The 554,817-nt window shown below is 42.1% G+C and overlaps 7 protein-coding genes and 2 pseudogenes across 21 annotated transcripts; 7 read left to right on the top strand and 2 right to left on the bottom strand.

The window, feature by feature from the left end:
- Positions 1-306: 306 nt before the first annotated feature.
- On the top strand, positions 307-74,787 carry SLAIN2 (SLAIN motif family member 2). Of its 2 annotated transcripts, XM_040966412.1 has the most exons (9): positions 408-1,101; positions 33,385-33,533; positions 41,604-41,768; positions 44,557-44,718; positions 46,379-46,738; positions 47,109-47,246; positions 56,291-56,368; positions 70,622-70,940; positions 71,830-74,787. In XM_040966412.1, the coding sequence occupies exons 1-9, from the start codon at positions 713-715 to the stop codon at positions 71,894-71,896; spliced, it is 1,827 nt and encodes a 608-aa protein (XP_040822346.1). In that variant the 5' UTR covers positions 408-712; the 3' UTR covers positions 71,897-74,787. The 2 variants fall into 2 exon arrangements, with proteins under 2 accessions (XP_040822347.1, XP_040822346.1); XM_040966413.1 differs by lacking the exon at positions 56,291-56,368 and having other exon boundaries at positions 307-1,101.
- A 33,997-nt stretch (positions 74,788-108,784) lies between these two features.
- Positions 108,785-113,163, top strand: SLC10A4 (solute carrier family 10 member 4). The gene is made up of 3 exons (XM_040966414.1): positions 108,785-109,365; positions 109,902-110,112; positions 112,651-113,163. The coding sequence occupies exons 1-3, from the start codon at positions 108,785-108,787 to the stop codon at positions 113,161-113,163; spliced, it is 1,305 nt and encodes a 434-aa protein (XP_040822348.1).
- A 1,156-nt stretch (positions 113,164-114,319) lies between these two features.
- On the top strand, positions 114,320-117,694 carry ZAR1 (zygote arrest 1). The gene is made up of 5 exons (XM_040966382.1): positions 114,320-115,102; positions 115,202-115,228; positions 116,298-116,390; positions 116,478-116,552; positions 117,551-117,694. Exons 1-5 carry the CDS (start codon positions 114,320-114,322, stop codon positions 117,692-117,694), a joined length of 1,122 nt encoding a protein of 373 aa, XP_040822316.1.
- Positions 117,695-121,661: 3,967 nt separating this feature from the next.
- On the bottom strand, positions 121,662-351,396 carry FRYL (FRY like transcription coactivator). Of its 8 annotated transcripts, XM_040966422.1 has the most exons (66): positions 351,212-351,396; positions 313,530-313,694; positions 288,864-288,995; positions 284,952-285,214; positions 236,456-236,655; positions 226,274-226,327; positions 223,244-223,383; positions 221,545-221,641; positions 215,542-215,621; positions 215,121-215,201; positions 213,842-214,010; positions 213,125-213,217; positions 210,657-210,755; positions 209,603-209,704; positions 206,654-206,698; positions 203,929-204,032; positions 203,636-203,744; positions 202,453-202,539; positions 200,092-200,263; positions 199,528-199,660; positions 196,703-196,810; positions 192,835-193,072; positions 191,753-191,935; positions 191,448-191,534; positions 189,883-190,151; positions 188,463-188,658; positions 187,441-187,565; positions 185,434-185,491; positions 182,548-182,639; positions 181,440-181,612; positions 179,809-179,969; positions 179,207-179,317; positions 178,189-178,343; positions 177,799-177,898; positions 176,663-176,831; positions 174,616-174,875; positions 174,148-174,288; positions 170,771-170,939; positions 168,917-169,001; positions 168,374-168,486; positions 167,194-167,344; positions 166,467-166,570; positions 164,808-164,993; positions 163,520-163,724; positions 162,044-162,165; positions 160,772-160,962; positions 158,882-158,976; positions 157,242-157,849; positions 156,862-156,959; positions 152,951-153,121; positions 152,291-152,431; positions 151,843-152,040; positions 149,295-149,456; positions 149,093-149,167; positions 148,285-148,461; positions 144,211-144,414; positions 142,073-142,240; positions 138,479-138,726; positions 135,143-135,350; positions 132,905-133,054; positions 131,920-132,018; positions 129,756-129,824; positions 127,196-127,213; positions 126,328-126,438; positions 123,967-124,157; positions 121,662-123,703 (listed from the first exon to the last, which is right to left on the bottom strand). In XM_040966422.1, exons 4-66 carry the CDS (start codon positions 285,151-285,153, stop codon positions 123,442-123,444), a joined length of 9,372 nt encoding a protein of 3,123 aa, XP_040822356.1. In that variant the 5' UTR covers positions 285,154-285,214; positions 288,864-288,995; positions 313,530-313,694; positions 351,212-351,396; the 3' UTR covers positions 121,662-123,441. The 8 variants fall into 8 exon arrangements, with proteins under 8 accessions (XP_040822356.1, XP_040822363.1, XP_040822358.1 ...); XM_040966429.1 differs by lacking the exon at positions 284,952-285,214; XM_040966424.1 differs by lacking the exons at positions 288,864-288,995; positions 313,530-313,694; positions 351,212-351,396 and having other exon boundaries at positions 188,463-188,655; positions 284,952-285,557.
- Positions 239,472-240,078, top strand: LOC121146729 (annotated as a pseudogene).
- LOC121146940 lies at positions 282,663-282,856 on the top strand (annotated as a pseudogene).
- A 30,365-nt stretch (positions 351,397-381,761) lies between the features above and the next one.
- Positions 381,762-400,218, top strand: OCIAD1 (OCIA domain containing 1). 5 transcript variants are annotated; one of them, XM_040965740.1, is made up of 9 exons: positions 381,762-381,810; positions 383,374-383,436; positions 383,845-383,925; positions 388,234-388,287; positions 388,954-389,001; positions 390,502-390,637; positions 392,342-392,517; positions 396,384-396,536; positions 399,622-400,218. In XM_040965740.1, exons 2-9 carry the CDS (start codon positions 383,379-383,381, stop codon positions 399,657-399,659), a joined length of 744 nt encoding a protein of 247 aa, XP_040821674.1. In that variant the 5' UTR covers positions 381,762-381,810; positions 383,374-383,378; the 3' UTR covers positions 399,660-400,218. The 5 variants fall into 5 exon arrangements, 4 of the variants coding, with proteins under 4 accessions (XP_040821674.1, XP_040821673.1, XP_040821676.1 ...); XM_040965739.1 differs by lacking the exon at positions 381,762-381,810 and adding an exon at positions 381,823-382,006; XR_005882209.1 differs by lacking the exons at positions 381,762-381,810; positions 399,622-400,218 and adding an exon at positions 381,823-382,006 and having other exon boundaries at positions 392,342-393,090; positions 396,384-396,521.
- Positions 400,219-406,343: 6,125 nt separating this feature from the next.
- On the bottom strand, positions 406,344-420,597 carry OCIAD2 (OCIA domain containing 2). Of its 2 annotated transcripts, XM_040965918.1 has the most exons (7): positions 420,489-420,597; positions 417,469-417,598; positions 414,870-414,966; positions 412,276-412,329; positions 410,231-410,278; positions 408,877-408,994; positions 406,344-406,670 (listed from the first exon to the last, which is right to left on the bottom strand). In XM_040965918.1, the coding sequence occupies exons 2-7, from the start codon at positions 417,532-417,534 to the stop codon at positions 406,589-406,591; spliced, it is 465 nt and encodes a 154-aa protein (XP_040821852.1). In that variant the 5' UTR covers positions 417,535-417,598; positions 420,489-420,597; the 3' UTR covers positions 406,344-406,588. The 2 variants fall into 2 exon arrangements, with proteins under 2 accessions (XP_040821852.1, XP_040821853.1); XM_040965919.1 differs by lacking the exon at positions 408,877-408,994.
- Positions 420,598-484,343: 63,746 nt separating this feature from the next.
- CWH43 (cell wall biogenesis 43 C-terminal homolog) lies at positions 484,344-541,019 on the top strand. Of its 2 annotated transcripts, XM_040966039.1 has the most exons (16): positions 484,344-484,386; positions 485,882-486,073; positions 491,998-492,118; positions 492,468-492,622; positions 497,005-497,206; positions 499,314-499,402; positions 506,881-507,138; positions 509,027-509,152; positions 512,611-512,690; positions 517,614-517,719; positions 519,374-519,509; positions 521,663-521,812; positions 526,483-526,627; positions 530,165-530,226; positions 531,041-531,196; positions 540,767-541,015. In XM_040966039.1, the coding sequence occupies exons 1-16, from the start codon at positions 484,344-484,346 to the stop codon at positions 540,843-540,845; spliced, it is 2,100 nt and encodes a 699-aa protein (XP_040821973.1). In that variant the 3' UTR covers positions 540,846-541,015. The 2 variants fall into 2 exon arrangements, with proteins under 2 accessions (XP_040821973.1, XP_040821974.1); XM_040966040.1 differs by lacking the exon at positions 484,344-484,386 and having other exon boundaries at positions 485,881-486,073; positions 540,767-541,019.
- The last annotated feature ends 13,798 nt before the right edge of the window (positions 541,020-554,817 follow it).

The raw sequence follows: 554,817 nt of genomic DNA on the forward strand, positions 1-554,817 counted from the left end.
GGAGGAGGAAGGGCCACAGGCTGTTTCTGACGCTGCTGCCAGTCCCACAATCTGTCTCAGGCAGGCGATGACTACATATTTCCTGAACCAACAGATGAAGAATCCCTGTCTCCGGCCCACGCATGGACTTGTCCCTCGTGGGTCAGGAAAGGCCCGCCAGTTCCAAGTGCGGTGCTTGGGAGCGGAAGGCACACTTCGCGCCCCTCAGGCCGGTCGCACAGTACGTCTCGCCCGCCGCCAGCCTCACCTCCCACCCGTGGCCACCGCCACTCCCCGGGCTAGCCCGGCCGCGCCCCTCCCTCGCAGCGGCCGCGTCCCGCCCCTTCCGGCGGAGGCCCCGCCCCGCCGCGAGCCGGGCGCCCGGTGCTCTCAGAGGCCGGCGGCAGCCTCCCCCACCGCCCGACGCTCTGAGGTCACCGACTGGGCCGGAGTGCGGGGGGCGGAGGGACGGAGGGAAGATGGCGGCAGAGGCCGGATATTGGCGCCGCCTCCCCCACTCCTGGAGCCGGCGCAGATGAGGCGGCTCGGCTGGGGCCAGCGGTGCTTGGGAACCCGAGCTGGGGAGACCCTGGCGGTGGAGCCTGGGCCTGCTCTATGCCGGCGCCTCGGCTAGAGTGAGCGACGGCGGCAGCGGCGCCTCTTTTCGTCGGGCTCCTTCCCTGTGGCTGTGAGGCCGAGCGAGCGGCCGGGCGGCGGAGGCGACGGGGCAGGGATGGAGGACGTTAACTCCAACGTGAACGCGGACCAGGAGGTGCGGAAGCTGCAGGAGCTGGTGAAGAAGCTGGAGAAGCAGAACGAACAGCTGAGGAGCCGCTCGGGGGCCGTGCAGGGCGCAGGCCCTCTCGGGCCCGGCAGCCCGATCCGGGCGGGCGCGTCCACTCCCTCCTCGGGCGCGGCGTCCCCTCGGGGCTTCCCCCTGGGCCTGGGCGCCAAGTCGGCCGGAGGGGCCGGCTCGGGCCCGAGGCGGACGAGCGGCGAGGAGCTGCGAGACGCCGGCTCGCTGCTGGCGGCGGGCGAGGGCGGCTTGCTGGACGAGGTGGAGCCGCTGCGGCCCGAGGAGCTGGAGCGCCTGTCAGGCTGGGAGGAGGAGGAGGAGAGCTGGTGAGCGCGGGGCGCCCGGGCTGGGCGGGGACGGGCCGGGGGCGGAGGTGCGCGTCCCGAGGGTCCCGGTGGGAGGACGTGTGGCATTGTGTTGGCGCCGGGTGGGAGGTGGTGAGGGGAGAACTCGTGGTTTCCTTGCTTTTGGCTGCGGGAAGGTCAGCTGGAGTTGGGGCGTGCGCAGGGAGAGGGGAGCGTGGCTGCTTTTTGCGGGTTTGTTGGACCCTCTGGGTGCTGGACGAGGTGGGGCTCTGTGGGGTCGGCATAGCTCGGGTAGTGCTGGCTGGTCGCCGTGGGAGGAGGAGTCGGAGAGAGGGGGAACTGCTTTGTAGGAAAGAGACCTTGCTTTTGGGCAGTGATAACCTAGGCTTTCGGAGGGTGACCTGGGCATTTTGGATGTCGAGAAGGGGTCCGCCGGTGGAGGCGTCCTCGGGCGCCCGGGGACTGCCAGTGTTGCCTGCGTGTGTGCTGCGGGCAGGGTCTGGGAGCTGTGTGTATGGGGGATGCGGCTCTGGCGGGGCTGGGGACCCGCTGCTGGGTAGGAGGGTGAAGGTGGCTTTGTGTGGAGAGGGCAGAGGATGGGGCTGCTTTGTGTCGAGAGCGAAGCAGGAGCCCTGGCTCGCTCTCTCATTTTTAAACAAGCATTGACTCTGGCATTTTTCGAAGCTGTGGAGTGACAACCGATTCTTCTTGCATTTCTCTGCCATCCTGGGGGCAGAGCAGAAGAGTCCTGGGTTACTGTCTAAAAGTGTCAGTCACGTCGTCGGGAGCCACCTGATGAAATTGTGACCCACACTTTTACGTTCATCAATGAGAAAAACACGAAGTTTCTCTCTCATTTTACTGTTACCGAATAAAGATGTCAGTGGGAAGTTCTTTCTCTTATTTCATCCTCTTTAAAGTTTTAACTTTTAGCTAAAATGTCTCCATTCTGTGAAATTGACACTTCTGACTTAGATGAGAGCCTCCCTGGAGCCCTGGAAGGGGTGGGGCTGGTTGGCAGGGTACTGAGATAGTTAAAGAGTTTTGCCTGGATTCAGCCCCTGACTTTGTCACTTACCAGCTGCTGCATGACCTTGGACGGGTTCTTCTGAGGTTCATTTTTCTTCCCCTACTTGCTACTTGAGGGAAAAGATAATAGTTCTTACCTCTTTAGAGTTGGGAAGGTGAAGCGGGATAGTATGTGTGTGCTTTGAGTACCCTGGGCCAGGCGTTTAAGAGACACCAATGTTAGTTATTATTTTTAAGCCTGGTTATTTAAATAAATATTTAGTTAGCTCTTGTATGATGTCACAGGAGAGTCTGCAAATTCTTGAGTGTTGATCTCTGCACCGGTCAGGGTTTTGTGGAAAGCCAAGTGTAACTAACACACATGAGCTACCGTGTCTACCCTGACTTAGAACAACAGAAGCACTGATCGTGCTCAAACTGGGAAGAAAACACTAGCACGCAGTAGTTGGGGCAAAAGTTTGAGTGGGTAGCTTTGGGGTGGAGTTGGGGAAGGAGCAGAAAGGACGTTTTGTGCTCTGGCAGAGTTGCTCTGCAAAGAGTTGCTCATAAGTCCTAGCAAGGAAGTTTTAAATGATAAGAGGTCCTCTTGAATATAATCATTTTAAATCTCCTTTTCACTGCATGGTTCCTAATATATTAGAACTGACCATGGTAGTCACAGTTTTTGTGTAAGTGTAAAATCATATCCTCTCTAAGGAATGCCAAGCAGGTATGTGCTTTAAAGGAACCCCGAGTCATCTCAGTGATGCTGATAGCAAAGCTCGTAATAGTGAGACTTTGCTGCACTCATCAACATGGACTCCACTTGGAGAAGTCTATTACTGCTTTAGTTTCTGAGCAAGTTTAGTTTCTGAAGCAAGCCTGATATACTGTGGCAGAATTTTCTTTTGACCAGATTCCTGCTTACTAATGTGTTCTTGGCTCCATGTCTTAACATAAATATTGTAGAAATCATAGTTTTTCCGTGAAAAGATTTATATAAATTGCAAGTTTGATGAATCATTTAAAATATGTTGGGTATATATTTGATGGGTAAGTTGAAAGGTGTAGCTGTCAGTGGCAAACAGATTCATAGTCTTAGGAGTTGTTTCTTTTGTAGCAAGCCAAAAACAAGCCCCCCAAAACACCTATCTTGTGTAATTTCTGTCTAGTTGATCTTTTTTGTGTGGAAGACATGTTTTTCCCCAGGTGTTTACACCACGAAATGCTAGTTTTGAAGGTGTCAGTAGTTTTGAAGATGTTCTGGGGTTACATAAATAAATGAAAAATCGGGTTCAGCACAAATTAGTTTAAAAAATTTTTGTGAAATGCAAATGTATACTGAATAGAATGACTCTGGCGTATGGATTGCTAACTGGACTTAGTCGATCTTTTTTTTTTTAGTGGGGCACTTTTTTTTCTAAATAATCTTATATAGTTGATTAAGGTGCAAAGGATCAAGGGCTACAGGAAAGTGGGAAGACCATTTTTTCCACACTAATATCATCATTCACCCCCCCCCCCCAATCTGGGGTCAGAGAAGAAGCAGGGAGAAGCCCCACCCAGCCTCCTACCCAACTTAGTTGATCTTTTTAAGTGTTCATCTCTGAGCATGAGTCAGTTACAGTTTTGTTGCAAGCCAAGTTGAAGGCATGTAAGCTAGGATGTGTACTCTGACTTGCCAGAGGAGTGGTGGAAGAACAATCCTGAGAAACTAGTGTTTGATAGACATGCTTGGAAGAAATGATGGTCTGCAGCAGTGCTTTCCATACTGTTATTTTTTTGTCCTCAACTATCCGGTATGTTCAACATTGTAACCTAATACATACATGTGTAATTGAAGAAAGTTTTACAAATGGAGATTATTTTTACTGACCTAGTACACTCTAATTTTTCACTTTTAATGAAGTAGAAAAAAAATGATGGTTACCATTCATTAAACTGATTCTGTGACCCATTTAATGCAGGGGTAAGGAACATCCAGCCCTTATGTGGTGCAGGAAATCATTTGGTCAGGCTCTGCCCAGGCAGCCACAGGTTTGATACATCTAAGGCAGGCTAATAATTTTAGTGTGATGTACAAAGGATTTTATGAACATCCAAATGGCACTTGAAAGAAAAAAAGGTTTTCTACCATTTCATGATCAGTGGGTTGCAGAAATACTGTTCTGGAATAACTCGAAGAACTCTAGGCAAGGACTCTCACATTGTGCATCTCAGTGTGTCATATGAGGCCAATGCTTGGTTATTTTGTTTTTTATACATTCATGAGATAGTATCTTTTCCTAAATAAGGGGACAATACCTGTATAAACATTAAAGAACATATAGTAGTAACTAATGGAAGTGGAATTTGAATCTAGCTCTTTAAACATCAAAACTTAGGCAGTTATCACTATTTTGCGTTCTCAAGTGTGATCCCTTTTCCAGATAAGTGGTCTTTTGACACATGTACTGTCACATGCCGAATAATCTCTTCTTACCACACAGCATTTTCTTCTCCAGAGTGTGTGGCTCTGGCTTATCATTTTTTAGGTAATGTAACTTTCTGATACTTCAATCACAGCTTTTGTTTTGTTTTTAAACTCTAGATGCTCTTTGTTTGTAGAGGCATGGTACCCCAGAACTATAATCAGCATTTTAAATCATACTCAACCAGATAGGGTATAATAGATACACCTTGCTTGTGCTTTTAAATGCTGCTGTTTTTAAAATATCAGTAACATTCATGGCCTGGCTCTGTAGCCTACTGGTTAGTCCTTACCTTGCACATGCCAGGATCCCATATAGGTGGTGGTTCTAATCCTGGTGGCTTCACTTCCCATCTATCAGTAACATTCAGATATCTTAAAATGCTTTCTTTTGGAGGTAGTATTGTGATTTTGCATCGTAAGCTACCAGCATCCCATATAGGTACCAGTTCAGGTCCTGGCTGCCCCACTTTTGATCCAGCTCCCTGCTAATGTGCCTGGGAAAGAAGCAGAAGATGGCCCAAGTGCTTGGCCTCTTGTACTCATGTGGGAGATCCTAGAGAAGGTCCTGGCTCCTGGCTTCCTATAAGCGCAACATCAACTGCTGTGGCTATTTTTGGAATAAATCAGTGGATAAAGATGTTTCTCTTTTAACTGTATCTTTCAAATCTTTTTAAAAAATATTGTTCGGCAAATTGCCTACAACAGGCTGAAGCTGGGAGTCAGGAACTCAGTCTGGATCTTCTTGTGGGTGACATGGACCCAAGTGCTTGAGCCATGCCCTGCTGCCTCCCAGGATGCACGTTAGCAGGAGGCTGGAATTGGAAACAACTGGACACAGACCCAGTCACCTTGATACAGATTTCTAACTGCTGAGCCAAATGCCCTGCTTCTGAAATCTCTTGGATGTTCATCATTACCAGTTAAGCTTCTCTGCTTAGACCCAATAGGAGCCAGTACTGTCAGTTTCTTCCCCATATTCTTTATACACAAGTTGTTAATCTGAGTCTCAAATCTAAGGTTTTAAAATTCATTTTATTCGTCTTTAGGCATTTAATTTTACCTCTTTCCCCTGATGCTTTGGCCATCTTCATCATCTTCATATTTGGTAGGCATACCTACTAGGGCTTAATGCAGTTGTTGATAAAAGTTTTCTAATGACTACATATTCTGAAGTCTGGAAACATAACCGTGGACTCCTTCCGGATATATAACAATCATGAATCACGCATATTATGGTTGTTCAGTGATAATTAGTTCTACTTACTATTGGGCCATAATGACATTTTAATGGATATTATGAAATATTTTGGTAAACTGTGCATATAGAGTTTTGCCTAAAATAAAATGAAGTTTGAAAATAGAAATTTTAAAATAGAAATTACGGTTTCTTTGGTTTGATTTGTTCATGGTGAACCCTTTAAGGGATCATTGTTCTCCTTTTGCATGTTCTCAGACAATCCATTTAATTGAATTAAGCAAAGAATCAGTTTGGAATTTTTCTACATACTGATTTTTTTCTTTCAAAATTATTATCTTTCCTCTTAGCCACACTTTTGATCCTATACTTGGTAGAAATTATTTGGTGATAAAATTTGTGTTCTTCAAAGAAAGCTTAGAACCACACAGGAAATGGTCGGCTTGGACTCACTTATACCTTAGTAGGTAGGACACAAAGATTAGTTACTCCTCACTAAAGTATTGAAGATTTCTCTGCACACCCCTCCTAAAACTGTTCTGTGCCTCAACTGTTGACATATGCCTTGTTAGAGTTTTAAGCCAGTTTAGACTATCCTAAAATCTGCCAAGTTCAGCAAAATTATGCTTCAACACTATAAACTGCTAAATACTAAAATGAAAATAGACACAAGATACCTGAATAGTACTCTATAGCCATTTTAAGGTGTATAGAAGTCGGCAGTATGTAAACTAAAACTGAAATGTCAATGAAGTAGTCACAGGATGTGGTTAAGAACTTGCATTTTTTAACATATTGGTTACTCAATACCATGTCAATTAATTCCATAATATTGTAAATTGTTGTTGATGTTGTGTTGGGGCTTTTAATAGATTGGGATGATATTCTGCCAGCTCTGGCTTCAGACCAGAGATGGTCTCCCCAAGAAATCATTGAATTTATCTGGATGATAAGATCTTGAACTCAAAAAAATTGTGTTTTCCATCATTTCGAGGTACATTTCGGGCTACATTCTGGCTTACTGTTCATCAGTTTCTCTAATTTGAACTTGAGTATCTTTTGAAGAATGTTTGTTCTACCTTGAGCACTTGAAAAGCTATAGATGCCGAAGAGTTCATTCTTTTCTCTTTGACCTAATATTCATTGCATATTTTGTTTCAGTGTGACTTTCCCTTTTTTGTACTAATGCTCTCAATATTTTCTGCAAGTTTTTTTTTGTTGAGATATAAATTATGTATCATAAAATTCAGTGACTTTTTGTTATATTCACGAAGTTGGGCAGTCGGTCCTAACTTCTTCTTTTTTTTTTTTTTTTTAATATGTTTTAATTTTAGAAATATTTTTTTCAAGATTTATTTTATTTTTCTTGGAAAGTCAGATATACAGAGATGAGGAAAGACAGAGAGGAAGATTTTCTGTTTGCTAATTCACTCCCCAAGTGGCCGCAATGGCCAGAGCAGCACCAATCCAAAGTCAAGAGCCAAGAGCCTCTTCTGGGTCTCCCACCTGGGTGCAGGGTCCCAAGGTGACTGCTTTCCCAGGCCACAAGCCAGGAGCCATGATGGAAGTGGAGCAACCGGGACACGAACCAGTGCCCACATGGGATCCTGAGTGTACAAGGCGAGCACTTTAGCCTCTAGACTCCTGAGTCAGGCCACTGACTGCTTTCGGATTCCAGGACATTGTCGTCATACCCCCAAAGAAACACCATTGCATTTGTGGTCACTCCTTATTTCCCTGTCTCTCCAGCTACTTTCTGTGTCTATCACATTGCCTATTCTGATCTTGTATGTGAACGAAATCTCATAATATGTGACTATCTGTGTCTGTCTTCTTTTATTTAGCATGATTTTGTTAAAGTTTATGCATGTTTTAGCATATGCTAGAACATTCCATTTTATTTTTTCATTCCTTTGTACGTCTGAACAATATGCCATTGTGTGTACTTACTACATTTTATGTATCTCTTCAACAACCGACAAGCATTTGGGTTGATAACACCTTTTGGTTGATAGCAGCAATGCTGCTGTGCAAGTATATGTGCTGAAATTTTTAAATGAACTTATGTTTTCGTTCTTCTTGGGTTTGTGCTGAGGAGAATTATTTCAAATGGTAACTCCATGTTTATCTTTTTGAAAAACTGTCAGGCTGTTTTCCATAATTCCTACAAAATTTTATGTTTCCACAAGCAATGTATGTATGAGGGTTCTAATTTCTCTACAACTTGTTCATCTTTTTTATTATAGCCATCCTATTAATCTCTCCCTGTGGTTTTGATTTGCCTAATGATGATCAACTTTTTTTCTGATATTTATTGGTCATTTGTGCATCTTTGCAGAAATGTCTTCAGTCTCCACCTGTTTTCTGAGTGAGTTATTTACTGAGGGTTTTTTTATGAGAGTATTAAATTTTTAGTATTTTATTTTTGATAATTTCTGCATAGTTGATTAATGTGGGAAGGATGAAGGGCTAGAGGAAAGTGGATGAGGTAATTATTTCCACATTCTCTTTTTACTTTCCTGTATCTGGAGGAAGGGGGGAGAGACAAGAGCAAAAACCACACCCATCCTCCCAGCCACCCCATGCCCTGCTGGGATGGGGCCAGCCACTAATGCCATCCCAGGGTCCCCAATGTCGGGCATGCTACGAGGAGGTTCACACTCAAGTGGTTTCGGTAGTTTAACAGTTCTGAATTCCTGTAGATATTGCTACTTCAAACATGATGAAATCCCTGTAGAAAAGAGTATCGTTAAGTTTTAAAGAGTTTTTGGAATATTCTGAATACTGATCCCAATTGAAATTGATTTGCAAGTGTTTTCCCTCATAATACATGTTGTTTTTTCACTTGATAAAATCATTTGAAGCATAAAGTTATTATAGTTTGAAGCCCATTTACTTGATCAATTTATGTGTGTTTTGTTTTTTGTTACTTGTGCTCTTGGTATTATATTTAAGGAACTAGTGCCTGGGCCCAGCACGGTGGCGCAAGTGGTTAAGGTCCTCGCCTTGCATGCCCGGGATCCCATATGGGCGCCGGTTCTAATCCCGGCAGCCCCGCTTCCCTTCCAGCTCCCTGCCTGTGGCCCGGGAAAGCAGTCAGGACGGCCCAAAGCTTTGGGACCCTGCACCCGCGTGGGAGACCCGGAAGATGCTCCTGGCTTTGGACCGGCATAGCATCGGCCCGTTGCGCTCATTTGGGGAGTGAATCATTGGACGGAAGATCTTCCTCTGTCTCTCCTCTCTGTATATCCGCCTTTCCAATACAAAATAATAAAAAATAAATCTTAAAAAAAAAAAAGAAACTAGTGCCTAATGGAAGATCATAAAGTTTGTTTTTCTTTTTCTTTTTTTTTTTGCTTTTATTTATTTGTTTTAATAATGTATTCTTTTTTTTACATTTTATTATTATTATCATCATTTTATGATACAGTTCCATATTCCCTTATCCCCTCCCCGATTCCCCCCCCCCCGCCCCCCGTCCTCTGTATCATTGCTAACATAGTTCTTCATACACAGTCATATGTCCTGTTAGTTTTTCCTTAGCTCTATATTGAGACCTTAGAGAGGGATAAAGATCTTTGCTGGTTTACTCCTCAAAGCCTAAAGCCCAAAACTCAGTCTGGGTTTTCTACCTGAGTGATAAGGGCTCATGCTCTTGAGCTATCAGCTGCTGCCTCCTAAAATGTGCGTTAGCAGGAAACTGGAATCAAAAGTAGAGCCAAGATTCAGAATCAGTCAGACATGGGGTGTGAGGATTCCAAGTGGCATCCCAATTTCTGTGCCAAATGTCTACTCCTAAATTATGATTATTTATTTAAAATACACAAGAGGCTGGTGTTATGGTTCAGTGGGTTGGAATAGCCTGTGTAACATAGGCACCTCATAAGAACAGCAGTTCAAATCCCAGCTCTTCCATTTCTCATCCAGCTTCTTGTTGATGTGCCTGAGAAAGTAGCTGAGGAGGCCCCCGGAGTCGGGCTTCAGCCACCCATGTGGGAGACCCAAATAGAGTTCCTGGTCTTGGCTTTATTGCAGTCATTTGGCAGAAGTGAATCAAGAGATAGTAAATTCAGTCTCTCCCTCTCTTTTTGTAACTCTTTCAAATAAATAAGACTTTAGAAAATAAAATGTAAGGCCCAGTGCTATGGCTAATTGGCTGTGATCCTTGCATTGCACAAGCTGGGCTCCTACAGGGGCGCCAGTTCATGTCTTGGCCTCTTCACTTTCCTTCCAGCTTCTTGCTTTCAGTCTGAGAAAGCAGTGAAGGACAGCCCAAGGCCTTGGAACCCTGCACCTGTGTAGGAGACCTGGAGGAGGCTCCTGGCTTTGCATTGGTTCAGCTCTGGCTGTTGTGACCACTTGATGAGTGAAACAGTGGATGGAAGATCTCTGTCCATCCTTCTCTCCAATAAATCTGACTTTCCAATAAAAATAAAATCTTTTTTTTTAAAGATTTATTTTTATTATTTTTTTATTGGAAAGGTGGATATACAGAGAGGAGAGACAGAGAGGAAGATCTTCCGTCCGATGATTCACTCCCCAAGTGAGCGCAATGGCCGATACTATGCCAATCCAAAGCCAGGAGCCTCTTCCGGGTCTCCCACATGGGTGCAGGGTCCCAAAGCTTTGGGCCATCCTCTGCTGCTTTCCCGGGCCACAGGCAGGGAGCTGGAAGGGAAGTGGAGCTGCCAGGATTAGAACCAGTGCCCATATGGAATCCTGGCATGTTCAAGGCAAGGACTTTAACTGCTAGGCCACACCACCGGGCCCTCAATTTTATTTTTGTAATGAATCTTTTGAAATTTCCTCTATGTAATTGGGCTAGAATTGGATCCCAATCGATCTGACTCTGCTGAAAACATTTTTTCCTTTTTTTTTATAAGATGTTTTTATTTTTTAGTGGAAAGTCAGATTTGCAGAGAGAAGAGACAGAAGATCTTTCATCTGCTTGTTCCCTCCCCATGTGGCTGCAATGGCTGGAGCTGAACCGATCTGAAGCCAGAAGCTCCTTCCGGGTCTCCCATGTGGGTGCAGAGTCCCAAGGTTTGGACCATCCTTTACTGCTTTCCCAGACCACAAACAGGGAGCTGAATTGGAACTGGAACAGCTGGAACACAAATGGATGTGCTTATGAGATCCTGACTTATGCGTTGTGAGGACTTTAGCCACTACACTGTTGAGCTGGGCCCTGCTGAAAAATTTTCAACCATTACCTAACTATACTTTTTTTGTTGTTGTAAAAATAAAAAGCCATTCTTTTTATTTATGAGAGAAAAACAGAGATCTCCATCCATTGTCCTGTCTTCAAATGTCCTCAACAGCCAGTCAGGCCAGGCCAAAGCAAGGAGCTGGGAACTCGGTTGAGTTGGAGTCTCCCAGGTTGGTGACAGGGTCCCAACAATTGAATTGATAGCTGCTGCCTTTTAGGAGGTATTCCACCTGCTGGTTCATTCCCCAAATGGTCGCAGTGGTTAGGGCTGGCCAGGTAGGAATCAGAAACCTGGAAGTCCTCCTGGGTCTCCCACATGGGTAGCAGGGCCCAAGTACTTGATTCATCTGAAGCTTTCCCAGGCCTGTTAGCAGGAAGCTGGGTCAAAAGTGGAACAACCAGGACTCAAACTGGCACTCACTTGTGTTGCCAGCTTTGTAGACAGCAGCTCAACCCTCTATTACAGTGCCAGTCCCAGATGAGCATGTTTTCTATGCTAAGTATTAGGTAAGGCATTTTCTATGTGTTAAGTCATTTAATGTGTTGATATCCTCTAGGTTTTTCTCCAAATACTCTCAGTAGCCAGGACCTGAGCTAACTGAAACCAGCAGCCAGAAACTCAGTCTGGGACCTGCTGCCTCCCATGGTACACAGCACCAGAAAGCTAGAATCAGGAGTGAAACTGGAACTGCTCTACCTTATATCCACCATACATAATATGTTTAATGCAGCCACCTTATATTTGTGTCTGTCTTATCTAGATTTTTAGCTGTGTAAGCAAAAGGACAATAGCATATTCTTTAAGTTTCTGAGCTCAGTCACATCAAGTTGAATGATTTTTGGTGATGTTAGGTTAAAAGGTAATGAAGGCATAAAATAATGAGTTTGAATTTGTTACATAACCCTCTACCATTTGTACATGAGGAGTTTCACACATAGTTTTGACAGCTGTATTAAATTTGTACTCTTATAATAAACACAGACATATTAGTGCATGTTATTAGAAAATTGCTTTTAAAATAAACCCGTAGTGATATGGCTATTTAAGTTAGGATTGTAAAACTTGTAGTTTGTTTAAAACATCTTTGTACTCCTTGTGATTTCCAACTTTTCTTTTTTGAATATGAATTGCTTTTATGAAGAAAAATCATTGTTAATATACAAATCAGTTTCATTAGTCTGTGGTCATACAAGGTTCATAATATAACATTATATATCATGGGCTCAGTGCAATGGCTCCATTGAATATCTTCCACCTTCCAGCAGCAGGATCCCACATGGGTACCAGTTTATATCCTGGCTGCTCCACCTGGGAAAACAGAGGAGCATGGCTCAAACCTTTTGGACCCTTCACATGGGAAACCCAGAGGAGGCTCAAATTTCCTGGCTTCAGATCAGCTAGGCTTTGGCTATTGCGGCCAATTGGCGAGTGAACCATCGGGGTGGAATATCTTTCTGTCTCACCTTTTCTTTGTAGATCTGCCTTCCCAGTAAAAACAACTAAATCTGGGGGGGGGGAGGGTGGAGGGAAAAAAGCCATTAATACTTCCCTTATTGCTTAATGCAATAAGATTTTATATATAACAGCCAAAAGAAAAGTCGTTCTAAGTGTAGACATGTAATTTTGAAGATACTTATTTTGACATGAAAGAGTTACAAGGAGAGATCCCTGGTTCACTCTCTAGATGGCCGTAATGGCTGGAGTTGGGCTGGTCTGGAGCCAGGAGTCACGAGCTTCTGGATCTCCCTTGTGGGTGCAGGGACCCAAGGCCTTGAGCCATCCTCTGCTGCTTTCCTAGACCATTAACAGGGAGTTGAATTGGTAGTGAAGTGGCTAGGACTTGAACTGTTGCTCATATGGAATGCCAGCACCGTTAAGTGGATGATTAGTGTGCTATGCCACTGCACTGGTCCCCAGGATTTTTTTTGTTTGTTTTTGATAGAATTGGAACAGCTGATATGTATGATCTTACTATTTCTTATTCCTATTTTTAACTTTTCATTTTAAGATGTACGTTCTATACCTGTATCTGTTAAGTGTTTTGGATTTACCTAATTACCTGTGTAGTCTATTCTCACGTAGGTAGAGGAAGAAATTTATTTAGCAGAAATACCAGAAAAGGAAGCATAGAATGATGTAACTCACGTCATGTAACCATTCTGGATCTCTGATATTACCATTGCTCCTCAGTCTCATCTTTGGGACCACCCTGCATGTAAATCTCGGTGCCAGAGTGCCCAGGAAGCTTCATGCTGATGCCCTTGGTACCCAGACTGGCTGCTTGCCTCTTCCCTTATATTTACCCTCCTTTGTGCCCTGCTACCAGGAATACATCTGTAACTATACCTTCTGTTAGTGCAATTTTGACATTTTTATTTATTTATTTAGATTTATTTTTATTGCAAAGTCAAATAGGCCACTAGGCTACCTCGCCGGGCCCATCAGTTTTGACATTTTTAAAAAGATGTATTGATAAACAGCAGAAAGGAGTAATGTGTTAATGTAAGTGAATTTACAGTATACCAGTCCTTACAGTAATGACTTGTGCTAGTCAAAGCACATTGTGATGGTAACTGCATTTGCGTAATAGTTTTTACAACATGAATTTGTAGAAGCATTTAAAGTGAGATTTGCAGTAATGATAGTTCTTGTTTTGCTTGTTGCATTTATTCTTCACCATGTCTTCTGTGATGTTTCATTTGGGAATCTCAGTTATAGAGGAAATATATTCCTTTATAGATAGAACTAGCTTATTTAAAAGGAGGGCTTTAAACTGGGAATGGCTTATAAATGCAAAATATTTTGTTTATTTTGATCTGAGGAAAGAAACCTGGGCTTCTTGCAATAAAGTTGAAATTTTCCTAAGGGTGTTAAAGGACCATAAAGAAAATAAAAGTGATTAAATCTTTTTGAAATGTGAGGAATGGGCCCCCCAGTGCCGTGGCCTAGCGGCTAAAGTCCTCGCCTTGAATGCACCAGGATCCCATATGGGCGCCAGTTCTAATTCTGGCAGCCCCACTTCCCATCCAGCTCCCTGCTTGTGGCCTGGGAAAGCAGTTGAGGACGGCCCAAAGCCTTGGGACCCTGTACCGACGTGGGAGACCTGGAGGAAGTTCCTGGCTCCCGGCTTTGGATCGGTGCAACGCCAGTCATTGTGGTCACTTGGGGAGTGAATCATCAGATGGAAGATCTTCCTCTCTGTCTCTCCTCCTTCTCTCTGTACATCTGACTTTACAATTTAAAAATTTTTTTTTTTTTTTTTTTTTAGAAAAAAGAAATGTGAGGAATGATAGAAACAGGGCAATTCAGTGCCTTTCTTGTGAAAGTATCTGGAAAGGTGAAGCAGGTAGTGCTGTTAGAAATTGAGACATGGATGAAGCAAACCATCTCCCTCTAAAGACTTACTAGAAGGAGCTCTCTCTTCCACTGGTTCTTTCAAGAATTTCTGGTCATCTATATAAGAGTAGAATAGTACTCAGACAAATCTGTTGAGACCTGTTTTGTTGGGAAAGTATAAGAAGCAGGAATGGACCAGGCTGAGTCTGTAAATGACCCCACTCTGATAAGCTTGAGGAATGGAATTTCATGGATGTCATTAAGTTAATGAGGAGGTGTTTAGTGTGCTCTTAGTACCTAGTCAGAACTGCATTTTATAATTATGAAGATGTTGCGTATCTTCATTTCTATTTAGTAGCTATAGACAGATTAATTTAGCAGCCACAGGATGTAAAGATGTACATCTTTTAGTATATGTATTGCTGAGCAAGCTCAAGATGTATATCTTTTGAGTGGACCTGTTGATTTCCCCCTTTCAGAATTGAATTAATAGATCTTTTATTGCCAATTGATATTCTTGTTTGCCGTTAAGTCATCCTTAACTAGGACTAAGCTGAAGAGGGCTGAAAAACAAAACCCAAAGGCAGGCAGCCTCACAGTTCAAACATCTATGTTCCATATTGGAGAGTCGGGTTGATTTCCAGATCTTCACTACAGCTTCCTCTTAATGAGGATGCTGGGATAGTGGTGATGGCTCGAGTAGCTGGGAGACCTGGATTAAGTTTCTGACTTCTTATTTCAGGCTGGTCCAGCCTCAGTTATTGACGGCATTTGGAGAATGAACTAGCAAATGAACTAGCTTGGGTCTGGCACAATGACTCAATTAGCTAATCCTTCCCATGCAAGCACCAGGATTTCATACGGGCACCAGTTTGTGTCCCAGCTGCTGCACTTCCCATCCAGCTCCCTGCTTGTGACCTGGGAAAGCAGTGAAAGATGGCCCAAAGCCTTCGGATCCTGCACTGGTGAGGGAGACCTAAAGGAAGCTCCTGGTTCCTGTCTTCAGATCAACTCAGCTCTGGCTATTTAAGAAGTGAACTGGTAGATGGAAGTTCTTTCTGTCTCTCCTTCTCTGTAAATCTTTCAATAAAAAAAAAAAATGCTCAAGTTCAATCTCTCTTTTGCTTTCTTTCTACTTCATGTATATATGTATATATATGTAAAATATACGTTTTTACAGAAAAAAGGAAAACTCATGAATCTTGGAATCTTGAATCTAGAGGTTTAAGACTAATGCTGTCTTCATGATAGTACAGGCTAAGTTAAAAACTGACAAGCTCTGTTTGAGGCCGCAATTAGGTTTATCTTAATTCATGTTATATTGTCTCTAAGTGTGAAGTGTAATCGCCTGTTGTGTTTCATCTTCAAATTCCAGGTCTTGCCAATGGTAACTGCTATAGAAATGTTCATTCAAGTGACTAACTGGAAAGTGACACTAAGCTTTGAAGGTGCTTAGAATTTGATTAGGAGAAAAAGTGAACATGGAATTCAAGTTACTGTGAAATCAATAATAGGATTCGTAAGAGAAAAGTTTGTATGGACTTGAGCATGAACGCTAATAATTTGAATTGGGATACAGAGGGTTTTTCTTGCTGTCTTTTAGAATAAAAAAAAAAAAGCAGTGGGGGTGTTAGGACACAGTGAGTTAAGCCATTGATTGCTTCAGATACCCACATCCCCTGTCATAGAGCTTGCTCGATTTCTGGCTATTCTGCTTCTGATTCAACTTCCTGCTTATGTGCCTGGTAAAGCACTTGATGACAGCCCAAGTACTTGTGTTTTTGACCCATTTGGAGACCTCGATACAGTTCCATGCTCCTGATTTTAGCATGGCCCAGTCCTGGTTTTTGTAGCCATTTAGAGTGTCAATAAACAGGTGGAAGACCTCTCTGTCCTTAGACTCACAAATAAATAAATGTATAAAATAAAAGAGAAAGAAATTGCACCTGAGTAAAGAGAAAGGGCCGTGAAGATACTCGAAGTGTTTAGAACAGCACCTTGCACAAATTGCATGTATATTGGCTGTCATTATCCTCAATATTATCACCCTTTGTTTATTTTAGTTTTAGATGGTCTAAATTTGCATTGAACTTTTAGAAAGATTTTTAACTTCATAAATGTGAGTGATACAAAATCAACTCAGCAATTTGTACTGTTTAAATTGCTACCACCATTGATTTTGAAATAGTAGATAAGGTAACTAGAATATAATACTTAATACAGGTTGAACCTCCCAACTCTGGAAATTTTGGAGTGCTGATGTATCATTTAAGTAGAAAGCTCCACACTATGAAGCTTAATTTCATGTTCAAAATGACCTTTAGCCTATAGCATTTCTATTACATATATACGTGTGTGTGTGTGTGTATAGATAGATAGATAGATTTTGTAGATATATTTAGATTTTCCAGATATTTTTATCTGGTTTATATTTTCGTTCAGTGGGTAAACTATTTTAACTTTGAAGCTAGTTAGAAACTAATTTTAGAAACTAGAAATACTGCAAATAGAAAATTGTGAAGAACACAGTTTAATATATTTACTGTATTTAAAACTTTAATTATTGTTTTGTGGATTCTAACTTTATGTCGTCACATCTTAGGTAATATTTTCATAGAAATTACTAAGAATAAATTTTTAAAATCTGGCTTTAGCCCTAGTTGATCAACTATTGAAGGTTTTTTTAAAGCAGTATCTGTTATCTGAAATCTCAAGGATTTAACATTTGTTTAAAGTTAGGACTTTTTGTCCAAGAACTACTGTCACTTCTGCAAGTAAGATTAGTTTTAGCCACTCTGAATCATTATGAATCAGTTGTGTAGACTGTAATATGTGTATGTTATATATGTACATAATCACACAGACACTTGCATGTTTTCTGTGAACTGAAAAGCTTCTGGTATTAGGAATTCCTGTGTATAATTGAACTTGAAAAGTTACATATACGAGGGGTTTAAAGTGTTCATGGAAAAACTACACAGATTTAACTTTCTAGCACCAAAATAAACTTATCTTTTAATCTTTTTCTTTTCTTTTTTTTTTTTTTTTCAAATTCTTTTTGTTGGAAAGGCAGATTTACAGAGAGAAGGAGAGACAGAGAAAGCTTCAAACTGCTGGTTCATTTCCTCAATGGCCACAATGTCCGGAGCTGAGCCAGTCCATCATTGTAGACATGGACAAGGCAGAGAGTCCAGCATCATATTGTCAAGATATATTTAACATTTTTCATTGAGAGTCCAGCTTTGATTTGTAAGTAGAGATGCATACTGCATTGTATCCTCACATCTGGATATAATAGTTTTCATTACACAGTTACTGTACATCCACTTAATGAAAAGCCACAAAACAAATTCAACAAAAGGAAGAAAAATACTAATTTACAATACCATGAAATTAAGTAACATGCAACTGAATGACTAATGTGCCACTGAATAAATGAAAAAAGAAAATCAAGAACCTTTTTTGAAGAAAATGATGCTACTGTGTGACCCAGGAGTCAGTGAAGAATTTAGTATGAGGAGAAAAACTGTTTTGAAGAATTGAACAGAAAAACAGAAATGTCAAAATCCATGAGATATGTTTTCCATTGATCTTTGTTGTTGAAATGTGTCTCCTGTATGCAGAAAAAAAAAAAAGATTTTTTAATCCAGTCTACTAAATGATGATGTTTGGTTGATGAGTTTAATCCATTTACATTCAGGGTTAATATGAATAGGTGGTAATTTGGTCCTGTCATTTAGCAGTGAGTTGTTCATTTGATTTAATCTTCTGTTGTTTTTTTACTGGGATGTTCCTCACATTTGCATTTGATTTTGGTGACTGCTATTCCTCTGCTCTGTCAAGGGAACATTTTTATGTATCCTTTGTAGGGCAGGTCTGAAACAGGTGTATTCTTTAAGCTTTTCTTTATTGTGGAAGAATTTTATTTATTATTTAATTAAATTCATTTTTTAAAACCCAGCTTCTCTTTCTGCATTTTCCAGAATTCCTGTAACTTTTTTTTAAATTTTTGAATTAGGTGGTGCAATTTCATATAGACTGGGATTCCCCCCGACACCAGCTACAACCCCCAGATAGATTTTCCCCATTTTACTACAATGGTGTAGTCCTTCATAAGGAATCAGATTTCCATCAGTCTCTTATTTAAGTGTACCCTGACTTTGCTGGTACAAACAATGTCAGATAGTCCAGCATCCCCTGTCTACACATTTCCAACAGTTTCATTGAGAATCCATTTTTCATCTGGAAGCAGGAATGAATGTTGCATTATACCCCCACATCTGGATATGGTGGACTCCAGTACTCCATTACTAAATACATTTCCATAATTGAGAAGCCATGAAACAAGGTCATCAACCGCAACAACAATGACAAAAACAAATTATAGCACCATGAAAAAATGCACCATTGAGTAACCAACACATGGATGACAAAAAGGAAACATAAAAATCTCTTGGAAAAAATGATGCCACCGTGTAATCCATGAGCCAGCAATGAATTCAACAAGAGAAAAGAAAGTCTTTGGAATAAAAAAAACTGAGATAAAAAAAACCATCAAAACACATGGGATGCAGCCAAAAACAAAGCAAAACCAAAGAACAGTATGGATTGGATTGTTGAAGTTACTCTTTCCATGCTGATTTTCTTATATAAGCGAGAACATATAGTATTTGTTCTTTTGTGATTGACTCATTTCACTGAACATATTGGTCTCTAGGGACCACCTGGTTTAAATAGTATAATTTCATTTTTCTTAATAGCTGAATAATATTCCATGGAGTAGATGTACCACAGTTTAACCACTCTTTGGACGCACATCTGGATTGTTTCCATGTATTTGCTATTGTAGATTGTGCTGTTGCAAATACAGGATTACAGATCCCCTTCTCATATGCAGATTTCATTTCAATTAGGTATATTCCTAGGAGTGGGATAGCTGGGTCATATGGCAGATTTATTTGCAATTCTCCAAGCACCTCCATACTGATTTCCACAGTGGTTCCCACCAGCAGTGAAGGCGGACACTCTTATATTTGGTCTTTCAATCGTGTCTTATTTGTTAAATACTTTCCTTAGTTTGACTCAATTCCTCTTCCAACTTTTTGATTGTTTCTCCATTGCCGCAAGAAATATCTTCCAGTTCTGATATTCATTCTATCGAGACTTTTCACTGAATTTTTAATTTGCTCTATTGTGTCCTTCATATCTAATAATTCTGGTTGATTTTGTTTCAGTTTTTCTATTTTCTATGTGACATATTCCTTAAATTCCTACATGTGCTTCTTGTTGTAGATAAGCTTTATAACAAATTTTTAGGTTCTTTGTTCCTCATTTCCTCTGTGTATTCCTCAATTAACTCTGAGGTTGGCAAAGAATTTTGCTCCTTTGCAGGGGAATCTTCTGTAATATCCATTGTGCCTCTGTCTCTTCTTTTGCTCTTGGTCTTTGTACTTCAGTTATCAGATTCTTCTCCTTAGGGCAGGTTTCTAAGTTGTGTCACCCACAGGTGTACAGATCAATTTTACTGATGGTGTTTGGAACTCAGTTCTTTGTTTGCTTTCAGTTGTGCCACTCCCTCCAGCAAGTTTCAGGTCTAGTCTCTTGTGTTAGGCTTCCACCATGGTCTCAGTATCCCCAGCTCCTGGCTTACCACCTTCCACTTCTGTGATCCCATGCTGAGGCTGCACAGTTGTCTATATAACCTTTCTCCCACTTCCGGTTTGAACAGGTCTCTGGATTAGGAAGAAATCAGGTGTTATAAATAATTAAGTTGATGGTGGTGCTGATCTTGCCAGAACCTGTTACCCATTAGGTGTGAGGGCCACCTGGACCTATTTTGACCCGAAGATGCCAAATTAAATATTTTCCTTTTGGGACCAGTGCAATATACTGAGCATAGTAAGTTTGATCCCAGCTCAGTGCATGTGTAGTTCCATCCACAACCTTTGCCTCCCTACACAAAATGGCACGCAGTGTGGGGTCTGATGGTGGTCTGAGCTGTAAAGTCCATCCTGTTCCTGCATTGCCTTTTTGAGATATACTGTTCTCTGTCTCTACTCCTGGTCAAATCAAACAAATCAGCAGATGGGCAGTCCTCTGCCTGGGTTCACCTCCTTGGCTCCCAGTGAACTCCCCTTCCAACCTGGTTGCTGGAGCTCAGTTCGCATCTAGCTGACTGACACTGGTGTATCTGGTCACTGCAAAAGCACACTTGTTTTTGCTGCTTTCTCTTGTCCGTCAGTCTCTAGGTACCTATCTGCTGTCGGCCTAATCTCTCCGGTTTCCTAGAGTGTGCCCTCCTGCTTCGCCTTGGCTAATGATTGTTTAAATGTGTCCTTACCATATTCCACTATCTTGATTCTCCCATAATTTTATTTTCTACAAACTCTTTTGAAGGCCTCTTGCCTTGAGCAGTGTGCATAGACTTTGAGCTGTTGCCACAAAATTCAATATAATATAGTTAATAAATCGAGCTCAGTGTCTTTCCTGAAAAAAAAAGCAACCCAGGTTTTTTTTATTATTATTTTTTGTTTTGACAATCTTTACATAGTTAATTTGGGCAAAAAGGTTCAAGGGCTACAGGAAAGTGAGCAAGACCATCACTTCCACATTGTTTCCTTCATGCGTCTGAAGCAAATGGGGATACCAAGGGAGAAGCCCCACCCAGTTTCCCACCCACCTCAAGTGCTGGATGTGGGGCATGCTCTGAGATACTTGCTCAAGTGGTTTGGATAGTTCACCAGTTATGAATTGCTGCCACTCTCGCCGCTCCAAACACGATTGAGGTCGTTAAAGAATCCACTGCTTGACATAGTCCATCATAGCGTCTCCATTTGCCCAGTATTTCACTGCCAACATATAGCTGAGGTGGTTGGTTGACTTGTTCTGTCTTCTGTCTTTCGATGGTTAGGGTTCTGAGTCCAGCATTTCGATTGCGGAGATCCCCAAAGAAACTTTGTCTGAGGTGTTCTAAGACCAGATTCTTGTATGTACTAGCAAGTGCAGGGCCCAGCACAGTCCATCACCCCGATCAGCTGGTGGTTGTAATTGCTGGGTTGATTCTGTTTTTAGCCGCGACTTCTACTGGAACCAATGGGTGTTGCAGTCCAGCCTGGTTCTGCCCAGTGCATTCTCGACCCTCACCTAAACCAGTGGGAGCTGCAGCCTAGTGAGAGTGACCCACAATAACCCCCCCAAGGCCCGCCCCCTACCCTGGTTAGCCAGTATGTGTAGCAGACTAGTCCAGTCTGTCCCACATCCCATTTGGCTCCCGTACATGTCGTTGAATATTGAAGCTTAGATCCATCTAACCAGCTCAACAATCAAGCCCTCACTGGTCCTCCTGTGGTAGTGGTAACCCAAGAGGGAGGAGCCCACTATTTCCCTCCTAGATCTCTCACTCCTGGATTATGCACTCTTCAGGTGGTTCTGGCATTTGACTTGACAGAATTAGCTCCCAGTGCCAGTTTCTGCCAGCTAATGCTGCGGCTAAGCCCAAACAACCCTCACCCACTCTAATTTTGTTTGCACCAGTAGGAATAATCTGCCCAGCCTGGCTTTTCGTTGATCTAGTCCACATGAGGCACACAGGTGTTATAGCCCTGCTTAGTCTGGTCTGCCCCCATCCCAGCTCATGCTCTCCAGTGGGAGTAGCTGTCCAGCAAGGGAGCCCTCCCTTATTCCCATGCTGGCTCTGCCCCCTCCCTTCCTGGTTCTCACATGCGCTGGATGGGCGCTGCAGTCATATCCGGCACAGGCAATCTCACCCTGGCATTCCATATTGTGTACTGGTTTTTGTTGCAACCAAACCTGGCCTGACCCACACTCTGTTCTGGCGCTCGGATTTGCTAGTGGATGACGTGAACTGATTCAGCCTGGTCTGCCCCCGACCAATGCCAAATATGCCAGTGGGAAACTTCCCGTGCCCTACTCTGGCCTGTTCCCATTCATGCTTCTTGCGCTTTCCTGCAGGGCTTGTATCCTGCCAAGTTGCCCAGGCTCCTCCATCAGAACTTCTTCCAATGCCAGATTTTGCGCATAGCAGGAGGTCCATCCATGAGCCAGCCTTACTCAGTTTACCTCTTGTCCTAGCAGGAACATTGGGTTTTCCTGACTGGCCTTCAACCCAAGCTGGTTCTTGCTGTTGGATGTTTCAACCCAGCCATGGTTCATCCATACCCACATACAGCTCACACATGGTTCAGTAGGCGTTGAGACCTAGCCTAGTCCGTCTCACATCTACCCTGGTCCTCCAGACACCAGACAGTGTTGGGATCTGGGCCAGCCTGGTGCTTCCAGTCCCAGTCTACACTTGTGCCAAGGGAGACTACAACTGTTTCCTGATCAGAATGCAGCCCCCATTCTAGCCCATGCACCCCTTGGTGGAAACCTTAACCCATTTAGGGTGTCCCCTTAGCTCCCCAACCAGGCCTGTTCCCAGCCATAGATCACATGCAATCCAGTGGTTGCTCTGATTCAGCTTGGCTCAGCCCCTCACTTGTACTGGCCTCTCCCTTAGGCACTGTGGCTTAGTGTGCCTGACTCACGCAGACCAGCAGGTGTAAGAGCCTATCTCGGTATGACATGTGCTCCATCCTGGTCTCTAGTTTCGCTTGTGGGTTAAGGTTTGCTCAGTCCTGCCCGGTACACCCTGTTCCATTACCAACCCATACATTAGGCAGTCATTGGAGCTCCTTTGCCCAGCTTATCCGACCCCCAGGTCTGGACCACATGGTCACCAGCGGGAGCTATGACTCGCCAGGGGAATTGCCCTGGTTCCTCCACTTGATCCACTCCCGGACCCAGTTCTCATACATGCCATTGGGTTTTAGGCCAGTGCCCAGCACAGTCTGGCATTCCATTTGGCCTTGTATGAGCTGCAACCCAGTTTTTGATTGATGCTTTCTTGGTTGATGTCACTGTAATCATTACTCCCCAGCAGTACAAACACTGGGATTTCTCCTTTCTTCTCCCCCTTCTTAAAAAAAAATTGCTTAGTTTGTATCTGAAAGACAGTTACCGAGAGGAGAGACAAAGAGAATCTTCTATCTTCTGGTTTATTTCCCCAATGGTTACAATAGCTAGAGCTGAGCTGAGCTGAAGCATGGAGCCAGGAGCTTTTCTAGAGATATTCTAGGAAGATATTTCTGAAGAGTTGATATTTAAGCTTAGGCCCAATAGAAAATATTAATGAGCTTAGTGAAGCTAGGCAGAGGAGGGTAATATAAGTGAACAGTGGAGTTGAATTCATTTCTGGCAAGAGAACAATATCTTGCACAAATAACTTAGAATCAGAAGTGTTGGCTGTTCCAGAAATAGAAATTGGTTCCATTTGGCTGTTTAAAGAGTTGGATGTTAGAGGAAGGTGAGTAATGGAACTAAAGAAGTACTGCCACAGTTAGGTCATCACTTGGATCTCAAGGACTATGGCCATTTTGGGAAGAAGCCACAACCCAAGGGCAAGAGGAGACTGGCTCAGAATCTTTAGCAGAGCAGTGTACATAGAATCAGGTTTGTATGTTAGGAAATACTTTGACTGCATTGTACAGAATGGATTTAAAGTTTGAGGTAAGAGAAGTAAGAGGAAGAGATGTTCACTGATTCACTTCCCAGATGGCTTTAACAACCAGGATTGTGCCAGGCCAAAGCCAGGAGCCAGGAGCTTCAGCCAGATCACCTCTCTGGGTGGCAGAGGCCCAGACACTTGGGCTTCTTTTCCTGGGCTGTTAACTGAGGTAGATCAGAAACAGCAGCTGGAGCTCAAACAGGTGTTCATATGGGATACTAGTATAAGGCAGTGGCTTTATTCATTATTTATTTATTCATTATTTATTCATTACAACACTGGCTTCCAGAGATTTGTTTTAAAGATGTATATATTTGAAAGGAAGGATGACAGGGGTTGGCAGTGAGATGGTGTGTCTGTTTGGCGGGTGGTGGTGGGAGTGGTGCTCTTGTGGGCACATTATCATCTGCTGATTCATGCCTCAAATAGCGTGGAACTCCATCTGGGTCTCCCACATGAGTGGTAGGGGCACAAGTACTTGGAACCATCTTCCATGACTTTCTCAAGCAACTTAGTGGAAGCTGGAGTGAACACTGTGCTATTGACACTAGAACTGTCTCCAGTATGGGATACTAGCATTGCAATTGGCAACTTAACTTGTTGCATCATTGTATCACCCCCTAAAATCAGGCATTTTCATATTTAAGAAAATACTTTTTCTTTTTAGAAATGGCTTTGGTCCTTTGTTCAAAAATTTTAGAATCTTCCTCAGGTCTCCCACATGCATACTGGGTCCCAAAGTCCTGGGCCATTGTGCTCTTCCTTCCCTGGTCACAGGCAGGGAGCTGGATAAGAAGCAAAGCAGCTAAACACGAACCAGAGCCCGCCTGAACTCCTGACACTTGAAGGGGGAAGATAAGCCAGTCGAGCTCCTCATCACATGGACAGTTTTTAAGACTTATTTGTTTAACTTGAAAGTTAATATTCCAGAGAAATAAGGAGAGAGACAGAGATCTTCTGTCACTGATTCACTTCAGGGCCAGTCCAAAGCTGGGATCCAGCAGCTCCTTTTTTGTCGCCCAAGTAGGTGCAGGGGACCAAAGCTTTGGGCCACCCTCCGCTGGTCCTCCTGGCTGTTAGCAGAAAGGCGAGGCAGTGGCCGTTAGCAGGAAGGTGGGAAGTGAGGCAGCCAGGACTAGAACCAGCACCCAAATGGGTTACTGTTGCCTCAGGCTGAGGATTAGCTAGCTGTGCCACCAAGCTAGCCCCTTCAGGAACTTTCAGTATATCTCTTGTATGATTGTGTTTTGTAATCTTTTTGTTAAAAAATCTCTTTAAATTCCATTTCCCTGGGCTACTTGAAGCATCCTTTTATACTTCTGCCTTTAAAAAAAATTTATTTATTTTATTGGGTATGCAGACGTACAAAGAGGAGCAGAGACAGAGTAAGATCTTCTATCTGATGATTCACTCCCCAAGTGGCCGCAACGGTCAGTGCTGCGCCCATCCAAAGCCAGGAGCCAGGTACCTGTTTCTGGATCTCTCACATGGGTGCAGGATCCCAAGACTTTGGGTCGTCCTCGACTGCTTTCCCAGGCCACAAGCAGAGAGCTGGATGGGAAGCTGGGCTGATGGGATTAGAACCGGTGTCCATATGGGTTCTCGGGCGTGCAAGGCGAGGACCTTAACCATTACGCTATTGCACTGGGCCCTATACTTCTGCCTTTATTTAAGAGTTTTACTCTGCATTGTTGCATAGTTTGCAGGATATGAGTCTTATACATCATTTAAGTCTTTTATTCTTTGAAGGTATTATGAATGAAATTTCTGTGTTGGTTTTATTAGCGTGTTCATTGGTAGTGTACAGAAAAAGCAATTGATTGTTGACCTTATATTGCTAAACCATTCTTTACACAAGAGTCTTCTCCTTCATCCCCCTTTGGATTCTTGTAAAGAATTTTCTGAATAAAGGATCATATTTGTAAATAAAGATAGTTTTACTTTTTTCCAACTTGCGTGCCATTAATTCCTTTTTCTGGCTTACTGTAATGCAATATTTAGTTAAAATTATGATAATATACATGCTTAATTTATTTCTAAACTTGGGAGAATGCATTCAGTCCTCAATCATTAGCTAATTGTTTTTAGAGTTTGTATAGGAGTACAGATATTTTTTTCCTTAATATTTGGTATAATTCATAAGTGAAAACATCTGGGCCTTTCTGGGAAGTTTACTTTTGCTGGGAGGCAGAGTTTAAGAGAGATTCTGTCCACTGGTTCATTCCCAAATGGCCACAATGACTGTAGCCGAGCTTGTCCAAAACCAGGAGCTGGGAGTTTCTTAGAGATCTCCATGGGTGGAGGGATCCAAGGACTTGAGCCATCCTCTGCTGCAGTTTCAGACCATTAGCAGGGTAGGTTGGAAGTAAAGCAGCTGGGACTCAGAACAGTGCCCAAATGGGATGCCACTGCCACAGGCAGAGGCTTAGCCTGATACACCTCACAGGTGGCTCCGGGATTTTTCATTTCTAATTTTGTTTTTTGTAAGTTTATTTATATTCCCTGTTTATTCTTCTGTTTGGTAGATTGGATTTTTCTAGGAATATTTCTATTTTAGCTCTATTTTGTTGGCCTAAGATTGTTTTGGGCATTTCCTTAGAAATCTTTCCATTTCTGTGGTATTCTAGCGATCTGACCTCTTATTTCTGGCTTACTGCCTCTTTCTGGGTCATTCTGACTAAAGATATCAACTGAATCACATGTTTTAATTTTTCACCATTTTTTGTTTGTTTTCTGTTAAACTGATTGTTATTCTTTATAATTTGTTTGTAATTTCTTTGCTCTCACTGTTCCGAGTTTACTCTTGTTCTAGTTTTAATAGCCTAGAACATCAGAAACCTCTTTTATTGTCCATTGTAAGCATTTAAGCCCTTCTTTAGCTTCATCAGAAAAAATGGTATGTTAAGTTTTTGTGTTTTATGATTTCTCTGTGGTGTTTTCTTCTTTGCTGTATAAGCATTTATAAGCATGTTCAATTTCCAGATATTTGAGATTTACTGGATTTCTTGATTTTAATGTAATTATGTTGTAAGTAGAGATCATACTTTGAAGAATTTTTAGTTGTCTTACATTCAGTAAGGCTTGTTTCTTGGTCTGTCTTGGAGAATAATCGTTGTGTACATAAAAAGAACATATATCCTCTCGTTATTGAGGTGGAATGTTCCAGAAATGTTAGTTAAGTGAAGCTGATTGATAATATTATTCAGGTCTTCTGTCTTCTTACTAGTTTTCCATGTGGTTCTGATGTTTTGAAGTATTTCTCCTTATCTCTTTTAATATTTTTTAATTGCATGTTTCCCCATTCTTTTTACTTTCAGCCAGTTTGTGATTTTTTGAGTCTTACCATTTTTTTGCGGGAATGGGAGTAGACATCATGGAGCCATGTTTTTTAGTTCAATCAATCTCTTCCTTTTTTTTTTTTAAGGTTGTGTTTATTTTTATTTGAAAGGTAGATTTAGCAAGATGAAAGACAGAGATCTTCCATCTGCAAGTTTACAAAGGGCTATAGTAGCTGGAACTTGGCTGTTCTGAGGCCAGGAACCAGGAATTTCTGTGCCTCCCACATGTTTGCAGCGGCCCAAGTACTGCAGCCATGTTATTCTGCTTTCCCAGGCACATTACCAGGGAGCTGGGTCAGAAATGACACGGCCAGGGCTGAAAATGGAGTGCTGGCAGAGGCAGAGGATTACCCTACTACGTACCAGTGCTGGGCGCCCATCTCTTCTTCCTCTTGAATACAGTGTTTTCTCAGTTCACATTTGATGCATTTTGTATCGTTTATCTCTGATCTGTGTCATTAACTGTGACTTCAGCATGAAAACTTCTAATAATATCATAAATATTGGTTATTGTGTTTTGAAAGACTCACAGTATTATTTAGGGGGGTGGAGTTGGCTCAACTGGCTAATCATCCACCTCCAAGCGCTAGAATCCCATATAGGTGCTGATTAATGTCCTGGCTACTCCACTTTCTATCTAGCTCGCTGCTTGTTGCCTGGGAGGGCAGTGGAGGACAGCCCAAATCCTTAGGACCCTGCACCCCCATGAGAGACCTGGAGGAGGCTCCTGGTTCCTGGCTTTGGATTGCTCAGCTCCATCCATTGCAGCTGTTTGGGGAGTGATCTTTCTGACTCTCCATAAATCCGCCTTTCAAATAAAATTTTTAAAAATGCTATTTAGATTGGTTTTTAGTAGGTTTAGAATACTTTAAAAACTCAGCTAAAGATTCCCTGATCAAGGAATAATTTTGTGCCAGTATTATGTTTCCAAACTTGAAGTAGTGATAGGGAGACTCAAATAATAGAAACTAGGGTGATGGTCATGGTATACTCTGGGATTATTGAGTCATTCTTTTCCTTTCCATCACGCTGGCAGTGGGCAAGTTGCTACATTACCAGTTGTCTGATAAATAGAGGAAGGAACATTTTCTGTTCCAGTTAGGAAGCAAATATTGGAATGCGGAGAAATACTGTTTATAAAGATAGGATTTAAGGACCTGGCACAGTAGCCTGGTGGCTAAAACTTCCCATCCAGCTCCCTGCTTGTGGCCTGGGAAAGTAATGGAGGACGGGGCCCAAAGCCTTGGGACCCAGTACCCACGTGGGAGACCTGGAGGAGCTCCTAGCTTCTGGCTTTGGATTGTTCAACTCTTGCTGTTGCAGCTACTTTGAGAGAGAATCATGGGATGGAAGATCTTCCTTTCTCTTTCCTCCTCTCTGTATATCTCACTTTCCAATATAAATAAATAGATTACTTATTGATAAGGGTAGGACATAAAAAAGAGTCTAAAAATGTTCTTTTTGTTTTTGTTACTGAAAGAATTATGGTACCATTAAAAAAAAAAGGTAACTAGAGAATTTGTGGTAAGTAAACATTGTTTTAATTTCACTGATTTAGAATTATTGATATTTTATATAGTTTATAATAGTTCCTATATATATATTTTTTTAATAATCTTAGTTTATTAGGGTACAAAGGGTCACGGGCTACAGGGTGAAAGTGGGTAATATCATTGTTTCCACACTAATATAATCATTTTGCCCTGTATCTTAGGGATTAGGGAGTAACAAAGGGGAAAGCCAACCCTACCTCCCACAACATCCCCATCCCCAAAAGAGGCTGCTCCTAGGGTCTGCTCATACAATTTGATAGTTCATCAGTTCTGGATTGCTGCCAATCTCTCCGTCCCAACCGTAATGAAACTATCAGAGTCCACTGGTGACAGTCTCTTGATGGTTGGGGTTTCCAGATCTGCAGTTCAGTTCGTGAAAATATCCAAAGAAACTTCATTGAGTTGATCCCAGATCTGATTCTTGAGTGAGTTTGCAAGTACGAAGACTCGAACACGTTCGTCACACCAATCAGCTTATGCATATGTGGTCGTTTGCGATTATGGGTCCGTTCGGGCTTCCAGCCTGGCTTCCTTGTGAACCAATGGGTTGTTGTAGTCCAGCTCGATTCTACCCCACTTCATACTCGGTCTTCATGCAAACAGTTGGAGCTGCAGCCAGTTGAGGCGACTCCCAAAACCCTACCAGTTCTGCCCCCTACCCTGGTTCCCATGCTTGCCAGTATGCACTGCAGGCTTGTCCAGTCTGTCCCACTCCCATTTAGCTCTCGCACACGTTCAATGGAACATTGAAAGCCTGGTTCAAACCCAACCCAACCTTTATTCCAGCCCATACACCACTGGCAGGTGCCTTTCTGTCAAGCCACCCTGCTCCTAGCCTGGGTTTCGTGCTGTCCGGACGGGTGTGGTACCCTGAGGGAGGTGCCCATACTATTTCCACTAACTAGGCCACACCACTCCTAGAGTATGCAGTCTCGGTAGTTTGCATTTGACTTGTCAGAATTGGCTCATAGTACCAGCCTCTGCCAGCTACGCTGTGCTAAGATCCAAACACCCCTCAACCCACTTAATTTTAACTTGCACCAGTCAGAACAGTCAGCTCACCGTGAGGCCCACAGGGGCTTAGTCCTGCCTAAGTCCTGAATGCCCCCATCCGTATTTTTCACACTTTCCAATGGAAGTAGTGATCCAGCAGGGCGTTGCCCGTTCCCTGTTGGCTTTGCCTCCTAACCCTGATGTCACATGTGCTGGTTGTGTGCTGCAAGCCACATCTGGTACGGGCTCAATCTCCCTTGGCTTACTTGTTGTGTACTGGTATGTGTTGCAAACCGAACCTGGCTTGACCAAACTCTGTGATCTGGTGCTCAGATTCACAGAAGTAATGTGAATCAGATTCAGCTGGTATCTGCCCCTACCATGCATGTGTATGCCAGTGGATAATTTTCATTGCTGTTTTGGGTTGTTCCCTATTGTGCTTCTTGCGCTTACCTGCATGGGACTGTGTCCTGCCAGAATGAAGTTGCCGGGCTTTCCTCACAGAACCTGTTCCCAATGCCAGTTTTCGCGCTACCAGTGGGTCCATGAGCCAAACACTACTCAGTTCGCCTGCTATCTAGGAGGAACAGTGGCTTTTCCTGCCTGTGCCTCCGACCAAGCTGGTTCTTGTTGTTGGGTATTTCAAACCCAGCCATGGCTCTTCATACCCCTACCAACTCACACCATGGTTCAGTAAGGGCTGAGACCATAACCTAGTCTGTCACTCACCCTCCCTGGTCCTCAGAGTCACAGATGGTGTTGGAATTTGGCATGGATTGGTGCTTCCCATCCAGTCACACAAATTGTGTCCAAGTAAGATTACGATCGTATCCTGATCAGAATGTAGCCTCAGTCCGCCCATGCGCTCCTTGGTGGGAAACTCAACCCAGCTAGGGTGTAGTGTTATTTCCCCAACCGGGCCTCTGCCCTGCGTTTAGAGAGTGTATAGGCCGGGGTGGTTGTCTGTCTCTGCTTGGAGAGCCCCTCCAACTTGTCGTGGCCCCTGGATGCTGTGGCTTAGTGCCTTGCCTCAACAGATCAGTATGTGCAAGGACCTACCAGGCATGAGCTGTGCTCCAACCTGTTTTCTGTTGTTACTTGTCGAGTAGGTTTGTTCAGCCCTGCCCCTTCCTGTCCCCTTCCAGTTGCTGCCCGGCCACCCCACATCCTGTTTAAAGATGCACATTTGGTGATGCTGCCTTGACCTACCCTGACTGTTGTGGATTCCTTACCATGAGTGGATGTCAGATGCGTGGTCACACCTAGCTTAGACCATTGATCCCCAGCTTGGGAAACTACCCGGGGGACTTGTTATTCCAAAGGGTTGGGCCCACACAACCCCACAGAGCCTCCCCAGCCCAAGTTCTCTTGTGTGTGGAGAGTGTCTTGATCCTGCCAAAATGTGACACTCCACAACTCCAACACTCTCAGTCGGGCAATGGTACCCAACACTGCAAAGAGGCCCCTCATAGCTTCGGTTGTGGGGCTAGTATATGGTGATCAGTTGATGTTCTTATACTAATATCCATCTCTGTATTCATAATTGAGCTGTTGCATCTGTCTTATAAAAATTATCTTCTGGACACTTTCCCCCATACCACTAGGTCTTGGTCCCCTTGTGCCTGCTTATAATCTTCATGGACATGTCACTGAGATATACCCGAAAAATTCACTTTGCACCTACATCTAAACTAGTCTTAGGTCATGAGTGACCCTGGGCCCAGCAAGTACATATCTTGTAAACCCAGAGTTTGCCCTTCCGGGCGGCAGCAGGCAGCCTGGCACCACTTGGTGCACTGGCCGCCCTGGGGGAGGCCGAGGGGACTCGTTCACTGCCTTGTGGCAGTGTCTTTGGCGTGAGTCCCCCGCATTGGGTCCGACCCGGCAGGGGCACCCCCCACAGTTGCCACACTGCAGGGAGTGTCAGTTGCCCCCAAGCCTAGTTCCTATATTTTAAAAGATACTGAAAATGCCTGATAATTTCCTAAATAGTTTTATTAAGGTGCAATTTTCACCGCATAAAATTTACCCATGCTTGTGTAATCTGCATTATCACAAAGTTATGCACTTAATTTAGTTTATTTACACTATCAAAACAAATCATTACTACCATTTAATTGAATAACATATCATCATTAAAAGACACCTAATTTGTATAGCTAACTTCAAATCCTAGGCAATTACTAGTTATTTTATTCTCCGTGGCCTTTTCCACACATTTAATATACATTTTATATACACGGCCGAGTAATCTGTATGTATTCTTTTGTGTCTGGTTTCTTTCACTGAACATTAACATTTTGAAGCTTACCCTTATTCCTTGTACTTTTTTTTTAAGTTCATTGAATAGGTGAGGAAGATACATATTCAGGATCTTGTGTTGGAGTGCAGAGTGCACCCATCCCTGTTTCCTGGTTTATTGTGAGCCGCAGGTCCTGGGACCCTAGCATTGCCCCTCTGTCCAGCCAAAGGCCCATAGTGCCCCACACCCCAGGACCCAAGCTGCAGGCACTAACATGGTGGTATGCACAGGTGTGGCCTGCCTATATTCCCCGGCCTGCACACTCTCCAACTAGTGTGTTGGTGCCTTACACTTACTAATTTTAATTTGACAAAAGAGCTGGAAAAAGTCTATATTTTCACTGCTGGTGTTACAGAGAGATACTTAAATACTTACACTAAAAAATACAGCATTTAATAGTATCCTAGCTTGATTAATGTGAACTGTGAAATTATTATCTCTTTTCCTTGTTGAAGCATCTAACTGTGTGGCTGTATCAAAGCATAGTTGTGGTTTGTTTCATAAATTCTACTTAAAATACTTTAATTTGAAGAAAACCCTGGTTAGAAATCAAATAGCTATTCACATTTTTTACATAAGGTCATACTTCAAATAAATTAACAACCACCAGTGTACTGCAGCCTAATCTGAGAACAAACTGGGGAGAGGAAGTTTAAGTGCACCTCTTGTCTGTTTCTCCTCCGTGTTTTTCCTTTTGGATACATTGCTTAGGAACTGAGGAAATGCTGCCCTGTTCTTTCCTACACTTGATCTTAGCCAAAAGGCCGAGAAGCACTTGCCCTGTTCTTTCCTATAACTGAAGTCATTTCATAGAATGATTCACATTAGGGTATTAAGGATTTAATAAGGACTTTGCTATTGTCAGGTATAATAATTGAATGGAAGACTATTGATTAAATACTGCTAAATTGAAAGCTCTGATTCACTAATGGTAGAATTTTGGTCTGAATTTGTGGTCGCAAGGAAAATGACCAAGATATTTAGCTCGTCTTTCTACCTTCTGGATTACTTTCAGTGATACAGAATCAATCATATCTAGGACAAAGCAAAACTGGAAAAATGAATGCTTTCTTTGGGTTTTGTGTTGGGAATAAAAGAGAAAAATAATTTAAAATATGTCCTTTATATTTATTAAGTACTTGAGGCTTGAGTTTATAGTGTGATTATAATTTTTTTCTTCCTGTGCACTAAATAAATATGGGTGATTTTAAACATGCACTATCACTTTACTGCCTACCCCACAATCATTCCCAAAGAATCTATTGTATACCTTGTGCTTAATAACAAATGTTATCCTTTTGGTTTTTTTGTTTTGTTTTGTTTTCTTCTAGGCTTTATTCATCACCAAAGAAAAAACTTACACCAATGCAGAAATCGGTTAGTCCATTAGTTTGGTGCAGGCAAGTTTTGGATTACCCAAGTCCTGATGTTGAATGTGCTAAAAAGTCTCTTATCCACAAACTTGATCAAACTATGTCAGGTATGTGTGTGATTTTTCTTGGAAATTTATCTTTGCTTTTTTCATCCAAAAAAAAAAAAATGTTGATTGAACCTTTTTTTCCTTTTTAAGCAAGGATTTTCTTGTTTGTTAGCATTTTTTTTTATTTCACTGAGCATACCATCATGAAAGTTCTTGCCATATACTTGTTACCTTCTTATGTTATTGCTGCATGAAATCATAAGATCTTTGACAGTTCCTTTTCTACTACACGTTAAAACTAACTTAAAATAAAAGACTGATATTTTCTCTGATATAGTAAAAAAAAAAAAATACAAATACAAAATAAAAACTCTTCCCAGTATTCAACTTTTGTGAGTTTCGTTTTCTCTGAAGATGATATACCTTGAGGGACTGGTGACACAGTATATAAAACCACTGCCTGCAATTCCTGTGAGGGCACCAGTTCTTTTCCTGTTCCTCCACTTCCAGTCTGTTTCCTTTCTAATATCCTGGAAAGGTTGTGGAAGATGCCCGAATACTTGGACCCTGCACCCACATGGGAGACCTGGAAGAAGTTCCTGGCTTCTGCTCCTGGCATCTGGCTTTGGACTGGCTCTGGCTGTTGAGACTATTTGTAGGGTAAACCAATAAACAGAAGGTCTCTCCTCTGTTTCTCTCCTTCTCTCTCTGTAAACCCTGCTGTTCAAAGAAATCAATCTTTTTCCTTCTATTTTATTTTTAATTTTATGATACAATTCCATGGGCTCTGGATTTCACTTACCTCCCTCCACAAATTCCCCCCCCCGACTGATTTCCCCATATTATTATGATAGTATAGTCCTTCATAAGCAGTCGTAAGACCATCAGTCTGCTATTCAACTGTGTCATGATTTTGCCTTTACAATGACAGTCGAGTGTCCTAAATAAATGTTTTTAGAAAAAGATAAAGCAATAGGTTTTATGTTTTTTTAAAAATGCTTTTTCTTTATATCTATTTGTTTTTAGAATTATACTCTGGTGCTTAAGTTAGATGTAGACAAGTTAGTACATGAAATAACTGGAAATTTTATAGCCAATTTTATTTAGATATTGTGAAATTTATTAAGAATTTTCATAGAAACACTTTTTGTACTTTAAGTATTTTACCTTATAAGAGAAATATGATTTATAACTTATTTAGGAATTTTTATTATTCAACAGTGAATGTTGATGGCCTAGCCATGTTCTTAATCTTGAGGATGTAACACTGAATAAAGCAAATAATGTCTGCCTTCATGGAGCTTTTATTCTCATAGAAGGGATAAGATAAACAAGTAAATAAAACATGAAAGAGGTTGACTGAGGTTTCTGTAAAGAGCCAGGGAGCGAACGGTTTATTTTTTGTGGGCTATAAGGTCTTTGTTGTGGTTGTTTAACATTGATCTTCCAGCAGGATGAGAAGCCATATACACTATGTAAATGAATGGCTGTGGCTTTGCCTGTGTCTCAGTAAAAGTACAAAACAGCTGATAGCCTGGGTTATTTTCTGCTCTATTTTAACAAGGGTATTAAAGATGGTAGGACTGTAAGTGAGGTATAATCAAGAACCAGCTCTGTGTAACAATATTTAAATTTTATGGCAGTATAGACAGAACAATAGTTGCAGTTATGAATATATATATGTGTTTTTTAATTTAATGGGAAAAATTAGCTTTTGCAAATTTGAACTTGATAATCTTAAACATTTCTTTTTCTAGTGACACTTTAAAATAATTTGTGATAAGGTAGAATTCCTCAGGAACTGCAGTATTATTTGAATGTACCAAGAAAACAGCTTCTGCTCTGTCACATCTTGCTTTCCTTCAGTGCTACCACCTAAGTTGTTTTTATGGAAGTACCCGTGCCTTTTTTGCCCTCTGTTGCACTGCTTGCTGTTTTTTATCTTCTTTGAAGGTTATGATCTTTCCGGTTTTTAAAATTTTAATTATAGTAAAAATTTACGTAGCCAAATTTTTCATTTTTGATATTTAAAAATGTAAAGCTCAGGGACATTAGGGACATATACATTGCTGTGTGCTGTCACCATTTTCCTCCAGATGGACAGAACTTATCCCAAACTTTACTTTTCCATCATCTCATACAAAATTTTTGATACTTTTATTAAACATTAATTTCTATCCCTCTTCCCTACTTTTGCTTATCTTTTTAAGAAATATTGGTTTACTTATCTGAAAATCAGAGTTACAGAGAAAAGGGGGTAAAGGAGAGAGATCTTCCACCTGTTGATTTACTTGCCAAGTGGCTGGAGTGGCTGGAGCTGGGCCAATCCAAAGTCAGGAGCTTCTTCTGTTTTTCTCGTGTGGATGTAAGAGCCCAAATACATGGGTCCTTTTCTGCTGCTTTCCCAGGAATATTGGTAGGATACTGGATAGGAAGTAGAACAGCCAGGATTCAAACCAGTGTCCACATGGAATGCTGGCACCAGAGGTACATGCCCACCTCTTGTTTAAATTATGGTTGTCTGACATTTCTCTTATCAAGGGTCTCTCTGTTGTGATGTTTCTATTTATTCATATAGTCTCCACTATCATTTTTTTTGCAAATTAGTCTCATTCATTCTGTTAGTTTTTATTGAGACCTTTTTTAGGGCCCAGTGCTATAGCCTAATGGTTAAAAGTTCTTGCCTTCAACGTGCTGGGATCCCATAGGGGTGGTGGTTCTAATCCCAGCAGCTCCACTTCCCATCCAGCTCCCTGCAGCCTGAGAAAGCAATGGAGGGCGGCCCAAAGCCTTGGGTTCCTGTAACCATGTGGGAGACCTAGAAGAGGTTCCTGGCTCCTGGCTTTGGATGGACGCAGCACTGACCGTTGCGACCACTTAGGGAATGAATCATTGGGCGGAAGATCTTCCTCTCTGTATATCTAACTTCCCAGTAAAAATAAAATAAGTCTTAAAAAAAAAAAAGAGGCCTGTTATATATCAGACTTAGGAAAGGGGTAGTAGAATACATGGTAAGAAATCATGAATACTATACCTACAATCATTGAATTTATAGGAGAAACTTATTAATATGAATGATTTTTTTTAAAGATTTATTTTTATTATTTTTTTTTATTGGAAAGGCAGATATACAGAGAGGAGAGACAGAGAGGAAGATCTTCCGTCCCATGATTCACTCCCCAAGTGAGCGCAACAGCCAATACTATGCTGATCCGAAGCCAGGAGCCTCTTCTGGGTCTCCCACAAGAGTGCAGGGTCCCAAAGCTTTGGGCCGTCCTTGACTGCTTTCCCGGGCCACAGGCAGGGAGCTGGATGGGAAGCGGGGCTGCCGGGGATAGAAACGGCACCCATATGGGATCCCGGGCATTTAAGGCGAGGACCTTAACCACTTGTGCCACCACACCGGGCCCAATATGAATGATTTTTATAACTGATGACAGATAATTAAAAGTGGTGTGTAGTGCTTTCAGAAATAGGAGATTTAGCCCAAACAATGTTGTCGGACATGAAGATTAAGAAAAATATGTCCTAAGGAGAGAAAGGAGGAATAGGGCATTCCAGATAGGGCATTTACAAAGGAGTAGTGGAAGAGAGCATGGTATATACAAGGGTCAGAACAAACCAGGAGAGACAGAAGAGTAAGGATGAGATTGTCATGAACTAAGGCCAGAGAGGTAGGAGGTAGACTGTGTAAGGCCTTTATAGAACATACGAAGTGTTTTTAGACTTGATTCTAAGAGCAGTGGGAAATATTGAAGCTTTATGCCAAAGTGGTATGGTATGTGCCAGCAGGAATTTCTGTTTTGGAAAGATGAGTAGTAGTTGGAGAGCAAATAGTGAAGTAGTATGCTCTGCTTTTGACAGGGTTGATGATGAGGATAATTGGGTGTTGGAAAAAAATTTTTTTCTGTACTCTCACACAGCAGTTACCATAGTAGTCTTCTGTGAGTTCAAAAGGTATGGAGATTTCTTCCACCCACAAGCAAACAGTTCTGTAACAGACACCAGCTGGCAGTACTGTTAGTCCACATCTGATGTCTGCTTGCACTAAAAGTGTAAGATTTTGTCCCACAGTATCACTTCCTCTACCCCCTTTCAGATAGCTATTCTAATTTCAGGTAATCTATGCTTCTGACTAATCAGTTGTAAATGGACCAATTAATCCCTCCACAGAATCAGTATTTTGCCAGAATTATGCATAGACCTCAAGAAAATACATTTACCAATTTATTATATAGGATATTGCAAAGAATGCAGATGAAAGGATGCATTAAGGGAAGAGGTATGACACAGTTCAGCTATTCAAAAATCCCCTGAAATCTATGTCTGGTGTTTTTATGGAGACCTCACTGTGTAGCTTTGAAGTAGGGACAGTGATATCAAATTGTAATTGGAAAGGGGCTGGCATTGTGGCTTGGTGGTTTAAACTGCTGCTTCCAACACTGGCATCTTGTATGTGCCAAGTTCAAGCCCCAGCTACTCCATTTGCAGTCAGCTTTCTAGTGATGCATCTGGGAAGACAAATGATGATTGTACATGTGCTTGGGCCCCGACCACACGTGTGGGAGACCCAGAAGTTTCTGGTTCCTGGCTTCAGCCTGACCCACACTTGTTTGTTTTATTCATTTAGGGAGTAAACATTCTTTTTTCCTGAGTGTGGAACAAGGCCCCTTCTGAAATAAGTGTCTTATCTACTGTCAGACAAGGTAGATCAAGTAACTTCTGGCGATCTACAAGACAAAACTGTAGCAGATTAGTTTCTATATGCTACCTTGGTGGAGGAAGAGGGATTTTAATTCTTATGGCTTATTTTATGGAGGGAGTTATGAGGCAGAAACCATGGATTTAAAAAATACATATTAAAAGATATTAAAAATACATATATGTTTATGATTGTATGTATATGTATATATGTTATATCAGAGGGGGAGGTAATAGGATTGAAAGCATATAATAGTAAAAGTTAAACAAGTTAGATATGAAGAAGGAAGAAGAGAGACTATCAGCAGTGGTTTCTGCAGTTCTAGTTTGTGTTACAGGATGTATATTGTTACCATTTTGAGGGAGAGAACTCCTAGAACAGAATTAAGAGTTGAGTAAGAGATCATAGGTTAGAATTTTTTGCATCTGCTGATTCATTCCCCCAAATGTCGTGGTGCTGGGAACCAGGAGCTCAGTCCACCTTGCTCATGGGAGGTGGGAACCCAGTCAGTTGAGCCATCACTGCTGCCTTCCAGGAAGCTGGAGTCGAGAGCTGAGCCAAGGGACCAGCACCCTGCATACTATTCCTCTACCTGTGCCATTGGCATCCCATAGGGGTGCCAGTTCATGTCTAAACTGCTCCACTTCTGAGCCAGCTCCCTACGTAACCATTTGGGAAAGCAGCAGAGGATGGCTCAAGTCATTGAGCCCTGCACCCACACGGGAGATAACAGAAGTTCCTGGCTCCTAGCTTCAGATCAGCTCAGCTCTGGCTATTGCTGCCATTTGGGGAGTGAACCAGCAGGTGGATGATCTCTGTCTCCTACTCTGTATAATCCTGCCTTTCAAATAAAAATAAGCAAATATGTTTACAAAAAATAGCAGCCATGGATCAAAACCACACAACCATTTGGAACTCAGGTGTCTGAACCATCATACACAATGCATGTCCTCTTGAGGTGAATTTGATGTGTTGATCATTGAATACGCATTCAGAGAGGGATGTTAAATGGGCAGTGTAAATAAATAATAGGGATTCTTGGGTCTGTTTTAATTGCTGTTTTGGGTGTAATTGAGATTTCTTAGGAGAAAGAAAATGGTACAGAATACATTGATAAAAGGATCTGAAATGCTAGGGATTAATAACCGAGTAAAAGAAAGTAAGCTTGATAGGAGGCTGAGGAGCAGTAAAGTGATGGCAAGAAAATAACCATCCCGTTTTTACTTGGATTGATATTTCCAGGAATATTTTACATACTAAATAGGTATAAGGTGTGTCTTACCTCAAACTACACAACTAACCAGAAGACAAATATTCCATCTTTCCAAACCAAAAGTTTTAGCCATCTTTTTTTTTCTCCTCTAGTGATTTTTTTTTTTTCAGTTAATAGCTACATTTTTTTTCTTGTGTTTCTAATTACTGTATACTACCTAATTCATTGTAGTCTAGTGGAAGCGAAAATCTCCTTCAGATTTTTTCCCCCAGCTGATTGGGTGATAGCTGTCTTGCTTCTAGCTGTAGTTTTCCTGTCTGTGACCTGGTCCCAGCCACATGTTCCTGTTTTGTCCCTCCTTGTGCTTTGCCATGCAGGCTTGCTTGCTCTTCTTCCTGTGTGTGCGCTGCATGTTCAAGACACAGCTTTTGCTAATCTTATGAACACAGCTGAAAGAACATAGCAGATTTTGAGTGCTTTCAGTGGCCTGTCATAACTGCTTGTCCTTTCAAGACTGCTGCAGTGTTTATTTTTCTAAAAAGTATTATCCAGGTTCTCTGGGTTGTAATAACAACTGTCTTTTGCTTTCTCAGTTGTAATAACTACTGTCTTTTGCTTTCCATAGCTCTTACCCCTTTATCATACTCATTTCATTTTGTCCTGTGGTTGTTCTTGTTCTGCTGACACTGCTTGGCGGCTGCAGGCATCTGCAGAGAAAGCATTATGACATATTTGTGTTTTCCCGACACTGCTTTTGTCTCTGTCCATATAGAAAGAAAAATGTTATGTTAAGTATTAATTTTCCTTGTGGATAATTTCATTTTATATCTTACCCAAATCATTATTTACTTATGTTGTTATTTGAAAGGTAGAAAAAGAGGTAGGCAGGCAGAGCTCTCATCTGCTGGTTCACTGCCAAAATGCACACAATCTCTGGGATTATGCCAGGCTGAAGCTTGGAGCCAGGAGCTTAGTCCAGATCTCCATGTGGATAGCAGGGCCCAACTTCTTGAGCCAACACTTGCTGCCGCCTGCACCCTTCAGTTTGGGATTTGATCATTTTACCTGATATTTTAATAACCATTAGACCCAATGATTGCCTCTCTGTGGTACTATTTATATAATTATGAACAAAGCACATTTTTGACAGAAACATTCTAGAGTAGGGAGGAGCTTTTTTGTTTTTAAAAAGAGCAGAAGTGTTTTTTTTTTTTTTTTAATCTTAATGTATCTGTCATAGCGTAGTATGCTAATCCTCCGACTGCTAATCCTCCACCCGCAGCACATGCATTCCGTATGGGTGGCATTTGGAGCCCCAGCTGCTCCACTTCTGATCCAGTTCCCTATTTATGGCCTGGAGAAACAGCAGAGAATGGCCCAAGTCCTTCGCCCTGGCTCCTGACCTTTATTCAACTCAGTCCTGACTGTTGGTGCATTAAGAAGTGTACTAGTAGATGAAGGTCTCTGCCACCTCCACCCATTCTCTGTCTGTAAATATCTCTCTCAGACAAAAGTAAATAAATCATTAAAAAATTTAATCCTTTCATTTTAGAGTAATGAAAGGAAACAGATATCCCTAGAGGTCACTGAGCATTGTGTAATGCTTATTAAAGAATGATTTTTATTGGGCCCAGTGCAATAGCATAGTGGTTAAAGTCCTTGCCTTGCACATCCAGGATCCCGTATGGGTGCCGGTTCTAATCCTGGAGGCCCTGCTTCCCATCCACCTTCCTGCCTGTGGCCTGGGAAAGCAGTTGAGGATGGCTCAAAGCTTTGGGACCCTGCACCCACGTGGGAAATCTGGAAGAGCTCCTCCTGGCTCCTGACTTTGGATGGCTCAGCTCCAGCCATTGTGGCCGCTTGGGGAGTGAACCATCAGATGGAAGATCTTCCTCTCTCTCTCTACCCGCCTTTCCAATGATAATAGATACAATTTAATTTTAAGAAGAATGATTTTACCAAAAGGATATAACTGGATTGGTTGAGTGGCTAATAATCTGTTTAGGAGACATTCTTATGTTTTTTTCATTGTTTCATGTATGCACTATTTTATTTATGTAGCCCATTTAAGGTAATGAAGTCTTATAGGGATTATGAAATATGATATACAGGAAGTATTCAAAAGTTAATGAAAATGACTTAATGAATTCTCTAATAAAACTTTTAAATGTCAACTTACTTCAAGCCACTAAATTTGGTTTTCTCTCTTACGCAGCTCTCAAGAGGCAGAATTTGTATAATAATCCTTTCAACTCTGTGAGTTATGCGAGTCCTTATAGTCCAAATGCCAGTAGCCCATACAGCAGTGGCTTCAACTCTCCATCCTCAACCCCAGTGCGACCTCCTATAGTCAAACAGCTCATACTTCCTGGAAATTCAGGTAAGGAGAAAGCAAAATGGAGTTACTAAGAAACAACCACCATAGTACTAAAGAGTTACGCCTGCAGCTCAGAAAATAACTTGATTATTAGTAATTAATTTAGGTTCTGTGTGTGTGTGTGTGTGTGTGTGTGTGTGTGTGTGTGTGTGTGAAATTTAGTTGATTAGAGAAAGTCTCACTGTAGAGCTACTTCCAGGTTAGTACTAGGCATAAAGGGTACAAAGCTAGATTGCATCCATGTAGCCTTCTATAGCTTGGCCTATAAGTTTGTTTGTTTTAAACAAAGCAGTTTTCTTTTTAATTATCTCCTAAAAATTGTGCATTTTATGTGGTACAATGTGATATTTCAATACAGCTATACAATTTGTACTTATCAAATCGAGATAACTGTATTTTCATTTCTTTATTTTTGATTGGAGCCTTTGAACTCCTAGTTCTGCACAAAGTACTTAATAGATGCTTGTGAATTGTAGTCACCTCCCTGTGCTGTGGAACTCCAGAACTATTCCTCTTATCCAAATGTGCTTCGGTGTCCATTATCCACTCTCTTACTTAAGTTTAAAAAAAACAAAACAAACTGGCTCAATTAAATCAGTTTGCAAGGCTGGTTATTCTGATTGAAATATCCTTATAACAGCTTAAAGGTCGTAAAGCTACTGAGTTTAACAGTTGTTTTTTTTTTTAAGGAATTAAAATAAGTTTTGATGATGCAGTTAAATTATAGTGTAAATTTAATGTGAGCCTGTCAAAAGAGTAATGGGACAGTGAGTGCTACGGGATGGAAAAATTACCATGAACTGAGGAAAGTTCTGCTTTACTCCTGTGTTTGACAGTTACTGTGTAGCCCCTACTCTTCTCTGTAATTCATTCAGTTACTTTTTTTCTGCTCTTGCTATGACTGTTACTATTGAAAATGAAAATATTAGCTGCTACAAGTTTTTGACCTATATACTCCCTGGTCTAACCACTTTACTGACCCTGCTCTTACTTAGTGTATATAGATTGTTCTTTGCCACTGATTTTTACTTATGATAAAAACAAATCAAAAAGTTTAATCTACAAGATTGGTTTTAAAATTTAAAAATTGATTTAGACATTATTTAAGCATAACCTTATATTTTTTCCATCATATATGTAGCTCTTATTTCACTGATAAAATAAATATTAATTATTTTGTGTTTGCCTTGGCTCTGCTTACGTGCCTCACATGTTGGAACTGATTCTTATGGTGAAGAATTTGAGGAAGCAATTGTTTCAAATCTAGTATTAGAAGCATTAGTGGTAGCAATAGGATTTTGTTCTTTATTAAAAGTTGGTGGTTGGTGAGATCATTTCCTTAGTAGCACGTTAAACTCTTCTGCACGACCTCTGCCTTGCTTTCTGCCCTGCTTTTGGTTTAGAATGATCATATAAATTTCAGAAAGCTTTTTTTTTTAAAAGATTTATTTTATTTTTATTGGAAAGGCAGATATACAGAGAGGAGAGACAGAGAGGAAGATCTTCCGTCCGATGATTCACTCCCCAAGTGAGCGCAACAGCCGCTAGATACTATGCTGGTCCGAGGCCAGGAGCCTCTTCTGGGTCTCCCACAAGAGTGCAGGGTCCTAAAGCTTTGGGCCATCCTCAACTGCTTTCCCGGGCCACAGGCAGGGAGCTGGAAGGGAAGCGGGGCTGCCGGGACTAGAACCGGCGCCCATATGGGATCCTGGATGTGCAAGGCGAGGACCTTAACCACCGCTCCATCGCGCCGGGCCCAGAAAGCTTTTGTTAAGCTATAAATAACTCATAAAAATTATCCATGCTTATAGGATATCATGTGATATTTTAAAATACTTTTTCTATGCAGTCATTTTCTTCATCACACTTTTTTATGCTTCACTTCTAAAAATTAAAGAATTTCTTGGACCCCATTACTAATTTGGAAAAAAGAAATTTTGTGAAAATGATATAAGAGAAGTTAGTGTGATGTTCTTTTGATCTGTTCCTAAATCTAGAGAATTTATCTCAGATTATAATTTAATTTGCATCAAATTACAGTTTTCTCATTTAGGAAAAATAAATGCTTTTATTCAAAGAAAAGACAATGTTAATGACAGTTTTGAAGAAAGCTTGTGGAGCAGTTTCATTGACTATTTTGTAGAGGTTGAATCTGTTCACATGTAGTTACTAAACACCGACTGCTCGTCAGACACTGTGTTGAAAGCTTAATTATTCTTTTTTTTTTTTAAAGATTTATTTTATTTTTTTATTGGAAAGGCGGATATACAGAGAGGAGAGACAGAGAGGAAGATCTTCCATCCGATGATTCACTCCCCAAGTGAGCGCAACAGCCAATACTATGCCAATCCGAAGCCAGGAGCCTCTTCCGGGTCTCCCACATGGGTGCAGGGTCCCAAAGCTTTGGGCCGTCCTCGACTGCCTTCCCGGGCCACAGGCAGGGAGCTGGAAGGGAAACGGGGCTGCCGGGATAGAACCGGTGCCCATATGGGATCCCGGGTGTGCAAGGCGAGGACCTTAACCACTTGCGCCACCACACCGGGCCCAGCTTAATTATTCTTTAAGAGCTAAGTAATTTATGCTTACATGAAAATGTGTTTTGTGTTTATGCCATAGTGTATGACAGAGTCTTGATAGTCCTCTCCTCCTTAATGAGGTCAGTTTCTATTTTCAGTATTTGAGAAAAGGCAGAATAATTATGAGCTGATTCAAAAGATTTAATTTCACATTAATTGCAAAACATGTTTATATTTTTCTTTACGAAAGCTTGACATTTTTTTTTCTGTTTAAGGTAACTTGAAAAGCTCATCCGACAGAAATCCTCCCCTCAGTCCTCAGTCCTCAATAGATAGTGAGTTAAGTGCTTCGGAATTAGATGAAGACTCCATTGGATCCAATTATAAGCTAAATGATGTAACAGATGTGCAGATTTTAGCCCGAATGCAGGAAGAAAGTAAGTATTTTCATTTATTAAAAATTTGGTTTTTTATAATTTTGTCATGGATTGTGTCTTTAAGTTTGTAGTAGTAGTAATGTTGTGAAAGGAGAAACTTTGAAATGGACATTTCAGAGGCTTATTAACCGTATACACACTTGTTTGTCCCTTTTTACCTGGAGCAGGTTTATTTTGTGAGGAACAAAGAAAGGAATAGTATGCTTAGTGTCTAACTGACACACGCTGTGTGTCACTCTGTGCTGGTCCTCACCGATTCAGCTGTTACTCTAATCCTCAGGAATATTGCCTGAATCCGTACCTTAAAGTAAACTCATTTCTGCTTTGGACCCTGACTTTTTAGACTCAGTCAGAGGCAGATGTTTGGGATGGTGGTTAAGTCACTGCTTGGGACACCAATGTCTTACATCGAGTGTCTGGGTTCGAGTGTAGACTCAGCGATCACTTCTAGCTTGCTCCTGATGTACATCCTGGGAAACGTCATGGAGTGACTCAAAAACTGAAATATATATATATATATATATATATATATATAGGGTAAAGCTATTTAGATAGAGAGAGTGCACGTTCACTCTCCAAATGGCTACAGTGACCAGGGATGGACCAGGCCAATGCCAGGAGTTTAGAACTTCAGCTAGGGCTCCCACATACTTGGCAGGGAGCCCCATGCCATCTGCTGCTACTTTCCCAGGGACTTTGACTGGGAGCTGAATTAGAGGTGGGCATCTGTCCCTCACCAGCAGTCATATGGGAGGTTGGCACAGCATGAGGCACCACAGTGGTCCCTTCAGCTTATTTTATAAATGAAGGCTTAAAGGCAATTAAGCAGTTGAAGGGTCATTTATACCCAACCATTGAGCTCCTGGTATGGGAATAAAATTTCTCTGGTACTTTTCACCTTTATGAGTAAAACTGTACCAAGCTTAAGTATCCAGTGAGTCTGTTTATTCACTCATGTATATTCTGTTCACTAGTTCTCTTCTTTAAATGTTCCTTTAATATTAGTTTCAAATTTGGAATACCACTTTTTTTTTTAAGATTTATGTATTTTTATTACAAAGTCAGATATACAGATAGGAGGAAAGACAGAAAGGAAGATATTCCGTCTAATGATTCACTCCCCAAGTGAGTGCAACGACCGATGATATGCCGATCTGAAGCCAGGATCCAAGAACTTCTTCCATGTCTCCCACGCGGGTGCAGGGTCCCAAGGCTTTGGGCTATCCTCAACTGCTTTCCCAGGCCACAAGCAGGGAGCTGGATGGGAAGTGGAGCTGCCGGGATTAGAACTGGTGCCCATATGGGATCCCGGCGCGTTCAAGGCAAGGACCTTAGCTGCTAGGCCACGCCACCGGGCCCTGGATTACCACTTTTGAGGAGTAGAAATATTTGTAAACTTACAGTTCCACCTTCTAATTTGTATTTTAGATTCAAGAAGAAATCTTGAAATTGAGTAAGTATTTAGGGATATTCATTTAATTTAAAAATAATGTTCAGATGTGGCTTACACCTCCTTATATAGGAGGGTATCTGAAAGTATAAATAAAGTTTCCTTTGCACTTTATACACTGTTTGAATTTCTCAATGGTTATCTTTTCATTTAAAATTTTAAGTTATCGAGTTCTATAGTTAGAAAATTAACACATTTGATTGTCCCCAGGTCTCCGACAGGAATATGCAGCCACCACATCTCGGCGTAGTTCTGGTTCATCTTGCAATTCTACAAGACGGGGTACTTTTAGTGATCAGGAACTTGATGCACAAAGTTTAGATGATGAAGATGACAATATGCATCATGCGGTATACCCTGCTGTTAACAGGTTTTCACCATCACCACGCAATTCACCTCGACCATCACCTAAGCAGTCACCCAGAAATTCACCTCGTTCACGATCTCCTGCTCGGGGAATAGAATATACTAGAGTGTCCCCACAGCCTATGATTAGCCGCTTACAGCAGCCTCGCCTTTCACTTCAAGGTCATCCCACAGATTTACAGACGAGCAATGTTAAAAATGAAGGTAAAATAAAGCAGAATTTATAAAGGAATATTTATGGAACAAAATTATCATATTCAGTGTTAAAGTAATGAAGTTTTTGCCAGAAGTGAATTTAATTTTACTTGATAATATTTCTTTTGCTTTATTACTCATGAAGTGACCTATATTTTGATTATTTAAACATATATTTCAATACATGGCTTGTCATTCTTTTTCTTCCTTTAAATGGTAACTGAGTTAACTTTGGGGATTTTTTTTTCCAGAAGAAGGTACGTAGCAACTGTTTTTCTGAAGTATGCAGGGTGTTTAAATAGATTTTAAAATTCTCATTAGTATTTTAATTCTGTCCATCTGAATGATTTAATTTTAATGAAAATTCTATTTATTGTAGAAAAACTAAGACGCAGTCTTCCAAATCTGTCTCGAACATCTAATACGCAAGTTGATTCAGTAAAAAGCAGCAGAAGTGACTCAAATTTTCAAGTGCCAAATGGAGGAATACCTCGTATTCAACCTCAGGCTTCAGCCAGTGAGTATTTTTCTTGCACTCATATATCAGTTATTTCATAGAAAGTGAGAATTTAAATTCATCCCTGGAAAAGATCTCAGTCTATGAAATTGTATGAAATTGTGGTCTGTACATAATTTTAAAGAAAGCAAAAGAGTCTATTTTTTGAAAATACAAATGTGTTTCTTATGGCTTTAGAAATTAGAAATAGTAGCCAATATGCTATTCAAAACATATATTCTGTGGTAAATACTTACTGTCTTCAATATGCTCCACTTTAAAATATCTAGAAATGTATTGTTATATACTTTAAAACACACATGGTCAAAATAGGTACAGTGTAGTGAATCTGTGGACAGGTAAGGTTTTGTAGCTCTTTTCAAAACAAAAATGTATTACCAGAATGCTTACTTCATTTTACTTCCATATCTGTTGATACGAAATTTGTAAATTTTGACCTGATGAATTTTTTTGTGCCTTCTAAAAACATTTTTGTAAAACAAAATCAAATCAGTATGGATGTCAACACGTATTTAGTTAAAATACTGACTGAAATTGATATTGTAAATTATTAGAAATTATTTTTTTTAAAGGCCTGGTCAGTACTTCTGTATTTAAGATATACTTTGGAAATAAATATTTAGAGTTAAATCTAAACTAGAAAAAAATGAATTAGTAGACATAGCAAAAGAAAAAAATGTGTGTGGTTTTTAACTTTGATGATTACTTAAATGGACACTAGCCCATGAATGAGGCATATCTTTCTAAATTACACAATGTATGTGTAATAAACTTATGAGTTTTTAAAAATATTTGTTTATTCTAAAATCAGAGTTAGAAATAGACAGATTTTTCCATCTGCTACTTCGCCCTCCTGGTAGGCTCAGTGGCCAGTACTGGACCAAGCCAAAGCTAAGAGCTAGTTCTGCCTCTTTATTCAGGTTGTTCCCTCATGTATGCTGGTTTTTTTTCTTTTTAAACTATTCCAGCATCTGAAAGCTTTATGGAAATGAAAATAATTCTTCCCTAAAAAGAGACAGTTTTGAGAAACTAAACTAAGAATGCTAACAGAATTTTCAGCTATAGTAATTACTTGCCTTCTCTAGAGATAGAATTACTGTTAATTAATACTGCTGACTCCCTAGGATTTTTCTATAGGCAAGTTGCTTTTTCTTTTCCCCAGAAGGTAATAATCAGCAAAAATAAAAAGGAAAACATAATAATCACTAATTTACTGTTGGGAGGGAGATGTGTGTGCAGGTTCATGTTGTTGTAATATTTCAGTGTTTGAATAATGAGCAGGTAGAGAATTAAGTAAGTTACCATTCTTCTTAAATAATACTGATTTGGTAACTGTAATAAAAGTTTATAATTAAAATGTCACAAATATGTTTTGATATAGTATTTCATTATTAAAAATGTATTTGAAAAGTATTAAGTCCAGAATATTAGCAAACTTAAAAACTTAGTGTTCATTTTATAAAAATATTTTAAACTTAAGTGTTTAAATTAATACATCATGAAGCAAAATTTTTTCCTAAAGTTGTACGTGAATCTTCAATAGCTAAAAATGTATGTGAGTGTTCTTTAATTATCTATAAATATTTTAATAGCTTTATACATTTTGTAACAATGAGCTGGTATCTTGTGGGATTTTTGTGATACTTTACATTTCCTTTTAAATATTGTTTTCTCAGCTCTTACGTGATTAAGTTTTGGCTCTTACTTGCTATTTGCATGAACTTAACTTTGCAAGGTGTCTGTTACTTCCACCTAAAGGACCACTTCTGTTGCCTGTTACTCTGCCAATCACTGTTTTACATGCTTGTTGGCTGTGGCTGCATTATTGTGGATGCTGGCATTCAGAAATGAGCACTGTAGGAATGCTAATGTCTTCATTTTTAAAGCTCTTACCAATTTTCAGTTTCCATATTTGGGAAACAAGTAACTTAAAAAGTTTAAGAAAACCAGAGCATTGCAGAGGTCGTGGATAAATGTTATTTCTCTTTAGTTCCTTCAATTAAGGGAATAAATTCTTGTTGGGAGAAAATTCCTTTAAAAATCAGCTGGTGTCTTTTACTAAAACTCTAACACAGGTTTAATAGGAAATTTAGTTTTTAGAAAAATAAAGCAATTAGTGATTCAGAAATACCTAACAGGAACAGAGAAAATCTGAAAAGTCGAGGAGTATTTTTAAACAGTTAGTGTTTTCACATGTGTTATTTCATTTGAAACCCAGAAATAATCCATTTTAATTTTTTTCTAAGTTTCCCTTACTTGTTTGGAAAGCAGTGTTGAGAGTAAGGAAGAAACAGAGAAGATCTTGCAGCCACAGGTTCACTCCGCAGATGCCTGCAGTGGCTGAGAGTGGGTCAGGTGGAAGCCAGGAGTCAGGTCTCTCTTCTGCATGTCACAGGCCCTCACTCTTTTAAGACGTCATCTGCCTCTTTCTCAGGCTCATTAGGAAGGAGCTGGATCAGAAGTGGAGCAGCCAGGACTGCATTTGCACCCAAATGCAATGCTGGCATCATAAGAAACAACCTAACCCTCTTAGCCACAAAGCTGTACACCATTTCTTATTTTTATACAAATGGGGCAGAGGTCCATTTATTATAGATTATATGAATTATGAACATGCCAGATTATGTAATTAGAAATTTGCCAGAAACGAGACTGCATCACCCCCTCGTGTACACTCCTCCCCAGATCTCCCAATTTCCTCCTCAATTTGTACAGATTTCATCAAACTGACCTGATCACAAGTAAGTGAGAATCCTGGGAACCATTCCTGGATGACTGCTGGAGCATCGTTTGAGAATGAACTGTAAACAATTTATGAATTGCCACAAGAGTAAAATAATTGTTATAATACTTACCCATTTGCCTACATTTAGCCATATAGAAGAATATTTCTTTGTATAGATTGCAGATTATAACTCGAGAAAAGATACAGAATAAACTACTAGAAAGGGAAGGCTTCTTGCACACTTGCCGACATAAGCATATCCATTCTTCTCTAAGCCTTTGAAGAAGAAATTCTCTTTCACACTGAACTGAATACGAAGCACTAAAAATTACACTTGAACTTTGCATAGTAAAAATTGATCATAGTAAATATGTGTAATCAAATAAGAATGAATAAAATATAGAACACTTATTTCAGAATAAGTAGTACAGTGAGGTTGGGTCAATCACAAGGAAAATTTTTTTTAAAGATTTATTTATTTTTATTACAAAGTCAGATATATAGAGAGGAGGAAAAATAGAGAGGAAGATCTTCTATTTGATAATTCACTCCCCAAGTGAGCACAACTGCCAGTGCTGCACCGATCCAGAGCCAGGAGCCAGGAACTTCCTCCACGTTTCCCACATGGGTGCAGGATCACAAAGCATTGGGCTGTCCTCCACTGCTTTCCCAGGCCACAAGCAGGGAGCTGGAAGTGAAGTGGGGCATTTCTTTATTAGAAGTGTCACAGCATGGCATGTTCAGAATTGCTTGGTTAGACCTTTGCTGTGGAGGGCCTTGAAGGTTCAGTTAAATACCCAGATTTCATATAGTAGTCAGTCACTTACATGTTCCTTACTTATTTAATGAAAATTATTGAGTGTATATTATGTTGCAAGTACCAAGAATGTAAATGTAAGACAGATTCTGTGGGAGCATTAAACCCAGACAGTGTGAAGGGGTTTCAAGAATGATAGTACACATGGGAGGGGAGTGTATTGGGGTTGCAAAATAATGAAAGAAATATAAATTTTCCCAATAGCAAAACCAGTAATGAAACTTTTTTAAAAAGGTGCTTTGATAGTTTGTATGACTGAAGTATAGGATGCAGGATGAATGAGGAAGTGGATAAAGTGATGAGAGATGAGAAGTGCAAGAGACAGGTGCTCAAGAGTTGCTAAGACACCAAAGCAGCATCCTGGAAGGTATAGGGAGGGAGTCGTGGGGGGTTTCTAGGCAGTGTTGCTTTTTAGAAAGTTCACTTATCAATGTGGAGATTAGACCAAAAGAAAGGTGAGAAGCTACTTTGGAAGATAATAAGAGGGCCTGGTTGCGTGGCCTAGTGGCTAAGGGCCTCACCTTGAATGTACTGGGATCCCATATGGTTGCTGGTTCTAATCCCAGCAGCTCCACTTCCTCTCTATCTCCTCCTCTCTGTATATCTGACTTTGTAATAAAAATAAAATAAATCTTTAAAAAAAAAAGATAATAAGAGCTGGATGAACTTTTTTTTTTTTTTTTAAAGATTTATTTTTATTATTTTTTCATTGGAAAGGCGGATATACAGAGAGGAGGAGAGACAGAGAGGAAGATCTTCCATCCGATGATTCACTCCCCAAGTGAGCGCAACGGGCCGATGCTATGCCGATCCGAAGCCAGGAGCCTCTTCCAGGTCTCCCACGCGGGTGCAGGTTCCCAAAGCTTTGGGCTGTCCTCGACTGCTTTCCCAGGCCACAAGCAGGGAGCTGGAAGGGAAGCGGGGCTGCCGGGATTAGAACCGGTGCCCATATGGGATCCCGGGCGTGCAAGGCGAGGACCTTTAACCACTTGCGCCACCGCGCCGGGCCCGATGAACTTTTTTTTTTAAAGATTTATTTTTATTATTATTATTTTTTTTATTGGAAAGGCGGATATACAGAGAGGAGAGACAGAGAGGAAGATCTTTCGTTCGATGATTCACTCCCCAAGTGAGTGCAACGGCCAATGCTATACTGATCTGAAGCCAGGAGCCTCTTCCGGGTCTCCTACGCGGGTGCAGGGTCCCAAAGCCTTGGGCCGTCCTCGGCTGCTTTCCCGGGCCACAGGCAGGGAGCTGGAAGGGAAGCGGGGCTGCCGGGACTAGAACCGGCGCCCATATGGGATCCCGGGCGTGCAAGGCGAGGACCTTAACCACTTGCGCCACCACACCGGGCCCCTGGATGAACTTTTTAAAAATGAAGTACAAAATACTGGTAGCAGAGAAGTTATTAAAAATGGGAGTGAAAGACAAGAAAGGTGAAGGATATCTGGAAATTCGTAAACCATAAAAAGATTAAATCAAATGTCATGAGGTAGGAGTGAAGGGCAAGGGGTATTTTGTCTAGCGGTAGTTAATGCTTGTTCACAGTGCGTTATGCTTGTTTAGTATTTATCACCTGGAGAATACTGTTAATATCCCATTTATGTGATAAAACTATGTTATTTAGTAATCATGTCATGCATGACTTGTAGTAATAATCGGAAAATATGCAGATACCCTTTATTGAACTTGGTAATTTGTGTCAGTAAAAAAAATTATAAATTAAACATTATAACATAAAAAGTAAAAAGATAATTCATTGTTTTAAAAAAAAAGAACATGCTTTTTACATAATATAATGTTCTGTCACAGTGCTTTTACAGTTGAGTTTCTTCAGTATTGATGTCCTTTGAATATTGAGACGTTGCACACTCTAATCAGAGTTATCTATTTGCACTCATTGTTGACTGAAGATCACTGTCCAATTTTAGTTTTGATGTTTTTCATGATATAACTGCTGTGCAAACAGGGAAAATCAATATAAGAATTTAACAGAAATTTGTAAAAATGAAACTGTATAATTGATTTCAGAAATTGCCATGCTGTCCTTGCTGTTTTTGTTTGGGGGGATTCAAGTGTACTGATTTTTAAATATTCACATAGTTGAAAAATTTTATATATAAACTCAGAGTCATTTATAATGACCAAATTGAGATAATTTATATTCTCTTACATTGATTTTTGTCACTGTATTTTTGTTATTTCTCTCTCTCTCTTTTCTCTCTTTTTTTAAAGATTTACTTGTTCTTGGGTCTGGTGCTGTAGCCTAGTGACGAAAGTCCTCAGCTTGCACGCACCAGGATCCCGTATAGGCGCCTATTCTAACCCCAGTGGCCCTGCTTCTCGTCCAGCTCCCTGCTTGTGGCCTTGGAAAGCAGTGGAGGACGGCCCAAAGCCTTGGGACCCCGCACCCACGTGGGTGACCTAGAAGTCCTGAGTTCGGATTGGAGTAATTCCAGCTGTCATGGCCACTAGGGAGTCAATCAGTGGATGGAAGAGCTTTCTGTTTTCCCTCCTCTCTGTGTATCTGACTTTCCAATAAAAACAAAATAAATCTTAGGAAAAAATTAAAAAACAAAAACGATTTACTTGTTCTTACTGGAAAGACAGATTTACATAAGAGAGGAGAGATAGAAAGATCTTCCATTGGTTTGCTCCCTAAATGGCCACAGTGGCCAGAGCTGGGTCATCCAAAGCCAACAACAACTAGGAGCTTCTTCCTGGCCTCCCAGCAGCTACAGAATCTTAAGGCTTTGGGCCATCCTCTGTTGCTTTCCCAGGCCACAAGCAGGGAGCTACATGGGAAGTAGAGCAACTGTGACACAAACTGGTGCCCATATAAAATGCCAGTACTTATAGGTGGAGGATTAGCCAGATGAGCCACCACAATGCCCCCTGTTGTTTATTTCTGACTTGCTTAAATGTAGTGATACATTGTACCATGAGGTTGGAGGCATGCTCTGCAGGTGCAGGTTTTGAGTGATTTCATATTGCAGCAAGTTTACTCTAGAAACAAGCATGGTTGAACCAAAAACTGGGAGTTCTCATTAACTTTATATGAATTGCAATGTTTGTTGGAAAATAACAAGTTGGTCTAGTTTTAAAGCTCATATATGCTTTTTGAACTCACCAAAAACTGCAACTATAATTAATTGTTTGGACTAGTAAACTTGTTTTCTGGGAGGCGTGCTCAGTCGCTGACCTTGCTTGTTGAGGGCGCGGTGATAATAGAAAGCAAAGGAAGGTGTTTTTACTTTCGTTTCTAAACTCTCTGCGGACGGTCCAGCAACCTTTTGCCTACACTTGGGCATGGGCAGTTCCTTCATTGTTTTTAATTGATATATGTAAGTGGAGAAAAAAGGATTAGATGTAGGAAGACCCCAAAGAACACTGGCCTAATCCATGAACCAGAGTGCTCATGACTTGATTTAGGTGTTTAGACCACGATGGAGATGTAAGGAACCACAAACAATAACCAGTTGGAAATTTAAGCTAGAAATGACTTGGGGCATGACAACCACAGGTTTTCAATGAACTGGTTTTGTAGAAGAGGACATTAGCTTGAATAATGGTAACATGAAAAATGGTTGTGTACTTATCTGTCACTATCACTTATGATATCACTCATGATGCTGGAAGGATAATTGGAAATTAATCATTAGCATCAACAGTGGCTATTCATTGAAAAGGATTTTTCAAAAAAAATTTATTGCACTGTATAATATTAAGGCCACATTTTCAATTTTTTGGTGACTAATAGTTTTGGTAACCAACCTCTGTTCAGTTGGTTATTTCTTGCCCTCATCTACTCTACTCTAATAACTGCCTTTTTCTCTTCTTCAGATTTGCTAAGGGCATTACAGTCTCAGTGTCCTTTACGAGTGCTTTTGTTCTCTCTCTGAAATACTGCCCCCAGTTAGCTGCCTGGCTGTTCCCTCTCTTCCCTTAGATCTTTGTGCAAATGTCATCTTATGGAAATCTTTCCTGGGTACCCTGTTTATAAGTGTAATTCCTCCTTCCTGTTCAACTTTTTCTACTTAATTTTCTCTAGAACCACTGTTGCTGTGTGGCAGGCCATATATTGTGCAGCGTTGTTTAGTGTCTGTCTCCCCTCTCCTGGCATATGAATTTCATGAAAGTAGAAACTGTGCATCTCTAGTTGGCTATTCAATTTGTTATAGCAGAAACGGTACCTGACATCACACTGCCTAAATGAAAGAAGACAGGAATGAATGAGTAAGTGATAACTGAAACCTTGTGAATAAACATGTAGCTAAATAATACTCAGTGGTGATGGTATTCTGCTTTCCTGTGGCATGGATATTAGATAATCATTACAAATTTGATTTTTTTTCAGTATGCGGAATGTTTTGCTTATCTTCCTAAAAATATTTGAATTAGATTGGCAGGTTTTTTTTTTCAATTTTTAGCTACAGTATAGATAGAGTTAAAAATTTGAAACCAAATACAGAAAATAGGAAAGAGAAATCCTTAATACTCTCTGATTTGTTAGGTGTCCTTTTATCACCCCAATGACTATGCTCTAACTCAGATTTTCTCAGTGTAAGAGTTTTTGTTTTGTATATAAATCCTAGAATAATGTGAAGTCCAAATTTTATCAAAGCATTCACATTCCAGAGTCATTTTAAATAGTTGAAAAAATGGATAAGTGGGGACTTGTATATCAGAATAATTGGAACCTCTCTAAATATAGAGGGCCCTAGGCTGCTTCTTATTTGGCAGTTCTGTGAGTTTCAGTGTAATTCATAGATAAAACATTTGGAAGAGAGCTTATCATTCTTCATTGATCACTTTATAAAGCAGATACCATGACTCCTCCAAACCCCTCATCACACACACACATCCACACACACACTAACCCTACCTCTATGTCTGTGTGCAGCTCAGATACAGTATAACTCAAAGTGGGTCCCTGTTATTCCATAAAATGATGATGTTGAACTGATTAAAACCATTTGTGACTTTCTGTGGACCTGCCTGGTTCTGAGTTTTCTTTGTCTTTTTGAGTATGGAAATTACTGTTCATATTAGGATAATTCATCTAATGATAACTGCTTTGCCAAAATTTGCTTTCTGCATTGAACAAGTCCTGCATTCGTTTTATTCTAGATTGTGTGCATATGTGCTTGACTTTGATCTTCATATTTGTGTTCTTTGCATTCTGCGGCATGTTTTGCTGGTGCTTTGTTTTCTCTTTGATGTTGTGGCTGATTGATATATTGGAGGCTCCCTCATCTATACGAAACTTTCTAAAAGTATATACTGTGCACTAAGCTTTCCATCTCCTTTACTTCCCAACTTAATGCACTAAACATCACTTTTTAAAAGTCTTCCGCTTGTAGGGTTCTAATGTATTTGCACCTTATAGTTTCTGTTCCATGATAAATTTCTAAGTTTATGTTAAGCTATTCAAGTATAAGGAAGCTGTAGCCTTTATCTTGTACTTCCAGGCAAATATTACAGTTCCTTATTTTTCAACAGCTTCCCAAAGGTTGAAAAACTTGCCTCGTACTTCCCTCAAAGCCAAACAGTTGCTTCAAACTTCATCTACAAAAAGAGGTAACTACAACCTCTTACTATGTTTAAATTTCAGCACATGGTCTAGTTAAGTCTTACGCCTTTTGGCATACCTAATCAATGTTTTCTAGAAGACAAGCCCTAGGTTTTTTTTTTTTTCTAAGCAGTAAAATAATGTGGATTCATTATCTTAATTTGAATAAAATCAGAAGAAACATTTTCTACAAAGGTATGTATTGGGTTGCTATTCTGAAAGGAGTAAGTAATAGTCATTTTTCTCTTCAACCTAAAACCAAAGATATGTTTTATTACCAGCTGAGCCAATAGTACTTTAAAAATGAGCCAAATAAAATTTTTAACATTCTGTATGCTAGTTTTTTTTTCTCATCCTTTGTTTTTGGGTTTACTTATCTTAGTAGGATGGAGTGAGAGAGGACTCTGTTTCAAAATTAAGTACAAGATTAAAAACAATACAAGCTTTTATGGTTAATGGCTGTAGTTGGAATATTTGTGGGTTGATAGTTTTTGTTAAGATTGAATATTGAAAAAGCATGTGAAAGCTGGACAGCAATATTGGCTCCAAGAGAATGAATGTATGGACATTTAGAAGGAAATGAAATTGAAAAAAAAATAGTGAGATTGGATAGACAGGCAGTGCTATCAAAGAAGTCTTAAGAGAAAGTGGGAGAGAATGGACATGAGCATTAAGGAAAATGATTGTCCCTGTGTAGGACATGTGAGTTTCCTGATAGCTTCAGAACTCAGTAGATAGCAGATGTGTAAGAGGGACCAAGCCCTTAACATGGGCGAAGAAAAAGTTTGAGATTTGATTTATTGAAAAAAGTGTGGATATTATGGATGCAAAGATACTGTAATAGATATTTTAACAAATCATTACTGTGCTTAAGCAGTGATTTTGTGGATTGAATCTCAGTCAAGGAAATTATTTTAGATAACGAACTCTGAAGGGAAGTGAGTAAAGTAGAAGTACATGTTTGTGTTTTGAATATCAGGAGTTAGGCCTTTTGGTGGTGGTCCTGAATAAATAATGTTTGTAAGATGGAGGACACAATTTATTGCGATCATTTAGAAGAAAATTCTTGTGTACTAAGTTGAGAAACTTAGTCTTCTTTTTAAAGCGTTTCAATTATTTTCTTGTACTTACAATGACTAGAGGAAGGGAGGCAGGTGTAAACAAATATCTTGGAAAGAATTATGATGTCTAGAATATGGCAAGATTACTGTATCATTAAAAAAATAGAGGAGTTTAATTTTACATAAATTTTGTTTCTTGTCTGACTCTGTAATTTAAACTTAAGATTCTGTGTCACTCCTCTAGCCCAGGGTACAGAAGCAGTCGGGAGACTGGGTGTGGCTTCTCCCCTTGTCTCTCCCCTTCTCCCAGATACAGAAAGGGAAAAAAGAGAATGTGGAAATGATGATCTCACCCACCTTCCTGTAGCCCTTGACCCTTTGCACCCTAATCACGTTTGTAAAAATAGTCAAAAATAGAAAATAATTTAAAAACTACAGAAACAAAACAAAAAATAGTCACATAAAGAAAAGATTCTATGCCACTCTTAAGTGACAAAAGATTTTTGGCCAAATTCTTTAAAATTTACTTACAGTGATTGGATTATTTCTATGACTTTGAGCTGCAAAATTACTTGTTTTTCTATGATGACAAAAGCCCAGTTGCAGCACTGCTATAAACTGAAATTCTTAATATCTGCAGCTATCTTGATAGTAAAGGGAGGAAATTATGTGTGTTTGTGGTGTGTGTGATTGATGTGGCCTCATTCGGTTTAATGTCCTACTTTATTCATCTTGTTCCATACTTTCATATTTTCTGAGTGGTATTTGACCTCAGGACTATCATCACATACCTCTTTTGTTGTAGGCCAATTAAGCAATAGATGTAGATTTAAAGTAGGACTTAAAATGTTGGCTGCATTAATAGTGAAGCCAAATTGAAGAATAGCTCTTGGATCTAAAGCCAAAATAGATTGTCTGATTTTCTTGTAGACTTTGTGGGAATCTTTGCCTTTGTAAATATGTGAGACAGGGTGCATGTTCGTAATGAACTGTCACAAAAATCTCCCATTCTATGGGTGAACCTGCATAATTTTTTAGAAAGCTGTTTAAGACTGCTGGCTCGGGCCTTGCGCTGTAGCCTAGTGGCTAAAGTCCTCCCCGGGATCCCATATGGAAAATCAGTTCTAATCTTGACAGTCCGGCTTCCCATCCAGCCCCCTGCTTATCGCCTGGGAAGGCATTTGAGGATGGCCCAAAGCCTTGTGACCCTGTACCGCATGGGTGACCAGGAAGAGGTTCTGGCTTCCTGGCTTCAGATTGGCTCAGCTCCAGCCATTGTGGCCACTTGGGGAGTGAATCAGTGGATGGATGATCTCCCTCTTTGTCTCTCTTCCTCTTTATGTCTGACTTTCCAATAAAAACAAAATAAAATCTTTTTTAAAAAGAGAGGCTGCAGGCTCTTTGGAACAGGAAAGGATGGTATATTTAACATTTTATATAACAACTTATATAAAACAGTAGTCACTCTGATTTTTCTATTGAGTTAGCAAAGGTGTACAGATGGGAGGGGGCGGTCAGAACTTAATTGCCTGATTCAAAAAGTTTCACCCTAAGCATGTTGAATGGATGCATTCATGCCACTGCTGTGTCTGAGAAAGCCTGTTACATTCCTTGGTATTTTCTTTGGCAAGTTTTCATGTTTGTTCATACCTTCCACCTCCAAGGAAAAGAGAGAGAGAGAGAGAGAGAGTGTGTGTTAAAGATTTTTATTTTATTTTATTTGCAAAGTCAGATATACAGAAAGCAAGAGACAGAGAGGAAGATCATACGTCCACTAATTCACTCCACAAGTGGCTGCACCAGCCAGAACTGAGCCCATCCCAAGCCAGAAGCCAGGAGCATCTTCCAGGTCTCTCATGTGGGTGCAGGGTCCCAAGGCTTTGGGCCATCCTCAACTGCTTTCCGAGGTTACAAGCAGGGAGCTGGATGGGAATCAGGGCCGCTGGGATAGAACCGGCGCCCATATGGGATCCCTGCACGTTCAAGGCAAGGACTTTAGCTGCTAGGCTACAGCGCTGGATCCAAGATTTATTTTAGCTATGTAAAAGGAAGGCTTATCTGCTGGTTCACTCCCCAAGTGGCCACAACAGCCCAAGCTTGGTCAGACTGAAACCAGAAGCCCAAAACTCCATGTCTTTGATTCAAGACAAGGGCCCAAGTAATTGACCCCCTCTTGGCCCCGTTCTGAGGGACATAAAAAGGCACACAGTTCAGAGTGGAGCAACCAGGACTGGAACCGGTGCTCACATGAAATGCCTTGCTGTACCATGACACTGGCCCCTGTTGTGTTTTTGTGTGCTTTTAAGACATTTGGGAGTGACTGTTTAAAGTGCTTTCAGAAAGAGATTTTACACACCGTCACAGAAGGAAACACCGGATTCCTCACCAAATCAGTAGAAGAAAATGAAGATTGATTAGGAAAAAAGTAGATGTCAGGTTAAGTCAAATTATAGAAAATTACTCTAAAGCAAAAAGGCTACTAAGGGGCAGTTAATGATAGTAATTTTCCAGTGTTGTCTTAATTCACTAAGTATATTTTGAAGTATCCAAGGTAAAATCAACCCTGGTGTGAAGACCTTATTTATATGAATTTAAAGTGTTGGTTGAGTTACTGAGTTGTGATGCAACTTGTTAAGTCTGCTGCTTGGAACTCTTGCGCCCATATCAGAATACCTGGTCCAAGTCCCGGCTGCTCTGCTCCTAGTCCCTCTGCCTGCTGATTGGTCCTGAAGGAAGCACATGGTAGCTCAGAGGGTTGAGTCCCTGCCACCAGCATGGGAAACTGCAGCTGTCGGAGGCCTCAAACCAGGCTGGTTGGGAAGCAGAATAGCCAGGACTGGCATGCATGTGAAACACCAGTACTTAAATGGGGGGATTAGCCACTTGAGATACTGTGTCAAGCCCTCTATCTTGTTTGCTAGCTAACAAAATCCTCTTCAGACCAGTTCTCTAAGTAACCATTCTTCTGAATTTTTGTAACATTTGCTTCCTTATTCTCTGTGGTTTAATCATCCAAGCAGTAAAACTTAGTTTTTCCAGTTGTTCCTTTTTGGGCTCAACATGATGGGTTAGTGGCTAAATCCTTGCCTTGCATGTTCTGGGGTCCAATTATGGGCCCTGGTTCACGTCTCAGCTGCTCTACTTGCTGTCCAGCTCCTTGCTTGTGACTTGGGAAAGCAGTCGAGGACGGCCCAAAGCTCTTTAGTACCTGTGTGGGAGACCTAGAAGAAACTCCTGGCTCTGTTGAGAAGTGACCTGGTTCCTATTGAGCAATCATAAACTACCAGATTCTTTTTTTTTTTTAATCTTTTTTTATTATTATATTTTGACAATCTTTACATAGTGAATTAGGGTAAAAGGGTTCAAGAGCTACAGGAAAGTGGGTAAGACTATTATTTTTTCCATATTGTTTCCTTCATGTTTAAAGGGGGTATTAAGAAAGAAGGCCCACCTAATTCCTCACCCTCCCCAGGTCCCGGATGTAGGGTATGCTCTGAGGTTCTTGCTCAAGTGGTCTTGATATTTCAACAGTTATGAATCACTGCCAATCTTGACACTCCAAGCACTATGAGGTCTTTGAAAAATCCACTAGTTGACATAGTCCATCATAGCGTCTCCATTTGCCCAGTATTTCACTGCCAACATATAGCTGAGATGTTTGGTTGACCTGTTCTGTCTTCTCTCTTTTCTTGGTTAGGGTTCTGAGTCCAGCATTTTGATTGGGAGATCTCCAAAGAAACTTTGTCTGAGGTGTTCTCAAAATAGATTCTGGTATGTTCTAGCAAGTACAGGGCCTGGCACAGTGCATTGCCCCAATCAGCTGGTGGTTGTAATTGCTGGTTGGTTCTGTTGTCACTCCGGACTTCCACTGGAACCAATGGGTATTGCAGTTCAGCCTGGTGCTGCCCAGCACATACTCGACCCTCACCTAAACCAATGGGAGCTGCAGCCTAATTGGAGCAACTCAAAATAACCCCTACCAGGCCCGCCCCCTACCCTGGTTAGCCAGTATGTGTAGCAGTAGTCCAGTTTGTTCCACACCCCATTCCACCCCAGCCGCTGTCCTAGTTTTATGCCCTCCCTTGGAAGTGGTAACCCAAGAGGGAGGAGCCCACTATTTCCCTCCCAGGCCTCTCCCACTCCCAGATTATACACTTTCCAGGTAGTTCTGTGGTTTGACTTGACAGAACTAGCCCCCAGTGCCAGCTTCTTCCAGCTGATGCTGTGGCTAAGCCCGAACAACCCTCACCCACTCTAATTTTGTTTGCACCAGGAGGAATAATCAGTCCAGCCTGGCTTTACCCTGATGTAGTCCTCATGAGGCGTACAGGTGTTATAGCCCTGCTTAGTCTGGTCTGCCCCCTCCCAGCCCACGCTCTCCAGCGGGAGTAGCTGTCCAGCAAGGGAACCCTCCCTTATTCCCCTGCCGGCTCTGCCCCGTCCCTTCCTTGTTCTCATGCTTGCTGGTCTGGTGCTGCAGACTCACCAGGGAAGTTTCCCAAATTCCTCCACTTGATCCACTCCCAGACCCAGTTCTCATACATGCCTTTGGGTTTAGGCCAGTGCCCGGGGCAGCCTGGCTTTCCATTTGGCCTTGTATGAGCTGGTGAACGTTGCAGCCCGGCCCACCCCACGCCCTAATCAGGATGCACATTTGGGTGCTGCTGCCCTAACCAGTCCAGACTATTGGGAGTTCCTTTACCTGTGATTGATGGCAGGCTCCTTGGTCACACCTAACTTAGTCCATCACCACCCCAACTCTTGAGCTAACCAGTGGGGCTAGAATTTTCACTGGATGTGGCCCACACATCCCTCACAGAATTTACCCCTGGTTATGGTTCTTGAGTGCTAGTTAATGTAATGGCTTGCTTAATGTGACCCTTCTCCTGATCCATCATCATGTCAGGAAACATGATATAATTCTGCAGGGCAAGCACCAAGCCTTAGCTTTGCATGGACTGGTATTTGGTGGTCAGCATTGTTCAGTGATTACAAGTTTTACAAAGGAAGAGTTACTGCCAATGGGAATCTTTACGAATGCTTCGTGTCCTAGAAGCACAATGGGTTCAACCTGGAGCTAACTAAGCTGTGACTCAAAGAACCAAAACCCCAGAGCTCCCTGGCTGGGCGGCCAGCAGGCGGAGCCTGGCACCAAATGGCGCACTAGCTGCTCGGGGACAGCTCACCACGTGCATATGGTGGGTATCGTCTGGGATCCAGGCATGAGACGCCCCATCCTGAGACCCACCAAAATACCAGATTCTTAAGCTGGCTCCAGTGACAGGGTAAGAGTACCTTCCGTTGTCAGATTGGGAGAACTCCGGAATCTGCAGGATCTCCCCTACTTCCATGTTCATTGCTGGCCAGTATGAAAATCCTGCCTCCATACTTAGCTTTCAGTAATAACCTTCCTGGTCCACCTTCAAGTGTTAGGGAACCTTGTTGTAGCCTCTCAGGTTTAAACCTGATTAGGGTAAGATTAAAGACATGGTTTTTTTCTGCAGTGTTGGCTTGGAGTTAGCTGATGTCATCTGTAAGGTTTGCTTCCTAGTCCTTTGGCTGCAGAGTAAAAGTTGAGGGTTTTTTTGTTTGTTGGGTTGGTCGTTCACTTGGTTTGATCATCTGCCACACTCATTGGCTTTTCTGGGTTGCCAGCTTCTTAGACTCCAAGTCAGGTGGATATAGCAAAGAGAAAACTCTGGCAACTCCTTAATGTATCATCCTTTGGGTCCCAAAGCTCGTAAGTTATATGCCTTCACTCTGCCCCTCAGAGCCCTCCTGTATGTGCTCCATATAATGCTCAAGGTCTTAATAGGCAAAAAATACATGTACTCTGTTTTCCTGGATGCATAAGCTTCAAGTTTACGTTTTTAAAAAAGATTTTAGGAGACAATTATTTCCCAGACTTCATTGTTTTAGCAGTTAAAATTATGGTCAAAAGGTGTTCAGAGGAACACATGATTTTCCCAAAGGACCAATGTCAAGATCAAAAAGAAACATTGTAGTTATATCCCAGTATTTGTAATACCAGTATGTAGAAATGAACACTGTCAACCTCTTCGATATAATCTGGCTATTTTCACACACTGCTTATATTTGTCACCATAAAGGATACCTTGGGCTTGATCATACTTCCTGTACCTAATTCTTATTCATTGTAATGCAATCCATCTCTTAATCTGACCTTTTGGGGCTGGCATTGTGTCAACTGCAGCTTGAGCTGTCACCTGCAATGCTAGCAGGTGTTGGTTGAGTCCTAGCCCCTCTGCTTCTGATCCAGCTCCCTTCTGATGCTCCTAGGAAGGCAGCAAAAGATGATCCAAGTGCTTGGACTGCTGACAGAAATCTTTAGTTTTTTATTTAATTAACATTATTTATTTTTTTATTATTATTATTTTTTATTGGAAAGGCAGATATACAGAGAGGAGAGACAGAGAGGAAGATCTTCCGTCCCATGATTCACTCCCCAAGTGAGCGCAACGGCCCGATGCTCTGCCGATCCGAAGCCAGGAGCCTCTTCTGGGTCTCCCATGCGGGTGCAGGGTCCCAAGGCTTTGGGCCGTCCTCGACTGCTTTCCAGGCCACAGGCAGGGAGCTGGAAGGGAAGCGGGGCTGCCGGGATAGAACCGGCGCCCATATGGGATCCCAGGCGTGCAAGGCGAGGACCTTAAGCACTGCGCCACTGCGCCAGGCCCGACATTATTTATTTTTGAAAATTGAACTTCTTTTCCTTCTGTCCCCAACTCTTCAAAGAATAACCTTTTCAGAGTGTTTTTTGCAATTCACAGTCCTCTGAAATTTTCTGTGCTTAAAAAAAAAAAAAAGAAATTTACTGTGCTTGATCCCATCCAAAACTCCCACCAAATGGAAAATCGTGTTCTAAAGGCTCTGAACTGTGGTGAGAGTTGGGTTTTTTGGAATTGATACTGAAAGAGGCAGATTTGTGCCCTTCCCCTAGGTAGTAGCTAGAAGAATTAAAAAAGATGTGGGGTCCACTGCAGTAGCCTAGTGGCTAAAATCCTCGCCATGCATGCCATGGAATCCCATAGGGGCGTCGGTTCATGTCGTAGTGGCCCCACTTCCCATCCAGCTCCCTGCTTGTGGCCTCAGAAAGCAGTTGGGGATGGCCCAGAGTCTTGGAACCCAACACTTGTGGGAGACCCAAAGGAGGCTCCGGGCTCCTGACTTCGGATTGGCTCAGCTCCACCCATCACGGCCATTTGGGGAGTGAATCAGTGGATGGAACATCTTCCTTTCTGTCTCTCCTCCTCTCTGTATATCTGACTTTCCAATAAAAATAAATAAATCTTTTTAAAAAAAAAAAGATGTGGCAACTTGAAAGACAGTGGAATAACTAGTTAAGAGACTGGTCTGGCAACAGAGAAAAAGGTGAGATTGTGGAGAATATGTATCTGTGACAAAGGGAAGACAGACTGTTTCAAGTGAAACATCTGTGAAAATCATAGGATTTGCATCCTGAAGGTACTTCCTCTCTTGGGCCATCTTTAGTTTCCTTTTTTTAATTTTTAATTTTATTTTTTTGGTATTGCTTATATGGTTGAGAGGGATGTGGACCTTTGATTAAGGTAGTGAGGATTGAAGTACAGGGGAAGGTAAGTAGGACAAATGCTTCAGGTTTTTATTTGGTTTTGTTTTTCCTTTCTTCTCCTGTTTCCACAGAAGGGGAAGGGCCTGCTTCCTGCCGTCAAACCACATCAGTACCCAGGGATGGGGGGCATGGTCATTCAGTGGTGCCCTGGAGACCCCAGTGCTGGGAAGAATGTTCCAGAGGAGTTATTTGTGTGGTCTTGATAGTGCTGAGACATGATTGGCTTCCTTACACCAGTACTGAGAAAACGCAAGGCGTATTGGCTGATCAAGTCCACCTAAGTGCTTCCACAGAGCCATACTTGGCTACAATGCTTGGCAAGCAGAGTTGTCCACCCTGTTCTGCTTTCCACCCTCTGATGAGGCACTTGACATCCTCTGCTGGCCTACGTGATCTGGTTGTCATGTGTACATCTGAGCATGCTGTCCACTGCACAGGCATCAGCAGCTGAAGAGGGCCATTCCAGACACATGTACTCCAAGGTTGGACCATTATATATTGCGATTTTCCCTGTGGCCAGGTTTTGAGTCCAGTGATCTACCTGGGGAGCCCTCCCAAGAAACTTCTCGTAGGGTAACTTCAGACTTGACTCTTGTGTGCACCAGCCAGTGCAGGGTCAGGTTCAGTCCATCACCTGCACCAGCCAATGCACATACCAGTGAATGCAACTACCTGGTCAGTTCTGCCCCAGTCCTATCTCTCATGTGAACCAATGGGTGCTATGGCTTTGTCCAGCCCAGCCTGCCGTAGGCCTGGTCCTCACACAAACCAGCAGGAGCCTCAGCCTAGTCTGGGTGACCCCCAGCAACCCCCACCAAGTCTGATCCCCAACTCTGATCTTTGCAGGTCCTGGCATATGTTGTGGCCTGGCCTTTCCCATCTGGCTCCCATGTACACCTAAAGGTGCTTCAGCTTAGCTCAGTCTGACATGTCCCCAACCCTGGCTCTTGTGCTCACCAGCTAGAGCTGCAACCTAGCAGGGAAGTACCTGTAGTTACCCTAGGCACCAGCTTGGCCCACACCCCCCCCCCGACCTCTGTCCCTCATGTGAATTAGTGGGTGTTTCCTGGCCTGGCCTGCACCCCATCCTGGCTCTTACTCATGCCAGCCTATGAGATGTTCTGGCACAGATTATGTGTTTGCCAGAGGGTGCTACAGTCCAGCCTGATAAGACTTTCATTGAGTCCCAGTAGTTCCCAGCTGGTACTGTGGCTTAACCTGTCCAACTTGCACCATTTTTGGTTCTTGTGTGCACCAGCAGGTGCTGCAGACCTGCCTGGACTCCACTCCTAGTCCCAGCTCTCACGCTCACCAGTGGAAGCAGCAGCCTAACAGGGGAGTTCCTGTAGTTCTGCTAGTAGGCCTGTTCCCAGCCCTGGCTCTTGCACATGATGGTGACTACTGTGGCCCAGTCTGGCACGGTCCACCTCCAGTCTTGGCATTTTCTGGTAGGTGCTTCAGACTGGCTCACCCTGGCCCACCCTAAGTCCCAGATTGTCATTGGCTTTGCAGCACCCAGCCCAGCTTGGCCCCCCCCCCCCCCAGCTCTGTCCCTCATGTGAATTAGTGGGTGTTGCCTGGCCTGGCCTGCACCCCATCCTGGCTCTTACTCATGCCAGCCTATGAGATGTTCTGGCACAGACAAGCCCACCCCCAGACATATGCTGACCGGTACCATAGTCCTACCTGGACTGGTCTGCCCCCAGCCCCTGCCCTTTAGCTCCCCAGCAGGAGCTGCAGCCTAGGAAGGGAGTTCCCCAAGTTCCCGTGCCAGGCCTGCCTCCCATCCCTGGATCTCAAATGTGCTGGCATGTGCCACAGCATAGCTGGCGATGGTCTGCCCTCAATCTCGGACTTTGCATGTGCCTGGTTGGTGCTGCAGCCTGACCCAGCCTGGCCTCCTCCCAGCCAGCCTCAGCTCCCACAAGTGTCATGTGAGTTCATAGTCCATCCCAGCTCAGCCCATTACCACTCTCAGCTGTCATGCAAACCAGTAAGTGCTGCATTTCAGAGGCAAGCCCACAAATCCCCTATAGAATCTGTTCCTAGATCCAGTTCTTTAACACTCCAGTGGGTGCTGTGGCCTAGCCCAGCCAGGCATTCCCCCAGCCCCAGTTTTTGTGTGTACTAGCAGGTAGCGGATAGTGCTACTCAGTTTATCCTAGTCTCCCATATGGGTGGATACCCTGTAATATCCCCCTCCCTATCCTACCTGAGAGTACAGTGACCCATTCTGTGTAAGCTCACCACGTGCCTGTCAGACATGGCTGTCATTGGCCCCCACTCTGGCGCATCCCAGTACCCCCTTCTCTGGGCAACCTACATTCCCCTGCATATCTTTTTAAAAATAAATGGACTATGCTGGCACACTATTACAGTTAACACAGATTTGGCATTAACCAGGCTCAGAATGCCCGCCAACTGTTGGCTGCTTTCCTGCCAGCAGTGTAACATTTCCTAGGTACAGGCAACTTAGGCAGTTGACTACTGCTGGGTTCTTTAGTTTTATTCAAGGAGAAACTAACTGATTTTGGTAATCAAAATACAGTCACTCTACTCTAGTAGCCTGTATTTTCCAGTGTGGTTCTACTTTTTTTTTTTAATCAGTTTTATTCCTGTGGAATTTTAAGAACACAATTTAAATTTAGCAAACGTGAGGGCTGGTGTTGTGTTGCAGTAAGCTGGTTAAGCTGCCACTTGGGATGCTGGTATTCCATATCAGAGTGTCAGTTTGAGTCCTGGCTGCTCTGCTTCTTAACCAGTTTCCTGCTAATGTGTCTAGGAAGACAGTGGAAGATGACGACCCAAATACTTGGGCCCTTGCCACCCATTTGGGAAACCCATATGAAGTTCCTGGCTCCTTGCTCTGGTCTTGCCAAGTCCCATGATTGTGGCCATTTGAGTAAATCATCAGATGGAAGATCTCACTCTCTTCCTCCCTACCTCCATAAACACTCCACACAGTTCAAATAAATAGACCTGAAGAAATTAGTAAAATTCATATTCAGATAACCACTTAATAATCACAGAATAATCACAGATAATCACAGAACACTTCCGTTATCCCCAAACGATCTTTTGTATTCCTTCCCGGTTAATCTTCTCACAGCAAACATCTCTGTGTTATGATAGATGCGTTTGCCTTATCTAAAATTTTGTGTGAATGGAGTTTTGCAACTTTGGCAATATTATGTCTAGCATTTGTTTCACTCACTATAAGGTTTGCGATTCATCTTTGTCATGTGTGTCAGTGGTTTACTTTATGGCTATACCACCATTTGCTCACCTGCTGTTGAACATTTGAGTTCTCAGTTTGGGGCTGTTATTAGTAAATTGTATACAAATCTTGAAATGAACATATGCTCTCATTGAGTGGCTATGTGATTTCATTTTTTTTTCTTGAATGGCCTAATTGAATCTTTGGATGACTATATGCTTATGGAAAAACATAAATTTTTGCTGAAACATCTATACTGTTTATGTTCTTATCAACAGTGCTTGGGAGTTCTTTTGTTCTGCATACTCAACAATAATTGATATATGACTTTTAGTGTTAATTATTCTTGCTGGTATGAAGCCTGGCTCCTTCAGTCTGGTACATCCTTGTCCTTTCTGGCCATCTGAAAAATGAATGAAAAATGCTCTCTCTCTATCTTTCTGTAACCTTGACTTTCAGATAAATAAATGAAAAGACTACGCATGGATTTCAAAAGCAGTATGCACCTAAATAACTTTTTCTTTCCAAGTTTCCATGAAATTTTTAAATACTCTTGTCATTTCTTGCCAACAGAATGTATGGCATTCCTTGTTTTTCTTGTGATGTTAATTTGTATCTTCCTTTGTCTTGTTTTTTCTCTTGATCAATCCTTAAGTTTCATCAGTTTTATCAGTATTTTCAGAAACATTTGAGCCACTGATTTTCTCTTGCTTTTGTGTTTCCTTGCTTTTTGCTCTTAATGTTTTTATGATTTCATTCTCTCTTATAAGTTAGGCTAAATTAAGTTTTATTAACTTCTTATGCTTAATTAGTTTTTACACTGTTCTTTTCTAGTAAAACCATTTTAAAACCTGTAAACTTATAGTTGCCTTTCATGCATCCTCCACATTTTTCAATTGTTTTTTGTTGTTGTTCAGCCAGTTCAAATTATTTTCTGACTTGTCTTTATTAATCAGTATGTTTCCTCAAAGAGCATTTTTTAAATTTTCAAATGTTTGGGGCTTTAGGATGTCTTTCATTTACTGATTTCTGTGAATAATTATATTATGATCAGAAAGCATGCTTTATGTGAAACTTCCTTACAAATTTTGGTCTTGTTTTATCAGCCAAGCATTTATAGGGTGTTTATTGTTGGTAACATGTTCTGTAAATGTTAGGCAGGTCATTTCAGTTAGTGGTTTTTCATGTCTGGATACTTTTATTTTCTTTTTAGGCTTCATTAGTTAGCAAAAAAACCGTTGGGGTTCTGATGCACAGTCAAGTTCCTGGAGTGGCTGGTTTCAAACTGGTACAGCTCTGACTACTGCGAGCATTTTGGGAAGTGAACCAGTAGATGGAAATAACCTCAATCTCTCCCTCTCTGTCTCCTGTCTATCCTCTTTGTCTCTGATTCTTTGCCTTTCAAATAATTTTTTTTTCTTTTTTAAAGATTAATTTATGTTTTTATTGGAAAGGCAGATACACAGAGAGGAGGAGAGAGAGGATCTTTTGTCTGATGGTTCACTCCTCAAGTGACCGCAATGGCCAGAGCTGAGCCAATCTGAAGCCAGGAGCCATGAGTTTCTTCCAGATCTTCCCCGCGGATGCAGGGTCCCAAGGCTTTGGGTCGTCCTCGACTGCTTTACCAGGCCACAAGCAGGATGGAAAGCAGGGTTGCCAAGATTAGAACCAACGCCCATATGGGATCCGGGCATGATCAAGAAGAGGACTTTAGCCGCTACGCTATCATGCCAGCCCCTCAAACAAATTTTTAAAATATTTTAAAGACTTTTAACTTAATAAAATTGACATTTCATTAAAACATGCCATCTTTGTTCTGTAACTTCATTTACCTCTTGATATGGACCTACATTTATAAGTTCTTTGCTTAGTAAAGCACAGCAAAAGAGCAATTGTTTCTTCAAAGCAGAAATAGTTTTAGTTTCTTGCAGAGTTTTAGTCACACAATGATATGGGACTTGAAGGTGCCTCCACCAGATGCGTGATTTGTGTATATATGAATGTTTCCTTGTGGGGAAAATGTGGCTCATGTTTTTAACAATCTGGTGTTCAGCCTTTTCTTCTCCAGAATGTTTGCTAGGTTAGTTGTGACTCTGAGGAGGAATCCTGCAGTGCCTTTTCTCTCTGGTATTCTGGAATCCAGTCTGGCCTAACTAAAACACTGCTGTCAAAGTTAGAACTCTCTGATTAAGGACTTGGTTGCATAGAACTAACCACTTAACCTTTTGTAATTCTTTAGGCTAGAAGTATCTTTCATTTGTTACATTATTAAAAAGTTTTATGAATAAAGATATACTCGTGCCAAGTCATCACATAACTTGAACAGTGGTTTCCTTTACAGTTAAAGCACTGATTTTTCTTTATCACTCCACAGTACCTTCTCCAGGCAAATTTCGCTCCCCTGCAGCACCGTCTCCTTTGGCTCTTCGGCAGCCAGTGAAAGCATTTAGTAACCATGGCATTGGCTCTCCTGGTAGCCAAGAAACAGCACAGCTCACACAAACCACCTCCTCACCTGGGCCTCCCATGCATCAGAACCCAGGTCCAGCAAACCCTCCCAGCAATATCAACAGTGCTACTCTAACCAGACCTGCAGGAACGACTGCAATGAGAAGTGGCTTGCCCAGACCCAGTGCCCCTTCTGCGGGGGGTATACCAGTGCCTCGCAGCAAACTTGCACAACCTGTTCGCAGGTAAGTGGGAAGCTCAGAAGTGTACACAAGTGGGTGGAGTGGAGGTAGTCTCATTTCTGCATTTGATAGTGAACATAGAGTCGTGGTGGTGTTCCACTTGAGTCTCAGTTCAATTTGAAGAAACTTCTTCCTTTATATTCTTATTTGGAATAGTATACCAACTTGATTCAAACTGCATTTGTTTGGATGCCTTAATGATTAAGCTTCTCAGAAGATCCTAGAAAAGATTGTTAGCATCACTTAGGTTGTGATGATTGTTCATTTTAATATAATTTTCAGTAAAGCACATCTGAACTCAAAATGTTTACTTGCCTGAGAACTGCATTTTGTCCCAAAAGGAATTAAACTGAATTACATGAACTCCTCAATTCTAAAATCAGTGATTTAAATCTGCAGACTTATTAGTAGAGTACAACGGTTGCTGAATAACTTATTCTTACCTAATTAGTCTTCACTATAACATTAAATATTCCTATTTTTCAGGGAATATTGAAATTTTATGAGGTTAAATACTTTGACTAAGCCGTACTTAAGACCCTCAGTTCCGAGTCTTTTTAGACACTGTCCCGTGCTGCCTCTAGTGATTGTGGCAGTCAGCTCCATATGATCACATTCATCATTCTGCCACTCAGATAAGTCAGTTATCCACGTTGTCAAAAACTGTGACATTCTTTTCCTTATTTTTAATCTAGTGGTTTTATTAAGAAAGATAAGAGACATCCTATAGTGCCCAGTGAAACCTGAAAGTCGTCAGAAGGTTATGCTGATGGTCTCAGTGGCGCCCTGACCCAGCCTTCGATCAGGATGCCGCTCAGAAATAAATACTGTAAAATTCTGTTGATGGTATTTTGTAAAGACAAGCAAGTAACATAAAATTGCTCTATTTCAGATCCTTGCCAGCTCCTAAAACCTACGGTAGCATGAAAGATGACAGCTGGAAAGATGGTTGCTACTGACCAGCAAAGACAAGAATGCAGAGTTCTCAACTTCATGGATCCCCCTTCTTCCAGGCTGAAAAGCAGCTTTTACATGCAGACTGTTCAGATGAGACTCTTGGGATTTATGAAATCCTAACCCTCTGTCTTAACTAGCACAAACTGACAGAGATGACCAAGCAGCACTTTAATGACGCTTAACATCAGATGTGTTTGGTAATCATACAATCACTCTCCATGAAATCACTTTTAGTTTTATTTAATAGGAACTAAGCTGATTTTTAGGTAATTGACGGAGGCGATATCTGGGCAAATACCTAATGGATGCCAAAGAGAAATGCCCATTTTCAAATGAGAAAGTACTTTTGTGTGCAGGAAAATGGTGGAGTCAGGCTATCCAAAACTTCACATTCAACCTAATTTACTGTATAAATAGCATCAATAAATATTATGTTAATGAGAACTAACATTCTTTCTAATTATCTGAAGTGTTTCACAGTACTTGAGGAAAATTATAGATCAAGATTGGGGGGATGAGAGGAAGAAACCTGTGCTGGAGATTTAAAACATGATATCTAAATTTGAGAGAGTTCATTTGTTTTTTTGCAGAATCATTTAGTCTTGAGTTTTGGACATAGCTCACCTATCATCGCCACCAGATAGTATTATGGTATGCATCCATCATGTTACGGTGATACATCAGACTTATATGTGTTTGTTGATTGCCAAAAGGGCTTAGTATCAGTTGTACAATCTTTCCAACCTGTATGTTCCTGGCTCAGGAAAGATGGCCTTTGCTGTTGAAGCCAGCTTCTTCATATGCTGTTACCTGTTAGAGAACAAAGAGATCTGTGTCTTTCAGCAGGTTTCCTTGAGGGAAAGAGCAAGTAGTAGTGTGTATCTTTATTACTGTTAACAGCAACACCTCAGTGCTTAGAACCTGGAACAGACCTGACGGTGAGAGAGAGGGGGAAAAATCTATGCACTTAACCCACAAAATCTCTGGTGATGACAGTTGTATTATTGCTATGAAATGGCATAACGGTTTATTATGTGTAGGAAAACATAGCCTGCTAAATCCTACTTACTTTGGTCCACTCTAAACTGAGTAACTTTATAAAATATTTTCTGAAAATACTGTCCCTTTTGACTTAGAGTCTGCCTTATATCAATTTTTGCATTTTTACTACATACAACTCTAACCTGTTAAATACTTGCTCAATGTAATGGCTCTTACATTTGTCCTTGAAATTACCTGTTTTGGTTTTATCAGACTATTACCAGATGAAAACTTCTTTTGTAGCAGGCTTCTTATTTTTGATAGCGAGATCTGTTTTTAAATTCTTAATTTAAACAAGGTCTAAAATGCTGACAGTTGATTTCATGCAAAAGATTGTGGAGATTTGAACATAAATTGATTTCTTGTTAATCAAAGACATTGTGTAAGTTGGCAAAAGATATTGAGAAAAAGAATTGGGAAGGCTTGATGTTCAGGTTAATAAAATTTAAACTAATAGCCCCATTGTGCTGTGACTGAAGCCGTGGGAGTTTTCGTGGTAGTAGGGAGTCGTGCAGTCAGGGCAAGCCGCCGGCCACAGCAGCTGGCAGCAGCACTCTATGTTTTGGTGTATAATGCAAGAAGGAAGTTGTAGCCTTGAATCCGAGAGCAATGGGGTAGTAGGGAAAGGATGGTGCCAGAATTCTACATGACGAGGAACTAAAAGCTATTGCTTTTCAGAGGAAGATAAAAACATCTGCTTTGGGTGGGGTATCTCATGTAAATCTAAGTAATAAGAGAAAGAACTAGCTACTGTCTCTTCTTAAAACCACATATACTCAAAAAAACAGGTCTCAGTTTTCAGTGCAACATTTTAAAAATATATATATATGCTGCAATCTAATAATTTAAAGGAATTTTAGCTATTCTGAAACACTCATTGCTTTTTTAAGTTAGATAATCAATTTCAAAAGGAATATTCAGGTTATTTAACTTTGTTTTTAATGGCTGCATCAGAAAAAATGTCTATTTTTTTTTAATTAAAATATTTCATCACTTGTTAAAAACATATTTTGCATCTGGGTTTGGTAAAGTATTATTTTATCTGCTGTGTACTACCACAGACTATTGGCTTTTAGTTTCCTAAAGAGAAAAATGGCCTTTTTACTAGAAAGCCTTTGTGTGTTGCCAGTTTTTCTGTTTGGGAAAATCTAAGGATTTACTGTGGTTAGTGTTACAGAAGAAATGTGGATTTGATAAACTAGTGCCTATGATTTTAACTTATGTTTGATATATAGTAGTAAGGGTTTTATGAATGTTGATTATTTTGTGCCAACAGCCCAGAATTGTCACTTATATGTAAGCAGAAAGCTGTGAACTCTGCTTCCAAAGTTATTTAATTTTCTCAGTGTTTGAATGTTATTTTTTGTAAGTGTGTTAATAAAAGTGTAAAGAATTGGAAAAAAATATAAATATTCTTAACTCAAGCATTTGCTGGATCATTTTTCTACAAAACTTGTTTGTATAATATAAAACACTCTCTGAAGAGTTGACTTTTTTCAGTTTTCATACCCTGGAAATCACATTTTGTAAACTGGGGACCATTCATAATTGTGTCAGATGCTTTTTAAAATTATCTCAATACATCACTTTTTATAAAAAAAAAAAAAAAAAGTTTTTTTGAAAGAGAATTAGATACATACATGGCCCCAGATGTTTGTATAACTCTAGAATGATCTAGACTATGTATGTTTAAATTAACTTTTTATTGAATGTACAGGTGTCCATATTTGACATTACGCATGGTCTTTATAGATCATATGAAGTTGATTCACAAACATTTCGATAGCTGAACTTGTATATGTGGTTGCCTCCTTAATAAACAGCCTGACCATAATGTTTATTATTAAATTTACATTTGTTTTTTGAAGTGTTTTATTAATTTCTTTGTTTTCCCCAGTTGCCTATACTTGCTTTGAATAAACTGCTTGGTTTGTTGTTTGAACACACAAACCCAAATCCTATGGTGCTTTCAGACTTAACTTGGACTGTAGCATTCTGTATTCTCTCTGTCCTTGTTTAATATCTGGATTATTTAAATGTATAGCTTACTCCAAATTAGTTTGTTCTGGGAAACTGTTTACTTTCTGTGAATTGATACTAGTTAGGAAAAAGCTTGCATATGTCAAAGCAGTAAAAGGTCCTTATTATAAGAATTCCCAAAAGGAAATTCTGCAGGTGGGGAAAATGAGTGCATTTTCAAACCAATATCCTTACCTGAAAGTGATAAGTGTGTGGAGTGATGGATATACTAATTACTGTGGTTTAGTCATTACACAATACACAAATAAGGTGAAATATCGCGTGATATCTCATCAACAGATGTAATTATCACATGTCGATTAAAACTTAAAATCTGATTGCACAAAAGCAAGGGGAAAAATCTTTATTTCTCCTGGCTTTGAAAGTAATAGGCTGATTGAAAAGGGCATTAAGTACAAAGGTGACAAGTGTGAAATGGCTCTATTCAGAAACCAGTGCTGATGAGCTGATGTGCCAGTGTAACACGGCTGTAACATCCTCAGTGGAAGGGTAGGAAATGTTTTAGGATGCAAGAATGTTCTCCACTTGCATCACGGATGGAGTTTGCTTTTGCACATGTCTTTCCTGATTGCAGATGCTCCTTGAAAGCGTCATAGAGTTTTTTGCCATTATACCATCCATTGCCTTTTTTTATTAAAAAAAAAAAATGCCTATTGCAGAAATTAGAAATACAACAAATCACAAAGAAGAAAAAGCACTTAATTCCATAGGTAATTGACCTCAATTTTGATAATTCTGTTTTTTTCTTACAAAATTGAAATCACACTCTTGCCTGTAATAACTTTTCCCAATTCTGAAGTCACCAGTGACTGCCATTGATTTAGATGGGTGAGGAAACTAAAGTAGAAAGCATCAGTTCCAAAACTCTACCAGGCCTGTGTTATCATATACATTTTTTTTTCTTTAAGATGTGTTTATTTATTTAATAGAGTTAAACAGGGAGAGACAGGGATCACTTCATATGCTAGTTCACTCCCCAAGGGGCCACAATGGCCAGGACAGCTGGGCCAAAGCCAGGAGCTGCTTCTGACACATGGATGGTAGAGCCCCAAATACTTGAGCCATCTTCTGCTTTTCCCAGACCGTTAGAGGGAGGTGGAGCAGAAGTGCAGCAGCTGCGACACAAACACACCAACGCGGAAAGTGTCAGAGGTCCCATCACAGCACAATGTCAGACCCTAGAATTCCTTATCCACCACACATGCCATCACAGCCTGCCAAGCCCTAAATTGACATTGAATTCACAGCCAGTTTTGAGACAGTACCTTTAAGGAAGCAATAGGTACACAAAGATTCAAGTTTTTCAACCTTGGAATCATCTGTAGGATTGTTAAAACACTAATTTGTGTTCTCTCGAGTGTTGAAAAATCAAGCTCTCATGCCAAGTCCAATATTTGTAGGAGTAGTGCTCCCCAGAACTGGTGAGAATGACTCCTGGATTAATGGTAGCTGGAGACTGGGTCAGTTAGCCCCTGTGAAACCATGTAAGTAGGTGAAGTGTTCCCTGGAGTGGGGCCATGCCCACAAAGTGGACCAAGTTCTAGGCAAACCAGATACACCTGGGCTCTGACCACTTCCCTGTACACTGCACTCTACAGAGCCCTCAGCGGTCCCTTTGAAATGTTCTCTTTCCTCAGTCTTCCTCACAAATTGCCCATGGATTGCCTTTTACTCAACCAGGAGGCGAAAGTGCGCTGTTCCTGGGTTCCTTTTGCCACACCCCCTGCTCCCTCACACTCCATTCCCAAATAGCCGTTGAGTAGGTCCCTCTGCTGCTTCCGTGTTTGCTCAAATGTCACCCCATTTTGTAAACATTATATCCCCACTCTACCCAGTTCCAACTTTTTTCTTAAGCCAAATTCTTTTTCATAGCCCCTACTGCCTTCTAGCATTCCATAAAATCAGCTCACCACTGGGCCTACCTTTACCTTCTTCCTCTGTTCCTATGTTGGCTGGCACTTGTGCACACACAGTCTAAACTTCACAGGAGCAGAGATTATTCATTTATCAACAGATCACAAGTGCCTGAAATAGTACCTGACCCGTGGTAGGCATCCAAATTTTGTGGTTTCTTGTGAATATTTTTTTACTGTGTGGTTTTTAGAATTTTGTTTGAAAGATACAGAAATAGAAACAGATCTTCTCCCCACTGGTTCAGTCCCCAAATACTATGGTCCAGGCTGAAGTCAGGAGCCCGGAACTCCATCTGGGTATCCCACATGGATGGCAGGGGCACAGCCATCAACAGCTGCTGCTCCATGGTACATGTTAACAGGAAGCTGGAATCAGACGCAGGCCTGGGACTTAAACTCAGGCTGTGCAATATGGGATGTGGGTGTGCCAAGTTATGTCTTAACTGCTGTACCAAATGCTCACCCCCGCCCCCCGCCCCCTGCCCCCCGCTGTATTCGTTGAATGAAAGCAGCTGCTGGTAGAAATCTCTTTAAACAGCAACTTACAGGGTCTGGCTTTGAGGCATAGTAGGTTAAGCCTCTGCCTGTGGTGCAAGCATCCTACACAGGCACCAGTTCATCACCCAGCTGATCTGCTTCTGATCTAACTCCCTGCTAACATGCCTGGGAAAGCAGAAGAAAATTGTGCAAGTGCTTGGGTCCCTGCACCCATATAGGAGACCCGAAAGCTCCCGGCTCCTGGCTTTGCGCTGGTCCAGTACTGGCCATTGTGGCCGTCTGGACAGTGAACAGATAGGACAGTCACTCTGTCTCTGTCTGATGAACTGCCTTTCAGATAATAAATAAGTCTTTAAAAAATAAAGCAGAGGTTGGCATAATGAGTTAAACCACTCTAACTCTGCTTTTAGAAATAAATTTAGTTTTTAAAACAACAACTTAATTCTTAATAAAACTCGAAATCACTGGGTCTAGATATCCCCACCAAAAAATTGGTCTTGCAGATACTGTGTAGATAAGAATACAAGAATATATATTATGGTGTTATTTGTGGCCAAGCTTCAACTTCAATTTCCATCACCAGAACGTGGATTAAGTTATAATATTCGTTGGACTTGTAGACATCCACTAGGAAGATCAAGATAAAACAGCTGTGTATAAAGACGCCCAAGGTGTAAAAGGTAAAAGTATTACAGCACAATTGAGACACCACTGTCTTTTCCAAATATCAAATTTTGAAAAATGAATTTAAATTCAAACATTAATTCTCAACAAAAAATATAGGTGTTCATGTATGTATTTATTTCAAAAGAGACCAAGACACATTTGCCATCCAATTACTCATTTTCCAAAAACCCACCACAGATGGGGCGGAGCCAAAGGCAAGGAGCCAGGAACTCCATCCAGGTCACCCACAGCAGGGACCCACGCGCTGCAAGCATGACCTGCTACCTCCCGAGGTGAGAAGCTGGATCAGAACATGCACTGGAACTCAGACCAGGTACTCTGAGATGAGGATATGGGCAGCCCAAGCCATGGCTCACCCGTAAGCCCATGCCCATGCCAGTACATCTGTGGAGATTTTAAGTCTAAATAAGGTGCCCAACAATGTCATTAGTGGAATAAAGGGGCTGTGTGTCTGCTTAGTTTGCAATGACTGCCTCTGGAGAATAGCAAGGAAACTGTTAATACCAGTGGAGAGGAGGGTGAGATTAGAGTGACGACACTGCCTCTTACTGGAGCGGTTTCCACCGATCGCTTGAAATCTTTGCCATATGCATGTAGACAACCACTGCTCCTTCCAAGAGCCAGACAACTGTTGCTCTGCACTTCCCCAGAAACCCCTAGCTGACCAAGGGAGGCAGGCAGCAGGTACCCGGTGGGGCATACTCTGTTTTATCCTCAGCATCACCATCTTATGTGTATGTATTTGGGTCACAGGGAGCATTTGTTGAATTTGACCTTAATGTTATGCTCTGGTTTTTATCAAGGGTGTTGTGAAGAACAAAAGCTGCTCTGCCTTGGGTATAAATGTGTCAAGAGAGGTGGGTATCATGGGGTGGTGGGCCAAGTAGCTGTTTGGGACCTCTGCATTCCACACAAAGTGCCTGAGATCTTTTCCCACCTCCACTTCCAGCCCAGTTTCCTGCTAATGTGCCTGGTAAGCAGCAGAGGATGGCCCAAGCACTTGGGTTTTGAGCCTAAGCATGGGAGGTCCAGATGGAGCTCCTGGAGCCTGGCTGCAGTCTGTTCCTAGAAGACAGAGGATGTTCTCCCTCTCTTTGTCTTTCTTTCAAATTAGTCTTTAAAACCCTTGCAGAGCCGCCTTATGTAGATCAACACCTCCCACAGTCTCATATGAAACCTATGTATTTCATTAATTTTGTATTTTGTACCTCACCCAGGTCATTTAAGTCTATACATTATTTGCAATTGCAGCAACCGAATTTCCTTTTAGAGCCTGTTTAGTGGCAAGAACAATGTGAGGGGGCGGGCTCACAGAAAGAATTTGTAATTAGAAAAACACGATGAGCCCTTCTTAGGTCTTTTGCTGCTACTTCCTTCCAAGAACCCCGATCGTTTCCCATTTTATTATTTAAACAACATCTTAGAAAGAATATGAACATCCATGACGAATCTGCTTTTTTCTAAATATCAAATTCTATCTGCATTCTTCTGCAAGCGGATGCTTCACGTGCTATTACCAACTCTAAACACTAGGGGGAGATGTTGCTCTCTTGAAGAGTTAAATCCCAATTCTTTCAGTGCATCGTTGGAGATTCTCATGGAATAAATGAGAAGACTGAATGTGGTGGTGTCTTCGGCGGGAGCCTAGGAAAGAAAAAGGGAATTAGGTAAAAAGTAAGGAAATTTAAGGAAGTGCGGACTTGTAGTTGATAAAAAATGTAACAACATTGCTTTGATAACTGATAAATATGAAGGAGTTTTTCTTTCTTTTTTTTTTTTTACCGTTCATGGAAAAAGGACTTAAATGCTAAGTCGTATATTCTGGTTTAGAAGGTTTTACATAATATCCATTTCCATGAATTTTTTTGAAGCCCTCTCCTCTACTACACTAATGTAAAATGTTTGCGATGGGGGTAACTAGAAGTAGGATAAATAGAAACTCTCTGTGCTTAGTATGTTTGATTTTTATTCTAAATAAGAGGCTACCTAGGAATTAAACTTTAGGGACAGACATTTGCCTCAGCAGTTAAGACCCCCACGTGGGACCCTTGTGTCCCAAGAGTGACTGGGTACCAGTTCCAGCTTCCTGCTAATGCGCACCCTGGGAGGCATCAGGCAGGGCTGAGGGCTGGCACCTGCGCGAGCTGGCGCGAGATCCCACCTGCAGCTCTGGCTGTGGCAGGAGCGTCCACTCAAGGAGAGATGCTGCAAAGGGAGATTCTCGGAAATAACAAAAATAAATTTCAAACATTTTTTTAAAAACCAGAATGTAATTTTTATTCTATGTCTTCCTGGCGCCGGGACAACTGGTTTGAAAGAATATGTAGGACAATATTGGAGAGCAGGGCTCTGCTCCGTGAGCTATAGAATTGGATGCATGGGACTAATGTTTGAGCCCTGAGCTTCACCGGCTGCTGCCGGGAAGAGCACTCAGTCCGGGGAGCCGTTTGCAGCACCAAGTCCCCGAGAAGTTGCGTGAGTTCTCAGCAGTTTATGCACAAGGGCGCTCTGTTGGGCCATCGGAAAGAAACACAGAGCCGGGTCTAAAAACATGGACAATTGACAGTGCATATCCACGCTCCCTCGGTTCTAGCCAGGCCTCTCTCCTCCGTGCCTCCCTGCCTCGCCTCGCCCTTCCAACATCCAGGCTGTTCCTTATTCCAGCTGCCAGCTCCCACTCCCCCTCTACTACGGAGCCCTGCAGTGGGATGCATTAAGGCTCTGGGGTTCCTTGTGCCGCTCTGTGTCCAACCTCATTCTGGGTGTTTCTGGAAGAGTGTTGTGGGATGAGAGCTATGCTGACACAGGTGGGCTCCGAGTGGCAGATTACCCTCCGCTTTGTGGGCGGGCCCCATCTGATCCGCTCTGTGCCTGCGCCTGGCCCAGGAAAGAAGAAAATTCTACCAGCGTCTGGCTTTGGCCCTCAGACTCGACCCTCCGTGCCCACTCAGCAGATTTGCCAGTCCCGGTCCCGGTAGGAGACGGTTCTTCAAAATGAAGTGCTTTCTGGGGTTTTAGGCGCACCTGTTGGCTGTTGTCTTGTGGAAAGTCTCTTACGCCCAGGCGGAATGGGTAGGCTGGAGATGGTGGTCTTTCCTCCCCCTTTCCTTCTCTGAAAAACAGGAGGGAATACTTTCCTTGTCCCAGGTGTTTTGATATTTCAGGATTTTAGTCTGGAGAGGTTAAGTTTTTGGGGGGAAGTGCGAGCCTTGGGCCTTTGAGAGGCGTTGCTCATTGCAGGCAGGTGTGTCTTACCAGCACAGCTTGCTGGGTGTTTTGTGGATACAAAGCCGAGTTTCCAACTGTCAAGCTCAAGGTGGAAGCACCTGTGGCCTAAGACAATTAGCAGGGCCTGGCAAAGTGACCTAGCAGCTAAGGTCCTCGCCTTGAACGCGCCAGGATCCCGTATGAGCGCCAGTTCTAATTCCGGCAGCCCCACTTCCCATCCAGCTCCCTGCTTGTGGCCTGGGAAAGCAGTGGAGGACGGCCCAAAGCCTTGGGACCCTGCACCTGTTTGGGTGACCTGGAGGAGGCTCCTGGCTCCTGGCTTCAGATTGGAGCAGCACCGGCCATTGCAGTCACTTGGAGAGTGAATCATTGGACAGAGGGTCTTCCTCGTTGTCTCTCCTCTATGTATATCTGACTTTAAAATTGAAATAAAATCAATCTTTAAAAAAAAAAAAAAAAAGACAGCAGAGCTGGGAATGCAGACTAGCAGACCAGCTAGTGAACTTGCTGTCCCTCGTCCTGGAGGCCCCATCGATGATGTGAGCTCCTTTCAAACGTGCACAGAATTGTGGCATAGCAAGTTAACGATCCCATATAAGCGCTGATTCCAGTCCTGACTGTTCCACTTCTGTCCAGCTTCCTGCTTATGGCATGGGAAGGCAACAGAAAATGGTTCAAGTGCTTGGGCTCCTGCACCTGAGCTCATGGGAGACTCAGAAGAAAGTCCTAGCTTTGGCCTGACACTAAAGTCATTTGGAGAGTGAATCAGAGAATGGAAGACCTCCGTCTCTCTGTCTGTCTCTTAACTCTGCCTTTCTTTTTGTTTTTTAAAGATTTATTTTTATTGGCAATGCAGATCTACAGAGAGGAGATACAGAGAAAGAGATGTTCTGTCTGCTGGTTCATTCCCCAAGAGGCCGCAAGAGTAGGAGCTGAGCCAATACGAAGCTAGGAACCAGGAGCTTCTTTTCTTGGGAGCTTTACTCCCAAGCAGGTGCAGGTTCCCAAGGATTTTGGGCCATGCTTTATTGCTCTCCTAGGCCACAGGCAGGAAACTGGATGGGAAGTGGAACATCTGAGAAAGGAACCGATGCCTATATGGGATCATGGTACATGCAGGGTTAGAACTTTGCCCACTAGGCTACTGCACCAAGTCCAACTTTGCCTTTAAAATAAATAAAATAAATCTTTAAGTGCACAGAATAAGAACAGGAAGTGGATTGTAGACCACAGTAAAAAAAAAAAAAAAAAGATGACTGCTTTGAATAAAGAGCTGAGCTGCCCTGTCCTCCGACACAGCAGGCATGCAGGCATGTCCTAGAGCCGCCCTGCGCTCTCTGGGCTTCGTGCCAGGAGTGTGGGTCCAGGAAACGTGATCCTGGAGCACTTTCACTGCAGTTCACCCAGAGCCCTCCTCACCTCCAGCCACGGTATCAGTGACCATGGGGAGGAGACACATGGGAGCAATGACAGACCTGGCAGAGGGGATGAGGCAGGAGCAGGTAAGAGCAGTGGCCACAAGAAAAGTGGAGAGACAGGCCCCAGCGTGTAGTCAGGGTTAATTCTCTGCCTGCATTGCATCCTATAGGGGCCACTTGTTCGGGTCCTGGCCGTTTCACTTCCCATGTGGCTCTCTGCTAATGTACCTAGGAAAGTCAGGGTGGGTTGCCTAGGTCCTTGGGCCCTCCACGCACACGGGGGGGGGGGGGTGGTGCACAGGTGTGTTTGGGGCCCGCAGCAAGGTGCATGGAGCAAAGCTGAGAGCTGCGGGGCGGGTCCTCTAGGAGGACACACTGGGCTCCTCAGGTGGGGTTTCCAGTTCACTCAGGCCCATTCAGGGCAGGAAGAATCTTCTTTACTCCTCGCCCGCTGATCAGGGCCTGGAGTCACACCGGCAAAACAAACCCCTTTGTAGCAGCCCCTGTATTAGTGCTTGACCGATGAAGGAGGGACTGGAGACCAGCCAGGCTGACGTGGCGCACGAGTGTCGCAGCTGGCCATCTGAGCTCCAGCCCCAACGCCGAGCCTGCAGGAGGACAGCCCGAGGAAGATGCTTTCAGAGAAACAAGGCCAGAGTTCCTCAGGAGCATTTCATGGTCAAATTGCAAAGCACAGAGCAGTACAGCAAGCAGTGTGATCCTAGATTGAAAGCCTGGGTTTCCCAAAAGAGGCTGAAGAACAATGTAACAGGACAAAATAATGAAAGAAGAGACTATACACTTTGAACTTTGTTGTAGTGTTGTGGATTGAGGGGACTTGACTGGAAAAGAAGTGAATTCAGAAGGTAAGAAAAGGCAAAATAAGAACCGAAACAAGTCAGGCACCGAAGCAGAAACTGAATGACTGGGTAAACATCAGTGTTCTGGAGCCAGTGCAGCAGCTCAAAAGGCTAATCCTCTGCCTGTCAGCGCTGACATCCCATAAGGGTGCTGAGTCATGCCCTGGCTTCTCCACTTCTGATCCAGCTCCTTGCTTGTCTACTGGAAGGGCAGTGGAGGATGGCTCAGGTCCTTAGTACCCTGCACCCACATAGGGACTGGGAAAAAGCACCTGGCTCTTAGCTTCAAATTGGCATGACTCTGACTGATGTGTTTCATTTGGGAGTGAACCAGCAGGTGGAAGATCTTTCTCTTTGTCTCTCCTTCTCTGTGTAAAGCTGCCTTTCAAATAAAAATTGATTAAAAAAAAACAACAACAATTAAGTAGGGCCCGGTGCAATAGCCTAGTGGCTAAGGTCCTCACCTCACACACGCCAGGATCCCAAATGGGCACCAGTTCTAATCCTGGATGCCCTGTTTCCCATCCAGCTCCCTGCTTGTGGCCTGGAAAAAGCAGTCGAGGATGGCCCAAAGCCTTGGGACCCTGCACCCCCACAGGAGACCCGGAAGAAGCTCCTGGCTTCAAATTAGATTAGCTGCAGCCATTGCAGCCACTTGAGGAGTAAATCATTGGACGGAAGATCTTCCTGTCTCTCCTCCTCTCTGTATATCTGACTGTCCAATAAAAATAAATCTTTTTTTAAAAAGTTAAATAAACTCAAAAAATTAGTATTCTGTTGGTAAGAGACATATAAAAAATCTAGATATATTAAAAGATTGAAGGCAAAAATATGGAAAAATGCCAATCAAAACAGTGCTGTGGTATCTATATTAATATTGGACAAAAGCAATATTAGCTGATCATAACAATAAAATATTTTTGATCTTTCTAATTTTTGTTGACACATCATAATTGTACTTATTTATGAGACACAGTACGTAGTGATAACAGTTTAAGTTGTAGAAGTGATGAACATTTTTATTCACCTAAAAATATAGCCTCGGGCCCGGCGCAGTGGCGCAAGTGGTTAAGGTCCTCGCCTTGCACGCCCAGGATCCCATATGGGCGCCGGTTCTAATCTCAGCAGCCCCGCTTCCCTTCCAGTTCCCTGCCTGTGGCCCGGGAAAGCAGTCGAGGACGGCCCAAAGCTTTGGGAACCTGCACCCGCGTGGGAGACCCGGAAGAGGCTCCTGGCTTCGGATCGGCATAGTATCGGCCCGTTGCGCTCACTTGGGGAGTGAATCATCGGACGGAAGATCTTCCTCTCTGTCTCTCCTCTCTGTATATCCGCCTTTCCAATAATAAAAAAAATATAATAAAAAAAATATAGCCTCAAAATATATCAGACAAAAATGGGTGTGTTATAAAGAGTAACAGACAAATGAATGGTCTACTCTGGTGAGAAATTCTGATCACAAATTAAAAGTTTGTCAGAAATGTCAGAGAAGAGAAAATTCATGTTTAGATGATTTTCAAAAATTAAGACATGTTAGAATTATGGGTCAGAGAACAAGAGTATATGCTGAGAGAAATCAACCACAATAAAAAATAAAGAGCGACTTTGGAATGGCTACTGTAGCTGCTCACACAGAATTTACATTACCTTACATATGGAAGCAGTCACCAAACCATGGCAAAGTACCAGGAACATGGAGACGCTGACGTCACAGGCGTCTCGGATGGGTTTTCAGAATGTGCTTTGGAGAAAGAGCAGAGTGAAGCTAGTAGCACACCGTGGCCAATGGGAGCCAGGGTGAGAGGCCACCCGGGGCCTGTCCACTTCAGACAGTCACAGCAACCTGGGGGATGCACCCAGGCTTTCGTGAGGAGCCCTTGGATGGTTTGGGTCTTTGGTCCCCATTACCCAGTCATTGCCAGTCATTAGCTGGGAGGTCTTGGGAAGGGTTCAGTTTTTCTGTTTATTTTAGCACCTTTCAAAAATATTGCCCATTTTTTTTAACGATTTATGTATTTGGACTGGAAAGGCAGATCTACAGAGAGCAGAGACAGAGAAAGATCTTCCATCACCTGATTCAATCCCCAAGTAGCCACAGGCGGGAGTTGAGCCAAACTGAAGCCAGAAGCCAGGAGCCTCTTCTGCATCTCCCATATGGGTACAGGGTCCCAAGGCTTTGGGCTGTCCTTGACTGCTTGTTCAGGTCACAAGCAGGGAGCTGGATGGGTAGCGGATCAGCTGAGATATGAACTGGCGCCCATGTGGGATCCCAGGCATGCAAGGCAAGGATTTAGTCACTAGGCTATTGTGCTGCCACTCCCCACCCCATGCCATTTTTTAAAAACAACAACAAATTATTTATTTCAAAGGCAGAAAGAGAAAATGAAGGCACCCACACCCGCTGCTTCATTTCCCAGATGCCTGCAGTAACGAGGTCTGGGCTGGACTGAAGCAAGGAGCCAGAATTTGATATAACAGAGCACTCTTGGAGCCAGGATTATTGTGTGTCACAAAATCTGAGAGAACATACCCTGACACAGGTAGCAGGAGGAGGGAAGGAAGGAGAGACCTAGAATGGGGGAGGCAAGGAGTGCAGGTGCATTTGGGCTTCTGAGCAGTAACTGCTTACAGCTTACTGTGTCCTAACCACACCTTACAGTGAACCTTGCCGTGTATGTCCCTCTTTCTGCTTTGCCCACAGTCCCAGTACAGTGTTCAAATGGCACCATGTCAAATGGAGAGTAGCCACAGAGATGCAGCCTTGCAAAGTCCAGGAGCAAACAGTGCTGGACATGACGAGGAGCTGCCCAGCAGAAAACCTGACCTCCTTGGGAAAAAAAAATGACAATTGCAGCAGTGTTGTTGCCTGGCCACGAAGCCAATCCATTTGGAAATTTCAGAAAGTCATAGAAGTTTGAACTATGGGCAGTAGATAACAAATCCCTAAATGCCTTATGGAGATCTTATTAATGCTACCGAATAGGAAAACAGATGAAAATAATTTGTTAATGGACTTTAGGAAAACAAACCAGAGCTGGCACAGTGGAATAACAAGGTAATCAGCCGGCACTGCATATGGGCACCAGTTTGAGTCCCAGCTGCTTCATTTCCAGTTCAGCTCCTTGTTAATAGTCTGGGGAGGCAGCAAAGGATGGCTCAGGAGAGGCCCTGCACCACATGGGAAGCCTGGAAGAAGCTTCTGGCTCCTGGCTTCAGATGAGCTCATATTCAGCCATTGCAGCCATTTGGAGAGTGAACCAGCAGCTGGAAGATCTCTTTATTCGCTTCTCCCTCTTTCTCTTTATCTCTGACTTCCAAGTAAAATGTCTTTAAAAAAAAAAAAAGACTTATTTTTGTTTTTTATTGGAAAGACAGATTTACAGAGAGAAGGAGAGATAGAAAGATCCTCCATCTGCTGGTTCACTCCGCAAGTGGCTGCAGTGGCCAGAGCTGAGCTGATCCAAAGCCAGGAGCCAGGAGCCTGGTAAGGGCCTAGCACCTGCTGGCACATGCAAGCTCTGGGTCTGAGGGTGAGTCTGGTGAGGGAACTTGGGCCACTTCCCTTGTGGGATGTAATTCCCACTTGTGAGCATGTGATTATGCCTGGGTATTGGTCAGACCAGGCAGGATAGCTCTACCTGTCTGCAGGTGTGTGGCGTGGCTTTGGAAGGGCTTGGGCCAGGAGCAGGTCAACCTTAGCTCACTGGCAAATGCAGGAGCCAGGCTGGGATATCACACCTACTAATCTGCATGAGTCCAGGATGGGAGATGGGCAGGGCCAGGCTGTAGCAGTCATCAGTGAGTTAGGACTAGGGGCAGGTTGGGGTAGGCCAGGCTGCAGCATCCGATGGCAAAGACCAAGATGGGAATGGCCTATGCCAAGTTGAGTCAGGGCAACCGCTGGAACGTGCAAGATCTGGGCCTGGAAACAGGTGTGGTTAGGGAGCTAAGGAGATGCCCTGGCTAGGTTGTAGTTCCCACTGGTGACACGAGAGCCATTGGGAGGTAGTGGTCTGGGCTGGACATGGCTGCAGTGTCCCTTGACATGTGTGTGGACTGAGTCTGGGACACGCCACACTGGATTAGACTCCGACCAGACTGGGCCAGTTCATAATACCCATTGGCAGATCTGAGAACCTGGATGGGGTGTAGCATCTTACTCAAATCACATTTAGCTATCCCATTCCAACAGTTACCCTGGGTTTAAAGCATAGATATGACACAGAGATATGATGACCAAAAAAGTACCACAGGAACTGTGCAACATTCAATTTCAAAGAAAAGGAGGGTCCGGTATGATGACTCAATTGGCTAAATCCTCCCCTTGCAAGCACCAGGATCCCGTTTGGGTTTTAGTTAGCATCCTAGCCACTCTATTTCCCATCCAACTCCCACCTTGTGGCCTGGAAAAACAGCTGCAGAGGGCCCAAAGCCTTGGGAGCTTGCACTTGCACAGTAGATCCAAAAGAAGCTCTTGGCTCCTAGCCTCAGCTCAGCTCAGCTCCAGCTCAGTTCCAGCTGCTGCAGCCATTTTGGTAGTGAACTTTCGCTCTGTCTCTCCTCTCTGTAAATCTGACATTCCAATGAAAATAAATCTTTTTTAAAAATTACAGCAAATGTTTTATATTCTTAATAAAAGACTTTAAGAAAAATAACATGTTTTACTCAGTTTCAAGTAAAAATATTTTTAAAAAAGAAGCTGTTATAGTTGCTTGGTATCAATCAGCAAATCATGAAATCAGTTGAGCCATATCATTATTTTAACCCCCTGAAATTTGGCTTGTGAAAGATTCCCCTGGGGTTGACTTGCCTGTGAAACTCCACAGTGGAGTACACCTATGGTTAACACAGCGCCTATGTCAGGGTCACACCAGCTTGCTTAGGACTACAGCAGAAGTTCTTGATAGAATATCTCCTAATGGCATAAGCTCTGAAATAGGATGCATCTGGTAAAAGTTATGCTATAATTGCTCCCAGTTGGCCTTATAACACTGCTAAATACAGCCCTAAGAGTAGAATGAAGATGAGTGGGAATCCAGCCCAATAAATCAATTTAGATATTAAAAAAAAAAAAATAGAGCCCAGCGGCTGAGACAAATGACAATGCAGCCTCAAGTCGGGAATCTGGCTTCCTGGAACCAGCGGCATCATGCAATCCCAGGGGACCTGCCAGGGGGAGGGGAAGCCTCGCTCCAGCGTGTGATTTTCAACAGGTACATATCCTTGACTTCGTCTTCAGCATCCTCTTCTTGCAGACTGCTTTCCTGTGAATGGTGGAAATTCCCAGGGCCTGAATCCCCCGCTGTTGGCCTGCTGCTCAGGATGACATCAGCGAAGGGGAGACTTCCAGGGCACCGAGCACCGGCACTGACAGAGCTCTCCTTGGGTGATGCTCTCCTGCTGAAACACTGCTCGCCCTGTACCACCTCGCTTCAGGCAGGGCAGTCTCTTCATATGTTTTCCAAGTTTGTAATGAGCACATTTTTACTTGTATTGCCAGAATGATACCATGGGTGAAGTCTTCCAGGCTCCCGACACCCCTGGAAGTCACCTGGAGGGAGGGAGTGTGACTTGGAAGTGAGCATCAGATGCACAGGCTTGGAGGTTGCCGGGTGATACTGTTTGAGTGTGTCTCCCATAAAGCAGGTGTTGGGAAGCTTAACTCCCAATACACCGGGGTAGGAAGGTGGAGCCTAGGTGGAGGGGTTTGGATTTTGACCGTGGAGCCATTAGACTGACAATGGATTATCATTTAAAAATCACACAGCATGGGGAGTCTTGTGATTCTAAGATTACATGCCCTACTTTCAGCTCCCAGAAGTAAGCACCCTAGGATGAATGACTTCCTTGGTTGATTCAAGCAATGGGACCTGGAGGGAAAACGGGAACTTTCATAGCAATAGTTAAGAACAGTCAACCTCATATGATATAATCAGGCTGGCTAAAGAAGAGAGGGCAGGGGCTGGTTCAGTGGCTCAGCAGGTTCATCTCCCACATGCAAGTACAGACATCCCACCTAGACACCAGTTCATGTCGCAGCTGCTGGGCCCCTGCCTACGTCCTGGGAGTGCAGCAGAGGATGGCCCAAGTTCTTGGACCCCTGCCCTCATGTGGGAGATCCAGAGGAAGCTCCTAGCTTCTGGCTTTGAATCAGTTCAGCTCTGGCCCTTGCAGCCATTTGAGGAATGAACCAGCAGATGAAAGATCTTTCTGTATCTCCTTCTCACTGTAAATCTGCCTTTTGAATACAAAAACACAAAAGAGGGAGCGGGTAGGGAGAGCAAAATGGTAGCAGGGAAGCTGTGATGTGGTGACCGCCACCCATGTGTCTAGTCCTTGAAGCATGTTGCTTCTCATGGGGATTCTGTGTGCCTCCCTCCTGTGTCGGCCCACCATCATCTGTTTCACAGAACGTCTAGGCTTTACTGCTTGGTTTGGATGGATCGCATCCAGCAGTAGCTTGGCCGTAACTGATGCATGGGAATTGCAATTTCTAAAACTTTGTCTGTTGGAAATTTCCTCCTGATAGCAATCTACCTTGCTTATAGTTTAGCTGGATGATGGAACTTTAGATTGGCAATCACTTTCGTGTAGAATTGTGTGGGCAATGCTCTGGAGGTCTTTTACTTGGATTTCATGTGCTTTTCGTTTTTGAAAATTCTTTGTTTTTTCCCCTCCACTCTTTCATTTTTACACTTCTTTGTTTCCTACAGATAATTTGAACGTGGCCTGTTTAGTTCTTTCCACTTGGCGTGCACTTATTAAACATTCCTACATGCTCAATGCGACGTCCGCTCCCATCAGGTGCTTGTTTTGTCTGTGGAGAGTCATGTCTGCCTATCCACACACACTAAAGAGAAGCAGATGAAAAACTAGAGTGGAAGCTCTGAGCACTTGGGTGGGGCTTGGCTTCCCTGGAGGGTGATCTGTATTAATTGCATTAGGGATCTCCTGTGTCATTCTTTTGAGCCCAACTGCCAAGTTCTGGGAACCACGTGGGTCAGAAAAGCCAGGGTGGATGCACTCTGTCGCGTGCAAACACTCACACCCTCTTTTCCTTACTGTGTCTGTACCTTCCCTTGTGCCTGGTGTCCCCAGGATGGGGAGGGAGCCTCCAGTCTGGGGAAATGTCTTAGCTAGACTGCCAGAACGAAGTACGCCATTGCAAAGCTCCTACGCAATGGAAATGTATTGCTCTGCTTCTGGAGCGGGAAGCCCAGGATCGCAGCAAAGTCAAGTTCTTGCGAAGGCCCTTTTCTATATGGCAGACTGCTGAATTCCCACTATGTCCCACGTAGTGGGAAGAGCCCGAGGGATATGACCTGATCGCCTTCCAGAGTCCCCATCTCCCAATTCTAGCTCACACAGAAGGGGAGAGATTTCTATATATGAATTTTGGGGGACACAAACATTCAGTACAAGGTGGGTAATGAGTCAGTGGTGGGAGTTGTCCCAATAACAGAAGCTGGAGAGTAAATGGGGATATTTAATAACCCTTACTTTATTCCCCCTTCTCCTCTTCCCTAACCTCTTCCCTCTCCCTCTTTCGTTGGAAAAAAAAAAAATGAGTTGCGCTTTACCTACTGAGAAGTCTCAGGGATGGGCCTAACTGGGCTTTAAACACCTTTAGCTTCTTCGTCCTGATCTTCCTTAAGATACAACAGTGTTCACTTTTGAACTTCTGGGTATTACATGGTGACTACTGAGTTATCTGTGTTGATAACTCCTAGACTGAGCTGAGCAAGTCGCATCTGCAGGGGCCTTGTCGCCATCCGAGGACAAGCACCTCTCTGAGCAGGCTGTGACCCCCTGGGCTTCCTGGCTTCTGTGTAAGAAGGGTCACTTCCTACTCCCCTGAGCCCTGACCCTCTCATCCTCAAGCTCCCTGACCTGGGCCCCTGACTCCCCATGTTGGCAGACACTGTTCTCCTTTCCTGCTTTCCAAAGGATGTTTATTTGACTTGATTTTCAGCATTTGGGGTGTTGGAGGATTTTTCAGAACATGAGGTCCGTGGTAATGCCAGGAATAATTCATCTTGTTAAATCCTGTTCATCTTCAAAGGCTCCACGCAAAGGTCACCTCGCAGGGAGCGGCTCGCCCTGCTTCTCCCAGAGGGAGTCAGTCTTTCTGCTTTCAATAAAAGAGCAAGCAAAGCTCCTGCAGCATCTCGCCCCTCCCCGGCCTGGGCGCTGCTCTGCCAGTGCGTTTAGAGTTTTTCTCCACCGTTTGGTCCCAACGGCTCTAGGTGAACACTTTCGGCTGTGTCTCGTGGCTTGTGCACCTAATGCAGTGCACGCCCCTTGGGGACAGGAGAACTTAATGCTGATAGAATCAAAAGAAATTGCTAATGCATTAGTGACATAGCTCACGCTCTGCCCAAGTCACTTCTAACATGTTGATTGTGACACAGTCCACACAAACATGGTCATTACAAATGTGTCAGGGCCGTTCTCCTGTCCTGACGCAGGGCAACCTTGTTCCCACGTTAGGGTCTCTGTACTTGCTGCGTTTCTGCTTGGAAGGATCTTACTTTGGGTGTTCACATGGCTACCACCTGCCCTTGTGTCGGTCTCATCTTTAGAGACAGGGCTCTCCCAACCTGCTCCATGCCTCACCACCTTATCCTGGCTTGTCTTTGTCATGCGTCATTGCAGACTGCCTGAAAGTAAGTTTCATTTATGTACTATTTTAAAAATTACATATGCTACTTGTGATTCACTTTATCATGAATACAGAACCTGCAGTGGTCCCGTGACTGCCTGGTGCACGCACTACGAGAGGTCTTAATATTGGCCTGAAAAGACACAGCTCCTCTCTACTAATTTGGCAAGAGATCTTGTATGAAAGTGGAGGAAGAAGGGAAGGCAGGCTAAAGGTGGCATGTTTCGGTCCTGGGACAGGGCAGGTGGCACAAAGGGCACAGATTTCGCCTTCAATCCCAAAACAGCCCTTATTGTGGATCTTCTTGTGCCCTTAATGTGGATTTCAGCAGCCCACCCCAGCCTCGCCTCCCCGGCTTCCCCAACCACACAGCCTTCTCCGCTACAGGAAGCCTGGTCTGAGGGGGGAGCCACGTTTGGCTTTTCTTGCTAAGGAAGTGTTTTCTGGAAATGGTGCCGATCATGTCCAGCCACGCGTGCATTCACACACACACACACACACACACACACACATACACACACAGGATTTCAGAAAAATGTATGGAAATGAAATTAAAAGATGTTTATTTTGGGGCCAACATTTTTGAAATACACACTCAGTGCTTTCACAGTATACCTACCCATTAATTTTTGGAGAGACTTCACAGGTTTCAAAAATGATTTTAGGCGCCGGTGCCATGATGCAGGAAACTAATCATCTGCCTGCAGTGCTGGCATCCATGTGGGCTGCCTTCTCAGGCACGTTAGCAGGGAATCTGATCGGAAGTGGAGCAGCCAGGACTTGAACTGGCACACTAGCAGGTGATGCCAGTGTCATAAGTGGTGGCTCAACTCACTGTGCAACAAGGGCAACCCCGTCTCTTAAAGGTTTTGATACAGAAGATTTGATGCTGGGTTCAGATTTGCAATTTCATACCTTAACGGTTCTGATAAGGGCATTGATGGGTCACTGTTCTAACCTAAGGATTTGCAGAGAGCTGAGCTTTGTGCTACTGCTTCTGTGGGCATGGCTTTCCTTCATCCACACAATGGTTAGAGAGGAGCAAACCAGGGGAGCGGTCAGCTGGAGCTAATAAGTGGGAATATGGGCGTGAACCGACAAAGGTCTCACAAGCAGAGTCCAGTTCTTCCACAGGGCCAGGGATAATTTGTAAATCTTGAATTTTGTGAAGGCATCTGTAACACCTTGCAATTTAAAGGATGACCCATAGACTTGTAACATCCACAGCTTTCTAGAGTTATAGACCTTCAGGCCTCTAATCCCGGGCTCTGGAGATCAAAATCTACATTTTCATAAGATGCTCAGGGCCTTCTGAGGCACATGAAGGTTTGAGAAGCAGGGGCTGGGCATTGGGCCCGTCTCCCACACTGCGATGCTGGGATCCAGTCCTGCCTCTGCTCTCCTCGCCAGCTTCCTGCTGATGCGTACCCTGGGAGGTAGCAGGGGACGGGTCAAGCAGAGAGTTCCCTGTAACCCATTTGGAGACTCAACCGAGTCCTGGGCTCCTGGCTTTCCCTGGCAAGTCCTTGACTTTTGCAGGCACTAGGGGAATGAGCAAGCACATGGAGGATCTCTCTCTCTCTCTCTCTGTCTTCTACCCTTCAAATAAACTTACTCTTCTGAAGTTTGAGAAGCACTGTTTTAATATATTTGATTTTTTCATTTGTACTCTATCTCCTTTCAAAATCAATTGTGGTTTCCTATTACATATATTATGGAAATATCTTGTATCTTAAATGTGATTTGTAATTAGTTTATAAACCTTAATTCATCTATTCAACTAGATTTAGCTGAACTGATTTTACATTTTTTACTCACATTGTTACAGTGATTACCTATTTATTTGCCTTCAGTCTCTCCTGATATTTATGTTATTGAATATAATTTCAAACAGATTTAGTTATTTGAAAATCACAGAGACAGAGTGATAGAAAAAGAGGTATTCCATCCACTGCTTTACTCCCAGGATACCTGTAGTAGCCAGGACGGGGCCAGGCCAAAACCAGAAGCCAGGAGATTTTTCTGAGTCTCCCATGTGGGTACAGGGGCCCTTTCACATGAACAGAGAGCTGAATCAGAAGTGGAGCAGCCAGGACTGGAACCAGTGCCCATTGGAGGTGCCAGTGTTGCAAGTGGTGGCTTCACCTGCTATGGCACAACATCAACCCCATTGCATATAGGCTATGGAAAATCAATAGACCTCATTATGGGAAGAAAGTTGGATGAAAGACCTATACTAATAGTTGTGTGGCTACTCTGGTTTAAGTGTGTGTGCAGTGGAATGAGCAGGAGTGGAAAGAACTCTGTCTCCTTAGCCCTCCCTGCCTGCCTCCCCCCGTCTCCTAGACACTGCCCTTGAGGCCTCCTCCCAAGCCTGTACTGCGGTGCACCAGGTGACCATCCTTGCTCAATCAGTCAGTAACCATGGCAACTGTGATCATCAGTTATAGGGTGCTCTGTAAATAATTTGTAATAGCTCAAGTGCCATGCTTTGTGGAAAATTTAGTTCCAAATTTCTTTTTTTTTAAGATTTTTTTTATTGCAAAGTCAGATATACAGAGAGGAGGAGAGACAGAGAGGAAGATCTTCCGTCCGATGATTTACTCCCCAAGTGACCACAATGGCCAGAGCTGCACCAATCCAAAGCCAGGAGTCCAGAACCTCTCCCACGTCTCCCAAGGCTTTGGCCCATCCCCAACTGCTTTCCCAGGCCACAAGCAGGGAACTGGATAGGAAGCTGGGCTGCCAGGATCAGAACTGGTGCCCATATAATTTCACGGCACGTTCAAGGCAAGGACTTTAGCCACTAGGCTACTGTGCCAGGCCCTAGTTTCAAATTTCTTGGGGTAGATTTGTACCATGTTTTCAATCACATTTCAGTATGCTTTCTTTTTTAAAGATTGATTGATTTGAGAATCACAGAGAGATAGATAAAGAGAGACCCTCTGTTTGCTGATTTATTCCCCAGATAACCCCAAGGGCCAGTGCTGGGCTAGGCCAAAGCCAGAAGACTCATCCAGGTCTCCCACATGCATGGAAAGGGTCCAAGCACTTGGGCCAGCCTCCACTGCTTTCCCAGGCCATCAGTAGGAACCTGATTGCAAGTGGAGCAGCTGTGTCATGAACTGCTTCCCATTTGGATGCAAGCATGGCAGCCAACAGTTTACCTGATATGCCAACAGGTCCCAGCAAGTGCACTTTGTATAAGGTTAAATGAATGGATGGGTGGTTCAATGGAATGGAGGAGGGAACGGGAGGTGGGAAAGGAGATGGAAGGGAGGCAGAGAGAAACAGAAAAGTAGAGACAGAGAAGAGAGAAAAGTGTGGATTCCTGAGCTTCCCCAGCGGCCAGCCTGCTCTAGCCTGGGCCAGGATGTCTTCTCCTGGGGCTTCTTGGCAACCCCTTCTCAGCCTGGGCTGTCTCACCTTACCTGTGTATCTGGGAGTTGCCTAAGAGACCTGCTCACTTATCCCAGTCTATAACCCCAAGGACAGTCCTTCCCCAGTGGAACAAATCAAAGAAAGCACCTTCTGTTTCAGAGTTGAGAGCCTTCTTCCTTCCCCTTGCTCAAGGAGAGACATGAAAATTCTCCTCTGAGTGAGAATGAAAGCCAGAGCATTCCTCAGGGCTCTGATCTCTCATGAAGACTTTCCAAGGTCTAGTTTATATCCTAGTAACAAGAAGGATGCATGCCGAGTGTGGTACAAGGTGGCAGCACTGCACCCTCCCCATCCCTTTCCATTTGCGTGAGATGTACATCAGGAGTTGCCTCCTTTGTGCCAAGCCCAGCAGTGCACAGAGCCAGGCTTTTAAAAAAGTAATTCATTAGCTTGGAAATAGGAAGTGACAGGAGGTAATTGATCTATTTCAATTTGTTCTCATTGGAGATACCTTTCATTTGTTTGCCCCCTGGCCCCTTGTAATTTAGTGTATGTATTTTCCACACACAAAAAATTTCTGCTTTCCCGCCCCTCCCCAGTACAGTGGGAGCCAATTTGCAGTGATGGGCGCTGTTTTACATCAGACACGCAGACCTCCCGGTTGCGATGTGCACTTTCCTACTACAATTGCATTTAGACAGCGGGCTCCGTTGGTGTCTGCCGACTTGCCTTTGCTCGCAGCCCTCTGGGCAACCTTTTTTCTTCTCTGCTGTCCCCTCCCCCATGGAGATTTTAATTTTGTTAAAACGTTCTTACTGCAGCTGTGACTCAAGTAGGCTGGCGTGCTGCAGCAGCACAGTGTCATTTAATATTCCAAGCCACAGCCCAGACTGTTCCCCATCGGGTCACTGGGAGCAGAGCTGTTGAGCCTGCTTTATGTGACGGTGATTGGCAGCACCCCGCTGTTGGAAAACAGCAGAGAAAACAGCGAGCATGCTCTGAACAGTAGCTCTGCTTTTAATACCAGGATACACACAGAGCCCATTTAGTGGGAGGGAATGTGATCATCAGGTGATGAAATAACACTCAACTCAGCCACCATCTTCGTTTCCTGGGTTAGTCAGGTAAAGCATATCCGTTTGTGAATTCATCCACTGCCTCCCCCGCTCATTGAGCCACAACTTGGAGCTGTGGAACGGTAGGTACAGTGCAAGGCTTAGGACAGGACACATGACAGCATGAGCTCCTGCAACCAACACATCTGGAGTCTTCCATTATCTGGTTCACTCACCCAAATAGCCGCCATGATCTGAGCCAGGCCAGCTCACAGCCAGGGCCTAGGAACTCTAACAAGGTCTTCCACGTGGGACCCAAGTACTCTTTACGGTAGCATCAGCAGGAAGCTGGAATGAAGAGCAGAGCTGACATTGCAACCCAAGCAGCCCAGCATGGGGTGCAAGCATTCAAGCTGAGTCTTAACTATAAGGTCAAACGCCCACCCCTGAGGTAAATTTTAAAGGAAGAACTGTGTATTTCCAGATGAAAAAAGGAAAAAAAAAAAACAGTGAATAGATTTCTCATCAAGGAGCTATGACTAAGACAATGTGAGTTAGCATGGAGATAGAGTGTTGCTTTCTGACCTAGTGGTAGAATTTGTGGTGGCTTGGGGGCTCAGTTCAGATACGGATATAGAAATAGAGATTTGGGAATCGTTGGCTGTGGTTCATTTGCTAAAACCAGCAAGGTAATGAACTCACCAAAGAACTTACCATGGGACCACTCAACACAAGCTGGGACTCAACCTCAGAAAGAGCTGCCTTTGAGGAAGTGACCAAAGAAAAGGGATAGCGAAAGGACCTGGAAAGAGAGTAAAAAGGGCCCAAAAGGAGCCAAGTGGTCAGGTAAAGGCACCTGTGTTCACAGAAACCATCTTCCTTGGCATCCTCCACACCGGCTATTCACCCAGGCACCTGTTACATGATTTTAGATATCACCCAGTTTAGCTCTAACTTAGACAAGTAAAAGGTAAAACCAAAAATTGTATAATTTGTGTTATCAAGATTTTTTAATATGATTTATTTTTATTTTGGATGATATTAACATAGTGAGACCCAGGTGAGAGGGGGTAAACCCGGTAGGGGGACTCCAAGGAGCTCCCTTGCTGGGCCACTATTCCCACTGGTGAGCATGAGAGCTGGGACTGGGGGCAGATCAGGCTGGGCAGGGCTATGACACCTGTTGGCCTGCGTGTAAGCTGGAGCACAGATAAGCCAGACTAGACTGACTACACCTACTGGTATATGCATAAGCCAGAGTGGGTCAGGGTCAGTTGGGTTTTGCCTCAGCATCAGCTGGCAGATGCTGGCATATGGAGGAAACTCTGTCAAGCTAAATTGCAGTACTACCTGGAGAGTTCAAGATCCGAGAGTAGGAGTGAGCCCATTAGGGAAACAGTGGGCACCTCCCTCTTGCGTTGAGACTCTGACTAGTGAGCATGAGAACCAGGACTCAGGCAGGCATGGCTAGACAGAGAATGGCACCTGCCCGTGTATGGGCTGGATAGTGGAGCTGGTTGGGTTGAACTAGGCTTTAATGCCCATTGACATGTGTGAGAGCTGAATGGGATGTGGGACAGACTAGACCAGTCTGCTGTACATACTGGCAAGCACAGGAACAAGGGCAGGGGGTGGGCCTGGTGGGGGTTATTGCAGGTCACTCTAAGCTACAACTCCCACTGGTTTGCATGGGGAATGTGTGTGGTGGGTAGGATCAGGCTGGACTGAAATACCCATTAGTTTGCGTAGAAGACAGGGTTGGAGACAACTGACCCAGCAATGGCAACTAACAATGTGCATTTAGACCAGTTTGGATGATGGACAGTACCAGACCCTGTACTGGCATGCACATACAAGAATCAGGTCTGGGATCTCCTCAGATGAAGCTCTTTGGGAATCCCCCCAACTGAACCGTTAGACTCAGACTTCCAACCATGGGGACAATTGCAGGTTTCATGGTCTGAGTGTGGAGTGCATGCGTCAGAGCTGGTCCTCCTCAGGGACTTAGACGGAGCAGTGACCAGTATATCCAGGTGCTGATGAAGGATATGGCAGGACATTGGTGTCTGCAGAGGACACCTGGCACTATAACAGAGGATGGAGGACAGAACAAATTGATCAACTACGCTAGTCAAGAGCTGGCAGTGAACACCTAGGCAAATGTAATCTCTAAGGTGAACTGTGTCAGCCAGTGGATTCTGGAGAGATTTTATTGTGATTGGAGTGGCGAGATTGGCAGTAATTCAGAACTGTTGAACTATCAAAACCTCTTGGGCAGGATCCTCAGAGCATACCCCACATCGGGGAACCTGGGATGGTTGAGAGGCTGGGTCTGGCTTCTCCCCTTATCTCTCTTCTCCCCCGAGATACAGGAAGGAAAAAAGAGAATGTCAAAACAATGGTCTCACCCACTTTCCTCAAACCCTTGGCCCTTTGCACCCTAATCAAACATGTAAAAATAATAAAAAAATAAAAATTTATACAATTAAAAGAAAGTGAAGCTACCAGGACTCAAACCAGTACCCATATGGGATACTGGTGTATCAGGCAGCAGCTTTACTGGCTATGGCACAACGCTGAGCCCATTGTGTTGCTTTTTGTGTGCCCCCTCAGGCATACTAATATTTCAAGCTCCAATGTGGAATGCATGTGAAGGCAGGCCTCTGCAGTGTTTGACAAACAGCTCTCTGGAGGAAAGGCCTTCGGGTGGATGGCCTTTGTCCCTTCCTGAGGCATGAATGTCCACGTGGTTGCTGATGTCAAGCAGCCACCTTGCAGAGGAAGGCAAGTCACCAGCTGACAGCTCCGGCACGATGCTGGGCTCCACAGGGGCTGTCCTGTGTCCTTATCAGAACAGAGGTGGAAAGCACAGCAACACCACCTCTCTACTCCATGATAGGCTGGCCTAGTTTAGTCTTTTTTTTTTTCTTTCTTTCATTTAAAAAAATATTTATTTATTTATTTTTCTTGGAAAGGCATGTTAGATTTATGAAGAGAAGGAAAGACAGAAAGAAAGAGCTCCTATCTTCTGGTTATTCCCCAAATGGCTAAAACAGCCAGACTGAGCTGATCCAAAGCCAGGAGCTTCCCACACAGGTGCAGGGTCCTGAGGCTTTCGGCCATCCTCAACTGCTTTCCCAGACTACAAGCAGGGAGCTGGCTGGGAAGTGGAGCAGCTGGGACATGAATTGGCACCCATTTGGAATCTTTCCTAGACTCATAAGCAGGGAGCTAGATGGAAAGTGAGACAACCAGGATAGTAACTGGTGTCTGTATGGAAGCTGAGGTCACAGACCACAATGTTGCCCGCCCCCCTCAGGTCAGTCTCTTACTGACAGTCCTTTCAGAGACTCAGATCTACCTGCACATCTTTGCAAACTCCACCTGACATCCACCCGGGCTCCATCTCTGGTCTCTATGTGGCCATTAGAGGGTGAGCCCTGTGGAAACAGGCTAGAAAACCATCTGCTTACCCTGTAAAATGTTTTAATGATTTAATGATTTATTTATTTTTATTTGAACAGCAGAGTTATAGAGAGAGGGAAGAGAAATAGAGTGAGATCTTTATAACCCAATGGTTCACTCCCCAAGTGGCTGCAATGGCTGCAACTGGGCTGGACTGAGACCAAGAGTCAGGAGCTTCTTCCAGGTCTCCCATGCAGGTGCAGGGGCCAAGGCTTTGGGCCATCCTGTCCTGCTTTTCTCAGGCCATAGCGGGGAGCTGGATTAGAAGTGGAGAAGTTGGAATCCTTTGCCAGGTGCTGGCCCCTGTTCTGCTTCCACTTTTATTTAATTTTTATTTTTGTTTCCTGAGCATTCCTATTACTTTAGCACGGGCTTATCTATGCCATTACAAGCCTATTCCTTGTATGTTATGTGGTATATCTGGGTGTTTAGGTTACTGAATTTTGACAACTACTGGAAATGAAATAACTTTCATGTGCTCTTCACTTGGAAGGCAGAGGTAGGGCAGAGCTTTCCCTTCTGCAGCTTGTGACTTCTGCAAATGCTGGTAAGTGCGCAGATTGAGTTGGGCTGAAGCCAGGTGCTGACGACCTCAAAATGGGCCTCCCATGTGGGTATCATGGATCCAAGCACTGCAGCCTTTATTCGCAACATCCCAAGGTGTGCACCAGTAGGAAACTGGGATCAGGAGCAGAGCCAGGACTCGAACCCAGGCCCTCAGGTCCAGGATGAGGGCGTCCTAAAGTGCTGCACCAAATGCCTGTATCTGCCTGAGTTGCTCACATCTGCTCTGAGCTCTTGGCTGAAGGCTTCAGAGCTATGGTTTCGTTTACAGCTCAGACACCTAGAGGACACACTCAGCTCGCACATGCAGCCCTAAAGCCCGTCTCTATCTCATGCAATGCCCTGACCATTCCACCAGCCTCCTTTGCATTGAGTAATTCACCACAAATGTTCTTCTCTTCTCACTTTCCACCTGTTTACGCTGACATCATCATCCTAGTTTCCTAGTTGAACTCTAGCCATTCTTTCTTCCTTATCATAGCCGCTTCTCCAATGCTTCTGGACCTGCCTTTCAGAGCCTTGGGTCCCAGGATGGTCTCTCTCACACTGAAAATTTATCCAGAAAATGGCCAGAGCTGCAACAATCCAAAGCCAGGAGCCCAGAGTGTCTTCCAGGTCTCTTACACAGGTGCAGGGTCCCAAGGCTTTGGGCCGTCCTCCACTGCTTTCCCATGCCACAAGCAGGGAGCTGGATGAGAAGTAGGGCTGTTGGGATTAGAACCGGCATCCATATGGGACCCGCATCTAAGATGAGGATTTTAGCCATTAAGCTATTGTGCCAGGCCCAAGAAATGTTTAAATATTCCAAGAGAATCTACCTTAAAGAATGGTTCAAAATAATACTTCTTTTAAAAAATATTTGTTACACAGAGAGAAGAGACAGAGATGAAGAGAGGAGAGAGAGATCTTCTATCTGCCGATTCACTCCACAAATGGCCATAATGGTCATGGCTGGGTTGCTGTGAAACTAGGAGCCAGGAGCTTCTTTTAGGCCTCACGCATGGGCACAGGGGCCCAAGCACTTGAGCATCCTCTGAGGCTTTAGGCCGTCCTTGACTGCTTTCCCAGGCCACAAGCCTGGGATTGGTGCAGCTCTGTCCATTGCTGTCACTTGGGGAGTGAATCATCAGACAAAAGATCTTCCTGTCTGTCTTTCCTCCTCTTTCCTAGGTGCATTAGCAGGGAGATGGATTGGAAGTGATTTGAAGCAGCGTGCATATAGGATATCAGTGTTATAGGTGACAGCTTTACAATACCATAACACCAGCTCCCCAAATTATACTTCTGAAATTCATAAATATTACTGCTTTTCATACTTTATGTAAAATGGTAGAAATTCTAAAAATCAAAATTCAAATTAGTGGAGGTTAATTTTAATAAAGCTTTTTTTTCCCGCTTGTTTTATCCTGTTTTTATTCTTTATTATGCTGGGTGGTTATTCAGCAAAAAGCAATTTCCAACCATAAGCCTTGAGAAATATCACTGAAGCTTTTTTTAATGTTTACATCAAATAAATTCTCAGTTTAATATCCTGCTAGAGCTTTTCAGATACTGCTTTTTTTCTCTCTCTCTTCTCAGTTTATCAGATGACAGTGCCTTGCTAGTGTAAGACTTTCTGCCATACAAGGGTAGGTATGACAAGTTCCCAGGAAAGTCTTCAAAAATATGTGTCAAAATCAAGTTGAAGTGTTAGGCTCAAAGTAGATGACAATGAGATGAAACCGAATGGCAAACAGAATAGGCAGGAAAAGAGGGAAGGAAAACTTTCTTCCCACATACAAGGAGCCCTGGCCACTACCTCCTGCAAGAGATGCGGGGGCAGTCCTGGCTCCACTCCTGAGGACTCAGAGATAACACAGAAGGCAGACATGAGGGAAATCACATCCCGATCGATGCCTGCTGGGGTAAGGACTAGGAAACATGTAACTGAATCACAGGGCTAGAGAGCCGCGGGGGAAACAACGCTTTTAGAGTGGCTGTCTGAGACCCGAGATGTTGACAGAACACACAGGGAGGCTGCCAAAGCCATCGGGGACACAAGGGGTGGTGAATGCTGAGAGTAGGAAGAGGCCTGGCAGGCACAGCTGCCCACAGCCAACCAGGAGCCACCATGAAGGTCCCAACCCAGGAGTCAGGTTGGTTGCAAGGCACGTTGTCACCAGCTGCCAGTTAGCTCTTGCAGGTTCAGAGACCTGAAGGCAGGCGTGGGAAGCTGCTGGTCACGGAGGATATATCAAGCCTATTGCAACAAGCAATTTGCTCATTTTGTAAAATAGCTTTATGTTGTCTGTTCTTCCCCTGGCCACGCAAGTATGGAGCTGGAAGCTGTGGGCCCTCCCTTGGACTCCCAAATACTTTTTAAAAAGTTATTGGATACCTGATTCCAAGTTTTTTTACCACTTAGTGAAAAGACCTTATTACACAGGAACTCCTGGATTTGTGGCTTGAACTAGCCTGCTTGGTTTTCTCTATCAACCGATGGCCTGATGGGTTGATTATATTGATACACCCTTTGACGCTGGTAGAATGTATTTTTCCTCTGGATTTTATGCCCTATGGAATAACAGTTATATTTTCCTGATAATAAAATGTGTATGCTGGGGACTAGGCTGTGGCATAGTAGGTTAGGCCTCCTCCTGGGGCAGTAGTAACCCCATATGGGCATTAAGTAGAGTCCTCGCTGCTCCGTTTCTGATTGAGATCGATGTTCACAGCCTAGCAGTGCAGCAGAAGATGGCCCAAGAGTTTGGCCCTCTGTGTCTATGTGGGAATTGTAGAAGAAGTTCCTGGCTTTGAATCAGCCCAACTCCAGCCTTTGTGGCTTTCTGGGGAGTGAAGCAGCAGACAGAAGATGTCTCTTGCTGTAACTGTGCTTTTCAAGTAAAAAAAGAAATAAATCTAAAATATTCATGTTCTGGGCCCAGCGTGATAGAGTAGCAGTTAAAGTCCTCGCCTTGAATTTGCCGGGATCCCATATGGGGGCTGGTTCTAATCCCGGCAGCTCCACTTCCCATCCAGCTCCCTGCCTGTGGCCTGGGAAAGCAGTGGAGGACGGCCCAAAGCTTTAGGACCCTGCACCTGTGTGGGAAACTAGGAAAAAAGTTTCTGGCTCCTGGCTTCGGATCGGCATAGCATCGGCCTTTGGTCTCACTTGGGGAGTGAATCATTGCACAGAAGATCTTCCTCTCTGTCTCTCCTCTCCTCCTCTCTGTACATCTGCCTTTCCAATAAAAAATAAATAAATCTTAAAAAAAAAAATTTTTAAAAATGCATGTTTCCAGATATTTGGAGAACATCAGAATACCAAAAAAGTAATACCTTCTCTAAATACTACCACTTAGACATAATACACATTGTGCAAATTTTTTCCAAATTTACATATAGCATATTTAAAATATTTAGTAGACTATAAGTGTATGTGTAATAATGTTTATAGCTTTTAGCTTATTTTTAACAAGATAGTGTTTTTTTTTTCAAAAATATTGTTTTTCAAAAATTATTTGAAAGGTAAAGTTACAGAGAGGAGAGAGGTCGTCCATCTGCTGGTTCACTCCCCAAATGGCCTCAACGGCCAGAGCTGGGCCTTTGGGAGCTGAGAGCCAGAAGCCTCCTCCAGGTCTCCCACATGGAGGTAGGGGCCAAGGCCTTGCCCATCCTCTGCTGCTTTACCAGGCCATGAGCAGGGAGTGGATGGGAAGTGGAGCAGCCGGGACATGGACCAGCACCCATAAGACATGATGGTGTTGCAGGTGGAAGCTTAGCTTACTAAGTCACAATGCTGGCCCAGCTTTTTACCCTATTTTTTCCTATGATATCATAGCACAAAAAATTCCCCTTACCATTAAATGCTCTTCAAAATGTGCCTAGGACTCTTTTAGCAGTATGAGAAAACTACAGATCTACTTTTTTGTTTGAAAAAGCCAGAAAGAATGGGGAAAACACAGAAAAGCTGATACATCACTTTAGGAGCTTCTTAGATCCATCCAAAGACCCCAGATTAAGAACTCTGGGAGCAGGTGCTTAGCCCAGCAGTCAGCACGCTCCACAGGCCACATCAGCGCTCCAGGCCCTATTCCCGGCTCTGCCTTCTAACTCTACTTTCTTCCTAATGCAAAGTGGGAGAAGCAGCAGAGACGACTCAAGAACTTGGGTTCCTGCCACCCACGTAGGGAACCTGAATTGAGGGCGTGGCTCCCAAATGGCCTGGACCAGCCCTAACTGTTTCAGACATTTGGGGAATGAACCAGAAGGTTCCTCTCTCTGTGTCTCTCTTGCTGAACCTGCCTCTCATTTAACTGTTGTGGTTGTTTTAAATATTTAGCTTATTTATTTGAAAGGCAGAGTAACAGAGAGAAGGGGAGGCAGAGCCAACTCTGCACAACGGCATGGGCCAGGCCAAAGCCAGGAGCCCCGAGTCCATGCTGGTCTCCCAAGCAGATGGCAGGGATCCAGGATTTGGACCAGCACCTGCAGCCAGGTGCTTCAGGGGGTATGCGCTGTAAGAGGAGTGGGCAAAAACTCCCTCTAGCGCTTCAATATGGGATGCCAGCATCCTCAAAGATTTTTTTATTTGCTTTTTTTTTTGTAAGGTAGGCTGATTATAAAATATTATAGTAGTATCTTCGTAACAGTCTCCTGTATTAGCATATTCTTATGTATTTAACTACATATCATTGGGCTTAATAATGAAGGTTTTGGAATCCGCTTTGGAATCTGTAGAAGACTGTCCAGTATACAGTAACATGCCAGGTAGCACTCTTTTGCACTCTCTCTCTCTCTTAAATTGTCTGATTGTTTCCTTAGAACAAAAATCTGGAAATAGAATGACGGAGGTAAAATGGACGCACCTCCTCAGGGCTGATGTCATCTACTACCAGGTGTTCTGCTGGGAAGGGTAAACCCTGGCAGGATACAGGCGTGGAGCTGGCTATATTCCTGCCACAGAATATATATTTCATTTGTATCTCTGCCAGTGCCAAATGGCATTGAATTTATTAAATGTAATCTTTTTTTGCTTACTCGCAAGTAGAAATGTTTATATAGGTATATTAGCTGTTCGCATTCCTTTTTGTGATCTTGTGTTTCTTCAAATCATTTGCCTTTTTCTCTTGATTTTTTGACCTTATTGATATATAAAATTTGGTAAATTTTTAATAAATGAATGTTAGCTTTTGGGGGACAAGAGCTGTGACACAGTGAGTTAAGCTATTACTTGAGGTACCCACACCCCGTACTGTTGCCTGTCCTGCTAATGTGCAGCCTAGGAAACAGCAGATGGCAGCTCAAGTCTCTGTCATCCATGCGGAGACCCTGATGGAGTCCTTGGCTCCTGGCTTCAGCCTGGCTCAACCTTGGCAGCTGTGGCCCTTAGGAGAGTAAACCAGCAGATGAAAAGTCTCTTTATATCACTCTCTCCAAAAAAGTCAAATAAATAATTAAATATGGGGGCCTGGAACGGTGGCCTAGCGGCTAAAGTCCTAACCTTGAAAGCGCCAGGATCCTATATGGGTGCCGGTTCTAATCCCAGCAGCTCCACCTCCCATCCAGCTCCCTGCTTGTGGCCTGGGAAAGCAGCTGAGGACGGCCCAAAGCCTTGGGACCCTGTACCGACGTGGGAGACTTAGAGGAAATTCCTAGCTCCTGGCTTCAGATGGGCACAGCACCGGCTGTTGTGGTCACTTGGGGAGGGAAGATCTTCCTCTTTGTCTCTCCTCCTCCTCTCTGTATGTCTGACTTTGCAATTAAAAAAAAGTTAAATATGAACTTTTAGCTATGAATATTTCTCTCATTTTGTTTCTACTGAACTTCTGAACTATGACTTTTTCTCTTATTTGCTTAGAAGGCTATTCCTGGCCCAAGGGTTAAGTCCTTGCCAGTGAGTTCCTCAGCGTTTTAGTTGCACTGTTGTTATAGACAGCCAGTCCTTTCTGCTACCTGGAATCGGTCCTGATGTTGGCTGTGCGACAAGGCTCTCCTCTGAGTTTTGGTGCAGAGTTAACACCCATTCCAAGGAGCGGACAGTTGTCTCTCCCTTCTGCGCCTTCTCTCCCCTCTGGGTGGGCCACAGCTTCCTTGGTGGTGGCAAAAGTAAATGGAAGACCAGCAAGAGGGCACAAGAGGGCACAGCACCCCAGCTGCTCCCCAGAGTCTCCATGGCCCCTGGGGGCTGATTCCCTTAGCGACTCTTCTCCCAGGGTTTTCTCTCCCAGAGTGGAAGAAACCAGAAAGAAGGGTGGGGCAGAACCCTGGGTGACTTCTATAGCAGCTAGAGCAGCTTTGGGGTGATCCTGCTGCATCACAGCCCCCACCCTCTTTTTTTTTTTTTTTTTTTTTTTGCTTTCCACTTAGTTCACAAATTGCGTTTCAAGACAAGGGAGAGAGATAGGAGAATGGGTTGCTGTGCCCCTAACGACTGCTTGTTTAATTCAATTGTGGATCTTAATCTCCTTAACACGGGGAGGCATCCTGGGGCCAGTGGGTGTGATGCCTGCACAGCTGGCCTCCCGCTGGCTGCCCCGCCATCCCCACTCTGCTTTCTGGCCTGCAAAGGCTCTGCTGAAACTCCTCCTCTGGTCTGTTTTCCCTGGGCGCATTCACTCCACGTTTCGGGAGCTTGTTTTGGGGCTTATTGCAGGACCTTTCTTCTCCCTCCAGGATCCTATCTCTATGTGAAGACGCAGGTTACTTCTTTTCACAACTGCACCATTTCCCAGAGAGCCCTGTTGTGGACATTTTGACGTGCTGGCAGAGGCTCTGTCCTCCTGCACTTCAAACTCCCCTGGAGAAGGAATCGCCGATGCAAAGGTAATCGCAGCATGTGTGTCTTTGGTGAATTTGGTCTTACCTCTTACATTATCTGCCGTTTTCATGAGACATGAGGACAAATGGCAAACACGGAGCTCATCCCACCACTGGGCAACTCAAGAGTCTCAACATCCTTTCTCAGGATAAGGACAGGTGCCCCAGAAGGAAAAGCCACTCCATCTCGGCTGTACTCGGGAGCAACCCCTAAACACTGTTGGCTTTAGCCTGGAAATTGTGACCTTGGCTTTCTCAGCGGCACACCCTGTGGGGCTGGTCTCTCCCGGAGGGCTGCAGGAACCACCTTGTTTTTTGGCTTCTATATGCACCTGCTGACATGAAGTTGTTGGATTTGCCTTTCTGAGAACTATGTATATGAGTTGTTTGGGGATAACGCTGTCTAAGCAAGGGAATCCCACCGCTTTATTTCTTGTCATTCCTTTCATCCTAAAGCCAGGACTTTACCCAGAACACTCCACAAATCTCCCTGGCTACAGACAATAACTCCACCTGCCAATAACTTCCAAACACAACACTTCCCCCCCAACCCCCCGGAGGTTTTTCTAATCTCTCCGATATTACGGTGCGGCTTGAGCGGCTGAGGCTCCCATGTGTCTCACCTTCCTCTTTTGTCTAAAATAAAACTTGCCAAAAGGAAATCACGTACAGGCGATTGGCATCATCTCTGCCTGCCACACCAATCCTCCTCCCCCCAGCCTCTGGGTTATCAGGATTTTTCTGCTTTAAGACTCAGTGTGACAACTGCTTGCAAATTCAAGCCATATTCAAGGTCTCGCTCCCCTGGCTTCGCGGTGAGACAGGTCCCTGATTCCTGGCTTGGAAGGCACGGTCGGGCGCCCGCTAGGCAGGCGTCTCCCTCCCTCCTTTGCCACTCCCGCCCACTTGCTGCGCCTGGGCCTCTGGATTGCATTATAAAAAAGGCACAGCCCTACGGCCAACTTGATCGGCAGCCAGGCGTGGGCTTCTCTCCCTGTGTCTTTGTCAGGTCTTTGTTCCGCCTCTGGCTACCCTGGAGCAGAACCACTTACTGGTGATTAAAAGGCGGGGGCAGCGCGGCGGGGCGGGGCCTGCGGGGCTCGGGTACCACGAGGTAGGGAGTGCGAGCCAGCTGCAGCGCTGACCCCGGAGAGCAGCAGCATCCTGCCCGACGCCGCCACCCGGGCCTGACCCCCGAGCCCCGCGGGGTGGCTGCCGGCTGCCGGGCCAGTGCACCCCGCAGCACCGAGCGAGGAGCGTGCCGGGAGCCTCAGGACAGCGCCATGGACGGCACGGACAACGCCACTGTGCTCTGGGCGCCGTCCTCCCTGCTGCCGGACAATTATACGCTGTCGCCCAACGCCAGCAGCCCTGGCCCCGGCACGGACTTCTCCCTGGCTCCCGCCTCCACCCCGGGGCTCAGTCTCGGGCCGGGATCCAGCTTCAGTGCCGGCCCGACCCCAACCCCGCAGCCCACGACGACGACAGCGGCGGCGGTGGCGACTGGGGGCCAGGGTTCATCCCCGTTCCCGCGGCCCTGGGTACCCCACGAGCCCCCGTTCTGGGACACGCCGCTGAGCCACGGGCTGAATGTGCTGGTGGGTGCCGCGCTATGCATCACCATGCTGGGCCTGGGCTGCACTGTGGACGTGAACCACTTCGGGACGCACCTCCGCCGGCCCGTGGGTGCGCTGCTGGCTGCGCTCTGCCAGTTCGGCTTCCTACCGCTGCTTGCCTTCCTGCTGGCCTTGGCCTTCAAGCTGGATGAGGTGGCTGCCGTGGCCGTGCTCCTATGCGGCTGCTGTCCTGGAGGCAACCTCTCCAACCTCATGTCTCTTCTGGTAGACGGCGACATGAACCTCAGGTACGGTCTTTGCGTCCTGGCGGCGGCTTTCTCCCTCTCGTCGTCGCCTGGCCACGATTGCAGTGTGAGGTGGGGACCCCAGAACTCCGGGTGGGAGGAAGGAGGGCAAGGGCGGCAAACCGGAGAGGCAGAGAGGCTGGTCAGCCCGGGTCTTCAGCCACTGGGAGGACAAGCGAGCAGGGGCTGGGGGTCTGGTGCAGGGACTCGCAGGAAATGTCAAAGGTGAGGTCTGGGCTGGGGTTCCCCAAGAAGAAAGCCAAATCTAGTGAGCGCACAGGCACTGCCAGGTGCTACAGAGGATGAAGAGGCTGGTCCGGATTGTGTAAATTCAGTCTGCTTCTAAACCCAGGGCAGCAGGCCAAGACTGTTTTCCATCAACCTTGGATGTGCAGGGTCTTCCGGTGCTCTGCAGGCCTGGAACCAACTCCTCTTATCCCCCAGGGACCTGCAGTGTTCCCCGTAGCTGCAGGGAAAGGGGAGTTCTGCTCCCACGCGCTGAGCCCCTTCCGATGTCTGTCCCCCTCCTTTTCTCGCAGCATCATCATGACCATCTCCTCCACGCTGCTGGCCCTGGTCCTGATGCCCCTATGCCTGTGGATCTACAGTCGCGCTTGGATCAACACGCCGCTGGTGCAGCTGCTCCCCTTGGGCGCCGTGACCTTGACCCTTTGTAGCACTCTCATCCCCATCGGTCTGGGTGTCTTCATTCGCTATCGATACAATCGCGTGGCCGACTACATCGTCAAGGTGAGCTCCCCCGCACCCCCGCCGGCCCTGCCCTGCGCCAGCCACCTGCGTGCTTCTGCGCTCTGACGCCGACCCAGGGCTCAGGGCTCGGAGATGGGGAAGGAATGGAGGGTACTGGCAAGAGATGAACTTCTCAAGGTAACTTCCGTCTCTTGGAATTCCTATAATGGCAGCTTGACTAGAGCTTTATTTCCACCATTTGAGACAACTACGTAATTAAAGACTGGCTCCTAGAGCTCCATCCATGGAGACAAACAGGCGGTGGCGTGGGAGATAACGGTGCCTTTAAGGCACAACACTGACAAACTCAAAACCAACGAGAATCTATTTTTTCCAAAGTGAGGCTAATTTTGAGACACTCTGCAAGAGTTTCCCTTAAAAAAAAAAAAGAAGAAGTTACTATTAAGACTAAAAGCATTTTCCCTTTTAAGAAAAAGTTTATGCCATTAAGACTAAAGGCATTTAACTGAAAATTTACATTGTAGCAAGAATACACAAGATCTAGGCTTTAAGCTCTCCAAATTGGAGCCTGTAGATATATTGCCATGATTAAATGTGCGCATCTTATTTCTCCTTTCCCACTGGAGCATTTTGCAGTTTCTGAAGCTTTGAAACAGGAAGGGATTTCATTGACTTATTATTTAACTCAGTATTTCCAACACTGCGTTCTTTTTTAAAAGAATGCTTTTGTTTCAGTTAGAAATTTTCCAGTAGTTGATTGGAGAAAAAAAAAGCTTGTGTAAGTTAAGCTCTCCTTGAAAATTCAAAGATAGTAAAAAAGTGAAACATGAACAAGACTTTCATTTTAGAAAGTCCGTAACAGACATGACTAATTACTGTAATATGTTCAAGCACATTCCCCTGGCTAAATGAAAAGAGAAATACCCATTGTGAAATTTATTATCTATATTTAGGACATATAATCTGTGTTTTATTTATATTAATTTTTAAACTAATCTCATGATAAAGAGGAACCAAGTTTTATTAATGTAAGAATTTCTATGCATTCAACCTTGAGCTAAAGAAATCCTTGATACATGTAATACACATGTTTATTTGAATAACATATGTAAATATGCACTATTTATACATATTATATACAACCAATAATTTTGAAACAGATTCAGAACATATTGAGCATAATATTAAGGTGCTGTCAATGTGATGTCACTTAGTGTAAATAACACAGGAATTAAAGGAGAAAGCCAACCAAATGAATTATTTGCCTGCTAAAAAGAGAAGAAATATGTTTAAATTACAGAAAATAGGATCAGCTATCTTTGAATTTAAGGTGAACTTATCTCTAAAGCACAATAATTTACGTAAGTGTTACAAGTTGCATACACTTTAAAATGAGCATTCAGAGGCAATCTCCAAACAATGGAAGGTATTACTGTCACCAGAAGACTCAGATTTCCTGTTCAATTTATCAGTGTGATGCAATATTACACTTACAATGCTTTGATTTGTGATCATCTGGTTTCTGCCAACGAAGTGTTTGCAGAACTGCACCTTGAACTTAGCACAGCATCCTTCAGAGTGGACATCAGAGACTGCCTGTTATTTAAGCAAGAGTCTAACGGACTCCTTGGAGGCCAATGTCACAGCCAGCCTGTCCTCCCTTCCTCCAGGAGCGAGGCACCTTAGGGGTGCTCTGTCTCTATCCTTCTCTCCCTTTCTACCTGCATTTTCAAAGTTTACCTACCAGTCCCAAGGAGAAATGGCACAGGGATTGGTACCTTTCCTCCACACTATTGATAGCCTGCTTTGTTTCATTGAGTAAAATGTGACAGTGGAACATCAAGATGACACATTTTATCGAGTCAGTTGGCACTCAGTCTGTGAGAGTCGTTTCTAAGCACTTACAGGTGAAAGAGTCCTCACAAACAGAAGTAGTGTGATGCCAGACCACAGTAAACCCTTCACATCTTAACCGTTTTTCTCTGATGTAATCTAAGAGTTGGTCTTTGTTTCTATTCCCGTAATAATCCTCCATGGTATAAAGCATTTTGAAGGCTTACAACCCCATGCTGAGTTCCTTTGCTGTTAATGGCAGGAAACACCCAGCTCGCCCAGCGACCTGTCCTGCTTATCAGACCGCAGCTAGGATTCCCAACTCCACGCTGTCTGCATTGTTTGTAAGAAGTATGGTGGTCACAGATCAAACACTTGTTCAGGACATTCAAAGCCCCAACACCAAGATCCATGCTGGGGACTGAAGTCCTGGGGACATGCCGTCTGCAGGGTAGGGTGGCTTCTCTTCCAGTGGCACTGTTGAGGGACTGTTGGTCCCAAGGAATAGGCTGGGCTGTGTGACTCCTGGGAGGTCCTGTCTAGATCACCTGACAAGGCCAAGGCTCCAGGCCAGAAGAGCTGTCCAACACAGATGCCTCAGGAGGGACCCCCGCCCAGCCTGCATCACAGAGGATGGGGAGACCAGCTGAGGCGCTTCTTCCAGGAAAGCTCTAGATTTGGGGGCAGGATTCTCCTCCGGCCATCTCGTTGCTACTGACGTGCGTGTCCCTTCTCCTTTGCCAGGTGTCCCTGTGGTCTCTGCTCGTGACGCTGGTGGTCCTCTTCATACTGACGGGTACCATGTTGGGACCGGAACTGCTGGCTAGCATTCCTGCGGCTGTGTATGTGGTAGCTATCTTCATGCCCTTGGCAGGCTATGCCTCGGGCTACGGCTTAGCCGCGCTCTTCCGCCTTCCTCCCAACTGTAAGCGGACGGTGTGTCTGGAGACGGGCAGTCAGAACGTGCAGCTGTGCACGGCCATCCTGAAGCTGGCCTTCCCACCGCGCCTCATCGGCAGCATGTACATGTTCCCGCTGCTCTATGCCCTATTCCAGTCGGCCGAGGCGGGCGTTCTGATCCTCATCTATAAGATGTATGGGAGTGAAATACTGCACAAACGAGAGCCTCTGGACGAAGATGAAGACACAGATGTTTCGTATAAGAAGCTAAAAGAAGAAGAAATGGCCGACACCTCGTACGGCACAGTGAAGACGGAGAACTTGATCATGATGGAGACTACCCAGACTTCCCTCTGAGCCCGCATTCTACACTCCATGCTTGTGGCCTGTGGTAGCGCATATGTTTACATACACGATAACAGCTGGATCACATTATTGTCTGTGTAACAATTAGGATCTTCCTATGGTGTGGCTTCAACAAGTGTTTCCACCAATTCCAAATCCAACTTGGTAATATCGTTTGCACCTGGGACAGCTCCAGCCAAGCCTGACTTCAGTAAATGTGCCGTTGGTTTGCACCCTGACCGTTTTCTACGACTGTAGAAGGCACTAGAAAACAGCCTGGGACCCGTGGACTCTGCCTGCACGATCTTCCATGAGTGGAAAACAAGCTGCCTTGTAAAGTTGTAGAGTATTGCGTCTGATGTAATTGTTGTAAAAAAAAAAAGTGTGCTTGCTCAACTGATAAATAGCCGATAACGTTGCATTTCGAGCTGTATTCCAAAAAAAAAAAAAAAAGAAAGAAAATTTCAAACAAGCCAATGAAACAATGAAATACAGTATTTTATTGTTAAACCGTGTCAAATGGAAGACTGTTTCATGAATGTGTTTGATATCTGGTATCCACCGGTACAGAGTCGCGCTGCTTTTTTGCGCCCGGGCGTGGGGGCAATTTTCTTAACAGTGCCTCTTCTACATTTGTGTGGGAATATTTCAGATCTGGTTACTTTTGGAGGTGTGGCTTGTAGCTCTGTTCTCTGTTTCCACGAATAGCAAAACCTAGCCCCCGCCCTGGCCACTACGGAGAGGGAGGACCCTTGCTCCGGGAGAGCGGGCTCCAGAGGGGCGCAGCGGCCCTTGGCCTTCTGCTCCTGAGCCGGGGGCCCCTGGGCCGCCCGGCCACCTGCAGCTCCGCGGCGGGCGGCGCGCAGCACCACCTGGTTCTGCAATCAGGCGGTAATGGGATCGAGCTGGGAGCCTCCGCCCCGACGCCTTTGACCGCGGACAAATAAGCCCTCTTTCCGGATCGGCCGAGGGTAACGGTGCCAGGCTTCGGGGGTGCAGAGTTTCCGCAATGCGGCAAGTCAGCGAGGGGTTCCTCGGCGGGGACGCGAGCCCAGCCGGCAGCGGTGGCACCGGCGTCGACCCCCTGGCCCGGCAGCCCCCGCAGCCCGGGCGGGGCGGCCCGCCTATTTAGGGCGCGGCCGGCGGCGAAGCGGCTGAGGCTGCGTTTATGGCTGCGCTGGGGGACGAGGTGCTGGATGCTCACATGTATCCGGCCGCCTGCGCCCCTTACTCGTACCCGTACCCCTACCCGCCCGCCCCCAAGGGCAAGGGCGCTGCTGCGCGAGAGGCTTGGCGGCCCCGCGGCGGAGGCTACCCTCCCGCCGCCCCCGCCTCGTCGTCCTTCCCGGGCTACGGGCAGCTCACCGCCGCCGAGTACTTCGAGAACTACCAGCGAGCGCAACTCATGGCCCTGCTGTCTCAGATGAGCCCGGGCCTGGGCCCGCCGCCCCGCAGGCCCAGCAGCCGCGACGTGGCGGTGCAAGTGAACCCGCGCCGCGACGCCTCGGTGCAGTGCTCGCTGGGGCGGCGCACGTTGGCGCGCCGGGCGCGCGACCCCGGGTCCCCGGCCTCCCCGCAGCCGGCCCGCCGGGCGCCCGAGACGGCCAGCTCCCCGCGGCCGGTGCGCTTCCCGCGCACCGTCGCCGTGTACTCGTCCGTGGTCTCCCGCCGCCTCGCCGCCTTCCTGGAGGAGGCTGAGGCGGCGGTGGACGGCGAGCAGAGGCCCGGGGCGCGGGAGGGAGAGCGTGGGCCGCCGGCCGCCAGGCCCCCGCAGGGCCCCGAGGAGGGCGAGGCGTCGGCGCCGGAGCAGTCTCGGTCTCCTGGGTCGGACGAGGAGGTGGAGGAGGGAGAACCAGAGGAGGAGAAGGAGGAGGCCCAGGCCGCGCTGCGGGCGAGCTGGGAGCAACCCGCCGACCGGGACCCGCCCAGGCTGCCGCCGCGGGAGACCCGGGCAGGGGAGGCCGTTCCGAGCAGCGCCGAGGAGCAGCATCTGGCGGCCCAATCCGACGGCGGCGACCGAGGCGACACGACGATGGGCACTCGCGAGGAGCCGGGCAAGGAGCGCCTGCGCTTCCAGGTGAGAGGCTGCCGGGCTAGCCAGCCGGCTCAGGGCGGAGAGGCTGCGGGGTCCTCCCGACCCTTCCACGGTGGCCGCATCCCCCTGCAGGCCGAGCTGGGCCTGGTGCCGACCCCGCGCGGTGGCCAGGACGCCCCGCCTGGTGCCTGTTTTTCTGAGTCTGTTTACCTTGTAACTAATGCCCCGATGGAGGGCACTATGTCCCAGGGCATCAGGTCAGAGAGCAGGTTTCCGGGGTGCCACTATAAAAATTCCTGGGGTTCCTAGCAGCGCTCCCCTAACAGACTTTTGCTGGGAGCTCCCTGAGGGCTTCCTGGAGGAAGCGGTGCTTTTTAAGAAAGCATCCCAGCTCAGAAACCTCAAGCCTGCTAAAGTCTCTGTGCCGCCTGAGACGGAAGGGGGAATGCAGAGCAGCTGGAACCCAACGGGGAGTGGGGAAAAGTGACCAGTGGCTTTTCTGGTGGACAGCTGGGAAGGGGGAGTGGGGGAAATGACTCAGCCCCAGGCTGGGGGTGTCCACACCCCAGGTAATTCTGAGCCTCCCTCAAGCCTGCTCACCTGTGAAGGTGAGGGAGTTCTCTAGTGCCAAAGACCCTCAAGGCTGGAGACCCACGCACAGCTGGCTACTCCCGGGAGGGAGGAGGGGCACGGGAGCACCAGGTCCTCCTGCTTTAGGTTGTACTGACCACCTGCTGGCCTTGCCATTGGTGAACCCGACCTTGAGGGGAACAGCGGAAGGTGTCCTGGGCTAGGAGAGGCCGAGATCTCCCCAGGGACCACTCAGGCTCCACGAAGACCTGTGGATGTTTGCCTTGTCCCTGCCTGTGTTGGGGAGGGAGGATCAACTGTCCAGCTGTCACAGCCTCCTGCGCCCGGGGAACTGAGCATTCTGGGTACTGCTGGGTCTTGCCTGTTTACTTGGTTACACCATGCGCTTCCTTGATAGGCCTGTTGAAGTGGACCCCACCTGACACCGCTCTCTTGCAGGGCCTGGAAGGGGTTGGCAGCTTCTCACAGTTTCTGTCGAGAGTTCAGGGGTCTTGTGGGTAATCTGTGGGATTGTGTTCAGTTCTTAGAACAGAAATACGGTTATTACCACTGCAAGGACTGTAACATCCGGTGGGAGAGTGCCTACGTGTGGTGTGTCCAGGGCACCAACAAGGTAAGCCAGCCCACGGAACTGGCATCGCCTTGCCCAAAGCGTCCAGAGGCCTTTTGCTCTTGGTGAATCTTTTTTTTCTGGCCACAGGTTTACTTCAAACAGTTTTGCAGAACATGTCAGAAGTCTTATAATCCTTACCGCGTGGAGGACATCACGTGCCAGGTAACACGGGGCGGTTTTGTGTTTGGCCTCAGGGTGGAAATGCAGGGTGGGTGTATTTAAGAAGCCAGGTGCTCGGTGACCTAGCGTTTTGATTGCTTCTTGCTTAGCAGTTGTAGAACTAACATAAACCAGGACCTCCATGCCAGCTTCTTGCTGCCCCTGCCTGCCTTGGGCATGGCAACATCTTCTTAAATGGTGACCTCTGTTGCAGAATGGAAGGATGCCAGCTTCCCTGCTGCGCAGTCTAATGTCAAAAACAAAACTGAAAAGTGTAGCAGTTCTTTACTGCTGTGAGGCAGTGAAGGTTGGGTGTTTTCAACGAGTGTGTCGCACAGAGGCCTGTGGGGAAGCGGTGCTGTTTGCTGGGGGCATAGGGTGTGAAGTCCCAACCTTGCCCAACAGTTCACAGAGGAATAGTTGGCTTAGCACTCAAGCCGGGCTGTCTGGCTTTGTGAAGTTCATTCAGGACCTGCTGCTTGCTTGCTTGGTCGCTTGCTGTTAGCCAGGCGCTGTGCTGAGGCTGAGAAAAGCAGGGACCAAGTGACCACACAACTAGTGGAGCCTCATCCGCCCTTTGAAGGGGCCTGACCGAGGCACTTGTCCCAAATTGGATATTTGGTGGTATTAACTCTTCATGGTGGGTAGAGAGAAACTCGGTGGGAAAACCACGGAGGGCCGCCTCGATCACTGCTCTGCCCCTGGCTTCGTTGTGAAGTTCATTTCTACTTGTTTTCCTTTTGTACTCTAAGGGGGTGTGGGGATGAGCACTTACCAGGTTGTTTGAAAAGAAAAGCTCACCATTTGGAACGGGGTCCGATGCACATAGCCCCATTCTAGCACAAGTAGCACCCTCAGTCCCTAACCCTGTGGTTGCGGGGCAGGGGTGCAGGTAATCCAGTGTGCACAAGACCTTGACCAAGAGTACACACGTGGTTGGCCCAGACTAGGACTTGCCAGTGGTTGTCTGTCCATGCTGCTTCTCACTTGGACTTTTTCAGAGTTGTAAACGCACTAGATGCTCCTGCCCAGTGAAGGTCCGCCACGTGGACCCTAAGCGGCCCCATCGGCAAGATCTGTGTGGGCGATGCAAAGGCAAGCGCCTGTCCTGCGACAGCACGTTCAGCTTCAAGTACATCATCTGAGCAGATGCAGAGGAGGGCCTGGCCGCCAAGCAGCCCTGGGAGCTGCGCCCCAGCCCCTTCTCCCACAACACTCCTGAGAGGCAGTGTGTGTTGACAGAACCTCAGAATAAAGGTATTGCAGAGCAATCCGCAAGCTGCAAAGAGTCCCACATCTTCCAAATAAAGTTCGGGAGGGCTGGTCTTGGGTCACAGAGGGGCTGGCCTGCCCCTCTAACATTGGTTGACCTATCCTGGGCCAGCCTCTGAGCTAGTTTTCAGCTCTCTGAGAAAGTCAACAGACCTGTAGGCTTGAGGTTCATGAAGGTACCACAAAATATTTGTGGAAAAATAGAATCGAGCTCTGGGCATAGGTTAGTGTTGCAGTGGGTTGAGCCGTTGCCTGTGATGCCAGCAGCCGCGTCAGCACCTGTGTGCGTTCTGGCAGCCCTGCTTCTGATCCAGCTCACTGCTAATGCCTGAAGCAGCAGAGGATGACCTAAGTGCTTGGGCCCCTGGCTGTTACAGCCATTAGGGGAGTGAACCAGCAGATGGAAAATCGGTATCTTTCTTTGTATTCTCTCCCTTTTAAAGATACCTGTTAGAATTCCCAACCACCCATGCAAGAACAAATCAGCCAAGTATAGAAAAAATATAGATGGTCTTTATTCAAAGAAACTCTGTCCACAGGCTTTTCTTCCCCAGGTAGTGGACAGATAGACGTGAGGAAGGGAGCTACAGAGGAACAGGAAAAGGCGAGGAAAGAAGTACAGGTTTTTTTTTAAATTTTAAGATTTATTTTTATTATTTTTATTGGAAAGGCGGATATACAGAGAGGAAGATCTTCCATCTGATGATTCACTCCCCAAGTGTGCGCAACGGCCGATGCTATGCCGATCCGAAGCCAGGAGCCTCTTCCGGGTCTCCCACGCGGGTGCAGGGTCCCAGTGCCTGGGCCGTCCTCGACTGCTTTCCTGGGCCACAGGCAGGGAGCTGGATGGGAAGAGGGGCTGCCGGCGTTAGAATCGGTGCCCATATGGGATCCCGGGCATGCAAGGCGAGGACCTTAACCACTGTGCCACCGTGCCGGGCCCAGTACAGGGGTTTTTAAGCCCCTCTTGACAGGGAAGCTGAAGTGGGTGTCATTCGGGTCCTTAGTTGGTGGATGTTGGGCTGTGTCTGTCAGTGGGGCAGCAGTGGCTCCACTGCCTTGGGGATGCTCTGGGCTTCGGTTGTCCTTCCTGGGTTCTAGTCTGAGGTCAGAGTGATTTACAGGAGGTGGCAGAGCTTGCTTTGAACCCTGTATCCATGGTAACCATAATACCTTTTAAAAAAACTTTAGGAGCGAAATATGAAGTGTTAAATTTTTCTATAACCTTTTTGAAGATCTCTGGCATGTATGTATGTAAAAAATTTTCCCTGCCCAAGCAGTTTTGAAGTCCCATGAGTTTTGAAGTCCCAGGTAGATCTGTAGGGCTGACACTTTAACAAGGAAGGCATGGACTGAGCAGAAAGCTCCTAGACATTCACCTAGCTGCCTTCTGGGGGTGGAGGCACAGTGTTCCTGGAGGTGTGGGGAGGCTGCTGAGGTGACCCAGGGAGGTGGTGAGTGGGTGGGAGCTGCAGGGCCCATGGGAAACCTGAGCCCAGTAAAACCACCATGGAAGGACAGGAGAGAAGGCTGGAGCGCTGTCCTAATGGCAGTCCTTCAGATGTGGGCAAGTGAGGCTTAGAGCTGGCTGGCCTATGGCAACCTAAGAGGCTGAATAACAACTTGAACTTCAGATGGTAACATACCTGACTCTCAAAACTTAGGCTCTGGGATTGTGGACAATTTCAAATTGAAGTCTGTCCTTTATTGACCTCACAGTTGTTACTCATTCTAACCACATCTGAGTAGCATCCCTAAATCATTGTCCTGGACACACCAAGTCTCCCTGGGGAAACTCCTGGGCGAGGAAGGTGCCAAGCCTGGTGCCATGGGTGTTTCCCATGAAATTGAAGGACAGATGGTTTCATGATCCAGGAATTCCAACTGACAGCTGCTATTTGTGCCTCCATGCAGTTACAAACCCTGCCATTCAAGCTAAGCCTTCACTTGCCTCTGGCAGCCTGCAAGTACCTGGGCCACCCTGGGGTCTCTGGGACTCCCTGTGTGAGGGGGGTTAGGGCCACCTGCCTCAAGACGGCCTGGTGGCGCTTGTCCCAGGGCAGAGTCTGAGGCCAACCTGCACTATCTTGGCTGAAGTGTTTGACAAGCGCCCCAGGCTTTGCTTATGAGATTCAGAACCACTGGTTCCAGCAGCCTTGTGCCCAGGACACAACACGAACGGGGCCTCTGCCCTCAAGGCCCTTCAGTAGAAGGTAGACGGCCACTTGCTGTGACCTAGGAGGAATGAAATAAAGGGAGTTGTGATGTAGGATCTAGAAGGTCCACTCCGCTAATAGCCTGGAGTAAGTAGGTGGGACCTGGAGGACAGGTAAGACCTGTCTTAAGTGTTGCCTGGCCAAGCTGCAGTTGGCATAAGACAGGAAGGAGGCAGATTCTAGGTTGAGGTGATGCCTATGATGGCCGAGTAGCAGAGAACGATTCGGGTGGCCACGGTGGTAGACTTCTCTGAAGATCACAGTGGTAGGCAAATTGAGTAGGGCCAGCCTGGGAGGACTTTCCAGGCCTTGTTCGGAAGGACTGGCTTGTACCTGGTCACCAGGAGAACCTACCATGAGGTCCTAAAGGTGTGGTGTGACTGGTGGGGCGACCGGTGCACCTTTACAAAGAATCGCTTTGCTAAACAGACTGTTGGCAGGGAAGGCGCCTTTGAGTCTACATCATATGGTGGGGACAGAAACACTGGGTGTGGGTGCAGGTGGCCTGTGCCTGTTCTAACATGTAGCTGTTGATTTGACTGGCGGCGGGGGCTGTGGGAGGGTGGATGGTGGTACAAGGCTGTGAGTTCATTTGCCTTCCCTGGTACATAGGTGGGACATGTGTGCTCAAAAGGTGCTTGCTGACCAAATAGAGACGGACAGGGGCCAGTAATGAGATGGCTGGCTGTTGTGGGTGGTTATTGCATCCTTTAATTGTGGCATTGTTTGTTGTAGACTTTGGGTAGCAGGCGCAAAGTTTAGTGTGGAAAAAAGTAAGATGCAGACTGTCTTACTCAGAGTCAGGGGCATTCAGGCATTGAACAAAGAGGCACAGCCACGGAGCAACAAGGAGGCAGGACCCAATGGGGTATGTGCACATGCATAATTCAAAACCCATAAATATGGTCTAATGTAGCCAGGGGCTGGGCGTCAAGGGGCAAGCCAGGAGTCAGCCAGGAGTTCTCCCTGGATCCTAGTTTCTAAGGTGACATGGGTTACTTCGAGAGTCAAAATGCTGTGCAATTAAAGCCATGTTGACTCTGTTTCTTTTTCCTTAGGCCAGACTGGGGCAGTGGCTGAGCAGTTCTCATTCTAGACCGCCAGGGGCACTCCTGTGGCTTTGGTGCGTCGTCTTCAGGGAAAGAAGCAACAAATCCTAAACTGAAGGTAGGCTGTGGGTTACACGATAGTGTTTCAGTGAAGAAAAAACTCCTCTTCCTTTGCTGTCATTTTACTACTTCAGGACAACCAATTTAGTGCCCAAAAGAAAAAGGCTGCATATAGCAAAAACTGGGGTCTATAGGGAACTGAGACAATACATCAGCCATTTGATGAACTGTAAGTGCAATTTTTGGATTCGGAGAAACGAGTCTAGGAAAGTCCAGGTACGACTGGCCCACCCTAGTGCACGCTGACCTTCTGCAGGTGTTTTCATTTTGTTTACACGGGTGACTAGATAAACCTGAATTTACCTATATGGATACCTGCAGGAAGCACCTTTGAGCAGTTTGAAAGGTCTGGTTTGGATAGTTGGTTTGATTTTAATTAGAATGAAGGTGACAGTTCGAAGTTTCTAAATGAGGCACACTATAATCATTGTTTTTAAGAATTCAACACAAGCCAACAGCTACAATGCTTTTTATTTTTAACAAAAAGGATGTAAGGAGGGTGAGAAAATAGGGGAGAGTAAGAGAAGATGTGAAGTGTGGTGTGTCTCCGGACACCATCCTTCCGTTCCTGCCCCAGACCCCAGAGTTATTAAATAATTTAAGGACACCATTTACAGTACCAGAACACCATCAAAATAATTTTTTTTTTTATCAGGGTCAAAAAAATACAGTGATTACGAATGTGCCGAGTCCAGTCGGGATTTTACAGGGAGCGTAACTGGTCGGCAGTCCAGCGGCGTGCACAGTGCCTCCCGCGAATGCACTTGAGCATAATTCCATTTCATTTCTACATTCTAAACCCTGGAACCCCAGAGCCCCGTTTAAAAGGAAAGTCACAGTGGATAAGAGATGCATATAAAAAATACAAGGTGTTCCTTCAAAGCAGAGGAGTTGGGGGACTACATTCATTTCTTTTACAAAACGCTATTTAAAAAAGGACAGAGAATCCAGTTCATGTTCTGCTGCAGACTTAGACAGTGGGTAAGAATATTGCATGTGTTGGTGGTCAGTCTTCAGGCTTGCTTTCGTCTTCCCCACAGCCCCAGGTTCCTTTCGGGTGAGACACGGGAGTCCTGAATCAACATGTAAAAAAATGCCTTTGCATCTCTTCTTGAATTCTGCAGGCACTGAGCCTGCAAGTCCTATATTCTACTGTCAAGGACCACAGTTTTTTTTCTTTCCTTAGCTTTGTACACCTATTCTTGTATAACAGTGCATGGCACAAATGTACAAGAAAATACTGATTTTAGTCTATACAGTTTCTATAATTATGGAGTAAAATATAAAATAAGTTAACTTTTTCTAGTGAAGAGCTGACGGGCAGCATACATCTTTATTTTACATTTTAAAGTCTCTGCAGGCATCTACTTTGGTTAGTAATCAACAATCGTGACGTAAGCACTGGTCAGAGAACTGAGCAGCATTCCAATAACGTTAACAGATATATTATTTCTTTTTGAAATACCGGGAAAGCCCAGTTTTAAAATATTATTAAAATGTTCTAACATTTACACACTAGTAAGAGTTAGAGCTAATAAAATAAAAATTTCTTCAAAAATAATCTTGCAGTGCTCTTTTAGGCATGCTCTGAGACGGTTATCACCAGACATCCACACCCTGAAAATATGACTATCACATATCCATACACCCCAACTCACACACACACGTAATTCCTTAGACAGACCCCACAACACAACACCACCCTAGACCCTCAGCCCCCACAGTGACAAAAAAAAATAAAAATAAAAATCAATGGTTTTTGCCAACAGGTCAGTGTGTGTGGACATCTCTCTGGATGTTCACGTGGGAGAGGCGCTGACCGCTGGAAACCCAGCAGCGTGGCAGGGCTTGGGCGCCAGCGAGCCGGCCTGCTTGCAGCCTTCCGTCCCCTGCTTCCCGATGTCTCGGTATGTAGAGGCCGTTATTGCAAATGTTCTTGGGATTCTCTTTCTTCAGAAGGTAATGTTGTTCGTATGCATCACTTTTAGCCCTTTTCTTTTCACGTAAGGTTCAATGAAAAAAATTCCTTCTCCACAGTTACTGCAGGAAGTTCTGGCAGCTCTTAAGGTTTTTTCCTCCCGTTCAGACCTTTGTTTTTCCTACAGCTTGATTTAGTACTATAACTGTAGATGCCGCCAAAAATAAAGGACTGATGAATCGCGAGGGTTCCTAAAAGGTGCTTGGCTAACGTTCCTCGTCATCTTCAGCTTTCTTTCCCCAGAGGCCTGAAGTTGCTCAGAAGCCAGTGCTCGCCATCCTGCCCCTGTGTGCTTTGGCCTGGGCTAGAAGCTGGTAGGACTGCACCACGCGGACAGACTCTCTGATTTCCAGGTTTAGTTCCATCAGTTTGTAGTTGGCTTCTGACAGGTCCAGGTTGGAGCCGATGATGGCAAAGCTTCCGGTCTGACCCAGCGTCTGGTGATGGAAATAAATGTGCAGCAGTGTCTGCACAGGGTCGTCTTCACAGCCGCCAAAGATGTCGTTGGGCCACAGGGATCTGAAATACAGAGCATGTGTGCGTGAGGGCGAGACGTGAGTCAGTATAAGACCACTGCATTTTAAGTGTACCGTCACAACAAAATTTCTAAGTAATCTAACATTTGAGCAAATCCATTACTCAGAGTTCCCTGTGAGTTAGAAGAGTCTAAAATTGGTGGTGGTGAAAAGCTCAGTGTTGGAGGTAGCAACAGTGAGCCCCAACACCGCGTCAGGAAGAGTCCGGCCAGCAAGCAGTCCCTGCCGAGTCCCTCTGTGTGTTACCTGAAAGCTTTGACTTGTGCCACAGCGGATATGAATTCCTTATTTTTCAGAGTTTCAATTAAAGAATGAATGGCAGTTTCTATGGTGGTCTGTGCCGCTTTGGAGATGTCAATTTCCTCGTGTTCCGATGCAGCCTCGGCGTCTTTGAGGATGCCTTCCAGCTGGGCAAGCGCCTCGGACATGTTGATGACCTGAAACAAGCACGCCATTATGGGACTGGTCTGTGTCCAGTGACAGAGCGAGCAGCTAAGTGGCCGTGAGGTACACCTAATGGCAGGGGCATTTTATCTTATTTAAAAATGTTAAAAAGTGGGCTGTTATTACAGTGTAGCAGGTAAAGCTACTGCCTATAGCACTGGCATCCCATATGGGTGTTGGTTTATGTCCTCCTGGCTGCTCTACTTCTGACCCAGCTTCTTAATGGTCTGGGAAAGCAGAAGATGGTCCAAGTGTTTGGGTGTGGGAGACCCAGTTCCTGGCTCTAGCCTGTTCCAGGGCTGGCCAGTGAGGCCCTCTTAGGAGAGAATGAGTAGACATAAGACCTCTAATCTCAATATTAAAGAAGACAGAAGGGTCCAGTGCCATAGCCTGGTGGCTAAAGTCCTCACCCTGCACACCTAGGATCCCATGTTGGTGTTGGTTTGTGTCCCGGCTGCCCCACTTCCCATTTAGCTCTCTGTTGGGAAAGCAGTGGAGGACGGCCCAAAGCTTTGGAACCCTGGTGCTGGGAGAACCGGAGGAGGCTCCAGCCTCCTGGCTTCAGAGGGGCTCAGCTGTGGCTGTTGGCAGCCACTTGGGGAATAAATCTTTTCCTCTGTAAATCTGACTTTCCAATAAAAATAAACCTTAGCCCCCTCCCCCCCCCCACCATTAAAAGCAGTAAATTCGTTTTCCATTTTGCAGGGAATGCATAATTTCAGGCATCAAATAGTAATTTTAAGTATTCTTGATACAACAGTTGAGTGTATTTAAGATTTATTTTACTTGAAAGTCAGAGCTCCATCCCCCTCTGCTGGTACAGCCTTCAGATGGCTGCACAGCCAGGGCAGAGCTGACGGAGCCTCCTGCAGGTGCCCCACGTGGGAGCGAGGCCCAAGGCCGTGAGCCACCCTCCGCCTAAGGTGAAGAACTAACACGCTGTATACATCCACACTGGCCCTGTCAGCATTCATTTTAACATGTAATTACGTATTACATTTGGATAGTACACGTACATTTATTGTTATGGGGGAACTCGTGAAAACTTTTGGAAAAAGTACTTTGCAATTTGAAAGGCAGGGAAGACAGACTTTCCCATCTGCAGCATCACAGCAGCTGGGGCTGGGCCAGACCAGTGCCAGGAGCCCTCGGCTCCCAGGGGTCTCCCAAGTGGTGGCAGGGACGAGCCGTCACCCGCTGCTTTCCCAGGCACTGAAGCAGTGTAGGTAGGACAAATCTACCAGCACTCTGATAGGGCATGTGGGTGTATCAGATGGCGGCTTAACACGCTGTACCCCAGGCCTACTCCATGAAAATCTTTATATGTACACATATGGATATGTTTATTAGAAAGGCAGATTTCTAGAGAGAAGGAGAGAAAAAGATCTTGAAGGCTGATTCACTTCCCAGTGGCCTCAGTGGCCAGAGCTGAGCCGATCCAAAGCCAGGTGCTTCCTCCAGCTCTCCCACACAGGTACAGGGTCCTAACGCTTTGGGCCATCCTTGACTGCTTTTCCAGGTCCCAAGCAGGGAGCTGGATGGGAACTGGGGCAGCTGGGACACAAACTGGCGCCCTTACCATCCTGCCCCCGTTACTCCTGTAGACCTCTGCATGTGAGAATGATGCTAAGTTATCTTTGAATGCTGGAAATCAATTGATTTTCTTTTCCCTTGTCAGCTGCCAATACTGTTTTCAACAGAAATGTTTGATTTGTGCACAAACATATGCCTAGGAGTTTCAACAAGGCTATGGGAAAAGCACATTATTTAATTTCATTTCCCTTGAACTTCTTAAAATCCCTTCATGTATACATAAAATACCTTGAGTAAATAACTTTACTGTCAAAGGTTTTCATGGAGGCTCCAGTGCAGTAGCCTAGTGGCTAAAATCCTTCCCTTGAATGCGTCAGGATCCCATACAGGATGGTAAGGGTGTTGCCAGGCTTTTCTATCTACTGACGTGCTCTAGTGACTTCTGATTGCAGGATGTGTTCCTGCTGCTTTCCTGCCTAATGGGTTCTGATGGCACACGCTGTTACAAAAGGTACCTCCTCAACTGACAAAAAGATGCACTGTGACTTTGGATTTAACCTAACAAGAAAAACAGGCCTGAGGTTCCACATTTTCTAGACTTACTGGTGACTCTTATAAGTGAATATTTACCTCGGCTTCGTTTTTTATTGTATTGACTTGGTTGATGAGTTTACAGTAGGCCTGGAACAGAAGCAGCAATTGAAAGTGCAGTTTGTACAGCCTCCGGCAGAGCTCCAGCTCCTAGAAAGAAATGACGGCGTGTTAAACGTGGGGGTCGTTTTCCCTGACACTAGACAAGACAGCATTATTTCCAAGTCAAAATTTAGAAACAGTTGTGTTAGGACAGTGTAGGCACTGGCTTTTCAGCAGTAAGCAGGTTAATGTGGTGAAGCTGATGAGAGGCACATGAAAGACGCTCTGGAGACAGGGGTTAGATGAGGGTCGTTGTTGGTTAGCAGTGGCCGCGCATGTTTCCACACTGGACACAGTTTTGGAAGTGGGATATGTACAGGGATTCCACAGTGGGAAAGATCTTTACAAATGCATAGATCCTTGCTCACAGTGAGAGGCAGATTTCAATGCATTTATCTATAAGAGATTGAGAAACAAATTGGATAATTTCCTATCTAAAAGTACAAAGAGATGTGCTTGCTTCGGCAGCACACATTAGAAGAGTTTGTCTATGTTAAAAAAAAAAAAAAAAAAACACCTAAATTTTGCTAGCTCAGTTCCATGGGTTAACATTTGCAAATTGATTTTTTTAATTAATAAGAAATTTAAATAGATGTTAGTTATAGATGTAGAAAAAGATGGCTGCTAGTTGTACATACATACTATCTTTTTTAAAAAACCAGCATTTTATGGGTTTAGGGCCAATGGAAGCATACACTACTTTTAAAGTAGTTCTCAATGAAACATCACAAATGGATAAATGGCAGATGAAAACCAGGCTGGCTGGCAAAGATAAGGAGTCTATAAATCAAGACAGGTCACTTACTGCTAGAATTTCCATTTGCTAAGCAAGAAGGTGATCAGGTCACAAAAAATACAAAGGAAGAAAAAGACCAAGAATTAGTGTGAGAAATCATTGTCACCAGGGTCACAGATGTCCCAGGAAAACTGAAGAACATTATATACCCCAAGGAAAATTTTGTCATTTTCAGAGCACAACTTTTTAGACAATTACTGCAATAGTTCAACTCTTTGTCAAATAGTAACTGAACCACATTTAGGTTCTGGCTATTTCTGTATATAAGCTGTAAGGAAGAAAATTTAAGGAACTTAATCTTGGTAATTTGGCTAGTGTTTTATCTAGGTTTTTATAAATTTTGCCAAAAAACACAAAAACCCACCAGAACTGTAATAAAATTTCCATTTCTAAGGTGGAAAACTTGCTGCAAAATAAGTCAAATGAATTACCATTTTTTTCCTCATAAGAATTGGCTTATAATCTTAAGAATCGGCACATAAGCTTGAGGATACCTCCGATGGCTCTTCAGGCGTCCTGACTCTCCTAGGTTGTCCTAACTATCACAGAGTCACATGACAAAAGATCAAAACGTGTATTTTAAACCCCATCCCGAAAGTAACTTAGTTGACTTACACAAATGTAACAATGTTTAAATCAAAGGAAATTCTGTACATAACACACATAGTAGGGACATCTTATTTATGCACTAAACAATTACAATTTAGCATCTATAACCGCTTGAGCTTCATTAAGTGAGGAAGTTTCTTATAATTAAGATAAGATGATTATAACAATGATATAACAAATGACAAAAAGTCATTTCTTAAGCACGCTTTTCTAAATAGTTTCCCCTGAAAGAGTTTAGCTACATCTATTCCCATCACTTTACAAAGGTCAGTCTTCCAGGAAACACTGGCTGAGCGCAGGATGATGTCTAGTGTATCAGCATATCTGCATTCGAGTTTTTAAAATGTAGCTTATTTCACACAGAAATGAATAATTTGGGATTTAAATACTTTCCTCAGTTCTATTAACTTCAGTAGATCTGACTTAAAGGAAAATAAATTACTGGCATAGATCTCAACTACCAAAACATCTCACAGATGCTAAAGTGAGTTTGTAAGGACGTATATTTTAGATTGTTGCTTTTAAGACTGTTGAAATTGTCGAGGGCATCCTTTTCATTCAATACTAACTACATCTTATGTAAAAGTCTGCACTGGTGTACATGGGATGGGGAGAGTAAGGAGGGGTAAGAAGCAGTTTCAAAAGGAGCTGACAGGTGAGGCAAGACAGGCCAGGGAACAGCATTGTGGGGTAGCCTGTGACACTAACATCCTACATGGATGCTGGTTTGTGTCCCGGCTTCTCCACTTCCAATTCAGCTCCCTGCTAATGGCTATGAAAAAGTAGTGGAGGTTGGCCCAAATGCCTCGGCCCCTGGTACTCATGAGAGATCTGGAAGCCAGCCCAGATCGCTGCAGCCATTTCAGGAGTGAACCAGTGGATGAAAAAGCCGTTTCAAGTCAGTCAGTTTTCACTTAGAAAAACTCATGCTCTGTCAGTTGGCCTGTCATTTCCTTCAAGGTAGAAATAACGTGAGAAATTACATTATAAGCATAAGCACTGGATTGATACAGGAAAAAGGTTTCACTATTGGTTCACATGTGAGACCCAGAATGCCTTAGAATCTACGCATCTAACTCTAGGCTAGCATTAATCCCATACGTCGCTTCATTTATTAAACAGTGCAGGATTCTTAGGATTTGGGGTTTGCCTGAGGCAGCTGGAACCTTGGCTCCCCTGTTTATATATGCCTGTTTAGATCTGCCTCTCCACGCCTCAGTCCCTTCATGTTCACGCTGGGGTACCGACCTACCAGCTGGGGGACAGCGATGGGAAATGCCATCAGAGAGTGCATGAAATAGGTCACTTCTGGAGGACTAATTTTTTCCCCACATTGTGCTTATTCTAAAAACTTCAATGTCTTATGACAATCTTATTTCATAGACAATAGAATATAAGTGGAGTGGAAAAAGACTGGAATTCTGAAATAAAGTGTGGGGGCTATTTTAGTTGACGAGGCATTTTCCTCACAGAAATTTGGCAATCTCATTATATAATTTATAGGCCATAACTAGTCGCCACTTAACAACTTTGAACGCACCTTCCCTAAGAGGATATATGATTAAGCAGGAGAAAAACATAACTTATCCAGTCCAAATTCCACCTGTACAAAGACCAATATAGTGTGTCTCACGTTACTCCTGGGTGTCCCTTCCTGATGGACTAATCGAGGTTCTGAATACTAACCTGGGGCGGGCAGACCCAACTGCATGGGCCCTGGACTGTCGATAGCCATCGAGCTTATCTACTGGATGTTATTAAGCTTCTGTCACAAGCTGCTCATTCATTTTTATTTAAGTGAATTTTTCATTACACAGCCGGTATTTCATTAAGTCTCACTTTTACAATGATTGCCTTGATAACCAAAATGACAAGCTTCACTTTTTTTTTTTTTATTTCTAGGAATATCAACTAAGGCTATGTGAACATCTTAGCTGAACACAAACAAAAAGAAACTTACTTGTGCATCTGTGTTTATCCTATATATGTCTTCTTTGGCACCAAATGTCCTCTTACAATTGTCTAACCACTAAGGAAATAAGTAACAGTAAGTTGTAATGCAGTGATTGTATAACACACAACAGAATTCATAGTATAAGAGTCTGGCCATGTAAAACAGCAAGCTGAAATATTCCCAAGTCCTGGGATTAGTTTAGATGTCTACACTTTGATGTCCATTTGCTGTCGTCCAGCTGTACAGGACATAGCAGGAATGCTTCCTAATGACACACACATGCTTACCACAGTTTTCAAACAAAAGGACAATCAATTCTAATGGCATGGGATGCTCCAGCTTAGCACAGAATATTCTTCATTTTGATGGTTTTATTGGAAATTTTACAACCTGCACCTGCCCTTTGTCTAATGTTGATGGGGGAAATGAAAGCCATGCCTCCCTTCTGGTCAGTTTAATAAAGGCAGCTCGGCACCCAGCGGGTCTGTTTGCTTATCAGAAGTGCACCTCTCAGCACACTGCTGTCAGCTTTCATTAGCGAAACAGAATCCCAGATCCAGCGATCTTGTTTCTCCCTGCTTTCTTTTGAACCACAATGAATGACACAGAAGCTGAACGTGGTTTTCCTGTATCCAGGGGCTATTCCTTGACTTGCTGTGCATTTCCTTCATTCAAATAAAAGCATCATGGTGCCCAGCCCAGTCACAGAGCCCCAGAATTTCCCAATAGGAAAAGCGAAGGACCTTTAAGTTGAACTGTCAAAATCTAAGTGGGGCCTTATCCGTTCTGTTTGATTTCTTGTTTTGTGAGTGACATCAACAATAGGGCTTTCTCATTTTTAATCAAAACTAGCTATGTATCCTAAAAATAGGCATTTAAAATTCTCCATGATAGCTGGATGTTGTATATGCAAAGAATTAGACAATTCAGTTACTTCAAAAGCCTCCGCTTTGACCTTGTCTTTTTATCTCGGTGCCTCAGACTGCTCCAGGCCTTGGGCTATTTACTTGACAGCTTCTCTGAAGAAAAACATGTTATGCTTTCTCTGAGATGGCCGGTGGCACCCAATGTCAAAAGCCATCAGTGAGTTTCTTTCCCTGGGCCACATTCAAGTTGACACCTATTATGGGAGGGTGCATTATCTTTATTCTGAGCAAATGTTTACATGGTAATCACTACTCTGTTTGTCTGTCCAACCAAGAAATGCATGCACTAAAGCTTTTTATTTGGTGGCTTATTACCAAGTTTAATGTTTAATATTAATACCAGTAACAGAATTCTGGCGGGCATTCTTGGTCACTGTTCTGTTAGAAGTCCTCCAGGAGGTCCTGTGCTGCATTCTGGCTGGGCAGGGACAGGTTCACTCTGCCTTTACCATCTGCTCTGCCTGCTGGCATCATCTTTTCTTTACTCAGGGCTCAGAGGGAAGGTAACATTTAACTGGTGCAGCTCAGCTTCTGGGGGTGACAGGCTGAGGCATGTGAGACTATACATACAACTAGAGAGGCTGAATGCTACCAGCTAGGACTTGGGGTGTCGGAGGAGAACACAGAAGCAAGCCCCATATTCACCCAGTGTCTATGCTAGAGGCTTTGCTTAGTCATACTCCTGGGCATCCCTACTCCAGAAATCCAAATCTGTTGCCTGGAATTTGTGCCATGGTTCACTGGGCTGGGAAGACAGAGCTGGCTGTGAGGAGGTACTGAAGGTGAGGGAACTGCTGAGGCGTAAACCCCACTGTCTGCACCATGGCCCCCTTGCAGCAAAGGGACCAAGCAGCTGTACCTGGAACTCAGCCAAGGTCAGCAGAGGGTTCTGGGCTCCGGGTGCTGGCAAGACAAATCCACATCCACAGCCTGGGAGATCACAACTCTGTTGAGGCCGAAGGTTTTCTAGACTGCAGTTCTGCAACACTGCCTCACAAATGCTGCTGCTACTTGCCCCTGCAATGCTGGCAGCAGTGGGAGAGTCTCCACCTAGAGGTTGTTTACAAAGCTGTGGCTTCGCACTGTACTGAGAGGGCCAACGCTGGCAGTCACTGCAGACAGCATCCTCAGAAGCCCCCATGGTCACTGCTGCCGGGGGCTGCCTTCCTGTCCAGCTTACATACTGCCATATCAACAGCTCAGTGCTCAAAGCAAATGACCAGGTTCACAGGGTGAGAACTGACCTGCTCCGCGGCCTCCCTTTTGGCATTGTATGTGTCCAGGTGTTCTTGCAACTCCAGCACACTGAACTTGAGTGTTTCTAGCAGATCACAAGACATCAGCTGTTAAACAAACATGTGGATGCAGGTTACCACCTCTGGTCTCTGATCACAATCACGACACTGACAGCTTTGGATCAGGGAGGACCTCTCACTGGTGTTCCTCATCATACTCTGCCACGCTGCGAACAGGCAGCAGAGGGATTTGGGCAGCACTTTCAAACTAGCCCGAGTGGGAAATGGCAGGACAGGCACTTACATGCCTCAAAGATCACACCTGAGGTCTCTAATGCCTTGATTCATCAGATACAGAATCTAAGTGGGGGCTGGCATTGTGGCATAGCAAGTAAAGCCACAGTCTGTGGTGCTGGCATCCTCTATGGGTGCTGTTTCAAGTCTCAGCTATTCTACCAGCCATCCAGCTCCCTGCTAATGGCTTGGGAAAGCAGTAGAGGATGCTCCCTTGAGGGAGTCCCTGAAGAAGCTCCTGGGTTCTAGTTTAGGCTTGACCTAGCGTTGGTTGTTGCAGCCACTTGGTGGGTAAACCAGCAGATGGAAGATCTCTTTCTCTGCAACTCTGCCTTTGAAATATTTATTTTTTAAAAAAATCTTTAAATGTCCTTAGCAACAGGGCAGATCAATGAGCTCTGCAGGGAGTCCGGCCATACACACTCTGGGAGTGTGACTCTTTGGCATCCCCATTACGACTCAGAACAGGAACCTATTGGCTGATTTTCCCTTATTTCATCCTGTACCACACTAGGGTAGATAAGGTGTGAATGGCAGCCACAGGCCACTAGTCTAATACACTGAAACTGTCTATTACCAGAAGTGTATGAACAAGTTGAAAGCATGAACTTCCATCACTCAAAAATTTGTTTTGAAAAGATCATCTACTGAACGGGCCATTCAAATTCAACCTTGAACCAAGCCTGCGTGGAAACCTTACCGTTTCAGCGTCCACAAACACTGTTGGGCATTCGGAACACATCATCATGACGTCCAGTGAACTTTTAAATTTAGAACCAATCCGCTGTAGATTCTCACCAAGAAAGCTGACTGCCTTGTCAGTTATCTCTCCAAACTTTCTCCGAATTGTCTGTGGGGAAAAGCACAAAAAACAGTTTATTTAAAAGTGACAAAATATCTTTTTATTTAAGAAGTAACTTGTGGGCCCGGTGCGGTAGTCTGGTGGCTGAAGTTGTTTCCTTGCGTGTGCTGGCAACCCATGTAGGCACCAGTTCTAATCCTGGTAGTACCGCTTCCCTTTCAAGCTCCCTGCTTGTCGTCAAGGAAAGCAGTGGAGGATGGCCTAAAGCCTTGGGACTCTGCACCCATGTGGGAGACCCGAAGGAGGCTATTGACTCCTGGCTTCGGATCAGCTCAGCTCTGGCCATTGTGGCCACTTGGGGAGTGAGTCAGTGGATAGAGGATCTTCCTCTTTGTATATCTGACTTTTCAATAAATAAATGTTAAAAACAAACAAAAACCTTGTAAGTAGGACAAACTTGAAAAATTCTTCTAGTCAAGCCAAGTGTAATATCCTAGTGACTAAATCCTCGTCTTGCATGAACTGGGATCCCATATGTGCACCAATTTGTGTTTCTGCTCCTCCACTTCCCATCCAGCTCCCTACTTGTGGCCTGCGAAAGTTGTACAGGATGGCCCAAAACCTTGGGATCTTGGACCTGTGTAGGCGACCCAGAGGCGGCTCCAGGCTCCTGGCTTCAGATCTGCTCAGTTGTGGCCATTGTGGCCATTTGAGGAGTGAACTGGCTGATGGAAGCTCTCTAGTCTCCTTCTCTGTAAAATCTGCCCTTCCAATAAAAATAAGTAAATCTTAAATTAATCTAATCATGTATAAAATTCTATTAACATGTTCATTTCCAAAACTAATCAGATTTACCAGATAGTATTTATGAAAAAATTAATGGTCCATGTCAGACAAATGAGCACATGCCATAGAGTAAATCCTGCCGTGTCTGAGGGATTCGCTGTTCAGAAGTAAACACCTGTCTGATAACTTTTCATGAATATAGCCTCTGGGCTGCCATTTGCCTTGATGTAAATTAGAATCATAAAATTGCTTTATGAGTAGTATATTTTCAGAATTCAGGAATGTTCACTCAGAGGAAACAGGCAGTGCCAAACTCAGGACTCGATGTATTATACAAATAAGGTGTCTGCACACGTGTGTGTGTATGTGTGAGGAAGAGAGATATTAGGTGGCATTAGGCTTGATAAAATAAGAATAAGGCACAGTTTCAGGCATTAATGAATGTCACAAGAAAGAAAAAAAATAGAAAACCAGGTAACAATGGAATAGTACAGAATTAATAAATGCCTTTGTTAATGAGCAGTAAGCAAGTGAGGGGGGTTGGAAGAAGCTTTAGGTTCCTGGCTTCAGATTGGTTCAGGCTTAGCCAGTGCAGCCCTTTGGGGAGGGGACTAGAGGTTGGAGGATCTCTCTCTGTAACTCCACCTTTGATATATTTAAAAGGATGGGAGGGAGCCACTGGAGGTTGGATCAGCAAAGCCTCAGGAGGAAGCCGTTAGCAGTGGGCCTGCTAGGACAGGCCAAGTTGCTTGGGTAGAGATCTGGTGGAGAGCTCAGAGGATGGAGACTTCAGTGGTGGCATTTCACACTGACTCAGCTTCCGTCTGCACAAAATGCAAAAACGGTGTCTACATTTCATCGTTGGGATGTACACAGGGCCTCGGTGAGCACTCAATACATGTTAGCACACGTGACTCCTTTTCAGGATTGGGCTCAAGCACCACAGCTAAAATTATAAGGTGCCCATACAGTAGCTACAGTGCCAACTAACTTTCCACTCCATTCCAAACTGATCCAGAACATCAGCTAGCAGCCCCCTCAAAGCAGGGTCATATCTGTGTTTCCTTGGCAGTCCTCATGGTGGCAGACACACCACAGAACCTTGCTCAGCTGTCGTCTGGAAGGTTTGTTTATATCTCCTTTGGGTAATTAGGTGAACCTGTTACTGTATGAAATACTAGCAGTTCTATAATGTCACTGTGTAAACTTAAGCAGTATTGTGATCTTTGAAAAAAAAAAAAAGAAAACCTGTTCATTATTAGATATTAAAATTTGAAAGAACTGACTTTAGCAGGACACCAAAAACTTAGGTAACTATAACATGCTTCAGCAACTTGAAAACTCACGGACCTGGAACAGCCTAGAAAACACGTGAAACGTGAACACTGCACAGGACCCGTCGTTGTCAGATAGCATCTGATTGACGTGGCAGCGCCAGGCTTCCTCTTCATCATCGTAGGCCACGGGCTGGAAGGCAGCGATGATGGCAGAAAGGAAGGGTGTCGGCAGGGGTGAGGTCTGTACTTCCGGAAAGCCATCTTGCTCTTCTTCATCTTGACTGTTAACACAAATAGCACAGCCAATCAGCTTATATGTTGAATGACTTAAAGTATTTTTAAAAAATTTATTTGAAAGGCAGATTTACAGAGTGAAGAGACGGATCCTCCACCCACTGGGTTCACTCACCAGTGGCCACAGTGGCCAGGGCTGTGCTGATCAGAAGCCAGAAACTTTACTGAATCTCTCACATGGGTGTATGGTCCCAAGCACTTGGGCTATTCTCTGCTGCTTTCCCAGGTCATAAGCAGGGAGCTGGATCAAAAGTGGAGCAGCTGGGATAATGCTCCCGACTCAAAAGAAACAATAACTCCATGTTCTTCAAGGGATTTGTCCCAACAAACAGAACATTGGCATTGGACAAAGAGCAGGATGTATTTCTTTAGGAATAGGTTGTACAGATGATAAGATGTGCTACTCGGGGTCTTCAAATTGCCTGGATTATCTTACAGGGTAGCTCCATATGGAGCAATTCATATGGCAAAAAAAAAAAACCTTGAATAATGACTGCAGAAAAAGACTAAAATAAAGCATATCTAGAGTGAAAAATGCATTTCAAAAATCAATGGTCACTAATTTTTAGCCAAACTAGACTATCTATTATATTTGTAATGTTCTATTTTGGCTGGTATATTTGGCCAAAGTCAACTATTTGACTTCAGCCTGACTGAACCCTCACAGCTATGGGTAGCCACTGTGGTGTGGTGGGTCAAGCTGCTGACTGGGATGGCTGCATCCCACACTGGAGTGTCATTTTGAGCTATTCTGTTCCAATTCAGTTTCCTGCTCCTGTGCCTAGGAAGCAGCAGATGACAGTCTAAGTTCTCGTGTCCCTGCCATGCATGCGGGAGACCTGGAGGGAGTTCCTGGCTCCTGGTCTAGGCCTGGTCCAGCCCTGGCTGCTGTGGCAATTTGGAGAGTGAAGCGATGGACAGAAAGTCTCTCTTTTCTGTCTTTCAAATAAGTGATATACTCCTCTAACATTAAAAAGAATGCTAAATAACTAGATAACGACTTTAATACTGTTTCTGGCACACCTGCACTTGTACATAATCAACAACTGACTAATTACATGAGCTTGTGCTATATCCAAATCCATAAAGGAAAAAAGTTCTGTCACTGAGGTTTCTTATCACTATCTGCATACTTATACACTCTCAAACACAGGTAGTAAATGATCTAGAGCTATTGAGGATAAAAACAAAAATCTACCAGATGCCTTATGTTGTATAGGTTAGAACTCTACCAGGGGCCAGTGTGCTTTGTAACAAGCTAATCCTCAGCCTGTGGCTCTGGCATCCCATGTGGGCACCGGTTCATGTCCTAGCTGTTCCAGTTCCCATCCAGCTCCCTGCTTGTGACCTGACAAAGCAATGGAGGATGGCCCAAGTCCTCGGTACCCTGCACCCATGTAGGAGACCCAGAAAGAAACTCCTGGCTTTGGATTAGCTCAGCTTTGGCTGTTGTGCAGCCACTTGGGGAGTGAACCAGTGGACAGAGAATCTCTCTCTCTCTGTCCCTCTGTTTCTGTCTATAAACTCTGCTTTTCAAATAAAAAGAAATCTTTTTTTTAAAAGTCTATCACATGAAACAGACATAATTTTATTGCAATACTCTGAAATAATATTAAATAAGATCAAGGAGCTTCAAACTGTCACAGATATGCATAAACTGAGACATTAAAAACATTTTGAGTCACAAATATTTATTAAAACCAAGAAGTAAGTATCTAGATGCTATCATAATTGTTATCACAAGTTCCTTTAGGATGTCCACGCATGGTTGAGCACCTGGCAGAGTGGCTGAGATGCCCACGTCCAATAGCTGGCCTTTGCTCCAACTTCCTTCTGCTGTGTACACTGGAGACAGCAGGTGCTGATTCAGGTGGCAGGGACCCAGCACCCATGTGGAGGACCACTGAACTACTACTCTCAGCTTTAGCCTAGCCCAGCTCCAGCCTTTGGGGATACCGGGGAAGTGAGCTAGCAGGTGGGAGCTCTTTCTTCGGCTGCCTCTCAAAAAGAAGAAGAAATCCATGTAGTTTTTTCACATTTTCCAGGAACTGCGAAGATCCCTCCATGCCTAGGTTTCAAAACTTTTTGCACCAAAATGAATTCATTTTTTCATTCCACTTTCCATATATTTTTTGAATTACCCTAATATTGCAGGTATATTTTAGTATCAGAAATTCTTTTGGTATTGATTCTTCAATACTCATTTTTATTTGAAGGACAGAGAGACACGGAGATCTTCCACTGACAGTCACTCCCCAGATGCTCACATCAGTTGGGACTTGCTGGGCCAAAGCCAGGTGTCTAGAACTTGTCATGCTCTGCCATGTGGGAAGCATGGACCGACGTTCTCGAGCCATCCCCACCTTCTACCCAGGATGTCAGGGAGCAGAAAGCTGGAATGGCAAAAGAACCCTAACCCGGGCACTCTGAGAAGGGATGCAGGTTTCCCAGATAGCGCCTTCACTGCTGCATTAAATGCCTGCCCCCAACACTGATTTTAATACTTCCCTACTAGGCATTGTAGCACAGCAAGTATTTTGTGGTTCTAAATTTCAGGCATGACTGAATGTTTTACGAAAACCTACATGTGTTTTTTTTTAATGTAAAAGTCACTTATCAGGAAAAAAAAACCATAGTAAGCCATTGCCATTCATCTTAAAAAAATACACATATATATAGAAGGGTTAACACTGTGGCTCAGTGGGTTAAGCTGCTGCCTGCAGCACAGGCAGAGCATATGTGCACTGATTTGAGTCTTGGCTGTTCCACTTCCAATCTAATTTGCTGTGAATGTGCCCGGCAAGGCAGCAGTGGATGGCCCAAGCCTGGAACCTAAGGGAGAAACCTCGAAGAAGCTACTGGCTTTGGCCTGGCCCGGCCCTGACTGTTCCAGTCATTTAGGGAGTGAACCAGCAGTTAGGAGATCTCTCTCTCTCTCTGCCTCTCTGTGACTCTGCCTTTTAAATAAACAAACATCTATTTAAAATCATGAAGAAGTGACTACAGACACACACGCAAAGACATGCAGGTAAGTAAATAGGAAGGCAGAGGTGTTTGAGGAGGGCTGAGGGAAAAACACCACTTCCTCCCAGGGCACGTAGAGCTGGGCACGCACCTGGACAGTCCCGAGAAGTCGGCCTCCTCTTCCTCACACCGCTCGTCCAGCTCTTTCAGCGCTAAGGTAACATCCTCCTCGCACACAGACTCCGGGTAGCTCTCGGGAGCCAGCAGTTCTGGCGTCCCTCTTTCTTCAAGGTCAAGGATTCCCTGACACACAGGAGAATCCTGTGGCTCTTGAATCACATAGGGCCCTTCATCTTCGAAGGGTGTAACATGTTCCTCCTTTAACACTGAACTTGTCTCCTGAAAAACAACCACAGTTTTAGTGGCCTTTAAAAAGCACTACAAAGAGAACTTCATCGGTCAATAAATGACCGCTGCCGTCCTTTTATGATGTAGCTTTTCCTTGACAAAGTCTGGCGCATTCTGAGTTCTTAGCCTCTGAAGACTTTATGTAAAAAAATTTTTAAAGTCCTAAGCTTAATTTCTTTACATTAGAGTGTATCACCTTAAGAAAAAATATCACTTATTGTCAAATGGAAATGTCAAGGCATGTTTAGTTTTTCTCTTAAGTAACAGGATTTAGATGCTTATTAAGAAATATGTCTTTTGGTATTGTATATCGTTTTCAATATCCAATTCATAATTTTACCATGAAGTCTCTTTTGAAATGTCACTTCTTTTGTTATACGGGAACAAAGTAACTTCTGAAGATTAGCCCAGGAGGTAATTCAAAGTGGCCCTGGGGGTGGCGACCAGTCATGGAGAAGCTGCAGCTGAACCCTGGCATCGGTGAGCTGGGTACCAGCGGTGGGAGCACCATGCATGGGGAGGACTCCAACTGCAAATCTTGGCTTCAGCACTGAGCTACCCGTGTGCAGAAACACTGGGAAATCTGCTGCACTTTTGAAAAGTAAATAAATCATAAGCTCACTTATAAGTCTATTTTTCTATTTCTGAATAGACCAACATAAGAGTTCTGAAGTGTATCTCTTCCTATACATGGAAGCATTCCTGGAATAGTGGTGCTATGTGATCACCATGGGGCAGCTCCACAGGTGATGACTGGATAAATGAACTGCCATTGCTAAAACAGGAAAACACTCGACAAAACAGGACAACTATGTGGCATGCCACTTTCACCAGGTTTTAATTTGCATGGAGAATAATCAGTTTGAAAACAAGTACTTCTGAGCTTACAGCTTTGCAAAAAAAAAAAACATAACAGCTTCTTTTATTTTTATAACTAGTTATTCTTGGGCATACAGTCAGAGACCTCCTGCCCCTAAACTAGCTGAGGATTTAAGTTTACTCCTCTGTAAAATCATCTATGGAGTGAAGCATTCTGACTACATTCAGACTGGGTGTTCTGTTATAATTTACATCCTAAAACGGAATCAGGCTAATTTGCAAATGGTATTAGTACTCTGTGTGCTTTCCATGTTCATGAACTCTTGGGTCAGGCCCTCCCTTGCTCCTGCTGACATATGATGTCTCCTTTATCCAAGTCACTTTGCACTGTCCACACCTCCACGAGGCAGGTATTAGAATCTACTTTCCATAAAAAACCAAGATTAAAAAAAGAAATAGGATGAGATAATGCCTTCCACTCAGAAAGCTCGAAGCTCATCTGCCGTGTCACCAGCAGCAGGGCACCACCCCCACCCACTCATCCTCACTTCTCCCCAGTCTTCCTACACTGACTGCCATCTGGGTCCCGGTCACTTGCTCCCAGGGCACACCAGGACCTTGGAAAACGGCTGCTTCCTCTACCTCCAGATCGTCCAGGGCTGGGCCCTTCTTGTCACTTAGGTGTCACCTCAAATGCTAACCTCACTTTTTCTTCCACTCAAATTCTATAACTGTGAAACTCATATTATGCTTACTGGTTGAATAAACAAATAATGCTGGTATACCCTGTATTTTAAGTGTCTGTTTCCACATCTGTTACTTCACAGGTATCACTAACAGAATGAAAACCCACCTGGTTTCCTGTCCTGGGTGGGTGAAGTCTTAGAACAGTAGCCAGCACCTTTCTCATGTCTTAGTCTCTACTCAAGTGTCTTAGCTGCTGTGCCCAAGTTGGCCCCTTCCTTCCATTCTATTCTCTAGAATTACTCAACCTCCTGCAGGGGACCTGCACATACCATGCCATTCACACATCACTGTCTCTCTCCCCAAGGTGTTCCTCTACTGCAATATGCCCACAGCCAGAAAGCCTGCTCTTACCACCCTTCCCAGCCACACACACAACTATCACCTTGTCGGGCTCCAATGAAGTCTGATCATATTTGTTGGAGAGTGTTGCATACGAAGCTGCAATTTTCTAAAAGTGTTCAGTTGAGCTTGGTGCGGTAGCCTAATGACTAAATCCTTGCCTTGCATGATCTGGGATCCCATATTGGTGCTGGTTCTAATCCCACCTGCTCCACTTTCCATCTGGCTCCCAGATTGTGGTCTGGGAGAGCAGTTGAGGAAGGTCCAAAGCTTTGGGACTCTACACCCACGTGGGAGACCTGAAAGAAGCTCCAGGCTCCTGGATTCGGATCGGTTCAGCTCTGGCCGTTGCGGTCACTTGGGGAGTGAACCAGCAGACAGAAGGTCTGTCTGTCTCTCCTTTTCTCTCTGTATATTTGCCTTTTCAATAAAGATAAAATAAATCTTAAAAAAAAAGGTGTTCTATTTCCTTGTAGTCATTAAACTCCCTGAGAACAGGCAATGCCCTGTTGTTTCTAGCACCTAGCTAATGCTGGCACCTAAGGAAATCACATCAAATATCCAGGGAATTGTAGTATCTAAGCAAGTATGAGCATGGTAAACACTGCCAATAAGGAAGCCAAGATATCTTCATTTCAAAACTTGTCTGCTTATTGTAAAAGAGGGTTCAGGTATGTAAATGTGATGACAATGAGCATGAGGATTTACATACTAAAGTTTTATCATCTAACAGGACTAATCTGGATCTAGTTACTTCATTCATTGGGTTAACACTGACAGAAATATAATATTTTCCTGATACTTACCAAGGCATAAAAGCATATATGACAGAACTATGACAATTATACTTTTATAAGAAGTATCTATAGTAAAAAAAAAAAAAAACCAAGAAAACTAATACTTACTTAGTTTAGGTCAGTCATTAGCTTGGAATCTGGCTTACTTCTCACAGGCCTTTCCAAAAAATATAATACTAGTGGTTCCAAAGTCTTTGAGAACATTTCATCTAACCAACTGCTAACCCAGCTGGCCTGAGGTTTGGATCCCAATCACAGCACCAATCACACAAACCCAATACAAAGCAAGAAGAAAGAAGAAAACGAAAGCAGTCCTTCAAGAAAATGCAGCGCCACACAGGAGGCTCAGCAAGCCCAGCAAAGCGGCTGCCCGTAAGGGAATCCCATTCTGCGATGCCAATGCCCATTACAACACTCGGGGGTATTTTTAACCTGGAGGTCATCTATTAACATTAAAGAAAAAAAAATCACATTTGACTGTTTCATTTAAAACAACCAACAGGTTAGAAATACTGTATACAAATCAAAATCTCAGCATGTCAGATGAAAACTTTGTGGAAAGAGAAGTAAGGGGGTCTAACGGAGTGCTAAAAGGAGCCCAGATTGGCCATGCACCAGCCCCCATTTCTCCCCACCTCAGGCAGCTGGCTGTTAGCATTATCTAGAGAAGCCTCCAAACTTGGGGTCTCATCTCTGATCTGAAGCACTTCCTCGGCGGTGGTGCTGCCCGTGGAGTCTTGTGACTGCAGAAGCAGGTCAGGGTGGTCTGGCATAGCTTCCTCTGTGGCAGAGTCATTGTTTAACTACAGGGAAAACAAGGAGCAGTCACTGATGGGGTGCAAACGTTTTGAAACCTGACCTCGTTGAGGGGTTTCCACTGTCCCAGGGACTCTTGGAAATGCCCTCGTTTCCATCAGTCTAAACCTCAGTGGCTGTCATAAGGCAAACACCGCGAACCCTCAGCAGATCTCAATGAACACTGATGCAGGCTGCACAGGGCATGACAGAAGCCAGCAAATGCAAGAGCTCTACAGCCTTGTGCTGAAATGCACATTTTGGTGGTGCTGTTTTGTGTTTCACTTGAGTTGAAGATTTGTGACAAGGTGGAGCTCTTTGATCCCCATGTGTCAGGAGAAACCCAGAGAAGCTGGCCATTTACTTATCCATGTCAGTATCAACTGTGCACAATTAGGAAATGAGAAACCAGGAAAGTTGTGTTATTATAATGGCGCTCCATTGTTAGTCTTTTCTTTCTTTCTTTTTTTTAATAAATGTATGGGTTGGTTGTGCCCACTGTGGTAGCCTAGCATCTAAACTCCTCACCTTGCATGCTCCAGGATCCCATGTGGGCACCGGTCCCAATCCCGGCGGCCCCACTTCCCATCCAGCTCTCTGTTTGTGGCCTGGGAAAGCAGTCAAGAACTGCCCAAAGCCTTGGGATCCTTCAGCCGCAAGGGAGAACTGGAAGAGGCTCCAGGTCCCTGGCTTTGGATTGGCTCAGCTCTGGCCATTGTAGCTATTTAGGGAGTGAATCATCAGATGGAAGATCTTGCTCTCTGCCTCTCCTCTCTCTGTATATCTGACTTTCCAATGAAAACAAAATAAATCTTAAAAAGAAATGTATTGGGGCCCAGTGCCATGGCCTAGAGGCTAAAGTCCTTGCCTTGAACACGCTGGTTCTAAGTGGGTGCCAGTTCTAAGCCCGGCAGCTCCACTTCCCAACCAACTCCCTGCTTGTGGCCTGGGAAACCAGCTGAGGATGGCCCAAAGCCTTGGGACCCTGCACCCATGTGGGAGATGCAGAAGGAGCTCCTGGCTCCTGGCTTCGGTTGTGGTCACTTGGGAAGTGAGTCATCGGACAGATGATCTTCCTCTCTGTCTCTCTTCCTCTCTGTATATCTGACTTTGCAATAAAAATAAAATAAATCTTTAAGAAAAAAAAATGTTTTGGTTGTTAATGTAGAAAAACTATTACACTTTATATGTTTTACGCACGTTTACAGGGTCAACATTCAACATGAAAGTATTATGATTAAGAGTACATAAGAGCAAAAACCATACTTTTCTATGAAGAGCCACCAACCTAATTTTTTTCTTATCCTAATATTGCCATGAGTACGGTTGGCCTCGTAGAGAGAAGCCACCCATCCCCTACCATGGCTTTCCTGAGGACTAACCTGTATGAATCAGCTATGCCGGCTGGGTGGCTTTCCTCCCCCCCACAGACACAGGCAGCTTCCTGAGTCTGCAATGCGGCCTGAGGAACAGTAACCATGCCTCCTTCAGCCAGTGCTAAAGCCAAGAACTTGGCCATTCCTGAGAGGTCACACAGTCCACACATAAACCAGGCCTCAGGCAGCTTGCTCAAACATAAGGTTGCTAAGACTTGCCTGCTGGAGCCGACTGCCTGGATCAGTGGCAGCTTATCATTAAACACCTACATGCGGGTGGGAGGAGGGGATGCGGATGTTGCTGAAAGACATATTGGACAACACTGAGATGTCAAAACAAGGCAGGGGAGATGACAGAGAGCCAGCTACAAAGTGACAGCTCTGCATTTCCAGCTTGGGGCCTGATGTTCAGCACTGTGGCCAGCCCTAAACCAGCAGCAGGCAGAGCCTGGAGCAAATAAATGGGTTTCAGTTAAAGGGAGGCATGGCTTAGCGTAGCATGAAAATGACATCCCTGCATGAGCAGCAGCAGCACAGTGGACAGCTGGGTCCCACTGCTGGCTTTCCCTCCCTGGGCACTGAATGAAAGTGTAACCGGATACCATCTGTGTGCGCGAGAGGATCTGGCTGGCCGTGAGTGCGGCTTCTTCCTCCGAGGACTCGTCCGTGTCCTCCTGGTTGGTGAGGTTGAGGCTGGGGGTGCTGCTGGAACACTGGTACTCCTGCAGGGAGGGTGTGTCTCCCTTGTCAATGCTATCCAGGGAGCGCCGGCGAACTCCCCAGTTGAAATTATCCATGCTTTCTCCCTGGAGAAGTAAAACACTGTCTTTAAGACCTCAAATAGACGCATACAAATATGTGACTGTAACATATCTGGGAAGCATATCATGATGAAAAATACTTAATGCATCATCAAAAGCAGAGTTTCAATCAGCCCTTCAACTTAAACTTGTAATGCATTTTAATATTTAAAGAGATCAGTAGGATTTGGCAGGATAACCTGTTGTAACTGTCTTAGCTTTCTATCTCGCATCACTGGGGACCAATTAAATCTATTCTCTAAGGTCATTTCTATTCTACCATACATAAGCACAAATGAGACCACAAAGAAGACACACACATCACAGTTGACAACAAATAAACAATCCATAACACCAGGCTGCGACTTACCTGTAGCTCCTGGTTAGCAAAAGGGAAAATACACAGAATTAGAACGGAGACAAACACTGAAATAAACACTACACTTTCGGGGAGAATTCTTTGTGATTTCTCAAACCCAAAGACTGACTCAAGTTCTAGATGACACTTTGTTCAGGAAGTCAGCATGTGGCTCAAACTATTCTGTTTATGCAAAATACACTGTCAAGAAGTCACTGAAGACAGACACTTTAATGCAATGTTTATATAATGCACCTTTGCAACACAAACTTGAAGAAACTCCTCAAAAGGTACATTTAGTACTTAGTACAATGGAAAAATGACCTCAAATAACCACATTTAGCTGACAACGTACAAGGTTACGATTATCTTAGCTATAGGTTGGCTCATGAACACAATGGCTAAATTCAACAGTCATTTTATTTTTTTACTAAAATTGAAATCCAGATCACAGTGATGAAGGCACAATTGTTGCCAATTTAAAAGGGCAAGAGGAAATGCTGACACCTTTCAATTTTGCCCCATTTGAGGATGCCAGTTATGTTTCTGTTACTCTAAGCTGATCGCCCTTTCACAAGAATATAATTTTTCTAAATAATGTAATTCTTATAATCATTCCTCGGCCCTGATGTGAAAACATTACACTGAATTGGCCAGAAACCCATAATTTATTTATATCTCTTTGTTCAGCAAGAAATTGTCTAGAATAGAAGTTTTCCTCTGTTTTTCTGAATAAAGCAGAGGAAGTTACTTCAAATAAAATTTTAGCTGGAAATTAAGTGTGCAAGACGTTAACTCAAAAACCAGAGCTGCTCTGGTCTAAGATATGTGTCCATTCAGTCCCCACTCTTTCTTGGTTGTTTCTCGAGGCCAATTGGCAGCCCTGGTGTTCCGTGGGGTACTTTATGAGGTATTCTTGAACAGTCTTTCCTTCCTTCCTGATTACTACAATAAGCATCGCTAATCCACCTGGTTAAGGTGCTGTAACAAGCCATACTGATTACCACTGGCATTTCAGAGCACTGGAGGAATGTGAAAGTATTTACAGTGCTCTTCAAAGAAAAGAAAGCAAACAAAAAAAAAAACTCTAAATATTACAAAGAGGTAAAGAGCCTGTCTTTAGAAATTTAAATTCTAAATTAAGAAGAGAGCAAATAAGCACCAGGGAATTCAGAAGCTGCTCACTGTGACAGGGCAGTGGCAGTCTGCCTCCTACTTTCTTACTTGGCTGTGCAAATCTCTCCTAGAGATGCTTTGCAAATAATTGAGTGTGAATTTCTTATTAGAAGGTCTGGACTGCCTCTTGTGGGGAACAAAAGACAAAGCAATGGAAGAAATGGAAGAGAACAAAACATGCCAGTATGCACAGCACATGGTAAGTATGCAGATTCTCGGAACCTATAAGAAAGTGTCTAGCTGTATACTTGTTTGTGATATAAAATACATTAACTGCATCTGGAGCACAGTCCTCTCCTTGCATGCACGGGGTTCCCATATGGGCAACAGTTTGCATTCCGACTGTTCCACTTTCCATCTGGCTCCCTGCTTATGTCCTGGGAAAGCAGTGCAGGATGGTCCAAAGCCTTGGGACCCTGCACCCACACTGGAGACCTGGAAGTAGCTACTGGCTCCTGATCGGCTCAGCTCTGGTTGTTGGGGCCACTGTGGGAGTGAACCAGGAAATAGATGGAAAATCTTTCTGTCTCTCTTTCTCTCTGTAAATCTAACTTTGCAATAAAAAGAAAACATAAATCTTAAAAACAAACATAAATTGCAAATAAGTGTCAAAAACCTAGACAGCCAATGCCTGACATGGTGCTGCGCAATACTTGTTCTGGGGTTTCTCTGCTCTTGTGCAAATGTGTTTTTGAGACTGCTCAGCTCCCGAGCTAGTAGAAGGGATCTGTGTGACTCTGAGCCTACGGTCCTGGCCTCACAACCACAGGGGAGGCAGAGGCACCAGCTGAAGGGAGTGTACCTCTCCAAACTACTGCACTCCTGTGAATGACTACCACTGTGACGCAACACTGGCCCTTACAGTTCCTACTATGCCTCATGTCTCGGAGCCAAAGAAAGTACCTGCCATCTGAGAGCTGAGGATTTCATAGCAGCGACAAGACACTGAATTCTTCAGAAAAGATAGCTATCAAAACACAGCAGTTTGGTCTTCTCACAGACAGACATTTGTGATAATTTTAGAATGTACATTAAGAGACATACTTAACACAACTGTTTCAGATTTAGCGGACTGTAGTCTGGGGAATTGACCTCAGCTTTGGAAATTTAAGACTATCAGGGCAACCTTATACTACTTGTCAAAGTCATTGCTTCAGAAATAAGTGTGCATATCAGCTTGGGCCAAAAAGATGGGACAACAAGGTGCTACCAGTACATAGGAAAGCGACTTGCTTATTTTTCTCAGCATTTTTGGAGGCAGACCTGGGTTCATCAGAAATCATATGTGTGTGAAATCATATGTGCACACAAGACAAGACACCTCACTGCTGTCTGAGGTTGACTTGCAGACCTAGAGAACTGCAGACAAAGCCAGAGATCTTATTGAGCCATGCCTAAATCCACTCTTAGCTCTAGGGCTAAACTAGCTGTTCTCTAAGTTAGTCTACTTGAGTTTGAATTTCCATTTTGATGGCATCCAGGGACAGGTGTTGTAGTGTGGCACATGAAGCTGGTACTTTAGATGACTGAATCCCATATCAGAGAGCACTTGGGATCCAGCTTCCCGCCAACGTGCCTGGGAGACAACACACAATGACACAGTACTCAAGTGGGAGATTTGGATAGAGTTCCTGTCTTGCCTTTAGCCTGGCCAAGGCTTGGCTGTTGTGGGCATTTGGTAAATGAACTGGAGAGGCATGACATGGAAAGAATGTTGGTTATTGGCCAGAAGGAAGAGTTCTAGAAAGCCAAAGCCTCTAATGTAAGCATGTCTTAAAAATAATTTAGGAAAATCTTTACTTTGTGTTTTAAAAATAAATATCAAAAACTAGATGTTCCACTTCTATTTCAGATTTATTCTGCTACCTGACATACTGTGATAATCACATTTGGTTCTTAGGTTTTTTTTAACTTCAGGTGATGATGATGATAATGATGCCCAGGGCTGGTGTTGTGAAGCAGGCAGGTTAAGCTGCCAGCTGCAACACCCGCATGCCAGATGGGCACTGATTTAAGTCTTGGCTGCACCACTTCTGATCCAATTCCCTAACATGTCTGAGAAAGTAGTGGAGGATGGTCCAAGTGATTGGGGTCCCTGCACTCACACGGGAGACCTGGACATAGTTTGAAGCTCCTGGCATTGTTGTTGGCTGTTGAGGCCATTTGGTAAGCAAATCAGCATCTGCAAGAGCTCTCTCTCTCTCTCTCTAAATCTGCCTTTTAAATAAATAAATAAATCTTTAAAAAGCTGGGGGGGGGGGGGGTTCCTGTGGTCAAGTCCTTAATTCTCAGACAACTGTAACTAATCTATAACTTTCATTATAGAAGTTCCATGTCCTTACCTCTGCATCTTCCAATTCAACATCTAAAAAGTCAAAATCCTTGAAGACACCAAACTGTTGCTCACTGCTGTTGTCTTCCACGGCTACTTCCTCCTCTTGAATAATGTCCTCTGTTGTAGAAATTAGGCTGGTCTGTTGGTCGCCGACTTCCAAGTCCTCATTGGAAGAAAATACAACCTGGCAATCCACAAGAACAGAAACAAAAGCCCCATCCATCAGCTTTGTCACTCTGCATGCATGACATACCGAAACCTATAAAATAATCATAGACTTCCCCAGCTCAAGGAATGTTACAATCGAAATTTAGTCCCTATGCCCAACTAGCTGAACATCTCATTTTTAACAATGGACAAGTATTTTTTCCATTCTCGGTTAATACTATAAAGAAGTTAGAAAATGAAAGCACAGAGGAAGAATCATTCTTTCATGGACTGACATGTGGACCGGGTGGGGTAGCATAATGGCTAAAGTCCTCACCTTGCATGTGCCAGGATCCCATATTAAATCCCTGTGGTTTTAATCCCAGCTGCCCTGCTTCCCATCCAGCTCCCTGCTTGTGGCCAGGGAAAGCAGTCGAGGACGGCTCAAAGCCTTGGGACCCTGCACCCACATGGGAGACCTAGAGAAAATTCCTGGCTCTTGGCTTTAAATAGCTCAGCTCTGGCCATTGCGGCTGCTTAAGGAGTGAACCAACAGATAGAATATGTTTCTCTCTCCTTCTCTTTGTACATCCTACTTTCCAATAAAAAGAAATAAATCTTCATAAAACAAACAAAAACCCCTGACATGTGCCTTCCTGATTACTCACAGATGGGTTCTTTGGAAGGCCAGATTCTGGGCCACGGAGAGAGAGTACATTCATTAGCTTTTCTCGTGTTCTTCGCTAAAGGGAAACAGGACAAATGTGAAGATTATTGGTAAAATAAGAAAAAATTCTCAACTTTTCATACAAATAACACAATCGATTCTTCTATCCTGTGAATGTTCTGTTTTGCTATTTGGTAATGTACCTGTGACAGCTGGGGCCTTTTCCAGCTAACAGGAACTAAGGCATTAGAATTGGAACCTGAAGAGGTTGAGGAAGTGCTTCTCGTGACTGCAATGCCTTTCGCTTTCCCGTTTCTTCCAGCCGCACTGTGCTGATCACCATATTTATTTCCAATAATTGGTGTCTACATTGAAACAAAACGTGAATGTTGGTCTCGGATATTTCAACATAAAGTATAACCAGCAAATGATAATGACAGTTACTTAGCCTGAGGAGATGCTACAAAAAAAAATGTGTGTATGTATATACATATACATATACATATATATAAATCAAGAGTTTGGAGAGTACTTTATATCTGAAATATCAGAGCTTAGTCCTATTTTTAAATCTAATCTGTCTTCCTTAAAAAACCACCACCTCTACCCACCCCCATCACTATAAACCATATCCTCTTTGTAGAAAGTTCAGAAAATTTAAAAAAATCACCTGTGATCCCACTCAGTTGTATTTAATGTCTTGTTTTTAATAATACACTTTAGAAACATTGAAGGTAAGTAAAAACATTCTATGATGATTGACTCATTTATATTGATCTGGCTTTGTCAAGTTTTGAACTTGCAGTTGAAAATAAAACTGAAGCTCATCTGCATGTCAGATTATCCGCTGCTAACTTACCTCATCATTCTTCCTCCCTGTTCAACTTCAAACTCAGCAAGAAATCATCCTGCTTTTCTTTTCATTCTCAAACACATTAGGCCTTATTATTTTTATTATTTAAAACATTATGTTCCTTTAAGGTTCTGTTTTGGCCACTGCTGCCTCTGCATGCAGTATCAGCTAATTGACTCTCTTATCATCACTTAGTGACTGCACACTTCCAAGGAGGCCTCTTCGAGCCTCACCCCCTCTGTGTAATTACCCTTGGGCAGTCAGCATGCGGGTTTTAATTTGTTTATGTGCCTCTCTCCCAGGACACACGTATTTTCTGGACCATGTGTGGTCCTCTCACTGGAGCCTAGCAGGCAATGATGAAGTCTCAGTGAAGCAAACTGAAAACAACTCCACCAGCAGCACTTCACACACACACAAAATCAAGTGATCTAATCACTTTTTGACTCATGTATCATGTTCCTATGTTATAAATTCTCACTTTTTCATACACAAAAAATCAGAAATAAACATTTTCTATTGAAACAAAGTATCAAAGTAAGTTTAGGATATTTTCCAATGTCAAAAGAAACTGCAATACAACATCTTAATAAAAAGTAGCTAAATCTTTTTTAAGTTTTATCTTCTTTAATCCCTGAAATATTTGAGTAATAATTTCCTTTTTCAAAATTTCTTCCTGGGCTTCCAAAAGACCATTTCAGTGGCACCGTGACCACCAAGTAAGTGTGGTTTCAGATGCTGAGGGAAAAGTTACCAATTTTCCAGCAAGAGTCAAAAGTTGCACATTGGCTTTGTGTTAACATGCAACACAGCCCGGGTAAAGCTTCCTTCTGAACTGGTGGCCCTGCCCGGAAGTGCTTGGCTTCTCAAGGTTCACTGAGAGCTTGAGTTTTTATTTCAGTTTTGTTTTTGTTTTTCTTCCATAGTTTTAGCTATCCACTTGTACAACACTGAAAGCCCTTACATTCTTATTTCCACCCAAGTTTCCCCCTTTGACTTAAACCTAATCGCCCACTTGACCTCCATGAGTGTTTCTCAGTTGCTTCAGAATCAAGATGTCTAGGACCGATCTCATGCCCCCCACTTCCCTGTGAAGATCTGTTTCCTCCAGTCCCACTCCTCTCAACACCTCACTGATGCCTCTGCATCACCTCACGCCCTCTCCCCAGAAAATCCCATCAGCATGTTCCTGTGCCATTGGGTTGGGACTGTCACACGTTATCCTCACCCATGATCCTTACTTCCTTCTTCCTGCCTTATTTTTCATCTTGTTGTTAGTGCTCTTTGCAAAGTGAAAATTCTAGTATTTCCTACTCCAGCTATGAATCCTTGAAGAGCTCCCAGTGTTTTATCAGAAAACCACCTTACCCCCACTATGGCATACAGGATCCCTGAGATGCTGTCCTTCCTGTGTCTAACCTCTCCCATCATGCTCCTTCTCCATTCCCCAGAATCCATGTTTGAGCGATTCTATACTAGCTGGAATTTCAGAGCACCATGTTCCCTCACTATTACAAATCTTTATTCACATGTACTTCTTTCTCTTCAACTTAACACCTTCAACTCAAATTGCCATATACACCTACCCAGGGTTCCACATCTTCAACCCTCAGCTGGCATGTTATCTGTTCTTTCCTGAAACTACTCCTTTAGAGCCACGCTGCATGTTCCTGTAACATTTTTAATTTACTTTCAGCCAAGCACTTATTACAATGCTTATTAGCCTGTTTACTTAGGAGATGTAGGTTTCTGCGAGACCTCCCTCCTACCCCACTCCCACTTTTCAAAGCACTTACCCCAATACCTAACACTGAGCAGAGCTCACTCAACACTAGCTGAATGAATGAACATGGGGAATCTTCTAATTAGGGGTTGATATCAATTCTTGAGCATCTTACCTCAGATATATCAAAATGAAAATCTAAGGTCTTCCCAGGCAACTCCTTAGAGACATTATTAAAAATTTTAGTGAAGGATATTTCAGGAGAACCCATATCTCCTCCATAGGTCTTGGGGATATCGTTGGGTACAACAAGACTTGCAGAGCGTGACACCACCAACTTTAATATGTTAAGCGCTTCTTTCCAGTAAGGGCTCTGGTTTAAAAAAGAATCAACCATAAGTCACAAATGCATATTTAGGAGCACAAAGTATATACTGCAGATTATGGAAATAATGTTTCTGTGAAACATCTGTAAAAATCATTTTTTTAACTGCGAAATCCTTAACATATCACTTAGGAAGGAAGCATTTCCTGTTGCTGAGTGTCTGAAGTGTTTCTAATTCTGCACACTCATAGCTCGCTTTGAGAGGACTGTAGCGTGCAGAGGGTCTGGGGTCACTCACCTGTACGTATTTGCCAATTATCTTTATGACCTCCAGGTTGAACTGCTTGGCTGGGGCTGTGGACAAGTCCACGTGGCTGAGCAGACTGTAGATTATCTGGAGAAGTGACTGCTGCATGCTGGAGAGGCCTTTTTCTAACAACTGTTAAGAAATGTTTAAAAAGGACATTTTAATCAGGCAAAAGAAAAACAGTATTGACATGTAGGATATTGAAAGCCACAACAAATTTAACCTATGCGTTTACGGTTGGGTTATCCTAAACTCAGAGACTAATAAAATGACAGGTAATATCCATCATAATTTCTCCTTGATTCAGAAAAGTTAATTGGGTAATTATTTTTCATCTTCACTGTATTGTTTTATTTCCTTAGGTAATTTAGTTAAGCACCATTTGTTTTAGATGGAGAGAACAACCACTACACCATCATCACCAAAGAGAAAGGCTTACATTTAGTTTTATGTAACTTAAGGACAGCGAATCAGGAAAGAAATACTAGGACTGAAAAAAAAAAAAGCTTCATACTTGTTAAGAATTACTTGTATCTGTCTCTATAAAGAGGTCATCACCTATAGCCATTCTTAAAGACAACTTGCGATGAGTTCTCATGAGTGTTGTATTTAAGGACAAAGCCACGGAAAGGTTCGGGAGAGGAGGTTTACCTCGGCAAGGTAAGTCACGAGACTGAACGTGGTGTCCGAGAAGGAGTCGTGCAGGTAGCGGCACACCACGTTGATCCAGTTGGCGCAGTCCCTAGAGTACGTGTGCGTACTATACAGACTCATCATGTGAGCCAGATTGACAAGCGGCGGGCATTTTTCTTCTGCACAAACCTAGGAAACCAACAAACCCTGTCATTACTCTCACATTATTTTAGATTTTATACTAAACCCTTCATCTATTTCATGAGCTCATCTAGCTTTAAAGCATTTTATTTCCAGACAGTAGAAAAATGAAACAGAAGAGAAGGTATTAGGCAGTCTTGGGAGAGGAACCATAGATCCCATGGCAAGAGGATTAATGTGCCAAACGCTTCTGTGAGTATAAAGTGGTGTGGCTTTTATCAGTCTGGTGCTCTGTCAAAGCAGCTTTTTGTAAACCCTGGATGTCACTGTGTAGCTGTTCTGTTAAATCCACAGGGCGCTAGGGGACTCCCAAGGATGTTCAGACCTGCCATGTTTACGAGCAAATGCTTCCAGCATAGCCATGCTGGGGACTCTCAGACAAGCAGTGAACAGCCTTGCCTGTTCTGCAGCTTTTCTGCAGGTGGACCCCACCCTGGCCCTTGCCTGGTCTTTGAGAAGCCTCTCAAAAATGTACAAACTTTTGAGGGGCTGTTGGATACAGCTATGGGATCTGTCAGGGGCAGTGCTGGCCCAATATACCTTCTCAATGTGTCTGTTCCTCCTTTGAGGGGCACCTAAACAAGGCAAAGATGGAAAAGAGCCCAGAGCAGTTTCATGCACTTGGGCACTTCTAAACATTTGTGCAATCATGGAATTAAAATATGCATCTGTTTTAGTGCAAATTTAGCTTTTGAAATCCACGTAAATAAAGATTCACAAAAAAAGCTATGCATGGATTTCAAAACTGCTGCACCAAAATCAATTTATTCTATTTTTCACAAAATACCCTGATAGTTATTTTTCATAAAAGGCTAATTAACCTCATCATAATTCCTGCTTTTAATTTTCCTATTTTCACTCTCTTCACACCAATGCTTTTTCAGTATTTCATAAGTTTTAGAGCATTTTGCAAAGAACTTAGAGTGTTACATTTTCAACTGTATATTTCAGCCTTCAAATGAGTATGACTGGCTTTTATTTCGATAACGCAGAAGACATTGATTAGCTTGGAAGGTCTCAAGTTCATCATTTGGACATTATCATTGAACAGGACCAAAACATAAAAATATGCCATCTGCTTAGGGACTTAACACAGCAGCTTGGCAGTTATTTTGTGTAATTAAAAGCAACTGCTTTAGTGCATTACTCTTATACACATCATAAAGAAACAAGCAAAATGTGAGTGATCTTTACTTGCATTTCAAAATAACAATTTATGACTATTTTTAAAAATCACAATTTTAGGATCTCATAAAAATTTGTTCAAATTCTTTAAAATATGTAAAAATTTTCCTGGAAAATAAAGCATTGATATAGAATTCCTACATTCATAAATAATAGTTTTCTAAAGAATAATTCTTAAAAATCTATTTTGGAAAAGAGAGAAAATTTATCAGAGTTTGAATATATGCTGTGAAGTATTATCATAAAACAAATGACTTAGAGTGCTTTGTAACAATCCTTTTAGCATACTATTTTTTGCCATAATCAAAGAGAACAATATTTGTCTTACGTGTTACCTCATTTTTAAATTCTATGCTCTCCAAGGGTACAAACAGAGCTGAGGATTTTTGCATAATGAGGAAGCACATAATGGCAGAAAATTACTCTCAAGAGTTGGAAAGGAGAGAGTAATTAAGAAATCCATTGAATTCGCATCCTGCAGGCAGCTAAAAGCACGCAGAGAGGGGACCTGTGTGCTGCCCGGTAGGAAGGAAGCAGACTTAAAAACAGTTCATCATTCACAGAAGGTTATATTTAATTTCTTAGAGACAGAAAAGATATTGGGGAGTTTGCTGTGTCTTGCTTAAGTCACATTAGCCCCTGAATGTTCAAGGGCTTAGGACACTCTTCAGGGCATGCCTCTCGGTCGCCCCAACATTCGGCAGGCATGCATGATCTACAGCCTGCAGCTGCTGCTCTGAAACACCTCCGCTTTGCTTAATTAGGGCATTTATGCCTTTCATTTCCTTGAAATCCTAAATTAAAACAACATAGAATTTATTTCTCTTGTACTTTCTAACCCCTTATGCCTTACGTAAGAAAAAAACATTCTTGGTTACATTTTTCTAATGATATGCCACCAGAATATTAAGAATGAAAGTTATTTTAGTAAATTTTAAATCCTATAAGGCCAAACTAGTGAAAATGTATGTGTTAAAAATTGGCTTTTTTAGGGCAAATAATCATTTTCAAACAACAATATTTTACTTCTAATAATCCTGATTTTTTTTTTTTACCCTCTCAATACTTAATTTTCTATTAGACTCACTTGTTAAGCAAAACCAAGAACTGCAGTCAACTTTTGGCTTATTTTCTGTCATTACAATTTTTATTTCAGAAACTAACATGTTTCTGCTAACTACAATAATGGTTTTTTCTTTTTATATTCAAACTTTTTAAATGACTAAGCACTTAACTTATTGAGACATCTAATTAGGAATGGGCATCACATTTTATTAAATATTTCCTTATCACTTATAACATCCATCTGGATAATAAAAAGGTCCTGACTCTTGTTACCGCTGTGTGTTTTTTCATTGTGTTGGTGCCCAGAGATGATCTGTACCTTCTGTGTTATAACCAAGGCCTATGGCAGAGTGGCTGCTTATGGCTTTCTGCAAGCTGCTTCTGTCCATCACCATGCTACTTGCTGATTCCAGCATTTCAAAAATCACTCAGCAGAAGAGCTCTTCCAAAGGATTTTTATGTGCTAGCTCCTTTCTTTTGAAAACTCTAGTTTTTCCCGGGTCCTTTTGCTAGCTTCTTTCCTTTATGTTTTGATTGATTTATTCTATGAATATTACATACAAACCTGTATAATTCTTTCTTGCCTTTTTTTAAACACTCAACAATTGATTTAAAAACTTAAGAATAACACTACAGTAAGAGGCCATTTGAGAATTCCTTATTTTTTTGAAGAATGGGAATTATTAAAACCAGGAGATGTCAAAATGTCTACCAAAATGAGCCACAACACTTTTAAACAAACGTTACAGGATGACTTTATAGCTACAATACTGTTTTCAGTAATGTAGAGGGAGGGAAGAAATCAACGAAGAAAAAAAGAGTGAAGTATACAGAGAAGGAAGAGAAAGTGTTAAAGGGGGTGGAGGGAAGGAAGGCAAGAAGAAAGGAAGAACTTTCAGAATCCCAAATTATATTATGACTTGGGGGTTTTGCACATGGAATTTCTTCTTAGCAAAATTCAGGCCCCAGCCTCACCCACTGTTGGATATCCTTGGATCTTTGGTGTTTTCCATCCAGCCTTCATTGTCAGCTTAGGTACGAGTTCCTCTAAGGAGACTTGCCCATCAGACCCTGACACAGCTGTCCATCTATTGATCTGATTAACCATTGTAAGGTCCACAAGGGTATTATTCTATCTACTGTGCCGTGGTTGTATTCCTAGCACTGAACCCCATGCCCAGTAGACGGATGGGAGTGAATCAACCAATGAGACAGAAATAGAATAATCAAGCACAGGAAAGGAGCAGAAAAAGACCCAGAGTCAAAGAAGTGTCACTCTAAATGATTTTATTCATTGTCATTTGAGCAGTTTAGCTTTCACCATCACCAAATAACTCCTTTACATGCATAAAGAAAATAATTTAGATGCCAAATTAATTTAGAAAGTGACAGAAGACTTTTTAGAGCTCCCCCTTCTCTTAGATACACTACAGAATAGCTGCCCTATAGCATCACCTTTCGCCGAAGCATTTGCTTACCTTTGCTATTCGACTAGCTGTCTCTTTGCAAAACTGAGTTGGGCTGTCAAAATGCTGGATTAAATGAGGCAATAAGCAAAGGATGTTAAGAGGAAAGCCTATTAAAAAAAAGCAAATAACCAAGTTTATTGCACATTATTTCAAAAGTTAAAGGTATTTTGTAAACGGTTCTCAGAAACCATTTTATGTTCATTGCCTATGATACTTGATATTTAAGTTCAATTGTTTTGGCTGTTACCAATTAATTTAAGCTATGTCACATCTGAAAAGCTGCAACTCTTTGCAGAGAAGCCAAAATTAGTAATTTTGAAACACATGATTTTAGTTCACATTCCACTACATAAAAATGCAAAACGTTGGTGCAATTATATTAACATCACCTGACAACTGGGAAGGATCCACCAATGTGTGTTTGGAGACAGAAATGAGTTTACTGAGGAGGTGCACGGTCATTTCTTGTGTAGATACTGAGGTAAAACCTTTAAGGAAGAGCTGTTGAAGGCCTGGGAAATTATTCCATTTCAATTTGCTTTGTACATTTTCAATCTTCTCTCGACTCTCAGATTTATCCAAAGGCAAATGGATAAGCAGTTTGTTGAGAAGCCTGAGGGCCAGGAGGTATTCATATTCATAATCTGATTCTAGTAATGATGCTGCAATCCAAAAAATGGTGGCCATCAAGTTGGTAGGCTCAGTAGCAGACTGCACATCATCCATGCCCTTCTCTCGGAGAGATGAAAGGCTTCTCGTCCTTGCCAAGCTACTGCTATGGTTAATCCGTCCATCCAGGATATCCAGTGTGTTACTCCGCCGTCGGTCACCTCTTCGGTCACCAATTAAACTAAGTCTCAAAGAGTTGCTTCTTGCACTACTGTTGTATCCCAAATAACTGCCACTATTAATGGGACTTGTGCTTAGATTGAGTTGTCCAGTGCTTTTCCTGTTAGCTGCATACTTATTTCCCATTACAGGATCATGGTATGAGGTTCTTAGAGAGAGAGAGAGAGAGAGTCACATCGTCATTTCTTTGCATTCACTCAACTCTTAGAATCCCTGAACAACAGAAACTGTAACCAGAAAGACCATTTTTCAGTATATCTGACTTTGTTCAATCAAATTTTAGCTTTCTCTCCATAGCAAAACAAAACATATACAACAGTACCTTTTCTACTGTGGCTAAGTGCCTCATTTGAGTTAGGATGACATGTGCCTTGCGCAGGAAACACTGATAACTTTCAGTTCTGGAACTTATGGGTACACTAAGTCCAAAGAAGAACTGATTTCCCTTTTATTATTAGATTATCCTCAAACTCAATGGTCCTGCTATCTCTGTTTCTATCGCATGCTCCTTCCAAGAGAACCAAGTTCCAACACTTATTTTTTGACTTCTCCTTATAAATATTCAATTACTGTTGACTAAAACAATTATTTACAAAATGCTTTACATGTCAGTAGCCTGGAAATGGGTGGGAATGTTCAACAGAGCATTGGGGAGGGGACAAAGAGATGTAAATAAATGGGCAACTTCAAAGGTTGCTAACAACTTCTTAAAATATGAACACACTGTGAAAACCTAAAGGTTGGAGCAAGCCATAACATCTTGGCAGAGTAAGAAATCCTTAACTATGAGCTGAGATTTGAGGTGGGACTTAAAGGATTCCTTGAGTTGGGGTCTGGAAGGCAGAAAAAGCAGAAGAGGCTGCTGCATGGAGAAGTGATCATTTGAGACAGGTGGGTTGCTGTGGCTGGCAGAGATCTTGTCTGGAGAGCAACTGGATATGCAATGTGGCAGGTGGGAGCATGTTAATGAACTTGAAGGGACACAGTCCCAAAGGGCATTGGAAAAGGAATTGTCCACGTTAGTGTCAAGACTATACAGGCCTGAAGTCTATTTTCCTACTGATGAACCATTTGTTTTGGATTGCTATTCTCCCCACCAATATTGGGATAATACAATGCTATAGATGTATCTTGCTATGGGAGTTCTGCATACAGTGGGCTGCCTTGTTTAAATTCTTACTGAGAAAGGGCTGAAAGAAGGTCATAATGCTTCATGGTTTCAGCCAAAGTATCAATTGCAGATTCCAATGTGAGAAGAAGCTCAATCACAAATCCCTGGAAAGAAAGGGCAGAGATTAATTAATTATGCACTGGTAAAAAGAAACTGCAATGGACTACCTGGTGAGAGACTTAAAAATAGAACAAATTCCACATTAACATTAGGTGATTAAGTTCTTAAGCAACAAGAGCCTACTGACTGACAAAACACATCAAACTAATGGTATAATTGGTTATAATAGCACCATAATTTACTTAAAACTGTTCAGGTCAGAAGTCCAAGAATTATCCTTATTTCTCTCTCTCTCTTTTTTTTTTTAAATTTATTGATTTGAAAGGCAGTGAGATAGGAGAGACAAAACTTTCCTATGCACTGGTTTACTCTTCAAATACCCACAACAGCAAGGGCTGCAAGAGGCCAAAGTCAGGACCCAAGAACTCCATCCCAGTCTTACATGTGGGTGGCAGTGACCCAAATACTTGTGTCATTGTCTCCTGCCTCCAGAGTGTACAAAGCATGAAGTTGGATCAGAAGCAGAGCCTGACTCACGCAAAGGCTCTCTGAAACAGAGTCCCAAGTAGTGTGTTGTATGCCTGCCACTCTGCTTTATTACAATCTAAACTGGATCCACCTAAAAGCTTTGAAAGGACTACTAAGACACACCCCCAAATTTGATGGCTCTTTTCTCCCTCAATAGCTTCCCTTAATCTAAGATGCTCCTAGGTGAGCCTGGACTTTTGCCTAACTCCTAACTGGATTTCTACATGCATTTTTGTCCTCTCTTGTACACCCTACCCAGAAGCCAGAGTGAGCTGCCTTCATGGCAGAGTCCTAGCCTGCAGCAGGGACTGTTGGGCCTCCCAGAATCTGGACTTGCTGCCACTCCCTTACAAGTTTCTAACCCCGCTGATCTCAGTGATGCACCTCAAAAAAGGAGATTGCTTCTACCTTGGGGCCTAGTTTCCTCTGTCTAAAAAATGTTCCTTCTTCAGGTTATCAGAAGAATTCAGCTCATTTCAGTATCTGTTCCAAAGTCATATTTTCACATTATCACATCCAAATGACTCCCTTTCCCCAGCGCTCTTTCAATCCTTTGCTTTCTTTTCATACCATTTATCACTAAGTAAAACTGTGTTAGGCCACACTGGCAGATTAAAAAAATAGAATAGATATATCTTGTTTCCCTCAGTAGATTGGAAGCTTCAGAATGCCAGGGAATTTGCCTAGTTCATCCCTGTACCCTCAAAGTCTAGCATAGTGCTAATAAAATCGTTAGTCTGTGAAATCTTAATTCTCTAGTGTAATATTTCACTTAGCTCATCTGAAACTCAATGCTCTACCTGACACTTCAAATTAGCTTCCTGTCTTTTACTCAATATCCAAAGGGGGTTGTGTGTGTATCTTTCCTGGACAAGCATTAAACTATTTGATTTGACTAACTGGTTGATAAATATTAATTATAAAACAAATGTGCCTCTTAATCCTTTGCTTGTGGTCAATCAGAAATTAGGAACTCTTTTTTTTTTAGTTAATTAATTAATTTGACAGAGAGGTAGAGAGAAATAAGTCAGGAGCCAGAAGCTCAATCCAGGCCTCCCCGGTAAAAGAAACTCAACCACTAGAGCCCTCACCAATGCTCGGAGGGTTTTAGGAAGCTGGACTTGGGAGCCACAGCTGGGACTGTAACCCAGGTACTACAATGTGGAAGGGGTGTCTTCACCCCTAAGCCCGACGCTGACCCCTGACATTAGTACTTCTGTCTGATCGCTACCTAGCTCTAGCTGCAGCAAGCTGCATTTGGCAGTGAATCCTTGGCAGCTAGCTAACCTTGGAAAGAATGCAATGACATACCTGTGCCTCTTCCCCTGGGTCTCCTACAGTTTCTACCAGTCTGGAGAGAACATCAGAAAGTGTTGTTGCAGAAAGAGGCTGCTTCAGGGCCCTGAAGATCTGAAAGGATCTCCCAGCATAGTGTCGAGAAGAACAAGAAAGTGCTGTCTGCAGAGCAACTTCACTGAGATGGCGCTCCAAATGAATTCCCTCTGAAAACACAGACAACCACAGGCTGTTGGCATTTTTAGAACATAGTGATTTGAATCTGGCTAGCTGTTCTAATACTGTACTCGCCCCACTGACCCAGCAAGCTATCTGGACACTCACATTTTTTTCTTTCTTAAGATTTTAAAAATGTGTTGAAAGTCAGAGTTAGAGAAAGAGAGGAAGAGAGATCTTCTATCTGATGGTTCCCTTCCCAAATGGCTGCAATGGCCAGGGCTGGAACAGGCTGAAACCTAGAGGCAGGAGTTTGTTTCTGGTCTCCCAAGTGGGTACAGAGGTCCAGGCACTTGGGCCATCTCCCACGGCTTTTCTAGGCACATTCATTACAGAGACAGATCAGAAGTAGATCAGCCAGGACTAGAACTGGTACCCGTGTGGGATGCTGGGGTTTCAGGTGGCAATCTACTCCATTATGCCACAGTACTGGCCTCTGATAGTCACAGGTTATGCCAGTCCCTTTTCTGGGTTTAAGCTCCATCTGCACTGTGGATGAGGCTTTGGTCTAAATCCTAGGAAAATGATGATGAGGCCTAGGGTTTTCCAAGTTCAGCACTGCTGACCTTTGGGGCCACATACTTTGCTGGAGGGCAGTGAGGTCAGCAGCATAGGATAGGCAACAGTGCCCCCAGCCTTGACGCACTGGCTGTCAGTACTGATCCCCTTAGCCCTAGCCTGCAATTGTTCCAAAAATGTCTCCAGACATTTTTGGTTGAGAACCACTGTTTTAGATTTACAGATTTCCACTGATATCCAGAAATACGTTAAATATTACATCAGAGAAGCCAGTAAAGAAGAATTTAAGTGTGTTACGTCCATGTCTTTTCAACTTTTGAATCATACAATAATTTGATGATGTCATGATACACAAAACTAAGATGTCAGAATTTCATAACCAGCATTTTTTAAGGTAGCAGTTTAATCCTTCTTCAACCAAAATGTATCTATCAATATTTAGTTTTTAAATCCCTGAAACTGAAATCGGCTATTAACTTTTCGCTAAGTATTTTTTAATAATTTGACACTTCATGAAAAAGGAATATTACATTAGATTTTATTAAAAGGTACCTGCACTTGAATGTTTAAATACAGAAACCACATGTTTTAAGAATGTGGTTAGCTGCTCGGCACTCTTGATGCTGGGGTTCTTGGCAGAAACGTCCTCATGGTTCCAAAGGGGCCCTCTTTTTCTGAAAAGACACAGCACATGTGGTTCCCTTAATGCTTAATAAGTTTAAGTAATTTTAGTCATTCTTACCTAAACCACACCTTTGCACATCTGAGAGGATAGCAGTTAAATAGATCGAGTTGTGCCTCTGTGTACTACTATATATGTGCAAATTAATGATTTATAGGAAGCAGAGGAATAACTGATCTCAATTTCAACCAACATTACAGTCAATTTCCCTCAGAAGTAGAATGAAAAGATGCCAACATTTGCTAAGAGAAGAGTGTACTGATTACTATTTAGGTATTATAGGACAAAATTACAGGGGCTTGACTGTATTTAGATTATGATGGAATTCATTGACTGATGCAATGCTAACTTACTAGCTAGGCTCACAGGGAAATCTTAGTGCAGAATACTGTTCTGTTTTTTTTTTAAGATGTATTTATTTTTATTGGAAAGTCAGATATACAGAGAGGAAGATCTTCACTCTCCAAGTGGCTGAAATGGCCGGAAATGCGCCAATCTGAAGCCAGGAGCCAGGAACTTCTTCCAGGTCTCCCACGTGGGCGCAGGGCCCAAGGCTTTGGGCTGTCCTCGACTGCTTTCCCAGACCACAGGTAGGGAGCTAGATGGGAAGTGGGGTCATCGGGACACAAACCAGCACACATATGGGATCCCAGCATATGCAACATGAGGACTTTAGCTTCTAGGCTACCGCAGCAAGCCCTAATGATTCTTTTTGAAAAAGTGTTTGCACTATTGCCCAAGTTCCCTATTATGAAGTCCAAAATGCCCTAGACACCTTTTACAAGGTCTTTCTGCCTACCGTCCCTTCCATTTCTACTGCTCGTCTTCTCCACTTATTCACTGATCATGATTCCCTCTCTCCATCTGGTTTGGTAGTTTTCAAACATGACCCTTGAGTTCACTGCCTGCATATCATGGTCTCTTTTCTCAGCATGACAGTTAAATGGGTAAGCCACCACATTTCATTTTTTCATACCCCTGTGATTGTCTTTGCTGTGACACCAAGCTCTTTCTCCCTAGCTATTTTGCTTCTTTACTTATAGTGCTTTGCAGAGTAGACTATAGATAAATGTGTGGTAACCAATCAATAAAAAAGCTACTGAGAATGGAATATACAAGAAGGCCCTCTCTTTGGGCACTTAACTATGATTAAGGTCTTGCTCTGTGTGAGTATAAAGGAATCTCTCCTTTTATATCACTCTTTTCAAAATACTCCCCATTACGAACCTGTGCATTCCAAATTAATGACATTTCAGACAATGAAAACACGGCTTACAAGAGCTGAGCAATGCAAGGATGCCGTGACCTGAATTCTACCAACAAGAGTGAAGATCTGCAAGTCTTACCTTGAGGTAATGAATTCCATGAGGGTTTTGACTTTTCCATCCTGCTCTCCTGAGATATCAACCTCGCTGAGGATGGTGGTGTGCAGATGTGACATGGCAGCACTGTTATTTCCTAAGCTGATGCTAGAAGAGGTAGAACTTGAACTAAGCCCTGAGTCGGTCATAGGGGAGGGCTGGTAATCAGGTATAAAATCACTAATGCCTGCTGAAAGAGAAAGAGTGTAGTGAATACTGACATGTACCTGAACCCACATACCACGTAATTACATGTGGATCCTCAAGAGGAAAACTGTCAGTGCCAGCTGACACGGGCCAGCTTTCCTGGTGATGCTCTTACACGATTCCAGGAAGAGTTTGGGTAAATGCGGTTCCTTGGCCTCGCTGCGCAGTGCTCTGCTGCCCTCTGCTGAAGGCAGTTGGAAGTGGCGCTTCCGAGAATCATGGCATACTGTCTCCATAGTGTAACACAGCCACGATTCCACAATATGAACTGATTTTTCTTTTCTTACAGAAAGGGTTTTATCACTTTCTTCATTTCACTTTGTGAAAGATCATTTTAAAGTCTGTTTGCAATATTTATAGGTTATTTCTAATGCCCATATTTAGAAAAATGGCAAAAGGAGCCTTAAAAGTGAACAGTTAACCATGGGATTCTGAATGAAGTTGATTTAATATAAAAGTGTGGCAATTTTTGTTTTTCTTTACATCACAAAGGCCAGGAAGTTCCCTAATGATTGTTTTCTTGCTAACTATGGGGTTTTAAATAAGTAGCTCTAAAATTCATTAACCTTGTATGCCTGACAAAATCTAACTAGAAAGAAACAATTTTAACTTGTATGAAAAAAATTAGCCCCGACACTGAAATAAATGTTACATTAAAATCCCAGTAATTTTGGTCTTACCACTTTAAAATCTACAACATCTTAAACACAGGAAATGTATAGAAGAGAATTAAAATGTTGTCATTATCTTACTTTGATAATTTTCAGAACTTGTGAGAAGAAATCTACGTTCATCATCATTTTCATGACTAGTGTTCGATAAGTACTCTTTTACTGTGCTTTTAAATCACATATTCAAAACTTTAAAAATCTGACAGATTCTTAAAAGTAACACAGATGTAAATATTCTAAGTTTAACTGATCCTTGTACTCACTAATAAATAACATGAGTGGTTCTTAAAGCTACAGAAACTCATTACAAACATATATACTCTAGCATATCAACTTTTACTTGGTTGACTGCCCTTTTGATTCAGGTTTTCAAACTGTACACTTAGAGGGAATACCTGTGAAAGTATAATCTAAGTGTGCAACTTGTTTGACGGTAAGCACCCTGGGCTCATTCAACTCTTTGTTCCTGAGAAGAACAGAAGCAACAGTTCGGATGTTCCTGTTGGGTCCCATCACTATTAATAAGTGCAGAAGCAGGCGTTTACAATGTTCATACACCTCAGGGTGGCAATGGTCAAACCCTGAAAAGGACAGCGAAAGATCATGGTCAGGAAAAGTGAAATGGCAAGCATTCCCGCAACAGACATTATGCAAACGACTTCAAGGAACATGATGTATTCGATTATTTAAGAAAGTAATTGGTCTAGAGTTCTTATGAAAGTTTATGATATCTCACTGTCCTATAGTATTACACAAGCAAGTTTTGTTTTGCTTTGAGGCCAACAGAGAACAAGATTCTATTCACTAGTTCATTTCCTAAATATCGGCAATGGCCAGTGCTGGCCTGGGCCAAAGCCAGGAATTTAATCTAGGTCTTGCAATGGGTGGTAGGAACTTACTACTTTGACCCATCACTGATGCCTTCCAGGGTGCTCATTAGCAGGAAGATAGAACAGAGAAGAGACACAGGACTTAAACCCAAGTATTCTGTTATACAATGTGAGTTTTTTACTTAATTACCAGGCTAAATGCCCAGTCACCAAGATTTTAAATGTGTTTCACATTTATAATTTCAATGGTTCAACTGGCTAATCCTCCACCTGCAAGGGATGGCATCTCGTATGGGTGCCAGTTCGTGTCCACTTTCCATCTAACTCTATACTTATGGCCTAGGAAGGCAGCCTTGGGACCTTGAACCCACATGGGAGACGTGGAAGACCCTGGCTCCTGGCTTTGGATCAGCTCAGCTCTGGCTGTTGCAGCCATCTGGTGAGTGAACCAATGGGTGTGAGATCTTTGTCTCTCCTCTTCTCTGTAAATCTGACTTTTCAATAAAAATAAATGTATCTTTAAAAAAATAAGTGAAAAAATTAAAGCATGCTTTAAGTCAAAATAAGTTAAAATTTAGTGAACTCAGATATTATTATACTCTTACATAGCACTATACATACTTTAAAAAAAAAGAATCCAGGCATTTGTGTGTGTATGTGAGTCCATAATAGTGAGTAAATATGTGACCACATGGAATATTGGGCAAACATTTCAAGAAACCTAGAAAACCATCACAAGTATTGCAGACTTGACAATCACATTACATAGAACACTACAGACTTTCGGATGTCATATTCCAAACCTTGAATAACCCACTTCTTCTGGAGAACCATATAAAGCTATTTCTATTTCCACTCATTGAAAATGCCCAATCCAAGAAGCAAATGAATTTTACTCTTGGAACAACGGCAGCATTTTTCCTGGTAGACAGCACGTGTGTGTGTGTGTGTGTGTGTGTGTGTGTGTGTGTGTGTGTGTGTGTGTGTGTGTATGAGTGATCACAGGATGGGGCCAGGACTAGGGTTGACTAAATGTTTGGGAGTAGAGGAGAACCTGGGAATAAAACCCCACCGGACCAGGAAAACGGTATCAGCCAAGCGTCACTGTCACAGAAGTAACACAAAATCCAGGGAACCAAAACATGCAAAAATGTTCCCATACCAGTGTACGTTTACATGGTCATAAAAACATAAAATCAAGAATTACAATCAAACATTGTTTACCTATAAAAATTGCATGAAGAAGAAGATGGAGGTAGCTTCCCCATTCCACCTTGACACTATGATCAATAATCAGGTCAGTCAAAAGGATCACCGCTATGTTACACCTACAACAAGGAGGACGGCCGTTAGAGTTCTTACTACAGCTAAGGATATCTAAGAAAATTCTGTACAAGTGTTTTCATTATTTTATTGTTCATGAAAAATACAACTTATCAAGGAAAAAAAAAAAGGAAGGACAGATAGCTGAAAAAAACATTGATAGCTTTTGAACAAAACAAGGGCTAACCAAGTAATGTTTGTTCCTTGAGATCAAGGCCATATTTTCTTCATCTTTCAACCTGAAGATCTAGCTCACTGCTTTGCCACATAGTAGGTGTTCAACATATGAGTGCGGGCTTTAATAAGTTTGGAAAGAACGTAGTCATCGCTTTAGTTTGATTTTGCTACAGAGAATTCAGCTGAATTTGATTCAAATTAAGAATGCAGAGGACAAGAAGTGCACATCTTTTAAAGGTAGTAACTGCGTCCCAGAAAGGTCAAGTCACTCTGCCAGACACCCAGAAAAGCAACAGCAGAATGACTTTCAATAATATCAATTTGGCATAATCAAAATCTAAGCACGCTTTGTTGCAGAGTCACAATAGGGACGATGGCTTTTAGCTGGCGTTTTCAGGAAGCGTGAAGATAGCGGAGGGTTTAACAGAAAGAGAATGATGCTGTGGTCCACCTGTGCAGTGGCAATCCAGGCGACGACGTCTCGGGCACGTAATCCACCAGTGGCGACCAGCAGCCTCCAGCTGGCGGCAAGGGCAGTGGCTCTCCTTGGTTATGCTCCATCACTTTCAGCCGCCAATTAGAATAAAGTGGCATTGAATCACCTATCAAGATAAAATGAGCTCATTTTCTACACCATCTAATGTCTGACAAAATGTGCAAACTCTAGTAAGACACCAACTACTTACAGCATTGGAAAGTTATGAAAAATAATTTCTCAATACTTTAACATATGTTTGCTAGTCAGACCTGAGTATCATGAAATTAGGCAAAGAGAAAAAAGGAGAGGGAGGGAGAGAGGAAGGGTGCACAAAGAGGGAGGGAGTGGATGGCAGAAGGGAGGACAGAAGGAAAGAGGCAATATGGAGAAAAGACAGAAAGCGATTTAGGTTCCACCTTTACATTAAAGTTATATTAGCATTTTATGATAATTCTACATAGACCACACTGTGGGTGAAGACACCTGGTAAAAGGGGTCTGCTTTAAGTTCACTTGTAAATTTCCTGGGACAGGGCTGACACAAACCCATTGTTAAAGCACATCTGCTCTACCACAGCGGGGCTACAGGGAAACAGTAACAGATCATGTCAGGAGATGTGAATTCTGTGTGACATGGGGAAGTCACTTAACCTCTCTGGACCGCAGTTCCATAACAAAATGAGCAGATTGGACCAGATCAGCTCTAGGGCGCCTTTCCAGGCTGAAAGCCTGTACTGTTATCTCTTCTAACTTGAGGTGATAGTGAGAATTGGGAAGGCTTCTCACTTTGAAATACATGGGAGAGCTTTCTTTCTTTTTTTAGTAAAATGAACCTGTGTGCTGAAAGAACAAACCTCTAGAAAAAAAACCACTCTGTTTCCAGTGTCTGGTCCATCCTGCTCCCGGAGAACCAGTTCTGAAGTTTTTCAATTTCTCTATGGGAACCTGAGCCTTCAAAAGCAAATTCTTCCACTTACATGGCTTCTTAGAACCACCGTTTCTTAAGACACTTCAAATGATACTGCAACACCACCCGTGGCAGGGAGACACTCTTAAGAAGCCGTTTGTTGGACAAAACATACTTAACCACGCACAAACAATCAACAATACACCTCGCCATTCTGCTAACATAAGGAACACTTGGAACTGATTACTTTTCTCTTCTTCATAAGACCCTCCGGAGCTGCTGCTGTATCGCGATTCCAGCCTGTGATGTTGACGATTCAAGTGGCTGGTGAGGCCGCTGCAGATGTCCAGGTGCACGTAGCTACAGAAAGGATGCCAGCCGTTAGTCCCCGCTCACGCGGAAATGGTGTTTGTATGTTATGCTTCACATTCCGAGTTGAAAAAAGAACTCAGTATGGAAATCACGGACAAAAGTATTAGGACATGTAATCATTTCTGCCTCGAAGAGTTCAAAAGGTTCAGCTTTTGGTCAAGTACTTCTACCTAAAGATTTTCTTAAACAGATGTCCTAGTTAAAAATCTGTTTTAAACAAAATGGACAGACTGAATGGTGACTCATTAAATATAAAAATTTTTGAAAATCAAGTAATCTGCATATCTAATGTAAAAAACATAGAAATATATTTCAACACTGGGATCTAAACAATGCACCTCCCAGTGGAGATATGGTTATTTATTCGGATGAGGACCAGTGCCTGCCTGTCAGCTGGAAGGCTAACCACGGTACTCACCTCTCCTCAAGGTTCTCCTTTACGGGCTTACTGTCGGGATTGCCTTCTGGGGGAGCTACCATTGTATTGCTACTGGAAGTAGTTCCTGAAACAAGACAAACAGAACTTTAAAAGGCTGGGGGTGCAGGAGAGGGCAGAATTCAATGAGAACAAAAATACCACTTAAATGAAAACAAAGTCACTTTTTAAAAGAAATGTACTCATACCAAACAAGAAGGAAAGGAGACAAAATGGCATTCTTGAATGCTAGAAAACAAAGGGGCAAGAAGAAACTGCTCTGAAGGCTGAATCCTCAGTGGGTCTTGGGGGCAATGAGGCAGCTGCCAGAGTTACACTGCCGAGGATCCAAAAAGGCTCAACAATGGGTGGCATAGAGTAGGGAGAACTGGTTAAAAACATATTTTGTAAGTAGCCGATCTCCAAAATCTATCTCCTGCCTCTTATAGGGAGGATCCTGTCTCTTCACACTGCCAGAACTCATCTCTAATGAAAGGAAATCATATTTCTGGATAAGGTACACTATATATGGCTGAGGGAGAAAGCATCTTACTGAGAAAGGGAGATTAGGTGGAAGTATGCATGCTCGAGTTTGAGGCTGTATCCTGCCCTACAGCCTTCTCGTGCCACTGGGCTTCCAGAAGACTCACAGCTGTGTGTGCATGTGCATGTGTGTGCACCTGTGTCTAAGCACATATCATGCACGGACACACCCCTTCTACGGCAGGCAGATGAACAGAAGATTTGTCTCTAGGATATCTAAGCCACAGGAAAAGACTTATAGACACATATAGATCACAGAAATCGCCAGTAAAGTTCACATATACTTAGAAAACAGTAGATATTGTTAACACTCCACTTTATGAAAATAGATTTAAAACTGGTGGGCTTAAGGAAACCTTTTACTAAGACCATCAAAATAAAGATCAATTCAGATAAAGACTTCTGCAGGGAGAAGAAAAGTTTAATTTTATCACATACAGAAAAAGAATGCATCTAGGAAACAAGAATAGGTGTTACTAAAAAAACCCCACATTTTTTTGAATTTAAAATATTCTATAAATTCAATAAAAATATTAGCAATCCCCTAGAAAATTGAAAAGCTAAAACAGATGACAAAAATCACAAATATGTAACTGAAAATATTTCTAAGTACACAGGCAACATTGTTAACATGCTGAACTAAGCAACAAAGGATTACGCAGAAATTCCATCTCCAGTTGTTTTGCTATTATGTTGATTTTCAATGGAAATTAGACCCTCAGGGACAGAGTCTTCAACTTGCATTTTGGTTAATATTGAAGGTGACAGACATAGCTAATCTACTGGATTTAATTATTTCACATTGTATTAAGAAATTAAGATTAGCATTTTGTAGTCCATAAATAAATGCAACTATGTCAATTTATGATACAAATAAAGTTCCAAAAATTATTATAATTGTATGTTTATGCATGTTTAAGAACAGATATGTGATTGGATATAATGTATTATAGCCAATGCATAAATTCAATTATAAAATAGAATTACAGAAATAATTTTAGCAAGTAAACCTTTTCTAACTTTAACATGACAATCACATTAATTAAGAATACACTCACTTTACAGAAACATATAAATTTATATTACAGCTCTGGCTAAATATGTAAATATCAATTCCCTCTATAATATAAAATCCAATCACTGTTCTCATCCTTTACTCATTAGATGACTCAACAAATTTTAAGATAAATTACTATATATAACTTGTATTTGTTTCCATTTTTTTCTAAATAAAGATTCAAACACCTGCTAACACGTGTAATTATGTAGTTTCCCTTTTAACAGAAAAATAGGCAGTTATAGGTAACATCTCACCTGAGGTGACGGAAGGGATTTTATAGCTGGAAGTGATGCGATAGTATGGGGGATTATCCATGTGAGTGACCCCGGAACTGACAGCGTCGGTCAGCTGAAGTTCACTCACCAGCTCTTCCAGCAACTGCATTGTTTTGTCTCTACCTAAATACACAATAACTTTCTTCACCTGTCACAAAGATTCAGACAAGAAAAAGCACAATTTTTATCGTGTAAATGTGTCTGAGATATCGGCAGAGTAAGTTCAATTTTAAGTGTTAGATGAGCTGCCCTCCTGGGTGCACATTGGCAGGCAGGTGGGACCAGGAGTGGAGCTGGTACTCCAACCCAGGCACTCAAGACTGGATGTGGGCATCTCAAGCCACGTCTGAACTATTATACCCAATGGCTACCCATAATGGTTTTATTCTTGAAGAAGTTTTGGTTAGTATCATCCTAAGACTTTCCTTTGATTTATAGTTAGCCAACTTCCAAAACCAGGACTTATTATTTACTCTGTCTTCCCTATTTGTATATTAAACTCAGAATTATAGTCATAATTAGAAGAAACTAGCACCAATCTAGACCATAAACTAATTTCCTGCAATGAAATGTGGACCTAATAACTAACGAGACCAACGAGAAGGTGATTCTCCATTTTCTCATCTGCAAAATGGAAACAGGTAGCAGTTATCTACCTTAAATGAGTTAAGAGTTATAAAGCTCTTTCAAAAATGGCTAATTTACAATGAATCAAGTGGGGAGAATGTATCTGTAGTGTGTGTTATAGGTGTTTTAGTAATACATATTACCAAAATAACTAAGTAGTCCATCTCCCTTTCTCTCTCCAGTTTAATCCTCACAACTTGAAATGTGGTCTCTGTGGTAAAAGCATCAATATCTAGAATGAGCTAGAAAAGATGGACCCTCAGGCCCTAACCCCACTCCTAGAATCAGATCTGCAGATGAGTCAGACATAAGAAGCCCCTACTGCAGATCTCAACACTCACTGATGGCATCACACCAACAGCCCAACACTGACTCCCCAGGGAAACCTGGCGCTTTGAACCCAACCCTCCACTTCCTTCATTCCCACCGTGTGCACCTGCTGCTCCTTCCCAGTCTCTGCCTCAGTTTCCTCTGAACATGCCCTGAGATCTCTGAGTCTACACACCTACGTCTAACGCTGTAAGTCCTACAGAGGACTCAACCCATTCCTGTGACATTTTCACCTACTATTCAATGTCAGGCTTGAATTTCAGCCCCAGGTCCAGAGCCAGGCGGCTGTGTGACCTTGAGGCAGTGACTGTCTCTGTCTTGTTTCATTCATCAATAAGACTACAGCAGTTGTACCAACTCATTTAATTCCCCAAATCAGATGGAATAATGTAAATGAAGTGCCTTTACCATGTATGGCCTATAATAAGTACCTAAAAAAACAGAAATTATTACTGACACCAAATATGACTTTGTTTAAATTCCTGGCCATGGTTACTCTCAGATTTCTAAATTTGAAATTATAGCCTACACAGAGTTGAGGCAAAAAGGTAACAAAGAGACGATGTGTGGTGAAGATTAAGTGCCATGAAGACCCAGGAGGCTAGAAAACAGTAAGGAGTGTGTGGGCCCAGCATGATAGCCTAAGCTAAAGTCCTTGCCTTGAATGCCTGGGATCCCAGATGAATGCTGGTTTGTTTCCCAGCTGCTCCACTTCTCATCCAGTTCCCTGCTTGTAGCCTGGGAAAGCAGTGAAGCATGGCCCAAGACCTTGGGACCCTGGACCTCCTGAGAGACCCCGAGGGATGTCAAGATTCCTGGCTTTGAATCAGCTCAGCTGCAGCCGTTGTGGCCATTCGGGAGTGAACCAGTAGATGGAGGATTCTTTCTCTCTATATCTCCTTCACTTTGTGAATCTGCCTTTCCAATAAAAATAAATGAATCTTTAAAAAAAAAAAAAGAGTAAGGAGTGTGTGTGTGTGTGTGTGTGTGTGTGTGTGTGAGAGAGAGAGAGAGAGAGAGAGAGAGAGGCCTGTGTTGGCTTTCAGATCAATGTGCAGCCAAGTTCTGAGATCTGACAGCTGAGTGGGGAGCAGGAGGGGTCAGGGCAGGAACACACGCTCTCTTGAGGCAAGAGAAGGATGTAGGTGCAAAGGCCTGAGGTGGTAATGCTGAAGGGCAGCGAGCAGGCAATGGGACCAGAGCCCAAACTTCCTAAAGCCTTGTCAAATAACACTTTGTCCAACATCTGCCTGGAAGATGATGCTTGCAGTGACCCTGGGAACTCAAGGAAAGCTGTTAAACAGCTTGTGAAGGAGTATCTGTAAGCACTTTGTGAGAAGCACACTGCAGAAGCCACTTGCTTCAGGACTGCTCTCTTCACTGACATGTGAGACAGCCTCACACCATTCATGGGAAAAGCCCATTCTCTTTCGATTGTTTCCCTGAATGTCTGAAGCCCCCAGAATATACATGTGTGCATATTCCATGTGACTCTCATGCTGGATGGTTTCCTGCTGTCTTCTTTTTTTGGAGAGATTTAAAGGCAGAAATGTTACATCCTTCATTTTATGTGTTCTTTACTTTCTACTTCTTTATGAAAATAAATGCTTCCTTACTGATTTGAGAACAAGAAGACACACAGTGAGCTCCCATCCACTACTTAACTTTGCAAATGAGCTCAAAAGCGGGGAATGAACTGGGCTTACACTGGCAGCCATGAGCCCAGTGACTTCAGCCCGTAGCACTGCCTCCCAGGGTCTCCATTAGCAGGAAGCTAGAACAGAGAGCAGAGCAGGGCAGAACGCCAGACACTCCAACACGGGATGAGAGCATCCTAACTGCTGGTGTAACAGCTAGACTACATGCACCCCTTTGTTCGCTGTCTCTTCCAGTGTCTTCCTGAGCTTCTAGAATCTTTAGGTATAATTCTACAGGTGCTGACCTCCCATTTACTACCTAGTGGTAACATCCAAATGCCAGGTTCAGCCTTGCCAAAACTCTAAGCATCCCCGACTGTGTGGATTTTGACTTTAGCACCATGTCTTCTCAAGTGTTCTCTTCAAGCCCTTGAGAGCTGTGATTCCTGTGTTGTTCCCCAACACACTCTGGGATTTCCCTTTGCCATTCTTATCACAATTGGACTTTATTAGCTTGGTGCTTTATTCATGAAATACAGTAGGCATGAGCTTGCAGTGCACTTTTGGAACCACCCATCAGTTTGTAATGACTGGTACACAGGGACACACCTGTTTTGTACTGCATTCAATTATCTTGCTGAATAAGAGAGTCACCTACCCTTTCCTAACTCTCCTCCTCTCAGTCCTGGTCTCGCGTCTAAGAAGACAGACATGTGGCAAAAAATGTTTTAAAAATCGGATTACTTCAACTTGAATACATACGTAAGGCAAGAGGCTTGGTTCGCTGTTCACTCCACAGATGCTGATCAAAAAGTGCAAAATGATTTTCAAGTTCTTTGGCCAGCCATCCGCAAGTGTGGTCCACACATTTTCCACTTCTGACCAGGCCAGTTCATCACCATACTAAATACAGCACACACACAACAAACATGTCAGCAATGACAGTGTATTAAAACCAAACCTGACACCACAAAATACAAATAATATTATTTTTATAGGCTGCTTTAATCTTTTGCACATTTTAGAGGAAAAAACATTTTGTTCAATAAATCTAAACATCATTATGATTATTCACCGAAGAATCAGTTAAAAATTAAGATTTCATATCTAATATAAAGCAATTTTAAGGATAGGAATTTATAATACATTTTGCTTAGTTATCATAGAACTATCAAATTTCTTTTTGTTTCTAACTTATTTTGTGTAACCCAAATACAAAATTCATTTTACCTTTGCTGTCATGTACATCAGATTGTTTAAAACCATTGCAGTGGCTTGTGGGGATCCCCAGCCCTCTCCTCGTAGCCAGCGCCTGCTGGTCACCATCAATTCTCGGTCTTTTAATGAATCCTCTTCATCTTCATCATGTCTCCTTGCTGTGGGCAAAGGCTTTAAATCCACTAACTCAATGTTGTTCATCCAAGGTAACAGGTAGTGCAGCATTACTTGTCGTCCAGCAGGGTGTGCTGTCTGAATTCTCTGGCTTATCTCTAATTAAAAACAAACCAGAGGAGAGAATTGTTCTAATTTCAGTTTGCTCTCACTGTAATTAATTTCAACTTTTCTCTCATAAGGAATAAAAGGCCAGATTTTGTTAAGTTTAACAGTTATAAGCACTATTTCTATGTTAAAACAATTTCACCACACTGATCTATCATAAAGAAAATCAATAGCTAACAGGTTGCTATAAGCATAATATACTTCTCAAAACTGAAACATTTATGTATGTGCACTGTTGAAGGGATTGTAAAACGATGCACACTACAAACAAAGCAAAATAGCCAAGGTCATGGAAGTGTTTAGGTAGTCAAAGCCAGGGAAAATAGGCAAGGGATCAGGAGTGTGTGTGAAGGAGGAGGAGGCGGAGGGCACTTGCCAGGCTACAGATGCCACGGAAGACCCCTGCACTGGGCCAGCAGAAAGGACAAAACAGGACTCTTCAAACTGCCAAGCGGGCAAAGCTTGTGCTGATAGCCGTGTGTGCACAGTGCATGCCCAATGGCACCTGTACTCATCTTGCCATGAGAATAATGAAAGTGCAAATTCACAGCAAGTTGACATTCACTTCAGAATGCGTTCAGGTTCAGAGGCTATTTTAAGTAGAGTTAAAATGCGTTTCTTTTAGGAGAAACGACAAGGAGGTTGTGTTGTGGGCCTGGTTCACACCGGCTCTGGCAGCCATGCTAACTAATGGAAGGCTTCTCTGCTTTTTGTGCAGGAGCCCAGCAGAAGCCCAGCAGCCTAAAACATGTTCATGGTGACCACTGCTTTGTGTCGATGATCACCCATCTCCACCTCGGAAGGGCTGTCAACGACGTGCCAACTTGGGAAGAGGAAGGGGCAGGATAGCTGGCATCAGAACTGATCGTCAGCAGAAGTGCAGCTGCTTTTCTCCTCACTTGGTCACTTAGGTAGGGGAAACAAATGATTCCCTCTGCTGACGTAGGTACTATGACAGGTGCTATGACAGATGTCTCAAGCCTATATGTCTTGAGCCCAAATGAAGTGTAAGACTCACAGCAGGGCCTACTGATTCCCTGAAAGACAGTTTTGTGCACATCCAGGACTCAGACTGGTCAGAGATCTTGCCACAGCGGCTGAGTGTCTCATCTCCCGGGCTGTAAATCAGACTGTTCAGCAAAAGCATAAGGCCCTGTAGGGGCATTGACAATAGTACGTCCCTAGCATGGGGAGGCTGAATTAGATCAACATCAGAAATTCTCAACTGGAGCGCTGGTAGGCCCAGATAGCGAGCTGCTTCACTGATGCACAGCCCTGATGTGCTAAAATCCCTGGCAGGAATAGGTGCCAGTCCAGCCCCAAGGATGGCATGCTGGACTGGAAAGCCACATGAAGCACCCCACTGTTCTGCTCAAGAAACTGTACCACCTGCCCCTTTAATGAGAGGTTTCATTTACAGAGATATTTTTCTTTATCCTTCACTTTTGTTACTAAGGACAGGACAACATGCAAATCATACTCAGGAAGTTCAATAGCTACTAAAGCAATATTTTAACATTGTACATGGAGCCCCCTCTTCCTTCCTTTTTTTTTGTATCCTCAGTGGGGTGAGCAGGGAGACCATCATGGAGTCCTGTAAAGTCTATCCGAAAAAGCTTATTTATGATGGATTGGTATTGAGTCCTTAATAAAGAAAACAATCTTCTTACTTGAGCGTTATGTTTTGACTCAGCCCCAAACTTAAACAATTTGAAATTTCCCATAGTTTAAGAAATGATTGCCAAACAAAAATTAATGAGCAGTTCTGCAATCCTACCTGAGAAGATGGCAAGAGTCAGTTCAGGATAGGCCCTTGCAAGTTCCTCGGACAGCTGATAATAGGACACAGAATACAGATGTGGCAGAGGAGACAACTGGCTGAGCACCCCGTCTGTTCTCTGAACCTCCAGTTTGTGAGCATAGCGAAACATCTTCGGTTCCAGAATCTACCAGAACATAATTCGCAAACTTCAAGTAAATATTTTATGACTCTTGTAAAGCTCAGCTATAAATAAAGGGGGTGAGGGGAATCTTCTCCCAAGGGCCTGGCGCAGTAGCCTAGTGCCTAAAGTCCTCGCCTTGCATGTGCTGGGATCCCATATGGGAACCAAGTCTAATCCTGGCAGCCCTACTTCCCATCCAGCTCCCTGCTAGTGGCCTGGGAAAGCTATTGAGGATGGTCCAAAACCTTAGGATCCTGTACCCGCGTGGGAGACCTGGATGAGGCACGGAGCTCTTGCTTTGGATAGGTTCAACTCCAGCTGTTGTGGCTGCTTGGGGATTGAACCATTGGACAGAGGATCTTTCTTAGCTTGTATCACATCAACAGCTATTCTCCTGGATTTTCTACTTCACTGGCAAAGGTCTAATTTCTAAGATGGTCCTACAAGAATCTGTAGGATTTCAAAGCTTTTGGAAATTTTCAGCATCTACTCAAATTTCACTCTTAGCCTTTGGTTAGGTTTGAAGCCCCTTGACAATTATCATTGAGTTAATTATTGCAGAATATACAACGCACATGCTCAGTAAACTTTCCAAGTTATTTCCCCTCAATTTTATGAGAAAAAAGTTATACAAGGATATCAAAAAAGAACTAATTATTTTTAACATAGCTCTCACAAAAAAAACCATTCAACTCACATTATTCATCTGTGCACACAAGCTATAATCATTCTGTTCATAAGTTCCTTTATACACAGTAACGTACATAATCTTCCTTTTATACACTCAATTGTTCACATCATGTACAATGTTAAGCATCTACATTGTCTTTGTCTTGTGTTTCGATAATGAAAACGACACTACACTTCACTGTTAAAACCAACCATGAGAGCTAGTATATTTTAAACACAAGGTTAAATTATTGTCTTTTTCTAAATATGCTCTAAAATATTTTAACATCTGTTTACAAACCTGTAACAGTTGCATAGCAACTTCATAGATACTTCTGGAGGAATCAGCTGCTTTAAACAGGATCAGATTCAGGAGCATCACTGTGTCACACTGATAATCCCTAGGGAGAAATTTTACACGTTAGGTAGATCCCAGCGTTCTGAGGCATTCACCAAAGCTAATCAATACAGCACACAACAGGCAAGCCAGTGGCTATGAGGAAACTGCTACTGCGTTACAGCAGCAAGTACAACAGATACCTGGTGATCATTACCCGTATTTTGGTCACACTCCCTTAGAGCTTAGGGAAAGATACAGCAGCTTTTTTGTTAGTTTGTTTTTTAGAATTTCTAAATTCAAAAGGAAACATTTTTTTAAGAGGAAGGACAATGACACGAGTCTTTGGAATACCTGTTCTGGAAAACATTAGCAATGGCCTTAAAGCAGCCGGCGGCTACCCTCTTGGAACCCGTGTAACATCGGTCCACAGCCCAGTACATCAGGTTGCTCTGATCTGGGTTCAGCTCCAGCAGTAACGTAACTGCTTCACAGCCCAACTGATGAACCTAAGGAAACCAGGAGGCAACATCACCGGGGGAAGCAAAGGGAGAAAGTCAGCTGTTACTGAATCATTTTCAAGTAACATTGTATGTGTATTTATTCTACATTATCTGTAATGGCAAAACTCAGTCTTCTCTAGTTAAACTCTTTTCTGTTTATTCGCCCAGTCTTCCCCATCCCAAGAGGAAGGGGATCATGAACAAGCTGTGTTCGGCCTCTCACTCTTACAGCAGGCTCTTCGGGTTGACTCTATTCCAAGACAGCTCTGAATGCGGGTGATGATGATGAAGAATAAGAAGAATGAGCTACTAACCTCTCCCATTACTTATGCTTTATATCTTGATTTTGGTACCTCAACAGGAGGATTATTCTGAGGGAAAAATATAAGTCCTATTTTAAGCTGTAAACTCTGTGTGTATATAGAATGAGAACAGGGAGATGCGAAGGAATGATTTACTGCAAAGAGGCCAAATAATAAAAATATTAAACATAGAAAACAATATAATTGTTCCATGGAGCTCATTGAGGCCACATAAATATTTCAATACTGAGAAATATATATTTAGGTAATATATTCGAGGACTAATATGCTAGTGTATATATAATAATCCTATATATATAACACTTTATATATATATACACACACACACAACACCATATTAATCCCCGAATAAGGGAAATTAATATTGTCTAAATGAGTAGTAGGAAGTATAATTTTTTTAATTTATGGCATTATACTTAGTTTCACATAATACGCTTTTTGCAATCTGTCCTAACTTGTTTTTTGAAAGATAATTTCAATGAATCATACAATTAAAAATCAAATAAGGCTATGAAAATTATGACATTATCAGGGAGCTATAATTACCTTTTTGTCCAGGGAGTCCAAAATGTTATCCAGCCATTTGTACAAATAGCCATCTGATGAAAGTCCTACATTATCTGCAACAGGGCCACAACACAGTACAGCAGACATAGCCTTCAAACAATAATATCAGAATTACACTCAAAAACTTTGACAGGGTAAATTCTGGCTGCTTAATGAGAAGGGAAAAATACTTTTACTCATGCATATCTAGCCATAATACCTTCAACTCTGTATAACACATTTCTAGAACAGATTTTTTAAATTACTAAATAAATATCATCACGTCCACATAGACACAGATTTGAACAGTGTGACAAGAGAAGATAAAAGACCAAGTGCCTAGCTAGGAAAGAATTAGTTTTTCTTGGAGGTAATCCTCAGTTCTCTAAGGAAATGATCACAAAACCTTGGTAAAGAGTGGCTTTTTCAGGCATAGCACTATATGTATTTAAATAAGCTTACAGTGTGAAGTATCTGAATACAGTAGGCAATACAGTACTCTGAACAAATCCTTTTCCTTCATAATGCCAGTTACTGAGAGACATAATATTTACTCAGATCTTTAAAAAAAAGCCCACAAAACCAGGCTTCTAAGCACATACCTTTAAAGCACAGTATTGATGTCTATTAATTTGCATATTTCTGTCACTGTATCTGTCCAAGGGAGTAAACATGATGCTGAAAGGACCCGCCCAGTGACTGAACAGCATGAAGAGACTGTGACGAAGGCTCTGCTGAGGAAAGATACTTCTTCTCTGGTGCACTAGAGATAAAAAGGAGATGGAAAAAAACTCATTGCCATTTCTAGAAGACATGTCAACTTTCCTGCTGGTGAATACATAATGCTCTTAAAAAAAAAAGCCAAGTTTTCATATGAACCTACTCCAAACTTTGCATTGTAACAATGTTTACAAATAAGCCACTCCCAGAAAACATGTGGCAGCCTGTATCACCCCAGCACAGCATCAACTGCGGCAGCACGCCTGGGCAGGCACAGGGCTAGGCAATTGGCCCACTTCTCTTCAGCCTGTCACCACCTACTTGGTGGATGTGGCCAAGAAGACATTAACTCAAACATTTCTCTGGATCTTGGTGCATTGGGAAATGAGGGCTTTGGACTAGATAAGTATTTTTGAAACTCTGCAATGTTTTCAGCAGAACGGCTGGCTTCAAAAAAGAAATCTTATATGGAATCTTAATGCACAACACAGATCAACAGAGAGCCAGCTGCTCTCCTGGAAGTAATGGGTGAGGCCAGGTGTGCCACCCACACACTGCCTCTTGTTGTCGGCACCAGAAAACTCCTGGGTTCTGGGAGGCAGTGCAACATACAATCCACTGGGTGCCAAGATGTTTGCTGCTTTGAAATTCTGTAAGTTCTCTACAACAATCCTTGTTGAAGAAACTCAACAGCAGCATAATAAACCAATGTGGAAGTTGCAGAAAACTGTTCAATAATTGAAATAATCATATTTCTACTATAATGAGATTCAGATAAGAAATAGAGAGGGAAAAAAATCACTCTTTTCCTTCTAAATAGCATGTTTTCCTCACAAAGACCTGGATTTATGCACTTGAAATGAAAACACCAATATAAGTGCTTAAATGACCCTGCTATAAAATACAAATTCCTTAATAGCCAACTGTTTGCATAAAATCACAAAATAACTTCAAGCTTTTTTTTTCAGAGAGGAAAACATTTATACTATTGTTGTATGTCAAAGGCTACATTGACTTCTTATGTCTGGAATGCTTAAAAGAGCTTTTTACTTTTTAAAATGCTATCACACAGATCAATCTTCGTCATGCCTAAACTAACACTTGTCAAAAAGGCACCTTCTCTGTAAGACTCACCTGTTATTCTGGCTACACTTCATATCTCTGACCTATGCTCTTTTCTCATTATTCAAAAGTTTGCTGTTAACTTAATTCGTATCATTTGGAGCACTACACTTGGCCTATTGCATCTAGGGAAAACCTGTTTAAAGAGCTTATTCCATTGATTTCTTCATATTTTTCTATCAGTGCCTTCATTATTATTGAAAATTATCTGAGTTGTTTTTTGAACTCTGACATTAATTCAGAGATAAAACAAACTCCTGCCATCCATGTTATGCTGCCATTTTCCCAGTTTGCAATTCGCCTTAATGGCAAAGGTTACAGAATTTCAAAGAAAGAAAAACATGATGGTTTCTCAGTACTCAATAATGCCTGAAGAAACTGAAAATACTACCTGGAACATTCTGAATGATATTCGCCACTAAGGCACTAAAATGGCATCGTATATCCTTCAGTGTGTCAGAGTCTTTTTCATTCTCTGCTTCCAGGAGTTGTCTGGTTAAATCTACATACTCCAATAAAGTGTTGTTGAGGAAATGTGTTTCATTATCAAGGCCACCACTTGCACTGAAAATAATGAAGAAAATAAATAATAAAGAAACCATGGCTCCAAAGAGAAAAACCATTAGCAATCAAAATCAGAATAACACATATCTAAATTGGAACTTAACACACAAAAGTTAAATGAACAAGGCCTTGGCCTTCTCAAATATAAAAGCTGATAGCACATCTTAGTCAAGGAAATGTCACTGAAATGTGATTCTGTTCGTGACTTTAATCAACTGTTTAGCTCTCCATTGAAATACATAGCTTTTCATTCAGGAGATGCAGAGGCTCTAGGATGGAAAGGAGAGTTGAGAAAGGCAGAAATGTCTGCTCATTTTCAGAGGTATCGTGGTTACCCGCGTCACACTTTCAGCACAGACTTCCTCCAAGGCTCAGTACCTTCCTAAGGCAACAGTCAGGTGATGGAATTCTCCTGAAGGGATTGACTGGCCTGGTGACAAGCCGCCTTTACTTCAGATTTTACGGTTTTATTTGCGAGCGATAAAAAGCATGGTTATGAATTATGTTTGTAGCTGTCATAATTTTCCCCAGTAGCACGGGCAACAGTTCACTGGAATGCATTTGCAAATCTTTCAATGTATAGAATGGAAATATTTAAGCCAGAAGAAGCAGATCATTAGAACAAGGTAAGAAAAAAGGAACTCTTAAAGAACCGCTGTCTCCTTACCTAGATAGCTAGGCGTCAAGAAATACCAAAATCATAGCAACACTGCAACCAATTTTTGCCTGGGGCAATTTAATTCTGATGGTAGATTTTGAAAATACATCTTTGGCTTCTGTTTAATATACTGGATGCATCTTAGATTGGTAAATAATATTTTCAGTGATGCATACAAGTATATTTTATTGCAAAATGGCTTGTCTGTTTTTATGCATTTCACGAGAGTATATTCCCTGATCTTTCTAAAGCTTTGAAGACCAAAATCCATACTGACCTGTGACTAATGACACCTGCATCTGCCAACAGTTCAAATATTCGTACCAGCTGTACTCGTAAAACATCTCGACGCCTGCGCCGTTTCATGTTCTATTCCAAAAATACAAAGATGGTAATTAAAAATCCTTCAGGGAAGTCCATAGGGAACCTGATGGTCTAATTGGGAAAGAATTATGGGTGTGCCTCAGAGATAGCTGTGGGCTCATCACATTTATTTCACTTGTGCAGTGTAGATTGTAAGCCCTTTGGGAGCTATGATATCCAAGAATTACCTATGTGAGTATAGTTTGAAAGTAATGACCAAAATAAAACCACATGGCATTTTAGATGGTAACTCAATTTTTGAGTCTGAAAGGAAATAAAATTCTACAGCTGTTTTACAGATACTTCAGGGTGATTTGTTAACCTGACAATTTCAGATGAATTGATTAGTCATTGGTTAGTGCGGATCTGTCACTGAGTGATAAGGAATCTTGATAAAGAAACTCGAGGACACAATGAAGAAAACAGAATTCCAAAGAAGTCTTAAGAAATCCAACCAATTTCACTCACGTCATGATTTTCCACTAAACTAATTGGGCACAGACAAAAATTAAACAAAAACAAAAGAAAACCTTTATCTCATATGGTATTATAAACATGCTTGTATTACTTGGGCCACTGAAGTAATGTCTAACATAATTGTAATAGCATTTTACTTGATTCTGCTTCTAATGGGAAGTCACGTAGCAGTAAGGCACAGGTCTTCCATGTCACCACTTTTGCCTATCACTGAACTAAAAGTGTAATTTTTTGTACTGCAGAGAAATTATTGTAACTGTTATCTTTGGTATTTCATTTTCATGTTCAAAACCCCTTTAATGCTTCCCACAAGCAGGCCTCTTTCGTGATGGTCAAAGTTTTTGGCTGCTGGGAGCTCTTTCTACGGGTCAAAGCTGGGGTGCCATTGTGGTGCAGTGGGATAAGCCAGTGCCTGTGATGCTGACATTCCACACTTGTCCCAGCTGTTTCTCTTCTGATCCAGCATCCTAATACTACTGGGAAAGCAGTGGAAAATTGGGTTAGGTGTTTGTGTCCCTACATTCACATGTGACACTCAGAATTTGTGGTGCCCTGTTTTGGTCCGGCCAGCTCAGGCAGTTGCGGCTGTTTGAGGAGTGAATCACAGTTGGAAGATCTCTTTCTGTCTTTATTTCTGCCTTGCAGATAAGTCTTGGAGGATCTCTGCAAAGGTGTAGCTGACCTGTCCTTGTGAGTCTAAAGCTTTCAAACTGTAATTCACACTGAAAGCTCATCAGTACACTTATATCATCACTCTGCAAGATCACAGCTTCCCCCACACCACTGAAAACCTGAAGCAATAAACATTGCTACGTCATTGTATTTTGCAATCCCACTTGCCCTCCAGCACATCATCCAATAACCAAAATGATCATTCTGAAAGAAAAATCCAATCAATGACAAAATGGAGACACTGTCACCACCAGAGAAGGGGAGTGAGAAATTACAGGTGATGCTTCCAAGCCTCTTGGAACAGTAACTACTGTCACCATCTCCTTGCCTCCTTAAGTTCCGCGTGGAGATTCCCAACATTAGTAACAGCAACTCTTAAATGACACCCTCACACATTCAAGATGCATGAGAAAAAAACACTCCTAGCTCCTACTCCAGGAACTATTTAACATGATCAGTAGTTTTAGGATTTCTGGCAAACTCCCTGATAACAAGTAACTCTCAGATATCACAGACAGGTAGGCTCCACTGGTTTACAGCATAAGCCAAAACTAGGGATCTTTCGAGAGATCATTTCTATGTTGGTATGATCATACCAAAAAACCATGCAATTTCCAAATTGTCCTGTAAAATATGTAAGTGCTATTCTGCCTAGAATACCTTTCCCTTGCTTGCTTACTGGGCAGCATGTTTCAAACTAACCTCAAATAAAACACTTTGTGTCAATCATTTGGTGCAGTGGTTAATATGTTAATTGGCATGCTTGTATCCCATGTTGGGAGTACCTGGGTTCCCATGCCAGCTCTATCTGCCATTCCATCTTTCTGCTAAATACATAGTGGGGGAGGCAGCAAGGGTGGGCTTGCTTACTTGTGTCCCCACCATCTACCTGGGGACCTGACCTGAATTCCCCAACCTGGCTTTGGCCTCATTCAGCTCTGGTTGTTGTGGTCATCTGAACAAGCAGATGGGAGCTCAGTCTGTCTCCTTTCATCTTTCAGTCTTTTAATATCAGCATTTCATCTATAATGATTTCCCTTTCTCACAAACAGGCTTTCTTTCTTGCAGCTCTTCTAACTCCTTATCCAAGACTTTATTCGGGCATATATAAAATTGCTAATTATGCTTTACTTAACCTCCTACCATACTAGAACTACAAGCTGCTCAGAACCTTATGTATCTGTGTAGATGTGGGAATCTGGACCTAGGCATCAAATCTTCCTATGGCTGCCTGTTACTATAAATAAGGCTTCACTGGAAAACAGCCAGTAGATGTGGTGTAGCAAAGCTTTTACGTGACAAAGGGAGATGCGCATAGCTGGAACTATGGCTTACAGAGCTGAAGATATTCACTCTCTGGCAATTGGCAAAGTGTGCAAACTCTAGTCTAGATTCTATTTCCTTCCCTCACCTAAACCATGACAATTTTTCATCTGTTTCACATAATGGATCTTTGTGTAAAATCTAGTGGACTGGGTGGGGGTGAGGTTGGGGTAGAGAGGAGCAACTTTTAGAAAATGTGCTGGACAAATCCTTGTCAACTTAATTTCTAACTTTTGGTATAACAATGTAAATATGCTATAAATTTGGTAGAAGATAATGTTTGCAAAAAAAAAAAATTCAATAATAGAAAATCATGGACAAAGCTTACCTCTGGCCTTCTTTCGAGTGCTTCTTTAATTATGGGATGCAATTCCTCTATTAGTTCCCTAGAGGAAAAATGATACCATTATCTCCATTAATAGCTAAATTGAGATCATCTGATACGTGCTACACTTATCAGTGTTAACCCCAATCCTACTCTCCAAAACACAGCGTTTGTGCTCTTGATTTATAAAAAAACAAATGACAGAACATTTGGAAATCATATACATCAGCCACGTGCACACACATATGCAGAACATAGGTCACTTATTTTAACTTCAGAGGTAAGTACTATCAATATATTTGTTCAATTAGTTTGCAATCCACATGCATTTCACAGTTTATTTATAAAATACTATCTTTTTTCTTTACCTAAGAGAGAAGGAGCTGCTGGTTCACTCCCACAATGGCCGCAATAGCCAAAGTTAGACTGTTCTAAAGCAGGAACCAGACGCTTTCTCTAGTAGCCCACATGGGTATGGAGACCCAAGCACTTGAGCCATCTTCTGCAACTTTCCAGGCACATTAGGAGGGAGCTCGATTAGAAAGGGAGCTGCAAGGACTCAAACCAGTACCCATATGGGGTGTCAGCACTGCAGGCTGTAACTTAACTTGCCACAGTGCCAGCCTCACCTTGCATTTATTAATTCAAAATATTCTATCAAAGGGTGGGATACAATGCTACCACCCATTTATTACTGAATTAATTAAATTTTATCTTATTTTCTCTTGGTTTAAACATTAATTCAGTGAATATCCATGTATATTAATCATAGTTTTAATTCTTGGCTATCCCCATTATCCCCTTAAGATTAATTTTGCAAATAAGCAAAGTGCTATTCATTTATATTTTGATTTTAAACTGGAAACAGCCTCAATTGCATACAATTGGGGAAAAAAATTAAAGTCAAAGAAAACAAAATATACCCACAGTTACATAACTTACAGAAAACTGCTCGGAGTGCACATTTAGTACAGTAAGACACTGCTCAAGATGTCTGTACATATCAGAGAGCCCGGGTATGTGCCCCAGCTCAGCTCCCGCTTCCAGGTGCCAACTAGTGTGCCCCTGGTAGGCAGTACTGATGGCTCACGCTCCTGTGTTCTATCACAGGACCGGATCAACCTCCCTCCCTGCTCCTGGCTTTGGTCTGACTGGGTCCCAGTTCTCGTGGGGCTCTGAGGAATGAATCAGCAGAGGGAGAAATCGATTCTCTGCTTTTCAAATAAGTGAATACATATTAAAACTACTCACATTCAAGATATTTCCTCATAATTGGTTCCAAATAATTTTTTCTTAAAGTGAGAACCCCTTTTCTATTTCATTTTTCTCAATTTGCACAATAATGTACTTGTCAGGCTACAAAATATTCTTCTGAAACTTCATTTCTATGCTATTCTACAACTGTAGCTCTATTAAAGTTTATTAGCCTGTCTTGTTGTATATTTACCATAGAGCTAAGTCAGAAATATTACTTCCTATCACTGAGCAAATTACCAAAAGAATAAATACAGAGTCCAGCAGGCTATAAGAAAGCAAAAACCTCAAGCAAAAATGAAACTTTGCTACATTGATGAAAAACATCAAGAATGCTTTAAAATATGTACTTTTAAGTATTTGAAAGACATTTCAATTTTCTTGAATAAGAAGCAACAAATGTGGAGTTTCAATCAATGGATGGAGATTTTAAACTATCATTAGAATCAAAGTAATTGATAAATTGCACAAAATATTAAAGATTCATATGGAATTTCACAATTTTTAGAATATATTTATACATAAATATAATTATTTTATAAATAAAAAAAGAATTAATCACTCAACAAAAATGAGGAAAAAAACATTCAAGCAAGTTAAGTAACCTGTTAAATGTTGCAGGGCCAGCTGATGGCTCAAGCTCAATGTTATGCACCTATTCTAGCTACATAAGTCTTCTGCACAACTCAATCATGCTGTCTCTCTAAATAACAGTTGCTATGTAAGTGTGTAGAGAACACTTAAGAAGACAATTACCTAAAAGCTCCTGGGTTGGTCCTGCCAAGACCTAGAACAAGGGATTCGGTGATTTCCATGCTCTCAGAGCGCATCATTGGAACTATGTGCTTAAACAAGGATGAAGCAGATGGGATGCCAATAATCTGGAAAACAAGTCACATTTACATCAGCCACTAAGGACACTATATCCAGGTCAATCACATGACATTTGAGCAGCATTTCATCGACAACAATGCACAGATGAAACTTCTGTGAATGGCATATATAATTCACAGAGCTTAAGTAGAGTGGGCATTCAGAGTGGTGGCTAAGATGCTGGTTACAGCACCTGCATCCCATACTCGAGTGTCTCTGTTCACTCCCCGGCTCCAGCTCCTGACTCCATCTCCCTGCTAATGTAGATCCTGGCAGGCAGGCAGCAGGGCTGGCCGAGATAAGATCCGTGCAAAGGCTCACTGCAAAGTCATTAGCGGAACTTGTTCCCAGTTGTCTAAATCTTTTAACAGATATTATCAGTAAGAGGCCAACCCTTTCCATTAGATATAGTATATCTCTTTATCCATGACATGAGCAAACTATGTTAAGCATTCAGTGTTAAAATGAGGCAACCTGGCCGTAAATCTTCTGAGTTTCCCTAAACCACTCCACAGTATTGTGTATTGCCTCATAAACAAGGAAATTGTTCTTATCAAGCAGCATGACTTCAGGAGAACTTCAGAGGGCCATTTAACTAGTTAGTTGATTCCTTTTAGGTTAGACATGGACAAGTATGAGAATGATAGGAACCAGAGTAAAGGAAAATGGATTTAATTTCTTGAAAACTATTCACCATGATGATGCATATATGCCCTTCCTCTCCATTGGAAACTTATCTATGTATTACCGCTCCTAAGTATGATGCAAAAAAAAAAAAAAGATGGAATTCTTTGAAGTATTTTTATGTTGATTACAAACAGCTGGTTACTCTGCCTGTGAAAGGAAACTGTCCGACCTTTGTCTATGGGTGCCACTCAGCTCCAGTGGTCATCTGGGAAACTTACTTTAGAATCAATGCTATAGCCGCTGTCAGGGGTAGACGCCAGCGTCTCAGGAGGGGAACACCGCACAGAACCAGCAGATGTGGAAGAGGATGCCGACGTGGCTGCACTGCAGCACAGAATCAGGTAGTTCCTCCACAGGCCGATATAGGAGTCGCTGCTGGTGGTGGTGTTGACTTTCTTGGCATTGATGGGGCTACTGGGAAGAGAGAGAAGAATAACATATAGATGTATTTAGCTCAAAATTTTAGAGGGTTTTTTTTTTTTGGTCGCTTATAAACATATGCTGTCTTTCAATTAGGGAAGATGGCCAATATAGAACTTTTATTACTAGTGCTAAATTTTTGTGGAATGATATAAAACATAAATGAATAAAACATTAGAGTGAAAATTAAAGCATCTTAAAGGATTATTTTATCTTATCTAATGCTCCTGAGACAAAATGTAGCATTTTATTGAGCCGCATTTAATAACTTTTTTTTTTTTTTTCAAAAAGAGCTTTATTTATTTGAAAGACAGAGAAATCCATTAGCTCACTTCTCAAGTGGCCTCAATGGTGAGATCCGGGCTGGCACGAACCCAGGAGCCTGAACTCCGTCCGGGTCTCGCACATGGATGCAGGGCATTGTAGGCACTTGGGCCATCTTTCCTGCTCTCCCAGAATTATCACGAAGCTGGATTGGAAATAGAGCAAGCAGCTGGCACTTGCACCAAGGTGTACCAGGATGCCTGATGCAAGTAGGCAGCTTATTCACCACTGTGCTACAATCTCAGCAGCTTTTTTGTTTTTAAGATTTATATATTTTCTAATTTATTTTATTTTAGTTATTTTATTTCCCTCTCCTTCATTCTCATCGTTTCCCTCAAATTATCACAGCTGTAGTCCCTTAGTAACAGTTCCAAGTTTAACTTGCTGCTATTTTAATGTATCATGGCATGGTAAACATAGGCATAGGTAGAAAATCTAGCCTCACACTGTAAAGGTATAGTTTCATGTTTCAATGGGAGTCCTACTTTTATTCAGGAGTAGAGACAAATAATGCAATATATCTACTTCCCAGTATGCTAGTCTCCATTGTACAGTTCATCTACGATACTTTTATGACTTTCTAACTTCCTGTATACGCTCCTTGTAGGAAGAAACGTAGGGCCACGAACTTGATTTCCGTCTATTTTTTATCCTTTAGATGCAAACTTATCTGGGGCCATATCCATCCTCACCTTCAGGTCCCGTCGTAATTTGCTCATCTAATAACAGATTCTGTGGACACACACTAGGGACCGAGAACTTACATAAAATTGATGTCTTTAGGATATTAGTATAACATGCCACATTACTGGTAGCACTTCCACTTTATGGCACATCTCAAATACATTATGAAAGTCGACCATCCATACATTTTAAGATTTGCTAATAACTTACTTGATATCAACCTGTGGGGATAAGAGCTGAAGTCTTGTGTACGCGAACATCCAAGCATAGCTCACAGCTGTAGAACAGTGTTTAGGAAGATTTTCTTGCTTTAAAAAACTGGAGAGACTTATAATCCATGGGTCTTGCCCTTGGGTTACATGTGCAAAGATCCATATGTGTGATGGACTGATCACATCAAATTGGTGGCTGATAGGAGAAGAGTTCCATTCGGCTAATGTCTGTAAATCTATCGAGCTAGGGCAATATAGCAAAGTAGTCTATGTGAAGAAAAAAAATTGATTAATGCACATTTCAGTAACTTTCAAAGTTTTGTCATATCAAGTGCTTTAACCTGGAAATGGTCTAGTGATAATTTCTAGAAGCAAAGATGATGTGAACCCTGAGGTAGGCTGTAGGTAGCAGTGTATTCTTGAAAACTGTATGTAAAGGTTGTTATGTGCATATATACATGCTTTCTAGACAGAGATTTCTCATTATTCTCAAAAGGATCTATGAATTATCAAGGTTAAGAGCCGCGCTTTGAGTAATTCACAAATGAACACTCAACTTTCATGGATGTGCTAAGGCTGCCAGAGAGCTAACAGTGAGCAGTTACCTCCCAAGGCTGATGTGCCCTATATTTGTGCAGATGAGCAGATTGCAGAAGCAGCTCTTCCCAAATGCACACAGGCTCAACTATCTGTTTAGTAATAGTCAAGCTCTGACATTGAAGAGACAAAGATTTCCCTTCAGAAGCCAGGTTACACTTAAGAAGCACTGCTTTTAGGTACCAGGGGCAAATTATCCATGATTTTTCACATTACTGATAGTTAATAACCTAAAATTTTTTTAATCTCTACAGTCGTTTTGATTTAAAATCATTATTAGTAACTCCTTGGCAGTGTGTAACTCCTAAGAAGCAAGGGTTATGCAGAAAGCATGAAAATCTCTTGTCAAGGTATTTGAAAGTACAACAAAAAAAATTTTAGGCAGTAAAATGTATAGTGATTCTTTGGTCACTCCTTCAATCTTTCTGTGACCTATAGATGCTGTTTTTGCAAACTAAAAGTTTTCAAAAACTTTCTGCATACTATCTTTATAGAAAATACTTCTCTCAATCTGAATGAGTCAAATGACATATTATATTGACACAGAATACCATATCCTTAACTCATTGCTGTTAAACTTCAGTGATAAAGCAAACAAAATCTTTTCATTAGTGAGGTACAAGTTTTTGGTTTGAATTTCAACAATTTTCTCATAACATTTTAACAGAAATATTATATGCCCAAACAAAAGCAAATAGTAGTCCATGATACTATTAAACTAAAGGGAAACTTCTCAGGTTGGAAAACAAATTTGACAAAGATAGAATTACTTTTATTGCTATGGGAAAGAGTACTAACAACATAAAAAATTCCACTTTGTAATTTTTACCTTTTATAATGTATTACATTTTTAAAGAAACTGAAGTTCCTATGCGTGCGTGTGTGTGTGTGTGTGTGTGTGTGTGTGTGTGTGTGTGTTTCGTTCTTCAGTCCCAAAATACAACATAGCAAAGTCATTGCAGTTACCTGATCGGCACCCGTGAGATGTATGAAGCTCTCAAGAATCGATGGGCTCAGTCTGTCCATCACATCTATGGCTAATTCATCATCACCCTACAAAAAAAGATGTCTAGAAATAAGAATGTTAAAGAAAATCACCCAAACCCCTATGAGTACTATTTGCTACAAAGGGGATAGTTTAGACTCTGCCTGAAGACTTCGTTAAATAGTAAACTCAACCTACAAGGTAATAACAGAAAAAGGTAAGCTGGATAAAGAAACGGTTTTTAGTCAGTTTCAGTAGACAATGACATGAAATGCCTAAATCTTACCTTAGGTATTTCCAAAAGTGCAAACAAAGCCCGCACTTCTCTAAGGACACTGACGGCTAATCTCCTAGTGGCAGGTCGACTGCTACAGAGAATGACAAGTGCAAACCCTTCCACCACATGGAACACACTGGAATACAGGCTTCTTTCCAGAGGGGGATGCGAAGCTCCATTAGCTACACCATGCTTGAATAACAAATACAAGTTAAAGACAAAATTAAAGATAAATATAAATTTAAAAAGTAAAAAATATGTTCATAGCAAAGTTCCAGCAAAACAGTAAAAATGAATAAAGTAAACCACAGAAATTAGGGCTACAGGGTCAGCCCTGCTCAAGCCATTTAAATAATATGCAGTTTATAAAAATACAATAGGGTTCATTATAGTAAAATAGTACACCCAATGGGGGAAAAAAGCATCTCATTGGCAGTCTAAATATAAATTCTGCACCTACCTTTTATCATTCACTATTTTGTAACCTTTAAATTGACAGGTAAATCAATCTTTGTCTAAGTTTCCATATGAAAAATGAGGGGATTAGTTTCTATCTTTCAGGCTCAAAATGTGAATCAACAGCCTGGCATCACCTGGGATCTCATTAGAGACACACGCTCGGGCCCCTAGTGATTTGTATGCTCATTAAAGGTTGAGAAGCTGGGCTGGCTCAGATAGCCCAGCTCTGACGCTCCAAGGCTTTATGATTTATAATATCATCATAAGGCAACAATCTGAGCACTTGATAGGGTTAAGGAACAGATACTATATACATGAAACAGGGTCTGATGATGTGGTTAATATAGTCAAATGATACAAAGTGAAGACTCCTAAATATTATTAAAATACCATCTTTTAAAATAACTGCAGATAACCTAAACCTATAAAAATTATCATGACTCTATGCTCACTAAAAAATTATTACTGAATGAATTAGAATGGTTAGACACACAAACACATGTTTACTACATGAATTTTTATGAAAGTAAAACAATTTTTAGTGTATAAGAACATTGTCTCCATATTAAAACATCACCTGTCATTTTCAAACCACCACATACAACAAGGAATAAAAAAAGATCATTTGGTACCTGTGAGTCCTGATTTTTGTTTTGCATCTGGGCTGCTTGTTTCCACTGGTTTATTAATTGTACCAACATCTTTACAGCATTGTCAAGAAGTGTGGGATGGACATCAGTTACTTCACGAACAATAAAATAAACAAATCCTGAAAGAACATCCTCCCGCCAATCTGGAAAATCAAGCATTAATGCCTGCAGAGTATTGAAAGCCAGAGCACGCAGTTCTTCATCCATATGAATTGTGAGCCTACCAAGAACAAAATTCCATTAGAAGCCTGAAAACCTTTCCTATGGCTTTACTATCTAAAATTTAAGACTAAGAACTTACAGCGTCCCCTGCATTGCTCTGTGAGGAGACAACAGAAACCAGTGCTCACTTTTTTGCGTGCTGCACTCATCCGTGTGCTAGCCAATACTTATTTGTTTAAATTCACTTGTGATTCTATTTATTTTAGCTGATGTTTACTATAATTCAGAATAACGCTTACTGCAATTCAACTGTACTTTAGAAAAGAATACATGTTCCACTTAAAACTTCTTTTGTTATTAAAATACACATTGTTATCCTATAATCAATAAAAAGTCATGTTCAATCACCCAAGACCTTAGCGTTGCCTCACATTCGTGTAGTCCTTTATTACTTGTGGAAAGGGCCTAGTTTAATCACTCCTTACATGCTGTTGAAGCTAGTTAAATGCAATCTGTAGGACTATGAGGGAAACAGAAATCAAATTGGACTCAATTGAGGAGAAATTCTTGCAGGTGAGAGTAAACTAAAGGGTAACATCATAAATGCCGGAAGTCTCCAGTGAGAACGTGTAGACTCAATATGTAAGGCCTCAGCAAGGTTAAGGCTATGTAAGTTAGATAAAAGGCTTTAATAAAATTATCATTTAAAGACATTGGACATTATATATCAGTGAATTCACCATTACAAATGAAAGTTTCTGATTTGAGGTTTGTTTTAGCGATTGATTATAACACCAAAAGCACTAGAGCTTAGAAAGAGGAAGCTAAGATTAGCAGGTTCTGCAGATATATGATAGAATTACATGACAGGAAGCTGGAATTACCCAAGACAGAAAAGGAAAGTTCTGCACTTTAGCAAAAAGGAAATAGCACTGCCTTTACTCTGGTGAACACAGTCCTGGTCTTCACAAAGCCAACCTTCAGTCGACAATGAGATGGAAGAGAAAATGTATGATAGCTAGGCAGATTCGGAAGTAAGCACAAAGAGGCAGCGCATTAGAAATAAGCAGGGCCAGATGATTAAGGATGTTCAGCCCACAATCGTGTCCGTGAAGATGGCACCAGGGAGATACAGTGGGAGAGAAGCATGTCGGAATTCCATGAGGTTGACTTCAAATTTCTTCCAGCATCTCTTAAAACTATACATATATAAAAGTAAGTAGAATACCTCTCTGCAATTCAGGATATAAATGCTGGACTTAACTACCTGTTGCGTAGAGAACAACATAGGCTGGCTACTAAACACATTTCATCAGAGAGCGCATGTCTACAAATTCATCATGCACTTTTTCCTCTGCAATGTATTAGCTAGTAAACAGATGTCAAAGGGCAAAAACAGGTAAATAAAAAAAGGAAACTGTCATTCTCTGTTTAGGTGTTGGCTCTTTTACTACTAAGCCGCCCTGGTGCCGTTTGTTGCAGGCGGCATCATCCTGGAGGGGATACGGAGTGACTACCCACACACGTGGCGCGGAGCTTAGTTGAGTAGGGCAATGGGAGCAAAATCGAACAGCAGTTTGCTGCTCTCCCAAAGTTTATGATTAATATTTCTAATTTGATGTTGGCTTCAACTTTTGTAAGCTGTACATTCTATTTCACAGAGAAATTTAAGAGGCCTAGTGAGAAAGGGATAAACTTATTTATCAGACTAATGACTCCAAGCAATTCTCTTCTCCCCTTGTAACAGTTCTTGAAGGACACAGCTACCACCCCATCTCTGCATACAACCTAGAACAGTTCAGGGTAAGGTGCTTTATAGCTGTATGAAACGCTTGTGGCTTTCGAGAAGGGGGTATAAAGGATTCCTGGAGCAGTCTGTTAATTAATCACTGTGAATTTAACTCAGGCCTTAGTGATTAATGTTTGGCAAATATCTTTCCAACACAATCAAGTGCTGCCTTTCCATCACAGTTGCTGAACTTGTCATCTAGCACAGGGGCTGACAAACTGGCTCAGAGGCTGAATCCTCCCATATGCCTGAAGGGATGCAGTGATGCAGTTACTTTTGTGTTGCTTCAACATACTTCAATGAGGCGGTAAGAATCTGTGACGGAGACCTAAAATATTGCCTATCTGGACCTACAAAAAATTTTTTTTCTTGACTCCTTACTTAGGAAATCCCTAATGGCATCAGCAAAGCAGTTTTCAGTAAGCCTCAGCCTCAATTATTTGGCATTTAAGTTTGGGTGATGTGTTACTCATTCATTTTGTAGTTACGGCACGCCCAGTAGAGCAAACAGAAAAAATATCAACCAACCAACCAACCAACAAACAAAACACTACAGTGCCCCGACAGTGCAGCTTCTATCACAACAGAAAGTAATGAAAATAAAACCCTAAACGTTAGAGAACCGACTACAGGGGGAGATGCAGTCGTTAATGGTCCAGTTGGGTATCATCTTGCACTGATAATGCCATAGGTTAAAAAGACAAAGTGTAACAGTAATGCTTCAAGCTCTTATTATACAGGATGACAGGAAACTAAAACAGAATTGTATAGTATCTAGAAGAAATTTAGAATTTAAAAATGCATAAAGATTCTACCTGCAAGCACCTGTACCCATGAGTGCTGGTTCATGTCCCAGCTGCTCCACTTCCCATCCACCTCCCTCTTTATGCCCTGGGAAAGCAGTGGAGAATGCCCCGAGTCTTTGGTTTCCTGTACCCACAAGGAAACCCAGAGGAAGCTCCAGGTTTCAGTTCGACTCAGCTCTGGCCATTGAGGCCATTTGAGAAGTGAACCAGCAACGGAAACCTTTCTCTCTGTGTAAATTTGGCTCTCCAATAAAAATAAATACATAAATCTTGTTTAAAAAACCACTTAAGGAGTCAAGATGGGAGTTTAGAAAGTAAATCAAATTAAGGACTTGAAATGCATCATTACTGCCCCTTTCTCTATACATACGTTTGAGAAACACAGAAAGAACTCCCATCCACAGATTCAGTTCTCAAACAACCGGGCTGGACAAATGCTGAAGCCGGGAGCCAAGAACTGAATGCAGCTCACCCATGTGGGAGGAAGGAATGCAACCACCTGAGCGATCGCCACCCTCTCCCAAGGTTTATATTAGGGGCAAGCTGGAGTCGGCAGCCAGAGACAGGTTTTAAACACAGGTACTCTAATTCAGGGACCTGGACATCACAACTGGCAGCTTAATCCCTAGGCTAAATGCTCTCCCCAAATTCAGCCTTTTTGGTGAATATAGTAAGAGATATAGTTGAAATGTAAGCTGATACAAAGGCATAAGAAATTACATAGCAGGGCCCGGCGCAGTGGCGCAAGTGGTTAAAGGTCCTCGCCTTGCACACCCGGGATCCCATATGGGTGCCGGTTCTAATCCCGGCGGCCCCGCTTCCCTTCCAGCTCCCTGCCTGTGGCCTGGGAAAGCAGTCGAGGACGGCCCAAAGCTTTGGGACCCTGCACCTGCGTGGGAGACCTGGAAGAGGCGCCTGGCTTCGGATCGGCATAGTATCGGCCCGTTGCGCTCACTTGGGGAGTGAATCATCGGACGGAAGAATCTTCCTCTCTGTCTCTCCTCTCTGTATATCCGCCTTTCCAATAAAAAAATAATAAAAATAAATCTTTAAAAAAAAAAAAAGAAATTACATAGCAAACAGTAACTCTTACCTTGCTAATAATTCAATGAGATCAGTTCTGCTCATACCATCAGGAATCAATCTTGGAATAGCAGCAATGCAAGTTCTAAACAAATCAATTTTGGGTTTCCTTTCTCCCCTGAAAAATATATCACAATAAGACTTGATAAGAAGTTAGTTACAAATGCTAGACAATAGACCCAAACTTTCACCGCCTGGGAGACCCGGAAGAAGCTCCTGGCTTCAGATTGGCTCAGCTCTGGCCATCACGGCCACTTGAGGAGTGAATCGACGGATGGCAGATCTTCTTTGTCTCTCTTCCTCTCTGTATATCTGACTTTCAATAAAAATAAATAAATCTTCAAAAATAAATAACATTGATTTTAAATACTGAACAATTAGTGATTATTGGGGGGGCTATAAAATTAAACAATTTTTTTCCCACTTAATTTGGTATGCCACGTGGGTCTTTTTCATATATTGCTGTTGGTTTTACTTATTCTTATTTTGTGTGTAACACAGATATGAGGATACTTCAAAGAGATCATGGAAAAACACAAATGAGAAATTTAAAATTTTATTTTAAAGATTTATGCATTTGAAAAGCAGAGTGACAGAGGGATAGAGGCAGCAGTCATGGCTGGGCCCGGCCAACACCAGGAGCCAGGACTCGTGTGGCTCTTTCCTGTGGATTCGGGGAAACCGAGTGCTTCTGCCATCCCCTGTGCCTCCCAAGAGCACCAGAAGGAGCAGGACTCAGGGTCAGGTATTCCAGTGTGCAATGCGGGCATCTCACGCAGTGCATGAATCCACTACACCACCATCCCCAGGGAAGTTAAAAATCTGTACATAGTTTTTTCATCATATGCAATATCCATGTACATTTTGGGGATCCCTCTATTAGGCATGGATTTCAGAAGTTATTATACCAAAATGAGCTTACCTTTGAATTCCACTTTCCTCAAGTATTTTGAATTACCCTCACTTACATAATTCTATTTTATTCTAGCAATTATTGCTGCTGTTATTAAATTGAATTGCTGAATAGCTATTCCACAATTTTATTTAAGTATCTAGTCCCTTATGATACCAGTCCCCAACAGCACAATTCTAATTTTAGTTGGCACGCATCATCTGCAAGTGTCAGCATATACAAACTTTTCCTGTTGGTCCTTTATTCCATAAAACACTGTGAGAGTCATAGATTCCATTGTGATCAGTGCCTGATCACATTATTTTCTTCAATAATGTGATGCGCGTTTCGCGTCCCTGCGTATCTGTTGTTTGCTTCAGACACAAGATGTGCAACTGCACCGCCTGCCCGTCTCCTACTGACAAATCACAAGAGGGAACTGCCTAACAAACTTGGTAGTATGGAAAGTAAAAGAAAGGAAAAGGGACATCATTATGTGTGAATTCTTACAACTTCAGGTTGCCTCAGTGTCAATTTTACACGTTTAACTTTTCATACCGGAAGCATAGCTTAGTCAGCCTTGACTGATTTTAGTTCTACCTACTGCCCACCCCACCATTCTGCCTCATCCAGATGCCTGCATAATCTTCTCTTGGTGACAGTCTCCCATGCTACATGCAGCTACCAAGGCACAGGTTTCCCTTCAGCTACACTGAAGGGACTACCTTTAAGTCACAGTGCCACCTCCTGGCATTCAGGTCATTTTTGCTTTCAACCCACCTGCCTGAGGGATACCAGTTTGGGCAAGACCCTACATCTGTTAAAGGGGAGGGGGAGCAGGCACAGGTTAGGTTCCTTTCTCCCTCTTTCCAGGTGCCTCCTGATCTCTGGGTGTGTAGCTGCCAAGCATGCTGTGTATAAGTAATAAGATCTGCATTTTCAATTGGTGTGCCTAATCATTGCAGGGGTATTCTATATCTGAAAAATACAAGACTAACACAGTGGAAGTGAAATGTCAACAGATTGGTAATGGAGTCATAGAAGAAACAGCTGACTGGGTAAGGGTGGCAATGCTAATCCCATGCAAGAAGCTACATGGACAGTGAGAAGACGTGCCTAGAAGCCAGTTTAGCAACAGAAATAAGCCAAGTGGCTCTGGGAAAAGAGGAGATTCCCATGGAAGTTCTATATGCAAAAACAGTTCACATTAAAGGGACCCTCAGAGACACTAGTACACAACAATCTATACCAACTGCATATTAAGTACATGGAGAGATTGGATGTCCAATTTGGTGTTCTAAAACCTGTTACGCAAATATTAATACCCAAAAATATTTTCCACCTTACAGAGAATGAACATAGATGTCTTCTAGGGAATAAGACATACCTTTGCCATAGAATGCACCACTTTGGAGGAAACCCTGAACAATAAGGGAGAAAGATGTTATAGTGGTGAATCATGACAAGGCTGGGAGTGAGGGGATGAGGTCCCATCTCTAAGAAAATACCTCCTTCCATTTTCCCCTCTCTCTCTTCAGATTCCCAGCAGGCAAAAACAGCGGTTTGTTTTCAAGATTTTAAAAATACATATTATTTATCATAGCTCTGGAAGTCAGAGCATCTATTTGGTTCAATGAATCTGTCTGGGGTGGTACTTGGATTTCTGTATCAGTCATCAACTACGTGTAGGGCCTTGTCAAATAGGCAACAAGCTGCACTAGGACCCAGTGTGACTCCTACTATCTATGTAAGCTTGACAGCCCTTTAAAGAATAAAAATTGAGTGATATGGAAAAAAAGAAACCACTGCACTAAAAATTGCAGCAGATGGGCTATGGGCGAACTCCAGATGGAAAAATAATGAGACAGGTAAGCAAGACTCAACCATCTGCACTCTTTCATAAAAACTGAAGTAGCAGAGAAGGTAAATAATTTACTACATACGTAATCATATCTTCAGGTTCCTTGTTAGACATCTGCACACTAGTCATACACATTGGTCTCCCAACTTCTTTGTCCAGATGTCGGAGGATGCTATCCAATGCTTTCCTTACTTGAGGGTAGTAAACTGACATTCCTGGAGGGGGAAAAAACCCTCAGTTATAAAATGTTAGCAGTGAGACGAATATCTAGTTGCTTTCTATAATAAAAGTCTATTCATTTTTAAATGCCATCAGCATGTCATTCTCACATAAGGAGCTGTGCTGTATTACTCTCCCATATGATTAGCTTCAGGATAGCACAGTAATTGTGCAAAAATTATATTGGGAACTAAAATTAATCTGAAGACAGAAAAGAATGCAATAAAAATGTGAGAAGACAATGGTTTACCAGAAGACTCTTAATATGAACAATTACACATGATCAGAAATACACTCATTTGACATTGCTCTACACACTAAAACAACTGCATTAGGCAAATACATATAATTTCTATTTAATTGCAACTTTCATAAAACAGCTCTAGAGTTGATTGATTACAGAGAAATGATACTCGCTGATACCAACCGATGACTTTTGCTTCTTCATCTGTCAGGGTTTTGTTGAGAAAAATTTTCTTGACCCGGAGAGTGTTTCCTGAGGGCAGAATAACTCCCGTGGTTGGCATGGGTGGCTCCCCATCTTTCTGCTGCAAACTGTCTGCTATCACGAGGAAGACTCTAAGGCCTATGTTCATTCTCTTCAGAGGAAGAAATCAGAATTACCTTTTTCAGTGTCAGAAATACCTCATCTGCTAACATTGTGGGATTGGGGGGATGGAAGGAAGATTAACCTTCTTGGCCAACACGTGTAACCAGGCTTTACAGATTGCTTTCCTGTTAAATTCCCACATTCGGCCCAAGCCCTCTGGATTGTATCCAATCTCTTCCATTCTACAACAATGAGCCATTCTCCCCTTAACCTCTCTCTCTAAGCATATGCCTTATCATCTACTCACAGCAAGACAAAAAAAAAATCACCAACCTTGCCCAGTCTCTATGAATTAAGCTGGTCTACATTTATCTGCACCTCTTCCTTTTGCTTTGTTATAGCCTAGGGTGTGATGGTCTCCCTAACAAAAATCCCATCTGTTCTTGTATTTTTCTGGAACATTATATAATCAATTAATCTCTTCCCCTTTCACATCTTTAACATTTCATTTTCACTGGAACACACCCCAATTCTCTTAACTATAATCAACTATTTTAATGGAAGAAACCCTCCACATGGCACCTGTCTGCACTAACTCTCACTCCTCCTGTTGCTCAGGCTTGCGGGGGTGGGGGAGTCTTTTTGCAGTATCCTATTGGTTTTTCAGCAGTATGGCCACTGAAACACTGCCTTCCTTGGAAATTCTGTGTCATATTTGGCTGTCATCCGTACCCACATTTTAGGCTTACCTTTCATGACCTATATTAAATGTCTCAATGAATGGTCCTTCTAGGCTGCCTTCTCCTATGTATTCTCTCCCAAAGCAAGTTCAAACATTTATACAGCTTCAATTTTGCCACCCAAAACAGATTCACAAGTTACACTTTTTAAAAGAAAGTATTATTTGAGTTTATAAATCCATGTGTCTTAACAAAATTTTAACAAAGTTCATGTACTTACTGTGTATGTAAATTTTTAAGAAAGCTACAGATTTTAAGGCTAGCCCCTCTTGTCTGCTTAGAACCCCAGATCCGTCTAGTATTTCTAACTAGAATGTCAAGAAGGTACCTCAGCTTACTCATGTCCAAACCAAACATATTATCATCTCCCAAAACTGGGTTCTTTCCCTGTGTTTCTTTTCTTAGTGGATAGTCTCTGTGCACCATCAATATCCCAGTGCAAGTTGGCATAATCTATGACCTGTATGGCTGGTCTCTAAAGTAGACTACTGCATCACAATAGGCAAAGTAGTCCACTGGGTTACGGGGGTGGGGTGGGGGGGATAAAACTTTACTTACATATTATTGTAATCTAGATAAGACTAAGCTTACTCATCATTTCATGTGATATAGTACTAGTACCCTCCCGCAGTCTAAATATCAAAGGCCACATTTTACAGTTGGAGAGCGTGTGGAAGAGGAAGAAGGAAACAGCCCAGCACAGGCAGGTGGACAGAGGCTGCCTCACTGGCACGTTCTGTTATAGCACTCTGCAACATCTGATCAGTGACTAAATGAATAATCTTCCTTGACTTTGACTAAGCCATGTCTCAAAACTTAAACAGATTCCTGAAAAGAGCAGAAGATAATCCTAATAAAGGAATCCCAGTGATCATCCTCCCTACCCAGCACTTACTTGAGCAAGATAACTCCCTTTCAGAAGTAAGCTCAACCAGTGGAGAGAATATCTTTTTAAAATGGATAGTTAGGAAAATGTTTTCAGTTTTACCATTTTTATTGCTTCCAGCATGGCAAGCATGTTGCCTACAGAAAGTTCTATTTCCCTACTTCAGAAATGCAGAAATAATTACTAACCTGTTTCAAAACTCCTTCAAATGAAAATCTTAAATATTTCTCCACCATTTTTTTAACCACATAAACATATGTTTTAGGATTTATTTATATATAATAAAGACCAGCAAAAGACTCTCCTTGTGCTTTTCTAAAATCTCAAATGTCACTACATTCCATAAGCAATTACTAAGATGCTCTGAAATATTCTGAAAAGGTAATGTCTGAAGAGCAAATTACAGTTTACCTGAGAATGACAGGGCCACACAACTAGAATAAACATCGTAGTTAATAAACACTGTAGAACTAGAACTAGAAACATTGTAGAATAAACACTGTAGTAAAGTACAGCTAGAATTTGGATTTAAGAGTTCTGATCCAGGAACTATCCTCAAAAATTAAAGAACATATGGAAACATATTATTAAATTATAAATAATACATTTTACCTCTGGATTAATGGTGAAAGTTTTAGCTGATTTTCCAACACTAAGAAGATCAAATATGATTTCTTTCATTGCAAAATCCAAACGTTCCTAGGAAAAACAAAGCAATTAGTAAATTTTTAAACTTGTTATTGTATGTCAGGTATAATACTAAGAATTACACATATAATGCTAACAACACAAGTTTGTGTCCTGAGAGGTACAGAAATCTAGCTGAAAAAAAAATTTCATGAATTAAAACATGCCTTTTCTCTATATATACATATTTTTTTTTTTTACCAGATAACACCCAAATATACAGGGTAACATTCAAAAAATTTTTTCTTGAGAGGCAATGTGACAGAGAGGTGGGGAGAGAAATGGGTGACTCACTCCACAAACACCTACCACAGACAGGGCTGCATCAGGCCAAAGACTGGAGCCAGAAACTCAATGTGCGTCTCCCACATCTGAGTCAGGAATCCAAGCACTTTGTACATTATCTGCTATTTCCAAGGATGTACATTTTTTTTCCAAAGTTTTTCTTTTTATTTATTTGTTTTTTATATATAAGGGTATTTTACTTATTTGAAAGGTAGAGTGACAGAGAAAGGGAGAGTGATCTTTCATCTGCTGGCTCACTTCCCAAATAACCATGATACTCAGCGGCTGGCCGGGATTAACTCCATTCAGCTCTCCCATACGGATGGCAGGGACCCAGGCACCTGGGCCATCTTCTGCTGCTTCCCCAGGTGCATTAGCAGGGAGCTGGAGTGGGAGAAGAGCAGCCAGGACTGCCACTGGGGCTCTGATAATAGGATGCTGGCAATGCGAGCAGTGGGCAGTGGCTTAACCTGATTGGTCCTGTTTTTATTTTTAATGTGCTTATTTATTTGAAAGGCACAGAGACAGAGATCTTGCATTCACTGGTTTAGTCCGCAAATGCCTGCATTAGCCAAGGCTGGGTTAGGCTGAAGTTGGGAGCCTGGAATTCAGTCTGGGTTTCTGACCTGGTGTAAAAAGATTTTGACATCTATGCTTTTTTTTTTTTTTGCATAATACACATTTTCCACAAGATGTCCAAAAGGCCCTGTATGGATAGATTTCAAAGTTTTTGTCCCCAAGTCAACTTTCAATTCATTCATGAATTCTGCATTTTCCTATGCTCATAGGTACATATGACTGTATTATGAGTAAATGCACTCACCTGAGCAATGAACTGAATGATCTTCACAAATATGTTGAGAGGTGTGTCACGAGGAACCACACTTCGGGAGCCTTTTGGAAAAAGTGCTGACACTATGCTCATAAGACGACTACAGGAAAAATGATTAATCATAGTGAGAGTAAGACATTTATATTGGCCAAAAGCTTCTTTTCTATTCTGCATAATAGGTCAGGAGAATTATATTGTTACAATAGATATTTTAGAAATCTAACTAAAATTCCATTAATGTGAATTGTCAGGGAATATTTTAAATACAAAACAAAGGCACTCACCTTTGAGTTACAGTGTTGCTTTCACATTTTATTCTAATTACATAAACCCACAACAATCTATACAAGGATTCCAGTGCAACTCGAGACATTTTCGGATCTTTATTCTGTTTAAAGACAAGAGAGAAAAAAATAAACGTATTAAAAATGCTTGGCATCATTTGAAATCAGATACATTCCTAATAACTAACAGCCTTCATCCATCTTTTGTGTATTAATCTAAAACAGGTGTTAATATGCAGGCACATTTCTTTTAAGTGTCGAGTCCAAAGTCTGTGGGAAATTGTGGGAAATGCCCATTTCTTTTTTAATCATCTCATTTGTCCACAAACTTCTTGAATCCCTACTGATAGCTTATATAAAAGTCACCTAAGGAAATTCTGAGTCCTCCTTTTTTCTTTACTAATATAGAAATATAGAAATATTTTAATCTTTCCAGGAGTCTAAAATAATATATGTAGTATACATACATATATATATATATACACACACACATTAGTTTACTTAATACTTCATTTAATACGGTTGGAGAGGTCTTTAAAAAGTTCAAGGAAAATACACATTTTGAAAAAAACATGCATGGATTTCAAAAGGTTTTTGCATCAAAATATTGATCTCTATTATATCATGAACTTCCGAAGTGTCCTGTGTTGACATAAAGACAGATTAGAATAATTCACATGCAGCCCAGAGGCAGGAAGAAAAAGGAAAACATTAGCAGAATTACACTCATGTGCCTTCATGAAGTAAAGCAAAGTAGTCCTGAGTATGCACCCTTATGAAACATAAAGAGTCAAGCACATGGACTCATAGAAACAAAGTGGGCGCTGGTGTCACATGTAAAGCCTTGACCCTGGACACTGGTTACAATGCAAACATGTCCTCATTTCCACAAGGGAGAAATCATGGCACCTGCCTCACAGATGAAGGACGCAAGTATCTGTGGATCACTTGGAGCAGTGCCTTGCACATGTTCAGTGGTCTAGTAAGTGTCATGTGTAATTCCTTTAAGTTTAGAATCAGAACATTAATGTACTTATTATTTATTACATTAAAATCAGGCAATTATTACATATTAATTACAATTTGAGCAGCAAATTCTTTCATTCTAGCTATAACAAGAATTGACGTTCTTAAATGACCATAATCATGTCATGAGCTTTAACTCTGAATTTTGCAAATGTAGCTAATCATGGTCTTTATTTAAAAAAAATACTCATTATACATCTGTTGATTGGTTGTAAGACACCAAATTATTATATAAATTTTTGGTTTGCAAGATATGATTATTAAACACTATATATATGGCGATTTACAAATATTTTCTAAAATATATTTTAGAATATTTTATGCATCTTTCTTTACGATATATATTAATGGACATTATATGATTAAAAGCAATGCAAAACAGCAAACGATTTTTTTCCTAAAAAAGATATATCTGATAAAAAATGTACTTATATAGAGATTTAGCAGGATGAACAATGAAAAATCAATTACTCCATTGATTATTTCCTCAAGTATCAATCACCCTCTTCATTGCCAGATCCATTAGGATTCCTAATACTAAGCATCCTCTCCAGGTAGCTTTCCATTGCCAATACACTAAAGTAACATAGAATGTATGTGTGCTGCATGTTTAATCAAGTTTTTGTACTAACTTAACTTTCAATTATTTAATTTATCAGACATCAAGTCACAACTGGAGTCTGGAATTGCGAAGATAAAGACGGATGAAGAGACAGAGAGAGGACTCTCTGAGCAGGAGGATACCCTGTTTGAGATGGTCACTGTGTACTTACATTGTGATCCAAGAGTACTTCAAAAGATTTGTGGGAAAATGAAATTAAAGATAAGCTTATCTGGTGCAGAAATTTTGAAACCCATGTTTTTTCTTTTGCATGAAATACATTTTCCACAAACCTTTTCAAGACCCTCTATAATAATTGTCCAAGCCCACAGAATGCACGGCAACCAGATGAACCCTTTGGGTAGCAATGCTGGTTCAGCCATTGTAGCAAATGCAGCACTCTGGTAGGGGATGTTGAGATGTGGGAGGCTGTGTGTGAGGGGCATCCTCTAATTTTATTAGTGAACCTAAAAGTACTACAAGATAAAGTCTTTAAAAACTTGCTTCAATTGGTTTTGTGAGCATACAACTTTGCATCAAAATGTTAAGATATCAAGAAAAATTATACATCAAAAATACTGAAATTCTATTTTACACAGCAACTTTTCCTAAGTAAGTGCCTACATGATCATATATGACCTTCAGTATCAATCGTCTTATATTTTTCTTCAATTTTTTCTGCAGTGAACTTACAAAATTTTGTTTAAAATCCAAATCAATAGGATAAATGTTTAAAAAACTCCCTCATCAAAATTATATTGAAAACCTGTAATTGTCTCCTTCATTGGAAAAGGCTTTGGATGTGTTTTGGTAAAAAAAAAAAAAAAAATTAGCATTCAGTATCATTTCTATTTCTTATATTCCTCTTAGGCCTCATTAATACTAAATCTTCTGCCTTTCAAATGAAATAAAACTGAATTTTTTTTTTTTAATTTTGAACCTTCTGAAGAATGCAGTTGCTGTGGGCTATCCCTCTTTTATAATACTAGAAGCATATCTGAATGAATGCATGCAGTGCAACAATTGGCAAAGGAAAAAACTGGTCACACTTACAGGAAACAAAGTAGTATTTAACTCTGTGAGGTCAACCCAACTCACCTGGAGTGTTTCTATCTGTTTTCTGATACTGTTGTTAGATGGCATCTAAATAAAGCAATGTGAGACAGCAAACATAAACATGAGATGCAGCACATGCATGTTAGATGAAAATAAGCACAACACAAGACAGGTCTTCACCAAGGTCTCTATTGAGGAGAAATTTGAAATGTCCAAGACAGTGGCCAGAAACATTAAGTAAAGGACAAATCCCACAATTTGGAGAACATGGGACATGCCTACAGTACTCCAACTGGAAAAAAAAAGTTAAATTTCCAAGACTCTAATTCTTTCTCTAAAAGAGTTGCTTGTGAACTGTAAGAAATGTAATTTTTTTAAAAGAAAATAAGCATAGTGTATATGGAAAAAATATTTACATTTCTTGTGTGTGATGTTTACTGTTATTATCCTTCTGATAATACTGTTGAAAATTCTTCAGAAACTTTAGATCTTTTTTCCAAATAAATTCCCAAACTGATATAAAAATAAAAAATGTTAAACTACCAAATTCTAAATTTAAAAATTTACTACTTCATTGAAAATAAAGGGAGACTTTCTCACATGATACTTATGGGTATAAAGGAATAAAAGCCCATATTTCATGGTTACCAACTTAGAAAGCTGGTATGGCAATTTCTTAAAAGCTGCAGTATCTTAGAGTGTCTTGAGAATTCATCATATTTATTCTTATGGTTCCAGAGAATAACAGCTTTAATTTTACAGAATTATAACCAAAAATGTTTTCTGAAAATATTCAGTGTAGCAACATTCCTTACAATCCATTCCAAGGCAGAATGATGGGCCAGAATTATATAAATGAACGAATCTGGAAGCAACTCTATTTCTATAACTACTGGCTCCTTAAATGTTGGTTGCTTATTCTTTTCACCCTCAGACATGGTGAAAATTAAATTAGAGATAATTTAGAGAATATAACACAAATAAATATTTAGAGAATCTTCCTAGTATCTACTAAATTTTAATAAAAAGACATCATAATAAATGGGTCTAATAAATGGAAAAATATTTCAGATTTTTCCTGAAACCTAGAAAGTACATGAATTTCATAAAAGAATCAATTTAGGTAAAACTACCTCTTGAGTCTATAGTATCCATATGCTCATATTAAACAGATAAGTGTGTAACTGTTACAGGAGATAACTAGAATATTTTGCCTGAGAATGGCTGATGTCTTAGCTCAACTATGTAAAATAGCCACATTATCTAAAACTTGACAGGAGAAATTGATATAATTTCTGCTGAATAGAGCCTTAATGTAAGTTAAGGGTTAATGCCAAGACAATTATACTCCAACTACTCATGCTAAGTGGCTCTTATCTCCTTTAGACTGGCAGGTTGACATAGCCATTAATGAAAATGGACAATATGTCAGAAATATTTAACAGGAGGGAAGGGTTCAAAGAAAACAAAGCATTTTAAATTAAAGCCGTAAGACCACAAAAAAAAGTTAAGGTACTGCGAAAGTATTGCAAATATGTTAGGTGAAAACGTATATATATATATAAAAAAAATTCCAACAAGCAACAGAAAAGTATGAACTGTCATGGGACAAAGCAACCTTCTGAAAACGCTTAAATGCAGGCCTCAACAATATCCTATTTTAAGTATGAGAATCATACAACTCAGAAATTGATGAATTCCCTTTTGGTATGTATACCTATATAAATTATCAAAATACAGAAACCAGTATAATATCATTTGTTAAATACAATTTGTTTCTTGGTTGCATGACAGAGTTTTATCAGCATGATTTGCTCCTAGGAATTTTCATAACTAAAGCAGAGTGTATATCAATTCTCATTTAAGCATGAGTACTGTCTATATATATATCTAGGAGGAAAAACATTTTCCCAAGACTCATAAATATTCTCTATGAACCTTAATAGTAAACCAAATATTCGAAAATATTAGCCCAAATCATGAGAAATATTTATAGGATAACATCCTACGGATCATTCCTGAAGTAGGAAGGAGAAACCAGTTCTATCAGATCATTACAACGGACACAGGTTACATAATATATTCATGCCTCAGCTATATTATCTTCAAAATATAAAGTTTTCAGTCTCAAATACAACAAAGTAAAAACAAGAAATGAAATGTCATGTCTACAAATGTTTGTTTCTTGTAAGTAAATATTCAAATAGACTCATATAACTATGTTTGAACATCAAAAGAATATTCAAACGGAGCTTCCTTGAGACATGCAAATGAGGATTCCACATTCTGGGCCCCAGTATGTGTTCCACTCAGGAAGGGAAAAACAAAAGAGTATTCTGCTAGCATAGCATTCGAAGAAGAAAAGAACTCTTCCATCTCTCTCAGTTATGTTCACAAAACAGACTGAAGATGGATGCGCTAAGCAGCTGTTACTAAGAAATGGCCCTTCACCTGAGTGCTGGTCATCTCTGGGCCTCGGCCATCTTTGTGCATCCAGGACTCTGCTTTGAGGGTTGGCTAGGCTTACTTTCATAATGTGTTTTTAGAGATATTTTATTGTCAAAAGCTTTTTCTCATATTGCTTAGACTTGACATTACAGAGTTTGCTCTAAACAAAAGTATTGGAAGAGTTTTATTAAATAAATACCCTGCAATTCTGTTGAATTAAGAGTTCCATCTACAAATCACATTCAATCTGTTAGAAACTAACTACGAAATTTTAAAAAGCAGATATTTCCAGACCTAAGACAATACAAGTAATCATGGAGAATATACAATTTTGTATTAATACAAGGTAAATTCTCAGATTAAGGCTTTAAACTAGTCTACACATGAGTCCTTTGAGAAGAAATAAACACAGCAAATGGAGCAAAGTATTACCATTCAAATGTAGCACAGGTAATGAGTTTTATTACACGCTGTTCAATATATGCGCATAAATGAATAAATCACCAGCAGTAATTATAGGTCAGGAACATGATTACTTCTTACCTTTAAATGTGACAAACAGTTTTGTAGGAAAATATGCCAGTTATTTAAAAAAAACTGCTTTTGACTGACGCATAAAAGGCAGGTAATTAGCGGATATAAAGCCTATAAGAGATAGAGAAAAAAGAAAATTATATATGGAAAAGTGCTAGACTGGTAAGTTTATACTTCACTGAGTTTCAGAAATGAACAAGCGAACCAAAGAAAAAAAAGTTTAATCCATTTGTAATAAGAAATAAAATCTAACAGAGGACAATGGATGAATTTCCTTTAAGAAAAGTCCGATAAGCCATCATGCTGAATCAGAGCACGCTTTTCCCTCATCTACCACTGTGCTTTGAACCCAGGCTCTGGGATCACAGAGCAGTCTGCCATTCATGCTTCCTCTCTGTTTCTCTTTCTCTCTGTATATCTGATTTTCCAATAAAAATAAATAAATCTTTAAAATTTATGGGGTGGGCATTTGGTGTAGCTGTTAAGATACAAACTGACATGCCCACATCCCATACTGGGGTCCAGCTCTGCTCCCATTCCAACTTCAAGCTACTGCACACCCAGGAAGGTACCAGCTAATGGCTCAAACAGTGGGATCTCTGTCTGTCACATAATAGCTATGGACTGAATTCCAAGCTTCTGGCTTGAGCTAGGACACTTAGGAGGTGAGCCAGAAAACAGGGGCCCTCATTGTTTCTTTCCATCTCTCAGAAAAAGTAAGTAATTTTCACACAACTAATTATAAATGAAAAAACAATGGCACCTATAGCAAAAATGTAAACTTGTATTCCATTTATATTTTAATACATAATTTAATGCACTTGTCAAGAGATAAAACACCTAGAAGGAAGTCTGAAAACTCATTTAAATACAGAGCTAGTAAAACTAAGAACAGCAGGCATAAAATATAGCAAGAGAAGCTGCCATATGTAAAATCTTTCATTGCATTATTCTATTTCTGGGCATTTATCATTTCAAATTTCCTAATTCTCCTAAATCCCTACTAAATTAAAAATACTAAAAATGAATTAAATATGTAAAGTTTTGAAATGTTTCTCAGTACCAGTGAATGCTTCTTTCTGGAGCTCAGTTCAAAAGTAGTCTGATACAGCATCTCCACAAAATTTTTCAAACAAGGAACATTCACTTCATTTTTAACAGCCTAGATAAAAAGATAATGCAAACAGAAAGACAATGGTCACAGACATGAAGCCATACATGATTACAAAGTGTTCTATAAGGTTTAAAAAGGGTTAATAATTCACAGAGGTTCTCCCTGAAGTGTTATAATGTGCCATATGACCAAACCAAGCCTTAAGTCAATAAGCCTTAAATCAACCTGGCTCCAGTCCTGAGAGAACAGAGAATTCAAGCAAGTGAGCAGGCAATGAGTACACAGAATAATAGGTGTTCTGAGTGCAAACTCTGCTCTTGGAGCCCTCAGAAGAGGCCCCTAGCAAAACTCCCAAAGAAGTAACATCTAAGGTCATCCTTGCCTAAATTACCAAAAACCCTGCAAAAGCCTCCCTTCTAACCTCTGCTGCCTTGTCTCCAACTACTGCGTCCCTGTGCTGGCTCCCTTGGGGGCCTTAGAACACATCAAAGAATGCTCATCCTTCTTCTGCCTTTAAAGCTCATTCTCCTGAGACAGCCTCTCACATTCGTCTCATTTTTGCCAACTGTCTCCATTTCTTTAAAGTGAAGGCCTTTGCTAATCACATTCCTTATAACATACTGAAGCCTCCAACACTCCAGCAATGCTCATCCCCTCTCTCCCGAGGATAGGTCTTGGCAGCACAGTACTTTCTGCACTTGACTCATGACATAGTTTATATAGCCCTTGCTGCTCTGCTGCCTATGTAGCACAGGTCTATTTTGTACTCCTTGTGCACAGGCGAGGGATGACACACAGATTACATGTGAGTGTATAATGAATGGAGGGCAAGGAATGTTCCAGGCAGAAGGAACTACCAGTGGGTGTGGAGGTTTGCTGTTAGAGGTGGAACTGTGTCACCCCACGAAACTGTTACGTTGAAGTCCTGACCCCACGTACCTCAGAATATGACTTTCTCTGGAAACAGTTCATGGAAAATTAAGGTAGGGTAAGGGGTTGGTGAACACAAGAAAAATGTCACATAAAAGTGGAGACAGAAATCAAGGGGATGCTGCTACGGATCCAGAACACCAGAATTCCATGAAACCACGTGAATATGATCTTGCTGACAGCCCTCAGAACACTTTGACTTCAGAGTTCTAGCCTCCCTAACTATGTCGCATAACTTGAGATGCTAACTTTCTGTTGTTAAATCAATCAACCTAGGGGGCTTTATTTCGGCAGGGGTAGCAAACTAATATACAAGAACACAAAAGCAAGCATGGCATAAAAGCATTCAGCAATTCAGTGATATGCACCATTGTCAAGAGATGTTCTTCCTACAAATGATTCCTTTAGATGAATTGCCTCAAAAATTGCAAACGGGGTCCCAGGCTGTGGAACATTCAGCTAAGCTGTGGGCACTCCATATTGAAGTGTTTGAATCCTGGCTGCTCTACTTCCAAACAAGTCACCTTTCAACTCTGAGAGGAAGATGTGCCAATGCTTGGGTCCCTGCCACCCAAGTCTAGATGGAATTCCAGGCTCCTGGATTTGGCCTGGGCCAGTTTTGCCTATTGTAACAACTTGGGGAACCAATGGATGGAAGATCTCTTTCTTTCTGCCTCTCCCTTTTGGTCTGTTGCTCTTATTTTCAAATACAAAAAATAAATTAAAAAAATTAAAATCCTATAACCTAATTCCAGCTGGACATTTGACCAAAACAGATGATCAGACAAGGGAGAAAGCAGTAATGACAGTTTGTGATGGGTGAAAGAAGGAAGAGAAATTGAAGGGCATGTGCTAGTGATAACAGACCTCAGCTGACATGGTTTTACAAAAAGCCTGTTTTCAATAAAATGAATCTGATTCACATTATTCAAAACTGGAATAGGATTTATGGGACTGACTCAAGCCACTTAAAATGTAATCCATAACCTGTTTTGAAGATGTCAAATAATTATAAGAAAAATTCAAGACAGGCAAAAACAAAAGTCATGATGATTGCTGTGACACTAATATTTTTATATTTTTAACTTTCTTGCAATTTCCTACCTTTTTAAGACATTATTTAAAGGTAGGCTCTGAGTTCTATAATTCATACAGACATATCAGTGACAAATCAATGAGTCAATGCTTAAAAATGAAAACCAGAGCAGTTCAATTGTTCAACATGAAAATAAATTTCTTCATGTTTTAACATGTTAAGTAGAATGAAACATGGATAAAAAAACAAAGATAATCATATATGAAAGGAGATATAAAAACTTCCCATTGATCAAGAGAAAACAACTGCAGAGGAGTAGAAAACCAATGACAAAAGCTCTTTGACAGCTCAAACTTACTGCCTTGATAGAGTTTTGGGGAGAAGAGATGAAAATATAAGTCTGTTAGGTTCAGATGACCCATGAATGGTACAAAAACAAAAATATACTTACAGCAGCTACAGGGATAAGAATCTCCACAAATAAACCAGCAAGTGCATGTTTTATATCTTTATCCTTTACTTCTAAGAAATACTGAGCACATTCCTTGAAGGGAAGAAAGTATATTTAAATTAACAAAAAAGGAAAGGTTAAAGAATTTGGATACTATGGTAATTTGAAGTATATGTTATATTTATGAAAAACAAAAACTATATTCAAAGTATCTTCTAGTCAAAAAGGATGTGAGTCCAACTCAGCACTTGGAGTGAAAGATTAACTATGATGACACTAATGCACGTACGCTCTGTTTCTTACAAAGAGCAAGAATAGGGCCTGGCACAGTGGCCTAGAGGCTAAAGTCCTTGCCTTGAACACGTGGGGATCTCATATGGGCACCGGTTCTAATCCCGGCAGCTCCACTTCCCATCCAGCTCCCTGCTTGTGGCCTGGGAAAGCAGTCAAGGACGGCCCAAAGCTTTGGGACCCTGCACCCGTGTGGGAGACCTGGAAGAGGTTCCTCGTTTCTGACTTGAGATTGGCACAGCAATGGCCGTTGCGCTCACTTGGGGAGTGAATCACCGGATGGAAGATCTTCCTCTCTATCTCTCCTCCTCTCTGTATATCTGACTTTGCAATAAGAATAAATAATAAATCTTAAAAAAAAAAAAGAGCAAGATTAACTCCAGTTGTCGGGTTCATCTAATCTGTGCCATCCAGAAGGTACATCACCTGCATAAACTGAAAAGATGCTTCAAAATCTTCTACAGGATACATCTTCACCCGGAAGAACTTCATTCCCATTATCAAGCTGATTACACTTTGTACCACATGTGGGCTTTGTTCCTTTTGTCGCAGTTCTTTTAATTCTGTCACAAATTTCTTCCTAACAGCCTGAAACCTTAAATATAGAAAGAGTTTGATATGAATTAACATCATTAATTTCAAGCATGATTTTTAAGGTGAAATCACAATGAGTGTTACCTATTACATTCTTCCTCTGCCCTCATCAAAAATTACTGAGAGTCAAAGGGGGTTGTTCATTTATTTTATTATTACAAGTTCCTAAATGAGAAATAAGGGAATTTCTTTATTTGAAAAATGGTATCATTGTGGTATTAATTTTACAAATTAATAATCGTAAGAAAAATACAATCAAGTAACATTACCACAAAACACCTCCAAGTAAATAACAAAATATAAATATATATATATAAAAGAAAAAGTATCATTTAATATTAAATAGCTAAACATCAAACATTAACAATAACTGTGCTTGTTAGAACTCATAAAAATTGTTACATGATGACTTCAAGGACAAAGATTCCTTGTTTGTGTGTGTGTGTGTGTGTGTGCGTGTGTTTTAAGATTTATTTACTTTTATTGGGAAGTATGATTTGCAGGGAGAAGGAGAGACAGAGAGGAAAGATTCTGTCTCTTGGTTCAGTATCCCCAAGTGGCCACAAGTGGCCTAGCCAGGAGTTTCCTCCAGGTCTGCCACGCAAGTGCAGGGTACAAAAGCATTGGGCTGTCCTCTACTGCCTTTCCAGGCCACAAACAGACAACTAGATGGGAAGTGGAGCAGCAGGGATTAGAATTGGTACCCATATGGGATCCTGGCTTAACCTACCACACCAGGGCAATGGCGCAAGGGAGATATTTTATTATAAACATAGAAATATATACTTAATGGAAAGCAGTAATAAGTTATTAGCTTTACACAGAGTTAAAAAAAATTAAAAATATTTCTTGTGGAAGTGTTAAAAATAGGGAATAAGATAATACCTTGACTATTTTTGATAAATTCTAGCTGCTTTGATTCAGAAATTTATGGAAAATCCCAAATGAAAACAAGCTATGAAACTGAGGATGTGTTAGGTGCCCCTAAGGAAGGCAGACGACCTCACAATAATGCCCAGATGAAAATGGTGGATATAAAACTATCAGTAGTATAATTGTTAGTAACAAAGCATTCTTTAAGAAATGAAAATTAATGATTCATAAGACTTACTTGGATTGGGCAAGAACCCCAATCACCTCTGCATATAAATCTGCAATAATATGCACATTCCCAGTGTTGGTTCCTGAATATCTAGAACAAGAGAGCAAACATTCCATTACATTTTTCTACAAATTCATTCTTAATGAACTTGAAAAGTCCTTTATCGTGGTGTTATATAATTTTCTCTAAATAAGCATTTACAGAATAAAAACACACATATTTCACATTTTCTTTTATCTCTAGATTTTAATCTGCCACGAAATTGAACCTTCTGGCTTTTTAAAATCCAACTGACAGTGTCAAAAGACACCTTCACAAAACCTTTCTTACAAGCTTTGTGTGTGGATTCAAGAAAAACATGATCAAGAACTTCAATTAAACACCAATTATACTTATTTTGGAACTCAGAGAAAAACAACAATCCACTTACCCTTCCTTGTGTTTAAAGTGCTTAAAAGCTAAGTTCAGAACTTCATGAACTAAGGGATCAGGTACAGGATGAACGGGAATCTGTGATTAAATAAAATTATCAACAGAGTTAAAAAGGTACTGATGAGCCTTTTATGAGCATTCTCAGTACTTCAACTAGTTGACCAATTTCTAATTTTCATGATATAACCTATTACTAATCTACCTTTCCTTTTTCTGAGGATCTCATGGCTCTCCCCAAGAATCTGGTTATTTATCGAACGTAATCAACTCTACATTTGATGGTTTAGGAACCTCTTTAAATCAAAATGGACTCTTCAAAGCACTCTCAAGTAGTTCGCTATACAGAAATCAAATACAAACAGTGTGTCTCAAGCTAATATTATGATGCATTCAATCCTGAAGGCCAGGGGTCCTTTTCGAAACAAACACCTTCATTGGTGATTCTTGATGAAATAGCCTATGTAACACTTTTATCAATAAGACCAAATTATAATATAGATACTAAATAAAACCAAGAAAGCTATAAGGTAGATAGATGGGGAACCAGAGAACTGAAATCACTCGGAGATGACGAGAACAGCTCCAGAGGATGCGATATGCAGCAATGCTTTACTGGGTAACTTCTCTTATGACTCAGTGGTATGGTCCTAGCCAGGAAAACCGAATATAGCATGGCTAGAATATTTCTTTATAGTACACCAAGCTAATCAATTACTTAGAAGCAAACTATAATCAAACCTTTACACAATAAGCAAAAACATTTTCTTCATTATAAAAGCATGGGAAAACTAGAGACGTGGAACCAAAGATTCTCTTTTCACAAACTACATCAACCTGAGTACTTCTCTGCTTTCTCAAAAATATACATCACAGGTTAAGGGCCTATCATGGGCCCCGCGAGAAGGCAAGTCCCAGTATATTACGACTACAGGTTGAGTCTTGCCTTCTCATCCATTCTATCTTTCTCTAAAAGGAGCCCACCAAAATGTTTACCTCCTGAAGAGCAGGGCAGCTAAAGCAGCTAGAGTTTGAGGCAGAGATTTAAAGAAAGCAAAGTCAAGTGAGAAAAAGGAAGAAACCAAATCCCAGCAAACCAGAAGATAGATAGATAACCTTTGTATTTGCCTTGGATGGTTGTCCTGCATTTGGGCCAAATAAAACAAGCCCTGAGGTAATGAGAAAATCGAAGTGCTATAGTCATCTATCTCATTGATACCTAAAACAAGGCAGATGTTTGCCACTAGGTGATGCTAGACTTAAGCCATGAATAAGACAGAGGGATGTGGGGCCTGGTGTGATGGCTCAATGGCTAAATCTTCACTTTGCAAACCGAGATCATATGGGCACTGGTTCATGTTCTGACTACTCCCCTTCCCTGTCAGCTCTCTGCTTATAACCTGTGAAAGCAACAGAGAATGGCCCAAAGCCTTGGTACACTGTACTCATGTAGGAGACCCAGAAGAAGCTCCTGGTTGCTGGCTTCAGATCAGCTCAGCTCTGGGTGTTGTGGCAATTGGGGGAGTGAACCAGCAATGGAAGATCCGTCTCTCCTTCTTTCTGTAAATCTGATTTGCCTTTCCAATAAATACAAATGACTCTTAAACTAATAAATAAATCAAAGAAAGAGGGATTTGGATCCAGCAGTTTGACTCCCAGAACTTACTAACTAAACAGGCAGGTCAGCCTCAGATGCTTCTGTGATCTTAAAGTAATGTGAAATGGTGTTTTAACTGGCTGGACCTTCTGCATCTCACTTGCCAGGCTGTGGTTTTACCATAATAATTTCCACAAGAGAGGTTCTGTTTGCTCTAGGAGGAAGAAATGAAACACAAGGTGTCTTTAAGTCTTGATTTCTCTGCAAGTCTTTCTTTGCTCTAGCTGGGTTTGAAGACTAACACAGACATCTGCAGAAACACGTGGTTGTGCTGCCCGTTCTTTCTTCTTGCCTTACTCCGACCACTATCAACTAGGAAATAGCTATGTGTTTCTATACACATTATTTCTAACAGCCTCACAAGGTAAATGACTTATTCTCTGCTTTACAGACACAGGAACTGAAGTTCAGACGTTAATAACTGCTTATAATACTTGTTCTCCAGCTTCTAAGTGAAAATGCATTTAATAAATGAAACAACTAAGTACGGAAACCTTTCGATCTTATAGCTAGAAATGATAGTGAAATAACAACTGAGATGGATATATGTTGGATATATATTTAATTTTTAGAAGAAAAATGAACAAAATCTACAGCTGTTGTGTGAAGAGTAAAATTTATAAGAATGCACAGACATCCTAGAAGTTCTATTTCTTCATTTTGCATACAAAAGATACCTTTTCAAGCTCAATTAAAAAAAAAAGGTAGGGGAAGAGAGAATCTAGTTTCAGTTCAAAGCAAAAGAGTTTCACTTCCATGGAGTAATATTTCCATTTCTAGCAGAAGGATATTTAAATCTTAAACTTCAGTGTGATTTTAGAAGCAGCTCTAATTTTCCCTGAACATTCAAGGAAGGTGTATTCTTTCATTAAAGAATATCCAAATCCAAGGCCAGAGCCAGTATTTTGGCAGACTGGGTTAATGCCATATCCAGCAGCCCATATTGGCACTCTGCTTTCCACTCAGCTTGGGTAATATGCTTGGATCCCTACCACACAAGTGGGAGACCAGGATAAATTTTTTGGCTCCTGGGCCAGAGCTAGACTAGCCCTGCCTGTTGCAGCTGTTGGAGAGTAAACCAGATGTAAGATCTTTTGGTCTCCCTCTTTCTCTATCACTGTGCCTTTGAAATAAATACTTACTGAAAAATACTCCTGTCACCATCTTCCAAAACGTAATGCTTTTATCACATTAGAAAAGTACAGACCCATTATTGTTCATAGCCCTTGCCTACACTCTTAAATATTTCTACTTATCATGTGCTGAAGTCTTTATTTAGTACAGGATTACACTTGTGCTGAGACAAGGTTCATTCATTAGCTAAATGATCAAGTCTCAACACAAGGGAGAGATTTACACATAAGCAGTAACAGAAAATATCCCATGGTGTGAACCTTCAAATCACCAATGCTAAATCAAAAAGGCTAAAGATCTATTCTATGCACCAACAAGATATCACCACTTAAATTAAGCCAAGAGCTTGAAATGTCTCACAACTAGATTTTCCAACTTCGTTTGTTCAATGAATGCAGGAATAAAATCCAATATAAAAGTAAAAATTACTTTCTATTTCCTGAATCTTTTGTTGTTTGAACATGCTTTAATCATAGATTTTAAAAGTCTTTGGTATTAGCACAATCAATAGCTGGCCACTAGTACAATCTAACTTTCCCGAACAAAAATTTAATCTTCTATCTTCTTGAGTTCATTTTGTTCCCATAGTGACTCACACTACTTAATCTCATTGTGTTTATATTAACTAGTAATTGTCTGCAACTTTTTATGATTAAAACTGTAACTCTATAAAATACTAGCCATTTCACCTCATTTCACTTGAATGACTCACCAAAAACTAAATTTGTTTTTACTATTCAATGTAGAAAGACAGGAGTAAAAAAAAAATATCTAGCTTAATAATCCTCAGTATTTGTAAAGTGAAAGAAAAAGCCTTGACTGGGTACTTTCCATTCAGCAGGCATTATCATATTTAATGCTAATTCTACAAAAATGATTAGTGGATAGTAACTTGCCCAAAGTTACCCAGCAAGCAAGCGAGACAGCTGGGATATTATCTGCTGGGTTCATCTTCCAGCATTTACTCTAATGATCAGTTGGCAGAAAGGATGCAGAGTTCTTCACACACAGGAGTTCTAAGCCCATGTGATTATTACCAAGGACAGAACAAGCTATCCAAGGAATGAATGAGCTATATGATTCCAAGGACTAACTACAAAGAATACTTATTGCTCCTAAACACTGAAGCAATTATGCATCAACATGTCAATACTGTTGGATATGTCTAACTTGCCAAAATACAACTGATTTAAATATAGGTGTATCACAGAGGACAAAATTAAGGTCCCATTAAATTCAAAACATATTGCATTGATTATCCCCTGGATCTATTAAATGCTGCGTCATTTTGACAGAAGAAAATTGGTTTCGTTTATCAAAGTACTTCAGAAAGTGTTATTGATTTTTACTACATCTTCTGCAGTTTTATTAGTTTTGGGAAAGTTGCAACAACATGCCTGTTGCTAGTGGGGAAAGTCCCTATGCTTTATCTATGTAAAACACTATATATCTATGTTCTGATGATACATTTTTTTCTTTGACAAGTGCTTCTGAATCAAGGGATGAGGCTGACAATGGAGAAGTGAGGGTAAAGGCAAAGTGCATGAGTTGGAACAGAAGAGTTAAAGAACCAAAGACAAAGACTAACCAACAGAACCAGCATATTTCTTTTTCACATTTTTAGGCCATATGAACCATAAGTCATAAATGATTTTGTGCAGCAAATATGAGCAATGAACCCAATTTTAAAGATATCTAAGTTCATAGATCACAATTTAGAAAAGAGCAGAAGAGCAATCTGGATTATTTAAAAACAAGCAGAGGAAGAAGACAAGAGAGGGAACATGGCTACTGAGAGGAAAGAGAAAAGAGAAAGGGGAAAAAAGCGAAAATCTCCGCAGGCTTCACTGAAGCCAGCAGTATTGGAGGCAACATGTAGATAAGAGGGACGAGCCTGGAACCTGATTATGGAGGGCTCTGACCAGTGGGGGCAGTTTGCACACTTCCCACTATGAAGAAGTAACCCTGGCCTTTTATCTAGGCAAAGAAATGAAAACAATGGCCACCAAAGCACTCAACACAACCTATGCTGAACATATTTAGAGGCTAGGGACCAAGTAAAAGTCCACGCAGGGTTTAGAGCCATTTCTGGTCCTCAGCTCCTTCTACCTTACTTAGTATGTATGACTTGTAACTCTTAGCACCCAAGCTAACCTGAGAGATCACAAAAATCATTATGGCTTATTTGCACAAATCTCAGAGGAAATGTCTTTGCTGCTTTATTAAAGCCTTTCTGAAGGGTACAAATTACAGTGACTTTACCTTTGGTCAACTCATTTATCTACCATGCATAGAAGTTATTTTTTCATGTACATTGTATAAACAAATCACAAAACTGAGACTGCTAATTATTTAAAAATAAATTATAAATTATATAGCTGATATTGGCTGTTTCCTATCTGTTTCATTCCACATAACAAAAGTATTATCCAAACATGTTATATACAAAATACGATTTTTGTTAATGTCTCTTAGCTTCTTTCAAAATGATATCATGTTCACTGAAATTATGTGGCTTATTCTTGAATGGTATGTAACCTTTAGAAGACTACAAACTTAAAGACAACTTTCAGAATTGGAACTGGTGTTTGTATGTAAACTTGTACCGATTTAGATTAGTAAAAACACACAATGAACCAATGTACAAATTTCTGTCTGTCCTTTCTGTCCCATTCACATGAGCACAAGTCCTGACACAACAGCAACACACAGTAGGCATTCTAATAGTCTCTGGGTGGATAGACATACATAATCCATTATCTCACTTGTCTGAAAACTATTTGAACTTAGCAACTCAGTCTTACCCTTATCAAATCATCATTTCTTATCTATGATTACACAATTATTATATGTTAGAAGGCAGACCAGAGGGCTTAGGAAGAGAAATTAAATAGAAGTAAAAAAGTATGAAATAGTTGAATGATAGCAGAGCCCACTTAGTGGTCAAAGTCTATAGTTACTGCAATTTCTATTCAGCTATAATTTGGTAACAAGATTTCCTATCTTAGATGCAAAAAGAATAGGGAGTGATGGAAAGGCACAGGGCAGGAGAACCCCAGGTGACTGGAAGATGTGTATTTAATGAGAGGTCTAGTTGGCATGGGCTACCATTTCAGGCCCAACACAAGAGAGAAAACAAACATGAAGGCAGAGTAAGCAAAATTGTGAAATACAGACGCAGCTGCAAAAAAAAAAAAAAAAAAAAAAACTTACCTGCTTTAGAACTTCAACTAAAACTAAACAGAAAATGAAATCTACTGCTAAGTCCCGCCTTTCAAGAAGATAATCTCTTTCACGTTGCTGTTCATCCCTGAAACAAGAACCCAAGAATCAGCTTTAAGACTGCAAGTTTTTAAACAACCAGGGGTTAGAGGTTCATATTGCCTAATGTGTTCACGTTCTGTATGATGTGCAGTAGCAGCTGTATGAGATTTTTAATTAAGCCAATACTGCATGTTCATACACACATTTCACTATTTCATGTCAGCAACTAAACCTAAGCTAAAAGAATTACTAAAGAGAAATGGAGATTATAAATTTCATCCTAAAAACTTAGCACTGCTATACACTTGATTATTAACTCTTTTTTATTAAGAACTGAAACAAGGGACTGGTGTTGTGGCAAAGCATGTTAAGCAGTGTCAACATTCCATATGCATGCCAACTGGAGTCCTGGCTGCTCTACTTCTGACTCAGTTCCCTGCTAATGTGCCAAGGAAGGCAGCAGAGGATCGCCCAAGTGCTTGGGTCACTGTATCGATGTAGGAGATCCAGAAGTTCCAAGCTCCTGGCTTCAGCTGGTCCAGTCCCAGGCGCAGTGGCCATCTGGGGAGTGAACCAGTGGATGGAAGATATTTCTCTTTCTCTCTCAATCTGTAACTGGGCCTTTCAAATAAATGCTTTTAAAAAAAAATGAAACAAGAGGTGTGAACTGTGGCACAGTCAGTAAAGCAGCCAACTGGGATGCCTACATCACAAATCAGTGCCTTGGATCTGGTCCTTCCTCTTACTCATCTGTTTTTAAGATTTATTTATTATTCATTTGAAAGTCACAGTAACACAGACAGAGGGCTGCATCCTCTTCTACTTTTAAGCTCACTTCCTTTGAATGCACATGCTGAGAGGCAGTAGACACTGCTGAAGTTACTGAGTCTCTGCCAGCCAGGAGGGAGCCAGCATGGGACTCTGGGGTTCTGGCTTTCACCTGGCTCAGGCCTGGCTGCTGTGTGCATTGCAGAGTTAACTGTACATAAAAACTCTCTCTCTGTATTTGAAATATATGAAGATGAATATATGAGCACTTAAAAAGTGAACTGAAATAAAAATAGTAACTTTTATAGATGAAAATAAAGTACAAACTAGCTTTAAAATAAAGTGGCACCTACAGAAGTCCCACACTAAACTAAGGGCAATGACCAGACCGAACACAATGATGTTCTGAGGCCTGCCAAGGCCTCCCTGGGACAAGGAAAGGCACAGAAGCCATATTTAAGGATTTGAGAAGAGTATTGTAGTGTTATAATTTTTGTGCTGGGCTGTGCGGTCTTCTTGTATTCACAAGAATTGCATCCCTTCATAAAGCAAGTGAATAGGTTCTTCCCTGGATATTTTCTTGATGTCTCCAAATATTACAATCCCCTACAAGACCTTGAAGCACACTCCCTGTGATGGGAACTTGAGGGCTACACCAGCTTTAATTGATATGGTCTCATGATCTACAATTTAAGCAGAAAATACCTCCTCCACTCAGTACGGCCTGAATAAAAAAAAATGATTTATAATCACTATCATCCCCCCATTCCCATGCATTTAGAAACCAAAAAATCATCATCTTCAGCTGAGGATTCACCTTCCTCTCCTTTGTTGGAAGTGTTTGGATCCCAGGCAGAAGAAGGGAAAATAAGCTGCTCACCCCTTAGACTTTGTGCTCGACCGAGGCCTGTATTCGTATGACTCGTCTTCAGTTCCATTTTGGCGTCTGTACCAGTCAAACAAGGTGCGGAGCAAGGAAGGGAGGCAGTGCTCTGCTACTGAGCTCATGGAGCTTATCAACTGAGAACACAAGACACAAGCACAGAGTAAGCCACCACATCAGACGCCAGGCTCCTACCTCTACCAGTGACCCCTGAGACGTGAAGAAACACAGGACCTCACAGGCAACAAATGTTAAACAATTAAAACGGCGACCATGGGCTTAGTCAAGCAATAAAGTCACCCTAAATTTTGCATACTATCAAAACATACAAATCTAATCCATTTAGCTCAGTCTTTCTTCCAACTCCACATCCACTCACACACATAAAATCAACTTCAGTAACATTTTTTATTGTGAACAGATACCTTGGGGAGAGCTGTTAGGGAACAAGGAGAACAAGCTTGCTCGCTGGCTTGGCTGGGTCCTCAGTGCACAGGAGCCTCAAGGGCTCTCAAATGTTACTATCACATAGAATGAAGAGGTGTGGAAACAAACAAGACTGCACTGTGCCCCAAGCACTGCTGCCTTTCATAAATCAGAAAAGCACCCCTTGAATATTTTTCTTGATATCTCTGATTTCTAGAACCCCAAATTGAAATACCGTGGGAACAAACTTGTGCATAACTAGTTCAGATAACGGGTAGTATATGGTTATACCTACTTTAATTGGTGCATTGAGTTAGCAAAATCTGCTTTACTTTACATTACTATGACATAGAATAATAATTACTCTGATATCTACAAATTATTGCTAGAAATATACAAAGAAGCTTTCAAAGTCTTAGCATAAAGAGAAGTATAGTGTCATGAATAGCCAATATTAACACTGAGGAATCTTTGAAAATTGGAATTCTAGGTCAACATTGCAGATTCTTTCATGAATAAGCCTTGTGTGGCCAGACGAGCCTCCATTACTAGCCCTTATTGTCTTCTTCATCACCAGGATTCTAAGAAGGAATTTCTTTGCAAGAATTTTATACATGACTCAAAACATTGCTTATAAAATTGTACTTTTAAATATTCATATAATCAAATATGCCTCACTGTTTTAACTTATTTGGAAAACTGTAGGTTACAGGAATAGCCCTGGAATCCCCTTGAATTCCTTAATGATATGAAGAAAGGGCCAGTTAATGAAGATTAAACTGGTTATCTCTGGAAATCAAACATTTAATATTCCTGATAATTCATATTATACATATAATTTCAAACTTTTTCATCTAGGAAATAACAAATGAGATAGTTTATTTGATTCTGTGGGCTATTCTCTTTTTCATTACTTTTGCCCTCTCTTAATCATCCTTCTATCATAAAATGCCATAATTTGACAAGGAAATAGTTTCTAATACAGACAATTGAAACGAAAACCAGATTATAATTTTATGTAGCCATGCTTTAAAAGAGTCTATATTAATAATGAACAGTATTATTTAAAGGAAATCCCTTTTAATTTCTGAAGAAGGAACAATAAACAGTATTTGTACTATCAATATGCACTAAACCAGTCTACACCACACATGACTTACTGTACTTGAGGTGGGGAGGGGAGAGCAGGAATCAAACTACGAGGCATGATGACTTTTGTTTTCTGACAATCATTTACATAAGAAGGCAAATGGATTTTTTTCCCCTAAGATGTTGTACAATTACATTTCAAATCCTGACTATACATTATGATCAGTGAGCAGACCCAGGATCTACATAATCTAACTAACTTGTGCAATGGCATAAGAATTGAAAAGCACTGCAAAAGGCAATCTCATTATTGTAACAGAGGCCTTCCTTTGTATGAGGTCTTGGCTCAGTGGCTGTTTACAAAGCATATCCATCAGATCACCCAGACAGCTGCTGTAACCACAGATGCCAAAACTCCACCCTGGGTGATTCTGAGTCTGCAGTGGGACCAGGAACAGAGCATTCCGAGTTAAGTTTCTACCAAGTAATTCTTACCAGTCTTCTTTATCCCATCAACTCACTTCATAGGAACAATGATTTCTACTTCTTCCATACATAATTGTGACTGAAGTGGTCCAGAAGCAGGTGCCAACTGCTATGGACAACTGCTATACAATATGATTTGTGTATCATGCAAGGATTTGTGTTCAGGAAGCTTGGTCCCCAGAGTGGCAGCAGCAGTGGGAGGTGGTGTGGTCATAGAGCATGAAAGGAACTGCTGCTGATATTGCAGAATGAGTCAGTTATCATAAAAGAGCAAGCCCCCTGATTCTCTCTCACCGTGTGATTTCTTCCACATGTGCTCTTGCCATTGTGATGGCCCCCAATCATGAAGCCCTTACCAGGCAGAAACCAAAGCCATACTCTTGGACTTTGGAACTAAATAAGCACCTCCTCCTCCTTTTTTAAAAAGAAATTATTCAGTTCCAAGTATTTTATTATAGCAACAGAAATTATACTAACACAGAAACAGAAACCTAATCTGAGCTACTGGTTTTACTGAAATAACCAATATGTAATAATTATGGTAGAGTATGACTTGATCTAACATTTAATCTCATTAAGAGGTAGAATTTACATTAGAGGCATATAACATGAGACTTCAGATCCTGATGTTCTACGTAAGCACAGCTTCTCAGACCCCAACAGGAAAAGTAAATATTATAAAGTAAAATGTCATTATGTGAAAGCTTGTAGGAACTGGCACACAAAAAACAATCTGGGAAGTTTAGTTGGAAACAGTCACATTAAAGAGAAATATTTCAAATCACATTAGACATCAGCAATAAAAAATATAAAGTTTTAAAATGCTAAATGAACCAAAATCAGTAAAATTCATAGTTCATTCAATAAACAAAAGTTTTATCAATTCCAGAATGAATCTGTGGTATAAGCACATATAAGATCACTAAACAAAATAAAGGAATTACTTAATATTTGCTATATTTGGACCAAATTATTAGGATGTACGTTTTCCTTCCAGGAAAAATTATTCCCCCATAACTGACATACCTGGTCAAACTGAAGATCTTCACCCCTCTGAAGAGATCTGGATAACAACTTCTCCTGAAGTAAAAATAAAGCAGAGGTAGAAATGTTAAGAAATCTTTCATCCGGTAAACAACTGGTGAGTGGGTTTCATTTTTGCTTTCATTGCAACTAGGTGGATTTGAAGCAAATTAAGTCTCCTCCTTGCCTAGGGTCAGATGAGTGAGAGCCTTCCACGCCCCACCCTCCCAATGTTTGCAAACTAAAAATATAGGAAAATTTATACTATACAGAAGCAGGCTAGGTAGTTAAAAATATTATATTTGTTTCCTAAGGGGAAAATGTTATGATATTTATATCTCCAAAGTGAGTTACATGTGTCAACGCACAACCAAGATGGCTTTTCATGGGATGGGCAATACAGAGTAGTGAGTAAAGCTGATGCCTGCCAGCAATGTCCAAACTGTTTGGGTACCAGTTCAAGCCTCAGTTGCTCTGCTTCTGATCCAGCTACCTGCTAGTGCCCCTGGGAAGGCATTGAAAGACGGCCTAATTTGTTGGGCCCTGCACCCACACTGGAATCCCAGAAGATGACTGTGGCACCTGACTCCTGGCTGAAGTCTAGCCCAGCAGAAGCAGCTGTTACCATTTATGGAGTGAAGCAGCAAACAAAGGATCTCTGTTTCTCCCTGTCTTCATAACTAGTTTTTTCTTCTTCTATCCTGTCTTGCTTCATTTGCACTGCGTACAACAGTTATACTCTATGCCCAGATTTTTCAGAAGCTGGTCTTTTCTAAGAGTTGAAGATATATAGATGAACTAAGCAACAGAGCCCTGCCTCCACTGAGCTTACAGGGAGACAGACATTAAGCATTAAGACCGGTGATGTTACCTTTTAGTGTCAACATGACAGGACTAGGGGATCCTCAACTGGCTGACTGCTACATTTGTGTGTCTGGCATCTGAATTAATGTTATGTGTAAGGATGATCTGACCTAACTCAGGTGGGTGGGGACCCTTTGACTGGTTAAAGGCCTGGGTAAAACAAATACAAACAGGGAAGGGTGAATTCTCTTTTTCTCCTAGAGCAAGGACATCTTTCTTCTGGTTCAGGTTCTCTGCCCTTCATGCTCTGAGACTTGTAATAACGATATTCTAGGTTCTCATTCCATCAGCCTTGCCTGGGTGTTAACACCATTGGTCTTTCTGATCATGAGGCCTTTGGATTTGGGCAAAGCCATGCAACCTGCCTCTCTCATTCCCTAGCCTACAGACAGCCTATTGTGGGACTGCTGAGTCTCCATGATCATGTTAGCCAATCCTTTATAATCCACAATAAATTTCTCTGGTTCTTCATTTCACAGGTTTTTTTTTTTCCCCTCTGTACATAAACCCACACACTCACACACATTCTGTTTTTCCATATAAATCTCATTTATGCATCATTTAGGATTTATATTTTTTTCATTGAATCAAAAAAAAGATAGTTTGGTGGGGGGAATGCATATAAACATACACATATGCGTACAGAGAGAGAGATGTATAGCATTCAGTGTAAATAGAAAAAACAAGGTGTAATATTCATATACAACAATATGGAATTTGCTTCCTATGTCAAGGTATATCCTTAGATATTATATAATCAATGAGGTAACAGGTGAAATTAAATTTATAAATCGAAAAATCTTCAACACATTAATTAGAGAATACATAGTATGAACTTATGATAGTTTATAAATTTAAATGTTTAAAATATATTTCTATATTACTATATTATTACTATATAAAAATTTTATTATTACTATATAACATTACTATATTATTGTATACATACTCTAGAGTGTATATATATATATATACACACATGCACAGCAAATAATGAAGTATGATTGTAAGTTTGTGATCGGACCATCATTAGTTTATTCTTATTTTCTGAGTTTCCTACAAAGAACACATATTACTTGTTCTTATTCCTTTGTGAATTTTCTACAAACAATGCAGATTACCTGTTCTCAATCTTGAACTTAAGGGTCACTATTGGGATTTCTGTGGGATTGAGCAAATTCACTTAATTATAGAACATGGTACACAATAAGAATTATGACTACAGAATTGGAAAAAAAAAAAAGTGCTTTTAAACTTTAAAATAACAATTTAGCCAAAAATCAGGATGTATGGAAAAAGCAAGTTAATTGCTTCACTTTCAAACCTGTCAAAAACTTCAATATATGTATATATCTATAAATGTATGTATGCTAATTGAAACGTTAAGAACTATTCCCTCTCTTCAATGGAAACATTTATCTAAAATTATGTCATTTTAATTTTTTCTTGTTGTACTATTAATTCAAACAAAAGTGAATATGACTTAAGATAAAATAGCTTGTGTGGTTTGATTCCTTTTGTCAGTATATCTATTCACTTGTTGGCCACCCAACAGATAGTTATCTGAAAATATGTCTGGGATTACATTATGTTCAAAGATATGGTGATGGGTTCTTTGATTATGTACTTTTAATTGAATGTTTTTTGTAGGATGGAAAACATTCTTCTATAAAATAAAGTGGATTTAGAAATATGTATATTTATGAAGTTATTCCAGCAAAGTCCTAATTTCTTTTATGACTTCTTTTCATGAAAATAAAATCACAAACATATTTGCTAATGAAATTATTAAAAAAAATTCCCATCTGTCAGAGATTCGTGTTTCTAAATAATTAAAATGGGTTCAGGGAAAACAGCGGAACTCGTGGTATTTTTCTTTCTTAACAGAGAGATGTTTGACATATTCTTAGCACTAGGGCCTTCATAGCCTAAGCATACTTCAGCTAATTATTTTATAAACCGAAATTTGAGTTTCTAAAGTATACACATGCAACATAAACATGATTTTTTATTTATGTTCACTAAGCTAGATCCAAAAGTTAAGTGATACAACAAGTCCAGTAGTTTCCAAAAGTGTCCAACAGTTTAAAAAGCAATCAGCTTCTAAAAGAATGTTACTCGCCCAATGTGAACAGCGCATCTCAGATGGAGGATGAGGGAGAGACAGAGAAAACAGTCTTTCCCCTCAACTATCTGGCTTACTGAGTTGCCTGATTCATTGTTTTAAGTCTAAAGCCCTTAGAAATATTTTGAAGACCACTAATCTAAGTAGTTTGTGACGTCAGTACCAATTTTATGCAACACATTAACAGCCAAAAGAATAACCAACAGTGAAAAACCGTTTCAGAAACACTTAGCCTGTTGCCTTGTATTTCACTGTTGTTACTTCTCAATGAACTCACACTTCCTCAAAGATTTCTGAAGGTCTGCCATCCACGTAGAGCTTTTCCTGAAGCAGGAAATGGGGATGGGTGACTTTTGCCACAAGAGTGGAAATGATTTTTGAATGGCAAAAGAATGCTTATGTTATCATAAACACAAAGACTTGAAGGAAATTGCTGCATTAAACATAAATTACTAATCCAGGATTTTATGACTTTGTGTAGACCTCTCAGTTTAATTATACTGTGGCTGAAGAAGTCCTAATCTTTGCTCAAGCAGACATTTTTTTTTAAAAAGCCATTTATCTAATTACAATGTAAGTAACGTAATCTACTTACAACCTATTATCAAAAACAGTAACTAAAAAGAATACAAATTTTATCTCTACAATCACAATACATGAATGCAAAGACTATGTACAAAACAGCAGTTTTTCATAGTAGTTCCGAATTAGGATGCGTCCAAAGCTAAATATCAATAGAAACTGGTAAAAAAAAAATTATGGTATTTCTATTTATTCAAATGATATTCAACTTTCAGAAAGGGTGAGACAAATAATATGGGCATACACTATTTGTACATATCTAGAAAAAAGGGTCCCTCTCCATTTGTGGTATTTTTTCTTAAAAATGTTAACTCCTATATTTATTTGGTTATTTCTTGTTTGAGAGAAAGACAGGACAGAGAGCGCTTTCCTTTTCTGTCCCAAGGCCCAGAAGTCTGCAACAGCCAGGACTGTGCTGGGCTGAGGCTGGGAGCTGGGAATTCCATTCAAGTCTCCCACTGGGTGGCAGAGACATCACCATTGCCTGCTTGGATTTGCAAATTAACAGACAGCTAGATTCAGGAGTGGAAACAGGATTCATTACAACATACAGGTTTCTGAACCTCTAAGCCAAACACCTATGGCCTCCACTTGTGTTTTATAAAAAATAGTTACAAAGAAAAGCCCCTGTTTGGGACACTTACATCCCAGACTGAAATGCCTGGAATTGAGTCCCATCTCAGCATCTGATGGCCCAAGTAGTAGGGTTCTGCCATCCACGAACTTGGCTCTTGGCTTTGGTCCCTGGAAGCCCCAGTTGTTGCAAGCATCCGGGGAGTAAAGCAGTGGGTAGGAGATCTGCCTATCCCTCTGTCATTCTGATGTTTCTCTTCTCTTTCCCCTCTTGCTCTCCTTCTGCCTCCGCCCCATCTTTCCCCTACTGGAAGAAAGGACCTTCTAGGTCCCTTACTGTGTCTGGTATTTTGACTTATGGTGGCAAACTTATCCCAAACTTATCCCACAGTTAGGACTTGATTGCGCCTAAGAACTAACATCGATCATCATCACCTTGGTCAATAATGCAGAGATATTTTTATTGTATTATCTCTAGATCAATTTTCACTGTTTATTATATTCATAATTGTAAAGAAAGTTAGTACCAACCTAAAACTCACATTCCTTTATGTTTCTACTTGATTTTACAACTAAAGTACATATTTCGAATGCCAACAATAACATGTGACTTCCATGGAAAACAGAGTTTATTTAAAAGATTCTAACAGCATGATAATAATTACACTGACATATTTCAACAAAGTAACAAAGTTGGCAGGTTGAACACACAGCCAAAATTCTCTCCTAAATTGCTCCCTTCTTAAGACAACATTAAATAACTTCTAATGGGCTAAATCCAAAAGCTTGGGAGAGAAGCAATAAAAGTTTACTGAGGCAAGCCCCCATCTACCCTACCCTGTCTTTCTTAGGAAAGGGCAGAGTAGAGAGATATACACTGGGCATACAGAGTTGAAGATAGGGTCCAGTGCAGTAGCCTAGTGGATAAAGTGGATAAAGACTTGCATGTGCCAGCAACCCACATGGGCACAAGTTTGTATCCCGTCTGCTTCACTTCCTTTCCAGCTCTCTGGTTGTGTCCAGTAGAGGAATGGCCCAAAGCCTTGGGACCCTGCACCCATGTAGGAGACTCAGAAGAAGCTCCTGGCTGCTGACATCTGATCAGCTCAGCCCAGGCCATTGCGGCACTTGGGAGTGAACCAGTGGGTGGAAGATCTTTCTCTTTCTCTTTCCTTCCCTCTGTAGATCTGCCTTCTCAATGAAAGTAAATAAGGTCTCTAAAGGAAAAAAAACGAGTAGAAGATGAGGTATCATCCTGAACATAGGGAAGTTAGTAAAAATTTGTAGACAAGTATCAAAAGCCCAGTTGTCTTGTTTCTAGCTCGTCAGAATGCCAGCAGCCAAAGCTGAACCTCCTCTAGGGACTCTGCTGAGCACGCACCCATTCGTGCAGAGAAATGTCCGACATTGATGACGACAGGCACGCTGCAGATGACAGGCAAAAGGCTCTTCCATACACTCTAGGTTTCTAATCAGCAGTTTAATGCCTTGCATTAAAATATGATGTATTAAAATAAATATGTGAGAAGACAAGGAAAATGCAGTCTGGAAGAAACAGATCCAAAAATATTTATTTCATACTGTGAAAAAATGATGTAAAGTTATAGAGTTAAAAGTTCTGGGCCCTGGGCCTGGCATGATAGCTTAGTAGCTAGTCCTCACCTTGCACAGGCCAGGATTCCGGCACCAGTTTGTGTCCTAGTTGCTTTACTTGCCATCTAGTCCGCTGCCTGTGGCCTGGGAAAGCAGCAGAAGATGGCCCAAAGCCTTGGGACCCTGGCTAAGGAGAGGCTGAGTTCAGGCCATTGCAGCCACTAGGGAACTGAACCAGCAGAGGGAAGATCTTCTTCTCCTCTCCTTCTCTCTGTATATCTGTCCTTCCAATTAAAACAAAAACAAACAAAAAATCTGGGCCCAAACCAAAAACATAAGGTCTAAATCAGAAGGTGATTAGTAGGTGGCTGGTGTTTCTCTCTTTCTCTCTCTCTCACCTATCTTCTTTTCTAGTCACTGGCAACCAAAGATTAATAAAGTTGCATATGCCTGGGTCAGTTACCAGGGTTGATCCATCTCTGCAAAGCAAGCCAGCTAAGGCATTGCATATAGTACTTCGCAAGCTATAGTTTTAATCAAGGATTGTTCTTTTGATGCTTCCTTCTAAAATACAAATGAAATCATGGCAAAAAAAAAAAATTACACTTGACTGATGTGAAAATTTTTTTGCCCTCTTTAACCTTCTTTTGTTATGGTTTCTAATAGGAGAATGAAACTTCACCCATTTTTAGTGGCAGATTAAATTCATTTGGGAGAAATTATGCTTCTGAACTCTGCTGTGACCTACTGTCTAAATGACCACAGCCAGGTCAGTCTCCTTGCATTGAAACAATCCCTGGATGCTATTTTCTTAAAGTTACTCTGAAAGATTTCCAGTCAAGGACCCAGAGAGTCAGCCCAATGGCTGTTTATTCACAACAAAATAAAATGTGGGTTAGATTCCAAATACAGGAAATCACAATAAAAGCACTGGAGGCTAGGATAGCTTTTGGCAATGTTTGAGCCGATAGATGTTTCATTATGTTGACAGTAAGGATTCCCAATTCACTCGAAACTAGATATAATTGTAAACAAAGCTGCAAGATGGAGATCAGCAAAAACTATGTTGGCATAAAGACATGTAAGACATAAAGATATGTGAGAGAAAAAAAATATGTAGAATGGGAAGAGGATTTAAGTTTTTTCTGGTGTGATAAGAAGAGTAGGCAGGGATGCCATGTCTCTTTCAGTGTGAGGAAGGGTCAGAAACACCTGCATGCTAACAGAATCACTGGCACAGTTAGCAACAATTTTCAGACTCTCCTCATAGATTATATTGTACGGATATCTCTGCAACTACCTGGTAAATCAATAGATACAATAACATATCTATTCTGAAAGAACTATTAGAAGTTCAGACTACAAGACTGACATTATGGTTTGTAGGACAGAAGGAACATACCATCATAATGTTTAATCAGGCTGATTTCAACTTAAGGTAAAAACCTCTACCAAGTACCTGTTATCAGGGGGTGCTGCTGCAGAGACAGAGGAGACAAATCTGGTTCCAGGCATAAAGTAAGTCATGTCAGAGGACATCAACACAGACATCTGAGTATGATATAGCATAATCATAATCTGGAGTATATGCAAACCATTATGGTGATGCAAAGATTCATTTAACAGGAAATAATCCCCATGACAGAGGGAACAAATGGAAAGTTAAGAAGAATGAGTGGAGCTTTAAATTCATTTTTGATTCAGAGGTAAGAGAGCGCACCCATCCCAGGACAAGGACACAGAGAGGACACTTTCCACATCATAGGATACATGGAGAGAGGATGTTAATTCATCACACATTTGAACCAGATTATGAAGAACTTGGGATCATCTAAGAAGAACTTGAATTCACTCTCCCGCAATGAAATATGAGCAGGATTTTTTTCTTTTTATAGCACAAATGTGTTAATACTTGTGTTTAGCGTGAAGCAAAGTCTAGTGAATGAGAGGAAAGTGGAAAGGTGATCGTTAAGAAACTGCCACAAAGCTCTCTTATGGCCAGCTGAGCCTACAGGAGGGCGGTGACAACAGCAGTGGGAGAAAATGGAAGAAAAAAAACATCTAATAGCCTCAGTAAAAATTGGGTAACTTCACCTATATTTTCTATTATTTTCTCACAAGACCTTTACATTTCAAAATTTAAATTCCTTTAAGAACATACATGTAACATTTGTATGCTGATAGAATCAAACCAAATGGTACTACCATAAGACGCTTTATAAATCGAATAAAAATTCTTTCAAATTAATTCTTAAATTTGAGAGACACAGAGAGAGTGTGAATTCTCAATTGATTTACTCTCCAGATGCCAGGATTGGCCAGAGCTGAGCTGAATTCAAAGCTGGAAGCTGGAAATTCAATCCAGGTCTATGAGGTGGGTGCCAAGAATGCAATTACTGAACCACTGTCATTGCCTCCCGGGATTACGTTAACTAGAAGTCAGAGACTCATATTAAATCCAGAATCTGATGTGGAATGGAGGCATCTTAACTGCTACGATAACTGCCCATTCCAGAAAAGTTCTTTTAAAATGTGCTGTACCAGTTGAAAACTGCTGAAGCTAAGTGATGGGTCCTGAGTTTTCTTTATACAATAATGGTTATTTTTAATATGGTTTGAAAAACCTTTTCATAAAATTTTAAGGTATTTTAAGTGATTCCTGTGATCATTAGACACAGTACATATGTATCAAATTATCATACTATCCTCATGAATATGTACAAATACATGTTAATTACAAAACTCATAAAATAAAATGGTTCCCTTTCTTCACATTAGCTATTTGAGCAGGCTAGTGTAGGACTTCACCACGTAATTTAGAGATCACGCAAAATGAAAATTAACATTTTGTAGAGTAAGCACATTTATGATTAAATCATTCATTCACGTTCGTGAGCTTTTATGATTCTCATTTCTAAAATAGAACTTTATATTATTCACATTTTAAAATACACAAACTAGCACAAAATCTATCATAATTGCAAAATGCAATAATGGAATTACTTACACTGAATACTGTAATCTGCACAGTTTTAAAATATACATTTGGCTAACAATGTACTATGTATTAGATTTCAAGCATTATTTCAGAGATGCTTTTCTCAGACTGCTTTCCTGTACTTAATGATCAGAAAGAAATTTGCCTTCATAATAAGCAATTGCAAGTCTTACTTCACTGTGAAAATGAAAAGCATATAACAATAACAACCCATCTTTGGTTTCCTTTAAATCATCACTTCTCTTCTCTGAGCAAGGGGACAGGTTCCAAAGCCAAAAACTCTTCACTCTGCCACTCACTGGCTCTGAAACAAGCACCAGTGTCTCGGAGTCTCAAATGGGCAGTGAGTACCTTTCCCTAATCCTGCTGAGTAGGGAACAAATGAGTTTCAGCTATTAGATCCTCTGCATCGTTTCTTTACTGTCACCTCCTTCTAACCTACACAGCGGCCCTGGGAGCATCACATTGCCACACCTCTCAAATGTAAACTTACTTCCTGATGTTATATCAATATGTTAAAACTATTCTCGTTTAATAATTAGCCAACTTTACCTCCAAATCCAACAGACTCTTCCCTCGGTGTTCACTGTACGCTACCTCTATTATTTGGCAGTAATAATTCTATCCTATGCTCTTTTTCCCTTGGCATTATCATCTTCTCTTTTTGCTTCATTCAAATTGCACCAAAATCTGTGTCTCTAGTTACTAGCTTTTGCAAGTTCTTAAGGGAATTTCCAACTACCATTTAAGCAAGGCCACATGGTTAGGTCACCAGTAAATCAAGCTTGATTTGTAGTCCAAGAGTATCCCTATGTACTTTAGCTAAGTAAATATACTAACATCTGTAGCCCTAGGTTTTTCTTCAAACACCATTGCTATTGACTTACTTGTTCTACTGATTTTTTTCACCATATCCACTGTTAACACCCACTTTAACACCCTTCTTCCACAGCACTTCCAGCCTCAATCAGATAGAACAGAAATGGAGTCTCTACCTTTCATCCCTTCTCCCTCATACTGAGCAACTGCTGCGTAACATAACAGGGTACCATTTACAACTCTACACATTTGTTTTCAGGCTTTCCGTCCCATCCCCTTCATCACAGGCTCTAATCACACAGAGCCCTTCACATTCTCTATGCACTAGAAGTGTGAAAATATGTCCACATATTTATTGAATGCTGAATTCAATTTGAACATCAACTTAGAGGATATTTGGAACTCCTTTTATTTGTTATGTTTCATCTGGCCTCCCAATTCCCACTGGTACGGTATACTCACTAATCAAAGTGAGTTCTGAAACCACGGAAGCTTTCTAAATCACAACGTCACTACTAACCTGTCCCTTACTAACTTTTTTTTCAAGTATGTTATTTCCTTTGTAAAATTTCTACCGTAGTGGCTAAAAGTCTAAGAAAATATTTTAGATTTATAGGGCAGCTCTACTCACCAAGGGTTCAGCCATCACAACTTCAATTTTCTTTTCAGCTTGAACAGCAAATTCTGCAAAGAGGCTCTTGATGACATATTCACCAGGCTTGACATCTGGGTCAATTGTAATGTTTGACATGATGATATTCTTTCTTCCCCAAGTGGAATGAAAGTTAGAAGCAGCACAGTACTTATTCACTTTGCTGACCGTTGCTGAAGCTAAAAGTAAAAGACAAGATCTTTCTGTAAAAATCGGCTCAACAAGACCTACTAAATGAATAACAGCCTTATTCAATGCCATTCCACCCAAACCAGTATTCAGTCTCCCAATTTCCATGTACCATCTCCATTTTTCTCTATGACACTCTCCACCTTCTAACGCACTACCCAACATCACTGTACTGCAGTTACATGTGATGTTCATGGTGTGCTGTTTCTCTCTCCACCTTTTCAACATGAATCCCATAAAGAGAGCTATTTCATCTTGGGTTTTTTTTTTTTTCCCTCCTGGATGAATCCCAAGTTCCTGGAATAATGTCTAACATGAATTAGGTACAAATAAACATTCACTGAATGAATGAATGATTCAGAGGATCAGGTGCAGTAAAGAAACTAAAACATGAACAAATCAAACAATAACAGCAAAAGATCTGGAGGATGTGCTCAGGAAAGACCTCATTGAATAGCTAAATTAAATTCAGACTAAGTGATGAAAAAGACAGCAAGGTTAAGGAGTAGAAAAATTGAGTATGCAACCTGAAAAACAAAAGGGCCAGTGCGATGGGCAGTCAAGGCCAGAAGCAGGGATGGAGGGTGATGAGAGATGAGGGAGAGTCAGGAATCAGGGAACAAATCACACTGGACGTCTTAGGACTTTGTAAGGAAATTCGGTTTTATCACAAATGCAACTACAATTCAATAAGATATTAATGTGATGAGAGATGTGACAGGACTTCTCTTCATAAAAATCATTCTGGAGAAAAGGTTGTAACAGGGCCAATGTAGATTCAGCAAGGCCGAAATCTGGGCAAGAAGATCATAGCTGCAGCTCAGAGAATAGCAAAGAAGAGACAAAAAGAGATATTTTATTTGTTCCCAGATGAGCTACTATGGGGAGGGAAAGAAGGGTGATAAGACACTCAGAGGGGAATGACACAGTCTGGCAAACAGTAAATTGCAACAGGCTTGGCACCAAAAGCACACACCGCCACGTACTGTACACCTGTTCTCTTCTCTGGACTGTCACGGCAGCGCACCTGCCTCCCCACCCGTAACCAATGCACTGGCCTCCATCTTCTACCCTTTGTGCAAAACTCAGAGCTTCCTCCCACTTCTTACTTCATCTGAGGCCATCTCCTGTGTCCTAGAACATTCCTGCACAATCTCAAGTTTGTATTTCTCTACCGTAACCTTCTCCAGACCTGGCCTTGTATGCTGCCTTGTAAACGCCTACATTTCTTGACACAGGAAGCAGACCATGATTCGAACACTGAATTTCTGTGTATTTACTGATAACTATGGGAAAATAAATTTGCCTTAAACACAAACTCAGGACCTACAAGTAATTGTTCTGTCAAATTAAAAAAACTTTATTCTTCCTAATAATGTGTCACCACACATAACTTTTAAAAAATGAGCTAAGAAATACTGCAGGCTGTTAATAATATGCTTCATAGCACACCAACTTAAAATATATTAGACTCTGACTAAAATTATGTAATAAGAACAATTCTAAACAAAAATTCACAGTTCTTTGAACACAGTGCACATTATTTTAAACAATAACTTGCTTGTTAATGTCCTTTCCTGACTCAACATTGTGTATTATTAAGAAGGGAATCTGTTAACAAATGACAATGTAGAAAAGGAAATTTTGAATAAAAAATTATGTCGGATTATTAAGAGTGTGGTAACTTGACATAAACTAGAAAATTCAAATATATTTCATTTACTTAAGTACATTAAGTCCACAATTAAGTTTCTTATGAGCATAACAAAATTTCTCTGGTTTTATCTTTATTTTATTTCTTTTAAAGATTTATTTATTTTTATTGAAAAGGCAGATATACAGAGAGGAAGAGAGACAGAGAAGATTTTCCATCCGATGGTTCACTCCCCGAGAGAGCGCAACAGCTGGAGCGGATCCAATCCAAAGCCAGGAGGAGCTATGAAGAGCCAGGAACTTCTTCCGGGTCTCCCACGTCGGTGCAGGGTCCCAAAGTTTTGGCCGGCCTCGACTGCTTTCCCAGGCCACAGGCAGGGAGCTGGATGGGAAGTGGAGCTGCTGGGATTAGCACCGACGCCCATATGGGATCCCTGCGTGTTCAAGGCGAGGACTTTAACCACTATGCTCTAGCGCCAGGCCCTCCAGTTTTATCTTTATAGTAAACTCAACTCAAAACAAGCCTTTATAGATATAACTATTTAAATGCTCACTTTTGGTGACATGAACACTGTTTAAATGACACCTGAGCTTTAAATATGTTTTTTAAAAAGAAAGAATATAAGCTAAAATGATTTCTCAGTTAAACTTAATTCTACTGTCTTCCCTACTCCTTAAACAATAAGCACCAACATAACTAGGTATTACATTGCATAGTTTAAGAACCTTCCAATAAAGTTTAATCTTCAGAAAATTTTTATTTCTACCATTTTCAAAAATAAAAATACTCCTAGCTTAAAAACATAAAGCCGTACAAGAAAGCCTAAGAGGGCATGCAGTGTGGAGGCTTCTCCCGCCTGGTCCTACGACGCCGGTTCTAATCCCGGCAGCCCCCCTTCCCTTCCAGCTCCCTGCCTGTGGCCCGGGAAAGCAGTCGAGGATGGCCCAAAGCTTTGGGACCCTGCACCCGCGTGGGAGACCCGGAAGAGGCTCCTGGCTTCGGATCGGCATAGCATCGACTGCTGTGTTCACTTGGGGAGTGAATCATCGGACGGAAGATCTTCCTCTCTGTCTCTCCTCTCTGTATATCCGCCTTTCCAATAAAAAAAAAAATAAATAAATAAATCTTAAAAAAAAAAAAAAAGAAGAAGACATGAGCGGTGGACGGGCCTCAAGCGAAAACATAGTGTTGTCTCCAACCTTTCTTTAACCCTGATACATAATGACTTGTACCGGACATTTTCCAATATGAAAAAATTGCAAAGGGAACCATAATGAAAGATAAAAAGACATAAGTAAGAATAAAAGGAAGCCTACATTTTGTTTTTGGATAAAGACAATGCACAAAGCTGAACAAGGCAATACAAAACAAGCAGTTATTTGGTACTGTAATTAAAGCAAGCATCACTATTGACCACGGAAGAGCAGATGAGTTCATCTGAAGATGAAAGTATTTTGATAAATTCAAGTGCTTTGAATGTGGGGAAAGTTGACACTGAAAAAGTTATGCATGTCCAAAAATATGCTTAGAGAACATGAATCTCCAAAGAGGAAAAAAGAAATAAAGAAAAAAAGCAAACTACTGAACGAGAACAAGAAATCGAGGAGGTGGAAGAAAGCAAAGATGCAGGGAAAGACCCTGCCTGGACAGCCTCAGCCCGGTTATCACCTTCCAGAAAGCAAAAACTGAAGAACAAAACAGATGGAAGCCAGTTCAGGGGATCCCTCAATGTCAGATCACTCGAGACACGCGAGGATAAAGCACGTATTTCAGTGACTAGAACGAACACAGCGACTGAAAAGATATTTAGAGTGTGCATGTCCTAAAACAAAAACACCTTGGCACAGAGCATTGAGCAGATTCAACATCAAATGGTATGTGACTAGCAGACAGTTCATTGGGACTTTTAAAATACATATAAAGTATCATGCCCCTATCTTGCTTTAGCAAAGTACAGTTTGGGTATCCATACTTTGAAATCTTATATACCACAAAGTCTGGCAGATTTTCCCGGCTAACACAAATATCTGAAATAGAACATTCCACACCATGGGGTTCTTAGATGGCAGTGATATCACATGTCCCCTGCAGTTACCTTCAGGCACAAAGTCATGCTTAGCCCACGAAAGCTCATTATGTTCATACAACCACTCCAAAACCCAGAAACTTGGAGCCCAAAGTATGTCCAGTCCCAAATATCGCAGATAGGAGATACACAATCTATACATCAGAATTTGCTAGTAATAATCTTGAAAAGAACTAATTTTAATAAAAATTAAGCAGTTCCCATTCAACCCAAGGAAAAAATCTTACAAAATCATTTGAGATGTTCATTATAAAATTTCATTCTTGTCTGATTGTTCACATGGCTTTTAAAGCTTAATCTTCAAAACAAATACTTCATAAAATGTTAATAAACTATTTAAAAGAACTGTCTTTTTAAAAACTTCACAAGAAAAATATTTTTGATTCAATTGATTTCCATTATATTTCTTGTGGAGTACTTGGTAAATAAATTCCAGTTGAACTGTTTCATATGAAAAGATAAACAATGACTGAAGGGCCTGGCACAGCAGCCAAATAGCTAAAGTCTTTGCCTTGCATGTGCCAGGATCACAGATGGGCACAGGTTCATATCTCAGCTGCTCCACTTCCCATCCAGCTCCCTGCTTGTGGCCTGGGAAACCAAAGGGAGCTGTCCCAAAGCCTTGGGACCCTGCACCTGTATGGGAGACCCAGAAGAAGCTCCTGGCTCCTGGCTTTGGAATGGCTCAGCTCCTGCCATAGTGACTACTTGGGGAGTGAACCAGCAGATGAAAGATTTTTCTCTGTCTCTCCTTCACTCTGTGAATCTGACTTTCCAATAAAAAATACATCATATATATATACATATATATATATACATATATATATCCACAGATTAAATATTTATCCCAATCAAAATACCAATAACATTTTTCTCAGAAATGGAAAAGATACAAAAGTTCATCTGGAAACATAGTAGACCACTAATACCCAAAGCTATCCTGAAGAATGAAAACCAAGCTGGAGGAATCAGAATTCTAGACCTCAAGACACTACAGTGTCATCAAAACAGTCTGCTACTGGTACAGAAAGAGATTAATGGAACAGAACAGAAATCCCAGAAGGCTGCCCACGCATGTACAGTCAACTAATCTTCAACAAAACTGAAAATAATCCAGGTGTAAAGTCTGGTCTCTTCAACAAATCTGTAGAGACAATTGCATAGCAGCCTGCAGAGGTAAGAAGACACCCATTTGTTACCTTATGTTACCTAATACAAAAATCAACTCTAAATGGATCATGGACCTAAATCTGCACTGAGGAGCCGTCAAGCTATTAGAGAAAAATGTAGGAAACACTCTTCAAGATAGGGATGGGGGAAAACTTTTTAGAAAAGCAACTAGACACCAGGTAGTCAAAACCAAAATAAACAAATGGGACTTTATCAGGTTAAAAAGCTTCTGTATAGCAAAGGAAATGATCAACAAAAAAGCACAAAGAAATGGGAGGAAATCTTTGCCTACTATACAACCAAGAGGGGACTGATATCCAAGATTTACAAAAAGCTTTAGAAATTCAACTATAGTGAAACAACTATGTAAAGAAATAGCTGAAAGAAATGAACAGACATTTTGCAAAAGAACAAATTCAAATGGATAACAGACATTTGAAAAAATTCGCAGGCTCCTTAGCTATCAGGGAATTACAAATGAAAGCCACATTGAGGTTCCACGAAACTCCAGTGAGATTGACCTACATTCAGAACTCCACCAGCAATACCTGTTGGGAGGGAGAAAGGTACCCTCCTTCACTGTTAGGAGTGTATGCTAGTACAACCACTCTGGAAGTCAGTATGGAAAGTGCAAAGAGAACTGAAAATTGACCTGCCATGTGACCCAGCTTTCCCACTTTTGGAAATTTATTCAAAGGAAATGAGATCTACATATGAGAAAAGGGGATTTATACTCCTATATTCTCAGCAGCACAATCTACAATAGCAAAGACATGGAAACAACCAACAGGCCTGTTAAAAGAGGAATGAATCAAGAAATTGTGGTACATCTACTCCATGGACTACTACTCAGCCATTAAAATTAATGAAGCACTACCATCTGCAACAAAATAGTCCCAACTTGAGACCATTATTCTCAGCTTTTTTGTTCTGCTTCTAATGTGTTCTAATACACAGTACAGCAAACAGTAACATCCTTCACAAACACAGTAGTTCTTAACAATCATAGTATTAAAACAATCCTACACTTAAATGTTTTTGGTGTTTGGGGTTGTTGGGAGTTTTGGGACATTGTTGAGAGTGCCCATTGTGGTACAGCACATTAAGGCACCACTTGGAAAGTTGGCCTCCTATGTCGGAGTAAGTGGCTAAGTCCTAGGTACTCCCTAATACAGAAGCAGCTGCCCACCAAGTCTCCTGGGAGGCCGAAGACAGTAACCTCAGTATCTAATTCTTGCTAGACACGTAGGAAACCCAGATGGAGTTATGAACTCCTGGTTCTTGGCTCCTGGCTCTGGCCTGGCTAATCCCTGGTTGTTGCAAGCATTTGGTGAGTGAGCCAGCAGATGAAAGATCTGTTTCTTCCTTTCTGAAACTCTACCAAGTAAATTAAATATTTTATTTAAAAAAAAAAAGAGCAGGTGAAGAAATAGCATTACATTCTAAGAATTTGCTAGAAACTTTTTTTTAATTTTTAAAAAGGACAAAACATAAAGAATAACAAAGGTTTGGTGATGTCTGTGTAAACTGCCTCTACCTCCTCACCCCCAAGAAGAGGTCTTCAGGGATAAACACTATCAATCTATGGTCACAAACACATACATGTAGGCGAACTATATGCATATACTTACATAACACAGAAACGGAATACCATACAATCCCTTGCTCTTACAAAAATTACCACTTTTTCAGGTAACAAAATTTTTATATATATATAATTTTATTTGAGGATGTTTGCATAGTTGATTAAGGTGGAAAGGGTCAAGGACCAAGGGAAAATGGGTGAGATCACTGTTTCCAAATATTCTTTCTCTTCTTCCTATGTCTAGGGGAAGGGGGAGTTACGAAGGGAATCCACACCCAGCTTACCAACTGCCTCAGTATCCGGGGATGGGGAATGGCCACCAGAAATCATCCCAAAGTCCCTGATGTGGAGCATGCTCTGAGGATTCTGCTCTAGTGGTTCTGATAATTCTGAAATGCATTTATTCTGTCCTCCTTCCTCTGCATAATACCAGATATGCTCTGCAAGCCACAACGGACTGCCATATCCTCCATGTGCATCTGGGCATGCTGTTCACTGCTTCTCTTAACCCACTGAGGGGACTCAACTCTGACACATTATACTCCAAGGTCAGATCACAGATCCTGCAATTCTCCCCATGTTTGGAGTCCTTAGTCCATTAATTCAGTTAGGGGGTTCCCCAAAGAAACCTTGTTTGAAATTATCCTAGACATCACTTGTATGTGCTTGTCAGTATGGGGTATGGCTCTGTCCATCACCCACACCAGCCTATGCACATACTGGTAGTTGCAATTGCTAGGTCAGTTCTATCTGCAGGCATGCTGCAGCCCAGCCCAATCCTGTCCACCACACAGTCAGCCCTCACATATACCAGCAGGAACCTAGTCAGGAGCCTAGTCAGAATGACCCCCCCGATATCTCCCTCCAGGCCCAATCCCAGCCCTAGTTCCTGTGCATGCCAGTATGCGCAGCAGGCTGGTCCAGTCTGTCCCACATCCCATTCAGCTCTCATACATGTCAATGGGCACTGAAGCCTAGCTCAACCTAACCAACCCCACTATCTAACCGAAACTCATGCCAGTAGGTGCCACCGCCTATCTACCCTGGCCTTCCCCCAGTCCTGGTTCTCATTTTCATCAGTGGGAACTGTAATGTATCAGAGAGGTTTCCACTGTTTCCCTACTGGGCCCACTCCCAGTGCTGGACCTTGTACTCTCCAAGTAGTTACAGTCTAGCTTGACAGGATTTGTCCCTGGTCCCAGCACATCCAGCTGATGCTGCAGGAAAGCACACTCAGGCTCATGCAAGCACCACTGGATACAGTCAGTTAGTCCAGCTTGTCTGTTCACCAACCCAGCTCACATTCAGGTCAATAGGCGTTGTGGTCTTACCCTGCCTTGTCAGTCCCCTGGTCTCAGCATTCATGTTCACCCTACCCCTTTTCCTGATCAATTCACAGTCCCTATGCCTGGGAGAACATGGGCTCTCCAGCCCAGTCTTGTGTAGCCCAATCTTCCAGTGGGTTAGTATGCTGGTCCATACCTCTGTCTACCCATGAGGGTCCCAAGCTCCTGGCACATGTGGTGCCCTGGCACCCTACTCGTCCACACACCCAAAACCCAGGCCCAATCAAAGTTCCCCCAAGTCTGGTGTACCCACAGGAGGCCAGCACGCTATCCCAGGTCTCTCCCCTCCCCTTCCCCATCCCTGGCCAAGAACAAGGACATGCGGAAATCCCCACACTCACTCTACGTACTTGGGTATGAGCTCCCAGGTCCCCACGGTTTCCACTGGCCCACTCCATAAGCCACAAACAAAACTGGTGACCAACTAAGAGAAGGGATGTAAAGCTAAATGACCGTAGAACAAGATCAAAAGTCAAAAATAATCCTGGATTCTAAAAGCCAATGCTAAATTCTAAGTTTAAAAACATGCCTACTAAATCTATTTTAAGGATTCATGTAAACTTACTCTAAAGTTTATGCAGAAAAGCAAAAAATCCTGAATGGACAACACTACAGTACAGTAGAAGAACAATGCCAAAGGACTGGCACTCCCTCACTTCAAGACTTACTAAAAAGCTACAGTAATCAAGACAACATTACTGGCAAAAGAACAAATAAATCAACAGAAGAGAACAGAGAACACAGAAATAGACCCACACAAAGTCAACTGATCTTTGACAGACAGTACAGGAAATGAAACAAACGGCGCTAAAACCAATAGATATCCACATAGTAAAAAGAAAGAAAAGGAAAGGACAGGGAAAGAAAGATCTAGGGGCCCAGCATCGTGGCCTGTGGGGGGGCAGATTCAAATGATGGATGCTCCAATTTCAATCCAGCTCCCTGCTAATAAGCTTAGGAAACAGCAGAAGATGGCCCAGTGCTTGATGCCCTGTACCACATGGGAGACCTAGAAGAAGCTCCAGGCTCCTGGCCTCAGCCTGGCCAAGCTCTGGCTGTTGAGACCATTTGGGGAGTGAACCAGAAGATGGAAGATTTTTTTTTAATTTGTTTATTTTTATTGTAAAGTCAGATATATAGAGAGGAGGAGAGACAGAAAGGGAGATCTTCCATCCTATGATTCACTACCCAAATGACCACAACGGCTGGAGTACGCCAATCCAAAGCCAGGAGCCTGGAGCCTACTCTGGGTCTCCCACATGGGTGCAGGGTCCCAAGGCTTTGGGCTGTCCTTGACTGCTTTCCCAGGCCATAATCAGGGAGCTGGACGGAAGTGAGGCTGCTGGCATTAGAATCAGCAGCCACATGGGATCCTGGCATGTGCAAGGTGAGGATTCAGGCACTATGCTACCATGCCAGACCCCAAGAAGAAAGACCTTTGTCTTTCCTTCTTTTCATAACTCTGCATTTAAAATAAATAAATAGTAAAGAAAATCTAGACACAGAACTTTTAAATTTCACAAAAATTAACTGAACACGGATCACAGACATAAGTGTATAGTGCAAACATAAAACTCCTACAAGGTGAAAACCTAGGTGATTGAGTTTCATGAGGACTTTTTAAATAAACATTAAAATCATGATTCATAGAAGAAAAAAATTTGCCAAGCTGAACTTTATTAAAACAACATGTTTACCTCTGGAAAAGATGAATTAAGAAATGAAAGCCAATGCCAATGTTGTAGTAGAGCAGGTTAAAGTTACTGCCTTCAACATTTGCGTGGAATATGAGCATCTCAAGCAGGGGTTGAAGACCTGGCGGTCCTACTTCTGATTCAGTTGTGTGTTTATGTGTGTGGGAAAGCAACTGAAGACTGCATTAGCACAGGGACTTGTGCCACCAATGTGGGAGACCCAAATGGAATTTCAGACTCTTAGGTTTAGCCTGGCCTAGCCCTAGCTGTTGCAGCCATTTGGGGAGTGTACAAAGATCTCTCTCTGTGTCTCTGAAGTTGTGTTTTCCAAATTAACAGCTATTTTGAGAAAAACAGGAGTGAGCAAGAAAGAGAATGAGAACGACAGACAAGCCCAAGGCTGAGAAAAAAATTATTTGTAAAGAATTTCTGATCATTTATTCTTTGTTATATTTCTGATAATCAACTAGTAATGAAAAACACATACAGAATTTGTAAATGAATCCATTAATAACCCAAATCTGAACAGTCGACACAAGATCTGAACAGACAGATCACCAAAGACATAGAGACAGCAGGCAAACACTCAATGACACTTATCTTCAGGAAATTGTAAATTACAAAGAGACACATTGCGCATCTATTTGTGTTATGAAGTCCAAAGCAATCAAATCCTGATGAATACAAAGACAGGAATGCTCAGTCATCACTCATACAATCACTTCAGGAGATAAGTGAGCGGCTTTTCTTTCAATTATAAACATACTCTTACCATATAATCCAGCAATTCTGTTCCTTGATATTCACTAAAGGAGTTGAACTGTGTGTCTATACCCAAGCCTGCAAAAGGACATTCTTGACAGCCAAAACAATTCAGCAACCAGGATGTCATTCAGTAGACGAATGGATAAACTGTGATTTTTCCTGACAAGGGCATATTACACAGTACTAAAAAGAAATGTTTGTATCAATACAGGAAAAGTCCCAGAGGAACCTTAAATACATATTATTAAATAAGAGAAGCCAGTGTGCAGGAGCTACACACACACAATACATAAATGGGTATGTGTGATCCACCTTTTTGACATGAGATTCCAGGAAAGAAAAAAACCATAGAAATAATCAAAAGATGGATGGTTGTCAGCTTAGGGGGAGAAGGAATGAAGAGAGGGAACACAGGGGGTTTTTCTCTATTGTAAGTATAGGTATTTGTATTTGTATTGTAAGTATAGGTCATTCCTCACTTACCAAAATCTTCAGAGCATACAGCAGTTTGCTCTGATGTAAACTACACACTATATTTAATAATGCATTAAACTTGTTTTATCAATGGCAGCAAAGGTACTATTCTAAGACTATGGGAAGCACAGGAGAGGGGAGCTGTTACAAAGGAGCTCTCTATACTTTCTATCCAGATTGTCTGTAAATTTGAAACTGTTCTAAACATAGAGGATTAATTTTTAAAGGAAAACATTACCAAGCCCGCCATATCTCTATCAGCCAGAACTCAAAGTGCCTGAGAATGGTCAAACAATAGCTCAAGCTGAATTTCAAGACAATCATATACTTGGATCAAACTCAAAGACAGGAAACGGTAAGTCAATTAAAAATAAAGTGAAAAAAAAATGGTTTATGTGGCAGACAGATTAAAAGCAGAAATAACAAAAGCAAAATCAGTATCAGGGAGTAAGAATTTCAACGTCAAAAATGGGCAAGTGGATTGGTATATGGTATATTTTACACCTAGCTAGAGGACAGGTACATATTTTAAAGGTACTCAATAGAGGCAGAAAAAATGTAAATCATAAGAATGTTGTACGTATTGAGTGGTACAATTTAAAGGCATCATTGATGGCTTTGATATAGACACACTGCTTCCCAAGAACAGAAAATAAGCTGTACATAAATATACATTATTTACAGCATAATATACATTATTTCTGATGGAAATGAAACATTATTTAATATACAAAAGGACTTTCTAAAGTATCTTACTTTATTCTAACAAACTGCTAGATTTGCATGGTGATAGCTTCCTGGCCTTTTGCTTAAGATCCAAGAGCATTTACGAGGTGAGGCCTACTGGGAAATCCCTGTTCCCAAAGGGAGTATCAGTCTCCATCAGAGAGAGCTTAGCCCCACCCAATGTCCCTAGCCTCCTGTGAGCTCCTGGCTCCATGAGTTTTCCCTAAGCCCACTCCAGACCCTGCATCATGCTGCTGGGAATCTCAGCCTCCAAAACTGTGAGCTAGGTAGATCTCTCTTCCTTTGTAAACAGTTTGCCTAGAGATTTCAGTCTTCAACCCTATTCTAATGTCAAGTAATCTGGTAAATACTTTCACAATGGCTGATTTCAAGCCAACAATGGTTTAACCACCAGTAAAACTTTACAACAGGTAAAATGGTGGGAACATGATCCAGAACATCACTCCTAGTTATAATCCATTTATGATAAGGAAAATGACTCCAAATTAAAGTCACATGTCACATGGGAGTGGTGAAGTTGAGATGTGAACTGAAGTCTGGTTTCTAAGAACCAGAAAGCTTTACTTTCTCCAGTACTGTCAAATTGAGATATATTCGTTCTTCCTTTAAAGGCACAGATTTTTAAAGAATATTCATCTGTTTTTATTCACTGTAAAGGTAGAGCGATCAGGAGAGAGAAAGATCTTCCATCCACTGGTTCATTCTGCAAAAGCTCTTAACAGCCAGAGTCCTGTCAGGCTGAGACCAAGAGCCAGAACTCCACCCAGGTCTCTCACGTGGGTGGAAGGAACCCAAGTACTTGAGTTATAATCCTCTGCCCCCCAGGCTGAACGTTGCAAGGAAGCAGAATCAGAAGGAGAAATGAGACTCAAAACAAGCTCTCTAATACATTATGTGGGCATTTCTAGTAGCAGCTTAACCTGCTGGGTCACAATGCCCACTCACCCCAAAAGTTCAGGTTGTTAACATACTATCTGCTTAGAATAATTATTCACCAAGTCAAATATTTTGGCTACATGTCTTTAATTAATTTGCATAAGGAGCTATTTAAAACCTTCCCCACTTTGATTAGACATACATTTACATTTGTATTCTCTTTTCTAGCTGGCTTGATTTATTCAATTTGAATGTTTCATCTATCTAGACCTTATTTGGGACACATCTGCCTTCATTTTACTGGAATATTGTCACTGATTTTTCTATCATAAACCTAAAGCCAGACTCAAATATGCTTTCTAATATTTCTATTCTACTCCTTAATGTTTCTGTGTTAACACCGTACATTTAACTATAGCAGTTTGATAACAGGGTTTATTATTGGTTGGCATTAACATTCCTGCTTTCTTATCAGCTTTAGCTTTTGTCACTCACAGATCCAAGCCCACACATCTATTCACTAATGCATACCTTCATCAATTAATTTAAAGAAAACTGGCATTTTTATGATACTAAAACTCTTTCTGGAAACATTTTCTTTCTTAATTTGTCTTCTTCTATGTACTCACAGAAAAACATATCTCCTCCGGAATAGATAGCACAGTGTATTTAGTTAAGCCTTCCTTTTGGACACCCGCTCAAGTCCTGGCTGTTCCACTTGTGATCCAGTTCCCTGCTAATTCTCTGGGAAAGCAGTGTAAGATGGTCTAAGTCCTTGAGCCCATGAACCCGCATTGGGAGACCCAGAAGAAGCTCATGGCTGCTGCCTTTGGAAAGCCCAGCTCCAACCACTAATGCCATCTGGGGAGTGAACCAGTGGGTGGAAGATTTCCATCTCTCCCTCTCTCCGTAAATCTGCCTTTCAAATAAAAATACATAAGTATTTTTAAGTATTTTTTCCTTCAAAGACACTAATATCATTCTTACTAATTTTATTGCTAAATTCCTTGTTCCTCTTCTATGTGACTGGAATTATTTTCCCTCACTATCCAGTCTAACAGTTTTGCTTCTGGTTCAATTTCAATGGATAGAAAAATGAGACTTTCACTTGTTCCTCAGACAGCTGTTCCTAAAATGTTTATTTGTCCTAATATGAACTATTCTCACTAAAAACAGTTTCTAAGCATAGAAGTCCTATGACACCTCTGGCACATGCCCAGTGCTTTTCACTTTAAGTCTACTACAGAAATATCACTTATTATAAGGCTCAAGAAAAATGACCTATCATCTAAATAATCCATTATTCGCTCAGCTAGAGTCTCCCTGAGGCTATCATTTTCTTGTACCCTTGCTAACCTTTGGAAACTCAGCTAAGAAACTACCCCAGAAACCTAAGAGATAATGTGTTATTTTCAAAATGTGCGTGGATCCAAGAGTCAGGAGACAAGGTCCCTAGACGTGATTTGGCTACTTACTATCATTATAATCTTGTTGGAATTATGTAACCTCTTATGCTTTTCAGCTAGCAGATGAATACACTGAGTTATATCTCAATCACAGGTGTGTGAGAAGCAACATTCAAAGCTCTTTTCTTTTGTACTCCACTCTTGCCACCTTTAAAAAGATTCATTGCTACTGAAACAGCTTTTGTGGCAGATTTTTCTCCTCTAGCCAGACTTGAGCCTGGGTGTCAGCACAGGACAGCCCTCCGGCAGGAACTCACCAGCAAATCTGCAAGATGCTGGCAACTGCCTGTGGGCATGCAACCATATTCTTTTAAAAAGCTGAGTAGAGTCTCTGCATGTGGCTGGTGTCATCTCTGAGATGATGGAAGAAAGAGAGGAGTGCAGTGGCTTCATCTCAGTATCTTAACAGGATGCCAGCAAATAGGCACAAACAGATAAACGCTGCTTTCTCTTCCAGCATTCTTGGGATTTCTCTTTAAAATACTAGAGTTGTCCCACCCACACTTAATTAGCACACAAAGAAACTGTTAAGAGCATCATTAACAATGTAGCACAACTCACAGAAAGATGTATTCATATCTGGAAGAGTCTATGTTCATAAAAGTAATACAAAATAGAACAATTCCAACTAAATTTTTGATAAAGCATTATGTGGGCTGTGTTGGATAAAACTATATTCAAGTACACATAGATGAATAAATACCCAAAAAAGACTAAAAAGAAGGTCTTCCTCTGTCTCTCCTCCTCTCTGTATATGACTTTTCAATAAAAACAAAATAAACCTTTATTTTTTTTTAAAAAAAGGATCCATTTAGTAACATTGAAACATGTTTCATTTAGAGAAAAATAAATATTCAAAAACCAAAAGTTCACACGGATACAACGTTGGGAATGAGGTTTTTATAGGTCTTAGCACATTAGGAGTCACTATGCATCATCTCGAGGATAAGTAACCCTTAACCCAGACAGAAAATCCAAACTACCTTAAAAAAATCTATATAAATACATTTGACAAAATATAACTTTTTAAAATGTTCAGGGTGACTGAAACTATAGATTAAGTGGCCCAAATCGGGAAAATACTAAATATTTTTCTGGCTCTTATAAAGTTACAACAAAAACACAAAGAAAACTGACAAAAAATCAACTTACATAAGAGGTGATCTACAAACCCAATAAGCATATGAAAAACACTATACAGAATTTAGACTTGTATTATGTAGAAAATGTAAACTAAGCTAGCCATGATCTTTTTATCCAATAGACGTCAGACAGGCCAATGGTAAATTTGGTAAAAGGTATGAGTCCATCTACTGCGAATAAGGTGTGAGGAAATGGAATGCTTATCACATGACCAACAAAATACGATGCCAAGCAAAGCACAGTCCAAAGAGATGTTCTGAACAAAAGGAGGAGTACTCTGGCTGCTAGAGAAGAGCATAAATTTTGCTGATTTTCAGGCTTGCACTGTACCCTTCTGTCTATAATTTAGCTTTGTCTGAGCCTACCCCAGTGGAGAAGAATAGTCTGCCAGCTCTAGCATTAACGTCCACTTGGCATATTTCTCATTGTAAATTAGTAAATTGGCACACTTGTAAAGCCTTGTCTGTCATTTTATTATGAGTTCACCCCATGAAAAAGATTTCATATGCCCTCTTGACACTCTAACAAAGCCAAGTTTTCTGACATCCTGAAGACTTAGACATCACCTGGCAATATCCTAAATCAGAATAAAAAGTTTTGGAGGGGATCCAGGTATCCTAATATTTTTGAAAGCCTCCCAAGGTGATTCCATTATGCAGCCATGGTTGGGAACTACCGCCTTACACTACTCTTCTAAAGTGGAATAGCTGACACTACACAACAATAGTATTTAAAATTAATTTTGATAATTAAAAAGTTTTAAAAGCACCATGATCAAGGAAACCTACTCACACAAAATATGCACCAAGCAGTTCAGAGAAATTCAAATACATGCATATTCAGGGCAAAGGTCCAACAAGCAAAGTGCAAGATCAATGAGACAAGTCAAAACTCTAATTTAGAACAATGCTTTTGTTTATCAAAAAGGCCAGGGGTGGAGAAAATGTTCCTGTTTGCTGATTCATTCTCCAAAATTCCATAATGGCTGGACCTGGACCAGGTGTGAACTCAGTTGGGCTACAGCCAGGAGTGCGGTTCAGGTTTCCCACATGGGCAGCAGGTACCCAGTTACCACTGCTGCCTCCAAGGAAGCTGGAGTCAGACAGTCACTGAGTAATCCAGGCACAGCACCAAGGGTGGGGGGTGGGCTTGGTAACAGCCCACACAAACACCTGCCCCCAAAATCTAATCTTAACAGTACTCGAATATGTATGATGCTCCCAATTCATACTGGAAGTCTTGGCAAATCCATTTTTCTTTCAGGGTTTCAATAAACTCACAATACTCATTTTATACATCTCAAATCACTTACCGTGGTGCCATATCCACACTCTACCTTCATTATCTATGATCTCAAAGGGCAAAATCCCATTGATACACAGTTATGAATCATTATTTCTTTACTCAGCTTTTCTATTTCTAGGTTAGTCATCAAACCATATCATTACTTAAAGTAATCCTTTTTTATCTCCCTGACTTTTTAAATATGTAGATTTTTCTATGTAGATTTCCTGAAAAATCATCTTTGACATTCCCTCCTCTCATAATAGGTGAGATTAAACCCTACCTCACCTCCCCAGAGCAGCCAAAGTGATGTTTCTAATCCAATCATACTAGACCCCATACATAAAACCATGGCAATACAGCACCTTTCAATTCTCAGTATAGAAACCATTACTAACCTTATCTTCAAGAATATTACTAAGAGGAAAAACGAGAATATTACTAAGGGCATTTTACTGTTTTTCCCCACCCCTCTCCCACCCTTTAGAAGTCTCCATATAATAAAAACAACTCACTCATGGACTGTTTTAAATAAGCTCCACATAAAATTTTGAGACAAACAAAAAAATCCAATAATTAGTGACATAAATGTTGGTTACACTGAAAATAGGCCAGATACCTGTGAAGTGTCATATTAAAAATACTAAGTAGCTGGTAAAGAGGAGTAATCAGAAGTTGGCTGCAGCCCCAGCTGTAAGCAACTGCCTAGGCTGCCTTTCACCTAGGCAAGAGTTACACTGCTGGGAGAGAAGCAGCTAACAGCTGGCAGGCATTCTGGGCCTGGTTATTGCAAGTTTGTGATAACTATACCAGTGCGCCAGGCTGGGCTGAGGAACCCATCAGCAAACGCAAGACCTGGGGCTAGGAACAGGCCTGGTAGGGGAACTCGGGGGACTCTCCTCTGGACTATAGCTCCCATGGGTGAGTGTAAAAGCCAGGGCTGTAGACGGACCAGGCTGAGCAAAGCTGCAACACCCACTGACATGTGTGTGGGCTGGATCTGGAGGGAGACCCGACTAGGTATCGCATGGGGTGGGTTAAGGCTATAGCACTCATACTCACCAGGTTTGGGAGTGTGCCAAGCTGAGATAGGCTGTAATTGCCACTGGTGAGAGCCAAAATGGGTATAGACCAGTGGAAATACGCCACAGTACCCATGTCAGGCTGGGCTGTAGTACTCACCATCACACATGAGATTGGGGTCTAGGAGCAGGCCAGGTAAGTGACCTTGGGGAACGCTCCTGCAAGGCTGAAACTCCTGCTGGTGAGTGAGAGCCACGGCTAGTACCCATTGGCCTATATGTGAGCCAGATCTGGGGGTGGGCCAAGCTGGGTCAGTCCACAGCACACACTGGAATGACCAAGAGCCAGGATGGGGCACAGGCCAGGCAGGATTGGACTGCAACACCTGAGAGTTCACATGAGAACTGGGAGTGGGCTGGGCTGAGCTGGGCTGTTTGTTGCACCTACCAGCCAGAGCAGGGACTAGGGGTGGCCTAGGTGGAGCCAGACTATAATATCTGCTGGCAAATGCTGGGACTGGGCACAGGTCATCTCAGAATGGACCAGAGCACCTGCTAAGCACATGCAAGACCCAGAACTGGGAGCAGGCTTAGGAGGGGAACTTCAGAGACTCCCTTGCTGGGCTGCTACTTAAACTGGTAAGCGAGAGAGCTGGGACTAGGGTCAGGTAAAGCTAAGTTAGGATGCTGTACCCAATGGTGCATAAGAGTCAAACTGGGTACAGCTGGGCCAGATTGCAGCTTGCAAATGATGGGACTGGGTACGAGTCATGCCATGCTGGACTATAATAATCCCTAGCAAGTATAGGATCTAGGACTGAGAGCAGGCCTGGGAGGGCAACTGTGGGCACTCCACTGGTGGGCTGCAGTTCCTGCTGGTGAGAATGACAGCCAGGGCTAGGGCAGGTTAAGCTGGTCAAGGTTGCAGTATTCATTGATATATGTGTGGGCCAGGTCTGAGAGCAGGTCAAGGTAAACTAAGCTGAAGCATCCATGGGTGTGCACGAGAGCCAGGTGGGATGCAGGACAAACAAGGCTAGACTACAGCACAGGCTGGCACACACAAAAACCAGGGCTGGGGGCAGACCTGATTGGGGGTAACCCTGCCTAGGTCACAGCACCTACTGGTACGCGTGAAGATCGAGCCTGAAACAGGCTTGGCTGAGCTAGGTCATAGTACCCTTCAGTTTGTATGAGGTATGGGGCTTGGAGCAGAACTGAACAGGCAGCTGTACCTACAAGTATGTGCATTGGCTGGGGCACATGAGTCAAGGCCAAGTTTACCCAGGAGAGGTTTTTTGGGGTACTTAACAAGTAGATGGCTGGACTCAAACCCCAGCCACAAGGAAAATCACAATATATATGGTTCAGTCTTAGAAAATACGTGTGTCAGGACTGGGTCTTCTCAGTTGCTGAAGCCTGTGCACTGGTCAGCATGCTCAGATGCACAAAGAGGACATGACAGCAAGCTTATCTGGACCAGCAGAGGACCTCAAGTGCCTCCATGGGAGGATGGATAGCAGAATGGGTTGAACCACTCTCCTAGCCAAGCAACATGTTCCTGTGCCTGTGGATGCACTGAGGAGGATTTTGGTCAGCCAACAGACCTCAGAAAGACTCTTCTCAATCCTGGTACAATGAAGCTAATGATGTCTCAGAACTATCAAAACCAATCAAGTAACTTCCTTGGAACACTATTCCCCACACTGGGGTCTCTAAGGCATCATCAAAGGATTGTCCCACATCCCAAGGTGTTGATTTAGTATGACAGCAAGGAGGGGCCCTCTCCCTTTCCCCTCTACTGCAGACACAAGAGAAAATAAACATTTGTCCCATTCACCTTCCTCCGAATCTACCCATCCCACCCTAATTGGAGACCCACATGGGCATGTATTCCTCTCAACTATATGAAAAATACTAAAAATAAAACCTAAAAAAGAAGCTAGCTGCAAATACAAGTGCTGAAATAATGCACAGGCTGAACATCAGTGCTGGTGGAGGTAATGAGAAATGCGGTAAAGGAGGCAGAAGATGGTATCTAGAGAATAGGGGAACAGACAAGAAAGCAGCACCAGGGATGTCCAGCAAAGAACATCGGCTTATTATAGCAAAGGTCTAAGCACAGAAGTATGCGCCTACAGGGAGCAAAATTTAATGAACAGAAATTTTCATTTTCTTCAAAGGGTATGTGTTTAAAAGAACTTGATTCTCTTCAAGAGGAAAGCAGGGTCCATATTTGGAGCATATAAAATACCAAAGACTTTAACAAAGCAAGGCTCAGGAAAAAACAAAACCAGTCATTGGAGATAAAGCTGTTACTCAAGAATGGTAGCGTAGACCCTGAAACTGGGAACAGAGAGCAAAATTTGTAGGCTGCTTGGGCTGACACGAGTCCACCTGGATAAGTGAACGGAGGTCTTCCGAGGCATCCCATCCCGGGATGTAGGATAAGACACAGAGCCTGATATAATACTGCATCTATAGACAACTACAACACAGGGTCAGGCTGTGACAAAGATTTATGAAACAGACTCAGAGTTTAACAGACATTACCCTGATCCTCTTGCAAATTCTCAGTCATCTTATGAATACTGTGTGTGACCAACCATATTAGCATTTCCTTTGAATCTCATTATTAAACTGCACATTATTATTCTAATATTTATCAATAAAAAATTTTAACTAAATCATGAAAAACAAATACTTATGAATCAGACAACCAGCTGTACTTCTCACAAACCTAAGATGTTCAGAACTAACAGGAAATATCTCCTTTACCAAATTAGATAAAGCTAGCATAAGAAGTTAGTTCTTTCAAGAAAGGATAGGGCCTGGCACAGTGGCCTAGTGGCTAAAGTCCTTCACTTATGCATTCTGGGATCCCATATGGGTGCCGGTTCTAATCCCGACAGCCCCACTTCCCATCCAGGTCCCTGCCTGTGGCCGGGGAAAGCAGTCATGGACAGCCCAAGGCCTTGGGAGCCTGCACCCATGTGGCAGACCTGGAAGAAGTTCCTGGCTCCTAGCTTTGGATTAGCTCGGCACCAGCCACTGCAGTCACTTGGGGAGTGAAGTATTGGACGGATGATCTTTCTCTCTGTCTCTCCTCTTTTCTGCATATCTGACTTTGCAATAAAAATTTAAAAAGTTTAAAAAAGAAAGGATAAAGTGGGCCCTGCACAGTAGTCTAGTATCTAAATTCCTTGCCTTGAACACGCCGGCATTCCATATGACTGCCAGTTCTAATCCCAGCGGTCCCGTTTCCCATCCAGTTCCCTGCTTGTAGCCTTGGGGAAGCAGTCAAGAACAGCCCAAAGCCTTGGGACTCTGCAGCTACGTGGGAGACCCAGAAAAGGCTTCTGGCCTCTGGCTTTGGATCAGCTCAGCTCCAGCCACTGTGGCCCCTTGGAGAGTGAATCAATGGACAAAAGGTCTTCCTCTCCGTCTCTCCTCCTCTCTGTATATCTGACTTTGCAATAAAAATAAATAAATATTAAAAAAACAAGAGGATAAAGCAGACCCATGTTTTCTGGGTATGGACGATTTCTGGAGCAGGATCTATAACTTACATAAATCATCTGAACTCTGAAGCCATTAAGCAGCAGTGAGGTACTTTCTTCATCTAAGTCATGTAAGACTGGCTTGATGATAACCAATATGTGATTCTTTTCCACTATGATCAACACTAACTCCCAAACACATCGTAAGAATTAACAAATAAGAACATAAATTGCCTTACACAATGCATTTCACAGAAGCAGAATTAAAAATCTTCACCTCCCATGTCTAAACCCAAGATGTATTTGTACTGTTTCTATTCCTTAAATCTCTCTGTTTTATGAATAAGATCTAGCAGTCTACAATGCCCTTTAAAAAATACCTAACCAGGCAGTAGGCAATGTTTGCTTGTTAAATAAGGACAGATTTCTTCATTTGCTCAACGTTCATTTCTCAGCTGCAACAGCAACACATGCATGCACACCTGTCAATCTCAGCCAATACCCCATGCAAGATGGAAATCAGATCAACTGTCACGTGCTGTCCTGTATTTCATCACTTGCTACCTTTATTTCAGAATTTCAGACCAAAATAAAAGATCAGGTTGTCAAGATTGTACATGGTCTTGCCGCTGCTGCCTTCCCATCCCATTCTCTCATGGTTTTCTGCTCCAAATTAGCCATATTCCCTTCAGCGTCAAAGATAGGAGATGGCTTCTGCCCACCCGCCTTTCTCCCAAACTGTTAAAAGATGTTTTTCAAAAAGTTAATGTGAATATAGAATGGAAAGATTAAGAGCATTTGGGTGCAAAAACCTTGAAATTCACATAGGTTTTTTTTCTCTAATATGCATTTTTCATGAGATTTTCAAAAATTCTTTATATGCAAAGACTTCAACATTTTTCTGCCCAAGAAAATTTATCTTTTAATTCTACCATTCCACAACTTTTTAAAAAGGATTTTTTTTATTAGAAAGGCAGCTATAGAGAGGAGGAGAGATAGATAGGAAGATCTTCCGTCCACTGATTCACTGCCCAAGTGGCCACAATGGCCAGAGCTGAGCCAATTCAAAACTAGGAGCCTGAAGCCTCTTCTGGGACTCCCACGTAGGTACAGGGTTCCAAGTCTTTGGACCATCCTCAACTGTTTTTCCAGGCCACAAGCAGGGAGCCGGATGGGAAGTTAAGCAGCCCTGACACAAACTGGCGGCCATATGGGATCCCAGCGTGTTCAAAACAAAGACTTTATCCACTAGGTTACCCTGCCAGGTCCTGTTCCAAAACTTTTTAAAGTACCCTTGAATATCTTCCCTCAAATTTGCTTACCTGTCACTTTATCATCAGGAATGCCTTAAAGTAACATACAAAAGATCAAAGATCAGAATAGGTCAGATGTGTAGGGAAGTCTTTTGGGGGCAGGGAAATTTGTATTCTTAATGCTTCTTTAGCATCAGTCCAAATTCATAAAAATAGTAAATTATCAAATTATGCATAGACTAAAATGTGATATAGACCTACAATGGTACATTATGCAGCCATGAAAAACTATGAAGCACCAATATATGTTACAATATGAATCCCAGAAATACACTGCAGAAGTCACTCACAAAATATGCCCTATTGTATGACTTCATCTATATGAAACATCCAGAACAGGGGGGGAGAAAGTGACCAAAGGTTGTTTAGTGAGTATTTCTCTGGGGGAATACTGAAAATGGTCCACAATGTGCAAAAATCACCAAGTTTCAGGTTTTCATAATTACATGAGATTTCACGTATGTGTATATAATGTCAATGCAGATGCACACACACACACACACACACAATAAATGAGACAAAAAAGACTACTTTACTAACTTTACTGTCTGTTTAATTATGTAACATTTGAGCTATCATTTGGGTTAGCATATAATCTGCTTTTAGGGTAACTGGCTATTATTCTGCCAACCCAAGAAAATTATCTCTAAGTATTTAACTATTTATAAACTTTCCATTGTGCAAAACATCCAGGTGATTCATATAAATTTAGCTTCATAACATATACTACATCTTACTCACATTTTAATTCATAAAACTATTGTTAAATAGGTCAAATTTTTTATCTGTCCCATTTCTGTGACAAAACAAAGTATTTTGAAATACTAGCTGTCATAAAATATGTAAGCTACATAAATTCTAAAAACTATTATTTAGAGGGGGTAATAAAATAAGGACAATAATTACATTTATGGTCCTAATTAACACAGAAGATAGGTAACTGGACAGGCCTGGGTACTAAATCTTACTTTTTCTTACCCACTTTAGGGAACTAAGCCAATCTTTTAAATGATAAGATCCTCACTACACAGCTGGCTTAACAGAATGTTCCTGATTCAGTGTTTAAAAGAAGTAATGCCTAAAACTGTTGGCACAAAAACAAAATCCTGAATTTAGGCCATATGAATGTCACTTCATTGTTGTTACTGAAAGAAATAAGCTCAACTCTCATCAAACTCCAGCAGCACTGCACCAACATTCTGCCAGCTAAGCAGAGCCTGAAAGCAAAGGGCCTCCAGTGACTAACACCCAAAGTAGCAGTTAACATTGATACATATCAGGTATATGACCTTATCAACAAGAAGCATTATAAGGCACAAATAATAACATATACTGCTGTCAAGTTATATTCAATGATTTAAATTTTTTTCTTTTCCTTTCCCTTCAGAAGGGGGCACACATTTGAAATATGTAACTTATAGGATGACAAAGATTGCTTTATATTTATTTAACAACAATTAGCCGGACAGGGTTTCCTCAGTTCTTCCTAACAAATGTATTAAATGGAATTTAGTTTAAAAAATTAAGTCACTAAGGTATCATTTTATGCATTCCTGCTTCAGGAATTGTTTTTCTAGGAGACATCACTAGTATGATAATACTAATAATCAAATACCTTGAGAGCTCATATCCATCTTCCTGCCTTCTTTCCTATCAGTCACTCATTACTACAAAATTGACCGCATACCTCCTGATATCTTAGGTGCCTGTGCAGCCATCACAGCTTGACTAAGGTATACAAAGAAGAAAAAGACACTTGCTCCAGAAGCTTACACAAGTGGCAGAGAAATACTCAGGGAGAGTGTTACAAGTGATAAGACACTGATGGCTTAAATGAAGTATCCACTATCTGGCTGGCTCAAAGAAGAACAGTCCTGGAAAGAGGCAGAATTCACTGTGGTGCAGAAGGAGTGAGGATAGGGTATATTCCTGGCAAACAGATCAACACAAACACAGGCACACAGTCTGCTGTTGGGATTGGTCAACGTGGCAAGAGGGGAAGACAGGCAAAATGTGTAGAGACTACATGAGAGGAAGTTTTACTCCCCGGGGGACAGAAAGCCTGGGAAGAGGCAAGATACATGAAGATCTGGTGTTTGTAAAGAAACACTGGTAATCAAGTGGAAGATGCAAGCAAGATAACAAAAAGATGCTGGGGCAATAATCCACCTGATCCTGAGGAGGGAAGCAGTGGCCATGGCAACAAAGTACAAGAGAGAAGGAGAGGCTAAGGAAGAAAGGATGCCAGGACCTGGTCAGTGACTGAAAGAGGTGCAAGTGGATGGGGAATGCCGACTGATCTCACATTTTTGCTTCAGCAACCTGCTGCCATACGCCTCACACCAGAAGCAATATCTCTTTATTCAAGGCCAAATCAATGCTCCCTCTAATGCTCCTCTAGACTGCTGCAGTTCAACTGGATTCCCTCCACGTGTGTTCCTCCCATTCTTCTCATGTGTAACAGTCACGATACATATGCAATACATCTCATTCAACTATCTAACTGCAATATTCCATGCATGTTTTCTTTCTCTAAGCTCCTTTGCAGCAATGATTATATCTCATACTTCTGTCACAGCACAGTATATGCTAATTAAATATTAGATGATTTCAAAAGCATTGGTATTATAAAAACATCCATAGGAAAGCCTCTCCTAGGATCTTAATATTTTAAATCATCCTCTCTGTAGTTCTCTTTCTCTCTACTGTACTATATCCCAATACCCACAAGGCTAAAAGAAAATTTTAAGACATGGATGCTGGTCAAATAGAAACATTCTTCCACTTCCAGAGCTAGAACAGACCCAGTTAGAATTTTACTGCACATCAAGATTAGCAACTTCTTTCCAATATTAACTTACTGATTTAGAACTGTAAAAATGCTTTCAAAATATGTACAAAATTATTCAATCACTGTATCACTAACAGCTAAACACAAAAGCTTAATAAACATCTGTTTTTGGTTCACTCTTGGACCTGGGGAATGTGATTAAATCAGGGTTGGCTGTGTAGTTGCAGAATTCAGGCAATGATATGTAGAAATATTTAAATAGCCACAAAACGAAACAACATAGTTCACAAGGTCCAATCTTTTCATAAGCTAAGCTGCTGTGATATAATGTACTAGACCTCTACAAGAACCTGTGATAGTTTCACACTCACTGTAAAATTTACTATTGTTTAAAGTGCTGAGTAAAGATAACAGGATGCAGGAGGAAGAGAAGGGGCAAAGAAATATCAAAAGCCAGTTGGTTTTAGCAGACTTATATTTAATATCACTATCTCCCATATTCTGACTATATTATAATTTCTCTAGAACTAATAAATTTAACTTTAGTAATTCTAAAGCTCCTAATATTTTAACTGTGCACACTTATTTAGAAACTTTCCTAGAAATAAGAATTTTCTGCCATTTTTGTTCAAAAACATAAACAATAGAAATTGTAAGTACGATATATTTGCCATTATACAAATCTCAAAATTATACGCAGAGTGCTTTGTTCCTCATGTCAACATTTAGTCTTTTATATTATTTGCTTACAAAACAAAACTATGCTAAATAAATATTTTTAGAGTTATCCTGAATGAAATTTAAATTTAATCTCATACTTTATTCATTAGTTTGCTCATGCATGAACAGCACAGTTGGGAGCAAGAACAACTGTGTTTGGCTCCCAGTACTTTGCCATTGTATGACCTTGGAAAAGTCACAATTTTCCATACTTCAATTTTCCTTGGGCAAAGTAAACACAATAACAAAATCTGCTTAGCCCATTATTTTTTTTTTAAGTAAACTATTTACAGTAAAAATAATTCTTTTAAGTTCTCTGACATCTTCAGAGAAAAAGAACTCTTGAAAATGACCAGGAATACTTAGACTGACAAAAATCAGTATTTCTGCTCAATCTACTTATTAGGGAACTATGTAGTGATACTTCAATGGCATTAATTCAACTGACTTGACTGAAGTTGGAGATTTTAAGTATGTTATCCTGAACATTATTTATCAGAAAATTTGTAACACTCAAAAATTATTGTAATTTCATTGTAAAAGTAGGGGAAAGTTATTATTGCTACACTAAATTGATGTCCTGTGACAGCCAATGTTGCTACGAACATTTTGTCCTAACAGGACTACGGAATCGCACTGGTATCTGCCAACCATGCAGAGAGTAGTCTATTTATCAGCTTCGTTTTATCCCTCATTTTTGACCCATGAGGAGAAAGTTAGCCAGCAAAATCCAAATGAATAAGAAAGCCAAAATTGGGGAATTTCTGTCAACAAAAATTAACTGCCAATACCACAACTGCCCAGAGTGGGCATCCTAGATATTCCCTCTTCCAGGTTACCACTCCAGAAAACCTTATTCGTGCTATTCTTAACAGCTTCTATTCTATTTGGATGTGTCCAGAAGGACGAGCATGCAAGGAATGCCAGCGACCATCATACCTCAGCATTTCTCCCATTTAGGAAACATACTTACAGCTGCTGCTCCAGGACTTTAACAAGGACTTTATGCTAATTTCAAAGAACACAGAATCCTGGAGACTCAACATCGTGCCTCAGTCGGCTGCAGGGCAGCAGCAGCAGCAGCAGCAGCAGTGGCGGCGGCAGTAGCAGCGGCAGCACTAGCAGCAACGGTTTTGTTGATGTATCTCTCCCAGCCGCTGTCCCCTCTCTCCTCACAGGCAACGGAGTTTTGGCCCACACTGCCTTGGCTTCATTACCATGCAGTCTCACAGTGACGCACAACTATAGTGGGGACGCTGCTGAATGCAGATTAACTATCCAGTTAAATCAAAGCTTACAAGTTTATTAGAAGTGCCCTAAAGGACGCCCTCACCTTTCCTCATACAGACCCACACTTGGCCCAAAATCTCTTCTCTGTTTAGGTTCCCGTTATCAGTTTAGAAAAAGCAATGTCTCCGGCTGTATTTTCGTTGTAATCGCTGCTAGTAAACTGACAAGGAAGGGTAGAAAGCCCTGTCCTTGGATGTTAACTTTTCTTCCTAGCTAAGGGCCTTACAAGTAGCATTTTTAAAAAACTATTTTGGATTTAACATTAAGGTCTGCAGACCTCTTCCTTGAATAGCTGATCAACAAAGGAAGGAAAAAAAAAAATCAATGGCCTTTATCCCGAGTGGATATCAGTTTCCTGGTGGATTTCAGCAGGGCCTTCTCCTCAAGCCCTCCACCCAGGCAGGCAGGAAGCAGTGTTTTCTCTCAGCATCCTCATGATGATGCAGAGTCCTCGGGCTCACTTACCCCACCGGAGACAACACTGGCTAGTGGGATAAAAAGATGATGTCATGTACATTGTGGCTGAGCTTCCATCAGCCTCGAAAACTGCCCAGCTCAGGACAAAGTTTCCTCTGCTGCATGCAAACTTATTCAAAAGAGACAGCTCCAGCAGAATAATGGGATTATTTTAACACACACACAGACTTCTATTCTTAATATAGCACCTAATTCCCCTAAAATCTCACAGCCAAAATGTCAGCAACTAGCAAGAAATTCTCTGGCCAAACAAAACATAAATTTATAAACCTTTATACCTCAGAAACTCTAATAAACAGGAAGCTCATACTGTGAAGAGCCAAAGAGCTCTTCCAAGCAGAATTTCATAACCCAGCCATAACAGATAACATTATGTCAATATAGGAAGAATAGTGTCTTGACCTCATATTAGTTTTGCTGTAACTTTCATGGTCAATGACACATATGTTTAGGATTATTTTTTCCAATTATGAAAATATGTTGTACTGATTCATCTGTATCATTGTATCCTTTCAGTACCACAGATGAGGAGTAATCATGGTGGTTCAAATCATTCACTAAATGAATTTATTCACAGTCAAATGCTTAGACACTGCATGAAAAGCCAAAATAACATCCCTCAGTGCCAAGCACCATACACCATGGGAAGGAGATAATTGCATTCATTAAGGCATATTCAACAGCAGCAGTGCTGGAGTGAGGACTTCATCTAAAACTATTTCCTTTTTCAGAGCAGTCCAAATATCTGCTGAAAAGCCTGGGTCATTCCTACCACTGTTCAGAAAAAAAAAAAAATCAATTCAAATCTGGATTCAAAGTCCAGCCCATACAGAGCTTGTTTGGGCACATCTTATACAAAACACCTCTAGATCATTTGACACCAGGGTTTCTAAATGGGGCCCAGCGGCATGGCCTAGTGGCTAAAGTCCTCACTTTGAACATGCCGGAATCCCATATGGGCTCCAGTTCTGATCCCAGTGGCTCCACTTCCCATCCAACTCCCTGCTTGTGTCCTGGGAAGGCAGTCAAGGACGGCCCAATGCTTTTGGATCCTGCACCTGTGTGGGAGACTAGGCAGAAGTTTCTACCTCCTGGCTTCGGATTGGCTCGGCACCGGCCGTTGCAGTGATTTGGGGAGTGAATCATCGGATGGAAGATCTTCCTCTCTATCTCCCCTCCTCCTCCTCTCTGTATATCTGACTTTGTAATAAAAATAAAATTTTAAAAATTAAATTAATTAATGGTATTCCACTATCTCCCAATACAAACTACTATATCCCATTCTTGTACATTAACAATACTTGTCAGCATGCAGAGAAGTCCAACTTTAAAAGAAAAAAATGCATTTTTTTGCTAATTCAACTATTTCCCAAAATGATCAGATAACACAATCTTTTTTTCACTTGTTAACATAGTCAAGGAATAAGCTATTTTATACCCAAGCAAACTACACTGTTAAATGTCAGTGCTCAGAAATGAACCGAGCAGTAGGCACATGCCCAGATATGTTACCATATTCATTCTGCCCTTATTCAGCTAAATTGATTAGTCTCATAAGTTTTAAAAAGTGATTCAGTAAGGAGCCAAAACTGTGACATAGTCGGTAAAACTGCCACCTGTGATGCCAGCATCCCATATCTATCTCCCTTCAGATGTCCTGGAAAAACAGTGGATGATAAACCAAGTGTATGGAACCCTATAACACACACAGGAGATCCAGACGAAGGTTCTGGCTCCTGGCTTCAGCCTGGCCTGGCCCTGGCTGTTGCAATCATCTGGGGAGGAAACCAGTGGATAGATGATTCCTCTCTCCCTCTAAGACTTCCTCTCCACCTCTTCCCACAACTCTCTGTAATTCTGACTTTCAAGTTAAATAAACCAATTCATTTCTTAAATTTGATTCTATTTCGCCGTAATGTCCCACAAACGTAACTGAAACTCATCTCTAAAAAATTTTAAACTACAGCAAATAAAATCTAATTTTTTTTTCACACAGAATATCAGAGTAAACTTTCTTAAGGAATAAGCTAAAAGGTTATTGATTTTCTTACAACCTATTGAAATGGATTTTTTTCTCCAGCTTAAGTTTTGCCTGCATGGATCTAAAAGATTAAATCAGAAACTCAAGTTTCTAGTCAATATAATCACTCTGTGTGTGCGCATGTCTACCCACCTACCATGTGGATTATATAGTTTCTTTGAGAAATAAATGCATAAATACAAAATTCAAGTTTCATTCTGGAAGCTTTATTTCACATTAGAACTTCACTGTAGACAAAGAGCAAGTGGAAATGGTACTTTCCCTTTACATATAGGCTAATTCAACAGTTCCTGGCTCCCTGAACTTTATTCTGAAATGAAAGAGCAGAACAAATAGTGTTACTATTTCAACTATGTCACAGTCATCACAGCAAAGCCTAATGGAACAGGTAGTTTCTTTTTAATCTTTCTGAAACTTTTATTATCTAAGTCACTGAAGTATTCATTAGGGAAGAAAATCAAATCTATATCCAACAATCCTTTTTTGCAGTCTGTGGAAGAGATGGACTGTATTACAATGTTTTTCTCAATCCCTCAATCATTAATCCTGTTTTAAAATTACACATGTAATGATATTGCTACCGCTCTTTAAATTCTATCCTGGATCTATCAATTAATCACAGAAACTTAGTCACAGCCTATAGCTCATTGTAAATTTGTCAAGGAACAAAAATGTTGGTGTTCCATTTTATTCTTTCCATGAATTCAGAATCCTCCAAGATGTGTCATATATCCACATATTTTGGCCTCATTACCAAAAAGGACAGCCAAAGAAATAGTGTTTCAATAGCATATTCTCTGTGAGGCAGAAAAATACAATTTAAATAATTTCCTTGGATTTTATTCCCCCTTACCTCTTAGTTTACAATTTGTTAAAGAATGCTTTTTAAAATTAGAAGGTTTGGGGATGAGGAGGTATCTCACTGTGCTATAGAGGTCTATGAACATTTCTTAAGATACTAGTATTTCACATTAGCATGCCAATTCTACTTCTGGATGCTCTGCTTAAGAAACAGCTTCCTCCTAATGCCCCTGCAAAAGCAAAGCCAAATGGTACAGTACTTAGGCCCCTGCCACCTACATGGAAGTACAGGATGCAATCCCTGGCTCCTTCCCCATCTCAGCCTGGCCTGGACTCACCTATTGTGATCACTCAGAAAGCAGACTAATGGATGTAAGACTGCTGTCTGTCAGTCTCACCCTCCTTCTGTGGCTCTGCCTTCCAAATAAATAAATGAATCCTAAAAATAAGTTTTAGAATATTTTCAAGAACTACACAATTCAGACCAATGTCCTCCTGGCGCGAGCCAGGTACTATAACAAATACTATATCTTGCTCTCAGGAAGTTAAACATAAGTCGCCTCTGTCTTTAAATCAACTCCCATTTCATCCCATGCCCTTTTAACTGATATTTTAAGGATCTACATAATTACTCGTTTCACATCTTTAACCAGAACACAGAGGTACATTTCAGTACACCAAAACCAAGTGCAATCATAGAGCCTTCTCAGAAACTCTTAGAAAATGTTGCTCTTTAGATATGAGATCTAAATAAAATGTTTCTTCATAAGCGTAATGAAGTTTGGGTTTATCTGGATGGGGTAGGAGGGGACATATAATTCATGGAAATTAAATGTTCTAGCTACATTTAAAAAAACAGAATTATTCAAATACTAACTTAGTTTTACGGCAAGACTGTCAATATATGGTTTATTTCACACACAAGAAGCTTTTCAAATACCTTCAAGCTTATTCATCTGGTATATAAAGATAGCTACCACATATGGGAAAAAATCTGGCAAGTTTTTCCCACAAAATGTCCTATCACTCCTAAAGATGTCTGCAGCTCCCACCAACTTCAGCTTCTTCAAAGAATCCTCATCTTTTCTTCAACTTACAAGAAAGATAGAAAGGTTTTGATCGAAAGAAAGATAGTCAGGCTTATAATGTAATTACCACCACTGGTGAAATACAAACATCAAAACCAAGTGTAAAAACACTTCACACTTTTGCTTGAAACCCCTTAATTATTACAAAATGCCAACAGTAACTGCATTGCTAGCTAACATTCACTTCTTGGTGTACTTTCTTCCATTTATTTTCTTTTTCCAAATTTCTAACAGTGAATATTGAATGTTTTAAAACTCACGGCAGAGCTCCTTGGAGAAATGGCTGATTCCAGAGCAGAGGCAGGAATAACCAGGATAAGCCTGGAACATCATGGACAGTCAAAAAGCAGGGGAAAATACAACAAACTTACGTAGTTTGTCAAGGGGCTTTCAACAGCCAGTGCCAGAAAAATTTGGACAACAAAATAAATACAGTTAAGGAATGCAATCCAAGGTAAAATATAAATACTTGTGAGTTCATACTGATCGCTATGGTTTGAATTTTGCCACCAAAACTCTTGTTGAAACTTAATCCCCACTGTGATGTCTTAAGAGACAAATTAATCCAATTCCAGTATTTGAAGACAGGACCTTGGGGGATAGTTAAGGTTACATCAGGTCATTGGCTGCTGAAGGAGTTCAGGCCTACACAAGCATGCTTGGTCTCACTACCATATGCTACCTTGGAAGACAGTGTCCACTAGCAAAAAAAAGACCTCACTAGCCACAGCTGCCCAATCTTGAGCTTCTCACCCTTAAGAATGGTGAGCTAAATAAAAATTTTGTTCTTCATTAATCAGCTCAATCAGTTATAGCAACAGAAAATGGACTGAAACACTGAACTGTAAAGAGTTAAATATCAGGTCTGACCTCCTCACAATGTTGGCATTTGGTGCTCTCACTCTACTTAAAAAAAAAAAAAAAAACTTTTTGGGGTGGGTCCCACCACTCCCAGAACTGATGAGAGAAGTTAACTATGCCTCAATTGTTTGCACAAATAATATGGGTTATACTGAACACCTGCTTTTCTTCTGGAAATCTAACATTTGGGTGTATGCCAGGCATGGAAATGTCTACATGGTGAGCCCCAATAAAAAATCCTGGCACAAAGTCTCTAATTAGTTCCCTGGGTTGACAACATTTTATCTATGGTATCACAGTTCACAGGAGGGGAAACAGAAAGCAGAAGAGAAAGCTCAATTTATCACAGAAAAGCCAGATAGACACTACCTCAATAAAAGTGATGTTAGCATTATCACTGAGAAGTCATGCTAATAGACCATACTCTTGATATGATGTCATGGAATTGGCACTTTACTTGTACTCTTTCTCCTAAAACCTTGCATATCAGTCTATCCATACCCAGTCTCACAGAAAACTCGGGGAAAACTAACATCCTAAAGGAGCACAGGAGACATTCAAGTTAATTGTAAAGTAACACTCTACTTTTTTTGATCTTGGATCTATAAAAACTAGGGAATCTAATGTGGGGATATGGTATAGCAGTTAAAATGCCATTTGGGAAATCCACACCCAACATTGGGCATGCCTGGATTTCAGTTCTGCTTCTACACTCAATTCCAGCTTCCTGCTAATGTGTACCCTGAGAGAAAACAAGTGATGGCTCAAGTAGCTGGGTCCCTAAAACTCATGTGGAATATCTAGATTGAGTTCAATGCTGCTAGTTTTGGACTGGAGTAGCCCCTGCTAATACACTCCTTCAAGAAGCAAGCCTGCAGATGAAAACTCTGTCCTGTCTCTCTACCACTCTAATAATAACAATAATAATAGCAAAAATCCAAATAAAGTATGATTTAAATAATGCATTATTAACTGTGAGTAACACACCACAATAATATAAAAGGTTAACAGTAGAACAAACTGACTTTGGGCTCTACATAAACTTCTTGTACTGTCTTTAAAATTTTTCTATAAATGTAAACATACTCAAAAATTAAGTTTATTTTTAAAATCCTTTCATTGCAGATTTCTGCTTGTGGTCCAGATGGATAAAGTAGAATTAGGCTCTCTTTTCCAGCACATGGGACTACAATACTGTACAAAATGTATAATCAAGGCTTCATAGATACCGGATAACAGATGAATGTGGTCCAGAGAGGTAAAAAATAAACAAGAACAATATAATTACATCAACTTTCTGCCAAAGGGCACGTTCAGGATCATAATAGAGACCATTGATCACATGAAGACCCATAAACCACAGCGGACAACTCCAGAAGAGCCACGCCTTAAAATGGAGCTAACGACTAAACTCTAGTTAAAGTGGCCTCAGAGGCTTCAAAATAATCCCCAGGACCAACCTGGATAAGGAGCAACTGCTTTCCAAAACAGAGAAAAATCTGTTAAAGAAAAATGCCACTTCAGGGCAGGTGCAGTGAGGCAGCACTTTAAGCTGCCACTTGGAACACACACATCACACATATCAGACTGCTGGGCTGAAACCCAATCACTCTGCTGCCTGCTAATGTGCCTGCAAAGGCAGCAGATAACAGCCCATGAGTCCCTGCCACACCAAGTCAGGGGAGACCAAGATGGAGTTCTCAGCTCCTGGTTTCAACCTGTCCCAATACGCTGTCATGGGCATTTAGAGAGTGAACCAATGGATGAACTAGCCCTCTTATCTGTAAAGGAAATAAATAATCTTGGGGGGAAAAATGTCACATTCACAAGTACCCAATAAATATTATCCTAGGTATCAAGAAGTGAGAAAATGTCACCCTTACAAATCAGTCAGTAAACTGAGAAATTAAAGACGATAGAAAACCAGTGGATAGGGCCCGGCGCAGTGGCGCAGTGGTTAAGGTCCTCGCCTTGCACGCCCGGGATCCCATATGGGCACCGGTTCTAGTCCCGGCAGCCCCACTTCCCTTCCAGCTCCCTGCCTGTGGCCCGGGAAAGCAGCCGAGGACGGCCCAAAGCTTTGGGAACCTGCACCCGCGTGGGAGACCCAGAAGAGGCTCCTGGCTTCAGATCGGCATAGCATCGGCCGTTGCGCTCACTTGGGGAGTGAATCATCGGACGGAAGATCTTCCTCTCTGTCTCTCTTCCTCTCTGTATATCCGCCTTTCCAGCAAAAAATAATAAAAATAAATCTTTAAAAAAAAAAAAGAAAACTAGTGGATAAGTTCACTGGAAATAAACATGACAGAAAAACAGAAAACATTTTAAAAAGACCTAACTAGAACTCTGAGAAAAAAAAAATAGGATATATAACAGTTCCCCCTTATCCACAAGAATTATGTGCGAATATCCCCAGTGGATGCCTGAAACCACAAACAGTACTGAACTCAAAATATAATCTGTTTTTCTCATACAAACATACCTACAACAAAGGATAATTTATAAATTGGGAACAGTAAGAAATAAATAACAATATACTAATATACATTATATGAACAGTCTCTCGCTCTCTCAAAAGATCTTACTGTAGTGTATGACCCTATTTATGATGATATGAGATGATCCCATGCTGATGTGAGAAGACTAAGTGAGCTGAATGACCTGGACATCATAGTAGCATTAAGCTACTATGAAAGGATTACTTGGACGCAAGCAATGCAGTACCTCAACTGACAACTGACAGTATGCCATGTGACATACACAAGGCATGTACACAGCATGGATGCACTCAGCCAAAAGGCAATTCCTGTACTGTGTGAGATGGAGGGGACAGAAAGAGGATTCATCATGATACTGAGAAAAAAAAAAAAAAACTGATGAATTATTTATTTCTGGAATTTTCCATTTAATATATTCAGACTGTGGTTGACCGTGGGTAGTAACTGAAAATGCAGAATGTGAAACTGGAGATAACAGGAGATCTTGCACTTAAAATAATAAACTTACTCAGGGACATCAACAGAAGACTGTATTCTGTAGAACAAAAGATTGCCAAATTTGGAGAAATTAATATAGAAAGTCTCCCAAGTGACACAAAGCTATCACGAAAATGTATGCAGAGCTTCAGTGATCCATAAAAAACATAACATGGGGCCCGGTGCAGTAGTCCAGTGGCTGAAGTCCTTGCTTTGAACATGCCAGTTCTAACTCCGGAGGCCCTGCTTCCCATCCATCTCCCTGTTTGTGGCCTAGGAAAGCAGTCAAGGATGGCCCAAAGCCTTGGGATCCTGCACCTACGTGGGAGATCCAGAAGAGGCTCCTGGCTCCTGGCTTCAGATCAGCTCAGCTGCCGCAGATTCAGCTGCTTCGGGAGTGAATCATCAGACAGAGGATCTTTCTCTCTGTCTTTCCTCATCTCTGTATATCTGAATTTCCAATAAAAATAAAACAAATCTTTAAAAAAATTAAAACGAAACATAACATGGTCTAACACATGTGAACCTAAAATCTCAGAAAGAGCTTTGTATTAACTACCTCCTAGCTTGGTGCACTTCTCTGAGGGGAGTTTCAAGAGAATCCTTTAATACCCACAGGTCTCCAAGAAACACTGAACTGGAAAACAGGAAGCTGGAGAAAGATTTTGAGCAGAACAAGGTCAGATGGGCCATTGGATTGATTAGGCAGAGAACAGACTAGAGGAGAACATAAAGGAAGTCAACAGAATATTTAAATTGATAAGGGCAGAGACAACGGCCAAAAATTACAATGACAGTAGCTAGGGAGGAAAAGGCAATACAGATGGGGATAAGGACATGAACTCTAATTTTTCCAAGTGGATATTTGCAAACATCTTGGGCGACTAAAAGGATAGCAAAAACTGAAGTAAATCTGAAACACTCAAAAGGCTTTAGCAGCTGGAGTAGCTGCTGATGGTCACGCCAAACAGCCAGGTATAGGGCATATCATGGACAACTCCAGATTTATCAATCTGAATACCAATTCAGTACCAGCATAACAGGTAAAAGAACTCATAGATGGCAGAGAAGTAGGCATCAAATCCCATGTGGCCCTCAGGGCATCTTCTCTATTTATGGGGTAGAGGATACTCAATTAACTGTCTTTAAGTTTTTGCGAGCCAACAATAACCACAAATTAATGGATTCAGCTAAACTGAAAAGAGAGACCATTCTTGAATTATTCAAATACAGCACTATGAAAGGCAAATAAAATAAACCACTGGATAACAAGGAAAATCTGCCCAGATAACTCAACCAGAATTCTGAGCAGGGAAGTTTTGGGTCATGTTCAGATTAACTGCTTATATTTGAAGTACAAATTAGTCTTTTGACAACATCTATAAGCAGATTTCTAATAAAGATAAATTTTAGATAAATGTCCTGGCTTGAAACAATGTCTCAAGATACTCATAAATTAGCGATGGAAGGCCAGCAAAATTCTGTAATTTGGGGTATGGTGACCAATGTGCCAATTGCATTGCTTATGTACATCATAAGGTACAATTACTGCTACATTTCTGACACAAGTAATACTTAATAGCCCAACCTGCTCTTTAGGTTTTAGTTGCTTATGTTTCATATGATAAAAAAAATTATTTCCCTTTGCAAAGAAGCAAACAGTCCAAACTTTATAATCATATTTTTGTGTCACACAGATCATGTCAACTTGTTACCATGTAGCAAAGTGCTACATGGTATTTTAGAAAGAAAAAAATGTGCTTTTTCTGCGCATATTTATATTTTATTCTTGACAGTCCAAGAACTCTCAAGTTCTTCAAATATTTGTGTTGCTATTAGTATCAATTTCTGAAAGTAAGTAAAACTGTAAAACAGTCATTTAATATCCAAAAAAAGTTACTAAAAAAAAATTTATTCATAAAGTCCCTAGTTACTAGTTTTGTTTTATAACATATACATTTATTGCCCCCCACAAAAACATATGAATATTACCACACTTTCACCATCAATACATACAGACAACACTTTGACAAGATTGTCTGCTCCGATCATAATTGATCAATCACAACTATTCAATCCAACTATGTTGGAACAAGTACCTCTATGAACCATGAATAGGGTCAACAACAAATTTTCTGTCCAGAGCCGGACTGTTTGGAGTATGTTGTGAGTCCTGTAAACCACCATGTGAGAACAAAGACACAAATTGTACCTACCCACAGTGTAAAGAAACAGTCACCTTGCCCAGAAGGCACTCACACACTCAGATTTATCACTACCAACACTCGCCTTTCTGTATTTTTCCTGAAGTGTGACTAGCATGGTAAGTTTCCAATCAACTAGAAGGTTTTATCCTTACAGCCACCTTTAATATTACTCTACTTTTAGAAGGGGATGAGTCAGCACAGATGTAATGGAGTATATGAGAAAAGGCCTTAATCAGAAAATGAAAAACCAACACAATGCAGAGGCAACCATCAATAAAACCACATGTAGGAAGGAGTAGGCCAATAGGGTTAGGGAGAGAAAAGGACTGTCCAGTAAAATTTAACAGCAAGCCCAAATCACAGAAAAATATTCATGCATTGTTAACCTTCACTCACTGTATCGAAAGTTGATGTAGAAGAACCTAACTTAATGATTTTAAACAATCCTTTAAAAGCCTTGAAAGCCCCAATCTAAACTTACTAAGTCACAAGTTTAAGATTCTCTAAGTGACTTCTAAGAACATGAAATGTTGAAAAGCCACTTTACAATATATTAACAAAATATCATTTTCCTATTTTTAAAACGTATCTATACTTATTTGAAAATAGAGGGAAAATGTACAGACTTAACAAAAAAAATAAAGAAATGTGCTATGTCCCTTAAAGAAAACTTCTCACAGAGCTTTAAAGTTTGTTCAAGTAGATCTGAAAACATATGTTGGCTTATACTGTTTGAATGCAATGGGACAGATAGCAAGAGGGCCCAAATCATCTAAAATATCTTCACTTTTTTTTTTAATCTGTAAAAGACAGATGCAGAGACACAGCAACTCCATTCACTGATTCACTCCTCACAGGGCTGGGCCAGGCCAAAAACTCCACCTAGGTCTTCCACATGGGGTTTCGGGGACAGGGATCCAAGTACGTGGGCCATTACCTGCTTCCTCCAAGGGTGTGCATGGGAAGAATCTGGAATCGGAAGCAGAGGCAGGACTCAAACTCAGGCCCTTACATGTGAGATGTGGGCAGACATTCTAAACACATCCCCTTAAAATTACTCTTTAGGAACAGTAAAATTCATTATAAGTATAAACAAAAAAGCAAGAATAAAATAGGCAGGGAAAGCTTACATCTGAAATATTTAAACTTATTTTGTACTAAAGCCTTACTTTGAGAATTTAAACAAACAAATGAGAGAATGTTTGCTCGATACAGAAAAGTCTGAAAAATAGATCTTGAGTGCCATCTATCCACAAAATATCATCTAGGATTTTCTAAGGTCACTTAAAAAAAATTCACTGTTTATTTTTATTTCAAAGGCAGATTTATAGAAAGAGAGACAGAATGATCTTTTACCCACCGGTTCATTCCCCAGACAGCTCCAAGGGCTGGTGCTGAGCGGATCTGAAGCCAAGAGGCAGTCACCTCTTCTGTGTCTCCCACATTGGTGCAGGGTCCCAAAGCCTTAGGCCATCCTCTACTGTTTTCCCAAGGCACAAGCAGGGAGCTGGATGGAAGTGGAAGTCAGGACATAAACCAGCACCCATATAGGATCCTGGTGTATGCAAGGGAAGGATTAGCCAATCGAGCCATTGTACCAGGCCCCTGTAGGTTACCATTATCACTATTTTTTTTAAGTTTACAAATTGACTTAATGGGTTTTACATCAACATCACATTCAGCTACTTTCCCAAACTGAAAATTATTATTAGGCTTAGTAATTTCATGATAAAGTAATGCAAAATGTTCATTGTATCCACATACATGGCAGGATAGGGTAGGAAAGATGCAGGAAAGACATAGGCGAACTTTGCTAGACAATAAGTTCCATTGTGGAAGGACCCATAAAACATGGTTGGTGAAGCAATCTCTTCCGAAGTCCATATCAGGGTATTTAGGACATAAAGGGAGTGAGGCAAGCCAATAACTTTTATCTCTCATGAATAAGCCATCTGGCCTTCCAAAAACAGTGTCAGGACCAAGCTTATCATAAACTCTCAAATGTAATGAGATAACTGAAGTCAGGTAAGCATAAAAGAATTGGATCCCAAATAATATTTACAGGGTGTCTACTGCAAATAAAACACTATTGCAATCCCTGCTGAAAGTTCAGAGAAGCAAAATATTGTACCCCTTTCTTTTTCAAAGCTTCCATTTTCTATTTTTCAGGCTAAGTTACCCAGATGTAGCTCTCAAAATGGTAGCAATATGGTCCTCCACAGCTTAGAGAATGGAAAACTTTGACCTCCACAAGGGCGTGTTTTGGAACATGAACATACAGCCAAACCCACTCACTCCTTCCCCTATCTGTGCCTGCTTTCACTCCACAAAGCCAGAGCAGAATGCTTGTGACACAGGCTTGGGGCCTAAAGAGCCTAAAATACTTACTGCCTATTCCTTTACTTAAAGTAGCTGACCTCCCTGTCCCAAATCATCATTTGCTTGACCTGAGATAAGGTGAACTGAACAATGTGCTGGGTGGGAGGAAAAGTCCCTGGGCTAAATATGGCAACTGACAGCAGCCCTTGTTAACAAGTGAAAACTTACCCTGGCACTTAAAGAACAAGAACCGTAAGGACAGAGTACTCTAACATTAATTCAACTAAGCGGAGCTTGCCACTAGGCCAAGCTCCAGGGCTACCCACATAAATCAGACCAACTATGTCCTCAAAGAACTCACCCTGTGTAACAGAAGCAAGACTTTTATATTCTAAAGAATAACAAGCTTCTTCACAATGAATCAGAGACCTAACACCGAGGAAAAAGGAACTTGGGTTAGGGGGTGAGGGAAACTATTAATCTCAAACATAGTCACACAAGAGACCTCCACTCTCACTCTTGTAGAATTCCAGTTTCAGGAAACTTCCATACTTGAAAGTTTATAACTCCTATCATTGGCCCAACCTGTGGAGATAACACTTGGACTGTATCCTGCTTCCTGAATTCCCTTTACAGCTCCCTTTTTAATCTTTCTAGTATATTCCTTTCATTTCAAACGTCAATTTTATTCATCTTAACATATTCTACTATTTTAAATCATAACTTTTACTGTTTTCTTTAGTGTCTGATAGATGTCTTACCTCTCTTTTTTATGTCTTTAGTTTATTTCTGTATATTTTGTCTAATTCTGACTCACTACACTCACATTTTGGCCTCTTTGTTTCAATGATCTTACATTACAATCAACAGCCCCTACCTTCTGCTTTATAAGCTAGGAATAAAAATTCAAATCGTAATTTCTAAAAAAAATACACATCCATGTAACTTGGAGCAAGTCCAAAGAGGTTTTTTTCTTAATATTTATTACTTGAGAGGCAGAAATAAATGAGACACACACACACACACAAGCAGATAAAAGTTCTTATCGGATCCGGCACAACAGCATAGTGGTTAAATTCTCCTCACCTTGAACGCACCAGAATTCCATATGGACACCGGTTCTAATCCCGGTGGCCCCACTTCCCATCCAGCTCCCTGCCTGTGGCCTGGGAAAGCAGTTGAGGACAGCCCAAAGCCTTGGGACCCTATACCCGCGTGGGAGACCCAGAAGAAGCTCCTAACTCCAGATAAGCTCAGCTCCAGCCGTTGCAGCAGCTTGGGGAGTGAACCATCGGACAGAAGACTTTCCTCTCTGTCTCTCCTCTTTGTATATCTGCCTTTCCAATAAAAATACTTTTTAGTATAGGTGCTGCCAAAGCGAGCACAATAAAGATAAATAAATTTTAAAAAAAGAAAAGAGTTCTTATCTACTGGCTTACTGCACAACTGCCCACAACAGTCATCCCTGAGCCAGGCTCCCACACAAAATGGCAGAAACACAACTTACTTGAACCATCAGAGTGACAAACTGGAGTCAAGGGCCTTGACTAGTCTCCCCCCACCCCCCGGCCAAATACCCTTTTTAAGAAGTTAGCAAGCTAACTAAATACAGTCAAGAGAAGCTTCCCTAGCTTAAAAAAAATCCTATGTATCTGAATCATGCAATCATCTGGCAGTAACTATCTGGACAAAGAAGGCAACACGAGGAACAGTGCCATAAGTCAAGCCTCTATAAACTGTCACATGGCTGCAAGGTGCATAATGAAACTTACTGGAATTAAATACAATAAAAGACAAACCCAAACTCTAGGATATTTTCTACCATGGAATACTCCAAGGACATATTTCAATTAAACAGATTCGTCTATTTTCAACTCAAAGATATTCATAACAAAATCCAGTTTAGCTATACCTATAACTGCTATTTTAAATATTAATTATATAAGACTAAATAAACTGGAAAAAATATTAATACTATGAACTTTGTTGATTGTTTTATACTTTTCAAAACAGTCACAGAAGATGCTGTTCAAGTTGGTAAAGGAGAGTAACTGGCCTGAAGTGCCTAAGTTGCCTGCTCAAGGACACACATTTACTTGAGTTTGTCTCAATCAAAGCTCCATTCATTCTTTTCTCATTGCTTCACTGCCTCTTCTCCCATCATACCAGCTGCCTCTTCCCAATATGCCTCCTTCACTAAGAATTCTCATGAGACCGAGGAAAGGAGTGAATATAATAAACTAACCTCTTCCAATGACTACAACCAAGCATTCTAAAGAAGGGAAACTCTGCTGCGTGACGTGATAAAAGCCCAGCACTTCCTAATCCCAGGTGTTTAAGAAAAAGGAATCACAGATCTCCCTCACACATTTCCACAGCCATTTGTGTGGCAGTGGGAAGGTCCACAGCAGGTCGATCACTATACAGTGCTCAAGTTCTTTCAGGACACTGCCCTACATGAACGCTAAGGGGTTCGCCTTCTCCTTCAGCTTGTCGTATTGATATTTAAGCTGTCAAACTATTTCAATTTCTTTCCAGCAGACCCTTGTCAATAGTCTGGTCTTCAATGAACAGTTTAAAATCCCTCTTTATCCATGGTGTCACCTTCTTAAAACAAAGTAGCCTGCCATGTTACTTGCCTGCCCAGTCCGAGGGGTATTTTGCTCTTCTGGACTTAAATTGTTTAACCACTAAAAGTAATGGGTCTATAACAATATAACTGGAAAGATCACTCATTAAGGAAATGTAGCTACTAAGAGTGAGCATTCCATTTTCTTAACTATCAAATACACTTGGAGAGAGCAGCTTTTCACACAACAAACTGTATTTGAAAGTTTCTTACAAGCACTGCATTAGACTTTGTCTCAGTAAGCTGTGCTAAGAGACAAATACCAATATATTATTTAAACATTTGTATGGCTGGAATTAACACTTTGCAATGAAACAGAAATGATACCAGAATGTGCTTATCCTCACTTCTGTAAAAGCCATGGGAAACATCGACTCTATCAGCTTAACTTACCTGAGAAGCATAAACAATAATTATCAACTACTATTTAAAGTGAAAGACAGAAACTCAAAGATGAATATACAACAAATACTGGAATTAAAAACTTTCTATTGATAATATCTCTTAATTATATTCTTAGAACTGTATTAACAAAACACTTTGAATCTATTAAAAACTAAAATTTTCTAAAATTAAAACTAATTAAAATTTAATATAAAAAATAGAAAATAAATGAAGACACTACAGAAAGTATACACTCTTTGAAAGAACAGTTAAAGTGAATAGACCCATAATCTTGGAAAAACTATTTCATATCTAAAGAATCAAAACCAAATAACAGCAACGAGATAGAAGTAGCAAATGACTGATTTAAAAACAACAGTATGGCTATATCTCTTAGCCAAAAATATCATATAATTTGCTTAAGCGTTAGTGGATTTTTAAAATTTCAGATAACAACCTATATCACGGGGTTGTGAAGAAGACTTAGATTAATAACTATTCAGCCCACTGGTATTTATTCAGCAACCATTGCATGCTAAGCCTTGGAACACATCAAAGAAAACATGTCCATACTCATCTCACATTCTATGCAAGCTAGAAAAAGGACCAGACATGTACTAAGTAGTTACACAAGTAAAATTATCTTTTTGGTAACACAAAACAAATACTGAGCAGAACACGGAAGGCACTCATGTTTCTTTCATCCTTAAGGTTGATATATACTGTCTTATGTTCAATAGATTGTTGCCTCTGTTCTTGAAGATTATAAACATGAGTATTCTACTTTTATCACATTTAATACTTAATGTTTGATTCCAAATACAATGCACAATAGCAAAATCAAGAGTGTTTCCATCAGAATAAAAACACTTGAACCTGGAGATACAAGGACATGGCAGCTGTCATAAAGAGGTCTACAGAAGCATACACACCATCAAATGAGGACTAACTGATTGTATCTGTCATTCACTATTCTTCAATAGTCCAAAAACACTGTGAGACATTCTGAATCAATAAAGGACATTTCCTTTTCATCAACTTTTAAGCCTGAAAATAAATATTACTTGAATTGGAAAAAGTATCAGTAAAATCAATCCTTGGTCACATTACAAGGACTGAATACAAAAAGTATAAGGATATCTAATCAGGACATGAACAGGGTTACACAAAATAATGTGATCATTTTGACTTTTTAATGAGGAAGTAGATTTGGCGAATGAAAGATATGATACAGTTACATATAGTAGAGTCCCTTTACTGTAAATTGCAGCTGCTTGGCTAATCATTTAATTTAAAAGCACCATTAAAGTAGGAATCAGAAGAAAGATCGATCAAGAGGTCCATTAAAGGTTTTATTTTAACTTAAAATGTAAAGTTCATGTATAATCCCCAGGCTTCTGATGTTGTGCCAAAACCCAATCTTTCAAGGTGGACTGTTAATCATATCATTGTCTTTGTTGTCTGAAACAAAGCCCACTTAAATCAGTCGTAATTTCCGGTTCCAATTTCTAAAAAGCAGCATGGGATGCTAAAGGATCTAAATGCAAAATTCATTCAACCTTATATTTCACAGACCTGAAAATAATTCTTTTCAATGTCATAGTTTACCAAATGGTCTAGTTTGTGCTTAAATTCCATAAGGCACACACAGTTTTGATTAATAATATAGACAGTTCTTGGGAAGTCACACCTCAGCTTCTTGGGTAACAGTAACGGTGGGAAGTTGTTTTATAAAGGAATAAAAAGCTGGCAGGTTGTTTGAAAATGTTTAAAATTTATTAAATATTAGGCAATTTAGCATTTGAAGAAGGGTAAACATTGAAAAACTTCAACAAGAGTAGACATCTGGTGCAGTGCTTTAGATGCCACTTAGATCACGCCACATCCCATGTCAGTGTGCCTGGCTTTGAGTTTCGGCTCTGCTTCCAATCCTGCTTCCCCCTAATGCAACACCACCCTGGGAGGCAGCAAGTAAAGGCTCAAGTAGCTGGGCCCCTTCCCTGCCACCCAAATGAGAGACCTGGAGCCAATTACCAGGCTCAGGGCTTCAGCCTCCCCCACCCCAGCTGTTTCTGGTAACTGGAGGTCAGAGGGATCCTCCAGCAGACGGAAGAGCTCCCTGTCTCTGTCCTTCAAATAAAGTTTTTAGTTAAAGTATTCTTTAAAATATTGACTTCCTACCAGTATAGCAATTCTGCACAATTTTTGTTAGATCATAAACATCTGTAAATCTGTAGTTAAAAATAAAGGTAGGGCCCCGCGCGGTGGCGCAGTGGTTAAGGTCCTCGCCTTGCACGCCCGGGATCCCATATGGGTGCCGGTTCTAATCCCGGCAGCCCTGCTTCCCTTCCAGCTCCCTGCCTGTGGCCCAGGAAAGCAGTTGGGGACGGCCCAAAGCCTTGGGATCCAGCACCTGCGTGGGAGACCCGGAAGAGGCTCCTGGCTTCAGATTGGCATAGCATCAGCCGTTGCGCTCACTTTTCCTCTGTCTCTCCTCTCTGTATATCCGCCTTTCCAATAAAAATAAAATAAATCTTTAAAAAAAAAAAATAAAGGTAGCTTTTCCATATTTGCAGCCGATCCTCTCACAAAAGTGCAATTGTCAGTACATATTACAATTATATAGAACACTTCAGAAATAACTTTTTTTAAACAATTTAATTTTTATTGCAAAGTCAGATATACAGAGAGGAAGATATTCCATCCAGTGATTCACTTCCCCAAGTGAGCACAACGGCTGGAGCTAAGCTAATCCGAAGCCAGGAGCCAGGAGCTTCTTCCAGGACTCCCATGCGGGTGCAGGGTCCCAAAGCTTTGGGCCATCCTCAGCTGCATTCCCAGGCCACAAGCAGGGAGCTGGGTGGGAAGTGGGGCTACCGGGACTAGAACCCGGCACCCATAAGGGATCCCGCGCATGCAAGGCGAGGACTTTCAACCACTCCACTATTCCACCAGGCCCCAGAAATAACTTTTTTCAAAATCTATTTTTATTTATTTAAAAGGCAGAGAGAAAAAGACAAAGAGATCTCTCATCCACTAATTCACTTCTCAAACAGTTGCAACAGCCAGGGTACACCAACCGAAACCCAGGAGTAAGGAACTCGTTCCCAATCTCCCATATGTGTGGGAGAGACCCACACACCCCGAATGTTTCACATTATTTTTCCAAGCAGAATTACTGGGACTCAAAAATGAAATGACATGTCACAGGCAGCAGCTTACCCTACTGCTCCACAAGGCATGTCCCAGAATTAGCTTTTAAAGTACCGAATTAAAACTACAGAAGTCAAGCTCTGGGCAGAGGCAGTATTGTAGCCAATGAGGCTTATCCGAGGCACGATTATTGCTAATTGAAAACTACAGAAGTCAGAAACAACTGATGAACAGCTATAAGATTACATATCAGTTTTTCCTAACATAGCGGCTTCCTTTTTGTATTAGTCTCATGAAATCTTTGCATATGCTCAACTTCTTCTTTTAGTAAATGAAAGAAACTATAACATTCTGTAGGTAATGTGTACCGTTTTCTGATATTCTGGCTAAATTACTGCATTATCTCTGTCCCAGAACCATCAGAACATAAAAGTTTCTTGTAACTCAGCATAAGTGAATCTGATTTCTTGTTTAATGATTAGTCATATAGGTTCTATTCCTACAAATTTGCCATCAAATTCTGAGATTCAATAGAAATGCTTTGGTGAGTATTTTGAAATCAAAGGATCAAGTATCTTAAAATCAGATCTTTCTATATAAACTTCCCAAGAAGTTACTGAAATTAATGATAATACCTGGGTCCCTGAACCTATGTGGAATATGCTAGCAGGAAGCTGGAATGGAAGGAAAGAGCTATGTCTCAAACCAGACACTCCAATATAGGCTTACAGTATCCCAAGCAGCAGTCTCACCACTGCAGTAAATGCACATACTCAGGTAAGTCTTATTCATTAAGTGCTTAATATTTACAGAGTAATAAAATCATAAGATCTAATTATTATACTTTGTAATATCCCCACTGTTTAAAAGACTATAACAAAGTCATAATGAAAAAAATAAAGAAATTCAAAGATAAAAATAAGAAACCATATAAATGAACATATTATACTTAGACACCAAGCCCAACCATATGGCTTGTGGTACAGTGAAAAAAAATGAAATCATTCAAGACCAACAGAGAAAAGTAAATTTTCTAGAGCTTAAGTGATGACATATAGTCACATACCTACTAATGCATATATCTACTTTGGAACACAAAACTAAGGGCAGGTGACGAACAATTTTTAAATGAAAGTAAAGGACACTAATTCATAAGCGGCATCACCTCCACTTCACCTTCCCAAATGAGTGAAGGCTACAGAAACTGATGAGTTTTAAACAATTATATTGTGGATATTGATATATTTGTATTCATTTTAGAAACTTAGCAAGTCCTTCATTCCTTTACATAGTTCATATTTTTAACAGAAATTACAGCTTCTCCTAAATATGACCCTATTTAGTAAGATGACATAAAACAGCATTAAGAATACAAATAGGAACTCTGGGGAGCTTAAGTTCAGAAATTTTCAAAGGCATTGTTGATCAAAACTTAAAACACACAGATTTTTCACAAAGACTATCATCAAAAAGTATACAGTGACACATAAATATTAATAATTGTTTTTAGTAAGAACTAAGTTGAATTAGTGTATCCATATAATGGAACACTTTTAAAATAAAACCAAAAGATCCTATGATACATTAAACAAGAAGGTAAGTATCAGAACCACTTGGAAAAATGAATCTCATATCTAAATTTAACTAAAATCTGTATGACTGTGTTTCAAAGCATGTGAATATTAAAAGTTACAATAAACATGATCCTTATAAATGATGTATAAACTCACTTCCACTAAACATTAAATTGCTTTATGTAATTATTCTCTAAAATATAAAAATTAAGGATTATGCAATACTACTTTAATATTTTAAAATATTTTATCAGAAAATTTAAAACTTATAGCATATTTCTATCTTCCTAATGGATCTTCTTTTCTGTCAATACACATTAGTTACAAGACACAAAACTGATATTTTTCACAAAATCACATTCTATATCATCCTGCCAAACTTTAAAGGGTTTCAAATTCAACTTTGAAGGAGTATATGGAACACAAGTAGCGTGACACAAAATTATCACCATTACTGTCAGAGATTTAACTTTCTATACTTCACCCCAAATACACAATATTTGGGACAATGACATAAAATTTCAGTAATTTCTTTAGTGATAGATAAAACACAGTTTTATTTTTTCTTATCCTACAGTTTATAACCATATTTTTTTACTAATATTTCATCCTCAAAATACTTTCCAAAGACTTTCAAAATTGCTAACTTACAAATTTATCTTGAGTTGTAGCATAAATATTTCCCCATCTATTTTAATATTAAAATTTTTGAGCCAGCAAAACACTTAATACTTAAAAACTCATTTTTCCAAAGATTCACACTCTCTAGGATTTGTACTTAATGAAAAAAAAAAGTTCTATTTCCTTAAAATGCTTTTTAAAGAGTTAAAAGTAATACATTTTTACTTTACCTAGTTCTTGACGTCGGTATTTTTCATAATGACTATGATAAACACTGATTCCATTTTGTTCATTCATTGTCTTCTCTGATGAAACCAAACTAAGACGCTTCACCTTAAGTAATCTTGGGGAATCTTCCCGAACACTCTCTCTAGTATCCAAACCTACATCTACTGAAAGAATGGGAGGAACGACTCTCTTTAGGAAGTCCATCTTGAAGCTCTTCTACATTGCTAGATCCACACGCACGCAGAAAGGTGCCTACACCAGTTTCCTTGAGGGAAAGTGGAAGGTAGACTATTTGTGTCAAAGAGCAAAGAAATGTCACGTGCATTTAGGCGGTGCTGAAGCCCAGTAGGTGAACTAACTGCCAGCTGGTTGGAAGCTGATTTTTAGGACTTTTACTGTTCACACTGATAACAAGCCAAACAGCTATAGACCATGAAACTGCACTTCATATGTACATATAGGTGTACATGTACAGTGGGTGTTAACAGCAATACTAGGATCATAAAATGTTTAGCATCCATCTAGTTTAATATTTAGACTATGAAATCATTCACTGTGATCATGTAAAAAGCAATTTACTTCAGTCTGAGGTGTGTCCTCCTTTTAAATAAACATACACCTGAAGTGTGAAATAGTACCATGTTTTCAAAAGATAATTCTTATCCTTTGGAAAATCCACTGAGACCTCAGAAAAATCAACTTGTACAGAACTTGCACTGTGTTATGACTATTTCAATATCCCCTTTTTTACAAAAAAAATTACTTGAGTGGTGGAGGAGAGGTGGGACAAATATGAATGAGAGACTCAGAGCTCCAATTCTAGAATCAGCAGCCAGAACCCCAAACAGGAACCCTGGCACTCCAATATGGGACCCAGGAAACCTAATCAGTGTCTTAACCATTCTGCTAAATGCCCATTTAACGTACTTTTACTTTTTTTTTTTTCTTATTTTATTTCATTTAAAGGCAAAGGGGCAGAAATCTCCCATCTACTGACCCATTTTCTAAATGTTCCCAATAGCAAGGGCTGGGACAAGCTCAAGTTGGGAACCTAGAATCCAATCCAAGTTCCCCACATGATGGTGGCAAGTGTCCAACTTCTTCAGCTATCATCTGTTGCCTCCCAGGGTGTGCATGAGCAGGAAGATGGAAGAAGAGACAGAGAACACCCAAGCACTGTGATACAGGTTATGGCCATCCCAAGCAGCGCATGACCACCACACCCAATGTCCAACCCTCCAATATACTTTTAAATGAATAAAATCTAATCAAATGATAGTCATACTTATAAACAGTACTGATGGGAACCTTGACATGAATCAGGAAAACTTGGTAATTTAAAACAGTTGGATTAAAGAACATAAAACCGAAGAAGTATAAATATTTGAATTCAGTAAAAAACAGTAATCAACATTATATAAATTATTTTCAAAATAACTGAATGTTTCACTAAGCCTTTTTAATTAGCCAAAAACAGATGATTCTACTGCCTTAAAGTAATCCAGAACTGCAAACAGTCTAGTGGAAGGGCATCTGCAAAAGCCTTTGCAAAACGAAACTATTATCGTCTCTCCCTTCCTTTGCCTGCCCTCTGCTGGGGGTGATAAGTGAGCAAGAAAGAAATGAAGAGAGAAGTACAATTCTGAAGTTATCATATTTATAACTTCTAGAAATACACATATTCATGCTAATCCCAAAGATCTGATTCACTCAAAACATAAGTACAATTTAATCCTCCTTACACTCAACATGAATAAGATGATTTACCTAACATTTCAAAAGATTAAGCAAAAATGGCCTATATGGATCCCAGGGGAAAAAATGGTTGTAACAGTATCAAGTAAATACTTGGTTCTGAATTTCTTAATTTTTAATCCCTATCCTTCTACCACATTACTTATGAACTCAACTACGCTCTTTTTCATTCATTTAAAAGGCACTGAAGGCCCTATACATGTAAAGCTTTAATATAGTTTTAAGGTTTAAAGAAGATTGAAAGGATGTATGAATGCAAATCCTGTCTCAGAAGACTAGCCGTGAGTCAGAAGGGAACAATACAGTAAAGTCAAAGACTTCAATTTCAACCATTATAGAAGCGAACACCAAGTTGAGTACCTCTAAGCAGATTCTAACAGGGTGAAAACAAACAGCCAATTATCAATAGAACCATAACTGGTTAGAACCACAAACTCCGTATCTTAATAAGTCTGTAAGTTACCACTGTTTTCATGGTATTTTCTATCGCTCTTTTAAAGATATGATCTCATGCTCGTTACATCCTATGTTTGTGGGTTTTTTCAGGTCCCTTTGCATGTCTTCCTTATCTATAGAGGCCAGAAACATGGTAGCATATAGCTAATTAAAGAGAAAGTCATGTTGCTTGTTCAAGATAGCTAAGACAACCAGCTTTGTCACCAATCAACCTCACTGTTGTTAATTTTCCACTGGAAGAAAGAAAGGGTTGAGATCAAGAGGACAGAAATCGGGGGTTATAGAAGAGACTACAGATTTCCTGTATGACCTTTGCAGAATACAGAAGCATTGAAGATAAACCTCCATAGCAAACAAACTTACTAGTTAAGAAAGAAATGGGGCCTGGCATAGTGGCTCTAGAATCCCAGGTGGGTGCCAGTTCATGTCCTGGCTGCTCCACTTCCCATCCACCTTCTTGCTTGTGACCTGGGAAAATAGCAGAGGATGGTCCAAAGCCCTACGACCCTGCACCCATGTGGGAGGCCCAGAAGAAGCTCCTGGCTTCAATTAGTTCAGCCTCAGGCATTGGAGGCACTCATAGAGTGAGCTGGCCGACAAAGATATTTTGGTATTTCCTTCACGCTGTAAATCTGCCTTTCCAATGAAAAATAAAAATGAAATGGAATGGAAAGGAAAAGGAAAAGAAAGGAAAGGAAAGAGAGTAAGAAAGAAAAAAGAAAAGAAAAGAAAAGGAAAGGAAAGGAAAGGAAAGGAAAGGAAAGGAAAGGAAAGGAAAGGAAAGGAAAGGAAAGGAAAGGAAAGGAAAGGAAAGGAAAGGAAAGGAAAGGAAAGGAAAGGAAAGGAAAGGAAAGGAAAGGAAAGGAAAGGAAAGGAAAGGAAAGGAAAGGAAAGGAAAGGAAAGGAAAGGAAAGGAAAGGAAAGGAAAGGAAAGGAAAGGAAAGGAAAGGAAAGGAAAGGAAAGGAAAGGAAAGGAAAGGAAAGGAAAGGAAAGGAAAGGAAAGGAAAGGAAAGGAAAGGAAAGGAAAGGAAAGGAAAGGAAAGGAAAGGAAAGGAAAGGAAAGGAAAGGAAAGGAAAGGAAAGGAAAGGAAAGGAAAGGAAAGGAAAGGAAAGGAAAGGAAAGGAAAGGAAAGGAAAGGAAAGGAAAGGAAAGGAAAGGAAAGGAAAGGAAAGGAAAAGAAAAGAAAAGAAAAGAAAAGAAAAGAAAAGAAAAGAAAAGAAAAGAAAAGAAAAGAAAAGAAAAGGAAAGGAAAGAAAAAAGAAAAACGAGAGAAGAAAAGATAATGGGAAGAGAAGAAAACTCCTAGCTACAGCATTTCTTTAAGGTTTGGCCCAAGCTGCTATTCACTTTTCTCTCTTCAATCTGCTTCCTACCTTCTTTCCTTTATGTGTTCATCCCTAATAACCAGGTGTAAACTAAACCCCCTTTTCAGCTTTGCTTTCCAGAAGGCCAACCCTGACTTATGCAGCAAAGTTATGAAAGCACAGCATTCCAGTGACAACTGTATCCATTACACCCCTCCCCCTCACCATTTTCCTTTATATTATAACAGTAGTACAGTCCTTCAATAACAGTCACTTCTAGAATACCAGTCACAAGGTCAGAAATTTTAATAGAAGCTGGTAGCTGAAGTAATACCATTTAAAAATCTTTCAGACCCCAGTTTCTCTTAAGTATTTAGAATATTTACTATAACCTTACCGTATCACTTGTGACGGTAATTTCTCGGTGGTAACTTGGGTCGTCTAATCCTGACCTTGCAGCTCTTGAGTAGATGTGAGAATTAAGCATTTAGGTGTTAATCAGCCAAGATTCAAATAAATGGCTTCAGCTCTGGAGAAGAAAAACAAAATATACCATTAAAATATTAGGTGAGTTTACAGTAAGCCCATCTTACTTCTAAATGTGTTATATATGACACTGACATTTTGTGCAGTTACCCTCTTTCAAAAATGTTGCATTATGGGTTTGGCTTCTATCTTGCAAAATCTCAAACTAATGCAAAACTGAGAGTAATGTCATGAGCCTCCCCTCCGCACCCCCATTTCTAGCTTCAATTTATGCTTTATCCATCCTTTCAGTCCCTTCCTCTACCATTCTAGATTATTCTGAAGCAAATTCCAGTATATAGCTCTAAGACAGAGAATTACTTTTTAAATATAACCCAATATCATTACAATATTTACAATGTGTTAATTTCTTTATATAACTGCCGATTATTGTTCAAATATTCTCAATTGTTAATTGTCCTTTTAAAAAAACCATTCTTTAAAAATAAATAAATTTAAAAATTTAAAAAGCATTCTAATTTAAATCTGAACAAAATCCATGTAGGCCGTGGTAACGTGTCCAACAAATCTCTTTGAACCTCCTTTAAATTAGTTCTCCTCCTTCCTTTCATCTATTTGTAGAAACAAGTTATGCTTTTACCAGCCAATGATTAAATCAACACCTTAATTATTCAATAATACAATTATTTTTCACAAAAATGAATAAAGATTTGCATAACGCCTCATGTATCTAGCAGGCCTAATATTTATCCCATCTACAGATAATGTTTGGACTGCACATTTTCCAGCGTTGTTCCTTAGAACAACTCTGAGGGGTCATGCACTGTGAACTACTGTACCATATCCATAATATTTTGATGGTTACTAAGAATAAAACCAATGACCACAGGGTGTTGCCTGCTCACCATTTGCAAGGGCTCATGTGTAATCACGCTCATTCCATGTTTTATTACCATTAAAGGTCTTAGCATTTTTCAAGTTATATAAGCCAAACTTTAAATGTGAAATTGAAACTCAAACTAGCCTCATCTAAAATCACAATCAGCTTTAAGAGTTTTTTCTGTTTCTCAGAAAGAACTCTAAAATGCTAATTTTAATGCTTACAACTCTTAATCTGAAATTCCTTTAGCCACAGTAGAAAAACAAAACATTCCATATACTCAAAGGCAAAATCAACTAAATCACAGCTAAAGCCAATTCTTCAAAGCAAAAATGTGGTAAACATGAATAAAACAGGAATTCATTTTTTTAAGGAATTCATTTCTACTTGCTCATAATCAGTATCATTCAGACTTGCTAGAATCTTTGGCCCATCAAATTTTTCTGAATTTGTTAACAATGTAACCATAGTTCTGTCAAGAATTCTTGACACTCTCCTTAAGTTCAAAGATTCATTTCTCTCACAGCAAATAAAGGACAAATAGCATGCCATAGGTACAAGCATGAGTTGGGAAACATTTAATGAGATATAAACCAGTTTTCTTTCGAGTCAAGTCACAAAACCAAATCACCAGTGGAGTATAAAGCAATTTTAGGAATGCTTTGGGGATTGATTTGAACCACAAGATCTACCTACTGGCTCTTTCATTTTGCTTCACTTTGGAATAGCCTCTTGTTCAGGCACATTTAGTTCCAACACTATACTTTCCATGTTTACACTCTACTGTAAACCCCACTGTCACAGCACTGTGTCATTTTTAAATCTTCCCAATGTTTGTCCAGAATTTTTCAAAACCTCATCTGTAGACACACAATCTTCCGATTTTCGGGCGTTTTTTTCCTTCTTCTTCTTTTTATTGGACAGGCAGAAAGGAGATACAGAAAGATCTTCCACCACAGGGTTCACTCCCCAAGTGGCCACATCAGCTGGAGCTGAGTCAATCTGAAACCAGAAGCCAGGAGCCTTCTCCAGGTCTCGCATGCAGGTGCAGAGTCCCAAGGCTTTGGGCCATCCTGGACTGCCTTCCCAGGCCACAAGCAAGAAGCTGGATGGGAAGTGGAGCAGCCAGGACACAAGAAGCTTATGGAATCCCAGCGTATGCAAGGTGAGGATTTAGTCACTGAGCCATCATGTTCGGTCCCAATCTTCCTATTTTCAATTTGTAACAAAATAAACACATTTTGGTTTTCCTGGAAAATATTTGGTTTATATTTTTCTAGTTTTCTTTGTAGGTTATACATATTTTCAAACAAGGCTGAGTTTTAGGCATGGTTTTTGTTTTCTAGGGTTTGTTGTTTGCTTTTTGTAAATCAATGACTTTCATCTTATCACTATATCTTGTTTAACATGACATTTTTTTGTTTTCACTTTGTTTGCTGTGGAGACTACTTTGATCTGTCACAAGGCTAATTTTTACTACTATTTTTTGCAATACTGTTTTTGCGACAGCAGTGAAGGTCAGAGGGGTTAGGTACACGGCCATGCTGTATACACGATCAATGCTGTTATTTCTTATTTAAAACTAAAAAGGTCAAGCAAACAAGGTCAGCTGCTGTTTAACTACACTTAGTAGGAGACTGTAAACAGAAACACAGCACAGTCTTTGCAGGAGTTCCACCTGTAGCAAAAGGGCAACAAATAAAGAGACTTGGGGCCCAGTTCTGGAGTTGGAAGGACAGCAGGGCAAATGAGGCCCTTGGGCAACAGCTTGCTTCACTTTAGTCCAGAAAGTAAGAGAGAAAACTGAATGAGGGTTTCAATAATACATTAATTTCATTTATTTTCTAAACAGTATTTTGGGATTAATTCACACCAGAAATGCCACAAATTTAATATCCTAATTTTAGTAAAATGCCTGATGTGTGCCTCTAACATACAGTAACAGAGCAAATAGTAATCTCAAACAAATGGAACAAAAACTAAGAGCCAATGAATCTCAGTGGTGTTTTTAGCGTTCTCATGCCTTGTGTGTCTGCTTGCAACACTTCATACAGTACACAGTTCTGAGAACAAGGAAGTGGTGGTGCCGAGCACAAAGAGCGCAACATAAAGAACAACCGAACTACTACGTAATTTGAGAAAAGTCCCCTTCTTCTTGAGTTTTAGGGCAAAAACGATTAGAACCACTAATATTCACACAGAACGTTACCGAAAGGATTACTCCCTAACCCCAAAATGTATAAAAAGATTAAATTGCTTCAAAGATTCCAATGTCCAGAAAGCCTCTTAGAATAAAGGTGAAATGATTTTCAGATAAATTTTAAATGATCATACTTCCTGTGATACCAACATAATTACCGAAAACATAAAATGCAACATTTTTTAGGGCTCCCTAAGACTGTACAATAAAACAGGAAAAATATCCCCAAAAATAGCCAAGTGTGGACAGCAAGCAATTATTCAGTTTAGGGCTGACTGGTAAAAATTCCTACAATAAGCAAGTTCATCCCTCTAACTGTCAATGAAAACTCATATTGCATATAATTATAATTATAGTGATTCTAACATACTTTAATTTTTCAGATCACATTTCTATTATTTTCTATATATTGTAATGGTTACAATTTTAAAGAGCATGGAAACATATTATGCTGACTCCTGAAATCGTACATTATTCCCTGACCTGCTAAAAATGCTGTCTAATGATACTGAGCTAGAGTAATTAGGTTTCACTGCAAGACTCGGGATCACTTGCTGATGAAGCAATGTTCTTCACAGGTAAATCTGCCAAACTTTTGATTTTATCTTTTCAGCCAGAATTGCATTTGTTGCCATCACACTCACTCTATTGAAAATAATCAGCAAATTTTTCCATTCACAAGTGTTAAGGGGAAGTTTTCTATATCATGACTTCATTCATTGGATCAAACAAAACTATATTCACAGTACATATTTTGGTTTCTACTAGTAACTTAGTAGATATTTTTAAAAAAAATTTTTTTGTTTTAACTGTACTAGTTATTTGAGTAGAGAAAAAGAGTAAGAGAGAGGCCAAGAGCTCCCGGTCAGTAGTTCTCTCTCCAAAGGCCCACCAAAGGTCAGAACGCGGCCTCGCCGAGCTGGGACTCAGGTCTCCCATATGGCTGTGAGGAATCTATCCCTGTGCTCTCCCAGGGCGCAGGTGAGCAGGAAGCTGAGCCAAGAACCAAGGTCAAGTATGGAACCCAGGCCCTCTGCTGCACACCTGGATAAAAGGATCCATTCTGATACAGGGCTGAAAGGCCTTAGCTGTCAAGCCAAATGCCTACCCTACATACTTTCAGAATAATTTTCCTATGCTAATTCCATGTTGACACATAGGAAAAAAATAAAATTCAACAAAATTATCACATACTTTCCATTCTATCTACAGATCTATATTTAGCCAACAAGAAAAAAAAAAAAAAACAAAATAGAAAGAGTCCACTCAGACACATCTGGAATGCAATTTGAGTCCATAATCCAGAACATACTTTCACCGACCAACACACTTGTAAAAGCCCATTACCATAAATTTACAGAAACAATAGTATCAAGCAAATATTCATCGGGCAGTATGATCTGCCAAAAGCCAGGTATAAAAGAATAAATTAGGTCCCAGAACCAGTTCTAATCCCGGCGACCCTGCTTCCCATCCAGTTCCTTGCCTGTGGCCTGGGAAAGCAGTTGAGGATGGCCCAAAGCTTTGGGACCTTGCACCCACGTGGGAGACCCAGAAGTTGTTCCTGGCTCCTGGCTTCGGACTGGCTCAGCTCCAGCCGTTGCAGCCTCTTAGGGAATGAACCATCAGACGGAAGAGCTTCCTCTCTTGCCTCTCCTCCTCTCTATATATCTGACTTTCCAACAAAACTAAATAAATCTTAAAAAAAAAAAAGGAATAAATTACTAAACAAACATTCCAAGTTTGTATTTCTGTAGGAGTTTAAGTCTTCTGGAGTCATTTCTTTGTAGGACTGAAAAGAAAAAATGAAAGCCATTCCTTCCAAAATGTACATTTACCGACCAGAGCAGCACAGGCATCTCTAATGCAGCCAGCTCCTGATTCTCATTCATTTTCTTTCTCATTCTCTCCTCTCACACCTCCTCCCCCCCTCCCGTCCCATCCCGCAAGTCCCCCCTCCCTTCCTAGCTCTGCTTTCAAACAGACACACAGAAATTGTTTACTTGAAAGGCAGAGATAGCGACAGAGAGACAGAGAGATTCCCTAACTACTTCACTTCCCAAAAGACCACAACAGCTGGAGATAGACCAACCCAAAGTCGGGAGCTTCTTCTAGCTTCTTCTAGGGGTCCAAGCGCTGGAGCCATGCCCCATTACTTTTCTAGATGCACCAACAGGGACCTGGATCAGAAATGGAGCAGCCACGCTGCAAACAGCAGAATCATCCTCTATGCCACAGCTCTATGAGAATTTAAAAAGAAACCTGTTCCTATGTCAAAAGCATGACACTGTTAGAAAAATTGCGTTTTTCACTTAAAAATATTATATCTAAAATACCTTTAAGGGTCATTACAGCTTTGTACAGTGTGTTACACCTTGGATCATCCAGTTTTTAAAAATTACATAATAGATACTGCTCTACCTAATTATGATCCTGTTGGCAAGTAAGACCAAAATTACAAAAAAAAAAAAATCAAAGTTAAAAAAAATCTAAATTTTTAAAAATCACATTTTTATATATTTGCCAAATTTTAAGTTAGAATGGTGGATAAGCAGATGTTCAAAGTCATAGAAAAAATAAATGTCAGAATGTAACCCCCAATGTTTCTCATTTCTTTTTCTGTTTGCCCTCTCCTGCAAGTCTACAGTAAGCCTGATTCCTACAATAGTATAAATTTCTACCAAGTATAAATTCTGATAATTAGAATGACCTATTTCTCCCAAATTTATAGTTCCAAGATGATTTTTCTAAATTTATAGAAGGGTGATCATTTGTCATCTGCACTGATATGATATTGACCCAATAATTATATTCTTATAAGCTAATTCTGAAAAAGTAATGAAAAATGCACAAATTTGCAAAGATGTCCATGCTACTATTAATTCTACAGGCAGAATATCACAACTGAAACAAAGAACAAAAATCCAGGACCCACTGAAGCAATGAAGGCTGGGGCAGCAGCGCCATGGTGTATCATGCTAAGCCTCCACCTCCACCTGCAGTATCAGCATCCCATGCAGGAAGCAGCTCAAGCCCCAGCTGCTCCACTTCCCAGCCAGCTCTTTGCTAACCACTAGGGAAAGCAGCCGAGAATGGCCCAAGTTGTCGCACCCTTTTACCTACCTAGAAGACTTGGAAGAAGTTTCCGACTCCCAACTTCAAATCAGCCCAGCCCTGGTTACTGCACCCATTTAGGAAGTGAGCCAACAGATGGAAGATAGAGCAATCTCTCCCCTTCTCTCTCTCTCTCTCTCCCTGTGTCCCCTCTAACTCTATAACTTTCAAATGAAAAACAATTTTTAAGATTTTTCTTATTGGAAAGTCAGACTTGCACAGAGAAAGAGACACAAAAGGCCCAGCAGAGTGGCCTAGCGGCTAAAGTCCTCGCCTTGAACACACCGGGAGCCCATATGGGCTCTGGTTCTAGTCCCGGCAGCTCTACTTCCCATCCAGCTCCCTGCTTGTGGCCTGGGAAAGCAGTCGAGGACGGCCCAAAGCTTTGGGACCCTGCACCCATGTGGGAGACCTGGAAGAGGTTCCTGGTTCCTGGCTTCAGATTGGCGCAGCACCGGCCGTTGCGCTCACTTGGGGAGTGAATCATCAGATGGAAGGTCTTCCTCTCTCTCTCCTCCTCTCTGTATATCTGACTTTGTAATAAAAATAAATAAATCTTTAAAAAAAAAAAAGGAGGAGACACAAAGAACTTCTGTCTGCTGGTTCACTTTCTCAGTGGCCGCAATGGCCAGAGCTGAGTCCATCTGAAGTCAGGAGCCAGGAGCTTCTTCCAGGTCTCCCATGCGGGCGGCAGTGTCCCAAACCTTTAAGCTGAACTATACTGCTTTCCCAGGCCACAGACAGGGAGCTGCAGTAACTGAGTCACAAAACGGCACCCAAGTGGGATCCCAGTGCTTGCAAGACAAGGACTTTAGCCACTAGGCTACAGCGCCGGATCCCAAAAATATTTTTGAAAAAGGAATCATGGTGCAATAAAACAAAATGCCACCATTAATCTTAAAAAATGGATTAAAATGCTATTGACCATACACTTCCATGTATAAAATAGTCTCAGCTGTTAGAGGTAAAATTACATTTAGAAGCAAAGGCTAAACCTCCAAAGATTCAATTTGTCCAAGTACTAAACACCTGTGTGCCCCACTAGCTCCTCCACAGGGTACAATAACCGTCTCTCAGGTCACTGTGAAAACCAAGTGTGAAAGAAAGGGAAGCTGCTTGACACCTACTGAATACCCAAAGTTATTAATGTACTATATTTTCTGATAAACAAAATTTGCAAAAGTGTCCAAAAAATAAAACTACTCAGTTTTAGTAACTAGAGATGGACACTATTACTTCACATTAATATCTGGGTTATAAAAGGACAAACAGCATATGTTCTCTCTGATGTAAGGCAACCTTCATGCAAAATACAAGATCCACAGATGTAAGTATACTTAACATGCATACGCATGTATTTATCTAGAGGAACTGCATACTGGGGACAAGTCTACTGCTGGAGTGGAGATACACTGCAGCATGCATCCCTACTTCTAAATAAAAGATGGGCTCCCAGTGAAACCATTCACTGTCTTGAAAAGAGGATGCTGAACGTTCTCCCGCTGTCCATCCTGCAGTGCCATGATGCGCTTCCACAGCAGAACGACGGACTTGGGACTGTTGAAGGCTCACACTGCTGTAACAGCACGGGGAGATCACGGGCGAGAAGAGGGTGGAGGGGAGGTCACCGGGCCTGAGGAACCGCACTGTGAGAAATGAACATTTCTATGGGCGAACGCTGTTCAATCTCCCTTTGTCATACAGCATTTTACACAACCAGTATCGGTGGATAATGCCTAGCGATTACAAACATCTTATAAATACACTATCTTCGTTTTTCCACTAGGGCCAATCCTTCACTGCCATAAACAATACATCTATTGGTAGTCCTAAAACCATCTTTTGAAGAGAAAGAACTGCTATTCCAAATGTCATGAAATATACATATACTTCAAAAAGTCCAAAGGAAAAATGTAATTAGAAGTTTGTTTGGTGGGCCCAGCATGGAAGCCTAGTGGCTAAAGTCCTCGCCCCGCATGCAGAAGAATCTCATATAGGCACTGGTTCGTATCCTGGGTGCTCTGCTTCCCATCCAGCTCCCTGCTTGTGGCCTGGGAAAGCAGTCAAGGTCGGCCCAAATCCTTCGGACCCTGCACCCACGTGGGAGACCTGGAAGAAGCTCCTGGGTTCGGATTGGGTCAGTCCCGGCCACTGCCACTTAGGGAATGAATGAATGGATGGAAGATCTTTCTTCTTTGTCTCTCCTTCTCTCCGTATATATCTGCCTTTCCAATGAAAAGAAATAAACCTTTAAAGTAAGAATTTTTAAAATGTTTGTTTTGTGATGGCAGGGCAGTTTTGTTTTGTGAGGGCATAGCAAGCTAAGCCTCCATCTGCAGTGCTGGCATCACATACGGGTGCCAGCCGTGTTCCAGCTGTTCCACTTTCAATCCAGTTCCCTAATTGCCTGGGAAAGCAGCAGAGGGTGCCCCAGGGCCTTGGGACCCTGCATCCATATAGGAGACCCAGACGAACCTCCTGGATCCCAGCTTCAAACCAGCCCAACTATGGCTGTTGCAGCATTTGGGGAATGAACCAGCAGATGGAAGATCTTTCTCTGTAACTCAGACTTCCAAGTAAAAAATAAGTCCTTCTTTCAAAGAAGTTTGTTTTCATGCAAGAAAATTCTAAAATCCATGCCAAACTTTTTCAGGATACTTGCATTTCCATTAGATTTCAAAACTCCTTTGTACATACATTTTTGTAATTTTTGCAGTAAGATAAACATCTTTTAATTGTATTTTCCACAAATCTTTTTTTACTCTCCTCACTCCTACTGATGGGTAGGAACTGCAGACACATACTGGCTTTTCAAAAATGTCAATTTTGGGTCTGACACTGTGGGTAACCAGCTACACTGTCTAAAAACGGGAGTCCTTGTCTTTTAGAAATGTAGACTGTAATACTTACCATAAAACGCTTATGGCACAGGGCCTGGGGAAAGGGAGGGGGCACAGGGGAGCAGGGCGTGACAAATGCCTAAACTCAGGAATGTCTTCAGAATTATCTTAATGGGAAAAAAAATCGCTGTTAAAATATAGTTTTAAAAGAAGATCTGACTATTAAAATAACCTCTACAAAACAACTGCAGTTTATTACAGAACAACAAATCACTGATTACCAAAAAAGAGGCCAAAATTATTTAAGCCAAATTCAAAAACGAAGTAAACAATTCAAGCATTTAGAATCCCTCAATCATTCTTGCCAATCATTCCCACAGATAGACACTACAATGCTTTTTTCCAAACCACAGCCTCAGCATACCATGCTAATTCTCCAAAACAATATTAGTATTTATATTGTGCATTGCAAGAATACAACTATGCCTCTGTATGTGCCCACGTGAATCTCTGATAATAAGTTGTATTATGTACTAGTATTAAATAATCCGAATTCTCCTGGTGCCTAAATCACATCCTGGCACCAAGTTAGAACATTATGAACAACACAGATTAGCAGAGCCACCAAAGTGCTTTATTTTACCCAGTGGCACACAAGCAAGACCAAGTAATTTAAAAAAACAAAAACACCTTGCTGCACATCTGTATGTAAGATGTACCAAGGGGTAAAGCAGCTGACTTCCGTGAACCTCGGGGTCGGGGGTGGTCATAGCAGAGAAGTGCAGCAAGAAGAGTAAGCTGGCAGGCACACCCAAGCATGAAGCCATCTAAACGCAGGCTGGCGCGGGGGAGGGGAATGGAGGATTAGAGATATTTTGTCTAAATTCCTCCCACCAAGGCAGCAAAATATACTTTAAAAACATGTTGCAGTACATCTTACATAACAATGTATGTGAACACAATACTTGGAAACCACCTGCAGCACACTTTGATAGTCTCTAAAACACTTAGGGCCAGTGTTCATTTCTAATCATTTCCCACAAAAACAATCTCCCGGCTTCACCTTCAACAGATCCACGCACTGAAAACACTGGCTTACGACTTCTGCTTAGTGAACAGAAACTGGGGAGCAGACTGGTCGCTGAAACTCACCCTCAGACCGCACGAAGACTTAGACCTTCCTCCTGTTCTGAAACCCGAGGGTTCTTTCTAGGAGCAAGTTCTGTGATTGGGATCCCCTAGCGGACACCAGTGGTATAACATCTCCCACACACCAAGCAGAACTGCTTTCCTATAGAAAGCACTGAACAGAGACGTATTCAGTTCAACTTAACACCGCACTAAGCATAAATGCAAAGGTCTCAGTAACCTATATGTCAGTTTCCCACACACTACCTTTAAGTGTAAAAACCAGTGAGAATGTATACAATTTAAAGATCCAAGACATAATAACACAATACGTAATATTCATCCTGATTTGAATATTTAGCAATGTATACATGCATTAGTACCCCATCAATATGCTTAATTTTGATGTGTCAGTAAAACATAAAATTCAAAAGCATTAAAATGCTAGCAAATGTGCATTACATATCTGTAAATGTCTATTTTTGAGCATATGTGTCACAAAAGACATAAATATCGCAGATCTCACTTTTTAAGCTTTACCTAAAATTCTCATTATTTGGGAGGGTTGAATCAAATTATTTGGAGAAATATTCTAAAATTTTTACCAGGCTTCAAATTTTTAAGTGAGGAAAACACTTTATAGGTATTTTTGTTGGTAATGTTTTTGCTACTTGGGAAAAAAATGTATTTTAACAGATGCCAGTTTCTAATTTCCAGGCTTAGTCTATATTTTTCATCTTTCCTTAAACTTCTAGATGCCAGTTCTTACTCATTGAGACATGCTTTTTAAAAGCTTCTTGGAGAAGGACTTAAACAATGAAAATAGAGAAGAAATAAGAATGGGAATGAGGGCATGACACAGGACGGACGTAACCGCCATAGTTTTCCACTAACCCGTCGACAACAGCAAGACGCGACTGGAGCAGTGCGTGTTGCCGAGGTCGGCACACCCAAGGTCCAACATCTGCACCACGCAGCACCTGCCCCGGCCAGAGATCACAAACTGGAAGCCACGGGGGAGAAGGAGTCTCAGGTGCTCGGAGAGAAGTTACCGAAAGATCTTCAAGCCACTATCAGGCACAAAGCAGACAGGCATCGAGCTGAGTGGAGGAGGGGACAGGAAAGACTTGACTTGCTCACAGACTCTGTCACCAGAAGATTAACTGCAGTGACAACTTGCCACAAGAGTGACTTCCTGCCCTGCTTCAAGGAGTGGGCCAACTGCTGATTTTTAAAGTGCTGCTTCGGCGTGGGGATTGTGCAGTAGTGGGTTAAGTCATGGTTTGGTACACTCCCATAATAAGTTTCAGCTACTACACTTTAAAGATATTTTGTTCATCTCATTGTGCGTTTGTTTTACTTGAAAGGTAGAATCGTAGAGAGAGGGAAGAAGCACGGAGTGAGATCTTCCGTCACTCGTCCACTCCCCAAGTGGTTACAATGGCGGGGCTGGGCCAGGCTGAAGCCAGGTCATCCACATGGTAGAGGGTTCCAAGCACTCGGGGCATCTCCACTGCTGGTCCCTCGGGTGCATCAGAGCGCTGACTCGAAAGTAGAACAGCCAGAATTCAAACCAACACCTAAATGGATGTCAGCACTGCATGTGGCAGTTTCATATACTACAGCACAAAACCATCCCCTCTGCTTTTTTTTTTTAAAAAGAGTATTTTTTTTAAAAATTCAAAACAGTAAAAAAGAGAGAAATCTCTTCCATCCACTATTTCAATTCCCAAATGGTCACAATAGCCAGGGTTGGGCTAGACCAAAACCAGGTGACAAGATCTTCATCGAGTTCTCCCAGGCGGGTGGCAGGAACACAGCAATTGGGCCATGTTCTACCACCTTCCTAAGCACATTAGAAGGAAGCTAGACTGGAAGTGTGTTAGCTGGGAGTAGAACCAATGTTCATTCCAGATGCTGGCATTATCACAGGTAGTGGCTTAACCCACTATGCCACAATGCCTGGGCCTCCAACTATTTCTCCTTTGATCCAGCTTCTGCTAGCACGCCTGGGAAGCAGCAGGGGATAGCACAAGTGCAGCCACCCACAGAGCAGACCTGAATGGAGTTCTGGGCTTCTGACCGCTGCCTAAACGTGACTGTTGCAAGCGTATCAAAAGTGAACCAGTGAATAGAATCAATCTTCAATCCCTCTCTCCCTCTGACTCCCTCCCCTCTGGTTTTCAAACAAAATTAAACACTTTTTAAAAGTCATTTAGGTAACAATTGGACGTAATAATGTAACAGTTTTACTATAAGGCTCTGTGTAACAACTTTGCAAGATGACAGGCTGCCCGGATGGGTGCCCGGATGGGTGCTCGGATGGGTGCCCAGATGGGTGCTCGGATGGGTGCTCTCAAACATGCTCTGAGGTATGCTCCGAGTTATACAATAATTCCTGGCTGTCTCCCAAAAGTAATTATCCTGCTTATTGCCTCCTCCCCATGTTCATGAAAGAAAAGTATTGTCTTGGGTAAGATGTACACTGATTGACAGTTCCACTCACTCTGGAAATGTATGAAAGAATAATACGCAATTTATTCAGACCAACATCCTCTGTATGGAAAATAACACATTTCAAAGTTCAAACGCAACAACATTCCCAGTCAGCCTGTCACTATGGATGACCACGCCGAACATGCACAAGGCTTAATCTTTCACATTCCAGTACACATGCAGCAAGGCAGAAAGCACTTGCAGGCAGAGCCAGCAGGCCCCACCCTCAGCCAACCCCTGCTCGAGGCTGCATCCTCCACCACGCTTGGGTTAGTCTAAAACCACAATAGGAAGGCAGAGAACCGGGTTACTGTGCCCCAAGGAAACATGCCCTAAAAACTCAAATACCCAACAACGATCACCAGCTGCTGAATGGCTACTATGCATGACCATCTAAGTTAGGAGCTTATGTATATTACTTCAGTTTAGCCCCAAATCCAGTCTACCTAAGTATTTAAACTGACAAAACTAATGGACACACTGAGAAAAATAGGCTGTTCTAAGAAAGAAGCTGAATGAGACAAAGTTTTTAAAATAAAATGCAATTATGATTTCAGTAAGCTGTTATCGATTCTGATCTTCAGAACAAAAGCTAGAGATTGTTCAAAAAAGATAATGGAAAATAACAATTTCCTTTAAATATTTCAAAAGTAAATATTTGCCTTATGAGAAAATTAGAAAGGAGAAACCACATTATAAAACAAAGCCAAGAGATCCTTATTTTAGGACTAAATTTTATCTTCTTACTTTTCAGTAAAAGTTCTGTTTTCAACCAACATTCTTAAAATAATCTTCAACCCAAACTGTACTTCCCTAAGAAAAATGTTAACAGCTTAAACTCAATAATAATCCAATCAGTGCAATATTCTGTGTGATCCCAATGCTATAGGCAAAGCCTGACAAGATAAATAAGAGAAAATCTAGCCATACTTGTGGCTTTAGATGAAAATTCTAAAGCAGGCAATTGGCCTCACAGCGAAGATGCCCCCACGGCAGCCCTAGGCGCCTAGGTTGGATGCCTACCGTCAGCTTCTGATTCCAGCTTCCCGCTACTGCACACCCTGGTGGCAGCAGTGACAGCTCCCGTACTGAGTCCCTGCTGAATACCTATACTGCGTTGCTGCCTCCTGGCTTCTGTCCTGAGCGTGGTAGACACTGGGAAGCTCTGTTTTCTCTTTTCCTCTCAAGTAAATTAATTGAAATACTTCCATTTGTTTCCTATAAAAATCTCTTTTAAAAAATAAAAGTTTGGCCCCGGGGGAGGAGGGGGTGTTTGGCATGGCCCAAGTTCTTGGCCTGCCTGTGTGGTCAGTGAGCCCCATGGGTAGGGGGATCCGGCTGGGCCCAGGTTGACTGGCCCAGGTCCTTGACCTACCTGCATGGAGGGTACTGGGTCCATCAGCTCTGGATGTGGAGACAGGGAAACGAGAGGTGGCAGCGGCAAGGACTGGTAGGGCCCCCAGGTCATCAGGTCCAGGTCCTTGACCCACCTGTTAGAACCGGTCCTCCCCAGTGAAAAAGACGGAGTAGTGGACAGCTGGCCCAGACCCACATGAAGGATCCAGCAGCCCACTGAGGGCTGCAGAAGGCATCTATACCATGCCAGAGGAAGGAGGACAGACCAAATGGGACAATGAACCCAGCAAAACAAAGACAGCAAACATCTGGACGAATGGAGACTCTAAGATCAACTGTCAGCCAATGGACATCGAGAGGGTTCCCTCACCCTTGGATTGGCAAGATCAGCAACATTTCAGAACTATCAAAACCATCTTAGCAGACCCTTAGGAGCATGAAGCACATTGAGACCCTGGGTGGATATCAATTGGCCATTTGTAATGCTCGGGTACTGGGGCAACTGGGAAGCTGGGTATGGCTTCTCCCCTTATCTCTTCAACCCCTGAAACAGGAAGAAATAGAAAATTTGGGAACAATGATCACGTCCACTTTTCCCTAACCCTTGATCCATCCCACCATGATTAACTATGTTATCATCTAAAAGAAAATAAATAAATAAGTAATAGTAAAAAAAAAAAAAAAAAAAATCGAGCTCAGCACAGTAGCCTAGTGGCTAAATCCTCTCCTTGCACAAGCTGGGATCCCATATGGACTCCAGTTCATTTCCCAGATGCTCTGCTTCCCAAGCAGCTCCCTACTTGTGGCCTGGGAAAGCAGTCGAGGATGGCCCAAAGTTTTGGGAACCTGCACCTGCATGAGAGACCAGGAAGAAGCTCCAGGTTCCTGCCTTCAGATAGGCTCAGCTCCAGCCTTTGCGGCCACCTGGGGAGTGAAAAAGCAGACAGAAGATCTTTCTGTTTATCCTTCTCCCTATAGATCTGATTTTCCAATTAAAAAAAATAAATAAATCTTTAGGGAAAAAAAAGATTAAATAAATAAGTAAATAATTTGGGGCCAGTGTCATGGCACAGCAGCACCCCATATGAACACTGGCTCAAGAGTCAACTGTTTTGCTTCTAATCCCAGCTACTGCTGCCTGGAAAAGAAGAGGAAGATGGCCACAATGCTTGGGCACCTGCCACCATGTGGGAGATCCACACAGAGTTCTACGTTTCTGGTTTCACTCAGGTCCAGCCCTAGCCACTGTTGTCATTTGGGGAATAAGCCAGTGAACGGAAGATTGAGGGATGGATGAATCTTTCTCTTTCTCTCTCTCTACCTGTCTTCCTGTAATTTTTTTTTAAAGATTTATTTTATTTTTATTGGAAAGGCAGATATACAAAGAGGAGAGACAGAGAGGAAGATCTTGTGTCCGATGATTCACTCCCCAAGTGAGCGCAACAGCCGATGCTATGCCGATCCAAAGCCAGGAGCCTCTTCCGGGTCTCCCACGTGGGTGCAGGGTCCCAAAGCTTTGGGCCATCCTCGACTGCTTTCCCGGGCTACAGGCAGGGAGCTGGAATGGGAAGTGGGGCTGCCGGGATTAGAACCAGCGCCCATATGGGATCCCGGGCGTGCAAGGCGAGGACCTTAACCACTGCGCCACTGCGCCGGGCCCTGTAAATTTTTTTTTTTTTTTAAGAAAAACTACATGAAATGAAACTTCTCCTCAACCAATGCTTAAATCATGCTTTTTCTCCTCAGTCCTTACATGTTTCTTTTCCTTTGTCCCTGCTCCATGTGAGTGCCTACTCCTGGTCCCTGGCTCGGTTTACAAAAGTTCAGGGTCATCTGCACAGTACCTTTGAATGTTGTCTTTGAATCAATTTCCCAGTCTAGGTTATAACTCCTCTTCTTAAGAAGACTAATGTACAAATGTCTAAATTATATTAAGGCAACATGTAAATATTAACTAGAAGACTTACTGGAAATAAGTAAAAAGACCAAAAAAAAAGTTTTTAAGTTTCTGGAAACCTAATGCCAGCTGCAGTATAAAAAACAAATCTGGGCCGGCACGATAGTGTAGTGGCTAAAGTCCTCACCTTGCACGCGCCACGATCCCATATGGTCGCCAGTTCTAGTCCCGGTGGCCCCGCTTCCCATCCAGCTTCCTGCTTGTGGCCTGGGAGGGGAAAGCAGGAGAGGACAGCCCAAAGCCTTGGGACCCTGCACCCACGTGGGAGACCCAGAAGAGCTCCTGGCTCCTGGCTTCGGATTGGTTCAGCTCCAGCCATTGCAGCCGGTTGGAGAGTGAACCATCGGACGGAAGATCTTCCTCTCTGTCTCTCCTCCTCTCTGTATATCTGCCTTTCCAATAAAGATAAATAAATCTAAAAAAAAAAAAAAAAACCAAATCTAAGTATATGTCCAGCCTTGCACTAGTAAGGGGCACTAACAATGAACAAGGCACAGACTGTGACCTTCGAGTTCCTTAGAATTCAGTCTGACTCACTGAACTCTAAGGCCATCCTTCCTAAACCAATAAAGAAAATGTGGCAGAAAGTTCCAACACAACACAAACATAATTAGCAAAGACAAACGGAAGCTTATCTTTTAATATATCAGGCTTCTGAATTAATGTTCTTATTATACCAGAAACTGTAATACTCATGTAAGACTTCCAAGGGGAGAGTAAATGAAATGTGATGAGGACAAAGAACTGAGTCATTCTCCCCACCCCACGCCCATCAGGTTTTGTCAGCATCACTACTGGTTTTACTTGATTCTATGTACAATGCAATATTTCACTTATGACAATTTTATCTGTTAAGCCTTTCATAAACCTGTCAAACTATTAACTACATGGAATATTTTTGGTCTTATAGAGTCATAGTTTTTAAAGTAGAAACTTTCACAACTCCAAACTAATACCATTGTGATTGACAATCATATTTTTACCCATAAGCACCTGCCCTAGTTAATATTTCAAAGTAATTGTTTAAAAAAAACCATACTCTAAAACCTGAGATTTAATGTCCTAATTTAATCTTAATTTTAAATTTCCATTTATTTTTACCTCAAAGTAACAGCATAAGAATACTTTTAATATTGTTGAAATACAAAAAATGTTCAATAATGACTTTAAACATTAATTCCTTAAATAGATTTAAAATAGTTAGTCTCTGCTGAATTTCAGTAATGCATGTTATTTACTCATTTATTTATTTGAAAGGCAGAGTTGCAGACAGGGAGAGACAGAGATCTTCCAACCACTGGTTTACTTCCCCAAATGACTTCAACAGGCAGGACTGAGCAAGGCCAAAGCCAAGAAGCTTGGACGCCATTCGTGCCTCCCGCATGAGTGCAGAGGCCCAAGAACTTGAGCCATCTTCTGCTTCTTTCCCAGACACATTAACAGGAAACTACTTTGAAAGTGGAACAGCTGGAACTCTAATTGGTACCCACAAGGGATTCTGGCATTGCAGGCTAAGCTACAATACCAGCTGTATTACCAAATTTCAAGTGACAAAAAAATCACATTTAGTATGGGACTAAAATTATAACCCCAAACTCTTTTATGGCACTAATGAATATCAGCAGATAAAACAATCACTTAATTTAAAAAGTGATCCAAAAATTAGATTAGTATCTGAAAACAATGCATGTAAAACAAATTTTCTTTCCATCATTAATTCCAGAGAAATGACCCTTTGTGAGACTATGCAATGCATGAATACAATTACTTAAGACGAAGCAATAGAACGTAGACAAAGTGAGTTAGCCTGATTCCTACAGAGACAGAAAGATAAGAAGGAAAAAATGACAGAAAAAAGAATATGAGAACAAAGCCAGCAAAGGTTTAAAAAGATGGAGTATATGGACCTATTTTTTCAAACAATGGGAAGCAAATGATAGTAACCTTTTGTTCATAACAGAAACATGACAGCTGTCCCTGAAATATAAAGTATGAGAATCAAGCATACTAATCTTTGTAAATATGCAGATTATCTTTAATCCCAAAAAAATGCATGCTAAAAATCTACCCAAGTAGTAGACAATTAGCCCACAGGATATTGCAGGAGAAAGCAAACTACATATCTATGATTATGTTGGCCATTTTCCACCACCACAAAAAAATTGAATATTTAATGCTCTAAATATGTCATTAGATCCAGTAAATCATGAACACTGATTATATAAATAGACTTTTGTAAAATTAGTGTAAAGATTTTAAATATTAGATGTGCAATGAATTATAAAGACTACTTAAAAAGGCAAGTGGAATTTTCTTTCTCTAAATGAGGTCATTTCCTGAAGGTTCTCTTCGAGATATTCATAAAACTCTCCTGAGGCTGTCTTCTTTCCTAAGAAACTTCAATGACTGATTCTGCACATGGAATCCTCCCTAAAACCATATGCTTCAATTGAACAAACATCTATTGAATTCGTCTTGATTACAGGAGTCAAAAATAAACAATTCATTGCATCTCAAAAAAAATTGTGGATAATTTTAACACAAAACAGACTGACTGAAAAATAGGGTAGATAGGTTTAAAAAAAAGTCAATCTCACAGCCCTGGTTAATCCTAAAAGAATTAATTCCCTAATCAGAATTAGAGTAATAGACTTGGAGCAGAGATATTGGGAAACAACAGCAAAGGAGAAAAAGACATCATGATGGAAGGTAAAAGAAAAGAGAGCAAAGTAACAGTCCCAGCTGCCTGAAAGGAAGCCGTGTCGGGTATCTCCTTGACCCCTACGGAAAAGGGGGGATCTCAGCAGGCTCCATGGTGCAGCTCCCACGAGCTTATGAGGAAGGAAGTCATGGAGACAGACCTGTGATTTCTTCTAAAGATTTGTTTGTTTGAGAGAATTACATACAGTGAGGGAGAAAGAGAGAAGTCTTCTGTCATCGCTGTCTCACTCTCTAAATGGTCACAATGGCCAGGTCTGAGCCAGGAGGAAGCCTGGAGAACAAGGACCTTTTCCAGGTCTAGCCCATATGGAGTCCAAGTTGGCTCTGGTGCTTTCCCAGGCACGTGAGGGAGCTGCAGCCGAGCTATGCGACCATAAAGGTGGTGCCTTAAGCCATTGTGCTACTCCCCAGACCTGTAATTTCTAAAAGCCATCTTTAGAAGCTGACAGAACAGAAAACAGGGGTTAAACTACACTGGGATCAATTTTTGCTGTGTTGACTAGTTAGAAGAGCTAAATTCATCAAGTAAAACAGTGTTGCAGGCAGTAAATTTAACACTATCAGGGAAGAGAAAATGAAGCCATGGAGCTGGTGCAGTGGTTTAAAAGTCTAATCCTCCGCCTAATTGATGCCTGCATGGGATGCTAGCAGCATAAAGTCCTGGCCACTCCACTACTGATTCAGCTCCCTGCTGGTAGCATGAGAAAGCAGTAGAAAATGGCCAAAAGCCTCGGGCTTCTGCATCATGTGGGAGATTCAGAAGAAGCTCCTGGCTCCTGGCTTTGGATGAGTGCAGCTCTGGCCATAAGGCCATTTGGGAAGTAAAGCAGCAGATGGAAAACCTCTCTGTGTATCTCCTTCTCTCTCCAGAATAGTTTTATTATTTTTTTTTTAAGACTCTTTTATTTTTGGGCCCGGTGGCATGGCCTAGCAGCTAAAATCCTCACCTTGAACACACTGGGATCCCATATGGGCACCAGTTCTAATTCTGATAGCCCCACTTCCCATCCAGCTCCCTGCTTGTGGCCTGGAAAAGCAGTCAAGGACAGCCCAAAGCCTTCAGATCCTGCACCCACATGGGAAACCCAGAAGAGCTCCTGGCTCCTGGCTTCAGATTGGCTCAGCTCCAGCCATTATGGTCACTTGGGGAGCGATCATCAGATGGAAGATCTTCCTGTCTCTTCTCCTCTCTGTATATCTGACTTTGCAACAAAAAATAAATATTAAAAAAAATCTTTTAAAAAAATGGTTAATCAAAAAAGGAATGCAAAATGCCTCTTAACCTTAAAATAGGATATTCAATCTCACTCATAATCAAACTGAAAACTAATCCTAAAGTGAGAGTCCATGTATTGATAACTCCATAAATTTGACAACATATTCTGCTGACAAGTGCACAGATGAACAAAGGGTTCCCTTGCACACTACTGGTGAGAGTGCAAAGAGTGCAGTGCACTGAGGACAAATCTAGCCGTATCTCGTAAAACTGCATATTCAATTCCCTTTTGCTGCATTTCCACTTCTAGGAATCAGTGCCAGATCTCACTCAATGGCACAACAGAAAACACATACACACATACACAAACACATATGTATACATACACAGCTCTACAAGGTTATTCACTGCAGTATATTTATATTCACAAAATAAGAAATAATCAAAACCCCCACTCAACTAGGAACTGGTTCATTGCACTATGGCAAAACACCCAATGGGATATTATGTAGCTATAGAAAGAAGTGACTAATACACAAGGTTGTGAAAAGCAGCAAGGTATATTATATTCTAAAATTTATACAACAAAGAAAAAACATGAAAACATAGCCTGCTGATATCTTAAAACTAGAATTTTTAAATATAATTATTTATAACAGGAGGAAGAAAAGAGTACTTGTGTGTGTGTGTGGATATGACTTTGTAACCATGAAACTCACACACACGACCTTAAAGCGTAAGTACAAGGGTGGGCATTTGGCACAGCAATGACGCACTCACTTGGGATGCACACATCCCATCCTACGGTGCCTGAGAGGTACTGTACACCCTGAGAGCTCAAGTGCTTGGGTCCCCATCTTCACATGGCAGAAGCTGCTTCTTCTAGCTTCAGCCCAGCCCAACACCAACTGCTGTGTATATTTGGGCAGAATAGCAATGAAGAGGTTTCTTATCTCCTGGTCTCTCTGCCTTTCAAATAAAATGAAAAATGCTGAATATTTTAAAAACACATTTTAAAAGTTATTGAATACTACAGGTGGAGGATTAGCCTACTACACCACAGCACCAGCAATTTTACTGAGTGGCAGGAGTTAGAGGAAGAGACGGGAACTCTGCCCCCATGCACTGGTTCACTCCCCAAGTGCTCACCAAGGGCTGTGCCTGGGTTGAGGCCTACAATACAATCCAAGCCGTCTCCTGCATGAACCTAATTACTTAAGACATCACCAGCAGCAGCCAGGGTCTGCATTACACAGGAAGCTCCAGTCGGGAGCTGGAGCCAGGAATTGAACACAGCTTACTAACCACTAGATTAAACACCCATTCCCTACAAAACAACCAGGAAGATCAACTCTAACAGCATGGTATCTCTCAAAGAGGTCACAATGATCCACTGCTGTTGATATTGGACTAGATATGGAGACCTGACTCCAGAAACAGAATACAGCAGAATGCCATCGGTCATAGTAGCTTTGTTCACAATAGCTGAAAGATGAAAACAACTCAAATGACCAGCAATGGATGAATAAATAAACAAAATGTAGCATGCATATAACAGAATATTTTCTCTTAAGGAGAAAAAAATTCTGGTACATGCCACCATGCTGATGCTCTTGAAGACATTATGCTGGGTGAAATAAACCAGTTACAAAAGAATAAAAATTATAACTGCGGTTTCATTTATAAGGTCCTAGGGGTCAGATTCATGGAGACAGACTGTGGAAGACTGGCCATCAGGGCTGGAGGAAACCAGGAATGGGGAATTGGTATTTTACTGGCTACAGAGTTTCAGTTTGGAGAAATGAAAAAGTTCCGGAGATGGAGGATGAAATGTCTGTGCCACAAGGTAAATATACTGACCGCAACTGGGCTTACAACGGTTAAAAGAGTAAAATTCATATTGTGGACATTTTATTGTAGCAATTTTTTTTTTAATTGAAAGGTGGAGTTATAGAGAAAAGGAGAGAGAGAGAATCTTGTGAGAGAGATTTTCCATCTCTTGGGTCACACTCCAGATAGTTCCAATGGCCAGGGCAAGGTTAGGTTGAAGCCAGGAGGCTTGTGGGTGTCAAAGCTCAAACACTTGGACCATCCTCTGCTGCCGTTGGCAGGCGTGTCAGCATGGAGCTGGATGGGAAGCAGAGCAGCCGGCACTAGAATTCAACTTGTGGGAGGTGCCAGTGCTGCAGACAACGGTCTCACCTAATGCATGACACACCGGCCCAAAACAGAATGATCTGACCACAGTTAGAGGCAATAAGCTCTAACTTTAAAAGACAACTGCAAATTCTATCCCTGAGTATACATACAAGAGAAAGGAATATATGCCTACTAAAAGACAAGCGCAAGAATGTTCATAGTAATTTCAATTGTAATAGTTCCCTCAACTGGAAACAACCACAACAAGCATCATTTGGAGAATAGATAAATAAGCATCAATGTCATGGCAACAGAATACTACACAGAAATGAAAAACCTACTGTTTCATACAATAGATCTTTTTTTTTTTTAAGATTTATTTATTTTTATTGGAAAGGCGGATACACAGAGAGAGAGATCTTCTATCCCATGGTTCACTCCCCAAAGTGACCACAATGGCTAGAGCTGCGCCAATCCAAAGCCAGGAGCCAGGAGCTCTTCTGGGTCTCCCATGCAGATATCAGGGACCCAAGGCTTTGGGCTGTCCTTGCCTGCTTTCCCAGGCCACAAGCAGGGAGCTGGATGGGAAGCAGGGCTGCCAGGGTTAGAACGGGCAACCATATGGGATCCCGGTGCGTGCAAGGCAAGGACTTTAACCACTATGCTATCGTGCCAGGCCCTCATACAATATATCTTCACAGATAGTATGCAAAAAGGAGCAGACCACAACTTTTGTTGGAATTTTATTCTGACTCTACTGTGTAAGGGCGTACTAAAAATAACTCTTTAGTCTCAGCTGAAATAAGTATCAATGTTTAAAAAAAAAAAAGTTGAAATTGAAGTATCTTTGAGAATTCACAAATTTCTCAGGAACAGGATTCATCTAGGAGGTGGAGTCCAAGGTAGGAAGCAAAGGGGACGGAGTAGATAGAATTTTGAGGTTCCAGTCCTGGTGAGCCCATGCTGGCTTTTACTAATTGGTTTCAGCTACCTTTAAAACGCTTCTGCATGCTTTTTTTAAAGGCCCTAAGATCAGCACTACTGATCTATATGGAAAATTACTTAGGTGAAAATAATGGACACCAGAAAGATCAGGAAAGCTAGGTGAGGGTCATGAACATGGTCCAAAAGCAGACCAAAAAAAAAAAAAAACAGAAACAAAAAGCAGTCAGAAAGAGAACAGCTGAATCCAATGAAGGAAAATTGAGACCAACAGAAGACAAGAATAAGAAACATAGAAAGGGATGAAAGACAGCCACCAACTTAAAAAAAAAAGAGAGTATTCTGATGGTAGGACCCTGTAGTTTAATGAAAATAGAACATAAATGCTTCTATCAAAAAGAAAAGATCCTTTTTCTCCTCCCAACAAAACCCCAAATGCTATTACTTTAATCATTACCATTAGATGTATGAAAACAAAAACCTCACAAATAACTAGTTTAATTCAGGGGTGGGAGATCTTTCTTCTCCCAAAGGTAATTTGAAACCATACATACAAAATCATCAACTTAAAAATTTGCCTGCTATGATTCACTGAGTTTTAAGTCCTACCTGCGATTATTGTCTTGATGGGACCAAACCAAATGATTTTGCAGGCCCTGTACGACTTGTGGACCAGATTCTCCCCACCCCTCATCTAATTTTCTCATTTCATAGATGACAAAATTCCAAGTCTACCATGCAATTAATGTTTAGAATTAGAGCTAAAATATATCCCATTTTTTCTTCAAAACTACCTAACAATGTCTCATCCTCTATCACTGTGGTTTCCATTGGCAGCTTCATTCTTCTATTACACTTTGTATTTCCCTAAATTGGTCATTCAAAAATAGCAGGCATATTGCTAACATTTTGACTGGCTCAAAATTAGCCTACTTTAATCACTGTTTGCTAAAGGTCTCCCTTTCAGCAACTCATTCCGCTCAATGTTATGTCTCCAGCCAATTCCCCAAATCTATTATGAGTGCACCTCAGAGGCATTAAGAAAGTTCTCAGCCAACTGGCAGCTGTGCTTCCCCCAAACTTGTTAGAATGTAGAAGGACATGCTAATGCCATGCTGTAGAGAGAGCTGGCATTACACACCTCTGTTATCTCTGTAAACATGTACGTCAGCTATAATTACCAGGAAGCCAGAGGATGCTCTTGTCTCAATGAGCTTAAAATACCTAAACAGACAGGAAAGTCAATAACAGGATAAACTAAACTACCTTCACAACAAAGAATTACACAGAACATACAAGTAGTCACACAAAAAGTATTTCAAGTATATGTTCAAGTATTTTCATTATCGACTCTAACCAATATATATTATGTTGCATTCAAAATGTGATATGCAAAGAATGTTTAAGCACCTTAAATAACTCTCAGTGTTACTATTTTTCAAAAACTAAACAAAAATTACAGAAACTTGTATGTAAAAAGGAAATGGCTTAGGAAAATCCAAATTACTGTTTTACAACCATCTCTATTATTTTTCTTTCTTTAAAAAAAAAAGGAAAAGAAAGAAAAATAGTACACATCCTTACTTACCACTTAGAAAGGGTTGATGAGGCACAAAGTTTGTAGAAAAGACAGCGAGGCGGGAAAGGATCCATCTAGAAGCTTGCTCAATCCACAGCTAGGACTTTCTCAGCACTCCAGTGGGCGCTCTGGGCAGGAGCAGTTGTGATGAAGCCAAACAACGAATGCAGAAGGCTGGAAAACAAGAACAAAAAGGAAATATTAACTTTGATTTTTACTCTTTCAGACTGCTTTCATAAAAACATATGTTCCTATACATCAGTATCAAAACAAAGTCACCTTCCTGAAAAACAAAAACAGCAAATTATTTTCTTGTCCCTCAGAAAAGCCCTTCCCATGCCTAAAAGTAGCAAAATGACACACACCTGAAGTGCCCAGCCTGCATCAACTTGGCAGACACTAGTACACAGCACTGAATACTCCTGCGCTGGGAGCTTATCTAGAACTCAGCTGTTACGTATTTACTCATTGTTGCTGGAGGTGCAGTAAGAAAGGCACAAATATGCACTGCTGGATGACGTGTGCAATTAACAACCATTCAGAAAAGAATTTATCGTACGGAGCAAGAGTTTTTGTTTTTTCCACAATGCTCACAGAAGGGTCAGTGTTGTGGTATAGCAAGTAAAGCTGTTGCCTAGAATACAGCATCCCACATGATATTGTTAATGTGCCTGGAAAAACATACAACTCTGGTGACACAGCTCCCTGAAATGGTAATTCAATCTTGCTCCCAATGTCATCACCTAAGGGTAATGAACTCCTAGCCAAGATTAATGGAAGAGATTGTTAGTTCTTCCCCTTAATATTATCTGGATTTCAGTCAGGCTGAACTCTTTGTTCTGTGCAAATATTTCTCATTAATGTTTCTCCTTAAAAATTTCTCACTAATAATACCCAATCAATATGCATGTTCTCTTCCATCCAGAATGCCCTTCCTCTATTTCCATATATTGGAATTCCTCCAAAATCATCTTAAAATAGAAAATCACTTATCAAAAAAGAAACCCACTTATCTACTCAGTGCTGCAGCTTTCTCAATCATAAAATGAGAATAATATCTTCAAGGGCTCTTTTAAGAAGATTTTAAAGTGATGTAAGGAACAAAAAAATAAGTGTAAATGTAGAACAATAGCTGGCAGATATCACTCAAAGAGTATTGTTGTTCTCGCAGCACAATTAATGGCCAATAAATATTTTTTCTAAACTAACAAAGCAAAGCAATAGACAATGTCTTTTCCAGCCACAATGTGGTCTTTGCATTACCTTTGGAAGATGAAAATTTCTCAGTTTTAGTTGTATGAGAATTTCCCACAGATACATGGCATAGACATAGCAATCCACTCTCCACTGAGTTGAGAAAAGCTTGACTCAAAAACAGAAACCAAAAAGAGGGGAGATGGCCACACCTAGGCAAATAGTTTTATCACTTACTTATTTTTGAAATTGTGGTGAAATACCAGTGAGATAACACATCCTTTAACCATTTCAATTGAGCACATTCACATTACTGTACTGTCATGATCCACCTCCAGATGGATTCCTTCTGCTCTAACTTCTAGAACTCCCATTCTACTGTCTGTCCTCTGGGACTCTGACTACCCTAGGTTCCTGAATAATAAGCGGGATCACAGTATTTGTTCTTGACCTATTGGATTATTTCACCAAGCAGACTGTACTCAAGGTCATCTATACTGTTTAAAATTTCAACAAGAATTCCAAACCATCAAGGATATGGTTTAAACATACTTCAGTTAAGGCATATTATACAGCACCACATTACAGACTTGGATGATTCAAATTACAGCAAGAAAGGGAAACTGAGAATAAATACTTGATAATACGACTGAGAATAAATACCTAACAATCAGACATGATGCAAGGTATTGTTCTATCAATATTTCACACACAGTTAAGTCCACATAACTCAGTCCCCGCCACCAAAAAGAGAAACATGGATTGAGCTCCAGGCCTGCCCAGCCTGAGCTGGCACAGGTATTTGGGTAATCTGTTGGGTAATCTGGGTAATGAACTAGCAGATAAGATTCTCTCTCTCTTGTTGTTTCTCTCAAACTAAATAAACTTAAAAAAAAAAACTGAACAACTTACTATCTCCATTCTGAGACTTATTTTTATTAATTTGAAAAGCAGAGTAACAAGAAGAGAGGAGAGACTGAGGGACCTCCATTCACGGTTCACAACCCAAATGGCTGTAATGATGAAGACTGCACCAGGCTGACCCCAGGAGGCAGGAACTTCTGAATCCCCACTACCCCATAGGTGCAGGGGCCTAAGCTCCTGGGCCATCTGCTGCTGTTCTCCCAGGCACATTAGCCAGGAGTTGAATCAGAAGTAGAGCAGCCAGAACTCAAACTGGAATCCATATGGGATGCCGGCACTGAGGGCAGCAACTTAACCACAGTACTTGCTCATGTAGGGGCAAACACTCATTGTGGCACAGCACATTAAGCTACAGGCTTGGGACTCCTGCATCCCATACTATGAATGCGGGTGGGTGGAACCTTCCTCTGCTTCCAGTCCAGTTTCCTGCTCACGTATCTGGGAATCAGCAGATGATGACCCAGGTTCTTGGACTTCTGCCACCTTGGCCTCAGCCTTGCCCAGTCCCACCTTACAGGCCCTGGGGGAATGAACCAGTAGATACAAGATGTTTATCTCCCCCTCTGTCTTTCAAACAGATGTTTAATAAAAAGGAAGAAGTTGGAAGGCTTTATTATTGTCAGACAGTGTTTTCTGCTTTTGAAGAGGGAGTTAGAAACACTGAAATCCGCAGTAGAAAATAAAGTTTCAATAAGTTCAGTGGTTGAAAAATGCTAGTCTCCTGTGAGCCCAAATCTATCATTACATCCTTGTCATCTATGAATGTGTGTTGTTTTTTTTTTTATCAAATTTTATCTGAGAAGATTCCCATTAAGCATGAGTTTACAAGAAAAGGCGAGTACAAGGCTGTGATGTATGGTCTACTTCTATCAAGTATATTCTCATGATGACACTAACTGTATTTTCAGGAATACAGATTTCCTCCTCCTGCCTCAGACTAAAGTAAATATTCCCACTATCCTGTACTATCTTATCTCCCTTAAAATCAGTTGAGATTCAGTATTGCCTTTCAAAAAGTTATTAAGAACTACATACTTGTAATTTTAACTTGCAAAAACTATCTCCACAGTTAGTGTAATGTAAAAACAGAATGCAACAGGCACTGTGGTGTAGCAAGATAAGCTTCCACCCGCAGTGCCAGCATCCTGTATGGATGCCAGTTAAAGTCCCAGTTTCTCCACTTCCCAATCATCTCCCTGCTAATGTGCTTGGGAAAGCAGCAGAACATGACCCACATGCCTGGACCCCTGCACCCACTTTGGCAGACCCAGAGAGGGTTCTAGCCTCAGAGCAGCCTCGCTCTGACAGTTACACCCATTTGGAAAATGAACCAGTAGAGTGGAAATCTCTCATTCTCTCTCTGTTGTAAATCTGCCTTTCAAATGAAAATAAATTTTTAAAAATACATAAAAAATGGAATGAAGAGAAAACAGACTTATCTAAGGATTTTTATTAAATAAATCCTTGCTTCTAACAAAAGTTTATACTTTCCAAAACTTGTTTTTGTATAATAATTTCTTCTGATCACAGTATGAAAAATGTTAGACATAAAAGGAATACTGTGTTCACAAAGTAATTTTATCCTCACTGATGCAACAAAAAGCTAGTGACTTCCTTTTTGTGGTAAACAATGGGCTTTGGGAAACACATTCCCTGTTAAATGTCTTTTACATTTTTTATACACAATTGGTTCAACTTCCTAACAATCACCATTTACTAGAAACATGAAAGATAAAAATCTATTGTGATATTTAATAAGACCAACAGCAGAAAAATAAAATTCCCAAGACGAAGTAGAGAAACCTTTCACCACAACACCACCCACATCCAAACTTTTTAAACTCAAAATAGCAATTTCCAAGTGACAAAAAAACATACTCATATCTTTTTTCTCTCTTCCTAAAGGACTCTGCCCATCAGTGCACACACACACACACACACAGAAAATACTGATCATACACCTCACAGGGAAAGAAAAACCTCTTTGGATCCTTCCTCATCCTTAACCATTGTTACATCCTGGCTCCCCTTCACAATGAAACGTCTCCTAAGTTGTCTTCATTTGCTTACTTTCTTCCCATTCTCCTCCTTCCCCCAATTCAAAGGCTTCCTACCTGCGCACTCCGCTCTGCAGGACCACTTGCCAATGTCCTTAAGGATTCCCATACCTCAGGAAACCCAAAGGTCTTCCCCTTAGCTTGGCTCTCCCTCCTTTCAGAAGCAGCTCCTCCTCTTGGATCTCTGTGGCATTCTTCCTCTTCCTCATGAGCTGTCTCTGCCTCTTTTCAAACTCTGGTAGTTGGGAGAACCCAGGGTCAGTCCCTGGCTGCTTCTTCACTGACCTTGACCCCATGTAATCTTATTTGGCTTTTGTCAGACCAGATGGTATCGCTTTACCATTAACTCTCTCTTCTACGCCTTACAAAGGTGAGCCTTACAAAATCAACTGCTCGCCTGGATATCTAAGGAATCTCAAATAAAACCAAAATTTTTGCTGCCTCAACACTGCATCACAGCAAATATAATCATTATTCCAAAAACCTTACAAACACTTTTATATTTTTATCTCTCCTTCTTACTCTCCAATTCTCTGTTTAATAACCAGAACTATGTCTACAGAATATACATATATTCAATCCACTCCAGCTCAAAAATGCTCTACTAGGGTCTGGCACAGTGGCCTAGCGGCTGAAGTCCTCACCTTGAGTGCTCCAGGCTCCCTTGTAGGCACCACTTCTAACCACAGTAGGCCCTGCTTCCCATCCAGCTCCCTGCTTGTGACCTCCTAGGAAAGCAGTTGAGGACAGCCCAAAGCTTTGGGTTCCTGCACCCACATGGGAGACCCAGAGGAGGCCTTTGGCTCCTGGCTTGGATTGGCACAGCTCCGGCTGTTGTGGCCACTTGGGGAGTGAGTCATTGGATGAAGATCTTCCTCTATGTTTCTCCTCCTCTCTGTATATCTGACTTTGCAATAAAAATAAATAAAACTTTCTAAAGAAGCTCTAATAAAGGGCAGGCATTTGGTGTACAGGGTAACTTGCCATTTGGGATGCACATATCAGAGTCCCTATGTTTGAGTCTCCACTCTGCTCTGCATATCCTGGAAGGCAGCAGTGATGGCTCAGATACTTGGGTCGTTCCCAATTCACAACGGACACCTAAATGGAGTTCCAGGCTCCTGGTCTCCACCTGGTCCAGCTCTGATTGCCTCAGGCACATGGGAAATGAACCAACAGATCAAAGAAAACCCTGCCTTTCAAATAAATAAATACATCGTTTCAAATCCTCTACTAGCTCCATATCAACGTGAGTGGAAAAGTCCACGATCTCTTGGGTCTCTTATTCCTTAGTCTAGTCACACTAACTTTTCTGCTAATACTCAAATTAAGCAGCTTAGTCCCACACCAGAAACTGTAAATATGCTAACTCCACTGCCTGGAAAGTTTTCCTCCATGAGCACAGCTTATTTGCCTTTATTCAAATCGCCACATGTGGGACCTCCCCAAGAAGGCCTTCCCAGCTACCCTAACACATAGCAAAACATATTTGCACCAGCTGGCTACCCATTTGAAAAGTAGGCTCCAGGAGGGCAGAGACTATCTTGTTGATATTTGTAATATCCAAAATCATCTTCTGGCTCACAGGAACTCAACAAATATTTGTTGATCACATAAATGATGTCCACAACAAAGGATAAGCACAAAAAAAGGATTAGGTTAGAAAAGACTTAGAAATATTTTACTCAATAAAGTAAATATTTGCAACTTATAAACTACTACCTTGCTTTCAGAGATGTTGATAGTGCAGAATGACAGAAGGGAGCAAACTTCTTGAGATGCAACCTAGTATCTACAGAAAATAACAAGTTTCCTTTACTTCTGAAATCAATTATTATCCAAACAAGTTTTGGAAATTTTCAGATCATGAACTATAACAACTGCTCCAATAATATGCCCTGAAGATGACTTAACTAATTAGTATAAAGGAAAAAATTCAAGCATCATTAGAAATCAGAAAGGAGTTAGCACCTAAGTTTTCACAAAAGTTAAGGCAAGGAGGGAGGCACCCTGTTTCACATCATCTATCTAATGTGCTGTGTGAACCTGTTTGCAGTCCACTCCACTCAGGTGGAGTGTCCACTCAGAGGTGGAGTTCTAGTGAGCCCCAGAGAAATCCTTCTGTCAAGCTCACCAAGACAAATGACAAGATTCAACAGTCTCCCTCTTTCCTCAGAGAAAGGAAAGAGAAGCACAGTCTCACGGCAGGTGTAACAGAGCTCATTCTATTTAGCAACACTAAAGAGGTATATGTGAAGAGAACTGGCAAATTTGGAAGACAAGTGAGACTTTTCTGAATTCCAAAGATGACGACCTTGGCAAGCTTGTAAACAAAGATATGAAAAGCAAAAAACAAAAGCATTGCTTCTCTAAGGTAATTGTTCTTTTTGGCGGGGGCGGGGGGGAAGGGGGGACACGGGGGAGATGGTAGGAGAGAAAGAAGAATAGCAGGACTCCCCAGTCTACAATCAGGGTTGAAGACAAACACAGTTACATATACACATATAAAAAGATACACTGAGGACCTAGCCAATGGTTAAATCTTGTAAGCACCAGAATCCCATGTGGGTACCAGTTCATGTCCTACCTATTCCACTTCCCATCCAGCTTCCTGCTGGTGCCCTGGAAAAACAGTAGGATGGCTCAGAGCCTTGGGATCCTGCATCTGTGTGGGAGACCAGGAAGAAGCTCCTGGCTTTGGCTCAACTCCGTTCCAGCCATTGCAGCAACCTGGGGAGTGAACCAGTGGATAGAAAATCTTTCTCTCTGTTGTTCCTTCTCTCCATAGATCTTATCTGTCTTTCCAATAAAAGTTATATACATGTGAGTGTGTGTGTGTGTGTGTGTGTGTATCCATTTTCTCCTCTCCTGGACATAATGAAGAATTGGTGCTTTCATTTTCTCAAAGTTAGACATGATCATGTAACTTGTATTGGCCAATGAAATTTGACGAAAGTCACCTGCAAACTAGAGGCATTTAATTGTCAGGGCTGCTCTGTCTCTCCTCCAGGTCTCAGCAATCAGTGAGGGAAGGTCTCACACAAAGGCGCAATGCTTAGACAAGACAGGAAAGGTAACTTGCCCTCAGAGGTACAGGCCTGATGTGAATGAGAAACACATTTCTATGTTTTAGGCCACTAATAACTAGTGCATGATTTCTATCACAGTATAAGCTAATAACTGAACCTCAAAATGCCCATCCTAAATTGAAAATATCATTAATCTGAAAATGCATTTAATACATCTAACCTATTGAACATTGAAACTCAGCTTAAACATGCTCAAAACACTTAACATCATCCTGCAGCTAAATAAAATCAAACACAATACCTATAATAAAGCATTAAACAGCTATGGTAATTAATAAAAAAAAACAATGCTGGATGTTGGCAAATAGTATGCTGCAGAATACCAGCTGTTTACAATCATGTGCCTGATGAAATCACGGCTTCTGCTGCTCTTCAGCACTGCAGAAGATAATAGCACTTCTTATTATTATGTAGGAAAGAGCAGAATTCACAATACCAGTGTTGACTAAATACATATAGCTTCTGCACTATCATGAAGTCAAAAAACGGAAAATCAGAGACCCTCTGTGTAAGCATAAGTACTCAGAAATTGACCTTAAAAACATAATGCACTTACATCAAAAAAGAAAAGGAAAATAACTTAGGTGTAAACTGATAAATACTAAAGTTTTATAAGATAAAACTTATACAAATTATGTATAAGATCTCCATAAAGAAAATAATAATTGCCAATGAAATAAATCACATTGAAAATCTAGGCAAGCGGAAACACTAAGGTGAACTATGTCAGCCAGAGGATTCTAAAGCGATTTCATCGTGCTGGGAATGGCGAGATTGGCAGCAATTCAGAACAGCTGAACTATCAAAATCACTTGAGCAGTGTCCTCGAAGCATGCCCCACACTGGGGACCCTGGGACGGCTGGGAGAGTGGGTGTGGCTTCTCCCTTTGTCTCTCCCCTTTCCCCAGATACAGAGGGAAAAAGAATGCAGAAACAATGGTCTTACCCACTTTCCTGTAGCCCTTGACCCCTTGCACCCTAATCAACTATGTAAAGATCATCAAAATTGAAAAAAAAAAAAAAAAAAGAAGAAAGAAATCAAGGAACTACATGAAGAGAGATATCCCATGTACAAGGATAGGAAAATTCAATACTGTCAAGATACCAGTTCTTCCCAATTTGATTTACAAATTGCAATCTCAATCAAAATCCTGGCAATCTATTTTGTAGACACTGATAACAGCTCTAGAGAGTTCTAGAGAGGCAAAAAAAAAAAAAAAACCCCACAGATCTACACACAATACTGAATACTGAAGGAAAAAAAATAAAGCTGAAAGACTGATACTATCTGATCCATCACTTACTATAAAACTACTATATTCAAGAACATGTGGTACACCAAGGGAATAAATATCAATTAACAAATGAAATCAACTGATCTGTGATCAAAGGGCAAAGGCAGTACATGGGTGAAGAAATCTTTCAACAAATGTACTAGAAAACACTGACATTCAAATGTGAAAAAAAAAAGATTCTGGACACAAACTTAAATACAGAATGCAAGACTTATATAACTCCTAAAAGATAACATAAGCAAATCTAGAATAGAAGACTTAGATATTTTTTAAAGATTTATTTTTATTATTTTTTATTGGAAAGGCGGATATACAGAGAGGAGAGACAGAGAGGAAGATCCGTCCGATGATTCACTCCCCAAGTGAGCACTACGGCCAATGTTATGCCAGTCCGAAGCCAGGAGCCTCTTCCGGGTCTCCCAAACAGGTGCAGGGTCCCAAAGCTTTGGGCCATCCTCGACTGCTTTCCCAGGCCACAGGCAGGGAGCTGGAAGGGAAGCAGGGCTGCCGGGATTAGAACCGGCGCCCAAATGGGATCCCGGGCGTGCAAGGCGAGGACTTAACCACTTGCGCCACCGCGCCGGGCCCGAAGACTTAGATTTTTAGAAATAACACCAAAGGCAGAACTCTAAAAATTTTATGATCTGTGACAAGTATAATCAACAAATTAAAAAGACAAGTCACAAACTTGGGAGGAAAATTACTTTCAGAACACATATTTTGGACTTGCAAAACCTCCACAACAACTTAGACCAATTCTTTACAATTTAATACATCTCTCCGTCTCTCTCCTCCTTCCTCCCACCATCTGTTGGTTCAGTTTCTCTGACGAACCCTAACTCAACCTGGGCAAGCATCCGAAAGAATTTTTTTTAAAGATTTATTTTTATTATTTTTTTATTGGAAAGGCGGATATACAGAGAGGAGAGACAGAGAGGAAGATCTTCCGTCCGATGATTCACTCCCCAAGTGAGCGCAACGGCCGATGCTCTGCCGATTCGAAGCCAGGAGCCTCTTCCGGGTCTCCCACGCGGGTGCAGGTTCCCAAAGCTTTTCTGGGTCTCCCACGCGGGTGCAGGGTCCCAAAGCTTAACCACTGTGCCACCGCGCCGGGCCCGCATCTGAAAGAATTTCAGCAATTGGAACCGGCGTGGTGGCGCAGTGGTTAAGGTCCTCGCCTTGCACGCCCGGGATCTCTGTATATCCGCCTTTCCAATAAAAAAATAATAAAAATAAATCTTAAAAAAAAAAGAATTTCAGCAATTAGTAAATCAATAATTTACTAAGAATGTTAACAAAGCTGGTGAATAAACCTCTAAAAACAGGAAGTATTATTGAAAATTTAAAAATTTTTTAAATACAGTTTGATGAGGGAAAATGTGACTGCTCATGGGTAAGATTTCTAACTGGGGTAATAACAACATCCTAAAATTATAGTGGTGAGAGTATACAATGCTGTAAATATCCTAAAATCTACTAGCTAGAACAATTTTCAAAAGATTGGATCTCAATAAAGCCACTATATACAAGAAAAAGAAGAGGTGGGGGAAGGGAGAAGGGGGAAGGAAAAGGGAAGGAAGAACCAGCCTGTGAAACTGAGAAGCATCACGAATAACAGGAAAAACGTCATCCACTTCATCGGTCAATTAATATTTACTTGCTCAAAGTCATTAAGTCATACGGGACCTCAAAGAATCTCAGTTAAGAGAACGGAATGTCAGCAAAGAAAGCCAACAAATTAATTACACATGCCTGATTTTTAAAAAGATGAAGAAATCAAAAGCAGCAACACAGCTAAATCAAAGCTATGACATCTGAGAAATCAATAAACTGCATTAATAAGACATGTCACAAATGAATCTGAACAAGGACTAGCCTCATTGAGGATACCAAACTGAAAAAAATCTTTCCTATATTTAGTCTAATCACAGAGATCATTGCAAATCATAAAAAGCTTCTATTGTATTTATCATTTATGCTGTTTACAAAAGATAACTTTATCATAAAATCCTTAATATTTACCACCACAAAACAGAGCACAAAACTGATAATCACTCAATATAAAAATATTTTTTGAAAAGAATACATGACAAATAGTATTGCCATGTCTACCGAGAAAGGCAAATAATGGAATGCCTGGTAAGTTGTAAGTATAATAAATTTGTTGTAACTGGAATAAAATGCACATTTGTGCAGGTGGCAGGAAATAAGGTAAATAAAGAAAATACTATGCTAGAAGCAAATCAGAAAAGCAGTAATGCAAACACTAAGGAATCTGCACAGAGAGTCCAACCGAGTTCTAATCAGGGAACCAAATATTCAAGATCAAGTTTCAGAAAGGTACACATCATGTGGCAGATATCAGGGACCCAAGGCTTTGGGCTGTCTTCCACTGCCTTCCCAGGCCACAAGCAAAGAGCCGGATGGGAAGCAGGGTGGCTGGGACAGGAAACCACTCATATGAGATCCACATATAAAGTGAGGACTTGAGCCATTAGGCTACCACGCTGGACCCTATCTGTTTTTTACAAACACAAAACAAGTCTACCAGTACATATGATCGGCAAAGGCACATACATGTCATTAGCCAGTGATTATAAGTGGGCTTTGCACTAACAAAGAAACTGGACTTCTGACACCAACTGGTCTAATTTTAACAGTTCAGGGACCACATGTGGTTTTAGAACAAGTCTGCAAATTCTCTGCCATTCCTCCTACCAAGAGTGGGATCTATGTCCCCTTGTCTTAACCAGGGCAGTCTTGGGGACTGCAAACACAAACAGAATGCAGCAAAGGAGATGCCAACTTCTAAGCATGTCGGGAAAGGCCACACAGTCGTTTTCAGTCTCTTAAAATGCCACTTTGGGCATCCCCCTACTCTGTGCCCACCATATGGACAGACCACATGAAGGAAATTTCAGGAGTCCAGCTGGTCTGGCTCTTTTAGGCCAAGGGCAGACACGCAGTGAAGACCAGAGCCCCAGGCCCTGTCTGGCTACAGTTTCGCGAGATCCCACATGATCTCTCTGGCCTTATTTGTAAGCAAAATAAATGTTTTTGTTTAAACCCCAGGTTTTTCACACAGTAAGACTGATATCAGACAAGCCAACTTCCGGTACAAGAGCCGACCTCTTCCTTGATCGCACACGGAAATGGAGGTTGGAGGAGGAGACATTAGTAAATAAGAAAATATTTTCCTCATAACATTCTTCCTAAGAAAAAGTGAAAAAAATCTAGGGTTAGGTAATAACATTCTTGCATTTGTAATTTTCACATGTGGAGGACTTAAAAAACAAACTAGTTAAAAATCTCACAAGGCAGTACTTGTTGGAAATCATTGTAGAAATTTAGAAATTTAGAATTTAGAAATGTATATCTATGCCTGATCAAAGAAGACCATCATCTCACCTCAGTCTTCCTATGAAAACTTACTTACAACATCCCCCCCCCGAGTGTATACAGAAATGCCCAGATGTGCAGGACACATGCTGTGCACATCAGTCAGCCCACTCACTGGTGCACTACCGCCTTCCCCTCAGCAACATATGGGAAACAAGACACCAAGCCTAAGCCACACAGATGCATGAAAAATATGAGCCATCAATGCTGTCACTGGGCAGTTGTAACAAACCAAAGAATAGCGGAGATGAAGAATCCTTCCCTCTTGTTAACACACTAACAGCAGGAGACAATAAGCAATAGATATCACAATTATGGAGTACTGAAAGGTGAAAGAAGCTACAAAAAGGAAATGTAGATCAGAGTCAGGGGATGGCAAGTGCCAGCAGAGGTAGAGGGTTGTCCTTTTGAAATTTGTACCTTATTAAAAAGGCAACACATAGGGCCACCACTGTGGCATAGTGGGTTAAGCCGCTGCCAGTAATACCCATTTCCCATATGGCTTCTAGTTCATGCTCACGTTCTGGTTACTCCACTTCTGGGCCCATGCCATTCAAATGGCCAAATAGAGGATGGCCGAAGCATCTGGGCCCCTTCCACTCTATGGAAGACCTAGAAGAAACTCCCGGTTTCTGGCTCTAGCCTAGCCCAGCTACCTAAGAAAACGGAAGATCTTTTTCTTTCTTCTTTCTTTTCTTTCTTTACTTTCTTTACTTTCTTTACTTTCTTTTCTTTCTTTTCTTTCTTTTCTTTCTTTCTTTCTTTCTTTCTGTCTCTCTCTCTCTCTAATCCTGATTTTCCAAATAAACAAATCTTAAAATCAAACAGGCAACACATAAGCAAAGATTAGAACAGAGAATCAACAAGAACACAAAATAAAAAGGTTCCAACTTGGAGCTGGTGTGGTGACTTAACAACCTAACCCTCCACCTGAGGCGCTAGAATCCCATATGGATACCAGTTCGTGTCCCAGCCGCTACACTGCTGATCCAATTCCCTGCTTATGGCCTGGGAAGGCAACAGAGGATGATTCAAATCCTTGAGCTTCTACACCCACATGGGGAACCCTGAGACTACTGGCTCCTGGCTTCAGATTGGCTCAATTCCAGCTATAGTAGCCATTTAAGGAGTAAACCAGTGGATGGAGGCTCACTCATGCTCTCTCTCTCTCTCATTCTATCTGTAACCCTGCCTTTCAAATAAAAATTTTAATAAAAAGAAGGTTCCAACCATAGGAAACAGCCAACCAAGGTCCCGAGAGAACGCATGTGGCATATTAGAGGTATAACCAGACTATTAATTAGCACAGATAAGCAAGAAGATGGTAGAATGAAGGTTGGTGAGATAATGAGAGACCAGCATGGTTGGGACCTGCAGTCAGCTGCATTCTCAGAGAAGTAGGGCCCCACCACAGGCTGTGCAGGATACCAGGACGTGCTTTGTATTGGAAAAGATAAATCCAGTTACTGGGCTAAGGACAGAGCAAGGGGAGAGGTGCACAGGGACAATGAAACCTCCAATTAGGAGCCATATTCATTCAAGTGTTGGCACTTTCAGTCTTTCAGCACGAGAAACGACTCCTAGATTCAGTTAACCAAGCTGTCAGCTTTATTCCTCTGGAAACCACACAGGCAGAATGTCAGCTGTGTTGCTAGGCAACCTTGCTTGTAGTAAAAAGGACCCACTGGCAAACTATTAAGGGACTGGGAAGAATTATAAATGCCTACTGAGTGCCCATAACATTGGGCTTCTCTTAATGTGATGACTCCTGTATGTGCCCAGCAGGCTAGACAAGAGTAGGAATGTATCAGCCCTGGGAGCTATGTTCACAGAGTGCCCATATGACATGGTAGCTTTTGAGTAATGTGTGACCCCTATACCATATTAACCACAGACCCACCCATGTAAGCCTCACCACTCATACCTGAGTTTCACCCAGGAGCAGGCAGAGGCAAGGCAGAAGCTGACTTGGTGGGCTGCTTTGTGTGTGTCTTTATGAAGACTGCTATAACAGCTTTCCTGCTGGTAAGAAGCCTGCTGTCCCATTTTCTCCCTAGTGAATCTGAGGCTAAACATGGCCCATAGCAACCCATTAGTCTGTTTACCTGAACCCTAAGAAAACTCGTTGGTAAGTATTGCTGAATTGCAGGAACCAAGGCAAGCAAAGTAGTGGCTTCGGTCAGGATGACAGGAATGGAAATGGTAAGACAAGAGATAACAAATTAAGCTTTAGGATCTTCTAAAGATTAGAAAATGGGAACAAGGGGGACAGAAAAATTAAACATGATAGTATAATTTCCAACCTAAGCAACTAAAAAGATCTTTTAAAACTTACAGGGAGAGAGATCAGGAGTTCAAAAAAATTTTAAGATTAATTTAGAGATATAATGGCAGAGAGAGAAAGAAGAGAGGGAGGAAAGAGAAATATCTTCTCCAGGTTCACTCTCCCAAAAGCCTGTAACAGCCAAGACAGGGCCAGACAAAATCCCGGAACCAGAACTACAACTGGGTCTCCCTCATGGCTGGCAGGAATTCAGGAACTTAGGCTGTCTTATCTGCTACTTCCCAGGATGCACTAGCAGGAAGCTGGATCAGACTGGAATATCTGAGACTCAGTTCTGACACTCCAATACAGGATGCTGATATCCCAAGTGGCAATTTAACCCTCTGTGCCACGATGGCCACTCTCAACAGAGTGTAAGATTCTCCTCTATGACTGCAGATGGCTTCAGCAGTCACAAGTATCATAAGCTCACATGACAATATCCAAGAAGAAGTGTACATTCCTAAATTCAAGGAAATCAGACTACCAACAGACTGCCTTTATGTGTCAACACCCCCTAGATCAATCACTGGCAAGAAAACAGAAACTATTAAAACTAACCTAAAGCTAAATACTTCAAACAGCTGCCTCTGTGGGGTGCAAAAGAGCCTACCAAGTTCATGAGCATCAAATATTGAGACGAGCACCTGGCACGATGGCTCAATGGCCAAATCCTCACTCTGCAAGCACTGGCATCCCATATGGGTGCCAGCTCATGTCCCAGATACTTCAAATCCAGCTCCTTGCTTATGGCCGGGGAAAGCAGTAGAGGATGACTCAAAGTGTTAGGACACTGTACTTGCATGGGAGACCCAGAAGAACCTGGCCTCTGATCATCTCAGTTCTGGCCATTGTGGCCATTTGGGGAGTGAATCAACAGTTGGAATATCTTTCTGTCTGTCCTCTCCATAAATCTGATCTGTCTTTCCAATAAAAATAAAGAAGTCTTTTTTAAAAATACCCAGACAAAATTGAGCTATAATGGCAAGGAAAGACAGAAATGATTAACAGATACAGTGCCTGTCAAGAAGGCCAAGGTTATTGGATGCTTGATCCACATAGATATTAGAATTAAAAAAAAAAAAAAAAGAACAGAGGAATAAAATTAGATAGAGCCAGGTAATAAATGAGTGGATATGACACACACACAAAATCTAAACATATATGATAATATATAGTAGATAATATTATACGTTAGATTACATATTTATAAAATCTGAACACATTCTGTGAAATTTCACAGCCAAGAAAAAAATTCTACATTGTAAGGGGAACGAAAAAAATAAACAATCCAAATAAAGGCGGAAACTCTTAATTCTAGAAGACAGAGCAATGTCCAGCAAATTTCAAAAGTGCAGTAATTTTGACCTAGATTTTTACATCCAAAACATCAATTGAGAGAAAAGACAGAATAAAGACATTCTCAGGCATGCAAGGACACTACTTAGGAATATCCTTTAGCAAAACAAAGATGAAAACCAATCCAGCTTGACATGACATACACAAAGAAAAGTGGAAAGGCTCCAAGAGGGAAATGAAAAGGCAGCTTCAGAATGGCAGCTGTGAGGCAGGAATAGACAGTAATTCATCCTATTAAAACTGAAAATTAGTGAACTTCATGAATAGAAGAAAGAATAGACTCTGTTCAAAAGACACAATAATTAAGATTCCGTTCAAAAGACAGCATCATTAAACATTAGCTGTTTCCTGACAGGAATTCATGTTTCTCTTCTCAAAAAAAGATGTGCAACAGAAAACTCATAGAATGCTGGTTTTCCTCCCTTATTCTTTACTAAAAATTCAATTCTTTGTTTTTATAGGGTAGGGTTCTGTGACAAGAAACTGATTAGGCAAAGCAGCGTTTCCTCGAAACCCCTAGAACGAAATGCTATAAGTGTAAACTCATTCTGGAAACTTGATTCCCCTTTTGGCAGTGATAGGTTCATAGGTCAGCAAATCTGTTGGCTCAAATCAATGAGACATACAGGAAAAAAAATCCAGGAAAAAAAGACCCTCCTCAAAGATAAAAAATACATGTATTTTTTAAAAAGATTTTTATTATTTTTTTTTTATTGGAAAGGCAGATATACAGAGAAGAGAGAGAGGAAGATCTTCCGTCTGATGATTCACTCCCCAAGTAAACACAACGGCCAATGCTATGCCGGTCCAAAGCCAGGAGCCTCTTCAGGGTCTCCCACGCGGTTGCAGGGTCCCAAAGCTTTGGGCCGTCCTCGTCTGCTCTCCCGGGCCACAGCACAGGCAGGGAGCTGGAAGGGAAGCGGGGCTGCCGGGATTAGAACCGGTGCCCATATGGGATCCTGGGCATGCAAGGTGAGGACCTTAACCACTGTGCCACCACGCCGGGCCCAAAAATATATATTTTTTTAATTGCATTTTCCCTTGAACTTTATGAGGTTACCTCATGTAAACAGAAGACAATGTTAATATGGCAAAATATTTATAACAGATGAGCTTAGATAACTCAAAGACTTAATCAAAAAGGGAAATGTTCCAGAAGCAGCAGCATCCATTCCTTCCTGCCACCATTTGGCACATAAGGAAAAGATACTTTCAGCTGTACAACCTCCAATAAAAGTCAAGGAAACCAGAAGTCACCTTAGTTGGATACTCTGTTAAATTTGCCCAAACATCAACCAAAATGAGACCCTGGGGTGAGAGCAAGAGAGGACTATTCAAGGAAGTCATAGTTCAAGGGTGAAATACACAAAGAACAAGATTTTGAGCAAAGTGATGATTTGTAGAACATATCCTTTTGACTTTAGAATATCTTCCACCTATTGGCTTAAGGTCATGACATTTGAACAACAGAATAGGAAATAAAACCATAATCCACCATCCAGTTCTATAATTAGAATCTATAATAATTAAAGAATTGGTGGGGGGAGAGGGGCAACATGGTAGCCTAGTGGCTAAAGTCTTCGCATTGCACGTGCTGGGATCTGATATGGGTGCCGGTTTACATCTCGGATGCTCCATTTCCCATCCAGCTCCCAACCTGTGGCCTACAAAAGCAGTGGAGAATGGCCCATTGCTTGGGGACTCTGCACCTGTGTGGGAGACCCAGCAGCAGCTTCTGACTCCTGGCTTTGGATTGGCTCAGCTCCAACCGATAAGGCCATCTGGGGGAGTGAACCAACAAAAGATCTTTGTCTCCAATTCTCCTTCTCTCTGTAAATTTGCCTTTCAAACAAAAACAACAAATCTTTTAAAAAAAATTGGAAAGCATAAAATCAAAGCACTAAGAGTAGGCATTATGGAATGTCCACTGTCTAGGTTGCCCACTTCCCTTATTAGAGTGCCTGGGTTGAGCTCTGCCTCTGCTTCCAATCCAGTTCATGATGATGCACACACTAGGAGTTAGCAGGATGATGACTCAAGTACTTGGGTCCCAGCTTTCCACGGGAGAGATCTGGATTGAATTCCTGGTTCCTGGCTTCTACCTGACCCAGTTCAATTTTAGTAGGCAACTAGGGAATCTGTCACTGTACCTTCCAAAGAAATAAAACGTTTTTAAAAATACATACAAAATTGGGGCCCAGCAGCATGCCTAGCAGTTAAAGTCCTCGCCTTGAATGCCCCAGGGTCCCATATGGACACCAGTTCTAATCCCGGCAGCTCCACTTCCCATCCAGCTCCCTGCTTGCGGCCTACGAAAGCAGTTGAGGACAGCCCAAAGCCTTGGGACCCTGCAACCACGTGGGAGGGATGGAAGAAGTTCCTGGATCCTGGCTTCGGATCGGCATAGCATCAGCCATTGCACTCACTTGGGGAGTGAATCATCAGATGGAAGATCTTCCTCTCTGTCTCTCCTCCTCTCTGTATATCTGCCTTTCCAATAAAAATAAATATTTTTTTCAAAAAATACATATAAAATTATACAATGGAAAATAAGAATATAAAAATACTAAATTTTATTTTTATTTCGAATAAAAATCAGCAAAAACTTCATTAAGCTACAGAAGGAATACTGACAACCTTGTTGGTATAAAAGATATAGCTGACAGAAGTTTGGGGATAAAAGGAGGTAAAGGGAAGAAAATTTTAATCCAATCACATAAGATTAGTTAGGTTATTCAGGCTTTTATTAAGTTATAAGGGTTCTTTTGGCATTTCTGATATGGCCCTATTTTTAAAGATATATTTATCTTCCTTAAAAGTCAGAGTTATAGAGGGGGAGAGATAAGGACAAATCATCTTTGATCCACTAGTTCATTCCCAAATGACCACAACAGCCAGAGGCCAGAGTGGAGAGCCAGGAGCTGCCTCTGGGTCTCCCATGTGAGTCGAAAAACTTGGGCCATCTTTGGTTGCCCTCCCAGGCCACTAGCAGAGGGCTGGATCTGAGGCAGAGCCACCAGGACTAGAAATGGTACCCACAGGGTATGCTGGTGCCACAGGCAGAGGATTAGCCTGCTTTACCTATCCTGTCAAGATATATCCAAACTTTTTGGCTTGTGTTTGTTGGTTTAGACAAGAGAGTCCAGACACTTTGATGAGGAAAGAATAGGCTTTTCAGCAAACTGAAACCAAGATATATCCAAATATTTCTTGCCAATCACTTCTACTTTTATGGTTTGTCTTTTCAGTTTCATGCATTCTTTGAAGTACAAAAACTTTCCATTTTGATGAACTTCAATCTATATATTTAACATTTTATTGCTTGTTTTTGGTGTCTTATTTAAAAAGGCTTTACTTAAAACTAAAATTTACCAATATGCATATTTTCTCCTCAGAATTTCATATTTTGCCTGTTACCTTCAGGTACAGGTTTTGCTGTTGTTATTTATAGTGTTGAGGAAGGGTTTCAAATTCATTCTTATGAGGCAGATATACAGCTCTATCAGCACAGTTTACTGAAAGGCCGATTGTTTCCTCATCGAAGTGTCTGGACTCTCCTGTCTAAACCAACAAACACAAACCAAAAAGTTTATTTCTAGGCTTTCAATATTTGATTGACCTACATGTACTTTTTATAAAAAGTGAAGTCCAAGGAACCTAAAAATCAACCATCTGAAGTAATTTGGTTGCAGAACTTAGTGAATATATGAATGCCACTAATACCTTTAGCACCCCAAAGGAAACCCATACCAATATTAGGCAGTCACCATTCTCCAGACCAGACTAATCTAGTTTATGCTTATTTAAATGTATTTGCCCTGGGTATTTCACATCACTGCAATCATAACACGTGCTACTTTAAGCTTTATGCACTTTATAGTATATGTCAGCACTTTATTTTTATTTATATGTGATTTATATTTCATTTTATTTCTATTGGAAAGCAGATCAGATTTACAAAGAGAAGGAGACAGAGAAAGAAAGATCTTTCATCTTCTGGTTCACTCTCCAAATGGCATCCGGCATGTGAACCAGCACCCATACGGGATCCTGGAAAGCATTGTACTGGACCTGGCATTTCATTTTTGTAGCTGGATATTAATTCCATTATACGGACAAACATTCCATTATATGGATAATGTCTTGGTTCTTTCCACATATCAATGCAAATGATGCTGTGATGAACATTCCTGTATAAATATTTGAATATCTGTTTCCAATTCTTCTAAGTATGTATTTAGGAGCAAATATCTGGGTTGTAAAATAACCCCACGTCTAATTCACCGAGGAACCACCAAACTACAGTTGTCCACAGCGGCCACATCATCCTACATTCCCAGAAGCAAGGGTTCCAATGTCCCCATATACTCAGACTCTTACTGTTTTCTGTTTTCTCATTTTCAAATGTGACATCCACTCGATAAAGTACACTTGGTGTAGTGCTGTATACAGTACAGAGTGAGACTCATCCTCTCCCTCTACCAAACCGCCTCCCTTCTATTAGACCAGAGCATGAGTCTGTGAAGAATCCCTTCTGAACTTCTAGCAGTAATTAAAATACTGCTGCTGTTTGCATTCAGCTCCATCTCTCTCATGCATGTAACTGTACAGCTGGTTTTTTAACTCATGTATAAGACTTACATCAAGATCCATTAAATGATTATGATAGCCTTGGCCCACCATTTCAGTCAAGTACAATTTTCTGAAAGTTAACCCTAAAAAATCATTTCATTCAAAGACTTCATAAACATCAATGTATACACTCACATCATTTAAAGCAAATGGAAAGGCATTAGAAATTTCTCTCCAGTTATAAACTCACTATTCATTAGCTCTGAGAAGTATTTATCAAATCATCCAGGTGATATTATCCTTCTTGTCAACAGAGGAAAGTGTTGTAAAATCTCTGGCTGAAATCAAGTTATAGTATATCATCCACATTCTTCTGACCCACAAGCTAACACTTGAAAAAAAAAAGGTTAGGGCATAGTACCATTGCCTAACGGCTAAAGTCCTCCCCTTAAGCGCTCTGGGATCCCATAAAGGTGTCGGTTCTAATCCCAGCAGCTCCACTTTCCTTCCAGCTCCCTGCCTGTGGCCTGGGAAAGAAGTTGAGGACAACCCAAAGCCTTGGGACCCTGCACCCGCATGGGAGAACCAGAGGAAGCTCCTGGCTCCTCGCTTTGGATCAGCTCAGCTCTGGCTGTTGTGGTCACTTGGGGAGTGAATCATCAAACGAAGGATCTTCCTCTCCGTCTCTCCTTCTCTCTGTATATCTGACTTTCCAAAGTAAATAAATAAATATATATATATATATATATATAAAAATCTAACATCACCCTTTACTCATCCCATGTGATATCTTCCTGCAATGCCAGCATCCCATACGAAAACAGTTCAAGTTCTGGCTCCTCCACTTCTGACCCAGCTCCCTATTAATGTGCCTGGGTAAAGTAGCGGCAGATGGTCCAGTTACTTGGACCCCAGTCACCCCTGTGGGAGACCCAGAAGAAGCTCCTGGCTCTGGGCTCCAGCCCCTCCCAGCCCCTGCAGCTGCAGCCATTTTAGGAGTAAACCAGTAGATGAAGATATCTCTTTTCACTTTTTCCCTGTCTCTTTTGTTTTCTGTAACTCTACATTTCAAGTAAGTTTCTTATTCTCTTTAACTCTACATTTCAAATGTCTCTTTAAGAAACTTGTTTTAAAATGCAATCAATATTTTTAGCACATTAAAGCACAATGACTCAGATGAGAAGACACTAGATTTCCAAACACTTTGAGGTTTTGTATCAACATTAGAACCTAACATGAATTAAGACAGTATGTGTACCACATACACAGGGAATCAAGACACTTCACGTAGTCTACTTGAGATTATCAAGACAAGCAAGTCACCAGCCAACTGAAAATTCAAGTTTATAATTTTGATTAAGTATTTCCTAAGCCATAAAAACTCAAAAGAAAAAATATGTTTTCCACTAAGTGCTTACAAAGACACAGTCTAACTGGCCAACTTCTGCATTTCTAAGAATGTAAATTTATTCAAACCAATTTTCTTGATTCCTTTAAAAACACATTCCTAGCTCAAATACCTCTTCCACAAGAGGTTGCTCTAGTCTAAAATGCCCTCTCCATATTGCCCTTCCCTGATGCCTACTCACAGCTCTACCACTCACTCCACATCTGATGCTTGACACTCAATGCTCATTTACTGTTCCATAATTTACTAAGTGCCCACAACAGGGTCCTTCAGGGAAGAGACGCTTTACGTCCTCCTCAACTTCTTCACAAGTTGAGGTGCTTATGGGATGGCAGGCTCTCAAATACTTTCAGTAGTTCATATCACATTTTTTAAAAAAAAAAAACCTATAAAGGATTCAAGTGAAGGCACAGACTATCTGACGACTGAGGAGAATGAAAGCTATCACTGTATCAGGATGACTGTAGGGCGGTAGTCAACAAGGAAAGCTGGGTCAAGCAGGACTGGCCAAAATAAGCTAGCTCCTCGCCTATTTCAAAGTAAGGAAAGACCCAGAAAAGAACTGAAGAGGAGCAAGGTAAAGGACAACGTGGAAGCAACGAGAACCTGGGGTGCAAGGGAAGGGCAAAAAGACACCTTCTCTGAAAAGGCAAACTGGATCCAGAGACATGTTGAAGTAGACAGGATTAAGCTCAGCGAGTTGTATTAGAATATCTAGCTCTTAATACATAGTAAGCTAAGCACCAGTATGAGTTTCCTTTTCTACTGGTAACAAGCTACCACGCACTTAGTGGCTTCAAACAACACAAACTTATCTTACAATTCTGGAGAACAGAAGTCAAAAATGGGTTACACTCGGGCTGGCGTCACCATGTAATCCAGGCTGCGCTCTTTCTTGAAGTCCAAAACCATGTCCATCTTCCTGGCTTTAGCAGACCCTGGTGGCTACGTTCACCCCCAAGGCGTGGCCAGCAGCGGCCGGCTGAGTCCGCCTCGTGCTTGCTGCCAGCTGCTCTGACTTGTCCACATCCACGCCTAAGAAGCTTTGTTTCTACATGAAGCCCACCTGAGAGCTCATTAGCAACTTTCAGTCCACCTGATAACTTACTGGTCTGCCACGTAGCACGATATTCCCAGGTTCCAGCAATTAGGGGTTTATTGTCTGCCTACCACAGGCACTATAGCTACCTGCTTGATTTACATCTTTTTTGATCCTCACAACAACTCCGAGGAAAAAATAACATTTGTCCATTTTATACTTGTGTGGAATGTGAGACTACCCACAGCACTTTGTATTCTTTCTTTAGCAATATGTTTTAATGTCTGTTTTCATCTAAGTCAAAGGCAGAAAGACAGAAACGAGTCAGAAGAGACAGAAACAGAGTCTTTTATCTGCTGGTTCACTCCCAAAACATGCCCAACAGATAGGGCTAGGCTAGGCAGAAGCCAGAAGTCCCAACTCCATCCAGTTCTCTGGGTTGGCACGGGCTCAGGTACTTGCGCTCCCATCTGCTGCCTCCCAGGGTGCATCAGTAACAAGCTGAATAAGAAATGGAGTAACGAGGACTCAAACTGGCTGCAGGACAACTCAAGTAGGGGCTTATCTCACTTTGCAACAACACCAGCCCTGACATGGTCCTTTTAGAGACCTTAACAGTTTAAACTACAGTCAGGCTTGTAAATGTGGAACTAAACCAACAGAATCAGGATTCAGACAATACAGCCACTAGCAACCTATCTCTAATGCCCTCACTACACTTCACTGTATGTGTTTGTAGGAGACAGTGAGAAAGAGAGCAAGGGCACACTGGGGTGAAAAGATACATACAGGAAATAAGGTTTTACTTCTATCTTTACTTTTGAAATCTCTGCATCTTTTTCTTTAAAGAAAAAGTTTTAAAATTTTTTCTTCGGGGCCCAGTGCAATGGCCTAGTAGCTCAAGTCCTTATCTTGAATGCTTGGGATCCCATATGGGCGCTGGTTCTGATCCTGGCTGATCCAGTGAAGTTGCAGGGCACAAAATTAACTATCAAACAAAAAAAAAATCAGTTGCTTATCTGTACATTAAAACATACTACTTGAAAAAGAAAACTCATTTACAATAACAAAAAATAGAGCACTCAAGAATAAATTTAATCAAGGAGAAAAATCTATACACTCAAAATCATAAAATATCAATGAAAAAACTGAAGATGACACAAATAAATAGAAACATATCTCAAGCTTCGGGATTAGAATAATTAATATTGGTAAGACATCTACACTACATAAAGCAATGTACAAATTCGGTGCATTTTGATTAAGATCCCAAAGGCACTTTTCACAGAAATAGAAAACACAATCTCAAAGTTCTTATAAAACAAGCTGTGGCAACAACCTTAGCGCCGACAGATCAAAGGATAACTTTCAGCACAATCACTTTTTTCACACATGAAGGTTTGGTCCACAAAAGCGGCCTATGCCATGGGGAGCCCACACTCCTAAAGCCTTTACCTATCCCTACAATGAGGATTAAAGATACAAGTTGTCAAAAGCTGTGCCAATAAAGAATGAGATCTCAAGAAGCAGTAACTTTTAAGAATACAACTGTGGCTGTCAAGGGTTACAGAAGGGAAAATAGTGGCAAAGGATGTAAACGCCCAGTTATAATATAATTCTAGAACTCTAACGCACAATGTATCACAGTGTAAGAAACTCTCTCACTGTGGCTTTGATCCGCATTTCTCCGATGATTAGCAAGAGACAGCACCTTTTCAGAGTCATGGAATAACTTGTATGTCTTCTTTGGAAAAGAACTACTTTAATTCAGAGTTGGGCTTTTGCAGCTCATTTTTCAGGGTTTTTTTTTTTTTTTTGCTTGTTTTGCTGTTGAGTTCCACAATTTCCTTAAACATTTTAAAAAATAATCCCTTTCTACATATGAAGTTTGCAAATGTTTTCCCCTATTCCATAAGTTAAATTTTCATCTTGTTGTTTCTTTGTTGCACAGAAACATAGTATTTTGACAACAGATACTGGTAACATAGTGGATATTGGAAATTTTCAGAGAGGAAACCTCAAATATTTTAACCAAAAAATATTTAAAAACGTAACTATAGGAGGTGACAGGACCACAATGATTATTTTACAATGTATACATACACCAAATCAAATTAAGCACCTTAAAAACATACATGTCAGCCATATATCAATAATAATGGAGAAAACAAGATTAGAGCTTTATTACTCCTTGATATATGAAAAAGACACACTGCCGTTTCAGACCCATGAGGCTTGCTGCATAGTACAGCTTTCTTCATCTCCTTTCTGTGAGATTGGAACTTGCAGCTTAAGGACTGAGTATTGATTGGTTCAACTAAGTATATTCTGAAACCACATATTTGCTTTGGAGAGACCAACACAGTTGTGGAAATGTGCTATTTCCAATAGCATCCTTCTGGGGTCCGTTCTCCAGCATCTTGGCTGATGATCCACAATGCAGTGATCGCAGCAACAGACACTTCTTGATGCGACTTCCCAATCTTGGATTGCTGCTGTGGTCCCTCCTCTGCATTCCATACGACTGGGAAGTAATAGTGGCAGCAGCAGCAGGGACAGTGGGAATGGTAGCAGCACATGCTCCAACAAAAGCCCTTACAGCCTTGTAGGCTACATTCATTCTGCTCTGGAGACAAATGTGGCAGTCCTATTCTAAAAATGTGCCACTTCACCCTTGAGTCCCCACAAACATCTCCCAACAAGTCACTGAGCACCCCAGAGCTTGCCTTAAATCTATTCTGTGGCAGGTGTTCAGTACAGTAGCTAAGATGCCACTTGGGACATTCACAACCCAATTAGGGTGCCGAGGTTTGAGTCCCAGCTCCACTGTCAATTCCATTTGCTGCTGGTACACACACCCTGGAAGGCAGCAGTTGATGCCTCAAGTACTTGGGTCCCTGCCACCAAATGGGAGACAGGGAGTTCCCCACTTCTGCCTTAGGCCTGGTGCAGTCCCAACTGCAATGCACTTTGGAGTGTGACCCCACAGAAATGAGATTTTTCTCTCCATCTCCCAGCCTTTCAAATAAACAAAAGTAATCTTTTTTAAACTCTCTTCACAATGGGTGATGGTTTCCTAAAGGAACAACTTCAAGGCTTGATGGAGTTGTTTGGGATAGCCTCACGTGTTTGTACTTTCACTGTACCATCACATACTGTGGCATGTAGATCCCCAATTGAGTAGGTTGGCTACTCCCATCTGAATTACAGCACTCACAAATGGACTTAAAAAATACTTTCTCGGGCCCGGCACGATGGCACAGTGGTTAAGGTCCTCACCTTGAATGCCCAGGATCCCATATGGGCTCTGGTTCTAATCCCAGCAGCCCCGCTTCCCATCTAGCTCCCTGCCTGTGGCCCGGGAAAGCAGTTGAGGAAGGCCCAAAGCTTTGGGACCCTGAACCCACGTGGGAGACCCCTGGAAGAGGCTCCTGGGTTCGGATTGGCTCAGCTGCAGCCATTGCGGCTGCCTGGGGAGTGAACCATGGGACGGAAGATCTTCCTCTCTGTCTCTCCTCCTCTCTGTATATCCGCCTTTCCAACAAAAATAGTCTTTAAAAAAATACTTTCTCAAAGAATAGAAATATTAAATTTAACATTAATTAAACTAATTACCTACAATCAACAAGAAAATAGCAGTGTTTACAACTGGTTTATCAAAAACTATATAGTAACAAAGCAGTGACATTAGATGAAACATATACCTTTTAGAAGAGAACACGGAAAGAAAACCTTTGAAACCTAGAACTGGATAAAAAAATCATAATAATGCCAAATTCATAAAGAAAAACAAAACTGATTAAGCAGACCATTGAAAATGTAAAAGATTCACTTTGGGCAAGAGCCTGTTAACATGGAAAGACAAACTACAGTTGGAGATAAAATGTTTGCAAATTACATATCCGTTAAGTATTATGCCTGCAATAAATTCTAAAAACTCTCAAGACTTAGTAATATACAACTACAAATCCCATGCGCCCATTCAGACAATTAATTTAGGGAAAGGCATATTAAAAGTAAAAACCATGATGAGACATCACTGTAAACTATTAAAACAATCAAGTGTAGAATGGTATTACAAAACATGGAGAGAATGAGGAGGTACTTTAATACGGATAAAATAAATCTTTCCTTCATTTCTTATGAAAATACACAGTCACTATTTAAAATAGTCTGGCAATTCTATGTAAGAACAAGCGTATGCTTATAAGATTCAGCAACAGAATTCTTACTCATTTAGACAGAAATGAAGACCTATATTTACACAAAAACTCACACAAATATTCACAGAAGCTTTACAAGTAACAGCCCGCAACTGAAAACCATTCTTATGTTCTCCAATACTGTGTACTGTGCAGCAGCTCTATAGTGAATACTACTCAGCAATAAAAAAGAAAAGGAAATATTGATACAGGTCACAGCTTAGATGGTTCTTCAGTGTATTAGGCTGAGTGAAGAAGTCAATCTCAAAAGCTTACATACAGTATGCTTCCATTTATGCAACACTCTCAAAATGACAGAATATAAAAAACAAGAACAAATGAATGTTGCCAGGAAAATAGCCACGAGTGAGGGCTGGTGTAAAGGGATTGATCTTCAGCTGCAAGTAGACATTTCTTGGCAATGGTAGAATGGTGGCAATGGTGGCGACTACATATGCTCACATATGAAACTTTATCAAACCAAACAGGATGGTATAGACGCACAAACACACAAATAAGTGCAATAAAAACCATGAGACCCAGACTTGTGATTTAAAGAACTGTATCAGTGTGTCAGTGAGCCAGCTTACTGGTATTATTAATTTGATGCTGTAAGATGTTAACAAGTAGGAAAAATGAATTCAGGTGACACAAGACTCCCTATACTGCTACTTTTTGAATTCCCATGAGTCTATTTCAAAACAAAAAAGCCTTGTTTAAGCAATGATTTTCAATCACATTCATCACATTTTAAACACTACTCACATGTTAATCAGGATTAAAAAAAGCTGTAAATAATGTATTTTAAATTGTTCTAGATGTTTTCCTCTTCATCACATTATTAATGATGTATGTAGTTTGTAATAAGCATGCACATTTTTAGAATGCAGATTCATTGTTTTACCCTACTGGCATGTGATATGAAACTCTGAAAGACCTCTGGTTCTAAAGGCAACTAAGTCTCTGATACTAGACCAAGACTAGTCAAAGCAACAAATTGGAACAATATATGGTAGAATAGAAAAATACTGGGTTAAAAACGAAAGGAACTTAATTCTGGCCACTGTTTAAGCAACTTAGAATGTTATTCTCATCTATAAAATCTACAAGTGGTATTACATCATTCCTAAGAATACTCTACGCTCTAAGCATTCCTAATGGCACTGGTTTCAAATTGCAACTGTACCCCACTCTTGGTTCCAAATCTCCAGATCACCCTTTCTTCCCCTGGGCTTGGCCAGTTCAGTGTCCTGAGCCCTGGGATCACAGTTACAACTACAACTGACTGCCTGGGCCCAACACCTTGGGAAGAAATTGCTCAGGATTCCAGGCTTCTGGCAATATGCACACAACCCTGCCCAAGAGTCAACCTGCTCCACAAGACCCAGCTACCCCAATAGATTCAAAAGACAGAGACATGAAATCACCTCCACAGCTACTCTGAGCATGTATGCTGCGACCCAATGTTGTCTCAGTTACTTGAGGGCCATGCAGACCCAACATCCAGAGACATCACCTCAGCTAAGAATCACCACTATAGGGCCCAGTGCGATAGTCTAGTGGCTAAATCCTCACTTGAGGGCTTCAGGATCCCACATGGGTGCCAGTTCATGTCCTGGCTGCTCCACTTCCCCATCCAGTTCCTGACTTGTGGCCTGGGAAAGCAGTAGAGGATGGCCCAAAACCTTGGGACCCTGGACCCACATGAGAGAACTGAAAGAAGTTCCTGGCTCCTGGTTTCAGATCAACCCAGCTCCAACTGTGGTGGCCACTTTGGGAAGTGATCCAGTTAACAGAGGATCTTTCTCTGTGTTGTAGGCCCCTGAAGTACACAGTTGATCATTAATAATTTCACTTAAAAAAGAAAGAAAACCTGATTAAGCAGCAACTGCAATACCACTGACGTTGATCACAGCTGAAGAAAGACCATGGAATCTCTGTCTCTGCTTCTACTTTGAACCACACCTTTCTCAATCAGCACACTCAGACCATCTGCACGTGGAAGTCTTCCTTGTTAAAAGCCACCTTTTGAAAGAGCTAGTCTGCCAGAGTCGATTTTTCTCCATTTGTGCAGACACCAGTGCAGGGACACAAGTAACATACTATATTCAAAAGAAGACAATCATTTCCAGTAACCCCAAAGGGAAGGAAGTTTACTGTCTGTAAAAAAATTCAAAATAACAATGATTAAGAAATTTAGTGAGATACAAGAATACAGATCATTCATTCAAATCAGGAAGACAACTCATGACCTGGATAATAAATTTAACAACAACAACAACAACAAAAAAAACTATCTTTAAAAAGAAAGAAGTTCAGGCCCGGCGCGGTGGCGCAAGTGGTTAAAGGTCCTCGCCTTGCACGCCCGGGATCCCATATGGGTGCCGGTTCTAATCCCGGCAGCCCCACTTCCCTTCCAGCTCCCTGCCTGTGGCCTGGGAAAGCAGTCGAGGACGGCCCAAAGCTTTGGGACCCTGCACTCGCGTGGGAGACCCGGAAGAGGCTCCTGGCTTCGGATCGGCATAGTATCGACCGTTGCGCTCACTTGGGGAGTGAATCATCGGATGGAAGATCTTCCTCTCTGTCTCTCCTCTCTGTATATCTGCCTTTCCAATAAAAAAAAATAATAAAAATAAATCTTTAAAAAAAAAAAAAGAAAGAAGTTGATTTCTTGGAGTTGAAGAACTCAATGAATAAAATAAAAATCAGATTAGGAAACACTTCAGCAGCAGAACAGATCAACCAGAAGAGTCTCTGAACTTAAAGATATTAAGTAATTGCCCAGCTATGCGGTGGGGAGTATACTTTAGAAGAGACTAAAAGCAGCCTCGAGGATATAGGGAACACAGTGCTTCATGAAGCAAACAGAAGTTCATACTATGACAACTCTAGAACAGACAAAAAAGAAAGAGAGAGGGCTCACCCACAAAGCAAAAAGACTAAGAATTTGAAAAGATTCATGAAACACAGAAGTTCTCAAAACAGATTCAACCACAGTTTTTCCAAAACACATTTTGATTAAACTGTCAAAAATAAAATATGAATAATGAAGTTTAAAAGCAGCAAGAGACAAACATCAAGCCACCTATATGGAGATCGTATGGGAAACTGTCAAGCAAATGTTTCAGCAGAAACCCTGCAGGTCAGGGTTGAGAGAATAGCCTGGTAACATTCAAAATACCAAAGAGGAGGGAAAAAAGCCAGCTAAAAATACTATATCGAGTAAAGCTGTCCTTCAGAAATAAAAATGCAGTCTTTCCCAGACAAGGAGAAGCTGAGGGAATGCATCATCAATAGACTGGCATTTGAATAAATACTTAAACAGGTTCTTCAGGGGAAACAAAATGGAACTAATTGTTAATATGAGAACATAAAGGAGCCAGCACAATGTCTCAATTATATAACTCCTCACCTTGTAAGCACCAGGATTCATATGTGTACCAATTCATGTCCTGGCTGCCCCACTTCCCATCCAGCTCCCTGCCTGAGCCTGGGAATGCAATGAAGGATGGCTCAAAGCCTTGGGACCCTGCACCCATGTGGGCAACCCAGAGGAAACTCCTGGCTTCGGATGGGCTTAGCTACAGCCATTGCAGCCACTTGGGGGTTAAACTAGCACATGGAAGATTTTCCTCTCTATCTCTCCTCCTCTCTGTATATCCGCATTTCCAATAAAAATAAAATCTTTAAAAATAAATAAATGAAATAAAATAATACTTAGGAAATAATTCAAGCAAGAAAGTAGAAAAACTTACATATTAAACACTTTGAAACATTGAGAGGACAACAATTAATGGAAAGATATTCTATGGCTATTACTGACACAAAGTTACTTCAAAAGTTCACAAAAAAATATGAAATATAAAAATATCACACAAAAATTTCAGAAGTCCACTCACTAGAAACAGAATCAAAACCAGGAAAGATGTAAGCGCCCTAGAAGCAAGTTTAGAAGTCAACTTACAAGGCCCTGGCTCCAGATCACCACACACAGCAAAGTCCTTTGTTCCTCACCCACAGTGCTCTATAAATTTTATCCAGCATGCAGCAAGCATGTGTTCTGTTCTCCTAGCATACCAAAAGCATCAAATTACAGAAAGGAAGACTATGACAGGCAGGTGTAATGAGAGCAAAGAGATAACAGCACTCAGTAAAGCAGTATGTAAATCAACCCCGAAAACAGACATGACTTATAAAGAAGACGTTTCACTAACAAATGAACAAATTATAGTTATCTGTACATTGTTCACCGAACATTAACAGTCTGTCTCCCGTAAATGAATTGTTCTGAGTTCACTAACATTCTAGAAACACAAATGGAACCACAAAGCTTACATTTTTTAAATCAATAGTACAGACAGCATAATCCATCCTAAGTTTTAAAACATGGGATGGGGGATAGGCATTGTGGCATAGCTAGTAAAGCTTCCGCCTGCGACACCAGCATCCCATATAGATGCCAGTCTTTATCCCACCACTTCCCATCCAGCTCCCTGCTAGTGGTCTGGGAAAAACAGCAGGTGCATGGGAGACTCTGGATGAGGCTCCTTGGTCCAAGTTTTGGCCTGGGTCAACCCTGGCCATTACAGACATCTGGGGAATGAACCAGAGGATGAAAGGTCTCTCTCTCTCTTTCTTTCTTTCTTTCTCTCTCTCTCTCTCTCTCTCCTGTGACTTCCAAATTTAAAAATAAAAAAAGGGAACTGCAAACTGTATTAAGCTTCTTTCCAAAATTCTTTATTTTTCTAAGGATGCATTTATTTTCACTGGCAAGGTCGATTTGCAGAAAGAAAGGAGGACAGAAACAAAATCTTTCATTCGCTGGTTTACTCCCCAAGTGGCCACACAGCCAAAACCGAGCCAATCCAATGCCAGGAGCCAAGAGCCTCCTTCAGGTCTCCCAGGACAATGCAGTAGGATGGTGCAAAGGCTATGGGCCATCCTCTGCTGCTTTCCCAGGCCACAGACAGGGAGCAGGATGGGAAGTGCAGCAGCCAGCAGACCAATCAGCACCCATATGGAATGCTGGTGCTTGTAAGTGAAAGATTAGTCAAACCAGTCTTTGTGCTGGGCCCAGAATTGATTCGTTTTGAACTAAACAAAGTTATCTCTAAAGATTAAGATGAAACAAGAAGACATGCCCCCAAAAATAAAACAAAGAATTTTGAGAAGTAGATATACTGCAACGAAATCCATTCAGGCAACAAAAAGTATTCCTTTGGGGCCCGGCGCGGTGGCGCAGTGGTTAAGGTCCTCGCCTAGCACGCCCGGGATCCTATATGGGCGCCGGTTCTAATCCCCGCAGCCCCGCTTCCCTTCCAGCTCCCTGCCTGTGGCCCAGGAAAGCAGTCGAGGACGGCCAAAAGCTTTGGGACCCTGCACCCGCTTGGGAGACCTGGAGGAGCTCCTGGCTTCTGGCTTCAGATCGGCTCAGCTCCAGCCATTGGGGCCGCTTGGGGAGTGAGCCATCAGATGGAAGATCTTTCTCTTTGTCTCTCCTCCTCTCTATATATCTGCCTTTCCAATAAAAATAAATAAATCTTAAAAAAAAAAAAAAAAAAAACTTTATGCTGAGGGTCCTCCATGATAGCCAAGGGGCTAAAGTCTTTGCCTTGCACTCGCTCGGATCTCATATGGGCCAATTTGTATCATGGCTGCTCCATTTCCCATCCAGCTCCCTGCTTGTGGCCTAGGAAAGCAGTTGAGACAGCCCAAAGCCTTGGGACCAAGAAGCTGGCTCCTGGCTTCAGACTGGTTCAGTCTGGTTGTTGACAACTACTTGGGAAGTAAGCCAGAAGACAGATCTTTCTGTCTCTCCTTCTCTCTGTATATCTCACTTTGCAATTAAAAACAAATAAATCTTGAAAAGAAATATTCAGGATAGGCAAATGTAGATCAGAGATTGCCTAAGCCTAGAGGACAAGGTAGTATGGGGGGGGGGTGATGGAAAAGATCCAAAACTGACTGTGGAAATGATGGCCAAGCCTGGAATCTGATGGTGCATCAAAGAGCTTGTCAAAGGCAGAACTAAAAGCTGAGGAGTTTTCCCAAAAAATGCATGAAAATACAAATTTTGAATAAATATGAATTTCAGCATATCTCCACCAAAATAAAGCTTTCCATTCCATTTTCCACGAACATTTTGAAGTTCTCCCATGTACTAAAATACTAAAAACCACTGGACTGTTATAATTTAATAGATGAATTAAATGGTACATGAATTTCAAGAAAACTGATATTTAAAAAACAAAAATATTCACACAACTTGAAAAATTTTGATTGCTACATCAAACTCCACGGCGTCTGTCCCTTGGTCAGCTCTCCTCTCTGGCCCGACTGCCCCCTCACCAGCAGCCTTCTGTGGCGCCCTTTCAGAACACACACACACAGACCAAATGGGAAGAAGGGGTCGAGAGGTCCAAGCTGGAAAAAAGAAAAATATTTCACACCAAACTTAGTTTCTCAACATAACTATTTTCTTTGAAAAAAACACAAGTCTTGTCAAAGTCATCTATTTCGATAGCGTTTGAGCTTAGAAGAATATGTTGCTCTACAAGCACAATAGGAATTATCTGCTAAGCTACAGATGTAGTCTCACAATGGTGGTCTTTGAAATGGTCACTATGAGGAAAGACAGCATTTTTGTAGCATTTCAGAAATATTCTGACCCATAGCAATAGCTATGCTTTGATCCCAGAAAACAATTTGGGGGCTCCCAGGTCTGATTAGCAGACTCCACTTGGCCTTGGCTCACCTCCTGGGGAACACCAGGTTTCTTTGCTAGGATACTTTGGAAGAGGCTGTGCAGAACATTAAGCAAACAAATGAGTCATAGGCTTCCTCTTAACCTCCATAACCAATATAGGACTCACAGAGTGGGTAAACCATTAAAAACAAAAATTGCTAATGAACAGAGATGTGAGGCAGCTGCCTGTTTGCAGATGGGCTTTCTGTTTAGATCAATGAAACTGCTCAAGTACTTGGGATCCAGTGCTGCTAATGTGTACCCTGGGAGGCAGCAGTACTGGGAGGTTCAAGCACTTGGCACCCTGCTACTCACAAGGAGGTCAAAGAATGAATTCCAGGTTCCTTCCTTCAGCTGGCTCAGCCCCACCATTGCAGGTATTTGGGAGCAAATCAGAAATGGAAAATCAGTCTCTCTCTCTCTCTCTCCTCTATCCCTCCCCCCCTTTCTTTGACACACACACAGACACAGAGATACACCTGCCTTTTAAATAAACAGATTAAATACTTATTCAAACGACAGGGCTTCAATTTCCATGAAAGGCTTTCACCAATCTCCACAGTCTAACAAAGGCAAATGGCTCCTAACTTGACTGTAAGCAACAACTGGACACTAGCTTGAGCTGTAAGAGGATTTTACAGGATCAAAAGGAAAGAGCAATCACTTCTGATTAGGAGACAGAGGAAGAACTTGCCAACAAGGTGACATTTAGCTGGGCTAAAGGGTTCGTCCCCCTTTGCTAGGTTGATTTGTTACAAATCAGGGCATGTGCTCTGTCTCCCCAAAACATATTACAGATAAAATAGGACCTCAAGCTGTGAACAGATGAGTATATACAGTCTACTCCCAAAAACTTTCCAAAAAATAAATAAATATATATATTTATATATATATAAAACTTTCCCATCCCGCCTAGACTGCTTCCACCACCTCCAATATTCCTTTACCATGCTGATACGATTCCTGTGTCACTGTCACTTTGCACTTGTTACTACGATGAAATATATACCCACTGTGTTTTTCCTAAGGATTGTCACTTTAATTTTCCCCCATTAAACTGTATAGAGGAGAGCAAAAAACCACCCATTTTTCTCTTATCTTCCCAACATACTCCTGAAATACATAGATACTCAACAGATCCTGGGACAAATTAAACTTAGTCCCAAATACTTGTAACAGGAAGTAATCACCATCACAAAAGATGTTTGTGGAGCAGATGTAAAACTAAACCACACTTCTGAACAAAGAGCACTCAGATTATGCCTTTCTTCAACAATGGTCCAACTGCTGCTCTCTGATCCAATGCAATTTGTTCAGAAAGGTATTCATTTTTTAAAAATGCATGTACTCAAGCACCCTGCACAGATGATTGTCTTTTCCTGTCACAAGGCCATAAAGTAACACGCTTACAGGATACCAGAATGGTACCAGGTAACCAGTGAGCCTGCTTAGACATGTAGGCCACTCCCAGCTTAAGCACACAAGGGAAGGTCCCCAACTCCAGAAACATCTTGGCCATGTGCACATTGAAAACAATGTGTCCCTCACAATGTGGAAAGCACACAGGAGAAAAATGTGTTTGCCAGGAAATACAGCCTCCAGATTTCAAAGATAATTCCTTCTGAATGTTTTCTTTATATGGGCTCCTTTAAAAGCTCAGGAATTTGCTTCTCTATTGTCTAAGTAAGCTGGTAAGTAAACAAGACAGAAACTTAGAAACTTGGTTGAGCCATTTATTTTCTATACAGAAAGAAGAAAATTTTGCCTAAAATCGTCCCAGAGATCTTTAACACAAAAGATTAAAATAATGTAGAATGTATGGTACTACAATGCCGATAAGACAACCGTTGTGGGGAGGGGTGCTGGCTGTCACCCTGGTGCCTTAAGGGAAACCACAGCTCTGGAGGCTGACTTCCCACAGCCGGGTGCAGATTGAAGTGCTGGTTCTCCACTTCCGATCCAACTTCCTGCTAATGTACGTGGGACCGCAGTGAGTGGATGACCCAAGTGCTTGGGTCCCTGCCATCCATGTAAGAGATCTGGATGCAGTTCATGGCTCCAGTTTGGCCTGGTCCAGGTCCGGCTGTTTACTCCGGTGGTAAATCACCAGACAGAAGATCCAGATCTCGTTACCTCTCCTCCCACCCAGTCCCCATACACCAGACACTCTGTCATCCAAAGAAATAAATCTTTTTTAAAAGATTACACACCATCATGCTTTTATGCATCTTCATTTCCTAAATTCTGCCAGAATTACTTTTCAAATGTTACCTAAAATTGGCTTTCAGTTTCCCAAATATGTTTCTGTTTTTATTGCTGAGCCTGTTCCCCCATTCAGTTACCAGTGAGCTAGTCAATGAACATTTTACAAAGTTGTTGTTGGTGCTGCTTAAAAAAAAAAATCCAGGTGTTCCAAACTAAATAACTCTGTTAGAGAAACAATGCTACAAAATAAGAGTGGAGAAGAAGACAGGATGGAATGTTAATTTTGGTAGTGGGGGGGAGGGGGAAAAACTACAGAATAACACACCCACTGCTACTTTGTTTATATGGCTGTAACTTGCACATGCAAGTACTCTACAAAGTATTGCACAAGAACAAACTGTCAAAAATGAAGGCTTATGAAAACATCCTTTTCTATATAAGGCCTCAAACAAGGGACATGTTGTTTCTGTGATTTCTTTGGCAAGTACTGGCAGGTACAGCACCGGGATAATGCTCAAAATCAAAAGGCCTCTCACACTCACTTTATCAACAATAAAAGTCGCTGCTACTAACCATAATGCTTGTAAGTTTAGTAGTAGAAACCGACTTCACCAAAGATACCTGCTAGGCAGAACAGCATTTCAAAACAAACTATATGGCCACAAAGCATCTATTTTTTTTTTCCTAGTCCTATAGACAGACCCTAACAACCTGTTTGGTTGTGGGTTTTGTTTTTATTTCCCCTCTTCCAAAAATGACGGAGAGTAACGGTTCAAAAAGGCTCAGACAAATTTAGTTCTAACTCAAGTTCTTGCCCCTTACCAGTACACAGTCCAGCGCTCTCTCGCGCAGCTCGCTCCCTCTTTTCCCTTTCAAATCTTGATCTGTGATAACTTAATGCTCCCAAATGAATTGCAAATTCACAAGAAATGAGATTTAAGGGAACCAGGAACCAAAACGGGATGGCAGGAAACACTGACGGCGATCAAGACCCCATTCTGCCCTAAAATCAGCCTCCCTGGTACGAAGGAAATGAGACTGTGCCCAATGAACCTGCCGCCTGCAAGCAACAACTTCCATCAAAAGTTGCAAGGGCGAGCTCAGCGCCCGTGCTGAGCCCAGACCCGGAACAGCAGCAGAGACCCGGGGCAGGCCTGGCTAGGGACGGCGGTGGGGGGGGCCCACCCACCCGGGCTCCTGAAAGCTCCAGGTCCGGGGTGCGCGGCCGGCCCCGGGCTGCGCGGGCACCGCGCCCGCGTCCGCACCCCTCCCCACCACCGCGAGCTGTGGGCGGAGAGACGAGAGCAAAGGAAGAGGCGGACAATGCCGGGCAGGGCTGGCGCCCTCGGCGGGTGCCCGCTGCCCCCTGACCGCCCGGGACCGCGCTAAGTTTGCTTTCCCAGCCTTCCCTTCCCTGCCCCGGCGGGCGATGCCCAGGCCGCGCCGACCTCCCCCCCTCCACCCCGCGGCCGCCGCCTGTCTCCCGGCGGGGCGGCTCCCGCGAGTCGGCGAGCGAGAGGCGGCGCGCTAGCCAAGCCGGGCGCGCGAGGAGGCGCGAGGGGACGGCGGCGCGCGCCGCTGGAGCCGGGCACCCGAGGGGCAGGGGGCGCGCGGCGCTGCCCGCCGACCCGCCGGCGCTCGGGCGCCTCTACGGTTGCAGCCGGCGCTGCCGCGACTGGGTGTCCGTTAGGAGTCCTCGCCCGGGCGGCGCAGCCTGCCAGCCATCCCGGCCCGAGCCCCTCCAGGAAGGGCACCCGGGCGAGGGGCCGGCCGCCTCGGCTCCCGCTGGGGCTGGTGGCCGGTGGCCGGCGAGCATCTCGGCGCCCGCCCCAGGCTGGAAGAGAAAGTGAAATGAAGCGCCTTTCCCGGGCAACACCTACCTGTCCCCAGTTGGAGCGTCGCTGCCTCGCTCCTCAGGCGCCGCCGGTCCCCGCCCTCGGGCCCCAGGCTCCGTTCTCTTGACAATGGCGCGTCCCCTTTAAGAAATAATCCGATCGGAACCGATCCGCGGTCCAGCCTCCCTCCGACTCGGATTTTCACCGGATTTCTCGCTCGCCCGTTCGCTCGCTCGCTCTCCCAGAGCCCGACGGGCGCCCGGCGGTGCTGCGAGTTTTTCCCACCCCCTGCCTGCCCCGCCCACCTCCGCGCCTTTCTGATTGGCGAGCGTCCTACAACAGGAACAGCAGCTCTCGCCCTCCACTGGCCAGCTCAGCCGCCGCTCAGGGTTACGCCCACCCCCGGCCCCGCCCCCAGGCCCCGGTTGGCTGGGCTCCTGATCACTCTCTGTCCTCTCCCCTAACGTTGCTCTGGAGAACTGGCAGTCAAGGCTCACCCTCCCGCCTCCGGAAAGCGAACTTTATTGTTATTGGTGAAAGGACATCTTCCTGTGTCCCTGATTGGGCCGGGACGCACGCCCCTTACCCATTCTGGCTGTCCCTGTCTGGGCTTGAGAAATACAGCCGCAAAGTCTTCTTCCCTACTTCGCCGTCTTCAGAGCGTTTTTCCCTCTAGATGCGGCTCGGGGTCAGCGGCCGCTTCGCATCCTGCGTTTGAGGCCAGCGGGAACGGGAGACGAGGCTGAGCGTGGCGTCCGGAGCCTGGGGTCCGGCGGTCTGAGGGAAAGGCGTGCGGCCGAGCGCGGGATGAAAACCTCGGAGAATCCCGGCCGCTGCTCGTCGGCGCTGCGTCGCCCGGTCCCCTCCGCTCCCGCCGGCGGCTCCCCTGGCGTCTGCCACCCGGAAGAGCTTGAACAAAAGCGCCTGCAAAGCTCGAGGTCCCAGTCTTGGCCTCGCCGCCGTGGGTCTGGAGGATCCCCCTGCACGTCTCTCGAGTTGGCGTGGAAGCCCCGCGTCCCTAGTGTGTGGTCGCGCCGGTCCCTCCCGAGTAAAGTGACTTTTGTGGAGAAGACTGAGTAGGCGGCCGCCCACGGTGCCCACCTCAGAATGAGGCGGACTTCGGCCCCAGCGGCTGGGATTGTGGACAGGGGGGACACACTGCCAGGTGCCCCACCCGCCCTCCTCACAGCCCAGGCGCGCACCCGAGGGCTGCAACACCGGAGCGGCAGCCTCGGGGTGGTCGCGCTTGGGTGGGTGGGTGAGGGTACGACTTGGGCATCTCAGCAACCCGCCGAGCTGTGAAGAAGAAGCACAAGGCTTATTTCCACACTGACAGTGCAGTTACTCTTCTGGTACTCATCCTGGAAGTTAGGAGGAAACAAGGAAGTGTTCTGCCCCTGTACCAATGAACTTTGCGATGGGCTGTTGCACGTTGGAGGACTTCGGCCGTATTAGGCAGTACTCTAGAAGCAAGCTTTAGTGCCAGAGGAGAGAATAAACCTCGATTAGCTGACAGGTTTTTGTTATTTCCCCCCCAAAAATTTCCTGAATATAACATTGAGTATCCATCTCCAGTGGCAACATGTGTCAAAGAACTGGCTGATTTACATCTGATTCAGTTGGCAGAGATAGATGAGCGCTGTATTTTCAGCAGCCATCGCTTGGTGGCTGTGGGTGGTGGTCCCTGGATGCCTGAAGTGTGTGGATGATCCAGACCTTGAAGTCACATGGCCCAGGAATTTGCGCGTGTAACCTGCAAACATCTTTCTGAACACTTCCATCAGTTACTCAGCCTACCATGTACAATGCAAATGCCAGGGAGATCGCTGTTACACTGTATTGTTTAGGGAATAATGAGAAGGAAAGTCTGGGCTGGCTCTCTAGAGACAGATCCCTCCTGGGATACTCACCAGCAACAATGTAACCTTATCCCCAGCATGGCCAATGTGGAGCCTACCAATATAGGGGCTGACTGTGACACCAGGGTGTTTGCCACTGCAGCCACCCAAGCTCAAGTCTTGTGAGTTTTCTCCTCTTACGCTTTCAAGAATGCTTCTGGGAGCTAGTAATTTACTTTAGAACATGGTAAGGATAAGAATATTATCCAGTACGATCTCCTGGAGATAAAAGCATACAGTATTTCTGATGTGTATGCACCTGAAATGTTTGCTTAAGGTCTAGGGGAATATTTTCATTTTTTTCTTAAAATACCTGTTTTGTAACATCCAGCTTCTTATTGCCTTGTTTTGTTAGGAAAGCACCTTGAGGAGTGTTTAGGTTCTTTCCCTTATATTTAACCAAATAGGCAGAGTTCTTCTCCTTTCAGATGTAAATTTTTCTTCTCTAAATATTTCACACTTGTCAACCACAAGATCATTTATCACTTTCTAGCCCACGCCTAGCATCCTGATTCTAATATTCTCACTGCAGTTTCACCAGAAGGATTTAGAAGAGGTGTAAACCTGAAGTTTACACTGTGCAGGTCATTCTTAAGAACGGAATCAGGGCCCGGCAGCGTGGCCTAGCAGCTAAAGTCTTCGCCTTGAACGCACCGGGATCCCATATGGCCGCCGGTTCTAATCCCGGCAGCTCCACTTCCCATCCAGCTCCCTGCCTGTGGCCTGGGAAAGCAGTCAAGGATGGCCCAATGCTTTGGGACCCTGCACCTGTTTGGGAGACCTGGAAGAGGTTCCTGGTTCCCGGCTTCGGATCAGCGCAGTACCCGCCGTTGCACCCACTTGGGGAGTGGATCATCGGACGCAAGGTCTTCCTCTCTGTCTCTCCTCCTCTCTGTATACCTGATTTTGTAATAAGAAAATAAAATCTTTTTAAAAAAAAAAAAAGAACGGAATTCAACACCATGTCCAATCCTGGAGAACTAAACGATTCCCATTATCCCATGCAGATGGACTCTTTCTGCCTACCCAAGTTTCTCATTTCTTTCTTTCTTTTTTTTTTTAGATTTATTTATTTTTATTGCAAAGTCAGATATACAGAGAGGAGGAGAGACAGAGAGGAAGATCTTCCATCCGACAAGTCACTCCCCAAGTGGCCATAACGGCCAATGCTGCACCAATCCGAAGCTAGGAGCCAGGAACTTCTTTCCTGGTCTCCCATGCAGGTGCAGAGTGCCAAAGCTTTGGACTGTCCTCACTGCTTTCCAAGGTCACATGCAGGGAGCTGGATGGGAAGTGGAGTTGCTGGTATTAGAACCGGCGCCTACATGGGATCCCAGTGCGTTCAAGGTGAGGGCCTTAGCCGCTAGGCCACCACGCTGGGCCCCACGTTTTTCATTCCTAAGCCAAAACCTCTTTTCTTTGAAAAGAAATATTCCTGCAACATCCCAAAGTGATAACAGCTTTTTAAGTCTTGGTGTATGGATCCTTGTGAAAGTCTCTTAGAAAGGGTGAAATGTGTTACAATAGAAAAGCCTACTCCCTTAAAGAATTACTATAATTCAGCCAGGAATTGTTTCCCCAGAAAAATTGTTATAACATTTTTCTTTTTCCAATTTGTGTTTTTTTATTCTTTCCCATTCTTTTTTTTTTAACACATTTATTTTTATTGGAAAGGCAGATGCACAGAGAGGAGAGAGAGAAAGCTCTTCTGTCTGCTGGTAGACCTGCTAAGTGGCTGCAACAGCAAGAGATAAATCAATCCAAAGGGAGGAGCCAGGAGCTTCTTCCCGGTCTCCCATGCAGCTACAGGAACTCAAGTCCCTGGGCTATCCTTGACTGCTTTCCCAGGCCGCAAGCAGAGAACTGAAAGGGAAGTGCAGCAACCGGGATAGGAACCAGCACCCAACACATGCAAGGCAAGGATATGAGCTGCTTGGCTACCATGCTGGACCTCATTTTTTTGTTGGGTTTGTTGTTGTTTTTAAGTTTTTTAATTGAAAGCAAATATACAGAGAGGACAGGAGAGACAGAAAGAACTTGCATCCCCTGGTATTCCTGTCCGATAGCGATGGACTTGGTGCAAGGAGCCAATATCAAAGGTGGACCCTGACTGATGGTCAAAGCCGAAGTTTATTAGTGGCATCAGACTTTATACACTGAGGGTCATATGGAATAAGGGAGGAGGTATTGAGCTTATCAACAAAACCCAGTAACAGTTTCCATACTCTTGTTTGGAACTCCTTTTGTCTTGTATATTCCACCAAGTGTTCTCACACACCTACTGTCCATTCAACTGTTCTCATACAGATAATATCCAATCAGGTATACAAAAGGTGGCCATTCGGTTGTTCTCATGCAAATATTATCCAATCAACTGTAATCCTGTGCTCGCTGGCCCTCTAGGGTCACAATGTCCTCCTACACCCTGGTTCACTCCCCAAGTGACCACAGTGGCCAGAGCTGAACTGATCCAAAGCCAGGAGTCAGGAGCTTCCTCCGGGTCTCCCATATGGGTGCAGGGTCCCAAGGCCTTCCACCATCCTCTATTGCTTTCCTAGGCCACAAACAGAGAGCTGAATGGAAAGTGAAGCAGCCGGGATAAGAACTGGTGCCCACACATGGGATCCCTGTGTGTGTAAGGCAAGAATTTAGCCACGGGGCTATTGTGCCATGCCCCTATTATAACATTTCTATTGCAAATTCTTTTTTCAGTTCACCACACCTTTATACAGTAACTATTATGTGCTTAACAGGGAGGAAAACCATGACTGTGTCTCCATTTTCCAGAGAATATCATGAACCTGAAGCCAGAAGCGGTGCAATTTTACCCTTTGTTTCTTTCAAAGCTCATGGGTGGATACCATCTACTAACCAGTGGTTTTCTACAAGGGAATGAAAAATCAAATTTCTAGAAGCCATCCAACAAAATCTCTACCTACAGTCCCCTGGGAATGTTAAGTCTAAGTGACAATGAGCTCCCAGCAATCTGATGTCCTAAACAAACTTCTAGAAGCTGTTCCTGGATATCCCAGAGGAGTCCCAAGTCCTCTGCCTTCTGCATTTGTCAGATGTGAACCAATATTCACTGAAAGTTCTTCCATCATCAGTTTAAAAAAAACTGTTATGTTCCACTTACTAAGGCAGGAAGGAGTTATTCATACACCTAAGAAAGATTTGCCAGTTCTCCCCATACTTAAAATTCCTTAAGGAGTTTCTCTAGGTATGTGCACAATGTAGCCCAAACACTTTAGCAAAGCATGCACGTTCCTTTGTAATCTGACACAAGGCCACCTCTCAAATTTCCTCTCTGATCATTCCCTCCTTTGACACTCGAAATGCCACTCCTAGCAGTATCAATTATCCTGTCCTTCCAAGCCTCAGTACTCGTGGATATGTGGTTTCTTTGTGCAGCTTCCATTCACCTTAAGGACTCCTCCCCTGGCCATTAATCAAATGCATGGACCAACAGAAGTATTATCCTCTTTGTGAAATCTTCTGGGATTATGTTCCCTTCCTTATTATTTCTTTGTGTTACATCACTACTGAGTACTATTATGATTACAGGTGATCTGGTAAAAAAAAAATGAAATATTCAGCTGGCATTGTGTTGCAATGGGTTAAGCCCTCTCCCACACACACAAACAGGTAGGAATCCTGGCTGCTCCACTTCCAAGATACTCTCTGCTAATGCACCTGGGAAAGCAGTGGAAGATGGCCCAAATGCCTGGGTTCCTGCCACCCACACAAGAGACCCAGTTGGAGTTCCAGCCTTCTGGAGTAGGTCATTTCATCCAAGTGGGGAGTGAACTAGCAGATGGAAAGATCTCCTTTCTCTGTATCTCTGCCTTTCAAATAAATGTGTTTTTTTTTTAAAGAAAGAAATAGAAGTATTTCCTTTTCTTCCTGTAGCTTTATTCTGTAAGAGCGAAAGCTCTGTGTCTGCATCTTCACGTTGGCATCACTCAATATGATGACTGACATAACTGGAGGCTTTCAATAAAGGAACGGTCAGATCGAGCTGAATTACCAAGGCTGAAATAAGAAGATTAACCTATAATGTGAACATCTAACCCTTACCAAAGACCATTCTAAGAGTGTTCTAATTACATAATATTGTATTGTAAATCTGTCTTACAGCTCACTGGTTCCCAGTCTTTAAATCTAGAATAAGTTGTGCACTTATATTGCATTTCATTTACTTGCTCTGTTTTTTTAATCTAAGTTAATACTTGGCTTAGAAATCTGAATATTTATAACATTCCTTCCCCTAACATGTGCATGAAATGAAGAGTGATTTGCCTTTTTGTTCATTTTCATTTCATCCATTAATAAACTGTAAATGCATTATCACTGGTTATTTTGCTAGATTCCTGCCAGAATACAAGGATACTTCAAAAAGTCCATGGGAAAAAATGAAAACAAAAATATGAGTTTATTCTGTTGCAAAAAAAAAAAAAAATGAAATCCAGGACAGTTTTTCTCATAATGCACAATTTCCATGAATCTGGGGGGGGGGAGGGAATACAGCAAAATCAACTCACACTTTAAACTCCTTTTTTTCTACAAATTGTTTGAAATAGCCCCAGGTCTGTAGAGACTCCAGGAGGCCCTACAAATGCCTCTTGAATTCCTTTTTGCATCTACTTTGTTTTATGGAATTCTCTTCTTTTGGGAAGTTTGCTGCTCCTTAGAAACCATTTTCAGTCCCTAAGACTTTTCCCCATTGGTTGTCAATAAGGCAAATCAAAAGTATGTAAATTCTCATTTCAAAAAAAAAATCTACCCACATATCAGTTATATTTTCTGATGTTCCAATAACCTAAAGTACCTGAAATCTAGCAACAGTTATCAAGTACCCTCACTGTGTAACAGAATTATAGCATTGAGAGGGGTGTGTTGCATAAATGCAGAGTATTTTCATAATAGAACAATCACATGCAAATTCCTTGTGATGGGATAGTACATTATGGCTAAACAGCCTTGAACCTGTAAAAAATGGTGTAAGAAAACAGTACCACCTTCTAAGTCAAACTAAATTATTGATTTCTTAATCTGTGGAGTATGTTATCAATGCATACAAGTTCATCTTCCATTAATAAATAACACATTGATTTTTCATTCAATTTTTTTTATTTGCTATAGAATAATTTAGACCTAAATTTTTCAATACTATTTATCATTAACAAAATATTATTATCAATAAAATCTTTATCCAAAGTATTTTATATTAGTATGTTAGTATTCTGCCACTTGTCTATATTATGATCACAAGGGGATTTCCCTTCTAAACAGGTTCTTGTGTAAAAATGTTAATATTACGAAGAAAGAAATCAACGGTTGAATGTTGATTTATGAATGAATTGCCTGAGGGAATTTTTAGATTATTATTCAACTTAGACATCTTTTCTCATAATCAACTTTTCAGAAGTAAGAGACATTTTATTTTTAAAAGATAGCTGTGTATAGTTTAATCTGCTTTGTCTATCTTCTTATTGAAAATACCTTTGGACTCAGCACTCAACACGTAGAGTGGTTGTTTTTTCAGGTTAGCTTTTTAAATTCCATAAAGGAATGAATAGTTTGTCATTGCTTGGATGATTATCTTGTATTTTGGTGAAATCACTTTGAAACTATCTTAAGATCTTGGTAGATTCAAATGAGTGTCTTAAACTACGACTCAGGTAAATATGGGTTTGTAAGTGGAAAAGAATATGGTCCCTTTAAAAGAAGACAGCAAGCAACTCTAAATCTGTTCTCAGTTTGTGCATTAAAGTAAAACAGGTAGAAAAATGAAGGCACTCTATTTAAACTTACTGTTGTCACCTAACAAGTTATTTTCTCCTTCTGGAGAGGAATTCATGAATTATCCAAAGAACTGGGAAATCTTTGTAGTGGGAGGGTGAGGGGGTGATTATGTGATCACACCACTGGCCACTCACTGGGAGAAAAGGACTGCTCTCCTTGGGGAGGTGGGGAAGCGTCCATCCTAAAAAAAAAAAAAAGCAGAAAAACAAAAGACAAAGGAAAGGCTCTTTAATTAATCCTCCCAGCTAAGCAAAATAAAGAGAGCGCTTGTTTCAGCAACAAAAGAAAACTGTTGACAACTGAGGAAAGCCACCTGCAGGAGCTTTAGAGCCCCAGCTTCCCCACAGCCCAGAAATACCACTGTTGAACACAGGAGTTCTGCAAACTTTTCCTGCAAAGGGCCAGCCAGATAGTAAATATTTTTGGCTTGGCAGTCCATATGGTCTGTGTTGCAGCTACTCAGCTCTGCAGCTCTCACAAAAAAGTGGCCACAGGCAAAACCTAAATGAATATGTAGGATTATATTCTAATAAAACTTTATTTATGGGCACTGAAATTGAATTTCATTTCATTTTCGCGTGGCAAGAAATCCTATTATTCTGATTTCTTTTCAGCCATTAAAAAAAAAAAGTTAAAAACCATTCTCAGCTTGCCAGCTGTACCAAAACAGGTGGTAGGCTGGTCTTAGTCCATAAGCCGTGGTGTGCTGTCCCCATTCTAACATAAATCTGCTTTATTAGTCAATGTGTTTTTTTGGATTGAGTACCTGGCATGTGTCAGGCGCTATGCTAGGACTGGAATTATCATGGCTAACAAGACATAAGTGTGTTTCCCACCACTGTGGAGCTTACGGTATAAAGATCTAATTAGAAACCATAATGAATGGCTAGGGAAGAAAAAGTACAGGATGTTTAAACTATGAATAATCCAGATCAGGGGATCAGGGAAGGTTTTGCTAAAGGAGGATTCCTAGACAAGGACTGAAAAGTGGGTGTGGGTGGTAAAGTGGGGAACAGGAAAGAGGAAAGAATTCCATGCAGAAGGTACAGCATGTGCAGCATCTTGCTGGAACTCAAGGGAGGCCTGTGTGCCTGGGAGACACAGTGAAGAGAAGAGAAGCAAACAGGAGAGCTGGAGAAATTGGCAAAAGCAAAAGCATTCAGTAGCTGAAAGCCATTGAAGACTTCCAATTAAGGCCATAACATGGTCAGATTTGCATAAAGGATCACAAGCTGCAATACGGAGAATGCATTGGTGAGATGCAAGAATGGTGGCCACAAGCCAAAGGCCCTAGTACTTAGACCTCCATCCTCTAGGGTCTGGAGCCCAAGGCTACCAGTGTACCTGTGCCAGACGCTCTTTTTCATACTTGCCATGTACCAACTCCCTGAAATTTCATAACAACCCCAAAGGTGGGAGTTGTTATCTCCCCTTAACAGAGGAGGAAACTAAACCACATGGGGCCTCTCAAGTTCTACCCTTAGCATTAGACCCAGTAGCTCCAGTTGGCAGAATTAGGGGAAGTAATTGCTGCACAAAGATAAGAGTGAGGTGAAAGGGGGATGCAGAAAGAAATGAAGGCATGTTCCTTGAGATCAGAGACTTGGTCTCATTTCCAATGTATTTTGTCACTTATCGGTCATGAACCCCAAATTCAAAGAAGTAGTATCCCCGTGGGTATCTGCAGAAGCCCTGCGTAACACTCACTGGCACACCAATGTACCCAATGCACAACTGACAACATCCTTACCCTAACAAAGCACCCACTGTTTATCTGAAATTCAAACTTTACAGGGTGGACGGTATTTTCTCTGACAACAGTTAGGAAACAAATACATTCTCTTTCATAAATTCTGCATGCCAGCTGGACACACCTGGCCCCTTCAGAATGAGAAAAGCAGCCCAAATCACTTGTACAAGTCCACAGGCACTCTTGAGGCCCTTTGTGAAGGACCAATGTAGGACAGTGGGACTGGGGGGATTCTGCTTCTGTCTGCCCTTTGCTTCCGGACTCATTCGTTCTCTCTTGAGACTTCTGAGACTTTTCATTGATGGCAGAAATCAACAACCTCACAGAAAAAAATTGTGAGCATGGAAGATTTCAGAGGACAGCAAGAAGTCCACGGCAACCATTCCATCCTGCACAGACTGGCAAACAGCTCCAAATAGTATTTTATATACAGTGGGACTTCCATATCCATAAGCTGAAAATATATAAAAAATAATTTGTACTGAACATGTGGACTTTTTGTAGGTATTTCCCCTTAAGAGTACAATGGAACAATGATTTATGTAGCATTTGAACTGTATTTAGGTGTCAGAAGTAATCTAGAGGGGGAGAGAGCAATGGAACAAGGATTGTGATACAGAGAGTTTAGTCATGGCTTGGGATCCCTGCATCCCTGCATCTCATGGTGGAATGATGTTTCCAGTACTGTCAGCCCTCCTGCTGCGGCTTCCTACTAACGGGCATCCTTGGGGGCAGCAGATAATGGCCCAAGTACTTGGGTTCCTGCTGCACACACAGGAAATCTGGATGGAGTTCTTGGCTCCTGGTTGCAGTCTATCCCAGCTTCAGCCACTGTAGGCATTTGGGGAATGAACCAGGGAGTACAAGCTTCTCTCTAATTATGGCTTTCAAATCAATAAACTAGTTAATCTTTAGAAACATGAAGTACAGAGGAGGATATGTGTAGTTTACATGCAAGTACCAAGCAATTGATGTTTTATGAGGGGCTTGAGTTCTGCAGATTTTGGTATTTTTGGGGTCCTGAAATTGATTCTGAGGGAGGACTATACACCACCTACTACTGACAGTTTCTAGTGGCCTCTGCCATGCCCTGGGTCATGCTCAATCTGTTGACATGCCTTTTTCCCTCCTTCGGCTTCTTCACATTCTCTCAGTAGCCAAGAATTTCTCCTCCTATAAAAAGCAAATTCCCCAACTAATCAGTTTTGACTCCCTCTCAAGTTCTGTCACTGCTGACATCCAAGATCAATCACATGGAAAGGCATTCCTCCCAGCAAAAAGAGCTTTGAACTTCTCCTTAAGAACTGTGATGCCAGCAGTTAACACAATAATATTTTTCTTTGTTCAATTAGTACAGCACCATCAATTTTTTCCAGCATGCAGAAAAAAATAGTATCTCTCTGGTTTGTATCCAATGGGGCTCTTTTTTTTTTTTTTTTTTTTTACCAAGATACACTATCATTTCCTTGGAAGAAGTTCACTTGCTTTTGGTTCTGTAGATACATACATTAAACATTCAGGAAGAAAATCCTATTAGTCAGCATTTTGGATTTCACTATAGATCCCAGATAATTCACTCTGATTTTTTTGTCTTTAAATCTAAATGGAAGTTGATTAGTTGTTTCAAGTAAGTAAAAGTTTTGACAACTTTGCTCTACCTCACATAGCTGGAAAACATTGTTTAGTCTGCTAAAAAAAAAAAGTATTCATTTTGATTAGAAAGACAGATCAGATTTATAGAGATAAGAAAGATCCTCCATCTCCTGGTTTACTCCCCAAAAAGCCACAATGCCCACAGCTGAACTAGTCTGAAGCCAAGAACCAAGAACTTCTTCCACATCTCCCATTAGGATGCAGGATACCAAGTCTTTGGACCATCCTCGACTGCTTTCCCAAGCCACAAGCAGGGAGCTGGATGGGAAGTGGAGCAGCTGAGACATGAACCAGCACCCATATGGGATTCTGGCACTTGCAAGGTGAGGATTTAGCCACTGAACCATCCTGCCAGGCCCCGTAACTTAATCTTTTCAGGAAGACAAAAAACAGAAAACAAACCTAATGAAGGAAGTATCAGGTGAGGACCTCAGTTAATGAGTACAGAGAAAAGACATGTGGAAAACATGACAAAGATGGGCTCTGCTCAGACCCTTGGCTCAGGTACCACTTCATTATCTTTTCCAAATTCATCTTTGAAATTCAGCTTTACTCACCTGACATTTTCCAGGTAGCTCTTAGATACAATGAAAACCACATAAACAAATCCTGCTAACCACTAGACTGATAACAGTACAACACAAATTTATGAACTCATAGTTCTATAAAGGTTCATCTATGGCAAAGTACAAATCACAGCTTGATCAATCACTAGATACTCTTAAACTGTCTCACCATAATTATCTCAGAATTAAGAATAATAAATTAAATATCTGTTGTCTGGTATTAGCTTTGCTTGTTTGTACTAGCCTAATTAAAGCCTCAGTGTTTGCTGTCTTACAGAAAGTGTGGATCTGTCCTGAATTTCAATGTATTAATATCAGTATCAGGATAACACATATATGAGATACCTATATATGCTAATTATATAAGTAATAAGCAAATAAGATTGGCAATATAGTAGCCACTCTGGTAATATAATAATAGAGAAGTAGAGGTTCAACATAAGTGGCAAGACACAAAATTAACATGTCATGTGAAAAAAATGTATTTGAAAAGCAGAAGACCAAGATTTCTGCTGATTTATTCCTCAAATGATTGAGCCAGGAAACTAGAAATCCCTCTGAGTCTCCTACCTGGGTGGCAGGGAGACAACAGCTTGAACCATCGCTTTCGGTCCTTCAGGGCACACAATAGTAAACAGCAGAGCCAGGACTCTGACTCAGGCATTCTGATACGCAATGCGAGGCATTTCAAGTGGCATCTTCAACCACTCTGTATCAAATTCCTGCCTCCAAATTTATCATTTTTCCAGGTCTTTACCAAACCAGAAAGTATTTATTTCCTACATATAATGAAGGCTCAACCTAGTAAATATGTTTACAAACTACCTGAAACAACAAAAACTCTTCTCAGCAAACTCACAATGTTCTCACAGATAGAGAACATGGCACCCACTAATTGAATCACATTCTGAATTGATTTTCCAAGAGGCACCTTACTTCAACAAAATTAAGCTCTTACACTCAATGAAAGCAGGCTCCCCACCCCCCAGGAAAATTGTCAGCTTTGCATTTTAACAGGTCACATTTCCGTAGACATGTCTTACAAACCATATGTAGCTATTGGATGGCTGTTATGAAATCCCACTCAACACAATTTAGTATTTTGGATCTATTTATAGAAGTCCTGTTATGTGAACATTTTTAGCTTAGACGATGTCAGCCTGGTAATTTTCACGCAAGTAAGAAAACAGTTTGTTCTGGCTTCCAGAATGGTGCTGACATCAAAAGCATCCTTCACACTGGAGAACCTGTGGCTGAAGTACTCTCAGGAAAAAATGGCAAAAAAAAAAAAAAAATGGTGCCAATAGCAAGAAAATGCCACTTTAAGTGACTGCACTCCTGGAAGAACAGTGACTTCACTGCCAGCAAAAGACACTGCTGAGTGATTGCAAGAATCTGAGATGGAAACATTGCTGTGTCTCTATATCATGAAGATTCTGCCAACTTCAAAAATGTCAGGGTGGTTAATGTGGGGCTTTGCCTTTTTTTTTTTAAGATTTATTTATTTTCATCAGAAAGTTAAATTTACAGAGAAGAGGAGAAACAGAGAGGAAGACCTTCCATCTGATGATTCACTCCCCAAGTGTCTGCAACGGCCAGAGCTGAAGCGGATCTGAAGCGAGAGCAGAATCCCAAGGCCTTGGGCCATCCTCTAGTGCTTTCCCAGGCCATAAGCAGGGAGTTGGATGGGAAGCTGGGCCATTGGGATTAGAACTGGCGCACATATGGAATCCCAGCACATGCAAGGCGAGGGCTTTAGCTGCTAGGTTATGGTGCCAGACCCTACCTTTTTTTTTTTTTAAGGTCAAGGGCATTCATTTTTCTACCTCATCTCCCACTTAAGTACCACTTAAGACGCTGCTTAGGACATCTCCACACCATACCAAAGTACCTGGGTTCCAGTCCTGATCACAGTCTTGATTACAGCTCTACTAATGGGCACTCTGGGAAGCAGCAGATGATGATTCAATTACCCAGAAGGCAGAACTCAGACTGAGTGGCCAGCTCCTGGATTAGGCCTGGCCCAGCCCCGGATATTGTGGTCATTTGGGCAGTGAGCCACTTGACAGGACATCTGCCTCTAGCTCTGTTGGTCTATGTCTCTCTCACTGTTATTCTGCTAAAAAATAATAGTAATACTAATAACTGTGTAAGTAAAGCCACTGTCTGCAATGCTGGCGTTCCACATGAATGCTGGTTGGAGACCCACTTGTTCCACTTGTGATCCGCTTTCCTGCCAGTGGCATGGGAAGGCAGCAGAGGGTGATCCAAGTGCTTCAGTCCCTGCCACCCTTGTAGGAGACTTGGATGAAGCTTCTAGCTCCTGACTTCAGCCAGGTTTAGCCCTGGACATTTTATCCACTTGGAGACTGAACTATCAAATAGAAGACCTCGGTCTCTCCCTATCTCTCTGTAACTCTGCCTTTCAAATAGAAAATTAAACCTTTTAAAAATTAAACAATAAAAAATAATCCCAACAAATGAATCTGAGAAGGGTGACAATGAGCCCTACAACAGATCCCTTCAGCTCATTCAGTGTCTATGAACAAATAGGCTAAGTGAAGCGTAAGTTATCCTCAGGGCTGAGGGATTACACAACAGAGTCCTTGAGAAATTTGGAAATGAGAGAAGGGGTCTCATTTCCAGGAGCTCCCTGGGAAGCCAGCATGTAATGCACCAGAGGCGAGAAACTTCTAAAAAGAATGGCTGGCAGCACTCTAAGATTGGTCTGCAATGCATCTGCAAGGACCAGAGTGGCCACCAAAATGAGAAGGCTTGCCTACAGAGAAGCAGGAGAATGTCAGGAACCAGCTGGCCACCTTCATCCAGCTCTGACGGAGAGAGGATTTTTTTTCAAGATTTACTTACTTATTTAGAAGTCAGAATTCAAGAGAAAGGCAGAGACACACAGAGAAATCTTTCTTTCTTTCTTTTTTTCTTTCTTTCTTGCTTTCTCTCTCTTTTCCTTCCTTTCTTCCTTCTTTCCTTCCTTCCTTTTTTAAAGATTTATTTATTTTGATTGCAAAGCCAGATATACAGAGAGGAGAAGAGACAGAGAGGAAAATTTTCTGTCCAATGGTTCACTCCCCAAGTGGCTGCAATGGCTGGAGCTGAGCCAATCCGAAATCAGGAGTCAGGAGCTTCTTCTGGGTTTCCCACATGGGTGCATGGTCCCAAGGCCTTGGGCCATCCTCGACTGACAAACAGGGAGCTGGATGGGAAGTCAAGCAGCTGGTATATGAACTGGTGCCCATATGGGATACCAGTGCATGCAAGGTGAGGTCTCAAGAGATTTTTTTATTCACTGGTTTACTCTAAATGGCTGTAACAACCTGGGTTGGGCCAGGCTGAAGCCAGAAACTTCATCTGGGTCTCCCACATGTGTACAGAGGCTCAAGTATTTGAGCCATCCTCTGCTGCTATCCTAGGCACATTAGCAGGGAGCTAGATTGAAAGTAGGGTAGTTCAAACTTGTACTGGCACAACTATGGGCTTCCAAGTTGACACTGCAAGTAGCAACTCAACTTACTGCACCGTAACACTGGTGTCTTGATTGAAGAGGTCAGCTTGTCTATCCCAGTGGCAGGAATGCTGCTTACATGCATTCTACATGCATTAGCTCACAGACTATTTTAAAGTTTCAGTAGTGCTGTACTGGCCAAGGTTATTTTGTAACAAATGACAGAAGCCAACTCTGATCACCATAAGCAAGAGCAGAGCTTTCTGAGAGCACACAGGAGTCCCTCCAGTGAAGGAAGCTGCTGAGCCTGGAATAGGGAGGCAACAGGTGCCCCAAGCTGTCTCTCCCAGGGCCCAGGATCACTTTCTTTGTTTCTCCAGGAAGTCTGCCTGGTTCCCCTGTCCCTTGTTTGGCAGATCCAACTTCCAGAAACTCCAGTAGCACATGGACAGGCAGCATTCTACCCTGGAGACAGCCTCCCACCCAGGTTTATGTCAGGTCACTTATGCACATAGACCAGATGGGATTTAAGTCTACACATTTAAATTGCAAACTGCTATGAAAGAGAATCTGACTGGTTCCACTTAAAAGAAGAGTCACTTGCTTATCCACTTTCCTATAGAGAATGTTAACCCACTGTGCCCCAGCTCTGGTCCCTACTATTCCCAGAATCCCATAGGAGCACCGGATCAATTCCTGGCTACTCAACTTCCAATCCAGCTCCCTGCAATTGCACCTGCGAAATCAGTGAAAGATAGCCCAAGTGCTTGGGCTCTGGCTCCTACATACAATAACCTGCTGGCATTCCTGGCTCTTACTTTTGGCTTGGCCCAGCCCCAGCAGTTACAGCCATTTGGGGAGTGAATCAGTAGATGCAAGGTCTCCTTTGTCTACTTTCTCTCTCTCTCTCTCTCTAACTCTGACTTCAAATAAATAAATCTTTTTTATAAAAGATAATAATAGTAGAGGTCCATGTTTACAGGAGTAGGGGAGAGCAGGAAAGATATCAATTCTTAGAGGGAGTAAATCAATGTGACCTGTGAAGATACCCGCAGACATCTATGATAACTAGGGAGCATTATGATTCTTATCTTACAGATGAGGAAATTAAAGCATTCAAAGATGAGGTACCTTGCCCAGGATTATAGAGCTAGGCAATGGCAGACTCAGGATCAGAAATGGAGGCTGTCTGAGTCTTACTCACAGTGCCATAATATGTCACACATCCCTGCTTACCAAGCACTCTTCTCATTTGATATGGGTTCTTCTGAGAGTTCACTTCCAGGCACTGATTGCACAAACCTATAGATTCCAGTTTCTATGATGATTATAGTTCTCAGGACACACTAATAAACTGGCAGTCTGGCTTACATGCCATTATTATAAGTTTGGGTAATGTGAGTCCCAGTCCTAAGAACTGGATCTGTTATGGATATGTTGACAAATTTGGATTCCAGATCCTGTAAGGCTGAGCTGACACCACACCCTCAGCTATGATAATGATGATTGTAAATTCCACCATTCAAGTAATGCATGTTCCCAGAAGTTTCATAAGCCACAGAAGTTAGCCTTTCTGACATGACAGCTTTCTTCTGGTTGTGTGGAACATTTGGATTTCCACAAAGATTGTGTTTTGTTTTTCCTCTCTGGACAAAACAGGTGTCTGTTTCCAAACTTGGGAATTTCTATTTTTCACTTGAGCACCCATTTTTAAAGACCAACTGTGTACCAGAAACAGTTCTAGGTAATGAGAATGCAGCAAATAACACGGTCAAGTTTCTGCCATTTTAGATTGTTTATAACCTAACCTAGGATTTAGCCTAGCAACTAAGCCTTCTCCGAGTACTTACTGAGGGTTCATCCCAAGCTCTAGCTGCACACTCCAGTGTCCTGCTGAGACTGCAGTAGTAGCTCAAGTCACTGCATTCCTGCCAGTGGAGTGGAAAATTTGGATATAATTCCTGGCTCCCAGCTTCAGTCAGGCCCAGTTCTGGCCACTGTGGTGAAGAAAGTGGGGAAAAAGATATATGTACCTTTTCTCCATCAGAGAATTAAGAAGTAGAATTCTAGATTGGTTAAAAAATAACTCAGATATAGACTTAATAAAACTTTATGAATTCTTATTAATATATTAATCATGAAAGTGATATATTCCAGCTCACATCCCACTGGGAAAAAAAGGGTATCCATTGTGACACAAATAACCAAATCAAGGCAGATTTAGATAAAGAACAATTGGTGTCAAAAAGAACCAAAGTAGGATATGTTAATGGCTTTCTGCCATGTCCATAGAGTTCACTGCTTCATTAACTTAGAAATCAAACTCTATGTCTACATATATTATAGATACAGGTTTTATATATTTATTTATATGTTTGAGACAATATGATTACAAAGGCAATTGCTTCAACTAGTGGATTTATCTGAGCCTCAGTGTGCTAAATTAACTAGAACCTTCCTAAATTCTTGGCTATTCTAAAAGTAAAAGCAAATTCAGATTTTTTTTTTGATAAGCCTTCCCTGTGAGAGGAACAAGTCCGGCATGTTAGAAGAGCAGGAAATCCAAGTTGCTGCATCAAAGTGAAGCAGAGGGAGCAGTCAGTGAGGTGGCCAGGTCATTCGGGACGGTAAGCCTAGGTAAAGACTGGGTTTGTATTCTAGATGCAATAGAAAACCATAGTAGGGATTTGTTAGGACAAGTGACAAGATTTGCCAATTATATTCCATCAATCTGGATTTTCAATGAAAATAAAACCAGACAGACCTGTTGGAAGAATATTTCAAAAGCCTGAAGAAGGTACCAGGTCAACTGACATGAGTGTTAACAATAGAGGGGGTGATATTTCACTGGATTCTAGATGCATCCTGGTTACAGAGCTGGCAGGGTTTGCTGAGAGGAAAGTCCAGGATAAGCCCCAAGTCAGCAGTATGAGAGGTGTCAGTTATAAAAATATGGATATGAGGGAAAAAAAAACCATGGTCCCAGAAAGACACAAAAGGGAGTTATCAATCAAGAGCTGGGATATGAGTCAGGGGGAGTGGTCACAGCTAGGAACACAAACTGGGAAAGCTGGAGCAGGCACTGTGGTATAACAGGTTTAGCTGCAATTTGAGATGTCCCTATCTCCTAAAGGAATGTCAGTTTGGGCCCAGTGTGGTAGCCTAGCAGCTGAAGTCCTCACCTTGAATGCACCAGGATCCTATATGGGCTCTGCTTCTAATCCCAGTGGCCCTGCTTCCCATCCAGCTCCCTGCTTATGACCTGGGAAGGCAGTCAAGGACGGCCCAGAGTCTTGGAACTCTGTACCAATGTGAGAGATCTGGAAGAGGCTCCTGGCTTTGGATCAGCATAGCTCCAGCCATTGCAGTCACTTGGGGAGTGAATCATCGGATGGAAGGTCTTCCTCTCTGTCTCTCCTCCTCTCTGTAAATTTAACTTTTTGATGAAAAGAAATAAATCTTAAAAAAAAAAAAAGGAGTGTCAGTTGGAGCCTTGGCTACTCTGATTCTGATCGAGTGCCTTGCCAATGTGCCTGGGAAGCAGAAGATAATGCCTCAATTATTGGAGTCCCTGCCACCCACTTGAGAGACCCAGATGGAGCTCCTGGCTCCTGGCTTCAGCCTGACCCCACTGCTGCTGTTGCAGGCCTCTGAAGGAGATGAATAGGAGGGAAACTCACTCATTCCTTCACTCTCTCTTGCAAATCAATTAGTTAATTTAAAAAATGATACATTTAGAGTGTAAATGGTTTTTAAACCATAGGGTGAGGTGAGACTATCATGGAAAAAAACATGGTCAAGGGCTGAACCCTAATTTGATATTTGATCCAACATACAATAGTGCTAGAAGAAATGATGTAGGAGAAGCAGGAGAGCCTGGCACAATAGCCTAGTGACTAAATCCTTGCTTTGCATCCACTGGGATCCCATGTGGGTGCTGGTTTGTTTCCTGGATGTTCCACTTCCCCACCAACTCCCTGCTTGTGGCCTAGGAAAGCACTAGAGGATGGCCCAAGGCCTTGGGACCCTGCACCCATGTGGGAGACACCCCAGAAGAAGCTCCTGGCTCCTGGCTTTGGATCCGCTCAGCTCCAGTCATTGTGGCGACTTGGGGAGTAGACCAGTAGATAGAAGACCAGATGCACAGAGAGGAGGAGAGACAGAGAGGAAGATCTTCCGTCCGACGATTCACTCCCCAAGTGAGCCGCAACGGCCGGTGCTGTGCTAATCCGAAGCCGGGAACCAGGAACTTCTTCTGGGTCTTCCCTGTGGGTGCAGGGTCCCAAAGCTTTGGGCCGTCCTCAACTGCTTTCCCAGGCCACAAGCAGGGAGCTGGATGGGAAGCGGGGCTGCCGGGATTAGAACCGGTGCCCATATAGGATCCCGGTGCGTTCAAGGCAAGGACTTTAGCCGCTAGGCCACGCCGCTGCCGGGCCCTAAATCTAACTTTTCAATAGAAAAGTAAATCTTTTTTAAAAAAGAAGAAGAAGAAGAAGAAAAGAGTAGTTATACAAAAGCCAATTTAAGAAACATTTAACACCGTAAAGAGGCTAGCCCAGCTGAGAACTCACACATCGCCACTGGGCTGAGCAAGACAGAGGTCACTGCTGGACCTTCACAAGAGTAGCCTTGGGGCCTGGTGCAATAGCACTATGCTATTGCATAGTGGTTAAGGTCCTCACCTTGAACACACAGGGATCCCATATGGATTCGTATCCCAGCAGCCCTGCTTTCCATCCAGCTCCTGTGGCCTGGGAAAGCAGTCAAGGATGGCCCAAAGCTTTGGCACCCTGCACCCACATGGGAGACCCAGAAGAAGCTCCTGACTCCTGGCTTCAGATTGGCTCAGCCCCAGCCATTGAGGCCGCTTGAGGAGTGAACCATTGGACGGAAGATCTTTCTTTCTGTCTCTTCTACTCTGTATATTTGGCTTTGCAATAAAAATAAATAAATCCTTACCAAAAAAAAAAAAAATTGACCTTGGAGGAAGATTCCATTCCAGCTGGTGTAATGCTGGGCCATGAAGTAAGCTGGCATGGTGGATATCTAGAAAACTGAGTGAGTAAAAAAATGTGAGGTGACAAAATTGGGGCAGTAATAAGAGAATTTTAAATGGAACGTTTCAGTGAGGCAGAAAAGCATGGCGCTTACTGAAGGGGAATGAGGATACTAGAGAGAATTTATGTTCTGCTGTACAATGGTAAGAACAAACAGGAGCGGAAAAAAATGATAGATGGCAGGGATATTGTGGATTGAAATAGTTGATAAGTCAAAAACACAGGATCCAACAAAAGGGTGAAGTTGACTTATGCAAAATAACGGAAAAAAAGGCACAGGACCTAACTATATGTGCTAACAGATACATTTAGTGAAGAAATGAGGCAATTCTCTTCCTCTTACCTCCATCAATCTCAGATTAGAAGGATGTCACTGTCTGCATTAGTCACCTTTTTGTCATTGTGACAAACTCCTGAGATGAGCTACTTACAAAGGAAAAGCATTTTGGATCACAAGTTGTAGGGACTCACAGTCCAACTGTGAGTAGGCCCCATTGGTCCAGCCACTGGTGAGGCTGGAGGAATGCAGTGGTATGGAATGCACGCAGAGGAACTTCATGGAAATCCAGCTAAGGGCCGTATATTGCATCACAATATGGTGGGTGGTGGTACATCATGGGAGCCTGTGAGAGAGTAGGGATGGCTTGTATGTGGAAGTAATCAAGTAATGAGAGCAGAAGCCAGAGTTCAGGGAGGGGTCAAGCTTGTTCTATCAAACACTGTCCTCTTGAGTACTCATCTAATGCCATGGGTACTACAATTCCCTTGATAGCATTAATCCACCTTAAAGACCTAAGGATGGTTCTTAAGGGCCTCAACATCTTAATATTGCCACACTGGAAATCCAGCTTTCAGTATTTTTTAAAAGATTTATCTATTATTTTTACTGGAAAGGCACATTTACACAGAGAAGGAGATACAGACTGAAAGGTCTTCTGTCTGCTGATTCATTCCCCAAGTAGCTGCAATGGCTGTAGCTGAGCCCATCTAAAGCCAGATGCCAGGAGTTTCCTCCGAGTCTCCCACACAGGTTCAAGGTCCCAAGCTCTGAGCCATCCTCTAGTGCTTTGCCAGGTCACAAGCAAGGAGCTGGATGGAAAGTGGAGCTGCCAGGACGTGAACCAGCACCCATATTGGATTGCAGTGCTTGCAAGGCAAAGAGTTAACCACTGAGACATCACACCAAGCCCCATTATTTAAATCTTCCAGTGACAAATCATAGTCAAACCTACCAGTATCCAAAGGCATATCGTGGCTCCCCAAGCACATCAGCCAATGTCTGAATCAGTTCTATTATGGTTTAACTACCCTGGACAAAGCATGATGAAAAAAGCATTAACTGGGAAATAGCGTTGTGTACCAGCAAGTTAATCCAAGGCTTGAGATGCTGACATCCTATGTGAGCATGCTGGAAGAAGTCCCAATTGTTCTGCTTTCAATCCAACTCCCTGCTCATGCACCTGGGAAGAGGGCAGAAAATGAACCAAGTATCTGGGTAAGTGCAATCAATGTTGGGAGACCAGTATGCAGTTCCAAGATTCTTGCTTTGCCTTGGCCCAGCTCTGGTTGTTGCAGTCATTTGGAGAGTAAACCAAGGGATGAAGATTCTCTCTTGACAATGTTTCTGTAACTCTACTTTTCAAATAAAACATGTCTTACTAAAATGAAAGAAAAGGGGGAAAGAAGCACCAATCTAGTGGTTGTGCCATTCTTTTTTTTTTTTAAGATTTATTTATTTTTATTGCAAAGTCAGATATATAGAGAGAGGAGGAGAGAAAGAGAGAATGATCATCCATTCATTGATTCACTACCAAGCAACTGCAATGGCTGGAACTGCGCCGTTCTGAAGCCAGGAACCAGGAGCTCTTCCAGGTCTCCCATGTGGGTACAGGGTCCCAAGACTTTTGGCTGTCCTAGACTGCTTTCCCAGGCCACAAGCCAATGGAAATTGATAGGAGGTAATAATGTTTCTTTCCCTAACGACTCAAGTGATGGAAGAAAAAATGTTTTGTAACTGGCGTTTGTTAAATTCCTAAAATTGCATGATAAAAATATCATATATGAAAATAGAAACTATTTATAGTACCTTACTTTTTTTTATGACTATCATCCTCATTCCTAGCATTACTGTCAAACACATCCTAACAGGCACCATTAATCTAGATATAGTTTAAAAATGCCAAACATCGAAGCAGGAAAGAAAGTAGCAACAGTTTTTAAAAAACGAAACAAAACAAAAAGGAGAGAAAATTTGCAGGCTGCCAAGTGTTTATCCAGCAGTGAACCGTGCTGTATAAAATGGGAGGAAGCCTCATGTTCCAACAAGCCAGAAACTATTAACAGAGCCTGAGTAACAGCCTTTCCCCCCACTACTCAACGTAAACTTATGACACAGAATGATGTTAGAAACAATGGGTGTTTTATTGGAACATTTCAAGCCCAAGGTGTTAAAGCTTCTTGCAGCAGTCTGGAATGCCCAGCTGGCTGCACTTAGAAACTAACACAACATGCCTGAGTCTTGTTGAGACACAACAGAATGTTAAGGTAGGTGATCAAAGCAGACAGTCAATTTTCAAAACGCTGGTGTTAAAATGGTTTTGAGTATATCTTAATGGGAACTAAGTTCGAGGTTTGAGAAAAAGAACTTGAGTTTGAAAAGCTTGACCAAGTTTAAAATAGACCACTCTTGTATGCTCCATCTTTTCTGTTTTTTCAATTCCTCCTCTGGGTATTGTCCAGTCACCACTGCCTTGGAGAAGGTCTCCTCTTTGGAGTGGATTTCCTCCACCAGTCCTTTCCCCAAGCAGCTGCCAAAATCAACTTCCTCTGTTGCCATTCTAACAAAGTCACTCCCTTCCTAAAATTCCCTTTAATGGCCTTTGCTGGTCTGGTATGAATGACAGGACTCTTGCCCTGCCTTCGAGACAGACACACTATTTCTGCCCAGATGTATTTAAAGCTCATGCCTATTTTTGCGAATCCCCATGCTATTTCCCTCTCTTTGTGGACCTTCCAGTTTGCAGCTTTGTCATTTCTTGGTGTTTGTTAATGTTTAGATATCAACATTCTATTCTGTTTTGGCCCGTGAGAGTTCTACTTTTTATATCCACCTTTTCACCCTTACCCCAAAACAAATATGAGTATAAATATGCTTAAGGAAAAAAAGCCCCAGCAGTGATCCTTATTCAAATTTCTTCTGACATTTTATTATTTTTGAAGAGCCAGGTAAGTATTCAACCACATTGAAAATTCTGGTTTAGTAAGAACTAAACATCAAAATCAAAATTCTCTTACAAGATGAAAATAGTATTGTGGAATTTCCCTAAGAAGCATAAACATGTTTTAGATTGAGTCACAGGAAAAAATATCTCATATAATCATCAAGGGTAACTTCCAGGAAAAAGTTCTCCAGATTCAGAAGGATGGCCTTTTTTCCTTTTTAAGTTTGTTTATTTTTGTCCCGGCTGCTGGTGTCTCAGGATGGGGCGTCTCATGCCTGGATCCTAGATGACAGCCACCATGTGCATGTAGTGACCTGTCCCCTGGCGGCCAGTGCGCCATTTGGTGCCAGGCTCCGCCTGCTGGCCACCCGGCCAAGGAGCTCTGGGGTTTGGGTTCTTTGATCACTGCTTAGGTAAATCCAGGTTGAACCCAGTGTGCTTCTAGGACGTGAAGCAATCATAAAGATCCCCAATGACAGTAACTCTTCCCTTGAGCAACTTGTAATCACTGAACAATGATGACCACCAAATACCAGTCCATGCAAAAGCTATGGCTTGGGGCTTGTCCAGCAGAATCATATCCTGTTACCTGACATGATGATGGATCAGGAGAAGGGTCACATTAAGCAGGGCCATTACATTAACTAGCACTAGAACCATAACCAGGGACAGATTCTGTGAGGGAGGTGTGGGCCAAACCCTGTGGAAATTCTAGCCCCAGTGGTTAGCTCAATAGTTGGGTTTTGATGGACTAAGCTAGGTGTGACCAAGGAGCCTGCCATCAATCACAGGTAAAGGAACCCTCAATAGTCTGGACTAGTTAGGGCAGCAGCACCCAAAAGTGTGTCCTGAATAGGGTGTGGGGTGGGCCGGGCTGCAATGTTCACCAGCTCATACAAGGCCAAATGGAAGGCCAGACTTCACCGGAACCTGGCCTAACCCCAATGGCATGTATGAGAACTGGGTCTGGGAGTGGATCAAATGGAGGAACTTGGGAAACTCCCCTGGCGAGTCATAGCTCCCGCTGGTGAACATGTGGTTCAGACCTGGGGGTCGGACAAGCTGGGCAAAGTAGCTCCAACAGTTGGCTAATGTGTCAATTGGTAATGGAACAGGGTGGACTGGGCAGGAATAAGCAAACCTTAGCCTACAAGCGAAACTAGAGACCAGGAGGGAGCACAGGTCATGCCGAGCTAGGCTCTTGTACCTACTGGTCTGCATGAGCCAGGAACACTAAGCCACTGTCTAAGGCAGAGGTTGGGACAAGTGAGGGACTGAGCCAAGCTGAGTCAGAGCAACCACTGGCATGCATGTGATTTATGGCTGGGAACAGGCCCGGTTGGGGAGCTAAGGGGACAACTCTAGCTGGGTTGAGGTTCCCATCAAGGGGCATGTGGGCTGGAATGAGGGCTGTGTTCTGAATGGGACATCATTGTAGTCTCTCTTAGCACAAGTGTGGACTGGGATTGGATGCACCAAGCCAGGCCAGACTCCAACACCCTCTGGTGTCCTGGAGGACCAGGGTAGATGTGGGATGGACTAGGCAAGGTCTCAACCCCTACTGAGCCATGTGTGAGCCATATGTGGGTATGGACGAGCCATGGCTGGACTGAAACATCCAACAACAAGGACCAGTTTAGGTTGAAGGCCAGTCAGGAAAAGACACTGTTCCTGCTATGACAGGAGGTGAACTGAGTGAGTAGTGCTGGCTCATGGACCCCCTGGTATGCGCAAAATCTGGCATTGGGAGAGTTTCTGATGGAGGAGCCTGGGCAACTCCTCTGGCAGGACACACACCCGGCATGTAAGCACGAGAAATATGATAGAAAACAGTCTAGAATAGGCCATGGAAAGTTACCCACTGGCATACATCTGGCATGGATGGGGGAAGACCAGCTGAATCTGTTCACATCATCCACTGGCAAATCCAGGCAGCAGAACAGTGTGGGTCGAGCCTGGTTTGGTCACAACAAAGACTAGTGCACAATACGGAATGCCAGGGTGAGATTGCCTGTGCCAGAAGTGACTGCAGCACCCAATCAGCACGCGTGAGAATCAGGAAGGGAGGGGGTGGAGCCGGCAAGGGAATAAAGGGTGGCTCCTTTGCTGGACAGCTACTCCTGCTGGAGAGCATGAGCTGGGATGGGGGCAGACCAGACTAAGTAGGGCTACAACACCTGTATGCCTCATGTGGACTAGATCAGGGAAAAGCTGGGCTGGACTGATTATTCCTACTGGTGCAAACAAAATTAGAGTGGGTGAGGGTTGTTGGGGATTAGCCACAGCATCAGCTGGAAGAAGCTGGCACTGGGGGCTAGTTCTGTCAAGTCAAACCACAGAACTACCTGGAGAATGCATAATCTGGGAGTGGGAGAGGCCTGGGAGGGAAATAATGGGCTCATCTCTCTTGGGTTACCACTTCCACGGGAGGGCACGAAAACCAGGACAGGGGCTGGGGTTGGTGGGGTATGGGACAGACTGGACTACTGCTACACATACTGGCAAACTAGGGTAGGGGGCGGGCCTTGTGGGGGTTATTGTGGGTCACTACAACTAGGCTGCAGCTCCCACTTGTTTATGCAAGGGCCGAGAATGTGCTGGGTAGAATCAGGCTGGACTGCAACACCCATTGTTTCCAGGGGAAGACGGGGCTGAAAACAGAATCAACCCAGCAATTGCAACCACCAGTCGATCAGGGCGATGGACTGTGCCGGGCCCTGAACCTGCTAGTACATACAAGAATCTGGTTTGAGAACACCTCAGACAAAGTTTCTTTGGAGATTTCCCCAATCAAAATGCTGGAATCAGAACCCTAACCAAGAAAAGAAAGAAGGCAGAACAAGTCAACCAACCACCTCAGCTATATGTTGGCAGCGAAATACAGGGCAAATGGAGACTCTATGATGGACTATGTCAATCAATGGACTCTTCAAAAACCTCATAGTGCTTGGAGTGGCAAGATTAGCAGCAATTTATAACTGGTGAACTATCAAAACCACTTGAGCAAGAACCTCAGAGCATGCCCTACATGTGGGGCCGGTTCTAGTCCCGGCAGCTCCACTTCCCATCCAGCTCCCTGCTTGTGGCCTGGGAAAGCAGTCAAGGACGGCCCAAAGCCTTGGGACCCTGCACACTCATGGGAGACCGGGAAGAAGCTCCAGGTTCCTAGCTTCGAATTGTTCTTTTCGAATTGTTCTTGGAATTCCTAGCTTCCTAGTTCCATTGCGGCTACTTGGGGAGTGTATCAATGGATGGAAGATCTTCCTCTCTGTCTCTCTTCCTCTTTGTATATCTGACTTTCCAATAAACATAAAACAAATCTCAAAAAAAAAAAAAAAAAAACAAACCCAGACGCACGAATTTTAGCTTTTGTGTTCATAATCTTAAAAAAATGCAAAATATAAAAAATAAAATTGTCTTCCCTCCCACTAAAAACTACTAAAAATGTTGGTGTGTAAGAGTGGGCCTTTGGCCAGTGGTAAAGTACTGGTAGTCTACCTGCCTCTCACAGTGAGGTACCTGGGTTCAATTCCCACCTGACTTCAGGATCCTGAGTCTAGCCGCTTCCTCCCAAAATAGACTCTGGGAAACAGCAGTGGCAACTCAAGGTAATTGGGTTCCTGACATCCAGATGGGGCACTAGGATTAAGCTCCTGGTTCGTGACTTTGACCTGACTAGCCCTGGCCATGGAAGATATTTGAGGGTTGAACCAAGCAATGGGAGTTCTCTATCTTGCTTTCTGCCCCACTCCTCGCCATTCTCTCTCTGCCTTTCAAATAAAATGAAAATAAATGAAAAGAACAAAATCAAAGCACAAATGTCAGTCTGGTCTCAGACAGGAGCACAGGCAGATATTCCAGAGTAATGGAAAAAGAGAAGGTATGGGCACAGGTGAAGAATAGCTGGTGTATGCTGTGGTCTTTGTGGCTTCTGAATCTGTTTACTAGAAGCCCTTTCAATAAATATTACAGGGTTTGCTATGGTGGCACTTCTGGCTAATGCTCCACGTTGTGGCACAGACATCCCATTTAGGTGCTGGTTTGTTTCCCAGTTGTTCCATTTCTGATCTAGCTCTCTGGGAAAGCAGCAGAGAATGGCCAAGTCTACAGGTCCCTGCACCCAAGGGAGATGCCAGGAGGAGGCCCCTGGCTCCCAGCTTCGGATCAGCTCAGCTCTGATTCCCTTGACAGCCATTTTGGGAATGAACCAACAGGTAAAGACCTTCTCTCTGTCTCTCCTCTCATTGTAAAGATCTGCCTTTCAAATAAAAATAAGCCTTGAAAAATTACAATATTTTTTCTTTCAGTACGTATTATGGCTTTTATCCTAACCAAACATTGAAAAGGAGTCTGATATGTGTGCCACTGTTGATATAGACATTGGGGAAATTTTTCTTTACTTGCATGAGTTGCTTTTATGGGCTGAACAGGTAAGAAGTTATGGGAAGTGTTATAAAGGGGCCAATAGTTCAGATTTTTAGATTATATAAGGGAACTTCTACATGTTTGTAGAAAATAAAATTAAAACACAAATTTGGAGTGGACATTTGGCCTAGTGCTTAAACCATGGATTGGGGTGCCCATGCCTCACTTCAGAGTGCTTGAGTTCAGAGTCCCCAATTCTGACTCCTAATTCCAGCGTGCTGGCAGTAATCCCTGGGGAGCTATCACAGGGGTTTCTTCAGTGCTTGGGGCCTTCTCCCCAGAGGTGAGTCCTGAAGTCCCAGGTTCCAGGCTTCAGCCCCATCCTCACCTTGCCATTTGTAGGTATTTGGGGGCATGAACAACAAATGGGGGTGCTCTGTGTCTCTCTCAACTGAAACAGACAAACAAACGAAATTTTCCATAAACTTTTGCAAGGATGCTCAGGTAAGCATGTAACCTGGGCTGATCTATACTTTCAATATTCTGGGTCATTAAGCTCTAAATGTCCTGTGGTATAACATTATGAGCATGTGAAAATCCTCATTTACCTCAAAGACAAATAAGCCAGTATTATATGTGTCTTTAGGTGAAGTTGTGGTTGAAACTAGGCTTAAGCTGCTAACGTTTTAGATATGCTGCCTGCATCTCTGCCTCTATTAAACGGCACACATCAATCCTGCTTCTATATCACAAAGTATGGGGTCCTTGAGTCACTCTCAGCAGCATTTGGTCTCATGTACTACTTTGTCTTAAGAGGAACTCATGAATAATGATTGCAAAAATCAGACAGTTGGCTCACATGTTAGATATTTGGTTGAAATTGTTCGTATTTTAAAGCCCTCAGAGAGCAAAATTTTAAGAGCTATTTTGTTTGGAAGATTTATTGCCAAAGTGATGTCTATGATTTGTGGATCTAATGTCGTTAAAACATTATTTCAAAACTGCGTTTGGGATGGAGGACCCAGCTGCGAACATTCACATCAGCTCCTCGCAGCTGCTGTGTGGCTCCTGTTGTGACTATTGGTCTAACAGCTTTTGAGTGGGTTCTAAAAGTGACATTAGAAAAGGCACAGCAGATGTGTGTGGTGGCTTCTGAAACCTGAAGTGGGACAGATGGTTCTCTGCTTGATTGGCAGTTTGGGGAGCACTGCGGCCAGGGTCACCTTCTGCAGAGGGTGTGTCATTTCTCTGCCCTGCTCCTTGCCCCTTACTCCCTGCTTCTGCCTGAAAAATGAAACTGTCAAAGAAGAGAAGCAGGGGATGGCTATTCAGGAAAGTTTTTTCAAATATCCTCTGCAATGAAAAGATCCTCTCTAACAAGCAACTCCTAGTCGTGGAAAAAGTTTCCTCTGACCTTTAACGAAGAATTGACTCTTGTGGTGGTTCAATAGCTTCATGGACTAATCCTGCAATTCCAAGCGCTGGCATCCATTATGGGTGCAGGTTTGAGTCCCAGCTGTTCTACTTCTCTTTCAGCTCCCTGCCTATGGGCTGGGATAGCAGTGAAGGATGGCCCAAAGCTTTGGGACCCCGCAACAGCGTGGGACAGCTGAAAGAGGCTTCTGGCTTCTGGCTTCAGATTGGCTTAGCTCTGGTCGTTCAGCTATTTAGGGAGTGAACCAGCTGATGAAATATCTTTCTCTTTCCTTTTCTCTGCAAATCTGACTTTCCGATAAAAATAAATAAATCCTTAAAGAGAGAGAGAGAGAGAGAAATAACTCTACAGCTATATCCTTTCATACAACAGAAACCCAAATTTATTGAGTAATTGCTGAGACATCAGCAAACAGAAAACATACTCATCAAACTCTCATGTGCCTGTGTTAGGCATGGTTCGGTGAATATAATGAATATGATAAAACTGTATTCTGAATTTTATGATCCAGAAACATCAGCAAAGGAGGAGCAGATTTCACTTAAGCATAAAGCTTACCCAGAATGTCCCCTGATTAAAAAAAGAATCATTTATTTATCTTATAAAGTTGATTGATCTATTTGCAAGGTGGAGTTATAGAGCATAGGAAGAAGGGTACAGAGAGAGAGAGAGAAAGAGAGAGAGAGAGAGAATGAGAGAGCGTTCATCCATCTGCCAGCTTACCGCCCCCCTCTCCAAATGTCAGCAGCTGAAGCCAGGAGCCTAGAACTCCATCTGGGTGTCCCACAAGGCGGCAGGATCCCAGGTACTTGGGCCATCCTCTTCCACCTTCTGGGTGCATCAGCAGGGTACTGGATCAGAGGTGGAGCAGACAGGAGTCAAAACTGCCCTCACAAGGGATGCCGGCATTGCAGGCTGAGGCTCACTCAAACTCGGCCCCTAAAGATTTATTTTATTTATGTGAAAGGCAGAGTGACCAAGAGCAAGGGAGAGACAGAAGGAGATTTTGTCATCTGCAGGTCTACTCCCCAAAAGACGAGATTCTAGAAGATCAGCGAGCTGACCAAGGGTGAACGCTTACACTACACAGCCCAGAAGCTCCAAGACTCAGACGATCTGTGGAAAGTCTCAAAACAGAAAAAAGCACAAGAAAAGCCGGTAACTCTCAACAGACGATAAACGGGTTCCAGCCAGTCTGTCACAGGACGCCAAGCCAGGTGCGTCACAACAGCCCCAGCCTCGCCTTCCCGGGAGGGGGCGGGGCGGCGCCCGGCGCGCGGTGACCAGCGGCGCAGCCGCAGTGCAGCTCGCGAGCGCCGCGGCAGCCGTGCGAAGCGAGTGGGGACCCAGCCGGGGAGGGCGGGGCCGACGCACGCAGGCGCAGACGTCTACTACGAGGCCGCACGCCTTTAGCCACTGCAGGGAGGTTTTGACGTAAGTTCCTGCCGTTGGCTACTAATGTTTCCGGGCCGGGGTCATATTTGAGCCCTTGTCTTGGTGACTTGTGGGCTGTTGCGTGGCTGTCCACCCCTTGTCCTCGCTGCAGTCCCCCTCGTTTTCACCCTCCCTACTCTTGCGTGGTTCCCATTCTGCCCTTCGTCGCTCGGGCTCGCCGCGCTGTCGTCGGGAGGTGGGTGAGGCGACGGCTCCTTGTGCCCCCTCCGTGGCTGTGCTCGCCCCCTAGGCGCGGCCAGCCGCTCCTTTGCATCTGCCGCCATTTTCCTGGCTGTGGGGTGGACCGATGGCTCAGTGCGTCTCGGGTTCTCGAGGGCTCGCGACCGGGCGAGCGAGGGGGATGTGCTTGGGGTGGGAGATGGTGGTGGTGACGCAGGAACTGGGTGTGTGTGGGGGTTGTGCTCAGCCATGGCAGGTGGGAGGTGGGGCTGCTGGGTGCAGGGTGGGGGACGGGCCTCGACGGTCAGTTCAGGATTTTTGTTTATGGAATTAAGAGATTAGAATGGTACTCTTTTTAGGGGGCCTTATCAGCATGAACTCTTTTCGGAGTTTCTCTAGATGCTGCTGTGGGAAACGAGGGTTCCATTTTCTCATACGCACTTACGATTGAAGTGATTATTCAACAGGCTCCAGCTAGCCACGCTTTCAGTCTTCTGTGTTAGCACCTGTCCAAGGGGTTGGGATGTAGGAGACACTCCGTGATGGTTTATGGGCAGTAAATTATGACAGCGCCCACTTGCCATCCTCTTTGTGGATGCCATTTCCTGTTTTCATTCAAATTGTCATTAAAGCCAGAATAATCCTGAGCTTAGGTTAGTTAACCTTACGTAAAATAGACAGCTGATCTGTTTGGAGGTGTGGATTAAAAAAAAAAAGAAATAAAAAAATATATTCTTGGAATGTTGTGCGTTTTTTTCTCCCCTGTTGTACTCTGTGTTATGTGAAGATTATTTGGGTGAGGGGCATAGTTTGAGGTTATAGAATGTGCTGGTAGCTTTTCACCACTAGAAGGATAAGTCGGGTTTATTCTTCCAGTGTTTCTGGAATCAGGCTTTGTGGGAGATTGCATGCTTCCTGATGACGATTCGTTTTTTAACCTTGAGGCCTAGAAATGACTTGAGGTTTTTAACTCATCTGTTTTGTTTGTTTGTTTGTTTGTTTTTGAGAGCTTTAGTCTGGTCCTGGGCATGGATTTCTGAAAGGACAAAAACGAGATAAACCAGCTTTAGCAGGGGAAATTGTCAGTTGCTTTGTTGTTGCCCTTTTGTATCTTGATATTCACCAGCTGACAAGTACTTGAAAGCACCTATTTTTTTTTCCATCAAGGGAGCTAGCATTAATAACGAACTCCAAATCAGTAGGAATGTGACAATTTCATTTAGGTATTCTGTTATGTCAAATAAGTGTTCCTAAGGTGTACTGCTCAGTAAATATTTGTTGATTGATTATCAAAGATGCTGGTAATTTTACTGTATTATGTTTTCTTACTTTGACCTAATTTGCGATAGTTTGTAATGCTTAGTATAAATGTTTTTGATACAGGAAAGATGAATGGGCGGGCTGATTTTCGAGAGCCGAATGCAGAAGTTCCAAGACCAATTCCCCGTAACTATCTATTAAAGTATTTTTAATTAGTAGCACTTACTTTGTAAAGAAAATGTCAAGTACTAGTAACATCTGAGCTCTCTATGAGGGTGTATTATCTGTGTGTTCACCCAGGGCCTCATACTTGGTTTAATGCCCTGCAGTTGCCATCTTGATATTCTTAGTAAGGGATCTGAGCAAGGGGTCTCACCTTTCCATGTTTCACTGAATCTAGCATATTTTGTAGTCAGAGTAACATTAACTTCTGTTTAAAGTTCAACTTTATTACAAGTGTATAAACCAGCTGTTCCATTATTTCATTAAGGAAAAATGCTGGTGTCCTTTAGTTAAAATTTAGATAAAACAAAAATTTCACACTCGGTTTTATTACAGATATTTAAATATTTTTCAAATTGTCTCGATTAAAAGATATAGGCGCTGATTACATTCCGACAGAAGAAGAAAGAAGAGTCTTCGCAGAATGCAATGATGAAAGCTTCTGGTTCAGATGTGAGTTCAGTTTTCTAGTTAATTAACATAATTTTTTTAAGATTTATTTTTATTGGAAAGATGGATATACAGAGAGGAGGAGAGACAGAGAAGAAGATTTTCTGTTCTTTGGTTCACTTCCCAAGCAGCTGCCATGTTTGGAGCTGACCCAGTCCGAAGCCAGGAGCCAGAAGTTTCCTCTGGGTCTGCCACGTGGCTGCAAGATTTCAAGGTTTTGGCTCGTCCTTGACTGCATTCTCAGGCCACAGGCAGGGAGCTGGATGGGAAGTGGGGCTGCCAGGCTTAGAACCGGCACCCCTGTGGGATCCTGGTGCGAGCAAGGTGAGGACTTGAACCACTATACTGTCACGCCAGGCCCTAATTAACATAATTTGAAGCAAAGTTGGTACCTGAATCTTCAAGCTAAAAGTTTGACTTTATATAAAACATGTTAACACACTGGGCATGGATATGGTTGTTAGTAAAAGGGATTGAAGTAGAAGAATTACACTCACTCATTTTAAAGTCATTATTTCCAGAGGTTTTCCTAAGATTAGGAGGTTGTTTTGTTGATTGCCCCAGTTACCTGGAGTAGCTGAAGCAGCACAAGAGTGGTAGTGAACCATGGAGGAATAGAGGTTTGGAGTTGTTAAATGAGATGCCTTGTGCTGCACTGTGGGCTGTCCTGCAGCAGGGGGCCGGACGCCAGTTCAGAGCCCATGAGTCTGACTTTTATCTGTTTATATAAGAAGAGTCTACTTGCTCACATTTTATATGAAATGTTACTACATTTTCAGTCTTAAAACATTTTTTTTTAAAGTACAGAGAATGCTGGAAGCAATATATAAATTACATGCTTACTGTAGAATAAAACCATAGTAGTACTTTACCTGGAAACCACAGTCCTTTCAGGTAAGCTTGTTCTAAGAAAGAAGCAGCATGGAGTGTTTGGAAGGGCAGAGGCACCTTAGCCTGTGCAGATATGTGTTACCGTCAGGTAGGCGGGGATATGTCCTAGGCAGAACTTTGAGACAAAGCAAACACGTGCATACTTAGAAGAAGATGAGTTATAAAACTGTCCAAAAAATGCTTGTCTATAAAATAAAAAGCCTTATTAACCAGATGGAACTGAATGACTACTAAGACTGAAGGAAGGGAAGGAGCATTTAGCGAGCAAAGACAAGTAACTCGATCCCTGTTAGACCATGGAGGCTGAACTGACTGGAGCAGAAGGCTTTGAGGATAGAAAATATAATTTTGAGGAATTTTATTTTTTTTAAAGATTTATTTATTTTTATTACCAAGTCAGATATACAGAGAGGAGGAGAGACAGAGAGGAAGATCTTCCATCTGATGATTCACTCCCCAAGTGAGTGCAATAGCCGGTGTTGTGCCAATCCGGAGCCAGGAGCCAGGAGCCAGGAACCTCCTCCAGGTTTCCCACACGGGTGCAGGGTCCCAAAACATTGGGCTGTCCTCGACTACCTTCCCAGGCCACAGGCAGGGAGCAGGATGGGAAGTGGAACTTCCGGGATTAGAACTGGCACCCATATGGGATCCCGGCGTGTTCAAGGTGAGGACGTTAGCCTCTAGGCCATGCCGCCGGGCCCAGGAATTTTATTTAAATATTTTATGTTTTGTTATGTTATATTAGAATAATTGATGAGCTTGTTTTCTAGTACATTGACTTTTGTTCCCCTTCAATGTTTATTATTTGGGTGGGGTTCTGAGGGAAGACAGACACAGAGCTCCTGTCCACTGTTTACTCCCCACGTGCCTGCAAAGGCTGAGTTCAGGAGCCGGGAGCTCAGTCCTGGTGTGCCCTCTGTGTGGCAGGAACCCCGTCCTTGGAACCAGTGCCACTTCCTCCCACAGGTCTGCTTCAGCAGGAAGCTGGAGTTGGGCTCTGAATATGGAACCCCTCACGCCTGTGTGTGTTATTATTGTTATTACTTTTTTCCATTAATTATTTTTGATGGTTTTTACATCGTTGATTAGGGTGATAAGGGTCAAGGGCTACAAGAAGGTGGGTGAGATCACCATTTCCACATTCTCTTTTTTTTCCTTCCTGTATCTGGGGAAAGTGGGAGATAAAGTGAGAATCCACACCCAGCTTCCCAAATGCCTCTGCACACTGGGGTGGAGGACAGTCACCTGATACTACCCTCGGGTTCCTTATGTGGGGCATGCTCTAGGGTCTTGCTCAGGAGGTTTGGATAGTTCAGCAGTCTGAGATACTGCTGATCTCGCCACTCCAAGCACAATGAAATCTCTCGAGAATCCATTGGTTGACATAGTCCACCTTAGAATCTCCATTTGTCAACAGATTCACTGCCAGCACTTGACTGGGGTAGTTGATCCATTTGTTCTGTCTTTAGACTCCAGTGTACTCCATGTGCATCTGGATATGCTGTCCACTGCTCCATCTAAGCCACTGAGGAGGCCCAGCTCTGACCCATGCACTCCATGGTCAGACCATGGAACCTACAATTCTGTCCATGGTTGGGGTCCCGAGTCCAACAATTCATGTCATGACAGATGTGTTCAGTGTCTTAACAGCTGCTAGCCACAATGGTCAGGTGTTACCTACCAGGGAAGCTCATCAAGCTGTACCCTGGAAGCTGATCACGTAGACACCTGCAATGTAGCAGGTCCCAACGTTCCAAGGAAACTTTCGAAGGAAAGCAGTATTCAGCATAAGTTGTGTTTTTATAGTCCTGGCATACTGTGAGCCACTCACTCATTTAGATAAAGTTTTATGAACTGTCCTCCAGTCATATTCCCAGACCAAATCACTTACAAGGTTGGTCAGCCCGGGACTGGCTCCTGTCATCACAGGAATGGTGTTAGGCATTGCAAGTGTAGAGAAGTGTTGATTGATGACTATTTTTAAATTAGAAGATCTCTGACATTATGAGAGCTTTGGATTCTTCACTCTTGAGTTAATGGGCACATATAAACGTATATAGAAATGTAATATTTTCATAGAGTTTTAAGGAGTTCACTGGTTTGGAAGAAAGCATTATATACATTTTAAACTCTTGACCCAGCCATCATATGATCATTGAGATTTGGTGGCTGATCCGAGACCTGCCATTGAAATAGCTTGTGGCTTTGAGCAAATTGCGTGACATCTCTAAGCCTCAGTTTCCTTGTCTTTCATGTTGTTATCTGCCGTTTCCTTTAATGGGTGATAAAACTAAGATAACACACCCAAGGCACGTAGCTTGGTACATAGAATTCAGTCATTTCAACAGTAATGTGAAATTTGCTGCTAGTACTGCCTTCATTTATTTCCTTTCCCCTTTTGTAACTTAAGAGGTAACTTAGTAGTTTTCACTGTATTATCTTAATTGATGTTGTTAGTGAATGGCTATTTCAAAATGTAAATCTAAATGGTTTTTCAGTTACTATTTAATATTTTTATTAAGTTTAGAATGTTCCTTTAATTTTTCCACTAACAAAATACAGGATTAGGCCCGGTGTGATAGCATAGTGGTTAAAGTCCTTGCCTTGAACGCCCCGGGATCCCAAATGTGCGCTGGTTCTAATCCTGGTGGCCTGTTTCCCATTCAGCTCCCTGCTTGTGGCCTGGGAAAGCAGTCGAGGACAGCTTAAAGCTTTGGGACCTGTACTCCCATGGGAGACATGGAGGAGGCTCCTGGCTCCTGGCTTCGGATTGGCTCAGCTCTGGATGTTGCAGACACTTGGGGAGTGAGTCATTGGATGGAGGATCTTCCTCTCTGTCTTTCCTCCTCTCTGTATATTTGCCTTTTCAATGAAAATAAATAAATCTTAAAAAAAAAACCAAAAAACCAAAATATAGGATTGCTTTTTGCAAATGAAAGTCTCTCTCTCTCTCTCTCTCTCTCTCTCTTTTTTTAAAGATTTATTTATTTTATTGGAAAGGCAGATTTACAGAGAGGAGGAGAGACAGAGAGGAAGATCTTCCATCTGATGATTCACTCCCCAAGTGAGCGCAATAGCCGGTGTTGTGCCAATCCGGAGCCAGGAGCCAGAAACTTCTTTCTGGATCTCCCATGCGGGTGGAGGGTCTCAAGACTTTGGGCCGTCCTTGATTGCTTTTCCCAGGCCACAAGCAGGGAGCTGGATGGGAAGTAGAGCTGCCAGATTAGAACCGGTGCCCACATGGGATCCTGGTGCGTTCAAGGCGAGGACCTTAACCATTAATGCTATTGCGCTGGGCCCAAATGAAAGTCTCTTAAAACTCTTGGCATTAGATGGTTGTACTGACACTTATCTCCTAATGAACAGAGGTCAAAATCTGTTGCTTTTGTTGACGTTGACAAGTTCTTTTTCCTTCTATAGCTGTACCTTTGGCTGCAACAAGTATGCTGATCACCCAAGGACTAATTAGTAAAGGTAACTATTTAAACTTGGAATTAATTCAGCATTTTGGATGCCATATTTGCTTCATGTTTTTCTGATTTTTAGGTACAGCTGAGATGATAGCATATTAAGCATTGCCATTGATGAGTGTTTGTGCTATTGAAGGGCTTTTGTCTGGAGAAACCACTGGCTTACTTGCCTTGATTTGAGAATTTGATGTGGCCTCATTCAAAACTTCAGAGCAAAAACATAACTGAAAACCTGTGGGTGAAAGTTAGAGAGACACACAGGGAGAGATGGAGGTTTTCTGACTGGTGGTTCATTCCCAAAAGGCCACTCAGTGGCAAGAGCTAGCCTAGACGAAGCTAGGAGCTTGAGTCTCTCGGGGGTGGCAGGGACTCAAGTCCTTGGGCCACCGTTTGCTACTTGCCCAGGAACATCAGCAAGAAGCTGCGACAGCAGTGCAACAGGTGTTGACTTAGCACACTATACCGCAACACTTGCCCCTCAAGTGATCTTTTAAAATTTACCCATTGTGATAGTTTTTAGAATGCGTAAGTGTTCTGTGTATTTCTCTTGACACTGACTTTACTTGGTTCTCTGTTAAATAGTGTAATCTTAGAGCTGATGTGGTGGGGTGATATTTAAGGGTAATCCGCAGTGAGTTTTCTTACAATGTTACTCAATATCTTTCTTTAGGAATCCTTTCAAGTCATCCCAAGTATGGTTCCATTCCTAAACTTATATGTAAGTATAAGCAACACAATTGCTTTCTTAGTTCTTGTGCCTAAATAAGCTAATTTTTAATTAAATGTTTTTGCTGTATTTTACTTATTAATAATCATTTGAATGTACTGCAATCAGTTTAAATATACTTGAGCAAAATTTTTAGCGAGCTTCTAGATATTTTGTTGTTAGCACTGATAATCATGAGGTACTTAAAGATCTGTTTTTCCTCTTAATATAATAGGACTATTCGAAATTATTTGTTGAACATACTGTGTTTGCAAATTCTTGATCTTTCTATGAGGAAAGCAAGTTCTGCAGATGATCTGATTAATGAAAAGAGAATACTTAAAAATAAGCCTAATTTAAAACAAGTCTCATTAATATACATTCTCAGAATTTCTTTTAAAGATTTATTTTTATTGGAAAGTCAGATATGCAGAGAGGAGATACAGAGAGGAAGATCTTCTGTCCGTTGATTAACTTCCTAAATGACTGCAACAGCTGGAGCTGCACCAACCCAAAGCCAGGAGCCCGGAGCCTCTTATGGGTCTCACATGGGTGCAGGATTCCAAGGCTTTGAGCCTTTCTTGACTACCTTCTCAGGCCACAAACAGGGAGCTGGCTGGGAAGCGGGGTTGCTGGGATTAGAACTGGCGTGTGTATGGGATTCTGGTGTGTGCAAGGCAAGGACTTTAGCTACTAGGCTACTGCGCTGGGCCCCAATTTACTTTTTAAAAATGTAAAATGTATAACTGATTAGCTGTGCAGTATGTTTTATAAAAAAAAGGAAGCCAAATTTCCTTTAAAAAAGTTTATTTACTTGAAAGGCAGCATGAGTAGAGGTGCGGACAGATTTTCTATCTTTTGATGTCTTCTGCTTCCCAGGTGTTATTGCAGGGATCTGGGTCTGAAGTGGAGCAGCTGGTACTCAAAATAGTTATTAATAGAGGCTCCTTGTGTTGTAGGCGGCTCCTTAACTTGCTGTGCCACAGTGCTAGTTCCTAAATTTGTTGTCTAAGAAAAACAAAACAAGGTTAAGGCTTTGCATAAATCTTTTCAGGTTCACATCTCTTGCATTGGAAACGGGTCATAATGGAATAAATGCATTGTTGGGTTCATTTTAGCATGTGGTGAACGTGTTGTGCAAGTCTTATGGTTCTCATCTTAGAGGAAAATAAATATCTAAATCTCTGTGATTAAGCTAGAATTTCCGTGTTTCCATTTTTCTTTCCTTTACCAGAGTTTTCCTTTCTGTATTAATCAGAAGCTATAACATTCATCTTCTAACCACTTTCGGCTTACTCTGTTTTGTCAAAGTGAATTATATTCATGGGACCTTTTGTATGAACTTGAGTCTAATTTAGTGTGGTGGTTTTATCATTATTTTTGAAATGCCCGTTTTGCTAAATCAGAGATGCTTTGAATCATACTTTTAGAAGAAAAAAATGTTCTTTTAGAAAAGATTTTTTTGCCTAAAAACATGGTCCGTGACACTTTCTGTTTGATTTTATTAAAAAGTTGCTTGTATCATGGGATACTTTGCTGGTAAGCTTTCTTATGTGAAGACCTGCCAAGAGAAGTTCAAGAATCTTGAGAACTCCCCTCTTGGAGAAGCTCTGAGGTCAGGACAAGCACGGCGACCATCACCAGCTGGGTAAGCTCAATTCTGAGAAAACAGCTGTTGCCGCAGCTCAGGGCACGACACACAGCCTAACTGAAGCACCTTCAGAAACTCCTGGAAACTTACCATTTGCTGTAGGCTGAAAATAACTTGATTTTTAAAATGGAACCATACTGAAAAGTGTTGACATAATATTTTTTAATCGAGTTTGGCATATACTTCTGGTTTCTGTATTTTTGGACTTTGAGTTCTCTCTTTTTTTTTTTTTTTGAAGATTTATTTTATTTTTATTACAAAGTCAGAAATACAGAGAGGAGGAGAGACAGAGAGGAAGATCTTCCATCCGATGATTCACTCCCCAAGTGAGCATAACGGCTGGTTCTGCGCCAATCCGAAGCCGGGAACCAGGATCCTCTTCTGGGGTCTCCCACATGGGTGCAGTGTCCCAAAGCATTGGGCCGTCCTCGACTGCTTTCCCAGGCCACAAGCAGGGAGCTGGAAGGGAAGTAAAGCTGCCGGGATTAGAACCGGCGCCCATATGGGATCCCGGTGTGTTCAAGGCGAGGACTTTAGCCACTAGGCCACGCCGCCAGGCCCTGAATTCTCTCATTTTTAACTCATGATGTTTGTTATGCATAAGAGTAGAAAAATGAATGGAGCTGTTTAATATTCTTTGAAATAATAGTACATTGTTTAAGTAACCTGACTTGATTTAGTAATAATGGTTAAGTCTTCATTAAATAATTTCAAAAGTGAACTCATACCTGAATACATTTCTTACATGAATTGATAGAAGTATTTTGGTTAGTATTTGGTCAGCATATATTGGAATTCCTAACATTTGAAATTCTATGAGCTTCTTTCCCCTCAAAATTCTGTGAAACTAGTGAAAGTGAAATTAAAAAGCTGTAAACAGTTATTTATGACTATACTGTGAACTAACAAAATGGAATAAAATCCATTTCCACTGAAGCAGACTGAATATTCTACTAATGGGAAATTGTGAATTTACTTTATGAAATCTATTATGTGACACAATGAAATGCTTTTGGTAAATTAAAAATGAAAATTACAGAATTACCTGTTTATGAATTTGTAAAAGTATTGGAAGTAGATGATGAAAATGACTGACTTACAGATTTTTCCTCCTTCAAACTTAAACAATATTTTTTGAATGTCAAGAATTTCAAATTCCTAAGTCTAATCAATAAAGCCATGTTAAACCTGTTACTGGTTTAGTTTGGACTATGGTTTGCTTTTTGTGTTATGTAAGTAGAAATGAATCTGGATAGCAGATTTAATAACTAATAAGGCAAGTGAATAAATTATTGGATATTTGCATCATAGAATGGCACAGTGTAAATTCCTTTAGAGATAGTATTACTGGTATTTTTTTATAAAGAAGTTAGTGTGTAGGTGGGCTCCTAGCTATGAAAGTTAGCTTGGTAGTTAATGTTGAGGATTGAATATGTTTATTGAGTTTGGACTTGATCTTAGGTATTTTTCCTATCTGGAAACTTTTGAAACAAATTAGAATTATGTCAAATGCCTAGTATTTAGAAACTCAGATATTCTCTATTTCTGTGTAAAATGAGTTTTAAGTTGGTTAAATGAATCAGTACATTTTTGCATGCTTTTGAAGCACATTAGCCATAATTTCATCGTTTATAAGTAACTATAAAAATTATAACTGTTTAGAAATAAATACTTTATATATAATATGATTTTCTTTTATAGGCACTATTCTCAAAAGTCAAAGTATGACTCAAGTGTGAGCAGTCAGTCATCTTTTGGGTCATCCCCAGCAGCAGACAACTTTGAAAAAGAGACACTGCCTCATTATGAGCCAATTCCATTCAGTGCTTCTATGAATGAATCTACTCCCACTGGTATTACTGATCATATTGCCCAAGGTAGAAACTTCTCTTGAAATGAATTTCAGCATTTTATGGTCCAACGTATGTATAAACTTTATTTGATGACCTTTCTGCTGGATATCACCTGTGTGTCCCATCATCAGTTGTCAACTCAGATTCATCTGTCCACCTAATTTCTGCATTTTTGTGCGTCCTATTTGCTCGTTTCTTCTTTCATTGAGTCAGCATTCCTTAGTAAGCTTCAGGCAGTGTTGCTAGGTGTGGAAGAAGTAAAGATGGCTACATTTGGTTCTTGTCCCTGAGAAACTTTCAGTTCATCAGAAGAAACAAATGTAAGGATAAGTTACTCATATGTCCTTATAATTGGAAAAATAACACAAGTTTAGTGAAAGAGCTGAAGTGATACACTGTGGTTTGGGAAGTAGGAGTTTCAAGAAGTCTTTTAAAAGATTACATTTGATAGGTTGATCTTAAAGGCTTTCAGCTTTCCTGTCTGTAATGTAAAAAAAAATAATACTTACCTACCTTACAGAACTGTTGTCAAGTGAGAAAATCCATGTGAAAATTCTTTGTGAAGTTTTGTAAATACTAGCTTTGAAGATCGCACATGTAAGTCAAATAACATCAATTTTGGATTAAGGCCTGGCTCTGAATCCTGATGACATTGCTGACTATGTGACCTTTTAATTTCAGTTACAATAAGTGACTGTATTTTATAATCTTTTTTATTGTGATCTTGTGAATGGAGATGTAGTCTTTGAAAGAACCCGTTGAATTATACCTGATCATCAGAGACAATGCCTGGCAAGTAATAGATTGTAAAAGAGTGTTAGTTTCATTGTTTCTTTCAATGTGGTCTGCAGTGAAAGGTGAGGAATTTGAAAAAGGAAGTCTAAAATCCAAAAAGCTTTGAGAAGCAGAAGGCTTTCCTAGTATTTCATTGTAGAGAAATACTAAACTTCTGATGGACATCACATAATACCAGGAATATTATATCATAACATTTTTCCAAAATGTGAGAAACTGGATTTCTGAAACAAGTCTGACTCCAGAAGCTTTGATAAGGGATTGTGAATCTAAGTAATCTTGGAAAACGCTTGCTTTGAAACCAATTTAATAAGGCAGTAATGGAGAGCAAGTGAGGTTCAAGGAATGTTTGGATTTTCTCCATTTTGTTTGTTTTGCTTTATTTACATAGACAAGATCTGAAAGGGAGAGAGGAGATATATTAGAAAGGGAGAAGTTGGTTATAGGTCAAGGAATATTGTAGAGAGTGTAGGTGATGGCCTTGTAGGTCAGAGTAGCTACAAACCATGTAACTAAATGGCTATTTACGTTAATAGATAAGAGATGAAAAATTCAATGTTCCAGTTGATTTGGTTAGCATTTTAGTTGCTTAATAGTGAAATGTGCTAGTGGCTGTCATGTTGGACAGTACTACCATAGAACATTCTGGTTGCAGAAAATTATGTTGGTGACATTACATCAGAGCAGAAGTCAGGCCAAAGGAGTGTTAACTTTGCAGCAGAGAAAGGACAAGAAAAAATAGAAATTCAAATGGTTAAAGACCCTGAAATTTGTTTGGAAGTTGTTGAATCTCTTAATCTGCGACTTCTTAAATATTTTTTCTCTAAATGATTGAAAGCAAAAGTGCTATCAGATTAGTGAGAAAGGAAAGGAGCTGGGCAGATAGGAGAGTGGTTGAAGTCACTATCTCGTCTCTATAAAGGGATCTGTCCTTGTCCCTCATTGTGTCCCATTTTTCCAGTCTTAAGTTCAAATCCATTCTTGTATTTTACACATGTACCACCTCTTTCTTTGTGATGACTTACATCCTTCCTACCATTTTCATTGGGAAATTCTAATTTAATTTTTTCCATATAAAAACAAATAAACCAAAGGTCCTGGTGTCTACTTACAGACTCGAGCAGTGCGCTGCGTCGGCCAGCCATCTGCCCTCGGCTGTGCTTCCTGACTCCCTTTCAGTGCAGCTTGCCACTTTGCTCTTGTCAAGGGCCTGTGGTGGCTTCCATCGTTTTGCTTCAGATGCTGTTCCTTTCTCCCTAACCAGGGTGCCAGCTCCTTTTGTTTTTAAGTCCACCTCTCCTCTTTAGCTCTGCTTTCTTTGACTAAGAATTCAAAGAATCCTTAATGTTTTCGGCATAATCACTCCCTCATGACTGTTGATAAGATTTATGGTAGTTGATTACAGTTGCATTTAAATCAGTGCTTCCACATTTTATTCCTTCCAGTTCTTCATAACCTTTCCCAAGTAGTAAATCATGTTTTCTATACAATACAGAATATTTTTATCCAACTTTTCTAAGTAGGGAAAATTCTCCCCAGTCTTCTCTATGATTTATGGTTTCATTATTGGTCATGGACTTTCAAATGATAAATTATTTTTCTTTGAAATAAGAAAATGTTAGACCTGGAAGGAATCCTAAGAGATCATCTCTAGTTAATCTACAATTGAGGGAAACCAAGATCCAGAGAAGCTTAGTGATTTGCCCAAGGACATTCACTGCTAGTCAGAGTGGCTGGGGATGTGGAACCCAGGGTTGCTGAAATGCACCCTGTCTCCCTGAGAACTGTTTATGGTGGGGGAAATTCAACAATTGAAATTGGTAATGAAGTGAAAAATGTTTTAAATCCGATATGAAGTTAGGATCTTTGTCTTTTCATTTTGTTTTTTTTTCCAGAAAAATTTAAGTCTTCAACAATGATATAATATTTGGAGACCAGAAGAAATTTAAGTTTTCTTTATTCTGTATCAGTGTTATAGTAATTGAAGAGTGTAGAGTCATATTGCTTGAAAAATTCTTATTCTTCCTTGAATTTTACTACTGTGTTCAAAAAAATTACTGCTTGCTCATTTTAGAATGATTATAATTAATATAAATATATTATTAAAATGATATGCCCAGTTTGTATGTTGCATTGAGAAATGTTACTTTGGTATTATGTGTAAGACTTTAATGTTAACATTAGATTAATTTCTTTAAAACATGTTTTATGTGGCCTTTTTTTTTTTTTCTTTTTATAATTAGATAAAATTGTGTTCCTGTTTTGGTTCTGTCAGCCAACATTCAGAATGTAACCATTTCATTATTTTAACTTGAGTATTTGCGTCTTGAGCTTATGTACTATCACTTCTCAGTGTTTGGGTAAGATCGAGTAGGATGATCGCGTTGCTCACAGTTATAGATGCCTGGCCAAATAGAGTTGCCACTTTCTTTGAGTTTCTGGATTATTTTACTTATTTTTGTTGTTGGCACTTTGTTTTGCTCCTGTTTTGCTTTCATTAGACCAGAGTGAAAATGATGCAGACTCTGGTAAAGGCTGTAATTTATACTTCTCAGTAACTACTATTAAGTATTTTTTATTTAAATGCCATAAATTTGGAAAAACAAATATTTTGTAAGGAGCTAAAGTTGCTTGCATATAGGTTTTGGTCATAGGAACATTTAAATATTGAAATATTATTAAATATTACTAACTAAAGCCTATACTGTTTCAACTTTTGTTTGTTTGTTACCATTCATCTGTAATTTTATGCAGAATTTGCATAAATTTTCAGTTTAAAACATGAGCATTTTTAGTCAGTTTTAACTGTACTGTGACATTTTCTGATAACCATTCTTTCTCTGACCACGTTTATTTCTGAAAACTTTTGTATGTTGATTTTTAAATTTCAGAAATAAACATTGAAAAGTATAAGAACAAATAGATTTTAGTTTATAGTTACCTTGGGAAAGTACCTTTGGAATGCTGATAATAATTTGATACTTTTATTTCATTATTCTATTTTGATTGTAGGTAAGAAGCATTTGTAAAAATAGTTGGTTTGGTTTTGTCCAAATCTTTTTTTATCACCATTTATTAACTGTTTGTTGTTTTAGGACCTGATCCCAACCTTGAAGAAAAGCCCAAAAGAAAAAACATTACCTATGAGGAATTAAGGAATAAGAACAGAGAGTCATATGAATTAACTTTAGCCCAAAAGACTGACCCCTCAGTCAGGCCTATGCAGGACAGAGTGCCAAAGAAAGAAGGTATGATAGTTTAGTCTGAATCGCTTTCCTCTCTAGGACTAAAATTGAAAGCATTAGTTTAAGACTAATCATATTAAAAATGTGATTTTTATCAAGCTATTAAGTACAGTTATGTCATAGATAACTGATTTGTCTGTTTTTAAGGTATTTCAGAAGCCATTTTGTGTTAGAATCATGAAGTCCAAAAGCTAAGATAGAAAGTTTTGTAATACAATAATATTCACATACCTGGAGTAGGGGCCAGTGCCGTGGTGATACAAGTTAACCCCCACCCAGTGGCACTTGCGGCATCCCATATGAGTACCAGTTCCTGTCCTGGCTGCTCCACTTTCCACCCACCTCTCTGCTTATGGCCTGGGAAAGTAGCAGAGGTTCACCTAAGTCTTTGGGACTCTGTACCCACAAGGCAGGCCCTGAAGCTTGTGACTCTTGGCTTTGGATCAGCTCAGCTTGGCTATTGTGGCCATTCAGGATTAAACCACTGTATGGAAGACCTCTCTGTAGATCTGCCTTTTAAATAAAATCTTTAAATAATAAAAAAGAAAGAAGTCATCTGAAGACTTTTTCTAATGATAAATGTATTTTATAAGCAGAACTGGTGTCTTTAGGTTGATAGTTAATGGCACTTTTTTTTTTGAAAAAAAATTTTTTTAATTAGAAAGGGAGATATACAGAGAGAAGGAGAGGCAGAGAAATAACTTCTGTCTGTTGGTTCAATCTTCAAATGGTTGTAGTGGCTAGAGCTGAGCTGATCAAAAGTCAGGAGGCAGTAGTCTCTTCTGGGTTTCTCATGTGAGTGCAGGGATCCAAGGCATTGCGCCATCCTCTGCTGCTTACCCACAAACAGGGAGGTGAATGGAATAGTGGAATAGTGGGGACATGAACCAGTACTCACATGGAATGCTGATGCTTGCAAACGGAGGATTAGCCAATTGAGCCATCACGGGAGCCTCCCTGTAATGCCACTTTTGGCAAAACTAAGAGTTAATATGACTTTTACAAATCCGCTTTTAAGGCGTTTTGAATTTTTTATTTGCATATTTTAAAAAGATTGCTTCATTTCAAAGGCAGAGTTAGAAAAAGAGACATCTTCTATTTTACTGGTTCATTTTCCAGATGGCGATAATGGTCAGAGCTGGACCAGGTTGAAGCCAGGAGCCTGGAATTCCTTCAGTTCGCTGCTTTCCAAGGTGTAATTAGTAAGGAGCTAGATAGGAAGTGGAGCAACTGGAATTCCAACCAGGCATGCAGGCAATGCTGGTCCTTGATTTTCTTTTTCCTTAACAGTACTTTATTATTATAAAATTTTGTCATAATTTCTTTTAAGTTCAGAACAGTTCAAATTATCCCAAGTGAATTTTCTGACACAAAAGTTTACCTCCTAAGGAGTAGTGCATTTTGAGTATTGTAGTAATTTCAGTAAAGGATTTGTTATTTCTCTCTTAAAGAATTTTGATTATGTCACTGTTTTGGGGTTTTCTGTTTACTGTTTTGTTCCTGAGAATCTATGCCACAGAGACTACAGAAAGATAGAAAGTGCTCTATTTGCTATTATTTTTAGAGCCAGTTTTATTTCTAATTGTTAATGTTTGCTTCATATTAGAATCATTTCTATAATAGTGATAGATAATATCTGGTCATATTGCTGTAAAAAATCTAATTTTGAAAGAAATTTAAAATCTTTTAGTATTTGGTATGCCTGATTCTTATGATAGGTGAGGAGTTATTTGGTGCTTTGTTTGGTTAATTTGAGACTAGATTGTGAGCTCCAAGAGGGCAGGAAATAATCTTTGTCTTTCTTTTTTTTTTTTTTTTTTAACTCTATGTTGTGACAGTAAAGTACCTAACAGTGATATATCAGAAATGGCAGTGTTTTGATTAGGCCTTCTATAGTTATAAAGATTAAGAAAAGAAAGGATGGTAAACTTTTACCATTTGCTGGATTTTGACTAGCTCTAAAATTGTTACATGGTACTGTTGTAAATTTTGTTCCTTGTAAAAGAAAGCTGATTTTTTTGTGTGCATTATGTAATTTGAAGGAGAAACCTGTTGTTTCAGTGATTTTCTAGAAAGTTCTTGAATCTAGATAGTAAATTTGACATTGTACAGTGTATATTTTATAGTATACATTTCCAGCATATAAAAATGCTGCAGGTTTCAAATTTAGTCTGTATTTCTCTCTCTCTCTGTCTGTATATATACATATATATACACACACACACATATGTATACTAATGTATACATGTACACATATGTGACTGAGAAGTTTTAAAAACAAAACATACTTTATTAGCTGTCAGAATACTTCTACAGACTTGATTTCGTTTCTGGAAAACCATTGCATACTCACGAAGGAATGGGAGCAAGAGGAAGAGGCAGAACCTTGAGGGCATGTCTTAGTGTGTACTTTTGACTGCCTGGATTGCCTGAAACTGTGATACTTGCTTCTTTACATTGTCATCATGACTTGGGTCTTGACTAGTTGTTCCCAGATGGAGGTTATGGAGAAGAGAAGCTGAAAAGCACAACAGCAGAAAAGACAGTGGAACATGTTGTAAAATAGAATTTCATGTAAAATGCAAGAATACTGGAAATTATCTTCTCCTTGTAGAAGTATTAGCTTATGGGAGAGACTGAGTTAAGTACAACCTGAGTGCTTGGCCATTTCTGTTTTTGTGGTTTCTGTGAAAAACAAAATGTAAATGTTTGCGTATTTCCTGGTACTTCTTTATATATACCACACTTAATTAGGAGCTATGATTAAAGTAAAGAAAATGTAGGCTTTGGACCTAAACTGATCCGTGCTTAAAATTTCAGCTCTGCTTGATGAGATTTGTACCTTGGGCAAGTTACTAATCTGTTTTCTCATTCTTAAAGGAAGATTAAATATGTCAGGTTCTTCATAGAGGGCAGGCATTGTCATATCCAACCCCCAGCTCACAAGTCTAACCAGCCCCTAATATAATTTGACTCTCATGTACTTTTATTCATATAAAAACATAACTTTTCATTGTAACAGCAGCAAAATTAGGATCTTTTACGTTTTACTATTTGGAATCATCAATTATTTATGCTTTCCTCCTAGTCAAAGTAAACAAATATGGAGATACTTGGGATGAGTGAAAAATGACATCCTTGGACCTACTGAAGGCATCTCAGTATCCAGCTTCATCTGGGAGGTCAAGACCACCTGCATGCTTTGAGCTCAGCAGCAGTCTTCATAAACACACATGAAAACCAAATCCAGGGTCTGTGTGGTTTGACTTAACTGTTTTAGAAACCATTGTGTGAATGTACTCACCTTGGGAAACCTTGTGAATTGGTGTTAACACCATCATTGCTGAAAGGGACTTCACAAAGTTTGTGGGAAATGTGTATCTGAAAAAACTGCATGGATTTCAAATATCCTTCCGCACTAAAATAAGCTAACCTGGAATTCATTTTCCATGAACTTTCTGAGGTTCCTCTGCATACAGTTGTGCAAGCATTTTGAGTTACAGGGCAGTGATGCTCTTAAACAATCAAGAGACTGTCTTGCTGTAGAATCAACGTATCCAAAAATAAACCTCTGCATGTTGAATTGGGGGTGGGGGTGGGCGTAAAGCTTTACATCGAATACTTAAAGTGTTTCTCCAGTATTTCCCATATTATCTTTATGATAAATAAAATGTAAAAGAACATACAATAGCTCTTGTCTTCATTGATTTATTCCGGTTAGATAAATTTTTAAGTACAGTTATAGATCAGTAGTGTTATAGGTTATAAAGTCGGGCATATTGATAATGCAAATGTGATTGATGTAGATAAACATATAGTAAGTGTCTAAATGCCTTTAAAGTAGCATTCAAACAGGTCGCAAATTATAGGGAATAAAAATTGATTACATTTGATATAGCATTTGGTTTAGGTAAATTTAAAATGTGATCATGGTTTCATTTCAGTTCTATTTACTTTCTTGTCAGAAACATGTTTGTTAAGTATTGCTGAAAAGTATCTCAAAGCTTAATGACGTAGCACAGTATTCATTTATTATCTTTGAGTTTTCTGTGAGGAATTAAGGGTTCAGCTGAGTGAGTGGGTTCTGAGCCTCTCAGGTGCACAGTTAGGTGTTGGTAGAGCAGCTGGGAGTGGGGGACTTGGCCACGATATGTTCATCTGAATTTACTTTCAGCACCCTACTATGTCTTTTTCTGTGGGTCGTGTTGCGTTCCTCACAACATAGTTCTTTAATGGCTCCTAGAATTATGTGTTTTCAGCAAGCATGTCAGAAGCTATTACGTTTTATGTATGATTTAGTCTCGCAAGTTGGTGTAATGTAATTTCCTATTAGGGCGTGACTGTAGACTTCCCATCTGGTCATGTTTAGAGAACACATGGCGGGAAGTATTCGGTGTGCAGCAGTGAAGGGCTGCTGAGGGACCCTACTTCCTGTACCCAGATGTTGGCTCTGCTCTTCACTCCAACTTCTTGCTGATAGGCACCCTGGGAGACACCGGCTGGCTTTCTGGCTTCAGCCTGACCAATTCTTGGCTGTTGCTGGTGTTTGGGGAGTAAACCAGTGGATGGAAAATCTGTTTCTGTCTTTGTTACCTCGTCTCTGCTATCACGTTTGGGGAACAAATCAACAGATGGATGACATCTGTGACTTTCAAATTAGTGTAAGTTAAAATATAAAGAGAAGCATTAACTAAATAAATGTTAAAAGCTGCTCATGTGAAAAAATCCAGCCTGGGCCACAGTGAACTCAGATACTTTTAATTTGCATTGGTATTTGTAGTAATGACTAACATCCATTGAGTTAGCTGTACACTGCCTCAAGTATCTGTACTTATCAGCTCATTTAACAACTGCTCACACATTTACAGCCACAGAAATAGGCTCGGATAACCAACATGGTCCCTGGCTGGTAAGTAACTGATAACCAGAAGGAGGGGAGCCTGGATTTGAAGCAGACATGAAACAGAAAGTAGCCCTGCTCTCTTCTGAGCTGACCATCCTGTTTCTGGAGTCTGTGTAGATTGTAAATCAGAGATGTCCCTAAGACCAGGTTATGACTAGACTTAGGGCAACACACCCCTAAGGATTAGTCAGAACTACAGAATTGCAGTATTTAAAGGCTAGGATGAGAATTGTTAGGCATATCCTGCATGAGGGACACACTGGTGAGGAATAATGGGTTAGTCTCAGGGGCATTGTTGGGCTTAGGTCATGAACTTGGAAGCCACACCTCCCCCACCTGTGTAATCCTTTCTGCCCACCTGTGAGTGACTCACCTACCATCATCTGGAACCTGAGGGGGCGTGGTGGTCATGCCTTGTGTAACACTCCCCTTGTAAGCAAAAGGCCCATGGTAGGGAGAGGCTCGGTCTCTTGGTCTCTTGGTCGTGTGCTTCTGTCACTCCAATTCTTGGTCTCCCCCAGTACTTGCTTGCATTCTTGCTTCCTATGGACAGACAGCGAGGACAGAGGTAGCCCCTGATTGTGGCTCCTGTATTTCTGTATTCACCGTCAGTAAAGATGCGAATACTAAGATGCTTTGTATTTCTAATTTATGTACCTTGAAGAGTTCCAGGAGAGGTGAGGCCTAGCAGTAATGAAATGTGGACAGAGAAGCCAGGAAAAGGTGAATGTTTGCAGCTTTATAAGTGTGTCCAGGTTGTTTGCTGCATGTGTTTTAGGATAATTTGTATTGCTGGGGAAGCTGGAACATAGATCTTCAGTTTTAACAGACTGATCTCAGAGTAAAGACCATTTGTTTCCTCTCAGCGTTTTGATTCAATCTGGATTGCCATGGTTGACTTCATTTGCTAATTTCCACTGGGCATTGCAGTTGCCAAGCTTGGTTAGTAAATTCTTCTTAATACATCTAGACTCGTCTGGTATGATCTCTCCCGCACCCTGCACCAGGTATCTCCACCCCAAAGCTCTGCTGGTCACAGCCCACGCTTCCCTTCCCATGGCTCTCCAACCATATTTCCACTTGGCATTGCCCCAGTGCTGGGAGCATCGTGCAGTGGCTCCAGCTCTTCTAATGGCGTCTCTGCCTGGGAGTGCTCTCTGCCCTCGTGAAGTTGAAAGCATCCTTTGGAGTTTCAGGGAGGGCCACCATCCCACCTCAGCTCTGAAGCTCTTTGTCCTGCCTGCCTCCTGAGCCTGCCTGTAGCTATTTGAGGCCACACACAGCTCTTAACAACTTTTCAAGGCAGACATCTCACACTGTGATCACTTACCTGGCTGTGGGCTCCACCTCAGCTTCACTCAGAGCTCTCCTTGGCACCATCCAATCAGGAGCTCTGTGTGACTGGCCTGCCAAGCTTTGATACCTTGATGATAGCTGGTTGCCAGGACCTCATCCTAAGTACTTGCATAATTAGCAAGGAGACCACTGCTGCAGGCCCTGGGTGCTTGCTTCAGGGTAGTCTTGGGCAGGCTCTTGGAAAATGCCGTGGGGACTCATAGCCCCAAAATGCCCTTCTAGGTCTCTGTCTAAAGTAGGAGTGTTAGGACTCAGATGTGTTGAAAAGCCTTCAGATCTTTGTCCCATTCTTGCCACCGAGAGCACAGCTCCCCTTGCCTTGCAAATCTGCCATCCTGCATCTGTCTGCTCTTTTCTTTGACCAGGCTGTGAATTTTCTTTTTAATTTTCAAGACTTTTTTTTCTATTTATTGGAAAGGTAGATCAAATTTACAGAGAGAAGGAAAGACAAAGATTGTCATGCTTCTGGTTCACTGCCCAAGTGGCCACAAGGACAAAGAGCTCAGCTGATCCAAAGCCAGGAGCCAGGAGCTTCTTCTGGGTCTCCATGCAGGTACAGAGTCCCATGGCTTTGGGCCATGCTTGGCTGCTTTCCTAGGTCACAAGCAGGGAGCTGAATGGGAAGTGGAACAGACGGGACTGGAACTGACGTCCATGTGGGATCCTGGGTGTGCAAGGTGAGGATTCAGCATTTGAGCATTGTGCTGGGCTCTCAAGTGGTATCTTAATTGCTGTGTCAAACACCTGCCCCTTCAAAGAATCTTGAAGAGATGCTTTATGGTCATCCTCTACTGTGTGAACCCAGGAAGAAATGTGCTATTAAGCATTACTTAAGTGTGCCACAAGGATGCATCACATTGAAAGAAATCATTTTGCTATTTTCTAGTAGGATAAGGCTGTCTTTGAGTCATTCTCCTTTGTTCAGAAGATTTGTATGAACTACAAATATGTTAAAGTTTGTTTTCAGATATCAAGTTTATTCCTTATAGATACACTATGGATAAACTAGGCAAAGTTTTTTTTTTTTAAAGATTTGTTTATTTTTATTGGAAAGTCAGATTTACAGAGAGAAAGATCTTCCAATCTGCCAATTCACTCCCCAATTGGCTGCAACAGCCAGAGCTGAGCCACTCCAAAGCCAGGAAACAGAAGCTGCTTCTGAGTCTCCCATGCAGGATCAGGGTGCCAAGGCTTTGTTCATCCTTTTCTGCTTTCCCAGGTTACAAGCAGGGAGCTGGAATGGAAATGGAGCAGCTGGAATACAAACTGGTACCCATATGGGATCCCATGGATGCAAGGCACGGGTTAAGCCTTTAGGCTATGGTGCTAGACCCTGACAACGTTACATTTAAATTTTTTTTTTGAAAAAAGATTTATTTATTTTTATTGGAAAGACAGATACTCAGAGAGGAAGATCTTTTGTCTGATGGTTCAGTCCCCAAGTGTCCGCAACAGCTGGAGCTGAGCCAATCTGAAGCCAGGAGCCTCCTCCGGGACTCCCACACGAGTGCAGGGTCCCAAGGCTTTGGGCTGTTCTCGATTGGTTTCTCAGGTCACAATCAGGAAGCTGGATAGGAAGCGGAGCTGCCAGGATTACAACTGGTGTCCATACAGGATCCTGGCGCATTCAAGGTGAGGATCCCAGCTGATAGGCTATCGTGCCAGGCACTACATTTTAAATTTAAAATACACGTAGTCTGACTTAAGGATGTTGGCAGCCACATACCCATACAACCGTTCTGTTTTAAGCTTTCAGTACAATATTAATTTACATGATATACTATGCTTGATTATAAAATAGGCCTTGTGGTGGATGACTGCCCAACCGTGGGCTGATGTAAGTCTTCTGAGTACATTATGTGGGTAAGCTATGAGCCTGGAGTTCACATACATTAAGCTATGTTTGATAGATATATTAACTGCCTCTAAAACTTGTAAATATTTTCTTAATGGGAAATATTAGACCTGCCATAAATGGGACAGGACCTGTGATGGGCTATTTTCCATTTTCTTTGCTCTGGAATATCAGTTCATAACATCTCTGGCAAAGTCTGACCATAAGGTTTATTAGACATCCAATTTTTACCACCAAGTAGTCTCATCAGTTTTTTCTTTATTTAAGCTTATCTACAATTTTATCCTGATATTTTTTGCCAGGATTTTTTTTTTCCGTCATAAGGGTGATGCTTTCAGGCCAAAAATCATCTTGAGGATCAGTGTAATCACTACATGCTGTAAGACAGGTACTGTTCCTTTAACACAAGAAATGACGTCCTAGATACTGGGTTCCTTGTATATAATATGCACCAGAAAAGCCAAGATTTCTTGGATGCCTTTTAATGTTCCTTATTGATTTCCTTTCACACCAAGATGCATTGCCATCATAAGGTGCTTCAGTGAGTAACTGAGCTACTTCAGAAAAGCAGAGAGCCCAAGCAGTAAGCCTACTGTGAAAAGAACGGGGAAAATGTCATCAGGAAGAAACAATATTTCTTTCCAACAAATGCATTTTTCTCAGTTCCCTGAGACTGATTCTGACATTCACTTGTTGTGCTCAGCAATGCGAAAATGTTGTGAGCTCTAGGAAATCATTTGCTGGGATGCATGCAGGAAACAAATGTGCCCGCTTCTGAATTTTTGCCAATAACCAAGGTAACAGTCATCTATTGCTGATCAGAGCCAAGAGCCAGACTGCATTCATGAAGCTTGGATATGAGCTCTGCATTCTTACTTATGGAAATAGGATTTGACTAAAAAAATATGTAACTTAAAAAGAGCCTTTGAATATTTTAATGGGTAAGCTATTTCACATCAAGTAATAATTTTAATGAGGTTTTTCCCTTTTTGTCCTTGCTGTAGGCTTCAAGATGAATTCATTGAAATAGAAATGCATAAATGTGCCCATAAATGTTGGAAATCTTATATTAAGACACAAAGGTGCCAAGAGAAGTTTTGTGCAGAATTCAGCCATCCTGCCATAAAAGAAAAGGTTCCCATGTGACAAAACTGCCCCACCTCCACATACACAATAAACTTGACCATGGGAATAGGGATACTGACTCCTGATGTGGCATTGGCAGCCTCTGAGCTGTCTAAGCTCCTCAGAGTTCATCATCGTCCAAGCTCATTCCTCCAAGGATTCTTGCCATCAGTAAGCTGTTCCTTGGGAGTAGGGACACTTGGTGCTGACTTAGGCTAAGAGTATATACGAGAAGTTCATTCTTGAGTGCTGACTGTGAATAGGTGTCCAGGATGTGAAGCACATGGCAAGACACTAGGCTTTACCAAAACCCCATCACGCTGATTATTCCTAAAGTCACCCTGGTCGTCTGACTCAGTGTGACCCTTTCAGGTGAGTCTTGTTATTGTGAGAAATCTTGGTCCATAATTTTTAGGAAACCCTTCTTTGACCTGTAAGACAGTCCCCCTTGTCCTGTGTCTGTTTCTAAACACAGGAACTTTCTTTGGGTCATGACTCCCCAACTTTCTCAGTATCATCCTTATCCTTTGCGGGAGCAGAATAAAAGAATGAGTGGGGACAAATCAAAGACTGAATTCTTTTACTTAGCCATAAGTATGGGAGGGTACAACATTTCTGTTTCAGTGGGTGAGGACTCCCAGCACATTGTCACAAGGAGCAGAAAAACATGTGCTCAATTGTACTGACAGCCCGTTAGGGAAAGCGTAATAGTGACACAATCACAACGGTCTTATTCCACCCACTAGAAGTATGTTTGAAAGTATACTTGAAATTTTTAATGCATTCAAATTCAGGGATTTAAAAATTTTCAAAAGCTTAGGAAGCTGATGGCTGTTTGTCTCCCTTCTGGCTCAGCCCATGCCTGGTTTTGCACTCCTCACAGGTAAGCAGGCAGTGCCTAGAAGAGAAGCAACAATAAGCAGTGAGTTGCACTGTGATCCTGCAAACTCTGGCCTTAACACATTGTCTAGATAATTTCTATGCTAGAGTTCACGAACTAGTTTTAAAACAAAATGATACTATAGCTTTTTAAAGATCTAGTTGACAGGCAACATGATGGGGGCTTCAAGGGTGAGGGTGGAGTGAGAGAGAGCTTCTGCCCACTAGTTAGCTTCCCAAATGGCAGAAACAGCTGAAACAAAGAACCCTGAGCTCCATGGGTCTCCCACTCCGGTAGCAGAGGCCCAAGCACTTGGACCATCGCTGTCCCAGGTGAGTTAGCAGGGAGCTAAATGGGATCCAGTGATATAGGATATTGATGCTGCAAGTGGCCATTTAATTTCCAGCCCACAATCCTAGCTCCTAACCTAATAGATAAAATGAATCATTTCTTGGTTTAAAATTCCCATGATTTTATCCAAAAAGAAGCCAAAAATGAAGTTGAAATAGATGGTTGTATTTGTGATAAGGGTCACACAGACACGGTTGAACATCTTAACTATTTTAAATAAAGAGCCATTGCTACCAATCGTATAAAAGACAAAAAGGGCCTGTGCTGTGTTCTAGCAAACTAATTGGCCTGCCTGCAGCACTGACATCCCATATGGGCACTGGGTTTGAGTTTAGGCTGCTGCACTTCTGATCCAGCTCCCTGCTTATGGTCTGGGTAAAGTGGCAGATGATGGCTCAAACACTTGGGCCCCTGCATCCAAATGGGAGACCTAGAAGAAGCTCCTGGCTCCTGCCTTTGGATTGGCTCAGGACTAGCCATTGTGGTCACTGGGGAGTGAACCAGCAGATGGAAGACCTCTATTGCTCTCTTCTAAAATTTGCCTTTCAAGTAAAAATAAACATATTTTTAAAGTCTCAATGTATCTAATGTGTATATCCAGGATTTAACTGTATGCCTGTGGAGTTAGACACACATACACATGTACATACACCTAATTTTTTAAATAAAAGCAAATGAACCTGGGCCTCTCCCTGAAGGAGAATCACCACATCTGAACATACTAAAGACTCTGAAAAACCCTGCAATCGGAAGCCTGTTGACATTTTGTATAATCTCAGGATGGCAGAAGCCAGTTTCTGAGCTGTTCTTCAGACTTGCACAATGCTTTGAGAACAGGAGGTGTTTCATTACATATTTATTAGGAGACGGGGGCTTCCTGCATAGTGCCCAAGACTCCACTTGGAAAAGGGCATCTCAGGTCTGAGTCTGTGCTGTACTTCTGATTCCAGCTTCCTGCTAGCGCCCTGAGAAACAAGAGGTGATGGCTCAAGAACTTGGGTATCTGCTGTTCATATGGGAAGCCTGGCCCAGCTCTTACGGATATTTGTGGAGTGAACCAGTTAGTCTCTTTGCCTTTCAAATAACAGAACAAAAATAACCGAGTTAATTTGTTAAAAAAATGAAATAGATAACTAAACATATCAAATAATTCTTGATTTAAATAGCTCAGAATCAGAGGGTTAAGAGGCTCCTTTTTCTATTTTTAAGATTTATTTTTGGGCCTGTTTGCGATGGCTTGATTGGCTAATCCTTCACTTCTAAGTGCTGGGATCCCATATGGTTGCCAGTTCCTTCCCATCCAGCTCACTGCTTGTGGCCTGGGAAAATAGACCAGGATGGCCCAAGGTTTTGGGATCTGGCACCCGCGTGGGAGACTCAGAAGAAGCTCCTGGCTCCTGGCCTTGGATTGGGTCAGATTCAACCTTTGAGACCATGTGGGAAGTGAACCAGCAGATGGAAGAGCTGTTTCTCTTTTCTGTAAATCTGCCTTTCCAATGAAAATATATATTTTTTAAGATGGGAAGATTTGCCTTTTTCATTGGAAAGGCAGATTTGTAGAGAAGAGAAAGAGACAGCAGGAACTTAATGTGAGTCTCCCATGTAGTGGCTCAGAACTCACTCCTTGGCCCATCACCTGATGCCTGCCAGAGAGCACACTAGCAGAAAGCTAGAAAGGAGAGTGAAGCTGGGATTCGAACTCAGACACTTTAACATGAGGAAGTAGGCATCGCACGTGGTGGCTTCATTGCTGCACCCAACAACGGCCCAATCTATGCACTTTAAAGGTATATTTTGTATTATAAGTGACTTTCATGCAATTTCTTGTCATTAGCTTCATTGAACTCTCCCAATTAAACAGATGACAACCAACCTGTTATGGTGTGGACCAAATCCAGCCCCACGGAGCTGATTTTCAAAGGAATGGAATTTACTCTGGCACACTCCAATGTAGGAGGCCTTACCCAGTCCAAATCCCAAGATACCAGCAACTGTAAAAGGAAGTTGAGACAGATAATTCAGAGGATCAGAATCTTCTCCACTATTCCTGTTCTAGAATTTTCCTTAGTAACACTAATAGTTTTTATGTTCAATGTGCCATGATAAATTAATGAAGTAAAACTCTGAGAAAAGAACAGGACTGGGCAGAGGACACTTTATGATGTCCTCACCTTTAAACCTACATGAAGCAGACTAAGACAGTGGAGTGAAGGTGCCATCCTGGGGGAGGCAGCCAGACTGTGGCCTGGATATCAAATGGTGGAGGAAGTTACTGGACGGAAAGGTGGGAGCTGGGTTGTGGCTAGGGGCAATTTCCAAAGCCCTGGGTAGAAAGACCCCTCCGTTTTCTTTATGGACATGGAATAGAAGGAGTTGCAGAACATCTTGCTTACAGGGTAGGGGTCAGGAGGAAGTGGTAGCAATCTTAAACCTGTTCCTTCTGCTGGGAATGAAGCTTCAGACTGTATACCACATCCAGTCTTTTGCACAAAAACAATACAGGTATATTTTCAAGTGAAAGAGAAGATCCCAAATATATAAACTTATTACTGGGAGGTCCTGGATGCATAAAAATTACCAATCTTGTATATCTTTCATAAAACACACTCTGAAAAGATTAGGGTAAAATAAAGAGGATTCCCTTAAGGATCCATTATCTGCAGGTAGGGCTACAGTGGGCCCTCTGTACCATGGGTTCCACACCCATGTATTCAATTGCCTGCAGACCAGAAATATTTTTTTAGAAATTTAGCATCTGTCCTGAGGATATACAAAGTTGCTTTCTTTCTTTTTTATTTTTTTTTCATTAGTCCATAAACTGTTTACATAGCATTTACACTGTCCTAGGTCTGGTAAGTAATCCAGATACTCGGAGAACACATGCAGTTATCCACACAGATAATGTGCCCTTTCATATAAAGGGAGCTGCGCATCTGTACATTTTGGTATCCTCGCGGGGTGGGGGGAGGTTCTGCAACAGATAACTTGCTGGTACTGAAGGATGACTGTCTCTGTCCTGCCAGGCCCTCCTAGTCCATGCTTTGAAGATGACTAAGTCTCTCCTGCTAAGTCTATCAGGGTTGAATGAATGGACAAAGGCAAAGTGGCAGGAAGCAGGGATGGTCAACACGGGCATTCTGGTTCAGCTGGATGTTCAGGTCCACAGTTGCTATCAACATTGTCTTCTTTCATAAGGAATCTGCCTTTTTTTTTTTTTGATAACTTACGTGCAACTTTAGGCAATGACCCAAATCTTGGGTTGGCTGCTAAATAACCTAAGGAGTAAGAGATAAAAACATTGTTATTTCATCCTATAAAGCTCAAATTTATGTAGAAAACTTCAAATCGTGAGATGAAAAATCCTTTAAATGTATATATTCTTCATCTGAATGGATGGCCTTCGAATAGTTTAATGCAGTTCTTCATTGAATGTAACTCAAATAGCTACTTTTGGCAGATTTCAAATATCAGCTTTAAGGTATAGAAAAGGAAACTGAAAAGACAATGGAAGACTGATTTACAGATATCACACAAAGGTGGGGCTAACAACTGAGTTCAAAGAAACTAGTCACCATCAAGTAGTACAGCTCAAGAAATTTCAACCGAAAAGACTGAGGGTATATACATCACGATTTTAAAATGAAAACATTACAACTGGGTTAGGTAGACTAATGACCTACTAAAGATGTACACACTACTTTTAGGGGAAACCTGAATAGGTTATATTACATTAAAAAGGGAATAAGATAAAAAATAAGGGGCAGGTGCAGTGTTAAGTTGCACCATTTTGGGTGTTCACATTCCATATTGGAGGGTTTGATTCAAGTCTTGGTTTCTCAGTATCTGATCCAACGCTCTGCTAATGTGAACCTGGAAGGCAGCAGATGATGGCTCAAGTGCATAAGAGACCCAGATGGACTTCCAGGCTTCTGACTCCGGCCTGGCTCAGCTCTGGTTTGCTGCATGCATTTGGGGAGTGAGTCAGAGAATACAAAATCTCTCTATTTTTTGGCCTGCCATTCAAATAAAATGAAAATAACAATGATAGAGAATGAGTTTGAATTCGCTGCTCAGATAATTGAAATAGCTCCCAGGTAGGTTCCTGAATATGGAAGAAGGGGTTGGAGACAGAACCAGAGAGATGGCAGTGTGGGAAGTAACTGGTTCAATGCTCCTGACTGTGAATCTAGGGGAGGGGGTTCCCAGCCAAAGTAAGTGTGTAGTCTGGAAGCTAGATAGGGTAAGGGAGCCAAATTATTAGGAGAAGGAGCAGAGTTGGGGTGACACCTGGAGTTGGCTTCAGGGAGATCCACAGCAGGCTTTTGGGCCCAAGAACTGTTAAGCTAATATATTCATGTTGTTTAAAGCCACTATGCTGTGCTAATCTGTTACATTCATATAGAGCTCTGACTTACCCAACCCTTGCACAGATATAAGTAATACTAAACTGAGTAATTTAATAATTCCTGTAAATGTCTTAGTTATGCATTTTTTTCTGTGTCTGAAATGTCTGAAAGAGGCTTGTTATTGACTGATAAATTGATTTGTATAAGGAAACTGTCTTTAAATTGCACAAATTCATAGTAAGCACATACTCTTTAGGAACAAAGACTAATATTGATGGGGACGGATTGTTCTAGATAAACTCGCGTGTAGTTGCTGAGATCTCACAGAGACCTAGGACGGCTTTTCTCGTGTTCTAGGGCACAAACATTCCTCTTTAATCCTACTCATCAAGCAGTGCTCAGTGAAGGGCTCTAAAAGGGGCTTAAATTTGCTCAGCTTCCTTCTTTCCTGGGGACTAAGCAATGCCAGGGAGGGGGGTGAGGGGTGTGTTCTTTGGCCAGTGGCGACAAAGAAAGAGAACGAAGAAGGAAGAACCAAAGGAGAGGTGAGCTCTAGGCGGCAGGAGAGGTCTGCGTAGGGAGATGTGCTGACCGTGCCCAGTGGTATCATGCCTCAGTCATTATCTCACCCTTTTTGATTGCATTTGGCCCCACCGAGATCACTCAGGCTAGTCTCCCTATTTTTCAAGCCAGCTGGTTATTGCATCTTTGACTCAAAAGTTCCTTTTGCCAGGTAACCTGATATATCCACTCATTCCAGCAATTTGGAGGTGGAGACACAGACTGAATGTAAACGCAAGCCTGCAGAAACAAAGTCTTCACCAAAAAAAAAAAAAAAAATCAGTGTCAAATGCCCATAAGGTGCCAGGAGACTCACAAACGACCAGGCTCTCTGAAGTGAAATGACAACACAGAACAAATCTTACCTTGGTGGACGAGTCCCTGAGTGACAAGCATGCTTACAAGAGAAAAAGGCAGAGCTGTAAAACAAAAATGCCTTTCAATGTTAGTAGCAGAAAACTTAAATGTCATCTAGAAGTCAGGGAGAATTACTCTGAACTTTTTGCCTTATTTCGTTAGCAGTAAGTGTGTATTTAAATTTTTTTTTTTTTTACTAATAACAATTAACTGCTACATGGGGAGTTTTCTTGAGATCTGCTTCTGTCATTCATTCATGCACAGCATTAATAAGATCTAAACCTGATTTCCATGCTGGTCAAACCCCTGGCATCCACATGGCCTGAATCCACACATGCACTAACACTGCTATACACAACATAGGTGTCATAATGTAAGTACACATAGCTGTTGAATTTGGGAACTGCCTTTGGCTGTTTATTTTGTCAATCCTACATAAGCATTACAAAGTAGTATAATGTACTCCTGAGTTCCCTTCATCTACATTCACTACTTGTGACTCTTTTTCAAACCGTTACTCTCTATTTAGCTATCTCCATTTTTTCTTTGGAGTCATTGGAAACTTGCATAAGTGATTCTTCACCATTAAATGTTTCAGTAGGTATTTTAAGAACTAGAACATTACTCTACATAATCAGAATACTATTAGCATATTTAAGATGTAAATATTCATATTCAAGAATTTTATTAATATGCAATCTGCACTCAAATCTCCTCAGTGGGCCCAAAGATCTTCATAGCTGTGCTTTTCCAATCCAAAAAAACACAAAGATCATGTCCTTTATTCCCTGTTCTAACTAGGAAAATTCCTTGCCCCTCTTTTAAATCTTTCATGATCTTTTTGTCTTATATTTGGATATCTGCCTAAAGGTCTCTCAGGGGTTTCCTGCCAGCAGACCCCTGCAACCACTAAGGGAGTGAGATGACAGTGTTTAGCAGCCGCATGAACCACCGGAGACAGTCTGATTGAGCATGTCCATTTATTGTAATCCAAGAATAAACTTATATAGACTAACAAAGGGGAAGGTGGTGGGAAGGAGGGGGCATCTCCCGACAGTCCTCCCACCCAACAACAGCAATGAAATTGGCTAGAAGGCACATTCATCTCTCTAGATCCTCCAATTATGTCACAACTCACGTTCAACATTCATGACTGGTAGGTAGGCTGTGGGTCACATACAGCAGGCAGGCTAGCAGGTAGGCTGTGGGTCACGTACACCATGTGTGCCAAACCTGCTTATCAAGGAAGTCCCAGCACAGCTTGCCCAAGGACAAAGGAGAGAGACTGGGGTGCAGCCCACCATTCTCACCTGTTTGACCAGTGAACAGGCCAGGTTGAGGTCTTGGTTGGCTGAAACTCTAGTCAGGGGCTCCCCCAGGGATGCAGTGTGCTGTGAGCCTATGACCTCCTACATAGGCAAAGCAGGCAGCGATCCAGGGGTGATTTCCCACAAAGATCCAAATGAAGATTTTAAGATGACTACACTCATGTTAAACATGTACAGTATTATGATTTTTAAATTTACAAATGTCAAGAAAATTTCTAGTTCTGTCAAAATGTGTCTGATGACTTCATTCAAAATATTGGATAACTAAGAATATTGATAAACACCTAGTTCTTCCTAGCAACCAAGACAAATCAAATAGCTGTTGATTGTTCCACTCATAGGCACCTACCTGATAAGTGTTCATCTACCAGGGCCCAATTAAATATTTACTCACAGGTTGCCAAGGAGTGCAACCAGTAATCACAGTAATGCATGTAGATATCAGCTTTTAAAGAGTATTACTTCCAAAATGACTCTGAATTTGAGTGCTTTATGAAATCAAAATGAATATTTCTATTATAAGTGATTCATGAGCAGCATTGAAAAACATTGGGTCTTTATCTTAGACTCTATTTTCTAATGATGAATCATTAATTCTTTAAATTGGAAGGGATTTAATGCATAGTCTGAACGCATACCCTTGTCCTTGGAAAGGTAGGCCCAGTGGGAGGAAGTAATTCAGCAGAAAAGGCAATTGCAGAGACAGGATATGAGAATTAATGGGATGCTGCCATGTTTCACACTTAACACACATGTACATATTTTTCATGAATATAAATTAAGCATTTTTATTTAGTTTTTCCACTTTGTATTATGACTATCATTTTATAATACAGTTCCTTAGGCCTTTTTTTTTTAATCACTGGGACATTGTGCAGGAGATAATGCGATGAAGTCTCACATGAGCCTGACATTATTCTCAGCTCTACGAAGTTTAGTCCAGTGGAATTTAAGAAGTTCCATTTTTTGATAGTCAAAAGATTCTAAATAATAGTCTTTCTGTCCATTTTCTTGGTCTTGTGAAGCAAAAGTATGTATTACTTTTTACTAAATGAAGTGCATGAAGTGCTCCTTAATCAGATATTATTTCTGCTCCACCCCTTCCCCCCAAAAAAGGTCTCAACATAGATTTATAGACTCTCAACATTCTGGAATATCAACGATGTCAGGAATTATGCAAAGTCCCTGCTGAGAAACAAATCTTCACCCCAGTCCTAATAGGATTTTGCTGCAACAGATTAGAGTTTACTAAGATCAAGAGGAGATACAGTTACCTCTCTTCCAGAAACTTTCCTCTTGACATTCTCGGATGATCTTTGCGATCTCTCCTTTGTGGATGTGCAATTTTGATTTTGGGCAAAACAGCATACTCTGTAAGGAAAGTTGCAGGGTGAATGCACCAGGCTTCTTGGGAAGCACTTGCTTTGTTTTCTCTGTGGGTGAACACAGAGGTCTCTTTGCCTGTTACACAGCATGGGCGCCACACTAGGGTACCTGGGCAGTTGAAGAGTCAGTGAGTGAGTGAGTCAGTAAGAGGAACCTGGGGAGCAACAGTGTGGTCAAGCTGCTACAGCCAACACCACATGGTCTGTCCTGCAATGTGCCATGCCTAAAATGCTACTCATTTCCTTGACCCACCTGATCCTGAGACCCAGCCCAGGGGCCAGAATTATGGCACAAGGGATTAAGGTAATAGCTTGCAATATGGTATCCCATTATTAAACTATCAGTTGGAGTCCCAGCTGCTATGCTTTTGATCCAGCTTCCTGTTAACGCACCTGGGAGAGCAGTGGAAGATGGTCAAAGTAGTTGTGTCCCTGCATACACATGAGACCTGGATATAGTTTCTGGCTTTTGACTTTGTCCTGGACCAGCCCTGGCGTTGTGGGCATTTGGAAGTGGACCAGTATATGGAAGACCTCTGTGAAAAATCAGAGAGAGAGAGAGATCTTCCATCTGCTGGTTCACCTCCTAAATGGTCACATCAGTTGGAGCTGAGATAATCCAAAGCCAGGATCCAGGAGCTTCCTCTAGGTCTCCCATTTGGGTACAGAGGCCCAAATACTTGAGTCCTCATCCTCTGCTCTCCCAGGCCATAAGCAGGGAGCTGGATCAGAAGTGGGGCATCTGGGACATGAACTGGTGCCCATATGGGATGATGGCACATAGGGAGGGCAAAGGATGATTAGCCTGTAGCACCACTGTACAGCCCATGTTTTTAACTTTAACAACAACAACAACAACAAAAAGATTCCTCATTGTTAAAAAATCATTCTCATATTCCTTTGTTTGGGAATAATTGAGATTATCAGGTGTTTCCCAGGGCTTTAATGCTTTTTCATTGAGGTGCAGCCCTCAGGTTTTTCAATTGTACATTGCCTCTGTTCTCTTAGACTGTACAGACATTGATGTGCATGCTGGTCATCATTTCTTGAGCACCCTCACATGGGCCATGCACCGTGCCAACCATTTGCCATGCATGACATCATATTACCAGGGTAGAGCATTCCTGCAGTGCCCAGGAATTCAGAACACAAGCAACCTCTCTCTTTTCTCTACAACTGCCCATGGCCCTGGCTCAGGAAGTAGTGAGCAGGTGAATCCCAACAACAGGGGAAGTGACTGTTCTTGCTCTCCACTCACCTCCATTCCTCAGCACAGCCACACCTTGGCAAGCATCCTCCTTATGCCCAGCATAATACAGAAGGGCCTGACTTAAAATGGTTCAACCTAGGACTTTCAAACTTTATGAATGTGCCAAGTGCGTATGCATGCAGTGGTCACTGCTCCTGAGATCCTGAACTACAGTCCGGGCCAGGCTGGTGAGATGCAGTGCTATGATCTTTGGAGAGGCTGCACGGCTGCAGCTCCCACTCAGCTATGTGATTCTGGGAGGAGGCAGCTAAGACTGTGCAGTGTGCTATGTAGCTAAGCCATGGTGTCAGGAGCAGAGGGTGTAGTCGGCGCATTCTCAATTCTCATGAGCAGTTCCACTTCAGATGTGCTTCTTAGGACACGGCCCCATTGTAAATTCAGGAATATCTGTCCTTGCTCCTGGCTGTGACTGCAGCAGCAAAAGGGGACACCTCCCCCAGATCGACCCATGTGTACACCCCCCGGCTACCACAGCTGCAGTGAGTCCCAAAGCTCTCCTGATGAAAGGAGCTCGGCCGGCCTTCTAGGCAGCCATCAATGATGCATGACTCTCTGTTTCCCCGAGGCCACTTGGGTGTCCACGTTCTTCTCCTGTGACTTATCATGTGTCTGTCTGCCTCTCTAAACTCTGCTCTTAAAACAGCATCTCTTCCATGATAAATAATGTTTAGCCGGAAAAGCTGACCTCACAGAACACGAACTCCATTTATTTACCCACCAAATAGTTTTTCTTGTCTTCACTGTGCATTCCCAAAACAAAAACATCCATTCCTAACAAGGAGAAAGGACACTCGGGCAAATACTCAGGTTCTCAACCTGAAAGCTATTCTGTACTTAAGGATTTGTACAGCCCGAAGAGCATCTGTCAGCAGCAAATGTGGGGTATGAGTCCTCTTCCAAACACAGGAGTAAAAATGAGCAAAACGGATCATTTGTTGGAGTCGGCTGAGAGTATTGTCTGCTACAGTAAATTACTTCGGTCACTGACAGCCTCTGTAAGGGTTAGTTAAGCAGGAATGAGTCAAGAAAGGCTTTTAGATAAAATTTTAAAAAGTTGCTTTTCAAGGCAACTAAAAACCCACTTTTCTTCCTCATTCCATTTTTCTCTGAACCCACTGGACAGAAGGTCAGAGGACTGGACAGGGATGCCCCTGAACAAAAGTTCTGCACGATTTTTCAAACTGCAGCTCCTCCCCTGTCCCCAAATTAAAAACGTACCTTCTTGTTCAGTGGTGGCCAACCAGGGCTTTTCTCCTGGCTTTCCTGAGTGGACACGGAGGCCATGACGACTGGGTCCTGGCTGCTCTTCCAGCTCAGTGTTCCCTTGGTACACTGCTTCACTCAATGTCTGGGGAAAATAGAAGGAAATCACTGTATTATGATTGAATGTTTATATCAAGTTTAAAATCACTCTTAGCATCAGCTGCATTTATTTTTACTAGTCTCTGCCTGAGATCGGGTATAAATTCAGTGTCTAATGTTCCTGCCTTGATTTTACCCACATGTGTTAACTCACCGATGGGAACAGACCAAAGTGAGTGCAGATGAAATGTCACACTGAACATGTGCAATATTGTCTACCTATAAACTATCCTTTAAGGAAGTCTCACCTCCATTCCTCAGCACAGCTGTGCCTTGGCAAGCATCCTCCTTATGCCTGGCGTAGTAGAAGGTGACTTCAAAAAGTTCATGGAAAATGGAACTAAACGTTTGTTTTGGTGCAAAAAATTTTTGAAATCCTCACAATTTTCTCATACTGTACATTTTCCATGAACTTCACATTTTTAATTAAAAAGTTTTTATTAAAGATTTATTTATTTTTACTGGAAAGTTAGATTTCTGAGAGAAAGATCTTCTGTCTGCTGGGTCATTCCTCAAATAGCCACAATGGCAGGAGCTGAGCCAGTCCAAAGCCATGAGTCAGGAGCTCCTTCTGGGTCTCCTATGCAGGTGCAGGCTCCCAAGGCTTTGCGCCATCCTCCACTACTTTCCCAGGCCACAGGCAGGGAGCTGGATGGGAAGTGGAGCAGCCAAGACATGAACTGGCACCCTTATGGCCACTTACTGGGACAAAATTAGACACTGAGTCATCATGCCATGTTCCATGAGCTTTTTCTTCAAAAGAAAACATTTTTTTTGAGGGGCAAAGAGGGAGAATGAAAGAGTCTACTTCTAGCACTTGATTTTATCCCCCAATGTCTAAGACATCCAGAGCTGGGCCAAGACTGAAGCCAGGAATTGGGAACTCCATCTAGGTTTTCTATGATGGGGCAAGAATCCAACTCATCGAGTTATCGCTGCTGCCACCCATGAAGTGCAGGAACAGGCAGCTGATGCCAGAAGCCAGAACTGGGTTTGGAACCCAGACACTTCAATATAGGACGTGGACTTCTTCACTGTGTTCTAAGCACCAGTCCAAATGCCTGCCTGTCCTTGAACTCTCTGGAGACTCCTTTGGTCCTGACTGAATATCTACTGTGTACCAGACCTCAGGATACAAAGAAGGGTAAGACAAAAATCACTGTTGAAGGAGGAGCAGTCTAAACGGGAAGACAGCTAAGTCAACAGTGAGCCAACACAAAAAGGACTACAAAGGTACATACAGGGGCTAAGGAAGGAGAGGAAGAAAGGTCCATCCAGTCAAGACACCAAAGAGATGAAGATGCACGCTTTCAGGGGAATCTGTAGAGGGTGGACAGGTACCATGGCCAAGAGGGTTGACATGGAAGACAATGCAATAGCAGGAACAAGCAGTTACAGAGAACTGGATCACGACTCTGGGGCGAAGGACAGAGTTGATAAATTTGGGTTTGGAAAGCATTGATTTGGGTGTGTATGGAAACAGTGAAATTAGTAGTGACTTAGGCTTTCAGGAGAGCTGAAATTGGGAGCTGCCCCCATAGAGATGAGAGTGAAAGCCAGGTACCTGAGCACATCAGTCCAAAAGAGTACTGCAGAATGTGAACACTGAGCCCAAAGGAGTTTCAATGGGAAGGGGCGAGGGGGGACAGGGCAAAGGGAGCAGTGGGAGAAGGACTGATGCAGAGGTAAGGGAGGCTGAGGAGGAGGTGAATCATCAACAATGTCACAGGCCTCTGAAAGTGGACTCTGGATTTGGCAGAGTTGGACAGAGTCCAAGTGGACCATGAACCTGGACTCTCCCCTCCAACTCCCGCTGCATTCCTTCACTGCTCTTCCCCACTGTATTCTCCACAAAGGGAGCATCTTCTTACACAGAGCCTATTCTTACGGTAACGATCACCACCCCCACACACACTTGCACCTGTTTCACCTGCAGGTGTCTAATGTGCAGGAGCAGCACTAAGCTCCACCGTGTTCAGTCTTGAGATTTCTGCTGAAACATGGGCTCTACTGCCTGCTAGTCCTGTATCTCCAGGCAAGCGACTTCATGGGCTGTGCCTCAGCTTTTTCACCTGTTAAGTTGAAGCAGTGGGCACAACCATGCTGAATGACTGTTGCAAGGATGAGCAAGGAGACCCCCCAAAGCTCAGGGCCACAGGTAACGTGTGGGGGTAGTGAGGGGCAGCTGTCAGGGGCCTGATTTCCCGGGTATCCCCCCAGCAGGCCTTTGTTGACCTACAGGTGCTGCTGACCCAAGAATAAAAACAAGATTAATTTTGCTTAGGCAGGCAAATCGGAAGGCAACGACACTCCAACTCTCCCGCTTTCGTGACTAGGTCCCTTTGCACCCCAGAAATCCCCGGTCCACTCCAGGCCAGCCAAGGGCAGCTCTTAACTTCCATAAGTGGGTCTGGTCGGCTTCCTGCTTGGCGCAGGAAGTAGACAGAGACACTGATAACGGGCACTGGGCAGAGGCGACAGGCACACTGTAAGGGGCCACTGCACCTTCTGACCACGGAAAATCTGCCAAACTTCGTCCCCAACTCCCCCACTCCCCAGTACAATCTCAAACCTCCCACCTGCGCCGGGGACCGCCCGGGTCAATCCCGTGAGAGCCGGAGTCAGGCCACAAGGGCAAGAAGGGCCAAGCCCCTGGCTGCCGCCTCCATCACCATGGATCTGGAAAGGAAGGCGAGCAGAGGAGGCCATCTCCACTCTCCATCCCTTCCACCTCACTGCCGCCGCCTCCCGCCATCACCTCCGAGGCTACATCCCCGGCGCCGGCTCTGCGGCCTTGGCCCGCACTCTCCCCGCTTGGCTGCCCCTCAGCGCCCCGCGAAGCCCCAGGACCCGGGTGCGCACGACCCGGCCCCCACCTGCCTTCCCAAGCGCGTCGCCTCGCAGCCTTCCTCCAGGACGGCGCGGTCACCGCCTCGCTGAAGGCAGCGCGCAAGTGCATTCCCTCCCCCACGGCAGGCCCCTCGTTGATTGGTGGCTGAGACAAGCCCTTGCTAGAACCGCCCCCTGATCCCGCGGCCTCGTCCTGACACGCCCGGTTTGTCTGGCACGCTAAGCTCTTCCACCCTACACCACTCCACCCTTGACCTCCCTCCTTGGGCCGGGCTCTTACTTCCGCTCACCTGTAGCCCGCATCCCTGCCCTGTGGGGTGAGTGTTAGCTGTCTCACTGTTTGGGTTGGCTCCCACAGGGCCAGCTAGCTCCCTGGCATTCTCCTTGAATCCCCGCCTTTTGGGCACTGTCAACCTCGGGCTCTTGACCTTCCTGCCTGCACTCCCTAGGCTGAGCCGAGAGTCTCTTGGAGTGAGTGCAGCTGGAGGGAAAGAGGTTACCACAGGACCTCACCTTTCCGCTTCTTACCCTACCGGGTCTCCGTGCCCTGGGGCGGCCGCTGCACACTGCTCAGCTCTTTCTCCTCGCCTCTTCTATTCCAGGAGCCCTGCTTCTGCCTCGGAATCCTCTCTCCAACGGCTCCATCCTGGCTTCTTCCTCCTTGTGCTTCTGGGCTGTCTGCCAGGAAGACCTTCCTCACTGCTTTCCTGTCGGAGTCCCTGGACTAAGAGGGACTGCTGAGACCCAAGACTTGAAGTAAGAGTGCAAGTTGGTGAGGGCAATTTCCATGCAGAACTCCAGAGCAGGAGGCATGGGTGGCCTGGGCAGAGCTGTAAGGTTTGTTCTACACAGAATGGCAAAAAGGGTACCATTTTAAGACACTGACCAATTATTTCACGTGGTTCTAAGTTAATGGGGACCTGAGGCAGGAGGTTGTGGCATAACGTTCTCGTGTTATTCTTCAGAATTTGGCCCTGTGAGGGTCCTGCTGCGTTGTCCCAACATTAAAAAAAAAAAAAAAAACAAAAAAACTAGTGATAAGGCTCAAAGTTTCCAGCTGGAGAAGTAGCACTAATGAGAGTGGCAGGTGGTTTCAATGTATTATGATGTGCTGTCGTGCATTGCCCAACTTTACTTAAACGGGCTTCTCTTCCTTTTCCTAGCACTAGTCACCATTGCATAATAGTTATCAAACAAGTTGTTAAGTGTATTTATTGGTGAGTGTTTCTTTAAGCCTCCTCTGATGATGTAAGCTTTGGAAAGTGCACAACAAGTTGGCGTCTCTTTGGGCCACCCTGGGGTACCTGTCATCTCTGATCCAGGAGGGACTTGAGGGAAACAATACGTGAGTGTGGAGACTGCTGTTTTGGAGGCTGTTGTGTTGCCCAGGAGACTCCCAAACTGCAGCCCCGGTGACTCAGTTTCTCTTTCTCGGCATGTTTTTTTTTCCTTTCTCACTCTCTTTTCCCTCAGCAACTGACAGAAGGGGTTGTTTATCGCTAATGTTACATCGTGTCACCAGAAGTCAGCTCTAAGCCTTTGTCATTTTCTGATCTGAAGAGGAACAGCCTTCTCGTTGGCTTGGTAATGTCAGCCCTACAGGACACCAAAGTCTGACTGTTAACAAACATGCTAAGGAGGGTTTGTCCTCCAATACCTTGCTGTGCTACTCTGTGTTCCTGCCCCACCCCGTTTCTGTTGTCCCAACAGAATGTTCCAGGTAATTATACTACATGGCAGGAGTTACCAGGACTTGGTATCTGTTGGGCAAATTTAATGTTCCAAGTATTGTCCTAAAACACTTTCAAAAATGGAAGAAAATTGATGTGGGTCTTTCGCATTTCCCAAAGAATTGGGACAGAGACATGGCACTAGAAGCCTTTCCTGGGTGTCAGTCTGCCAGAAGTTGGCTAATGCAAGGGAAAAGGTGGAACAAGCACCAATCTTCATGGCAGCCTCCAGCTTGAATTCTTCCCACAAGCCCCATGTTGTCCTCAGGGAAAGTCCAAGCTCCTTAACAGGGCCCTGTATGACCTGGGAAAGCAGTAATGGAGGATGGCCCAAAGCTTTGGGACCCTGCACCTGCATGGGAGACCCAGAAGAAGCTCCTGGCTCCTGGCTTTGGATTGGCTCAGCTCTCGCCATGGTGACTACTTGGGGAGTGAAACATTGAACAGAAAATCTCTCTGTCTCTTCTTCTCTTTGTAAATCTACCTTTCCAATGAAAATAAATACATCTTAAAAAGCAAAAATGTAGGTGGGAATCTAGGCACCAGTATCTGAGCTTGGAGCTCACCCATAAGTAGCTGTTTTTGGTCCCCTACGAGGGGCCTTGGCTGATCTTGTACCCTCAGGGAAGGTTTCAGGGGGTACGTGTTTGGAGGGTATGGGCTGCATGTTGGCTGTGCACTGAGCTACAAGAGCAGCAGACACCCTCCTGCCAGTTTTTCTTGTCCCAGTTGTCCATTTGCCATCTGCCTAGCTCTCTGACAGGCGCTGTGAATCACAGGATCTCGTGAGTCACTCATTTCCTCCCTGAGGAATAAATAACGCCAAGTTTGCAAAAGCCACGCAGTTGGGCTTGAATGAGGAGTTATGGGGAGATTGAGCAGCAGCTCTATGTTCCCTGATGGGTTGGCTCTGCCGTCAGACCAGGCATGCTGCCAGCTCTCAGCTTGAGTGTTTGGGCCATCCTCCCTAAGTTCTAGCTGCTTGACTTGCATCTGGAGTTTGTGTTTGGCCAGCCAGACTCAGCGAGCGGCCTGGTGGGGTCCTGAAGATAATCATTTTGGCCCAGACAAGGGAATGTCTGAAACACTGATTGGCTTGTGTCTTCAGTCTTAGAGATAGGCCTGTCCTTTTTTTCACTCACAAGTGTTAATAGATGTTCTGAAAGTAAATTTACTGTTTTAATATCCCAGAATTGCTTTCTGTGTACAAAGCCGTCAAATCACTCACACACGTGCGTGCGCACACACACACACAGAGAAAATCAGAATGCTGCTGATATAACAGCATTGTGTGGCGGATCTCATCTCTTTCTCATCTCTTTCCTGAGCCTCCTCTTTATCTGACTAGGGTGCCCCAAGGGAGGATGTACATTCAGCATCCCGGAACCTCCTGTTCTGGGGCTGGGGTTAAGCCCCTGCCCTCAAGGAACTATGTGACTTTGGACACTGGACATCTAAACAGCAATCAGAAGGGATCATAGGGCCTTTTAGAGTGTTCTAGACTGTGCCAGATGCCCGCCCTTCATCCTAGGGAGGTTACCACTCCTCTGCACTCCGACCAGAGTGTTAAGACTGAATTGCCTGATTCTTCACAACAAGAGCAAGCTGTGCATCCTGGCATGGCGTAATTCCATTTTGGAAGTTTATTCATTGAAGACTAATTGGTAGACAGGTGGGAAGACATACAAAGGAGTTTTCTAGAGTCCCTGTGCTACCACAGTTAGCTCTTTGTCTGACTCACTTGGTTCTAAGGAAGTGCGCTGTCCTCTGAGATGCCCACCTGTGAAGGGGTCCAGGCCTTGGCTGGCCTGGCTCCAGGTGCTTCACCTGCAGCTCCTAAGGACCCTTCCCACGGGGATCCTCAGTCTGCTGCCTCATGCTGAGACAGGTTCACACTTCTCCTGCAGCCCTCATGGAAGAGATCCCTGGAGTTTAGGGATAGGGGAACAGGGGGTATGTGTCCAGCAGCCAGACCACCTGGGCTCCTGTTCTAGCCCCAATCTTCCTCTCCCCTTTGAGATCACTGCTTGGAAGAATGCCTGACCCATAGGTAGGGAGAGTTGTGGGGGTGTTCACAGCCTCTTTCTCCAGGGCAGCTCCCCTTCCTAGGCCTCTTGGAGGGAGTCCCTCTTCTGTGCTGAATTCCAGTGACCCCCTTGTTTGCCTGTGGTCCAGGCTGAGGGCTGGGCACCCACAGGGAGATAGTCATTTCTGCATTGCACTCTCTCCCCTTCACATTCTGAGAATATTGCCAAGGACTTTGTCACGGTAGGAGTAAATAAAGAGGTTGGAACTAAAGTATTTGGCACTTGAAATAGCTCCCCTATGCAGAAATAGCTCCCCTATGTAGAAAAGAAGCCCCAACTGAGAGGAGAAGTGGGCTGACCATGAAGGAAGATTTTTTTTTAAAGATTTATTTATTTATTTTTGTTCCAAAGTCAGATATACAGAGAGGAGGAGAGACAGAGAGGAAGATCTTCCGACCGATAATTCACTCCCCAAGTGAGCGCAAGGGCCAATGCCATGCCAATCCGAAGCCAGGATCCAGGAACTTCTTCCGGGTCTCCTGCACAGGTGCAGGGTCCCAAAGCTTTGGGCCATCCTCAACTGCTTTCCCAGGCCACAAGCAGGGAGCTAGATGGGAAGTGGAGCTGCCGGGCTAGAACCGGCACCCATATGGGATCCCGGTGTGTTCAAGGCGAGGACTTTAGCCACTAAGCCATGCCGCCGGGCTCGAAGGAAGGTTTTTAAACTGCTGCTGCTGTTTGTAAGATCTATTTGAAAGTAAGTGCTACAGATAGAGGAGAAAGGTCTTCCATCCACTGGTTTACTCCCAGAATGGCCACAATGCTCAAAGCTGGGGCAGGCAGCAGCCACAAACCAGGAACTCCACTTAGGTCTCCCACATGAGTGGCATGGGCCCTCAAGAACTTGGATCATCTTCTACTGCCTTCCCAGGGTCATTAATATGTAGCTGGATTGGAAGTGGAGCATCCTGGACATGGACCAATGACCAAATGGCATGCTGGTGTTGCAGGCAGTGGCTTATCTTACTATACCATAACACTGGCCTGAAGGGAAGGTTTTGAAAGCTTTTTGAAAGACTGGGAAGGGAACACAGGTGTGAAACTCTTGGAATAGTGGAGATTAGGACCCTAGTCCCTTCCATTGCACAGACCTCATGTTAAAAAAAAAAAAGTACCCAAGGAGAGGATATGCTGCTAGCTTTTCAAAGACCTGAACCTTAAAGGACTGACCACTGCTTCCCAGGGACCTTGTGGCTTTACCGCTGAATATCTGAACAGTGACCAGAAGGGATTCTAGATGATACCAGATCCCTTCAGATCCTAGGGAGAAGGTTACTTCCCCAGCACGCCAATCAGAGTGTTGAGATAGAATTTCCTGGTTGAATTGGGGTCCTGAACAAATGTATTCAGAGACAGAAAGGGGTATGGCCTGCACCCTGGCAAAGTGCCCTGAGATTCCCTCTAGGTCCTGTTTGGGCAGTTGGCAGGGGCAAGCACATGGGATACTTGGCGAAGAGATGAATGCTAGCAGAACCTTGAAATGCATCCAGGCTATTTTAATAATACCGCAGAAGTATGATTTACCTACCCTGAGTAATGGTTTTCCAGACTATTTCCTGAGCATTGAAAGCACATTCAAATGAGCTGCCTTTTGAACAAAGGCTTTAAAGAGGTTCGTGACTGCAGCTTGACAACGGGTCGAATGTATAATTCACCAATCTGGCCTTGTTGATTGCTGCAGGCCTGCTGCTTTGTTTTCTGACTGTGGATAGGTGGGAGGGTCCAGTCTGAACTCACCCAGCTCCACCTAATGTGCTAAAGGTTAAAGACAAAAGTCTGAAGTCATGCCTTTCCTGTCACTGTCCATTTCTCAAAGCTGCCCTGTGCCTACAGTTCTCGGCTTTGCTTGTAATGAAAATCTTTTAGGCTGCAATTTTCTTTTCCTAGTCTCAATTTCTTGTGGTTATTCACATAAGGGATTACTCAAGTCAAATAAATGTAGAGGTTGTTGAAAAATATCCTTCAGTCATTCATCTCTGCTCATCCCCAACTCTGCTCTTTTTAACCTGTAGGTTTATTTTTTCCTCCTCTTCCCAAATTCCCAAGAATCCACTATTGACTTCACTCTATACTTGTTTTTCTAGGTTGAGTTTTTGTTGTTGTTTTTGTTGTTACTTTTTAGATAAGTTGAAGGATCTGACCAGAAGGCACAGAGTTCCCATGTATCTCAGCATGCATAGTCTCTTTGGTTAGCAGCACCTGCACCACTCCTGGATTACAATGAACAAATGCTGTGGATGTACCATCATCACCCAGAAAACCTGTAGTTCACACTGCAGTTCAAGTTTGGTGTTGTGTATTCTGTGCTCTGCATAAATCACAGAATTGTGCAGAGCGGTTGGACCTCCCTAAAGCCCTCTCTTCTCCAACTAGTTATCCTTCCCGCTTCCCCAGATCTGGCAACAACTAATTTTTTTGTTACCACATTTTGCCTTTTCCAGAAGATCGCATGGTTGTAATCTTAAATATATAGCCTTTCCCCCAAAAGATTTATATTTTTTTATTGGAAAGTCAGACTTACAGAGAGAAGAAGAGACAGAAAGATCCATCCACTGATTCACTCCCCAAGTGGCTGCAACAGTTGGTGCTGAAACAATCTGAAGTCAGGAGCGAGCTTTTTCTGGGTCTCCCACACAGGTGCAGGGTCCCAAGGCCTTGGGTCATCTTCTGTTGCTTTTCCAGGCCACAGGCAAGGAGTTGAATTTGAAGTGGAGCAGCCAGGACAGGAACTGGAACCCATATGGGATCCCAGCCCATGCAAGGCAAGGATTATAGCCACTAAGTTACCGTGCTGTATCCAACATGTTGGCTTTTCAGGTGGCTTGACTGTTAGAATAAGCACAGCACTTGAGTTTGATAACAAAGCCTGAAACAGGCGTCAGGAATGTCATGCCTGTGTGGAGTTTTATAGATCTAAAGCTGACCAGTTCAGGTGAGCAATCACCAGGTGCAATAGGTGGACATTACATACTGGTTGGCATGGGTTTAATAGCTGCAAAAAACATTTGGGGGAGAATTATGGACACTGGACTATGGGTTTGGGTTATAAATGACATTAGCCCTCATTAAGATTATTATTATGGGTCATCAAAGAGAATAGGAGTAATTTTCCTTATGGACACTGTCTTTTTCTTTTTTAGTTGCATGCTGAAGTATGTAAGGCTGGAACAACATGTGTATTATTCATATTTAAATATTTTATCATAAAATAAAATGCATGTAAGTGAATAAAATCTGTAAGAATTTATAATAAATAGATTATGCATCTGAAAGGTAGAGAGAAAGGGAAAGTCAGAGAGAGTGAAAAATAGAGAGAAAGAGATCTTTCCTATCTCCTGGTTCACTTCCAAGATGTCTGCAATAGTCAGGGCAGGGCCAGACTGAAGGAGCTGGGAACTCACCTGGGACTCCCACATGGGTGGCAGGGACCAAGGGTTTCAGTCATTATTTGTTGTCCCCTACGATATCCATTGACAGGATGCTGGAGTCTGAAGCAGAGCCATAACTCTAACCCAGGCTCTTCCACATGGGAAATGGGCTCCCCAAGGGGCGTCTTAACTACTGCTCCAAATGCCCACCCCTAGGAAGTGTTTCTCACATGTGGTCTTTATTGGTTATTTCATCCCAGAGGATAGCTTTAGTTGAGTCCATTGGTAAAGAGACAGATCTTGGGCTGGCCTTGGTATCCCATATAGGAGTGCTGGTTCAAGTCCCAGTTGCTCTGCTTCTGATCTAGCTCCCTGGTAATGCACCTGGGAATGCTGCCAAAGAAAACTCAAGTACTTGGGGCCCTGACACCCACACAGAGTCCCAGATGAAGTTTCTGGTTCTTGGCTTTAGCCTGGCCCCACCCAGCTGGTTATGACAAATAGGGGAATGAACCAATGGATGGAAGATCTCTCTCTCTCTCTCTCACTCTGCCTTTAAAATAAGTGTGTGTGTGTGAGACAGAGATTTTGAGTAGGAAAAGTACATAGACAATGGATGATGCTTTTTCGTGTTCAAATGGTATGATCCTTGCCAGTCTGTGCCTTGGTTTCCTCTGGTGTGTGATAGCTGTAACATTAGTAAACATGTCATGTAGGATAATTGTGAGGACAAATGAGCTTCTTTACATAAGAGCATTAAAACAGTCCCTGGCACATAGCGTTGAAGCAGTGTTGGCTGTTACTGTTGTCACTGTTTTTGTTGTTGACGTATGTGCTCCTGCAGGTGTTTGGGTTGCTGTGGACAGATGGCATCAGGTTTTCTGCTGGTACTAGTAGGCACATATTCTTTGGAAGCCATTTTGAGTCCTTCTTTCTATTATATTAAGTAGCAACCAACTCCAGTTTTAGGGGCTGATGAACAGAGGTCTAGCCTAGAAATACTTTCTATTACTGCTTGTTGTGGCGGCTTTTAGATTATTCTTTCATTAAAAATCCAAAAAAATTTCAGCAAAATTAAATAACAGTTAATTGAAGCATTTCAGGTCTAGAATCTCCCAACAGTAGGATTTTACTTTTATTTTTATGAATACTGGGTTAGTAGCATTTAAAAAATTAACAAACACAGTGGAAAACCTTTGTCTCTTTAAACAAATCTAACACATAATGATTGAGGACCACTGTTCAGTTTTGTCACTAGCATACCAGAAAGGAAGCAAATAGGATTTCTTTTTTGTTTTTAAGATTTATTTTATTTTTATTGGAAAGGTGGATATACAGAGAGGAGAGACAGAGAGGAGAGACAGAGAGGAAGATCTTCTGTCCAATGATTCACTCCCCAGGCGGGCGGTTGCAACGGCTGGAGTTGAGCCAATCCGAAGCCAGGAGACTCTTCCGGGTCTCCCACACAGGTGCAGGGTTCCAAAGCTTTGGGCCATCCTTGACTGCTTTCCCAGGCCACAGGCAGGGAGCTGGATGGGAAGTGGGGCTGCTGGGATTAGAACTGGCGTCCATATGGGATCCCGGGCGTGCAAGGCGAGGACCTTAACCACTGCGCCATGCCGCCGGGCCCAAGAAAGTATTTCATAACTATGTCTCCAGTTTTCAGGTGGAAAAATATTTTACTTCATTTAGTGTCACAAATGCCCCCCCCCCCTTTTTTTTAGTGCTCTTTGCCATTTTTAATTTTGGATCTTAGCACTTAGCACTATTCTTTTCCTGTTTCTGTCTTACTGCTGTTAAACACCAGGAACATTGGGTCTTTGGAAGCTGGAAGGACTTGCTGTTCTATTATAATAACCCATGTTGTTGCAGATCAATCCTAGAGTTAACAGAAACCTTCAAGACCAAATGTATCAGAGAAAAACTATTTAGGTTAAAGTTTACCATTATGAATAATTCTGAGAATTGGTTCATTTTGTGAGGTCTATAGTATCCAAGCAGCTATAGATACTAGAATGTTGTTTTGTTGCTTCTATGTTATAATTTCATAAAGATAAAACATTATTTAAAATATATGGGTTTTTTTTTTAGATTTTATTTTTGATGATGTTTACATTAGTTGATTAGGATGAGAAGGGTTGAGGGTTAGGGGAAAGCAGATGAGGCCATTGTTGCCACATTTTCTTTTTACTGTATCTGGGGAAAGGGTGAGATATGGGGAGAAGCTGCATCCAGCTTCCCAACTGCCTCAGTATCCAGGGGTGGAGAATGGCCAACCGACGCCATCCCTGGGTCTCTAGTGTGGAGCACGCTCTAAGGGTCTGCTCAAGTGGTTTAGATAGTTTGATCGTTCTGAAACACTGTTGATGTTGCCGATCCAAAGAAGAAGAAATCTGTCCAAGGTCTTTTGTTTAACATAGTCCACTTTAGAGTCTCCATTCGTCCAGATATTTGCTGTCAATGCTTGTCTGGGGTAGTTGAGCAATTTGGTTTGCCCTCTTTCCTCTTCTGTGGTACCAGATGTCCTCTGCAGGCCCCAGTGGGCTACCATATCCTCCATGTGCATCTGGGTATGCCGGTCACTACTCTGTCTAAGCTAAGCCACCGAGGAGGCTAAGCTCTGACATGCATTCCATGGTCAGACCACAGATCCTGCATTTCTCCCTATGTTTGGAGTTCTGAGTTCATCAATTCACTTGGAGAGATCCCAACAAAAACCTCTTCTGAGGTGATCCCAGACCTGATTCTTGTTTGTGCTTGCCAGGGGTCTGGCTCTGTTCGTCAGTTCCAGCTCATGCTGGTGAGTGCTGTAGCCTAGTCCAACCCAGCCAGCTCTCAGTCCTGGCCCTAATGTAGTAATGTAGCTGGTGTTGTGGCCTGATGCACCCTGTTCTGCACTCCATCCTGGTTCTCAAACCTGCCAATGTGTGCTATGTGTCCCAGGCTGGTTTGCCCACATTCTTGACCCACACATATGCCAATGGGTACCATAATCTGGCCTGGTCTGGGCTGCTCCCAACCTTGGTTCTTGTGCTCACCTGCAGGGAATGTGTCCTGACCCCACGGTCCTGAAGCTCCTCTAGCGGGTCTCTTCCCAGTGGCAGATCTTGTGCACAGCTGTGGGTGCTTGACCCAGACTGACTTAGTACATCTTCTGTCCTGGCAGGAACAGTGTCCTTGCCTAATCAACCTATATCTGTTTTGGCTCTTACTATTGGGTACTTCAGCCTAGCCACACTTTGTCCATGCACAGACAGAACTCTTGCATGATTCCGAGGAGACCCTCCCCTGGCTTTCAGGAGCACCACCGGGTGTTGCAGTGTAGCCCAGGCTGGCTCACCCAGACCCAGTCCACATCTGAGTGGTGAAGGACACTGCCCAAATTGATGTCCCCATTCTACTCTTGCACTCACCAGTGGGAACCACAACCCAACCAGGGTGTCCCTTTAGCTCCCCAACTATGCCTTTACCCAGCCACAGGTCTTGTGCTTGCCAGTGGTTGCTCTGACCCAGCTTGGCATAGCTTGTCCCCTCTCTTGGCCTTTGCCATTGGGTGCTACAATATGATCTATCCTGGCCTGCCCTCCATTCCCAACTCACATTGGCCGGTGTTGCAGCCTAGCCTTGCCCAGTCTGCTCCCGTCTCTGGCTCATGCAAACTGGTAGGTGTGATAGGTTAGCCTGGCATGACCCGCACTCCAGGCTGGCTCCTGCATGTGCCAGTGGGCTAATGTTTGCCCAATCCTGTCCAGTCCACCCCACTCCAGAACCAACTCACACACTTGTCAATGGGTGGAGCTACTTTGCCTGCCCTGACCAACACCCAGACCTGAACCACATGCTAACCAGTGGGAGCTACAGCCCACCAGTAATTTCCCAAGTTTCCCCACTAGGCCTACTCTCAAACACAGATCTCACATGTGCCAGTGGGTGCTAGGCCCTTACCTGGCGTAGACTGCCCCTTGTGTCTTCACCTTTGTGTGAGCTGGTGGACATTGTGGCCTGACCCACCTCACATCCTATTCTTAGGTGCACCTGTGGGTATTACAACCTGGATCAGCTCAGCCTGTTCCCAACCACAGTACCCATGAGTGTTGGAGGGTTCTATAGTCCTGCCTAGCTCAGACCATCACTGCCACCAGCTCCTAAGCTAACCAGCAGAAATTACAGCACCACAGGGGTGGGATCACAAATCTCTAGAATCTTTCTGAGACCTGGTTCTCTCACCTGCTGGTCAGTGTCATGGCCTAGCCCAACATTACCTGTCCCCTGTTCTGACTCTCACTTGTAGGTAACGTGATCTAGCCCTGCCAGGCCCCTAGCCTTAGCTTTAGTGTATACCAGTGAGTGGTGGTCACCTGTGAACCATGCTAACTAGCCCAGCTCTTGTCTCCCACATTGACTGGTACATTGGTCTGACCATAGGTTCTCCAGCTGCTCCCCTCCAAGTCAGCCAGTCTCAGCCGCTCCTACAAGTGCAGTGGCCGTGTCGTTGGGAGTCCCTCAGAAGTGCCTCACTTCTCACTTGCAACACACTCCTTCAGCAGTCCTCCCTCCCTCACATCTCCCTACTCCATTCCCTGATCAGTTCACAGTCCCTGTGCCCAGGAGCACGTGGGTTCCCCAGCCCAGCCTTCCGAAGTCCAGTCTTCTGGTGGTGTGGTGTGCTGGCTTGGAGCTCTGCCTGCCCCACTAGGGTCCCAAGCTTCTGGCATGTGTGCTGGCCTGTGACCTTACCCCTTTGCACACCCAAGATCCAGGACCATTCCAAGTTCCTTAAGCCTGGTCCACCAGCACACTAGGCCAGTATGCTAACCTGGGCTCTCCCCTTTCCCCCACTCACCTTGCCCAGGACCAAGCACATTGGGAATTCCCTAGGCTCAATCCACCTGCCTGAACATGAGCATTCAGGTCCCCAAATGCCCCTGCTGGTGTTATCGCCTTGGCCTGCTATAATCCATGAGTCGGCTGCCCTGTTCCTAGTACACTGGCACAGGAATGGTAGCAGGGCTGCCCCCAAATATATGCATAAAAAGTTTTAATTTCTTCTAAAATATTTATTCATTTATATTTGATTATGATGTTTGTGTCAAGGATCACTTTTAGCCAACCCTATTGGGAGTTTTGTACCCCTCCTGTATTTTGTTTACTAATTTTTTTCTCTGTATTAGGGAAGTTTTCATTTATTATTTCATTGAATACATCTTTAAACCCAGCTTCTCTTTCTGTGCTTTCTGGAACTCCCTTAACTCTTATATTTGGCCTTTTAATAGTGTCTTGTAATTCTTGAATGCTTTTCTTAGCTGGACTCAGTTCACCTTTCAGCCTTTTGATCATTTCCCCATTATTGCAGAAAATGTCTTCCAGTTCTGAGATTCTTTCTTCTGTGTCACTCAATCTGTTATTTGAGGATTTCCATTAAAATTTGAATTTGCTGCATTGTGTTCTTAATTTCTAATATTTTGGCTTGAATTTGATTCATTGTTCCTATTTCTTGTATAACATATTCCTTAAATTCCTGTATGTGCTTCTCATTTTTGTTAAGAAGTTTTATAACCAGTTTTTTTTCATTAAAAATTTTATTTTGGAGCAATGTGTCATACATCATTATGGGGTACAGTGCAACATTTTAACACAGGTTAATGATGTAAATTATAAAATCATACCAAGAAATTAACTTTCCCATGTTGTTATCTTTACATTGAATTTGGAGCCCACCAGCACCTTTCTTCTTAGTTTTTTACAGAGAACAACATATTGTCATCACCTACTACACTGTAGCTAGAGCTGGTCACCCTCACCAGGTTAGTTTTTATTATTGCCATTATTATTTTATTTTATTACACAGTTCCATAGGCTCTGGGATTTCCCTTAACCCCAGCCTAAACCCCCCCCCATTGATTTCCTCCATGTTATTACAGTAGTACAGCTCATAAACAGTCATCATTCTGTCATTGTGAGCGTGGACCATGCAGAGAGTCCAGCATCTTACTTTTCCTTTTTTTTTTTAAGATTTATTTATTTTTATTACAAAGTCAGATATACAGAGAGGAGGAGAGAAAGAGAGGAAGATCTTCCATCTTGTTGATTCAATCTCCAATTGGCCACAACAGCTGGAGCTGCACCAATCTGAAGCCAGGAGCCTGGAGCCTCCTCTGGGTCTCCCAAGTGGGTGCAGTGTCCCAAGGCTTTGAGCCATCTTTTATTGCTTTCCCAGGCCACAAGCAAGGAACTGGATGGGAAGTGGGACTGCCAGGACATGAACTGGAACCCATGTGGGATCCTGGTGCGTGCAAGGTGAGGACTTTAGCTGCTAGGCTGCCACGCTGGGCCTCGGAAATACTCTTTGTGTCTCTGTCTCTTCTTTTGCTCTTGGTCATTGTAATTCTGAATAGCAGATTCTTTTCCTGAGAGCTGGCTTCTAAGCTGTGTTGCTCTGAGGTCTGCAGGTCGATTTTACTGATCTCATTTAATATCCAACTCTTTGTAGTCACTGTGCCACTGCCTCCAGCAAGTTTAAGTCCTGGGCTCTTGTGCTAGGCTTCCGCCATGGTCTCTGTAGTCCCAGCTTCTGGCTCACCACTCTGCAGCCCCTGTGATCCCATGCTGTGGCTACACATTGCCTGCACAGCCTTTCTGTTGCTCCCAGTTTGAGCAGTATCTGGGATTAGGGAGGCACCAGCTGTCCTAAGTCACAGTGTTATCAGCGGCGCTGGTCTTGCTGGAACCTACTGGACATCATGTCTGAGGGCTACCCAGACCTATTTTGGGTAAAGCTTGTAGGATGCCAAATCAGTACTAGTTTTCCCTGTGGGACAAGTGCAAATGCATAGAGTTGGAAATGAATTCTCTCCTGGCTTACCGCATGTGCAGTCTGCTGTTGTCCCTCCAGCCCCACAACCTTTTTTTTTCCCTCAGTACACAAAATGGCACTGGATATGGAACTAGTGGAGGACTGGGCCATAAAATTCACTCTATTTGTGCACCTGCTTGCCTGGGCTGTGTCACTCTGTTTCTTTTCATGGTCAGATTAAGCAAATCAGCAGAATGGGTAGTTCTATGTCTGGGTTCACCTCTTGAGTTCCCGATGAACCCCCCTTGCACCTGTCTGCTGGTGCAGCTCTGATTTTTGGTAGTCACTCGGGTATCTGGTCACTGCAACACTGCTTCCTCATGTCTATGTGTTTCTAGGTGTCACTCTGCCATTAGCCTGTCCTCTCTTTCTCGGGATTGTGCCATCACTGTTTCACCCTGGCGAATGCTTCCATGTCTCTTTAAACCTGTCCTCAGCCTATTCTGTCGATTGCTTTATATTTGAAAGACAGATTTTACAGAGAGAAGAGAGAAAAAGATCTTCCATCCACTAGTTCACCCCAAAAATGGATGCAGCAGCCAGAGCTGAGCCAATTCAAAGTGAGGAGCCAGGAGCTTCTTGCAGAGGTCCAGGGACTTCAGCCATCCTCCACTGCTTTCCCAGATTATTAGCAGGGAGCTGGATCAGATATGGAGCAGCCAGGACATGAACTGGCACCCATATGGGGTGATAGTGCTGACAGGTAGCAAATTAGCCTATTGAGCTACCACATTGGCCACTTAATTTCTGTTTTTCAAAAAAGATTCATTCATTTGAAAGCATATTTATTTATTTCATAAATATTTATTTGATAGGGAAAGAGAGAGAAAGAGAGTGGTATCTATCATGGAAGAACCAGACCCCAGTGTGGCTCTTGGCTTCAACCCAAACCCAGCCCTGACTGTTGCAGGCATTTAGGGACAGACTCAGCCCAGGCACTCATGGGGTGCACAGACCCCAAACAATGTCATGCACTGCTGTGCCCAGTGCCCACATCAAAGCAGGCACTTGGACTTCTGGAGAAAACTTTTTGTTGTCCACATCAGCAGGTAATAAGAATAAGGATTAAGTCACAGCTGATGAAAGTCTGAAAGGACATCAGAAATTATCAAGGAAATGGCTTACAGCTAGAGATCACAGCATTTATCATGAAAGAGGAACCTCACGTGAGGGAGTATTTGATCTTGAACCTGGTGTAATTTATCATCATGATAAACTGGGCATTGAAAGATATTATTTGCCTCATCTTTTCATGATCATTTTAGTTCCTCTTTTGTGCATGTGATATAGGGTGGCTATAGTTATGCATGTCAGAAGCACAGGTTGAACATTTTTTGCTGAGTAGAGGAGCTCAGTTGAAACACTCGCGGCTGCTAATGTGGGATAGGATGGACTCTTTCAAATAGCTGGTTGACCTAGGACGAAGTGGTGTGGGCGGTGGCCCAGCTTGGGTTCTGCAATTAGATTGTAAAATGTTTATCACTTGACCTTTTATGACTTAGGACATTGCATTTTATAAATTCAAGTAAGAGTTTTCATTTCAACTGTCAGGAAAAATCCACTCCAGTCCCAACCTTTAGGAAAAGCAGAATTAAGTCTATGTCTCTGTCAGCCAGTCATTTGTTATTATTATTATTATTTAAATATATCCATTATTTAGCGTGTTAGTTTCTTCTGTAGGCATAGGGGTTCTTCCCTCCTCTGCTTCTTGCTACCTACTTGTTTTCCTCTCCCAGAATTTCTCCCTGACTTATCACAGTAACATAGTTCCCTGGTAACAGTTAGAAGTTTAATTTGCTGCTATTTAAATGTATCTTGACATGGTAGATATAGGCAAAAGGAGAAAATCCAGTTTGTTGTACAGCTCTATTTACATGTTTCGTTGGGAGTCCTACTTTTTTTCAGGAGTAGAGATGTATATTGCAATGTTTCTTTACTTCCCTATATGCTATGTAGTCTGTATTTTTGGGAGCATCTGCTTTTTAGAGCTAAAGTTTCCCTTTTTTCAGGAATGTTAGTTAGCTCCCTTGTTTGTCATAGGTTGAGAGTTTATAGCATAATATTTTAAAGGTTTACATTATGCAGGAAATAATATTTAGTGCTTTGTGTTACATTCAAATTTTGCAAAAATACTGACAGGAAGCAGAAAGGGAAATAAGGTATAACTATGGATGAATTGTGCTACAGCACAGAAAGCCTCCTAAATCCCACTGACTTGATGCTGCAACATCACAGTGCATGTCTAATTTGGCTTGTCAGGTTGGACTCCTCATTGAAACCTCTCAGGGACTGTGTAGAACATGACCCCCACAGATACCCACGTCCTGATCCTTCGAACCTGTGGGTGTGTTCCCCTGCGTAGTAATGGGCTGTGTGTGGTGTGATTATGCTAGGGATTTTGAAGTGGGGAGATTATCTTGGATTATTCTCATAGGTCTAATGCAACCACAGATATCTGTATAAGAAAGTCAAGGGTGATAATAGGAGATGTGACCACAAAAGCCAGAGGTCTGTAGGAGGGGAGGAAGGGTCCCCAGATAAGCAATGCTTCTAGAAGCTGCAAAAGCAAGAAATGAATTCTTTTCTGAAGGCTCCAGAAGGAACTAGTCCTGCTGAATCATTGACTGTAAGCCAAATGAGAGATCGATTTTGACTTCCAAAACTAGCATATGAAGGATTTGGGATACCTAATGTCATGAAGGTTGTGATCATTTGTTACAGCAACAATAGGACACTCAGAGACCAAAGTCCCCTTTTGACACACACTTTTGTGATTAAAAATTATTCATTGTTTATCTGAAACTGAAGTTTACCTGGGTATCCTGCATCTTCGTTTAGTAAGTCTGGTGGCTTTCCTAGGGACTGAGCTCATGTTGAAAGCTGGCTTCTATGCTAGACTGTGCAGGGTTGGCTTGGGGGAAAATTAGACTCTGGAATCAGATCTTTATTGATATATTTATTATTAGTTTCAGGTATTGATTGTGATAGGTAATTATGAGATATAAGTTAGTTCAATTAGAGAAATTGTGGGAGTGAAGGCTCAGAAAGATGCCTGTGCATCTGAAACAAGGCCCAGATCCAGCAACTGTTAGAAAAATATTTTTAACTGTTTGGGAACCTAAAGAGGGTAAACTTCAACCTGTTTCTTGAGCACAGTAGTGGGGGACAAAGGTATCTTTCAAACATCACATATTGGGCTGGCAGTGTGTAGCTGCTTGCAGTGCTAACATCCCATACTGCAGTACCACTTGGAGTTCTGGCTGCTCTGCTTCCAATTAAGTTCCCCACTAAGGTGCCTAGGAAGCAGCAGATGATGGCTCAAGTCCTTGGAGCCCTGAAACCCACCCGAGAAATCCTGATGGTGTTTCAGGATACTGACTAAAGTTGGGCCTAACCCTGGCAGTTGTTACGATTTGGGGACTGAGGCAGTGGATAGAATCTCTCTCTCTCTCTCTCTTTCTCTTTCTCTCTCTCTCTCTTTATCTCTCATCCCTGTTACTTTGCCTTTCAGATAAAAAAATAGCACCTGATATCCAAAATGGGTGATGTGTCTAAGCCAGTGATTTTCAACTAGAGGCAACTGTGTCTCTCAGGAAAGTTTTGGCAACACTTGGAAACATTTTTGATTGTCACAAGTAGAGGAAGGTGCTTTTGGCATCTCCTGGGTGGAGGCCAGCTGGCATTAGAAAATGTACAAGGCATTCCTCAAAAGAATGAATTATTTAATCCTAAAGGTCATTAGTGCCACTGTTGAGAAACCCTGGAGTAAACGCATCTGGAAAGTCAGCAGTTGGCATGCCAATGTATAAAGCTGACACAGAATGTGCCACTCTGGGAAAGAAATCGGATAATAAGGTAGAAATCCTATGAGGACAGATTCCAAAGTGAAATGGAAACAACTGGCCTCCCATTTGTCATCCTTTTTCTGGGACTTAGCCACATATGCAGATAACAATCATTCCTATGTGGAGTGTGCATAGCGTTGCCATCCCTGTGTATATTAGTCTACTTTGTGTTGCTATAACAAAATACCTGAGGCCAAATAGTTTATAAATAAAAGAGGTTGATTTAGCTTACAGTTTTGGAGCTGGAAGAGCAAGTTCTAGCAGCCCCATCTGGCCTCTGGGGAGAGTTTCCTTGGCTACGCCATGGGGAAATGGAAAGGGAATGAACCACGGGCAGAAGGGTCAAGTGCTTTATAATATTCCAGTTTCAGGAGAACTAATCAGGGTCATGGGGAAAATACCTTAATTCCTCCAAGGGCAGGATTCCAGTTAACTAATCACCTTCCGCTAAACCCCACTTAAAAGTGCTACCATGCAGGCTAAGCCATCAGTTGGGATGTCTTCCTGGGTTGCAACCCAGCTTTTCCATTTCCAATCCAGTTTGCTGTTAATGTTCTGGGTGGCAGCAGATGATGGCCTGGTTATTTTGAAGACACAAATGAAGTTATTGACTCCTGACTTTGACCTGGCTCTGGTTTGGTTGTTGCAGCCATTTGGGGAATGAATCAGCAGATGGAAGATCTCTCTCCTTCCCTCCCTTCTTTCTCCTCTCTCTCTCTCTCTCTCTCCCTCTGCCACTCTGCCTTTAAAACAATTTAATAAAATACTTTTTAAAAAGTTCCACCACCTCTCACATCATTACATTGGGGAGCAAGCTCCTAGCACATGCAAGTTTAGGTGGCACACAAGGATCTTAGCAATAGCTTGGTACATTTTTAATCACTATTTCTATATGTTGTAGCCAAACCATTGTCTCTTCAGTGTGATTCATTTCATCATAAATCAGGAAGTGGATATATGGGTGGCAGTATGATTCAAGTTCACGGAGTTCATTTTGGGAAGTTGTACGCTAACCCAGACCAAGGAGATAAAGAGACATGGATGATAACCAAAGGAATTCTCAGTTCTTGGCAGAGACCACCAAGTCTATTTATCAGAATTGTGTCAGTTCCGAAGGACAGAAAAGCAATTGACTTAAAAGCAAAAGAGGATTGTTGGCTTGCATAATTTGAGATTGTTCCTGGGGTAGCTCATAGACTTGGAGGAGAAGGAACAGGGTCACAGAGCCTGTTTGTGCTACAGGGCACCTCCATGGTTCTGACTCTCTCCATCCATTTCTCATTTCTGGCTTCAATTTGAGACCAGTTTTCTCCACATGGCTGTGGTAGGGAAGATGGCTAGTGGCAGCCTAAGTGTCACATCCTCTCAGCATTAAACTTGTCTTTCTCATTATCCATATGTCCGAGCCAGGAAAGGTCTTTGCACCAGGCCATGTGCCTGGGGAGAAGAGCATCAGAGCTGGCCAGGCCTGTGTTATGGGCTTTGCCATGTCGTCAGTAGTGAGTTTGTGCTTGTAAATAGTATAGGGGAAATGAAGAATCCCTTCCCTAGGACCACAGCAGCAGAGTGTTCTGTGGTACTGATGGGTATTGGATATTGCAGTAAGCACTTGCCTCATTGGAGGCAGCTAGACTTGTGAGGGCTTTTATCCCAGGTGTTCCAGACTCACCTTGGAGACAGCACTCTAAGCTGTTTGGCTAAGGACGCAACCCTTTTCCGGTAGGGAAATTGTCCTGTGCTTATGAGCCTTTTGTATCAGAAAATCATGGAACTAGAGTCACCTGGCAGGAAGTCAATGCAGTATATTGATTGATCAGTATCTTCTCATTACTGATGCATGCGGGTACTGCACAGCACCGTCTCTTTGCAGACCCTCTCTGGCTGGTGGCTTCCCACAGGCATCTGAGTGCTGTGAGAAGTCCAGCCCAGTGTCTGGAACCCATAGAATTCTGTCCCAGGTCTACCATTTCCTGGCTGGGAAACCACTGGACCTGCAAAGCTCCACTTTCCTTATCTCCAGAATGGGTCAATAATCCCCATCTCTCAGGAGTTGTTTTTTTTTTAAGATTTATTTTTATTTTTTTTATTGGAAAGGCGGATATACAGAGAGGAGGAGAGACAGAGAGGAAGATCTTCCATCCATTGATTCACTCCCCAAGTGAGCGCAACGGCCAATGCTATGCCGATCCGAAGCCAGGAGCCTCTTCCGGGTCTCCCACATGGGTGCAGAGTCCCAAAGCTTTGGGCCGTCCTCGACTGCTTTCCTGGGCCACAGGCAGGGAGCTGGAAGAGAAGCTGGGCTGCCGGGATAGAACCGGTGCCCATATGGGATCCCGGGTATGCAAGGTGAGGACCTTAACCACTGCGCCACCGCGCTGGGCCCTCTCAGGAGTTTTGAGAGTAGTAAATGAGATCACCTAGGAACAGTGTCTGCATACAGTTGGTGCTCCAACATACCTTCTTCCTCTTGCTCACCTCCTTGAAGATGCTTTGCCTGCTTTTTAGCAAAAATTAAAGGTGTGGATTACTTTAAAAGTTCAGCAAAATATAACTCCACTTGCAAGAACATCTTTGTACATTGTAAATATTTAAGTAAATGTAAGTTTAAAATGTAACTCCCAACACATAGTAATTTGGTAAATAAACTAAGGGATTGGTCATTTGATTTTTATGTTGCCAAACAAAATAACTTTAGCTGTGAGAGGGGACTCAATATTGAATATATTAAAAAAAACTTCCATTCACTGTACCCCTGCCTTCCAGAGGTCAAATGCTGTTTTCATGTTAAATTATTGAAATAAGCATACATTTCCCTTTTTGGTGGATGCACTGTCCATGGGGTGTAACACCTAATGAGTGCTAACTTGAAGGCCTTCCTGACAGCACAGTATCCCAGACTGCCAAGAACAATGAGCCTGGGACCTCAATAGAGCAGTGCTGTCTGAATCAATATCATGGGAAAGACACTCTGAAACTGATTATTCACTGATATACTCCCATGAATTTCTTAGTCATGATTATTTCTCTCAGCACAAGCCAGTATGGAGATTTATACTTCAGAATATGTGGATAACATTTCCTAGCAGCCTGAAAACTTAAACTTTCTATTGGTCTTGCCCTGAATTTAGCATATCTAAAGGAAGAATCACCAACCCCATTTGATAGAGCTTATGTGTAAGGTGAAGGCATAAGAATTCTTAATTTTCAATTGCAACTGAGTGAATCTTTAGAGCATTGGTTGGCATATTGCAAAATGAAACATACAACACAGCTCAACAAGTTTTATTTACCTAGAGAAGGCTTAGTTTTTATTGTTTCAGTCCACTGAGAGCTCAAAAAGAACAAATATAGGTAGAGGAAAAAGCAAATTGTCTTTCTCTTTTGGAGCTGGGGCGCCTTTCTTCTGCCCTGGGATGTTAGAGCTCCAGGCTCTGCCAGCTTTGGACTCAGGGTCCGTACCAGCGCCCCTTCTTTGCACAGTCATAACACCCACCAGGCACCATCCAAAGCACTGACCTGGCATCCCAGGCTCCCCAGCTTGCAGACATTGTGGTGTAGGACTTCTCAGCTGCCATGGTTACATGATCGATTTCCCTTGAAAATCCCCTGTTTATCTGTGCATCTGTTGCCTGCCTGCCTGCCTGCCTATCTTTCTGTTATCCTGATCTACTGTCAAACTGGGGAACCCTAACACAGAAAGCAAACCTTAGTGGATAGCTTGTGGTCCCATTATTTGTTTCAAAGTTTGGGGAAATACTTTCTGTGTATTTTGGAGATATGTTAAGGAATTTTCCATGAAAGCTTTCTAAGTTGTCACCAGAATGATTCCTAGGAAGGGTCTTAGATAAGACATCTATAACCATAACTCAAACTAGAATCAAAGTAAAAGAAGAAAGCACAACACATGGGGAAAGATAATCACACGTAGAAGCCTTGGGACTCATGGCGATGGTGGTCCTATGCTTCTTGTCTCATGTTGAGGCCCCATGTGAAGCTCCCTACACCCTGCAAGATTGACTGGGAGGTCATAAGAGGAGGCCCCCCTCCTTCCTGTACCCCCTCACTCCCCAGGCCAACTCTGGGCACACTAAGTCTCTTTATTTCTTCTCTCTTCTGCCTCCAGGAGGTGCTTAATGCCACATTTTTTCCTGTCCTTTTTTAAAAAAGGCTTACTTGAAAGGCAGGAGACCAGAGAGAGAGATCTTCCAAGCACAGCTGGTTCATTCTACGAATGACCACAACACTCAGGGCTGGGTCAGGTCAGAACAGGATGAAGCCTGGAGGCAGGAAATCAAAGCAGGCTTCCCGTGTGTGTGTGTGTGTGGGGGGGGGGGTGGCAGGGACCCAGACTCAGAGCTGTCATCTGCTGCCTCCCACAGGGAGCATCCGCAAGAAGTGGCGTTGCAATCGCAGGAACAATGACTTGAAGCAGGCATTCTGAAGTGGCAAGTGGGGCACCCAAGGGCATCTTGACCACTGCTCTCAACAGCCAGCACTGTACTGGTTTCTATAGGAGGTTTATGTTGTTGCATAGCTCAGTAGCATAAGACAACACTGATTTCTTAGTCCACAGCTTTGTGGGTCAGAGATCCAGCATGGCTTGGCTATGGCCTCCACTCTGGCCATAAGGTCTCAGCTGAGACAACAGTGATTATTCCTTTGTGCAATCATCTTTGCTCTTTACAGTTGCAGGCCTGTGGTCCTTGTTTTCTTGCTGTCCATCAGGACGCACTGCCTGTGTCCCTCACCACCCTTTCATGTGCTGTACAACAGCAGCAGTGCATGGGTGCTTTCCTGTGCTGCTATCAAGCAGAGAAGACTCTCCTCTCTCTAAAACTTCATATGGTTGGCTTAGGCTCATCTGGATGGTTCCTTGATGTTAAGATCAGCTGGATATCCTCTTTTCATAGGAGCAAAATCATGGTCACAGCGCTGAGCTGATGGGCTGTGTGTGAGGGTATGTGTGTGGCTGAGGGTGTGTGTGTGGCTGAGGGTGTGTGTGTGTGGGTGAGGGTGTGTGTATGTATGAGGATGTGTGTGTGTATTGGGGGTGGGCTGGGATGATCTTGGTGATTTCTTGGAATTCTGCAGGTCACAGGTGTTTGCCCTTTCTCACATGAGAACAAGCTGACATCTCACCAAGCAGTGAAGATTCCTTAGCTGTACCACAGATATCTGGGTCAATTTCATCCCACATGGGGCCTAGGAATCTGCACTTTATGCTGACTTCCTGGATGAGTGTGATTAACTGCCTCTAGGGGCTAGCCTTTCACTAGCCTGGGTCAGAACACAGTCTCGTGCTCATGCGGTGGGGTGTGCAGCCCACGCAAGCCTCAGGGAGACCTGTGCACAGATGTCCGCAGCCTCTGCGAGGGTTGACCTCTGACCACTCGCAGCTGAGTCCCTCTTCAGGAAAGAAACTGCTTTGCCCAAGGTCACATCCTCTCCAGCAGGAGCAGCCCATGTCCGCACAGGCACATGCAAAGACCTGCCTCTTCCCAGGCCTTCTGAAGGGCCAGCTGATCACCCACTGAGCACACATGCAGCCCCTCCCAAGTGCAGTTGAGCTTCTCTCTCTCTCTCTCTCACTCTCTCTCTGTCCCACTTTGCCACCCTCCCTGTTGCTCAAGTGTTCCTGAGAGTTCTCAAGAAGCATCTCTAGCTCAGGTCATTCTCAGAGTTCATGTCCAGAAATTCTCCCCAGAAGACACACATGCACTTTGCACTCTGTCTTTGCAACTCCATCTCATATTATAGCCCAAACCTGCTCATTACTTGTCTACCAGCTCTGCTGCCTCATCCCATTTTGCTGACCTGGTCCCCTGTGGGAGCCTCCTAAATGCTGTCGCTGCTGTGACTTTCCTCCGAGCCGGACCCCCAGCATCACATCTCATTCTCTGCAGCAGCAGTGGGAATGTTGGCAGCCCCCTTACTTTATATCCTGTTCCCTTCCTCCATGAGTTGGAGCTGGAGGAGGGCAGGGTCACTGCTATGTCTACATCATAGAATCAACACAACAGATACGTGAGGAGCAGCTTATTAGATTAAGGCCTCCAACCCCCATATATTCAGGAAAGCACTGTAAAATTGGAATGCATAAGCAGACTACAACTGGACAATGGGCATCGAGGTTTGACCTAATAATGATTAGCCTGTCCTTGCCCCATATCAGAGTGCCTCGGTTCAGCTCCTGGCTCTGGTTCCAGATTCCATCTTGCTGCTACTGCTGACTGGCGAGGCTGCAGAGTTAGCTCAAGCAGTTGGGTCTGTGCCATGCACATGTGATACCTAGACTGAGTTCCTGGCTTCTGGCTTCTGCCCCAGGCATGGCTGATATTAGAGGTGATAACCAAAGATGAAAGCACACACACACACACACACACACACACACACACACACACACACACTCTTTCATTATCTCTGTCTCTCTCAAGTAAATAAGCAAAAATATTATAACTGGAAAAGTACCTTGTGCTTTGACACAGGAGTTCAGGGATAGGAATTTCAGAAAGTTGCTCTCATAGCAAGATTTTCTTCCGAATGTTTCCTCAACATCTAGGATTTGAGATGCGTCTTATCAAATACCAGGGGAAGGGAGCAGCTTTAGTCTCTGACTCACTTTGGATCCTTAAATGCAACAGTCATAGCTGGTCTTTTATGTAATAGTTGTATTGCAAGCTATATGAGACAGAATGTTAATAGCTAAAGGGGAAATTTGATTCTCCCAATGACTAACAAAATTACTGGTACATTTCCTGGGTGAGGAGGGGAATAATTTCTTGATATGTGTAATTGAGAACTTTTAAGTAAACATATGATTCGCCTTCGGACTAACTGTAAGCTTTAATGGAGGCGTACAGGGTTTATTTTAAGTGGAGGCTATTTATACACACTTGCCTCATTTTTACTGATGGTTTCCGTTTTGGAAGCCGGTGCCTTGGCTGTAGTGATTGGGGAGGAATGGGGTCCACACTGCCTGAGCTAGTCATTCCTGCTGTGGCTCAGCAAAAGACAGCTTCCTGACACAAGTACAATTTTGGAATGACTATTATTAACAAAGGACAAAAAAAACCTGTTCTCTGGGTAGTCTGAGTGATTCAGACACCAAGTAGCTCACATGATTTAGAAGTAGTAATTTTCCAGTCCTGGCTTCCTGGAGTAAAAGAAATACTTGAAAATGTACACATACATATTTTGATCATGTATGCCAAAGAGTGTATAACATCATGGTCAATTTTAAGGCAAACATTTGAAATCCTTAAAAAAAATGCCTGCTGTTTGGCCAGGAAGAGCTTATCTGACGTGAAGAATAAGCTCCTACTGTATGCATTTGCAGGCCAAGAACTTCCAGGCCAGCCAGAGTGTTACTGAGTGTCACGAATCTCATTCTTTCTGCAGGTGTTCCAACACCAGATTGAGAGTCATTAAAACTTGTGAGAACCAATAGGCAAGCAAGAAATCGAAAAAATATTTTCAGAGAATTGCCTGTATGGGCTTTGGCAACAAGCATCTGAGCTACATATAGTCTCATAATTCCAAAGAATAATTCATCCCAGGGCAGTATAGAATGTTCCAGAATATTTTTAAACAGAGAACCAGCCAATTCTTTTTTTTTCTGAAAGTAGCCTTAATTGATGGCCAGTCTTGAAGTGACTAACACAGAAAACTGTAAAAACTGCATTTCCTGGGCCCAGCACAATAGTGTAGTGGTTAAAGTCCTCGCCTTGCACGTGTCAGGATCCCATATGGTTGTCAGTTCTAATCCTGGTGGCCCTGCTTCCCATCCAGCTCCCTGATTGTGGCCTGGGAAAGCAGTCGAGGATGGCCCAAAGCCTTGGGACCCTGCACCCACGTGGGAGACCCAGAAGAGCTCCTGGCTCCTGGCTTCGGATTGGCACAGCACTGGCTGTTGCGGCCACTTTGGGGAGTGAACCATGGGACAGAAGATCGTCCTCCCTGTCTCTCCTCCTTGCTGTATATCTGCCTTTCCAATAAAAAAAATAAATCTTTAAAAAAAATTCATTTCTTCCGAAGAACTGTAAGACACTACATAAGCACATAGGTGTCCTCTGACTCAGAAATTCCACTGCTGAGCATATATCCTGGGTACTTACCAGAATAGCCTGTGAGACAAGTGTCCCCAGTGGGTCATGGAAGCCTGTGTGTCAGGGAGTTGGAGCCCTGGCCATCACTAGGACAGAGAATGGGTGATATATTACAGAGGACTTTGTAGCAAGAAGCAAGGAATTAGACATAGCTGTCAACAGCTGAAATGGTTTTTAAAACAGGGTACTTCATTTTAGAAAAAGCAAAAAATAGAACATATATAACACAACACTGAGGATTCTGTTTGACCTAGTGGGTTAGTGAGCCCATGTCCCTCATCAGTACCTGGGTTGGATTCAGGGCTGTGACCCTAGTTTCCTGCTAACAAGGTTCTGGGATGCAGAAGTGATGGCTCGAATCACTGGGTCCCTGTCACCCTTGTTGGGAAACCTGGATTGAATTTTAACCACTCAACTTTGGTTCTAGCCTTGACCCGCTGTTATGCGGAGTGAATCAGTGAATGGGGGCATTGTGGGTCTGTCTGTACACATCTCTCTCTCTCTAATTTAAATAAGTAAATAGACAAAATCTCACCTCCTCACCACAGTATCATCTAAATGAAAAATACATCACGCAGATCAAGATAAACCTTTTTAAAGGCACATGTGAATACAAACGGACGTTGCATTGCAAGAGGTGCTGAGTAGGGACAATGGCAATGGACTATGGGACAAAGGGGATGACTAAAGGAAGGGATCGCTTGGTTTCTACGTTCCTGTGCTCCATTTGCCTTTGTGGGTCCTTTCGTCTATTAAAAAACATAAAGAGATAATTGTTTCCCAGTTTTGTTAGCATCAAGGTAAAGGTATTGATAAACAATTGGTTTGTTAAATGTATTTGACCTTAAATCACATTTTTATTGCTGATATGAAAGAAACCAAAAGTTTCTTAGGGCTTACTGCTCCAGATGGGTTAATTTATTCTGTGGAAATGTGAATGACATTGGGATCTCTACGGCATTATCAGAAGTCTGACTCTTATCTCCCAGTGCTGATGTCATTTGGCAGCAAGGACCAGTACCTCCCCCTCCTCCTCTGTGGACACAGGAGAAAAAAGGAAAAATGAAAAAAAATAAAAAGACTGAAACTTGTGTTCCACCTTTATCCATTACCTGACCTTCCCCACCTAATCAAAGGCTTATATAGACATGCATCATTCTAAACTATGTAAATAATATTAAAAATAAAATTTGAAAAGAAATGAGTGACAATGTTAGAGGAGGACCTTGCACAAACCACTGGTAAGTAACTGCCATGAACGGAAGCGGATGAGTCTCTTTCCCCTGAATTATGTTTGTATATTTTAAGATGTATTGATTTATTTGAAAAGCCACTAATTCACTCCTTGTGTGCCCACAACAGCCCAAACTGGGCCAAGTCAAAGCCAAGAGCCAGGGACTCCATCCAGTTCTCCCATGCCATGGCAGAAATCCAGGTACTTGAGCCATCACCGGTTGTCTTCGTGGGTGTTCGTTAGAAGGTAGGTGGTATCAGGGGCACTATGGTATGGGCTGTGGGAGTCCCAGGTGACAGCTTAACTACTGTGCCATAACACCTGCCTTGAGAACTTTGATATGCGTCATCAAAACAGTGTTACACGGAGGAACGTTTCTCTGTGTGGCAGAACGTTTTCTCTGTGTGCAGAATAGTTTCAGGGATGACCAGACCCTCCTTTCTACTAATGAACTCTTGATGAAAAGAGCAGGGGCTATCTGGTTAAGTGTAGAATGATTCAACCTGGATTGGCAATATTCCCTACATTTGTGCTTGAGGTTGAGTGACCCAGCCCTTGGGAAATGTACTAGTATTGTTTCCCTTCTGATTCCGGAAGATTTACTTTTTTAAATCAGAGATTTAAATCTGAGGATGCAGCCTGAAAGAGCAAGTGATGACTCAAGTGTATGGGTCCCTGCCACCCTCAGAGGAGACTTAGATTGGATCCTGGGCTTCCAGTTTGACCTTGGCCCAGCCATAGCTGGCGTGGGCATTTGGGAAGAGAACCAGAGGATGGAAGAGCTCTGCCTGTCTCTCTGTCTTCTAAAAGAAACAACAAACCAAAAAGAAGTAAGTTGCTAAAGTAAGATTTTCTCTCTGCATTTGCAAAATGGGACAACTTTATATTTTGCCAGCCAACTTTATTTGAAGCTCTAAAAAGACAGTCATCTTTCCCAAATGCATATACCTAGATACCGTATGTTACTGAGACAGAAAAACCAATCAAGTGGGATTGTGCAGTGTTTGGATCATTGACCTTTGGTCATAATTCTCCTTTCAGGTCTCTTAATGACTCATAAATGACATGATCCCACAGCAGAGTGGAAGAGGGGAAATTATACCTGGTAATAGCTAGTCATTACAATTAGAAAGTTCCTTCTGCACAAATTCCTGCTTCAAAGTACAAGAGTCATGTGCAATATTCAGGATGGAGCCATCTGTGGATGAGCAGCAGGGGTAGATAAATCCAATCCCAAAGTAAATGCTTCTAGGACATCAGGCCAAGGAGGATTCACTGCCCGATGCCAGGCCTGGTGTGGTACAGGGTTTAGGAGGAACAAACACACTATAGTAGTTAGGTAATCCCAGGGAGTCACCTGGTCTCCTGGAATTCAGTTTCGACAACTGCAAAAGATGCAGCTGGAACAGATACTCTCCAGATTCCTGTCTAGTGTTCAATTGTTCTTTATTAAAAATTTATTGATTTTATTTACTCAAAAGGCAGAGTGACAGAGAAAAGGGGAGACAGAGATATTTTGTCTCATAGTTCTCTTACAAAATGGCCACCAGTAGCCAAAGTTGGGCCAGTCCAAAGCCAGGAGCCTGAAATTATATCTGGGTGTCCCATAGGGATGGCAAGAGTCCAAGTACCTGGGCATCTTATTCTGCTTTCCGAGGCACATTAGTAGGGCTTGGATTGTAAGTGGAGCCGTTTGGACTTGAATTGGCATTCATATGGGATGCCAGAGCCACAGAGTGGCAGTTTAACCTGCTCGGCTCAAATGCTGGGCCCTAATTTTTTTTCCCCAACTGATACATGTGCTATTCAGCGCTGAGAAACAAAGAAACCAAAGAAAACCCATGACAGGAGTTTTGCTCCTTGGTGCCCATCAGGGCTGGTAGTTCGAATTCTGAACTTCCCCAATGGGCCCCAAGTTATGGCATATTTCACAAGTTCCCAAGTAATTCTGATATGCTCTGAAATTTGAGAACTAGTTGTTCTTCTTAAGTCACCAGAAATGATGACCAGTTATTGGAAGGTGATAAAAAGACAAGCAACATTGATTGGCTAGGAGCCCACTGTTGTTGATTGAGGGGTCCCTGCCATCTTGTGAGAGGGCAGATCGTCCTTACTCAGGCCACTGATTCAAAGACTCATTTTTCTGGAGACCATACACACCCACAAGTAGGGTTCTGCTTATTCCCTGGATCCCTTCATGCAGCCAGACTAACACTTGACCTTAACCATCACCCCTTTCCTTTTACCTTGTAGAGTCATATCAAGTCTCTGTAGGAGACCAGTATTGTGCCACTGTCCATGGGGACAAGGGAGTGGGCAACAGAAGTGCAGCCTGGTATACCAGGGTTCAGCTGAGAAAATAGAACCACTGGCTGTTAACAACATAGGAAGCACAGTGCAGGGAGTCAGTGTCAGAGAACTAAGGAATCAAAAGGAACATGAGTGTAAGCAGAGTTGATTGCTACAAAAAGTAGCTGCTGCCCCCTAGGGCTGCAGGAGCCAAAGCAACCCACTTGGATTGTCTTGGTCTAGAGATCCCAGGCCTCTGGGAGCTGGGGTGTGGATCCCTGAGGAGGAGGCCCTACCTGATGGTGCTGACATCTGAGGGTAAAATAAGGAAGATTCTGGGCATGTTGGTGAAAGCTGGAGTCTGGAACAATCACCCCAGCTTGCCTTGTGCCTTCTTTCTCTAGTCTCTGTATTGGCAGAACTCAGCAGAAGAGTCAGGGGGACAAAAGGGAAATAGGTTTGCAGAATGCAACTACAGCACACAAAGTGATTTATGAAAATATGGGTTTGGAGTTGAGAAGCATTCAGGCCAAGCAAGTCCAAGGTCATCTGGAGGACTCTGAGGCAGTAGCTGGTGTTAGTTATTTAAAACAGGGTTAGAGTTCTAGTTCTAGTTCATACGATATTTTCCGTACAGCTAATTCCCACAACCTGGTTCTTTACCGTGAGCTGAAAACACCAGACGCAATGAGGTATCTTAGGAGGCTTATTCCAGCGGGGGTAGGAAAATGGGAAGGGGAGAAGGGAGGCCAGAAGGAGGAGAGAAGGGAAGAGCAAAGAAGAGAGACAGAGCCGCACCTGGGAGCCTTTTGTCTACCAGGTGTTGGGGGTGGGGATTGGGAGGGATTGAGGGCAAGGCCCCAGGGGATTGGCAACTGCAGGTGAATGCCTAGGGATGATTGGTGAGTGGGCGGGGTTGGGGAAGGGGCTGGGAGATTGGGGGTGGGATTTTCAGGTGGAATGTCAGGTTACGGGTGGATGGCTGGACTGGCTCGAATTTCGTGAGCTGTGAGGAAGAGGAAATGGCGCCGGGTCCAGGGTGGGATATTCGAGTAACTCCTTACAGCTGGGACTGTGGGAAATTACCAACTCCCTTTTTGCCTTAGCAAAAAGATGCAAGACCTAAAGACATCTGAGAAGGACAACTTTCTCTCACACTGCAAACCTGGGGGGAGGGGTGGAGATGGGAAGGTAAGTGGGGAGCTAGGAAATAGCTGTGAGTGCATGTTTGTAAGGATGATTTTCTGCAGAGTGGGCCTAGCTACTAGGCTTTTTCTTTTCCAGTAAGGAAATTTGTGTGCCAAAGAATGCCAGCAAGTGGGTGGTGCCTCCTCTTGGGCTGTCAATTTTCTTGGAAGGTTTTAGCAAAGTTTTTTTAGTAAAGTTTATTGGAAAGGAAAGATAAGAGGGAGAGAGAGATTTCTATTACTTCTCAAGGAAGGAAGCTAACACCCTGCCCTGGGGCCTGTTGGGAAAGGTAGTTATCTGCCCCAGGCACCCAAGACTGCTCTGCAGCAAATCCGGTCACCTGGCCTTCTGGATGGCCTTGACATCAGAGCCTGCTTTTTTCCCCAACTAATCAACAACGTTTTTAATGTCTCTTTCATTATCAAGCTTGCTTCCTAGTTCAGGCTGATTTTCAAGGAGGTAAGAAAATTTCCCTGGAAGGGCTACCACCTTCCTAGCATTTCCATTCTACCTAATTCCTTTCATCAGGGGACCAAGTTCATGGGTCACTTTCTGATGCCTGCCAGCCACATTAGCAGGGAGATGGCTCAGAAGCACAGCAGCTAGGGATTGAGCCATTGCTCTGATGCAGAATGTGGACCTTGCAAGCAGAGGCCTCAGCCGCTGTGCCACAACACTGACCCATTGTTAGGCTTTATGTAAAGCTGACAAAAGCTGTCGTCCTCAGATTAATGTTAGAATTCAATGTGAACAGATTAAAGAGTATAAATATTGGTTCCACTTGCAAACTTAATTAAATTTCCTTAAAATTTGAAACTGTGTTTATATATATACTTAACATTTTCGTAAGTGCTTCAAATCCTCGGCAAATTTATGACTGAATAGGCAAAACCTTTCCAAGTGCTTAGATAACTTATACAATCAATGAATTATGGTTATCCTTTTGTCCTCTTAAATATTTCAGCATTGGTTAAACATTTGTTGAAGCCTTCTAATGCTTTTCAAGCCAAACTTGCAAATCAAACTCAATTGAACCCTTCAGACTATAAAGGCAATCTATCAGGGTTTCCAATCTGCCATGTTCTTTAGCCTTTAAGGAGTTTGGAATGCTGAAATCCTGTGTTTCTGTGCTTGGATTTGAGTCCTGACTCCACTTTCAGTCTCCGCTTCCTGCTAACGTGCACTCTGGGAGGCATCGGATGATGATGCAAGTGTTTGGATCCTTGCCACATCCCCATGGGAGAACTGGATTGAATTCCAAGCTCTTAGCTTCAGCCTGGCCCAGCCCTGACTGTTGGGGGAATTTGGGAAGTGATTCAGGCAAATGGGAGATGTCTCTTTGTGTCTGTCTGCCTTTTGAATAAACAAATAATAAGTAGAAAAACCTGTGGATTGTCATGATTACAAAACCGATTTTTAAATATAAAATTGTTAGTTATTTGTTTGATTTGGTTGTTTGTCTCTGTTCAATTCTAATCTTTTTCTGAGTTGAAAATGCATTTACCCAAATTTAAACAATTGTACAACTTAAGGTGGGTTGGAAGTGCAGAGTGAAGTGCATGTGACTGTGGCATCTGAAAATTAGACCAGGACTCAATCCTATGCGTTTGATGATCATGTTGGACTGTTTTATTATTATTTACTTTTTAAATGATTAAAACAATTATTTGAGAGTTACAGAGAGAAAAGGAGAGACAGAGAAAGAGGCCTCCCATCTGCTGGTTCATTTGTCAGGCACCTACAACAGCTGAGGCCGAGTTAGACCAAGACCAGGAGTCAGGAGCTTCTCCCACACGGGTGCAGGGCCTAAACACTTGGACTATCATTTTTTGCTTTCCCAGGCCCAATAGCAGAGAGCTGGGTTGGAAGTGGAGCATCCAGGATTTGAACCATATGGGATGCCAGCATTGTAGGCATTGGCAGCTTTACCAACTATGCTGCAGCGCCAGCCTCTGGACTATTTTATAACATTCATCGAGAATAGTTTTGCAACTACCTATTTGTTACAGTTGGAAATTTTTTGCTGGTAGATTGAATTCTCTCTTTCATTTTCTCCTCTTGTTTCTGGTATTTTTGTCTTCTCTCTCTGGTCATAATTTAAGGTTATTTTAATCTTAGTGTCTGTTCTAGCAGAACATAATAATACTGTTGCTAGTAGCAGAACAGCAGCTATAGGTCCAGGTGGGAGAAGACCTACAGTTCTTCCCTCTCATTGCAATCTTGGGTGCACAAAACAGTTCTTCCTCAATGTAAATGAGTCAGTGCATTTCCCCAGGGAGAAGGGAGAGGCATGAGTCAGCATCTCTCTTTTGCTCTCACCCTCCTTCCTGTCTGTCCCTGAAGAGTTGTGCTAACTAGATGGGATGAAGATTTGTGCTAACCAGATGGAGGCAAAAGAAAACGTGGGACTTAAGTGCTAAAAATTCCTGTGTACATATTCCAGAAGGGGGAAATATAGATTTGAATTTTAATTTTGCCTTTGTAATTTAAGAAAACCATGAGTATGGGAAGGTTAACTATAATGTGTGTTTATGGTGTCAGAAAACAGGTCAAGCCACAGTTTTATATATACACATATATACAAAAGATTTGTTTCTATTGGAAAGACATATATAGAGAGAGGAGGAGAGACACAGAGGAAGATCTTTCATCCAATGGTCTGATGGTTCACTCCCCAAGCAGCTGCAATGGCTGGAGCTGAGCAAATCTAAAGCCAGGAGCCAGGAGCCTCCTCTGGGTTCCCTCATAGGTGCAGGGTCCCAAAGCCCTGGACTGTTCTCAATTGCTTTCCCAGGCCACAAGCAGGGAGCTAGATGGGAAGTGGAGCTGCCAGGATTAGATCCGGTGCCCATATGAGATCCTGGCATGTTCAAAGTGAGGAGTTCAACCACTGTGCTATCGTGCCGGGCCCCACAGTTATATGTTTAAGGGAATGGCACCTGAAGGTGAGATCATTTCCTGTGTTTTCAACCAGGCAAGAGGTCACTATTTCAGAGTTGGCAGGAAGCATGTAGATGGGGAACAGAACAAGGAACTTGCGTTCTCTCAGACTGGATCACAGAGATACGACAGTGATAAGAGGAGACACTGAAGAAGGTCTTTACATGACAACCTCCATGTGGGTACAGGTCAACAGCCAAGAAAGAAGAGGCTCCAGCCCTTTGGAGCCAATGTGTTGTTGACTCAAATGCAACTAGGGTAAGCCAATGGCCACATAAAGTTAGAAACTGCATAAGCAGCTGAGGCAGACATGTGGAGCAACCCTGAAGTTACTGCATGGGATGCCTGCATTCAGAGTGTCTGGATACAGGTTCTGACTCCTGTGCTTCCCATCCAGCTTCCTATCATCCACTTGAAGACAGTAGACTTGGGTCCCTGTCACATAGAGCTCCCAGACCGTCAATCTCCTGGCTGTTTTGAGCATTTGGGGAGCAAACCAGTACATGGAAGATCCATGTCTCTCTTTTTTAAAAACTGCATCTCTTTCAAATAAAATGAAACATAGATATTTAAAGAGAAAGAAATGCTATAGCTGATGAGAGATTCTTCACATCAGCACTCTCACTGTTGACGTTTGGAACAGATAATTCTTTGTTACAGGGGCTATCTTGGGCATTGTAGGAGGCTTGGCAGCATCTGTGGGTGCTACATCAGGGAGGAACAGAATGCTCTAATCGCTGAGCAGTTCCCCAGTTGTGACAATCAAAAATTTCTTCAAGCATTGCCCAATGCTCCCTAGGGGAGCCAGGCTAGGGAAGAGCCAAACTGAACTACTTCTTGTGTCTTCTGCAAGTGCCCTTTGGCATTCCATAAAGTCATTTGGAATATTCTTAAAGTTCTGTGTCAGCTGTGCTAAGGAGTGAGAAAATGATTCCTGGGAATGCATAAAACACACCGTTAGAAGAGGAGTGCACAGGCTGTAAAGCTACTGGGGTCGGTACAACAGGCGGGGAAAGAATCCCAAAAGGAAATGAAACCCAGCAGTTGCTCACCCAGACATTGTCTTGAGTTAGGTACTCTAGGAAGGGATTGTGATTTGATTGATGTTGCTCTTCCCATGAGTTTCTGGATTTTTTTCCTCTGTGAGACAAGTGTATATCCTATAAATGAATAAATGGCATGCCACTTTATGGAGACCTAATTGGAATTTGGTTTTATTATTTTAAGCCAAGAAGGAAAATACAAAGGGTAAAAGTTTAACATGGCCGATTACCCAAGAAATAAATAAGCGAAGTACTACATAGCCTTTCCAGCAATCTCAGAACGTGAGAGAGAGTAATGATGCAATTTCCACACAGTCAGGCATCTGGAAATGTTTTCCCCTTGTTTTCATGGGCACCATGGTTGACTCACAGGGGACTCTCCCTCTTGGCTTCTTTTATAAGGAGGGCTAGTTGCAACTTGTTGGCACTGATAAGATTTATGGCTCTTTCAATTTCCCACATTTCCCCTTTCCTATCTTTCCTAATGGCCCAGCCGTGCTCTGAAATGCAATCAAAGGTAACAACATGGCAGGGTGGTCTGCAAAGCAGGTGCCAAAGTTTTGGAAAACTTTCATACACAGGTATCCCTGGATAAGTGACAGCTCAATAAATGAATGTTCCTACGCCTAATTTCCATTTCTAAAATATGAGCTGTGGCAGGCAGGGCTGTTGCTGGGAGACAGTTTGCATACGGAGCCCAAGAAACATTATTAAGTGATGCAAGGGATCGGGCTAGTCATTGGAGAGGGGAGGGGCGGTTAGTCAGACAAGTTCATTTTGGGGAGCACCATTTGTAAGGTAGCAGAGTTAGGCACAACTGTAACCTCAATCTGCTTCTGAAGAGGGCCTCAGCTGATTGGAGGGCGGAGGTGGGAAAGGCTGTTTCTGGTCCAGAAGGATGTGGAATAGTGTCATTGAGGAGAGTTTTTGAGCTGAGTCTCATAGCCTGTGTAGGATTTTGACAGGTGGGAATTACTGGATGTTGAAGAAAATAGTAGCAGGGAGAAAGTGAGATGGGAAAGAATAGACATGTTCTGGGATTTAAAAGCACAGGGTTTAAAATATAATAATGGCAATAGTGGGGAGATGTTCATGAATACAGTCAGCCCTCATATTCTTGGATCCTGCACCTGTAAATACAACCAATTGTGGATTGGAAATATCTGAGATAAGATTCCATCTGTCCTGAGCATGTGCAGACCTATTTATTGTCATTGGGGATTTGTGGGGTTGGGGTGGGGCTGGAACCAAGCCTTGTGGTTACTAAGGGATAAGTGTAAATATTGTTAAATGCATAAGGGAAAGATAGGCTGTGGTCTTACTGCAGAAGCTTTAAATGCCAAGTGGAGAATTCTGAACTTTTGCGGTAAGCTTTGTAGGGTAGTAAGCCCTGGAAATCTTTGATCAGGAAAGTAATATCAGCTTTTCATTTCAGGAAGAGTAGTTTAGCAGAATTTCAGTATGGAACGTGCAGCACAGGTGGCACTTACGACTTTGGATGGGAAGGGCAAGGCCAGTTGGTGTGGGAGGGCAGAACCAACTTGCTTCTGCCATGCTGGCTGTTAAATAGTTCATATACAACTATTGGCTACATAGACACATTAAAAAAAAAAAAAAGCTTTATTTATTCTTATTGGAAAGGCAGGTATACAGAGAGGAGGAGAGAAAGACAGGAAGATCTTCTGTCCAATGATTCACTCCCCAAGTAGCCACAATGGTGGGAGCTGAGTCAATCTGAAACCAGGAGCCAGAAGCTTCTTCCAGGTCTCCCAGCGGATGCAGGGTCCCAAAGGCTTTGGGCCATCCTCGACTGCTTTCCCAGGCCAAAAGCAGGGAGCTGGATGGGAAACGGGGCTGCCAGGATTAGAACCGGCTCCCATATGGGATTCCAGTGCGTTCAAGCTGAGGACTTTAGCTGCTAGACCACTATACCAGGCCCGTGGGCACATTTAAAGTGTAACCGTTAGGTATAGTAGGTTAACCTGCAGCTTGGAGTGCTTACAACCCATATTGAAGTGCCAGTTCAGGTCATAGCTATTTCCTTACTAAAGGACCTAGGAAGGCAGTGGGTAATGTCTGGTAAAATCCAGTCACAAAATGAAGTTACTTTGGTTCAGTCTTGTGTAAGTTTGCTAACCAGTTCTTTATGCTTTTGTACAAAATGCTTTGCCAGTTTCCCAATTTTTGGGCCAGATCTCAAGAAGGAACATTCCCTGCCAGCAACCCTCAGTTCCAGGAATCAATGTTTATGATTTATTCACTCATTGTTCCTATGACTGCCTCCTGTGGCACTGCGGGAGCCCACCCACTGTCCCCATGGCAGCCTCCTGTGGCTGTTCAACTCACCTGCTTCCCATGGCTGTATAACTCATTCTTTCTATAAAAACTTAACCTGTCTCCTCAATAAACTTTGCTGCTTAGCAGAGATGTCTGGGCTGCACTTTTGGGGGAGAGGCTTGGGTGGGATGCAAGAGTCCCAAGTACATGGGTCCATGACTCTCACATGGGAGAATATACTGAGTTCTGGATTCCTGATTTCAGCCTGGCCCAGTTTGGGGGTGAACTAGAAGACGCAGGATCTCTCTCTCTTTCATTTTGTTATTCTACTTTTCAAATAAGTAAGTAAATAAATCTTTAAGAAATAAAAAATGTTTACACACAATTGTAAATTTTAAAGGTACTGCAAAATATTAAAAATTTTCCTTTAAAAGGCTTTTATTTAGGAAGATAGAGGAAGTCAGTTTAAACAAACATTGGAACATAGGGTGACAAGGTTTAGAGGGAGAGAATTTGCTGTTAACAGCCATTTGACCCTCCTCTCTGTGTCAGCTGGGTCATGGCCAGTCTTGTGCCATAGGACAGCAGCTTCACAGTACTGAGTTCAGCCAGCATTGGCCTCTGTAGCCTTTTCGCCTTACTGGTGCAGGGGAAGCTCTGCTTCAGTCAAAGGGATTTTAGGCATTGGAGAGTAAAGAGAAGAAACACTGTAGGACCTGTGTTAGAACACCAGGACAGCCTCTGTGCTGTGGGAAGGCAAAGATTGAGATCTTTGGCCTGGTGGGATTGCTAGGGAGCTGGAAGAACCAGTCACTTCGTCCCTTCTTTCCAGGGGTAGCTGCTTTCCCTGGGAGCCATCCCAGCCCAGTGGTGGCAGGGGAGCATCCCTACCTGTCTACACTGAGACTCTTCCTTCTCCAAGTCCTCAGCCCCAGGCCCCTAAACAAGAATCCCATGGTTGTGTTGCCTCTGGGGCAACGAAACCCAGAAGTAAGCAAAAGTCATGGGGAAGATAAATATATTCACTATATTCCCACTTATACTTTCAAATAAAAGATTAATTTCTTTGAAGAACAGGTGATAGAAAGGGGTTGAGGCAGAGACAGAAAGAGATTGTCCATCTGTGGTTCATTCCTTAGCTGGTCAAAGCTGGGCTAGGCCGAATCCAGGAGCCTGGAAGCCCACGAGAGTGGTAAGGGCTCAAGAACGTGGGCGGTCTTCTGTTGCTTTCCTAGGCACATTACAGGGGGTGGGATTGCAAGTGCAGGGGGTGGGATTGCAAGTGCAGCAGCTGGGATTTGAACCAGTACTCATGGGCTTTGGGCCCGGTGCAGTGGCACAGTAGTTAAGGTCCTCGCCTTGCACACCCGGGATCCCATATGGGCTCTAGTTCTAATCCCCGGCAGCCCCGCTTCCCATCAAGATCCCTGCCTGTGGCCTGGGAAGGCAGTCGAGGACGGCCCAAAGCTTTGGGACCCTGCACCCACGTGGGAGACCCGGAAGAGGCTCCTGGCTTCGGACCGGCATAGCATCGGCTGTTGTGCTCACTTGGGGAGTGAATCAATGGATGGAAGATCTTCCTCTCTGTCTCTCCTCCTCTCTGTATATCTGCCTTTCCAATAAAAATAAAATAAATCTTAAAAAAAAAATAAAAGAATCTCTGGCTGTAACTTAACCCTGTGTTCCACAACACTGGCCCATACTGCAGCCTATGTTAGGGAAACAATTTGTTTTTTGGTTAAAGAAAATGAATGAATAAATGAATGAATGAATGAATCGATCGATTGATCGATCAGTCAAACAAACAAACCCCAGAACAACCAGACAATGAGAACAGTGGATGATTCCTACCTGGTTTAGTGGGCACACTGTCCCCTATTCTGGGGTGCCCCTTCCCTTCCCCTTCCCTCCCTCCCGCTCCCCCTTTCTTTCTTATGGAAAATAACCGTGGGCGTGCTAAACAGCCTGTCCCTCCCCCTCTTTTCTCTTTGCTGCTTAGGGACCTGTTTCCTCCAGGCTAATTTTAACAAAGAAGGAGCCACCTCCTTTTTTAGCACAGAACTTTCTCGTCTGTGACTGCTGATTCATCATAGGGAAACACACCTTAATCTGGGGATGACGTGCAGGGCCCCCTCCCTGGACAATGTCACGTGAAGGACAGGTCAGCACTTTCTGTGCAGGAAGCCAAACCCTTCTTAAGTAACCTTGAATAGTGCATTTCCTGAGTGGTGGGACCATCCTATGGTTTCTGGACTTAGGAAGAGAATAGTGAAGAGCTGCTTTAGGGGCTGGCATTTGAAGAAGGAAAGGTTGAGCCGTTCCTGCACAACTGACAGGAAAGCCCCTGAGGGCTGGTCCATGCCCTCTGGCCCTGCCCAGAGCCCCCTAACTGGGCAGGGAGCTGGCCTGCTATCTGTCCTGATGGTTTATACACACTGTGCAGCAAGGGTGGCTGAGGGGGTCTCAGCGGTGCATGAAGGCTTCGTGGAGGCTGTGGTTTCTGTGCTCCACAGCCAAGGAGGGAAAGGATTCAGGCAGCGGAGCTGGAAAGGAGCAAACGTGTAGGTGTGAGCCCGTGTGAAGGCTCCCTGGGAAAAGGGAGTCCTGAGTGAAGCTTCAGGGTTGAGTCCAAGAAGAAGCAGAGCTGTCTTCAAGCGGAGGATGGGCTTTAGGTCCTTAGAAAGCTGGAAAAGGCTTGGTGGGAGGGTTCTGGTGAGAAGCTCAATGGACACTGAGGCATGGGGACGTGAGGTGTCAGTGGGTGGAGACCTTTACAAATGTGGGATCCCACTGAATTCCATTGACTTCTTAGATGTAACACTGCTCATTTTGTTTGCTTAATTTGTAATCTGTTAAAAACAAAAATGTAGCACACCTCCATTTATTCATCATCTCATCCACAAGTTTTATGAAACACTAATTTCAACTCCGGGGACAGAGTAGGACAAGGCAGACAAGATCCCAGGCCTGGCGTGATGGCTCAGTGCCTAATCCTTGCCTTGCAAGCTTTGAAAACCATTATGGATGCCAGTTTGTTCTCTGGCTGCTCCACTTTCCATCCAGCACCTGCTGGGGGGCAGTAGAGGACAGCCCAAAGCCTTGGGACCCTGTACCTGCATGGGAGACCCAGAAGTTCCTGGCTCAACTCCTGCGTTTGTTGCCACTTGGGGAGTGAACCAGTGGATGGAAGATCTTTCTCACTGCTCCCACTGCTCTTTGTAAAATCTGCTTTTCCAATAAAAATAAATAAAATTAAAAAAGTAGACAAGATGCCTGTTCTTTTTTGAATACTTACATTCTGGTGAGGGGAGACAGACAGAAGAACAGCAATAAAGATGTGAATGATATCAGTATAAACAAGTGTAGTTACATGGTCATTCAAAATTACCATCCCTAATAGTATCCAGGCATACAGCACAATTGTTTCCCAGCCAGCTGCTTCTAACCCAAGTTTTACAGAATCCAAGTACAGGGCATTTAAAGCTTATCTTTTCTTTCTTTCTTTTCTTTTTCTTTTTTTTTTTTTTCAGAGTACAAGCTTTGCTTTATTTATTTGTTTTTATTTTTTGGAGCCAAAGGTATACGGGTAAGTCCCTGGTGTTCGACAGCGCAGTGAAAGCTTATCTTTTCTAGAAGAGAAGTCAAACTAGCAAGGTCTTATTGCATGAAGGCAGGAAGCTATTCAGCACAGTATGAAAGGCAATTTGAGAATATCTGGGACACCTCAACCCAAAGGGTATGTATAATTAGTTTCCAGAGAATCATGGGAAAAGTCCAAGAGTCTTGGGAACAACAGATGACCCTGTCACTTTTTTTTTCTACTGAGTGTATTTATGTGCGAATTTAGAACCGAAAGATGCAAAAGTACATAAAAACCATCATTCCTGCTCTCAAAGTGCTCCAACCGAGAGACGCTGACATAGATGTTTGCCAGATAACAAAGGATAGCATGTTTTGGGGGCCTGGTCTTGAGGGCTGGGGAAATCCCTAATGCTACAAACTTTAAACTAGGTTCCAAGATTTTTTGGAATTTTAAAAAATGCATCCTTGTTGGGAAAGGATTATCACAGCCACTTGCAGAAATGATGAAATTGGCAGGGCATGCAGAGATTAAACCGTTGTTTTAAAGTCACGCAGCAGGAAGTGGTGGGATTTGACAATGACCCTCAGGTTACCGAATGAGCTCAACTTCTTTCCTAAATTTGGCCTGCATAGGACTACAGAAAGGAGTATCTGAGTCAGGGAGTAGAGTAGGTGCTGTATTCAGAGGAAGGTCAGAAATGCAAATTGGGACGGAATAGAGAGGTTCTTAAGTAACACGTGGAACATAGAACATCCTTAGTGGGAAGCCATCAAAGATCTTAAAGTTGGGGAGTGATGTCATCTACTTGCATTTTAGGATGATGTATAGTAGGGTGGAAGTGGGAATCATGGTGAAGGTGGGCACGGGGGTGATGAATGTAGGCTGACAGAGAAGGCAGGAAATGCTGTGTGGTACAGAGCTCTGGTGAATGAAGACACCTGCGGCTGATAGCTGAAACAGGTGATTTAAGAAGACCACAGTGAATAGACAGATGATAATCTCTTAGATATTTTGATCAGAAACATCCAAAGAGAAATGTGTAACAGAGAGCAGGGAGTACGAGATGAGAGCAAAGAACAACTAGTACAAGAAAGTGCAGGAGGACCCAGCACAATGGCTCAATTGGTGAATTCAAGCGCTGGGATCCCATACGGACACTGGCTCATATCCCAGCTGCTCCACTTCCCATCCAGCTCCCTGCTTGTGTCCTGGGAAAGCAGTAGAAGATGGCCCAAAGCCTTCGGATCCTGAACCCACTTGGAGACCCAGAAGAGGCTCCTGGTTCCTGATCAACTCAGCTCCAGCCATTGTGGCCATTTAGGGAGTGAACCTGCAGATGGATTATTATTCTGTCTTGCCCTTCTCTCTGCAAATCTGCCTTTCCTATAAAAATAAATTAACCTTTAAAAAGAGAAAGGATTAGAACATGTAAGCAATAGTTAAGCCAGAAAGAGGGAGGATGCAGGATAAGAGGAAAGAAGGATGGGGCAGAGGAAGTAGGCCTGGGAAATGAGACTCAAGAAGAAAGGGCAAGATGAGGGAGACGCTGAGGGAGAAGGGCTGTGGGAGGCGAGGGGAGAGTATGCAGGAGGTGGCCTGGCTGGGGGCAAAGCGTTCCTCGTGGCCTCCCTCGGATCTGCTTGGGAAGGGGTTGGAGAGAAGCCAGGGCAAGGACTGAGCAGGGAATGGGTGATGGGGGCAGGTAATGTGAATACTGTCCCCCCTTGGAAAGTTTCACAGCAAGAAAGTGAGAGTGTCTGGGTGACTCCAAGGGGAAGTGTCAGTGAGACCCTGAAGGTCCCGTAGCCGGTGGTGCTGTGGTCAGCTCTGAGTGAAGATCAATAAGGGAAGGGTTCTTGCCCCTCCCGCTTGTGCAGTGTTTCTGTTCTCTGGGTGAGTGCTTCTTCAGCAGTTTATAATGAGCTCCTGGAGAGGGAGAAAAATCAGCTGGTGTTAGCAAGTGGTGGCAGTGCACAGTGGCTATGAGCCTTTAGTCCTTGCTGTCTTTCTTTCTTTCTTTTTTTAAGATCTATTTGTTTTTTATTGGGTAGATTTGCAGAGAGAAAGGAGAGACAGAAAGATCTTCCATCCACTGTTTTTTTTTTTTTATTGTTGCTTACATTGTATTATGTAGTACAGTTTTATAGGCGCTGGGGATTCCCCCCACCCCTCCCATACCCCTCCCCCCATGGTGGATTCCTCCACCTTGTTGCATAACCATAGTTCAAGTTCAGTTGAGATTCATTGCTTGCAAACACATGCCTAGCATAAAGTTCAGCGTCTTATTGTCCAGATAAGTTCAGTGGCCTCTTGGGGAGACCTTCTCTAGTCTGAAGATAGGGCTAACAGAGTAAAGATCCGGTCAGTTAAAAGCCCCAACAAGGCCTCAGTATCAATATACAACATTATGGAATTAATTGACATAGTATTGGGTAAACAATATGTTAAAAATAATGCAAGTTCCATTCTTCGAAACATCTGGGTTGAGACAGTATCAATGACAGGTTCAAAAAATAACAAACAACCAAACAAAAAATTACAGGTTAAATCAAGGCAAACATATGGTATCTAATCTTTTGGGATTCGCTCATTTCCCTTAGCATTATAGTTTCCAGTTGTGCCCATTTAGCCACAAAGAACTGCATTTTGTTTTTTTTAATAGCTGAGTAGTATTCCATAGAGTAGATGAACCAAAGCTTTCTTATCCAATCTTCTGCTGATGGGCATTTTGGTTGCTTCCATGTTTTTGCAATTACTGATTGTGCTGCAATGAACATAGGGATGCATGTTGGTTTGTCGTAAAACAGGTGTTTTGGATATATTCCTAGGAGTGCTATTGCTGGGTCATATGGTATGCAGATTTTGAGTTGTTTGAGTGTTCTCCAGACTGATTTCCATAGAGGCTGTACCAATTTGCAGCTCCACCAGCAGTGGAGTAGGGTTCCCTTTTCCCCGCATCCTCGCCAGCAAGCGTCGTTGGTGTTCTTGTTTATGTGGGCCAATCTTGCTGGTGTTAGGTGGTACCTCATCGATGTTTTAATTTGGATTTCCCTTATTGCTAGGGAGCTGGAACATTTTTTCATATGTTTGTTTGCCATTTGGACTTGTTCCTTTGTGAAATGTTTGCCCATTTCCCGTGCCCATTTCTTGAGTGGCTTGTTTGATTTGGTTTTTTGGTTGTTTTGAAGTTCTTTGTATATCCTGGAAATTAGCCCCCTGTCGCCTATATCGTGTGCAAAGATCTTCTCCCACTCTGTGGGTTGCTTTTTTACTTTGTTGATTGTTTCCCTTGCTGTACACTGTTTTACACTCTAAAGGACTACAATGGCCAGAGCTGAGCCAACCTGAAGCCAGGAACCAGGCACCTTCTCTTGGGTCTCCTACGTGCAGGGTTCCAAGGACTCCTGTCATCCACAAGCAGGTAGCTGGGACATGAAATGGCATCCATATGAGATGCTGGTGCTATAAGGCAGAGGTTTAGCCTGTGGAGCCAGGGCGCCAGTCCTATGCCCTTGGTTCTTAAGCCAAGCTGCTGCCTGCTTTGTTGTGTGACCTTAGCTAAGGTACTGTGTAACCTTTGAGAGGCAGTTTAATCTTTGTGGTCCAATTTCCTGTTCAGAAAACAAAGAACAATTACAGTACCAACTTGTGAAATTTTTGGCAAGCATTGTTCAAGTTACTAAAATAATGTGAATAATTTCAGAAGCATGTCTGGCATAAGGCCAACCCCGGGGTGAGATTAGCCCTGCAGATGCTCCTATTTCCAAGGCTCTGGGGTGTCATTGCTGGGAAGGGGCTGGGGCTGAGCGGAGCGTGATCTTTCCATCTATTACTGGGCCAGACAACATTCCCACGGCTTGGGCTGCTCTTCAGCAACATGGGCTTCTTTTAGTTTTGCATGTGACATATCCTGTGAATTTACATTTGCTTTTCCAGATTAGAAGAGGCTGCTATTTGGAGGAAGACCAATGGCCTCTCCAGCAAGTGTGATGAGGAAGTAACCACCCTGGATGGGAAACTGGCTTGGATGTAGTGACATTCTGAGACACAATGTTCATAATGCTGAAACCAAATAATCATAGTATGGGGGAAAGTTTTGCATGCTATTTATTGCGTAATTTTTAAACTTTATAAGGAGTCTATAATTTAATCCACTTTTTTTTCATTTATTTGATTTTATTTTATGACACGGTTTCATAGGTTCTGGGATTCCCCCATACCCTCCCCATGCCCTCCCCTCATGTTGGATTCCTCCACATTGTTGCAGTAGTACAGTTCATATCCAGTCATGATTCCTTCATTGCAAGCATGTACCATGTATAGAGTCCAGCATCTTATTGTCCAGATAGTTTCAGCAATTTCTTTGGGAGACCATCTCTGGTCTGAAAGTCAAGCTGGCAGAATATCATCCCTTCCAATGAAAAGCCACAACATAACATCAAAAACAATTTACAAAATTATGGAGTTAATTGACATGGTATTGAGTACCCAATATGTTAGAAAATACAAGTTCTTAACCACATCCTGTGACTACTTCATTGACATTTCAATTTTAGTTTATACACAACTGGCTGCTATACACCTTAAAATGGTTATAGGGTACTATTCAGCTGTCTTGTGTCTTTTTTTTCCTCATTTTATATTTAGCTGTTTATAGTATTGAAGCATAATTTTTACTGAACTTGGCAAATTTTAAGATATTCCAATCCGGCTTATAACTCTAACAGGGCATATGTCAACAGTTGAGGCGCAGAACAGTTTTTGGGAGGGGTGTGCAGAGAAATCTTCAATACCTTATCTTTGTGTCCTAATAAGGTATATGTGAGTCCAAGCTGTCCATTTCCTGTCTGGTTCTAAGCTTTCCTTGTTGGTCTCTGTGTATCTAATCTAATTTTAAATTTTTGGGGGGTGGGGGCTCCAGAGCGACCCTGATGGTCATTGCAAGAGAGGGTGGGGTTCAAGGTTGGAACTAAGTAAGGACCAGAGAAAGCTACCCTCCCGAATTCTGAAGGAAGTTTACTGTTCTTCTGTTCCTGAGGACCATTCAGGGCTCCTGGCTATTGTTCTGATGACATTAGATCTTGTGAGGAGGGATCTGGGTGATTTAAGCTACTCTTAAAACATTCTTGTGAGATGTTTAGTGTCTGATAGTATACAAAGTAACCTGTTATATTGCTGCTGGAAAAAAGTATCCCTTTGGGGCCCGGCACAGTGGCGCAAGTGGTTAAAGGTCCTCGCCTAGCACGCCCGGGATCCCATATGGGCGCCGGTTCTAATCCCGGCAGCCCCGCTTCCCTTCCAGCTCCCTGCCTGTGGCCTGGGAAAGCAGTCGAGGACGGCCCAAAGCTTTGGGAACCTGCACCCGCGTGGGAGACCCAAAGAGGCTCCTGGCTTCGGATCGGCATAGTATCGGCCCGTTGCGCTCACTTGGGGAGTGAATCATCGGAGGGAAGATCTTCCTCTCTGTCTCTCCTCTCTGTATATCCGCCTTTCCAATGAAAAAAAATAATAAAAATAAATCTTAAAAAAAAGTATTCCTTTGCTAGAGACAGCAAGGGCAGTGGAGAGAAGCGGGGCTCTCTGACACCTGCAGATGTGCTTACCAGAGGACTGCAAAAGCAGGAGCTGGAGAGGAGATGGTCCATGTCTCCTATCTTGGGGGACAGGAACCCAGGGCTTTCGGCCATTACCACTGCCTCCCAGGGTCTGTATTTGCAGGAATCTGGAAACAGGAGGTGAATCCAAGAGTGGAAACTAGGCACTTTGGTGTGGGGTCAGGTGTCCTAACTTTGCAGACTTCTGCACCTAACTGCTATATTTAATGGCAAAATAGTCTATTATTTAGAATTGCTTTACCTCACTGCCACCTGCTGGTCAAAGCACAGCACAACCTACATTCTGGTGATCTTACTGGTTAGCTTAAGGGTCCCTGGAAAGGTTACAAAAACATGCCATGATTTCCTTCTGTTAGGAAAATGCATTGCCATTTACCTAACATAAAGAGCAGGACACGGTTTTGCAGAACCTGTAGCTTACTAAATTTTGAAGACTCTCTTTAAGATGAAAGAATACAAAATCGATGTGGAAAAGAACATTTATTTTACAATGTGAGAGTAATTTCTACTAATTACAAATTTTAGGAAGCTGACAACTTATCCAAAACACCACGGAATATGGAAAAAAATGTCTTGAGTAATTTGAGTATCTCAGACATAACACTCTTTTGCTCATATATCAACATTGTGTATTCATACAAAAGCGACCAACAGAAAGATAATTTGTTTCCCTCTATCCCGGTTCATCAGAAACCTGCTGTGGTAGTTGAGAAGAAGTCAACTACTACTACTAGTTGTGAAGTTTCGTCAACTTCACAATTCTTTGGTAAGAGGTTATCTTAAGATATATGGTGGGACGGGGGAAATCTCCATCAGTTCTGAGCTGCAGGCTTCAGGGCATTTTTTTGTTTTGTTCCACAATATCTACTCTTGAATAAGGGTTAAAGTGACAGTGAAAATAATCAGTTTGTATATATGTCCTTGTAGTGCTACACTGTAATTTGTGCATTTTCAGTGGCAGGTGTCTCACGTCAAGGTGGCAGGAGATTCAAATCTTCTTCACATGGGTTCACACTATTTACCCTTCCTTATTGGTATCACTAAACCAAAGAAAATGCATCTCCTCTTCCTGTCGAATTACTGCCTTCAGAAAGATCTTTTTGGTTACTGCTTACTTCTTCACATCAAATTCCTTTTTCTTTATTTTGGTCTTCCCTATAAACATTTTGGTTCCACATTCCATTTTTTTTAAATCCAGATCTTCTTTCAGTTCTTTAATTATGCAATGTAAGAAGTCAAATAATGTCTACTGATGCATCCAGTTGATGTAGCAAAACTTTCCAAATCCCAGCTAAAATGGCGCATTCTTCAGTCCCTCCTTGCAGGGCTCCTGCCCTGCCTGCAGCCATTTGCTCTTGACCTGAGAAAAATGTGAATGGCAGGAAGCCTGGGTGGAAGGAGACAGTTGTCTAAACTAATTGGGTTAACATACCTTACCTTTGAAGACGCTGGAAACACAGAACCATTCAAGCAGGTTGCTGGGCCTCCTGGGAAATGTCATTTGTTCCAAGGGAAATCTGCCACATCTCATTGCAGTTCCTCTGTCCCCAGGGAGCAGGCAGTGACATGGTCTGGAGACGAGTTGGTGTTACTGCTGTTCCCATCTGCACAAAACTTTGTTTTAATTTATCTGAAGTCACTAGAAGCCTGTCTCAAAAAGGGAGAGTCAGTTAAAAAAGTTTTTAACGTAGGTATTTTGAGATACAAACCAAAAAACTGGAGTATGGTCTAGGTTTGTCCATGCATTAACCTGACCCTGGACAAGCTGCTCACTCATCTATAAAACAGGAGGACAGCAGTAGCTGCTGAACTCAAAAGTTAGATTATGTCTAAGATCCCTTTTAACTCTAACAGTCTATGAAATTGATTTACATGTGAAACACATCAGGTTGCTTGCAAGAAGAAACGATACCAGCGTTTAAGAAAATGAACTCACACTATTTATTTAGAATTAGTATACTCATCTTTATACTCATCTAGAAAATTTTCTTTAGTCACAGTCTTATGTGTGTTAATTGGCCTACACTCCATTGCTCTTTTATTAGAGTATACACTTTCCTTACAGTCCTATTCTGTGGTGGTTACCATGATTTAATATTGAATGAAGTGGTTGTACAGTGGTTAAGACACCACCCGACACAGTGGCATTCCAGATCTCAGTGCTGGGTTTAAGTCCTGGCTCTGCTTCCACTGACACACACGATGAGGGGCAGCAGGGGATGGCACAGGGGCTTGGGTCCTGCCACCCAGTTGGATTCAGGCTCCTTCCTGGGTTCAACCTGGTCTGACTTGGGGGAGTGAACTAGTGTATGGCAGATTGCTTCTTGTCTGTCTGGTTTTGTCTTTGCCTGCCTTTCAAAAATAAATGCAAACACATTTTAAAAATGAAAGAATTGAAAGCATTGTGTGCATATCCATGTTTTACTCTTCAGAAGCTTTGCTGTGTCATTAAATTATCTTTTTATTGTTGAAAATATCTTAAAGGCAAAGCTTTTTGCTAACATCCGCTTTGTATGCTCTAGTTGTATTGTAACTTGGGAGAGTCTGACACTATTGCTGCTACACTGTTGCCCTCAGCCAGTGTTAAAGTGTTCAGATCTCTGAGAGCAGGTGTTGGGGCCTGGGTGCATGCTCTCCCAGAAGTCTCTGGGTTTCTTACACAGATTGATTCCATACCTCCCCAGTGGCCTGTTTCATATTCTGGAGATCTTGGAAGGAGCAGGTCTGGGATGCCTTCTGATGTACTCCTTGCTTTCCTCCTCTGCCTCTAAGAAGGGCTGAGTGAGAGACGAATGTCCAGGACAAGGAGATGTGCTGCAGCTCCCACCTCCAGATGGGGTCATGTGGGGTAACTGAGCATACTCTGTTCGTGGTGGCTGTAGTCAGCTCCCACCATGCAGACTCTCCAGGGAATATGTGGCTGGGGATGACCCAGCATCTCTCAGGAATGGACACGTGTTTTGGTAAGGAGTCACTGGCTTGCATTGTTCAGGCCTTTCTCCTTTTCTCTTTGGGATTCACCTGCTTAAAGTTCAGGCTCTGTTCTGCAATGGGTCACTCATCCAGGCTCTTTATCCAGCCCTGGGATCTGCAGTTTCCTAGGGTTGCTTTTGGTTGTGTGGATCTGGCTAGGTCTTGGGTTCAGTTTTAGGACAGCCATTGTTGCTGTATATCTAAATCACAGGCTCCACTTTTTCCAGAAATTAAGCTGCTAGGTTTTTTTGTTTTGTTTTGTGTTTTGGTCTCCACCTGCTAATTCCTTTGTAGCTCTTAGTTGGTTCAGATTTAACAGGGAAAGAGGATCTCCTGCCTTTTCTATGCCAGACAGAAGGGTTATATTAATCAAGACAACCCAGCTCCTTCCCAAGGGACACAGGCACCCTAGCAGCTAGGGAGACATAAACATTACAGATTTGCAAGGGCAGCACACACTGAAAACTGTGGAATCACAATTCCATTCACAAGCACAAGTTACTCCACGCTCTGGCTGCGTCATCTCACAGGACCAGTCGTGGATTGAATACCATACAGTGATGTTGACGGTGTGGGCGGCACTGCAAACATCTCTTCTACGTGTTGGAATGGGAGGGACGAGCCAGAGGGCAGAGTGAAGGGGAAACGTGTGAGCTGTACATGCCTCACAGCCAACTCTGGGGCTAAACTTGTCCTTTTTAAAATTTATCTTTATTGGAAAGAGGAGAAGAAACAAAGATCTTCTGTCTGATGATCACTCCCCAAGTGACCACAGTGGCTGGAGCTGTGCTGATCTGAATCCAAGAGCCAGGAACCTCCTCCAGGTCTCCCACGCAGATGCAGAGTCCCAAGGCCTTTTCCTCTTTTCCAGATTCTCAGCTAAAATGGCACATTTTTCAGGTTTCCTCTTGCAGGGCTCCTGACCTGCCTGTAGCCACTTGCATGCGTTTGACTGGAGAAAAATGTGAATGGTAAGAAGCTGGGGTGGAAGGAGATGGTTGTCTGAATTAATTGTGTTAAAATACCTCACCTCTGGCCAATGGCATAAGCAACTGCTTTCCAGGAACAGGATCCATCTGATACATCCCAAAAGGCACAGGTGTGGACCTCTGCTCCGGGGTTCAGCTCCTAGGATAAACTTAAAAGGGCATATAGTTTGCATCTTTTAAGGTGCTTATTTAGTAGTTAATATTCAATTAGTGGCCAAAGAAGATGAACAAACTCTTCCCTCTTGCTAGAAGACAAATATCAAAGAAGTATACTTTGACATATATAAAAATTTACCTCTACTTCTTTATTCTAAAACTTCATAGGTGTTTTGCATTCTTTTCTGTATTATGCCCCTGCTTATTTTAGCGTAAGTATATTATAAATTGGCTGCCATGGGGAATCTTAATGGTCTGGACAGGTATGCAATGTTGAGTTGCTGTGTTTCTATACCTCCTGTATACCTCTGCCACTTCTGCCTATTGTGGGTTCTAGTTTGAGAAGTGTTATAATCACTAAGTATGTGTTGAATGAACACATGAATGAAACATCTGGGAATACTAGTGGGGTTCTTGTATTAGGTAACTCTTCCAGGATGTATGTGTTGGGTTAATCTTTCAAGGGAGTTAGCTAACTTACAGCATGATGTGAGTCACCCTCAATCAGGTTTTCTTTCTAACCAGACAAGTCTGGGCACTGATAGAATCATTTCTTCCATTTTATAATTAACTTTCCTTTACAAGGTATGCGACTTTAGAAGGTACAGAGCATCTAAACCGGCACAGGCTCAGCTCCAGGACCCCCGAGGCAGAGGCAGGGAACATAGTGCATGCTTCCTGAGCAGGTAGAGATATTGTTCTTTGTTGTTATCCCTAGAGCAATAGAGTATCACAACTCTGTATGCAGCATGTTCTTCATATTAGATATCATAAGTAATTTGGTGATGTTTTAAAACTCACAGGAAGATGTGCATGGGTTGTGTGGGTCTTGAGTACCTGCAGATTTTGGTATTTGTGTGCATTCTGAACCCAATCCCTCATACAAACGAGGGGCAATTATGTATCAGAAAAACCACTGAATGATGAGTACATTTAAAAAAATTTAATATTCATATTTTCTAGGCGTGTATTTTTTCTAAAAACCTATGCTAAGATTGTGCACCTGATTAGAAGTCTAAATGAAAGAAAGCTTAATGTTTTTATTTAGGATGTGCATTCTACATCCCTCAAAACCTTGTTCTGTTTTCACTGCTTTTTAAAAATTTTTATTTTTTAAGATTTATTTATTTTTACTGGAAACACAGATTTACAGATCAAAGGAGATACAGAGAAAGATCTTCCATCCACTGGTTCACTCCCCAAGAGGCCACAATGGCTGGAGCTGAGCCACTTGGGGAGCCGAGAGCTTCTTCCATGTCTCTCGCGTGGGTGTTGGGACCATCCTCTACTGCTTTTCCCAGGCCATAAGCAGCCGTGACATGAACCAGCGCCCATATGGAATCCCACTGCATGTGAGGTGAGGCATCATGTCAGGTCCAGTTTACTTTTTTTTTTTTTAAGGTATTGAAGATTTCTCTGCACATCCCTTCTAAAACTGTTCTATTTCTCAATCATTGACATATGGCTTGTTAGAGTTATGTCTGTTTGAATTATCCTAAAATTCACCAAGTTCAGTAAAATCATGCTTGAATACTATAAGCTGCTAAATATAAGTATGAAGAAAAAAAAAGACACGAGACAGCTGAATAGTACCCTATAGCCATTGTAAGATTCACAGCAGTCGGTTATATATAAGCTAAAATTGAGATGTCAATGAAGTAGTTCCAGGATATGGTTAAGAATGTGCATTTTCTAACACATTGGTCACTCAGTAGCATGTCAATTAACTTCATGATGTTGTAAATTTCCATGTTCCTTCCTGTTGTTGAATTTGTGTTGTGGCTTTTCATTGGAGGGGATGGTATTCTGCCATCTCGACTTTCAGATCAAGGATCTGAATGAAACTGTTGAATTTATCTTGACAATAAGATGCTGGACTCTGCATGATCCATGCCTGCAATGATGGAATTATGACTGTTTATGAGCTGTACTTCTCTAATAATATGGAGGAAATCAATATGGGGAGAGGGCTTGGGGAAGGGTTGGTGGAATCCCTAAGCCTATGGAACTGTGTCATAAAATGAAACAATAATAAAATAAATAAATAAATACAAGTGAAAAAAAAGTAAACTGGGGGCCCGATGTGGTGGCCTAGTAGGTGAAGTCCTTACCTTGAACGCACCGGGATCCCATATGGGTGTTGGTTCTAATCCTGGCAGCCCCGCTTCCCATCCATCTCCCTGCTTGTGATCTGGGAAAGCAGTTGAGGACAGCCCAAAGCCTTGGGACCCTGCACCCGTGTGGGAGACCAGAAGAGCTCCTGGCTCTTGGCTTTGGACTGGTCCAGCCTTTGGTCATTGCTGTCACTTGGGAAGTGAATCATCGGACGGAAGATCTTCCTCTCTGTCTCTCCTCCTCTCTATAAATATCTGATTTTGCAATAAGAAGTAAATCTAAAAAAATTTTTTTCACTGCTTTGAGAATGTTCGTGCCAGCAGATCTTTACTTTGGACGCCAGAGTGACTGATTTGACTGACTCCATTTCCTCTCCTAGAGAAACCCTCACGAGGGGCCCAGGAGGTGGCTTTGCTGGTACTTCCTGTGTGGTTGCAGGCACACAGCTCGCTGTGTCTCCTGGAGTACTAGTAATTCCCCTGACCACTGGGCTTACAGGAAGTTTAAATCTGCTCCAGGTAAATAGAACTGGGGTTACTTGTTAATTATTTTATAGGTGCAGATGGCAATTCTATAACGCATAGTAGCTTTAAAATATACTATAATATATGATTCAGAGGCTATAAAATTCACTTATTTAAAGTACACAAGGTAATGGCTTCTGGTAGATTCACTGACACTGTCAATTCTGGAACATTTTCATCACCATGAAAAACACCCCATACCCTTTAACCATCACTGCTCAACCTGCCCTCCACCCGACCCACCCTGCCCCAAACTAGTCATGTGCAGAATGAACAACAATACAGAAGCACAAGAAACTATTTGTAGGTGAGTCAGGATTATTCTGTTTTTCTAGGAGCAGAAACCCAAAATAAAATGTCTCAGACAAAAGAAAGGCTTTATTAAACCTCAGTTGGCTTTGTGCATTAACTTGTCTGGCTGTTTAGATACCCAGGAATTTGGTCAAACATGATTCTGGGTGCATACTGCAGGTGTTTCTGGGTGAGATGAGCAAGTGACTAGATTAAAGCAGACCACTCTCCCTAACATGGGTGCGAGCTTACCCTCCCCTGAATGAATGGCACTGAGCTGGGCTTCCTTCTCTTCCTATCTTCAGACTTGAATGGAGACAGCAGGTCTTCTTCGATTCTGAGCCTGCCTGTTCCTATTCTGGGACCACACCACTGGCTATGTTGGATTCCCAGTGTTCCAGCTGGGACTCCTCAGCTTCCGTAATCCTGTGAATCCATTCCTTAAAATCTCCTCCCACCCTTAATACCCTGTTCCCTGAAGGAGCATGACTAATGAAACCCACAAGACAGAAGTGATAGTGATACCCAACATCTGGGTTACTAATATGTGAGAGCAATAAAAATTAAATGACATGTTTATTTTATAACATGTATTTAAAATTTAACAATACTAATGATGTAGTACAAGTATAACAAAATATGTGGAGAATATCATGAAAATAAGGTTAAAAGCAAGGATAAGGTCTCATGCTGTGATATAGTTGGTAAAGCCACTGCCTGAAACATTGGCATCTCATGGGCACCAGTTCATGTCTTTGCTGCTCCACTTCAAATCAAGCTCCTTGCTAACGCACCAGGAAAAGCAGCAGCAGATGGCCCAGTAGGCTCCTGCCACCATGTAGGATATCTGGGTAAATTTCCTGGCTCCTAATTTCATCCTGGCCCAGCCCTGGCTGTTGCAGCCATCTGGGGGTGAAGCAGTAGCTAGAAGATCTCTCTTTCTTTCTCCCTCTTTCTAACTCCAACTTTCAAATAAACAAATCTTTTTTTTTTTTAAGAGCAAGGATAAAGTAAGGATAAAATGTTAATATGATCATACATGATCTGGCCAGGAAGATCATGTCGAAGCAGAATGGATATAGACTAGTGACTTTGTATAAGGGCAGTATCTTGTTTTTCTCCTTCCTTTTCCTATTCTTGTTGATCTGAATGAGGATGGGAAGACTGGAGCTGAAGGCGTTACTTTGCACCTAGAAGTGGAATCTGCTGGTTGAGGAAGGTGAGCAACAAGACAGAAAGAACCTTGGCTCCAATGACTGGTGGAACCAGCACACTAGTCCCAGTTATATGAGAGAGAAGGCTATAACCTGTTCAAGCTACTGATATTTTAGAAATCATGTCATATTTTGTTCATATCCTGGGATAAATAATTGCAAATGAAGTAGTGCCTATTTAATTTCTCAATCTCTGTGGACTGTACTGACACATACATTATGGGATAACACACACATGTGCAAAACACCCCCAAAACAAAACAAAACAAAACTCTGAAACCTTACTTCCTATTCTGTCTTTCTCAGGAAGCAGAGACTGGGGGAAACTAACCAAAAAGAAGGTGCAGATTCCCTAAAGTTGAGGAGGAATCCAACACAGAGGAGGGGCAATGTGACTTCTCAGATGAGGCAGATGGGAAGTTGCAGGCAGCAGCCTTGCAGCAGGCCTAGCAGCAACTGTCCTAGACTGGGGCATAGGATAAAAGGCATTTGGAGCAATGACCTCAGAGGGAAAGAGAGCTAATGGGAGAGCCCAGGGGTCTGACCAGTCTGAAGGTTTGCTGCTCCAGGGACACCTGGGGAAGGAATTGATGATGATCACAGGCAAGCCAAGAAAAAAATCAATTATAACCAGAAGGTAACCCAAGCACTATTAAGAAATGAGACATGGTGACAATATTTGCTTGGCTATTGGGTGACATAATCTTAATACGATTAACATGATATAGATTGAACAAATATTTTTTAAATTACTATAATAAAAGTGTTAGAGAAGAGAAGGTGTGTATGTACGTGTTTTGGGAGTAAAAGTATAAGAGATTAAGATTGTCAAAAATATAATAAAAAATGGAAAAAAATAAATTCAAAAGTATAAGAGATTTAGACCCCCATCTTATGCAACTAAAGAAATCAGTGATGGTATAGCAGGGTAAGCCTGTGACACTGATATCCTTATGGGCACTGGTTCAAGTCCCTCTGCTCCATTTCCAACCCAGCTCCCCACTAATGGCCTGGAAAAAGCAGTGGAGGATGGCCCATGTGCTTGGCTCCTGTCACTCATGTGCGAGAACCAGAAGAAGCTCCTAGTTTCAGCCTGGCCTGGCTCTGGATGTTGCAGCCATGTGGGGAATGAACCAGCGGGTGGAAGAGCTTCCCCTCTCTCTGACTTTCAAATAAATAAGTAAACCTTTAAAGAAAAAGAAGTTAATGTTGTCAATTAAAAATATCAAGGAGAAACAGCATGGAAAATAATGTTGAAGAAATGGCTAAGCTATTGGTTGTATCTAAAGATAGGGAATTGGGGTGAGGTGAGGTAGCAACAGGAAAGATGTTTTATTCTTATGATTCTTAGAACCATACATTGTATACTTTGATAAAAAAATAAAATCAGTTCAATGAACTAGAATGAAAACTCCTTAAAAACAAATAATGGAAGGAGAGGACATTGTTAGGAGTCTCCAATCTGCAGAATGAAATTCTTAGTCTAAAATGATTTACACATAGTTTGTTAGTAATAAAAGAAAGTCAACAGATTTCTAGTGCACACCTGGTGTGTGCAACACTTTACACACTGAGTACCAAGGCTACAGATATGAACATGACCTCCTCGTCTACGACACTGCGCTTTCATTGCAATCCCAGTGTTCACCACAAGACAACCTTCACATTGTGATTTTTCTCAGAGCATGCTCTAGGTGATCATGTTATAGTCAGGAACTCAAGTCACGACTCTGCCAAGAAGGCTTTGCAGCTGAGGATTTGAGGCTTCAAGAAGCTTCACTACAAGGCTGGAGTCAAGGTCTAAACCAAGAGGAGACGGATCCCGCAGCCCATTCTCTTTCTGTCATTCTCCTTGCCTGGCTGGGTGAGGTCAGTGAGGATATTAGCCTCCATTTGTGTTGTGGCTGTTAGGGGCCAGGCTCTGGGCTCAGGGCATTGCATGCAGACCTTCAACAGAAGGCTGCTTTCCTGGTAGGTGCTGAAATTGCCAGTTACTTTCCTGCCCAAGCTCCCTTGCAGCTGGGGCACATAGTCTAATCTTGATCAGCCTGACTTTGATTCAGGAGCCCAGGAAGCCAAAAAAAAAAAAAGCTGGGAGCATTCTTTCAGCAGCCTGGAGCTGTGTCATACAGAAGTGCATTCAGGAGAACTGCCAGCCTTAGCCTTCGCACAGCTTTCATTCCACAGGTTGGTCCTTGGCGGCAGTGCAAGACATTGTCACCCTGCTTATGCGGGAGGGCACTCTGGGCTGAAATTCTTCCCGCCCACTCTGTACACCTTCCATCCCTCTCTGATCAGCATCACAGCTGAAGGGCTCTCGGTGTCTCTTTCTGCTCCCTCCCTCATTGCCAACAATGGCATTTTCCTCATAAATCTCATACACTTCTAATTTTGTCTTGGTGCCTGCTTTCTGAGGAATCCAAATTGACTTGCCCTTTCTAGGGGTTGTAGGAGCAATGGCAGCTGAAGGATCCAGGCATGGGGACATGTTGGCTGTGGTGCTAATCACAGACATTTTAGGATAGTGGAACTCCTGGCAGACTCAGCTATGGAGCCACTAGAGCCTAGTGCAGGATAACACTTCCATGTCCATTACTCAACATGTTTTTTTTACTACTATTCTTGGAAAATCAGTTCTGACCAAGTCGGTGATCAAGCTGGGACTCAAATAGGAATTATTATTTTCCATGGCCCCTATTGTTTCTTTGGTTTTAAATATGCAGAACACATTTTTATTATTTATTTGAGAAAAAGAGAGAGCGAGATCCCATCCTCTGGCTTACTCCCCAAACGCCTGCAATAGTTGAAGCTGGGCTGGGCTGAAGGCAGGAGCTCAATCCAGGTCTCATGTAGGTGGCAGGCACCTAGCTACTTGAACCATCATTGGTGCTTCCCAGCGAGTGCACCAGGAGAAGGTTGGAGGTATCAACCCTGGGCATTCCATTTGAGATGTAATTATCTTAACTAGCATCTTCAGTGCCTGGCCAAATGCCTCTTCCTTGAAGACTCCACTCAACAGTTGCAACATTTTCTGCAGCTTTCCAGTCCAAAATAACATGGCAATTTCACACATCCTCTCAATTGAAAATATGACAGAGGACCCTAAGAGTTGGGGAAAGAGAATCCCCACCTCTAATGATTTATTTCCCTGGATGGTATTCACTAAAGAAAAATCCATCTGGGACAGCTTCCAGCTCCTGGAGGAGAGACTAGTTCAAGCATCAAACCATATGTCAAAGAAGGAAAGAAGGAAAAAGCAAACAAGTATTCATGTTTTCTAAATATAACATTTATTTATTTGATTGTTCTCATAAACAAAACAACTTAAATAGCCTTCAAAAAGATAACAGTTAAATAAACTATGTATAGTTGTGCTGTGGAATAATATTACAGCCACTAAAACACACTGCAAAAGGTCACTTATTGACATGAGAAAATATTCTCAGTGCAGAAAGGGACTTCAAAATATTCATGGAAAGTAGAAATAAGAGATAAGTCTATTTTTAAAAAATATTTATTCTTATTGGAAAGGCAGATTTACAAAGAGAAGGACACATAGAACAAAAGATCTTCCCTCCACCGATTCACTCCTCAAATAGCCTCAGTGACTGGAGCTGAGCCGGTCCAAAGCCAGGACACAGGTACTTTTGGATCTCCCACATGGGTGCAGGGGCCCAAGGCTTTGAGCCATCCTTTACTGCTTTCCTAGGCCAGGAGCAGAGAATTGAATTGGAAGCAGAGCAGCCAGGACACAAACCGGCACCCACAGAGGATCCTGGCACCACAGGCAGAAGCTTAGGATACCATGCTTCACCATGGCACTGGCCCCAATAAGTGTATTTTGATGCACAAAAAAATGCATGCATAGTTTTTCCATACTTTATATCTTTACTGAATTATCTGAAGACACCTTGTATTAGGTAAAATTCTGGCAGATAATAAAAGATAATGAAAGAACTACTAATCGATAAACTAAAAGAATAGACAAAAATCCTCTGTTTCTGTAAAAAAGAGGATGTTACTGTTCAGAACACTTCCCGCCTCTTTTGTCTAGTTTCCATTCTACTGAGGTCAGCTTAGCTTAGCCTCTGTGCTTGCTGCGTGTGAGTGCAAGTGATGGATGCTGCCAGAAGCCCCATTGGAGGAAGCTGCTGCAGCCAGCTCCTAGATTCACGCTGGTGGAGTGAGGCTGTGGCTGGCCCACAATGTGTACGTGATACAAGCCTTGCTATGATGATTAGAACTTCGCTTTTCCTGAAGTGGTGCAGGTGCTTTTTAAATGAATTAATGAGCACAGTCACAAACCTGAAGCAGTATAAACTTATTTATTTTTTCATTTTACCTCTTTAAAAAGGAATTTTAATTTTTTTACTAGGAGACCAGAATGTCTTTACTGTTTCACAAAGAGTTATCTCCTAATAGGGATTTTTGTCTGCTGATAAAAAAATGAACATGTCCCCAAATGTTCCCATTGAACTTGATGTTTATGCTTCAAGAAATAGGGGAGGAAGAAAGAGGCATTGGCATGGCCTTAATGGACTGTATTCATTTCCATGTAAATAGGAATGCAAATGGAAAGAAGAGATTCCTACCAAAAATGAAAGTCCATGGCCTTTGAAATTAAATTAAAACCAGCAGATTGTAAATGTGAAAAATCCAAATGGCAGCAGTAAACTTAAAGACAATGAAATGCATTCACAGGGCAGGTCCAACTGAATGAGCGGTTATATCAGTTATAGAATAACTCATATCCTGTATGTTGGGAGGAAACATTATATAATGCCTACAGTTACATTGGCATGAAGCTCAATGAAGAGCAAGGTAACTAAAAGTTCATATGAGTATTCTCCTTGACAAGATATTTGCAATTAGAACTGAAAGCAACTCCAGAATTAACCTCCAGTAGGAGCATGAGTTTAAACTAATCTTACAAGGTATTTCAGAAAGCATCAAGAATCATGACAAATTTTCCCATAATGTGCCATGAAGTCGCAAACTGGCAAGTCAGAAAAGTGATGATAAACATGCTGAAAATATTTTTATCCTTCCCTCCTTCCCCCAGCACACTGAATACTGTTGCCAAAATGACTTATGGAAAGACTGCAGAAGGCAGTTGGAATGACCACAGGATGAGGATGCTATTGGTGGAACTGTCAACCACATCCTAAGGACCAAGGCCATATCAGGGGAGGGACACATGGATAATGGCATGTTACCATCCCTGAACACAGTGCATACCATAGGTGCTATGCTGCATGACTTAGTCCCGCAGCCGTGTAACACACCTCTCTCCCCCAAAATCCTGTACATAAAGTAGTTTTCTGTAGCTGAATTTGAGAGCTGCTTTTCAAAACTTTGTTCTTTCTCTTTCTGGGTTCATAGCTAGACTGCATTTTTTTCAGACTCTCTGCATGTAGCTGTGATTAAACTGTTAAAGAGAGAGACAGAGAGAAAACAAAACACTAAGACTCAAAACAGGAGCACTGAGTAAAGGAGAAAAGACACTGCCTCCTCAGTAGAAGTTAAATTGTCTCCAGCCCTTAGCTTTGAAAGGGAACAATTGTACAAGCACCTGCTGGGCACAGTGCACTAAACCAGATGGTTTTTACGAGTGCACAGTAACCAAGCCCAACTGAGCAAGAAAGAAAAAAATACAGAAGGGTCTGATGCTTTCAGTCACTGAAGGCCTTCAAGTGCTGCAGAATGTCTGATCCTCAGGGCCCGAAATATCTTAAAAACGTACAACCAGAAAGAACTGTAGCTCTGAAAGTCTTGTTGAGGTGATGTTCACACACGATGTCATTTGCTGGTTTACCACACATGCAGCCATGCATTCAGTGTACTGACAGAGTTGGGCAGCATGTGTTCTCATGCAATCTAAGAATAATTCATCTCCCTCTGAGAGGGACTCTGCACTCATTAGTTCTCATTCTGTCTCCACCTCAACCCTCTGCCCTGGGAACTCACTCATCTGCTCTCAGTAACCATCACTGTGTCTATTTGGATCATTTCGTATAAATGGAATCATGCAGTAAGTGGTTTGTGACTGGCTTCTTTCAGCTGGCACCATGTTTTCAAAATCCACACGTTACTGTGTGGGTCAGCACCTCAGCCCTTGTGGAGTGATTTTCTATTGTGTGGGCGTATCACATTTTGCTTCTCTGTTATTCGTTTGTTGTGCATTTCTTTCTGCTTTTTGGCTATTACGAAAAATGCTGCTATCAACATTTGTGCACACATGCTATATGCTTATATTTCTCTTGGATTCATCCTCAGGAGTAGAATCGTTGTTGTCATCTGGCAACTCTACATTTCATTATGTGAGAAATGCCAGATTTCCAAGTGGCTGTGCCATTCCTATCAGCGAACAGGAGGACTTTAATATCTCTGTATCTTGCCAACACTTAGCATACTATGGTTTCGATTTGTGTTTCCCTAATGAAATTACATTTAATATCTTTTCTGTTGTATTTATTGGCTGTGTATGTATCTTCTTTGGAGGAGGGTCTTGCAAATCTCTTGTCCATTTTAAGATGGGGTTTTGTCTTTTTATTGTTGTGTTGCACAGCTTCTTATACATTCTGGATTCCAATCCCTTACCAGACGTACAATGTTTTCTTCTTTTGTAAAATTGGAATCTAATTCACACACACCATGAAATTTCCCACTTGTAAGGTGTACATCTGAATGGTTTTAGTATCTTTACAGTTGTGCCTTTATCAGAATCATGCATTTCCAGGGTTTTGTCACCCAAAAAGGACTTCCTTACTTTAAGCAGTGACTTTGTATTCTCCCTTCCCCTTGGGTCCTAGAAACCACCCATGTTCTCTCTATTAATGGGAATTTACCTACTCTGGGCATTTCACATAGATGGGACCATCCAATATGTGGCCTTTTGTGCTTGACTTCTTTAATTGAGAATAATATTTTCTTTCTTTTAAATCAATTATCTAGATGATTTATTTGAGAGACAGAGAGAGAATATTCAACCCACAAGTTCATTCTCCAAATGCTCACAAGGAACGACAAAGTCAGTCCCACATGGGTGGCTGGGAGCCAACCAACTGACCCATCACTGCGAGGTTCTACATTAACAGGCAGTGGAGCTGGGAACAGAGCCAGGACACAATCTCAGGCCTTCCTAGGTAGGATACAGGCATCCTAACTGATGTCCTATCTGCTAGGTCAGGTGTTTGCCCACAGTGTCATAGTATCCAGATTCATCTACACTGTAAGATGTGCCATCCTTGCTGAATAATATTCCATTGTATGGATATGCATTTTGCTTATCTAGTAATTAGATACTTTCCACCAAGAAGTTCATGCACAACTACTGCCCAGAATGATTTAGAATGCCCACATTTGGGTAAAATTGCACTCTTTAGTAAAATGGAACCTAATATCTACAGTGTTTCTTTTTTATCTACAGTGTTTTTAAGAGACTTTTAGATCTATATGGGATGCTAGGAAGTCAGAGCTGGGAGCTTGGGAAAAGATCATTACAGCCTCTATTTTTGTTTTCTTACTTAAAAAAAAAATAGCAATCAGTACCACCAATAGTCTTGTGAAAGTTGTAGACTCAGGGACCAGGGGAGAAAGCAGAGAAAGCCCCAGTGCAGGTGCTGATCAAAATGGATGTGCTGGGACAGGTGTGAGATTTTACAACTCTCCTCCCAGGCGGTGTGAGTCCTTTGAGGCAAAATGTTTTCAATGTCCAGCTTACTATAACTTCCTTTTGTCACTTGTAATTTGGGGTTTTGTGTGAAGATTTACTTCTGTGCTTTCTTTCAAGCCTTTTTTTTTTTTTTTTTATGACATCTGTGTATTGCATGGTAGCCGGAAAGAACAAAACATAATGATGTGTGAACTACTCTCTAAAATATCTTTCCTCTCCTCATGAATGACTTTTAGGCTTTTCAAACACATATCATTATAGTCTTTGATCCATTTTGAGTCAATTTCTCTATATGGTGTGAGACAAGAGTTCAACCTAAACTTTTTCTGAGAGAGTGAACAAACGTGAATATACACTCCCGTCTGTTGGTTCACTCTGCCAGTGTCCACAATGGCCGGGAAGTGGGCCAGATCAAAGCCAAAGGCTGGAACCCAAACATGGGCTCTCCGAGTGGGCAGGAATCCTAGCCCTTGAGCCATCACCACTGCCTCCCAAGGACTAGAAGGAGCAGGAACTGCAGTCAGGAGCCAGAGCCAGACCTTGAACTCAGGCATTCCTGCTAGGCCAAAGCCTGCTCTCCCGTTTCTCCTTTTGCATATGGATAGTTAGTAATCCAAGAATCATTTGTTGAAAAGACTATTCTTCCTGCCACTTGGATGGCAGATGAAAGAATTTCTGAACTCTTATTTTATTGCATTGTTCTATGCCTAGTTTTATGACCCAGAGTACTACTAAGAAGAGATTAGGGATTTCTTGTTCAAAGTTGCCTCACCTTCACGGCCACAGTTGCTTTTTCAGTGAGTCTTGGATTCTGCAGCTAACTCTCCAGAAGTGATCAATGGTCTGCCCATCTAAGAACGGGAAGATAAATGAGATGAAATTGATTCGTGCAAGTTTCGGAAAAAAGTGGAGACATCCTGGAGTGTGATACCATGGGCGCAAGAAGCAGGCTCGCTCACTCGCAGCAGCGTTAGGTAGAGTGGTACCCTCCTGCCCCTCAGGGACAGGCACTCACAAATACCCTCCATGAAGTTGGGGAACAGAAGCTGCTACTTTTGGAAAAGTCACAGAAAAGCCTGCGCCCTCCACGATTTATAGCCTCTTCCAAGATAGAACGAACACGTCGCGTTTTTACTACAAGGGTGGAGAAAGGAGTAGCGCAGGCCTAGGTGGCTCTGGCTGGAGCCTGCAGGCCTCGGGAACGCCTCCCTGACTAGAGGCACGCCCAGGTATGGTTGGCTCCGCGCGGCCAAGTGAGGTCCCCAGCGCGCTCGAACCCGAGTCACTGCTCTCTCCCCGGCTCTCCAGCTGCGCCTCGGCATTCCTCTCCACGCACGCGGCTGGCCCCGTTTCAACGCAGGCATCACTTACCCCGAGTTTGCACCTGTTCCCACGTACCCCACGTGTCCGGTCCGCGCCGGGGAGATGGAGGGGTCCGGCAAGCGTGTCAGGCACGTCTGCGGAGGTGGCGGGCGCCCGAGAGTCCCCAGGGCTCTGGCAGAAGCAGCGGGGCACACGCAGCACCGGGACAAGAAACGCCCGCGGCGGCTCAGCGCTCACAGGTGGTGCCGGGCCTGGGCAGGCCGGGTTGGGCGTGGTGGGAAGAGGCGCACGGCGGCCGCCCCACCCCGCCGCGGCTCCACACGTGGGCCAGAGGGCGGCAGGAAGGACGGCTGGTGGAGGACTCGGCCAGGGGTCTTGGGGGCGCGGCCGCAAGCTCCGGGGCACTCCGCGGCGGGGTCTCGGCCGCGCGGCTTTCCTAGAAGGCGCCGCTCCACGCCGCGGCCATGGCCTCCCTGGGGAGAGAAATCGTCCTGGAGACCCTCTTGGGTAAGTGGACGCCGCCCCGCCGTGCGCTCGTGGGCGCTAGCTGCCCTAGCCCGGTCTCGGCCGGGTCGGCTGTGTTCCCGGAGCAAGAAAAACACGTCCGTGCCCAGAGTGGTGATGCTTATCATCCCCTGGGAACTTCAGTTACCTAAGGGAATCAGAAAAGATCGTGACACCTGCCGGAGACGTTGCCCCTCGATCTCGAGGTTCCCCAGGCTGTCTGCCTTGAATCTGCGCGGCTAACACGCAAAAGCCTGAACGGGCACTGGCTTCTCTCCTCTGGGGCGGCCGCTCTCAGCCTTGGGCCAGCAAGGTGGCCCTAGTGGCGACTGCACACTTGGCCACTGGGCCTAAAACACGAAGAAGCCTTTTATTTACTTACCAGCTTTGCGGTGCCCCTGGTAATTAGCGGTGTTAATTCTGTAGGAGCGGTCGCTTTCCAGCTGGGGTTGCCGGAATCCCCACTGCCCATGATGAGCCAACAAAGTTTGTTAATTTCTTTAAGTTGTGAGCTGGATTCACAAAGTGGAGTGTGAGCCTCTTTCCTGGAATGTGAGTTTCTGGGAGCAGGTAATTCTCAGCTCGGACTCGGATGGCGTTTTTTGTTTTTTGTTTTTTTTCCCTGGCTCAGCCTGTGTCTTAAAAGTTGGGAGATAATAAAGACCATTGACTGTCAATAGGCTCTCTTGGTGTTAGACGTCCTGTAGATTTGATCTCAGTCTTACAGCTCTGTCCAGTTGGTTGCAAGGTCTGTTTCACTGATTCAGAAAGGGAGTTTGGGAAGAAACCCAGGAGAAAGTTGTCGGGCAGGTGGTTTGAGGGCTCCAAATGGCTCAGGCATCAGTTTGCCCCACTACTGAGCTCTTAGGCAGTGGCTGCAGCTGCTGTCTTGTTCAGTCAGTTGGTTGGCCTGTGTTCTTGTTTCGCTTGCTTGATTGAACATTTGTGTGAGAGAAGGGCAGAAACAGTGTCATCTTCACGTGTCTTGGGATTGTGTGAGGAGAGGTGATGTGTGTTGATACCAGCACAAAGCCTGCCTGTGCCCACAGGGGCTAATTATGGTTGCACAAGACTGCCCAGTCCAGTCGTTGGCAGAGGTGCAACTGACTGCGGATCAGGGCGTTCCACTCCCCTGGCTCTGCCTCCTAAGGGTTGGGTGGGTCTGCGTCACTGGAACCTGACTGCAGCTCAAGTCAAGTGCTTTTTGATGCCATCTGTGGTGGGAGGAGGCATGGCGTGCTGCTGGAGGTGCCTCCTGAGCTTGGTAGTTTCTCATCATGAATGATACAACCGAGTTAAGGGAAGATGACCCAGTGGGGTCCTAACAGGAAGCCACTGAAGGGAGGCCTTGCTGAAGGGACTTGATTAAAGGAGGTAAATAAAGGCTGCAGGGAGAACAGCAGAAGCCACTCCCAGCCCCAGTGAAATGGGGAGGAGGCAGGGCTACTGCTAGAAACAACCAGAGTGAACGCCATTTCTCTCTTTACATTTTTTATAGGATATGTTTCCTGGTCTCTGTATCAAGATTTGGGACCGATGATCTACTACTTTCCCTTGCAAACACTAGAGCTCACTGGGTTTGAAGGGTTCAGTGTAGCTGTCCTTGCTCCAGTGTTCCTGACCCTTGCCTCTGTCTGGACCTTGGTTAACAAGAAATGGGTATTATCTCTGCTGCGGATAATTACTGTGGGTAAGATTGCAACAACATTTCTTTCACATTTGCTTTAAAGTGAATACAGGAAGTTAAATGGTGCAAACGGTCCTTTGAATGCTAAATGATTGAACCAAAAAATGAAAGATCTGTCTTTATATTAGTAGAGAAATTTTAGTAAAAATAATAGAACACTAGATTGAATCTATGTTTTCTGTGTTTTAAAGTTTCTGCCTAAAAAAAAAAATCACTGAAATGAAGAAGGGTACTGTGCCTTAGGGAACTGTTTATTCTTTTTTCCCACATTTGTTTGTTTGTTTGTTTGAGAGTTGCAAGGAGAGAGGGAGAGTCAGATCAATCTCCCATCTGCTGGTTCACTCTCCAGAGAGCCACTATTAGCCAGTGCTGGGCCGAACCAAAGCCAGGAGCCAGGAACTTCTCAGATCTCCCACATGGGTTCAAGGGCCTAAGCTCTTGGAGCATCTTCTGCTGCTTTTCCCAGGCTACCAACAGGAAACTGGATCAGAAGTGGAACAGCTGGACACATACCAGCTCCCATATAGGATGCCAGTGTTGTGGGCAATGGCTTTACCAGCTATGCCACAATGCCACAATCTCCATTTTTTGGTATCATAATTTATTTACTTATTTAAAAAGGCAGTGTGACATAGAGGGAAAGGGAGAGAGGGAGGGAGAAGAAAGAGAGAGAGAACAAGTGAGTGAGCTTCAATTTGTTGGTTCAGTGCTCAGATGCCTGCGACAGCTAGGGCTGGAGCGGGATGAAATTAGGATCCTGAAATTCCATCCATGTCTGCCTGTGGGTGGGAGGAACCCAAGTAGTAGGGCCATTAGCTGCTTCCTCCCAGGGCACACAGTACCAGGAAGTGCACCTATTCCAAATGGAGTGTAGGCATCCCAAGAAGTGACTTAGCGCATTGTACCATAGGGCCCACCCTCAGCTCTTGAATATATTGTGTTCTTCTTTCCAGTTGTGACATGATACTCATAGACACCATAACAAAATTATTACCTCATGAATGTGAAAATTGTGCATGACAGTTAGCATAATTGAAGAACGCCTACAGACCAGGTATAAAGAAGGTCCACAACTCCATCAAAAGGGGGCAAAAGGTATCACCAGTTTGTTGAAAAAGAAATACAATTAGTTCTAAAGAATACAATAAAATGTGTAGAATGCATATTATGCACATATGTGTGATCTCACAAACAGACCAGCAAAGAACCAAACCTAACTTTGGTATGTGGGAATGGAAATTGACATAAGCTCTGCGGAGCGTAACTTACCAGTTTTCATGAAAATGATAAATATGAACAAAATATTTCACCTCATATTTCCACTTCTAGTCACACAGTCTATAGATATGCTAACACATGTTTAAAACAGTAAACATGCAAGATTATTAATTATTGCAGGAACATTTATAAGAAGCCTAGATGTCATCTTTCTTGCTTGCTTTTTGTTGAAGTTTTTTTTAGAAGAATTAAAAAAATATATTTTGAAAGATAGTTACAGGGAAAGAAAAAGATAACAAGATCTTGCATCTCTTGGTTCAGAACCCAAATGGCTACAAGGGTTGGGGTTTGCCTAGGCTGAGGCCAGGGATCAGAGGCTTCTTCAGAGTCTCCTGCGTGGGAACAGGACTCTAAGCACTTGGCCCATCTTCTACTACTTTCTCAGGTGCGTTATCTAGGGATCTGGATTGGAAGTGGAATAGGTGGGGATTGAATGGGTTCCATTATGGGATGAAGGCTTTGCAGACAGCAACTTAACCTGTAAACCTCAACACTGGTCAACGTCATCTTTCAGGGGTAGGTTGATTACATTTGGCTTTGAAACTTGAATCACTATAGAATACTATGCAGTTCTTTTAAAAGAGTGAGAATATTATTTGTGTAATAAGGTAGATATTCTTTAACATATTAAGTGAAAAAGTAATACATTATTGAACAGGGCATGTGAAATGCTAATATTTGTTGAAAAAAGTTCAAATGGAAATATATTTGGCATTTTGTTAAAGATTCAATATTTTTGTTTTTTTAGCACATATAATAATGTTTTTTCAATAAATGTTTGTAAAGGATAAAAAAACATTTAAAAAATCAGTTATTTATTTGAAAAGTAGAGTTACAGAGAGAAGTAGAGGCAGATAAAGAGAGATCTGTTGGTTCACTCCCTACATGGCTACAGCGGCCAGGGCTGAGATGGGTCGAAGCCAGGAGCCAGGCACTTATCCAGATCTTACACCTGAGTGTTAGGGGTTGCCCTCCACAGCTTTCTTAGCACCATTAGCAGGTAAGCAGCTTGAAAGTGGAGCAGCTAGGACTTGAACCAGTGCCCATAGCAGATACTGGCTTTGCAGGCAATAGCTTAACCCATTCCACCACAAGGCTGGCCCCAAGACAGTATCATAGTTGCTGCTTGGGTGAAGTACCTGTAAAACCTAAAGAGAGATACAGAGGAAAAACTTTGCACTGGATATCTTTTATGCTTTTGGAATTCTGAATTTAAATATATTATAGTAGCAAAAAACCAAAAACAAAATTTCACTCTATACTCACTATCACAAAAGATAGAGATTTTTATTATTAACCCACACTAAGAAACCTTAGAGAAGTATGGGCAGTAATGAAGTGAGGAGATAAGGCTATAGAGACTAGACCTCAAAGGTAAAACACCTGGGCCCCAGCTTGGTGAGGCCATCGTTGGAAACTCTGAACTTCTCGTATTGCTCCAACTTAGTTTCTCTGTTTTTAAGTAGCTTTCATTCCTCAGCCACACTGTGTAGTTCTGTCTAGAGATGGTCACTTTTGCAGAAGCAGTGCCCGGAAGTCACTGGGCAATGGCGGGCTGTTTTCTGTCTGTTAGGCCCAGAAGAAAGCAGAACACAGTACTGTGAGCACCATGGTTCCTCACGAGGGTGCAAAGCTCTTGTTTTCAAAAGAACTCAGGCTCACAAAGAATAGTGGGAGAGGCTCCAGAAAATTGTGCCTGTTGGCCTGGAGCCATGTCTTAATAGGCTAATCCTCCTGTGGCTCTGGCATCCCATATTCCTATCTAGCTCCCTGCTTATGGCCTGAGAAAGCAGTGGAGGAGGGTTCAGCATTTTCCTAGGAGCATTACTGAGCCCTGGACTGCTCAGGTCCTTGTTTCTGGGAGTGATTGCATCAGCGGCACCTGTTGATGGCCTTTGCTGGGTGCTGCTTGTGTGGGCTCTGCCTACAAGGCCACCAGCTAAGCTGTTACTGGGAAGCTTTTCATGTGAGAAGTCCAACTCTGGCTCTGCAGCTTCTGGTAGCCATCAGGGTTATGACGTAACATATGTCTAAGGTGGGTATGGTGGATGTCTCTTGTTTCCCTGGTACCATCTTCATCTGTACACCTTTTCATTAGGAATGAAAGTGGGTTTCTATCTGAGAAAGCAGGGTCAGAGATGGAAGAGACCAGTCACTGGCATGTTAGCTTCCAAGCAGCTGCTGACCTTTGCTAATGCTACACAGCAGATGATGGAAGCCATGGTTGCATTAAAACTCGCTTCAGATAATTCTTGGGACATGAAATAACTTTGTGTTATATACTATCTTTCCTCTGGCACCTCAAATATTCTAGAATAATTACTATGTAGTAAATATGAATCTAATTCATATGCCCATCAATTTAGATTATTTTTGATCCACTAAGCTGGCTATAATGGCCTGGGAAAGCAGTCGAGGATTGGCCCAAGGCCTTAGGACCCTGCACCTGCATGGCAGACTGGGAGGAAACTCCTGGCTCCTGGCTTTGGATTGCCTCAGCTCCAGCCATTGCGACTGCTTGAGGAGTGAACCCTCAGGCTGAAGGTCTTCCTCTCTGTCTCTCCTCCTCTCTGTGTGTCTGTCTTTCCAATAGAGATAAACAAATTTTTTTTAAAAATATGGACAATAACAAGTGTTAACAAGGACACAGAGAAATTGGAACTTTTATGTGTTGCTGGTTGAAACATAAGGCTAATGAAATGATATAGCTGTTTTGAGAGACAGTTTGTCAGTTTTTCAGCATTTTAAAGAGTTACCATAGGAACCAATCACTGCACTCCTGGGTTGACACCCAAGAAAACAAAAACTGTGTCTACACAGAAACTTGTACATAAATGCTCATAGAAGTATAATCATAGGTCCATGAGCTCTGGGGGCAGGGGGGTCCAGTGGGACCTGTGTCCTTGGGCCTGCTGGTATGATGGGTGCTAGGTCCATGAGCCCCTGGGTTGAAAGGTCTGACGGGGCTCAGGTTGCCTGGCCCAGGTCCTTGGATCTGCCTGTGAGGTGGGTGCCACATCCATGAGCCCCAGGGGCAGGGAGCTTGGTGGGGTCCTGGTCATCTGGCCCAGGTCCTTGGGCCTACCTGTAAGGTGGGTGCTGGAACTGTGAGCTCTAGGGACAGGGGGTCTGGGGCACCTGGGTTGCCTGGCTTAGATCCTGGATCCACTTGAGTGGTGGATGCTTGGTCCATGAGCAGGAGGTTTGGCGAGGTCTGGTTGTCTGGCCTGGGTCCTTGGACCTGCCTCCTAGGTGGGTGCTGGAATTGTGAGTCCCTAGGGAGGGGGTCTGGGGGACCTGAGTCACCTGGGCCCACCCATGTGATGGATGCCAGGTCTGTTAACCCCTGGCGGCCCGGGGTGGGGTCCATTAGGGCTCAGGTCGCCTGGCCCAGTCCTTGGCCTGCCTGTGCTGTGGGTGCTGGATTTGTGAATCCAGAGGCAGGGGATCTAGAGAGACCCAGGTTCCCTGCCCGGGTCCTTGGACCCATCCTCTAGGTGAGTGCTGGGTCCGTGAGCCATGAGGGCAGGGGGTCCAGTGGGGCCCAGGTCACCTGGCATGGGTTCTTGGGCCCACCTGTGAGAACTGGTCCTCCACAGTAGAAAAAACATAGTAGACATCAGGCCTTAATGCTCATAGAGGCCTTTGCAGCCCATTGGGGCCTGCAGAGGACTTCTGATACCAAAGCAGAGGAAAGAAAACCACAAATTGGACAACTATCCCAGCGAATGATGACAGCAAATATCTGGGTGAATGGAGACTCTAAGGTTCACTGTGTCAACCAATGGACATTGGAAGGGTTTCCTCTTCCTTGGATCAGTGAGATTGATAGCATTTCAGAGCTGTTACAACCACCTGGGCAGAACCCTCGGGGTGTGTGGTACATCAGGATCCTGGGTGGGTATCGAGTGGCTGTTTCCCATCCCTGGCTACTGGGCGATTGGGAGGCTGAGTATGGCTTTTCCTCTTATTTCTACCCTACTCCATCCCCCAAAACAGGAAGAAGAAATAGAAAATTTAGAAACAATGATCACACCCACTTTCTCCTAACCCTTGATCCTTCCCAAGATGAGCAACTATGTAAACATCTAATTTTTTTTTTAAAAAAACACTATTCATAAAAGCAAGAAAAAAAAAGCGTGTGGGAGGGGGAACAACCTGATTGGGTATCAGTCAAAGAATTGCAGTCTATGCATCCAGTGGAATATTTTTTAGCCATGAAAAGAAATGAAATACTGATATGTGCCACATCATAGATAAACCTTGGAAATGTTATGCTAAGGGAAAGAAGGCAGTCACAAAAGGCCTTGTAGTATTCTGTTTATATTAAATGCTCAGCATAGGAAAACTCCATAGGGACAAGAAGATTAGTGATTGACAGGCTGGTTGCTGGGAGGAGAGGGCATGGGGAGTCTCTAGTGGGTATGGGGTTTATTTGGGGGAGGGTGATAAAATTTGTCTGGAATTAGATACCGGTAAAGTTGTATAGCTTTAATAAACAGGCCAAAAACTATTGGGTTGAGTTGAACAAAATGGTACTTTTAAACTCTCTTTGGGTGTAAAGATGGTGTGAGACCCAAGATTTGGCAAATGTAGATGGAGTGCCAGTGTATGCTTGCTGGGATATTCAGTTCTCTCTCTGTTTATAGGCAGCCTAGCCTCCTTCCAGGCTCCCAACGCCAACCTCCGGCTGGTGATCCTTGCACTCGGTGTGTCATCCTCGTTGTTGGTGCAAGCTGTGACTTGGTGGTCGGGAAGTGCTTTGCAAAGGTATGGTTCTTATCTTATGCTCCTGCAGACACACAAGCACACTTGCCAATGGGACACACTGGGCCAGGAGTTTCAAGCTGTTGCTTTTCATTATCCACATGGCCTTGTGGAATGCACCTTCTTATCCTTTCCACCAAAGCAGGGCATGATTATTTGCCATCAATCTTGAAAATGCTGTCAGCATTCAAGAAGTATAACAAGTTACCCAGTGGGCTAGGCAAAGGCTAAATCAAATGCATTGTTGAGAACTGCCATCTGGACTATTTCTGCTACTCATCCTATGAGACCTTAAAATTCACAGGGGACACAGTATATTGAATTCACTTTAAAAATACTTTCACACTTACAGGTATCACAGGCTCTGGGGATTCATTTTAGGGCAGATTCTTCTCCTGGTGCTCCGTATATGGTACACTTCACTCAACCCAGTCTGGAGTTACCAAACATCCAACAAAGTGATCCTGGCATTAAGTACCATAGCCACACTGGATCGCATTGGTACAGGTAAGAATGTGCCCAGGTAATTTGACACATTTTCTCACATGGATTTTACTTTTCCCATACAAAAGTGCACATCTTAAAAAGGAAATCTGCCTGACAGCTCCATCTTAGTTTTCCTCCTCTGAAATAGTAAATGGAACAACAAGGGGGGATTAGTTTCTGGCAGAAGGCACTCTTTCTTTGTCAGTAGAAACGAGGCATGAGAAGAAAGAACCACTTTTGGCTTGAATCACTGGGTCTCTGTAGGATACCATGAAAAGAAAGAATCATCACTGGGTCCTTACAGGCTGCTGGGACCAGGCAGGCCTCACAGGTGCAGTTCTTGCTCAGCTCCCTTCTACTTCCTCGACCAGGCTCTCTGGATTGGGACTATCCATCCTCCACCTGCACGCTGACCCCAACTCTTCCCCAGCTCTACACTGGTTCCTGTGATCTCTGGCCATGGGAACTACACGATCTCTCTATTCCTCCTTCTTCTCCTGGGAATCTAATTATGATGGTTTGAAGCCTGGAAAGTAAAGAGACACCTTGCACATTGACATTACCTTTAACATGTTCCGTGTCTTTTTTGGGCCAATGTTCTCTGAGACCTACATACACCCGACCTAGATGTTTCCTTATGGGCTACACTGACTCTTCTAAAAAGAAGGGAGAGGTGTTACTGCTTTTCTGTTGACTTGCTCCTGACTGTTTATATAACTCTCAGTGAGTCACTGTTGTTTTGTGAGCACAAGAGAGGAATCCTACAAATCAATGGAAGTTTATAGAGTATTTGCCCCTATGATGTAAATGCTGGTATAGAACTACTTTAGCTCCAGTTGTGTTATTTTTAGTATTTATTTAGAAAGGCAGTTTTTACAGAGAGAGAAAGAAAGAGAGGCTTTCTGTCCACTAGTTCTCTCCCTAATGGCCACAATGGCCAAAGCCAATCTGAAGCTAGGAGCCACTTCCAGGTCTCCCACATGGGTGCAGGGACCCAAGAACTTGAGCCATTCTCCATTGCTTTTCCAGACCATAAGCAGGGAGCTGGATTGAAAGTGGAACAGCAGGAACAGGAACTGCTACCCATGTGGGATGTTAGCACTTCAGGTGGAGAATTAACCCCATCCAGCCCCAGTTTTGGAATGGAAAAATGTGAGTTGGGAGAATTTATGCAAGGAAAGTAGCTTCATAACATTAAAATGAGTTGGAGAATGTAGAACTCAGTCTATTCTTTAATTTAAATTTTGTGTTTCAATAAAAACAATAACATTGGCCCTGGTACGGTGGCCTAGGGCTGAAGTCCTCACCTTGAACTTGTGGGGATCCCATATGGGTGCCGATTCTAATCTTGGCAGCCCTGCTTCCCATCCAGCTTCCTGCTTGTGGCCTGGGAAGGCAGTCGAGGATGGCCCAGTGCCAGAGTCCAGCTCGAGCCGAGTTCGGAGTTCGGGAAGGGTGCATCGAGTCGGCGATAAAGAAAGACACAGACACAGACACTTGGTGCGTTTTCACAACAACTCAAGAAAAGGCTGTCCTTTTTATTTACTGAGACACTTCACAAGCTTCTGCACAAGCAACTAATTATTCTATTTTTACTTCAAGACTAAGGGGCCATGTACAGACATTTGGTCACTCCGTCTGCATTTCAAGGCTAAGCAGGTGCCCCTAAAGATAATTTTGCAAAATACTGTATTCATATTCTTCAAAGCAAACCATTATTTATTCCTCAACAGTAGCCATGGAGTAACAGCCAGGACTCGAAGGCCAAAGCACATGCGATTACCTGCTAATCAGTAGTACATCCCTACCACATTTTTATTTCTACAATTTACCCATTATTTAATGGGAAAATAGGTTACAAGGGAAAATCCTAAAATCTAAAACAGAAATTTCAAATGTTAAATCTCCCTACAACTATAGATTTTACAACCCCATAAACAATGAAACAATAATCAAAAGCATTTTTTGTTAATAAAAGCATCCTTAATTCCTCTAGCTAAAAATTATAAAAGCAGCTAAAACAATTACATTTTCTAGGCTCCAAAAAATTGCCAAGACAGGCTAGTCTTTGAGATAACAATGTCTTTATTTATTGCCATAGCAGTTTCAGCTCTCACTCCCATTACTTTGTAAAATTCTTATTAAGCCATTTCCCAGAAGGCATGCTATATATCTGGGCCCAATTTCAGGGCAATGGGTAGGTACACAATAAGGTGTTCAGAAATGGCATGAGTTTAATTGTACTCCAGTGCGCAGTAAAGGCCCACTCACCAAGACATTATCAGTAACATTAACTCTCAAGTTCACGTTGGTGGTAAAAGCCATCCCACAGGGGCAAACAATGCCTCAACAGATTACAAAATTCTTAGTGGGGTGCTTGAGTTTCTATGCAAAAAGGTGATGAAACTGTGTCAAGGTGGTCAAAGAGAAATCTGCTGGGCCTTGCCTAACAGCTGGAAACTCCCCCGGGGCCTTGCCACACAGGGGAGCTGTTCTCTTCACACCTTCGTGCCATCCACACCCACTGCATGGACCCCAGCAGCCCAAAGCCTTGGGACCCTGCCCGCGCATGTGCGAGACCCCGAGGAGCTCCTGGCTCCTGACTCCTGGCTCCTAGCTCCTGGCTACGGATTGGTGCAGCTCTGGCTGTTGCAGTCACTTGGGGAGTGAATCATTGGACTGAAGATCTTCCTCTCTGTCTCTCCTTCTCTCTATATATCTGACTTTGCAATAAAATAAATAAATCACATCTAGAGGTGGAAACTTGGCACCTACATTTCTCCTGGTAAAGATAAAAACTTCAGAGTTTTGTTTATAATTCCTGACTCAAATTTTCTTTCATCTCTGAAGTCTCTATGACCTAGTTGCTGGCTCTCCATCCACACCTCTGTTTCTGTCTGGACCTTCTTTTCCAAAACTGACCCAAGTATTGGAACATAGCAAGTGCTAGCGTCTCTGTGTGTGTGTGTTTAATAGTTTTGTTAGAAGACTTGTTGCCTGTCTAGGGAGAAGTCACCACACTAGAACACTGTGTTTAACTCAGGCAGTTCAGATTAGATACCTCTCTTCTCCAAAGATGCTCTGCCTATCTTCAGATTTCTGGCCTCCCCTCCGTCTCCATCACCCTCTCCTGCCCTAACCCCACCCTCATAGTTGTCAGCTCTGCACCTCCTTCTTCTGTCAGAGTAACTTTTTGCCTCATTATTAAACCCAGCACCCAACTGCACAGGCAGACACCCAAGGCTCCCTTCTGTCCCACAGAGGACTTCACAGTGTCACAAAGCAGACATGCAACCGGTTCTCTCTGATATTTTATCTTTTTTTAATGATTTTATTTTTATTTGAAAGGGGGAATTTACAGGGAGAAGAAAAGGGAGAGAGGAAGGAAGGGGGAGACAGAAAGAGAGAGAGAATGGGAGTCTTCTACTGCTTCATTCCCCAAAAGGTCACAGTGGGCAGAGCTGAGCCAACAGGAGCCAGGAGCTTCTTCTGAGTCTCCTATGTGGGTGGCCAGGTCCCAAGAACTTGAGCCATCTTCTACTGCTTTCCTAGGCTACAAGCAGGGAGCTGGATGAAAAGTGGAGTGGCCAGGATACAAGCTAGCACCTATATGGGATGCCAGCTTAACCTGAAACGTCACCACATGGACCTCTCATTCGGTTCTTGTGAAGAGAATTCTCCTGCTGGCATATGCTCCAGCTGTGACATGCTTGTGTGTGACGTCATGTATGGCTTGGGGCCTCTTGGTTTAACATGGCTGTGAAGTGGAGGACAGTCAAGGAGCCACTCTGGGTCAGTTTGAATCCCAGTGTCTATTAGCTGTGTGACCTTGGACAAGTCACTCGATGGCTCTGAGCATATTTTCTGATCTGTAACAAGAGATTAATAATGGATCATATATCATTAGGTTGTGAAAATTGAATGAGTTAGCATAAAGGGCTTGGAGCAGGGGTTGGTATACAGTCCTGTTCAGCCGTGAAAGTGCTGGGTATACTATGGGAGTGGGGACCTTGTTCTCCTGAGCAGGAGTCTGGTGTCCTAGAAAATGTTCCACTCGAACTGCCTGCACCTGCTCCCCGAACATGTTGATTACTTCTGTCTGATATATTTTTGCTCATACTGTCAACTTCACATGAAATCAATTCCTCTTCATTTTCAGTGGTCAAATTCCAAAATGCTTGTTCTCCAAAAGCCATTGCACGTAGCCCACCTGTGGTCCTTTCTCATACTGAGCCACTATCGGCACGTTCTGCGTGCAATTGAAGTTGCATGCCATAGCCCCTTCTGAAGCCAGTTCCTTGAAGCCAGCCACAATGGTCTCCTTGCTAGAAGTCTGTTAACAATAGTGGGCAAATTTCCCTACAATTGAATTTTCTAATTTTTATTTTTATTTTAAATTCTAGATGGTGACTATAGTAAACCTGAAGGAAGGAAGACCCGCAAGGCAGTCAAGGGGGAGGCCTCCAGATCCAACTGGGTGTTGGCAGGGGCTGCCTTTGGTAGCCTTATGTTCCTCACTCACTGGGTTTTTGGGGAAGTCTCTCTTGTTTCCAGATGGGCAGTGAGTGGTCATCCCAATACAGGACCAGACCCTAACCCATTTGGGTGAGTTTGGGTTGGGAAGAAATCAAGAATTCAGCAGTTAGGGCTGGAGAAAGAAACATATCCTTTGCTGGACACTAGTTCTGTGTTAGCTAGACTATTCCCCCTCCCATTCTCCCTAGAGAGTAGAAGCATTAAAGGAGATTACTCTGTGCTTCCTGGGCTTGTCCCTGTGAGAAAGGGTGGCTGGAAAAAAAGCTGGTGGGGGGTCACAGCTGGGCACAACTAAGAGGTTCTTGGTGTTCCTGCATGGTCACTCTGAGGAACCCACATAATGGAGGCTTTTGTGAGGGCAGGGAAGGTCTGGCACTGCCTGGCCATGTCCATCAGACCCTCTGGTCACAGTTTTGGGCATTTGGCGCACACACAACCATGGTGCCTTAATGAGAAAATGCTTTCTCTCCCTGTATTCTCTACAAGATGGAGATAATAATGGCCTTTGCTTGCTGATTTGAGAGGATAATAATCCAAGTAAGGGGTGGGCAGTTGGCACACCGGTTAAGATGTGGCTGTGATACTTGTATCCTATGTAAGAGTGCCTGTTTTCAGTCCTGACTCTGCTTCCCATTCCAGCTACCTGCTAATAATGCTCACTCGCCCTTAGAGGCACAAGGTGAAGGTTCTAGTGCTTGGGTCTCTGTCACCCATGTGTGAGACACGGGTGAGTCCTTGGCTCTTGCCTTTGGGCTCTGCCAGCCTTGGGAGAATGAAGCAGTGCCTGACAGATCTGTGTCTGCTACCTTTCAAATAAAACAGAAGTATAATTAAATACAACTAATAATACAGATTAAGTCTTAAACCAGTGTGTTTAAACAGTAAGTGCTGTATTTTTAACATACTAAAAACTTCATGAATTCTGGATTTTTAAGCTTACTTTGTATTACAGCTACTGAGTGAATGTCACTATTGTAGTTACTCTTGCGGCTGATTTCTGCCTTAAGTTTAATTTTTTCCTTCTTCTCTCAAGTTTTGCACAATAGCAGAATGAAGTATTTTGTGATTTTTTTTTTTAGATTTTTATTTTTATTATTTATTTATTGGAAAGGTGGATATACAGAGAGGAGGAGAGACAGAGAGGAAGATCTTCCATCTGATGATTCACTCCCCAAGTGAGCGCAACGGGCCGATACTATGCCGATCCGAAGCCAGGAGCCTCTTCCGGGTCTCCCACGCGGGTGCAGGGTCCCAAAGCTTTGGGCCGTCCTTGACTGCTTTCCCAGGCCACAGGTAGGGAGCTGGAAGGGAATCGGGGCTGCCGGGATTAGAACCGGCACCCATATGGGATCCCGGGCGTGCAAGGCGAGGACCTTTAACCACTTGCGCCACTGCGCTGGGCCCTGTGATTATTTTTTAAAAGCCATACAACTATCAGTCATTTTTCAAACTGATGGTGGGCTCAGGAAAGCAGACTAGAGAACAGTATGGAGTCGTAGCGAAAAAAAAGAAAAAAAGACAAACTAGAACAAACTCTGACTTTCTCATTTTGCCTTTGAGAGAGTGGTTTAAAGCGCCATGTGCCCCTTATGAACTAGAATCCAGTAGACGGATATTTACATTGTCTAAGGAAGACCGCACATATCATTTATGCCAGGTTTTTGTGACTCTAGTGTCCTGACGGTGTGTCATCCTGGTTCCCAGTGTGCTCTCATGATCTCATTGGACCTTTTTTTTCACATTACGTCATTTAAAAAGAGACTTATTTATTTAGAAAGTCAGAGCTACAGAAAGAGAGAGACAAAGAAATATCTTCCTTCCAGTGGTTTATTCCCCAGGTGGCTACAACGGTCAGCACTGAGCCAGGCTGAAGCCAGGAGCCAGGAGCTTCATCTAAGTCACTCACATGGGTGACAGAGGCCTAGGTAATTGGGCCATCATTTGCTTTTCACAGGTACATTAGCAGGGAGCTGGATCACGGTAAAGCAGCTGGGAGGTAAACTGACACCCAAATGGGATGCCAGCATTGTAAGTGTTGGCTTTACCTGCTACTGGCCCCAACATTGTCTCTTAAGTGTACCTAGTAAAAGGAGGTACATTTCTGTTTTATGTCATATGGGGCAATGAAATATTAATAACATTGGATGTCTCATGCTCTTTTTTTTTTTTTTAACAGAGGTGCAGTTCTGTTGGGCTTGGCAAGTGGATTGATGCTTTCAACATGTCCATGGTCTTATGCTCCTGGTTTAATCTGGTGGGCCACAGGTAAGTAGAATTTGTGTGCAGTTATGCCATTATTGAGTTTGGTTATCCAGCTGACTTGCAAGCATATGTACCTGTAGACTGATAATAGGTACAGCCTCACAAATGATCTGTTGCCAAGTGGGCTGTGCTACCAGCCGCAGCTCCAGTACTTGTAGCTCTGATGTCACCTGCGTCATGGGGGATCATCTGTTCCAGGTTCTTCCAACTTTATTCTTCCTCTCATTCAGTGACTGTCCCATTCCTCCTCCCAGCACCACCAGATTACACACCCACACTACTACCTTCTTGTGAAAGTACTCCTGCAGTGCTGGGATGTGGGTCCATGGACAATGTCCCTGACTATGACACAGTACAGGGACATGTGTCTGGAAAATGTCCGTGATGATTCAGAGGGTCGTCCACTGCCACACTGCTAGTCCCCCCCACTTTGTAATAGATTTATTTGATTTTTGATGATGTTTACATAGTTGAGAAGAGTACATGACCATGTGGACCACCAATTAGGATGGGAAGGGTCTGGGAATGGGAGAAAGTGGATGAGACAACTGCTTCCAATCTTCCTTTCTGTTCTTCCCATTTCTGGAGGTAGAGGAAGAGAGGGCCACTCCCAGCAGCCAAACCAACCCAAGGATATTGGACAGCCACTCAATGTCATCCTCGGGTCCCTGATATGAAACCTGTTCTAAGGGTACAGTTTAAATGATTTTGGTAGTTCAAGATGCTGTTTATTCCATTGTTCCAAGGTTGAGGAAATCCCTCCAAAGTCCTTTGCTTGGCATAGTTCACTTCAGAGTCTTAACTTGCTCAGAAACCTGCTGTCGAAGCTTGGCCAGTAGTGTTGCCCATTTTGTTCTGCCCTCCATGGTATTAGGTGTCCTCTGTAGGCCTCAGTGATCTGTCATGTTCCCTGCTGCATATGGCATACCATCCACTGCACAGGCTTCAGCAACTGAGGAGGCCCAGTTCTGATACATGCACTCCATGGCAAGACCACAGATCCTGCAACTTTCCCCATGGTTAGAGTTTTGTGTCCAGTGGTCCAGTTTTGGAAGTCTCCAAAGGAACTTCATCAGAGGTAACACCAGACTTGACTCTTGTGTGTGCCAGTCAGTGCAGGGTCTGACTCAGTTTGTTACCCACATCAGTTTTCACACATGCTGGTGGTTGCCGTACCTTGGTGAGCTCTGTTTCCAGTCCTATCTCATATGCAAACCAATGGATGCTGTGGCCCCGCCCAACCCTACCCACCACACATTTGGCTCTCATGTACACCAGTGGGAACTGCAGCCCAGTCATAGCAACCCCAATAAGCTCCAACAGACCTGCCTCCAGCTCTGTTTCTTGTGCATGCCAGTATATGCAGCAGACTGGTCCAATTTGTCCCGAATCCCATCAAATTGCTGTACACGTTAATGGGTCCTGAAGCCTAGCTCAGCCTGCCCAACCCCACTATCCAACTCACACTTAGGCTGGAGGGTGCCACTAGCTGTCCAGCCAGGCCCATCCCCAGCCGTGGTTCTCATGCTAACAGTGGCCTTGTGGGTGGACGTCCCCCAGAAGTGATTCCTCACCTGCAACATATTCCCTCAGTGCGCCTCCCTCCCATACATTCTCATACCCTGAGCAATCCACAATCCCTATGTCTGGGAGTGCATGGGTTCCTCCAGCCTGGTCTTCTCAATTCCTGTCTTCCAGTGGGATGGTGTGCTGGCCTGAAGCTCTGCCTACCTACCAGGGACTCAGGTCCCCTGATACACTGGTCCCCAGGCCCAGTCCTCTGGTATACATGCTGGCCTGGGACCTTATGCCTCTGCCCGCCTGGGACCCAAGCGTGTGTGCGAGATCCCAAGCCAAGCGTGTGTGCAATACCAGCATATCCCGCCAGCAGGGGCCTTTCCCTCCCTGCATCCCCTCCACCTGCCCATGGGACCGAGACACATGTGTGGGTCTCCAGTTCCGCTCAGACAGCCCCCAGGGTGAGTTCCCAGGCCCCAGAGCTGTCAGCAGCTCCCACACTGCTAGTTGTTGAACTCCGAATTCTCTTCCCGATTCCTGGCTTCTGTGCTTTTCAGAAACGGGGTTCTCTGGGATTCCATAACGAATCTCGTCGGTTGGGGCTGGTGATTGGCATGACAGTTAAGAGGCCGCTGGGGCCAGGTACATTGGAGTCCCAGCTCCTCTGCTTCTGATCCAGCTTCGTAACAGTGTGTATCCTAATAGTAGCTGAGTCCTTGTCACATACATAGGAGACCCAGAGTGAGTACTGACCACCTGACTTGGTCTGACCCAGCCTAGCATTTGAAGGTGTTTAGGAAGTGAAACAGTAGATGGATGGCTCCTCGTTCTATGTCCCTCTCCCCTTCAAATGCAGTGGAAATACATTTCAAAATTTCAAAAAGAAATCCCTCAGTTTCCCTTAGACTTTTATATGTAACAGTTTAGCTCGAAATCCTTTTACTCAAGTATGGAGCCTGTGTTTGTTTATTCAAACACCTGATTTTTATCTTCCCAGTCATACCTTTTGGAATCCTACCATACTGGTCAAAGCTACCAGAATGTTGAATTTATATCTTTTTTTAAAAAAAGATTTATTTTATTTTTTCATTGGAAAGGCGGATATACAGAGAGGAGAGACAGAGAGGAAGATCTTCCGTCCGGTGATTCACTCCCCAAGTGAGCGCAACGGTCGATGCTATGCCGATCCGAAGCCAGGAGCCTCTTCTGGGTCTCCCACGCGGGTGCAGGGTCCCAAAGCCTTGGGCCGTCCTCGACTGCTTTCCCAGGCCACAGGCAGAGAGCTGGATGGGAAGCGGGGCTGGCGGGATTAGAACCGGCACCCAAATGGGATCCTGGGCGTGCAAGGCGAGGACCTTAACCACTTGCGCCACCGCGCTGGGCCCTGAATTTATATCTTATGAACAAATCATGCCACTCCTCCTACTACTATTTTTTTAAATGACAATATATGGGTTTTTGTTTTGTTTTGTTTTGTTTTGAGAGGGGAAAGAAGAGAAAAATGAACATGAGAGCATACTTTCCACCTGTTGGTTCATTCCCCAAATGCCTGGCAACCAGAAACTCTATTAGGGATCCAAGTACTGAAGTCATCCCCTGCTGCCTCACAGGTTGCACATTTGCAGGAGGCTGGAATTGGGAACGGAGCTGGGACCAGGCATGCCAGCGTGGGATGTGGCCAACCCAGGTGGCATCTTGAATGCTGTGCTAAACATCTCCCCTGTCTTTCTTCTTTTTTGTTATAAAGATTTATTTATTTATGTATTTTATTTTGGAAAGACAGATCAGATTTATGGAGAGAAGGAGAGACAAAGATCTGTCATCCACTGATTCATCACCCAAAGTCCACAGCTGAGCCAATCCAAAGCCAGGAGCCAAGAGCTTCTTCTGGGTCTCCCATGCTGGCACAGGGTTCCAAAACTTTGGGCTGTCCTCAACTGCTTTCCCATGCCACAAGCAGGGAGATGGATGGGAAGTGGAGCAGTTGGGACAGAACCGGCACCCATATGGGACCCCAACACTTGCAATGTGAGAATTTAGCCATTGAGCCATCGCACTGGGCCCATGCAAAATTATTTTTTAAAAAGGTTTATTTAATTTTTATTGAAAAGGCAGATATACAGACAGGAGGATCTTCCATCTGATGGTTCACTCCCCAAGTGGCCGCAACGGCTGGAGCTGAGCCAATCCAAAGCCAGGAGCTCCTCTGGGTCTCCCATGCGGGTGCAGGGTCCCAAAGCTTTGGGCTGTTCTCGACTACTTTCCCAGGCCACAAGCAGGGAGCTGGATGGGAAGCTGGGAAGCGGGGCTGCCAGTGTTAGAATTGGCGCCCACATGGAATGCCAGTGCGTTCAAGGTGAGGACTTTAACCACTACGCTATCGCCCTCAGCCCACAAACTTATTTTTAATAATGCATACTATGTATCAACTTTTTGAAGACTGTCTTTTTTTTCTTTTTTTTCATTTGTGAACAAAATGGTTAATGAGTAATTAGCTACTTTCTTCTAAATCCTGGAAAACTGAGGAACATAAAGGCAGAGTGTTAGCTAAAGAATAGAAAATCTCGAACCTACAGTCTTATTTTCCTAGTAAGGTGGAAAGCTTGAGAGTCAAACTCGATCTAGTTTGGTACTTCTTGGACATAGAAGTGTCAGTTTTAAAGACTTTAAGGGCAAGTCTGAAACTCGGTTGACAGCAGAGAAAAGCAGGACTGTGACTCAGGAGCTGCAGTTCCTTTTCTAATTGCCTGCTGGCCTGAAGTGTTGGAGCTCACAATGAATTACGTGGAAATGGTGCCCACTTCTCATCTCAGGCTTCCCTCTCAGGAAACCACAGGACAAAACAGAGTGTAGCAAAAAGAATCATATTTCCCCATTGTGCTTAAGCTGACAACTTCAGTGGGGAACTCAGCATGAAATTCATTATAGCAATAACCAAAGGTTTCATAAAAGCAGAGACCTATGTCTTTACGTCTTTGAGCTTTAAATCTTGATAGCAAGTGAATTAGTAACTTCTGTTATAAAAAAGGCATGGTTACAGTAAACAAATTAATAGAACCTCAGTGTACTATATAGTTATCTGATTTAATGATATGACAAATTTGATATCTTGCCAATTAATATGATTTTATAAGTTAAGTGAAAAGCCAAAGTGACTAACAATGTATATCTTTATGCTATCATTGGTCTACAAGAGGAGAGATACACACACATACTCACATACACACATTCATTCACACATATGTACTCATGTACACCACATGCATTTGTACGTAGTGAACATCTTTTGAAGGATGTAGGAGTAAATGCTAGTATTGGCTAATTTATCTCAGGGCAGCTAGTGAGTGATATGGATCAGAAATTTCCGGGCCTGGTGGCGTGGCCTAGCGGCTAAAATCCTCGCCTTGAATGCACCAGGATTCCATATGGGTGCTGGTTCTAATCCTGGCAGCTCCACTTCCCGTCCTGCTCCCTGCTTGTGGCCTGGGAAAGCAGTAGAGGACGGCCCAAAGCTTTGGGACCCTGCACCCGCATGGGGTACCCGGAAGAAGTTCCTGGATCCTGGCTTCAGATCGGCATAGTATCGGCTGTTGCAGCTCACTTGGGGAGTGAATCACCAGACGGAAGATCTTCCTGTCTGTCTCTCCTCCTTTCTGTATATCTGACTTTCCAATAAATAAACAAATCTTTAAAAAATTTTCCTTTTTTTAATGTTTCAATTCTAGATTTTGAATTTGTAGCTTAGTTAAAAATATAATTTACATGTATTAAAATATAGGACCTGTTTAAAAATAGAAACTAAAAGTAAAATAAGAATAACAGTCAAGGGAAATTTAAAGAACTGGTTCCTTTCTCTCCTGAGAATTGTCTGCAATAAGATGAAAACAGCCAAGTCATTTTTTTGAAAGTTTACTTGTACTTATTTGAAAGGCAGAGCTACAGAGACAAACACACACAGAGTGAGTGAGTGGCAGAGAGAGAGAGAGCGAGAGCGAGCGAGCGAGCGAGAGAGAGAGAGAGAGAGAGAGAGAGACAGATTGAGTGCATCTGCTGAGTTTTCTCCAGATACCTGCAAATCCTGGGCTGGGCCAGGCCTTAAACAGGAGCCTGAAGCACTATTCATTGTGCCTCCCGTATGGATAAGAGTGACTCAAGTGCTCAAGTCAGGATGTGTATTGGCAGGCAGCTGGATCAGGAGCTGAGGATCCAGGGCCCCATGCCAGGCACTTGGATACAGCAGCTTAACTGGCTGTGCCACATGGCCTGCCCTTCCTAATAGTCTCTATATTTGAATAAAAAATTAGGATGCACTCTTTTGAAACTAGTCATTGTAAGCCAATAGATAGGAAAAACTCAATTCTACTTCTAACAAAATAACTGCAATTTAATCTGCCATACTATTTTTCAGCCCTAATTTGGTCAAGATATTTAGAAAATGAATTTCGGAAGTCTTTAAAAGATGTTGAGACTTTGGGTGACTTTTTTTGCAGGAAATAAAGATTGATAAATCTTTCTAGAAACAACTGATCATAATAATGTCTCTACAAATGCTTATAGCCTCTGACATAGTAGCTGAATCGCCAGGAATCTATTTTAAGTATATTGTTGAAGATGTGGTAAGAGATTTATTGACAAATAAAGATGTCCATCACACTGTAGTTTTACAGGTTTGGCACCGAAAATCTATGTTATGGCTATTTGTCCAGTGAAATATTATTGTCCATAGCAATGTTTTAGAAAAAATAACATGAGAAGATATTTCTACTATGATGTTACATTAGAAGTAGCAGATAATCCTTAGTGTGTGATATAACTTTACTCATGCAGAAATTCTATCCTGGAATAAGGTAGAGACGTAGAAGTACATATGAAGACATGCTGACTGCCGGCATCTCAGTCTTAGGTGGTCTTTCTGTTTCTTTACAATTCAGTATTTTGACTCTATAGCAAATAGGTGCCACAGTTGTCTTAATTTAAAAGGAAAACTTCCCATCACAGAGATCTGAATGCTATGGGTTGTGGGGGACCCTGGAATGTGGTCTCACATTTGTCTGCATGATGTTGTCTTCAAGCAGGAAAGTGGGGTGGCATTGGCAGTCTCTTGGCATTCTCGGGGTGGTGCGATGTGACAACTGGCTTGGAGCCATTTCCTGCTCCTCAGGGGAGTTTCCCAGAGTGAGGAATCTGCCGTCAGTTCCCTTGAACGGCAGGTGCTGTGACTCAACACTGGCCCAGTGTTGAGAAATGTCCTGTTGTCCATGGAAAGACATTCTGTTGGGGTGGTACCTAGGAGTGCTGTTTCCAAGCTGGCATCACAGGACTTGGGGAAAAGGCTGTGTGTCCTCAGTGCTGGCTCGGTAGAACAATGTGATTGCGAAGTGTCTACTCTGGAGCCCAGCTCCCCACTGGGATAGCACAGGAGCAGAGGGTGTACTGTCACTCTGTCACTCATACCTGGTTTGGGGGCTGATGGGTTGGGAAGGTCAGTGTACAGGTAGGAGAATGAACACCTCGCAGGCAGGCAGGGATTCCTTTAAAAAGTCCTGTAGCCAACACATTTAGCAACTACAGTGATAGAACCACCTGTTCTATCATGTCCTGTACCTGGCTGATGAAACACAAATTAGATATTATGTTTAATATCAGTTTTTTTTTTTTTTGACTGCTAGGATTTTAAAGGCAATTGCTTCAAAATGCCTTCTTTCCACTCCTGGTCCTACCTGAAGGAAAAACTGTTGGATTGAGGTTTATGAGACCCGCATCCCGCCTCCGTTGTGCTAATAACTGGCTTGTGACCTTCAGGAAATCACCTTAACTTTGCAAGTCTTTGGTTTTCTAATTTGTCTGGAGATTGAATCAATATACCCCAAAGGTCTCTCTGGCTGCAGAGGCTATAAATTGGTCATCCTGTAAGCTTTACTGCTTTCTCGTCTGATGCATTTTCTTTTCTCTCTCATCAACAGGAATGGCTTCAGCTGTGGGACTCCTTTACCTGCCCACGTGGGCAGCAGCTGTGTCCGGCTGTGTGCTGGCTGTCTTTACTGCATCCATGTGGCCTCCAGTACTTGGACAGTTTGTTAGCTCAGGGACAAACCCTGGGAAAACCATGACCCTTGCCATGATAGTTTATCTTCTCGAGATATTCTTCTGTGCCTGGTGCACGGCCTTTAAGTTTGTCCCAGGAGGTGTCTATGCTAGAGAAAGGTCTGATGTGCTTTTGGGTGAGTACATTGAAAAGTGCTGGGCTAAAATATCTGCTTAAAAATGGGCTTGAGAACTGGCTAGGGCTTAGCAATTTATATGACTGGTGGAAATAGAGTGATTTTGCCTTCTTCATAAGATAGACTTTCTTGGTTTTTGAAAAAAAAAAAACTGGAGGTGAACTCTTAGCATAGTGATTAAGCTTGGGGTACCCTCATTTCACAGCAGAGTGTCTGGGTTTGAGTCCTAGCTTTGCTAATGCTTTCAACTTCCTGCTGTTGGAACTGTTGGGATGAAGTGATACTGGCTTAAGTAGCTGAGTCTCTGCCACCCTTGTCGAAGACCTAGGTGGAGTTCCTGGATCATGAATATTTTATCAATAAAATTGATACATATCTTACCATAGATGATGATGTAAAAAGTCACAGAAAGTCACAGAAAGACACTCGGTGGTTATAAATGCATGTATCAAAATTAAAATTTCATAAACTTTTCTGGTTTCATACTTTTAAAAAATTACCTTCTGGCCTGCCAGTCTAAATCTGGAAGTCAGTCTGGGTCTCTGCTACGGCTGGCACAGACTGACTGCTAGGGCCATCCCCTGCTGCCTCCAGGTACCTGAGCAGGAAGCTGGAATGGGGTGGGGAACTGGGACTCTAGAAGAATCGCTCTCTGTGGTTGGTGGCCCCTCCAAGAGGCAGCTCAGCCACCACGGCAGATGGCTGTCCCTGGAAGACATGTTTTTTTTTTTTTTTTTTTTTAATAACAGGAAACATTTTAGAGGCAACTTTTGAGAATTTGGTATTTGGGGTAATTACTGAAGCTCTCATCAAATGAAAGCAACATATTGCTGCGTTTCTTGTGCCATGATCTTGTCTTTGCAAGCTTTGTATTTCTTCTTGTTTCTTTCAGGTGTCTGTGCTCTGTCCTGCTCTGTTTTCCTGTCCAATGCCCTGCTTTTTTCTTCTTCCAGCTTGCTTAGGGGTCTGCCGTGTGAAGAAAACGAATGAAAGTAAGAGCCGTTCTCTGCCTGAGTGTGCTTCCTTAGAATGCTATAAGTAAGTGAGGAGCTTCTCCATTCCTCCTCACAGTTTCTGTGGCTGCAGAAACTGCATGAGAATTCCACACAGTCAAGCCCTGCTTTTAAAGGCATGAGTGACATTCTATTAATGCGGCCACAAAAACCAACAAACATTGGCCATATTCAGAGTAGCTTTTACTACATTGAATTGCAAAGCATCTCTATTAAATCGGCAACTGTATTTTTTTCATGGTTTTATCCTGCTGTTTGCTGGATGCTTGGGCTTAAGTATTTTTTTTTTTTTTGCTAGTTTCCCTTGGCATATCATTTACTTATATTTCCTGATGTGTACATTTTGTGCTTTCTCTCTGTTTCCATTCTTAGTATGCACGATCTGGGAACTATGTGCCCTGTCTGGGTACTCTGTAAACTACAGGGTCCCGTGTCCCACCTGGGTTCTACTCTGTCATCTGGCTTGCTGCATGCATCCTTGGGGAGGGCCCTTGGTGCAAAGCATGTGCATCCCAGGGCACTGCCATTCTCAGAACTCAGCCCTGCCCCACTGTGCTCTGCAGTTTGGGGCACAAGAGATGATCCCCTGAGATCTCAGAAGGCCTCCCAAATGTCTCCTGCCCAGCACTCACAGCAGCCTGTCAGGAGATTCAGACATTCCCCATTGGGAGGATACTGGGGTCTCTTCTTGCTGAGCCCCAGGACCCTGCCTGAGTTCCCAGTTAACAGAAGCATTGCTAGGGTGATTGCTTACCTACTGAGAGAAATGAACTCACGAACTGCTTGGTTCATTTCAAAGAAATCTGGGCTCCTGGAATTTACCTTTGAAAGGATTTATTAATTCATGTATAATACATTCTTTCTCTTTTTCATAGGCACCATAATGGTAATTATTGGGCTAAATATGCTATTTGGTCCAAAGAAAACCCTTGACTTTCTTCTTCAAACAAAAAACAATCCAAAAGAGATTTTCAGAAGAAGTGAAAAATACATAAGACTTTGTAAGTACAGTTTTTTTGAAACCCTTATGACATAAATTCTCAAGCACATGACAGTATCCTCAATGAACCTGCATACGGCTTCAGCAATTCTCAGTATTTGGCCTATATTATTAACAATCATCTTCTCTATCCTTTTTTGGTTAACAAAATCTTTCACATTGTGCCATTTCAACCATAAATACTCTGAATGAGGCTTATACTTACATTTCCTCTTAAAATTATGTGTTTATTTGAAACATAGAGTGATCTGCCATCCACTGGCTCACTCCCCAAATTCCTGCAAACAGCTGGGGCTGAGGTGGGGCTGGGGCTGAAGCCTACTCATTAGTAGCAAGCTGGAAGTGGGTACAAAGCTGGATCTCGGATCTAGATGCTGTGATATTGATATGTGGGCATCCTACGTGATGTCTTTGCATGAGTTTTAGATAATTTAACAAGTGGAATTTCCAAAATGCAGTGTTGTAACAATTAAGACTGTTCACTCCCTTTCTTGTTCTCTTCTAATTTTTTTGGACATTAAATATGCTAATATTTCAAATGTTAATGAACTAGATTCCTACATGAAATTAGTTTACCGTTCAGTAGTCAACTAATTTCAAATCAATCATATCAAATAATGTATTGAATGATATGGCATATAGATAGTATATTAGGCAGTTAGAATGTAGGACACAAAAACATAAAAACAGTGGTCTCCATCCCCAAAGTCTGGATACCTTATTAAAGGAAGTAAACTATCATGAATAAAGAGATTCAAAAACAATTAAGAAATTATATAATGTTTAATGTATTTCTAAAATAAATGTCACAACAAAGGAAGACCGTTGTATAAAAATGTTCATGTATGTTTCATCCTAATTTGAAAATGTTCTATTTAAAGTTAGGGTGAGTTTTTTTTTCCTTTTGGCATGTATTCCTTCATTTTGATGCGCCAGAATCTAGCCCAATTTTATTTGCTTTTAAAAAAAGATCTGTTTTATTTATTTGGACAACCAAAGTGAGGGGCCAGCAGGTGGCACGGTGGGTAAAACCTCCACCTGGAATGCCAGAATCCCATATAGAGTCTCAGTTCAAGTCTCAGCTGCTCCAGTTCACATCCAGCTCCCTGCTGATATGCCTGGGAAAGCAGCAGAGGGTTGCCGAGTACTTGGATCCCTGCCACCCATTTAGGAGACCTAGAAGTTCCTGGCTCCTGACTTCAGGCTGGCCCAGCTCTGAACACGGAAGCTATTTATTTGGGAAGTGAACCAATGGACAGAAGATTTTTCTCTTTCCCTCTGTCTCTTCCTTCCCCTTTCTCCACTTCTCTCTGACCCTTTTCCCTATTTCTCCCTCTCACTTGCTCTCAGTAACTGTGCCTTTCAAATAAGCAAAGTAAATCTTAAAGAAAAAGAAAAGTGAAATGACAGGGAGAGAGGGAGTTAGGTAGATAGAGAGATGGTTCATGCCCCAAATGCCAGTCACACCAGCTTGGTCTTCTACATGGCAGGGGGAAGTATTTGCGCTGTGACCTGCTGCCTCCCCAGGACCCTTAGCAGAGAGCTGGGTAGGAAGGGAGAACCAGGACTTAAAACACCAGTATGGGATGCCAGTCTTGGCAGCTTACCCCTGTGCACCACAACACTCTTCCCTCATGTGTGTGTATTTAAATATTGATTTATTTATTTGAAAAGCAAAGTTACAGAGAAAGACAGAGATCTATCTACTGGTTCACTTCCCAAATGGCTACAATGGCCAGAGCTGGGCCAGGCGAAACACTGGCTCCCTATCTGTATGTTTTTATAACAACAACAATTCTTAAATTGATTCATCAGATGGGAAGCATTTGGAAAAGTTTATTTACAGAGTTGATTATACCATTCTGCACATTGTTTAAAAATACTTTATTTTAAGGGAGTTGGCACTGCAGCACCTGTAGTGTGTTCCGTGTGGACCCTGATTCATTTCCTGGCTGCTCCACTTCTGATCCTGCTCACTACTAATGCACAGGGAAAAGTAGCAGAAGACCAAAGTACCAAGTCAAAGACCTGGTAGGGGCTTCTAGCTCCTGGCTTTGCCTGGCACAACTCTGGCCATTAGGGCCATTTAGGGAGTGAATCAGTGGATGGAAGTTCCATCTCTGCCTCTCCCTCTGTGTAACTCTGCCTTCCAAATAGATAATAAATAAATAAATCTGAAATGTATATTTAAAAATATTTTTAGAGCAGTTTTAGGTTGGCCACATAATTGAGTAGAAGGTACAATGAGTTCCTGTTTACCTTCTGCTCCATATATGAGCATGTAGAGCCCCCCCTCCACCAAAATTACTCACCAGAGTGACTTGTTTCTCATAAAGAATGAATCACTGTTGCCCACAGTCCATACTTAAATCTTACTTTGCTTTTGCACTTTGTACCATTTTCTAGGTATGTTTTTTCTCTTTTTCTTGATTTCTTTTGTACTTGTTGGCCTTTTTCTTTTCCTTTCTTCTCACACCCCTCCTTCCCACTCCTCTTTGTAATTTGAAAATAATAGCTTTTACTTTATTTATTTATTTATTTTGGTAATTAGTCATTTTCATCTCAGCACATTGAGAATACAGTTCCACTATTTTCTAGCTTCTACTTTTGCTGTTGGCAAGTCAGCAGTCAGTGTAAACACTACTTCTTTGAAGATAACCCTTAATTTCTGCTCTGTCAGCTCCTTAAATTGTGTTTTGGTGTTTTACAGTTTCAACAGGATGTATCTAAAATGAAGATTTCTTCCCCATCTTTCTCAGGAGTCTTTGACATTTATGAACCTGGGCATTCATATCTTTCATTTCTGGGAAAATCTCAGTGTTGCTTCTGCAAGTACTGCTTCTTCCTCATTCTTGCTCTTCATTCCTTTTTGGCTTCAGTTGGATGAGTGTTGGATCTTCTTTGCCCTTTGTGTCTTTTCATTTTTTTAGCATTTTCTGTTTGTGTATTTTTGGACTGCTGTTTGCACTAATTTCCTATTCAGACTGCACTATTTGTGTTATCCATTGAGTATCTAAATTCAGTTATTAAAAAAAATCCTAGAATGCTTGATTTCTATATCAAATTATCTGATCATTGTAGTCTGTTGTTCCTTAGTCATAATGTTGAATACTTTTATTTTCCTAAATACATTAAACATACTTATGTTATGCTCTGATCCTGAAGGTCCCAATATCGGAAATCTTTGTGGGGTGGATTCTATAGAGTTTATTTTTCCTGCTGGATCCTGCTCTTGGAGACTTGCTTTCTTGTATGTTTTATAATTTATTGTTGCTTTAAGTTCATGGTCCTTGGCACATTTTAAGAAGAGTCTTAGAAACTTACGGTTGAAGTATGCATTATATAAGCATGCCACTCATGAAAAATTACTCAAAATTTTCAGTAGATTCAGTGATTTAGCAAAACTTATTTTTAAAACAAGATTTGATTTAGACAATTATTTCTTTTTTTTCTATTTAGTTTTATGGCTGCTTGTCGGTGTGGGGCTGTTGGGATTAGGACTACGGCTAAAAACATATGAGAGAAAGTTGGGCAAAGGGGTGAGTAATTAGATTTTGAAATTGTATTATGAAATGTGTATATACATGCATTTCTATACCTTATTATTCTGATTGAATGCTAAATCTGCATCTCATTGCTTCAGAAGCTCTATATTCTTAACTCTTAGGTCATATGCTGATGGTATGTGGTACTATTTTATGAAACTATTCCATAATACCTTTCAATATATTAATTAATAGATGTTGCCTAAGATAGCAAAGTTTGAGATTCTTTGTCTGAAGAAAAGTCTTATGGAAAATTCTTGATTTGTGTATTAATTGGTCATGGAATGTTTCTCTCTCTTTCCTCTTGCTTTCTATAATTTTAAATATCTCCCTGCCCCTTTTCTCATTTACAAAGGTTGGCAGAAGCAAGAATAAGTCATTGTAACAATATGCTTTCTATCTGTTCCAATAAAAAATTTAACTTGTTTCATTAGGCAGACTGAGTTCTAGTTTTGGCTAACAGAATTTAAGGATCAATTTTAAATTTTAGCAATCTGTGCTTTGGAAAAATAATCTTAGTAAGTAAAAAGCTATACTTGGGATGGATGCCAAGTTTCTCTCATTTTTCCTTAATTCCTAGATTCTGACAAACTGCTTGGCATTTTTAAAGAACTCAGTAACTTTTAAAAATGGATTTATTTATTCAAGAGGCAGTTACAGAGAGGGTGGGGGAGAAACAGGGAGAGATCTTCCATTTTTATGTTCATTGCTCGAATGATTGCAATGGCTCTGGACCAATCTGAAGCCAGGAGCCAGGAGCTTCTTCTGGGTTTTCCGTATGAGAGCAGGTGCCCAAGCATTTGGACCATCCTTTGCTGCTTGCCTAGGTGCAATAGCAGAGCTGGATGAGAAGCGGAGCAGCTGAGATTGGAACTGGAGCCCATATGGAATGCCAGTGGCACTAAGCCACCGTGCCAGCCCCAGTAGCTATTTCTTAATAAATAGTACACAATCTCTTTCTTTAATTGTTAGTCACTCTTTCAGCAATACTTTCAGGACAACTCATTTACTGTCAGCTTACAGAGGAACTATTTGAGTTGGACTTAATGTCAATTTCATTCTTTTGTTCATTCATTCATTCATTTGACAAGTGCTGCTGAAAAATCTCCTTATGAGCCTGGTACACAGGATACAGAAGTAAACAAGTTAAACAAGATCCTTACTCTTCTAGAGTTTTCTTTCTAGTCAAAAAACACAGTATTCAGAGGAAGAAATAAAGACTATCATTTTAGATCACGTTGCTATGAAGGAAATAAGATTATGGAGTACAGAGTGACTGGGTCTAAGTGTGTAGAGAAGGCTGCTTTGAGCAGGTGCCATTTGAGATGAGACCTGAGAGCTGAGAAAAAGCCCATTGTTCAGAGGCTAGGATTCAGGCCGAGGTGTCCCTGCATAAAGGACGGAGGGAGAACCAAGCTTGTTTGAGGCACACCAGGGTAGCCAGCAATGGCTAATGAATGGCAGAAGATGAAATTGGAGAGGCTGGGGAGGGCCACATTACCTAGAGCCTCTCAGACCATGGCAGTGAGTCGGCGTTTTGTTTGCTGTCAGTGGAGGCCAAATGTTTCAAGCAAATAGAATGAAGGAAATTGATACGTGTCAATTTGGCCGCTGTGTATGGCATGGGTGGTAGAGAATAAGGGTACATAAAAGGGAATGAGTTCTGAGGTTTTTTTCTTTTTCAGTTGTCTAATAGATGTTGGAAGCATCAGTGGACTTGGAGAGAGGTCAGGCTATATTTTAGAAGTAGAATGGATTGGATTAGCTGTTGAGTTAGTTGTTTCTGGATGAGGAAAAGGAAGGAATCAAGAGTGACTTATGCTTTTGACTTGAATATCTGGAAAGTGAGAGGAGTGTACATTTAATCTAGTGATTAAGACATCTGCTCCTACGTGGGAGTGCCTGGGTTTGAGTCCCAGCTCCAGCTGATGCTGCCAGCTTTCTGCTAATGCAGAGCCTGGGAAGTAGCAGGTGATAGTCCAAGTCATTGGGTCTCCACCGCCCACATGGGAGACCTTGGCTGAGTTCATGGCTCTTGATTTTGACCCTGGGCATTGTGGGCATTTGAGGAGTGAACCAGCAGATGGAAACTCTGTTTCTGTGTCTCTAGTTTTAAAAATAAAATAGTAAAATAGAATGAGAAGTTAATTTTACTTTTGGTACAAAAATGAAATTCATGCATATTTTTATAGTATGTATTTCCATGAACTTTTTTTAAAAACAAATCATCATTATTTATTTATTTATTTATTCATTTTATGACACGGTTTCATAGGTTCTGGGATTCCCCCATACCCTCCCCATATTCTACCCCATGGTGGATTCCTCCACATTGTTGCAGTAGTACAGTTCATATCCAGTCATGATTCCTTCATTGCAAGCATGTACTATGTATAGAGTCCAGCATCTTATTGTCCAGATAGTTTCAACAGCTTCCTTGGGAGACCATCCCTGGTCTAAAAGTCAAGCTGGCAGAATATCATCCCCTCCAATGAAAAGCCACAACATAACATCAAAAACAATTTACAAAATTATGGAGTTAATTGACATGGTATTGAGTGCCCAATATGTTAGAAAATACAAGTTCTTAACCACATCCTGTGACTACTTCATTGACATTTCAATTTTAGTTTATATATAACTGGCTGCTATACTCCTGGAAATGGTTATAGGGTACTATTCAGCTGTCTTGTGTCTTTTTTTTCCTCATTTTTATATTTAGCTGTTTATAGTATTGAAGCATAATTTTTACTGAACTTGGCAAATTTTAAGATATTCCAATCCGGCATATGTCAACAGTTGAGGTGCAGAACAGTTTTTGGGAGGGGTGTGCAGAGAAATCTTCAATACCTTATCTTTGTGTCCTAATAATATGTGAGTCCAAGCTATCCATTTCCTGTCTGGTTCTAAGCTTTCCTTGTTGGTCTCTGTGTATCTAATCTAATTTAAAATTTTTGGGGGGTGGGGGCTCTGGAGTGACCCTGATGGTCATTGCAAGAGAGGGTGGGGTTCAAGGTTGGAACTAAGTAAGGACCAGAGAAGGCTCCCCTCCCGAGTTCTGAAGGAAGTTTACTGTTCTTCTGTACCTGAGGACTGTTTAATAGCTCCCGGCTATTGTTCTGATGACATTAGATCCTGTGAAGAAGGATCTGGGCATCTTCCATCCCATGTGGGAGATCTGAAATGGAGTGGATGACCTCAGAGTTCTTGGCCTATGAGAGCAGTCCAATTCCTGGTGGTCTCCTTCATTTCCATAAACTTTTTGGAGACTTCTCATATAGTTGTGTGAAAAAGGATAGCTGGATGAATCTAATCATGCTTCTTGAAATCTTGGTTTATACCCTTCATTAAACCAGATATTCTTCCTTGTGTTGGAGATGAAATGCCTGGCTTACTGATACAACACAAACACAGGCCATGTTAGGCAGGTAGTGGCTCTTCTATGCAGTTATTTTTATGTATCTTCTCTCTCAAACTAAGATTGTATGGCTCAGTTTGAGTTGTCTTTTCAGTTGTGCTCACAGACTTGGTTCTAATTCAGCTGTTCTCTCTCACAGAAGCACTGTCATCGGTCAGTAGGTATTTATTTGGGATGAATGGTTAGAGTTGGGCATTATGTGGCTAGTTCAAGAGCCAAAAAATGAAGGTTTTCTTCTTTTCTTTTCTTTTTTTTTTTTAGGATTTATTTATTTTACTTGAAAGAGATATGGAAAGAGAGAGAGAGAGAAAGATCTTCCATCTGCTGGCTCACTCCCCAAATAGCCGCAATAGCCAGAGCTGGGCCAGTCTGAAGCTTCTTGTGGCTCTCCCATAAGGGTGCAGGGGCCCATGGATTTTCCCCTGCCTTCTCAGACACTTGAACAGGGAACTGGATCAGAAGTGGAGCATCCAGGACACAAATCAGCACCTGTATTAGGATGCTTGTAGCACAGGCAGTACCTCTACTGGCTAACCCACAGCACTGGCAGCAGCTGGCCACTTCATACATACAGTAAAGGTCTCTACTCCTCCTCATGTGATTCTTCTTCCCTGCAAGGATAACTGTTCTCCTGAGAATAGTTTTTTTTTTTAAGATTTATTTATTTGTTGGAAAGTCAGATATACAGAGAGGAAGAGAGACAGACAGAGAGAAAGATCTTCCGTCCAATGATTCACTCTGCAAGTGACCACAAGGCCCAGTGCTATGGCAATCCGAAGCGAGGATCCAGGAACCTCTTCCAGGTCTCCCACGCAGGTGCAGGGTCCCAAAGCTTTGGGCCATTCTCGACTGCTTTCCCAGGCCACAAGCAGGGAGCTGGATGGGAACCTGGGCTGCCAGGATTAGAACTGGCGCCCATATGGGATCCCGGTGCGTTCAAGATGAGGACTTTACCCACTAGGCCACGCTGCCGGGCCTGAGAATAGTTTTTAAAAATACTTTTCAAGTACTTCCTTTTATTGCCATTACATAGAATAGATTCCTAGACAATATTATTTTTTCCTAGTTTTTAGTTTTTCCTAGTTTTTCAATTAAGTGACATCTCATAAAACTTAGTCATCTTTGTAAGAGTCATCCACATGAAAACATGTTGTCCTAATTTATGTACTAATACCTCGTAGTATTGCATTATATATGTGTCATCATTTCTTTCTTTTTCTACAGATGGACAGCTAGCTTATTTCCAATGTCTTGCTGCAATAAACAAAGCTTAGCATAAGTAGCTTCCCAGTGTTCCTCCTAAGGTATAAGCTGAAGATAGAAGTTCACCGATTAATTATGAAACTGCCAAATCACAAATATGTCCTCCTGTTTATGAATTAAGTGTGTGCAAATGTCTAAGGACACCCCTTTGCGAAAAAAATGGGTTTTGGTGGAGAAATGTGAAGATGTATCAGTGTTGAAAGTCTTCCTAAATTACCATGAAAACTGTTCTGCAGGTCCCAGCCCAGGAGTTCTCTGCTGCCATCTGGCCATTCCGGTTTGGATACGACAACGAAGGATGGTCCAGTCTGGAAAGATCAGCCCAGCTGCTCAGGGAAACTGGTCAGTCTTCCTGGGATGAGTCCCAGGTCTTGAGAAGCTACTCCTGTTGCTTCTGTTTTCTTCAAGGTCCAAAAGCACAGGCAGAGGGCTTGCTGGGTTACAGAGGTGTCTGAAAAGGCTGTCCCTGGAGGGCAGCTGCAGGGAGATGTCTCCACATTTCTCTCCACATTTGCAGCAATGAATCTAGTAGGTTCTGAACACCAACACCTGCTGCCTATCTGCAGAGGTTCGGTTCATGCTGTTAGCCGCTGTGGCTTAGGGACCCAGTGCTGGGGACCAGGAAATTATTGGATAAGGGCAGAATGGGTCAGAGAGAGGCTCCTCTGTGAAGCAAATTACAGCCTGGGGAGCATTTTCACTCATTTTTCTTATCCTGGGGTGCTCACCTTTGTGAAAAGCATCTTCTAATCGTTAGCAGAGTTTGATTCTCAGATCAGCCATGGGAAGGGATACCAGAGAAGGGCTCAACTATTCTTATTAGCCTTAATGCTAAACATGCCTCTTGAGAAATTGCCAGGTCTCTCTGTGGACGAAGATGCTTGTTTAGACTTCATGACAGTTCTCTGATGCATGCCTGGCCAGGATCTAAACAAGTCAGTCAGGGGTGACAGTTAAGATGTCACTTGGGAAGCCTGCAGCCCACCAAGTGTTTGGTTCGAGTCCTGTCTCCCATATTTCCTCTCAAGCTCCCTGATAATGTGCACCCTGGAGATAGCAGATGGTGACTCGAATACATGGGTCTCTGTCACCCATATCGGAGTTTGATTTTTGGGTTCTGGCTCTGGCTGTGGCTTGGCCCAGTCCTAGATATCATAGACATTTGGGGGGTGAACCAGCAGATGGAAAAATCTCTGCCTCCCACTGTTTGCTTGCCTTTTAAATAAAACAAAAATAAATTCTTAAAAATTTTAAAAAGTAAAAATAAGAAAGCCAGTAAAATTGCTTCTGTGCTGGAGTCATGGGACTATTTGCCATGGAATAAAATGTGATTTTTATGAACATACATTGAATTATTTAAGAAAAGTATGAGGATTATTTGAAATTTGGAGAAAGGTGTTAAGAATATTTGAGGATTTAGAAAGTTGGGCTTTTGGGCCTGGCACGGTAATTTAGCGGCTAAAACCCTCACTTTTTGAATCCCAGATGGGCGCCGGTTCTAATCCCAGCAGCCCTGCTTCCCATCAAGCTCCCTGCTTATGTCTGGGAAAGCAGTCAAGGACGGCCTAAAGCCTTGGGACCCTGCAACCGCATGGGAGACCTGGAAAAAGCTCCTAGCTCCTGACTTCACTTTGGCTCAGCTCCTGCCATTGCAGCCACTTGGGGAGTGAATCACCGGAAGGAAGATCTTCCTCTCTGTCTCTCCTCTTCTCTGTATATCTGTCTTTACAATAAGGATAAACTAAATATTAAAAAAAAGAAAAGCTGGGCTTTTATGTGTCCCAGTATTTCCTTCAGGTGTTTATGTTTTAATGTTTTCCCAAAACACAGGAAAGACTTTATAGCTCAGACCTGAACCACTTCTCTTTAGTAATTCATTAGGAATTACTTTGGGAGTTTATAAGTAAAGGCAAGTCAGTGAAGGGCGTGGAATGAAGTTTGGAACATTGTTTTCTGCATTGCTGTGATTACTGTGTGCTTACCTGCTCCCCAACAGGTGCAGATTTCATAACAATTTTGGAGAGCGATGCCTCTAAGCCCTACATGGGGAACAATGACTTGACCATGTGGCTAGGGGAGAAGTTGGGCTTCTATACAGACTTTGGTCCGAGCACAAGGGATCACACCTGGGGGTGAGTGCATTGTGGGATTGAATCTTGAGCAAGATCCTGGCTGGCAGGTGGGGCCGCACAGACTGGGGACAGGGAGCTAAGACTGTCCTGACTTCATCTGTGACTGCCCTAGAGGGAGTTCCTGGGTGGTGGGGATGGGATGCCTATTTCATAAACTCAAGGTGGCTTCCTTGATGCTGAGTCTCCCCAGTTTTTAACTACTGTTTGTAGACTATCCACAGAGGAGCTGAGGTTACAGCACCCAGCCTGCCTGACCTGGGCACTGCCCTAAGGAACTCAGCTTCATAGGGTGAAGAGAGAGAACGAACCTGTCCAGCAGTCCTCCCTGTGGGCTTCCCATAGTTTTACTACACAGAATTTCCAGCAGTAAACAATTCATGAATTTTAGGTTACACACCCTTCTGAGGAGTGTGAATCTCCCACCAGCCTGCTCCTTTCGTCCATGGGCGCAAATCGTCTCTTTGTCATGTGCTCATGTCACTGACCTTGCTTCATGTCATTGCAAGGGCATTGCATTGAATAATAGATTTTGAGATGCCTTTTATTATATGTATTGTTACTTTATTAGCTTTTAGTCTTTTACTAGACCGAATTTGCAAAATAAACTTTAAGATATATATACATACAAAGGAAAAGACAGAATATCTAGGATCTGCAGTTCAGGCATCCATTGAATGTTATGGAATATATTGTCTTAAGGATGAGGGGACAAAACAAAATGGAGAGATACACACACACACACACATACACACACAAGTGGTCAGTGGCCATGAGTAGTGGTGATCCCATAGGTTGGGGGTCAGGAATGGTTTTCCAAATTCTGTTGACGAGGACCAGCCTGGGCAAGAGCTGAGGAGCAGATGGAGGCAGGACTGTGCTTAGTGTTTCCACAGCAGAATGGGTCAAGCGGTGAGCTTAAAGACCTGCTCATAGAGGGCCCCATTTTACTGTGATAGGGATCCACTAGAAGATCTTAAATAGGGGAGTGGTCTGATCTGATTCACGTTTTAAAAGACCATTTGGGCCAGTCTGGGAAGACAAGAGTAGGAGCCAGGAGATAGGTGGTGGGGGAGGTGAAGTAGCGCAGGTGAGAGGTGGCCATGGGGATGGTGAAGGTGGAGAGAAGAGGGCAAATTCAAAGGCTGTGTTGGAATGGAGCTGCCAGAGCATGGATGCTTTAGATGTCAGGGGCAGGGAAGTGAGAAGTCATGATGCTATCTAGACTCCAGATCTGAAGTACCCTATGCAAGAGGATGCCACTTAATGGTACAGGACTACCAGAATAGCAGTTTTGTGCTAAGCTTGAGGTCCCACTAGACAGCTGGGTGATAGCCACGAGGTGTGTGTAACCTGGAGGGCCAAGTAGAACAGACAGGGAGGTGTGTGCTTTTGGGTGTCATCGCTGGAGACTTGGGTCTGAGGGACTCTGTGAGTACTGTATGTGCAACTGAGGGCGAGGAGCCACCTTGATCTGAGCTCTGATCTTCCTTTTCCTCAGTAGCCTTTAGACTTATGGTGAGATTGTCTGGCCCACTGTGATTAAGAAGCTGGTTAAGATACTATAATTCCATCAGGGAGTTCCTGGGCTTGAGTTCTGGCTTCTGATCCCAGTCCAGCAGGACATATGATGATCCAAGTAGCTGAGTCACTGCCACCAAGTGGGAGACCTAGTTTGAGTCCCCAACTTCATTTAGATAATGAACCAGCAGATGGAGTGTACTCTCTCTGTCTCTGGACTGCCTTTAGCCTCTCAATCTGGAAGTTGCTACTTTGTGTCCTCACCGGCCAGACTGTATGTTCTTATTCGGGTTGATTCATTTTATCAACCCAATTAATGCAGTGTGTAGAATCCTATGAACATCCTGAAAATGTGCTGTCACAATGAGAGTGTTGGCAAAATGACCTTATATGTGACTGATATGACTGACGCTGCCCTTTCCATGTCTCTGCAGCACTGGTTAAGGTACAGTTGCCAACACTGTGTTTAGACACAGGACAGCTGCCCAGATGAGATGCAGGGAGCAGCAGGCCGACCAGCATATAATTCTGTTGCTTGAAATGTCCCTTGTGGGACACAGGCAGGGTGATGTATCAAAGACATAATGTGGGGAGGCGGGCATTGATGGCATGTGTTTCCTTTCCCTCCCATGCAGGATTATGGTGTTATCAAGATTTCCAATCGTGAAATCAGAGCATCACCTTCTTCCGTCACCAGAGGGCGAGATCGCACCAGCCATCACGCTGACTGTGAACATCTCCAGCAAACTGGTGGATTTTGTTGTGACTCACTTTGGGAATCACGAGTGAGTCTCTTTGGTCTCTCATTTAAATAGTGGTCAAGAAGTAGTCTTTAACTGGTCACTTTTTTTCCTATGAAATAATCTTTCTTTTTTATTTTCTCCTGAAGTATTTTCCCTATATTGCTGGTTTGAAAACTTAGACACAGGAGCATTTGAGATGAAGGCAGTATGGTGATGGGCTGTGTTAGCCCACTGTTACTTAATGCACTAGTTCTCTGTGCAGATGCTGTGTGAGTTGCCTCATGGTACTTAGCCTTTCTGTAAAAGGTAAGTACTATTATTGTCCCATTTACAGGTTTAAAAAACCAGGCAGAGAGAGAGAGAGAGAGAGAGAGAGAGAGAGAGAGAGAGAGAGAGAGATTCAATGACTTGCCCATCCATGTTCATACAGCTGGGAAGCCAGCTGCAAGAATCTGGGTTTAGGGAATAGTCGAATATACTCCCCTCCCCTTTTCACTTTGTGCTCCAGCCCAGGCTCCAACCTGGCTGTCGCTGATAACCTCTAGGCAACATGGACATTTCAAGAATAAATGACAGGGCAGGTTTTTGGCAAAGCAGCTAAGACAGTGGTTTATACACCACTTGGGATGTTCTTACACTCCATGTCGGAGTGCCTGACTTCAAGTACTGGCTCTGTTCTGCTTCCTGCTATTGTGTGTCCCTGAGGAAGCAGGTGATGGCACAAGCAGTTGCATCCCTGCCATCATGTGGGAGACTGGGGACCCAGCTTCTGACCTGGCACTTCTGGCTGGCCCAGCCCTGTGTGTCGTGGACATTTGGATAGTGAACCAGAAGCTCGGAGTTCTTTCCCTTGTCCTTCCTTCTTCTCTTTTTAAATCTCTGCTGCACCCCTCTGCTCCTTTCTTCTCCCATCTTCTCAATTTATTTATTTATTTGAAAGGGAGTTATAGAGAGAGAAGAGAAAGGGAAGGAGGGAGGGGGAGAGAGAGAAAGATCTTTCATCTGCTGGTTCACTCCCCAATGGCCACAATGGCTGGGGCTCAGCCAGGCTGTACCTATGAACCTGGAGTTCTGTCTGGGATTCCCACACAGGTGGAAGGGACCCAGGCACCCATGCCATCTTTCTTTGCTTTCCCAGTGGGGTGCTGGGAACTACCATCTTCCACTAATGTGCCAAGGTAGTGAACACAAAGGAAAAGGAGAGGTACCTGATACATGTTCTGCAGGCCTTTTAGAGCAAATGGACTTTGACCAAACACACAAGCAGGTTTACAAGAAGGGTGACATTATAGACATTGAGGGAATGGGGCCTGTTCAGAAAGAGAAGCCGCATACATGCTACCATGGCAACCCTGAAAGAGTCTACTATGCTACCCAGCATGCTGTTGGCATTATTGTCAACAACCAAGGGCAAGATTCTTACCAAGAAAATAAATGTCTGTATTGAGCATATTAAACACTCTAAGAGTTGAGACAGCTTCCTGAAACATGTGAAGGAAAATGGTAAGAAAAAGAAGGAAGTCAAAGAGAAAGTACCCAGGTTCAGCTAACACCTAGCCTGCTCTGCCCAGAGCAGTCCATTCTCTCAGAACCCATGGAAAGAAGCCTGGACTGCTGGATCCCTCTCCCTATGAATTCATGGCATAGTAAGCGCAAAAAAAAAAAAAATACTAGTAAAATGCCTCTGGACTGTAAAAAACAAGCTGGCACCACAGGTGGTGACTTAGTCCACTGTGCCACAACACCAGCCCCAGGGTGGGTATCCCTCCTATCTGCCTATCTCTGTTTGCCTTAAAATATATACAATTTTAAAAAGAATAAAACTTGCAGGAAAAGAACAAACTAAATGAAACAGTCCCCAGGAAAGAGGAGAAAAAAATGGCCTTTTCTTTCTCCTTGCCACCAGCTGGGTACTTTCTGAGCCGTAGTTTATCCTTTGCTAGACAAGGCCAAGGTGCGAGCAGTAGCAGTGGACGTGTTGTTGAGGGGGTAAGCCATGCTGCTCTGAGATCTAGAACCAGACAATCTGGATTTAATACTCATCCAGTCATTCGTTATGTGTCCTTCACCAAGTTGTTTAACTACAACCAAGTTGTTTGGTTTCCTTACCTGGAACATAACTGTGGGGTTCTTGTAGACTTTAAATGAAATACATAATCTCATAGAAGTATAAGCAATGCTCATTTACAACTGGCTATTGTTCAACCAAATGAGATGGTTTCTAATATGTGGCACCTGGGGCAGCTGAGAAAAGAATATATTTGTCAAGCATGGTGACTTATCTGTAGTGTCCCAGGCATGGAGATGGATACCCTCTCTGTCGATCCCTGGGAAGCACCACTCCGTGTGTCACTCTGTAATGTTCATGAACACTGGGGCCTCCCAGCAGGTGACTTTGCATCATTACACCTTTGGTTTGCTTTTGTGTACTGCACTACTAGATCAATTTACCATGAATAAATATTTAGATATTTTGTTTCCCAATCATTATGGCACACAAACTGAAAATCCTGTTAGGAATGAAGTAAAGAATGTTTATGTATATTATTAGCTAATTCAACACAGCTTTTAAAATTAATGACTATATAGATATCTCTTTTATGACCAGTAAGTGGGAATTAGCAGCATTTCTTAAAAGTCATGTAGCTAAATATTGTAACAGAAATTGATATTGTTTAGGTCATTAACTGAGCCACCGGTCAGCCATCATTTACAAACAATGTATTACGTGCAACATGTACATGAAGGAAGGAACACAGAGTCTGTTGTCAAGGGGCCTGCAATTTAGCTTTGGCTGTGTTGCAGGATAACCTTGGCCAGTTGCCATTCTCCCTTCAGTGAAAACAGGATATAATATTCTTTGCCAATTCTCATCATAGAAGTATTGGGATGATTAAATATTAACAGATACAAAAATATAAGATATGCATATTTTCTTTCTGTCTCTCCCCAAACCTCTTCCTATGTCTATTCTTTTTAACTGGATTGTTTTCATGAGATTTATCTCCCAAGAAGATGTAAAACCAAATCCACGGACTATTTTCCTGTAAGATCATACTAGGATATGTTTGGATGGAAGCATATCTGTGGTGCGGTTGCCTTGGAATGTTCCACATCTGGATTTATAGCCTAGTCACGAGTATTGGAGGAAACAGAATTCACTGCACACTGAGTGAGAGGGCTACTTGCCAAATGTTGGAAGGGTCCAGGAAACAAGTAAGGGATGCTGAGGTATGTGGACAGTACTGACAGGGGCATCTTCACCAGCCTTAGGAGGAAGGAAATCATGCCCCCAGAGCCCATTTAGACCTGGCACCAGAATGCAGCCACTGGCAGAGGGACTGAGGAAGAAAGACCCCAATCTTGCTCTTTCCTGATCTTTTAATCTGCTGGTGCCTCTAAATGGCCAGCCCTAACTGGAAATCAGCACATAAGGGGGCCCAGGAGACAAAATCTTCAGGGGTCAACCTCCCAGGGCATAGAGAAAGGCAGAGTGGATTTAGGGAGGAGAGTGGAGAGTAACTGTAGGCAGCATCAAACCCACTTGATGCCTGTAGGGATTCTGTGCCAAAGATGTTTAACAAATGGTGATTGTATCTGCTCTCATATTTCTAAGACCTCTTCTAATAGCACTCACTGTTTACACAACATAAAGGATCTCCCAAAAAAATCATGGAAATGCTCAGTATGGAAAAGACTATGGATGGATTTTGATAATTTTTTTTGCAATAAAATAACCTCACCTTTTAATTTCAGCTTTCCACAAGCTTTTTGAAGTTTCCACGTATTTCCTTTCCTCTCTCTGTGCTACCTCTGGTGTCTTTGGCAGCAGGTAATAGACTGTGTCTCTAGATCTTCCTTGATGGCTCCAGCTCCTTCAAGGTTACCATGATTGTAGCCCTGTCCCCTGCCAGCCAGTGCTGATTTTTCTAGACTCTGGCGATATCATCTCTTCTTGGTATCCCTCCAGAGGTGGTACTAGTGTCTCATTCTTACTAACCTGTGGTTGTTTCACTGACTGCTCTTTGGCTTCTTGTCACCTATTTCACAGGTTCTCTATGTCAAATTCACTTTTTTTGAGACACCTCAGGTATTTCATTTTGCCTGATTGGATCATGTAAAATATAACCTCCTGTTTTCCCCAATCTGATTTTGAACCTTGCAAAAGCTTGAAGAACCTGATTAATGATCTCAATTGGATGTCAATAGTGTGTGGCATGAAACAAGTGCCATGATCCTATAGTGTCTGAGAAGGAGAGTCAACTTTCAGAAATTTTTCCATGAAAAGAATTGTCTGATCTCGGAAGAAAGAAGTATGCATTATGTGTCTGGGATGCTCATGAATGTTGTGATCCTCCTTATCAGTATTCCAGGATTTTCTTTGTTTGACTACTGGTTCATTAGCTGTACTCAAGTCCTACATCATTTATAAAATTTCTTCTGATGGAAAATGAAGTCAGTACTGCATTTAGAATACATATTTCAATCAACTTGACTCCAAATAATCTGTAAGCAAAGATTGTTCAGTCACAATTTTATCACCCTATCCAGTTGGAATATTATCCATGTTTGTTTCATTTGTGTACTATGAAGACATTCTTCTAGTAGGAATTAATCTAGATTAGTATATACTGTGAAGATATTATTTGGAAATGTAAGCACTTAAGACTTGCAAAATTGTTTTCAACTGATTTTTTGCATTCTTTTTAAAGAGATGATCTTGACAGGAAACTGCAGGCTATTGCTGTTTCAAAGCTACTGAGAAACAGCTCCCATCAAGTGCTATTTCTGGGCTACATCACTTCAGCACCTGGCTCCAGAGATTATCTACAGCTCACTAAACATGGCAATGTGAAGGTAATACAATCTCAATAGGATATATGGCTTTCTAAGTAAAATGCTTCTTTTTCTCTCCTGTAGGAAAAATAAATTCACTATCCCAACCACTTAATATATATTCTGATTTTCAGATTCTCCACAGAAAGCAGCAACAAAGCATACTGTATTAAAACAGCAGACATTAAGTATTTGCTTACAGATCTGCAGTTTAGACAGGAGTCAACAGGAACAGTTTATTTGTATTTCATCCAGGAGCAGCGAGGGGCTTCAGCTGGTCATTGAAGAGTCCTTTTTGCAGGTGATTCTCAGAAGGAAAGTTGGTGTTTGGGGCTTGAGATGTTGGTGTCTCTGTGTGGGCTACTTGGGCCTTCGTGGCAGCTGTGTTCCAGGAGTTCCCTGAAAGAATCAAAAGTCCCTGTGTTGCCTGCTAGGGTTTACTCTGTAAGTTGTTCCATGTCACTGCAAGCTTTATCATTTGGAAAAAGTAATCCCACCTCTTGGGAGAAGGAATATTAGGAATATTAAAGTCACATAAAACCATAATATGACTTTGTTAGATATTGTAGCTGTGCATGGGAACTACAACCTGCCAAATCATGTAAATTAATTTTGATGTTGAGAGTAAAAGACACAATGAAAGGTCACAAAGGGAAATTGGTGTATCAACCACATGGAATCTCAACAAATGAATCCGAATTAGCATTTACCTTTTCAGGTTTAAAACACTTGAATTTGTCATTGTACTCAGATATAAACATGCCCTGGGGAAGTGAAATATAAATAAAATCCTTAGAAGACTGATCTATACACTAGAATGTTAAATGCACTAATTTAAAATGAGAAATGTAATTGTAACTATATTTAGTTTTTTTTTTCATTTTTGAGCTTCATATCTAGTATATGCAGGGAAAATGCCCTTTAATGCTGATTTTACTACATTAACTCTCCTTAGAGTGTACCGTTGCTTACTGAGTGGTGTGAAAGACAGGTGAGGTACAGAATGACATAATGGGGGTTTTCTATAAGTGATAGAGACACAAGTAACATGGTTTATGTAACAAAGAAGTATAGTTGTTTATGTAGAAGTCTAGACAGGTAAATTCATGGTGTCTGGAATCTGTGCTGTTTTATCTGTGGTTCCATCTGACATTCCCAAGTTTCGTTCCCAAGTTTGCCGTGGGGTCCAAGTTGATGGAATCTCTGTTCTAGTTGGCTCCATAAAAGAAAGAATCAAGAAGGTTAGGAACATGTGCAAGTTATGGCTAAAGCCAAGTTCCAGAAAACTGACCTTCAACTTTCATGCTTACACTTCATTGGCTGGAATTTAGCCATATTGACACACCTTGCTGTTTGAAAAGCTGGGAGGTACAGTGTTTGATCTTGTTGGCCATATACCCAGCTAAAGATCCTTTAATATTGGAAATGGAGCAGGGTAGATATTGGGAAGACAAATTAATCTGAATTCATGGCTAAGGCAGCAAACAGTCCTTCTGAATTCCCGATTTGGCTCCAGAGTATATATGGTGGTGATATTTGTTATTATAGGGAATACATTAGGAAGAAGGTAAATTCAACTTTGGGGTGAGTTTGAGGCATCTGTAGGACATTAATGGAAATGTCCAAGAGGCAGGTGGATTGGTGGATCTGAAATTCAAAAGGTGATCAGCAGTAGTGATGTGAGTTAAAGGGTTGCCGCTATACAGATGAGCACTGAAACTCTGGGGCATGAGTAATATTGCTGTGGGGTTAGGGAAGTACAAAAGCAAGACTAAAGAAAACTTCCCAAAAGGCCACATTAATTTGGCTATCATGTGTGTGGTGGGTATGGGAAGAGAAGACCAATTATCTAGGGAAAGAGCTTAAGGAGACTTCTGAAGAGTCACAAGAAAAGGTGGAATGTATATTATGTATCCAGGCTATATTAGCTTTTCAGCATAGTAGAAAAAAAATCCCTCAAAATGTAGTGGTTAGAACTGTACCATTTAATGTTTTTGGGTTTCATGAGTTGACTTGGATGACTTTCCATTCTTGTCTGCATGTACTGATACAGTCAACTGGTAGCTCTGCTGTGGCTGGATGGGCCATGATGGTTCCAGTCACCTGCTGGGGCCTTTGATTATGTGTGTGTGTGTTTTTAAATGTGTGTGCATTAAAAAGTGTACAGTATGTATTTGAAAAGAAGAATCTTATTTGATTTTTATTTAATCCTTTGTTGGTTTCTACTATCATGGACAAGAGCTGTACCAGGATTGGAAATGGATTCTGACATTGTCTTGTTTATCAGAAAGTTTATTAATGTGGAGAGGAGTTTTATCATAAATGCTTAGATGTGAACAGATTTTTCCCTGTAAGAAATGAGCACTTAAATTCTGAAGTGTTAAAAATTTGACAGCATCTTTGTAAAGCCTAATAAAATAAAATGGTAGTTAAACAGATTTATAGTTTATTACTCCCAGTATATGCAGATGAATGACTAAATTTGTGTTCTTCATGAGGTAAACTAGAACTTTATTTCTTTATTTTCTCAACATTAAAGATTTTAATTAAGAATTTAAAATGTATTACACATTTTTATGTATACTCAAGGAATATATGTAATATAAATCATAATGAAGATTATGTAATAGTCCACGTGTCTAGCCCCAAACATAAGAAACATATTTAAGAAGTGGATAATAAGTTGTAGTGTGTTTATGATTTTTTGAATGTTTTAATTGGATTTTAATGGTGAAAATGATTTTTTAAAAGTCAGGTCTAATTTTATAGAATGTTTAAAAGGAAGAAAAGAAAATGTTCCTTCAACATTAAGGTTCTGTATTTACAGTTTTCCCCAATTGTAAAGGACTTTATTCCCAAGATTGCCTCAGGGTCCAAGTTGGTGGCGTCTATGTAGAACATAGCTTCATAGAAGAGGGAATCAAGATGTTAGGAACAAGTGCAAGTTATCACTAAAACCATTGCAGAAAAATACATTATAGAAAAAAATGTCTTTGTGTTCCACTTTCCTGATGAAAAATAGCCCTGATTTCAAACATCAAAAAGACCCATGATTGGCTTCAAAATGTGTTTATTTCCATGATTCAATTTAGCAAGCACAGATTGAACACCTGCTGAAGGTCAGGCTTTCTGCTAAATACCAGGCAACCAAGAGTGGCCCAGAGTTGCTCTGCCCAGGAAGGAGAGGGTAGAGACATAAACAAATGACTGTGGCAATGTGGGACCACAACAGAGGATGACCAGTGAAGCTGCAGGTGACCGTGCTTGGGATGAACCAGCAGGAGAGACCCAGGGAGCCAGGGCCGATGTAGAGGTTAGCAGTTGACTGATTCCCGCCCTAGGACAACTTCCTCTTGGTATTCCCAGCATGGAGCATAGGAGCTAGATGGGTACAGAGGAACATCTGTGGATGAACAAGTCATGGGATCTAGAAGGATCTGCAGGAGCCATACAGAGGTGACAGGATGCAGAAGGGCTCAGTTCTCACTGTGGCGGATGTGCATTGGCAGTTCAGACTAGAATATTCTTCCTTTAAACCTTCTCTCTGCTCTTTGCCAGGATATTGACAGCACAGATCTTGACAGGTGGTGTGAATACATCATGTATCGTGGGCTGATCAGGTAAGCACAGGTGTTTGGTTTTTATCTATTATTACTGTGGTCTTTTCCAGAACAAAAAACTTTAAGGAAGAAGGAAAGATTTTTTTTTCTACAACCCACTTACTTAACTTAGTCTCAGCTAGAATGAAAGTTCCATGAGGGCCAGGACTTCCCTTTGTTTCGAACATAGCCCACTACTGAAAAACAGTGCTGCGTGTAGGAGAGATTCAGTCTACATTTGCTTCATTGGGTATGTAAATGACTTAAGCTGGAATTCCTTTTTTTTTTTTTTTGAAGAGCCAAGTAAAAATTAGGTGAATTCTTTGCTGCTCCCAGTTGCTGTATTTTCCCCTCTGAGCTTCTCTGTAGGAACTATTTGTACCTAAGGGCCCTGGAACCCTGGGGAACTGAAAGCTCTAGGCCAAAACAGGATGTGCATTTTTATTTTTCAGACATAGAAAATATTTGATTTTTGACTTGGAAGTGTGGCCGAAAATATATGTATGGTAGGATTTGATTTTTTTTAAGGAAAAAATTAAGCATATACTCCTGTCATTCATACAATCATGTGGAAGCAATATGTCTAGATGGAATAATATTCTTTAGTGCAAAAAGTAAAGTTGGTACTTAGTGAAACATATGAACATACTCCTGAGTTATAGAATAAAAATATTTTCTATGAATATTTAGAGTCATAAGTCAAGCTAATTCTCATACTATACAGTCAAGTTAGAAAGGGGACATTGCCTGAATAATCAAAATGCTCTCTACTAGGTTCCATTATACTTTTATATGATAATACAGTCCTTATAAACTGTTTCTTTTTCTCCTACAGGTTAGGTTATGCCAGAATCTCCCATGCTGAGCTGAGTGATTCAGAAATTCAGATGGCTAAATTTAGGATCCCTGATGACCCTGTTAATTATAGAGACAACCAGAGAATGGTCATAGATCACAGGAAAGTTCCCGAAAAAGTCCATTTCAATCCAAGGTAAGCAAATTCCTTTGTATTGTAGACCATAGATACGTGCTGTCATATCCCCTCACCCTGGGAACCTAAGTATTCCTGCAGAATGAATTGGAAGTTGTATTTGATTCAAGAGGTTCATTCCAGGCAAGGGAGCACATGGTATGGATGATGGCATCTCACTTGGGTTGAAATTATGGCCTTGCTTTCTGGAATGGAGAAATATGTCCTGGCCTCAGCTGAAAATGCTCCTCTGAGCATCACTGTCATCAACTTCATCCTCCATTATCACTACCACAGTAGTCACCATTTGAAGCTACTCTGTCCCAAGCCTCATTCTAGGTGGTTTGTGTGTGATGTCAGTTCATTTATTGGATGGATACTCCTGTGACCCATCCAGCTAAAGAAGCATAGGCTGAGGACCATGTTATGTTGTGAGTGGGAAGCCTGCCAGCACCATGGGATTGTTGTGGTTCTCAGCTTTGACTGCACAGTAGTCACCTTGCCTTAGTCCCATCCCTGACCAATCAGTCAGGGCCTCCTGAGGTGCTACCTTGGCTTTGGCATGTATTTTTGCTTTTATTTATTTGAATGGCAGAGCAAGTGCACATGAGAGAGAAATCTTTCACCCACTGGTTCACTCCCTAGAACTCCACCTTAGCCAGGAGGCTGGGGTGGGGAGTGGGCCAGGCTGAGGGCAAGAACCTGAAACTCCATCTGGCTCTCCAGTGACAGCAATTCAAGTACTTGAGCCACCACCTGTTGCCTCCCAGGGTGTAGATTAGCAGAAAGTTAGGAACAGAAACAAGGTCAGGACAAACCTAGACATTCCGATATGGGATGTGGATGCACCAAGTGCATCTGCCTCCCAAGTCTTGATTTGCTTCCATTTTAGTATTTATCTCACCCCAGGTAAGTGGAATGTGATCCCTGTGGGCTGGCTCCTGGCTCCAGTGCTCTCACTTGCCCTTGGCTGGGTAATTGTGGGTCAGTTTGCTTTTCTACGCCTCCTGTTCCTCACTTAAAAACAGCAGGTAGTGCATACCTGCTAAGGTAATTTAAGTTCTGAATGATATGTGAAGTTCTTAGAAAAGTACCTTGTGACTGCCCAGTGCTGACAAGTAGCTGGAGCAATGGTTCCTAGTATTTGTAGTAGTAAGGTAGAGGTAGAGAGGAATGTTTCCTTTCTTTGGTTTTTGAATTAACATCCTAAATGAAGCTAAAAAAAAAAAAAACCTGGGAAGTTGTTTTTTTCTTCTTAGTTTCCTTATTCTTCATATACCAGGAGTGTGGAGAAATCCAAAATAAAATATTTTTGGCTAACTACAACCTCAGACTGAACCAGACCAACTGTTAAGGGAGCTACATCTGCTTTCTCACTCAGTTTAATTATGAAAATCACAACAACATAAGTAGAAGGGCTGCTTGACTTTAAAAATTGAGAATGAGAATATGTAAGGCCTCCTCACTAAGCGTCTTTGAAGCGTATATGTTGCTATCAAGGGTAGTCACAGGCTTTTACAACAGTTCTCTGGAACTTACCCTAACTGAAGCATGGTCCAGAATCTCCAGTCCTTCCCCTCCACACCCTGGGAACCACCAGTCTGCTTTGAACCTATGAGTTCAGTGTTTTTAGATTCCTTGTGTGAGAGCCTTCAGTATTGATCATTCTGGGCCCAACCTTCATCACTTGGCAGAATATTGTTATTGTTCAGGAGCACCCTGATTGCCGTAAATGGCAGAATTTTCTTTTTCATAAGGGATTAATATTTGGTTGTGTCTGTGGGGGCCACATCTTCAAAATTCATTCGTCTGTCGGTGGACACATAGGTTGATTCCTTTTTCTTTTTGTGAAAAACACTCAAACATGGGAATACAGAAATGTCTTCAAGACGTATTTAATTTCCTTTGGATGTATACCAAGAAATAGGAAGGTGGATCTTACAGAAGTCTGTTTTTAGGATTTTGAGGACACAAAATACTATTTTCCACAATGACCGTACTGATTTACATTCCTACAACAGTATACGAGGGTCCCTTTTCCTTCACATGCTTGCTACCATGTTGTCTTTTTTTGTTAATAGCCAGTTTGTCATTTTATGTCAATTTAATGTTAATTCTATGCTGTGTTCTAGTAAAAACAATGCAGATTCTGTGTCCTTGGCTCCAGTCAGCCACAGGTGTGAGGCAATAGCTCGTTGTGACTTTAATTTACATTTTTGCTATTTAGTGACTTGAAGCATTTTTTTATGCACTTGTTGACCATTTGGATACCTTCTTCTGAGAACATGTATTCAGGTCCTTTGCCCATTTTTAAGCAGTTTATATGTTTTCTTTCTTTTGTTTGAGTTATTTTAGTTCCTGGCATATTTTGGATATTAAGCCCTTATCAGATATATGCTGTGTAAATATTTTTTTCCATATGGGCAGTGTCTTCACCCTGTGGATTGTTTCCTCTGCTTTTTAGTTAGATGAAATTCCATTAGACATTTTTACTCTCATTGCCTGTTCTTTGGTGATCATACTAAAAAATTACTACCCAGACCATGTCAAGAAAGTGTTTACCAATGTTTTGTTTTATTTGTTTTGCAATTTCAGATCCCATGTTTTAACTTTTAATCCAGTTTTATTTTATTGTTGTATATAATATGAGGTCAAAATTTAATTCCTTTGCTAAGGGATACCCAGTTTTTTTCTTTCATGACATCTATTGAAGCACAGTCTTTCCTTCAGTGCGTATCGTTGGCACCTGTTTTGAGAATCAGTTGACTTTGGATATGTGGAATTATTTCTGAGCTGGCTACTCTGTTCCATTGGTCTGTGTATCTGTTTTTATGCCAGTCCCATGATTGCAGTGTATTTTGAAATCAGGCATGTGGTGTAATGTCTCTTGTTATGTTCTCTTTGCTCAATACTTGTGAAACATATCATTAGAATTCTGATGAGGTGGTTCTAGAAGGTATGGATATTTTAGCGATAATTACTCCTCCAATCCATGAACACGAGATATTTTCCATTTATTTATATCTTTTTCAGTTTTTTCATCAATATTTCCTAGTTTTCAGTTTGTAAGTCTTTTACCTTCTTGTATAATTCATTTTGGGGAGATGTCATTGTAAATTGGATTATCTTCCTGACTTCTTTTTACATTGCATTGTTCGTGTATAAAAATGCTATTGAGTTTATATGTTGATTTTTAAATCCTGAAACTTTACTAAATTTATTAACTTATTTCTGACAGATTTTTGGTGGCATTCCTAGGATTTTCCATATATTTAGTCACGTCATTTGCTAACAGAGACAGACGATTTTACTTCTTCCTTTATAATTTGGATATCTTTTCTTCTTTTTTCTTGCCTGATTGGTCTGGTAGTACTTTTTTGTACTATGGCACAGATAGTTATTGTCTTGTTCCTGATGTTGAAGAAAAAGCTTTTCAGTTTTTCCTCATTTAGTACGATGTTAGCTGTAGGCTTGTCATATTTAGTATTATCATATTTTAATATTATATCATATTATCATGAAGTTAGCTGAAGCCTTTATTATGTTGAAGTTCAACAGTTCCTATGCCTGCTTTGTTGATAATTATTATCTTCATAAAAGGTTGAATTTTGCTTGGTGCTTTTTTTCAAATGACATTTTCCTTCATTTTGTTAACGAGATATATCACACTGCTGATTTATTGTTGCAAAGATGTTGAACCATCTTTATATCCCAGGAGTAAATCCCATTTAATCTGGTATATAATTTTTTCCAATGTGCTGTTAATACTAGTTTTCTAGTTTTTTTTTAAAAAGATTTTTGGTGTCTGTAGTCATAAGGAATATTGCTCTCTTCTTTTTCCTCCTTCCTTTCTTTCTGCTTGTCTTTCTCTTTTTTGTGGTGTCTTTGTCAGGATTTAGTATTAAAGTGATACTGGTTTGGTAAAATGAGTTTTCAAATGCTTCCTTCTTTTTGATTTTTAGAGAGTCTGGAAAAGGTTGTTTTTAATTTTTTTGAGTGAAATCATCATATCCTTATTCTTTTTTTGGCTATTAATTTAATCTTTTTAATCATTTCTGGACTATTCAGATTTTGTATTTCTTCGAGACTCATTCTTGGTGGATTTATTTTCCTATGAATGTTTCTCACATCTTATATAGTTTGTTCACATAAATGTATACATGACTATCTCTTACAACTTAAATTCTTTTTTTTTTAATTTTTCATGACACAGTACCGTAAGCTCAGGAATCTCCCCCTTCCACCCTCCTCATTTCTCTGTATACCACTGATGTCCCATGTTTTATTACAGTAGTATAATCCATCAGCAACAGTCACAAGTCCATCATTCTGCTGTTTAAGTGTATCATAACATTGGAGGTATAGGCAATGGTAGGAAGTCCAACATCCTATTGAAGAGATATATTTAACAGTTTCAATGGGAATCTATTTTTTATTCTGGAGTAGAGATGTATACTGCAATGTATCTTCACTTCTTGGTATGCTAGTCTTTGTTATACAGTTCATGTAGATTTTTATGATTTTTTTATGTTTCCAATATATCAGATGTAATGTCTCCTTAATTCAAAATTTTACTTAACATTCTTTTACTTAGTACAGCTAAAGGTTTATGAGTTTTATCTTTTTAAAACAGTCAACTGTTAATTTCATTGATCTTTTCTGTTGTTTTTCTGTCCGCTTTTATTCTATATTTTTTCTTTCATTCCTTAGACATAGTTCCTATTTTCTAAGTCCTTAAGGTATAAAGTTAAGTTGTTTGGAATCTTTTCCCCCTTATCTAACAGATATTGAGTGCCATAAATTTTCCTCTTGAAACTGCTTTTGATGCATTCTATAAGTTTTGCTCTTTTGTTTCCATTTTCATTTGTATCTAGATGCTTTTTGATTTTCCTTTTGGTTTCTCCTCTATTGGTTTCTCAGAAGTATATGGTTTAATTTCCACATAACTTGGACATTCCAATTCTCTTTTAGCTATTGATTTCTATTTTCATACTATTGTAGTTGAAAAAGACACTTTGTATGATTTCAGTATTCTTGAATTTGTAAAATGTGTCTTGTGACCTAACATAGTATCTATCCTGAAGAATGTTCCATTGATGTTTGAAAGAAATGTGTATTCTGTTGCTGTTGAGTATTGTTTTCTATATTCTCGTTCAACCTACTTTGTCTATAATACTGTGCAAACCCATTGTTCCCTTTAATAGTTTTGTTCTGGAAGAGTTCTACATTGTTGAAAGTGTGGTAGTGAAGACCTTTATTATTATTACAATGCTGTGAAATTTCTCCTTTCTGTTATGTTAATATTTGCTTCATACATTTAGAACCTCTAGTGCTGGGTACAAATTACTACAGACTATGGATAAATTAATCCCTTTATTAAATGAAGGGATTTCAGGAAATTTGTGGAAAATGGAATTAAAGAATGAGTTTATTGTGGCTATGTGCTGGTAAAGCTGCCATCTGTGATGCCAGTGTCCCATATGGACACTGGTTTGGGTCTAGGCTGCTCCACTTCTGATTCAGCTTCCTGATAATGACCTGGGAACACTAGTGGAAGATGGCCCACGTGTGTGAATCCCTGCCACTGTTTGGGAGACTCAACATTGGTCTGGCCCAGTGCTGGTCATTGTGGCCATCTGGGGATTTACTTTCAAGATTAGTAAAAATAGGTGGTAATTTGGTCCTCTCATTTAGCAATGGGTTGTTCATTGATTTAGTCTTCTGTTGTTATTTTACTGGGATATTCTTCACATTTGCCTTTGGTTTTGGTGGGTGCTATTCCTTTTCTGTCCAGAAAACATTTTTAAGTATCATTTGTAGGGCAGGCTTAGAAGAGGCATACTGTTTTAACTTTTCTTTATTGTGGAAGAATTGACCAAGAGCAAAAGAAGAAACAAAGGCACATTGAATATTACTGAAGACATGCCTGCAAAGGAGCAAAAGCCTTTGCCAACTCCATGGTTAGCTGAGGAATACATTGAGAAAATGGGGGATACAGAATTCAGAACACTTGTTATAAAGCTTCTTTTCAACAACGAGAAGCACATACAACACAGCATGCAGCAACACTGAAACAAAATCAAGCCAAATTATTGGAAATGAAGGATGCAATAGAGCAAATTAAAAATTTAATGTAAAGTCTTAATAATAGAACGAAGAAGGCAGAAGAAAGTCTCTCAGAATTGGAAGATATTTCTTGTCATAATGGGGAAACAATCAAAAAGCTGGAAGCAGAGACTGGGTTAAGCTTTAAAAAAGTGTTCAAGAATTAAGAGACACTATTAAAAGGCCAAATATAAGAGTTATGGGAGTTCAGAAGGTGCAGAAAGAGAAGCTGGGTTTAAAAATATATTTAATGAAATAATGAAAGAAAATTTCCCTAGTCTGGAGAAAGAATTGGAAAACAACATCCAGGAGGGACACAAAACTCTCAATAAGACTTACCAAAAGCATTCTTCACCACAACACATGATAATCAAGCTCTCTTTATATGTGCACATATAGAGGAATGGCAATTAAATTCACAGCTGATCTCTCACAGGAAACTCTACAGGCCAGAAGAGAATGAAGCGACATTTTCCAGATTCTAAAACCCAAAAATTGTCGACCCAGAATAACTTACCCAGCCAAGCTTTCCTTTGTCTTTGAAAATATAATTTCAACTTTCAAATTATAAGGCTTGAGTTCATGTTCAGAACCAGAAATCCACAGAGAATAGAGTTCAGCTTAAAACAAGTTTTATTGGGAGTGCTCCCAGGCAAGGTTCACTGGTCTGATACAGACAACAGGCCAGGGAAGTTGTGTCTAGGGGAAGTAAGGAGTTGTTTTTATTAGGGGGCTGTAGAGGTGGGGGTTGGAGGACAAAGGAATGTACTTTATATGGTGCAAGAGTGTTGTAGGCTCTCCTTGACCTTACTGAGTCTGATTGTCACTGCTGCCAAGGAGGGAGTTGCCTTCTCCCAGTGTGGCCTTATCAGCCACCCTTCTCAGCCTCCTCCTAGCCTGCCCCTCACCCACTTCGGCTGGGCCTTACAGAAATAAATATTTTTAAAATGAATAAATCTATTTCTGTGCCCAAAATTCTGAAATCTGTGCATACCTGGTATCTTCAAAAAGGGGCACACCTGGAGCCTAGTGTTTAAGATATTCAGACCTGGGTTTAATTCCTGCTCTGGCTCCTGATTCCAGGTCTCTGCTGAGGCAGATGGAGCAGCAGCAATGATGGCTCAAGTCACCATCAAAGAGAGAGAGAGAGAGACAAGAAAGGGACAGAAAGTGAGAATGAATTCTATTGGCCAAATGCCTGCAATAGTTGAGACTGGGCCAAGTTGAAAGCAAGAGCTGGGAATGCAATATAGTGTTGGGAAATCCTGTTCTGATATTTTGCTAATTTTACTCTTACATGTATCTATTTATCATAAAATAATCCCAGCTCTGTAAATGTATGACACATACATGTGTGTACATGTTCATTCTCTATGAGAATCTGATATAGCATAGTATAAACTTCCTTTCATAATAGAGTATTTAGGGTAGAAGTTTGGTCTAGCGGTTAAGATACTATTTGGAATGTCACATGCCATATCAGAGTACCTGCTCCCCAAACAAGCTTCCAGCTAGTGTGCACCCTGGAAGGCGGCAGGGGAGACACCAAGTACCAGGTCCCCACCTTCCACATGGGAGATCTAGGTTGAGATCCTGAATTACAACTTCAGCCTGACCCAAACCAGGTCAGTATGTTTGGGAAGTGAACTAGCAGATGACATTTCTCTGTGTGCCTCTTCTGTTTCTCAGACATTTTTAAAACAGAAGAACATAATAGTCTTCTTAAAGTTGCCCAGTAGTGGGCCCGGTGTGGTGGCGCAAGTGGTTAAGGTCCTCGCCTTGCACGCCCGGAATCCCATATGGGCCCCGGTTCTAATCCCGGCAGCCCCACTTCCCTTCCAGGTCCCTGCCTGTAGCCTGGAAAAGCAGTTGAGGACGGCCCAAAGCCTTGGGACCCTGCACCCGCGTGGGAGACCTGGAAGAGGCTCCTGGCTTCGGATCGGCATACCATCGGCCCGTTGCGCTCACTTGGGGAGTGAATCATCGGATGGAAGATCTTCCTCTCTGTCTCTCCTCTCTGTATATCTGCCTTTCCAATGAAAAAATAATAAAAATAAATCTTTAAAAAAAATAAAATTAAAAAAAAGTTGCCCAGTAGTCCATGCATGTCTATACTAAACTTCAGCAGCTTAGAATTTTTGCACATTCCTTCATTAGTATGAAAGATCATCAAGGGACTCTTTTTTTTTTTCAAATATTTATTTTATTTTTATTGGAAAGTCAGATATACAGAGAAGAGGAGAGCTAGAAAGAAAGATCACTGATTTACTCTCCAACTGGCTGCAATGGCCAAAGCTGAACCAATTCAAAGCCAGGAGCTTCTTCTGGCTCTCCCACATGGGTGTAGGGTCCCAATGCTTTGGGCCATCTTCAGCTGCTTTCCTAGGCCACAAGCAGGGAGCTGGATGGGAAGTGGGGCAGCTTGGATTAGAACCATTGCCCGTAGGGGCTCTCGGTACATGCAAGGCAAGGATTTTAGCCTCTAGGCTACTGCATCAGGACTCAAGGGGCTCATTTTAGTGTCTTTGGGCATATTTCTGATTGCTTTCCTAGGATTTGGTCCTAGATATGCTATAAAAAGCAAGATAAAAAATTAGGCAAAATTTTACTATTTCTTTTTTTTTTTTTAATGCTTATTTATTTGAAAGGTAGAGAAAGTGCTTGTTCTTTTCCCAAATACCCACAGTATTTAGTGCTGGGCCAGACCAAAGCCAGAAGACAAGAATTCCATCCTGGTATCCCACACGAGTGGCAGAGACTCAAGTACCTGAACCATTACTTTCTGCCTTCACAGGAATACATTAGCATGAAATTGGACTAGAAGCAGAGTAGCTGGGACTTAAACCCAGCGCTGTGATAGGCAATGTGGATGTGCAAAATAGAGACTTAATCCAGTACCCCACATGTTCAACCTTCTTTACTATTTCTAAATGACAAAGTAAATACATCACCCTTGTCCCACACTGGAGGGACTAGTTGAATATCATAGTTGCGTGGAAAGGCAATGACCTCACTTGCTTAGGTCTTCGTTTCCTTTCCATTGCTTTTTTGTATTGCACCATAACAACCACAGCTGTGTAATTAATTATTCACCAACAAAGAATTAATTTGCAGCAACTGAGCACTTGTTGAATATCTAGTACTTTTGTCTGCTTATGTTGTGTATGCACAAATATGCCATAAATAGCATTTCTGTTTTCCTTTGCCTAGGAATTGGATATTATCCAAACTGAATGCTAAAGAGAATTGAAACTTTTTTTCCAGCAGCACTGTCAGCCATCAGTTCTTGAACAGTTGGCACGTTTGAATGAGGACTTTGGAGGTTAAAATTCTAGAATTCCTTTCCCTGTTTTATAGATTGGTCACATCAATCCTGACTTTACAATATTTAAATAAGCTCACAATAGTGATTGGTTGAGATTTTACGTAGGAACATATCCTTCTGAATTTTTTTACATGTCAATTACTTTTTGTTCTTTTTTCTAGATTTGGATCCTACAAGGAAGGACACAATTATGAAAACAATCATCATTTTCATATGAATACTCCCAAATACTTCTTATGAACTATTTAAAACCAGAAGTGGTTGGCTAAAAATCTAAGGGAAAATATACAAGAAGAGTTTAATGACAATTGGACAATGTACTCAAAGAACCTCAGCCTTCAAAAATATGGTATCTATACAGTATAATTCTATCACTCTATAAAATATGTCCTTCAATAAAAGCATTCCTCCAAATTATTTTTCTTAACTTTTTGATAAGTAAAAGTAGGATATGGGATAATATAACAGAGTTATACCATGGAGCAAAAAAGGCTGGCATTGTTGTGTAGTATATAAGCCTGCTGCTTACAATGTTGGCATCTCATATGGTGCCAGTTCAAGTCCGGGCTGCTCCACTTTCAATCTACATCCTTGTTTATGAACCTGGGAAAGCAGCAGAGGGTGCACCCATGTAGGAGACACAGATAAAGCTTTTGGTTCCTGGCTCTTGCAGCTGTTTATAGAGTGAATCAGCCAATGAAAAAATCTCTCTTCTTCTCTCTCTGTAACTCTGACTTTCAAAACAAAGAAATATCTAAAAAACAAAAAAAAGATAAGATAATGAAAAAGTCTGAATTTTTTAATGCTTGAAAATATGAAATTGGGCCCGGCGCGGTGGCGCAAGTGGTTGAGTCCTCGCCTTGCACGCCCGGGATCCCATATGGGCACCGGTTCTAATCCCGGCAGCCCCGCTTCCCTTCCAGCTCCCTGCCTGTGGCCTGGGAAAGCAGTCGAGGACGGCCCAAAGCTTTGGGAACCTGCACCCGCGTGGGAGACCTGGAAGAGGCTCCTGGCTTCGGATCGGCATAGTATCGGCCCGTTGCGCTCACTTGGGGAGTGAATCATCGGATGGAAGATCTTCCTCTCTGTCTCTCCTCTCTGTATATCCGCCTTTCCAATGAAAAAAAAATAATAAAAATAAATCTTTAAAAAAAAAAAGAAAATATGAAATTAACTGATTAGTGAATTGGACTATTTAGGAAAGACTAAGCATCCTCAAAGCCTTCTTGGGACAGAGTGGGGAAGACATGTTTTTTAGATTAAATCTAATTCTTAGAAGAACAGTGCATGTGTGATTCTAATTGAATGATTCAGCCTCACCAGGCGCATCACCATCAATCCAGAATATGATGCATCAATTGTCATCATCTTTCTCATGCTTCCATCACCCCTTGGCTGGCTGTGGCACACTGAGTGTCACCAATCACTCAGGCCACCAGGATCTTGGGGAACATACCTCAACATGCACCTAGATCTCATTGAGTCAATTTTCTTCCCTAGAAACAAATAGGAAAGTTATGGGGAGGATTTAGTCCTCTAGTACCAACTCCACAGGAAATAGTGCTTTGCATGTTGGTTGTGGAGGCATAGAATGTCTTAGAATTGGGCAGAAATCTGAATGCTGTATCATTTGGTGCAGAATGGAAACAGGAAATGAGAGATTTCCCAAAGGTTTGATGTTGCAATCTAAGAGATTCCTTGGGTCATAAACAAAAGTATATCAAGCCATTGCCAAATATAAAACACTACATCCCTGTGATTAAAGCAGTGTATACATAGGGTAGGCATTGGGCCTTCCAGTTAAGACACCTAGTGATTTAAAAAAAAATATTTCTTTTTATTGGAAAGGCAGACTTACAGAGGGAAGCAGAGAGAAAAAGAAAGATCTTCCATCTACTGGTCTGGTTCATTCCTCAAATGGCCACAATGACTGAAGCTGAGCCAAAGCCAGGAGCCAGAAGCTTGTTCTGGGTCTCCTACATGGGTATATAGAGTCCCAAAGACTTGGACCATCTGCTGCTGCTTTCCTAAGCCACAAGCACAGACCTGGAAGGGAAGTAGAGCAGGGACACAAACTGGTGCCCATATGGGATGCTGGCACTTGTAGGTGGAGGATTAGTCAGTTGAGCCAGTGATTTACTTTCACTGAGAAGAAGTGAAACAGATGGCAAACTACCCCATGCTGAGGTAATAAAAAGTATCATGGTCTCTTTCTTAACCTTACCTTTTTGGATCTGAGACAAACAAACCGCTTTGTTGCAGAGAAGGCAGTGAGGCACTGGGGTCTTTTTCCAGCTGTTACAGGACTGAGCCTACCTCAGGTGTGGAACCTCTATTCCCAGTTAATTTTCAGCTGACTTCAGCCTCACTGAGAAATCTTGGCTGTCCTGTTACGGGAGAGCTCGAGTTTGCACAATCTGGTTGAGTTTTTCAAAGTCTTAACAGATACAATTTCATTATTTTAAGCTATTATGTATTGGGTTATTTTGTGAAGTATCAGTGGATAAACAGTGGAGCCCTTCAATCTGCCCATGTTTGAGGAATCTTTAGAACTGGAAAACAACACTTTAATTCTATGTCTGTCACACCCTTTGTCATGTGCTAGGCATGTTGTGGTGGTGAGAGGGATCCCTGAACTGAAAAAGACATGACCTCAAATGCCAAGGGTGGGAGACAGAAAGATTCAAAGAAACACTGAATATAATCACAATTTCCCCATTTTTGAGTTAGGTGCCTTACTAGTGTAGCCTTCTGACAACAGTACTGTAAGGTTGTGCCACACAGATGTCAACTGGGCTGTTTGGATGCTGGCACTCTGAGCAAGACAGCTGGAATCCCCATCTGGAAAGCAGTGTCTTCCCCTGGGATGTCTGTGCATCATGGAATGGGAAGGGGACAAGCTTCCATTCTTTTAGTCGCCTCTCCCAGTGCCGTGTTCCTGTTTATCTGTGGGCTCCTGGTTGCTTTCCTGACACCTGTATAAAGCTACTGTTCCAGGAAAGAAAGCATGAAATGTGTTCGGTCTGGCTGTGGCACCTAGCAGGTGGCTCACTATTCCGCAGAGTTCAGCAGATCCACACACACAGAATGAAGGCTGTCACTATCCTATGGCAAGCACATCACTCAGCTCTTTCCTTGACTTCCTCAAAGCAAAGAAAACTCAAACACTTATATTAAGGGTTTCAGTGAGAGTAGCATATTTTAGTAAAGGCTTGTAAAAAGCAGAAACATTTCTACTATAGGAATGCAAAGCATCTTCACATAGGAAAATTAGCTATTTTCCTGTACAAGTCTTTTGTCTCCTTCACATCATGTAATTCACCTCATTTCCCCCCTTATTTTCTCTGCTTTTCTCTACCTTCTGCACATTTTTGTTAATTTTTAGTGAGAATTTTATCTCTTTCTTGGTGTCCTGCTCATCCATCCAGCTCTTTGCCCCTTACCTCCCGATTCACAAGGCTTATTCAGATGGCAGGTCTTAATACAGCTTCCTACGTAAATGACAGAACAAGCAGAAAGTCTGACAACACAACTAGGCTTCATTTAAGTGACAAATGTAGATTAGTGCACTAAGTGACTTCAAATTACTCTTCCAGTACATGAGGACATTTGCCAAAACAGACCCACAGGCTAGGCCAAAAAGCATGCCTCAACAAGTTTCAAAAACTGACTTAATACAGAGCACATTTTCTTTTCTTTAAAGATTTATTTGTTTGAAAAATAGAGTTGCAAAATGAGAGAGGGTGCCCTTCCATCTGTTGATTCACTCTAATTCATTGGTCATAATGCTCAGGGCTGGGTTTGGCTGAACCCGGAGCCAGGAGCTTCATCCGTATGGGTGCAGGGGCCCAAGCATTTGGACTACTTTTCGTTGCTTTCCCAGGTTCATTAGCTGAGTTGGAAGTGGAGCAGCCAAAACTCAAGCTGGAGCTCTCAGGCAATACCAGCAACTCAGCCAGTGGCTTAACTTGCTGTTACAGAGTGTATTTTTTTTTTTTTGTTACAATTCATCTAAACTAGAACCAAATAAGAGGATAATTAGGAACCCACAAATACTTGAAATAGAATACTAAACTTCTGTGGGTCAAAAAGGAGATTCTAACAGAAATACTTTGAACTGAATGGTAACGAAAATATCTCACATTAACGATTGTGGGCTACAGGCTTGTGTGTGGAAGCAAATGTGTATCCTTAAGTGCATGGATTGGAAAAGAACAAAGACTGAAACTTGATTACCTGAGTACCCAACAGGATAAGTTTGAAAGTACACAGAAAATTAACTCCAAAGAGAAAACAGTAAATAAAGAGCCAAAATTAATGAAATGGAAAACCAAACAGATAAAACTGAAATTTGATTCCTTTGAGAAACTAATAATCACAAAAAAACCCCTTGATTGGACTCATCAAAAAGGAGGGAGAAAAAAGCAAAAAAGCTCAGTGTCAGAAATGAGAAAGCAGAGACCCCAAACATTGTAAAGAAACTGTGATTCATAAATTCACACCAATTAATCTGCTGAAAAAACAGAGGACTACTGATACAAGAAAATATGGGAAAACTGATAAAAAAAAAATCAAAATTTACAAGTATAAAGCATCAGGACCAAACCATCAAGGCCATAGGCAAGAAAAACTGGCATGACTTTTAGTGTGCCCTCAAATACTCCGGTTCGTGTGTGGCTCGTGGCTTGCTCTTGCTGTCCCTTGCCATCATCCCTTCAGACTTCCTGCTCCAGCCCCAGGCCAGGAGCCACCTGCTTTCCAGAGACCATGGAAGCAGCTCCCAGTTCGTGTAAGGGCAACTCTCTGGAGTAAGCACTTGTGCATATTCCGATGGTTCTGCTAATCTTGCCTTATCCAACTTCCTACTGTGAACCCATCTTCCCAGGCCCAGAGAGCCTACCAGTGAATTTTATCGAATATTTAAGGAAGAAATGACACCTGCCTTATAGTGAATAGAAAAAGAGGCATACTGCCAGCGCACCTGGGAAGGCAACAGATAATGGCCCAAATATTGGGAGACCTGGCTGCAGTTCCTGGCTCCTGGCTTTAGCCTGGCCCAGCCCTGGCTATTGTCAGTTGAGAAGTAAACCAGCAACTGGAAGATCACTCTCTTTTTCTCTTTAACTCTCCATCTCTTTGTTACTTCTTCAAATAAATAAATAAAAAGATTTTTAAAGTGCCATGGCAGGTTTAAAAAGAAAATTAAAATGTTGGTTTCTCTAGAATGTATTAGTGAAATTTAGAGTTGAATGAACAGTTTAACCTCAGAATAGACAAATAGTTGGAGGAAATGTATTAACTCAAGATAGGATGGAAGACTCTCCCCTGCTGAGGGGCAAGAAGGGAGAGTTTAATTCAAATGCATCTGTTTAATATTTACCAAGGCACACTCCTTCTTTCACTTGCAATAGGTACCTCATTAATAACCCCTCTGTTCCTTTGCAAATGGTGTATATTGTGCAAGTCAAAGTGTGCGCATTTTGCTAGTTTTGACATCCCAGTGTCTCGATCACTGGGGCCTCAAGGATGCTCATGGTTGCTAAATCCTGGAGCATAAGAAAGGCCCTGATATTTCGGGTGGGGTGAGGGTGTGACTGAACATGGATCCTCTGACTGCTGGAAGCTTCTGAGCAGACACCTAGTCTGCCCTGCAGAAGGAGGCCGAGGCCTGTGGGAGGTTGTGGGGGTAGGAAGAGGCTGTTCAGGGAACTGACAAGGGAACGCTCTGGAGATGCTGATAAGGTGGTCTAACTTGACATGATTAGAAAACACATAATCTGTGAACTTTGCCAAATGCAAAATGTTCTTAGCTCTCCTTACTTTCAAGGTTTCTGAGGGAATCTGTTGGGAATTCAGTTCTTTAGATGTGTTGTGCTTGTTAGTAGCAGCCAATGCCGCCAATATTCTGTCACTGGGTCCAGGATGCTTGGGAGTTCTGGGAACCTTATTCCTCTTCAGTCACAGCTCACTTGGAGGAGGAGCAAAGTGTGCGATTCCTCAGGTCGCTCACTGTAGCATAGAACACTGGGCAAACATGTATGATTGTTTTTGGGTTTTTTTTTTTGCCACAATAGAAACCTCCCAACGTTTCCTAATGTTTCTGTCAGTTTTCCTTCCCTTCCATCCCTTCCTTCCCTTTTCTGTTTCTCATTTTTTCTCTTTCCTTTCCTTTGTTAAAAATATTGCTATGCAGTAGATATTATATTTGAATTATTCTTCCCCAAATGTGTTTCCTTTTCTTAAAAAAAAAGATTTAATTATCATTTTACTTGAAAGTCAGAGTTAGAGAGAGAGGAGAGAGATCTTTCATCTGCTAGTTCACTCCCCAAATGGTTGCAACAGCCAGAGCTAGGCCAATCTTAAGCTGGGAGCCAAGAGCTTCTCCCAGGTCTCCTGTGTGTGCAGGGTCCCAAGGCCTTTGGCCATTCTCTGCTGCTTTCCCAGTTCATAGCAGGGAGCTGGGTGGGAATGCAGTAGTGGGACTTGAACTGGCATCCACATAGGATGTTGGTGCTGCAGGCAGAGAGTTAGTTCTGCCGGTGCCTTGGCCCCCGAATGCTTTTCCAAGCTAAGATAAAATACACACATTTCTCTTATTTCTTGAGATTGCCCTTAGGGTGTTTGGGCTTCAAAAACCCAGCAACACTCACCCTGGGCTGTGGTGGTCTACAGGCTGATGAAGGAGGAATCATCTGGGGAAATGGATTGCCTGAGTCTTTCCCCTGCTTTCCACTAGATATTCTAACACAAACTTGTTGAAATCCCCATGTATATTTATCGAATCAGCTCTGCGCAGATTTAGGCATTCACTGTGATTCTTGAAATGTATCCCTTGCAGGTTGGGGAGGGGGTTGTGGATGAGAAGGTAGGGGAGGGACTACTATAGCTATTAACTCTTGGATATGGGATGCATTTGATTATTTAAGCTATAGTTATGAGCTAATATCAATATAGTTTTCACCTTGCCCTCTCCCTCACATTTCTTTCTTTCTCAGTTAAACTACCTTGGTCTATATTAAGGAATTCTGGAGCAGCAGTATTGTTAAGTAATTTCAGAATAAAGCCATTAAAAGACTTAGAATGAGAACCACTTAGCCAAACATTGATCTGGTTGAATATGTTTTATGAGGCTTTATAAAAAGGTGGCTACATGTAATTAGAGGTGGGATTTTAACTCTAAAATGTAATAATGATATGTGCAATAAAATATCCTATATGAGATTCCATTGCCTATGTTTTTGGAATATTATTATCATTGATGTGAAATTTCCATTGGCAAAAGAATTTATGTTTTGAACAGTCAATTCATAGATTAAGCTTGGAATATAATCCCATCAAGAGTTTAGATTTCCTGAGCTCCTTACCAAGGCAAGAAAATTGATAAAGTATTTTGGAAAGAGCTAAACAAGGAACATCAATGAAATGTTCAGATAATTAATTAGAATGCCATATTCTGAATATTCTTGTTAGGAGAGCTGATGTCTTTAAAATACCCTGAAGTTAAATAGCCATAGAATGAAAGAAATCATTGCTCCAAATTCATTAGACAAGTCATTAGCCTGTGTTCTTTCCCCAGCTGCATAGGAAGCCCTCACTCTCATCAAAGTCAATGAGAAGTTGAATATGTTTCTCTCAGTCTCCCCACTGTAACATGATGGTGATTGATTTTGCATCTCCACACAGCCGTGGCAGATGTCACAAGAAATTACAATTCATAATTGTGAACCCCATGTTCAAGGTACATCTGTTCTTTTGTATAATATGGAAAATGCAACTGACTTCCAGGTTTCATGGTCAATTCCCATACATTGTTGTCTACCAGTGTACAGGAGGCATTTACTCCAGCAGCTCCCTTAGATGCCAAAATCCCTGGATGCCCAAGTCTGTCATATGAAATGGCATAGTGCTTGCCTACACACACACACACACACGCATAATTTAAATCATCTGTATGACCTGGCATGATGGTCTAGTGGTTAAATCCTCACTTTGCACTCACTGGGATCCCATATGGGCACCAGTTTGTGTCTTGTCTGCTTTGCTTTCCTTCCAGGTCTCTGCTTGTGACCTGGAAAAGCAATAGAGGATGGCCCAAAGCCTTGGGATCCAGCACCCACGTGGGAGACCTGGAGGAAAGTCTTGGCTCCTGGCTTCAAGTTGGCTCAGCTCCAGCTGTTGCAGCCACTTGGAGAGTAAACCAAGCAGATGAAACATCTGTTTCTGTCTCTTCTTCCCTCTATAAATCTGCCTTTCCAATAAAAATTAATAAATCTCTCAAAAAGTTTCATGTCAAGATTCACAATATTTTTATAAAGTAAGTAACTTTTGTATCTGTTGTTGCTAGTTAAGCTATGTCTCATGATATTTTGGGCTAGGAGTTTGGGCAGATGTAGCTAGGTAATCAGCCTTACTCCTTGAAGAAATGATGGCTGGGCTGGGCTGTGAGGCCTGAGCTGGCTTCACTCACATGAATGTACTTGAGGAGGATAGCTAGGAGGCTGGATCACCCCCAGCTACTTTGTGTACAAAGTTGGGCTTTATGTAGGTTGGCTCAAGGCTCCTAAATCAAGTGTTGAAGGGATAGAAAATGGAAGCTTCCAGAATAGTAACAATCTGAGATTCTGCTGTGTTCAAGTCACCAAAGTAATTTTGAATTCAAGGAAAAGGAGCCAGATATCACATCTCAATAGAGAAGGCTTCAAAAGAGTATGGCCATTTAAAATCTATTACGGCTGTATTTCAGGAGGCAGCGTGAGTATTTGCATTTCTAAATGAGAGAAGTAAAACTAGGCTAATGGGACCACTTTTGCAGTGTAGCCAATCTAGTAAATGGTAAAGGTGGGACAGTAGCCAAGGACTACTGACTCCAAATCAGTGAGCTTTTTTTTTTTTTTTAAATTGTATTTGTTTTTTTGAAAAGCAGAAAGAGACAGATATAAACAGACAGAGAAAGAGGTCATCTTCTTTCACCTGCTGGTTCACTCTTACTATAGCTGTGGCTAAGCCAGGTTGAAGCCAGGAACCAGGAATTCATAATCTCATATTGCATATGAGGGCAGGATCCCATGTATTTGAGCCATCACCTGCTCTCCTAGAATATGCATTAAGAGGAAACTGGATTGAAAGCAGAAGAGGTAGAATTCAAACCAGGCATTCATATATGGGGTATGGTTGTGTCAAGTGGCATTTGAAAAATTATCTATTTAAAAGGTAGAGTGACAGACAAGAGAGAGATCCTCTATCCACTGGTTCATTCCCCAAATGGCTATGAAATCCAGAGCTTTCCAGGCCAGAGCTAGGAACCAAGAACTTCCTCCAGGTCTCCCATGTGGGTGTCAGGAACTCAAGTACTTGGGCCATGATATGCTGTCTGCTAGGGTGCACACTGCCAGAAAATCAGATTGGAAAACAGAGAAACTGGGATTTGAACTGGCACTTCAATATGGGGTATAGGCAACCTAAGTGATGACTTAACCTGCTGGGCCACAATGCCTGTCCCACTAAGTGAATGCTTACCCCCAAAACCAATGTGTTTTCTACCCTCCAAAAAATATGTATTTACCGCTGGACACTGTGTTGGGCCCAGATTAAGAGTTTCTGAAGAACATAACTTCCTGGATACTCTTCTATTTCACTCTTCCTCTTTTATAACTTACAGGAGATTTCTAGGAGAATCTAGATGATCCCTCCTGTGTCTGGGTTTCTGATGCTTATGTCACCAGCACTCCTCGTCTGACTTGCAGACCTTTGGGAGGTGGACGGAGATAAGGACCTGAAGAGGAAGGGTGCAGGGCCTTTTCCCTAAGATGAAAGGGTTGGGATAATTGTAGCAATGCCAGATGCTGCCTTTAATATATGGATGTGAGTTAATAGTTCTGAGCAAGCAAGGGGCTCACCTGTGGAAGAAACGCCATTGGTCTGAGATGAATGAAAGGTAGGAATATAAATAGTCAGGAAGTGAGCAGCCCCGGCCAGGGTGGTTCATGTATGAGCCATTTTGTCGCTTGATGTGATCCAGCCTCTTGGAATCTGATTGCAACCTGAGATGTCTAACAAAGCCAAGTGCATGTTCCACAGCAGTGTTCTTGTACGTTACAAATAGCTTTTGAAAGAGCACCTCCTTGTCCATGAAATTTGGTCTGTGGTTCAGATTCAGTCACAGGAAATCCTGGGGCAATCTCTGGCAGAGGCCACTCTGTGCCAACAAGCTATGTTTTCACTTTCCTCTTCTCAAAACTCCAAGAGATGTTTCATTTCCTTTCCAGTGAAGCAGTGGCTAATGCCAACGCTTTCCTTTTTCTTTACTGCAGAGGAATTTCTTGCAAGATTACCCTTTAGTTTGAATCTGTGCTCCAGGTCTCTGCAAGCATAGTCTCTGCTCTTTTCAAGTTCCGGAATCTGTTTCATTTATAACCCTGCCTCATTGTTCACCACATGACAAACACGCTGAAAACCCTAGAAATCTACATCACATGTGAGCAAGCAAACAATCCCAGGTGTTTCAAACATGATCCAGGCTGAACAACCCATTTCTTATGCAGAGCCAAAATTTCAAAGTTACAGAAAAATTAAAATTCCATCGAAGTGTCATACCCTGGGAACATTTTTGCTTTGTGGCAATCAGGTATCCCAGGTAATTGTGATGACTAGAACAACAGGAGAGCTAGATTGCATTACTTAAAAGTGATGGTGGCTGTTATCACCAAGGAGGAAAAATGAAGGCAGAGAAAATATTATGGGAATAGAATTAGCTAAAAATGAAAAGCAGAGGGCCTGAGCCTTGACTACAAGGCCTGTGATTTGGACTGAGAGCTGTGCCCATCTGATGTGCCTCTCTATTTTCTCCTTCAGTGGCAGTGTCTGTGGCTGGGGAACATGTGTGGCTTGTGATGTGCCATCTATCTTGTCTTGCAGTGTGGTGGTGTTGAGTGCAAATGGGCTTCTTGCTTCAAGGTTTGCATAAGATTATTTTCTGGGATGTGGGGAAAAAAATTAGAGTTACTCCTTTATCCCCTTGTATTTCAAAGGTCTATTTGGGGATTATGTTTATAGCAATGCCATTCAAAGGAGATCCATTTCAGGCAGCAACAATGTCACTTAGAAACTAACTGGAACAAGGCAAATTCTTGGGTCCCACCTCAAATCTACTGAATGTTTGCGACTCCAGGGGTGGGGCTTTGGTACCTTTAACAAGTGCACCAGGTGACTCTGCTCCTGCTAGAATTGGAAGAGCAAACATAGAGGGGGAAACAGGTTCAGAAAGGTTTAGTGATAGGCTGAAGTCTGAAGATGATGCTATGTTGGCAACTTGCTGACTCAGAAACCACAAAATTTCTATTCCCCTATTTTTCTCACTTTGCTATATAACCCTGGCATTGGAAACATTATTTAGCCTCTTTCACTTCCTAGGCAAGCTTAAGCAAGTTACTTAGTCACTCTGAGAAATGAGAATACAATGACATGTCTATTTCATGTGACTGTTAAGATCCACAGCGTGTGGTGAACCTTGAGCATCAGACGGATACTTGGTTCCTCTTGTTCCAGTGAGCTGTGGCTCCCACCAGCAGTGTCAGGTCTCCTGCATGACAGGAAACATTTGTCCTCAAACTCATCAGCGCATTGTGTGTAAGAAAACCTAGAAAGTCTCTTACGGTCTGCTATGATCTGTGAAGCCTTGACAATAAAGACAGAGGGAAAGAACAAGGTGGTTTGACATAAATCTACCCTTTCCAGGAGCTGCAGGTAACTGCATTGAAACTCCAAACTGCAGAAAAGAGCAGGATGTGATGCTGGAGATGATCAATATCCCATTGTTGTGGGAACAGCTGGGAAAGCCACATGGCTGATTATCTGCATAGAACAAGTATCCAGAGTCTGACTTGGGCTGTGTCTGCTTTAGCCTCACGGCTGAAAATAGATGAGTGAATTCATGGGAGATCATGATGAGTGTTGGCCAAAAGTCTTTCTCTAAGAGACCTGGGAAAGAGTGCCTAACCTTTGATATTCATAAGAATCACCTGGGGTGCTGGTAGAATTGACACATTTTGGGTCTCAATTCCAGAGATTTTGATTCAAAAGTATGAAGCGGGCCTAGAAAACTGTATTGTTAACAAGTTCCATAGGTGATTCTGTTTTAAATGGTTCATGCAAAAGAGAATTTTTATGACTTGAGTCACAGGTGTTTTAGAGCCAATAAGCACTTTAGAGCTCATTTGGTGTAAGATTTCTTAATCCTTTTCCCTTCATAAGAGCCAAAATGATTGTCATTAAGATAAATGCATGACACTTTCAAGTTAATATATTCAGCCTTGACAAAGCCATGAATGTTAGAAAGAATTTTTTTAAAAAGCCACAATATGGACAGTAGTAACTCACTGTACACTGGGGCCTGGATGAGATTGTCGGTATGTTTCACTCAACTCCCTGCTGTTGAATTTAACATCTCAAGAAAACTTATCAGAATGCAAGGGAGAGAGAATAACTGGTCACACGGGGATGGCCTTGAATCTGCTCATGTTTTTAGAATAGCTCATTAGTAATCATGGACAGTTTTTGAAAAGATTTAATTAATTATTTATTATTGGAAAGTCAGATATATGAAGAGGAGGAGAGACAGAGAGGAAGCCATCGATGATTCACTCTCCCCAAGTGACCGCAATGGGCAGAGTTGAGCCAATCCAAAGCCAGGACTCAGGACCCAGGAGTTCTTCCAGGTCTCCCACATGGGTTCAGGGTCCCAAGACCTTGGGCCGCCCTTGACTGTTTTCACAGGCCACAAGCAGGGAGCTTGATGGGAAGTGGGGTCACCAAGATCAGAACTGGCACCCATATAGGAGTCTGGTGCTTACAAGGCAAGGACATTGGCCGTTAGGCTACCACATTGGGCCCCCATGGACACTTCCATAAAAAGAGGTGGTTTTTTGTTTTGTTTTGTTTTTTAAATTTGAAGGTAAAATGACAAAGTAAAAGAGAACTTCCTATCCATTAGTTGATTCCCCCAATATCTCCAAGGGCTGGATTTTAGTCCATCTGAAACCAGGAACTTGGAAATTCTTTTGGGTTTTTCTCATGCATGTCAGGGGCCCAGGTATTGGATCATCTTTTGCTGTTTTTCTAGGTTTGTTAGCAAGGAGCTGGATCAGAAGTAAAGTAGCAGGGACTCAAACTGGCACCCTAATTTTGGATGGGGGTGTCCCAAGTGGTAAATTAACCTACTGTGCCACAAAGCCAGCCCCTTAATATTTTATTAGTAACACCAGGTGATATAAGGCACAACTGAGACATTGTTCCAGGGTGACTCTTAGTCATTTTCCCTTTAACTTATGTAAGAAACTTATTTAACAAGGCATGTAGGCACCCAGAATAAAAGACTACATTTCCCAGCATCTCTTGCCACTAGGCATGGTCATGGCACTTAGTTCTTGTCAACAGGATAAGGAAGAAGTATTAAGTGTGACTTCTAGGCAATGTCCTCAAAGGGAAGGGCACATTTTTCTTTCTTTCTGGAGGTGAAGCTAGAGCAGCCATCTTGGCCTGTAATGGGGGACCTCTGTGTTAAGGGTGGAGAGGGAAAAACCACACAGAAGGAGCTTAGGTCCCTAAAGATGTGGGACCTGTCATGGGAGCCCTGGGTTGTCTATATGTGTGGAATACATGTTATCTTGCTTAAGCCACTGATATTTCTGGCTTTCCAGTTCCCACCAAACTCTCTCATGTTATAGTTGAGAAGAAACCTGTGGAGGTGAGTGACTTGCCTAGGTCCATGTAGCTAGTGAGGCAATCAGAATTATAGGAGTCTGGGGCTTCTTGGCTTCTAGGCGCTTTTCTTTTTAAACTACCCTAGGCTTTCTCAAGATCACTGGGAAGCCATGTCTAGTGCTAAACTCATAGTTTTGCAGTTGAATCAAGATGGTGCCTACTTGTCCAAAGTCCTGTTTAAGAGGCAGGAAAAAAAATACTTTTATAAAAAGTTGCATCCTAACTACTTCCACTGGAAAGTGTGAATACGGATGGGGGCAGTTCAGACTAGGCAGGGCCATAGCACCTGTGGGCCTCACGGAGAGCTGACTGTTCTGACTGGTGCAAGTTAAAATTAGAGTGGGTTGAGAGGTGTTTGGGCTTAGCCACAGCGTTAGCTGGCAGAGGCTGGTACTAGGAGCCAATTCTGACAAGTCAAATGCCAAAACTACCTGGAGACTGCATACTCTAGGAG

This window comes from Ochotona curzoniae, unplaced genomic scaffold (genome assembly GCF_017591425.1).
Source record: "Ochotona curzoniae isolate NIBS_2020 unplaced genomic scaffold, NIBS_Ocur_1.0 scaffold_4505, whole genome shotgun sequence".
NCBI classification, from domain to species: Eukaryota; Metazoa; Chordata; class Mammalia; order Lagomorpha; family Ochotonidae; genus Ochotona; species Ochotona curzoniae.

What these genes read in the sequence shown, in the direction of transcription:
- ZAR1 (XM_040966382.1), top strand. Translation starts at nt 114,320, where the DNA reads ATGGCTGCGCTGGGGGACGAGGTGCTGGATGCTCACATGTATCCGGCC. An exon ending in AGGAGCGCCTGCGCTTCCAG is followed by an intron (nt 115,229 to 116,297) that starts GTGAGAGGCTGC and finishes GATTGTGTTCAG; the next exon opens with TTCTTAGAACAGAAATACGG. An exon ending in TGGAGGACATCACGTGCCAG is followed by an intron (nt 116,553 to 117,550) that starts GTAACACGGGGC and finishes GGACTTTTTCAG; the next exon opens with AGTTGTAAACGCACTAGATG.
- SLC10A4 (XM_040966414.1), top strand. Translation starts at nt 108,785, where the DNA reads ATGGACGGCACGGACAACGCCACTGTGCTCTGGGCGCCGTCCTCCCTG. An exon ending in GACGGCGACATGAACCTCAG is followed by an intron (nt 109,366 to 109,901) that starts GTACGGTCTTTG and finishes CTTTTCTCGCAG; the next exon opens with CATCATCATGACCATCTCCT. An exon ending in TGGCCGACTACATCGTCAAG is followed by an intron (nt 110,113 to 112,650) that starts GTGAGCTCCCCC and finishes CTCCTTTGCCAG; the next exon opens with GTGTCCCTGTGGTCTCTGCT.
- CWH43 (XM_040966039.1), top strand. Translation starts at nt 484,344, where the DNA reads ATGGCCTCCCTGGGGAGAGAAATCGTCCTGGAGACCCTCTTGG. An exon ending in TGAAAAATACATAAGACTTT is followed by an intron (nt 509,153 to 512,610) that starts GTAAGTACAGTT and finishes TTTTCTATTTAG; the next exon opens with TTTTATGGCTGCTTGTCGGT. An exon ending in CCAGCTGCTCAGGGAAACTG is followed by an intron (nt 517,720 to 519,373) that starts GTCAGTCTTCCT and finishes GCTCCCCAACAG; the next exon opens with GTGCAGATTTCATAACAATT.
- OCIAD1 (XM_040965740.1), top strand. Translation starts at nt 383,379, where the DNA reads ATGAATGGGCGGGCTGATTTTCGAGAGCCGAATGCAGAAGTTCCAAGA. An exon ending in TTCCATTCCTAAACTTATAT is followed by an intron (nt 389,002 to 390,501) that starts GTAAGTATAAGC and finishes TTTATTAAAAAG; the next exon opens with TTGCTTGTATCATGGGATAC. An exon ending in CGGCGACCATCACCAGCTGG is followed by an intron (nt 390,638 to 392,341) that starts GTAAGCTCAATT and finishes TTTCTTTTATAG; the next exon opens with GCACTATTCTCAAAAGTCAA.
- OCIAD2 (XM_040965918.1), bottom strand. Translation starts at nt 417,534, where the DNA reads ATGGCCTCCGTGTCCACTCAGGAAAGCCAGGAGAAAAGCCCTGGTTGG. An exon ending in GGAAAGTTTCTGGAAGAGAG is followed by an intron (nt 412,330 to 414,869) that starts GTAACTGTATCT and finishes TTTGTTTTACAG; the next exon opens with CTCTGCCTTTTTCTCTTGTA. An exon ending in TTTGGTCCACACCATAACAG is followed by an intron (nt 406,671 to 408,876) that starts GTTGGTTGTCAT and finishes CTTCTCTTCTAG; the next exon opens with GCACTGCCTGCTTACCTGTG.
- SLAIN2 (XM_040966412.1), top strand. Translation starts at nt 713, where the DNA reads ATGGAGGACGTTAACTCCAACGTGAACGCGGACCAGGAGGTGCGGAAG. An exon ending in CATACTTCCTGGAAATTCAG is followed by an intron (nt 41,769 to 44,556) that starts GTAAGGAGAAAG and finishes TTTCTGTTTAAG; the next exon opens with GTAACTTGAAAAGCTCATCC. An exon ending in TCAACCTCAGGCTTCAGCCA is followed by an intron (nt 47,247 to 56,290) that starts GTGAGTATTTTT and finishes ATTTTTCAACAG; the next exon opens with CTTCCCAAAGGTTGAAAAAC.
- FRYL (XM_040966422.1), bottom strand. Translation starts at nt 285,153, where the DNA reads ATGGACTTCCTAAAGAGAGTCGTTCCTCCCATTCTTTCAGTAGATGTA. An exon ending in CCTGGATTGCCACTGCACAG is followed by an intron (nt 166,571 to 167,193) that starts GTGGACCACAGC and finishes TCCTTGTTGTAG; the next exon opens with GTGTAACATAGCGGTGATCC. An exon ending in CAATAAAAAACGAAGCCGAG is followed by an intron (nt 124,158 to 126,327) that starts GTAAATATTCAC and finishes TGCTTGTTTCAG; the next exon opens with GTCATCAACATGTCCGAGGC.